The 576,716-nt window shown below is 39.9% G+C and overlaps 3 protein-coding genes across 51 annotated transcripts; 1 reads left to right on the top strand and 2 right to left on the bottom strand.

The window, feature by feature from the left end:
- Positions 1–35,910: 35,910 nt before the first annotated feature.
- OGFRL1 (opioid growth factor receptor like 1) lies at positions 35,911–48,869 on the bottom strand (the record flags this gene model as incomplete). Its single annotated transcript, XM_082306680.1, has 7 exons — positions 35,911–40,607; positions 42,215–42,360; positions 42,503–42,569; positions 42,662–42,740; positions 45,875–45,956; positions 46,527–46,613; positions 48,594–48,869. The coding sequence occupies 7 exons, from the start codon at positions 48,867–48,869 to the stop codon at positions 39,848–39,850; spliced, it is 1,497 nt and encodes a 498-aa protein (XP_082162806.1). The 3' UTR covers positions 35,911–39,847.
- Positions 48,870–145,812: 96,943 nt separating this feature from the next.
- ASRGL1 (asparaginase and isoaspartyl peptidase 1) lies at positions 145,813–168,981 on the bottom strand. Its single transcript, XM_082305242.1, has 7 exons — positions 168,863–168,981; positions 167,444–167,686; positions 162,822–162,964; positions 156,061–156,215; positions 151,753–151,871; positions 149,691–149,801; positions 145,813–146,929 (listed from the first exon to the last, which is right to left on the bottom strand). Exons 2-7 carry the CDS (start codon positions 167,628–167,630, stop codon positions 146,694–146,696), a joined length of 951 nt encoding a protein of 316 aa, XP_082161368.1. The 5' UTR covers positions 167,631–167,686; positions 168,863–168,981; the 3' UTR covers positions 145,813–146,693.
- Positions 168,982–236,908: 67,927 nt separating this feature from the next.
- RIMS1 (regulating synaptic membrane exocytosis 1) lies at positions 236,909–576,168 on the top strand (the record flags this gene model as incomplete). 49 transcript variants are annotated; one of them, XM_082307762.1, is made up of 33 exons in its annotated part: positions 236,909–237,072; positions 353,852–354,065; positions 388,036–388,379; positions 390,693–391,564; positions 422,347–422,414; positions 423,156–423,266; positions 425,273–425,372; positions 429,852–429,975; positions 436,691–436,737; positions 437,913–438,025; positions 439,067–439,197; positions 439,524–439,695; positions 439,827–439,983; positions 441,222–441,293; positions 448,383–448,536; positions 450,458–450,583; positions 454,649–454,711; positions 458,138–458,215; positions 458,566–458,679; positions 459,142–459,231; positions 466,811–466,894; positions 470,973–471,050; positions 473,412–473,483; positions 480,431–480,543; positions 486,183–486,212; positions 495,935–496,047; positions 504,880–505,046; positions 532,255–532,487; positions 566,349–566,490; positions 571,384–571,496; positions 574,257–574,358; positions 575,449–575,588; positions 575,950–576,168. In XM_082307762.1, the coding sequence occupies 33 exons, from the start codon at positions 236,909–236,911 to the stop codon at positions 576,166–576,168; spliced, it is 4,920 nt and encodes a 1,639-aa protein (XP_082163888.1). The 49 variants fall into 49 exon arrangements, with proteins under 49 accessions (XP_082163888.1, XP_082163877.1, XP_082163899.1 ...); XM_082307751.1 differs by having other exon boundaries at positions 448,380–448,536; XM_082307773.1 differs by lacking the exon at positions 486,183–486,212 and having other exon boundaries at positions 448,380–448,536.
- Between the last annotated feature and the right edge of the window lie 548 nt (positions 576,169–576,716).

Below are 576,716 nucleotides of genomic sequence, written 5' to 3'. Positions count from 1 at the left end.
ACACAATTTCACCTTGTCCTACTTTTCTGATTTTGTCTCAGAACATGTCGCCCTTCTGCCTTTCATTATCATGCTACCAGCTTTGAAGGTTCCCTTCTCTGCCTCGCTCACAAAAGGCTGTAATCTTCTTTGCACATTGCTCCTCGTAACATGCTGCACTCGCCCTGCAGGGAGACCATGATCCTGTTTAAAACCCTCCTCAAGAGGTCACTGCCTTCTGCAGCCTACGTGTGTTGCCTCCAAGAAATCAGTCATCCATTAATAGCCAAGACACGCTGAAGCCGATATTGGGGTTTTCTTATATTATACTTAGATAATCAGACTTTGTGACTCTTTGGAAGCACAGAGCTGTGTTTTATGTAACCACAGCATCGTGATTATTCATCTCATCACCACCATGCTCGTCTTCCACCTGGTTCTTCATTCTTACAAGTTGTTTTGAGTTCTGTTTTAAACTCTTATGGGCACAGATGATGTCTTCCCATGTATCCATAGTCTTTCCAGTTCCACAGGACGTTGTTCCCAGTTGCAATCTTTGGGTGCCATCACATCTGAAATTATATTAAAGAACAACAGTAAGAGTGATTATGTTCCAGAGTAACAAAAGAAAGTAAAATTAATAGTAGCAAACAGGACTGAAGCGTGTTTCTGGACAAATAGAAATAAAGGTGATTCCTAGTTTTCTTATCAATCCTTAATAAAAAGATTCCAGGATAAGCCACATTCTTACTGGTGGGAAAAGCAGTACCTGGGGCAGACAGACAAACAGACACATGACAGTATGGTCCTAAAGGGTAAGCATATTTTGGTAGTACATTTCCAAATGAATTGTTCCAAGTATGATCATCCTTTCATACTTGTCAGGATACTTTAAATAATGTCAGGCAGCTGACTTTTAGGAGACCAAGCAATACTGAAGCTATGCTATATTATGTTTAAAGGGTTAGCATTTTTATGTGTTTTTAAAAACCAAAATTGCTCTGGCTAGGTTCTGTGTAGAGGTGTTCACACCAGTAGACAACTTTCATAGAGAAGAGAAACGCACAGCCGAGTGTGGAGCTTGGCATCTCCTGAGAGGAGGACGTGTTGTGAGCCTGTGGGCTGCCCTGCAGCACGCACTGAGGGAGCATGGCCTTAGGCAAAAACCATCTCTTGCAGCTTTGTCTGCTGGATATTTCAGGGGTTAAAGTAGTACCCACAAAGCACAAGTGGGATCTAAAGCTGTTGTTTTGGCCTAGGCTGTAGCACAGCTGTAGAAGCCTGGAAGGGTAGCCTAGAGGCACGGCACCATAACCAGATGGACAGACACTTGGTGATGCAGGAAAGCCCATGCTGCCACAACAGCCAAATGCCAATGGCTACCATAAAGAACAGTAGATAATCAGATGTGTCACTAAATGTGAGATACCAGAGTCTGCTTTTCTTTCAGAACAGGCGGTGATGTCTTGTGGCTTTAGCTTCTGAAGATGCAGGTATGTTTGTTGCTGCTAGAAGCTGGGGCAGAAGTCACATGCATCTTCACATACAGTCCCCTGAATTGAGAGCTTGGCTGTCCTTAACTGGAAGTATTGGAGTTACACCCAAGAAAGGTATTTAAATCATGCTTTTCAAGGTGTTATAAAAGGAAACAAAAGGTTTCAGGTGGACTTTCAGCAAGTGGGACTCTCTTTGAATGGGCACCAAGATCAGGATTTAGAGACTACGTGGTTAGCTGGGATGGGCCTGTTACATGTGCAAAAGCTACAGGGAGGAGAAACATGCTCTGAAATGTTGTGGTGCAGGAGTCAAAATAGATTCTGGAGGGGCAGCAAAAGGGTGATGCTGGGAGGCTACAGCATCACATCTCTGCTCGTGGGGTGGGGAATACAGCAGATCTGGCACACCTTTATAACAGAGTGTATGCTCTTACCACTGATTTAATTTCACAAGGTTTCCTATTGTGTACCATGCCATTCCCCAGAGAAATGAGCTGTAGTCCACATGAGAGGATCATTATCTGGGCCAATACAGCCTTTCTCTCCCTTCTTAGTCTAATCATCTTATTAACTGTGATAATATTAGTTTGAGTTGATGTCCCATTGAAATAATGGATAATTTACACCACTTACTCTTCCTGACACTAATTTTAAAGGAATGATCTCTAACCACTTATTAATCCCTATTCATATGAATAATCTCAGAGGCATCAAAGCTCACTGCTTTCTTTAGGTAAAAATACATAAATGATCAGGGACTGGTCTGCAAAACTTTGCCTTTATTTTGAACTTTATTTTTAATAGGTAGCAGGTCTTTCTGTGATGGCAACATAAAATGGTAGAAACAGGAGAAGCACACTGAGAAATCTCAAGAGGATTTTTTACCACTAGGGCCAAATGGCAGGTTGACTTCCTAACCTTGTTGAAGGCTTAGCACTAATCAAGTTATATCAAAACACAGCCATGCATTATCAAACACATCAATAAAAATCAACCACAAGAATTTTGGCAAAGCTCATTTACAACTGATTTATTTGAAACAATTATAAGTTCTTTAGTTTTGCCTTTTTACAGAGCTGCTCTGGTCACTGGATGAACAGTTGTGAACAATTTCCCAGGCACATTGTGCCTTATTCTTAAAACTAATCCCTGTGCTTGTTCTTCCAATGACTTTGCATGTAAATGGTAAAGTAAACAGGGATTTCCAACCACTGCCTGTGATTAAGGGAAGCACAATTTATAGGGAAAGGTCTCTTTTATTAGAGAAACTGATATAGTTGAAGAAAAGTTAGGTGGACAAGCTGCTGTGCTTGTAAGTCTTTTTTCAGGTGATTAGGGATTAGAGGATTCAGAGAGCCCTGAAAGGAGAACTTGCCTAGCAAACAGCTTTGGAGAGGGTTTAATGAGCGGAGAAGACTCTGGAGGTGTTATGGAAAGGAGCTGATGTTTGTTCTTCCCATCCACACAATGAGCTCCTAAACCTCCCTAATCTCTCTAGAGAGTCAATGCTGCTTTGTGAGCTTTCTGTTTTAAAGATAGTCTGGTAACAATTTCTGCTAGTAGTTGCTCAACTTAGTAACGTTTGACCTTTTCTTGCAGATGAAAGCTGTAGCCAATGTAATTTTAAAATCCTAGGGCAATTTACTTTAGTGCTACAGCATACACCAGAAAATAACATCCTAACTAACCAAATGTCAACAGAACGCAATTATTTAGGACAACTGAAATTATATCTTGAAGGCAGTCCAGAGTATAGGCTTAGTGGAGTCTTCTTTATGAAGAAAAATTGTCTTGGTGGGTTCTGTTCAGGAATATGTAATTTGTTCAACCATGTCCCATTGCTTGTTATCAGGTGAGATATTTAATAGAAGTGATAACTGTAAAAAACAGCAAAATTATTAGCCTATCATAACTTTCTAGGTACAACAATTTTTTTTACAAGACTGTGCATACTGAGTGGAAATATATTGCTCAATAGTAATGGGAGGTAAGGAGCAACTATTTTATAGTATTACTTTTAAAATCCCCCTTACTCAACATTTGCTGACATTGCACTATCTCCCATAAATGTATTGCATGTATTTGTAATAAAAGCAAAATTTAAAGAAGAAAATAAATCACTGATGTCCATGTTAAAAAGTAGCTTTTTTTGGCATCATCAGAAAAAGTAGTAGTGATGCCAGTACCCCCTTTTACAGAATCATAGAATCATAGAATCATTTAAGTTGGAAAAGACCTTTAAGATCATCAAGTCCAACCGTTAACCTAGCACTGCCAAGTCCACCACTAAACCATGCCCCTAAGCACCACATTGGCCCTCTTGGCCACCTGGGCACACTGCTGGCTCATGTTCAGGCGGCTGTCAGCCAACACCCCCTGGTCCTTTCCCGGCAGGCATCTTTCCAGCCACTCCTCCCCAAGCCTGTTGCATTGCATGGGGTTGCTGTGACCCAAGTGCAGGACCTGGCACTTAGCTTTGTTGAATCTCATACAGTTGGCCTTGGCCCATAGATCCAGCCTGTCCAGGTCCATCTGTTGGGCCTTCCTACCCTCCAGCAGATCAACACCGCTGCCCAACTTGGTGTCGTCTGCAAACTTACTGAGGGTGCACTCAATCCCCTCCTCCAGATCATTGATCAAGATATTGAACAGAACTGGCCGCAATACTGAGCCCTGGGGAACACCACTTGTGACTGGCAGCCAACTGGATTTATACACGTGTAGGCTAGAATTCACTTTTAAACGTTGGCAACTGTGGTACCTCAGCTGGGATGCAATAGTTGCATCCCTTTGGATGCAGTGAGTGAAGAGAAGCATGGAGCCCAGCGAGCGAGTCGGGCCCTGACTGGGGCAGAGCTGCCACCTTCTCCCTCCGTACCAACGTGTGAGAGGCGCCTGTTCCCACGCACAAGGCTGGCCCAGCATTTCACACCCTCCTCTGTTGAGGGCTATTCACATGCCCTTTCTTCCAAGAAAATTCCTACAGTTCTCAACACACAGCTGTCAGGGAAGATTGTGCTGTTTATTGCTGGTTGTTATGTTATAGACACAGTAAGAGACTCCAGCTAAACCCAGGTTCTATTGTGCAAAAATAGCAAATGTGCTTGCCTTCTCTAGCCTGAGACTCTCACAGCCTAACTAGCAAAATAGGGCACATTTACATTTTCCCAAAGAAATCCCTTTGCTCCTTGTGTCAGAGGCTATTTCATCTCAGCTGCGGAAGGATTACAGGCTCAGCTGGGGAGAGAGGTACAAAAACCTCTCCTACAAGTCCAAACTACTTGAAGATCTCCCTATCCTTGCTGCATTGCAGGACTGGTGGCTGGCTTCGAGGAGAGTGCAGGAGCTGCCCATAGACATACTGCATGTTTCCCCTAGGGGTGTACCAAAGGAAACTCCATGTTTTACTCCTGTACAGCTGTAGATATAATTCAGATAGGAAGATTTCTCTCCAAAGATACCTTTGTTCCAACATTGATTATTTAGCTGCACGCTGTCAATCCTGCTGCTGTTGACTCAGCCAAACCCCAGCTGAACAAGGAAGAAAAATGATACTTTCTCTTTACTCTCTCTGGTGGACAATACCAAATTAGCCTGCTCAGCATTTGCCTCCGCTACATTTTCTGGTAGCTGAATGGTGCAGGTTAACCCTGCAAAATGCATGGAGTTACTCTGAGAGGAATAAACAGGGTGCCTGGCTTGGTCGAGACTTTACTTACCCCACACGCTCCCCTTAGAGAAAGCACCAGAAGCTGGTGAAACGACACATGTGGTTTTGGATCTCTTTAAATGATCCACATATAATAAGAAGAAAAAGGGTAAAGAACAAGCTTGTGGAAGCTGCCAGGGTTGCTAAACCAAGCAGCAGCCGAGGTAGCGTGGGGCTGCCCAGCTGCAGAGCTGCTGCATGCGCCCTACCCAGATCTGTGTTGGGTGGCCAGGCCATGGTGGAGGCAGCAGGCATGTGGTCCTATTCCTCCTGCATCCCAACCATGACAGTGGGTAAATCTCTTAGCCATGTGCCTCCCGATTTCTTTTTTATGACTTCTTTGGGACTGGGAATGTTTCTGACTCCGTGTTTGTGCAGTGCCTCTCTTTGTATGGGTCTCTCTCTCTCCTTTTAGCTGTCCCTAGAGATATTGTACTTTTAACATACACCATAAGGTGAGCTTTTTTCACATAGTAGGAAGGAAAAAATGGTAGACATTAAATACTAAAAGTAAAGCAGAAGGCTGCTCATCATTCTTTTGATGTATTTAATTTTAGAATAGGATTTGTAATTTATAATAAAGCAGGAAAGTTTTATGAATTCTGGTATTTTTGTTTCAATTCCTGCTCGAACTTGTGAAATGTGGTTAGTAAACATAGAAACAAAGATGACAATAATCTATACAAGTGCTAGAAATGGGAGCACAGGGGAGCAATTTGAAGCTGTACACCCAGATGTGCAAAAATTTTGTGGTTTCTGCTGCTGCCTCAAATTGGTAACCGCTGTAGGGCTCAATTCACAGACCAGACCTGGATGTCAGTACTGGTTTTCTAAAAAAATTATGTTTAACTCTCTGTTTCCTCTGCTCTTTTCATCTTTCTACTAACGTCAGTCAGCCTTGCTGTCTCCTATTGTCCTCCTCTCCTACCTACCTAGGACCGTCTGTCCTCTGGCCCAAAACTGTTCTGTCAGTGCTTTCAGGTCTTCCCAATTGCTTTGGAAAATCCCTTTTCACATGCTGCCAAACAACTGTCTTAGCAGCAGCTCTTGTCCTTCCCATCTCCTCCACCCTTTTATCTCATAATCACCACCACTCACTGTGTCATGCCAAATATGGATTTGAGCTCTTCTTGGCAGGATCTCTGTCCTTACCTTTGTTTTGAGGTGTGTAGCACATACCTGATAGCTTGAAAAATAAAGCAGGTGAATCATACTCATCTATTAAGGCATGATTTTTAGAGAACTGAGGGTGGAAATTTCCCAAAAGCTCTGCGGATTTTTATGGGTGACTCCCAACCATAAATCTCACACAGTTCTCACATGGATCTCACTCTGGGTCTGGGGCAGGACTGAGAGGATCTCTCATGGGAAATCTGCACTGAGTTCAGGAAAGCTATGGCTCTGGGTGCTGGGATGAAGCCCCTCCCATCTTAGGGAATTAATTTTGTAAAGCTGCTCTTGAAAACTGCTTTTGAGATAGCCAAGTGCATGGGATTTCCTTCAGGTAGTGACCCAGAAAGGCAGGGTGCCTCCAGTCAAGACTCTCATAGTTGTAAGTCATGCCCCAGGTATAATCATAGAGCTCTGGCAAATCTGGAGCAGGATCTATTCTGGCAGATATAAAGCATCAACCTTGTAAAAGAAGTCTTGTCTATACAGTGAGTGTGAAGAAGGACCTTTGCTGAATACAGGAACAAAGGAAGGGATGACATGCTGGACAGCAGCGGTGGATGCACCTATGCTGTTAAGGCAGCTAAGAAATGCTTAAAGGCTAGGGAGCGAAATGGTGAAGAGAGTTTAATTAATCGACCCAAACCCATTAAGTGACCCAGACCCAAACACAGGGCTTTGTTTATTTGGAAAAAGGATGTTTAACATTTCCCTCCTGGTGAAGTCACGTGTTTTAGTTACTGGGCAGATCTAAGTGACGACACAGATCTCCTGGCAGTGGTGAATTAGTGCATGTTTGATATTCAAAGAGAGAAAAGTGCCCTAGTTTCTGAGGCACTTCATTGCCCTACAGGAGAATGTTTTGGTGTTTCCATCATCTGTTTTGACCATTAGGCCAAAAACCGCAGCAGTGTGTTCAAGGAAGCTGCAAGAAGGAAAGACAAATCACAGCATCAACATTTTGGTCCAAAACCTAACCTTTACTCTGCTTCTCTGTAATGTCTATGTGTCAAATGCAGAAGTTTCGTGTTCACTCATCTCTCCTAACCATGCTCAAACACTTTCAGATTAAAAAAATTACTTGGTTTTTAATTTCTGTCAATCTTTGGATAAGCTCTGATAGATCCTAAGTGAGTTCAAATTATGAAGATGATTCAAACTTTGAAAGTATTCTAAAATACACTGTAATAAATCATTCCATTTCCTCTCCCGACGCCCTAAGCCCCCAAGGCCTGTGTGATAACCACTCCTTTCTCCAGTCTGCTTCATCCTTCAATGAAGCAGATTAATTTAATAACATTAACATAAGGAATTTTGTATCTCTCTAATCCCTACAAGTTGGAGCCCTCAATACATATACCCTAGACACTGACAAACTGGAAGTTCATTCAGAACCAGAGCGATAGACCAGGGGAAATCGTGACACCCGTCAGTTCCCGTGGCAGCTGTGGCGCTGTCTGCGCTCAGTGGAGCTGACAGGGGCTTGCATCCGAAGGCGTCACGCTCTGAGACAGACCGGGATGGGCAGAGGAGCTGAAGACATTCAAGTACTGTGAACGCTTCCTTTGGACATCATACTGTAAAGGGAAAATAATTGAATTAGTCTGAGGCTTGACTGATGTTGACATTTTCAGTGAGAGGAGTCAACTTGTAAGCTTCTGCAACCTTCAGTCCTTGCTGACATAAAGCAATAGTTTTGTTCCTTGCACTATATCTTATTCACTTAACATTTCAGATACGCTGTCTGAAGTATCTTGGGATCAAAAACACTCCCTAGATAAGCATAAGCTACTAATATAGAAGCATTCTGTTTACTTCTTTGTGATGCCCTTTCCTCCACTCTCACTTGAAAATGAGTTTTCTGTTGGTAAAAAACCACCAGAACGACAGCTTTATAGACTGCAGCTCTTATCCACATAACAAGTGTATTGCAAATAGCAGCACTCCAGCCATCCTCCTCGCCACACTATCCAAGCAAGTGCTTACGAGGAAGGCGCTGCCTCACCAGAGACAAGTTCACTCACTGCAACGCTCGTTCAATTTACAATCGGTTTGTAAAGGGCGTTAACTGGTATTCTAAAGTAAGCAGCAAGTTACCTTGAGCCTGGAGTTAGAGCATAAAAATGCTGAAGAAGGGAGCACCAACACAGTATTAACTTTAAATATCTTCTGCATAGAGATGAGCTAGTTGTCCAGAAGTCCTGCACAGGTCAGGGAAAGAAACAGGACCATCTAGAAGGATTTGTCTCAGGTAAAAAGGATCTTACATGCCTTGTTTATATGCAGATACCTACATTGCAAGCAGCTGAATTTGGATTGATGAATCCCATCCCAAATGACATTTAGATGGCCAGAAAATCTTTTAGTTTTTCTGGTCCAGGTCAAATGCAAAGTTATGATTTCCAAGGGAAAAAGGAAAAAAAAAAAGGTGTAGGCTGTGATTAAACCGTGATTTTGAAAGACGCTGTTAGTCCACTTGAAGTACTAAACTGCCACTTCAGAATGGATAATAATAATAATAATGCAAAGCAAAAAGGAATATATTTTGCAGATAGAGTGCCCTGCTTTCAAGATCTTAAACTGCCCCCAAATAGTCAGTATTAGTATTATTTATTATTTTAATTTTACCTGCAGAGTGCCAGAAACATTCATGTAACTTCACAGAGAAATAAAGGTGACAGGCCCTGACTTAAGAGCTTAAAATATTAATGAGACTAAACATAAGAAGTGATGACAACAAATGAGTGGATGAAGTGGAGCATGGAAGAAATAGTTTACATCAGCGTAACGGCGTGAGAGAAGCACTTTAGGGTGGCTATACCTCTTTAATTCCTCTTTGGCTCCTCCAGTTACTATTTTGTGTGTGTTAAGGGAGTGATAGAAAAAAGTCAAAGGACTTGCCCAGGAAGAAACAAGTGCCAGAATTGGGACTATAAACTGCAGGAGTTCACCAGACCTACCTCCAGCCACTGTACCAAATTACTCTCTGAAGAGCTCACAACAGCGGAACAAGTAAATGTCTGAAAACATAGTAAGGTAAACTGTTCATTGCTCCTCTCCTTATCGAAAGAGGTTAAAGCAACTTAAACAGAATTTCGCTCAAACATCCCCATCCTGATGAACAAATTTCAGTCCCATGTAATTGGAAATGGCAGTTGAAAAACCTTGATAAAAGGGTTTTGGATGAGAACGCTAACAAAGAGTAAAAACTGGCAAGGTTAATGTAAGACTGTTTTTCCTCCTGCCCCCACAGTAATTTTCTAACCCAACTATTGAATTTCTCATAATATTCGTTAGGTATCTCCTGAGGGATGCTGTGAAAGCTGCCATTCAGCTGCTCTAAAGGAATCCTTATTGTCTGAATCGAGGAGACACATTCAGCTCATGAACCCAAATCGAGCTGCTTTTTTTACTTCCAAGATTTTTTGGACAATATTTTTCTCATATTATTCCAAATTATGGCCCCAATTCACCTCAGGCTACAATAAGCTATGGTTTCAGTATGTTCTGGGAGAAGATGATTGATTAGGTGCCTGACAGCACACACGCTGAATTAAGCAGGATCATCTAACCCCCTTCCCAGTTAATTAAGATGTCTTCTGGGATGACCTGTCAATAGCACCGCTCACACAGCATGACAACCCTCTCCTCGAGTCTTTAAAATCATCGGCATTTGTCACCCTTCTATAATGATGACCCTTGAAGTGACCTAAGGTCATTGTTAAGGAAATATACATATGACCTTCAACCAAGGGTGACAGTATAGGGTTATGTGAATGGCTTCAATTAAAAGATGCACAAGAGACCGTATGATAAGCCAGAGTATTTTTCTATAACTTTATTAGCAAGGGAGCCACAGCAAGTGACAAAAAGAGTAATAGTCATGTATGAACTGGGCATGTGCAAACTGGCGATATCAAATGAACGAAATCCTGCACTTTAAACAGGCGGTGCCACTGCCAAAATTGTTACAGATATGTCTATAACTTAAGGTTTGTCCTGTTTTGTATCGAGGGCAATTGCTCTTTTATTAATGGCACTGAAGGAAAGACCCTGTGACATGTTATTTTGCTTTTTAGTGTGATGTTTCTGAGTGCCACCAAACATTGCAGGGAGAACCTGTGTTTATCTGACAGAATATTCAGGAGGAAAAGACACTCTGCCCATGTGAGAAATAATGTTTTGGGGTGACTAAACAAGGGCACAGCACAATGAATGAGTGGGGAATTGAGGTAGTGTGAAGACAGGTGATAGAACAAATGGAACAGATGTGAATAAGGTATAGAGCGTGTGTACATACTTTGCTTTCACGTATCACATAGAAAACTGATTATTTTTATGAAGTAGCAGAAATAATCACATCTACATCTTTTAAGGAGTGAGTGAATTGGAATAATACATTGCTCTATAGAGTGAAGTCTTACAGCATATTATAGAGAGATTGTGAATAACGTTGTACCATCTGGAATTTTATTTCTCCATATCTTATATGTTAAAATAAAACTAATCAGTGAAATCTGAAATCAAAGCAGTCCACATGGCACTGAATTTCCTGTTGCTAGGCATCACTTGGTCATACTGTGATATGAGGTGCTGTTTTGTTTCTAGCATCAAAAAAGGTGGTAAGATTTTCCCACCTTGTAAATGTTTAATCAGGCAGTAGAACAGATAAGCAGATGCCAAAAAGAAGACTGGCTAAATCCATCATCCTTTTAAATCCCAGGAGAGTATAATAACCTAATTTGGGGAAACGGACTATTCTCTGTGATCATGTTCATGGCTTTATGCTACCGTTTTTGTTCTCAGATTGTCAGGCTGGCTCCTATCCACTTTACCTTGGTTTGAGCCCAGTAGCTTGGATTTCACTGTAGCATGTACTGCAGGAAATCATTAAGTTCCAACTTGAAAATACCAAGAAATGGAGAAGCCACCCTTTCCCTAAAAGGGAAATTATTCACCCTGACTGCTTTCAAACTGAATGTGACCGGCTCTAAGTTCCAGCTACCAATTCCTTCTGTCTTCTCTTTCTCATCAGTAAAGGATCTTTCAGTACCTCATCTTTTCTCTCAGATAATTACACTATAATCAAGTCTTCTCTTGAGTGTCTGTTGGATAAACTAAATTCATCGAGCTCTGTACGAGTATCACTGAAAGGCTTTTCCTGTAGCTTCAAAATATTTTTTGTGTCATCTCCAGCATTTCAGCATCCTTGAAAAATTGTGGACATTGACATTAGAATTCAAATAATCTAAATTTAGTTGTCTAAAACACAGGTGTCTAGTCTAAAATAATAGTTGTGGCACTCTCTCCAGTCAATGAAGAGAGACAGATAGTGCCAGGAGGCAATTTGTCCCACCTCTGTCAGGCACCTAGGAAGGTCTGGATGCCCCATGAAGGTGTCTAATTGAATGCACAGGGTGTCTGAAGGGCTGGATTAGACTATATGCCTGTCTTTTAAATGGTGAATGCTGGGTGAGATGCATAGCACCACAGAACTGTACAAATTCACATATCAGTCAGAGAAGAAGATATCACCTCCTACTCATTCCTTATTTCTACTCGTAATACACCCATAGACAGAAGTAGCTTTTTCCGCTTGGAATTTATGTTCAATTGCTCCTCTGCTACGAGCACTAAATCCATTTTTAGAGGCACGTTTACAGCATACATTCACACATTCTGTAAATAGGCCCATGCACTCCCAGCTTCTGGATGTGTATTTTTTTTTTGTTCAGTTGTTACTAAAAAGCACGCTGTGTGAAGAAGATCAGTTTATCAGACAACTCCGTCAAGACTCCCTTACCACTGTGTCCTTCTTAGTGTCATATATGTTTAGCAACACTTCATGCTGGTGTAGGTCCTAGAAATGCATTATACACTAGGACCCAGGGTGCTTTCAATAAAATTCACAGTGTTGTCCCTGCTTTGAAGAGATTACAAAGTAAACCAGCACATCTGTTCATCACTCATTGCAAATGGTGTAACGTCCCATATCACTTCAGTTCTGAGGAGAAAGAAGGAAAGAAAGACACCTCACCAAGTGAGTTCAAAACTGGTGTTACACAAGTGCAGCACTGTGAAAGGGGGCCCTTATTGCAAATCTGTGCAAGAGGATTTGATGGAGAAAAGGATGCAGTAGCCTCAGATCACTTTGAATGATGACCACGGTAGGATGGCTTTTCTTAATCGGAAGTTTTGTACAGCAAGATTGCAGTTGTTACAGTCTTGTCCAGACAAAGGAGCTGCTGAGATAACTCCAGCTTCTTTCATGTAACCCCAGCAGTTTAAGCAGAAAATACTAGAAGATGCTGCTGTTAAAAATACACTCTGTGTACAAATAAGCTGGCTTGCAGAACTGTGGCTCCCTTTAAATGATGTGGAGGACTAATGTTAATCTGACTGCAGCTCTTCACAGACAATGCTGAAAAAGCTCCTGCATTACCACACCAAGCTGAAGCTCACTTTGATGGAAGAAATGTAACAAAAATGTGCAGAAATGCCACTTCTTAAGTCAGCATTCTCAGATATCTTTGTTGGACATCACCACGCTCAGCGGTGACATTGTCAAAGCTCGAAAGAACACTGCTGAAGTATTTTACATGATTTTCAAAAGCAGTTGCCTCCTCACTGGAAGGATTAATACTATTCAGATAAACCATCTCTACTGGAGCAACCGGAATGTCGATATGTATCTGATTTTTATTTACCAGACAGAGGACAGTTTTGTAGTATAACTTCTTGACAGTAGCTCCTTTTAGCATGTTACAGAATCACTTTTAAGAAAACAGCTTGTGTTTTGAAATCAAATTTGCCACTGGGGGAGTGTTTTTCTGTTGATTGGAAAACCACTGCTGTAGAATTGAACTGAAACTGAATTTAACTGAAAAGAATTCAGTTCCTCTGTCTATTTTAATGGGTCAGAAATATTATTGTTTACATAAACTGCCAAACTGAGAACATGAATACCTAGATGTCTGAGCTATAAGGGTTTAATCCACAGTTTAATACCAGGTTCAATTTTTGGACGCGGGAATATAACAGACACTGCACCTCGTGGAAACATCTAATGGGATAGACATGAAGTCACTCTGGAAACAGCTGACATTATTTCAGGTCCTAGTACCACCAGCACTACTATTCCTGCTGCCGCAGTTCCCTGCTTGCACCCCCACCCACATCAGAGATGGCTGAAAGAGGACATGAGCAGTCCTCACCCATTCCTGTGCAAATTCTCCATTGTAAGTTACATGGCAGATCAATCTGGTTTGGGATAACCTAGCTGATTTTATTTTAAAGTGAATTAGGCTGGGAAAGAGCAGTCTCTTTGCAGACAGGATATAATCTCTTACAGATTCTAAGTGGCTCAATGTGCCCTGGGAAAAATATAATGGCCAAAGGAAGCAATCACAGCTTTTCTTGCGATATGTAGGTAAAATCACCACTTTTGGCCAAATCTTTGAGTGCCGTAAGTGGAAACAGCCCTACTGACTACCATTTAACCTACCCAGCGATTCTGCATCCATGTCTGTGCAGGCCATCAGTTGCTCTAGTTTGATGCTGGTCTTCACGGCTATGTCAGTGCTAGTAAATAATATGGGCAAGGGCTGTTCTCTGAAAAATGCTCTTTCCTCCCAGAGCAGGGTGACCTTGCCCAGTGTGGTGGGTTGACCCTGGCTGGATGCCAGGTGCCCACCAAAGCCACTCTATCACTCCCCTCCTCAGCTGGACAGGGGAGAGAAAATACAACGAAAGGCTCGTGAGTTGCGATAAGGACAGGGAGATCACTCAGCAATTACCATCACGGGCAAAACAAACTCAACTTGGGGAAGTTAGTTTAGCTTATTGTCAATCAAAATCAGAGTAGGGTAATGACAAATAAAACCAAATCTTAGAACACCTTCTCCCCACCCCTCCCTTCTTCCCAGGCTTAACTTTACTCCCGAATTCCCTACCTCCTCCCCCTCCGTGGCGCAGCGGGACAGGGAATGGGGGTTGTGGTCAGTTCATCACATGTTGTCTCTGCCACTCCTTCCTCCTCAGTGTGGGGTCCTCCACAGGCTGCAGGTGGATATCTGCTCTACCATTACCCTCCATGGGCTGCAGGGAAACAGCCTGCCTCACCATGGTCTTCACCACAGGCTGCAGGGGAATCTCTGCTCTGGTGCCTGGAGCACCTCCTCCCTCTCCTTCTTCACTGACCTTGGTGTCTGCAGGGCTGTTCTCTTACATATTCTCGCTCCTCTCTTCTGGCTGCTGTTGTTGTGCAGCAGATATTTTCCCCCCCTTCTTAAATACGTTATCACAGAGGTGCTACCACCCTCACTGATGGGCTTCGTCTTGGCCAGTGGTGGGTCTGTCTTGGAGCCAGCTGGCATTGGCTCTATCGGACATAGGGGAAGCTTCTAGCGGCTTCTCAGAGAAGCCACCCCTGTAACCCCCCTGCTACCAAAACCTTGCTACGCAAACCCAATCCATCGAGGGTGCCCACTGGGAATCTGCCTTGGAACGTGCTGTTTGACATGGGTCTGAGCTGTTCCACGGAGCATGCTGATAACTAAACAACAGAGATGGTCCCACAGAGGGTGTTCAAGTCCCCTGTGTCCAGTTGTGTCTGGCGGTGTAAGTGTAGCCCGGAGGATCAAAATTTTCCCCTGCTGGGCAAAACTGGATGAAAGACCAGATACATAACCTGTGTTTGTAACATGGCTTGACACCTGCTCCCCAAGCAAATTTGGGTTTTAATTCTACTTCCATTAGCATCTCTTCAGACTTACAGAGGACAAGTCTTTCATTAAGCCAGTTACTCTTAGTGATTTTTAAGTTCTTAGCTGTTTGTAAGTACTGTCTTAGCCTGTTCACAACTAACAGCAATGTACAGTGCAAGTTATATGTTGAAACTTTATAGTTAGAGTACAGAGACTTTCAGGTTATATAAGTGGAGCTTTGGGGATACTGAATGATGTTATCAGACAATATCCTATCCCCCTTGTCCTGTACTTGAGCTGTGGAGCACGAGAGTTATATTTAATATCGATAAAGTGGTATTAAAATGACTGTTTTTAGTGGCTTCAGCATGTGTTTCTTAAAAATTAAATTCTATTTTAAAGCAACAACAGAGAAATAGCAGTGACGAAGAAAATATCCCTGGGGAAGTATCTGCTTGAAATTCCAGATGGAACTGAGAGAGGCAAAATGCAGCTGTCCCAGTCTCAGACAAAGGGCCCTGATATGGGGAGATAGATAGTCTCCTCTTTGCAGATATTTCCAGACTTCAAGTTTTTCAGGTATTCTCTGTTCCCCTATACAGTTTGTTTCTCCTAGAAAGCCCAGGCATGGAGCAGAGCAGCTATTGTACCAACACGTAACAGAATGATGGTGCTCATCCCAAGAGGCTGAGGATAAGATCTAAAATACATGCATCCATTTATTTAGGCAGAATGTAAGGAGACAAACCACAGGTGCCTACTTTTCCTTGTGAAGACCTCCTTAGGGACTCAAAGCTGGCTGAGGCACACCTCTGGCCACTACACACTGTTACAAACAGGTTGATAGGTATCAGCCATAGACACTCCAGCACCTTTTGCTAAAGCTCCACACCAAGATCAGTTTTTTTCCTGCTGTTATTCAGCTAATATATACTCTTTTTTTTTTTCTCCAAATTTGTTTTTACTCAATTATTAGTTACTTCCTGCATGAAAAGCTAAGGATGATAATTTTTTTCTTGTTAAAGCTATGCATTCACTTGTCAGGTGGATCAACAACAAAAAAGGTGATGCATGTACAATAATTGGTTTAGGCAGGTGAGTCATGCCCCTGATTTGCTTCTGAATCTAAATTTTACTTCAAATATTTTGCTCAGGTTCCTTTGTGCTTTTTTTCTGCTACCTGCTGTAAGAGTTAAACACTCAAAGTTCCTGCGATTTAAGCTGTGAACAGACGGGTTAGAATAAAGGAAAGCATTGAGAGAGACCAAATGAGCCAGCTTTCTGTCACTCTTTTCAGGCTGATTACAAGTCTCACACTGTGCTATGCCCCCTTGGAGTATTTTACAAAAGATTTAAAATCTGTTGAAAAGGTAAATGAAATTCATCCAAGAAAAAAAAATAGAAAGATTTTTCTGGCGGTCTTTGTTCTACCCAGATAAGGGACTGCTTCTGTATCATTTACAGTCTTTGCGCACAGCGAAGCTTGTTGACATTCCGAATGGCTTTAATACAGTGTCACTGTACTTGAGAGACATCCTAGACCGCACCATGCTTTTGTCGTGTTGGAGTCGCCCTCCCCTCCAAATGGTTGTCGCTGCTTTGTGAAAAAAATGTGGGTTTTCAGCCTTCCCACAAAGCAGGTATATTATTCTCTGAACAGTCTCATTAAAAAATAGGAGTTTAACCATCTTTCACTTGCCAGCATTGAAGATCGGGAAATAACAGGAGTGATACAAACTGTGTTAATATTATTTTAGTCACTGGTTTCTTTTAATCTTCCACACATCAGAGGTAGAATAGCTTTTCCTGAAGAACAAAGCATTCAACTATATATTTTGTATTTTTCCCTGCTGTGTTAATGAAACTGGGCAGGTTTTAGGGAAATCAAATTAGTCTCCTCTTTAAATATTCATTAATTTAAACAGGAGGACTGGAAAATTGGTCACTAGCTATTCAGTAAATAGCACTCTCAAATTGGCTATGTCCTTATGATTGCTATGATTTTTTTTAATACCATTGATTTCTTTATGCAGTGAAATAACATATTGATACAATCACATTCAGGGCCATTACTATGGTCATTGTTCAGATGTTTTCTGCAGGGCTCCTGCTTAAAAAATGATACCTTGATATGACCTTGTACATACTTTGCGAAGGCATAAAATAATATTTCTCTGACTGTCAAACCAGTAGCAAACCTCAGGGAGCCCACAGCCATAAACACTGTAAAACTTAAAACGAAAAAAAATGTAAGCGCTTTAGGAAAATGTACTCTAAATCCTATTTTTGATGAAACAGATTCTTGAATGTGTAAGTGATTCTTGAATATGGACCTTATGCTGTTTATTTAGTTGCTTTTGAAAATGTTATTTATACTGTGTATGCCTATATTACAGACAGGCTATATTTCTGTCCCAGATTTCCTAGACAGAAGTTTATGAACATGCCCATGGAGTCTGCGGTGGCCAGGGTGTATCCAGCCCACCATCATCTATCGCTCAAATGACAAGTATTTGCAGAGTAAGCCTGAGGTCTCCTCCATGCGGTGGGCTTGCTGAGGAAGCACTGACCATCTGTCCAACACACGAGCAGTACATCTGACTGCTCACCATTCAAGTGCATCCACTAAAGAGCTGAGCTATGTATGCATAAGGGACATTTATCAGGAATTTGGGGAGAACTGGAGAGGCTCCTGTCCTTCACTGACTGTTGGAGCTCTGGAAATCCAGGACTAGTGTCTGGAGTCTTCTTTTCCCACTCATACAAAATGTTCTGGCTGGAAAGAGTAAAACCTGTGGAGAACCTTGATAACAGCACTTTTACGTACTGTAGGTAAAGTCAAAGGAGCATTTGAGCTAAGAATGCAGGAATCATCGATATTCACCTTCATGTCACATAGTGCCCAGTCAGGGAAGATGCTGAGCACTACCAGGAATCCCATCCTCGATTTACAATTAGTCTGTGCAATTTATCACTTAGCCAGTTCTTCATTTGTTGGTCACTGGCTGTTTTTGCGTAATGATGAATGAAACCACCCAGTACGTTAAAAGGAAATTTCAGAAGACAAATGAGAAACACAGATACAGGTCATAAAAATAATCCTATTTCCTAATCTTTACAGGAATACATTTCTTTACTAGTAAAAAGAAAGGAAACAGGAACTTATGCCTTTCATTATTACGAAGTTTTCTATTCTAGATACTGTACATACGATAGCCAATTGCACACGTCTACGTCAGCTTCTTGGAGCTACTGCACAGGAATGGGAACTTTCTTCAATAACAACTTTGAACAACTCTCATGTTTCCGAGAGCCAAACCCACCAATTTTCCTCACATCTTCTGAATAAAAAAGTTATTCCTGACCTGTGGCAGTAAAACAGGGAATACATTGTTTTCTTTTGATTCTATGTAGAGTTATTTTACTGAAGTCTGTGCTATAGTAAATGGCTGGTTCAGGACAAACAAAAAACTTGCAACCTGAAATCCTGAAATACACTTTTTGGAGAAAATATGTCTAAGGAGTTGGGCTAAGGAGGCAGGGTACGTAATGCATTGGCTGAGGTTTATGTCCTTGACTCTTCCACCGTTCCCAGCAGGGAACGGGAATCCTGCCTCGGCTCCAGAGGAGCATCAGCAACCTGCACCCTGGGACACATTGAGCATGAACTGAACACCAGCTGTGAAAGACCTCAGTGTCTCTGTAACCCCTCTGCCAGCCATCAGCAGAAGTCAAATGTCATCATAAGCAAAAAGCTCCTGGTTCAAGTCTTACTGTTTTTTTCCAAAGTTAACAAACAAATAATGCTTTTTAAATAATACAAGAATACAAACGTATTTTATGTTTGTAAAAGAGGAGAGGCTGGGGCTGCCCCATGCCGGACACAGCCGGTTCCAGCCGGCTCCGACCGACCCACCGCAGGGCATGGCTGAGCCCCGCGGCCACGGTGGTGGCACTGGAGTGTGAGGAGGAAGGAGCGGCAGAGAGGAGCTGTTATGGGCTGACCACAACCCCCATTCGCCATCCCCCTGCGCCGCTCTGCAGGATGAGGCAGAGGAGTTGGGAATGGAGGAGTGAAGTTGAGCCTGGGAAGAAGCGGGGAAAGGGGAGGTGTTTTAGTTTTTGTCTTTGTTTCTCACCATCCAACTCTATTTTAGTTGGCAAGAAATTGAATTATTCTTCCCCAAGTTCACTCTGTTTTGCCTGTGACCGTAACTGGTGACTGAATTCCCCATCCTTATCTCAATCCACAAGCTTTTTCATCTTATTTTCTCTCCCTGTCCTGTCAAGGAGGGGGAATGAGAGAGTGGCTGGGTGGGTATCTAGCAGCTGGCCAAGGTCAACCATCACAGGGGAATGTAGAGAAAAATACATCATCTTTCACTCAGCTAGATATTTATCCCAGGGGAAAAAAAACACCACAACACTTTGTTCTAGCTAAATCTATTAATCCTTTGCCTCACTTTCCCTACATGGTTGTTTAGAGAGGCAGTGGATCTATGGATATTCGTTTCCTCCCTCTCTAACATTAGCCATGCTTACTGTTTTGTTGATGGAGACTCAGCCTGGCAATGCTTTGCGCCTCAAGCATCTGCCCCAGCTGGAGAGTGCTGAGGTGAAGCAATGGGGAACCTGAAGGCAAAAGATTGCTTTCCAGATATCTATTGAAACAAGCAGACCATGGGGGGGACACGTTGTCATAAACAAAAGGCAATTTTCCAGGGCTGGAACTCAGGTAAATGTAGCAGGTTATGGCATTTTTATTCATTTTGCTTCAGCGGGTCAAAACACTTGACAAAAGCTCTTTTCTTGACATTAGGGGTTTTCCATGTGGTAGGCCATCCACATGGCTGTAGACAATAGGCCAGCGCTTTAGGAGTCTGTGGAGATTTAGGATACTGTCTTTTTGTCATATCCAGCACAAGCATAGACCAGGTGATTTCCTTCCTCTTTGGAACTGCCCAAGGACAGTTTGAAGCATTTGCAGACTCCTATGATGACTCTCATTCAATTTCTCTTCTTTAGGTCGGACAATCTGAGTCTGTTCAATTTTTCTTCACAGGTCACATTTTTTAGCCAGCTTGCCGTGGTTTAACCCCAGCCAGCAGCTAAGGCCCACACAGCTTTTCGCTCACTCCCCCCCCGGCGGAATGGGGGAGAGAATCAGAAGGGTAAAAGTGAGAAAACTCATGGCTTGAGATAAAGACAGTTTAATAGGGAAAGCAAAAGCCACACACGCAAACAAAGCAAAACAAGGAATTCATTCACTACTTCCCATCGGCAGGCAGGTGTTCAGCCATCTCCAGGAAAGCAGGGCTCCATCACGTGTAACGGTAACTTGGGAAGACAAACGCCATCACTCCAAACGTCCTCCCTTCCTTTTTCTTCACCCAGCTTTATATGCTGAGCATGACACCATAGGGTGTGGGATGTCCCTTTGGTCAGTGGGGGTCAGCTGTCCTGGCTGTGCCCCCTCCCAGCTTCTTGTGCACCCCCAGCCTCCTCGCTGGCGGGGTGCTGTGAGAAGCAGAAAAGGCCTTGACTCTGTGTAAGCGCTGCTCAGCAATAACTAAAACATTCCTGTGTTATCAACACCGTTTTCAGCACAAATCCAAAACATAGCCCCATACTAGCTACTGTGAAAAAAATTAACACTATCTCAGCCAAAACCAGCACACGTCTCAACATTCTTGTAGCTCTACACCTTCCTCAAAGTATGAGGTACAAAATCTTGGATCGAGACCTCTAGGTTACACCTTCAGCATTATTCAGCATTATTAAGGCTGAATTACCATCACTCTACAAATCTATTCATACCACCTATCACTAAATTACCTGTGCTCAGAGTTTCCTTCATGCTCCTATTAAGGAAGATCTGCTCACATTTGTTTGTCCTTATATCACAGAATCATGGAATAATTCCATTTGGAAGGGACATCAGGGCTGTTCAGCCTCTGCAAAGAGCCTGTCGATCTCTTGCTCATCCTCCCTGACAGTGTGCAGCTGCTCAGCTCCTCCACAACTCCTTCGCCTGCCAACAGCTCCTCAGCCAGTGCACGTATCCCACCACAAGGACACTGCCACAGTCCCCTGCCCCAGCCCTGGGGCAGCAGCGAGGCACTGCCTACTGCCTGAGACTGGGATGGTCAGCTGGGCTGACCCCATCTCTGCCCCACACCAGAGGAAGAGCCAGGCCCCATATGAAAAGAGAAGAGTTGGGGTATTTTTGCTAGCCTCTTCTTCCATTTTTCATGACCTTTTTTGAATAGAAAGGGTTTTTTTTCCCCACTAACATTTTGTTTTGAATGGTTGGCAAGCTTTGCTGGTACTTGCCTAAAGGAAAAAGATACAACGATGGGGAGGGGGAGTGCTTCAACAATAAGCTCAAGTGCCATCATGCCCAACGTGGCTTTTCATCTTGAACAAATGTAGGTGAGAAGCTGCTGCCTTCGAGGCCTGACTGAAATCAGACAAGAAAACCAACAAACTGTGAAGACTGTGACCTTTTTCCATGGCAGAATTGAAAGGACAGTTGAAGAAAACAACCACAACATAATTCAAAGTTCTGAAAAGAAGAAAACAACCTGGAAAAGTGTGGAGGAGAAAGTTCCGGACTCACAGCAGCACTTAAGTACAGGCTCAATTTTGGATGCATCAGTATCCCACTGATCTCAGAAGGTCTGTTTAGTGAACTGAAAGACATGCACTCAAGTGCTTGGCTTAGCCTATGTACTTCTCAAAACACAAGGAGGTATCTCAAGCAAACAAAAATTTAATCAATCAATCAGTGGCATTCTTACAGCCAAGGCAAAGGTTTTTAAAAGGTGCTGATTTTGAAAACCTGGATGCAGAAGGCCCCGGGCTGGCTGGGAAGAGTGAGGTGGTGTTTTGTGAATGAGTTATCATAATGTCTCCTGATTTAGAATTAAGCAGTTGAAGAGATGACTTTATTTTTACATTGAAAAAATGTTATCAGATGTGACTAATTGGAGACTGGAGGCAGGGGAGAGCTTAGAGGCACAGTAATTGTTCTTGTCTGATCAGAAGGATCAAAAGAGAATCCCTTAGAGAGCTAAATTAAAAAATGAGATTCCTGTGGCATGTTGATCATAAGATTGATTTTTTCTGGACATGCTTGGACAAGGAGAAAAGAGCTGAATATGATTAAATACAATTTTGCTGCCAAGGAGCTGAAGAATTTGTTCTCTTTACTACGCGCCTTGTTCTATATACCAGTGCACTTGGATAAGTGCACTCTGTGCTGGGTTAAAAACTGGCTGGACGGCCGAGCCCAGAGAGTGGTGGTAAATGGAGTCAAATCCAGTTGGTGGCCGGTCACGAGTGGTGTCTCCCAGGGCTCAGTGTTGGGGCCGGTCCTGTTCAATATCTTCATTGATGATCTGGAGGAGGGGATTGAGTGCACCCTCAGTAAGTTTGCAGATGACACCAAGTTGGTTGGGAGTATTGACCTGCTGGAGGGTAGGAAGGCCCTACAGAGGGACCTGCACAGGCTGGATCGTTGAGCCGGGGCCAACTGTATGAGATTCAACAAGGCTAAGTGCCGGCTCCTGCACTTGGGTCACAACAACCCCACGCAACGCTACAGGCTTGGGGAAGAGTAGCTGGAGAGCTGCCTGGCAGAAAAGGACCTGGGGGTGTTGGTTGACAGCCGCCTGAACATGAGCCAGCAGTGTGCTCAGGTGGCCAAGAAGGCCAATGGCATCCTTGCCTGTATCAGGAATAGCAGGACCAGGGAGGTGATAGTGCCCCTGTACTCGGCACTGGTGAGGCCGCACCTCGAGTACTGGGTTCAGTTTTGGGCCCCTCACTACAAGAAGGATATTGAGGTGCTGGAGCGTGTCCAAAGAAGGGCAATGAAGCTGGTGAAGGGTCTAGAGCACAAGTCTTATGAGGAGCGGCTGAGGGAACTGGGGTTGCTTAGTCTGGAGAAGAGGAGGCTGAGGGGAGACCTTACTGCTCTCTACAACTACCTGAAGGGAGGTTGTAGTGAGGTGGGGGTCGGTCTCTTCTCCCAAGTAACAAGCGATAGGACAAGAGGAAATGGCCTCAAGCTGCGCCAGGGGAGGTTTAGGTTGGATATTAGGAAAAACTTCTTCACTGAAAGGGTAGTCAGGCATTGGAACAGGCTGCCCAGGGAAGTGGTTGAGTCTCCATCCCTGGAGGTATTTAAAAGAAGAGTAGACTTGGTGCTCAAGGACATGGTTTAGTGGTGGACTTGGCAGTGCTAGGTTAACGGTTGGACTCAATGATCTTAAGGGTCTTTTCCAACCTTAACAATCCTATGATTCTATATAATGGTCACATTTTCATTTGTCTGCTCAACAGTTACAGTTTAAAAAGAAGATACAATTATTCTTTCAGGAATAGAGTATGTACTGTCTGGCTGTGAAATATCTGTGTTTATAGGAATTCCAGTGTTAAGGATCTGAATGAATGATTTCTAACAACGATTTTCACTTGAAGAATTTTGTTTCAAGACCATATTGACCCTCTGTCTTATGGCTGAGGACACATAAAGACCACTCACTTAAACACTGAGCCTCCTGTGGCATTGTGGCATGCATGCAGTAAGCCCGGAGTATTGAGGCGGAGGAGTGGGAGACCTTTGGGAAGCCCAGCACAGCCAGCTGCCACCACCAGTCTGCCCAGTTCATCCTCTGAAGCCTGTCTCCAGTCAGGACTTGGGCCTGGGGATGTCCGAGCTGCTGTGGCAGTTGGTGCTCTGGGTGAGCATGTCTGACGAGGACAAAAAGAGAAGATGCTGCTGTCCCCTTTACGTTCACCCCTGTCTGCTTATGCTGGCATTTCCAAAATAGGACTTTTTTTTCCCCTGAATACTTCAAATCTTAATGCCACCAAATGCAATACAAAGTAAATGAATTTACAGCTTTGTGATGGTGTGTTGTACAAAATGCCCTTGGGAAACTCATCATAAAGGAACTTCTTTAGTATTATACAGCCTCATTCAGGAAAAGCCTCTGGGAGGGGCAGATCCTGGTGCACACGCATGGGGCATCCAGAGCGAGAGGTGTCCCGTGTCCAGCGAGCGCGGCTGGGATTCACTTCTTTAGGTTGTGCTTCAAGGCCTCCTATTTTTTTCAGCTATAACGAGGTCTCACCAGGCAGGGACATAAAACCTGGTAAAATGTATGAAGTCAATGATGGGCTGAAAAATTCCCAGTCCTTCTCTTGAAGTAGAAGGGCAATATCACTCGATAAGGGAAGAAGAGAGATTTGAAAGCGCATTGCCTCTACAAGGTTTTCTTCCCAACACTCCTGCTCTGTCAGGGCTCTTCCATCAACTTGAGAAAGGGGTACAGAATACATACCTACGTGAAGCACTCACTTCAACAGAGCCTTTCTCTCTCACAATGGTTTTCAAATCTTCTAACATACAGGCAGTTGCTTTGAGTGGCTGAACGTGCCTGAACCTTGCTCGGGATCCGCTCGTCTCTGTTTGCCTTCCCAGCTGCACAGATGCTTTTCAGAGGCAAACCCTGTTCCTGGAGAGTGGGACAGGGCACTCCAGAGTGGGGCCATCCCAGGCACACAACAGCTCTGCCCTGGGGCTATTTGGAGAAATAAGCATGTTTCACGCAGGCTGTGTCTTCTGTCCCTCCGTTGTTTCTCTAGCTGAATTCTTCCTTTTCAATAGATGCACAGCCAGCTCACACCATGCTGCTGACAGAAATGGCTGAGTTTCCTTCTTCTTGATTTATCTTCACCACAGTACATGAGATAGACAGACATAAGTTGGTCTACTTCTCAGTGTCCTCTTGACATGGTAGTTACAGAGTAGTCTTCAGCGTTGAAGATATTTCTGTCATTGTTGCAGGCTTTTCTAGAGGGGCATCTTGTTAACGCCAGTGCCGGATCTTTGCATTCCTCTCTGCTATTGCTTTTATTACCCATTTCTGCTAGCTAAGGACAGGAGAGCCAGCACTGTTCTCTGTGACTGCCTTTTGAGGCATTGCACTCAGTGTGAGCTGGACTTAAGATGCATTTTTGTATGCTTCTTAGCCAGGCACTTCATCTTCTTTGGCATTCAATGTCTTGCTACATTTTTCTTCAGCTTAACTAACAGGTTTTGTAAATTGATGTTCTACAAATACTAGTGTTTTCATCTCTGGAGTGAATCCCAGAATAGAGAAGCAGTATTTTTCCATTTAAAAAAAAAAAAAAAAAAAAAATTAAAACCTGACTTTTAAAGATGAAGAAAATATTTAGAAAATATAGTAATCTACTAGAATAAAATGCTAATTTTTATTTCATATTTTATGGCATGTATTTCTCTATTGTTTCAGTACTATGGTCAGTGATCAAAAATAGGTCTGTTCCCAAACCACATAGGACCAAAATGTGTAAGATCAAAAAAGGAAGGAAGGAAGGAAGGAAGGAAGGAAGGAAGGAAGGAAGGAAGGAAGGAAGGAAGGAAGGAAGGAAGGAAGGAAGGAAGGAAGGAAGGAAGGAAGGAAGGAAGGAAGGAAGGAAGGAAGGAGGGAGGGAGGGAGGGAGGGAGGGAAGGAGGGAGGGAGGGAGGGAGGAAGGAAGGAAGGAAGATACCATTATTTGTCTTCCTTTGTAAGTCTGGTTTGACTAAACTCAGACTAAAAGTTTTAAGCTTTCCTAATGTCCCATAAGAAGTGAAAACATTTTAAAATAAAAGCAAGACAGGTTGAACTTTCATGTAATTACCAGATTGTGGTATCAGAAGAAGAGGACTTTATCCTTTGGCAGATCTGCAGGAAGAAAAAAAAAAAAACAACGTTATCCCATTTCACAGATGAGGAACAGAAACACAAAAGCCTAAACTCTTTCTGTCCCACTTTGAGCTTGAGGGACAGCTGTGCTAGGAGCAGCAGTGTTGCCCTTGGCGCTCGTGGAGCGAAACAAGCACCTCCAGAGAACAGTTTCCTAAGGCAGCAATCGCGCTACCTACATGAATATGGTCAACACTGACAACTCAGTGCTTTCACAATCACACGTGAGAATCCCAAAATCACAAACTGGCTCAAATCAGAAGATTTAAGAAAATGCACTCAGGGGTTGTTCCATTTTCTGCGGCTGTTAGGTAGAGGCGGGTCGTGTTTTTTTCTTAACCATAAGACCCAAAAAGGCTTTTTTTAAAAATAAGTGTAAGGTTCTTGAGCAACCCAACATCTATTGATGCTAAGGTTTTAGGGAAAAAATGACGCGGTTCTCACAAGCTTCAGACTAAAGATGGAGAGCTGGCAACCTTCTATCTCCCCTCTCCGAATGATAGATTTGAAATGCCATTTTTTCAGCAGGGCTTCCCTTGCCTGACTGAAAAATTTTCTTTTGTTGTTTCATGTAGCCAGCCTGACCAATGAAGTAGTAATTCATGGCTGGCCGGCTGGTATCAGATGCTCACCCTGCTATGTATCCCTGCCAAAGCTCCACACACAATTCGCTCTATTGAAAAGCCAGCTCATTTCCACTTGTAGCCAGCTCTATTCATATTCCTCTCAGAGTTAGTGACAATAAATATTATAAAATCACACAAATCCAGATGGTGTGGGTTGGAGTTGCCAGCTGTTCTACCACTTGTGAATTGCCTCTCTTGTCCTGCAGCTTGGCTTCCACAGAAAGCATCTCATCAGTTTCCTGTGGTCTCATTGCATTTCTTTACAAGCCATCCATCACCCGCTCATCCTGAGATATTTTCAACTTTCGCTGTAGATACGTAAGAAAGATAGAGGCAAAGCAAATTTGAGGCAGAAAAGCAAAGAATCTTTCACCTCAGAAACTGAGGATTATTTTTCAAATAGTGACCTTAACTTCTCAACAGCATCCCAGTTTTCACTTGTAAAAACAGACCACTTCAGGGGTTCAGCTGATTTTTACTAATTCTCTTTCATAGGAGACTTATAGCCAAAAGAGAAGCAAAGGTTCTCTAATCTTGCCAGTAGCTATCATTGCAAAGTCAAGAGGAAACCAGTGCCAAATGAACACAGAAACCGAAATACTGTCATGATGCATGCAAATAGCGTTGTGCAAATCCTAAACATTCTTATGATTACCTGGTTTTAGCTTTGAGTGTTTGCTCCGAGTTTTGACTCTCTGAGCCTGGGGTGGTATCTGCAGGCTGGAGGCAGCCTCCAGTCTGGTGAAGTTACCGTCCAAATGACCACCAGGGTTAGGAGAAAGGCTGCAACATAGCTATGGTTAGCAGTGCTGTCATTAACATAGATGTGAACATTGATATGATTAACAAATATGAGACTGCCATTAGGTTTGGTCCTCATATTGGCTGTCTTCTGAGGTTTTTTGTTGAAAAGAGATGGAGACAAGAGTGAACAGGAGGCAAGGGAGATGGGACCAGCCTGCAGCCAGGACAGCAAGAGTGGGGGAAGAGAAAGCCTGAACCCAGAAGGGCAAGCAAAGCCACCAGCTGCGGGGGGATGCTGTAAGCCAGCAGGCTCTAGGGAGCCGGCACCAGCAGTAGCGCAGATGCTCACAGCGGCTGCTCTGGCTGGTGCCACTGTTTGGGGCTGTGGCAGTGAGACGAGGGTATTTGAGGAGGGAAGAAGATCCTCACGGGCCCTCCACGCAAGTGTCTGAGGCACCGAAGTGTCTTACCAGTCTATCTTATTACATTTGTAGCAAAGACTGTTCAATTACATTGTTTAATCTACTCTTTCCCTTATCTAGTTACAACACTGTAAAATAACAATAATGACAAGGCAGGTCCAGTCAAGCCATGAGTCAAGTCATCTGGCTGGGCTCAGTGAGGAGCACGGTTGGATGTAGGCATGGCTGCAGCATAGCTCAGGCAAAGCCCAGGCTTAACCCCAGCTTCCCCACGAAGCAGGGGAGGCCTCCAACAAGGTGTCTCACAGCTTTTTTCTCCCACAGCTCTTTTCATAGCAGTCTGATCCCAGGTTACAGGGCTGCACTGGATCAGGGCTGCCCTTGAACGCAGGCAGCCAAAACCCTCGTGGGATATCGCAGAGCCTGTTGGTGCACTCAGGATGCTGACATCAGATTTGCACTTGGACAAAAAAAGTCAGGAACTGTGAGTAAGGACAGTCGCTCCATGAGGATCTACAAGAGTGATCCCTGACCCTTGAGGAAATCCTGCTCAAGGTAGGCTCAGGACTTTTTAACAAAGCTTTTCCTCACGTTACAGGAAAGTGAAATTAGATTTGCAGATCCATAAACACATCAGGATTTTGAATGCAACATAAGTCTCTTCTGAAACACTTCTACTTACCTTCAAGTCAGTGACATCCAGTCAGTTCTGGCTGAGAAAGCGAGTAGGTGAAGAGGGGAGCACCCACCTCCAGTCTATACACAGCCCATCTCACAATGGCATGAAAGCTCCTCTTTTCATCCCTAAGTCATGACTTCAACAGTATCCTTGGGGCAGAAACCCTCTAATCCAACAGACTTCTTTCTGTGCCTTTTCTCTGAGCATCCCTCCTTGCAGTTCCCCAATAACATTTCATTAATTCCCATCTGCCTCCTGACACTGGAATTTTACCATCGGAGACTGCCCAGAAGTGGGACATCAGGCATCCAGGAAAGATGTGACTTAATAGGTAAGAAAGACAATTCAGGGTTAGGCAGACACTGAACTGGAGTTATCTGGATGTCAAATTTCACATTTGGTATGCTATTTTTTAATTTGATATTTTTATTTCATACCAAAGGATTCAGTCACCAAAATCCTACCTTCACCTTTGCTCTTAGACTGCTCACACCAAAAGACTGTGATTTATATAATTTTCCAAATTACTCCTGACAAAGTGGATGAGGCTTGCTGGGATTTCCTCAGGTGTCAATGGAGGAAGAGTCTCTGAGACAGCTTTCGTTCCACTTCTGATTTCAACAAAAAGGTCCCAGAGGAGTCGGATTGTCTCCAGCAAAGATCCTTGAACTACAATGTGACTCTTATTATATAAACTTATCATCCTTCTGAGTGTCTATGAAAAGATCTTTGTAAAGTCCTGGCAAAACTCTGCCTTGAATTTACCTGGTAGGACTCCCATTATCTCAGTAGCAGTGCGGCAAATGAGTCAGCAGAGAATCTGCCACTGGGTATGTCACTTAATCATTCACATCTGCTGTGTTTGGGGACACATCTGAAATAGGCATCGGTGTTCCCAGCCGTGCCCCGGGGAGGCACTTACCCTATGCGGGTGTGACTCAGCAGCATTTCTTAATTATCTGATGGTTGCAGGAGATTTCAAGATTGAAATTTTGTCAGCAGCATTTTATCCAAAGTGGTGAAAAGCTTCTAAAAAGCGCTATTGGGACATATTCTTGCTAGCTTTATAGCACTGGGCCTTCATTACCATAAACAAACTCTGATACCCGAGTGTAGTCTTTTGGGGAATTTCATACAAAGCCACAGGAAGGCTCATTGCAATCACTTACGCACGTGTCGTTCCTTAAAAGCGATGGTACTCCCCACGCAGGCTGGACCTGAGGTGGGCTCTCTGTTTCCCAAGGGATAGTGACCTTTCCTCGCTGCTCCTCGCTGCCAGCGAGGCTGTGCTGCCTTGGCACAGGAGTCACAGGTTTGCGATCTTCTCACCAGGTGAATGGAGCTCGGCACCAGGTGTCTGCAGAGTTTAAGGGTGGGATAACAGCAAAGACCTTGAAAATATGGGCGCCGGTTGAGGAAAGAGTGCCCGGAACAATTAACAACACACCGATAAGCCACTACCTGTCATTGAAAAAGTGCAAGGAAGAGACCCGGGAAAAAACTGCTTCTGCTTCAGGAACGGGAGCAGCAGCCGAGCAAGGAAAGAAACAGTGAGCAGCAGGCTGAGGCACCGGCTGCAGCCTGGAAAGCAACATCCCTGCCAGGATTGGGCAGCGTGTAGCCCGGGGGGGAGGCCGAGGGCTGGGAACGGCCTCGAAACTCAACCCCCTTATAAAAGGAAGAGAAAGCAGATGCTCACTTTAGGTCTAGCTTTCCTCATTGAAGAGCTCCTGGGCATGATCACCTCCACCACAGTGACTGAGGCCACGAAGGACCGTGGCCACCAGCGCTAGTTACACAGTCAGCTCTTTGGTGCTGGGCACCCACAGTCGGGCACAATCACTGAGCACGGATGGCTTGGAGCGTGTGATGGCGGTGACCAAGGATGAGTAAGAAGCAACCACCAGCATGGGGGGTGTTGTTGATGTATGTCAGCATAGCAAAGCTTTGGTTTACAGTTTAAACTGTAAAAAAGGTTCCATTATCACTGTGTTCTTACCGTAAAAGAAAGAGAAAAAAGAAAAAGAACTTATTTTTAAGTGAAGAGTTAAAATGTGGGGTTTCATGATAACCTTTTCAAAACTGACTGAAGAACTAGACTGCTCCTGAGCTTCCTCTAGATGCAGAGCAATCCTTCATAGGCTTCCTGAGAGCACTCGTTAATTGAGCATCAGCATTAGGTGCCTTGTAGTTTCAGAAAATTCTACATTTCTGCATTTTTAGTTAACTAAGTACTGCAGATTTGCCTCCAAGTGACTGAAGGTCCCATGTAGGGCTGAAGGTCCCAAGCCCTAGTTCTCAGAAGTAATTCAAGGCCCTAATTTCAGCTGCCAGTTTGGAAGCAGAAAATTAGAAGCTTCCTTGTTTAAGCTTTCAAAGGAAATTGGAGAAGTGAAAATGTGAGGTTTCTTTTTTTCTATTTCTATTCTGAAATTTGAAACAGCTGCCACAAAATGTTTATAACCATACATAGTGCTCAATAAATGTCTAAACCTGGAAGGAACTATGCATGAATTATGTCTGATTTATACATTAAATAAAAATAGAAACAGCCAGTTGAATTTTAAATGTTCTTCCTACATTCAGTAAGCCTTGAAATTACGATGTCTATAGAATATTGCCTGCAAAAACATCTAATGCATTGCATATACTATATCAAAACATTTTAAAAGCATTCCAAGAGTTTATCAGATAAGGCAAATACTTGGGCATAATTCAACCTTCATAAATTGCCTTTTCGTAGGCAGAATTCTTCGAAAATAATTTCATTTTTAAGCTCACCCCGTAACACGCAGACCAAGGTTAACCATAAGGAAAGGTCTGAGCTGCAAGTAATTGCTGCAAGTAATTGCACTTGGGCAGGTCAACGAACACACCAGGCGCATAACTTAGCCTGCAGCAACCAGCCCCAGGGGCAAGGCAGAACAACCCCCTGCCCAGCCCCGGACCCCAGCCACGAGCTCTGAGAAAGCCAAATCTTCAGCTCATCTCCTTATGGGGAAACCAAGCGTGTTTGATGACAGCGTCTTTGGCAAGGTGGGAGCAGGGCCGTGTTACCACCCTGACCCCAGCGTCTGCTCGACTGGCTCTCTGCGCCAGCTGGGAGCGACAGCCTTCCAAGGTGGGGACAAAACTGGGGACGCCGGTGTTTCTAAATATCTGCTCTTCCCGCCCCCGCTGAAGAGAGCCATGCTTTAAAGAACAGGCTTCATGGAGCCGAAGGGCAGCTTTCATGTTGGGTACAAGTGAGTCAATAAAGTCATATTAGAGTTTTGACTACAATGTAATCCACCTCAGAAGATATGTGAAGCTAATGTTTAAAAAGCAGCGTCATTATAAATCTTTATTTAGTCGCAAAATACTTTGGTAGATACTTTTGCTGCTTCTTTGGAGGATTATTTTTAAACTGCAGCTACTCTCCAGTCACACTTACTGATTTAACTTTGAAGTGATAATACTTGGCTTGTTTGACTCCAGGGAGTGAAGATATTTAATATTTTGTCTTCCCAGCCCAGACAAACAAAGCAAAATAAATCCATTAAAATGTAATTTTAAGAAGAGTATTCCCAGCTTTTGTTAGCTAAATCACATTTTTGCAATTAACGTGATCGTTATAAACATTTTAGGCCTTGCTCAAGACCATCTGCATATATCAAAATAAAATATTCTCATCCCAATTTTATGGCACAGCTCTGTTTGTTAGAAAAATATTTCCATGAAACAACAAAATCAAAACAAAACCTTGCGGTTTAACTCCCTAAACAACAGAGGTAGTTTAGATTTATTTCAGCCGTCTCCACCACCGCTCTGTGCATAATAAAAGTGCTTCCCAACTCTCCTCGCACAAAATCCAAGTGCTGTCATCTCGGTCCTCCCTTGCTGCGTGCTCTTCCCACCGGCACAGGAGTGTGCTCTGCGTGCCCCCCGTCACCCTGGCAGCTGAAAATTTCCCAGATTTCAGCCCCCAAAAGAAAGCAAAGGAGGTGAATGTATGGCCTGAGAGACACACATGTATTTCCATCCACAGTCATATTTTCATGGATGTGGGGACAGAGCAGCGAGCTCCTTCACTGACCCAGAGGCACCGACAGCCGGTGTGTCGCTGCCTTCCTAAGGAGGTGCCTGCCCCTTTGGCCTGGGAAGGCAGCAGGCAAGGCATGGGGTGCTGGGCCCATCACCCCCTTGTTCCACCTCCTCCAGAAGCCGGTTTGTCTCCATTTAACTGTGGCCAGCTGGCTTTGGGATACCAGTTTACGTTCTTCCCTTGTAATGAGCCCCAAGAAAGCTTTTCAGAAGCGGCTCTGGCACTGATGAGGGTCCGTGCTCACACGGGAAGGATCTTTTTACTGCAGGCATGCTCAGTCTGGAGTTGCTGGTACAACAGCCAGCAACATATCTAAGTGTCTCTATACAGGTCATGGCTCTTTAGTCGTGAAGTTTATGCTCCAAGGGTAGAAGAGGGCAACTGGCTTGTGGCCAGGCTTTGCCAACGAGCAGATGACCCATCGCAGTTGCCTCAGAGAGCTGTAACTGAATTTTCTGGGGAAACCAACACACTGACACATTGGGTTATTGCCTACCAGTTCAACCCCATCCCTGGGTGACCTGACAACATGAAAGTAAGTTAATATAGCCATGCTAAGGCCAAGCTTCATTTGAGACACAGGCCACACATGAAGCCCTCCTTCTGTGTAAGGAGCACCTGCTTCTCCTTGCTTTGAGAAGAAACGTGTGAGAATAGGAAACCCTCTCCAAAGCTGCTGGGCCCTTTATAGCTACATAAATCTGCAGTCCCACTATGTGAATAGCAGCTTACTACAAAACTGGGGGGGGGAAGGAGCTGAAGCCATCCAATTCCACAGCTTCAGCGCAGGACAAATACAACCAGCAGGATAAACGTTTCCCTGCTAAGTTTAAGCAGCAGTAGCCAGTTGCTGACATGGCTCCGGAGGGTTTCTGCCTGCACGATCATAACGGATATCTTACCCTTTAATGTTAACAGTGTTTTCATAGTATGTATTTTTCTTAAATTAAAAAAAACCCTGAACTTTTAGCAAAGCTCACTCTGGGCCTTCCCTTGTTCCTCTGCTATCCACGGTGGTTTTGCCACTGACAACAAAAAAGGAGGACCAGAGCCTTTAATGCCCTACTTTTAAGCGTTAATACATTTACAGAAGACTATACAAACAAGTGCCGAACAGCAATTACACATTATTAGAGCTACACAATATTTGTACATGTTGCTAAAACAATGCTGCTAAATGAAGAAGCTTTATTAGTTTAGAGTTTTTGGCTGCTGTTATTAAAAATATATTTACCTGAAAGGAAATCCAAGTATTTCATTTTACAAACGATTTAAAATATAGCAGTAAGCAACATAAACTATTGCTTTTTATGTTTATACAATTTTTTTTGGCATAACACTGCCATACAGTTACAGAATTATAAAATATATCTTTATAGTGCATTACAAATCCAGAAACTGGTTACCACTCCTACCACATACATATGGTATTGGTACTACCAAACATGCACAGCATTCTGTAATTAAACACTGCAAAGGAATACAGAGAAGAGAGCAGGACCATTCATAAAAACTGACATGTAGCTGTTTCATTTTGCAAGTAAAAATTGTTGGGGTTTGGTTTTTTTTCTGTTTACTGCACTTTTTTCTTAGAATACATTTTAACAATGAAGTCTACGATATTTCCAAATTTTATCGGTGCAAAACTAGACCTAATCATGTGTCGCTGGACTCAAACTGCATAAAGGGCAAACAACCATGGAATAGGTTAAAACACAGAAAAAAGAGCAACTAAGGATTAGCAAACATGCTTCAGCAGATCCCAAAAATGTAAGTGCCATAACCTTTTTTACTGCAAAACAATAATTTTCACATAGTTAGCCACAGTAGTAAATACATTCAGTATATTTCACAATAAACTTTAGTTGATGAATACGCCACTAGACTTGTAAGCGTGGTAGAATTAAAAAGTGCCAAGGTTCTAAGAAGTAAGAGACTTCTTTCAGAACAATTTGCCAATTCTCACATTTGTTATTTTATAGCAAACAGCTTAATGCTTTTGAAAATAAATATAAAGGTGATTGTAAGTGTAAAGCCACAGGAGGTCTCCATTTAATTGATCTCTATAGCTTTTGAACTATATTTTAGGAGTCTATTAGGTATGGCATGTATTAAATATATTCTTTAAAATAAACTCTTGCTTTCCCCAATGGTCTTAAGTAAGTATACTTAAGAACGTGGGCCGTAAAAGGAACACAGCTTTCAGGAAAAGAAATAGTTCATAGGCAGTACAGAGCACAAAGATATTCCAGAGACACAATTTACATCCCCGTTGGAGAACTGCATCTAAATACCTGTTAGCAGTGAATCTATGGTGTTGACCACGAAATGAATGAAGGGCGGGTTGCCCATGCTTAGGCCTTTTTGACCCATCCTTCATTTCCAGGCTCTGATGGCCATCAAACACACCTTTTGAGCAGTTACTCCAATTGCAAGTGGAACTGGGGACACGTATCAAAATACGTTACCAAAACGTGGAATGAGGAATATGGTTCTCAGCAAACCCCACATAGTATTTTCATCTTCTACATGATCACATTAGACCCATTGATGCTGGTGTCTCCAAATCCAGAAGTACCTCAGTCAGATGTGGGCTAGGAACAGGTTTTGCCTTTGACTGATCTTGCTTTTACACCAATAGGAAAAAAAAAAAAAAAAAAACACAACTGTTCCGCACTTGGAATCTGACTTTTAATACTTTGTACAAAAGGATTTATGTGTAAAAATGTATTCAGAAGGGACAAGTAAGATAATATTATCATCAACATAGGACAAGTTTTCTGCCTAAGCAGACATCATCTGCCTAAGGAGAGAAACATAGGACATTTTCCACCTAAGCAGGTATTTTATCATTAGAATCTCTCATGGCTTTTAAAAACTGACTTGAAGTGGATTACTGTTCATCTTACAGTACTTTTAGTAACTGTGTTCAAATGCACTAGCAATTCTTGAATAAACAGATCTGAGACAAACAAGAGATTATTTTTTCCACACAGAACATAATTAAAACATGGAACTCACAGCCACAAGGGATTGTGGAGGCTAAAAGAAACCATGAGTTTGAAAATGGAAAAATTCCTGGGGAAAAATGGGGTCACCTTATCTGTCCTTTGCTTCACACCATCTGTTGGTGGCCACTGCTGGAGGCAGGATACAAGGCTAGAAACATCTTTGGTTCTGAACCATACTGGTAGTTCTTAGGACAACGTACATCATTAGCGTGATATTGTCACACTTATTAATGGTAAAACTTACTTGACATACTTGCATCTTATCATAAACACAGCTTTTGTCAAGGAAATTCAGTATGATGTTACCTGTAAAAGTATGGTGTAATAAGAATTACATTTTCACTTAAACATATATATCTTACTATAATTTGTGATCAGTACCATCACAACTGTCAGGAAAAGCAAGGTGCAAAAAAAAAAAAAAATTCAATTAAACAAATATACATAAATTTTATTTAAAAACAAACAAGAGCTGTTTTCCATTTAAGTCTAGTAAATCTCCCTTGACTTACCTTATTGGATCATCCATCAAAATTATACAAGGCTTCTAAGGTCTGTAAACTTTCTAGTTATAGTACAGGTATATGCAACTGCAGATTATTAGAATTATCCTGGAATAATTCAAGGAGGCTTACACTAGGTTACATGAAATATTAACTATGATTATACAAATACCTAATACATCAGACTGCTGCAATCTTAGAGCAGGAAACTGAGGAGCTGACCAAGCCAGGGAACAGCTCTCGAAGGCTTATTGCAAATATTTTTAGCATCTTTCAGGATCACGCCTTTAAGCCTGAGCAATATGGACACCAAGAGCTCAGTTCTGCTCCTAGATAACGCGCACACGTGTATCTGCTCTCCTTATCTGAATGATCTGTGGTGCACACCTCGCGTACCCAAGCTTTCAGTCTCTACGCCAACACAGTATCAGGTACCGAGGCACAGTTACGTCCTGGATAGTAGAGCACAGAGCTGTAACTAATCTTAAAGCGCTGCGGTTTTTGCATGATTTGTACGATCGCCTTCACTTGCATGCGCATACTCAGTAACATTTTGTCAAGTTGTGCTTTCATATCCCCTCACCGTAGGGTACTTAAAATCGAATTCACAGGTGTGTGGATATACACACTACTCCCACTTAATAGTACCAGAGGCTACTCAGATGTACTTATTAGGAAAGAACCCCTGTGTGGGAGGTTCTGTTCAATTAATAAATGAATAGCTCAGATTCCAGTCAAACACTGGGCCAAAATACATTATTGTAGTAAGAACACAGAAATCCCTGAATACGTAAGCATATGGCGAGACAAAACCAAGTTTAACAGTGAGCAAGTGTCCGGACTTTCTTTGCACTTCCTCAGTTTCTGAAGTAACGGTTAAATAACTAAGGACTGGCATTTCTGAGAATACAATCATTTCAACTTATATTGTACTGTAAACCTGAAAGCCAATACTTGGAAACTTCAAGCATGGGGTGCTTCTGGTTGCTAAGGGTGTGATTCTGTCATGAAATGCATACAGTGCACCCATCTGATCCTCACAAACCTCAATGGGATGCTACACTGTAGCCTTGCAATGCATCCTTCTTTTAAGCACTTGCAAGATCTGAAGCAGCAACTCCTCCATGAAAGGAATGATGAACCACCACATTTTACATAGAGCAGAACTTGTTAGTTACAGCTGAAGTGTCCCATGGGAGTAATTCTGTTGATAAAGCTATAAGACAAAGATTATAGAGTGCAGGAGCCCACCTGACACAAAAAAACCCTCACTTACCTAATCTCCATAGTTCTTTGTAGGCAATTGGTATGCCACTACTCTTCTCACTTCTATGAAAACTGATAGAAATATACTGAGTTGCGGAATTAAAAAAAAATAAAAAATTGCAGAGTTAGTAAGGATATGAGTCCCAAAGTTGTTGACTGTATTTTCAGATACACCAGGCCCTTAATGCAGATAGCCCTGCCAGATTAAAAGTACGTTAAGTACTTAATCATGAGTGGAGAACCAGCATGTGTAGGTGAAAGCTGTGTCACAGTAACAGAATACCATACTGCAGAGAAATCTTTTGGATGCACATCGCAAGCTTTCTGGTTTAAAATTAGAGCAAGATTTCTTTTTTTTTTTTTTTGTTCAGTAGACAAAAGACGAAACATCTCCCGAGATCATCAATGTTCAATCAAACTACAGTATAAATATAATAACAGCCCCAGCATCCCTTATTTCACTTGAACACTATGCATTTTTTAAAGTGTTTAACCTTAATACTGAAGTCCATAAATTGAAGGCTCTGTCTAACTACCAACCTTATAGTTATGTTCCTCATACACATGGTATAAATTTTCCCTATGCCATTCAAGAAATAACTATGCAAAAACAACGCTATTAAGTCGGCATGGTTAGGCACTCAAGATTTTCAAAGTCATAGGCAGAACATAAAGTTGTTCTCCCTGTGCGTACGTGCGGGGTCGGAGTCCTTAACCACAGGGACCAATTTTATCTCAGCATCTCCTGTCCGCTTCTGCTCTGAAGGTCAGAGGCAAACGTGAATAAGGGGATCCTAGTTCAAGTCCAGGGTACTGTGAAAGGCTTCTCGGCACCTTCCCAGCTTTAAAGAGGCAGTGGCTGTGGGAGGAATTCTCTGGGACATTTCTGCTCAGACAGACTCAATGCCTCCTTGAGCGATCCGGGTTACGCTTAAAAAGAAGTAAGGAAAGGAACGTACATACGGGGACAAGTCAGCATAGGAGGAGGAGGGATATGGCTTTGTTTTTCCCTGCCTCTTTAGGATGGAAAGAGCCTAATCTTTGTCCATGGGTACCAAGATCTCTAACTGCCACTCTATTTGATCCCAAGAAACAGTGCTACCTGGGGAAATCAATGGATGACGCACTGCCATGATGGCAATTAGCGAAACAGAAAAATACAACACATTTTGTCTATGCTCTGAAACCCCTGAAGACTGTCATTTTGAATTATAAGACTTGAATAAAGTCCTGTAGCACTCTGACACCCAAACTGTAGTCAGCCACTTGCTTCATAACATTTCATCAAAAATACGTTAAAGGCAGTGGATAATATATACACTTTTAAATAGAAAATACATAAGTTTTAGACTATTTTAGGACTGTAGAAAATGTGAGTTCTACCTGCATTATTTTTTAATTCCTATTCTACGCAATTAACTTGCTGGGTACTATCTTGTTTGACTGAATGGCACGAAGTCAGAAGAGGCTACTCAGGGAAAGCAGCCAGTCCTTCGGTGAAGAAAGTTGGGAAAGATCTTAATTGGGAAATTCCGACCGGCTGGGCTACAGCTGGGCCAGCAGACTGGCCTGCCTCAGGTTTCAGCCGATGATCAAAATAACATTAAACTGTGAAAGACCTCTGATAGAGAGCAAAGAGAAGAAAGAGACATCTGGAAGGAAGCATCAGGACTGCCTTCCTCTCCCAGGCCAGCAACCGGGGGGTCAGCATTGTGCAGACCTCACCCAAAACTGGCCAAGAAACATCCAAGTTCAGGTAAGATCCAGCTGGACAGGCCTGGTGACATTTTCTCTGATGGCTTTGATGATCAAGCAGTGCTTTGTGGTGAAGATGCTACTTTTCAGCTGTCCAGAGGCTTTCCAGGTGCTGAACCCAGCTGGGGGAGTTCTTTCATTACAGCTGATCAACAGAGAGCTTTCACACCAAGACCAAATCTGAGTGATCAAAGAGATCCCTCCCCCTAAATTCATAGTAGTAACAAATGAGTCAAGAGAAGAGAGAACTTAACAGTGTCTAAAAGAAGTCTAAAGTGCAGTTTCCCTTGTACCCAAAAGCTGTGGATACAGTTTCATTGCAAGTTAAATTTTTATTCGATGTACAATGATACCCAGCTGCATAGGCCATTTTGATATCCGTTACTAAGTGTCTCTGACAAGGATGCTAATCTAAGGTAAAAGATGCTGTGCAAATACTGCCGTTAAACATGAACATAGTTACCAAAAAAATATCCACTAGGGAAAAAACTGTGCTCTCAAAATAATTCCTAGTCATTTCATAAAAGGAAATCAACGCTTAAAGCATAGTAAAAGAAACTTAAAGTCCTGATGCTCCAAGGCTTTCTAGTAAGTTACGCTTTTTTTTTTTTTGTAAATACTGGATGAATTTAATGGCAAAAAAAATAGATAAGCAATCTGTCTGGAAAAGGTAATGAATTTCTTAGCTTTGAATATACACAATTGTTTTCAAGAACCACACCTGGTTGACTGCTGATAAACTGAGATTGAAAAAAATAAAATTCATTAACCTAACAGAAGCCTCATCTGATGCATTCGCAACAAGCATAGCCTCATGAACATTTCTACTACACTAGATGGAAATTTCACCCAAAATGAAGGAGCAATGAATAATTTGCTTCATTCAATATGAAACATAATGATTTTTAACCTCAGGCTCATGATTTGAGCTCGTCCTTGTTTTTTGTGGTGGTCCCCCCTGAAAGCATATCCTTATCAAGGTTATCTTGTAGATCTGCTGATGTGTTATTTGAAGAATTCTCAGTGTCACATAAATCTTTCTCTAGAGTGCCTGGGTGATTTCCACAGTCATCATTCAGATTTTCATCATCTTTTTTGGAATGAGAAGCATCCTCCTTCCTGTCTGAAGTATCATGAACTTCTTCTGATTTTGAAAGCTGCCCGGTATCAGTATCACTGTTCTTTTCACTGTTGTTCTGCCTAACAGCATCACAGTTCATTTCTTGTTCATCCTGGTCATTTTCTTCCCCGTTTTTTGTGAGTTCTACCTTTCTTTCTTCAGTTGTTTTACCAGCTGAGCTTTTACTTGCCAATGTATTCTTAGGCTCTTTTGGTTTCTTATGCTTAGAAATATAGCTATTGTGAACAGAAACTGGAGATGCTGGCTTTTTATTTGTTTTGCTTCCCTCCAACTTCTGTTTTCTTGGGGGTCCCCAGATAAAATGCTCTGAGGGCGTATAATGTTGCTGGGCAAATCTCAGGAGTTTCCTCCTTTCTCTTCGGTCTCTAATAGTATACACAAAATATTCTAGAGCACTTTGCTTAATGTTGGGAATGGTATCTTCCACAAGAGCTTCATGGAGAATAAATTTTACCAGGGGAGATTTGAAGCTCTCATATCCAAGCTCTCCAAGACTTTTCAGAATTCGAGTGATTCTCAAGTAGTTGTGTTGAGACCTTTGGAAGAAAAGGGTGAAAAAATTCCATTGAATCAGAAAAAATACCCCGCCTTACAGATACAGAACTGGAACTGCAATTCCTCGCTCCTTTTTATCACTCCACACGTGTACTTCAGACTTCCTATACTTTAATTTCTCACAGCTGCTGAAGCTTGCTAGCACCTCCTTTGTTAGGATGTTGTGAGTGAAAATTAATGTCTGTAAAATGCAGTGAGGCAGCAGGCTGAAAAAAAAAATAAAATCAAAGTGTGTACTGATTTTGATTCCTTCTGCTGTATGTATTCCCTTTGAGGAGAAAACCCAGTCACTTTATAAAATACGGGGTTTGCAGTGTATTGCAGCAATACAGCTACAGAATAGGACTGGTTGCACTTCACTTAAGCTGTTTAAAAGCTGGGTCTCCAGTCTAGACTAGCTACCTGCACTTCTGATACAGTCACGGCTGGAAGAAAAACAGGCGCCTCTGGAGAGCAACTCCCACTGTTGCAACAAGTGTCTAAGATAAATAGAACCCACTATCTTCTGGAAGTGCTTGTGAAGAGCTCTTTCTCTCATAAAGTACACCTAACTAAACAGTAAAACTTAAATGCCTAAATTTTAGATGGCTAAAATTAGGTAAAAAAAAGTCCCAATTCCTGACTTAAAACTGTGTAGCTACTCACTGGTGAGAATACAGGAATTACACTGTAATATATAGAATATATACAGTATAGGAATTACACTGTAAAAACGTGCAGCGAGTAACATCGGGCTTCCTGAAACCATTTTATCTGTGGCCTGAGTCTGAGCCCACACCCATATTGACTCATATAATATTTAAATAAAATTAATAACAAATTATTCCCATTATTCACTCAAAATTATGCATCAGCAATTCTACCTACAAGCTTTCATTTGGACAGGAGAACAAAATATTGCAAGAAAACAATCTTCAGCTCTAAGGTCAGAGGTATTAGGAAAGTGATCACAAGATTTGAAAAGAAATTTTGATACAATTAATCCACGTGGGACAAAATTCAGTGCAAACTTACGCTCCACACAATGCCGATGAAAAGCGACAGATGTAATTTGCTGAAAGTTGGGCTAAAGTTTGACTTAATGCATGTCTAAACCTCTCCAGTTAAGCACTGCAATTAGAAAGTATTAAATACATAATATTTCATGTTTTGAGGAAGGAGGGAAATCTTGTTTTTTAGCTTCCATACAGGTGTGGAGAATTTGATTTTTCTCAAAAAGAAATGTGAATACAAAAATAAGCCACTCATTCTTTCCAACTGAGAAGCAGTGCTTTGGGATCAGGTTAAAACGTGTTCAGTAGCATGACAAACAAATGAATTCAGAACTGTGATCTTCTTCGGCACCATCTGAAGTTGTATTTTCAGGGAATTCAATTATGTCAGTTAGACTGGTAATGGGTGAGAAGCACAATCAAAAAAAGGGGAAGGAGGAACACACACACATACAGACACAAACCAGGCACTGACTATTTCTTTTTCTCTTTTTCCTGGCAATCTTTGGAAAATACACCGTCCCTTTCTCTAGAAAACAAAAAGCTAAAGAGATTCTATGGCAATTCTAGAGAGTGGAGTGCATGTCATTACTTACTCATTCAAATGTTGAAATCTTTCTTGCCAGTTAGCAGCTCGTGCTACGTTTCCAGTTTTATCAATTAGTTTTATTCCAAAAAACTCCAACATCATTTTGTAAGCCAAAAGGAATCTTCTAATTGCTTCTTTTGTTTTCTTGAATTCCTAATAAACAAAGAATACGTCCAAAATTCTAAGTGGCACTAAAGCAAGTACTTCTGCATTGTATAAAACAACTCTACATAACAAAAAGCAGTTATGTATCAAAATTAATGTGATGGTTTGTATTGAGCTCAATTTGTATTACCTCGATTTCATATGTAGTTAATTCTTTAGCATAGAAGTTCAGACCTTGTTCCCTCAGTGGGAAAAGCCTGTTAAAAGAAAAAGCACATTACGGCTCACACTATATGAACACTTAATCAAATTAATGCTTTGAAACAGAAAGAGGTAATAAGTGACAAACCACTGTATGTAAGTGTGGTTATGTTCCAGTTTTTCATAGTCTCCTTTCCATTTATTTAGGACTTCTTCAATATAAACCCCTGCATAAAAATAATTTGAGAACTGTTAGGTAGCCATCAAAACCAGCATTCAGCTACATAAAGTACATGCCATGCTCACATAACGATAGAATACATACTTTAATTCTCTTTCACATACTATGGGAAATAAGGTCTATTACAGCCATAAAGAAATTAATTTTAATTTAAAGTTAATTTAGTTACTAAAACTTAATTAAAAATAGGAGATTTATCAAATTTCAGCAGAAACAAAACCAACTTAACTGAGCTACCAGCAGAGGGTACGTGACAATAACCTCTGTAAAATATACTTCCCCAAAAGTTCTCATGTCCTAGATCCCTTTATCACACTGGTAATTAACAAACCACTTACATAAAATATTGCATCATGAATCACCTGCCATTGCTTTAACATGACAAAACTCTGCATATATATATGTGCACACATGTATATATGTATGTTTTCTCAATTAGCTGCAGCCAAGAGTCTTGCTGCCATTGCTATGAGTTTGACCTTGGGTTCTCAGGTCACGCTCAACGAATGAGAATTTCAGCTTTCAGTGGGCTCAAAACAGTTGAGTTCAGTCAGTTCCTTTTGGAAAGACACGGTGATAGAAACAGGGGACAAAGTACGTGTAAAGGGAAATTAATCATTCTTCGCACTGAGACTGTGCTCAGGAAATTCAGTCATGGGCCAGGGCACTTTTCCAGGCACTGCACAAATACAGAAAGTACCTAAAACGATGTTCCTCGTTCCAAAATCTGTACAGTCTCTTTCCATGAATGAATGCTCAGTGTTAGCCTGTTTCTACTCTGAAACCAACAACAGTTTTACCACTGCCGCATGGCCTCTCCCGAAGTCAAACAGCATAAGAGTAGCCTAAAAAGCCCAAAGCCCCACGTAGACAGTCTCCTATTATACATAGGAGATCTCTCTCTCCCCCCAGTGAAAATTTCCACTTGGATCTCAATGACGAAGGAGAACTCATTTGGTACTTTCCTTCAAGAAATGGAGCAAGCAGCCAGTCAAAGGCGCTGCTAAGAACATGTGGTTCCAGTGCAGGTAAGGCTGAAAAAGGACCTTGCAAAGAGGACCTCCTGCCATCACCGCACTGTATCCAACCTACATTTCAAGTATTGGAAAACTTGCTGCTCAGTTCCAGGGTGGAGACACGCACAGGCCAGCTCTGAGTCAGAACCACAAGCTAAATCTGTAGGTCATGGAATTAAACTTCAGATCTAGTATTACACTAGAAATGTCTTTTTTTTTTAATAACATTCCCCAGTAGTTCAGTCCCTAACGTGGTAGCTTAGACTCACTCTGAACTCTCTCACAGATCCACAGACTTAGGTCAAGGTGGTGGCTACTCTTTCCCATTCTCAATAAAAACTTCTAAGTAACCTGAGCTCACAGCCATCAACACTTCAGCCTCCATGGCCTATCAGCTACCTTTGACACTACCAACTGGGGGTTTCTCCTAAAATATTAAGAGAAATTTTATTTTTTACAGATTTTACGAAGGAAGCCCTCCTCTAGCTTTCATGACTATCTCTTCCCGTGGCTAATCCTCTTGAATTGCTCATTCATTTTGCACTTTAAAGGATCGCCCCCCAAACCTTTTCTGGCATTCAGTTTCAGGTTCACGTGGTCCTCAAGTTCACAAGGACCTCAATGCCCTTCTCCTTCTTTCTGTATCTGTTCTCTGTGTTACATCTCCCGAATTTGCTACCGCTGTACTGGTAATTCACAGATCTAACTCTTCTTCCAGTCAAGCTAAAAACACACTCTTCAGCATCTGCCAGTGGCTATCAAGATAAAGCTGAAGATGATTAAAACAAAGGTCTTATCTTTCTTTCACACAACCTGACTTGTTCTCTCACTTGCTGAGGACTTTATCGCTATCTTGCTTATGAACAGCTCTCATCTTCAACCTTCCTATATGTACATCTTTACATCCTTCTATACAACGCTCCTTCCCATCCAGCTTCCTATCAGCACTTGGACGTTTTGCATCTCAACATCCTCTTTCCTGACCTTGAAAAGTGCCCTCTTCTCACGCTTATATCTACCCTGAATGCTGCCGGTAAGATCATGTTTCCAGATCACGGCTTTTTTATATTGCCTTTTTTTTTTTTTTTTTTTTTTGCTTTGCATTCTTTCATTGTGAAGCCCTTCTCTGTAACATCAGACAAAAACTATACGCCTTCACTTCCAAAGCCTTTTGAGACCTGTCCCTTCCTACCGTATCAGAACCCACTTGTTGCTATGAGATTGATCCTGCCTCCGACAGGATCCTGCCTCAACGGCAGCCTTCAAGTCTCACTTCTTCTGGACTCCAGTGTGCACATCGGTATTTCCTCCCAAGCTGCTGTCATGCTGAGAGGATCTTTCTGCAAACTCCTTCAAAGTAACCTCCTCATCATTCTTTTAAAACTTTTAAAAGCTTATTTTTGGCCTGCAATTTTTTTTTTGCCAATGGCTAAGGTCTCATGTGCAGAGACTCCTGTCTACCATTCTAACCAAGATTTTTATTCCCTCCTTTTGCTTCCCCATCTGTATGCTACCCTCCTGTCTCTCATACTTTGCTTGCAGACTCTCTAGAGCAGGGTTTGTCGTCTTTCAGCTCATCCTGTGTTTGTGCAGAACCTTGCATCTGAGGTTCCTGCTCCACCACCAGACTGCTCCCACTAGGGACTATGAGAAATGATTTTATTATTGTTATTATAATAAACACACATGAGGTAGTTACAACACATTCTTTTTCCCTTACACAGTGCTCGGGTTAACACCCATATCCCTGCCACTCCTATTCAGGCAGGAAGAGTTTGTGCAGTATAATGGAGCAACTTTATCTTTGTTTAATAAAAGGTAGTGCCACTACTGTAAAGCAGCGGTACAAACAACACCCTGCACTACGTTATGCTGACAACGCACGAGAAAAGCACCACCTCCCTAGAGCAAAAGTGAACTCCGGTTTAAGCATAACCTGCTCCCATGTTATCAACACGTTACTCCAACACGGGAGGTTCAAGTCGTACTAACTAACTGTACACCTTTAATTTGTCAGCACCGCATTTATCGCTACAGTTTCACTTTGTTACTATTATTAGTGAGCATTCTTTCGTTATCACTATTACTGCTACAGATTACTCACCATCAGGTTTAAAAGGGATTTTATTTTTGTAAAAGCGGAGATTGCACAAGTCATTTTGATATCGAAGATCTTTAAAGTTCTGCTGAAAGAAAGGAAATAGAACATTTTCAGCCTACAAAAACCTATCAAGAGTATCCGGAAAGTGATACTGTGCTCTCTGAATAATTTGAGGACAAAAAAAATTCAGAGTTTTATGAAAGCTGGAAATTACTTAGAATTACTCGTACACTTAAAAATTCAGTTTAAGGATCTGCAAGTTCCTTCTGACTGGTACCTTCTCCTACTGAGGCAGAGGTCAGAGCAGCAAGCATAGCAGCACCTGACTTTGGTCTCAAGGAACTTCCAAGATGCAAGCAATAATAAGTCCAAACTCTATCATTTACCCTCTTTGATGTTCAAGGCACAAGCCTTTTTCTGGGCTCCTACCGCTGTTCCCAGGCTTACACATTGCACAGGTCTGCATGCACACTGGGGATGAAAAGACATCGCACTAGTTTCACTCCTCTCCCACTGGCATATGTTGGGCCTCTGCATCAGCTTTTTGATTCTTCTCATTTCTCATATTTATTAGGCACCACAAAGGTTTGGGAACGTTTGGGTTGTGTGCTGTCTTCTAATAAAAAGGCAGCTTTAAACCATAAAATATTCTTACTGGATACTGGTGTCGGTACTTGTATAAATCTCTCGCTGCGTAGAAGCTTCTCTTCGGCCTGGCTGTCAGCTCAGTTCCATCACCACTCTGAAACAGTTAGAAAGTAGACAATAACTATACACAAACACACTAAAGAGCGAATTTGTGTAATATTAAAATAATTATTTTTCATGATGGATTTCAGCAACGCAAACATACAGAAGTGCATGTATTTGCCTACTGTTTGGTCAAACACTGAAAATCTCCCTGCTGAATACTTAACACCACACACTTTAAACCTAAAATAAAAAATAAAATAAAATACAAAAGCGAGACTATGAAACGTCCTTCCAATGACATTGAATTTGCTTTAAATCAACAGGTTGATTGTCATTTACAAATGCAAGACTTCAAAGTAACCCAGCAAGCTCCAGCACAAGATGAAATAAGTAACGGAACATGAAAATGCAGAGACACTACTCAATTTGAGCAGGAAATCATACTATTTGCAAAGACTATCTATCATGCCTACGTTGACTTAATTGCTATCGTTGCATCCTGTAGAAGAAAATGAACGGTCATGGACAAGCCAAACTGCAGTTCTAACACCTTCTTGAACCGTTTCCTATTATTTATTTCTCAGGACTTAAATTTAAAGCCTAGTAAAAAGAGCCACTAAATCCCAAACCAAAAACCTGCTTAGAAAAAACACATATGTACAAGAACTTGTACTGGCCCCCAGCTGTTCGGAAGCTGTGTCCTGAAACGACCAGAGCCCATCAAGGGCAATGGAAATAATCCCACTGACTTCAGAGACCCCTTGAAAAAGCTGCACGCATTGAAGAAAAACAGAAAATGAAGCATTAGTGTCCAGTGACTTCAACTTGCTACCAACTTTATTTTCTTTGTAATTTATCACCATATTGCAGCAAAGAGTTTTGTATTCTTTGGTCTCATAAAATAAGTCTCTACACTAAAATCAAAGGCCAAATGAGGAAAAAAAGAAAGCACTCCACTCCTTGCAATACACATGCAACGGGTTAAAGTCAAGCCTAAAAAGGGAAGTTCCCTGTGAGTGCACCAGACATTTGCCTTTACTACTGCCCATCCCATTGCTTATTAATCTCACAGTAACGACAAACAAGCATCTGTTTTCATTCTTCCCTTTGCAAGGCCAGCTTTGACCATACCTACAGGCAAAACGCGCTTACTTGCACAAGCAAGGCCCCTTGACACTCAGCTACCCGGCGTCAGTATCACCACGTATCAAGCAGAAAAGGGAAAAACGCTTACGCTTATTTCATTTTGCACAGCTTCCGAACCAAATATAAACGCAACACATCTAGCAGGACAAAAAAAGACCCAGCTGGTCCACCCAGCGTTCAGGTCTAACTCCAATAAAATTACTGGCAAAGCAACGCTTTATTTCTTTAGGGTCGGCATTTTTAAAGGTTCCTGAAAGACAGAAACTCGCTCTGAAAATGCCTCACCTCGGGCCCACAAATCCACTGCCACGTATGATCCAATACTCAGATTTTTAATTAAGAGGCCAAGTTCAAGACTACATTTAACTTAAAGCAGACCCTTCTCTAGAAACGGGAGCAGCGGGACTGACAGCGACTCCGAGGCCGGCACCCCCTCCCACGAGGGGGTCACCCCACTGCCGGGGGGAGCAATCAGCTCATTTCTACCCCGGGCAAAGCCGGTCGGTCGCAAGGCACCGCCGCTCCTCACGCAGCGGGAAGGTCCCCGGGCCGCGCTGCCTCGGCCGCCGGCAGCCGCCCGGGCCGAGCCGGGCCCGCCGGTGCCGCAGAGCGGGGAGGGGGGCAGCGGGGCTGCCCGGGCAGGGCCCGGGGGCCCGGCCGGGCTCGGCTCCGCCCGTCCCCCGGCGCCGGGGAGCGCAGCGGGGCAGCGGCGGGAGCGCCCGGCCCGGCGCCGCACGGCGCAGACGCCGCCGGGAAGCGGCGGCCCCCGCCGCCCCGCGCCCTGCCGCCCCCGCCCCGCGGCGGCCGCTCCTCCCGGCCCGCCGCGCACGGCCGCGGCCCGGCGGGCAGGGCCAGGCGGGGGCGCGCCCGGCGCTGGCGGTACCTGCTCGGGGCTGGCGGCGTCCGCCTCTGCCCGCTCCCCTTCCTCCGGCGGCGGCGGGGAGGGGGGCGGCGGGGGCTCCTGCGGCCGGCAGTCTGCGGCGGGCAGCTCGGCCGGCTCTTCCCCGCCTCCCGCGGCGGTGCACACCCCCTCCTGCCGCCGCGGCTCCCCGCCGGGATCCGCCGCCGCCTCGGGCTCCGAGTCGGTCTCCCAGGTGGAGTCGCAGTCCTCCACCGTGGTGGGCTCCTTGAAGCTGACCCCGCTCAGCAGGCTGCCCATCGGGCAGGGCCGGGCCCGCCGCCGCCGCGCCGCCCGGAGGCCGCGGAGGCCGAGGGCTGGGAGCGGCCGCGGGCTGCCTACGGCTGCGGCATGGCGGGGCGGGGCGGCGGCGGCGGCCGGGGCTGCTCCCCCGCCCGGCCCCAGCCCACGGACAGGCGCAGGGCGGAGCTGGAGGCTCCGGGATTTCCACGGCAGACACGCACGCACGCCCAGTCCCCCGCCCGCCCCACGCCGCCCGCCGCGCCCAGCCCCGGCGGCGGGCACCGGCCGCAGCGGGCCGCCGGCACCGCGGGGCGTCCCGGCGCCACCCGCCGCCGCCCCGGGCAGCGCTCGGCCGGGTGCGGGGCCCCTGGGCCGCCGGGGGCCGGGGCGGCCCTGGGGAGAGCCGTGCTCCGCAGGGAGATGGCGGAGATCTGCCCCCCGAGGAGGTGCGCCCCGGGGGGGGTCTCCTCTTGGAGGAGACCGCGGTGTCCCCCGAAGGGTTGCGAGAAGAGCAGGTGGGTGCGGACGTTTATCGAGGAGCGGGGGGACGGCAGCTGCCCCGGGGCAGCGGTCTGCGAAGGAGATGCCTATTTGGCGAGGAACGCCGCCGCGTTACCAGCAGTGTGCCAGCACCGGCTGTCCACTAGCCATGGGGCAGGGCTGCGGCCAGGCGGACCTCAAGGAATACACAGGTGCCAGAGGGGACGGGCGTGGAGGGGGCCATAGTGTGGTAACCAGCCCGCTTCAGCTGCTCCCAACCCCCCTGAGAGTTTGGGGATAAAACTGACGTGACATTCAAGGACGGATTTGGCAGGGGCAGCGGCAGTGTATTTTGTATTTGGCTAGAGCATGCCTGTTGGACACAAACACTGCCTGGAGTGAAGGCCGGATGAGCCGAAGGCTTAGCACGTTGTTCCAGTGGCTGCTCTCACCCTCATGATTAAAAACGTGTTCTTCATTTCTAACCAGAGTTGTCAGGCTTCAGTTCACACTCACGGATTTCTGCCTTTTCCTTAAAGGCAGTTCTGTGGTGTCCGGTGTATTGACTGCTCCTAAAGACGTACACTATCTTCAAGTCCTCTTCTTGGTAAACCAAACAGGTCGAGCTTCTTCAGCCTCTCACCGTAAATTACCTTTCCCATTCCCTCACTCATTTTTGTGCCTTTTTTTCTGCCGCTGCTGCAGTGTTTTAGCATCCTGTTCAAGCGCAGCTACCAACAACCAGGATCATCAGTGTAGAGACGGTATCATCTATAGATTTTTGTTTCCCAATCCACTCTCTATAAACTGAAAGATCGTTTTAACTCAAGTTGCTACAGCATCGTGTTTCGATGCATTCGTATCGCTGTTGCGCGTAAGCCTTCTTCAGGCTCGTTTGCAGTGTGTGAGCTGCACGCACTGACACCAAGGACAGGGAATTCCTGGGAATACCGTTGTCCTCAGCCCTTGTCTGCCGTTGCGGCTCGCCTAGGCGCAACCACAGCTGCACGGCTGAGCTACGAGCCTGCCCTATGGCTCAGTCTGCCTCAGGTGCTCACGCCTCTGCCTCCCCCCACCATCACCCCCAAGACAGTTCTCCTCTGCTCTTCGTGGAGATTTGTGAAGCCCCTTCAGCCTTCCCAGCACCCCTTTGTCACCATCGTGCCAGCTGCTGCCCTTCTCAGGACCCAGCTACTCCCACCCGGTCCAAGATCAAACCCGGTGGTCCCAGCCAAGACCCCCACCCCAACATTCAGCCCAACCCCCCCCGCCTCTATTTTAGCCCCAGCACTGGAGGTGGTCCCCATTCCACAATAATGGGACAACAGGATGATCTTTCTTACACAAATTCGTCAGTCTTGCCCACTCTGCTAGTGTGGAAACAGTCATTTAGGGATACTTACTGAAGGATTTAAGAAACAGGACATTTACTTAACAGTCTTTACCCTGACAAATCTTCCCACCTTAGGAAAAATCAAAGCTTTAGAAACCTCCAGCGCAAAAGGTTGCATCTGAGTCTTCGTTTTAATAGCCACCAATGGTCCTGTTTCTATACCGTTTACATATACTTTTGACCTCTGTTACATAGCGAGACAATGATGTTATACAGTTTAAATACATGCTATCTAGTATATATATGTTAGAATATAAAATATTATCATTTCGTATGATGCTGATTAGTTCTTTTTTTATGAGAAACAGAGTATGATTGCTCCCTATTTGGCTCCATGCTATTCACAATCTTATAGACCTCTATCACTTCAGTACCTATTGTTTTTCTTCCAAGATGCAAGGTCCTACCCTGTTCAGTCTTACCTAGCATGAAAGCCATTGCATTCCTCTCGTCATCCTTGTGACCTTGTCCTTTAGGCTTTCAAGCTCTACTGGAACTTTTTTGAAATGTGATATCCAGGAATGCATGCAGTATACAGGAATGTTCAGCCTCATTCTTGCCAGTGGAGAATGCTTTACTATGGAATAAAAAATCCCCATCCAGAGGGCACAAGCAAGGTTATAAGAGGGCAAGCAGTAAGGCTGGTTGCTAGAGCTGCAGTTGGGGGAACATTGTCTTTTATAAAACTCATGCTTATGTCTCACGTTTTTGGAGAGTTCAGTCTTCTTTGGCCTTATTTGGAGGAAAGGCAGATTTGTTTCCTGCTTCCACAATATCTCCTCCCATGCTGTTGGCACAGTGTGAAGGAACTGACTTAAGAAATTCTGATGTCTGGAACCCATTTGTCCTGACTGCCTGCTGACTAGCTACTTCCATTGACCAACATCAGCTGGGCCCAGTATAGACCACCTCCGCTTCATCTTTTGTCAGTGCTCCCTCACGTTGACTGTGTTTATACTAGGGAAGTGGAGCCTCAAAAGCATGCCTTGTGCACGCGTCAAAAATCAGGTGAAGGTTTTGATGATATTTAGTTTGCATGGCAATTAATCCCACAAACTAAAGATCTTCCTGTAAGAAAGCTCTGTCTCTTGTGCAAATAACTGCACCTTATTATAGAAAGCTCAGTTCTACCTGAAGAGCAAAGCTATCAGCCAAATCTCATCACACAGCTTTAGGAGGATTTTTAAAGGATCTGGATCTCAGACCACTGATACGAACTGGGAATCAGATTAATTGACTTGGTATTGCTATGGGAAGCCAGTGCCGAGAGCAGAAGTCTGCTTTGACTTACTCACAGTAGTCCATGTTGCTGAGGTGATGTGATGGAGTGTCCTGAAGTACTGGGATGTACTTTTGGGGTCTCTTGAGGGCTGATAACTAGGTATACCATATTGCTTGCAATCTATACAAGAAGTAACAGAAATAAGGCTGGCTGAAGCCTAATTGAGTGATGGTGGATTGCCAGGGTGGTGCAGGTTTTCCTAGCCAACCAGAAATGTTGTAAGGTGTTATTCACTGCTATAAAGGAGCTTATTATAAGGTAGGCTAGAAGAACTCTCGAATTGGAAACTGAATTGACTGATTGTTGGTATGGCACTTTAAAAAAAGGCAGTGACACCAATGATGGGAGCCTTCAAAATGTTTCAGATAGATAGCCATCCAAATAATTTCAGTTTTAGCTGGACGCGGCTCTCATGCAACTGATTTTCAACCTTTAGCTTATCATTGGACAGTGGCTAGTTTCTAAGTGAGTTTGCTCAGGAAAAGAAAATTGAACAGCTCTTATGTAGATCACCATCCAGCAAGAATCGCTCGTTAGACAGTGATGAGGCACCCAGTTAGTGCTTGTTGAGACCCGGCTGCACTGTTGTGCAGCTGAATGAGGAACGAAGGGTTCCTTCCCTGAAAGAGTCATCTGCTATTTTTAACATATTACTCGCGACCATCTCTCAGCTGCCCAGAAGGACATGGGTTTGACTTTTTGAGATAAGAACACTCTAAGCTTTGGTTGTGGTGGGGCAGATCTGCACTTTGCCAGGTGTGTACATTTTTTCCATGAACAATGTCTCCTTTCACAGCTGCAGCTTATTGCTGGTTCTGGTTGTGAACTGGAGGCAGTCAGGATCCATGAAGAGGCTCTAGCACCTTACATAGCTTCTTAGAGTGGTATTTGAGAGCTGGAACAGATCCTCACAAAACACATCTTAATAAAAAAAAAAAAATATTTCAGTTATCTCACAGTCATAATTGATAGTCATTTTTGAGAAGGTGGTGAATTTTTAGCACTTGAGTTCACCAAAGTATTCCAGTACAACAGAAGATGAGGAAGTGCTAAAACCAGGAGGACCTGTTTTGATCAAATAGTCTGACTTCCGCATAACCCAGGCCAGAGGAGTTCTTATCCTACCCATTTCTGAAGAATGATAGAAGACCTGGGGAAATGCAGACCACTATCGCATCAAAAACTGACTTTCAGAAAGCTGATGAAAAAACATAAGCATTTGACTTCTGGTTATATACTTTTATATACATTTTAAACAGCACAGATTAATGAAAAATTTTTTTTTTTCTTTCACATGGTTTTATAAGGACTTCAAAATGGATACCACATCACTTTCTGGAAGCTAATGCTGCATGTATATCAGTGTGATAACTGTAAAATTTTATTAAAAATTAAATATGAGGTAATTGTAATACTTCATCATTATCTTGGGAGGATGTTTTGAATAGGATACCAGAGGGGTCAATTAACAACTGTGGAGAGTCTTACCAACCTAATATTAAGGTGATATAAAGCTGGGAGGGATTATGCATCCTGAGAGGATATGAATAGACTACAAAACCACTTTGATAAATGGCAGAAGAGTGCAAAATAAATAACACTGGTAAAATGAAATTTAGTTCAGATAATGTAAAACGATTCATAGTGGATACTTAAACATACAAAGGTAGATTTTAGAAATGCAGAAAGGCAGCAATACAACAGAAATATCTGGTATTATTAACATACGTTTGGACAAGGGTCTGAATATATTTGGACACCAACATATATTTGGGCAAGCATACAATGTATGTATGACAATGGTTAGTATGCAATAGCTGTAGCTGACTGGTATTTTAATGGGGTTTGTTACCTTGTTGGCTTATTTTTGAAAGGAACCGGGCATTCTCAATGAATATCTGACTATGGTGAATTTTAATTCTCTTCTTTAGTTCAGTAATGCCCCAGATTGCTAAATGCCAAGCCTGATGCAGTATCTATAGGAGGTGAATCTAATTTATAAAGTTCTCCATAATTTTCCTCTAGTGAATGTCACTGGAAATGATTAACTAATGGAAACTCAGAAGTCAGGTTGTATATTTGCGTAAATTTGTTTCTATTGAAATTGGAAATTAATTTGCAGAGAAGAAAAGACTTCACATAGATCATGCTAGACATTACAGATCAGTGTATTAAGCTCACTAAAGTCAGTGAAGTTCTTCCTTTTTTTGCTGGATTATGATTACAACCCTGAAGACCTTAACTAAAGCCCTGTTTATTGGAGTGTCTCGTACTAGGGCTCTGTAAAAGGTCACAGCCAAAGTAAGCCCAGAACAAATTAATAAAAGAGCGTATTACCTTGAGATGGTCTGTCTAGGTGGCCAGAGAAGTACTCTCAGTCTAGTTCTTAAGCCTCTAAGATTCTGCTCAGTTTCTTCCCAGACTGGCCTTTCAAATATGGCACAAGGCTGCAGCCAGTTTCTTGAGAGGAGATCAATCCAGTTGTAGGATGCAACATGGTCTAAATGAGCTGCTGTGCAGCAACTCCTGATTTATAGCTAGGGTCCTACATCACCCTTGTGATGGCCGGAAACCCGCTGCCTGGGTTAGCATGCTCAGCTTTCCTGCAGCAGGGCTTGACTAGGGTGCATCAGCAGGTCAGCTGCCTGACACCACTGATAAGAAATGACATTTACTTGCCAGAAATTCACGCAGGGTTAGGTGATGCCATTAAGTTTTGCTGAAGGGCTCCTGGACTGCACCAGGCAAGCTAGTAATTTTGGCAGTGGAACATAGAAAGAGATTCTTCTCTCTGAAAGATAAACTGAGAGTGTGATTCAGAAGCCCAGATGAAGGCATCCAAGTGCCCTTGGAGATCCCTCAGTGTATCCATCTTCTGCTGCAGAAGGGCACTGGTGCTCCATAGGCTCAGTAGGTCCTGTGGTGTAGCTGCCAGTCCCATGCAGATGTCTTGGCTACTCTAGGACATCTCAAGGGGAACGATACACCTGCTAGGTGTATGCTTATCACATATAGGCATAGGCCAACTATGCCTACGTGTGACTGGTTGGTTGGCTGAATCACTTTGAAAGCTGCATGGACTGTATTGACCAGAGCTCCATTTATCTAATGGATACTTACACCCCTAGTTAGCTTGTAGGCATACAGCTATGTGTAAACAACTAAATTTAGGTGTTTTATTACAAACTCGATCCTGCCCCTAATCTCCCTGAGCATCCATGTTTCTGTTGGGAAGGTGTACTACAGACTGTCTTTGCCATTCGCTGTGTAAATGGACATTTCTGATCTGACAGCACGCAGTATCTCCTGCCTTGAACTTCCAGAATTCCTAAACCAGGTACTTTCTACCTGTGCTGGATGTAGGACCTGACTTATCAGTGTACTCAGAGTAGGCCCAACCCCCCCAAAACTCTGTGATTGTCTTCTCTGGGACATTAACCAGAGACACAGACTGACATCCTTCTTAGGCCTGAGCAGGCTTCTTATTTGGGGGATTTATGTGCCCTGAGGCATCTAACGTGTAGATGCCTAGGCCTGAGCTAATCACATAACGCTCCTTGTGTAGTCAATGGAAAAAACCGGGCACCTCCAGAGGATGATCAGTATCATCCTAAGACAGGCATTTTAAATATGTAGGCTGAATCACTAAAGAGTTGTTTGTATCTACTGATTATAAAGGAAGCCAAGGTCTAGCCAAACTCAGGTTTAGACATCAGACTTTCAAATTGCAAAAATTACATGACATGACCCAGTTCCACACTCTTAAGGTTTTCTGAAGCTATTGAATTTTGAATGGAATACCCAGCTTCCTATAGGAACAGGAGTGGGAACCCAACCGAACTGGTGGTGAGCATCCCTCTCCCTGACATGAGGAATATCTCTAATGAGGTCATACCATGTAATACATTTCCAGTGAGAGACTGAGAGGACCCTTGTTTCAGAGTATCTGTTGCCAGATATGTAGAACTCAAATCTCCTTAGGAAGAGATAGGGCTTTAAACCTTCCTGCCACATCCTATTGAATTTCTTATGCATAAGATCATAAAGACAAGGAGACTAACAAGAAAGTTGCATCCTCCTTGGTCTTTGAATGAGTAGGCAGTGTTTGGCTCTATGACCAACAGAGAAGTATGAAAGGGATCCCTACAAATAAAAAAAGTCCATGTTAAATGATATGCATTTGTGCAGTTCTGTAGTTTGCTTTTGGATGGACGATTGTGGATTTCATACAGTTCGTCAAGGATGATTTGAAAATGCCTAAAATCATTGATCTCTAAGACCTCAGCAGTTAGTTCCAGTCAGAGGCTGGCACAAGGCCAAATAACACGTGTGACAGCTGCAGGCAGTGACTCTGCCATCACCTGGTTTTCATCCTTTTCCATATCATGCTTTGTATGTCATCTGTAGAAAACCTATATAAATGCATAAACTGGGGAAGAAGTTCATCAGGGAAGCCATTTTTAATTAGGTCACTGATGCTCCACAGGGCTTTTAGCTTGTGATTAAGGCAAACACACGTAGACTGAGATATAAAAGCAAGCAAACAAACACAACGGGAAACAGAAACCACCACCAATACTGCCTTTCATTTACTTATCACAGGCCCAGAGATTTTTCACAACCATTTAGGCTAGTTTACTTAGTTAAACTATGTAGCACAGCATTAAAACACAGGTCCAGCTCCCCAGCTGCACTGGGGCAGAGTTGTCTTCTGCATCAGCCCTGCCTGTTACTCTTTGATGGCGCCTCAGAGTGACGCTTCCCCATCCCTGCCAAACTCTGGATGACTTCAGGGTGGGCAGGCTGGAGGGAGAAGACTGCACAGCCGAAGAATTCAACTACTTTGGAGTGATGAGGAGCAAGAAATGGCCCATAGTTTGTGACACGAACCTGATTTGAGATGGGACTGAAGCATGTTATACTTCACATGATGTGCGCTTCAGAGAAAACTCTGTACGCAGTTAGTGAACTGTTGTGGTTTAACCCCAGCCAGCAACTAAGCACCACACAGCCACTCGCTCACTCCCCCCTGGTGGGATGGGGGAGAGAATCAGAAGAGTAAAAGTGAGAAAACTCATGGGTTGAGATAAAGGCAGTTTAACAGGTAAAGCAAAAGCTGCGCGCACAAGCAAAGCAAAGCAAGGAATTCATTCACTGCTTCCCATCAGCAGGCAGGTGTTCAGCCATCTCCAGGAAAGCAGGGCTCCATCACACGTAACAGTTACTTGGGAAATCGAATGCCATCACTCCAAACGTCCCCCCCTTCCTCTTCTTCCCCCAGGTTTATATACTGAGCATGACGCCATATGGTATGGAATAGCCCCTTGGCCAGTCTGGGTCAGCTGTCCTGGCTGTGCCCCCTCCCAGCTTCTTGTGCACCTGGCAGAGCATGGGAAGCTGAAGAGTCCTTCACTATTGTAAACTCTGCTCAGCAAGAACCAAAACATCAGTGTGTTATCAACATTATCCTCATCCTCAATACAAACCACAGCACTACACCAGCTACTAAGAAGAAAATTAACTCTATCCCAGCTGAAACCAGGACATGAACACAGATTCTGGAATGAAAGGAGTGATTTTTTAATCTTAATTGTTGCCTCTATAATATTCCCTATCACAGGCTTCCTGAGATCACCACAGGACAGCCTCATCATAATGCTACTCTGTTCTTCTGTTCTGAAGAAAACATGTTAGTAGAGCCTGTAAAAGCCTCTCCCCCTTTATCCCCATGGTGCCACCAATAAATTAAGTATACTTGCCATCTCACCAGAGCATGCAAGTTGGTAAGTTTAAAGAGATGAAATTCTGCTTCTAGTGATACTGGGGAGCTAACAAAGTATAGGGAATATTTTCCTGATACGGAGAATCTGAGTTGTGTGTTAACAAATAATGGTAACAAATGTTCACTTTAGGAATCTGATGCAGTGACCAAAATTATCTGAACACAGTGAGCATCTGCAGTATTCCAGAATTAGCCTGTTTCATTTTGTAACATGCCATGTTACAGCATGAAGCCACCTGGCAGCTGGAGTACAGGCAGCCTTTGATATGCTCGGGAAAGGCATTGCTCTTCTTTCACATCGGTGTTTGACCAGGCTGAATGAACCAGTGGCATCCAAAGGGGCTCACTTCTGTATTGAATAAAGAGAAGAGTGAATAAGCACATCACTGTCCTTTTGCATGTGGCAAAGCGGGCCAGCAAAATATTCGTGGTAATGTGCTAAAATACAATGAGTGCTTTGTCCTCCTTCAGTACATCACCTCCAGGAGTTTGTTTGCAGCCAGATTTGGGAGGAGTCAATTTGTCAAAAAAAAAACCCCTAGGTGAGCCAGGAAATTCCAGGATTTGGGGATGAACAAGGGAGTGCGAATTACACGTGTTAATTAATGGCATTGTTAAAAAACAGCAAAACTAAAAAAAGCCCCACATTGTCACCATAATTACAGATAAAATCAGAATTAACAGTGGACAAAGCCGTTAAAATACGTTGTCAACCAAAGGTCATTACAAAGCAAAATGCAAACCAGGACACAGGCAAAAGAGCACAGCCAAATCCAGACTCAGCAGGCAGAGCTGAGGACAGCCAAAAAAGAAAAGGCCTGATCCAGGCCAGGGATGAGACGCAAGGAGCAGCTTCCTTGCTGGGTAAACGCAGCTTATTCAGAGGACAGGAGGATCCTTACCAAGAGGATAAGAGCGACTAAACGATATACTTCATCATTGTCATAACCTAAAAAAAAATCCCCATACTCATCCTACAACAGAAATGTATGGCTAACAAACCAGAGGCAATTTTTATTCTTGAAATTGATGTTAAAAAGGACAAAACCCAATTGTTTTTTCTTAAGAACATTAAAGCGATGGCATTTCCTGGCTTGCCGTGCTTTATGGTGGTGTTTCTTTGTAGCGGGAGGCTACAAGTTAAGATCAGAAGATAATGTTAACATTGCAAGGAACACAGGAGAAAAAAAAAACATGATGCATGTTTGTGCTCATTAAATGAATTCTTCAAAGGAATCAGGATGAAAACAAAATAAAGATTGCCAGCTATGCATAAGTAACAATATTGAGTGTTCTGGATGTTTTAAGGGAGCTGGCTGAAACTCTGACATAAGCAGTTCACCCTCATGCAGGTGTTTGCAGTTTCTAGAATGTAATGATCATCTCCCTATTCTGCTCCAGATGAAAATAATGATTAAAATTTCATAGAAATGCAAAAATATCACCCTCTAACACCACTCCTAGCTGTCCTCAAGCAGGGAAATACTTGACAGGTCTGAGGACGTGCCAGAGTGAAAAACAAGGCATCCATGGTAGTGTAAGCATCACATTAGGGCTAAAAAGATAGAATAAGAACAGTCCTTTTCAGCACTGTCGGTTTGAGCAGACACAGCAGTGGGACATGTATCTAACCGCTTTGGTGTGTTCTTTAATTTACATTACAAAGGAATGTTTTTGGCAGAAAGTCGGTGTAAGCAGTATTCATTATTCCTTTAAGGGGCTTGATAATTCAGTATGTTAATGCACTGCAGGCTATCAACGCTGTCAACAATCCACAAAGAGATAAATTAAACCTTGTTCCAGCATCCGTATTTCTGTATGCAGTCCTGAGATTTAATAGGATTGGAGCTCAGATCATGGGGTGAAAACTAGTGATGGCTGATATGTTTGTGAGACATTTGGGGCCAGAGAGAAAACACCAGGAGCTGATTAAAACTTGTGAAAGAAGTCATCATTAGCACACTGGGTATGAAAATGACAGAAAATGAGAAAAGTGATTCAATCTGACAAAAAAAACCCCAACCCTCAAGAGGAATCCTAAAGTACATCTCTGAAGTCTGGCTCAGATACAGAAAGGACAAGTGGGCTTCTCATGCAGCTTTGGACATCTACAGCATGGGTGCCTCTGAATGGTTGCTCACAGTCCCCTTACAGTCAGTAGAGAAAAACTGGAACTTTTAGGTCATGAATCATTTAATCCTAACATAGACCTTTAAACTAGGCCTGATGAAGCATCTCTTTCTTTGTTATCTTTATAAAGGGAGAGCAACTGACTGACATGTAGACATCTACACTGAAGATACCTAAAGTTACCCAAGACAAGATCCATCTTCAGTACCTAGACACATTTTAATTTACCCGGCTGAGCTTGTTCTGCCTGGCCATCTGACGAATGACTGACAAACTCAGCTGGTTTAAAGGGCCCTTGCAAAGCTTGGTCCCACCAGGAGGGCAGCTCAGCACTGCTGCAGCGGTGTCACACAGAAGTCACAGTCCAACTCTCAGCACCCAACTTTGCTGCAATAAAGTAGCTGGCAAGTCTCCACAGACTTGCTCTGTGGGGAGTTGTCCTGGTTTCAGCTGGGACAGAGTTAATTTTCTTCTTAGTAGCTGGTACAGTGCTGTGTTTTGGATTTAGGATGAGAATAATGCTGATAACACACTGGTGTTTTAGTTGTTGCTAAGCAGTGCTTACACTAGTTAAGGACTTTTCAGCTTCCCATGCTCTGCCAGGTGCACAAGAAGCTGGGAGGGGACACAGCTGGGACAGCTGACCCAGACTGGCCAAAGGGCTATGCCATACCATATGATGTCATGATCAGCATATGAAGCTGGGGGAAGAAGAAGAAGGAAGGGGGGGACGTTCGCCGTGATGGCATTTGTCTTCCCAAGTAACCGTTACGCGTGATGGAGCCCTGCTTTCCTGAGGATGGCTGAACACCTGCCTGCCCATGGGAAGTAGTGAGGGGGAGTGAGCGAGTGGCTGTGTGGGGCTTAGTTGACAACTGGGGTTAAACCACAACAGGAACGAAGGAAGAAGATGACTCGCACAGCAAGACATTTAAGACTGTAATCTGAATTTGGTGCTTTGAGGCTGCATCTATATTAGTGTTTTAGTGTGGATCAGAAGAGAGCTTTTAAAGCTAATTTTTTTTTTTTTTTTTAGATCAAGTAAACTGGAAAATGGAGTCCAGGAGTGTACCCAACACCCAGATACAATGGGCATTCAGTCCATGGGACCAGACTAGGACTATTCTGAAAAAGAAAAAATCCCTAACATGTTTATAGTGTGAGTGTCAGGTCCTCAAAACTGGCTGTTTTGCTCTACAGGTCTGCCATTGGTTTGCACTACTTGCTAATGTAACGTAAAGTGAATAGGACCCTGGAAGAGTCCCTCGCTCCAATAACCATTGGAGGAGTTTAGGAAGACAAGATAGCTAAGTTAGCATACTCAAAAGTGAATGAAATGAGTGATCACCAAATGGACTGTAGGCTAGTTTTCCAAAATCTAGTATTTAAACACAGGAAAACATCCATTAAACCTAAGCAGAAACAAGTCCTGCACAAGGCATGAATTAACTGAGGATGCAAAATACCTGCTGATTACCGATTACTCTTCTGGGCCTAGAGTTAGTATATTTGTCTGAGATGGCCAGTAAATTCAAAATACAGCTACCCATGGGATTTTGTTTATAGGAGTACAGCTTCAGCACTTCATCCAAGCATAAATTGTACTAAACTAACCATGACATTATTACTTACCGGTTAATGTGGCTGCAAAAGAACAACACAAACTGCAAAACAAAGCACGAAGACCATTTCCAGCACTACTGGCCTAGCTAGTGCACCAGTTACTCCAGTGAGAAGTAAGATTGCACACCTGATAGTGAAGTATTATCATCTCTACCAGAGTCCCAATACAAAAGAACATACTTTAGGTTAAATCTTTTCATTACACGATGGTACAAGAAGCTGATGAGAAACACCACTAACCAGGGCTCTACCAAGATGATTCTTCTATGATTGTATGATTCTATAAGATGGCCTGAATCATACTGAAGTCAGCTTAAAGACCGTCCTGAATTTCTATAGGTTTTGGATGAACCCTTTGGAAAAGGCAGACCTGGAGCGGTACTTGGATGGGAGACTGCCTGGGAACACTTGGTGCTGTAGGTTTTTGGTGAGTTACCAACACTGTTTTAGCCACAGATCCAAAACACGGCACCACTATGAAGAAAATTAACTCCATCCTAGCCAGACCAGTACGCTGCCCAAATTCTCCCACACACCTTGCTACCCAGGAATCGGCTGCCTCAGGGCAGACGCCCGTGTTGCACCCCCTGCCAGCTGGCTACCCTTACAAGAAGACAAAATCAGGTTCACAGCCCACATCTGTATGAGAGCTCTTATTGAGTAGGGATGGTCAAAACAAAGTTTGAATTTCATAGGTGTAGAGTTAAAGTCATTCTACAGATATTTTATCCTTAATACACCTCTTTTGCAGAGCAAACAACCAATGAGATATCCTTGTTCCAATATACTTCAAAAAGGTTGTTTTGTTTTGTTTTTTAAAGTAAAAGCTATTTTGATCCTTTGGTAGCAGCTTTGCTAAAATTTTACTCAGAGTTACCTTCTCAGGAAAATTCAATTTTAACCACATACTCAGATTGAACTATGAGGGTTGGAACAGTTTACTAGTCTTAAAGAAAGGGACTATGGAAACGTGCCAAATCTTTTTTTTTTTTTAATCAAAACTATTAAAGAGCAAAGTATGCAAAGTATGTCATTTTTTCTTCCTGAGAATCAAAGTGTCCATTTGTTTACAGGAAGTATAAAGGGTTTTGTAACTTCCCTGAAAGTATGCAAATACATTGCATGCGGAAGACCTTAACGCTTGTGAAGCAATGAAGGCGCTCATAGATAATGTCATATGAAGCGATTCTTGTAATGATCACTTGGAGCATAGCTCCAGGGTGTAGTGGTCTGGCTGGGATGGACTTAATTTAATTGACAGCAGCCCACATGGTGCGGTGTTTTGAATTTGTGGCTAATGCAGTGTTGGTAACACACCAACAGGCTCTTGATGAGCAGTGCTTGCACAGTGTCAAGGATTTCTCTTTTTCTCACTCTGCCCCTCAGCTTGTAGGCTGCAGGTGCACAAGCGGTTGGGAAGGGTCACAGCCAGGACAGCTGACACAAACTGGCCAGAGGGATGTTCCACGCCATACAGCGTCATGCTCAGCAATAAAAGCTGAGGTAGAGCAAGAAGTAGGGACAGGGGGTGGCTTCCTAGGTGGCCAGTGTTCAGAGGCTGGCTGGGCATTGGTCTGCCTATGGCAGATGGTGAGACACTTCCTTTGGTTCGCATGTTTTTTTCTTTTTCCTTTACCTATTAAACTGTCTTTATCTCAACCCACAAGTTGTCTCACTTTTGTTCCTCCTATTTTCTCCCTCTGTCCTGCTGGAGTGGGGGAGTGAGCAAGCAGCTATGTGGGTGCTTGGCTGCTGGCCAAGGTCAACCCACCACAGTCCTTTTTGGCACCCGACGTGGGGCTTGAGGGGTTCAAGATAATGACAGATTTGATCGGAGTATGTTAGACTGAGTTTACAGCTGTTATAGCTATTTAGCTGTTACTTGGCAGGCTGGTACTTGCTGTTGCTGGTTCCAATGATGGCATATTTGCTCCCTTACCTGCTCCATTACTTGCTCCCTTTCTTGCTGTACATTGAATTCCAGGGCTTATTAATGGTTCCTTTCAGCTTTTGCTGTTTTCTGTGTCGTTTATCACTTTGTTGTGCCTTGCCTGGGAAACCTATGATAAAAGCACTGACCTTGAGACCAGCCTGGTATTTGGCCCCTGCATCGCTGCCCTCCCAGTCTCTGAAGAATCAGAATGGATACTAGGAAAAATTTCTTCACCAGAAGGGTAGTCAGGCATTGGAACAGGCTGCCCAGGGAAGTGGTTGAGTCTCCGTCCCTGGAGGTATTTAAAAGGTGTGTAGATGTGGTGCTTAGGGACATGGTTTAGACTTGGCAGTGCTAGGTTAACAGTTGGACTTGATGATCTTAAAGGTTTTTTCCAACCTAAACGATTCTATGATTCTATGATGAGGGATGGTCAAGAAACTGAGCGGTCATTGCAATAAGGCTGGAAACATCTACCCCAGAGGAGAAGGGGTGCCGTTCTTCACTCTCCCCACAAAGCAGCTCCCAGAGGAGAGGAGGAAGGTGTAATTGCTGCTGTCTCCATGAAATGGAGGGCTAAATGTAATGTTCTACAAGGAACCACAACATTTCCACTTTTGCATACTATATACAAACTTCACTTTCACTTTTGCATACTATATACACAACTAAAGGGGCACAATTCAGTACATCTCTTAATAGCTAATGTTCTTTAAGAATGGAAATTTAAAATCAATCCTTGTGATCTTTGTTCAAAAGTATTCCTACTTTCACTCAAATAAAATCAGACACTAATACAATTGCAGCTTCTCTGCATGGCAACAAAACAGCACAGACAATTCTGGTCCTCTGTGGGTGTCTCTGCATATAACATGCTTTCACACACTGATGTAATGCTGCTTCTTCGTTCTCTAACCCTTCCCATTCATTTGCAAAGGAGGTATACATTAAAATAACCAAGAATTCTGCTGTTGAAAGCATTTACTTCCTCCAGGAATGGAGACGGCTAGAAAAGCTAGGCGATATAACAATTTAGAGACATTCATACAGCTTCAGCTGTGAACAAAAAGTTGCATCCTTCCTCATGCCTACCTTTCATAACAGCAGCATCGCTCCCGTTCTCCTTGTAAATGAGCCTCTTATTGCTTGTATTAAAGTAACATCCACTGGTCCCAATCAAGGACGTATTGTGCCATGTCCCTGTACAAAGCCATAGCAAGCCATTTCCCTGACCTTGAGGAACTCACTTGGGATCTCACTCATGTAAGCACTGCTGCGAAAGTCATATAGCGTATGGCAGTACAGCAGCACTGTTCACCTGCAAAACCAGCTCTAAATTAAGACAAAATGCAACCAAGTGATGTGAAAATTGAACACAGAGAGTGTGGGAGAGTGGATGAGATGGGTAACACTGAGAAAGTGGTGTGTCTTCACTTTGGTGGGCTGCAAGCACAGGGTGCAGGACTCAGGGACAGATCACTTGGTTTCCTGGCCCCCGGGTTTACCTCAGGTTCCTGTCAGGCATCAGCAAAGGTCTGTGAGACGCCAACGCCTGGCTTGTGCAATGCTATTCCCCTACAACATGTGAAACGCACATCAGCACGAGCCCTGCCCCAAGGGCACAGACCACAGAGTCTAGCAGCAGAGCTGACCCCTGCTTCTCCAGCTGCAGGTGGGTTTGCTTGCTGCTAAGGTAGAAGGTTTGCACCCATGCTGACACCAGCACAGGCTACAGAAATACCCAGACCACTGTCCCCTGATGGGTAGCTCCTGCTGTACCTATTCCCTGCAAAGCTGAGTCACTGGGTACAAAGTGCAAAGACAGTGTTCAGTTGATGTGACATGCATGACAAGGCATTCAAAACAAGAATACAGCATTGACAAGGTATTGTGGTAAATGCCATGGTAACCTAAAGAATTTAACTGAGAACATGCTGTGTAGGATCTCTGCCTACTTGGCCCAGCTAGTGAAACTCGGCTTTCTTCCACTCCCATATCGAATTCTTTGTCCCTAGTGTGATGTTATCTCTGCACATATCCAGGCTGAGCATTCCTCCAACACCAGGCAAGAGCTAGTTATGAAGCCATTCTTTCAGCTGCTGCTCTTACACCAAAGCTTGAGGTTAATGAAATGAAGAGGTACACCATGCTTACAGGCTCTGAGCAGACTTCTTCAGTGTTAGACAGCAGAGAGGGTGTGATTCAGTTGCCCAAGCTCAGGTGTCTGGTAACATCTGAGATGTCCAGGGGAATCACAGACATCCAGTATAGCAAGATATGACACAGGGCTTCTGCTGGATTTACACCCTAAAAGCGGCGTCATGTTGGCCAAGCAGGACACCTGAGGACATCTCAGTTGGAAGACACTTTTGCATGGACAATTTAAGAGACAGCACAGGATGAGACTCTGGTTGGGAATTCAGACATTAAGCGTTTAAGTGTTCACTTCTGTGCTGTGTCTCCAAGCCCCACAACAGTCAGTGGGAAATCTAACCAACAAGGTTTATTGTAGTCAATGACAACCTAACCAACACAGCTCAGGAAACCTAAAAATTATTTCATAGAATCATTTAGGTTGGAAAAGACCTTTAAGATCATCAAGTCCAACCGTTAACCTAGCACTGCCAAGTCTACCACTAAACCATGTCCTTAAGTGCCACGTCTACACATCTTTTAAACACCTCTGGAGATGGTGACTCAACCACTTCCCTGGGCAGCCTGTTCCAATGCTTGACAACCTTTCAGTGAAGAGATTTTTCCTAATATCCAATCTAAACCTCCCCTGGTGCAACTTGAGGCTGTTTCCTCTCGTCCTATTGCTTGTTACTTGGGAAAAGAGACAAACCCCCACCTCGCTACAACCTCCTTTCAGGTAGTTGTAGGCAGCGATAAGGTCTCCCCTGAGCCTCCTTTTCTCCAGACCAAACTGTCCCAGTTCCCTCAGCTGCTCCTCATAAGACTTGTGCTCTAGACCAGCACCTCAATGTCTTTCTCGTAGCGAGGGGCCCAAAACTGAACACGATTTGAGGTGTGGCCTCACCAGTGCCTCATTGCAGAGTAGATAGTTGATGGCTAGTTAGCTGAGGCTCTCTACTCTCACTGAAGTTGGAGTATACAGCAGTAGCAAGGCTGTACACGCCTACACTAAGGCATCAGTCTCAAGCGGGATCCTTTTCACCTAGCCAGAGCATTTTTGACAACTATGTTCTGTAAGACAAAAAGCATCATTGCCTAGTTTTTACTTTTAAGGCAGTGCATTGGTTTGGTGGTGGGTTGTGGCAACTACAGCAGTGAGTTATTCACACAAAACCCACATTGCAAATAGGTAAAAACAAACAGCCTTTCCTTACTTATTAAAAATGTTACAAAAATGTTGCTCCTTTTCTTGTATGACAGCACAATGACAGTCATGTTTATGTCGTATCTCTCCACTGAAATGATCCAAAGTCATAAAGCCTCAAAAATTCAACTCAAGTTAGACAGTTGCTAAGCTAAGACTGGCATCATCCTGACCCAGGCTGACTGTATTTCCCCATGCTTCTATATCCATCTGCTATTTTCCTTCTGTTATGCCAAGATTATCTATTACTTGGGGCAAGGGAATGACTTTTTATTTTGTGGCTGTTCAAGACTAAGGAATAGGTGCTGCAAGAATACAAATTATCAGTACCGCAGTGCCTATGATGACTTACTTTCCCGTGATAGCTTGCCTCTTCTGCAGGAGACCTGAAATCCTTGCATGCTTTTCATGAAGAGGCATGTACTTTTTTAACACTTGCACCTCCAATAACTAGTTTCCAATAACTAGTGAAAACAATTCGGGATAATCAATCTTTTAAGCTTTACTGCTGAGCATCAACATACTCAGCAGGAGCCAGGACCACTGGTTATTTTCTTTAGATTGGCAACAGGTGGTGTCAGGTGCTCTTGCCAACCAAAACCAGTAACGGGGTGACAGGTATGTGAAGGGAGAGCTGAGCATGGAGCAAACCAGGGGCAGGTTTTGTTCATGGGCTGAGCAGTTAGGCCAGGAAACAGGCTGAAGCCAGTAGAAGAGACTGGACTTCCATTGCAGAAGCTTTCTGCTGGTATTTGTAAAGTAATTACATCAGTAATTCTACAAGAAGGAATCTCTGAGAAATCTGCTCCCACTAAGGAAAGTGCAGTAGCTATGGTTACCAAGCAAACAGGGAGAGGAGGCAAAGCTGAACCACAGCTCTGGGCAGTGTGCACCATTTTTAACACCAAAACCCTAGTTTTAGCTTTCCAATATACAACTATGAGAACAGCCACCCACGTTCCCCATTACAGTATATGTGTGTGTGTGTGTATATATATTTAGATACACATATACACACATGCAGACAGCTATATAGTAGGATGAGGGGATGGCAAAGAGTACAAAAAATGTAGACCATCATACAACTATGAAGTTCGTTACGTACTCATAGGCAACAATCTTGTATGCTTGGTTAGACAGCCCAGAGCCATCACCACGGGACTTTCCCCAGGGAACTTCTGCTGCCACAAAAAGGAAATGGGTGTCTTCATTTGCCCCTGAGGACTTCTCAAGAGGTACAAGCAGTTCCCTGTAAGGGAACTATGTCTATATTGCAGGCTTAGTGCAACCCTTCTAGAAAAGCTCCAATTAACCTTACGGATAATGAGCATAAGTACTACTATAGTGTAGCAGCAGCAACGTGGAACTTGGCATGTGCCATAAATCCCCTTGAGAAACTGGGTAAATATTTAAGCAATTAATCCACATTGAATTTCATATAAAATGGCTTCACATAGTAATCAAGCTCATTAACTGGTGTTTTTGAAACAGTGTGGGGATAGTTTAGTGGGCTGTAGCACCGCCTGCATGATGGGTGTTGTTAGGGAGAGTTTACCTACTGCACAGTTTCCCAAGCCCTTCACACCTCCAGTCAGCAACAGCCTGGCCACATCCACTCCAGGCATTGATTTGGACCCGGGCATGCCTGCATAGCTGCCTTCACATCTTTGATGGCAATGTCTTAAAGCCATACCTATGCTGCCCAGAAAGAGTCCTCTCCTGAGTGGCCACGAACATGGCCCATTCCACCTCCTTCCCACACTGCTGTGCCACAGACAGTCCCCAGATGCTTGCTGCAGCACAGTGCCTGACACGCTGTCAGACAAAGCACCCTGGACGCTTGAGTTCCTGGGCTGTCTGGACAGTATGCCTGGCTGTGCCTCAGTGCACACCTGCAGCCTAATCATGGTTTCTTTAGCATACTGTGTAGACATACACTCTGAGGCTCCCGTTCAAATTAAGTCACCTACGTTTCCTCTTCAGTCACAAGGAAGAAGCAGGCACCATCACCTCACTCATCTCAGGGACCTCCTCAGCACAAATCCCTTTCGAGCTGTTTATATCACTAAGCTAGTTATCTAGACTACCTCTGTAGACTAGCTAAGAGTTTGGTCTCCAAAGTTAGGTGAACTGAATCCCGTCCCTTACTGGATACAGTTTCCTGAAGATGGAATGGGCTGCTACCAGTTTGTCCCCATGAATCTCTTCTCCAAAAGGACAATAGGACAGCAGTGGCTGTTTGGTAACAGACAGAGCAGGGCACTCTGCTTTGACACCAACTTCTAGATGAAACAGTGTTTAATAGCACTGAGACACTCTGCAGTATCTGAGATGTCCAGGCAGGGCTGGCAGATATGACTCGAGACTTTTGTGAGACCGGCGTCCTTTTGGAGCAGTAGCTGGGAACCAGGAGGACAGCACGAGGGCATCTTGGCTAGCACTGGACACCTAACCATGTCTACTTGAGAGCTAGGTGTGTGACCTACCTGTAAAGCCAAGGCAGATATAGTCAAAAGACCCTGGAGATTGTTTCAGCTTGACCCACAACAGACATCGTTGCAACCAGAACACCCACACAAGATGGGACACAGGATTTAACAGAAACTCACAGCCTCCTGGAGCAGCAGCTGGAGGCCAGCCAGGATATCTGGTAATTAACTGGACATCTGTGCTTGGGGATCTGAACTGAGCCCATAGATTCTTTTTGCTTCTGTGGGCTGTTAGAGGAAAGTCAAAGCAGTTTACAAGAAATTAAACTAAAACCTGTATCAGCTTTCATCCACCCGCTTCCAAGAAATGGCAAAATTTAGTCTTCTATTTTTTTCTTCTATAAAGTCGTTCTAGACATTAGAGGCAGTCTTCAGTGTAGTTATGCCTACACAGGGCTGGCTGGCGTGACACTGGAGTCATGAGATACCAGTGCCCAGAAGCAAGAAGCCAGACAGACCTAGGGCAGCAGGTGTCTATGCCGGACAACCAAACCACATTTACCACATAGGCAAGATGCACATAGTTTTAATATTTATTTTAAAGACATAAGGCTTAAATCACTTTCATCTTGAAAATGAAGATAAAACAATAGACATTTAGTTTTAGGGCAGTAGGTTTTCACAGAGGGCTTCAGTTTCGTAGCTTCTTTCAGCATGATCACAGGCTGAAATCAGTTGTAATAGAAACAAAATTATGTGAATTCAAACCCAATTTCTTTCCAACAATGAAAAGAATAAGGCTTCCTTTATTCAAACCAGTATACTGACCTCCTGTGCTCATACAGACAGGAAACTTTTTTCTATGCTCTAAGTAATGTTAAATCAAACTGAAGATTTAAGAAAAGAATTCAGAGTAAAAAACAACACTACAGACACTGGTAAGGAGTTTCATCTTAACCAACAGAACCCAAGAAAAATGAATCACAGAAAGTCTCTCATCTTGAGAAATTTATGCATCCTATAATCCCCAAAGGGAACAATCGCATCTGATAAAAATCTTTAGACCAAAATTAGAAAGTAACAATAAAGCTGACAGAACTGCCTGAAATACATATTTTAGCAGAGAGTTATTAGAAAGTCAGCATAAAGTGCCTCTTTATCATACTCATCATGTATCTATTGGCAGTAAATCCAAGCAACCCTAGTTTTATACACCTCTGCAGACTTTATTTTATTGCTTACTTGCTTAGTAAATTTAGGCTAGGTATATTGGCAATGTGTCTACAGTGTCACCTGGAAAAGGTAAATTTCTATCACTCACTATAAGCCTGCTTTAAAATATGCAGTGCTTGGAGCCAAAGGCATGAGTTTGCAAAGCTCAAATTATTGGTCAAACCATTAAAAAGATCCATCTTCAGAATATTTTTTAGTCTTGGTGCAGTCATCTCAGTAACTCTGCCTTGAAGTGCACTCAGAAGTTTTAACCAGTGGCAGTCAAGATCTTAGAGAGGAAGCAGTGATAAACCTCCAATCCTCATAACTTCCAATTTTCATTTTAACAGAGTATCTATGAATCTGAGCTAATCAGAAGATCCATATATACTACCAGGTAATGACTTAGCAATACTGTGTGTAAAAATTATAGTGAACAAATCAAATAGGCAGTGATGTATCATTGAGCTAAGAGCTAATTTCTGTCAAATTCTAGTCATTACATCTTCGTTAAATTCTGCATGACTTTTCCACGAGAGCACCCACTAAAAAGCTTACTGCAGGATACCATTTGCTATACAAATTGTAAGTAAGAGGCTTTGGAGATATATTTAGTATATTAAACTTTTGAGTTACTAGCAATTCAAACAAACGCTTTAGAAGTTAAGAATCTCTAATCCCCTAATCTCCTGGATCTTCCAGTTCCCCCAGGAAAAGACAGATAAACCTGGACTTCTTCCCAGTCTCACTTGCTAAAGAATGAATAGCATTAATATTGCCAGAGCAGGATGTGAGGAAACATGCAACACTTTCCACCAGGCACCATGAAGTCCCATGTGAGATGTCACAAGAGTTTCCAAGCTATTTCATAGTGTTTTAACAAGCAAAAGGAAAAATTAATTCAGTGTTTAAAAATTAAACATTCAAGTTCTCATTGTAATTAGTATTAAAACAGGATGGAGAATTTACGTAAAGTCTGACAATAGGCTTTTACATGCCACTAACACACAGTCAATTATTTTAAAAAGACAGTTATTATTTCAAATGTTCAAGAACTTCTGACAAGGGACTAATTCATAATATTGGATTACTGGTCTTAGTAAAATGGACACTATTGTCTCCAAAAGCCTAAATTATTGTGAAATCTCAGACATATGTTGTCTGCTTTCAACTATATTTAACACTGCTTTATTATTTAAAAATACAACTTTGAAAGTAAGATGACAAGAACTAAATTTGTTTCGCCTAAAGGGAGAAGAATTAAAGGAAACAGCTAGATAACTATATAAATATTCACAGAAAAAAATAATGAAAGGAAGAGAAATATTTCCACTGGGGATTAGCTGTAATGGTGTAAAGGGCTAAAGCTAAAAAAAAAAAAAAAAACAAAAACAAAAACAAAAAAAAACCAAAACAGTTTAAGCTCTGTATCAGGAAAAAGTGTTTTTCAAGACGATATGGTGGGCTGGACAGAAAGGAAACTTTGTGACTGCTTTTCAAGTGCATCAATTGATCCTCTTCCTTTGCTCCCTCCTAGGCACTAGAGGTGTTTTTCAGCCATTTCAGGCCCAATTTGTTGGGTTTTGCTATCTGATTCTCAAAGTGAAAGGAAAAGAGAAACAGTTGGTGCTTGTATCTTTTCACGAGTCACTAAAATTATTTGAATTGTTGAAAGATTACAGGATTAGAAACGCTCAGAAACTTCTCTCCTCCAGTTTCACCCACTTCATGGATACCATTAACCAATGGAGAGGATGTCTTAGCTTCTAGATAATCTGCAGGAAGTTATGCAGACAGACAAGGAAGATAAAGAAAATGCTGTGATACCTACCAATGTACTTGGGCAGTGCAGGACTCTATGAGCCTTCATGAGAGAAGGTATACAGTATCCTGCACATGAGAGGTGTTAAGGTACCACTGTAGAAGAGGTTTTGAGAAAGCACATAAACACTGGACGTGACTATCAACTCAGTCTCCAGGTGGTGGAGAGGTATTCAAGATGGGATGATATTCTAAAGAATTATGCTTTAGCTTATACAGAAACATCTCCAGTTAGTCCTCAGGGTACTTCTTTGCATTTTGTAAGATGAACAGGACTGTGCCTGCATATATGGCTAAAAATTAATAATTGGATCATTCTCTCATAGAAACAACACAAAAAAATCTGTTGTTATTAACCTCAGAAAAAGCAATGTCATTCCCTTTCCCAATGCATCTGCCACAAAAGTATACTGCCCCTCCCTCCCCCTTCCACCAACAGGTTAGCATTTATGGATAAGTAATGCTGAAAAATGTCCTGGAATGAACTGCAAGCACAAAAGCTTGGCTTCTCATGTTAGACAAAGCTACAACACCCATTCACCTCCCTCCAAAATGCAAGAAGAGATCAGTGCTGCCCTGTAAAAGACAGGGTGAGAGGCCCTGCGCACTTCTCATTGAAATGAATGGAGAAATTCTCACACTCAAAGGAAAACAAAAAATAGTTCACATTTGCTGGAAAGAAATAAAACCTATATACATAAAAAAGTAAAAATACCTTAAGCTAGAGAATAGTCACGGGGCTTTGAAGCATGCCAGACTGTATCTGACATGGATAAAATTGATGTATTTGTTTTTGACTGAATACCATACAACTAGAAGGACCATGGAAAAAAACAGAAAATACTGCTTACATAACTTTTTGATTTTTTTCCCCTCTCTTTTCTGAGAGTATCCTTATTTCACATTGAGAAGGTTTAAGTGAGAATGAAAGGAAAAGAGAAAGGAAAAGAGAAAGGAAAAGAGAAAGGAAAAGAGAAAGGAAAAGAGAAAGGAAAAGAGAAAGGAAAAGAGAAAGGAAAAGAGAAAGGAAAAGAGAAAGGAAAAGAGAAAGGAAAAGAGAAAGGAAAAGAGAAAGGAAAAGAGAAAGGAAAAGAGAAAGGAAAAGAGAAAGGAAAAGAGAAAGGAAAAGAGAAAGGAAAAGAGAAAGGAAAAGAGAAAGGAAAAGAGAAAGGAAAAGAGAAAGGAAAAGAGAAAGGAAAAGAGAAAGGAAAAGAAGATGAAACTGCTACTCCATGAAAACATTTCTTATAACTTGCATCCTTTGGCATCATTTTGTTAAATTGATGTTAGCTCTTAGGTAGACACTGTCTTCCTTTAAGTCTGGCTTCAGCTGTGGTCAGATGCCTGCTGCAGAGCAGCTGGCACAGACTTTGTTGTTGTTGTTGGCAGTGCTTGTTTTGTTTTTAAAAATGTTGTTAGGGTGACACACACACACACACACACATCCCCCCCGCCCGCAGCTGGAGGTTGGCACCTGGCACCAGTGGCCTGGCAGCACACTTCTGGGCACGCCTTATCCTTGAGCTCCCTTCGCTACCTTGCACAGGCACCCAGATCTATCGTAAATACCACTGAAGGCTGCTTAAAAGAGGAGGCCTTATAAAATCTGCTGTGCCAGCTGGGTGGCTAGCAGTGGCAACCTCCAGCAGCAGACTGGTAACAACCTACAACTGGGCAAGGCGGATCTCAGCACCCCAGCAATTTCTGTGCTGATTTGGATCACCAGAGTCCCCGTGTCTAAACAGAGGTCTGTACTAGTTTCAGAAATCAGACCTGGAGCCTCATGCAATTAATTAGTCAAGCTCCTGTACATGGACAGGGATCAAATCCACAATTAGTGTCTAGGGATTTTATGCTCCTCTTCTTCTGCTTCCTTAACAACTCCAAGCATGACTTTTTGCTTGGGTTTTTTGTTCGTTTTTTAAAGAACTGTGCTTGCCAGTAAGCAGAGATGAGGACTGTGCAGCAAATTGTTGCCTATTCACAGGACAGAAAAGCAGGGCTCATTCAATAAAAAGTGAAATTCAAACCCAATTCTGTTTCTCCACCTATGTTATTTAATAAACTATCTGTTCTGAACTGCGACCTCTGACAAAGGACGAATAAAAATATCTTTCTTAATGGAGACAGCCAAAACACAGTTAAATGGTGGTTGAGATAGAGCAATAAACACATATTAAAGCAGTAAATCAGTTTGTGTTCAAAATTCATCCCAGCTTTCCGTCCTGCCTTTTATAACAGCTAGATCCCAACCGCACACTGAAATCAGTGTGCATTTTATGTATTCTCCGAAGACTTTGGAGGCCAAAAATCTAAGCATCACCAAGCTTCCTTCATAATGAATATGCTTTTTTGGGGCATGCTTGGAAGCTCATTAGAAGTACCAGGAATTCACTAATTTCCATGGACTTTGGGTCAGGCCAAGAGTACCTTAGGCAGGATGCAACACCAAATGACTTGGCTTCCAACACAATTTTACAGTAGGTACCAGCAACAAAGATTTGCATCTAAACCCACACAGATTTCTGTGGCATGTGATGTGAATTGCGCCCACAGGAAGGCACTACTTCCAAGTTGCGTTATCAAGAAATATTCCCTGCCTTTGGCATAATTGTTCAGTAATATGCATTTTGTGTATGGAATAAAACAGAAATGCTGACAGGCCAGCTTTTACGGCTGCTGACACAAACTTTCTGAGCATAGCTGTGTAAGATCTGCTGACATAAACCTTCTCCTTGAGAACAGCTGCAATTGCCTGCTGCTTTGGGGAGGGGATGGGGGGTTTCTTTTCTTTCTTTTTCTGCCTCCTGCAGAGAACTCCAAACTGCTGGCTGCGCTGATAGGGCTGAAGTACCTACCAATGCCTGGTTATGCTACAGATGCGAACATATAAAAGACAAAGTCAGTTCCCCTCCTGGCTTCATCCTCCATTTGTCTTTCAGATTATTTAATAATCCCACACTCAGCAGTATTTGGATAAAATGGACAGTTATCAAAAGCGCTCCAGTTAAAGCTGAATACAGCATTATGCCTAGTCTTCTAAACTGATAAGCACTTGGGATAGGCAAAATTCTCACAAAGAGTCAGATGTAAGGGACCATTTACTTGAAGGTTAGTGAGCACATTCACAGAAGACAAGTGCAGCTAGAGGGTAAGGCAGCAGTTTCTCAGGCTCTGCATTTCAGGGCACAGCTAGCAAATAAGTGTTTTACAAGATACTCAAGGAGCCTCCCAGCTCCCCGTTCAGCACAGATAATTAAGAGCTTATGTCTCCCTTTCATCAACAAAGTGCTTAAGGATATGCTTAAAAGTATTTTGCTGATTTAGGGCCTCAGTAACTTGTCTGCAAGGATCTGAATGCCCACAACTCCCCCTTGAAAGGAAAAGTGCATTTGGGTCCTGGAGGAATTGATGTGCATTGCAAAGTCTTTCCTAACAGTTGCCACAATAGAAGCCTCATTGCTTAATCTAGATATCCTACAGCAATTACTGCCGAGTCATGTCTGGGTTGATACAGTAGGCATTTTGAAATTCCAGATTTTCTTGAGTTGCAAATGCTCATTTTATTGGTCCTGTAGTTGCCTTAACATAGCACAAGGTTAGTCTGACTTTCTAACCACCCTGTTACTTACAAGTGTCTCAAACTCACAGATTTTGTCAGCAGAGCTGGTCACTTCCTCAGTATGACAACACTCAGGTGCGAAGGCTTAAAGTGCAGCACTCACCAGAACAGTTTGATTGTTTATCCAGAGCAAAAGCTTGGAGCTCCTGAAAGAGCAATTAAAAAAAAAAAAAAAACACCAAACAAAAAAAAAACCAACAAAAAACAAACTAACACCTTTGCACAATCACAAGTTATAAATAAAAAAAAAAAATTAAAATCTTGTGCTGCAAGATGCCCTAAGACCAGGGTGTGTGGTGCTAAGCCTGAGTCAACCATGCTTTCCCACTGGTTGCAACAGAAGTTGTGTGTCAGCAGACATCAGGCACACACTCAGAACTAGCTTTTTTTTTTTTTCCTGTTCACATCATAAAGATGATTAGAATAATGTAGTGTCTATCCAGTGAAACCCCCTGTGTTGCAGACAGAAATCACCACTGCCACATTGCTCAGCTCAGTCGGATGCAGAGAGAAAGCCTGGCAGACAGAAGAAATACTGCAGGGACAGACAAGTCAGTACACTGCGCTTTCTTGTAACGCAAATTAACAAGCCTTGCCTGATCTTTTCTTGTAAGAACTGTAGAAAGTGAAGCCATCCACAGCTCCCCAGCATACTGACTTTATTGCCTAATTATACACAGAAATTTTGATAGAAAAATTTATCTTAAATTTCGGCAAAATGAAAACATGAAACAAACTATCCCCCAAAGCTCCAGGGTTTAGAGATGTCTGCAACCTTTCTTCAAATAGATTTCCTTTTCCTGCACCAAAGGAATGATCTGGAGTCTCATATCATCCTTAAAAAGCCATCTAAGATCGCATAATATTATAATCTTGTCCTTTGCTGTCTTTCCTCAAAGATTTCCTCTAGAATATAGTGGGACAGAGAAGGAGGTACTCCTGGGGTGACAAAAATAAATTGAAAAGAGCTAGCAGGATGCAAACATAGCTGGCCTCTGTCAACTGTGCAGCTTGGAGTTGGAGCTCTGAAAATGCTAACAGAGAGTTTTGTGCTTCCTCTAGGTTTGAAGGTCTTACCTCTCCCCACCTCCGGAAACAGGGGACATTACAGGCAAAAAGAAATAAAATAATGTTTCTGAAACCTGCGGACTGATTAGCAGTGAGACTGAGGTACCCAGATGCTGGCACATTAAGGAGGATTCTACAAAAGCAAGGCCTGTCCTTTCTGCAATCTGTTGTAAACATCTCTGCCTCAAAACTCTCCAAAAATAGGCCAAATCTGCTGTAATTCATGGACTAGCTAGCTGCAAAAATATTTCAGACTTCCTTAATCATCTATTGCCTAAATCCTAAACGAGCAGGCAGGCAGAGTGCAGCCTTCACCTTGACTTAAAGCAGAAAAATCACTTTTCCTGTCCCAAAACAGAAACCAGCAGTCAGAAAACGGGAGTTACTAAGCTAGGCTATGTCCTCACTCATTAAGACCCGACGTTTATTACTAGATCATTACCTCAAATTATTCCCAGTTTCTCCTCAAGGCAGCATAAGACAGTTATCTCATGCGTCTGAGCCGGAGGCCGTGTCCCTCGGCCAAGCAAGGCCGGGTGGCCGGGCGATGGCAGGGCAGGCCGGCCCAACGGCCCCGTACCGGCGTTAGCCCAGCCAGCGGGCCCCACAGGAGACTGAGGAAATAAAATTATCTCTTTAATTCTGTGGGTAGGGATTTTAGATTGTTTTTCAGCTCGATGGAGAACGGAGTGCTGAGGGAGAATAGCAAATTTGCCTTGTACCAAACCAGCAGCAGCACTGAAGACTTTTATTATTATTTTTTTAATGTTTCAGAGGCAGCAGGGGCAGCCACCCCACCTCTGTCAGCCCCGCAGCCTCCAGCGACAAAAAAAATCCTCAAACATAAATCCATGTTATCAGGCTTATTTTCTGCTCTGTTCTCGCAGCCCTGCCTCTGGTCCCCTCGCACCAGCCACCACAGGGACCAGCAGGAGTACAGACAGCTCCCATTTTGTACCGCAGCACTTGATGAGCCTTGTAGACACTGCAGAGCTGCCTCCAAAATGCTGCTCCAGAAGAGGCCAGCGTTTAAAGGAGGCCTTCCAAAATCACTTTTTGACAGAAGACAAGTTCTTAGAGTAGCCTGATTTGATGCAGGTGGTTTGGGTAACATGTATTTCAATCCCTGGCTGCTTTATATGTTGCTTTTTGTTCAGGATGCCCAGGAAGATAATTTTGTCATGAATTAACTTTTTCTCTCAGAATCAGGCTGTGTTCCCTGCTGTCCTCGGCGCCTTCCTTTGGTGGTGCTGGGACTTTGGTTACAGGTGACCAGAGCAAAAGCCTTCTTCCAGAGGAACACGACACCACAGACCAGGCTCTTTGCAGATGACCTTGCCCTCTCCAGGCTGAGCAGCAGCAATAGCTGTTATCACTGGACTGATGTGGGAGGACCAGTCCTTCCTTCACCAAGGGAGAAGTCCATGCAATAGGACTTAGAATAGGTATAGATGGTCTTTTCCAGACAATTAAAAGTTCTGTTTCTGCCAGCTGGACACAAGACTGTTTCAAGCTAAAGGCCTATCAAGTCTCATCTTCAAAAAAGGTTCCCTGTTCTCTCCTGGTATAGTACTTCCAGTTTCTCCCTCACGAGCCCACACTGGCAGAGCAGTCTCACATTTTGCTGCCTTTTGATTATATACACACACAGGCCACCTTTTGCATTTTATGTCCTCTTGTGCAGAATTTCATGCCATCTCCTCTCCTTGAAATCAGCTGCTGAGGCTCTACGTTAAGTAGCAAGCTCTGTCCTTACCCAGCTTTGCTCTTCTCTTTGTTTCGTAAGACTCCTCTCTACTCAAGCCATCCTCCAGTTGCTTCTGCTAAGCCTTTCTGCAGCCCTGTTTCTAGGTCGGTCTCTGCTGGCAACCGTACCAACTTTAGCTCCTCTTGAACTTCCCAGGGTAGCTACCTTCTTCTCAGCCCAATTTCTCTCAGTCCCCTAGCTACAAAATGCAAGATGCGGGAGACGGATCAGCTGAGAGTTAGTATCCAGTTCCTCTTAATGGGATCAGGCAAGCTCCATGGAGCAGATAGGCAAGCAAGAGGGATGAAAAGCAGGAGCTGCCAGTGAAAGGCAAGGCACAATCTCAGAAGGGTATAGCCATGTCTGCTGAATATTGACCTCTACAGGACTCTCAGCATCAGCAGGAATTAAGTTGGACCTTTTGGCCTTTTGAAAAATCCTCCTCTACTTTCTTCTCTGTGCGTGATCAGCTTGATTGACTCTTTTTCCTGCACCTCCCCTCCCCACAAGAAAATTGTATCCCAAACATAACCGGATGCTTCCATACTTAAGAAATGAGAGATTAAGATGACTTAATTTGGAAAATATACTCTCAAGCAGGCTATACGTCAAGGTCTTCAGTGTATAAAACAACTGGCTTTTCCATGAACAAACAGTGGAGTAAAGCTGGCCAAAACATGAGAACACAAGAAGTTGTGGGGGACACATGCAGGTGAGGGCACTGTTTTGGTTTTGTTAAGGTTGTCAAGATTTCAACACTTGCTTTCATTTTTTAATTGGGTAGAAGAAAGATGTGTGTTTCAGTCTTCTGCATCCCTCTTAAGTCCCAGCATCTGTGCTGCAGGTTTGCCATCACTGTTCATGCACAAGTCACAGTTTGGATCCAAGCACCTTTCTCAAAAGCTCATTCAAAGTAAAGAATATTTCCATAAAAAAGTTTAGTTTTCAACAAGTTGTCAAGAACTTGTCTATGCCTAAAAACTGTCTGTTATTATTAAAGCAGGGTGTGCATTTCAAATGCACTGGATGATTCAAAAATCAAATTATTTTCGGAAGCTCCTGTTCTATTCACAGAAGCATCAGGGAGCGCTGTTCAGAAGAAGTCCGTGTATAGGCAAGTCCCAGGAGCCAGGTAACAAAAAAGCCAAATGTTCCTGCTTGAAAAAGTGAAGCTTTCTCCCCCTGCCCATATCTTTTGGTGTCTCAGTTCAAATTATCTTCAGAAGAGCAGACATTAAAAAACACCTTACACTGCTAAGCCACGTGAACTAGCCCTGCTGGTGACAGCCATATGCATTCATTCTTCCTTCAGGTTAACGTGAAGAGAAATGAAACTCAACAGACCTGTGAAGTTTCTTTAAAGTTCAGCAGGGGAGTTGCAGGGGAATGGTTTCAAGGACACAGAGGTCCAGCCTACTGCCCCTGCTAGGATCTTGCTCTTTACAAGCCTCAGAGCACCCAGTCTGTGACTGACTCTCTCACATCCCCACAGAACTAGAGGGTGGTACTAAACCAGCAATACTAAAAAGCCCGTGAAGGCCTCACCAGAAATCTTTGCACAGCATAGGAATCTTGACTCAAATGGACTGAAGCAAAATCCTTACTTCCCCCTCTTCACTAGAGACAAATACAGATTACAGAGAAAGGAAGGGAGGGGAGTAAAACTAGCCTAACATCCTAACAATTCCAGCAACATCAAATAGATCAAAAGAACAGCATGATCTACTAAAAAAAAAAAAAAAACCAAAACAAACCAACAAACAAACCAAACAACCCACAGCAATCAAGAAATCATTGTGAACTTTTATGCACCTAAAATCCACATGTATTTTTCAAACTGCTCAAACTGGGACATAATAGCATCAACTACCTTTCCTCTCATTTCAGATTAAAATGTAAAATAGAAATCGCATTTTTGTTAAAATACTCAAAATAAATCTTGCTTTTAAAATTAAGTGACAGACCACAATCTGAAGCTGGAACTTCTGTATTCCTCTACAGGCAATTACTTGCTGTAAACAATGCATTTGGCATATGTTCAGACATCATTCTAGCCTGCAAAAATACTCAAAGAAACCAAATACAGGTATACATATTTTCAAGCCCTAACCAGCATTTTTCATTTCCCACCTCCGCATTTCTACAAATTTGTTCTATTGTACATATAAAAAAAATCTTACATTTGCCTCTGAAAGACCTTAAATCAACTCAGTTCAAGTCTTTGAGCTGGACCTCTTTCTTTTTCTGCCAAGAATCTGGAGTTTCTTTTCTGGCTGCCAATAATTACTCCGTTCCTGTAGACAAAGATGTAAATCCATGCTGTTCTCCATTTAGATTTGTCTTTAAAAATTCCACAGGGACTTCAGGGGAAAACTTTCCATTCAGTTTGTCTCTGGAGTTTCCTGAACTGACAGTTGAGACACCAATTTGTCTATAACATTCTTCATTTTTGATCCTTTTTCTCCCCCACTTGGAAGAGCTCAGCAGTTCATAGAAAAACCTTACCAGATATTTTTCCATTGAACTTCTTATGTCCTCTGAGTTTCAGTCCTGCTCATTTCCTATCCTAACCAAGCCATACTACACGGTGAGTTCACATAGCTCTAACCAAATCTCCGAGCTAAAGAGCAGCAGAGCCCCACTGAAGAGCATTTGGGCTAACACACACATCTCTGCAGGAGAGAAAAACGTTAAGTATAGGTGAAAACACACTGTCAGAATAAAGTTTGCCACTGGAAGTATCAGAAAATAGACCTTTGTTAGCAGTAGAACTTGTCTCCTAAGGTGTGGTATCATCAAGCACCCCTCAGTTTGGGTACTTGCTGAGATTTTAGAGCATGCAAACTTCACCAAGGCTAATCACAAAAGGCAGCTGATACTTTTCACTTTCAACAGGGAAAGCAGGTGATAAATATCCTCAGGAGAGCCCTTTCCTAGGGTCAGAGGGGAGGCACTGCAATGGTGATCAGAAGGGCCAGGGTCCCCAGAAGTCAACACAACAGACTTCTAGCCATGAACATGAGTGGCTGTGGGCCTTCTCATGAGCGTCAGGAAGAGCAGAGAAGTTTGGTCACTCCTGTTTTTGCAAACCTATATGCTATGACACACACCTACTCTGAGTGGCAACAGAGACAACTGGTTTTGTCACTTCTAATTTCAAAGGCTGTATGCTATGCACAATTACTCCAAGGCAATAAAACATGATCTATTTCAATTTAGATTTGATCTGCTCTTCCATGCAGGCAGCACAAAGCATATTGGAGTATTTCATCAATTAGAATCATAGAATCATTGAATCATTTAGGCTGGAAAAGACCTTTAAGATCACAGAGTTCAACCGTAAACCTAACACTGCCAAGTCCACCACTAAACCATGTCCCCAAGTGCCACATCTACATGTCTTAAATACCTCACATTAAATTGTACATAGTCAAGCTGCAATATCTTAATTAGCAGCTCAGTTAATATCAATGCAGTATGGTCACTGCTAAGAAAAAAAAGAAATCTACCACTGTGCATATTTCATCTGTACTTTGTGAATGAAGCATAATGTAATGGCATCTCAACATCCTTACCAAAACTGTTTGCAAGCTAGGCAAGTTGCACAAAGTTCAACTATTTACAAAGTTCACAGCTATATAGAACCATCTCTTTTTAGCCAAGGAACATAACATGAATTTCACAGATCCTGGAATTATTTCATTTGTCAACATCCACCTATCCCTTGCCCATCAGAGCTGAGTTATTTTAGCAGCACTTTTTCAGAACACCTGAGCCAGCAGGTGCTTTAGGCTATACAGAAACAAATGGAGGAAGGCAGCCTTCAAATGACGAAAAGCCCTGAAGACCTTAGTTGGTGGCGATGCTCAGAGTATTTCTGCTGAACTAAGTAATGAAGCAGGGTTGGCTGGACCCTCCCGTAGCCCAAGAATATACCCAAGGTCTCAGAAAGTGGGGTGAGGCTGGCTTGGAGCTGACTTCCATGCTGCTGAGCATGGGCAGCTCCCAATACCCCAGCTGCCTGGGTGTGACTGTACAAACTGCGGGCTGCCCTGTAAGCACACACTTAAAAACACCACTAGAAGAGGTGCTGTATGCCTGCTTGGCACCCATGGGAGGACAGCATCACAACAGAAGCACAGGAAGGAACTCTCAGCAGCCTTTATGATAACCCTGCATTACGTCTTGTAATAAGCACATCCTTTCCGCTTCCCCAGTGGTACAACTGAGCAGTGCAATCTATCTGAATCCTAATGAAAGGCTGGAACACAATGAGACAAACTAGCTTGTGATGGTATGATTTTGGGAAACATGCTCCGCTGCAAAGAGAGAGACTCCTAAACAAGGTGGGGTTCCGCATTTACAGAGGAAGTGTCATCTTCTTTCACAAAGGAGAAAACCAAGCACGGAGTCCGTCCAAAGCCAGGACTACAGCCCGTCCTTCTGCAGTATTAACAGCTTAATAACAGGACCAAGGCAGCAACAAAAATCCCCTATTAACTGCAGCAGGAAAAAAAACGGATCCTCTTGTGGAGCGAAGTCAGTGTTGCAAATGTAAGGCTTACACAACACAGCCTCACTCTCCCTTTTGGAGAGTTAAATAAGGTGTAATTTAGCTATCATATTACACTATTTAAAATAAGCAAGTCCTCAGCTTCTCTTCGGAGGTACTTTGTAGTTATCGACTGCAACGCTTAGCTGAAGTTTGCTTATTATATAAAGTGGTTGCTACAAAAGCATATTTCCATTTAATTCACACTAACAGCCTTAAAACCAAAGGTCAAAAATAAGGAAACAAAAGCCTAACTGTGGCTAAGTAGGTCTTGGATGGAGCCCAGAGCTGACAAGAACCAAAAGTTTCACACAAGAATAAAAGAAACTTCAGCTTTTGCACTGTTTAATTAAATGTGCTTTTTAAAAGAATCAGTTTACAAATAAAAAGGTTCTTAAAAACCAGAACCTAATTTTGAAGAAAACCCGAATCAAACAAAAAAAGTGTTTGCTCAGATTTTAAGTTAATGTATTTTTAAGCTTAAAAAAAAAAAAAAATCTTTGTTTGCATATGAATGCATATTTGTACTGCAGATGTTCCACACCTGTTTGCATTTTGCAGAAGGACAGTTGCTTTTACATGTTTTTATCTCAATCATAGCACAGAGAAAATTCAAATCTAGAATCCCTTCTCTCATGTCGGGGGCAGTTATGACTGAAGTCCAAGTAATGTGTTTTTCTTCTCCTCTTTCATTCAAAGCAAACTCCTTTTTTTTTTCTTCTTCAATTTAGATATAGGTCTTCAAAGTAGAATAGCTTGTCATAGACCTTTAAATTCTTCTGCACTGAATTAGAATCAGTAACAGTGAGATTTACTGCATAAAAAAGAACTTGACTTTTCTGTTAGCATCAAGGACAATTGCTGCTCTCTTTCACTGTATCATCAAGGAAGTGTTTACACTTAAAATCAACAGTATATTATTTTTCTCCCTTTGGATGACAAGTCAGTCACCTATCTTCCCCCTTCACCTCTCCTTTCCCTCACTAGCAGCTCTTTGAAACTTCTAATACAATGTTTTTCTAGTATTTCACTTATAAACCTCAAGGTCAGATTGCAGTCTCCAAACAGGCAACAGCTCTGCCCAAGGACTCCCACACATTCTTTCTTCCCCCAGTCACTCTCTGTATTACCAAAACCGGATGTTAGGCAATTACCTAGACAGATTATGTAATCAAAAATGTAGCTTTAAAAAAAGAAAAAAAAAGGGGGGAAAAATATTCTGCTTCACCCTCTATGTTAAGAGTTTAGAGGGAGAAAATTACCTAAACTTAAGTTCAGAAACAAGGAAACATGATAAGAACTATCCTCCTCTTCCTCATTAAAAAAAAAAAACAAACAAAAACAAAACATAATCAATGTAGCACGTTGAGCTTAACATGCAAGAATGATATTGTCCCGGATGGTGCCAAGAATCACTTTGAGCAAGGCACTTTTGCATCTTGGCAGAACCACCCTTCAAGGGGAAAAGAAAAAAAAAGAAGCCCATGCCTACAATTTCCCACAGATGACTTGCTGTGGTAGCTATCCAGATTACCTCTCCATGGACCCAATCCAAAGCTTGTTACTGGCAACAGGCTTTTGAAAGAGCCCCGTATGTTTTTTCACAATGGGAAAGCTCTATATTTAATTGACAGACTGGAAAGAATCTTAAACTCTTTGAAGTCTGAGATTAACAAGAGAAAAGGACATAACGTTTGCCTTTGGCTTGGAAAGTGATACCTGGGGGGAAAAAAACCTCTGTGATCTAGAAATAATGCAATTTATACAGTGTTCAGTATGGTGCAAGTACATCACAGGACACCTTTACAATTAAAGGTCTGGAGGTAGCAAAATTACCGGTTGCTCCCTATTACCAACACAATTTAGTTATTGGACTTTACAAACAAATCTTTCAAAGAGAAGCATGAATGGCGCTCAAAAAAATGAAAAATTTAATTAAAACAATTTTATCTGGATTTATTTTAGCACCATGCTTGCAACTGCGTTCAAGCAGCATTAACAGAATTTAATATCAAATAAAATACAAAAATATACAAAATCCTGTAACTGCACCATTTTATTGTTTTAGGATTTCCTAATCTATTTAGAATAAACTCTGTTCTAGCTCTTCAGAAAAGTGGCCATATTTGAAGGAATCAGCACTTCCAGTAGCATTTTAGGACACAGTATACTGGTGGAGTAAGCCATTACTCAGCTGATCCACATAAAAGCTGGTTTGCTTATTTATTTTTCAGTGGGGTCAAGCCACTGAATTAGCTCGCAGTTTAAACAAACATTAATGTCAGCACAAGTAAAAGGGCAGGAAAGCGTGGCCAAGGAAGAATGTACGAGAAAGACTCCAACAGTCCCAACTTACACTGCTGAAACTGAAGATGGAATTTCACTATTAAATGCACAAATAAGTAATGCTAAATATAGAGTTTTTCCAATTGACACAAAATAATGATTCCAAACCTAAAGCAAATCTAAATAAGAATAACATAAAAAACCCACACCCCACAAATTCAGGTTGCTATCTCCTTTCAGGAGGTTGTCTTTCCCCTACAGCATAGCCTGCAATCAGTATTGGCATGCAGTGGAGGATGCAACTGTGTGCTCCATCACTCTCGGAAATATCTCTCTGCCAAAAGAACCATGTGTATTAGGAAATGCTACCCTCTATCGTTTGACTAGTCTGAACAGCTAAATGTCTCCTTAAAACAATCGTTTTAGGAGGCTAACTCAGCTTTTCTTAGAAATTACTACACAAATCAGGAGTTAAAACCCCACAAACCTGAAGCACTGGTGTTTGTTACTGCACAGCCAGACCTCAACCTTCTTTTCACTCAACTTACTCCTTGGCTACAGCACTCGAATGGGCCCTGTGACTGGCTTCCCCTCCAATTCCTTTTTCCAAAAGGAAGGCAAGCCAGAGCCTGAAAAATAATTATTGCTTCAAATAACTGACTTTTTTTTTTTAGCTCTGCCTAACAGTTTGAATTCTTTTTTGTCCATTTTGTTGAAGTACTACTTCAAATCCTTACATGATCTTTTATCATTCTCCTGTTGTCTTCCCACTCCCATCACTTTCCAAACCCTGATATTTAAACTCTTAGAATAGCCCTTATCTCAAAGATTTTATACTTAAATGCCTTTGCTAAAAAGCTGAAGCAGCAGGATCTGAAGACATAAGAATGCTATTGCAAAAGGAGCTAGGTGATATTTGATTTCAACTGTATTATGAAAAATTTCTTAGCACAAAAGGTGTCCTCTCCCATAAATAAGAAAAAAAAGGGGGGGGAGGGGGGAAGGGGAGCAATATTCTTTCTGCCAGTCACTCCTTAAGAAGAGCTGCAAAACTACACTTCATGAGGATTTAGACCATGCCAGCAGGATATTAGATTTAAAAGGATAGTTATTTTTTCATAGAATCATAGAATCGTTAAGGTTGGAAAAGACCCTTAAGATCATCGAGTCCAACCGTTAACCTAGCACTGCCAAGTCCACCACTAAACCATGTCCCTAAGCACCACATCTACCCATCTTTTAAATACCTCCAGGGATGGGGACTCAACCACTTCCCTGGGCAGCCTGTTCCAATGCCTGACTACCCTTTCGGTGAAGAAGTTTTTCCTAATATCCAACCTAAACCTCCCCTGGCGCAGCTTGAGGCCGTTTCCTCTCGTCCTGTCGCTTGTTACTTGGGAGAAGAGACTGACCCCCACCTTGCTATAACCTCCCTTCAGTTAGTTGTAGAGAGCAGTAAGGTCTCCCCTCAGCCTCCTTTTCTCCAAGCTAAACAACCCCAGCTCCTTCAGCCGCTCCTCATAAGACTTGTGCTCTAGACCCTTCACCAACTTCATTGCCCTCCTCTGGACACGCTCCAGCACCTCGATGTCCTTCTTGTAGTGAGGGGCCCAAAACTGAACACAGGACTCAAGGTGCGGCCTCACCGGTGCCAAGTACAGGGGCACTATCACCTCCCTGGTCCTGCTATTCCTGATACAGGCAAGGATGCCATTAGCCCTCTTGGCCACCTGAGCACACTGCTGGCTCATGTTCAGGCGGCTGTCAACCAACACCCCCAGGTCCTTTTCCATCAGGCAGCTCTCCAGCCACTCTTGCCCAAGCCTGTAGCGTTGCATGGGGTTGTTGTGACCCAAGTGCAGGAGCCGGCACTGAGCCTTGTTGAACCTCATACAGCTGGCCCTGGCCCAACGATCCAGCCTGTGCAGGTCCCTCTGCAGGGCCTTCCTACCCTCCAGCAGAACAACACTCCCACCCAACCTGGTGTCATCTGCAAACTTACTGAGGGTGCACTCAATCCCCTCCTCCAGATCATCAATGAAGATATTGAACAGGACCGGCCCCAACACTGAGCCCTGGGGAACACCGCTCGTGACCGTCCGCCAACTGGATTTGACTCCATTCACCACCACTCTCTGGGCTGGGCTGTCCAGACAGTTTTTAACCCAGCGCAGAGTGCACTTATCCAAGCCGTGAGCAGCCAGCTTCTCCAGGAGAATGCTGTAGGAGACTGTGTCAAAGGCCTTATTAATGTCCAAGTAGACAACATCCACAGCCTTCCCCTCATCCTCTAAGCGGGTCACCTTGTCATAGAAGGAGACCAGGTTAGTGAAGCAGGACCTCCCTTTTTCAGCTTATCCTACATTTAAAATGAGAAGCTCTACTTGGCTAACAGCAAATAGAATGAAAGAAACACAAGCAGGAAGAGGAAGATTGCCAGGACAAAGCACAAAGAATAATACAGTCTACGGGGCAAGTGGCAGGGAACAGCAAGTGGAAAACATAAGGTAAACACCTTTGTATCTCTAATTCAGTTAATTTAGAGGTGGAGTTAATCAGCGTTGACACCTCAATTTCTTCGAGAAGAAACTGAAATTTGAAGTCCCATAGAACATTTTTGATTTCTTACCTCTGTTACTAGCTCTTTTGGGTAGGAAACAAGAATTGAGTGAATCTTAGAAAACAAGAACCAAACATTTAAGGATGATTCTGATTAAATACACTGATGAGGTGTCAACCTGAGGATGCCTACACTGTAACTTGGATGTACCACCACCTATAAACAAGCAGTGCGACAGGTCTGTTTTAACCACTGCTTAAGGATGAAAGTATTGTAATGTATTATTGCTACTATTTAAGTTTCTCTCAAGACAGCAGTGCAGCTAAAGCATATTGTAAGGCCCTTCTGACCTCGGCCAGAACACGAGACACTGATAACATGATATAATGCTATTATTTGTTTACTGATACCGTAACGTAGAATATGAAATACAGGTTGTCAGAAATACAATCAACACAACACAGAGCTCGCAATATTCCATCCTTGTCCTCCAGATGATTTCCAAGGCAGGGAGAGTAAACAGCCTTCTCCCAGCTTTCTTAGTTTCCACAGCTGAGAGTGTAGGATGTTTACAGTACCTGTCACTCAGAGCTCTTGAAAACAGACCAAATGTCAGCAGACCTAGTACAGACTTCATCCCTGATTGCCAGAAACATGCAGATGTCAAGTAAAGGGAGGAAAAAAAATCCATACCCACGACTATTTTATACCATATGAATCCCAATCAATGTCAAGTCCTTTGTGCACAAGTTGGGAGGTGTAAGAAAGAAGTTCAAAATAAAGCTGAGCTTCAGCATCTCCAGAGGACAGCCACTGTTATTTCCACTGTGGTATTGCAAGGCTTCCTGCCAGTTCACTCCAAAATACTCCTGAGTGTCTTGAAGTTGTGCCTGCAGAAAAGAGAGAATTCACCATTTTAATGAGTGCACATAAATACACTAACAAACAAACAATGAAGCAGAAAAATTGTATTTGCATTCCACAAGTAAAAGCCGTCCTGTAATTTTTCCAAAGGACTGGAAGCATTTAACACAATTTAAAAGCAATATCCTAGAGTGCTGGCTTAGAGGAATGTCTACAATATCTGGCTTATTTTTAATTATCACAGGAATGATGGTTCTGTGACACCTTTGAATACTGTGAGGAAAAGAATACTTTTAAAGACACGGCTTGGTAAATTTAAGAGTTTGGTTATACAACAACAGATTACTGTTAACAGCAGTCTAGGCATGTTTGAGATTATATTTTCCTCTCAGAGACAGATTAAATATTCCGTTTCCTTAAATATATCACCTCTGAGAGAAAAAGAAAAAATAAAATAAAAAATGAGAATCTAATCTTAAATAACAAAAAGGTTTTCTCGTGTGGAACAAAAGCCAAAATCCTCAGAAGAGAAAAAATTCCACTTAAACAGGTTTTAGTACAACATAAGAAACACTTTGGGACAAGATTATTAATAGTTTCTACTTCAAAAAACAATGCATGTGCAAAAAAACATGTGCAAGTGACTGGGGACCGTGAATAGTCTTACAGAATCACAGCAACCTACTTTAAGAAAAGTTAATCTGCAAGAAATTTGCAAGAAATCTGCAAGAAAAGGCAGAGCATCTTTATCTGAGCGCTTAACCCATAGAAGGGTTGCCCCAATACTGGTACTGTTCTCACCATTACATGAACACCCTTTATAACACAGTATATTAGCCAGCTTTCTGAAGAAACAGATTTCCTTTGGGCATAAAGTATGTTTCAGTTGGACCAAAGTTACTGTACAATTTTCTCCTCTACCATTACCTGCATCTCATTCCAGTACTTCTGAAAATCAGGCCATATATCTAAAAGCCCAGTCCTTGCAGTCACAAAAATCCCCAGTGGGGATTCCTTTGGTCAAGACAGAGAACTACAGCAGCAGGGGAGGAGAAGAGGGGGGACTATGTAACTGCGCACCCCACTTTATCATTCATAAGAAGGCCTAGAGATTTGCAGGAGCCTGAAAATTTGAAATAAACCTGAAGGTACAGATCACCTTCACCTTCCAGTATGCTATAAAATAATATGAACTGCAAGGGCAACGGAGGCAAAAATTGCAAGAATTAAAAGGTTTACTTTTCAAGCTGTCTGTCATGAATAAATCAGCTCTCTGGTCAGCAGCAGAACCACCTACGCTAGTTCTGCGCTCAAAAGATGCGTTTCTCCTGAAAAACTCCACCAATTTTACATGTTGACTGGGGTCATGGGTTGGATCTCTCTAAGATGCACAGTGGAAGAGGGAAATCCCTGTCCTTTAATCAAGCAGCCAAGCTAGTCAGAGTGCCAGGTAACCCTGCAAGAAACAGAACAGCCTGGTGTTGGCTCAACAATGAACCCAGCAGTAGAAACAAAAGCATAAAGTGCAGAAAGAAAAATCACAGAGCCGCACCCTCAGAGCAAGAAAAAAGGAGTAAATCATAGAATAATCCAGGTGTGAACACACCTCAGGAGGTCATCTAGTCCCAGCCCGGGCTGGAGGAAGTGCCAGCTTTAAGTCCTACGTGAACAGCTGCTAGAGACCTTATATTTCTCACTCAAGGTTTTCCAGATTAAGTACGATTTGCAGAAGGCACTTCAACCTTTTACAAGAGAGGGCGTAAAAATAATACTGTGGTAGTCTCTGACTGAATTTACCACAGTACTCTCAAACTTTGGGAGACAGGCATCTTATATTTCTGTTGTTAACAGATCCTATTTTGATCCTCTAAGGGCTATGATGAAATTCTTTTTTATATTCAAGTGATCAATCATGATATCATCTTGATTTGCATCTTTTATTACTGTTGGTTAGAACTTCTATTTACTATTATTTTATTTTCCCTGTACAATTCAAACTTCAGGGCTTCCAATCAGACAGCTGACTTTGAAAATGTTAACCCATGTTAGACCCTCTAACATTAAAACTGTTTTCCCAGGTTTAATATATGGAAAATAAATGGAAACAAAAAAATTACACACACATACCCCCAATAAACCAGTATGTCCCCAAGGCAGAAAACCCCCAAACTATGTAAATCCAGAGAGCATGGATATAGTTTTTGCTAAAAAGAAAGTAGCAGGAAAAAACCCAAAATGTCTGCTTTGGCTTTTTTCTATAGCAATAAAGAATCCTGCTTTCAAAATAAGCCTATGAACTATCAGAGCTGTTGGCCTCATATCTAAGAAAAATTTGTGAGAGCCAGTGCAATAACAGGCAACATACTGTCAGCACACACAGGAAGAAAACTTGTCAAGGCAAATGATGCAGTGACAAGGAAATACTCAAACAGATGAAGGAAAAAACAATCCAGAAATTCAGAACAAGAAAAATCAGAATAAAAACTAAGCAATGTATTATTGTCTCATACTATTATGGAATCCCAAACACTTTTGGTACTTGCTATATGTTCTTCGGCTTCAGCATTTAAATCACAGAATCACAGAATGGCTTGGGCTGGAAGGGACCTTAAGATCATTCAACTCCAACCCCCTCTGCCATGAGCAGTGACGCCACCCACTAGACCAGGTTGCTCAGGGCCCCGTCCATCCTGGCCTTGAACACTGCCAGGGACGGGGCATCCACAACCTCTCTGGGCAACTTGTTCCAGTGCCTCACCACCCTCTGAGTAAAGAATCTGAGTAAATGAATGATACAAGTGACTTAGGACTTTGAAAGTCAGTTTTGCATACATATTTCAGATATGCTTCCCACCAGATAGTCATAACAACTTCAAACAATTTAAGGAAATCTGGTAACAACTGCATTTATACTCAACACAGTAATTCTTATTCTGAAGGGCCTACATTCAAAAAAAGCAACAGGAGAACATGACAGCAATGAAATGATTACAGTAAGCACAGGTCCAGTATATTTCTACTGCTTCTCTGTTGACTGCCTTTGACTTCCAAATCAATTCAGGTGATGATTATATTTTAACCAATATTTATGAAGTCTGAATGATGCTTCTAAGGTGAGATACTTGGGGAGGAGTAAGAAGTTGCATGCATCACATCCCTTTGCCAAAATAGATGCCTACCACTTGCTAGGCACAGTTCCTCATCTATGTCTAGGTACTCAGCAGCAACGCCCCCCACCCCCCAGCTTTCATTACAAAGCATGTCCTTCTATCGGTGTCTGAGAAGAAATAAAGCTGGCGATTTGCAAGCAAGTCCTGCACAAAGTTAGGCTAAAGTTCTGCAGCTGCAGGAGTTAATGGAAGGCACTACCTCCACAGATAGCCACACAGGTGATCATGGTCTCAGCAAAGCTATCACAACAGTAAGGATAAACTATAATACAGAGAGTTATGAAGGTAGCAGCTACTAAAAGAATGTAGTGCAACGACAAAAACCAATCACCCAAAACCCAAGTGAAGCACTGCCCCACCGTCACCTGGAAGGACGATATTCTGAATTGCACGACACAGGCCACACAATAAAGAGACTGCTGTCGTTCCTTCGCTTTCATCTCACAACAAAGCACAAAAGGGAAGGACTGAAAAGAAAACCTATTCTCTTGCCTCTTTAGCAGGTTAGATATTTCTTGTGATGAAAAGAAGTTGGGTGCCAACATACACAAATTACTCACTGCTCACTTTACAGAATGTTTGTTGTAGTCAAGGACCACTCAATTACATCACCTAACAGTAGATGACTGGAAAGTAAAGAAAAATTACCCTCAGTTTGTAAACAGGGAGAAAAGTATATATAGTGTGAGGTATAACACCTTTACAGCCTTGTCAGACGAGGTGACATCCTTCTACTTTCCATGTACTCATGGCCCTCTGAAAAAGCTTATCTTTCTGCTACCTCTGCATCAGACATGCCATTCAAATGGCGGAAAGTATCACTGAACATTATGGATATTATGGCATTAGCAAAACTAATGAGGCACTATTTACATGGTAAGCCCTCTTATACTGCCTTTTACAAGTAGAAATAAGTTCAACACGGTCTCCAAAACCTTCCTCAAAATCCATCTATAATGCACACAGGGAAGGCTAATCTGCCTACAAGAAGGCTACCTGATCCACCTGCAGTGACCCACTTGAGGGACAGAATACTCGTGCTGTATCCCTCTCCCGAACACAGACACCTTAAACAGCAGGCCCAGGGAAGGCTTCAAGGTACTTAAAACTCCTCCCTCCTTGCCTCGTGGAGTCCTGGAGTAAAGACTGCGTGGCCTTTACATTTGGAGATATATCCCAAATTACCTCTTTCACTGACCTGCCAGCCCTCAAAAAGCAACCAGCAACATCTAAAGTACAACAGCCATGTCAATTTGAAGTAAAAATTGAGATCTGGGCTTCGGAAGGAGCAGGCAAAGTGGCAGGCATCCTTAGAGCTTAGCTAGAGTCTAGTGGACCCCCCTTCATATGTCTCCATCCTTACGTGGTAGCTGTGAAGACCACAAACTGCTCACTTCTGCTGCTTTCCCACTACATGAAGCAGCAATTTCCCTCAAAATTGCCAAGTTTTTCTTCTCGCCTGCCTGCTCCTGGAAGGGCACACAGCTTCAGTGAACAACTTCTGGTCCTGGTAACAATGATCTGTTATCTACTTTCTCCAAAACACCCTGGCACATTTATAAGATTACTTCAAACCCATGCCAATGAATTCTATGTTTTTTCCTGTCCTGACCATTCCGTGCCACATTTTGGGACACATGCACTTATATATCTGGGTATGTACGGAGGAAACCCAGGGTCTCTGTCTGATGGGGAAGACCTAAAAATGGAGGTGGATCTCAGGGCTCTCCTTTAGCAACTGTATGTGCCTTCGGCTTCGAAGAAAGGAAACTGTCCCATTTATTTCCTTTATTAAATAGCCTCCTTGCAGTGCTTTGAAGGGAGGGGAAAAAACCATAAAATAATAAAAACGTTTCCTTTTCCATGTAACTGCTATAAGACACACAGAGAATAATAATAATAAAAAAAAAATCTGAAATTAAAGTCCTTAGTACATTTTTAAACTAGCTAAAAGAAGTATTAGTTTTGGCAATTTTAAACTTTTTTTCCTGGGAGTCAGAAGCAAGACAGTGGGAGAAGAACGGCCACCACACAGAAGCCACAAAATAGAACAGCCTGAAATACAAAAGCAAGCAGACTGTAGATAGGCAATTGCCCCATCTTTGAATGAAAAGCATTTCAAATGCCATACAAATGTATAAACTGCCACCAGATGTCAGTACAGCCTAGAGAATTGCTAGTTCAACCCTCCACTCCAGGCTGACAAGGCTATTTATTTAAAACCACCCCCCCCAGCTGTCCAGGTACACAAATCCAGCCCTGCCATCAGTCCTGAATGGGACGAGTCACACAAAATAGAAAGTCTCACTTTCACACGGAGAAGCAGCCCTGGGGGCCTGCCATATGATCTCATTTGCATGTTATCAACGTGCAAAAAAACCAAAATACAAAGCTGTACGAATAGGCCTTAGTTTCTACTGCCGCAGGACATCAAGAACCGGCTTGATATTAAATAATCTCTAATTAAGGTTCAATGCCCTCCTCCCTCACGCTGGTCGGACTCTCTAGCTACGGCATGCATCTTTGCCCCACATGTTCGCATTCCCTCTGTTCATAAATAGCTTTAGTCTCCTTAGATTATGCTGCAAAGTGTTGGGGAATATTTGGCAATGAGGTTGCTAAGCTAAATAAAGCTTTTCTGCAAAACAAGCATTACCATGATTGTCCTTGTGCTACAGCAGAGGCTCCCTTCACCTTCTCCCCGTCTCCGATTTTTGACAAGAGTTGTAAGGAAAGTATCTCCGGAGCATCTCCGGCTAAGGTGATTTTACTTAGAAAATTCTAATAGCAGCGTTTATCTCATTTCTTCACACAAATAAATATCAAAATTTACAATTTCTTAGTGGTAGAGATTACTTCCAGCAAGACAGACATGGCACAACAACATTTTTGCTGCTCAATGTCCAAATTCAGTGACACACTTTGCTACTAAAGCTACTAACTAGAAAAGTTTCACAGGCTACTTAAATAAAGGGCAGGACTTATTTTAGACCATTAGTGCATAGATTAAAAACAATGAAAAAAGGAATGCAACTACTCCCCCATCCCAAACATAACCTATATTATTTAGTCTTAGCAAGAATTTTCAGCTTTGCTCATTTATAGAGCTTTCTGTCCTACCACAATCAAAATGTCTTACTCTGAAGAAAACACACATATTAAGAGAACACCAGAATTTGCAGAAACAAAGAAAAGAACTGTCAAGTGATTAAGAAATCTAACTAATGTAATTTTTGCTTGGCATAGAACCACTGGATGTTGGTGACATCCTGATTTTTGTGAGAAATATGCAGGTAAGCAAAGCAACAAACATACATTCACCTATGGAATTTTACATTAGGAAAACTTGATTTTTAATTCATTTCTTAGGTACAAAGTAATATAAGAAACCAGGTTCATGGTTTTAATACTGGCTTATTGCACAACCTTACAAAAATCTCTTCAATTTTCTTACAAAACGCAGTCAACTCAGTGCACATATATTCTTACAGTCCAATGTAACAAACTTCGAAAATGAAATAATTAAAGGAAACCAGTTAAATTAAAAACCGTGAACAGAAAGCGAACTTTTTAGGCTGATGACTAGGAAGAGAATTTACTGAAACATCTCTGTCATGCCTTATAGGGTGGTTTTAGCACAGCTCTAAGGTTTCAACTTAAGTTTTAAGCCTACCACACTCAAATTTCCTTTGCATGGTTTCATATCTCGATTTGAGTAAAATTGGAAAAGCAGCAAAAATACAGATACACAGAGGCTTTTTTGGAGCATTTATGTTTTCTTAATATAGATGCTGGACAACTGGGATACTAATATGGGAAAGAGAAATAAAAAGCAGAGAAGCAGACAGCATCCTAGAATATTTACCTTATATAATTCTGAAGAGGAGATGGGAGTACAAGCTACCTAGTAGTTGAGCAGCAGCAACCTCAAAAAATGAAGCTGAAGTAAATCACTTCACAGGAAACCCCCAAACCATTTAACATGGTATCAAAATTACATCCAAAGAGAGTGCCTCTAATTTCGTACCTAAACTAAGCCCTGGAACCTCCCTCTGATTGAGATGAGCTACATAGCCTCAGAAGTTTCTCTCCGAGGAGTCTGATCACGGACTCTGGAGGGAAGGCAAGTTCTGTTGCAAACCTAAGTGCTTAATTAAATATAAAACCTACAAGCATGTTCCACCTTGCTTTTGAGTTTCATCAGGAAACCTTTGCACAATTCCTATTTTGTTCCATACAACTGCAAGTCTTTGTCAGGTTAAAACAAGAGGTAATTTATGTGCACTCTCTAAAAACGGAATTTTTAATTCATGAGTCTTGGCTCTAATTGTAACAAAGACCCTTGAGGCTCATAGTTTCTCTCTGTTAACGTCTCTCCCTCAAATTTTCTACACATAAGCACTTGTTTCTACAACAGGTCTTCTGCACGTCATTTCCCCCCCACTTTTTGCACATGCAAAACATGCAAAAACCATCCCCAAGTGCCTCAGTTTTACCCGTGCCACTTGCTCAGTCCAAGTTCAATATGCCCTGGTGACACGTACTATTCCAGTCACTCTCTCTTCAGGAAATCTCAAGAACATTACTAGCATCAGAAGTACATGACTCAACAGCCAGCTTGCACACTATGCCAGAATAATAGAATAGCTGGCCCCTTTTCCCTAGGAAATGTAACTTCTTCAAAATCAAAGTTTTAAGAATGTAAAGAAGAATTTCAGCTTCTGCAGGAGCAAGACTGCAAAGCTGCACTTAAAAGTTACTTAAGATTTCACATCAGCTGCAAAATTTGAGTAGAAAGAAACTTACAGTGAGTTACTATTTAGCACAACTTCATTTCCTAAAATCTTTAAATTAAAGTTCACCCTTCAGCGTCAAAGGGATTTTTGCATCCTTCTCTAAATTACCTAAACTATGCTCAGCTAGCCTCTAACATTTCCTCTGGACCCACCAGGCAGCTAGCTGTGCTGCTGGATGAACTGCAGCAAATGGCATTCAAGCTGTGAGACTTTGATAGAGGCTGGCATTTCAATAGTTACCAGGCAGTATTTGCATGACCGAGCAGATGGAGTATGATGGATGCATCTTTTTTTCCTCTACTGAAAAAAGTTCTAGATAAAGATGCTTTTAAGAAAGGGAAATTGCCAACCTGAAGTGTTGTCATTTTTACATGGACAAGTAGGAATGAGGTTTGGCACAATGCTTCAGAGACTTGTACAGTCAATTTTTCTTGCCGCTGTTGGTTTAAGAGTGATATTAAATTCACAGAGCAAGAATTAAGCAATGCAAGAAGCATTTCCTATTGCTAACGCTTATGGTTACTATAACCATGTTAAAATAGTTTTGTTGGTTCATTTGTTTATAATGATATCCCTTTTTTTAAGGATTTACAAATAAATTCTACGGAAAAGTATGCATTATTAGAGTGTTTCCATCCTTTAACTATTTTCCCCATCTTAGATCCTTCAGTCTCCTCACCTCTTCATTGACTACCCAGATTTTCATTTAACCTCTAAGCACAGTAGTTGCCTCAAGTTTTACTTTTCTATTTCCATCCTAGACCTTCTTCAGGCTAACTTAGCTAACAGTGTTCTTGCCAAAGTCCAAAGATATTTGCACTATTCAATCCCCATGCATTTTTAGTTGTCAATCATCTTTTCTATGACAGTCCAGACCTAGCTCTGTTATTCAGTTACTTTTCTTTTTTTCTTCCCTATGAGAAAATCCCCCATTTGTTTCTGAAGTGGAGATCCTGAAAAGCTCTTCTGGACATCCAGTCTCTGGGTGATCTACGTTGCAATTTTAAAAAAATTGCCACCTTTGTGAACATGTTCTGTAAAACTGCCTCTACTCCAACTTTGTGTCCGTCGGTACATATGAAATCTTTCTTCATCTCTCCATCACTTCAAGAAAAATATGCCTGCCAACTCAAACACATCATTAATACTTGCAACTCCACAGACCCAGCCAAACACCCAGTCTTGCAGATTCTTTATGCATAAAATCTAAATTGCAGCCCTTTCAACTTACATTTGATGCTTACATTTCTGTCCCATCCCGTGATTCTTCCCCTTCCAGGTTCACTTTTACACAATGTTCTCCAATGAAGGAAAGGCAAAAATCTTGCTGTGACTGTAACACACCCAGAAAACTACTGCCAGAAAGAATAGTCTAAGAAGTCATCCCTTTACATCCTCTTATGGCTACCCCTTCTCAGTTGAATTAAACAGCAGCTACTATCATGGTCTAGGCCTATCAAGGTCTACAATTATCTTTCCCCCCTGTTAAGCCACCTTCTCTACCTCCAGTTATCACATCATGTCAGCCTCTGCCCCCCACGTTACAGTCTCTATTAAGCCTCAGTTGTGCTTTCCTCTACATTGTGTCTTAACAGAAACGCAATTTCCAAATCCATAGCCTCCCTCACAGTCCTCCTTCCTCCTCTCCTCTTCACACTGCCTACAACAAAGATTTAAGCAACGTACTGGTGTTACTGGTTTACCAGCCTCACCAGTGCTGCTTTGCCCCATGCTCCCCAGGTGCATCTACCCCTTGCGATCCAGAACTACGCCGGCGATCTCACAGAAACCACGGTGCTCAGCACCACCATGTGCTGCAGCCACATTGAACATCTGACCAACAACTTAAAGTCATTTAACCTATTTTAGGCTCAGGCTGCCAAAGAAAAAATTTGAGCAGTAATAGGTATTACTTGAAGCAGCAACCCTGAAACTGAAAAAAGGATTTAAACTCACCACTTGAACATAAAGATAGTAACAAAACTCACCTGAACATACTTTCTTTTCTCCTAAATAGGCAGTAACCTTAAAACTTCTTTATTAGTATTTCGGTGAGGCTCATCACTATGGTATGTGAGCAACCCAAGAAGATCAAGTTGCTCATCTGTATTAAACAACAGTTGCTGCGAGATGAAAACAAGCAGAGCTTCAGTTTTACAGAAACTCAGCTGAGGTTTCTATTTGCCAAAGGCGATGTATTTGAAACAAGGCATGGATCCAGTTGCCATTTGATCTGGTTCTTCCCAATGCGTAGATTTCAGGTAAATTCAATAGCTCCTCTCCCCCCACCATTGCAACACAAAGCTTTTCCCTCCGTGTGCTAACAGGATTAAGTATCACATTTAAATTTCATCAAACTCTACTTTGTTTTCTCACTCCTTCCCTGAATTAGCAGATTACTGCTGAAGCAGGCAATGAACATACAGCTTCTCCCACTCGTTAACATCACGGACACGCGGTGGCACAAATCCAGGCTGTTTTCCTGCAGAGGATATAGCTTCTGTGGATGTGAACAATCTCCAGCAAGAGCTTAACGCATCGGCCCATTTCCTCCGCTGGAAGGGAGTCTCCCAGCTCACGCTCTGAACAAACAGAGTCCCGGAGCCAGCCCACGGACAGTGTTTACAGAAACAGCAATGTCACCGATAGGAGAGTTTCTGATACTTTGGAACAAAAATAGTTTGAAGAAAAAAAAAAAAAAGGCAGGGTTTTTTTTTTTTCTCCATGAAAAAGTAGTAAATTAAGCATTAGTCAAACATTGATACATTTTTCTAAGTTATTTTATATGGAGGCTTCTTTAAAAACCACATCTATTTTACTGTGGTTGAAGTAAATCTTATGCTGAACAAAGGAACTGAAAGGTACCCATTTAGCAACAGTTCTATATTTCCATCCCCACCTCTCCTCTTGCTGCCTAACTTATACATCTACAAATGAGGGGCCCAAGCAGTGCCAATATAAAATAAAGGAACACTTTTTCTTTTGTGTTTTTTTGATATTTTTTTTTTAAATGCACTGAAAAACTTTATATTTTCACAAAGTTTGAGCAGTCTAAAGGCAGGGGTAACTGAAATATTTACAAAGGCTCTGCACCGTCTGTAGTTCTTCATACATGCACTTTGACAACCCTATTTAATTAGCATCAACCTTTCACCACTTAGCATGCTGCTAAGTATGAGTCTATTTTTATTTTATTTTTTTTAAGGAAGTGGAACAATACAGAGATCATCAAAAATAGTACATCAAAATAGTACGCGCTGTACCCCATACTTAAAACGAATAAATACAGACAACTATAATCCAAGAGTAGGATATATAAATATAAACTCTAAGCTTCACACAGTTCATGAGAATTATAACTTTTGGAAAACCCAATCCATCTGGTAATTTAAGTGTTTTCGATCTCTCAGTTACTAACACAGGAATGAAGCAGAAAGCTACTCTCGGCATGCATTTTGCCTACGCATCAAACTTGTAACATCATATGGTCAACGTATAAGACAAGGCAAGCGGGCATAAGATAAAAATGTTTCACATTTTTTTCCTGTTTCTACCTCACCTCCAGCCCTACAACCCGCCTGATAACTACGACAGACACAGCTGGTAGGAAATAGGCACAGAAGCGTCCGTCAGGCAACGTGGATATCCAGGCTCCATCCGAGGAGCACGAAGGAAGAAACTCGAGGGTCATCAGCAGGAGATAAGGGCAGAGACAGGCCCAGCGGAAGAATTTTTGTAAGTAAATGGCCTGGCAATGGAAATAATATTTTAAAAACTTTCCATGCCTCCTCCCCCCTTGAAGCTGCTAAATCGCATCCTGTTGCCCTGCTCAGGGCTGTGAATCATTGTGCTAACCTGGAATGGTGCCACTCACCTCCAGAGCTTCTCTCTGCTACAAAAATTAGCAGGCTACTTCTCACAAAAACTAATTTGCAAGAAACGCCTTCTAGACCCAACCATCAAACAGTGTACAGAGGCTTCATTTTCTTTCCCAAGTCTTACAACACCAGGAAATCTTAGAAGCAGCATAGGAAAAAAATCAAAATTAAAAAAAAAAAAAAAAAAATCAAGCGACCGCCTACAGTTCTGCCTGTGCCCTTCCTGGCTAAAGATGAGAGCAGGCAGATAGTATTTCAGACTGCTCATTGCAAGTGACCTCTCCAACTACCACCGCATATTAACTTCCTGACCAAGCTAAGTGAAAGCCTGCCAAATATTAAAGAGAGAAGAAAGGGATGTAAGCAGCTCGGGTACTTCCTTTCTGGAGATATTTTTGACAAGGGCTGCAATTCTACGGGTCTACCTGAAGAACGGACATGTTCGGCAGGGTTCAGCAACATCCTGATTTGACCTTCTGCGCTAAACACAAACCCGAAGAGAGGGCTGATGGCAAGTGCCACGCAGGCTGTTTGTTAGCAGGCTACGCAAAATAATCAGAGAGCCTTGTGATGAGATGAAAAAGCCATGATGTCTACCTTCTCCCCTATCCTGACTTCTGTTTCTAGCTAGAAACACCCTACGTCCTCTTCAAAGTTGCAGCGACTGACATTTGCCTGCTCACAGCCCCGGCAGGCTGCACAAGCTGCACTGAAGCTACCGCAGGACAGTATCAGAAACAGTCCTGTTGTCACCATTAGCCACTTCAGCAGAGGTCAAAAAACACATTTAAGAAGCATGGCAACATATACACCCTCTTCGTAACAGAAAATCTGTCCTGGTGCTGTTCATGCCAGTGCCAGGAAACTTTGTTCTCAGGAGCCCGGCGACATGACACCTCCCGCCAACACAACAGTAATGTCGAGAGATGCTAAAACAGGAACCGAAGTTGAAAGTTAAAGTTAGGTTCAGATTGTAAAAGAATAAAATCCTCCATTCTGAAATGATAAATGGGGAAGTGAAGACTGAATGATGTTCAGTTTTACATCATGTGTCTTCAGATTCTTTAGAAAGGTAGAGAGTTGACACAGATTTTCTGCAGCAGAATTTACAGCAACAAAAGTAATTTGTCTGACCAGATTTGAAAGCATACACCTTGTTTTCGAAAATGCAAATATTTTACTCTTATTAAGTTTAAAGTGACTGGAAACTGAAAATGAGATCTGACATAATTCATAGTAGAAAAACATAATATATACTAGCCTACAAGAATTACTGCGTTCAAGGTACATTAGTTTCTTTTTTGGTCAGCTCAAAGAAACTCATCGCACCAGCTGATACTTCTCTCTTAAGAGGAGAAAACTGGTTCCAGCAAATCAATTCCAGCAAATTAAAGCAGAGTATTAGCAACACAAGGCAAAATGCAATCAAATCAGAGAGATGATTTATTGCTTACAGTGAAAACTAGAGGATTTATACCTTCAGACATCCTTTTCAGTAAGCAACTGTAATTCAATGCAAACTATTTCTCAATATACTACGTATGTCACAACCCTGATTTAGTTCATGATGCAATTCTTAGCACATGCTGTTTCCACTCACATACTTCACACGACAGAACAGATTTTCTGCAGCCGTGAAAACATCTTTAGAAAGTTGAAAACTACTTTTAAAGCCAAAATGCTGTATCCGTACATTAGAAGTTGAACTGCACAAGTTTTATTAGGAGCTACTGAATCTCCAGGAACAAAGATACTTCACCAGTATCTAAAACAGACAGTGGACACTCTACAGATGCAGTTAGGAACATTTGCTTGTTCTACAACTTTTATGGAGGAGAGCGCGTATCTGCATATAACACTCTCTTGTAACTCAATACACCTAGCAAGTGTAGTCTGCCACTGGTTTAGAAAACTTCTGTGCAAGAGAAGCACTGACAGTGACTGACCAAGTCTAGTCACCCATGTCCCAAGACATCAGACAGCAAGTGCCAGAAGTTTGAGGGACTTGAAGCACCAGATACCCTTCCTAGCAACATTTCAAATCTATTTTAGCTACGATGAATGAGTACACCTAGATAGTCAAAAGAAGCTGTAGACAATAAGCACTTCTGAACATAAGGCAGACTATGTGCACCTCAAGGTGAGTACCTAGGCAGGAATATGTAAGCTTCAGCCCCACTGTGCAAGCACCTTCACGAACATCAAACAGTCAGTTGGCAGTGGAAAAAAAAAACCAAAACCACCAACCCATGTATAACCACAGAAAAGTAGTAGACAGACTTAGAACTGGGTCCAGCTGACACTACTGCAAGGAAGATGCTTTCCATACCTTTATTTTATGCTTGCAGCTTTTTGTCTGTGTCCTAATGAGAAACAGTTGCCCCTTCTTCCCCTCAACATATATCCACTCAGCAGTATAAGGGCTAAACCAGTCCTAAATTTGCAATACTGACGAGAGATTCAAATCATTCCAAAATAACACTGTCCTCATAAGCAGCAACTGCAAAATGCCCCAGGCAAAAATGTGTTTGGTTCCAAATTTTAATTATTCAAACTCTGTACTGAAACACTCACGTTCTCCTTTTCCTAAAGCTACCAAGTTAATTCCATTTAACTAACACGTGGAAAACCTGCAGATCTTCCTGTTGAGGAGGAGAAATGCTCAGATTAGAAAACTTGCACGTTATTTTTCAGTATGAGTTCACAGCTCCTTTACAATCGGATTCTCGACTCAGCACACTGACATGGAAGGAAGCATAACAGAAAAATAAGATCTTTTACCAAAGCTGATATCTGCAGTCAGTTCCTCCCAGGAATGAAACACCCAACTTTCCAAGACAGCACCAGATATGTTCATATAACATATCTTTGTGACAGAAACAAAAAGAACAACAAGACTTCTCTGCAGATTTCCTCATACAAGACATGAAATCCTTCTGTGTAGATAGTTGCTATGGTGCAGACTTAAGGGGAAAAAAGAGGGGAGATCAGACTTCTTGTTTACAGGTTTCCAATATGCTCCACTTGATCCATCTTGAAATTGAAACCCTTTAGCTTCCTGTCTTTAGGCTGTCAGATGGTAGAGGACAAACACAGCATTAGCAACTTTACAAAGCTCCCATGTGTTCTGCATAGATCTAGAGAAAAACATCCATGCGGATTAGACGACAGGTGGGACAGCATAGTTTCAAAAAATAAAAGCCATACTAAATCCTGAGAGACTTACTCAAGGGAAAAGGGATGTAATCTGGCATTTCATTCCCAGAGTCTTTGAACACTGTCAACACTTCACCACAACGTAACACTGCATGGACCTATAAAAAAATATGCTGTTTCGACATTCTCAGGCAAAATCCTGATTCTTCCTCTCGAAAGGTTTTATCCAAACAGGTATGCCTGGCTATTTACAGATTCAAGAAGAATAAGACAAAGACATTTAGGGTAACTCTCAATAAGAGAGTCAACTCTCGATAAGACACCTAAACCATATAAAGACACATAAACTTCCCCTACAGTCAAAAAAGCTTACAGAAAGATTCAGCTTGTCCTAGAGCAGACACTTTGGGTGTCATTCAGGTACCTAGACATAGGTACCTGCTGTCAGTTTAAATGTTCTGAGAGGTCCACCTCACTTCCAGTTGCCTCTGTTGTAAACCCTGCAGGTCCCAGCTTGTATCCATCAGCATTATGCAATTTTTACCAATGCTTTAGAGATCCTAACTGGTACTAGGTTTAGGCAGGTGACCTATCCAGGCCCCACTGACTCTACCAACTAAATCTTCACCAACTATGAAGAGGGAGAGCACATAGAAACTTGGTGCAGAAGTATAAAACTTATGTTTTTCATCAGTCATGAACAGAATGTATCCTTTATTCTCTCGCCAACTGACAAGATAGCTATCACTTGTACAATAGTCTTAGGCTATTCATTACTGGAGTTTCGGTTCTATGTAACAGATTTGGCCTTTGCAGTCACTTCTTTAGGGTCCCATCTTCTAAAGAAGCAGCCAAATGTAATTTCTTGCCTAGATCCATTATTCACTTGCTAGAAGATTAGACTAGAACCTTTTTGCCAAAGTCTTCTATATAACCTGCCTGCACGAACTGCCTTAATAGACTTTTCTTCAGTATGGTGCATAAAACCCACTCATACAGAACAGGTTAGTTCTCCCATTCAGTCAGTGACCAGTCTGGTTCTGCCATATACTGTGTTTTTACTGAACATGCAGGATGGGGTAGAAGTGACTAGAGTATTCAGGATAATTCCAAGGTTTAGGAACTTAATGATGCAGTCTTCCTAAAATAAGTACAAAGTTCCCTGCACAGTCAGAGATGCCTTTAAAGACCTCCAGAGGGAGATGCTGTCTAATTTTTGGCATCTAAATTGCTTCGAACATCCATCTTAGACATCATTACTAGCCACACCAGCATCTCGCTACAGCCTGAACATTCTCCTCTCTGTCAGGTCAGGAATACAAAACTAAAAAATAAATAGGAGAGGAAACAAGACCTATGACAGCTTTCAAATTCCATGGCAGTTTTCTTGCACTCTTTAGACTGCAATTTATTTATCCCCTACCCCCAATGCTATTGTTTGCCATCATCTATTTGTCTTTCCTTACCTGCTTACTGTTTGAACAAAGTGTATTTTCCGTATCGTCACATATACCTGGAAAGCTTAACTAATGCCCCAAGCCATTTCCTCCCTACTGCTAGCAAACAGCCTAAACTGAAACAGTAGCATCTAATCTGTATTTGTGCTACTACCGGCACCACAAGAAATTTGAAGGGGGGAAAAAAAAAAAAAATTACACTGGAGGGTATTAGTATAGACTTCTTTCCATTATTCTTTGGTTCTTCTATCTTCTGGGATTTGTTTCTAAGAGAAGATCATTAATCTCCTGGCTGTTAACCCAGAACCCCTCCTGACTACATTCTGTCTACAGAAATCAGAAACCTTCACCAAGGCCAGACAGGACAACTACTAACTTTTAAACACTGGAGAAAGTATTGTCCCTTCACTGTAATGTTTACAAGCACGCATGGTTCTCCTTTCCCATTTATTTAACAAGCATCTGAATGATTCCGCTAACACGGCTATAACCCAGTTCTCACAGCTCAGAGACGAGGGACGCCGTGCAAGGAAACCACCCTGCACCCAGTGCTTCTACAGCTATACTCATTACAAACTATCTACCCAGTAGTAGGAAAATTTAAGAGTCACAAGGTTCCCATGGAGAGAGAGCTGAGATCTTGTCTGATTTCATTCCAAATCTACTGAAAACAGAGAAAAGCTTTTGCCAAGGCAATTTTGGCAAGTATTTCCAGCAGTACCCTGGCTTGCCAAATTGCATTTGGATTTTGCTGGACTTATTTACTTGTTCAGTATGCTCGGAGAAGTAGAAACATTTGTTGCTGTAGAGAATTTGGATTACTTTGAAGACCTGGAACAACACTTAAAAGATGAATCAGAGACTGACGGACTTAAGAATTTGATCTATTAGCCTCAGCTCGTAGTGGTATTGTATCCTGAAATGTTAGAAGTAATCCACAGCTCAGCTACTTCAGGTCTGAGACGAGACAACTCTCTGAACTCTCAAACGACACTTTTAATGTGTTATTTTTATATAGCCAAGTTCTACTCCTTTCAAAAATACCATCCAACACAAATGCCGTAAAAGAGGACCCTGAAGATCCTCTCTAGGAGTCAAAAGAGCACAACTACACTTTATGACAAAACTGGCATTCTTTGCTGACTGCATGGAAAGAAATCCTAAAGGCTTCATTTTCAGAAAACACTAGCCATCCAGTCTCTCAAAAAACAAAGTCACAACCCTTTGAGACACCTTTAGTGAAAGGCTGATCCCTCCCACATTGTTGTCCCCACCCGCGCTCACCCCAGGGCTGGTCAGTGCTCCGCTTCCACCCTGTCACTGGGGCACGCAGGAATGCTTTTGATCAGCCGCGTCAGAGGTACACTGGTGACATATTTTGCCTGACAGAGTCATGCTCAACTGCTCAACTCAAAACCCGGAGTGAAAAAATCAAAGTATTTCAAAAGCATTATCTGCAGCGCTTGTTTTCAAGGCTTTGGCACTGTTTCTCCCATGTTTGTCTGTTCCACATTTTCAGCTTTACTAGCTTGCTTTTGCTCATTTTCCTTTTTTTTTTTTTTCCCCTTTTTTTTTGCTGAGCAAGACATTCCTTCTTCACGCCTCCCTCTATTCCCTTATCTCCTAACACTGCCCACTACCTTGCAATAGGCCAGCAACCTTGCCTTCCCTTTTCAAACACAGAAGCTACGTACTAGGTTATAGCCACAGTCCAACTATCCTCAAAGCACATAGCGCTAGAGAAAAGTACAAAATACCACCCAGGCTTACATAGTGTCATTTTTCTAACTCCTCACTGTTATAACATAAATTCATCCTGGAGGCATAGCATTTCAAATAATTCTTTCTTTTGCCTTTTAAAAGCACATATTCTTACAACTCCTTCAACCCATTATCCAGCAGGCACACACAATGCATTTTTCACAAACAGAAAAATCAAGTACAAACATACCCTAAATTTCTGATTTCTAAATATGTGTATGTATATATATGTTTTGGTTGCATTCAAGAAGAACAGTACCAACTTGCTCCCTAAGAGATACAAGTACACTGCTATATGACCTGTTCCCACCTTCACTGTACCTTTCCAGTGTTTAACTTGTAAAGTGAGCAGGAATACCTCTGGTTTCCTCTAGATGAGCCAACAACAAAAAAATAAATGAAGAGAAGATAAAGAATCAATGCCTACCTCTCTCCACCCCAGGGAAACATACCACTCAATGATGATTCTCCATTGATAATTATAGTTTTAAATCTGTTCAACAATTTTTAATCCGTCTGATACATGGTATCCAGACTTTTTACTGTGCTAATTTTTTTTTCCATCAGGATGTTTGGGTTGCCAAATCAAATATCCTGAAGCACATCATGAAGGCTACTGTTTGTATGAGGCTACTAATCTGCCTGACTTAAAAAGAAATAAAATAAAAAGATGACACAATAGATGAGTTGCATTTCCCAGTATGATTTACTCCCCTTACCTACTTTGGTCCAAGTCCTATTATAGTACTTCTGTCCAAAATTATGTCAACCTGACAGCCTATAAGCAGTCGTACACTCTACTCATCCAGTTAAGCCCTGACACAAATTAGTTTCTCTCTGTAATCTAGAGTACTCTAATTTTAGATTAGCAATCCACAGTTTCTCATATTACTCCTCTTTAACTACTTGATACAAGTTATTGGCATCTTTTAAGTTATGTCATATTTTAATAGCCGTTGATAAACATCCTGCTGGCTTGCTAAAGTGGAAAGAATGCCATCAGCATTTTTATCTGACTAAAATCTAGCTTTTTAACCCCATACCTCACAAACTTATTAAGTGTTTTTGTCTTTAAGCACTGCTCTATGACTTCTACCTGGTCACAGAGCACCAACATTAAAGTTACTTTTATTTCTAATAAAATCTTTCTTTCTCCAACTGTCCAGCTTTCCTCCCTCCCTCCATGTCATTTTCTTACTAATTTTATATATTGCTTCATTATGTGCTAATTTATATTCATGGAATGAAAGCTGACAGCCATCTATTTAGGGATTCCTGGTGGCAGGATGAAGGGAAAGAGTATTTTTAATAGCCGTTTCCACCTCTATTCTCAGCCATTTTACCTTTGACTATCTCCCTTGATTGTGGATTCTTCCACAACTAGTAAGATTTTTGTAAGCCATTCCAAAGCGCTCTGCTTTTTCTGTTCATATTTCATCTTTGACCTTCTCTTGTTCAAAAGCTTTCTACCTTTTGAATTTCCTCCTTGGAGAGCAAAAGATTGTATTCATCTGCCCACATACGGACTTCTATAAGCCAGGATACCCACACCTGAGCTAGTTATCCTAGACTGACTTTGAAGATAAAGGAGAGAAATAAGTATGGCAACTGGGGACAAGTCATCCCATTCCTAAATATGTATCTAAAATAAATCATATAAATTGACTCAAAAAAGGGCCTCTCCTTCATTAAGGTAAGCCTAAAATGGTCGTGCTTGGACATGGTCACTCACAACATCCTTCTCTCTAAATTGGAGAGGTATGGATTTGGTGGGTGGACTGTTCAGTAGATAAGGAATTGGCTGCATGGTTGCATCCAGAGGGTAGTGGTCAATGGCTCAATGCCCAGATGGAGAACAGTGACAAGTGGTGTCCCTCAGGGGTCCGTACTGGGACCAGTACTGTTTAACGTCTTCATCAATGACATAGACAGCGGGATCGAGTGCGCCCTCAGCAAGTTTGCAGATGACACCAAGCTGAGTGGTGCAGTTAACATGCTTGAGGGACGGGATGCCATCCAGAGGGACCTGGACAGGCTCGAGAGGTGGGCCTGTGCGAACCTCATGAGGTTCAACAAGGACAAGCGCAAAGTCCTGCACCTGGGTCAGGGCAACCCCCAGGATCAACACAGGCTGGAGGATGAAAGGATTGACAGCAGCCCTACAGAGAAGGACTTGGGGGTACTGGTGGATGAAAAGCTGGACATGAGCTGGCAATGTGGTCTCGCAGCCCAGAAAGCCAACCGTACCCTGGGCTGCATCAAAGTCAGCGTGGCCAGCAGGGCGAGGGAGGGGATTCTGCCCCTCTACTCTGCTCTCATGAGACCCCACCTGCAGTGCTGCGTCCAGCTCTGGGGTCCTCAGCACAGGAAGGACATGGACCTGATGGAGCGGGTCCAGAGGAGGGCCACAAAAGTGATGAGAGGGATGGAACAGCTCTGCTATGAGGACAGACTGAGAGAGCTGGGGTTGTTCAGCCTGGAGAAGGGAAAGCTCCAGGGAGACCTTGTTGCAGCCTTTCAGTACTTAAAGGGGCCTACAAGAAAGATAGGGGCAGACTTTTTAGCAAAGTCTGCTGCAACAGGACAAGGGGTAATGGTTTTAAACTAAAGGAGGGTAGATTTAGACTAAACACAAGGAAAAAGTTTTTCACGATGCGGGTGCTGAAACACTGGAACAGGTTGCCCAGAGAGGTGGTAGATGCCCCATCCCTGGAAACATTCAAGGTCAGGTTGGACAGGGCTTTGGGCAACCTGATCTAATTGAAGATGTCCCTGCTCATTGCAAGGGAGTTGGACTAGATGACCTTTAAAGGTCCCTTCCAACCCAAACCATTCTATGACACTATGATATTTAACTACACCACAGCTGTAGTAAGTTCAGCAAGGTGAATCCTTTCCATAGGTATTTCTTACCAACTTTGATGAACAATTAGATCCTCACAGAGTATTCAAAGGTAATGATAACAATACAAACCCACTGTGGGACAGAGAAATCGCAGTTCTAGTGGTTTTCCACATTAAGACACCACCATATTTACTTTCAGAATGTAATTCCTATTTGTTTCTTTGTAAAGAAGCTTAATTGCTGAAGTTGCCATTTTTGAGGTACTTAGCTGATTCAGAGATAACTGTATTTATGGGACCTGCCAAGTGGCTTCTGTACCATTTCCAGGGCCACCTTTGGTCAAAGAGCTGTACATCCGCAGGGTCACAGCCCTGGGCCTCATCCAACAAGTTGTGCAGAGCCGTTTGAGTGCTGCTTTATACCCTTTTCCCCACTGCTCCTAGTTGAGTCTTGCCCTATAAGCTAAGGACTAAGCTAGTTTCCTTCCTTTCGCTGCTTTCCATGCATTACATAGAAGCTCCAATTGCTGCTCGAAGGACATCACTATTCATACAAAAGACCAAAAACCCTCATAGCAGGTACCATTTCAAGGAGACAGTAAGTACTCTTGTAAAAGTGTCTCACATAGGGTTTCCGTTATTTCACCACCGTTTAGTTTAAGCTGTTAAAAACCCCTCCATATGTTTTGAAAACATTTCAGGATGTTGATGACGAGCATTTATAGCTATAGAATTAATCACTGCGATGAATCCCAGAATTGCATTAGATATGCAGAAAGGTTTTAAGGTTATGTAGCTTTCAACAATCAAAATAGAGGAACTTCACAGTTCATTCTAGCTTTCATACATTAAATTGCCAACACACTAATAAAATCCTTGCTCTAAAGGAACAGCAGCATTTGTTATTAATGTAAACAGACTAGATATTCAGTTGCCTTATTTTTTTTTAAACCAGTAATTTTAGAGCAAGAGCTTCAGATGAGCATATATCCCATGGAATAATGCTGTAAATAAAACACAGATAGAGCGCTTGAAACTAATTGTATTAAGAAATTCTAGAACACAAGGCTGGTTCACTCTGCTCAGCACGCACAGCTAGGCAGTGGGTGGAAAAAACTAAGCCGTTTGCACAGCCGCCTTTGCCTCTTTCTTTCCTTCTTCATACCGTATTGTCTCCGACTTTGCTGATATATGTTTGTGTGTATGTATACATGTGTACACACACAAAAAATACACAGCAGAGTATATCAGCCTTGTATTGTACAGCTTCTTAATACAATTAGTTTCAAGAATATATAAAAATATATATAAAGGAACATAAAGAATATTCGTGTTGCTATGCAGAATGGTGAAAACCTTTCTGGAGGAAATAAAATGTTTTCACCATTCTGCACAGTATAAAGCAGTTTCCCCAGAAATGGCAGCACACATCAGAAATACAGCTATCAACTCTGCAAAATCAACACTGCAGTACGAAAATATTAATCCTACTCTCAAAGTATACAGAAGGTGATGAGGGCAAGGGAAAAAAGTACTATAAACATTATTGTAAGAAGATCTCTTAACAACCTATGGCCTTCAGAAGAGTGCACAAACTCTTCCCAAAGCTTTTACTACAATGAAGTAGTTAGAAAGACTGTTGACTGATTAGCCTTTTATTTCTGAAATTGAGGAAAAAAAAAAGTTTGAAAAGTTCAAAAAAGACAGAAAAAGTTCAAGTCAGTAACAGAAAACAGCATTACAGGACAACTGGATGTGGGAGTTAATACATGTATAAGCTGTGATGGCCTTGAAGACAAAAGCAAGAAGTTTAAGTTGCATCTAATGAATAAAGGTGAGTCAGGGGAGGAAGGCAAAGAGATGTTTGATATGGCGCAAGCTAAGAGACAAGAGATCTCAGCACAGCATCCTGGAGTGCTAAAAGCAAATCCTCTGCCCTTACACAAGACAAGAATAAAAAAAAGGAGTACAATGAAGAGGACAGAACCACTCAGAACTTCTCCAGGCAGATGCTGAAAGACCAACTATTGACTGAAATACACCTGGATGCCCAGAACAGACTGCAAAAAAAAAAAAACCCCACCTCTGAGCAATATCCCTCTCTTCCACCGATATTCTTGCCTTGCTATAGGCAGAAGCTCTGAAGTTAATTTTCTGTGCTCTGCATTATCAAAGGAGGTATGTATTTAATCAAAGGGCATACAAGGGAGAGGGGAAGGAAAAAAAAAAAAAATCTTCAACACCACAAGACAGAAAGTTACTGAAAATATCTCCAATTTACTCACAAGAAAAATCAAGTGCCAATGACAGGAAGGCTGAATCGGAGCAAAATGCTGGCTATCCATATTAAATCAAGAGAAGTACTGTTAAATGAAAGAAGCTACGTTTACATCCACAGCTAAAAAGATGCCTCAAGCCATCATCTGCAAAAACACCATGTCACTACACAGCACGTGGCTTTCTTCTCATATCCTTTGTTCGTTTATTCGTTTCACAACAACTGTTTGAAGCTTTAGGAAAACAGAACAGTCTGTATATATTAGTACAAAAAAAGGAGTGATTTCATGCATCTTGGTCTATAAATTACTGCTTAAAGGGAAAAAGGTTATATGCCCAATTCAGCTCAGAAGAGTCATCCTTTCCAATTCAGATTTGTTGTAGACCTACAGGATTAGTTCATCTTCTTTTACTGTGTTTTTAAACAAAACAAGCACATTGTATAATGCCTATTTCACATATCATTAACAAAGAAAACTCCCCAAGAAGCATGGCTATTTAACACTGTCACTTTTCAAGCAAAGAGTTAAAGCACATAGCTGTACAATTTATGGTTTTGAGTGTGGCTTGAGTAGGAAGAGCAGCTCAGTACTGAAAGCTTTCCATTCACATCACCAACTGTATTCTCTTCATAACAAGTGCATATGTAGGCAGATGGATTGTGCCTTTTCCAACAGCTGCCCCATCATTTTAAAGATGATTTCCATAAACAACACACACAGGTAAGTAGTGCTGGTTGACTTTCCCCTTTTCCTTCCCTCCTTCCTGGCCAGCAGACGGAACTTCTGCAGAGTCAAAACCAGGACCCCTCAGATGAGAACTGCTCTTCCCTTTCAAACAGGGCTGGGGAAGGAAGCAGCTTTTTTAAGAATACATCCATTAATTCAGCAGAGGGGTGAAGAGGGCTTGACTTGACCTACCCAAATCTGGAAGCCAGGGCCTGAAAGCAAGACCCTGCCCTCCAAGTGAGACAGTGACCTCAACAAGTACCAGGTACAACAACATACACCAGCATTTAGGGCAACACAAAGCTAGCAGCCAGCTTCCACTGCAGACAAAAACTAAGGACCACTGCTCTAATGTTCTTCTGAAGTTTAGCCCCAGCAGGTTTTAAGACGTAGCTGGCAGAAGAGCAGGTTACATGTCTGAAGCTGTTTTTCTGGAAGAAAACTCCTCGTGTGCATGTAGTGAGATTAGAGGCTGAAGCAAACAGTCCCAACATACTACTACATTTTCCAAGAGGAAACACGCTGAACTTTGAGACGGTACGTAATTCAGGAAGAAGAGTAATAGAATGGGTATTGAAAGAATTTCCTGCCAAAGCACAAATATTATCAATATGTAAATCTTCACAGGAGGTACTTAATGCTTTTGATATTAAATACTCTGTCTATGCAAGTTCTCTCCTATTGCTCAATCCGCTTCTTCAAATACGTTGCGAAGCTTTCCAGATGAGGAGATTATGTCAAGAATCCTCTGCCTAGATAGTGTTTCTCAAGTGCATCCAAGTTTCATGAATTTTATTACCAGATCACTTAGGAAGTTCTCTGGGTTGTCAATAAAGCCAGTTTTAAGGCCAGAAAGGTTGCAGAAGCACTCACCTAAAAACTTGTTGTTCATTGAACCACAGCTCTCTTCATTACTGTACAACTTTGTCAACAGTAATACCCATCACTATCATTCACAAATATAACCTGCCTGTTGTCAGTAATTCCCATTTCTCTTTTGCCATAGATACTCACGGAAAATGCAGCTACTTCTACAATGAATGCAAGCCCTACCTCTGACATCTGCCTTGGCCCTGAATTTGGTCAGTACGTCACTAAGTTTGCAATACTTTTAAGTCAAATGTTATATTCATATTGACTCTTCTTCTTCCAAGTTCACTACAAGCTTTTCAGAGTTTCTTAGATTTGCAAGAAAAGGCTTTTGGAAACCTCTGCCCATTTCACCTGCTCCCTCTGCTGTACTGAGAAAAAAAGATCAACCTAAAACCACTTCATCAAGCTTCATCAGTGTCTGTCCTAACTTCAAATCCACATACCATCCAACCAAACCAACATCTTTCAAGATATTTATAGCCAGACAAATAACTGGCTAAGAAGATATGTTGCCTGTCTTCCTCCCTTTTGATAAAGCAAACAACTCAAAAGCCACCTACACACACACACACACAGCCAGTTAGTCCTAAGCCCATCCCTCTGTCCCCCTGGTTTTCCTCTCACTACTCCCGTTTGTCCCCTGCCCACATCATCTGGATTCCATTTTGATGCCACTGGTCTTGAATTAGATTGTAATCCCTTGTTGGGAGAGCTCGTACCTTACTACGGATGGTGAAGTGTGCAAGATGATGTACAGTGCTAATCCTAACAGGAGCCTTCAAAGCACTGGTGAAATACAATATCATCTGAATCTACGGCATGTGTACAAATCTACACTGAAGGCTATTTGCAAAGCATGGATTAGTGGAGTTTCCTCACATATAGAGCATGCTTTCTTGACACTGCAGATACTGCTTTAGCTACCTACATGTCAATAATGTTCCATAAGAACTCTGACCAGGACATTAGCTCCTTTAAATAAAAAAAAGTCAGAAACTCCAGAGTCTTAGGTTATCTGTATCTTATGTGAAATGTAAAGGGACAGATTAATGTTTAGATTATGTCCCCTCATACTTTTATATGAACATGCATACATATTTGAGAAACAAGGATACTGATGACAAGAAAAAACAAGTTAACAACAAAACTCTCTTTACCAAAGGCGTAGATATTTAACATACATACCAACAAGATGCGTATCTTCTCTCAAGAGTGAACACACTAGTGCTTTCAGTATCAACTTAAATCAGTTATGTGCTACAACCTCGCTGCTCTTTTTCTGGTATGATAGCTATCATCGTTAAATACCGTCCCAATCACATAAACTGTTCTCTATGTCCTGGGGTCATATTTAAGCACAGGGGTCCACCCACACATAAAACTAGTTGGCAGGACTGGAGTCTTGAAATTGTCTCAACTGACTTCTAGAAAAGTATGAATCGGCTTTCAGCACTTCCTCCTCTTTTTCTTTTTTTTTTGTTTGAAAGGGAGGAGGGAAGGAGAATGAAAGGAAAGGGAGAAGGGGGAGGATCGCTGAACCTCAAACAGCTGAGATGCTGTGATACGTCAGAGGTTAACCCGGTCGCATGAAATCTCCCTGACCTCCCCATCATTTTGCAGGGTTGGGCCTCTTCCAGGAAAAATTAATTTTTTTTATTCTTTTTTTTCCACGGTTGCTCTAATTGGTGCATTTCTAGTTTCCAGAACTCCCGTAAGTGATTGCTTCCTACAAGGCCTAGGATTTCAAATTCTAAATGAACCATTGCAGAGATGCTAAACGTGCGAAGTAATCTTGTAAAAACTTTGTAGCGGAGTCTAGAAACGAAGCCAAGCAAACTGCACAGCCAAGCAAGCTGCACAGAAACTCACCTCTGAAAACTTAGAATTGAGTTTGCAGTTAAAAATATAACCTAATTGATTCCATTTTTGTTCACACAGACATCACACAAAAGATTAAGCAGTACGTAGAAAAGTTTGGCCTAAATTCGTATGTCTGTGATAAACCAAATAGAAAAAAAGTTTTAAAGAGACAACTATGCTTTAGGTGTCAAACATTTCTTGACGTCTGTGGCAGTTGGCAGCTGCAAACATCCGACTGAAAGCCCCATCTGCTGCTTCACAGCTTCCAGTCGAGGATGTTTACAGTCGCTCACTGTCAACAGCAATACACATTCCTCAGCTGTTTACTTTATATTATTAACATGCAGAGGCCTCCAAGCAGGTTAGTTAAGATCGCTGCAACTTCTGTTGCTGTGTTGCTGCCTGCAGATGTACATGGGACTGTTTCTGTAAGTATTTACAAATGAAATAAAGTATGACTTCCAGAGGAACATTTGCAAACAGCCAGGCATATTTTCTGTTCAAGCATTACACTTTGAGAAGTATGTTGCCTATTCTACATCCAGTAAGAATTAAAATAAAGACATAGGAGCGACTTGCTTCCACTGTTGCATTGGGTTTGTTCTCCAAGAGACAGGAGCAATCCTGTCACATTCATTACAAAAACTGCACTACTCCACAACTAAGTTCGCTTATCAGCACAGTGACTAAAGATAGCAACTGGCACGAAAATAGAACCAAACCCTTTCCAAGGGTATTTCACTACAGTGTCTGCGATGGCTTCCTTCCCCACGGAAAAGTGAATGCAAGGGAATTATGTGATATTAGAAGTTAGTTTAGGCAACATTTGCTTCCAAATAAAACCGTGGAAAAAAACCACCCAACCCACAGGGGACTGTGGGGAAGAGGGAGGAAGTCATGTAGCAAGCTCTGCAAAGGCTGCAATGAAGTTCAAATCTCTTACAAGATTTCTACAAGTTATCTGAGCTAACCAGTTGCTGCTACACTTCTCGTAGTTGGCAGAATGGCATTTCTCACCAAATGAAAAAGCCAAAAAGATTTGGCATAATAATGTCCCGGTTGTACAGTTCTGCTGTTTGTTTTTCATTCTATCTCCCGTTTCCTTATTAAGTTAATGATGGGGAAAATTAAAGATTAATCACTCAACTATTTTTCTGAAGTCATATGAAACCGCAGCAGGCAAGCAGCATGATTATATCACTCTAATTAGAAGGTGTTTTTTCCTTGAAACTTTCTTGCCCCCAAATGAAATTACTGCACTGTAAACCGAGTAGGTTATGAAAAGACCGTAGCTGGAACGCAGAAGCCTGTGGCGTATTTACTCAAACTGATAAGTGTGAAGGATCTCTATAAATCACTTTCAAAACTCAGGGTTATATTTTCTATACTAAGGTTAAGAAAATTAATCTTTTGGGCAGCAGGTGAAAACAAGCAGAATTATGTTGGGGCCTTTCCCTTTATTCAATACCAACTTTGAGCTATTAAAGCTTCCTAGGGAACCACATTTTCTCAATGGGTCAAGTCACTAAGGAAACAAAGCAAACTTTATCAGTGCTGCACAACTCTACATTCCAGGAATTCCTAGCACTTGGCATCTATATACCATGCCAGAGCCATGGGATCCACTCACCCTCTCCTTAGCAGAGCTACCATGACAAGCTATGAAACTCTCAGTGAGATGCTCAACTTCACAAAGTTGCCAATATGAGGAGGTACTGACATCCCTGCGTGAGGTCTACCACAGGGGACAGGAGGGTAAGAAAATATATTTCCTATAATGACAGAAAAGAGTTCCTCTTCTGGCAAGTTGCATCTTGTTTATCACAAGCCAGCTAAGAAAAACACAAATAGTCACCTTGCAAGACAATCTCTATGGGCTGTAAAAAAAAAAAAAAAAAAATCCCTGATTGCAGAATGAAAAGATTTCAGCTTAATTACACCTGGTCATGAAACAGAGGTTAGCCTTTCATTTGTAAATATACTGGCCTAATATCTACAACTTAAAGAGGGAAAAAGTAGGGAGACTATAAAATCCTACTACTTTGAATTAATTAGATGAACGACATTATGTCAGCAACAATGTGCAATTGCACTCCATGTATGGCTTCCTTTCTGCTTTTAAAAGACATCAAACAGATTATATCTGTACGAAAGTCAAGGCAAGGTCAATCTAAAACTGTGAGACATTTTATTACACAGTATGGACTGTTAGGCAAGAGAATGCAATCAGCTATCTTTACTGCTCTGTTTTTTAATTCGTACAGTATTCTTACAGAGGTGTTTAGGCAGAAAGTGTTCAAGACTCAAATATCAATCAACAGGGCTTGATACATACTGATCTTGATAAGGTTTTGAACAAATACAGGTAAGAAAAAAGGAACAACATTTTGACTTTTCAATGTCTTAATGAATAAATTCAGTTCATGCCACAGAAGGAGAAAGGCGCAAACTGGTGGTGCTTAAGCACCTTTCAGTTAAAAAAAAAGTTCAACTGTTTTTCTCTCGCTCTCCTGAAATTTCCAAGCCAGATGAATGGATTATTGGTGATAGAGAAAAGAAAAAACAAACAACAACAACAAAAAAAACCAACAAAAAAAAGGCAACTAAACCAAAATTTTCTAAGCGCTGCTAGAATTCAAAAACAGGGCCTCTACGTTTTCCATCATCTTCCATACAGATGAGATGATATGCAAACTCAGACAGGTAAATTAGTTTTTAATCATATTAGAACAACACTGGAATACCAACAGATAAAAATGCAAATTCAAAGCTGCATAGAACTTGAAAAAGACCTTACCTTTGTAGTACACATTTTCAGATTTGCTTGCCAAAAACCTTAAGATCATCATTAAATATGGGAAAAAATTATTCCTCCTCTTCCTGTCACTGACAGCACAGGAAGATTAAGCACACTTTACTTATATGAACTCAAGTTCACAGCTGTTATGATACAGCATGAGTATCTCCAACTGTTGCCGATGAATCCGATTCTCCCAACTGCATTTGAACTCACTCTAAAATGCCTGAAGAAGCAGGCTCCCCCTGCGCCGAGCGTGCAGTTGCAGACAAGCAGCTGAAATTACGCACCAAATGAGATACAGAACATCCAAACGTTTGGGAACGAGATGTCAAAACCACTGGTAAAAGTATGAGCAACACATAGTGCATTTTCTTGAGCCTCTTCCCAAGAGTCTCTCCCCAATGTCTAATCATTGGGGATTTTAATCAGCTTTTAATCCACCTAGGTGAATGAATACTACAGTGCACCTCAGGAGAAATATATCTGGAGAAAAACCAAGAACTTACTTCTTGGATACCAGCTGATCCTACTTCAGTCCCCTTCACGAGAGATACCCGCACCTCCAGGGAGAATTGCATTCTTCGGCCACGGAAGACTGCTCCTCAGATTTCCAGGAATCTGTATCACACACATGAACAGAAGTTATTGTAATTCCAGAAGTTCAGTAGTTCAGATCACATAGTTCTCATTATTAGGACTGTCTGCAAGAAGTCAGATAGCTTTTAACAAGCGTTATTAAAACAGTGTCCTTTTCTGGTATAGTCATTTAAAACTTAGAATGTGTTTAAAGTGACACGTTACTCCTGAATGCAGCTGTCTTTCAATTAGAGGAGATAAAGGTTAACTGCTCATGCAGCGTAAGTATTCAGAACCTATACTGCAGTAGTTAAATTTCCCACCAGAGACAGGCATAAAGACTTCTCTTATTTATTATCTTAGGAAACGTACAGATTACACAACCAAAACCAAACATACAATAAATCTGAGACTGAGCATCACTTCAGAAAAGCAAAATCCCTGGAGTCCTCCTAGTTAAGCCTTTAAGACGGAGAAGGAATTTATTCATGCAATCATTCTGGAGGAAAAGGGACATACAGAACCCCCTTGCAGATGGGCATACATACAAGACATACAAGACAGAACCCGGTTATTAGGAGAAAAATCAAAGAAATGGAGAAAGGGGGCGTGGGGGGTGGAGAGAGAGAGAGAGAGAAGAGAACATGAAAACATGACAATAAGGGGAACTAAAGTAAACCAATCTGTAGAAGGGGAATACACACGACAGTTCTGAAATCTCAGTTATGAGCATATGACAAAAGCAAAAGAAATGCAGTCAGTAGGGCTTATTAACTAAAATGTATATGCTCAAAATATATTATTTATCGATTTGTACTCCTTACACCTTTTGAAGGCACTTGAACCAGTTCTGTATGTGCGCACATGAAACGAGGATGCCTTTGATAAACACATCTTCTCTGTCAATCAGCTAGCTCCAGCAACAAGTGAAGGCTAAGGAAGGTTATCAGCGATATTTATGCTCTGCTATAGAATCCATGAACAATATAGTGATGTTTACTACTCTACATTTCAGTGTCACGAGGGCATCACTGTGAAGCCCACAAACCTCAAGTACTGACCAGAAAGGAAGGTGCAATAGGCTCAACTGCCCTTTCGTATCACCTGGCAGAAGTGGGTGATGCCCAGGTGGTTCAGAGCATTACTCTACTTGTCGGCAGAGCCAAGTGCTGTGCCAGTTGCTGTTCCACTGTGGAGCGGAGCAGGCGACCGGCCTGAAGCTGTGCGTAAGTACGCATCGCTGTGTCAGTTCCCAAAGCAGAACGCTTAAGTTGGTGGTTTTCTATTTCAGATAAATACAAAGACCACGTACCGGGTCAACACAAGACTAAAGAGTGTACATTGGACAAGAAAACAGCCCCCAATGGCAAGAACTCCTTCTCATGGTTATTTGGGAGAAGCATTACCCAAGAGAGCATAACACACCAGATCTCAAGCTTAGCAAAGAACATTTACTTAGATTTAACAGGGTGAATAAACTACCTATAGCATACAACTTGTTCAGTGTCCATATTCAAAGGGAAGGCAAAATACAGCTGCAGTGAGAACAAGCCTCTGGCACAGGGGACACGCTACAGGCAGCAGGTGGTCCACATCCAAGATCCCTGCACACAGGAGCAAACACATGTTTGGGCTAACTAGAACCATCTACAAACACAAAACCCTGAGCCAACATCCCCCAAGAATTTCTAGGATGCTTTTATCCTGTATTTTGCAAACTGTCTCCTAACTCACATTTCTTATGTCCTTTATTCAGGACATGTAACTTGCTCTGAAGTCACATCTCTAGGGAATGTATTTTATACCCTGCTGTACTCCTGAAGAAATGCAGGGGCTTGAACTCTGATCCTTGTGTTGGTCCAGTGACCCACACCTCACATGCTACAAGTTTACCCCTCATATTTCTGATTTCAAGGCCAGGTAATCAATACAAGAACCAGTTCCGCTTGCCCATAGCCAGGACACAGCACACATCCTAACTCCCTTGCAAATACAGGGAAGGCCATTTTTCTCTTCCCATCACTCCTCCTCTGCTACAGAGCTCAAACACATAATTGGGACATAAAGACTCTCAGAATAATTAACACAATCATAATGTTTGTCCTACATCTCCAGTAGATCAAAACAAATACAGCCTCTGACCACAAGACTATTTTTACTTAGTGTGCTCCATAGTGAACTGCACAAGCCCCAGATGCTGCAGAAGAGTCTGCAAGGCTTCAGCTTATACTTTTCTACCGATGAGGTTGTGCAATGTATTGATTACTCTTGTCCTGAAGGTACTTGAACATTACCAGAAATTAGCGCTAGATGCAAGAGAACTTCTGGGTACTCTGTTAAGCAACACATCCACCAAAACTGTGCAGAAAGCAACTTTGTTAACACCACCATGTGCTACAATAATTTAGAAAACGCTTGTTTCTTTATAGCACTACGCAAGTAAAACCTAACAGCAACATTTAAAGAACAAAACTAGAGTTCATGTGCAGCAAATCCATTAGCCTTTGCACACATAGAGACCGGGGCAATACACCTACTCAAGTCCCGTGCTTCATTTATTTCCAACAGCCTCCCCTTTCCCTGGGTATGACCAGGCTTATGGCACGAGGGAACAGAAGGAGGCTGAACATCAGCCTCAAGGCAGTTAAACACTTGCTTGTTCCCACAGTTTGTAATTAAATACTCTGACCTATCGGATAAAATGCTGACATCATACTGACAGGGCCATGAACCTGAATCCTGTTAATGTTACACTTTCAAATTTCTCTTAACCTGTATTCTCATCAGCGTAAAAAGGTCTTTCCTCCCAGCTTTTCCAGAAGCAGAAGCTACAAGAGACTTATACGCACATGGAAAAAACATCCACCAAGTTAAAAAGGGAAACAATTCAGTCCTGCGAAGAGACGAGAAAGCATTAGACTGACCACCTAAGGAAGGGGAGAGGGCTGACCAGCATAAACGTCCTAGCTAAGCCACTGTGGAAGCACCAAACTGCTCAAGGAACTACTACACAGAAATCAACACTGACATGCCAAAAGGCACACACGCTAGGAAGTCCTGCGAGAGGAAAAAGCAGAGTGAGCCCCAGTCTGGAAGGGCTGAAACACAGCCACACGCAAGAGACCAGAGACAGGTAGGAAGAGGGCACAAAGAGAGAAAAACCCCTGCTGTTAACTTCAGGTGTTGGGAACTTAAAATTATCCTCCTTCCTCACCTTCACCCCAAATTTTCAAGTGTAAGTCACAAAGAGTTACTCTAAGCACTACTCCCACACAGCCTTCTACAGATGCAAACAAGTGGTGTAACTGCGTTTTGCTCCTGATCAGCAGAAATAATTGCCCAGCAGTTACAGAAAAGGAAAAGAAAAGGGGACAGGAGGACACCTACGAAATGGTTTCCTATCCAAAAAACTTTTCTGATGTTTATTAGCAAAGAAAATCCCCAGTGGATAAATATAGCTTTTGTAGTCAGCTAAAAATTAGAGCTATTAGAACGTATTTTGACAGTTCCAAGAACAGCTCTCAGTTGCTTAGACTCGTAGAAAGTTTATAGTCAACTCGCCACAGAAGCCTTAATTTTGAACATGTGTCATTGAAGAAAAACACTGAAGCAACACCAGACTTTATTTTTCAAATGTATTAATAACTAATCCCCTTCGGATTATGTCAACCATGTCACGTTAGGATGACTTGGGCTCACCTTGACTGGCAAGTATGTTAAAATGCAACTAAACCCGTCTACATTTGCACTCCAACTCGTGCTTCTTTTAAATTTCAAATGGTTACAGAAGAAAGGCATCTGTTGGACTAATGCGGATCAAGACCATGCTATTGTCCTGTTTTATTTAACACAAAGTGTTACAGGCAAAAATAGTCTCAGAGAACAACATATAGCTTCTTTCCTACACACCTGAATTGAAAAGAGAAGGGGGAACTTTTCTTTGCAAAATGTACTTGCTGTGGTAGGTTCGTTTATGCAGTACAAGTCCTTGGTGCAAAGGGTTATATATGCAAATGGCTGGGTTAACAAACCAGAGTTGAGAATGAGCTTTTCCTGTTTCTGTTAATTTATGGCCCGATGTTACATTCCTTTCATGCAATGCCATAATATTCAGTGAATGACTTCACATTATCCTCCTCAGAGTAATCTAGGAATGCAGATACAAAGAACATCAACCATCACCTTCATAAGACTCTCCCTCTTAACCCTCAAGGGTTTAGGTGCCTGATAGTTTTAGATATGAATGAAACTTTTAACATCCGTGCTCAACTGCTACTACCCTTCAAACACACAACTTTCTGCCAGTGGGTACGTGTACCAACACCGACGCCTTCGTGACATTGCTTGAACCAGTACCCCCCGTCCAAACCTCCACGTGGTTCTCAAATCCCCCGCTCACTCTGCCACACCTCAACCACCGAAACGCAGGAATGTGCTTTTCAAAGTGCAACTTCCAGAGCTGTCCTTTATCCCAACAATAAAATTGGGAATTTGGGAATAGACTGGCTGCACCAGAAACCTTTTTGTACAATACAAACACTAGGACAAGAAGCGTTCAGGTTTAATTTTCCCCTAGGTCTGTCTCAGGCCACAAACCAAAACTTGGCTTTCACGACCCCAGTTGAACGCCTGTGCCCTTGTGGTGATGCCATCCACGCGTTGTCCAGCAGTTTCAACAGGAGAGGCTCAGCCCAGCAGCTCCTGACACCCAGGAGAGCAACACATTCAAATCACTTCTCCAAAGCAGCAAGATGACCGAAAAAAAAAAGCCTTTGGAAAAGAGGACTCTGCTCAGGCATCTCCTTCCAGGACAGCGTTTGCAACTGCAAATAACACGAATGGATCGACACCTTCCCCCAGCTAGACCCAAGACCTAAGCCTGTATCAAAGCTGACCTGCACAGCAGATCTCTCTCTATGTGTCCCACTGGTCAGCTGCGGCACTCTGCTCGTTGTCCTCGGAGGTGGCCAGAGGACACCTTGCATGACCTTCCCCTGCAGGTCATACAGGCGGAGCAGGTGCCACCTCTGGGCTACTGGGCATCAGAGCAGCTGCAGGTCAGGCGTCTGAACGTCCCAGCCCTTAAGCCACCTTGGGATTTTTGCCTTCTCCTTCTGTCAACTGTACAGAAAGTACAGACATGCTGTCGGCGTATTTATCTTCGCTCAACTTTCTAAAGATTCAGTGAAACGAAATCACGTGCAGCACTTGTATCTATTGTTGAGTTTTGTTTATTTTAGTACAACAGGATCTCTCTTTAGTATTCAAAGCACTTGCACGGTGGTGGACGCAGCTCTGATGAAAACGCTCCCCCAGATGACACCCCCCCCCCCCCCGGGGTTTAACAGCTCCTAACCCTACAGAGCTGTGGGGCAGTTACTGGACTGCAAACGCAGCTTGAACATCGCATCTGACTTGACGGTTAGGGAAGGGGATTCTAGCTACAAAAGCAGCATTGAGAAAATAGCTTAGGAAAGTACAGCAGCACTGTCAGGACTCTAACTTTATATGCAGATTTATAATTAAGAGTAAGAGCTATTCATTAGTTTTCAGTGGTAACAGCAAAGAGCTAATGATCTATTAGGAATCGCAGACACTGCATTTAACATTTAGTATTTCCCTCAATTTGCATGAGAAAACAGATAGACTTATAAATTCCACATATGACAAGAGGTCTCAACACATGAAAAATACTGCTGATGATATTAACCTCACCAGGAAACTTATCCTTCAGAAAGTGAACATAACCAAAATTAATCTTTACCCAGCTCTTTCAATAGCAGCCTCATACATAACGCTTCCATTCTCGGTATCTATATGAGTTTTGGTTACAACAAAGCTGTGGACAACAGCCATAAAGCAGGTAACATGCGTTTTAACGCGGGTGTATTAGGTTTGACTTTAAGAGCCAAGTGGTTTTTTTGGAGGGGGTGGTTATCTTCTGCAATCAACCTATTTAAACTCAGCCTTCTCCATCCAAACAGCTGGAGTTTAGAAGAGCTTAAAAGAAAAACGAAAAGTGAGGCATTGTGTTTTGACTCGCAGTAGACACAAAAGTAACCTTCAAGGTTACCTTGCCCTATTTGCGGCCTCAGGAAGGAGAAAAACACAGTTTCAGCAAAGGAATTCCTTGCCTGGCTGGAGGCCACACCCGCTGCAACAACTGATGGCAGGAAAGCATTCGGATTCACAACTCTACCCCTAGCACCCAGCCGAAGGCAAAGCAAAACTTTCTCATTTTCGGAGAAGAAAAGAAACCCTTGCTCAATAAGTAGCAATTATGCTGCAGAATTTATATGCTGAGCACGGCTGAATGTACGAACACCAGATCAGTCAACCATAGCTTTAGCGCTTTGAGTATGATTAACAGAATGAACTTTCAAAGGTCAATTAAATGTCAACACATTTTAAAGGGATATTCTTCTTAAGTTGGGACGATGTGTAACAGCACCTTCCAAAGCTGCTGTGCCACTTCCACCTTAAAATTCTACCCATCTTATACTTACATGTGCAGATATAAAGATGATAACTAATTAACCTTTGTTAGAAAATAACGGCTATTTATGCTCCTGGCTTTCTTATCACTAAGCTGTCTTTTATTACTTGTGGCTAACCAAGTACACGGAGATGCTCTTCTCCCTCTCCCTAAAACTTCATTTCAGCTGTTCAGGGCGTGAGCGAAGGGAGAAGAAAAGGAGAAAGAACAGTTTGAAAGTCTAATAATTTACTACATGAAAACGAGAAGAGACTTTTGATATGCAACTGAGCTGCCTGGATGTAAAACTGGGGGAGGAAGGGGCGGGGGGAACTGTAGCAGAATTAATTATGAACACATTAATCATTATTTTAGTCAGACCAGCGATACATCTCTTCACTTCTAAACATTTCTGGAAATCCAAATTTCAGGTAACTAGCTCAACACATCTTAAAACAGACACTCAGTACAGATCCATTTAAATCACCTCTCAAACTGGATGCTCAAATCATTACTTAGTTAAAAAAAAAAAAAAAGTCTCCATCTCACTACAAAGTGAAAGGATCAAAATCCTGACCAAGGCCTCACAACAGTACTATAATCGTTTTGACATAAGCACTTATATATTATAATTAAATATAACATAAGCATTTATTCAAGAAGAGGAGTAAAAAATAATCTGAGGGCTGCGAAAGCCGAGCAGAGTCGCACTCGGTGCAGATGCAAGAAGAAACGGGGCTGGAGAGTTCTCCTTCCGCGAGGGCAGCGCGCCCAGCACCTCTCCGCAGGTGGGTTTGTAACTCCAGGCAATTTTGGGCAGGGTGCGCCAGGAGGTTCCGTCCCGGCACCCGCGGGCCCGTCCCCGCCGGCTGCCGGGGCCGGGTGCCGCCGGGCAGCGGCACGGCGGCGCTTCTCCCACGGACAGGGGCCAGCGCGGGCGCTGCCCAAAGTTTGTCAAAAGTTCCCAGACCCGGGGGCTTCCTCGCCACCCCCCGGCCCCCCGGGGCCCGCCCAGCGGCCGCCGGAGCTCCGGCCCGCCCGCCCCGTCCCGCCGCACCGCACCTGCGGCCCCGGCCGGCGCCCGCCTCGCCCACGGCAGCCGCCTGGCAGCGGCGGGCGGAGCGGGCAGCCCGGCCCGGCTGCCGCAGGTGCCCCGGCCCGTCCGCGCTCCCCCGGCCACAAGCGGGGGGCTCGGCCCCGGGGCCCGCCGGCCGCCGCGCACCGCTCCTTACCTGGCCGGGTCGCGCCGGGCCGCGGCGCCGCGCCCAACTTTCCCACTCCGGGCGAAACTTGCGGCAAGCAGCGGGCCCGCTCCCGGCCGCCGCCGCCGCCTCCAGCCCGTCCCGTCCCGTCCCGTCCCGTCCCGCGGGGCGGGGGCCGGGCCCAGCCCCCCGCCGGGCCCCGCCACAGGGGCGGGGCGAGGGGGCGGGGGGAGGCGAGCCGCCGCGGGCGGCGGGGCGGGCCGGGCCGGGCATTGTCCGCCCCCGGAGCGCCCTTCCCGGCGGGGGAGGGGGCGCAGGCTCCTCCTCCCCTCGCCATGTTCTTTGTTTCTCCGGCTTTCCCCGGCCGTTCCCCGCGACGGCCGCGGGCCCCGCGGCGCCGCCTCCCCCCGCTGCCGCCGCGGCGGGGCCGGGGGAGCGGGGCCGCCCCGGCCGCAGGTGACGGCCCGGCCGCCCCCGCCCGGCGCCCCGGCGCCGCCCCCCCCGCCGGCGGGGATCCCGTCCCGCTCCGCCAATTAGCTCAGGGGGAAAGGGGCGGCCCCGGCCAATGAGGCGCCGGGGAGCTCCGAGAGTCCCCCAGGGCGAGCCAATGGGGGCGGGGAGCGGCGGGCAGGCCCGCCTCCCCGCCGCGCGGCGCGCACAGCCGCGGCGGCCGCCGGCCGGCAGCGCCAGCGGGGCCGGGGTTGCCGCCGCCGCGGGCCCGGCTCGGGGCTCCGGCGCTCTGAGAGGCGGTGTCGGCTCACGGAGCTCCGGCGTCCTGAGCGGGCAGGACCGGGGGACCTCCCCGGCGCGGGCCCGCGCCGCGCCTTGGCCGATGTCCCCTCAGCGGCGTGGCCGGGCGGTGGGCACCCGGGCCCGCAGGGCCTTGCCGGCCCCCGGCAGCGCCCCGGCGCTGCAGCCGTGCCTCGCCTGCCTCCCCAGGGAGATGCTTCTTTGGTGAGGTGGGAGGGGCAGGAGGCAAAACGGGCTTGCGGAAAAGCAGGGTGACCTCCCCGCTGGGACCTGGGGGGAGACCGGAGCAGGCCCGTGAGCTGAGGAGCGCCGTCTCCAGTTCTTGTCTGTGCCGCCGGCAAAAGCCGCCTCTGATGGGGCCTTCCGTCAGTTTCGGCGTGTAAAGAACACCAAGTCCCTTACATCCCGAAGGAGCGAGTGGAAGAAATAACAAAAATAATAAATTGGAGATGAAAGCCACCATTGTGGGATCTCATTGCCTTTCCCATGACTATGTTATGCTCGTTAGGCAACCCACAAGTATACTCCGCTCAGTCCTCCCCAATGAGTTGCCATTGTACACCCCAAAACTGGGCCTATTTAGTGTTTAATCTCAAAATACATAACCTTGTGGCTTGTTGCTTGGATTTCCATCATGTTATTCCAGTCCTCCCGTTCAGCCAAATCTTTTGTTAGGCTATCCTGATGCTTCTTTCTCCTGGCTGTCCTTCCCAGCCCCGCCAGCAGGAAATTTCACCAGTGCCAAGATCGTGGATGAACCTGTTAAACTTCAGGTCAGTGTAATGCCTGATCCTTCCGGAGCTGCCTTCTGCCGGGGAGCGTTCCCTCTGTGGCATCTCCCTTTAGCCAGTTTCTTACCCACCCTGCAGCACCTCACCAACACCTGTAACAGCTTTCCTTGAAATCATGTACCAAACGCTGACCGAGGCCTAGTGATGCCGGATCTCCTGCCTTCTTATTCAGGAAGCTTACTTCTCACAGAGGGTACTGGGTTTGCCTCGCAAAATTTACCTCTGGCAAAGCACTGTTGCGTTTTATCCCACTTTCCACTTACTTCCACCTGTTTCATTACATTTTCCTTATACTTTTGCACTCAATCCTTGGTGACTAATGGTGGCAGGCAAGCAGCCTGCTGTTGCTTGCTGCTGAGTTTGAACCTGGCAGTAAGACCACACTGGTGGCTAGCCCACGGGGGCTTCCCCCTGCCTGGGAAGGACATCTTCTGTGGCTACTGCCCTTTGATGAGGATTGCCATCGTAGGAGTCCCATGCCATAGATATATGAATAATAGAGGCTAATTCCAGCTCGTATGCCATGCACTGCATCTTGTGGCCACGGTAGAGTCATCAATATTACAATTAACAAAAATAGTTTTGGCTGAACTTGGATTTTGATCCTGTACGTGGTGGCATGGAGGTCCTTCTTCCTCAGCCTTTTGAGAGCTGAGTATCAGTGCATAAGCATGTTGGTGCCAGCATCCTCCCCTGTGTGCCTCAAAAGATAGCCTTAGCTTAGATCTTTTGCTGCATTTCTGTTTCTCAATGAAGATCTGACCTGCGGAGCAAACTTGGTACCTTTCTGGTGTCTGGGGGTTTTAGCCCAGAAGTTCAGGCATTATTATTGTCTGTAAGGCTTGTATTTCTGTCACAGCCGGGTCCAAGTCCAGGGACAAAGCCCGGGCGTGCCATTGTGGTACAAACGTCTAGCCAAGGACAGTCCTGCCCCCCACGGCTCAAGTTGGGTAGGATACAAGAGATGCTGAAGGAACAATGGCATCTAGTATTTATACATTGAGTAGTTACCTAAGGATTCAGCCAAATCTCAACAGCAGAGCAAAAATTTTGGGGTCACTCAGATCCATGCTCCGCAAATCCCGCCTGCAATAGCCGTGTCCAGCTTCCCCATACGTGGGTAAAATAAGATGTCCGTTGATCACAGCAGATGCACGGGTGATTTGCAACACCTTTATGAGCTGCCGCTGATTGAGCCATGGTAATTGGCCATGTTCCTGCTCATAAACTGTTTCAACTGTAAGAAAAACATTTCCTAAGCCGCTTTCACAAGGGAAGAGGTTAGCATCGCACCTCACTTTTGCCGTGGACTAAGAGCAGGGATGGGCACTGCTGCTCGGCTGATGTCTGGTAACTCCGTCACTGGTGGGCTCTCAGCAGGCTTTAACACCCAGGTGGATCCATCGGAAGGCTGGGTTAGCCCAGTCCTGCTGGAAGAGCGGAGCATTGCTGTTTTACGCTTAAAATAGTTTGGTAAACACATAAAGTTCAACCATATATTTAAGATGTGTGGGGTTATATTTACCAACTTTTTTACAGTTTATTACTGTAATATCAGTGAGGGAAAGCTATTAGACTCTGCCAAATGAAATGGTCTTTGAACTAGAAAAAAAAAATTGTCTACTTCGTTACGGGCATGTTTCTCACAAATGCAGTAAGTCAATGGTGTCCTTGTAGTGATTAATAGAGAAGCCATTCAGAGTCCTTGGGGGGGGTGGGGGTGTTTTTTTTTTAATTACCAAATAACTTCTTCATCAAATCCATTGCTCAAAGACAAAACAACTGTGTTTTACTTTCACTGCTGTAGTGAGATGAAAAAGTGTTGATATATTCTCCCCAGAGGTCATCAGAACTACAAACAAGGTTGTGGACCTAATGTGTACACACAGACTGGCGGACAAAGCCTGGGGTTTATTGTACTGTAAGAGAAGCTGAACAGAAGGGAAGGAGGAGATTAAACAAGACATTTGGAAAGAAGAGGTACCTACCCTACATGGCATCTGATTTGCAGCAGAGCTGCTGTGTGGGAGGCTAGGAGGAAGAAAAAGCACAGTCATTTTAGTTTAGTTTTTAATGAAGGACAAACACACTGCAACATTAAGGGCAAAAACAGTGATATCTTCTTGCCTCTTCTGATCCAAGCTCCTGAAATGTGGCTCAAATCCCTTTTGAGCCAGTACTCATGGCCTCACAGATTATTTCCACCAGAAAACCAAGGCAAGGGTAGAGTTGGGAGTGGCACTAACACAGTTCTGCTTCCGTGTAGAACATAACTTCTTCGGTATTTATTCAGTACTCCTAGCTTTCTTCCAGCCTGTTTTCTTCCAGAAAGAAAGAGTCCTCAAGTTTCTCTCAGGCTGGCATTTTCCACCCTTCTCTTGCAGCTGTGACTGCTCATCTCTGCCTCTTCTCTGGCTGTTTCCAGTCACAAACAAGCAGCATGTTCTGGCTGATGTTCCATTTCTGAGTAGCGTGGCCTGTATAGTTTGAGCTTTTGGGTGAAATTAATATTATGCCGTTTTCCTTACTCCAAAAATGTTTGTACTAAAAAAGCTACAAAGTTAGGCACTCCTCCAAGCAACACATTTCAGCGGTACAAAATGATTTTCTGCATAGTCCAACTTTCAGCACAGCTCTTGGTTTTATAATGTCTAGCGCAAGAGGATCTGATGTGGGTTGGCTGATAGATAAAACCGTAATGAACCTGCTTAATAAATAATACTAAGATCGGGCAGTTCTGCCACTTTGTTTCTGACTGAAAGCATAATTCAGAAAAATACCCTGTTCCAAAATTTGTTTTCTTCTTCACTTAAATGATGGTTTCTCATCTGCAGGAGATCTAATGTGAATATATAACATTTGGGCAAGAGGGGTTAGATCTTTGCCCTCCGCTATTGTCTTCAGTGCTGGAACACAGCGGTGGGTTTCTTTGAAAGCACAGCAGACGGCTTTTTAAAGTGGCCTCACTGGTCAAGAGGACAGCAGCAGATGTCCAATTCGGTACTTCTGCCATGCACACAGTGAGTCACAGGTACAGAGCGGTATGTAGTGTTTAACCTTCAAAAAAAGATCATCAGAGTAACTGGAATATTGTCTTGCATTTTTGCTGCTCTGGACTTCAAAGTAAAATTAACACAGCTTAGAAAATACTATTTTACAATTTAATTGCAAGTGACTTTTAGAATTCAGATCTCAACTATACCAAAATATTCCTCTTGACTGATATGGTTCGATTTAGTGCCTCACGGGGATGCCCATAATATCCCCACTATTACCAGTTACCCTCTTCTCTCTCCATAATTATTAATACCATGGTTTAATTCCATGCAGCTTAGTAAAACAAGTATATGCTAACAAAAAGACCAAAGTACCCTAACAAAATGACTGGATATGATGTTGTGCTCATGATGGCATATGCTTGCTACCACTGGTGAGCTTGGTTGTACAGTGCAACAGTCTTCTCAAGGTGTAGAACCAAACTTCAGGTCTGACCTCACCCACACTTGTTCAACAGATCTCACGTTAATGAGTTATGTACTTGTTCATTGCTCTTTTTTAATGGATTTTCACAAATAGTTCACTTTAGATCACATCTTGTTGTGCCTGGCATATGACTTAGCCTGGGGATATAAGGAGAGGAGACTGCCATCCCACTGGTGTCAAACACAAACTCACTCTCCTCAGGTATTGAAGGTTGCTGTGCTTGCTGGTAAAATTCAGGGGACCCCTCTGCCAGTGGTCAGGGTTACTTTAGATACCTGCCATAATAAGTACCAATCAACAGAGATGCAGACAGGATTAATCATCCAGTGCCTGAAAGAGAAATCCGTCAAGTCTACCCACCTCCTGAATCTCAGTGCTGAACAGTGATAATATTAAATTTTCCCATTTGAGGAAAGAACATGATGAAAGCAATTGCTCTTTTTCTAAGCCTTAATAAGAATTATGCCAGTGGGTTATATCAGTAGGGATGTCGCATCCAAATAAAAGTTCAATTGTAATATGGTAATTTTCTGCTTCACTCTCCAACTTTTAGTGTTTATATCTAAAGGAATTAGACCTTCTCAGACATCTTTTCCTGTATCTTCCTGCTCATTTTTTTTTCACAAGAGGAAAATCCAGGCTTGCAAAGCAGATGGAAGGCCTCTGAACTAGGATGATGGGTACCTCAGGGTGCACCACAGCATGTATTCATTGCTTAGTCTGGGTGCACGTTTGGTGACTTCTGTGTTTGTATTTTTTGTATGCACTGAGTTTACCCAGAACAAGAAGAAAAAACATGTTCTGGTGTAGTTGGTATGCTACGTACTAAGAGATCACTTGCAGTCCCAAAGAAATGCTGTGGTTGAGAAAACTTAAAAAAAATAATACCATATCTAATTCTCAAAAGATGCAGAAGCTCTGTCTGTTTTCAGGCCATGTTATCAAACCATTTGCAACTTACATTTGAAACAACAAAGCTCTAAATAAGTAGTAAGCGAATCTCTGTACAGGCATAGGCCTGACAGCTTCAGTGCTTGTGTTTGCTTCACAGTATTACAGCTCTTCTTTTGTCCTCACCTGGCAGCTTTCGAAGAGGGTAGGGATTTTTCCAGTAGTTGTTTTGAATTGCGTTCCACTATTGTCTGATAGCATCATTAGCTGAAACCTTAGCCATGAAGTCAAAGTGAAGCCAGGCATGAGGAAAATCTTTAGTACTGAAGGCCAACAATAAGGGCAACGTGACTTTGAATCGTTGTTTAAAGAACAAAGGGCCCAGTTTTGCCACGCTGGTATCGGAGGAATTTTTTCCTTAAGTTCTCTTACAACAGGACAATTTAGTTAGTATCGCTTGATATTAGTAAAAAGCAAAAAAAATCTAACACTTGGAGGCAAACAATTCAGTTATAACTAGAAATATTTCTAATAAATGTCCTTGAGGACACAGACAGCAGTTCTCCTGGTGCAAGTTCTTACATATTTATTTAAATTCAAACCAAGTTATATTTGTAATACTGTAAGAGGACAGTAAATGTCTGCAGCTCTTTGCACCTTCTACCAGAAATAAACCAGAAAATATTAAAAGTATAATTTGCTAACAAAATAAAATTTGGAGTAGAGGTGAATACAGAAACAAAAGAGGGGACAACATGAAATACTGTATTGCAAGAACTGGAATTTACTCAGTTTTGGGCAGTCTTGTGATGGTAAATGTGTATAACTTTAACAGATGTACTGTGCATGAGCTTTTAAGGATCAAGGCCCTGTGTATGTTGGGGAGGTGCCATCAAGCAGCATGAACAAACAATTCCGTTTTGCAACACAAGGTGCTCAGTTCACACTTATCATATGAGTTTCATAAAGCTTCTCTTCTCTAGCAGAATGTCTGGGACAAGAAAGCAAAGTAATTAGTCCCCATCCTTTGCTTTTTTCTGAGATAACTTTTCTTGTTAACTAAAAGTGTTTTTTTGCCAAAAGATACTTTCACGCTGCATGCTTTCTGTGCTGTTCACTAAAACATTTGTGCATTAGGTACAGTATGAGGAGCGAACAGGTAACACCACAATACTTTATCGCATTGTTACTTTGGTAATATTATATCACCGAACATATCATTCATGTTTAGCATATTATTTTCTATAGTAAATTACCAGTAAAAGTAAGCAGTAGCATTTTTCTTACAGTTTAGGTGGTGGAATGTGATGAAAGATTGTATCATGCAGGGACAAAAAAGAGTTGAATTAAAGAACGTAACTGTAATTCTTACATTTCCCAACATGAGTGCTTGATTTTATGGCTTTCTTTTAATGTAGCTTTTATAAGTAATTTTCTTTAAAAATTGGAGGAGAAAAACCCCAGAGCATCATAGTGATACCTGTATGACATTGGCATATTGGGGCTGAAACCTTTAGGTTCCCAATAGAAATCACAGCCAGTTGAAGCAGCGTGTGTTTGCCTGTAGCAGTAGCTTATTCTCTGTAGGTGGATCAGCACAAGAACAGGTCTGCTTCGTGGGTTTCAGTGATAACGGCAGCCGCAGAGGTTTAGGGAGCTTGGGTGTCACTCCAGGACCTGCCACACTCTGTTTTCACATGATGACTCTTCCACCTGCTCCTCTCGAGGATGATCCATTGATCCACAGCACTTCCCTACCTGCCCCAAATCTGTCTCATTCCTTCCATTTCTTTTCTTTTTATAAAGTTCTTGGAGATCTGCCGATGCAAAAGGGTACTGGAGAGGCAGGTGTTCTTCCCAAACACTGCCTGCGAGACAGATCGGAGTAACGAAAGAATGAACCAGAAACAGGAACAAATCTGCCTCACAGAGTGGCAAGCATGAGAACAAGTGAAACCAAAGATACAAGATCCATATCCTCCCGTTACACCTGTAGAACTGGTAATGAACCCGTTTTTCAGGTCTTGGTAGTTGCAATAGCAGAGATGCTGAATTTCTGTGTGTCCTTCAGCTGTCCACAACAGAAAATATACTTTATGGCCAATTGTATGTTTTCAGGTTAATCATCAGAAAAGTTCTGGAGCACACTGGTGCTTTCCTGCAGAGATGCTTTTTAATTTTGTCAACACGGTAGGTATCTGATGGCTCTCAGACACTAAAGGGCCTAGAGCTCCCTTGTGAAGAGGCGAGGGTGTGTGTCTGTACTGGGAGGAAGGATGCAGCCAGTGTTTGGTGAAAGACTTCTTTCACCTGAGCTACGTGTCTGCTCAGACCCTTACCGACCCTCATCATTGCATCCCACCCTTGTCTCTGCATCCCACCCTCATCTCTGCATCCCACCCTTGTCTCTGCATCCCACCCTCATCTCTGCATCCCACCCTCGTCTCTGCATCCCGCCCTCATTCTTGGTCACTGAAGGTTTCCTTTCGCTGAGGGTTTCACCCAGAGCAGTTCTTCCAGACCCAGAACAATCTGCTTGGTTCTCTTTACTTTCATAGCAGGTTTCAAAAGTGCACTAAACTGACAGCACTATTGTGCTGGAAAATGTCTGTACTAAGGCATATAGCACTGCTTTAGCTCGCGCTCCCATCTCCTAGAAGCCAGAGTTTTGCTAAAACACGCTACTCAAAAAGTGAAGTCTAGAAACATCGTAATACATGGATTTGAATGGAATCTGCATTTTTTCCCATCAGCTGAATGGTTTAATACCTGCGGTTATTCAGCAAGGTTGGGAATGAGCTGCTGGGGCAGTAACTTAACGATGACAAGCTCTGACTGCCAGGCAGTGCTGTTTATAGTAGGTCATTGCTCTCAGTGCTTGAGACAAATATTGGATTCACTGGGGGATCTTTCAGCAGAAGGGTAATATGTTGAAAAGCAGCTCAGTCAAAATGACTTTGCTGTTGAACATTCTCTAGCAGTCACAGAATCTGAAATCTGATTTATTAATTAAATCCTATCAGCACATGCTCTGAAGAAACCAGCATGGCTGAACTATGTCCCTGTTAAGTGAGATGAAAGGACATGACAAAAGTTTGTATAGTATGCCTCAACCCACATTTCCTGTAAAGGATACAGCTTGTTATTTTTCAAAATATGCTGAATATATTTTCTTTATATCTTGGTTTATTATGACCCGTGGGAGCAATTGTAAAACTGAAACATGCAAGAACGAAGGAAAAAAAATAGCTGGACTACGCAGAAGGAGCTGGCCTATTCTGACTGTATTATCTCTCCTATGAAGGAACAGATCGGAAGATATTTGTCCAGTTTTTCTCCAAAAGGGACACATACTTAGAAAGAATCTTTGCTTAAACATTTGTCAAGTATTTGTTCAAATAGGTTTATCAAGCTAAATGACACATAAAGAGAAATAAAGCTATCTTAACATGAGCAAAGGAAAATGGAATGAAAAAAACTATTACTAGGAGGTAGCTGAGAGTATCATCCTATGACACTTCTGTGGGATCGCTGGAAATAGTGCCTAGTCCCACAGCACGTGACACACATCTTGCAGTCTGCTCTGTGTTGGGTAATTTAACGCACTGAGTCTGTATGTTCAAATTAGTCTGCGATAGGAAAACAATTCCCTGCGGCCCAGCAGTTAACACCGTAGCCAGACGTAGGCAGCTCGGTGCCGGTCTCCCTTGCCATCTCTGCTCCTCCAAGACTCCAAGCCCCGGGCATGCCCCTCTCTTGTCTTTCACATTTTTTGCTGCTGTTGTGTTGTTGCACCAGTCTCTGCTTCCTCCTGGAGTCTGGGGTCGTCAGTGCTCAGCGCTGCCTCCCCGCCGGAGCTGGTTCTCACGGCCGGCCCACCGCAGGCCCCTAGCCTCCGAAATGCATTTCAGTGTTTCATGTGCTGACATCAAGACACATGGATGGGGGTGGGCCAGTGGTGTCTGAGGGAGCTGAAGTGTTGGCCAAAGCTGCTTTTTCCCCTCGCTGATTGTACCTCCCTAAATCCCCAGCCTGGCCATGGAGATATCCCCCAGTGTGGAGCAGGCTGTGGGCTGGGGGGACCTCTGCTCTGCTCCAGCCTTGCTGGGAGGGGAGCGCCCATGTCCTCCCATGGCTCCCGGGAACCCCGTCCCCAACACAACCTTACCTTGCCCACTTCCATCTCAGCATCTCCCAGTGCCTTTCCAGTCCTGCAGAGCCAGCGGCAGCCTGGCCCTCTGGCCTCCCATAGGCCCCATGCTTGACAGGGGGATTGGAAAGTGCTGCATACAGAGCAGCAACATAGAGATAGCTGAATAAATCCCGAAATACTCATTCAGGCACTGGCATCTAATATCAGCATTATTTGGTACTGCAATAGTTTATGGGGTGTTACTGCGGTGCCAGGGTACAGTCTAGCTCAACTTTGACCCAGTCTGCATAGTTACAATGGGAGGGGGACTTGTGGGCAGCCTGTTGCTGTCTTTCCTCTGCTGGAGAGCATTTTCTGGGCTGCTCCTACACCTTTTCCCTGACCCTTTTCTGCCACACCAGAAAAAAAAGATGGGCCTTTTTCTGAGTCCTTCTTTCTTATGCCAAGGCACTGGCTAGGAGCTCTTGGTTGTCTTAGGCTTCAGCTCCACCACTGTCCCAAGTCACACAGCCTGTGACTTCACACAGCCTGTGTAACGTGGTACTTTGGGCTTATGGCATCACTTGCTGAGCCTCCTGATGGCAGAAAGCCCACCTCCGCGTTGCACCACGCTGCAGTGGTGCCACTGCAGCCGTGACCCAGCCACTGCTCGCTCCCGTGCCCCCCGGGAAGCACGGTCCTGGTTCTCCTGCTCCTCAGCCCCTCTGTGGGGCAGATGTCTCGTATCCAGAAAGACTCCTGGCATTAAACGTGGACATGCTTGGTATGACGTTTTGCCAAGAGCAGACTGGGATTTCATATGACAGCTCACCACAGGTGCTTACACACTCTGTTGGACGTGAATGCTTGGCTAGACAATAAGTTGTACCTTGATGTAACTGGCACAAAGCACCGATGTGCCAGCGCCTGCGGGAGCAGATGGCTTGCCTATTTTCCTCCAGAGATTAAGGCTCCGAATCCATGCCACATCCTTTCCCCAGAGTCACAGAAAGCTGCAGAGGAACTGTCTCCTGTCAAATTTCTTCTCCTGCCTGGCGGGACCGGCTCCAAACTCAGCTACTCACATTGCATGGTTTATTTCTGAAAATTTCTGGTCCTCTAGAGTTTAAGACTGGATGCTGAAATTGGGGGAAAAACCCCAAACCATAGCACGTGTGACTAAAACCACAGTGACAATCAGTGGTCCCTGAGAACTGGAGAACCCCTTCTCTGTTAATTGCCACGGACTTGAATTCAGGCCTCATGGATGGTGAGCAAGGCAGCTAGCAAGGGGCTGTGTATGGGCAGCCAGAACCACCGAAGCCAGGGAGAACTGCAACACCAGAGCTTTCCTTGAATTTCTGAAATCCAAGCCTGTCTCTCACTCGTTGCAATACAGAAAGGGTGCTGAACGAGCATTTCCAGCTCCAACAGGAATTTTCTCTGCCCTTTTGACAACTATCTGCTGTCTCGCCTCCCCAGCTGCAAAAACGGGAAGAATAGCTCCCTAACTCGGTAGGAAGCTCAGGTTTAAATTTAGTAGCTGCTTTTAGAAAATACTTCAGGATTCTTGGACAGGCGGCTTTGTGTAAGTACTGCTGGCTATCACTGCTGTCTCCTTAGGGATGAGGAAAGGCTGTACCAAATATTCAGGATAAGAATAGCAACAGAGGACTGATACTGCACTTGTGTGCGGGATGGGTGAGATGAATGTCATCTTCCTCTTATTTGCCTTGGAAGTCATCTCTCTCTCTCTTTTTTTTTTCTTAGGGGTTTTCATAAGGAGCGGTGATTTTCACCTTATATAAAATGGGCCAAGTATCATCGGGAAGGTCCAGCTATTAAAACAAGCTGGTAAGAGTTTTCATACCCTTATTTCCTCTTGACAGAAAGGACTTTGGATTTTATGCATAACAAAAGTTTTGTCCACAATGGCAAGAAAATGACTTAGCAATCTTCTCTGTATTTGTTTCTATGGCGTTAGGCAATGTTGTTTTCAGGAAGCACTATGCCGTCCACATAAACACACTAAATCCCTAGTGGAGAACATCTAAAGAGAAATACAATTTTACCTTAATAAAAAGGTAAGATAAGTTGGCCGTTTGGCAGATCCTTGCCCGGCGGCGCAGGAACGCTGCGGGTGCTTGGAATTCACTCCCATTGTCCCCGGGCTGAATTGCTTTGAAAAAGGTCACATGAGGAGGAAAGGAAGTTTTGACTTTCACATGCCTGTTATTGCTAAGGAAACCACTTCCTTGGTATTCACATATTCAGCATGTCTCCAGTTTTGGCGCTCTGACAAATGACATCGTGCTACTGCATCGAGTAACAAAGAAGGGTGGAGAAGGCTGTTAGATATCTTGACGTGTTTGAAACGCCAGTACAGCTTTTGTAGGGCTGCCAAACTTCAAGTAGGCTCCCTAAGAGTAAGCAGGGCCCTTTGTTAGCTGCAGACGAGATACCTGGCGCTCAGAAACGTGGAAAAAAGGTTCTGGTCTACATCTCAGCAAGCTCAGGTAGTTTGGAGGTTTCCTGGGTTGTAGTAGTAGCAATAGCAATATTCTTACACCACTGTAAATATTGGGAGGCCAGTTTTCTACTACAAATACACCTGAATTATTCTGTGTGTAGAATTTATTTCAGCTTTCAAGTACATACTTGCCTTTTCTTCGGCATTCAGATATCAGAAACCAAGTATCCTCAGGTGACATGTGTTGATTTCATTAAAAGCACTTGGATTTGAACTTTGGGTCCATGGGACTTCTCCCATTTTTCTGACTTCTTACTCAAACAAGGAATTAGAAGGAGCGACAAGCTACTGTTGGTTAGGACTGAGAATCTCCACCAATGTGGTTTTTTTTTTAAAGAGAAGCAGCAGAATTTCTTTGAAGTAACGTATTTGCAGATCTCAATCTGACAAGAAGAAAATGTATCATAATTAGGCTTATTTCTACTCTAAGAGAAAAAAAAAAAAAAGTCTAGTATGCTTCAGGCTAGAAGTGGGTTTCACTGTAAATATGCAATAGCTACTGAGATTACCGGGACCAAGTGTGAGGCATGCACAAATCACGGGAACTGAACAGCTAAAGCCCTGCTCAATTTGCTGAGAGGCTACCGAGCTTTTGATATGTCAAGATCTATTTGTCTAAATGTTATCTGTAAAAACAACATAATGTAGTGAACTGAGTCTGGGACTGCGGAGGCCAGAAATCAATATTCTAATCTTGGCCCTGCCTCAGATGCATTTGGTGGCCCCAGAGTAGTTGTTTAATCTCCCTGCGTGCTTGCCAGAGATAAAACAGTTCAACTATAATAAACTCCACTGAAGAGCTGCGCAGATCAGTTTGCAGCTTCTGTGTGCTTCTCTGAAGACCTGAACTGTGGTATAAATATTACCATTACATGCAGGACTTCTGGAGGTTTGTCCCCAGGAAAATATGTGACATGTATCTTTGGATCTGAAATTGCAGGTCTGTTTTCTAGCAGACACCCTCACCCCATGGAACTTCAAGCACAGCCTGGTGACAGCACAGAAGCCACCAGGGTATCTGCTGTGATGACATCTTTTTTTTTTTCCTTCTTTTTTTTTTCCTTCTTTTTTTTTTTTTTTCCCTTAAATGTGTTAAAACAGAATTATTTAAAAAATGGTTCAGGTGTTTTCTCTCAGAGAGCGTCCTCGTTTTCATTCTGTCCGTGGCAGGAATAGACCCTACTTCAACAGAAGTCATTTACTTAATGCAGAAATAACAGAAAGAAGGACCTATGGCCTGTTTATTTAGGAAGTAAGACTAGATAATAATTGTGATTCCTTCTGGCTTAAAACACTTGAAAACGTGCTGGGTTTCATTTTCCACTCATTTTCCCTAATATCATTATTTCTGAGTGATTATCTCTCTAGAGGCTTAGCTGAGCCGCACTCATTCCCAAGGATCTCAGAGGGTTACCTGAGGTGAGGCAAAAGATAGGTAAAAACACCCGAGTGAAGCCACAATAACCTTTTTCAGCTTTTAAAAAACAAAACCAACGAAACAAACAAACAAAATCAACCAACCAACCCCACCACAAATTATCTTCTACAATATAGGAAAGGAGAGAAATACTGGCTGCGTCCCTCTTCCATGCAGCAAACGAGTTCCACGTACAGAGGACGCGAGTACCCACGTCCCACCAAATCGTGCCCTTTTCCAGCCCAAAAGAGCAGCAGTTTGTTAAGTATTCTAGAAACTGCCTAGGAGCAGACATTTGGGAATTGCTAAGAAAAAGCAAGGGCTAAAACAATAGGGTCTACAGTTACCGGTGTGTGTATTTTACGGTCATTAGTACTTGCAGAAATGAGTCCAGCACCTCTAACGGCCCTGGGTTTTGTCTCCGGTATTAGCACCTCGTGGTGCTGTTGTAACACAGTTGTTACCACAGGCTGTGGCTGGCAGGTGGTAGCTACACCTAAACCTAGACAAGGTTTTGGGTACTGTCAGAAAAAGCTGGAAATAGTGGCTGTGTTCAGCGGGGAGGCGGTAGGGAAAGCGGTGCACGGGGGTGAGGCGCTCGCGGCAGCCGGGGTTGCTAAGCAGGCAGCCTGCTATGCCGCTAAGCAGGCAGGACCGGGCAGAGCCATTAAGTCTGGAAGCAGCTGAGTATTTAATAAGCTGCATGCTACCATGCATTTACATAGCTTAAGTTGTAGTAAAGCCCTAGCAGGAAAGGGTCAAAAGTGCAAGGCGGGAGGGTGAAAGCAGACTGCATCGTGACCCATCCTGTCCTCAGCAGAAAAGGACTTGGGGAAGAACCGTGAGAGAACGAGTCTCACTCCAGCCAAGTAGAATTTTAAAGGCCAAAAGGCAAGAATGTTAAAAATAATTGCAGTTAAAGCACATGTGAGCCGGTCTGGCAAAGCTCATTTACACAAAGGCTGCGGCATATCTATGTGCCCCCAATAAACCGAGCGTAAGGAGTGCAGTGGAAAGGAAAATGAGATTCCTCTCCTTCAATGGTTTACACATCTAAAACAAAATGACTCTTTGCTCACCCTGCCTGTGTGATCTTAAGATTCTTTTATATGAATCATTTGACACTTATTTGTTTCCCGGTGTGCTTATTTAACTCTTTCCCTGGGCATCATCTTCACCCTGACACTGCCGGAGACCGGAGTCCTGTCTCGGCAGAGGCTGCCAGCAGCAGGCTCTCCGTCCTCGCTCTTTTCTCCCCCTTGTTAGCAAAGGCTGTTTGAATACTCACAGAGCTGTCGGCTTCGGACAGGCGAGCCCGTGCCCGATTTCACTTCCCCTAGTGTAATCACAGACTTCAGTGACTGTGCTTTTCATTTATACTGACGTAACAAGATTGAAATCTGTCCCACAGCAAATATTTATCAGAGCATATCAAAGGAAAAGCAGACCAGAAGAGAAACAAGCAAAACAGCGAGTGCCATTAAACTTTGCCAAGATAGATTTCAAAGTCAATGAAAATCACCCCAGAGACACAGAGCTAAAATGTAGGACAAGTAGAACACTGAGAAAAATAACCCCAAATTTCCAAACACTTATGTCCTACAGAACAATTTTTAATTACTTATAACTTGCAAAGATTAGGAAGGAAAACCTGCACAGAACTAACAATATATGAGCAAAGTCAATGATCACCTTTCTGCTGCTTTTGCTCACATCTTGGCTTTGATATGCCCGCTCATCGTGGCTCCCTGCTTGGGTCAGGGACCCTTTCTACAGAGTAGTAAGAAAGCAACAGGACAATGTCCACAACTGGCTTTCTAAATGATATAAAATAATGGGATGCCACGCTTTAATTAGATAATTAAAACTCTGTTGCTGCTTTGCTACCTGCCAAGGACACTCAGTTTCTTGGCAACAGACCTCTCGTTTTCCGTCTTTGATATCCAGGTCACAGCCATTTGGACGAGAGGCTTTTTTCCAGCAGCAGTGCAGGGCAGTGGCACGCAACTGCCCGTCCTGCTGTCGGTATCCCCCTGAAGTTCAGCATCTTTCAACTATATTTATAATGATAAAAGCTGTTAAATGTTAAAAGCCCTTATAAAGGGTAGTTTCTCAATATTCACAAAGGTCAGGGGATATGTAAGCATATTAAAAACTTAGGTAGCCTTGTGCAACACCAGCAGCTTCTTACATCAGCGGCAACAGCGTCTTGTCCTGTTGCAGCTGAAGAACATGACAGAAAGGGTAAAGAGAGAGAAGGAAAACAACTGTTTCATCCCCAGCTCTCCAGTTTCTTCAAAAGTTAGGTCTACCCCATCCCTGACCGGTCATCCCACCTTACGAGAAAGGGGAATGCAGGCCTAGAAGAGATCTACCTGCTGGCCAGGTTACGTGTGGAAATCACATATGTTCCTGAGGAGCGCTGGCTCGGTCAGCTAGCTGGAAGAAAAGCACGTAGCCCTGACCGCTGGTACCAGGGCTTCACCTGAGCTGCCATCATTTGAACTGCGGAGCAAACTCCACACAGCCTCAGGATTATCAAATGTCATCAATCCAAGTGGCGTCAATCCGTATGCAAGGGACAGTTGCTCATTCCCAGCCCTGCTTCAACTGGAAAGGCATAACAACACACGCATGTTTTTGAAAACCAGGTACTTTTTTACAAGACAGGAATATAGAGCACGCTACCAAGGACGAGGCGAGACAGAACAAATCATACAGCTAGTCTGGTGATGAGCAACAGAAGAACATATATAGGATAATATAATAATCAGGGCAATCCCCGGTATCAATACAGGCTGGGGAATGAAGGGATTGAGAGCAGCCCTGCAGAGAAGGACTTGGGGGTACTGGTGGATGAAAAGCTGGACATGAGCTGGCAACGTGTGCTTGCAGCCCAGAAAGCCAACCGTATCCTGGGCTGCATCCAAAGCAGCGTGGCCAGCAGGGCGAGGGAGGGGATTCTGCCCCTCTGCTCTGCTCTGGTGAGCCCCCACCTGCAGTGCTGCGTCCAGCTCTGGGGTCCTCAGCACAGGAAGGACATGGCCCTGTTGGAGCGGGTCCAGAGGAGGGCCACAAAAGTGATCAGAGGGCTGGAGCACCTCTGCTATGAGGAAAGGCTGAGAGAGCTGGGGTTGTTCAGCCTGGAGAAGGGAAGGCTCCGGGGAGACCTTGTTGCAGCCTTTCAGTACTTAAAGGGGGCCTACAAGAAAGACGGGGACAGACTTTTTAGCAAGGTCTGCTGCGACAGAACAAGGGGTAATGGTTTTAAACTAAAGGAGGGTAGATTTAGACTAAACACAAGGAAAAATTTCTCACGATGCGGGTGCTGAAACACTGGAACAGGTTGCCCAGAGAGGTGGTAGATGCCCCATCCTTGGAAACATTCAAGGCCAGGCTGGATAGGACTCTGAGCAAGATGATCTAGTTGTAGATGTCCCTGCCCATTGCAGGGGGGATGGACTAGATGGCCTTTAAAGGTCCCTTCCATCCCAAAGCGTTCTGTGATTCGATTCTATGATCCTATGATAATGCTCTTTGTTAAGTACCAGCAATTTATTACATTATATTCCTGAGAACAGCTGAAGTGGATTAACCACAGCAACCATTTACTATTTCTTCTGATGGTCCTAAGATTGTAACTACTGCTGCTGTGGGTGATACCTTCTGGGCAGGTGTGAACTTGTTCAAAGCTAACCAAAAGCCAGCTGTCCCGGTTAGGGTACTGCCAAGCCCTAGCCAATAAACCGCCCAGCGGGTGCTCCCTGCTACGCTAACCATCGCGTGGGCTTTGGTCAACTTGGAGCACGACCAGACCGGGCTTGCATCCACTCAGAAAACATAAAAACAGAGCTTGACAAAGACGATACACCAGGCCTTGTGGTAATATCAGGTTAAATTCTGCTCCCTCCAGCTACTTCAAGCAAAGAAATGGTTACTAGGAACATGCCCTCTACAGAGTCTTTAATCTGATAAAGCAGGTAGAAGACAAGATATTTGCATTCTTCTTGTGTACAGCCTACATCCATGCCTATGTATCACCATTTAGCTCTAAAAAACATCCTCCAAGTTTGGTTCTTTTTCATTAAAAAAAAAAAAATCATTGAGCAATTTCATGAAAACAGTGCTGCAAAGTGAGATTTGGCAGAACTTGTGGAGATTGCATTTTGTACTGCCTGTCCTGAATTTGATCTTGCACTAGGGACAGGTGAGGTGAACAAAGCAGAACCCTGGCCACAAAAATCTGGATTGCCTTGATATTCTGGCAACAAACCTAAAACAATACTGCTTTTTTTCCAGAGAACAGTCTGGCCCCTGATCCAGTCCCCTGATAGGATTGGTATCTCACACACAGAAGGGGAAATGAATTAATTTTTACTCATCTTCTATGCTCTCTCCTGTGGAACAAAGTACGCAAGTACTCCATGGTTATGTTTTGCATGAGCCGTCTGCTCTTGAACCACCACTGTCCACATCCAGTCATCTGCAACATCTGATAAACCATGGATCAAAGGAGCGAGCGGGTTAGAGAGCCTTGGCAACCTTACCACTCTGTGTGAGCCAGCTCAATAACATGGCGTATCGTAGCTGGGACACAGGTAGGAGTAGGTTCAAACTATGACTTAAGATTTTTGCTATGTTTATTTGGGTTATCTTGTAAAGGGAACATTCCACAGTATGATGGCATGCAATTGTAACATACAAATCTGTCTGCAGAGGAAACCTAGTCACCAGCTAGAATCCATAAAATTATTACACAGTTTTAACACAAAAAATTATGTAGTTAAGTCAGAAAACAGGAAAAAGAAATTTTGCTCTTTCTTTTAAAAATATAAAATCTTAATGAAGAAGCTGTATTAGAGGTAATGCAGAACATGAATTCTTTTTTTAAAAAGAAAACCTCCCCAGGAAAAAAAAAAAAAAAACAAACAAAAAACCTCCCCAGGAAACACTTCAGACTTCACAGAAGCAGCTTGTTGAGTCAGCTTTATTTGTTTTAGTACAACTTGCTTTTATTGCTTGATTTTAGATAATTATTTTTCCAGTTAATCAGCATCTCTGTCTCATGTTTAGACTTAAAAGGTGTCTATCACCTTTGTATTCGAGTAGTAAAGAGTGCTGTTTTATTTATATTTATTGAAATCGTGACCTTCTTTATTACTACCCCAGTTATTAAGTCAATAATACCCTTCCTGTTCATTTTTCTCCAGAGTTGGGAAATGTGATGCTTTCTAAGGAGTCCTATTTTATTCCATTCATTGGCATCAGACCTACAATTAAAAAACAATGTTTCAAAGTATGTGTGGATAGTTATTTTCTTTACTTCATTACTATTTCCCCTGACAGTTACCTCAAGCCTGTGCCAATGACAGGCTCTTAGTCTTAACTCTTCACTGGTGTTCGGTGGTATTTCACTGGCAGTTAGCACTTTGTTATCATGGGATGACTGCTCAAAAGACCCTGGAAAGCGATGCAATTTTCCAGATTCGGTTTTTAATTAATAAGCATTCATCTCTCAAATCATCCTGGCAGCAGTCTCTGAGAATGGGCATGGAAAGGAGCTCCTCTAATACTGAACCTCAGGCTCCCTTTAACGTAGGATTAAGTCATGCTAACCAAGAAACCTACTGACCATTCTCTTTCTTGTCTAGAAAAGGAGAATCTCCCGACTTCCTGAAGGTATTATTAAACACTACATATATCCATGACTGCTGAAGAACCACGTCCAGATTTCATTTTGACTGTAAATGTGGCAATGCCATGAACCAATCAAAAGAGTACAGATCTTTCAGAAAGATGAAATCAACTATCAATTGTCCTCCAGCAAAAATTGGAGATCTTCATTCTCCCTCAGTCGATGTTTCTTCCTTCTCAGAATCCCTCACTTTCAGAAGTAAGTGCTTCATCAACAGATTTTGTATGCCTCTCCCCAGCATAAATCCCATAATGCAGCTGGTCATCCTTTACAGTAGCCCAGGACATCTGCTTGGTGGAGAACCTTGCTGCCCACTCTCCTGAACTGTTAACAACAATGACACCCCCCAAGCCCCCAACTCGCGTCTTCATGTAGTCTAATGCAGTGTCAGCAGCCATCTCTGGTGTCATTCCTGAAACAAAGAACAAGATAACTGCATGGTATGTGTCTTGAAATAAGTTTTAAAATTCCTTTCGAGTTTCACCCCAGCCAAATCTAATTCCTCCTCCAACTAAATCAGCAAGAAATTTCCAGTGTAGCAAAGGAGCTGTTTATAGGAAGGCTCTGGACAGTTGCTAATAGCTGCTATGGTATGGTGCTGCTACAAAGACAGGATTTAAATAGCTTCAGATTGTAATTCAGTTTCAGTGTTTGATATAGGCTAACTCATGAACTCTATGTTCAAGACATGTTTCTTATGCCATCATTTGAAGGGAAAAAATGCCAATCTGCAAGCTTTCCATCAAAGGTTTGTCACAAGCTAGGTCTAAAGCATTTACAGTTTGAAAAAAAACACATTAAAACAATCCAAAATTTCAGTCGTCATCTATGTTCCAAGTCCACTGGCTGCAATGGAGCTCAAAGCACGTATTTCACGTTGTCATAATTTATCAAAAGCAGACATCAGCGTTACTCTTCCTAAAACTTCTGAAAGTATCAGGCAAGATGAGGACTCAATGTACTAGACATCAGAGAAAGGACCAGCAAAGCAACTTTATCTTTTCATAGAATCTTAGAATTGTTAAGGTTGGAAAAGACCCTTAAGATCATCAAGTCCAACCGTTAACCTAGCACTGCCAAGTCCACCACTCAACCATGTCCCTAAGCACCACATTACACTTAATTATCATTACACATCATTACACTTAATTCACATTAACAGGAATATTTTCGAAATAAATCAAAGTTAATGCGTACATCATACACAAAGGCCTGTAATAGTTGCAGAATATTTGTTCACTGCAAGTTTGAATATATATTCAGGAATGCAGTTGACCCGGCCTAATTGTTCTAAGATATATACCATCAGTAATGTTATGCAGCTTAAGTTGCAGAACAAAAACTGACCTTCATGCCCTCCCTGCAAATTTTGAGTTAAAACCAAACAAAACCAGCAGAGTTAGAATTATTCACAGCACTGGTGACTGACAGGATAAAGCTCCTTTCTCTGACGTTACGGGTGACACTGACTATTCAAGTCCGTGGCACTGACTTCAAAGGGTCAGTATTTCACTGTTTAATTTTTCATCAAGACAACAGCTGCCACCATAAGACAGAGATTCCAACAGCTGTTAAGACTGGCAAAGCAATTCACTCCTGAAATATGAAAGTAAATTTTGCAGCATTGGTCCAAAAGAAGATATTCACTATGCTTATTACTGAATAGCTGAACAGAATTATGAAAGAGCTCTATAGCTGTTCTTAAATATGCAACTTCAGTTGACTGTTCAAGGACTCAAAAAGTTACAATAACTTGAGGGTTTGTTTTCAGCGCCTTCATGGAAAGGGGCCGGGGGGGGCTGTGGGGGAAGTCTATTGCTGACATATTTTCCTGGCAGCGGAGTTGTACTTCTGGGCAGGATGAATGAAGGTAGAGCAAGCACGGGCAGGGTGAACAAGTGCAAACCAATTAAACACGCACACATGTGGGTTTTCTTTTTTCTTAAAAAAAAATTAATTTGAGCTGCATTTGCCTTTCATACTGACTTATCACAAGCCAGGTAACTGCTATCAATGCATCGGTTTTGCAGAGCAGTTAACTTCAAGCCAGAGAAGAAACTGGCTTACACAGTTTAGACTAAATAGAGCTTAGAAGGCCATTCACAAATTGAATGTCCAGGGACATAATACAGAGAGTAAGGGGAGATCATAACATGTTAGAGCTTTGGGAAATAATCTGTAGGTTGTATTTTATGCTGAAACATCATATTAGCCAAGAGATTTACAGAGAAATGCGCCCATTATATGCAACTAGCTCTTTAAAGCATAACAAAAATATTCTCAGATGTTACTTGTCCCTCTACTTACTGTTTCTCCAGTGAAAATGTAAATTGAAAGTTTTTCAACTATTTCCAGTTCGGTTGATCTCAAAGCAAGTTACGTTGCAGTACCCAAAAGCTATGGCTTTCTAAAAATAATGGTGATGTCTGTATTAATGGTTCTTCAACTGCATGCAATACAAGTATGTTGTCTGGCTATGTTTACAGGCTGTAATATAATCAAGGGTTTAGATGACAGACTAACTCATGAAGGTAAAGCTCCAAAGGGTCATCACACAGTCAGATTGTATTACAGTCACATAAGACATACCGTGTCAGCTGTTTACCACATACCCACCCAGTCAGTTTAGTACATTTTCCAAAACAAAATGAAAATTTAAATCATAGTTAAAACGTCTTAAAAGCATTTCTGTTGCTATAATCAGAGTTGTTAAAATAAAAACCATCATAGTCTATTAGAAAGGTGATATTCTATGCTTTCTTATTTCAGCTCTGATTATCTATCTCTAGCCCTCCCCTACTGCTTCCTTAAAAATATCTTGCTTTTACTTGTTTTCTATTCCTTTGTTCACAAAATTTTAGTTTAAAATTGGGAAAAATTATTAAATAGAACTTCAGTTAAACAAAGTAGACAATAAGGTCTTTCAATATACATTGATCTCAAGCATGATTAACCATCAAGCAGCATAAATATTTCTGTCCACTTAAGGCTATTTTGGCTTCATTAACACTTTAGTACTTTGTTTGTTTTTAAAGAGAGGTAACCCATCCACATATCCCTGGGAGCAACTCTTCTGACAACTGTTCTAGGATGATAGCACATAAACTGAAACCTGTCATTAGGCAACGTTTCCAATCCTCATTATTTCAGCTTACAGGAAGTTTGGAATATACCTTGCTCCATGTGATAGAGGATCAGTCGGGCTAAGACCACTTTCATAATGCTCTCCCCATGACCTGTGGTTGAAGCGGCACCAGAACGGTTATCGGCATAACCTCCACTTCCTTTTCAGAGCCGGGGGGGGAAAAAAAAGGCAATATTCTGTAGTACAATTTACAAGCTCTGCATTGCTTAAAATAGGTAACGAACATTTCTTCCTAAAAGTCCAGCACTTCTGTGAACAAAGTGTCAGTAACTAACTTCTTTGTCATTTCTGCCTCAGTTTGAAAAGTAAAATATATGAAAGAGATCAGCAACAGCTGGATGAAGTCAGTTGCCAAGTTATGAGCTAGAAGACTAGTGAACTGCTTGTGGTACAAGAAGCAGAAGCAGGCCAACACTTTACAGGGATGGGCAAAAATATTTTCCAGAACAGCAGGGGACAGTATACTGAGAATCAGCAAGATAGCAATGGGATGCAGAATGCCAGGTCACACAAAGCTACCAACTGAGAAGATATGAAGGAAGATCTCATGAGGACATTGGCGAATTGACCAAAGTTTGAGGGGGACTTATCAGCAAGAGCAAAAGCGGATAAGAGGTTTGAAGAGCCTGGGCTCCACAGTGAAGCATCACGAAGCACCCCTGAAGAATCCAGCAAGTCCTCACCACAAGCAGAGTGTTTCTTCTGGTGCACTCCCCCCTCCCCCCCCCCCCCCCCTTTTTTCCCCTCCCATCCTTGTTTTGCTGGCACATTCCACACCCTGTTCTCCACCAAGATTCCGCTTGCTCAACACCCATGTTCCTAGCACATCTCCTAAGAAAAATTTCCCAGGAGCAGGGGAGGAGCATACCACAGGATTATAAACAAGGTACTGGAGGAGGGGAAAGAGGCATAGAAAAGCAATGAGAGTTTCTTCACTACTGTACTTTCTTGATCAGATCAGACCCTTTCAATAGACCCCGATTTACACGTGGAAAAACACTGCCACAATCAGTCTGTCAAAGCCCCTTTTCAAAAGGCTCTAATATTTAAAAAGACAGCTAGCATTTCTGTATCCAATCCTGCAGGTGTCTAGTAAGAGCGAAAGTTGCAAGCAATACGCTCAACAGTGCCCAGTTTCACTTGTCCTTCACAGACCTGCATCCCATACTATAGGAGCCCTGAACATGATCTACATAAGGGTTTAAGTATTTGCAGTCAGAAGGCTGCAGTCAGAAATGAAGCTGAAAATCATAGCCAAAATGCAGAGGGTACCAAAAAATTAGTATCTTACTGTGCGAGAGAAAGTTAGTATTAGTTTTATAATAATCCTGTACTGCCAACAGCAGTGCTATTTGAGTCTGGAACATGTCTGACTAAAAATAATTATTTTCCAAATCACAGCTGTATGGTAGAGCCCTGAAGCAATCAAATGGCAAGTCTGTCCCAAGAGAGGAACAAGTCTGGGGAAAGGATTTCAAGTGTCTCTTTATACTTGGATAAGAGACCTCTTAAAATATTTCCTTTATTCCACACCGATTCTATTAGGCTCTGAGGCAGTCCTATCAGGGCTCTCTAAGAACAGGAATTTACTCAAAGTTGCCAGTCATTTTACAATTCTGGCTCGCTGATATAACAGTAATTACCATTACACTTACTTCCTTAAGTATCAAGAAAACAGCATCTTAGTACAGGCTACATTTTTTGACTTAGCCGTAAGCATGGATATACAAAAGGAGAGCTTTATCAGAATGAACAGAAAGGAAACAGAAAAAAAATGTTAGCGTTCAGGAAAGGACAGAAAAAAGAAATGCCCATCCCCATTTTCCAGACAGAAAAGTGTTGGATGATGAGAATGACAGCACTACACCTCTACTCCCAACCCTTACTTGCAATCTCCACATTTTGTTAAGGAGCTTGAGCTTTGATACATTTCAGTGTTAGACCTCCATTTCAGATACGCCAGTATTTATGTTTCGTTTCACTAATGAACAGGAGAATGTGTAATACTTTTTTACTTTTTTTTTTTCTTTTTTTCCTTCTTTAAATGAGATACCTATAAAAAATGAGAGGCAAGACCCCACACCCCATACCTATGCATGCTGTGTCACCAACACGGCCAATCAGTTTATTAGAGAGTCCTCCAGTGGATGTTGCACAAGCTACATTTCCTTCACTGTCTATAGCAACAGCACCGACTGTTCCAAGGTCTCTGCCAAGAAAAACAGTTCACAAAATTAGGTTAAATTAAAGCATACCTGCCAAAGCATGTTGCATTTATTTTCTAGGTAGCTTTAAAAAAAAAAGATTACTGAAAAAAAATTACTGCTCATCATAAAGCTATTTTTTACCATGCTTCACATTACAAAAATAACAAGCAATATGCAACAACTCTCATAGCTTTATATTTAATAGAGTAGAAAACACTAACTTTTTTTTATCTCCCCCCCCCATGACTTGTTTACCTTCATAGCATGGAAACTTTGACTTGGGAAAGAAAAAAAAAAAACACAAAGCAAAAGCACACAGGGCAGAAATATTTCTAGCCATCATAGTTCTGAAGTAGTTTTTTGGCTGTGACACACCTGACACACAATCTTCCCCTAAACAGCGACTCAAAGACACAAGAATTGTCTCCACTGTCTCAACGGGAGGTTAACCGGAATTATTAATGACAATGCACGTAAATGAGTGAATACAGAAAAGGAGACTAATGTTATGAATGCACTGAATCATTTCCTTCCTGATCCTCCTCTTTCCTCTTCCTTATTCCCCTAAATGTTTGAATGCAACAGAAAAAAAAAGGTTATTTATGTGCCTTTCAACCAGCATTGTTCACAACACATCATTAATACATATTTTCGTCTTTGTACTCTGTAGCTAAGCAATCTTGAGGTTTAAATCACTTGGCCAGTAGAATCTGTTGAAACTACACATCAGCTTAAAAATCTTCAAGTGCTGAAGAAAATAGAAGTCTTGACTACTGCTTTATTTCTTCAGCACAAAAAAGTCATATATAATAGGCTGCTTAAATTATACGTGTATTCATAGTCAGAAATAAAAGGCTATTGTAACTTACTGTAACAGTTGCTGCACTGAGAAGCAACAGTTTGAGTGTCCACATATTCCTATCTTAGCAATTCATGTAGGAACATAAAACAGTATCTGGCTAGGAGAGAGACACCAAAAAAATCTAAATCCCTCCACACAGGAAAAGAATTTGTAACAATCCTTCAAGGAACTGCCCAAGAGGTGACTGGCACAGGATCACCTTTGGAAGTTGCCTGGGCACTGGTGAAGGTCTCTCTATAACACCCCAAAATCTATGATAATTAAGTCAGACAAAGTCTTTGTATGCCATGAAACCCACAGTCAATGTCTCAGAGAACCAACTTCCCGTTCCCTCCTGCTTATGTAAAATATCACACTGTCAGTCCCTACACTTCATTCACAGCAATTCAAAGTTGACTGATGAATCACAGGCCTTACAAACTGCTCTGACATTTATGTGGAGACGGACCTCATCTCAAACTGATATGATGGTGCAGATGGGCTTCCCACCCATCCATCTGTTACAAATGATTCGCTGAGAAGAATATTAGTAAATTCAGTACTCCCTTGAACACTCATGTGGCACCCTTCAACCAACTAAAGTTACATCCTCCTGAGAAATTAAGAAAGGTACATCTGGATGTACATTTTCCTGGGTATGTATTTACCTGAAGCAACTGTGAGAATAATGAAAGTACACAGATCACATATGCAGCAGCTACCTGTTTAGGTACAGGAGCTCAATCAGCGATAAATAACAAAGTGAATGTGTCCAACATACCTCATCTGCTGTAGAGCAAACAGACAACTACATTCTATTTCTTACTGTCCCTTTAAACTTTTTTATTGCTTCAGTGTCACGTTTTCTTTGTTCATCTTCAGAACAAAGGCAAAGAAGATATAAACAATCCGTTGCATAGCTAGTTGACTCAGAAACATTACCAAGGCAGGCAAAACTGTCTAAGCAGACATATTTTATAATCATCTATCATAGTTAGTGATAGTAGCAAGAATCTCAACAAGTACCTGTAGTATACCAGAGGATGCTATTAGTAGTAATGATTTTGTTCAATCAAGAATTATTCTTATGTACTGCACATACTGGGATGCAGAATGGATCACTTGGAATTGTTCATTCCCTTTTGTCTAAATCTTTCATTATCCAGTATCCATGAAGTTACATGTCCTTTTCTGTCCCCATTCAATTAATAAAGCGTCTGCTATTTTGTCTCTTAGGCCCGCATCAGAAGTAAGGTTTTCTGTCAATTGCTGTCAGGGTTCTTTCAGTTAATACCTCCTCGAGTTACTTATGCACTGTGATTCATGGACGGACTAGTAGCCCATCTACTATCTTATGGCCAGACTCAACCCCTTTTCTGTGGGATTCTCAGGCAAACTCCAGCAATTCTTGACAAGGGTATGGTTAGAATCTTTCGAGTGAGAGACTGAAAATAAAAAAGCCCACACCTTATTCTCAACAAAAGCTGTACAAGATGCCATAGTGTATGTGCAATGGAATCATAGGCTTTTAACATAAATGAATGCAGGCTTCTAACAGAAGCAGAAGAGAAAGGTCTCTCTTCCGGAGACACCAAACTTTGCTTGGAAAGCTGTGAACCCCTGAGGCTTCCAACAGTGTTAGGACCAGAGGACTGGAAGTAAAGTACATACCAACCTTCAAATTCCCAGTATGATCTGGTTTTATGTTGCCTCTGCCTAATACTATTTCACCTTCTGCCTGTTTGCCTCAGGCAAGTTTCTGCATAATCGCTGTGGACACAACAGGGAAAAAGAACATTCCACATGCAACACAGGAACAAACGGGGTTGCATAAAAAAAGACCTGTTTTCAACTTCGTGCTGATGTTTTGGGCACTGGTTGTCAGAAAAAGAACAGCGTGGCTAAGACAAAAAAAAGTCTTGAGCCCTTCAGAAATACACAAGCCTTCTATTATCAGATATTCCAGAACAAGGCAATGCTGAAATTGAAGATGCCTAACACTGTTATAAGAAAAAAAAAATAAAAATTAATCAGTTACAAAGAATGAATGGAGACTCAGATGCCATGCCATTCCAACTTATATATTCAGGGGACCAAGTGGCAGTAGGGGCTACGCCATCCTCAAAATTCTTCGTAATAAATTATAATACCACACAGTCCTTGGACAGACCATGGATCAAAAGAAAACTTCCGCTGGATACAAGATGAACTATGTCTGAGACCTTATGGTCAAGGAACAACTTCACTTTGTTTATAAGACCGTATTTACACTTGCCTCATGAATTTGTTGTTCCTTCTAGCAATTGACTGAAATTAACATACAGCTTGTAGTTTATAGCCTCATTTAATGGACTTTAATTAACAGGCCCACAGAAGAAATTTCCTCCTTTTGATCTGCAAATTCTTCAGCTCTGCTTCTCTCATTACTACTATTTCACAGAACAGATGAACAACATGTAAGACAGCATTTATGTAATGTAATACAGTGTTTTCCTATGCCACAACCATTGATGTACAAATGGAAGCTCAAAACAATTTAGTATTTATGCCTACCTCACAGGCATAAAAAACATTTTTGACACCTGATGATTTTCCTTCCTTTCCTGTCCATCTCACCTTCCTCTCTACTTTATATGAGACTTGCTTATTTTTCAAGTGACTTCTGTTTTGCTGTTGTACTATACCATCCAGTAGCATCTCTTTTCACACCCACTATTACACTGAACTTCTTGGTCAATCTTTTCATTCCTATCTACAATAACCAACAGCCACAATCAGCACTCAGAAGGAGTTACTGGTCAAAATCTGATGTCATTTAACTACCTAATCCAGTTTAAAGACAAATTGGATCATCTACTTAACCAAGATCAGCTTTATTAATTTTTTTTTTTTATGGACTTGTTTTAAAATGTGGACCGGAGATTTTCTAAAATCACAGGGCCTCTGTGGAAAAGTTATACAAAGCGATGCCTGCTGTTTGTTAAAGCTGCTCTATGCACTTCTATAACTGGTGGTTTTAAGAGCAATAACAAGTTCTAACTTTGTCCTCCATTAATGCCACAGAACCTATGCTATGCCAAAGTGACCGACAATCTTCTTAAGCATCAGCAAGTTTGTTCCAGTCACTTCCACTTGAGCAAATTCATCAAAAGCTTCATTTTTCATTACTTTCACTGAGGACACACTGTGAAGACTGTATCAAACCATGTAACACTCAGAACGGAACTATTCTCAAGTTTGAATACAGGCCTTCAAGCTTTGGTTTGTTTGTTTGTTTGTTTGTTTTAAACTGACAACGCAACCTAGATTACCTGAATTTAAAAAGAAAAAATATTTTACAAAACCCCTACTTCTGAAACTCTTCAGGGTTGGAATCCGGCTCGAGGTTCTTCTTCCATCTGTCCCGGGATCTCTCAGTTATGAGTTTCTCCCCTGGAGTCTCAGGAATACCCATGCCCTGAGCAAACAGGTGTGCACCATGGTCAGTCAGCAGCATGTGCTTCGTCTGCAGAAGACAGACAAGAGATTCATTGACATTTCTTGTACTAAGCAGTTTTATATAATCACTTCTTATTTTTTAGAAGTATCTGCACAAAGAAAATTCCAAATTTTGTTTTATTTCTAAACTATCTAGATTTCTATGCCTGTATCCCATTTCACTAGCTGAAAAAATCTTTAGCTCTCCAAAACACAGATAAAAACTTTCATCATTAGTAGAAAAGAATTGCATTTCTCTATTTAATACTTATTATAACGTGGAAAGAAAAATTCGTAAATTTGCTCTCTTGCTAATTCGCTTGCAACTTCTTTGTACTGTTCCCAGTCATCACCAAATCACTACTTAACTGTTTTGTCCAGTTAACTAAGACATCTAGAAGGATTTTACTCTGAAGGAAAGAATGGTAAATAAATTCCTGTTCCGTTTGAAGATATTACACCTCGTAAAATAACCCAAAACCATAAATATCATACACTAAAGTGTTTCTTAACATCAGCTGAACCATTTTATTTTAAATACTTCCTTCAGCTAGCTGCTACTCTTATAGACCCAGAATTTCAAATTTAAGAACAGAATATTGTTCTCACAGGTTTGACAAAAAATGCTTGCTCTCTTCTAACAACATTTGCAGGAGCTCTATTTTGATTCCTTTATTTAGCAAAGCACTTAGACCAGATTTTAAGTCAACAACCTTAGTTAATTCCATGCTCAAAGTCTGTACAGATTGGTTAATTGCTATTTTAGAGAAACTTGCCAGATAGATGTTTCATTAATCCTTATACTTTAGTAGGAGCTCTAAAATCTGATTTTTTTTTTTCTTTAAATCTCTGTTCAAAAACAAGCATCAACTTCTTGGACCACTACATAGCTGTTAATTGTTCCTCAGAGCCCGGGAAGGTTTTGGAGGAGCAGTGGTCTGACTATACAGTATGGAGTCATTTCAGAGCACAGCAGCTAACTTCAGGCAAGCTTTTATATCCACGCAGGAGCACAGCACACAAGTACCAAAAGGTAGAAGGCCAAAAAGTAGAACCACGCGATGCTGGAGGCAGCAGGCCTGCAAAGCCAAGTAGGAGACCTCAGTGCACATACTCTGCTCTCAGCCTGAAGCGAGGACGCCAGAAGTTGGGTATTTCTGTGTCATGCTGCATTCTGTAGGACATTTACAGTCTCAAAGCTTCAGGCTTTAAGATGTTGCAAACCATCGACTGCTGTTGATCTCTAAAGCAATGACAAGCAATCACTACCGTGACCAACCCACAGCACTGCATTGTTTTGAAGGATTCGAGCTGAACCTCCTCCCGAACCACAGATGCTGAGCTCTGCTTCAGCCTATTACAGCCTCTGCACTAACCCCTTCAGCTGCTCACACAAGTAGGAAACGTGACTCCACTTCAGAAACATTCCTGAACAGTCATTCTCACATGTGGTGGCCCTGACATCAAGCATTTTTGAGAATTTAAATATCCTTTTATTGACAAATTAAGTCCTCAATTCATGAGAGTATTGCTTTAGGGAACAAGAGTAAGGGTTACAAGGAAGAAGTCCTCTATATATTTGAAAGAGTGGACAATAGGCTTACATGCTGAGTGATGTTACCAGACAATAAAAGACCTACCTATTTCTAACAAAGCTGAAGTGTTCTTCGGACTTGAAAGCCAACTTCTTTGTGCAATACTGCCCCCCTCTGCCACTGCCACTAAACCAGCAGAGGCACACAATCCAGTAATTCAAATTGGGTTGGTTTGTTTCTTTTTTTTGGGGGGGGTGGTGGTGGTAGTGGCGTTTTTTTTGGTTTTATTTTTAGGAAATACATTGAACTTTTCTTTTGACTTTATCTGTATGAGAAGGCTGTGTCCTCCATCACTTGCCTTCTTCAGCAATTAAGACTTTATATCATCTTTCAAATAAGTTAAAAAAAAAAAGTTTTATGGTAAAAAATGGAAGTTATTTCTTAAAACTTTTTCAAAGGATTCCCTCCCATATGCAGATTCTGATAACGTACCCACCTTCTTGAGCTGCACAAACAAGAAGTACTTGCATAGTATCATAGCTTCTATGATAGGTTGTTTGGTTTTGTGTTTTTTTTTTTTTTTTCCCCAGTCCTCACTGAGAAGAAGGTATCTTAAGGAGAATTTGATTTTTCTCTTCAATATATCTTGTCAAAAAGAGCTGGTAGAATATTGCCAAACAACCCAAAAGCACATTTTTCTGTCTCATCTTTCTTCTACAGTTTCATTAATACGTTTGCTAACTTCTTAAGTGCCTAATTTTTCTGGGACACATTTATACAAAAGGACAAAAAAAAAAAGGGGGGGCGGGGTTCAGACTTCTTACTAACAAACAACAAATGTTGGCAAGTTCAGTTAATTTCATGGGAAACGGGGAAGAGAAAATCCCCCAAATTTCTGCAGCTGGCCTGAAATTCAGACAATCCCTGTTCTCTATTTAACAATGCTGGCAGTGTGCAGAGCACAGCAAAAATGTGCACCTTTCCCTTGAGAAGTCTATGTTCTAAGCTGAATTCTCCTTTGTCTAATGTAAAGGGCTGGATGATATAAGAGGGGAAAACATATACATGGTTCACATATACCAATGAATCAGTGCTCTAATGTTCATGAGATGCCCATCTAATGAGGTGTTGGAGCTGAGGGGGATTACATGCTCCATTTAAAAAAAAAAACAACCACAAACATTTCAATGTATCATTCTATTTTTGTTCACTACAAACAGGAATAATTCAATAGGAATTAAACAGCTTTCTCAAGGATTTGTTGAATTAGTTAACATACTAAAAGCCTTCCATCTCTAGAGGCTGCTGTGTTCAATAACACAGTAAATCATGAATGGAAATTATTCTGCTGCGCTCTTTTCTTCTGCCCCATGAATTTGGACGAGTTTGAGCCCAGCGAGAATGTGACAGCACACAGGATAAATGTGCGCAACAACAATCTAGAAGAGCTACTCTGGCCACCAGATGGAGCCCATATTGTTCCATAATAGGAATGGAAATACAGAAAATAACAAGGTGGGAAGGGTTTTTTTGGTTTGGCTGGTTGGTTTTGGGAGCTGCAGGTTTCAAAATTCCTTAAGGCAGTGAGGCATCTCAAAACCACTGGGAAAGAAGCATCCTAATATGCTTAGGACCCCAGGAAAACTACAGTCTTATTACCCATGGGTCACAAAGTTCAAAACATTTTTAATTATGCACAGCAAAACAAAACAAAATACACTCTTGAAAAGTACTGTGAAATAGCCTGGGTTGGTGTCCCCAAATTCCTGTCCAAGATGAACAGAAGAGTAACATCATTTGGTGTCCTCATTTACAATACCTGACGGAGAAGCAGCAGAAACTCACCTCAAGATATATAAAGTAATTTAGACCAACATTTACATTTGAACTTTGTCATCTACACATATTTTTTTTTAATCTGGGCAAAGAGTAATATACTTTACGACAAAATTTCATGGTTTTAGGGCTACAGCATTATACTTTGTCCTGTACAGTTAAATTTTATGATTTCCTTTCAAATTTAACCTCAACATTTTTGAGCACCAGAAGCATCACACAATGACAAGAAAGACCTTATAATAGATGAGAAAGAGAAAGGAGATGTTTTTTGAAAACATAACATTCCAAAGTGTTTTTAAAAAAAGAGCAACAACAAAAAAAACTCAACAGTGTTGTTTTGACTTTATTCTTGTTGACTGAAATGGGATTTTGTCATGGAAAAGAAAACAAAGAAATCAGTAATTCTAGAATGGGCATTCGGTTCATCTGATCTGAACAATGGGCATTAAAAGAAGTTATCTACAGTAAAAAAAAAAAAACACAACCCAAACAAACAAAAAAACATAAAACACCCCAACATTCACCCCAGTGTGCCAGAAGACGTCTCTCCCCCAACCCTCCACTTACATTCTCAAGTTTTGAAAAATTTGGTCTTGTGAAGCTGTCTACCAGCTATACTTATTTATTTGTTCTAGCTAAATGATAGAATAAATCCGATGTGAAGGAACAAAAAGCTTATTCATCACAAGTTTTAACATTGTTTTCTAGTAGACATACATTTAAAAAAGTATTTATATTAAATACTTTAGTGAAAAGTTCTGATTGTAAAAGCAGAAGTATCCTCCAATTAAGGGCAAAAATAAGACTTATCTTCTTTGGAGGCTGTGGAGGACAAATTACATTTCAATCATCTTTACAGATCACCAAAAGAGGTTTTGTTTCCTCAAAAGTCACTGTGAAAGGTTAAAAAAACCTAAATCCTCTTTGTTAATATGTCTTTTTGCAAATATGAACCCTTTTCAACAATAGGGCAGCTGCACTAGCAGAATGAAAAATATAAACTCCAAAGACAGTACAAACTTTTTGATCACTGTCACGGTCTAGTAATGGTAAAACAGATGCACATATCACAAATGACCTACTCCATCCTGAACCACACCAGTTGCATCATTTCTGAAAAATCAGAGATGTCTGCTGTGGCAGATATTAGAAGGACTTACTTCTTAGTGTAAGGTGGGACCGATTTTACATAGAAGGTCAAATAATAATCATTTTGCTGCCCTGATAAATTTGATTCTCTTGGAAAACCTGCCACCATCACATAGTGCTAATGTTATCTTCTAGCCAATGTTATTCAAGCTAGCCAATGTTATTCCAATTTACAAAAAGGGCACGAGGGAAGACTCAGGGAACTACAGATCTGTTAGTCTAACCTCAGTTCCTGGAAAAATCACACAGAAGATTATACTGGGTACTACTGAAAGGCATTTAAAGAATAATGCAGTCATCAGGCACAGTCAACATGGGTTCACAAAGGGAGAGTCCTGTTTAACTCATCTGATATCCTTCTGTGGTAAGGTCACCTGCCTAGTGGATGAAGGGAAGGCAGTGGATGTAGTTTTTCTGGATTTTAGGAAGGCTTTTGATACTGTCCCTCACAGCATCCTTCTGGACAAGTTGCCCACCTGCGGGATGAGAAGGTTCATGGTGTGCTGGCTGAAGGACTGGCTGAAGGGCAGAGCCCAAAGGGTTGTAGTGAATGGGGTTACATCTGTCTGGCAACCAGTCACCAGGGGTGTTCCTCAGGGTCCAATTCTAGGCCCAGTCCTGTTCAATATATTTATCAATGATTTGGATGCAGCAGCTGAGTGCACCATTAACAAGTCTGCTGATGATACCAAAGTGGGAGGTGCTGTTGAGTCTCTTGAGGGACAAGAAGCCTTGCAGAGGGATCTAGATAGACTGGAGGATTGGGCTACGATTAATGGGACAAAATTTAACAAGTCACAATGCCAGATTCTGCACCTAGGACAGAGTAATGCCGGGCACAAGTATAAACTGGGAGAGGGGTGGCTGGAGAGCAGCCCTGCAGAAAGGGATCTGGGGGTGCTGGTCAACAGCAGGCTCAACATATGTCAGCAGTGTGCCCTGGCAGTCAAGAGGGCAAACCGCATCCTGGGGTGCATCAAGCACAGCATAACCAGCCAGTCAAAAGAGGTGATTATCCTGCTGTATTCAGCACTGGTGCTGCCTCACCTGGAGTACTGTGTGCAGTTCTGGGCCCCGCAATTTATGAAGGATGCGAAGGACCTTGAATGCATCCAGAGGAGGGCAACAAAGCTGGTGAAAGGGCTGGAAGGAATGTCCTATGAGGAACAGCTAAGGACTTTGGGCTTGTGTAGTTTGGAGAAAAGGAGGCTGAGGGGTGACCTCATTGTTCTCTACAGCTTCCTGAGGAGGGGAAGTGGAGAGGGAGGTGCTGAGCTCTTCTCCCTGGTATCCAGTGACAGGATGCGTGGGAATGGTTCAAATCTGAGCCAGGGGAGGTTTAGACTGGACATTAGGAAGCATTTCTTTACCAAGAGGGTGGTCAGACACTGGAACAGGCTTCCTAGAGAGGTGGTCGATGCCTCACGCCTGTCAGTGTTTAAGAGGCATTTGGACAATGCCCTTAATAACATGCTTTAACTTGGTCAGCCCTGAATTGGTCACGCGGTTGGACTAGATAATCATTGTAGGTCCCTTCCAACTGAAATAGTCTATTTATTGTCTTCTGCTGCTGGAAGACCACGACTTTGCACTAAGGCTACCATCTGATTAGGTCACAATGAAGAAGGCCACCTAAAAAACCGTAAGACTGTGTTACATGGCTAAATAAGTTATTGGGTCCTTTAATTCAGTTCCAAGTCATTGCAAAGCCAACAGTACATTACCCAACTTCAATCTTGCAAGATCAAGCAGAAGCCTCAGTGACAGCATAAAAGCTCTTCAAAAAACCAAATGAACAAAACAACCCCTAAAATCTTGAACACCAGCTGTGGAGCAACAGAAGATCGACATGTATAGGTCAATTTCTCCTTGAGCTTCCAATTGCATGGCAGAACATAGAATGCTTCCTTAGAATGCTATTTTTAATAAATACCTCTCAAAAACCCTTAAAATAAAAGTTCTTCATGGTCATGACCATAGTTTTCAAACACTACTATCCTTTTCTGCCTTCTTTAAAACACTATACAAACATCATCATTGAGGTGTATCAATATACCGGATGAAGTTCCAAGGGAAAAAACGGTTCATATTCAAGTACACATTCAGCATACCTTTTCCATGACAAGTCGAGCGAGTTTTATTGGGTTTGCTATACATTTAACTGCAGATACTGCTCCAGAGTCTAAATTTTTTCCATCCATGATAATGGCATCCATTTCTACTTCGCCTTTTTCATTTAGAACAGATCCACAGCCTAAAGACCAAAAGAAAAAAAAAAGAAAAAAATCAGGGAGGAAGGCAAAAAGAAGAAAGTCATTAAGAGCTAACCATCAGGTGATTCAATTACTAGATCTCATCACACAAACTTTCTCTTTCCCAGTTTGTTGTCTGACTTATTGAAAGTATCTCCTGAATACAAAGAAAACAGCAGAAGCACTGCTGAATATAACCACAAAATCCAACCATTAACAGAAGTCTCACAGGGTACAACGTCTACTTTAAAATTAAGTTTTATTTTTATAAGATGAAAAACACACTTCCAATCCCATCCAAAATGATATACTAGGTACAAAAGTTAAAACAACAAACAATCATTAACAGAATTCTTTATCACTCAGATCACTTCAAGTGCACAGTTTACAGTTCTTCCAAAGGAGGATACAATGTAACACAACAAAATAGCATAGCTTTCAATCCTATCAACAGATTAACGTCACATAGCATTCCAAGAAACTGCCAAAATTGATGGAGCGGAATAAAAGTGTCCGCTCACTAGTGTAACAAAAGCTTGAAATAACCAGTTCTTCACTACCAAATAAGAACAGCAAATGAAGGAATTAAAAAAAGAAATCAAGTAATAAAACGTTGGGTAGTTATTTTCTTCTATAATTATTGGTGCTTGCACTAACCTAATCGAAAATTAATGAGATACAAAATGAGACAATGCAAATAGGGTTTTTTTAATAATGCCAATAACTGTATCACAGGGGAATAATCAGTTGTAAGTCATCAAGCGCACAAGCCTTGCTAATAAGGATGGAGAAGACTAAACTTAAAAAGAAGTAAAAAAACCCCAAAACAAAACACGGCAGACCTGCGCAGTGGCTCAGGTAGAAAGACCTGAACATTGTACAGAGCTAAAACAGTTTTTTTATTTCTGTTAAACCAACATTAAAGCAGGTCAGAAACCACTGTTAATAATTGTTGACATAAGACTTCTATACCAGTGTACTTCAGACCTGAACAGATGAAGTTAAATCCCCTGTTACAGGAAGCAACAAAATCCTGTAATCTTCCTCCTGTAACCTCAAAAACTCCCACTGCCACACACACATGCCTGAACTCTGCCCCCAAAAAGTTATTTTTTGCCCCTCTATGACTGCATAAGCTATTCCAGAGTGCAGTCCTGCATCATTCACAACATGCTAATTTCTAGACTACGCTGATCTGTGGAGAGCTTTATAGGTAACTTCCTTGTGCCACCCATGCTAACATCATTCTTCCAGCTTCTCCATTATGCTAGTGTAAGGAATAAGCTGTCTTTGTTTTCTTAGATAAGCCCTGCCATACTTTTTTAGCTTCCTTTGACAAGGTAGGCTCTCTAGCTCATGATCACCAAATTCCCACTAGAACAAGGGTACCTCCTTCTCAAGTACCAGTGACCAGAACCATGGTTCCAGGGGAAGCTCTACCAGCCCCCTTCATCACTGCACTAATAATATCCTATGTCTACTGGACACCTCTCAGGGGATACATACTAGGATTTCCTAACATTTCCTGAGCAAAACACAGTTGCAGACAGATCCTGTAGTCAAAGGCAGCTTCCTACAAAAGCCTCCTTTTACAGCCAGTGAAGAGAGAGAGGTGCCCTCTAAGAACAATTCATCCCACTTGCCTTCGAGAGCTGTATAGCTACCCTTTCTCACTCCACTGACCACCGTGAAAGCCTGTACACCATGGCAAGGCTAGCTACTAAACTTCAGGTTATCTGAGGTAGGATGAATCCTTCCTCCTGTGGTTACAGACTCTCTTTTCACCTGCCTTCCAGCACAATGGGTAGGGAAAGTCACAATGTCCATTGGCAGCAGCACTGAAAAAAAAAAAGTTTGACTCACCTGTGAAGCCAAGGCAAGGAAAAAAACAGACAACAAGACAGAAAATCTAAGGGGACACAAATAACAAATGTGTCTGACATTAGCCAAATCATGGCAGGGGTACTGATAGTAGTACTCCAATTCCCTCTATCTACAGATAGATAGTCCTGCAAAGGCTGAGGAGGAAAGAGTGTGCAAGGATCACTATAATGACAGTTCTTATATCTGGAGTATTCACACCAAGCTGGTTAATACTGCAAGTCAAAGAGATCACATGAAGGAAATACAACCAAGACCACTTCCTCATCACAAGAAGAACTTGATGACTTCATTATACTGCACAAGTCACTAAAACAGTAGTTTTAGACAACAGTAGAGCTTCTGAGCCCCTCCACCAAGCCTACATCAAGATGCATCTACACAGCATGGCTAAACCCCGTCATTCAAAAAAGGACACAACTTGATCATTATGCCCATTCTTCATTGTGGTCTCTTAGCAATGTCTATGTTTTCCTAGAAAATATTACACTAAAACTGATTTTTCTTTTACAAAGATAAATACCACACGGTGAGTTTTCAACAGCCACTCCAATCAGGCCCTCTTCACATAGCTTTCAGCTCATTTTTGCCAGCTACTGAGAACAGCTGTATCTAATGAGCGTTAATACAATTAGATGTATCTGTAAGTGATCACCAGACTACTTGCCATTTAGATCAGCATAGTCAAACTTGAACAAGGATTTAAGGCTCAGCTCCAGTTTAAACAAATTTTGCTAAAAAAATGCTCATTTAATATACTACAAATAAGGTATAAATATTGTTAGAACAAATTGAAATAAACACCTTTAGACAAAAAATAATTCAACATATATTTAAGGATAAACATATCCTCAGACCATGAAACTTGTGTCACAAACACATATGGTACTCTGTACATTAAGCAAAATGTTAAGTTATAACTGTATATCAGTCATTGGATATGATAGAGTCTAAGCTCCTATCCTCAAATGATATGATCATTTCAGAGGAGTACAGACTGCCCACAGGGGTCAGTTCAATGACGGCATGCTATGGGAGAGCACGGCTCAGAAAAAGCAGTATTAATGACAAGATCCCACATAAAGGTTAAAAAAAAGCTTGTATGCAAAACACAGAATATTGCTAGTTACTGTGATCCTACTTAGGATAAGTGCCAAAATGCTTCAGACTGTTGTGTACAAGTTAAATAAATAAGCCTAAACAGATCATTATAAAGTAAGCTTTCATCACTAAGAGTCACACTGAGCCCATTTCCCATCTAAATAATTTTGATTAACAGAACCATCAAAACTAGTGTATAAGAAACCAAGAAAGTATGTAATTGTTTACATGGAATGATTAAGAAATGTAAACAATCTTTAAGCTTAAATTTACATTGAAGTTGCTTTCACATTAACATTGGACACCTAATGTCAGGGAGAACATCACTGAAGAGACACTTCTCGAGAATTAAGATTTTTTCCTGCCCTGAAGTAGCTGGCGTTTTTAAAATAGCAAATCTAAATTCTCTCACTAGAGAGATACTTTGAGACATAACCCAGAAGCATAAAGACAGCCAAAGGCCAAATAGATACTGATTTACTGACTTGAGCAAAACAAAGTCCTAAAGCCTAGTGACTGATTTAGAGAACAGGTGAAGAAAAGTAAAAGTTAACTGAGAGAATGCCATCTGATGTTAATTATACACACCACACCTCTAGTCCACTTCATGATTTCAGCTTGAATCCTCTAAAAAAAAGATGTTCAACCCAAGTCAGTAACAGAAGACTGAAAGTTTCGTCTGAACTAAAAGCTCTCCCTCACTCTCAATTACAAGGTGTGAAGGAACAAGTGAATCTAAGCGTGCACATAACGGATAGCTATGTCATCTAAAACACTGAACACTGACAGGTCTTTCTTTCCATGTTCATTCCTGACGTACCTTGGTGGGGTGGGGAAATCTTTTCACTGAAATTCATCATTTGAGGTCACATGAAGAGGAGAAAAATATTTGACATTAACATTAATTAACATCAATCATTAGGAAATCCAGTTATGGACCCTTACTGTATAAATTCATGACTCATAAACCATTACTGCATGACTTCTGTAATATTATTTACCAAAGCACTAATTGCAATCATTAATTAAGAGAAAAAACACCTAAAATCCCCAAGAACAGTATTCCTCTGGCAACAGGTGCAGGTCAAGTGTTAAGGCTTAAACATTGCTGCAAGCTATGTTCAAGTGCCTCACACATTAACATAAACTAAACATATACTCCATTAAGGAGTCCATGTCTTAAAACTGAAGATGCAGCACAGTAACAGGAGAAGATTTACAGAACAGCAATACTGTAGCACAAGAAGGAAAAGGCAGATATAAAACACTGAAAAATGAGAAAAGAGTAACTCATCTACCTAAGTGTGCTCACAAGAAACTCTGGTACATACCGTGCTATTTTATTATAGAGAAATAAACTATTTTGTGACACCAGTATTTACTCCACTGCAATGTGCATAATTCAAATAAAATGCAAACCAGCATTTTAAGAAGTATGAGGGCAAAGCATTTGAAATACATGATGATTCGAAACCCACTTAATTCTTGAAAAAAGTTACCTGCATTAAAATGAGGATCATCTTCCATTGATCGCACTGCCTCCTCAACTGCATCTAAGGCACTGCCTCCCTGTTTCAGGATACCATAACCTCGCAGCGCAGCTCTGACAACACCAGCACGACTCCCCTCTTCTCGTTCTTTAAAGATCCGACCAGCTCCACCATGCACCACAATGACGGGCTTCATCCTGCCAAATTCCTCCCAAGGCTTTCAACTGTGCACAGAGGTTACTTGTAATTAGCCTATTTTGGAAAGAAGAGTCTTGAGCATGTGCGCCCTTCTACATGGAGAGAGCCCTGCATGTTAGTTAACAGATACGGTCAGTTCGACTGCGACCATTTTACCTTTCAGGAAGCTGAACGCTCACGCAAAGGAGCTCCTAATTCAAGTCTTGACCAGAGGAGGCCCCTGGCAACTCGGTGCAACTTTGAGGTCAGCCCTGCTTTGAAGGCCCCTTCCAGCCTAAGTTACACGAGGATCTTATGATTTAGCACGAAGCCTCTCTGGCGATATTGCAAGTTACACAGAAAAAAAGCATCTCAGTGACTCTTGATCCTATTAACTGCTCTTCACATTAGATAGGTAGCCTCATTGTTTAAACACAATAATATAACCAGCAATACAGAAAAGCGACTGACCTGACCCAAGTTAACGGCTTAACCACCTCTACCACCTGGATTTCACACCTTTGACCTCTTGCAAAACTTTGTACTTTATGCGGGAAAACAAGGCATTCAACAGTGTGCTGTTACTGCTGATGGCCGCCTCTGAGCAAAAAAGAGCGTTGCTACGCATCCTCGGTGACAGCATTCATATTTTCATTTCCAGAAAAAGGCAAAGGAGAAGCAACCTCATCTCCCACCGCAATCTAGGGCACGTCACAGAGGAAACTCGCCACATGGAAACGGTTTCTCAGGGCCACCTATTTTTGGAGGCTGTGAAGAACGAAATCCAACAGCCTTTCTCTCATCCCGTACGCACGCCGCAGCCCTGGGCTACTGACGGCCCGCTCCCTCGCACCCCCGCTGCCTGAGGGGCAGCACTTGCCCTCGGGGCCCGCTTGCCAGGACGGCAGCGGGAACGCACCAGATGAAGACGCGGCCGGCGCTGCCCGGGCGTCGCGGCCCGCGGTGGGGCAGACCCGCCTCGGTTATCCCCGGGGGCCCCGTAGGCGAGGCCTTTCCAGTTTTTATTTCAATCGGCAGCTAGGCGCTTCCCTCCGCGGGGGTCAGGGGAGGAAGACCTCGGCACGGCCTCTCCTCGGCCGCCGACCGAGCCCTGCCGGCCATCGCGGCGGCGCCTCAGCCCGGAGCGAGCCCGGCCCGGCCCCGCGCCCCGCCCGCCCGCTCCCGGCGCCCCCGCGCTCGCTCAGCCTCACCCGCCCTCGCGGAGAGGCAGGGCGCGGCCCCGGCGCCCACCTGCACGCCCCGTCGCCACAGCAGCCCCGGCAGCCGAGCGCGGCGCCCCGGACGCGCTCCCGGCCGGGCCCGGGCGGCGGCACGGGGCGGGTCCGGCCGGCCCAGCCGTAGGGGACGAGCACCGCGGCGGCGGGTGGCAGCCGCCCTCAGCAGACATGGCGCTCCCCACCCGCGCCGAGGGATGCCCACAGCTAAGATGGCGGCCCGCTGCCGTTTTCGACTGGGCGTTCTCCCTCCCGCCACGGCAGGGGGCCGGGCGCTGCTGCCTCAGGGCCGGCGGGAGCGTCCCAGCCCCGGGCTGCCTGTCAGGGGCTGCCGCGGCATCGTGCCCTGCCCGGCTCCGTTCGGGGCAGGCAGGGAGCGAGTTCACCGGCAGCACACACCTGTGGAGGGGTCGAGGCAGTGCTGTCGCCGCCGCGCTGCAATGTAACACCGCCTCATCACCCACCACCGCCCGATTGCCCCTCCAGTTAGCTTAGAAATACGGCACCTCTCCCCCAAGTCTGTGGTTGTTTAGTTTAGAGAAGAGGAGACTGAGAGGAGACCTTACTGCTCTCTACAACTACCTGAAAGGAGGCTGTAGTGAGGTGGGGGTCGGTCTCTTCTCCCAAGTAACAAGCGATAGGATGAGAGGAAACGGCCTCAAGCTGCACCAGGGTAAGTTTAGGTTGGATATTAGGAAAAACTTCTTCACCGAAAGGGTGGTCAGGCATTGAAAGAGGCTGCCCAGGGAAGCGATTGAGTCTCCATCCCTGGAGGTATTTAAAAGGGTAGACGTGGTGCTCGAGGACATGGTTTAGTGGTGGACTTGGCAGTGCTAGGTTAACGGTTGGACTCGATGATCTTAAGGGTCTTTTCCAACCTTAACGATTCTATGACTGTATAAATTGAAACCCAATAGCACATCCCGCGTGCCTGCCCTTCCCCTCTCCTCCTGAGCAGGCCGGGTTCCTCCCATTGCCAAAGAGCGTGAGGTGAAAGGGGCTGTAGGCCCCGGGGCAGCTGGGGCCTGTGGGAGACATCACGCATCCCAGTCTGCCGTCAGGTTGGTACAGGCCCAGTGAGCTGTATGTGGCCATGCTGATCCCAAATAGACAGCAAAGGCAAGAAATAAACTTGTTATTTGTTATTAATATTTTTTTTAATTATAGGCTGCTGGTGCAACAGTTGTTTGCTGTGAAAAGAACTACTAAAAGAAGTTCTTCTTGAAAAGGAAAAATATTTGTAAAATAGAGTTCATTAAAAAAAAAAAAATCCAGAGTTCCTTACCTTTGTAGTAAAAAATATAAACAAAAATTTCTCAAAATTTATACAAACTCCACCTGGCAAGCAGCTGGCCTTCCTCATTGACCATTCCTGCTTAGCTCACCACCTCTTCACTTCTTTTTTTTCTTTCTCCATTTTGTTTCTCTAGGCCGGGCTGCAGGGAGACCCGTGAATGCAGTGGTCGCGCAAGGAGTCAGGGTGATGTGGCTGTGCAAAAGGACAAGGATTTATGGCAATGTGCAGTCACTCAATTTAAGATGTTTTGATCCTGAAGGTTGGTTTAAAATGAATTAGTGCAGTTTAATTAAAAGGAAGTACTCTGGATGGTTTTTCATTGTCACTGATAGGATTAACAAAGAGGAATTTAAATTTTGTATGTGGATTATTTCAGAGTACCGCTTGTTTTTATAGAATATTTATCTTGCTTTCAGAGATAGTGTCAAAACAGGAAACTGATACTAGTTAGAGTAAATAGTTTAGAAGAATTATTTCAATTGTTTGCACAGACAGCTGAACAGTAAATTTATATAGTAACCTTAAGTTGAAATTTTAATATTAGTCTAATGTTGTTACGATTCCACAAAACAAGTGTGTCACTTGATAGAACTGGAATAATCTGTTTCTACATCAGTTTTCTACCTTAAGCCCTCTTCGGCCGCTGCCTTTGCCATTATGGTCAAATTATTTTACGTTCTTTTAAAAATGCTGTAAAGCTCAGAACTTACTGGAAAGTATTAGTTTCATAGTTTTTTAAAATCAACATATTGAATTGCATATCAGGAATCTGTCCTAAAGCTATGTAAACTGCTAGGATAAGTTTTAAATAATTACTGTAGAAACCTATTGATTTCATTCTTGCTGATTTTCTTAAGAGAGCTTTGCATATTACAATTGCCAGAGAAGAAAATTAAAAGATATACAGAATAAATTACTTCTTTTGCATGTGCAGCCTCGTGGAGATTAGCTTTCCCACTTGTAAGCCGAATGTGCTATACCTGAAAGTGGTGGGAATGTGTGAAAGTAGGGGGTAGAGGGCTGAAGCAGGGAAGTAAGCAATCTTGCCACATGTGGACAGGGAACATGTGTGTGTGAGAATAGCCTGATAGCGTAGGGTCTACTCTGCATCTCAGATGACTAAAACACAGCTATAATTGTGCCTTCTGTTTTCCTGCCAAACCCATATAATTAAGGGCATGCCCTCCTCCTTCTAGAGAAAGAATACCCATAGAATCTCCTTGAAAATTTAATTTTAGGAACCAGCAAAGAAAGTAAAATATATTGTAAAAGTAACTCTTTTAACGCATATGCATAATAAATCTCTTTTTTTTTAGTTAATATTTATGTAGCAGCTTGCCTGTTATCCATAAACTATTTTAAAATCTTCAAAACATGATGTAGAACAGAAAGCATTGTTCTGTGTTTTATTATTTGGATTGTAGGAGCATGCAGAGTTGATCAAGGCTAAGGCTGCTTGAGCAAGTGTCATAAGCATGCAGAAACACAATGCTAATTCAAAAAGTCTGCAAACTTGGATCTTTTTATATTAGGCAGAACTGTCATATGGAGATCACTGCGGCATTAGGATGCTCAGGTCATGCTCTGCAAGAACTTATGCATGTTGAATAACTTCGTTCACATGCACAATTCGATTAAGTCTGTAAACCACTTCTTATCATATTCTTATTGCAAAGAGTACGCTACCAGTTAGAGAAGCTGGAGAAACCAGTTCCTCTGAGAATCAGTTTAATTTTTTTATGTAAATTGCAGTATTTCTTAAACGTACTTTCAGATCAGATCAGCAGTGAAATGTGCAGCGGTAAGACAGAAAATGGTATATGTGGTATTCATTAAAATACAAATGTGATCAGCTCAAATTCATTAATAAGTTGTATGTTGAATAGTTCAGCTGGAAATATTTTCTTGGGTGGAGGGGCTAGAATCACCAATGGCAATGATTTCTCCCCTTCTGCCCAGAAGCGAGATTAAATTGGAGATGGGTTCATTTTCCTGCTTCGAGGAGATTTTAACACTGGCACTCAGATGTCCTTCACATAGCAGATTGTCCCCAACAGGAAGTTAACAGCATCTTACTGCTCCCGGAATTTAAGTATTTTGTACCCAGTGGGATAGTCCTACCAGAGAGACAGAAGTAGGCGGCTCTCTGAGAAACCTATGTGCTGGGGGAGAAGGCAGAGCAGCAATACGATGCAGAACTGGGAAGTCCCAGTTCACATCCTAGTTTTGAATCGAGCACAGAGTGGTTCTGACCAGTTTTCAAAGCTAAAGTGTAAAAATGGTGCTGAGTGGTTCCTGTCTCTGGGTCAGGTGTATTTACTGAGAACTTAACAGTGTTTATCAGCCCTGTGCTCTGCTGAAGGTGCGTTCGAGGTGAGCGTCCTAAGCACAGGGCAATCAAACTGCAACATGGATGACTGGCAGAGACTAAAATTAGAACTTTTTGTTTTCCTTTTCTTCCTGTTATTATAAGAGCCCTGGAACCATGTTGCATTTTTGTCACTGCGTGTCTGAAAAAACATGTTCATCTATCACCTCTGTGCTTTTGAAGTCCCTCCCACAGCCTGTGAAGTCTATAAATCCCAGCCTGCTCCATTCTAATCACTTTAACTTCAAAGAAGGCAGATCAAGTTCATTTTTTTTGAGATTATTTTCAATTCTCTGTTTATTCCAAGCTTTACATTCCCTCTGTAAAACTCTTTCAGACATCTTGTTTTGGCTAATCTGCATAGTACGTATGTGCAGCACGTTGGAAAACCTGTCTGTATGTCTGACAGAAGCTTACAGCTTCCCAGCAAGTGCAGGGGACTTGTGGATTAATCTGTTCAGAGAAGATGGCGCCCTCAGAGCTGGGAAGTCATACTTGCTTTGCTTCAACCCCACGCCCCTAGCTAAAAACACTTGCAAACTCCAGAGCTATCGCAACAATTGCAGGCACTTAAACCCCCAAGATTTAGGAAGTATTTCTCTTACATGCCTCTCACATTTATTTTGTCTTTAAATCTTGATTACATTAGGAAAAATGCAGTTCTCTTTGTTCTTAATGATATACAATTAACACGCAAAAGGCTATAATTAAAACAGAGATTTTAGCTTAGCCCATGTTTTAGGCAAAACCATCATTACTTTTTAAAAATACATTAGAACACGTTTGCTTAAATATTGCTTGAGATAAGGCCTCAAACTTACAAACACTCCAGGAATTTCCAGGGAAATTTATAATACACCTTAGCAGTAACTAAGGCTCGGTTCTAAGTATTTTGTCAGGTGTGTAATCTTACTGAGGGCAATAGAAGTTTCCACAATAAAGATTTTAGGCTTCCTTGTCAATATATAGAACGCCTTGGGGAGAAAGGTTAGTGCAAAATAGTTCAAAATAATTCATAGAGGATTTTAATGTCTCCCAGTTGGAGCAGAATGAAAATTAATAAAATGACAAATGAAAATCTGTCGAAGTTCTTTCTTTCTCTGGAACTTCTTGTCACTCAAATGTATTGACGTGTAGTGACCCTAAACGCAGTGTATCACAGAATGCAGGAAATGAAAAAGCATCAGCATGGCAGGTACATACCAAGCGTATATATGATACTTGAGAGATACTTGAGATACTCTTTGTACTTGAGAGATGAAATAGGAATAAAATGAAGCTAAGTTGGGGCACAGTCATGGAATTAAAATAATTTTTAGTAACTTCAAGGCTTTATCAAGTTGCCAGGCATTGGAGAGAATCATGGGGCTCCTGTATGGGATCGAAGAGTCCCTCTCATGATTTGAAATGGGGTTCAAATCATAAAAACTTAGTACATGCAGCTCCAGGGGGTCATCATCATTACCTGCTGTTGACCATGTGGAGGTGGTTTAATTTTGCAGAAAGGTGAGTAGGGAAAAATTAAGCTTTAGAAGTTTGCTAGGCGTAAGTGCGTTACACTGCAGGTATGCTTATATATAGCAGTTACTCTGTTACCAGGAGGATTGTAATGACTGTGTGTGGCCATTAGAAAGGAAAGTAAAGGCATGATAGTTTTGCTTAGTTCAAATGTTTGGTGTATTTGTTAGAACTATTTTGGTGTGTAATGAAGTACAAAGCTGAGACATAATGGTAGCAGAACCATGAAAATTTAAGTGATGAAGTTAGTTTGATGAAAATTATTTATGTAGCCAATAAAAGTATATCCTACTGTAGTAATTAACGTTAAGAAATGCTTAGAAAAAAATGTATGCAGTATTCATAAAACAAGATTCAAAAGCCATGTTTAGAAAGGTGATTCTTCAGAGTTTTTCCTCAATTTCTTTCTTATGAAAATTGCAGTTTTTTCCATATGCCTTTGCTGCTGCCAGGCTGTTTTTGAGCAAATATCTGGTTTTGTTTTTTAATAATAAGGAATTGCGTTTCTCCCTCTTCATTTCCACCTAAGTATAAACTAATACAGTATCTGTAATACTGTAATAATAATTGATCAAAAATTAACCTGGAAAAACTTACAGTTAAGACATTGTTGTGTTTGTAGTTTTTAATGTGGAGAATAACTACAGGAGAAACATCAAGAACTAAAGGGTTTTATTTTGAAAACTTGACCTTTTATTTGTCTTCTACCTCTGAGTCAGAACCCCAATTTTAGTGAAGTAACTAAAGACCATGTTGTTGCATATCAATTTAAAAGTCTGAATTAAGGTGGGATTTTTTAAGATGTTGACCAAATTATTTATAAGATGCAAGAATACTACCCAAAGTAGGCCATGAATAGTGTGCTAACAGAAAATTCTCCAGTATAAATCAAAGAAGTCAGTCATAAGGCTGGTGGCAGGGAAAACAAATCAAGCAGGGAAAAGAGAAAAGGTATATTTTAAAATGAGAATGCTAAATGAGACAGCTAATTGATGTCAGCCTCATAGGCATAGATCTATTATAGAAAGCATTGATGTCAGATTGCTCTAAGACGATGCTATAAATGCAGTGGAGCAGCTGGTGAGATTTGTGGGAGATCTTGGGGTAAGCCATGCAAGGATTCTGGAAATGACAACCGCTTCTAAATTGATGGTGATATGAGTGGGGAACCAGTGGAACTGGTTGAAAATGGGAGCAGTGTGGTGACTTTCTCCTCAATCATGGGAATGAAAGCAGCGATGTTCACTCCCAACTGCAGTACAGAAAGTGATCATTTCATGAGAGCTTGGAGAAGAATTCAAGACCGGAGGTACGGAGACTTCCGTAGTGTCACTTGGGCTGATCATAGGTGGAGAATATTGTTTATTTTGGTACTATTATCTGGGAAGCTTCTTGAAGTTGCTGAAAACAGCAGACTTCATTTGCCTTCTAGTAAGCAAAAATGCAGCTTACGCGTGCATGCTAGGCTGCTAGATGCCTGCAAAACTAGATGTCTTCCTGAAGGTTTGATCACGTTGCTGGTGCTAGCGAGTTTCTAAATAAGCTCATATGAAAAGAAAACTCAGGATTAAGTGTTATTCTAAAGTTACAGAGGGAGGCAATTCGTGAACTGATCTTTAAGGAAAGATACATGAATGGGAGGGGTTTCACAGTATATTTTACCGAAAAGACTAATGCTATTGCAGTACTAACAACACAGGAACAAACAAATGAACAAATATCATTAGGAGTGGTTTAAGATGAGTATCAAGGGTAGAAAAGAGCATTGCTAAGGATCAAAATGTTGGTAGAACTCTACTATTTTCAGCAGTGAAATATACGTTAAGGAATGAGGCGAACACAAACATACCTTGTATTAAAGCTTTGTTTTGCCGCATTTGGGTGGAGTTGTAAACTGCAAATCAATTCTTTTATGAACCACAAATTCTGCTTTTTCTTTACTTCATACACTTGTGAACAGCCTCTGATATTATCTGATAAACCCCTATTTTAATATTATTTCATAATATAGTATAAATTTGAAATGTTATTGAGGAAACTTTGAAATAAATCATTATGCATAACTTTACATTCAGTAGCCACCTTCAGTTGGGTATTAATTGGCACAATATGAAACAGATCTGTTAAGGGCATTCACGTGTTGAAGCTATATGGAGGGTTTTGCTGGGCTATGCAGGAAAGAAAGATTATTTCTTCATCCAAATGTTTGCACATCTAATAAACAACTTACCTGGCATGTATGTTCATGAAAACAGCAAAACTTTGGAGATTACCAGATGATATTTTTTCAAGGGCAAGGTTTCAACATGAAGCTGAAAACTTCGTTCTGAGTATGGCATGCGTCCAGAGAATGGGGATAGGCTTTGTGATCGATGTGCTGAGGCAAGGCCAAACAAAACAGCTCTGATTTTGGATATCGGATGGTTTCTAGTGTTATAGGTAAGGAGAGGAGACTCTTATGAAATGCAGCCTTCTACAACTACTGGATGTTTCATACAGGGGAGCTGAATTCAGACCAGTGTATGGACAGGATGAGGTTTGTGGCACGGACCTAAGGTAGCACACCGGTGAGCCTTGAGAGTGCATGGGAGTCTCTGTAATGGTGATGGAGGTTGTCTTCCTTCTTTAAGATGCCATGGGTAATGTGTGATCTCTGTTTTTGTAACTAAGCTTTTGTTTGGTAACACAAAGTTGTCTCCTGCTGTCATCAGTAAGACATCGGCAATTCCAAGACAACTGCCATCCCTGCCCTTTTTCTTTTCTTCTTCCACCTTTTTCATCTTTCTCTCACCTCCCTTCCCTCCCCTTCCGAGTTTCCTTTTTTGTGCAGTGGGCTTCATGAAAAAACTGGCAACGCAGAATTAGTATTTCAAGTTGATGTAATATTCAAGAACATAAGATAGTACCAGTTTCATCATATTTGGTGAGCTATTTCTGCAGAGGAACTCCTTAGACAAACCCTACTGAAGACAGAATTCGAAGGAAAAGTAGTTAACATCTGGACATCAGTATCCCTAAAATTTGGGGGGCATGTAGTTAGATTTATTATCTTTCTGCTGCTTTTGTTCCTTCTCTAGCTTTTGTATTTTTAAAGAAAGTACTTCAAAGCCATTTTTTCATAAGTCATTGGAAGTTCCATTTTTTCCCCACTTCCAAAAACATAAAGGTTTTTATGGTTACAATATTGTGGATGAATGATGTCTATAACCAGAAGAAATGCTTCAAAGCAGGTTGAAAGGAGGACGCTAGGCTTTCTGAAATGCTCTCTGATTGAATATGAGATATGGGAGCATCCAACTTGTTTTAACAATGAAAACTCTTTTTTTTTTTTTTTTCCCTGTGTAAAAATAGATCACACTGCAGTGACCCCAGAGGGAGAGAAAGAATGACAAAGATGCGTGTTTCTCTAAAACTCCTGACTATATTGTTACAATCTCTGTCAAAGGATGACAAATCCGAATTGCGCTGCTTCCTGTGTTCTTTGAATTAGAGCTTGGTGTGTGCTACGCTATTTTGACCTCTTCAAAATTTTGTAATTTAATTAGCAGATTTCTTTTTCCCTATCCAGCCCATTTTGAAGGGGAAAAAAGAATAGACATATACCACTGTGATAACACTTCATTCTTTTCTGAGTCTAATTGCATATTTTGAATGCAATTTGTATGAAAGCATTCTTGTATGAATTTAAATCAGAAGGATATAAAAACAATAAGCAGTATTAACCAACGGGGATTAAAGACTACCTGAACTGGCTAGAAAAAATTTACTCCCCAGTCACTAATTTATGGGCTTGGTGCTTGCCAGGGTATTTGCCCAGCTGCACTTGCCTTATCAATGTGTTCAAATGTGAACTGGTTAGCACAAAAAGTTGGCAGAGGAATAGGAAATTTTTCACCTCAAGGTCAGAAACAAGGCAGGCTGATACTGATTTAATGCTGTTATGGTCTGATAGTGCAGCATGAACACGTCTCTATGTTGCCATCAGTTGACACGTGTCTACGTTCGAAGAAACACTCTTCCCTAACTGACATCCTTTTTGCAAGAACACTAAGTAGCAGGCACCTGCCTTAGCTGGCAAAAAGTTAGGTGTCTTGGCTAAGCTAAGTTGTCTAGGCTTCCTCCGTAAGCCGTGGGGAGAGGGATTTTCAGAGTGATTCATACTGTTCTAAGATACGTGTCTAAAATAGATGAGATGACTCATCCTCTGGAAGTACCTGCCACTCTACTGACGACAGAGGGAGACCTAGATGACTAACTTACCCTAGATAGCTAAATTCTGGACTGGTAAGTAATGTGAGAGAGAGCTCAGCACCAATGTCTTTCTGTTAATGAAAAGAGGCTCAAGTACGCAGTCATTATGAAAAAGCCTGTAAGACCATTGGTCATGCAGTATATGCTGAAAAAGAGATGGACCTGCATTGCTGGATCTTTCATAAATATATTGATTTTATGTTTTGCTAAATTAATCTATATCAAGGTGAGGAGAAGAAGATGTTTCTTCACCTTAAAACTCCACTGGAAAGGCGTAAGTGTTATTTACATTACACAGACATATGAAGCAACGGGCATGATCTTTATTCTGCGTCAGTTTCCATTATTGAAATTGGTTTGTATTGAAATTGCTTTGTATTTATACCGGTGGAACTGGATGTAAAATCCATTACGCTTGATATTTATATACTAAAAGGTTGTTAGCGTTTATCTGCTTAAGTACAACACGGACTTTAAAGATCTGCAGTCTGCAGGGGAACGTACATGACATTAACTTCAGTGTCAGCTGGTTACTGCTTCAGGTGCACTTTTTTGCAGAACTTACAAAAATTAAGCTTTAAACTCATTAATATTTAATTAAAACCCATCACTTGGCCATTTTGAAAATTATGAGGTCTCAGTGAATATTCAGGAAGTATTCACAACATCTGATTTTAGATCGCAAATTAGGTTTCTAAACAAGGAGTCTAGGCACCTTCTGTAATCAGTGGAGAAGAGTCGGCACCTCCAGGGAACAATTCCGAGCAACTAAGGTAAGCAGGAAGGTAGTGCTCTGGTTGCCCTCCAGGGGACTTACACTACTGCCTAGCTTGAATCCTCTGAAATAACCAATCTCTGGGATACTTCACCCTCTGTATCTCCTGTGGAGGAAGCCGAGCCTGGTTTTGTCGGCTGTTGGAGACAATAAGCGGGCAACACGAGTAGTTCCCTTCTTGTTTCCTATCATCATTTTTAGGTCAGTAATACGTTGTCAACTCAGAGCAGAGTATCTTTCTGAATATATTGAGACTCTATTTCTGAATCTCAGGCTTAGCTTGCATTAAAAGTGGCTGCTGCATGGTTAATGTATGTAGTATGCTTAGTAATGTTAATGTAGTAGTATGTAACGTAATGCAGTAGTAGCAGTATGTATGTAATGCAACGTAGGTAGTATGCTCGGTTTTAAACTTTTTTCTCTTGTAACTTAATTGACTGAGCACCCCCCCACATGCTCGGGATGATAGTCAGCAAAATGCATTTGGTTTTCTCAAAAAGTTTGCCTTCGTTTTGTGTGCTCTGTAGTTGAATCATAAACAATTCTCATCTCTCCTGTGTCTGCAAAGCCTTGAGCACCGAGCTGCTGTCTGGCACGGGCACCGTAAGGCCTTCTTCATTTACGACTGCGTTGAGAGTGTTAGAATGCAATGCTTTGGATCAAACAGCCCGATGAATTTTTATATTCTCCTGTTGGTCAACAGCTGCTTTACCTAAAGCACTACACTGCTACTATAGCTTTGGAAGTACAATAAGTGGTTATATATTGCTTTATGCAGATTGTACAGAGCTTAGAAATTCAGGGAGTTGAACCGATTTGCTACGGTTTGAAAAATCATCTGCAGAGTTTAGGAACGTATTGACATGGTAAATTGAGACCCATGGATTTTCCTTTCCTTTAATATGGAAGTCCAAGTTTATAGGTAAAGCACAAAATCAGGGAAGGGTGAAGAGAAGTCACAGAACAAAGACGAGCCTTGATCAATCTTCATTGCACACAGAGAGAGAACAGGACAATAGAGGATATTACGTTATCGCCTGGGGGAGGAGGAGTTTCCAGACTTTCAGGGAGAAAAGGAGGCATGTTACAAAAGACAAAGGACAACTGTCGGTGCTGTACACCAGGCCGTGTCTTACAGTGAAGGAGTTTAGATGACAACATTACTTTAATATGGTAACCATAAGACATACTGAATGCATTCACCAAAGACAATAAACAACCTTGAATCTGTTGGATAAGTTCAAGTTCTACTCTTTGGTAATTCTTGTTTTAAAGACAAAGGAAGGTGAAATTGCAAAGGACACAAGGGTGTATCCAGGGGAACAAGAACATCATTTATAGTCACCAGAGTTGTTGGATGAGGCTCACTTGCTAGATACCTGATAACAAGGAAGACCAATCTGTCACTGTATGGTTCCATAAAGAAGATTTGTCTATAATAGGGAGCATTAAACAGGGTAATGGAAATTACTTGAGCAGCTACTGAATTAATTTTCATTTTAAACATACTCTTATTTAAAGATAACAACCGGCTGGACAGCATGGCAAGTTTTGGATCTGCGTGCATCTGTTAAAAGACTATGAGAAGTTTGCTGGGTTTGAATATAAACCTGCCTGTGTTGTCAGCCAACACCTCCCTTACCTAGGGCAAAACGTTAAGTGATGCATAATACAGGTGGGACTCTGTTGTGGACTCCTGAAATCATTACCTCATACAAACTGCTATTATTTAATAGAGAAATGTAATTGTTTCTCCAGAGGGTGATGAATGTGATTCATTATATTTGATCTTTTTCGTACCAGAAGAATACTGCTGTTGCTAGCTCAGAAGACTTTTTGGCAAATCAAAAGGAGACTGCTAGTTTGGAGCATTTCTCTGTCAGTTTGAAATCCCCAAGCTGTAGCTTCAAGCTCGGCAGTGAGTGCTCTGCAGTAGTACCAAGAGAGCTGAAATAATCAACAATAGAAACCTTTTATCTCATGTCTGAAATCCATAGATAGAAAGAGAATGTATATATAAATATTTCTCTTTAATATTTCACATCGTGCTTCCAGTTAAGAAGTTTAAAGTTCTTTCATCGAGAGTGGACGTAAGCCAAACCAAGCCACAGGATTAATCATAAATAATTTACGTGAAATCCCTCTACTAAGATATCCCGCAATTTCATAAAGAATGAACACATGTTCTGAGAATACATAAGGATTGCTAAAATTAGCTTGCCTGGGAACAAGTAACATGCCTGGGAACAACACATGAAGCTGCTGTTGCCGTTTTTCTGACATAGCTGATCATGTTGCTCACTGTTCACAACAACTAAATGCTCTTTTTCTGCCTTTTTTTTTTTTTCTTTTTCTTAGAACTGCTTCCAGATTAAGAAAAAAAAAATCTGCTAAAAATTCTGAACAATGTTGACTGGTAAAGGCTGTAGAAAAACTATTGCTGCAATAAACAGGATTAGTTTTGGATTACTTTCTCTACAAAGACTCTGCAGCAGTGCCTTACTCCTCCTTGCTGAGAAACGTCAACCCTTTCAGGTCTCCATGGTTATCTTACAGAATGAAAAGTAAAAGCATTCTGGGATGATTATATAAAAACTTGTAAAGGGTAAGTGCAAACTGAAAAACAGTGTTTGCGGACTAAACAGCGCCTTTTCAGATGGCTGAGTCTGTGTGTGTGTGTGTATGGCTGGAGAGATGAATAGGGGCCTTAAACTGTGCAGCATGGGATGGACCTTGGCTTGGGGAAGGTACAGAACAGGCCTCGGTGATTTATTAGTGTGTCTTTTGAACGTGTACCTACCAATCTGATTAAAGCACCAAGAAATTATAATTAGCTGGACTGTATCTGGAAACTACACCAGTGGCTTAATTATTAAATGTAAACATCACTAAAGTACAAAATATTCAATATTCCTAAAACACCTGTACAAAAGAGATTTAAGAACATAGTTAAGGCTAGGCTTGCATATGGATCTGCATACCGTTAAAGCTGGGGAAGTGTGGATTTCTGCCATGTTCTGGAAATGTAAGATACATAAATTAGAATTGCTTAGGGATAGTGTTGCTTACATGGATTGCTCCTCCACTGTTTTTGATTTATGAATAAATGTGGTTGGTGTGACTACTCTTGTCTCACAGTGATCTCAAACAGCAGAAAATATCCTGTATGCAATGGCTTGCAGAGATATAATATCCATAAGCTATGTTTCTGAATATTGATTACAGGTATTTTATGTTTACAGACAATTCAAAGCTGGGAGGACTGAAATACACTCAAGAGAGGTTTAATATTGATGTGGAGAAATAGTCTGAGAAAATCAGGATGCAGTTCAGGGACAAATTCAAAGTACTGCTCTATTTAGATGGTATTTCTTATCTAAAATGTGGTATGAGGAATGGATAGTGGTACTTAGGTTAAGCATGAGTCAACAGTGTTGTGTTACTATAAAAAAGTAAACATGCTGTGGAGACATGACAAATATCAAATATTTAAAAGAATTGAAAGTAGAAAGAGAGTAACCTGTCCTGTGGGCTAATGGGAGTAGGAAAATATAAAATGGGCTTAAATCATAGGAAAATTTCAGGCTAAATGTTATCATTACATTATTTTTGCTAGGCATATTGAAAGCACTGGGACTGTGGAGGCTTCTCTGCCTGCTTGTTTATGAGCTGGTCAGACAAATATCTGTCAGATATAATAGATACTGCCTTGGGACTAGATACATCTTTTGGTTCCTACCAGCTCTGGACTCTATTATTCAATATGGTAATAAAACTTCCCAAGTAGTTTCATGCAAATATGCATAAAGATACAATTCAAAGGGAGTACAAAGCCTTCGACACTAAGCACTGCATGAGATATGCAATTTTCCTCCAACATAAAATCTACTTCTGTTTTCGGTGAAGTAAATAGTCAAGCTTCTAATTTAGCTTTGATTTCATATTGTCATCTCAGTGTCACTCCTTCTTCACAATATCTCATCCAACCCACAGATCCCTGTATCAGAATAATACCTTTGCCACCTTCCTCCTCCTCGGTAGGTTGGGACAACACAGAAAAGGAAACAGAAACCGCCATGGACAGCAAACTCTATTCCAGTTGATGATATGATGCTGCTGTTGAAAAGGCAAAGCTTATTCTGTGGTGTATTAAATAAACATCATATGTAAAGCCCTGGAGGCAATTGATCTACCCTACTTGGCATCAGCTGGGCTGATGGGCAACACACCATTAGAGAGAATCCAGAGGACCCCAACAAATACAAACATTTTAGAAAATATGACAAAAAAGCAGGAGCTGTCACTTGAGCAAGAAGACAGCAATTTCATTTTTTATCAAAACCTACATTCAAGAAGGGCTTCTGTCTAAAGTGAGACAAGCTCTATTATGTTGCTGCTTCTTTAACATTTCTGTGGGAAAATTTTAGAAATAGATTACCCAAATACCTTTCAGGGCTGGGCTTGATATGCTGAATTTTGTTCTCAACAGGTCCATCCCCATTTTGGGACATTTCCAAACCTAAATTTCTGTGATTTCTATTATTTGATAGGGTTTCCTCTTAGTATTTGTAATCAACTCTTTTTCCCTCTGTTTTCAATTCTGTCACTGTGTCCAGAATATCTAAGGCAGTGGAAGAGAAGCCTCCAGAAGCTCAGTGCTAACACTGCTATGTAGTGCTCTTGTAGTTGATTGATTCCTATCAGAAAGCGTAGCAGAGCACCACACAGACAGGTTTTGTGGAAGAGTTTTTCCTGACAGAACACCACACGCTGGTACGATTAGGTCTGGTTGGACACACGCAGTGTTTTCCTCACGTGGGACTTGGTGAAGGGTGGTTGCCCCTGCTACATACAAACCAGGAGGTTTCATAAGGCAGTTCATACTTTGCATTCTTTCATTTACGGCCCCAACGTGCCTATGATTAGACTGCAAACTGAGTATGCATAAAATATGTACTTTTACACTAGCTCATTGATCCAAAATACTTCTACCAATCCACAGTCTAAATGAAAAAGAACCTGAGAGGCAATTTAAAGGAGGATTGTTTAAGGAAGACCAAATGTGTTTTATTTTCTATTGCTGCATCTTCAATCAAGATAGGCTGCATTTTGCTGGGTGTCATACAAGCACACGAATCTTAATTTCCACCTCAGAGTGCTTGAGTTTGTCTGACTCCAACTTCTGCTTATCTGATGATAATGCCATTTGCTAAAATGAAAGACACTCAGATGCCTATTTCATGTTATACACCTACATAAATACAGAGGTGTCACGGTGTAGAAGATGTCTCCAAACAAAAAGAAACAGAACTGATCTCATGGGATGGCTCTCAGATGTAATGTTTTCAGATACCTCACACCACTAACACTACCTTAATCCACTGGGTAAAGATCCTTCCAGACTGAAATGACTCAGGATTTTGCACAGCTATTCAGTGCAATCAAAGGACTTTTGAGAGCAGTGAAAACCACTGCAGAAAGGAAGTTTTAGGTAATTAGCATTATATAGTTTGGAGAGCAGGTTTTGAGGCTTGCTTTTTGTGTCCTTTTTTCCTGATAAATAAGCTATATTTCCTAACACCTACTATTTCTGGTTTTTAAGTTCCTTTTGCCAGCATATATGCTATATAGGCTATTAAAAGGGTTGAAAATGAATTTGCAGCCTTTATTAGAAAGGACTTTGACTTACAAACGGTTACCGTTTAAGTGACCCCTGTCTATTTTAAGCAGTGCAGAGATTGTTTCTGTTTGCGCAGCAGTATCCCAAGTAACTCTTTTGTACAAGGAATAAATATTTGAATTAAAGGCTGAAGTATGCGCAGTCAGTAATGTCTGTGAAACAGTATTGGAAACCTGTCATTAGTAAAAAGTTTTCAAATTTGAGAAATTTAATTGCTTTTCTCAATTTCCTGTGAGACAAAAAGAAAAATCTAAGAGATTTTTCCAATTATGTGTAAGTGACAGCAGACTTATCTGTTAAAATAATCATCAATTTCCTCGTTAGAAGTTCTTACCTGGATTTTTATAGAATTCTTCTAAAATATCATTTATCTTCTATTGAACAGTAGATTCCTCAAAATAATTACATTCTGCTAGAACATATTTGCATCTTTCTTACCTAATCTATCAAGAAGCATCTTTCCGTTCTTCTTCTCACTCTCAATTTAATCTGGCTTTTAATTTCAGAATTAAAAAAAAATCACTGTTCTTGTTAACTTTAAGTAACTGTTGTCTGATATCTGAAGATACGACAAAACATCTGCATTTGTAAATTTGTAAATCTGGTTTCTGAAGTTTATTCCTTTTTATTTTACAGTCCATCAATGGCTATGTTTAAAAGAACATAAAGAGCATAAATGTGTCAAATATTTATTACAGTATTAATTAATTAATTATTATTATATTAATTTATTACAGTCCATTACCTTAATTCAAATGTTAAAATTGGCTGGAAAGCTTATTATGATTAACTATCGGTGAACGGATATCACGCAATCTCACTAGGATCTGGTTTAAAGCAACTTATTTTGTACAGAATGCTTGTTAATACTTGAGAAACCTAGTAAGGGAAACTGTAGAGGATCTAGTTATAATCTGTGATTTGTAAACTGTGAAGAAATTAGGCTTTGATTGCACATAGCTTTATAAACCTCTATTCAAGATGCTTTCCAAAGGAAAACAAGATTTATCTTTTCTCAGTGTCCTTCTCTCAACTTTCTTTTTCTGTTCTCTGCCTCATGCCTACTCCTTCAGAAACTTTGGAATCTAGTGCCCCATTTGAACCAAATTTGAGAAGGGAGAAAATTCCGAGGTAATTTTCTACAAGTTTCATGAATGAAGATGTGCAAGGAGGGGAGGTGCCTTGAGCAGCTTTGAAGGAAGGGCTGTGTATACGAGCATTCTTTATTGAAAAGCTATATCAGAGAAGCCATATTGGAGCTCAAATCTGAGAGACATATCTATAGGATCCTGGACTTCATGGATTCCAATAGATTTCATGGTACGGTTAGTTATTTCCGTGGAAGTACTCAAATGTTTGAAAGTCAAAACTCTAAATAATATACAAGTGAGAACAGTGTAAAATAGTATGAAACTATAGAAAAGTCTGTAACAAAGATTGTGATGTAAGTCTTCTATTATTTATGTATTATATTGAACTAGTGTACTAATACTAAAAGGACAGTAGAAATAAATAGGGATAATGCCATCAGTGGCTTACAGAGGTGGAAATTTAATGGAAATGTGAAGTGCTGAGTCATAGTTAAAATTTGCAGCGGTGGAATATGGGATCCTATCATTCTCTCAAATTTTAAGTGGATCTGGTGAGTTTTGAAAGAGGTATTACAATGTTCTCCTTAATTCATTTAATGGATAAGAAAAAATATGTCAATTATTCTAAATGCGTTCACCTGCAGAGCACTTTTAAATGCCAGATTTTAGGAGTCCCTTATCCATGGCCTGGAGGCACAAAATTTAATGTACGTATTTTTGCTCTTGGTTTATGAGGATGGGAGTATTGATCCGAGATGGAAATCCTTGTGACATACAGCCAAATTCAGTGAAGGTTGTTGCAGGGACCTGGAAATTACCTGATGTATATGAGGAAACAACACAGAGCAGCAGCAGAGTTCCATAGGGTTGGTGATATAACTGGACATGATATAGTGTGTTTAGGTCTGGGCGAGTCAGGGTCCTGAAGGTCTTGACAAGTTGGAGAGTACACAAGTGCAATAAAAATGGCTTGGAAGTGGAAGAGAGAAAGTGGAAGACTGAACTTGTACAGCTTGGCTACATCACAGCCAAAACTCTACAAAGGCATGATAACAATTTATAAATACTTAAATGGTGTACAGAAAAAGAGGACAATTATGTAGTTTAATGAATAGGATACAGAATTGAGGATGAAATGAAGAAAAATTAAAATGATCAGTTCTAGGACTTAGTTCCTGTGATGTTAAATTTCCTCCCTGCAACAGTCCCCCCAAGGGAAGCCACCTTTTATGGAAAAACACCAGTAAATGGCCATTAGTGAACAGTCCTATACAGATGTAAGGTGTAACTCATAACAAGTTCCTAGTTTAACAACATATAACCCTGAAGGAACTGATGTGACCATATTGTTTGACCTGCTCTGTAGTGGATGGGACATTCTTGAAGAAATTCCTTCTTGGATTAGATTTCCTTCTTGTCTATTACATATGGTTGCACCCTTGATGTCCAGGTCATTATGCAATTCCTTTTTTCCAGTTCTTCACCTGAAATATTCTTTAAGCAGTGAACCAAAGCTAGAACTTAGACAGTTTGAGAGCATAGATGTGAGCCCTGTACTTGTGAGGGAGGAAAAGGAGCAGGAGCAGGAGAATTTGGAAAATGATGTCTTCAGCGTATCTTTCTTTTCTTTCTGCTTGTTTGCTCTCTCTGTATGGTTTGTTTTGCTGCTGAACACATCATATAATAAAAATCTGTATGTATTTGTGTCTTAGGACTAGCGGAAGATGGGTATTCTCTCACTACTGGAGAAAGAGTTTAGAGGAATTCCATACATCTTGATGTATACATTTTCAGAATGAAAAATAAAAATTAAGGAAAGATTTCTAATTTCCATGTAGTCAAAGAAAAGAAGGAATTTAATGAGAATTCCCTGTTGGTAAATGCTTAGCCCAATAAGTCAACCAGGTGAATTCCCTAGTAGAATTACCTGGAAAGTGCAACGAGCTTTCTGGCCTGGTGGTCCTGGGGCACTCAGGTAATGCTAGCGAGTGGTGAGGATGGAGCACTGGGTGGTAAGCTGCTTCCTTCTGGTCAGTCTGTTTCTGGTACACATTTAAAGAATACATGAATCTCACAGTCTGGCAAATACGAGGTGCAGAACTGTCCCATCTGTAGGATTATTAGACCATGGCTTGGTATGGAGAAGAGATGCATTCATAGTCAAGAACATTCTCCTACCCTCTCTGATGGCCCTATCCCACAGAGCTGGCCATGGCAGCAGCTGAATGAGAAGCACAAGCAGAGCAGACCCTTTGTGATGTAGAACTCAAATTTCTTCTATGATGTGAATTTTTCGTTAAGCGTGAACTTATGGACAGATTAATATATTGTTTTCTCCCCAAATATGTTCTCTCCATTCTAACTGTAATTCACTTTTGTGTCTCAGTAGACCTAATTTGGAGCTGCATTTGCCTAGACCTTGGTGCTCGATTCCACTGTATTTGTGATACATACATTTTCTTGAACCCATCCTGCATCTTTCCCTCCTTTAAAGAGGCCTCTGAAGAATAACATCGCTGCAGCACCTCTGAAAAATTATCCAAGCGATAATAGCTACGTTGTGTAACAATAGCTGCACCTTTTTAAAAACCTTTCAAGCTGTTCATGAACTGTCCGCTTTAGGTACATATATCTTTGTACCTATTTTCACCCCATGTCAATTTACGGATCACACACACCTGTGGCTCCTATTTCAAACTAGGCTCCATCACTGAATTTTGCATACATGAAGATGCAGAGCCCTGCAGTAATGCTTACCCATAGACTGTGTGAAAGCTGAGGCCTGACTGAGAGGCTCTCCGAAGTCCCAGGAGAAATTTGCAAAAAAAGATTTCAGGATTGAAAACGGAGATAATAAATTATTTGAAGCAAAGGCTCCAAGCGCCAAGTGTTTGTGCAGCATCCAGCATGATATCGCCTTGATTATGCCTAGAGCCCTTGAGTCCTGTTATTGTACGTGACAACCCCAGGTTGTATTATTTTATTTATAAACTATATCGTTTTTCCCTTTTTCCCTTCCTTGCCATGAACATTTTTAATCTTTCCTCAACCTACCTAAAGTTCTTTTCCCCTTCTATGAATATTTCCTATCTATCATATATTAATTTGAAAAATAAAAAGATAATTTTAAAAAATTAAATAAACGATAGGCCCTAGTTTTAAACCGACAAAGCTCAGTATTCCAGGGTTGAACCCAACAATTCATCCTCTGTGGCTCCCAGGACTTAGACCAGCTCTAAAATAAACAGGCACAGTCCCAAATACTGAGGCTGACTTGTTATCTCTATATGTACTTTTCAGATAACAGGCATTAAATAATTCACTATACAAAGTCTTATTTCAATTAAAATGGTAAAACTGATAAAGAAGTTTTCTTTACTTTTGGGAACAGATCTCTGGCTTGTAATTGCATTAATTACAAATACACACAGTTGAAAAGTTATTCAAATGCAAATTTTCTTAATGAGAAGAAAGCAACCGGGAGTATAATTTTTAGTTGTTGCAGTTAATGAAAGTATTTGATTTTGTTTTAATTGCACTTTTAATAAAATAAAGTGCTCTCACAGTGATGAGATTTCACTAATACAGCATCATCTAACAGCAGTGCTAGAACTTCCGAAGGTTGCTGACGGTGGGTAGATCAGCCAGCGCTGAGCCCTCGGCGGGGAGGAGTGAAGCAAACAACACTCGCTCCAGGGCACGGCTGGACGCGGTGAGGTGCTGACCTCTGGCTGGCAGCAGCGTACCGAAGGACACCACCAAAGGAAAACACTGGGCAGACAATTTATGCCTTAAAAATACAAGGGGAGGAGTAAATAGAGTGATGCCTGGGCCCCACTGTTTTCATAACTTCCCATCACGGAGGAGGGAGTTGGGAGAGCCGTTTGGAGAATGTCTGGTCCAGTGTGTCTCCACTGTTTTCAGTGCAAGAATCATTATGAAAATACCCACGCACAAGCTTCTGTAAGTGTGCGCAAGTTTTAGTTAAAAACCAAAGAAAAATGAAATTTAAATTGGGGAAAAAAACTATTTACCTCATTTTGTTTGCTTGCTTGTTTTGAAAGATATTTGCGGACTGCAAGAAACTCATTTCACAGAAAGCGGTGTGCTCGCATGTCAGCAGCTACTCTTTACACATCACGTGTTGAAGAACACCGACCTCGTCCACCCCCCTGCGCGTGAGGCAGGGTCGGCTACACCTAAGCCATTCCTTACAGAAGTCTGTTCCACCTTACCTTTAGAAACCTTTGGTGATGGTGGCTCTCCAGGCATGGACTGAAGCTTGGTGCACTCCCATTATCAATGAAGTTACCATGATGCCAGCAGCAAGGGAAAGGAATGCCTTCTAAAACTCTTTTCAACCTTATCATAGAATCATAGAATCGTCAAGGTTGGAAAAGACCCTTAAGATCATTGAGTCCAACCGTTAACCTAGCACTGCCAAGTCCATCTATACCATATACATCTTCCTTATGGAAGGAAGTTACATCTTGAAGGCTGTATTAACAAAGCTAGGGACTTTTTAAATTCTTTTTTTCTTGGAAAAATGTTGGTTTGAGTTTTTTTAACCTTCAAGTAGTTGATATTACAAAAGGGCTTGGACTTCCCTAAAGATTCCCTAATATTTTATCAAACACTGGTAAGGAATCGCAGTAACTTCTCTTTAAAAGGATTGATGTCAAAATGGATTTCCCTCCTTCCCCAAACTTCCTTCCCTCAATTTTCTTTCTATTCTAAATTATTGTTAAAAATAATAACCAAGTATATAAATATTAGTGGATTACTCTTATACCTTTCAGTCTTGCATGAAAGATGGGATCACTGAGGGAGAGCAATCACCTGGGAAAATGGGAAGCAAAAGCCTGGTGGCTCAGAGACAGCGTCCGGCCCCTCGTCACCCTTCAGTCTGGGAGGGTCGGAGGAAAAACGATGGTTTGGGTTTGGCAAATCCCATGACTGGACGAGCCTCCTGGTACCCATGAGAAGCTGTGTCTAAACCCCAGTGGGTTACATTTCCTCACCTGTGAATTCCAAGCTTTCAAACTGGTTTTGCAATTTAAAGCAAGAGTGAGTTCCAGAAAGGGCTGGCCTACTTGCAGACAATTTAGGAACAGCAAAAAGGATAAATGAATCAAATAAATAGGAATGTTTTCATTTAACTCTAATTATAATTAACATAGTTGAAGGTGTGGTAAAAGATTCCCATAATAAATCTCAGCTGTTTGCATCATATATAATGAAGAAATCTAGTTATTTTTAGTATTTTAACAGAATATAATTTGGTATAGAGACAGAGTGTTAATTTTATAATTTTTTTTTCAAAGAAGCAAGTATTTCAGAGGTACATACATGGCAAATTAATTTTTCATAGATATTATGCATAAATGAAATTTAGAGGAAAAATATGCATATCTTAAACTGAATAGATTCACCACAGAATCCTGATAAGCTTTCACCTGCTGTTAATTTTCCTCTGAGATGAGAACACTACCAAGCAACAAAAACAGATGTCTAAGCACATCTTCCCAGGGTGAAAAAGAGGGTTTTAAGATTAAAACTTTTAACAGATTTTGATCCCAAGCAACAACCTATAGAAGCCCATGGAGATCTCTCAGATAAATTTAACAGAATCCAATATATAAGGCCCCTCGCATGACAATCTCCGTGTTTTACAAAGGAAAGTTAAGGGCTACAGAGGTGACGTAAAGGGTGAGGCAAGAGCAGGAAGGAAAGGCCGTCATCCTGGGAGAGGAAAGGGAGTATGGTGAAGTTCAGGTCAGAGAGGAATGAAAGGAGAGAGCGGGAAGAGGGACGGGGGACAGCAGGTGTGGGGTCTTTCCCAGTTTTCTGTTTTCTTCCCATGTGTGTGAATGAAGGATATCTCCTAGGCAGCTCTAAGCATTTCGCCTTTCTCCCACAGAAGGTCATGGAAAGGGGCCATCTGTGACCTCCTCCGCCCACCCTGGGGGACACGGCCAGAGTTGTTTTTTTCAGGTTGTTTTTGCTCCAGGAGTACCTACACTCATTTGACAGCATTTGGGTGAATGACCCAGAGAGCCTTTTCATGTGCAAAGGATAGCTGGTTTAAGTGCTCTAAAATCTGCATGTTTACACAATTTTGAGTGCATTGGAGTGATGGAGGTCCAGACATGTGCTTTGGGGAATTTGTGACCTGGGGTTCCCCAGAGGTAGCCTTTGGAGGAAGCAAGAGGAAGTTTTTCTTAACAACTGTCAGATTCCATGAATGTTTTTTTTATTCTTGAATACTATTGCTCTAACGGGATGAAAAAAGGAACGGGATCTGGATGTCCAGGATGGCAGGAGCAACTTGTACACTGTAAAATGGGGAAGGAGATAATGACAGAGGGAGACATCAATCTGCTTTTAAATGCTTACTATTACTGTAACCGTCATGTCATGAAAGGTCATTGACATCTTGAGCTATAGAGCCAAGTTTCTTTTCTATTTTCAAGTACAGTATTTCAGACACAACTATAATCTCCATTGTGCTAGAATGAAGCAGAAGCTTAGGGATGGAAACTGGGCATTTCTAGCACCCCTGCAGCTAGTGAAGAGAAGAGTGATGTGGGATCCCTAGAGCCACTCACTGGCCTTGGGGGGACACTGATGCCCATGCCCTGTGAACTGACCCTTTCCTTCTCGGGGCAATATTGACCATGGTGTTCCCCCCTCCAGTAAGTCCCAAGGAAAAACACTGTCTGGTTTTGCATACTTGAATTGCATCACTATAACCACATCTTAAATGGATATCTGCAACTGCTTAGAAGTCCACTGGCATGTACAAAACCAAATGTAAACGCATTCTCTTCAAGAAAGAACGTAATTCACTGCTGAAAAACTCTGCTAAGGCAGTAAATGCATCCCAGGCATATCTTGTGCCCTTTCAGAATGGGAAAGTCAACAAATATTAGGCTTCTAGAAAACCAGGAAATGAAGAGTTATTTTAAGTTCTCAAATAACCTTAATTCTACCTTATTTGAACAATGACCCAATAAACACACAACTTCTCTCTTTCTGTCTCAAAACCTGTACTGAAAGAGAAGCTGCTTATGTTTTCTCTGTGCTCAGATTTGTCCTAGTCCAAAAAAGTACACCGCACCTGCTAAAGTTTACATCTACCTCACCCCTCTCTTCCTACCCCTTTATCTTGATGCAAATGTGCAATGTAACACTATTTTTTTTTCATTTTTCCATTAGTCTCTACACAAATTGTATTAATCTCCAGCTTCAGTGCTGAAAGCTTTACAACAAAAAGACCTGTAAGGTGACTATACCCACCCCCCTCCATGGAAGTGCTCAAATGTAGTATATTTTATCTCTTAAGGCACTAGCACAGCTCTTTTTTTCTTTGATCACATGGCAAGGACTGAGAGAGGGGCTCCTGTTCCTCCTGTGCCGAGCATCCGGATGCCTCCCCTTGGACCCACGGCTCACCCACACTGCTCTCTTCATGCGCTGCAGTTACTCCCATCGAGAGCAGGACACTGGGACTTTTCCCAGCCTTCCCAGGGCTACAGTCCCCAAGGGGAGAGGAGGCAGGACAGAATTCAACCTGTCTGTATTTCTTAAGCTTTCTTACAAGTTTGGGTTCTGCTGAATTTGAAATTATACAAAGGTGCTGTCAGGCGGCCGAAATTATTCTCAGTAAATTTTTAAGTAAACACAAATTACTTGTCAGCATATACAAAGTGACTCAGTGGCAGAAGAAGGAACAAAACCTCAGCGGTAGTCTTTTGCGCTGTTTATCTAAATATCTCACTTGCATAGCTCAAGTGACTGTTGGTTGTTCATCTTACACTCTCTGTAGTAAGTTTGGCGTCACAACACCATTAGTGGTATGAGGTGGCAGAGGTCCGGGTTTCCCACAGCGTGAAATTCCAGCTGTAAACAGCGGAAGCGAATTGCCTCGAACGTTGGGGCCAAATCTATGACCCTGAAACGTCAGGGGTAGGAGATGCCTCCAGAGATCATGCAGTCCATTTTTCTATTAAGAGGCAAGACTAAATATACGCAGGCCATCATGGTCCATGGCACCAGCAAAAAGGCTCGGTACAGTTGAGTGATCCCATCCAGCCCAGCATCTACTGCTGTGACCTTAGGATGAGAGGAAACGGCCTCAAGCTGCGCCAGGGGAAGTTTAGGTTGGATATTAGGAAAAACTTCTCCACCGAAAGGGTGGTCAGGCATTGGAACAGGCTGCCCAGGGAAGTGGTTGAGTCCCCATCCCTGGAGGTATTTAAAAGAAGGGTAGACGTGGTGCTTGAGGACATGGTTTAGTGGTGGACTTGGCAGTGCTAGGTTAACAGTTGGACTCGATGATCTTAAGGGTCTTTTCCAACCTTAACAATTCTATGATTCTATGATTGTGTGCAAGGGTGAGCAAGGAAAACAGCCATTCCTGGCCACACGTGAAGGCCTGGAGTGGCTGGAAGGATCCCAGTCATCTCCATATGCCCATGCACACATTCCTGCAACCTGCTGATGTGCTTGCTGGGGAGGAGGGCACTGCTCTCCTGTGACTGTGGGGACAGGAGCGTCACAGTTTGTGACCTACACAGCTACCCCAGACTATAATTCAAGCCAAAGAGTTGAACAAAGGGGACCACGCTGGCACAGCCCATCACTGAGGGGTATGTACTTGCTTAATATGGTCTTGCACTGGGATGGAAGGGATTCCACCACCTCCCCGGCTAACCTCTTTTAAGGCTTATAATTAGAAGGCAAACTGTTGATAAACATTCCCTTAAGCATGATGGAAAAATCATGCTTACTGAAAAGTAATTGTATAGTATTTTCATCTTTTCAATAGAAAGAAGTCATCTTGCCTAAGGGTAAATATCTGAAAGTTGGTTGTCGATGTCTAGACTCATCAACCTAGATTCCCTTTATAGCCAGCTGAAAGAAACAGGCACCTCCAGGGCGTGATTCATCTGTCTGTCTTAGAAGAGATAAGTGGAGAAGGATTGCTTTCTGAAATATATGCTGCAAAAATGATTAGAGTTGTACAGGAAATGGTATTCATATTCTGTGGGAAATGGATTTTGAAAACTTGTTTTCTTCGACAGTAGAATGAAGAAAAAAACTTTCAGAATTTCAAGAAAATTACATATTTAAAAATTCACTCTTGCTCAGTAAAATGAAGGGGTTTTTTCTGATGTTTTCTTTATATTTTACGTTTTATAATTCATAATGGAAAAAAATTACATTTGGAGATGAAAAGAGGTTTTAATAAGAAAAACTGAAACATGACAAGGTCAAACTGGAGTATTTTGATCTCACTGGGATGGTTCAACTTGGATTGGTCTTGTATCATGAAAGGTCACCAAAATTGGCCCATTCCTACAGAAAGTTTCAATTTCCATGGAATGGCATTTTTATAGAAAAATGAGACAACAGAATTTTTTCAATCAGTTATAGAAGTTATATGAGTGGACAGACCTGTGTAAAATTAACTTTTTTTAATCTCAAGACCCTCTTTATAAAAACATTCTGCTTTCAATTAACAAAGTTATTTTAACTTTCCTTAGGCTAACTAGTTGCTCTCACTTAAGAAAGGGCTAACTGTGGCATAGTTTTGAGATATGTCTTATGAAGGCAAGCCTCTAATAAAAGTAAAACCATTAGGCCTATAAGATTACTTTGTGCTAATTTGATGTCACAAGCTTCTTGAAGGACATGTCCAATAGACTGAAGTATCATATAGTCCCTGCTTTCATGTGACCAAGTGCGAACAAAGAAAATAAACAGAATGATGCCATAAAAAAGGAGAATTTGTATTGGTCCCCTCCATAAAAAATTAGCCAGGGATTTGAATTTTGTATTATAAATGAATGATGGATATCCAGCTATCTGAGACTGCAAAGCTAATACATTGAGCTACAGTATGACAATAATGAGCTGTGACAGTCTAACTGAGTAAGGGAAAGTTTCACAGAACCAGGTGTCTGGAAGGAAGACATCAAAGTTGACAAATGACTTCTAGCTAACTTGCTTCCTTCTCCAAGGCATGTTCTAGTGATGCTGAGGGACAGATGTTAAATGAAGCTAGACAGAACTGAACACACTTCAGTAAATATCTTGCTGATAGAATGATTTACACACCAGGAAGAGAGAAGAAAAATTTTTAGGAAAATCTGAATGATATCTTAGACTTTGTTCAGATGTACAATGTGATGAACTGTCTGCTAGGCAGCATTTGCACTGGAGAGTAGCAAGCACACTTTATAGTCAATGTAGAGAAGTAAATATTTTTAGGGCACATTTTAGATAGATGCTTTAGGATGAACACACCTAAGAAGCATTTATTTGTCTCTCCAGATTAAAAAGGAAGTCTGGGGTAACTAGCTTCGATGCCAGTGCTTATGATGGACCTATCACAAATCTTCAGTGCAGTCTCAGGATCTGATAAACTAAACCACTGTCTACAGAATATCTTATAATTAATTTTCAATTTTTATTATATTGATTTTTTTTCATCAGCCACTTGGATTTATTTCAGTGCCAGATGTTTTCTGTAGACTAATTAGCTAACTGTTTGAGGGAGTAATGAAAGCTGAAATATATACATGATATTCTAGTTAGGAAGAATCTTACTGCTATACATCCAGACCAACCAGAAGAGGAAAAAATGTTATCTGCTTGTAAGCTCTATGAACTTTTTGCCAGGACAAAAACAAATTGAGTTAACAAGAACATACTAATTAAATAAAAAATATTTTGTCTTATAGTTCCTAGCATAATACCGTATTATTCTTTCCCTATGGCATCTCCATTTCCCATGTATAGTACTGCGATACTTGGTGGATACGAGGTTAACTCAACACCTGTGCTGCTCTGTAGTGCCAGGGCCCTGAGTGCACCGACAGGCCTGAACGTCCCAGCCCGGTCTCCCCCGGGGCCTCCCCCAGCCCTCTCCGGGGGCCCAGCGCCCCCATTTCAGCCCATCTCGGGGCTGCCAGTCCCTGTCCCAGCTGCGTCATGGGGGTGCGTGTCTCCAGTCCTGCCTCTGGCCCTGTCCACTTTAGCTCCTGAGTGGATCCCCCGCGTGGACCCTGGACCAGGTGCATTGCTTGCCATGTCTGGGGCTGTTGGTGGACCGTGCTGCCAGCCCCGGCTCTGCCTGATGTGCTCAGCCCCCATGGATGGCACCCCATGGGCAAGGGCCTCTCGCTGCTCCCCAACGTGTTGTCTTTCTAAGTGTCCTCCAAGAGGCTAAAACATTGCTAATCACTGCTCACCATCGATACATGTAGGCTGTTTATTTGTACAAGCAAGGGCTGGTCTTCTCTTTCAGAACAAGTACACAGAGTGAGTATTTTCACCTGAAATGGCAAAAGAAGAGCCCTCACAAGCCCAGGGTAGGACAAGCTCTCATCTCCCTTGGATATTCAAAACAGCTTTTCACTGAAATGACATCGGAGATGCCCGGAAAGTGTGGATGAAGAGATAAGATGAGCACTGGGTGCTAATGCGTATGCCAGTTTGGGAAGAAGGGTATGGTGGTAGGTAGAAGCTAGGTCCTGGCCTTAACCATACCCCTTTGGCTTGTAGAGGGGGACAGAGCTTCAGGCACAGTGCCGTGCTCTTGATGGTCACACCAAGTACCACTGAGATTTCAGAGAGGTGTGACTTCCAGCAGATGAAGATTGTACAGTGAAGATAATAAAGACCTTTGTATATTTTGAAAATGCTAGGGAATGGGTTCATGTTTTGGCAACTGTAATGCAAAAGCAAAGAGGGGGCAACATAGCAGAAACCTCTGTGGCACGACTGTGTTAGAAACAGCAGTGTTAATGAGCAGGTAACTCAAAAAAACAGAAACCACTGAATCGACACCAAAAATACTGAATAGCTGACATAGAGAACGAGGTGGGACAAGAAATTAATTTGATGGAGTAAGCAAAAAAATGGTATTAGAAGGAACTGTACAAACTGGATTATGTTTTTTCAAGACCTGCGACTAGAAGGTTTAAATGATGAGAATATATGGTAGCATGCCAATGAGAAGCAAGTTTCTCAATGAGGAGGAAGTGCTTAGACTAAAAGAACATAAAACCAGGCATAGTACAATTGACCAAAGTTCACTCTGGCTACATTTCACGTATCCCACGGTGGCCATAAGCAATTAGAGAAAAATATAAGAACAAGGCAAGTACTTACACCTGATAGCGTACCAGCCTCTAACCATCTTCATCTTGGGGACTTCCTATGTTCCATGTGGTTTCTGCTTACTGTGACCTTCAGAGGATTTATCTTCAGTTAACTTATATAGTGGCCCTTTGAATTAATGGAAACATTCAGACCCCTTTGGCAAAGCGTTCCCTACCTGGGGCTGTCTTGCACCAAAAAAAACCCCACCTTTTGTTTTGAACCAGTTTCTTACTGTCTTCCTTTAAAGTTCTATTCCTGTCTTGGAAGAAATATTGAGCAGTCCATCAGAGATGAAATGAATGGCTGTAGACGTGCTTGATTGTTTAATGAGATAAGATTGCTTTCTGAACAGTATTCACTGAAAAGCCAACTTTGTAAGCAGTTTGGACATCAAGTTTTAAATGTTTGGCCATTTCCATGCTTTGAATGTCAGTCATTGTTGTTCTACTTTGAAAGCATCTCATTACTCAGCGTTTCATAAAGAGGACACAGTTGTTAGCACACCTTACTCCATGCCTGGATAAATCCTAAGCATCTATGGCAAACAGGGGTTTTCTCAGTCACTTCCATCTTATTTTACCTTTTTTTTTCCTTTCCTCTTCCTCTTTTTCCTCTTTTTTAATGAGAGTCTGGTTTAGACAAACAAAATAATTCTTTCTTAGGTAACACTGTTACTATGCAGCACAATTTGGGTTTCAAGCAATGCATTAATCAATTGACATTTCAGAATGGCCAGAAACCTGAGATGCCATCCCTAATATTTTCCATCAGTGAACTGGACAGTGCCAAGGAGAAACCAACGCTGCATTTCCCCTTTCTAAGTGCTTTATCTAAAAGACAACATAGTCAGTTTTGAACAGCAGTCCAAGAACATCTAAACACTTCTTTCCATATTAGATGATAGAATAAATCTAATAATCCAGAAAGTAAACTTGTTTGAATAATTCCAACAGGAAAACAATATGGAAATTATGAAAATTAAGTCATATTTGTTTACACCAAGTGTTTTAACATTTATCCTTTCTTACTTCTGTACTTAGTGACAAGTTAAAAGCACTAGGTAAAGTGGTCTTTATAACAAAGTTATCCAAAGATAACTTGACAACTGACCTCCTCTGTTTAACATAGCTGAAATAAGCAAATGTGCATCTTTGCTTTTGTTGGGCCCAAAATACCCTTCACCAAAGCAACACTTCCAGTTTTGTTTCCATGACAATATGTGTGACTTTTATGAAAGCTGTGGATCTTTTTGCCTAAGAGATGTGGTGAAACCAGCAACATCTCATTTGCCTGTAAGTCTGCTTTTTTTCTCCTCAGTCATGAGCACGCTTTATTCAAGACATTTATTTCCAAGAAGTTCTGCAGTCTTAAAACTTCAGTAATTGCAAAGATTTCATCTTTTCTTTCTCTTTTACCTAATTCTCAGTATCCTCCGTGTAAGAATGTCCTCTTCATTATTTTTTTCTATTTCTCTTTCTATAGTATTTCATCTAATCCATCTCTGGTTTTTTAATCTTAACACTATATACTTTTCCTGTCTTTAGCCAGACTAATTTTCTTCCATTTCAACTCCTTTAGTGCTTCATCACCTTAATTCCATCTACATTGAAAATTCCCCTCTTTTCTTGTCTGAGTTACATAAACATAATAGGAGCTGTTTCTTGAAACAGTCTTTTGATACTTGTCTTCACTCTCTGTGTTATCATTCTCTAATTAGCCGTTCTTGATCAGGTAACAAATTTCTTCCTTAATACAGGGTCTGTCTTCAAGCTTTTTTTTCATACATAATGTTATTACTTTCATCCCTATCTGATTTCTTGAGTAATAATTTTGAAAAATATTTGCTCTTCCTATAACCTAGTATCAAATTTCCATATAAATACAGATGTTCGGTCACATGAAGGCCAAAGTCACCAACATGATACTTTCTTTACAAATTATTTTAAGATAATTCATTTTTCTTCTTTTTAGTTTCCTTTTCTTTTCTTGTTCCATACTTTTAATTCTTCCCTTATTCTATCAATAAAATGTTCCTACTGCTTCAGCAAAATCCCTTACCAAAGTCTGTGAAATTATAACTTGCTACAATTTGATATTTGTTAGGGATGACTAGAAGGGGAATCCATTAATGCACTTTCACATATACATAATTAGCCCACAAAAGTTACTGCTTCAAAACAATGGCTTCAAGATCTCACCAGAATTCAAAACCGCTTGATAACTGAACAAAAATAATTAGACTATAAAGTCTAGAAATCTTCACATTCCAGTGAGAAAACCATCTGACTGCTGTTAAGAAGAAATCCCAAGGGGAGCAGATGGTTTTTTTTTCTGTATGTTTTGCCATCCTAGCAACTTTTTCATCAGCCTCTGAGGCTTTTGCTGTTACTAGTGACTTGTTAAGCCACTGTTCAGACCCAGCAAGGTGATTTTATCTTTGCATTTTTTGCAGCTGAATCAAATCTCTCCAAAGCTAAAAGGGGAATATTTATATGATAGCTTTTTAAAATGTAAGGCCATCATGCATTTTAAACTGAAGACTATAAAATAGGCTAGAATTTATGTCATTTGTTGCATAATATTTATTTCCACTTATCTAATTCATCCTTGCCTTTTTAAAAAATTAACTAAAATGCATTTTGCATGGCATAAATGAGGTACATATACTTAGGTATTTCTGTATTATTTATGCATTGATTTTTGTATTGCTGCCTACGCCGTCTCAAAAGGCTAACTTCTTACAGAGACATGTACTGGAAAGGATGGAATAAGCATAAAATGGATTGGATGTGGTTCAAGTCGAAATGTCAGCTGTGATATAAATGGTGTATCATGAATCAGCAGCAAGTACCTAGAGCTACTGTGATGATACAGTGGAGACCAACAACTGGACCCTTACCTTTTTAAATGATTGACAGACATGAAAATATTTCATCTAGATGTCCTGCTATCCTTTCCCACACCTTCTGAGCACTGAACACAGATCTCCTTCTACAGATATGTTGATTTGTAGAGATAGGTCCTGTACCATGAAGACACCTACAGCCTTCCTTTCTAGCAGCCTTTGCAGTATCTGGCAAAAATATCATCGACATCTATGAATAGGCAGATGTGATGCCAGGGATTTCAGTTCAAAATATTTCAGTAAAATAAGTGGAAGTTAGTTTCCTTTTTGTGCCACATCCTGCTCATAACTACTAATTTTTAGAGTCTTCTGACACGTCATGGTCATGGAGTTGGCTTGCTTTAGACTCAGCATTTCCTCCTGTCAAAAATGTTCAAGCGTTTGACCACCTCAGCATTGGAGTTTCTCTGAAGGGGAGCTCTTTTCTGGTGTTCAATCAAATCTCTATTCCACACACAAGAAAGTAAGTTTTATTCAGTTGCCATTAATATCCTTTATTATTTGCATTTAGTACACACGGTGCAATATCAAAAATCCCTGAGGAGGGCACCAGCAGCAATCACTTGGGATCCAAAGTATGTGCAATTGGATGCATTTCTAACTCCTGATCAGGCCAATGTGTACTGGACATCATCTATAACAGCCCCATTTAGTTTTGACAGCAGGTGTGGCTATCTTATATATCCTAGATAAAAAGAATATATCCTTGCCTACCTCTCTGGAACAATCTTCACCAACCTTGCTTTCCCTGATCTGCAAATACTAATGCAAGTTTAGAATAGTTTGGTGAGTTTTCCTGCAGGATGCTTCTTGCAGTCCTGTTCATCTGTGTTCAGAAAAGATGATCTCAAGCTGGAATGCACTTTTTAAATGGTTAACAGGGCAATTAGGGGAATGGAAAGCCTATGGGAGATTGGCTCTCAGTACACTAAATCAAGAGCTGGAAGGAGATATGATCACTGCCTATAAATATAAATATCAATGTAGGAGGAGAGCTTTTCAAACTAAGGGGCAGCAGTACAGCATAGATGAAGAGAATTTGGCATGAATTAATTCTAGGCTTGAAATCCAAAGAAGGATTTTTGTACTCAAAACATTAAGGTTCTGGAATAGTCTTCTAACAGGAACAAAGTAAAAAAGCGATAGCTTGGTGTTTGATTGAATTATGAAAGACATGATTGTGTTATATGATTGCTTGAAGCACTTGCAGTTGGATTTGTTACCCAGGAATTTTTTTTCAGTTTTACTTCCTATTTTTCTGGTATGGTCTATGATCTATCAAACCAGGCCCCCTCCCTTAAGAGATTCAAAGTGTGGGAAAGCAGTACCCATGACAGCTGGGTGACTGCAAAATGAACAAAACCATTGATAGTAAGGAGTTTTTATAAGAATCTTGTTCTCCTCCAGGGAGAATAATCCAATCCATGGCCTATCGGACAGAGCTAGAGAGACTTATCACAGACATGCATGTAATTTGTTATCTTGGCCAGTACAAAAAGGGATGGTCTTAACCAGAGAAGGAAACATTCCAGTCAATGTTTCCAAACACTACATCTGTGTTGAGTAATAGGTAACATCTCATTTTGAAAAGAGGTTTCTGATTTGCTGCAGATATTCACTGAGCATACAGCTGTCGAGACATTAGGTCTCCAAAAGACAGTCAATCTGATTTGGACCTGCTGAAGGCGTCCCAGCAAGTGTAAGAGATTTCAACTAGCAGAGTTGAAGCATTCTGCTGTGAAGAAAGGTGGGTCTCATCTCATCTAAGTTTAGATGTCTACAATACAGGCATTTACCACTGGGCTAATCACCCTGAGCTCCCTTTTTGTCAGTAGGGAGGAAATAAGTATTTATTATATATAAGCCAAAAAAAACCTCCGTCAAGGCACAGTACACCCTCTAATTCTGTGGCCTTTATTTTCAAATGGCACTATTCCAAGCATCAGAAATTGTAAAGCACCTTAACTGAGTGGTTTAGAATTCCTTTTTAGTTAGATTATTTTTCAACATGCTTGAAGCAATGGAGTAGACAGCAAGAGATAAAAGAACTAGTAATGTTATTGCCACTAAGAAGCAAATAAGACAATTAAAATACATACCCATGCAGAGTTGCTGTGCTTTACGTGGACAGCATTCTGGAAAGTTTAGCTTCTCTAAAGGTATTTACGCAGGAACTTTCTCGCAACGCCCCAAGAATTTAGAATTGGAAATTGTGGTTGCCAAGTTATCAAGGGTGACTTCAGTCTGTAAAAAAAAGCAAGATGATCTGAAAATAACTACCACTGCGAGTCAAATAAACCACTTATTTTCTTTTTAAGTTTGAGCTTTTGTTAGGCATGCAGAGCTAAAACCACCCATGTTATTTTCACATCATGAGATGCCAGTGGAGTGAAGTGTTGTTTTAAAGTCAGTTAAGCTAATCATACAGGATGAAGTCTTGTCCCCTTTCTCCGCAGGTCAAAAAAGGTTCTGGTCTACAGCAGAACACCTGCATAGCTTGTTTCTACAGGAATTCTTACCTCTTGTATTTTGGCAATCTCAGATGGATATTTATAATTTAGTTTTTCTAGCAGAAGAGATAAGAGACAGAGCAAAAATGTGGATTTTTAACAGGGGGTGAAGGAAAGCTGTTTGCAAGGAGAGAGGAGATTTTGATAGCGGTACTGTTGGGCAAAGAAAGTCTTAAATCTTGGGCATGTGGCCTGCAGGACTCGCCTGTGAAGCTCACCAAAGGCAAAAGACAGTGTCTACTGATGAACAGAGAAAAAAACCAACAACACAATGTTGACAACCAAAATAGTTTCTTGCGTGCCATTTTCTCCACTAACTAACTAGACAAGATATCTGCCAGAAGTACCACTAGTGATATGAATATTTATGACTCTTTTGGACAGTGCGCATCGTGCAGTATACATTACTATCCTGCTCTTGTTCCTTTTGAGGTCTGTGGAAAATGATCGGTAACTTCAGAGAGACCAAGAACACAGGAACGCACCAAATGAAGAGATTCAGGACTGGCATACTGGCTCCTGAGAGAACATTTCCACATCCCCATGGGTTTTCTATCAGGATTCTTCCATTAATATGATAGACATGGTGAGCACTGATTCACCAAGGAAAGAGGATGAGGAGATGAGTTCTGGGGACTCTGTGTTAGTAATTAGTATGTAGGACATGCAACACTATTGGTACCAGCCTGTGTTTTATGTGCATCGCCCCATCACGAGGAAGTGGATGGGGCCCCACAAGTGTGCAGTCCCACCCAGTTAACATACCACAACTTCTGTGAGGGACTTCTGGTCCTCAGAAAGGGCCTTATGAAATTCTCCTGATAAACTGCAAGGATGATCATAATTACTGTAAGGATATCCGTAATCAGCAATGAAGCTCACATGGAAAGAAAAAAAAAGGTGTCTCCTTAAAATCCTAGTCCACCCTGACTTTGAAATACCGTTTCCACAAAGTCCCAGCCAAATACTTTTCAAAGATTTGAACGTTAAGATACCTTAAAAAATACACTTTTTGCCCATGTATATAGCTAGTTAGCAGGGGTTTTGCCACGTTTGTCTCTTGACAATGAAAATTGATGTTAAATACCTGGCAGCTTTCAAGAATCTGTCTCAGGCTCAATTTTCTAATGAACAAAAAGGCAACCTTATCCAGAGAGGTATTGCATCCAATATGCTTATTAATGGAAAAAAGTTGGTGTAGCAGTGTATGAGTAAGCCAGACTGCAGTAGCTTTGTTTGTATACAGTATTGTCTAGCTCAATCTAAATTGCAAAGATAGTAGACAGAGAGGTGTGGTGAGAAACATCTTAAATCAAACAAGTGTCAACTGGGCCTCATTTCCTGATTTAAACAATTACATAGCTGAATAACCTATACTTTGAAACACAAAACCTAATGAATAAGCAATAAGACTACTTGACCTATATTCAAAGCAATTGCTAGCTTCTATCCTCTGTATTTAAGTTGAGTTCTGCCTCATTCAGCTTTAGCAGAGCAGGATGCTTTCTCAAGCAGCCAGCTCTGCTCGCAGAGACAGAGTTGTCTCTCCGTGATAACCCCTTAGAGCAGCAGGGCACAGAACATCATCCTTGCCATTTCTGTTCTGCTAGTTTGGGGGATGCATTTTGTCAAAAAATTCCTTGAACTTTGAAAAATTGAAGTAAATTTTTTGCAGCAAAATAATATAAAAAATACTGTTTGCCTTCTCTGTCTGCTGAGGCTTCCTGACTGGGACAGGTTTTGTTCTAAACATATATGCTGGACCTCCTTGCAACATGGCCAGTGCCCAAGGGAGCAGGAAAACAGACATTCAGATGTGAAATACTTGTTTGCTACAATTTTTCCTTCTCTCCTTTCCATGTTTTTCCCTTCTAAGTGCCATCACCTTGAAACAATAGGCCCATCAGCTGTACAGTGCTTTTGGGCAGAATCACAAAAAGGCTGATACAGAATGCAATCAGCAAGGAATTAAATGAAGGTGTTTAATTAATGGCAATCAACATGGCTTTGTTGGCTGTGTCTTATCAAACAAATCTGATATTGTTTATAGTTGGATTAAAAGCATAGTTAATACAAGTAATTGGTGTAATATATTTAGATTCATGACATTCTGATAAAAATTAAGAATATACAAAATCATTACAACCTACTTCAAGCAAATTAAAAACTAGCCAAGTAATAGATTGCAAAATGTAATTGTATATGTAAATTGCAAATCATCCATTGGGGTGTTTTTAGCAGGTCCTGCAGAGATCTGCTCTTTGCCTAATGTTGTTCAATGTCTTTATGAAACTGGGAGAAAATATAGTATCAGTCAATGAGGCGGATTCAGTCCCTACAAGACTGAGGGACTGGAGGGATTGAAGGAACGCAACCCCCTAAAATATCCCACAAAGTGGAAGACTATTCTAGTAAGTAGACTATTACAGGCTGGGGGCTGTCATTGTTACAGTGACCATGAGATTGTGGAGTTTAAAAACCTGAGAGAAGTGAGGAAGACAAACAGTAGAATCATAACCCTGGACTTTTGGAGAACAGATTTTGGCTTATTCTGGGATCTTCTTGACAGGATCCAATGGAAAGCTGCCATGGAGGACACCAGGGTGCAGGAGAGCTGGTTGAACTTCCTCAGAGAATAAAATCAGTCTATTCTGATGTGTGGGACAGTAAGCAAGTGTGGCAGAAGGTCAGCACGGATGAAAAGGGAACTCCCAAGTGAGCTCAAACACCAAAAAGAAGTACGTGAAACGAGGAAGGAGGAATGGACTTCCCAGGAAGAACATAGAGACCGTGCCCAAGCATGCAGGGATGGAGCTGAGAAAGCGAAAGCTCACCTGGAGACGAGCAGGGAATGTGAAGGGCAAAACGAAGGGCTTCTCTAAGTACATCAGCAGCAAAATGAAGGCAGAGGAAAATTATTTATGTAAAGTTTAAGTACATAAATCCCAGCACTAGCAATTTTTAGATGGATCTGGTGATTTTTAGATGGATCTGGCCCATTTTTATTATAAATGTTACAGTAATTATAAAGCTACAGTAAGTGATATCCTGAATACTGCAATATTTCAGTCTATCTTTGGACAAATAAAGAGATCAACAGAAAGTAGGCAGTTCTGGTAGCAGTTCCTAGGATACCCAAATATGTGGATGAAATCTGCCTACTGATACATACTCTACATACTTCGAAGGTATAAAGTATATGCTCTGTCCCCCCACCCCCACTAGCAGTGCAAAGCACAGGGCCAAGCCTAAATTTTTCAGGCATCTTGTTTGTCTTGTTATTGATAAAACCCAAGAAACAACCAGAAAACAGCAAGTCATTCCCCTAAGGGCAGCAGAATAACTATAGTCCTCCTCTATCCTCAGAGTTCTGTAGACAGAAAAATACAAAGCAGTGAAGCAAATATCAATCTTTAATAATAGGCTGGATTATATAGAAGAAGTCATACTCATAAGAGTCATTAAAACTATAATAGATTTCAGCAGGAATCTTCTCAGATAAAAACATTTTTGACAAACTAAAAATCAAGGAACAATGGACCTTCCAAGTTGCTAGGTCTGGCACAAAAATATTGAAAGGCAGTAGCTGCCTCCAAGAGGTTACTGGCAGAGTTTCAGAAAAGAAGACAGAAAAGCCCAAGAAAACAATGAGATGATTTGTCGGGGTCATGGACTGCCTAGCTATTACTGAATTTCTCTGTAGACAATCTAACAGGAAAGGGGGATTTGTAGCACTATAATTCATGCTATCTTCCTCTTTGGTTCTTTTTCCACCTTACTTACTCCAGAGCTGACAGGAATCCAGAGGAGTCATGCAGTATCCTGTTCAGCTGGAAATTAGGCAAAGAAATACAGATTTAAGCATCCAGTATTAGATACCCAACTTACTTAGAAATTTTGACTAAACTTTTCCTTTATGAGATCTAAGGCATGGTTATTACTATGGAATAGTCAAAATCAGCTAACAGCTAAAATTAGATGATGAGCAAGTAAAAGGCCTGGTTCTAGGGAAGCACAAACTTTTCATATTTTGGTGGAAATCAGCATCAGAAATTTCTATCCATTGTCCTTTTTCAGTCAGAGCTCTGCTCCTCCAAGAGCAGCAATGGAGAAGAGCATTCCTTTCCTGCTAGCTCCAAGGAGAGTGAAGAGAAGAAATTTCTCTTCCTCTCCCAACAGAAAATATCCCATGAATGAAGAAGTAAGTACATAAGTAACAGACCAAAGCAGTTTGAGTGAGATATAAAAACCAGAAAATTTTGAGAAAGGACACAATGGAAGAGGATGGGAGCAGTGAAACAAGATTAATAATAGAAAAGTTGGAACAAACCATTAGAAAAAAGCTTAAAAACTGTACAAGCTGGAGTGGAATAAAGAGGAATGACTAATGAGAAAGATAAGAGAGCAACAAAGACACACACTTTATATTGCAGTACAGATAATCCTATACCAAATTCTGCATTCTAATAACCAATAACATTTCACGGGAAATTGTGAGACAAAACTGAGTGAACTGGAAAGTGCTCAGGGTATCTGGTTTTAGATTGAACCTCTATGCCTGATATGTACATGGGACAGCCAGGAGAACATGGTTAAGTGCTAGTGCTTGCAGTTTTGAGCAATGCTTGCTTTTTTATAAAATGTCATTTGCTTATGCTAATTCATAGAAAAATGTCAGAGGAATCTATTTTTCCAGTTCTGGACTTTAAAATTTTCTAAAATGCTAGAGATTATGTTAGAAATTTTTGAACATTCTGGAATTTGTCATTTTACTTTTTGGTTTTTTTTTTTTTTTCATGAGTTCAACTCCATCCTTTTCAGGTGAGTGAAAATAATAATCTCTATGCACCCATTTTTTCTATTCCACTACCCACAGCACCTTCCAAGATATCTGCTGACCCGACAAGGGTTTGTTAAGGACAAGTGCTCTTTTCAGAAACCTCCTCTTGACTCTCTTCACTCCTGCTATTCCCATTTCTTTCCCTTTGCTTACAACATGATAATAATGCAATGTTAAAAGAAACAGTGTAGGTGAGAAACAGAGTAGGTGTAAATCTGCTATCTTAATTTTAGATGTAGATTAAGATTCAGACAAAAAAAAAATCTATTGAGGCTGTAATGAGCCTTTTTACACTGGGCAAGCCAAGAATTGCAAAGTTTTATTTGATTGGCTTCTAGCTGCCAGTTTCTCTCCTTTCATTATCGTTGTGTCTCTTCAGTTTGATGCTGTGGTTGAAGCTATTTCATGTGGATTTTACTCAAAAACATCAACAGGAGGTGGCTTGAAACCCCATAAGGACTACCATGTAAGGCCCAGATTGAAAACAGAGGCCTTGCATTTCTGCATATCAGCAAAGTGGCAGGAAAGAAAAAATGAAGACTTCTATGCTAAAAGGTGAGCCTCTTGCTGGAGGACGAAGCGCAGACAATTTCTTAAGACTATGCTATTTGAAGACGTATGATATCTAAAAAGCCCCACCAATATAAGAATGCAGACTTGGCTATCACAAGATTCAGTGAGTAAATCCAAAGGCTGACAAGTGTCAGAGCAACCAAACTTTTGACAAGTGTCAAAACAACAAAGAGTAAATAAATATTTTTTATAGAATCCAGTTACTTTCTGTATTAGGTACCTAATTTAAGCACAGTCTCATTAAAAATGTAGGCACTTTGAGTGAATAGGCACTCAAATAGGCACTTTGAGTGAAAGAGAAGGTGATGGCTGCTTACTTGCCTATATTACTGAAACAGTTAGTGGACATTTGAACATCTCAGGTAGGAAGTCTAGTCATCAACTTGGATCACAGTAAAATAAGTGACTAAAATCATAAAAGTGTTAATTTCTTGGTTTTTTTGCCAAAGCCTTCACTTTCTAAAGAAACAACGGACTCCCTTTGAATGAAACCCTTTGACCCTTGGAGAGAGGTATCTTTCCACAAGAGCTATGCCAAGCTATGTTGTATCTCTATCTCTAACTATTGACAGTTTAGCTATTTACTCATTAAAGTCATGACAGAAAAATCAAAGCTTTGGTAGGTCCATTTAAAAATCATCTTTTTTTGGAGAATGAGAAAGGAGAATGAAAGTGGAGCTGAGGGATGAGAGGAGACTAGAAATGTAACTTTTCATTTTCATTTTCAGGGATGCTACCAGTGTATTTTTATACTTGAACATTTCAAGAACCGGGGCTAAGTTTGCTTTCTCGCAGCCTATTCATATCTTGTCTCTTAGAGGGAACATTGAGAAACACTGAACCCTGCATATTTTTGAAAAGCTGCTCCAGAGCTTCAGAACTTCTTGCGTTAATGGAGGTACTCAATGTTCTGCCATTATTTTATTTTTTTTTTCTCAACCTGTCCACTCGCCAACAATCTTCGCACTAAAACAAAATGCTACCATGAAAATAAGAAAACACTATTGCACTCTACAGAATAGTCTGTAGGAATGTCTGACAGATGAGTGTCTAGGCACAGATGACTTGTTACATGCTTATTCCTCGTACTCTGAATGAAAAAGTGACAGAAATTGCTGTGATATAAAAGCATTTGGTCCTATTAAGATTTAGTTCTCCTGGTCTGGGCTCAACAGACTCATCCAGAGATAAAGATGTTTAAAAGTGTCTGTTAATGGCAGCAGTGATGGAAATCTGAAGATAATGCCCCATGAAGAGATGCCATGTGATTTGACTCCTGCATCTTCCAAATTCTGTGCAATCTCAATCTATAATGGAACCTATATTTATCTATATAAAACATGTAATATGTTTTTGGTAGAATAAAGCTAGTCTGCAATGATGGATTCTCCTGTTGTAATGACATATTGGTTTGGTCTCCTTATGACACAAATTCTATTTATGAATATTAAAATGATAGTTAATTACTGTTTAATTCAGCCACTGCAGACTGAAAAAAAACTGTTAAAATAATAAAATCCATCAGAAGCAGAATTTTGGGTTCATAACAGAAAAAAGTTGCTTTTTTTTTTTTTTTTTTTTTCTCTGTTAAAGACACAAGAAACATTGAGGCTTTATAGTTTGCTTGGTGTGATTTCATCTGTGAAAAAATAATAGCTGGATATTGATAAGTTATTTTCATTAGTCTGCTTGTTTAGAAGGAAGATGATTGACTTGTTAGTAGACTATTGTCCATGAATATAATGAAGAATATATGGATGTCATTATAAATATGGGTCTGACATTTATGTTGGTATAAGTCTGGATTTATGCCTCTGAAATTAATGGAGCTGCAGCGGTATCAATCCCAGGCAAATTAGGTCAAAAGAATCCAAAATCGTAAACAGAGCTGTACCAAGCCAGTCTCTGATACATGAAAAGCGTCTAAAAACAAAGTGGAATTATGGATCTGGCATTTGCAGCTGTGCCAATGCTAGCTTAACCTAGCTAGCACAAGCAATAACTGTGAAGATACAATGGCATGGTCTTCCATGCACCCGAGTACCTACAACACAAACTCCCTCCAGACCTTGGGTGCACATTTGAAAGCTTGTGGTGCTGCATGTTCCTTGCAATGGTTAGTTAGATCGATCTAACAGAGATTTGCTGCCACATGCTGTACTCACAGCTGTTATCAAGAATACCCATACTCCTTAAGAGGTCTACCTTATCAGTGGTGAGAGAGACCTCATTTCCAAATGCTTTGAGTCTTTATAGTTTTTTACATGTTTGAAAATTAGTGAAGTAGCATTCTACATTTTCTTTGCACATCTGCAAGTAATTATCTAATGTATGAAGCAGGGCCAATTCAATCAAGGAGGACCACAAATTAAATTTAGCCCCATTCTCCTTTAACTTTGGGTGCTTTAAATCTGGAATGAGTCCATGAGACCTTGTGGAACCAAGGTAAATGAAAAGAATGGATTTGTTTTGGTCTCAGACACAGTGAGCCAAATACTCTTTTCTCTAATCCTTACGGGGCATTCCCTGCCATCTAAAAAGACCACGGAGCCCCTGCCCAACATATTGACTTCTTCCCAAGCTAGTTTCTTTAGCTCAGGTATGACATTCTGTGTAGGGTATAAATGGTAAGGTTTTGGTAGTGGGGGGCCTGCAGGGCTTGGCCTCTGTAGGAGGAGGTCAGGGACTGCCCTGTGCCGGGTACAGCCGGTTCAAGCCAGCTCAGGAATGGATCCACTGCATGCCAAAGCTAAGCAAATCAGAGGAATTTGTGGTGTCTCTGTGAGGACATATTTAAGAAAAGGCAGAAGACGTAAAGGGCAATGGAACAAGTGAACAACAGAGGGAACAGCAAGGCCACAGCATTAGGAAGCACTCTGCAGTGGAGCTGCTTACACCCGTGAAGGAACTGTGGTCTGTGGAGGACCCACACTGGAGCAGGTACTTCCCTGAAGAGACTGCGACCTGTGGGTAAGCTCATGCTAAAGCTAGTACTTCTGGAAAGGACTGCAGCCTGTGGAAGACCCACACTGGAGCAGAAACTTCCATGAAGGGTCTGCAGCTCATGGATAAGCGTGCACTGCAGCAAGTACCCCCCTGTAGGGACTGTGGCCCATGGAGGAGCCCACACTGGAGCAGAGGAAACAGTAAGAAGAAAGGGGCAGCGGAAGAAAAAAGGAACAAAGCAGCGGAAAGAAATAGCTACGTGCGACCGCGACCTCCTGTGCCATCTGTTGCCTCACTGGTGGGACTGAGTGTAACCTGCAGTGATAGGAAGGGGAGTGGAGATTGAGAAGTGGGGAGGAGAGGTGTCTGGAGTGAAGCTGAACCTGGGAGTGGGAGAGAAAAGGTGCCTTCCCTAGGTGTTTAAATGTTTATCATCTTTGTTTCCCAATACTCAAGTCAGTAATTAAATGTTTCAAATTAAATTCCCTGAGTTTGTTTTGCCAACTGCAGTAACTGGTGAGTGATTTCCTTGTCTTTTTTTTCTCATTCTTGTTCTTCCTATTTACTTCCCATCCCCACTGCAGGAGGGGAAGGGAGGGAAGAGTGAGCAAATGGCTCTGTGGGTGCTTGGCTGCCGGCCGGGGCCATCCCACCACACATTAGATTTGGCAATGCATCCTGTCAGTAGTGGTTACCAGCAGACCAAGGTTTTCACTCGCACCTTGTTGTTTGCAGTTTGATTGCATTTACTGCGCATCTATGCATCTTTAATGACTTCAAAACCCAACTCTCTCACTTTGCCCATGATTATTCTGGATTCTCTATGGAAGATAACCAAACTAATCCACCGAATCTTACAAATAAAAGGTTTTTTGTTCTGAAAAGTGTAAGGCCTATAGAAGGATTGAGCTATTAATGGTGGAGCACCCAAGGAGGCCGAGAAGCCGAGGAGAAGGCGGGCGCTGGCCGTGGTGCTGAACGGGCTCCGCGGCGAGCGCCTCGACACGGGTAGCGCACTCACGTAGAAAGGGTGAGGACTTCGAAGGGAATAACCAGTGGTTGAAAAAGCAAACACTTTGCATAAAACTTTAAAAATGCACCCGTATACTTAGATGAACAGTGGTGCAAGAACCCTACTATTATCATCTATGAATAAATGCAATTTTTTCACTATTTCTACTCAACAATCCATATTAATACACATGCATATCAGCATCTGCCCACTCAGCTCAGGGTGATGTAAATATAAACATTTACACTTAATATTTGCATATTTTTCTATATTAACTAATATTTTTTTCCATTTGAAAGTGCCAGTGGTTTTTTGGAAAGAAATGGGATTAACACCACAATTAAATCTATTTGTGGAACAACCAAATGGAGCTGGGAGAAAACAAATTCATCTATGTATCACAGATTCATGGTGTTTAGGATCAGAAAGGGTGCTAGATTACTCAACCTGACACTCTGCCTTTCAGAAATCATCACATTTCACCCACTTACCCCGTCTTGAACTCAGACATTTGTGTGGTTAAAACTTCCTTCTGAAAGGAAGATAGGCCTGAATTAAAGAAATAAAAAATTATTTTTCCCCTTCCCCCAGTATTATTGCTTTCTCTATTAGAAAGGAAAACTTGGTATTTTCATTATGCAAAACAACATATCCAAGTCACTTCTTAATGTCCTCCTTGCTAAAAATATGCAGAGCTCTTTAAGTCTTTCCTGATATATCTGCAGTTCTTTCCTGCCCTTTCCTCTAATTTTTCAGCACCAGTTTTAAGATATATGTACCACACCTAGAGGTCGCACACTGGTGTCACCAATGCCACATGCAGAGTGAAGAACGTTTCCCTGTTCCTATTCACTACTTCTGTTTGTACATTCACAGTTTGTGCTACCTCTTTGTGCCATAGCATCACAATGAGAACTCGGATTCTTGTCCACTGTGACTCCACAATGCATTTTAAAGTTACTATTTTTCAGTTTAGAATTCAGTATTCCGTAGGGATAGCTGTATCTTGCTGTATTAAATTACAGTTTGTTTGAATAGACAAGTCTACCAGCTGACCCAAATCACACTGGCTTATCTATATTCACCGTTAGTTACCACTCTGCCAACCCTCATGTCATCTGCAGCTTTTATTAATGCTGATTTTATATTTACTTTTAGGTCACTGAGGAGAATGTTGAATACTGTAAAATTTAGTCATAGGGAAATCCATCAGAGACACACTACCCAGGGATGATTCCATATTGACAGACAATGTTGCAGACTATCATTTCTGAGTCCACTTATTATGCACTTCACAGGTGTTGCGTCATCTTAATTGTTTAACAGAATGTCATGAGATGCTAAGACATACTCTTTACTAAAGCCTACATTAAATCATCTCAGTTCCTTTAGCAAAGGAATTCTTATGTCAAAGGAGTAAAATGACCTACTTTTGTGTTAACTGAAATTTGTATCTATCTTCCTGCCTTTTAATTCCCATTAAAGACAGTATCTCAAAGATTTCATTGCAAATGTTCTCTGATTTTATTCTGCACTGCTCTCACTCTCAATTGCCATTGTAAAATACTCTTCCAGTCTTATTTTCAGTATATATTCCCATGCTTTAACTTTTCCTTTAAGCAAATATCCTACAATATCCTTTTTATTGTGATGAGCTATCTTCTACACTGTATTATTCAGAGCAGCCAAAGCTGACTCACAAAAGATTCATTATTTGTTGTCCCCTAACTGCTGCTATTTACATACATTTCCTATGGGATGTTTCCACTCTTCAAACCACAGAGAACTCACAGAGTGTGTATGTAAACTGGATACTAAAAGATAAGAGGTGAAATGAGGACTGTAGTGCTACAACCATGAAGAAAGTCACATCTAGAGGTGTGTACTGGTAGGGAAAAGTGGGGAAAAGATTTAGGCAAGGAAGTTAATAATGCTTAGACTGCAATATCAGAATATAAACCTTTCTTCATAGCTCTTGAATGTCAAGGAGCTACATGTTTTTGTCTGGTAGAAATGAAGCTTGATATTTCAGGCCAAAATTATACATGCTGTAGCATTTTAAAACTGAGCATGAATATTTACAGTTTAAAAGTTCTAATTTAGATGTAAAACAGTAAATCAAGGACATTTTGAGAAAAAGCAGCCAGCCAGTCTTGAATAAGCCCCTGAACAACCAGAGACTTTTGTCAGCACATATGGTTGTCTAACAGGGCGCCTCAGAACAGTGGGTGATATTATGTGCCATATGTGCTGCTATACCAAAGAATGATTGGGTTTATGGTAATACTATAACCAAAGACTAAACTCTAAAATTACCTAGCTCTTCTTAATCGATATCAGCATCTTATTATTTCATCTATATTTAATTGCATTCTTAGTGGGCTAAAAGAATGCCTTTTAGCTGTCAGGAGAAAATATGAGCAGGGATGGTTTACCTAAATAAAACAAAACTTTCAAAAAGTGGATTATTATCTTGCTATTCATTTGATTATCTGAAACTCATTAGGAACGATTATACTTTACTGGAATAAGAATCAAAAAAGAGTGACTAATAAAGCAAACAATGTGGAGGCTCTGATATTTTGTCTCATAAACTTCATCAAAAGGCATAAAACTTCTCTGCAATACCCATAAAGGTGTGATAATATGGTAAGGAATATTTTCCTGACCAGAAATAATTTGGTATCATATACTTAGAAATTCACACATTCATGTAGCTCTGAGTTCCATCAGATCTCTAAATAATCCTTTGCAACAATGAACTTCATTGCTTGTGATGCACTACACATTTAAAACTTGGCCTAAAATTTCAGGAAGTCATTTGCTTTGTGTGCTTAACTCAAAATAACTTGTAGAATCTGATTTCCAAATAGCAAGTTTTCAATCACTGTGAAATTTAAACACGTTCAAGGCATCTCAGTTTGAATACTTTATGGTGAAACACCTACATCAACAGTTGCTTTTGATAATTTAGGTGAGGAAGTCTTTAAAGGCTAGAGCTAGTACTTCTTAACCCAATACTTGCTATTGCAGTTGTCTTCACTGTAAGCAATTTCAGGTATTTTCACTTTTAAAGAGGCACTTGCTCCCCTAGTAATTTTCATTACCTCTCTGTAAATTTCCATGCTTAGGAACTCTCCAGGCAAGTCTGAACTTCAGCTGTCAGAGGCAGACAAAACTGGAAGCCATAGTTCAGCTAAAGATTTGGCTCTACAGCCAAATACAGAAATCAATGAGATTTCCTGGACTGAGTGCAATTTTCAAAGTAAACACATTAATGTGAGTGTGCCATCATATCTGCACTCTCCATCCAACCTCTGCTATAAAAAATAAAATATTCTATACACAAATGTGCTTTGCAGACTAAGCTCTAAGAACAAGTGGGAAGTCATATAAAAGATTCGAAAATGTAACAAAAGGCTCTGAATGTCAGAGGACAGTATAGGGTGGGCCTTTGTAGGTGTTGGTGTGCCCTTTGCTGTCAATCAGCTCTGCTAGTAAAATGAAGAGGTCACAACCTCACCCCTTGCAGCTGGCACATCAGAAGACCAAAAGAAGAGCAGTCTGCATGAAATGGTCTCACATGAAGAGACAAAATGCTACGTTGTCCCTACTCTCACTCTCTGACAGGACCTATCAGATTAGCTTTTTTTTTTTTTCTAATTCCCAGCAGTTGCTGGTGTTCGGTTATTCAAATGCACTTATTCAAATCCAGCACCAGTTATAATCACAAGCAAGATAACCAACATCTCTTGCTTTTCTAAAAACCTCATGCAATGTGCAGGCACTGTCACAGAATTTCTAACACTAAGGTTAGCCAATTTTGTCGTGAGGTAAGATCTCTTTCAGGAGCCACCAGCACTCATAGGTTTCTCCTATTGTTTCTCCCCATGCACATTACCTTTCAGGGAATGCACGTGCTTTCGGTCTGGGAGGTGACCTTGTCAAAAGATTCGTTTTGCTGCTACTTATATTGTAAGAAGGATGTTATAACTATAGCATCACATTAATTAAAATTGCAAATAATTACAAAAAACTATTAAGGACGCTCTTGAAATGTAAAAACAAAGTAGTCCATACATTTAATGGAAGACTATGCCACCTCAAGAAAAGTAACAATAGCAATGCTTAAGATTCCTCTTGATAGACAGGAAACAGGAACTATAGGAAATATAGGAACAGGATATATAGTGTATATATAGGAAATACAGGAACAGGAAATATAGTGTGTAGTGAGTATGCCCTGAGTGCACCAATTTGCTTTGATTGCCCTGAGAACATCCAGGACTTCTGCCTATACATCCTCCACCTCTGGCCCAAGAGCTCCATTTAAGTTCAGGCCCAGGCCCTAGTCCTTGCCCGAGCTACAGTGTAGGTAGGTCTGTGTCCAGCTCTGTTCCTTGATGATCCTGACTTGCTGACTGGATTTCCTGGATTGACTTTGAACCTAACTTTGCATATGTCTGATCACTGGACTGTTTGCTGTTACTGTCACCAACCCTGCTCTGTTTGTCTTGCTTGGATACTATGGGACTGTGCCCTTGTCAATGTGGTCATTGCTCCTACCTACCTGCATTATGGTCAGCTCCTCATCTTCTGTCAAAAAGTGACCCAATTCTTGTTGTTCCTTGCCATAGCATGTAGTTTACTAACTAAAGCAGAGGACTGGGAATCAAGATTTTTAGTCTGTTCACAATTTTGCCATTGGGTCCCAATTTTCAAGGCAATCACTTAATCTCTGAGCTTTCAAGTCTTTGGCTGTATAAACAGGTGTTGTAGTCAGCTATTGACATCTTTAACTTCTGTTCTTTTCAAGGGAGGTTGCAGTTTAGGAAGCTTTAACCCATTTTCTTTCTGGATTAGAGATCTAAACCACCAAAATGTCTTAATCCAACCTTTAACTGGTTGAGGTTTCATTCTTCAGTATGCAGCACACTCTCGAAATGACTCAGCATTCACACCAGAAAAAAGATACTGGTAGTCTTCTGTCAAATCCTATCCACAAGCCAAATTTTTCCCACCTGAAATGCCAAAGGAAGATACTGCACAAAGCAGGTTGCACTCCTTTTCCAGGTCCCCTTGGTGAACATTCAATGTGTTGTCCAAATTAAAGAGCAGGCACAATAGCTGTATTTCTAGGTGCTGAAGGCTGAATTAAGACTGGGTAGGGAAGGTATCTGAGTCTTAATTTTGCTCTTACTTCTTACTTTCACAGTGAAAAATATGAAACCTGGAAACATGGAATGTCTTCCTGAGGCAGAACATATCCTCCAGCAGAGAAAGAAATGGTGCCATTTCAAGACTGGGAAAAACCTCTTGGGTCTTGTTGGATCAGACAGGCTTCTGCAGTTAGAAGCTGTATATTGGGAAGACAAGATGGCATAAGGGTCTCTTTAGCTATAGCTACTCCGTACCAATAGGCTAAACAGGGAGAAGTTCTATATTGGGACCCTGCGGCCAGCCCGAGCAGTTTGGCCCAGTCCATACTTTTTAAACACTTATAGTCTCCAAAACAGTATGAGATTATTTAAGTTCTTTGTAGGAACTGGCTGGCTTGTGCTGTCTTGAACCAAGAAAGGGAATTGTTTGGCAGCGGTGATAGCTGGTGTAGGAGAAAACCTTGCTGCAAGCTAAAAAGTAGAGATGACTGACCTCCAATGACTATGTCCATTCTATGGCACTCTAACTTATTGACACAGACAAAGCTTATGATGCTGGTCAGATACACTTCACACTTAGTTATACTTTTTGGATCTTCTGGCTTAGTGGGCCAGAATGAACAGAAACATGTTGGGCAAAACAAAGAGGCGTTCTCTTCCAGGTACCATCTTACAATACCAAACAGAGGTGCCAATCATGAGCTCGTGCTGAGACTAGTAATGTGAACTTCCATCTTCTATCTTGCACAAGCAGTGTAAAGGTTGACAATATAACAGTTAAGGCAGAATTCAGATTTGTAAACAAATTCATCTAACGTCAATTAGATGTCACAGGATATTCTGCTTGGGGTCCTGTAAGCCCTTTAGTCATGTCTGGCAAGCCCATGCAAGTGTCTGCAGCACCTACAGGGTTTGCAAACGGCATTAGGTGCCTCTGTTTAGGTAGCTAATCTGTTCTAATTGGATTAGCGCTGTTGATCATCTAAAATAATTCTTATGATATAAATGAGACTGTTCACACCTCTCAAATCTATGTTCTTGGATCTCTGCAAGCAACTCCAAAGATTACCTGGTGTAAGTCTTCTTGTTTATCAACAGCCTATTTCAGGACACTGATAGGTGCTTAATACAAACTATTGATTGGCTGGAAATGGATAAATCCTTAAAACACAAGACCAGCTAAGTAGTTTTGGATAATTATTTTTTGTCACAACTATTGTAATTAAATGTATTCTGCTTGGTTGTTTATGTATAAATACTACCGAACAATTTCAGTGATAATGGCTATCTTTACACTTTCATTTAATATTGAAGCATGAATGACAGTAGTTTTGCTAGCTCAAGACAATGTCAAGCACAACAAAACCTTGCCAATCTGTGCACGCTTAATTTAGTACAAAATCTGGCATGCAATCTCCCCTGACAGCAGTTTGTTGTAATGCAGGGGTTTAGTATTAATTCTTCTCATGTTGTTAGGTCTTCCTGGGTTTTTTTGTTTTGTTTTGTTTCCAAATAAGATATTATTAGGAACTGGTTAATGTTTGGAGGACTCCATAGTAGCAAGTTACAGAGCTGTTTGACATATAATGTAAGCTCACACATGCAGTTCCTAACACTTAAGGGGTTAGCGGATGTCAGCTGAGCTGTAGCAATTCTACAGCAACTGTGTACATGTTTGAAGATCTGGATGCATAGGCCGATGGGAGGTTAGTTCCACTGAAATCACTGACTAAGCACTTTGGGGCCCAGGCCAGCAATTTCAAAAGCATTTCCATTTAGTTTGATTATTCTTCCCTGCAAACTAAACCAAGATGTGTTGCCCCGCATTCGCAGAAGGTTAAAACTGCACATATTGGCAGTACCTGATAAGGAGAAATGCTTGAATCATGGCAAGTCCACTGTGAGCTACAGACCTACGGACTATAGGCCTTTGAACAGGACTGAGATACTGCTGTCGTAAGTTCCTTTATTTGCAACGGTTAAGATCAGGCTTTTATTGACATAGACAAGAAGTGATAACAGCATGACAACCAGAAAGACAAATGCTATTTTGCAAGATATTTGCCAACATATTAGAAAAATCTGTCATTAAAATATAACACTATTAAAACCAGATTTTTTTTCATCTTTTTTCATTGTCTGTGTTCACCCTTGCTAATTCACACTATTCATTAACTTCCACTGGATCCACCACTTTTAAGTAAGGTAAACTGAGTTTATTTGCTTACATTTAAAGGTATTTTTGCATTTTCATGCTTCACCTTTATAATTACTTTAAGTTTTTTAAGTACTGCTTGGGAGATACCAAGTCAAACAGCTCCTGCACTGACCTTGTCACACTGTTTTGTCTTTGTCCAGTGGGAATGCTGTCACTGCCACAGAGATCACTAGAAATGGGGCAGGATGTTTCACACTGCCATTCCAAAGAAAGTCTCCTTTGATACAGGTACTAAAAAAAATTAAATCCCCGATCCCCAACCTGACCAGCTTTTGCTTCCCAACCTCTGTTTCCATGGCATTCTCAGCTGGTAGAAGGCAGAGAGCTAGTACAGTAAAAGAGGCAGACCAGCTTGTACAGTACTTTCCTAGCAACACCTACAGCCTGTAGGATCCTGTTGCGTTAACTTTAACAAGAATAGAAACAGAATCTCTTTCTACCTTTTTTCTTTTTCCCTTTCAAGGGTATAAATGGAGGAGAGAGGTTGAACAGCCTAGCAATTGCTGACCGTTGCGTTTATAGTGCTACAGCACAGCAGTAACCTTCAGCAGCAAGACAGGCTCCTGGTCTAATAAGCTGCATTTGTAATCATAATGAGAAATAAATATCTCATCAGAATGCTGGTCTTTCCTAGTTCGGAGTGAAATTCATCACTATCTAGTTTTTTTGCTTATGTGTTACTCTAAGGCGTGATTCTACCACTTGTTTTTTAAAGCATTCCTTGGTTTATGTATAAGAAATTATTTATGAATTCTTTTTGTTAGTAACAGTTGTAGCAATACGTTATAACAATTTGTTATAATAGTAATTCTTGTAACTTTATACTTAAATGATACTTAATTCAGTGGAGCTACTTCAGTTGTAAATCAGCACACCTAAAGCCTTTGAAATGGACCATACAGATAAATCATTACATCTCCATGAGGTCCTATTAGATTCCTCTTTATTCCACCAATACAGATCAGACTGTAATACAAAGGACCTAAAATCATAATCTGAACCCACTTCTCAAAATCAAAGTATGCTTAAATGCCATCATGATATTCTGATCTGAATTCTCTCAGTGCCAGGAGGCACACAAGGCGCGAACATCGTTCTTCCACTTCGATCGGTCTGCGGCTGCGTGCTCTGGAGTCCCAAGGGCCACAGCGCAGTCTTCTGTTGGTTTTTTCCTCAAGACATGACCGATCCAGTTCCATCTCCTCCTCCTCACTTCATTACTGATTTTCTCCATCTCCGAGTTGATGCTCGTCGTTTCTGCAACTTTTTATTTATTTTTTTTTTCCGGGAGGAGGTAGTTGGCCTCCTGCCCAACCCCCATGACTTGGAGGGCCAGTGGTTTTTCTGTCAGGGTGGCCTTCCCTTAGGCTGCGTTGGTTCGCGGCACCTTCTTCAATTTTATCCGGTGCACCCTCCAGAGAGGGATCCCCTATCCACCACCCAGGGGACGCGCCTTCTAGCCGTGCAGCCCCAGCCAAAGGCATTATGATATTAGGATACTGAAACTATGTTGTTGAAACTAGCTCTCCTGAGGAACAGGGTAGGCAAATGTCTACCAGCAATGATGACTGATCATAAATGAATAAATGATCCTACTTTGGCTGGGAGGATGGACCAAGTGACCTCCTGAAGCCTCTTCTCACCTGTTTTTCTGTGATTCTCTATGCTTAAGATACTAAAGGGACTATTTATCACACTTAACACTTGTCAAAACCACTTAAAATAGGCAAGACCTATGAGAAATGGTAACGTGTTAATTACTCTCTTTACGTATTTTGTTCCATCCCTACCTCTTTCTCATCCTTCTGTTCAGTCACATTAGACACTTTGTCCTCTTATACCGAGTTACCAATTTTTCTCCTCTTCTCAGACTCTTGCAAGTCTGATACTTCAATACTTCAACGGAAGACAAGAGGCTTGGCAAAGGAACCTCTGCTTCTCCTCACTGAGTATCATATTTGACTTCCACCTCCTCTGAAATCTCAGAGGATGACTGGCAGACTGTGCCTGAGTGCAGTTCTGATCTTTTGCACGCATCCCAATCCAATGATTTTTCTTTCTCCTCCACTCTGACTCTACCCAATCTCCAGGTGAGTGTAAGTCTGCAAATCCAAAATATCAACACTTCTGCATTTTGAACATTTTATAAGATAGGAGCTGTGTTTTGAAAACACGGAGGCTGATTATTCAACTAGTTTAAAATATCCAGACTGATTAAGTACCTCATCTTTGGTACCTCCAATCTGTTTACTCACAGTTTGGAATACATCTATGTTTAAGAACATCCAATGAACAGATTCACAGATATGTACTCAAACAAGCCCTACTTATATCTTATTACTAACAGACATATTTGGAAGGGAAGAAATCTTTGCATTAGGTCATTCAGTTCACTGGTCATAGGCTCTGTGAATGCCATCTGATAGTATAAGGGCTAAAAGAAAGCTCTGAGACTTCTTAGCTGCTGGCTACAAGAGTAGCTTGTAGCCAAAGGTGTGCTGTCTTGCTATCTTGTCTGACATGAAACTTTCAGATACAGGAAGATTTCCTGGGAAACAAAATAATGCAAATTGATCCTTTTAATATTTTGGGGCATAACAATAATGTCTCATTTCACTTGGCCTTCCATCAAAAGATACCAGGCTATGACTTCCAAATAGCGGTATTAAGACTCAGCCTTTCATTTTTTCCATCCAATCAATTTGCCAGTTTCCACTTTCTATCAAATTAAAAAAAAAAAACAAACACCAAACCACCACCTTTGGTCTCTCTTCCCTCCTGCCCTTCACACCAAGGGAAAACTCTGTAAATAGCCACAAAGCTACCTCATTAACTCCTTTTAAGTGTCTCCTTACGCTCTCCTTTGCCACACTGGCAGCAGCCCTTGGCTGAGACTATCACCTCTCATGCTGACAGATACCGAGCAGTGCTTCCTGATATACCCCTTCTCCTGGTACCCAGCTGTTCCCTCTGTCTTCATGCTTAAATGGCACACTCTTCAGGGAAGGAATTAACTTCTGAATGGTTCATGGGAGATGTGGCGCTAGCCTTGGTTCAATAGCAATGCTCAGTGCTGAAAGTCAGTCTTAAGCTTCAGGTAAAGTAAGCTTCTGAGGTCTGAAAAGATGGACACAAGACAGAAGTAAGAGTCTAAACAAAATAATAGGATCTCTGAGCCTGATGGGATGCATGCCAGGAGTATTTCACTTCAAAGACTGCCAACAGAGAGACGAATTAGAATAAAGTATGTTTCTGACCTCTGAAGAAAAAGCACTAGGAAGTCTAGACAGAGATCTTTACTATACCTTAGTACAGCAATATAGTATTCATCCTTTCTTTGGCTTGTAGTGCAGCTGTTGCAGGGCAGGGACTGCCATTAATGCTGAACTCCCCAGGGTTTGTGCCACTATCCCTAACAAAGCAGACCTATCTAGGCCAAGAATGACTTGGCCCCTCAGCTGCAAGCCAGTGCATCAGCTGGAGACGGAGTGCCCAGAAAGCAGCTTGCTACCATGACTGCCTGCCAGCATGCTTCTTCTAAGGGTGACATGAAAGGGCTCTATCCCTGCAATTCCAGCACCATGGCTCTCAGCAAGCTACGGGTGCTGCCAGAAATCCACCAAGCTACTGATCCACAAACTGCCACTTGCAGCTCCTGGGGTAGGAGCTCTCAGAGAACTTCAGGTTAAACCTGTGCTTCCAGGATTTGGCCATAATCACCCTCCAGGAGGTCAGAAGACTTAGCAGGGTGCTCTGAGGACACAAGGCTGTGCAAGAACCATGTGAGCTAAATCACTACTATGCCTGAAGACATTCAGCTGGTGTGCTGCATCTCTGGGGATGCTCTTTTCAGCAGCAGCACCTGTATAGGAGCTGTTGCCTCTACGGAAACACCTAAGCAGGGACCTTCGCTTGCTAGGATGCAGTACTATAGAATGAAAAACCTATTTCAAAGAAACCCTTATAGTTAAACTGATAGAGTTGCAGCAGATGCCATGTCTGCCCTTCCCTGAAAGGCAAATACATTTAATAATGTGAATTATAACCTAAGCCAGTATAGTGTATATAAGACTGTAAGCTACAATGCACCATGCCCATACATTACATCTCTTCTACAGGTTTGCTCCAGAACAGCTACATAAATTAAGCTATGGTGGTGGGTAGTTACTAATACTGAGATAGATTTAGTATAATTTCTATTATTTCCTTGGGCCTCTCTCCATTATCACCAACAATTTTCTGGTTTGCGATGCCTCTGAGTCTCAGAAGAATTCTCCGAGGACAGCTGATCCCGTCAACTCTCACAACACAAATGGATTTACCTTTGCTTTGACAACTATCTCTGGCCCTCAGAAAGAAGTTATTTTATTTTGAAGTCTAATAGCTTTGACTTCTGGTTTCTTGATTTCTCCTTTGTGGTACAGCCACTAGATTGAAAACAATGTGGGTTTTTAAATCAAAGTGGAAAAAATATAGATTTCTTAATACAAGGTGAGAAGGCCAGCAACAATCCTTTCCAAAGAACTGAAATTTGTATTTGCTGTCTCCTTGATGACCAAAGCTTTTCTCTAATATAAGTCTCTCATCAGCCTACCTATGTGCTATTGTGCCACCAGTTAAAGGACAAAGATCTATATATGCCTTTTAACCCCAACTTCCATTCCAAAGTATAAGGAGCTATTTAGTCTGACATCCATTTTGTTAGTTTCTACCAGCAGCAGCTGGTAGATTTCTCTGGGGTTTTCTTCAGAGCATCTGGCTTGGGTCAGGTCACTATAAAAAATTTAACAAACATCCTTTACAGGACTGGCTTGAGCTTTTTTAAATAAGGAAATCTCATCTATCTCCAATCTAACAAAGGTTTCGTTTCCGTTCTGTCAACGCAAAAGACATATTAAGCATTGCATTTAATGAGATATTGAACATCACTTTGTTCCTAGTGTATACAGGAGCAGGCTGTGCCTAGAAAACACATCACTTGGCTTTGTTTTACTGTGTGGTCGGAGTAAAAGTTGTTTTGTTGTGATAAAATATGTATTTCTTCATTTTGGACAGCAATAAAATGGGCTAGACTCTAGGCTGCATCTCAGATAACACTGGAATGGAGCAAGACAGGCTGGGCAACTGCATAGCCCCTGAAATGTGGGGCTAATTTTGAGGATGATTATTTAAAAAATAAAAGAAAAAAGCCAAGTAGTAAGAGCACAAGAACTGCCATACTGATTCAAAACAAAGGTCCCTCTAACCCATGTTCTGTCTCTTAACACTGATCATAAGTTGACATTTAGGGAAGAATAAGAACTGTGTAAGTATATATGATTGTTTCCTCTAATACTCTTCCAGCTTCCTACTGTTTTAAGCTTAGAGGATTTCCTGAGTCTTTTATAGTTTATTTAGCAACTCTTCATGAATCATTCTTTCAAGTACTTCTGCCCCTGAACTTAGATAAATTTCTTCCATTCATAGTGTCTTTTGCAAGGATTTCCACAGGTCTGGTACCCGATGGGTGAGAAACCACCATCACAAGCTTTATTTGATGACTCCTAATGTCCCTGGAAGGGACAGTGAATAGTTGGTCTCTATCCACTTCAGTCATGCTACTTATGATTTTGTAGATCTCTATCACATCCCCACAAATCACCCCTTTTTTTTGCAGAATCCCAGCCCACCGAATCATTCATTGTACAGAAGCCATTCTTTACTACTTGATCATCAAACGTGGCCTTCTCTGAATCTCTTTTAAGCTCTAATGTATCCTTTCTTAAATGAGGAGACCAGAACTGCAGATAGTATTCAAAGTATAAGAAACATGTATTTATCCAGAGATGTAACCATGTTTTCTGTCTTGTTCTTTACTCCTTTCCTGGTAGTTCCTAGCATTTGATTTATTTTTTGACTGCTGCTGAGCACTGAGATGGTGCTTTCTTGGAACTATTTATCTTAACCCCAAAGTCTCTCTCACTTCTGAGTGGTAATGGTCAGGTCACAGTCCACTATTTGATATATGAAGCTAAGATGTTTTTTCACTGCAGCGTTTCACAAAACGTTTTATTGCTCTGTCACGAAGCCATTTTATTCCTCTGTCATGAAGCCTGATAAGATCTTTCAGCAACTGTACACTCAAACCTTGTCCTTATTACGTTGATACCTGTATCATCAGAAAACGTTGAAATCTCACCACTCATCCCCTTTTCCAGGTCATTTGTGGCTATGCTAAAGCATGTGCATCCCAGCACAGAATTCTGTCAAGCTCCTCTTCCTTTACTGAGAAATTTGACTGTTAGTTCCTATTGTGTTTTTCTTCTAGCTGTGTTTGTTAACCTTAAAGAGAAGACTAAAGGGAAATCTAACTGCTTTGTTTGGCTTCTTAAAATGAGATTATAGAGAACACAGAGGTAGACTCTTCTCATGGGTTCACAATGAAAGGAGAGGAGGTGACAGACATGAGTTTCTGCAAAGGAAATTCCGATCGGAAATAAAAAAGACTTTCTTCACGCTGCACCCAAAGAGCTTGTGGGATTTCTGTCCTTCGGGATATTCAGAGCTTGACTGTTCATAACCCTGAGCCACCTCATCTAAGGTGTAAGGTGGCATTATTTTGAGCAAGATGTTGGACTACATGACCTCCAGAAGTCCATTCAAACCTAAATTATCACATGATTCTATGCATTTAAGACAGGATTTTCCCTCTTCTCCCATGGCTGTTTAGTATCCTTTCTTGAAGGATATTGTCAAGGTCTTTTGGAAATCCCAGTAAACTATATCAACAGGATCACACAGAACCACATACTTGTTGACCACTTCAGAGAACTCCAAGAGATTTACAAGGCAGAACCATGTTTTCTCTTCCCAAGATCATAGTCATGATCAGGTGTGAATACACATGGCCATTAGCAATTCACCTATTTCCTCTTTAAGTTTTTAGGTGTATACCACTTGGCCCTGGTGATTTGTATTTGTTACTTTTCATTCTATTTCTTTGAATCATAGTCATTTCCAAAGTTGCTTCAATTTTCAGAGAGATGGTTCACTAAGTTCCCCTTAAAAAAGGATGCTTGTGTTGTAATCTCCCATCTTTTCCATAATGAACCTGTATGCCAATAATCTAGCTTCTCTGCAATCGTCTTGTCCTCTCTGACTGCTCCGTTTCTACTCCAGTTAAGGAAGTGCTATAAAAAGCTTGCCAGATATTTTGCTCCTGATGTCCTAAGAGAAGAATTTAGTCCTAATTTTAGTTCCTTTAAGAAGCTACTCCTCTGATTCTTTCTTGGCCTGCTTGATTATATTTTCACATTTCATCCACCCAAATATATGATCATTTTCATTTTGTTTGAATACAACTTCAGATTTTGAAATTATGCTTTCTTAATTCTAACAACCCGGTTTAGCCATTCCATCTTCCTTTTGCCAGTTTCCAAGTCTCTCCTAACACACAGTACGCAATGTTGTGCTTCCACTCTTGTGTCCTTCAGCCTCTACACCACCTCTAACTTAATTCTCTGTCGCCCAATTGATGGCGCAACTATGGGGAAGTTTTTGGCCTTTTGCTTTTTTTGTGTCCTGGATGCTGGATCTGAGTAGTGATTATTGTTACAGAGTTGTGCTTCCAGAGGAAATTTTGAAACAGATCTTTGTCATTATCTTGTCAAGAGCTGCATTTCCTCTTGTGAGGTTGCTAGCCAGCTGATCCATGAAAGAATCAGTGACAATTTCATCTATGGTTTATGACCCTGAGTGAAGTTTCCCTCTTCTACATGGAGGTAACTGAAGTGACCCAATATTTTCTGTCCTTACCAACTCTCTTACTTCTTACAGCTTAACTCAGGCTGTCTCAGCTCCTGGTTGGGAGGCTGGTAGTATTGACTCCATCCTACAGTCTTCCTCTTTGGGTCTGGCATTTCAATCCAGCATCTGTGCTACTTGTTAAGGTGGCTAGTTTGTTAATTCAATTTGATCCCAAGCTCCACCTAAACATGTAATTCTATTGTAGCAGAAACATGGCATAATTTTCTCATCCCTTTAGATTTTGTACATTAGTATTACAGCATCCCACTGGCTATCTTTCTTCCATTAGGGAGAGGAAGAAAAACAGCTGTAATGGATAGTTGTTCAGTCATGTCGTCAGTAGTTTTTGATCCAATTCCTTCGCTTTCAGGACTGCAGCAGAGCTTATGCTGTTGTGTTTTGACCCTGAAGCCTGCTGCTCTCACTCTACTAATATCAACATCTGAGCTCCATCTTCTGTTTCTCTACTACTCTGCTGAGCCCAAATGCTTTCACCTTCATTGCAAATGCATTAATTCTGCTCCATTTTCCTCATCCTGATAATCTTCTCTTCTGGCACTTTGATTTTGTCTTTAGCCCAGAAGGCAACAATATTGACTGTAACTGAAGACATTCTTATACTTGTAAAAATCTTCTCCTCTCTAATTATGCCTTGACCACAAAAAGTGTTTCAACAGATATAATTCTGATTCTATTTTTAACACAAAAAACACTTACATAGATATCCCTTTTCAGGTTGAATCTCAGGTATTGACGTGAGACCACAGACCTCTCCTTTAGGAGTTCAGTTCATAATCTCATACCCCCTGAGAAGGGTAAAAAAAAATTGGGTAGAGTTTAATCTTTTCTTTCAGCATTTCAGCTTTTAAAGGTGATTTGCAAAATAATCTGAGAATATAATTCTTTGGCAACAAAGTAAGAATGACTACTGGAGGCCACTGGGAAGTAATTTTAGGAACATAATCTCCAGGCATTAGTGAGTTATTTACTTCAAACTTCTTCATAATTTTTTTTCATTTAAGAAACATAGAACATCATATAAAGTGTTGTATTGTATTGCTTTGTTAGAATGTTGAAACGAGATTATTCAGGGTGCAGCTTTTGACTAGAACATACTAATTTAGGTGCCACAGTTTTGAATTTTCTCCCTCTTTAAAGTTTGGTACTTCCTTATGCATATAAAAAATATGTGTGTACCTAAAGACTCGGAACAAATAGAGAGGTTTGTATATATAAAAGAGAGAGATTTAAATCATAAATAAGAATATTATGTTGCATCTTTTTGGTAACAAAAATAACATTTTGAAAGAGGAAAGGAAACAGCTGGTTTCCAGATCCATATTGAAATGAGTACTTTAAATCACCTGTTTAAGCTCACCTGCTTTACTGTATTATGGTGGACTACAAGCACTCAGTCTTTGTTGTGACTCAGAGTAGAGCAACTAAGGGAAGCCTAAGGCAATTAACTACTTAGATTATTCAGCTTGATTGCAAGAGCACCCTACGATGTGGGAGGCAGATGAATACTTAGACCACAGGAACTGGATGTGACACTTTACTATCTTCTCCTTATTTCCAGTGACTCACTTGATGACTTGGGTAATGTCACTTACTCAATCTGTGCCTCAGCTTCCCCAATTATAAAAATGGTACAGCTGGCTGAGAACTGGATTAGCTCCTATGTGTTTTTGGTTTTTTTCTTCCTTTATTTCAGGGTACTAAATTTGAACAGCAAAAATCCAAATTATTCGCAAACCAAATATTCCCCAAAATGCTGGTTTGGGATTATCACAACTTTGTTTTTCATGCCTATCCTTTAATACAATTGTGCCTCTTATACTGAAGTATTTAACTTCTTAAATACAATATATATGTATGTCACATGTTTTCATCAGTGGTTGCTCTTTCAATAATATAGTATAGTATGAAGTTCAAACAAAATGAATCAAAACATTATCAAAATGAAGAAATTCTACACCACGGAAACAAAATGTTTTAATTTTTCTCCAGTTAAACAATGCAGTAGATGCTGACACATTTCTGACGAGTGCTTTCATTTTGATGAAACTACATTTCATTTAAAGTCATTAACTTGGTACACATATTGGTTTTATGACATCTGGTTGTTCTCGCATCTCATCTGACATCTTCCTTTTTCACAGGTAATAATTATCTCTCTGTCTGTCTTTCCTTCTATTTCCTTCTCTTTTCCACAAACGCATCACTCCTCTTACAAATGTCCTCTCTATTCCACATATTTCAAGCACTCTTTTCTCTCAGGTTGCCTAGCTGATTAAAATAATGAAGTTAAGTTCAAAGCAACTGTTCCCAGGCTGTGCTTAGCTTGAATTTTGCTGTTTCTTTTTGAACCTAAAAGGGCTTGTGTGCCTGAAAGTTTGTTCATCTTTTCTGATTCTATCCATTGGATAATTACGGATATTTTCTCCTACACACTTTGCCTCACTACTTATTAAGGCAAACACAAAATTCTTGTGCCTGTTTTAGTAATAATACTGACTTTCTTTTAAAGTATCTTGCAATTTATGAATAGAGATACATGAGATATTATATAGGTCGCAATAGATCATAAGACAGAACTTGCCATAGCACATCCTCCACTGGAGGAATGACACCTTCCTCCCCTCACTGCAGCCCTCTTACTTGCTGCTTCTTTACAGCCTGTCTGGGGAATCAGGTGTTTACTGCCAATTAGGCTTGATAAAACAGCAGGACTCCCTTGCATTCTCTTGACAAGAGTATTTCTGGGCTGCTGGCAGCTGTTGGACGGCTTCTGGCTACCGGGACAGCATTAGATCTCAGTGTACTAAACACTTTTTGTTCATTTGGTGATTTAGATCATTTACATCTTACCCTTACTGCACTCTCTGCTGCAGTCATAGGGCAAAACATTCAAGACTTTATTGAAGATTTTCTTTTGGAGCAAAAATAATGGTAAGATACTTCAATTGGCAGCAAATAGATTTCAAAAAAACTTTATCTATTATAATGCAAAGTACATATTCATTATATCTATAGGCTACTTTACTAATTATATTAGAACTGTTCAGCAAAACCACTGGAGCAACAGTAAAATTCTTATTCCAAAAAGATATGGTCCATAAATATAGAAAATGTGTTACTTCGGTGATTGAACTGAAGCATTGCTTTTCCAACTGCCAGATCGCTGACTAAGAGTATTGGGCTTCAGTTTCTTCTGTCTGAGCCGTAACACTTCTCAGCCTTTCTGACGGATGTAAAAAGATATTACAAACCTAGGGTATTTCTGTGCAGTGGCCTTATGCAGGATTCCCCTGAACTGAATGGGGGTGAATCTGCCTGCACTATCACCTTTAGACAACAGGTCCAGAAGATAAATAAAAAGTAGATGATGACTTTTTGGGGTGGAGGGTGGTATCAGTTCCATCATTTTCACACTGTTTTCTAGTTAAAGGAGAAAAAATGGAAACCGATCTCAGTACTTCAGAAAATTATGTTGTACTTAAAACCTTGTTAGTATTTCTGGGTTAAAAAATAATTATTAACAAACACATTTGGAAAGTAGTCAGACTGAAATAAGAATGAGCTCATAACAGATTCAAATCAGATAGGAGTTTGCAAATGCACTATTGCACCTAAAAGGGTGTATGATTTGGAGCTGCACATACAGAAACATCATGTCATGGAGGAGGAAGGTGACAGTTCCTGTTTATGCATTTTTGGCAAGCTGCACCTGAAGGATGGGATGATTTTCTGGAAACTGCCATGCCAGAAATACACAGCTAAACAGGAGGGAACTGAGAAGAGCAAAGGGAATAATTAGAGACCTATGGGGGTGGGACAAGGTTTCTAGTCTATTTTTTTAAGGAAACCAATCTATGCAATCACACTGTTTTTCTGTCAGCTCTCCAGCAATAACATTTGAATCTCTTGACCAATTTCAAATAAGACTGACAAAAAGGGAGAGGTCTAAAAACACCGAGCTCCTGCAGGTTTTATGAAAATCAGCAGCCAGATAGAGGAGACTCAGGTTTGTGCACCCACTAAAGAACAGGTGGAAGTGTGAACTCAGCTGTGTTATTTGACACAAGAGAATCCAAAGCTGTCATCCAAAACCAGGCTCCATAACGTTTGCTGCTGATGGAAGTGCTAGTTTGTTGTCTGTTTTTTTTTCTTTTTCTTTTTTTTTTTAAAATATATTTAAAAGAAGGCCAACAGTTCTGTCTGAGACCGTTTTAAAGACACTAATCACTGCAGGATGTAGGCACTCATTATAAAATTATGCATATTAATAAATCTTGTCCAGAACAGGCCCTGACATCCCTACCCGAAACAAACTCCCTTTGTGCCAGTGTTTGTCTGCCTTGAAAAAGACTGTTTTGATTTCTTCTCATGCTAGAGCTATCTGTGACCTTCTTCTCTCTCTTAAAATACTGCAGTACCACCAAACTTAAAGAAATGAAAAATCATGAGTCAGATGCCCAAATAAAAACTGCTCTTGAAAATCATGATATGTTAATAAAAGAGATTTTACTGTGAATTTGGTCTGTCTTTGAAGTTTTTAAATTCCTTCAACTTCTTCTTGAGTGAGAGAGAAGTCACAGTGTCCCACTTTTACTAACCTATTGTGAGAAATTACTTTGAGCACTTTATGCTACAGGGTATTTCATCTTTCATGGCTGTCCCTCAAATAGCAAACCTCCTCAGACTGAAAACTCCTCCACAGCTTTCACTATCCCCAGTCTCCCATGAGTCTGAGAAAGAGCACTACTCTTCTAGGGAAGGGACCTACAGGAAAACCCTCTGAATTATTTGTTTCCAGTTTCATCTTTCAGTTTGCCTCAAGCAAGAAAACAGACAATCATGACTGCTCACAGCTAGGCTAACAAAAAGAGCTTGAACAGGGAGTATCAGTGGAATTGAGAAATTTAGACCATGGCCTTTGGACAATCTGAAAGGAAGATACTGGGGAGAAGGAAAGTTCCTAAGATTGAAAGAAGGTCTAGAACCATAAAGAAATACGCATCTGTCGTCCATGGGGCATATGTGGATACTTGTCGTTACGAACTGAGAATAAAAGATCACAGATTCCATTATAATGATTGGCTTCTCAAGTTTAAGAAAGTAATTTACCTGATATGTTACAATAGCTATATTGATATTCCATTTCTAGATTTCACAACAGTCTTCTCTAGATAGTTCTTCAGAGAAATGGAGTTAATAGGATGGCTGTCAGTGACAAGACTTTGGACGTTACTAAGCAGGAGGCATTCTTACTAACCAGGCAATGAAATTCTCTTCAAGGCTCTCATGTATCATTCCAGCTTCAGGACATAATGTATTGAACTAGACTGGGCTTTCCACGCATTGATTGGACGACAATGTCAGATATTTCATCTTTATGAAGCTTTATTTGCTTTACGAAGCAAATATGGGCAAATCAGAAAATGACCACCAGTTCAAACCAAAAGTTTGAAGTACTTGCAGTAAGAGCTGAGTCTCTTCATGTAGCCCTATGAAAAATGAGATTACTTTTATGGTTTCTTCTATATTTCTCTCTAGTAAATTTTACTGTCTTTGTGCAAAAATAATGTAAAATAATTTGCTGTGCCTAAGACTTTGTAGGCATTAGGAAAAGCATTGCCAGAAGGTTGAGAGAGATGAACCTTCCCATCCACTGGGCACTGGTGAAGCTGCATCTGGAGTACTAAGTCTAGTTCACGGCTCCCCAGTACAAGAAAGGCATGGACATACTGGACCAGGTCAAGTGAAGGGCAATGAAGATGGTTAAGGGATTGGAGCATGTCGTATGAGGAAAGGCTGGAGCTGGGACTGTTTAGCCTAGAAACAGAAGGCTCAGAAGGATCTTATCAATGTCAGTAAATATCTGATGGGAGGGTGTAAGGAAGACTGAGCCAGGCTCTCTTCAGTGGTGCCCAGTGATAGGACAAGAGGCAACGGGCACAAGCTAAAACACAGGGGGTCTCATCTGAACATCAGGAAACACTTTTACTGTGAGAGTGACTGAACACTGGCACAGGTTACCCAGGGAGGCTGTGGAGTCTCTGTCCTTGGAGATACTCAAAAGCCATCTGGACATGGACCTGGGCAACCTGCTCCAGCTGACCCTGCTTGAGCAGGGAAGCTGGACTAGATGACCTCGAGAGGTCCCTTCCAACCTAAATGATTCTGTGACTCTGTGCTTTTCAATAACACAGTTTTATTCACAATATTGGCTTGGTGCAAGCCCACACTCCAACTTCCATAATTTTTTTTAAACCCTTACTCTGCAAAAGCTTTCAGCTTTCCCTTTTAAGTTATAAGAAACTATATATAAAGTCCCCTCATACTCTTTCTATTAATTTTGTATTTCACACACAGCAGTGAGAATTCATTTTCTTGACCCAGCATTCAGTAATTAACGAAATAATACAGCACAGACATATAGGTGACTGTGTCAGTAATTAATAAGCAGAAAGGTGAGTAGGATAATTTAACCTCATATGGTATTTTCTTCCTAAAATTATCGTGGAGAGACTTGGGTCTTATGGTCTTAGACCTTTAATATTTTGTTTAGGTTGGCCTTAAAGCAGTGACTCTTCAACACTAGGGCCACTGCTCCAGTGACTTAGTTGTTGCAGTTACTTGAGCTACATCTTTTATGTGGTATGTGCAGGTCTAAATTATCTGAAGGAGTGTGGGCTACCTATGGATACCTATAACAACATAATCATCGTCTCTTGTATTACCATTCCCATCATGCCATGTTTCAGTTGTTTCCGATACTCATCATATGGTGTTTTCTCACCTTCTTCTCATCGTCTTTTCAATCTTGCTTCCTTCAGTTGTGAGGTGGCTGCCGTACTTTTGCCTGTTGGTAATGAATGGATAAATTCTTTAGCATTAGCCTGTAACATGAAGGCTATCTTCCCTGCTGGTCGCAGATGGCGGGAAGTGATTTTATTGATTTGTTAGTACTTAGCTAGGAGGATTACATCTAGCAGTAATAACGCGGCCAGGCCCTGGGACGAATCACCACACGAGTTAGCGAAGGGTCTGTGTCTTTAACTGAGTGTGACATTATGATATTTACCAGCCCTTCATAGTGCTTTGCTTATTAACACCACTTTAATCTCTTCTGAGCCATCTGTCGGTCATTCAAGTTTCAGTTTCCTTCATGTGCTGGAAGAGTTGAGAGACTTCACTTTCTGAGCTGAACTTGGACGCTACCACTCAAAAGTTCTGGTGGTCGCAGTAGTGCTTATTATTTTTTTCTTTTTAATTTGTGTTATCAGATTGTGTCCTGCAGAAAATCCCTTGGGGGGACACAAGCAGATGGCAATGGTAATTCCTCTCAAATTCAAAGGGTCACGAGGGTTCATAGCTCTCAGAATTTGCGTGAGAGGCATTAGCGTGGCTGGCTGAAAGCTGGTCCCTCTCCCTATTCCAAACCGGGCAAGTTTGGCAGCAAGAAGCATTGAACACTGCCAGCATAGATTTTTTTCCTTTGGTTCGTGCCCATCAGACAATCTCTCTAGAAACCAGAGCTGTTGCCATGCTGTGACCTCGGCAGAAGCGTGACTGCGAGGTCTTAAGTGCCAGCGTGTGTTAGTGGTAGTACACATGTTGTTTGAAAGTGCGGTTTTCTCTATATTTCAGCTTTGCATTTCTAAGTAGCCTGAACGGTTTCATTCACTGATGGGCATGCGTTTGAGCAAGGGACCTTTCAGAGCTATAGGCATGAGTTTCTGGCCAGTGGATTACATGCAGATGATCTCCTGTAGAGAAGGGCTGCTGTGTTCATTACCAGCTCCCCAAAATCAAGTTGCTCAGGGCTAGTACATCAGACATGGCTAGGGAAGCTATCTCTGTCTGGACGTGATGTTTCGTTTCATTGCGCGCGACCCCCTCAGCGGAACAGCCGGTGCTGTGGCACGTTTCATGGCCAGTCTCGGCGGGTCACAGCCGTGACCAAACGGGCCTGAGAGACGAGGAGAGTTAAGCGCGCTCGCCACCCCCACGGGAGGCGTGGGGGGCCCATGGCGTGGGTGTAAGAAAGAAGCGTATGAGGAAAGTGCTGAAGCATGGCACCCCGAGGAGGGGACGGCCGAGCGGTGACAGCGCTGGTGCCAGGCAAGGGGGCTGCAGCTGCAGTTGAGCCCCCGGGGCTGGGGCGGGCGCGGCTCAGGACAGCGCCGGGAGCCCGGGGCTTCCCCGGCGCCCCAGGCCCGCCCGCCGCCCGGCGGGCCAGCCCCCGCCTAGGAGCAGGCGGCACAGTCCTGGCGGGGACCGGGGCGGGCTCCCGGCCCCGACCTGCGGTGCGGAAACCTCGAGGGGGGCGTGAGGCGGACGGCAGCGCCGGGGCCGGCGCCGTGGCCGTGCGGCCGCGGGACGAGCGCGGGGGGCGGCGGGGAGAGGCGCGGCCGCCCGCGGCGTGGGCAGGGGCAGCGGCAGGGGCAGGCAGGGCTGCCGGCCCTGAGGAGCGGCGGCGCGCCTCGGACTCCGCCTCACCGGCACCGACCCCCGCCTGCCTCCTCCCCGCGCCCGGCTCGCAGCGGCGGAGCATTCCGGCGGCGGCGGCAGCACCCGCCCTTCCCGGCCGGCCCGCGGCGCGCACCGCCCCCCCGCCCGCTCCCTCACGCAGCCCGCCAGCGGCGATCCGGAGCCCTCCGCGCCACCGCGCCCCCGCCCCGCACGCCCACCGCCGGGAGGATGGGCTGCGGGCGGCGGCACGGCAGCCCCCGAGCTCCCTGAAGCCGCGGAAACAAAGGGAGCAAAGCGGCAGCAGCGGCCGGGCCGGGGTGGATGCAAGCAACCATGAAAGGCTGGGTCTCCGCCTCCTCCGCTGCTGCCAGAGAGCTGCCGGCTGCCGCTGCTCGGAGGACTACACTGTGAAGGGGGCGGAGGAGAGGCTGGCTGGGTTTGCCGTGCGAAGGTAGAAGGTGTAAGGGAGAGGCGGAAAGAAAATGTCTTCTTCGGTGGGGCCCCGCGGCCCTCGCCCGCCCACGGTGCCCCCCCCGATGCAGGAGCTGCCCGACCTGAGCCACCTGACAGAGGAGGAGAGGAACATTATCATGGCAGTGATGGACCGGCAGAAAGAAGAGGAAGAGAAAGAAGAGGCCATGCTCAAGTAAGCAGACGCCAGTCATTCATTCATTCAGGCACTCATTCATGCGCCGGTCGCCGGCGGGCGGGAGCGGGCGCTGCCACAGCGGGAGCCGGCCGGTGCCCGGGGCCGGCCGGCTTCGCCCTGCTCGGCGGGGCCGCCCCGCAGAGGGACCCCTCGCCGGGGCTGGCGCCGCGGAGCCCCGGTCCCGCTCCGCTCCCCACCCGTAACTTCCTCCTCCCCGGCCGTCCTCCCCCACCCCGGGCAGCTCCTCCCGAGGCAGAGCCGCCGGGGGAGCCCGGCGCGGCGGGACGGAGCGGGACGGCGGCCCTCCCCGCCCCGAGGGAGCTAGCGGCGGAGGGCGGGCGAAGGGGCGGGCGGAAGCCCCGACATGGGGGTGAGGGGCGAGGTGGGATTCCTTTGGGGTCCCCAAAACCCCGCCTCTCCCAGGAGGGGCCGCTGGGTGGGGTTTCCCTGCGTGCCGGAGCCTCCGCGGCCGCCGTGCTGCCCCCGCCTGGCTCGGCCGCCGCCCGCCGCGGGGCTGAGGCGGCTGCCCCCAACGGCTGCCCCCAACCGCCGCCCCGGCCGCCGCCCCCGGCCCGCCCGCCGCCCGCTCCCGGGAGGGCCGCGGCTGGGAGGCGGCTCGCCGTGGGGACCGCGGGGCGCTCGTCATTAGGGAATAAATGCAATTAGTCGCACGGCTCGTTACGGAGGGGAAGCGTGCGTGCGTGCCGGCGGGACGGAGGGGGAGCGGGTTTATCCCGCTGCCGGCGGCGCGGGGAGGGTGTGGGAAGGTGCCATGTTTGGAAACCAGGTCCCCACAGCCTCTTTTGAACCTTTTCTCTCTCGCCCCCCCATCCGTGCCAAACGGCGCATGTGACCACATTTTCTAGCCTCCTCCGTCAATAGGAGGCTTCGAACGTAACGTTACCAAATTGCCTGCTGCGAGTGATGAGAATAAACAGATTGAAGCTGTGGCCTGTGGAGGAGAATCAGGGTTTCTCCTCTTCTGACTACCCGTCAGGCCTGTTCGCCCTGGGGGGGAAGCGGTAGGAGAGGTGACTGGAATACGTGCAAACCTCTGACGTTACCCGGACCCTCCCTGCCACGGGAGGTGTATCCTTACCTCACGCTCTTCTGGCTGCACACACCTGTGCTTGGAAGGGGTGCTCTGAAGGTGTGACGTGATCTGGGTATTTCTTTTGGCAGCATGGGAAATACCCGCTTGAATGAGGCGGGTGCCAGCTCTTCCCCGTGGCTTTCTCTGACCGATGGAGGGACCAAGCCCCCGCGGGCTCCCGACTTCGGGCCCCCCGCGCTGCGCGTGGTGAAGCTGGGGCAGCGTTTCGCTGTATTGCTCTCTCTGTCCCTTCCCGTTGGTGCCCGGCTCTGAATTTTTACGGGGGCTGCTGAAGGCGATTGCAGCAGCGGGTGGCGAGGCCCAGCTGCTAGCGTTGCGTATTGCCGAGGAGAGGGTCTCGGGCTGGGAGCATGGTGTTTGGATCTCAGCCCAAGAGGAAGAGTTCAGTTTGCTGTTCATTACGCTTGGGGTGTGGCTAGTCTTGGAGGTGGGCTGGTTGAAACGAGAAATGTGTTGTGAACATGCATTGTATTAGTCAATGTGGGGAAAAGTAAGTGAAGGGTCCCTCCTCGGTTTCTGTTTATCAGAAGAAAATTAAATAAAGGAGTAGCGCAAAGGCTCTAAACTACATTTATCCTTCTCCCATTCCTTGTCCTCCAGCACAGCTACTTCCCTATAAATATTTAGCTTTTATTCTGTGAAGAAGATTACTGGTTCTGTGATGGTGTTGTAAAGCAATACTATAAATCTTACAGTCACTGCAAGAATGAACTTTTGTTGGTAGAGTGGTAATTTCTCAGCCCTGTTCTTGTTAACATGGGGCAGAGGATAAATTTTCCTCCTTTTCTTTCTCCCCCATTTTTTTTCTTCTGCTCTTCTTTTGTATTGGCATTTCTGAATTCTGGATTGATACTTCCTTTTCTGTGAGATTATGGGAGTCTTCAGCAGTTTTACTAAATGAATTTAGGACACTTTAAATACAATTTTTAGAAGAGGTCAAAACTTGTGCTTTGTGAATTCAACTTGAAATTACTTTATATTATCTTCAAAGGTTTGTGATTAAAAGCTAAAAGTTTATTTCCTTACAACTGTTCTTTCAAATCATGAGAATAACAGTCTAGGCTCTCCATTGGTCTGAGAAATTGTGATTTTAAATAGATTTTTTTCTTTAAATGAAGAGCCAGAAATTAATAGAAAATACATTGGGAAACTTACAAACCTGTATACTCATTTTAGCTATATTGTTGATTTTCAAAAATTAGGTCACAGCAAATAGTTTTCATATGGATTATGATTTGACTCTTACAGAAAGCCACTAGATTTTCTGAGATCATTTGCCTTTTCTATATGCTGAGCACTTACTTTTTGGGACAAGAGTTAGACACGTCTTTCCAGAGATTAACCCTTATAAGACTGAATTTTGAGACAAGAATTTACTTCCATAATTTTGTAGAGGTTTGTTACAAATATACAATGGCGTTATCGAGATGACACAGCTATATTATGAAAGTCATAGATCATCACCATCCCTTCCTATTATCTTCAGTAAAAGTTTTTCTGATTATCCAAATGTCTCAGCAAAACAGTCACCAGTTTTCATTTAAAACCACCTGGCGGAGAAATGTTTCCGTCTGTAACACCCACATGCAAATCTGTAACGTCCCCTGGAAGTGAAGCTGATCTGCGTTGCAAACTAGGCTGCCTTCAATCCCGGGCCGATCAGAGGCCGGATATGTGCTGTCTCATGAATCATAAGGGCTAAAAAGGGTGCAGCGTTTCTCTCCTGTTCTAGAGGTCCTGATAGCAAGAAAAGTTTTTAAAACAGTACTTGTAATTTTCCTTTCCAGCACTCCTCATGGCAGAAAGCTGTAGGAAGAATTATTGGTTAAACTACTCTTCTTCACATGATGATCATAAAATTGTGCATCCAAGGGAATTTGAGGTGTTTCTGTGAGTAGACTATATGGATTTCAGGAGAAGTGAAAGAGATTAGGGTCACGGGTAGAGAGGCTGTGTCCCTCTCTTGCGGGTCTGTACCCCTCTGTCTTCCTGAGCCCTGTTTCTGACTCTGAGCTAAAAGCCTTCTTGTAAAACCTCTCTGCCAGTTCATGCTGACATCAGCACGTACTGCAGCGTGCCAGCCTGGGAGCAGGGCGCTCTGACAGGGAGCAGGACTATGGGCAATGTAATGCTTTCTCTGCTTGCTCTGGAGAAAGGCAGAAATGCATGCTTCGGTTTGAAACTACCTGCTCTTCTCTTTTCAGGAACTTGCCCTAAGTGTCAGTTCATCGGCCCACTGGGTTTCCTGCGGCAGCCCGGGGCTAGTGGAGCTTGTCACACCCTTAGGATAAAAGCATGCAACTTGTACTGGCCAGTGTGACTTTCTTTTTCTAGGTATACCTGGTCAGTGGCAGACCTCGTCCTCCCCACACTCTTCCAATATCAGATTTCAAACCGCTGTGTGTGGAAGGGGAATGTTCTGCTGTCCTATGACCTGTTGAATACCTTGGAGCAATCTGTTGAGGAGTTAGGGCTTTTGTGAAGGTTCCTCCTTTTGCATTTTTTTATGAACAGGTGTACCTTGGCATGAGGAACATTTCAACATTAGCCGATTGCCTTGAAATTGCCTTTACATCCAAAGACGGGTTATGCATTCCCGCTGTAGCAGGGGCAGTGTCACTAGGTACTCCTGAGAGCGTATCCATGCCTTCGTGTGCGGTCTGTCAAATCCATGTAAGCACTTTGGTGCTTACCTGGCACTAGGTAGAAACTGAGGCACCTTGAGTGCAGTCCACAAAATCTTTCTGTAATGGTGCACCTGAGAAGCTGGGTGTTCCTGTGTGTCCAGCAAATACAGGACCGGAGCATGTGAGTGCCTTTGCTGCTGAATTGCTTGCTGTCTGCCTTGTACCTAAGCCTGTTTGGGAGTCACAAACTACTTAGTCATATGCTTAAGTCCTCGGAAAGACCTGACGCTAATACAGTACCTCTATAATGCATAGATACTCAGTGCTGAACTCAAAGTGCTGTTGGCACAGCGATGGCCGCTTTCCTAACATGTAGGGGACAGGCAGTGCTACTGCTTCCAGCTACCTTAGGTGTAATAGCCTGGTGGCTAGGAAGTGGTTACCCAAGTCCAGTGCACTTACCAGCCTGAAGAAATTGTGTCCTAGACAAGTGCCATTACATTATAACTTAGTAGAAATGGTTTGGCTCCCCATACAGAGAAGAATGAAAAGTTTATGGGCCCAGGAGCCTAACTCAATGTCAAGCCCAATGGGAAGAGTTCTCCTTGCAGAGGAGCTGTCTTGCTCTCATGCTGCAAGCTTCTGGTTACCCAGGGGTGTTAACGTAGCCTTTTTTAAATGAGTCAGAGAAGTTTAAAATAGGAAGCAAGTCCTCCTCCCTCCAAGCTGAATGATCTCGTCTCGGGGCTTCAGAGCTTTGCCTTTTCGTTCCTCTGTGATTGGGAGAGCTTCACCTTCCTGCCTACCACACCTTTGACAGCAGCATGGAGAGCAGCCTGTTGAGTAGGTGGGGCTTTACCACAGTAGACTCAACTCTCATCCACTCGTTTACCCGTTTCACACAGACTGTGCCAGATTTTGTAGGTATCTCTGAAGACTGTAGTTTCTAGCAACTCTTTTAAATGGAGCTTGGTCTTACAGACCCAAGCTTCTGCTGCTCCTGTATGAATAAATGTTTGCGTAGGACAGTGGTAGGATGTGCCATGGCTGCCTCTGCAGACTAATTCACACTGGAGGCATTTTTCGTGTTTTACATGGTAGATACTGCTGTAGCTGAAAGGGAAGAGGTTCGTTTTGAGTGGCTGATGTGTCCAGCCTCAAGTCCAGATGTTGCCCTACAGGTGACTCTGATGTGACTAACAAATTGTGAGGAAGCATGAGAGGGAAAGTTTTCGAGGAGGCTGAAGAGAGAAACAAACCATCATTTGCAAAAATGGGAGGGACACACCATTTCAAAGAAAAAATAGTTTAAAAGTTTAAAGTGTGCATTCAAACAGTAGATAGCCTGAGCCAACTAGATTGTTTGTGGGTATAAGGTGCCTTGAAGTGAAACAACCCCAGTTAATATACGGCAAATTTCAATCGTAGACAAATCACAGAACTATATATATTTATACGTATGTACTTAAGCTGAAGTTTGCTTATGTGCAGTTGTGTGCCTTATCTCCTTGGGTTAGTTAAGAACTGAGTGCAAACCACAGCAGCTGTGAATACAGCTAGTTGAGTTCCAGTTCTGTTCTGCAGCGGACTCTCACAGCCCAACAGGACGATACACTGGGACAGCCTAAGTACTTTTTTCCACCCCTGGTGGAACAGTAGGTTATCAAAGGGGGAACAGCTATAAATTAACCTTAGACAAATTTTGGACAGAATTTAGAAGAAGGTTCCTAGTTACCATGGCAATCATTTTCTGGAGCAAATTTATGTGGGGACAAAAGCTCTTACTACCCTTCTGATGGGATTTAACAAGACTGTGAAAGAGATTGTTTCCCAAGGTAGTGGCAATAGTAGGAAACTTAACTCAGAGACATAGGAGGTTCTTTGTAGTTTTGTAACTCTAATTGGGTAGGTTCAGTAGAGAGGCTAGCAGGTACTTGAAACCTTCCCAGATCTTAAGACAGTTATTTCAAGATTTGCCATAGGAGCGGCAGTTAATAATTACAGAGAAGTTGATCATAACACCCTATTTTGACCATCTAGTGTGGTGCACACACTTGATTTTAGTGGAACTCAGGTCTCTAGAATTAACAGGGATATTGGAGCTGCTCACTTTTCAGGGCTGCCAAATCCTGAAGTCACTTGCATTTGGTGAGAATCTCTGTTTCAGAGATCGCAAGATAACCCCTATGTGGTTTCCTGTGTGCACCTGGAAGCTTCCGGCCTGAACTCTGAAGATTAACAGGTTATCCAGGAGGCATGTGCTCTTAACCAGTTTCCTGGAGGCAATTTGTTTCCCTTTCCATTTCTAACACTTGGACCACACCTAACATGGTCAGAAAACATTGACTACTGCTCAAAACACAGTGGCAGCTGCTGCCACCCTTAGTTTGTATAGTACTTCTGAGCAAAATAAGGAAGTAGGGTTCCAAGACCTTCTTAGCTTGAATGCTATAAATCCCCGATGATAATTGCCCGTCTATAAACAGTAGGGAAGGGAGAGGTAGGGTCATTCTTTGTCCCTTCGGCTGAAACTGGGCCACTTCGCGGAAATAAAAGCAAGAGTCAAGGGGCCATCATGAGGAAGTCTGTCTTTATCCTGTCTTTAGGATAAAGGATCTAAAGCCTATCTTTAATCCCACTGAGAAGAAAAAAGAGGAATCGAGACCTCTGGGAAATGGTTGTGCATTTGGCACTAAGCAATTAAAGGATAAAATAGATAAACAATACCAAGACTCCCTCCTCTGAGTCAGGCTCCCTCTTGCTTATTCTTTCCGTGGTCCCGTGAATCTCACTTTCTGTGCAGTAGAGCAGGAGGCACGGAGGATGCCCTCACCCTCTGCTGCTTGAAATGTTTATTTCTTCCTTTCTATTTGAAGGGGTTTGAAGCCACCATGTTTCAGGCTCTGTGATGGAGCAGAGTGCAGGTTGCTTACTGTGTGCATGGGTAGTTTAAGCCCCTAGAATCACCCAGACAGACTGTTCAAATATCGCCTTGTGCCTCTTCCTGGCAGTGACAACTCTGATCCTGACATTTGAGTGTACAAATCCACGGTGAAACGATTTTACTCCTGGAGGCCTGCATTTTCACAGAATCACATAATGGTTATGGTTCAGGTTGTGGCTGTGGGCAGGGGTCTGGAGATTGCCTAGTCCAACTCCCTACTCAGGGCAGGGCCACGTAGAGCCAGTAGCCCAGGACCATGTGTGGATGGCTTTTGAATATCTCCAAGGATGGAGACTCCACAACTTCTCTGGACAACCTTTTCCAGTGTTCAGCCACCCTCACTGTAAAAACTAATTCCTGATGTTCATATGGAACCTCCCGTGTTTCAGTTTGTGTCCATCACCTCTGGTCCTGTCACTGGGCACCTCTGAGAAGAATTTGGCTCTGTCTTTTCCAGTCCTCCCCACTGGGGATATATACACATTGTTAAGATCCCCCTGAGCCTTCTCTTCTCCAGGCTGAACAGTGCCCACTCTCAGCCTTTCCTCATGTGACTTGCTCCAGTCCCTTAGCCGTCTTTGTGGCTCTTTGCCGCACTTGTTCCAGTATGGCCATGTCTGTCTTGTACTGAGGAGCTCAGGACTGGACTTAGCATCCAGATCTGGCTTCACCGGTGCTGAGGCAGAGAGGAAAGATCACCTCCCTTGATCTGCTGGCAATGCTTTTCCAATGCAGCCCAGGATGGTGTTGGCCTTCTTTGCTGCAAGGGGACATTGCTGGCTCATGCTCAACTTGGTGTTGACCAGGAATCCTCAGTTGCTTTTCTGCAGAGCTTCCTTCCAGCTGGCTGGCCCCCAGCATGTACTCGTGCATGGGATTATTCCTCTCCTTTTGCAGGACTTGGCATGTCCCTTTGTGGGATGTTTTAAAGCTTAAGAGGGAGACCAGTATCTAATGTGTTCTCAGATTAGTCTGAATCATTCAGGGGGAGGATTGATTGTGGTCACTGCTTCCAGCCCCTTTCTCTTTACTGTCCAAGGCCCTCACTCAGGGAGGGAGAGAGAGAATTGAACAGTGCAGAAACTATCGTTGCCTTTTGGCCAATGGAAATATCAGAAAGAATTTAACAGCATTTGAGGCTTCAAGTTTTCACCACTCTGAGAGGGCAGATGTGGCCAGAAAGATGTCCTGATCAAAGGAGACAACTGTGATGACCTCAGAATTGCAAGGAGGGTTTTCATGACTTTCAGGGAATTTCAGAGAACTGATAGTGTTTTTTAGGCAGGAAGGTGGACTGAGTAGTCCAAGGAGACTACTATACACAGTCAAAATGTATTCACAACTGCACACAGTCATGCGGTAAGGCAATTATCAGACCGTCGTTGACTGTTCTACTGGGGGGCCATCTCAACGTCAAGGCAGGAGCAAGAGACTGTCAGCAGACAATAGCAGATTGATAGGAATTTCCTCAAAAGCTGTAGAAGAGCGGGAGGTGATAGGGGATGACAGGCAGTAATAAACATCCCTACCATGTTCTAGACACGGACTTCAGATTGGCATATGTTGAAATTTTGCAAGGTCTGAAGTGCAAACTTTTGTCCAGTCCTCTTTTCTGGCCCCAGTTTCAGTGGTTTTATTGAAATGCACAGGGCGTTATTTCTGTGCATGCATCTTCCCACATGATTCTCCACTTGATACAAGAAGCCTCCAAAGCTTTATGCCGGGCTTTGTCTGACGTTGCACTAATACTTTCTGACTCAGAAGTCTGTAAGTCTACAAATTCATGGGCATTATCTGTGCTCTGCAGAAGGGTGAAGACAAAGACTGGGTGAAAGAACATAATCTCTGGGCAGGAACTTCTCAAAGTACAGCGTTGTTATAAACCCAGATCTTAAAAGGAATTATACAGAAGAGACCTCTTCTCTAGAGGGGAAGGGTACCCTCCTGTTGGTTGGTTGTCTGAAAAATAGCAGAGGGAGAACAACATTAAGAGAGATTTGAAATTCTCGATCTTGTCAATGCCCTTTTATTTCTGAAGACTCATGTGAAGAATTTTTTGCATCCTTGGATACAGGAAAGCAACTAACAAAGATGTAGCGTGCTTCCTTCATCAGGCGGTTACTAAGCATTTTAAGACTTGGACTTAATACCTTAAGAAAAGGCTGTTTAAAAATACTGCTGCCCTTGTCGTCAGACTTGTTGGGATGCAGGCGTTATTGAAGGTGGAAAATGACAAAATTGAAATTTTATTTTTGGTTGCCAATAGTTAGAGCCAGTTATAATTTCTAGCCAATTTTACATTCTCCTTCACTCTACCCACTGGTGCCCACTGCATTTGTCTTCTCCCCTGGGCCTACCAGTTTTAATTAATAGATGCTGGCATGCAATTACATTTTGGGCAAAAAAGCTTTAGAGCCTACAGTTTGACTCTAATTCCCAGTGGTGATAAAACATATAAGAAAATCTTATGTAATCAGTTACAAGCACAGAGTGGTTTCATTCTGCTTTTTGGAAATATTTGCATATAATTTACAATTACTAGAATGATTTACACCTGATCAGGGCTGTGTGATTTACCCCAGTCAGACCCATATATTGGATCTGCAAGGATGCAGATAGCTTATCAGATCTCTGCATCTGTCAAGAGTTACAATTGTTTTATCCCTTCTTTTATACTTCACAGATATGGTAAAATATTATGCAATGTTTATGGTGTTGCCTAGTTTTGGAATCTAGGCAGTAAATGTTAGTCAGAGTTATTTTTGGTTTTCACAACAAACAGCAGAAAAGAATACCGCTATCAGTTTGCTTTAATAGTTACTTAGGTAAGACAATTTGCACAACGCAATGGGATAGCATTGTAATTCTTTGTACTTATAACTGAAGTAATCATCCTCAAAATTTGATTGCATATCAGATACTTATGTCCAGAGAGAGTTTTAAACAAGAAAGCCATGTTCCAAATATATTTTCTGGCACTGTTACAGAGGCAAGAAAAGCTAGTTGCAATTTTCAGAATAATGACACACACAAAAGCATTCATACACTTGGCACTTCAGAGGCATGAAGAGACACGGCATGATGAATAGCTGTTTCCAGACAGTTCTAGATTGAATTAGAACATCTATTTTGGCACTCATTTCTGAGTTTGTTCACATCAGGTGTGTCTTATTTTCAGTGTCAGGACTTTGTGCACTTTGCTTATGATAAGCATTGTTAATACTGTTGAAGACAGGGGAGTGTGTCTGTCTGTGTTTTTTTCAGATATCTGTAATAAAAATGGGTAGTGTTTGAAATCTCCTGATTTTTTGGTCTGTCTTTCCTATATTAAACCCTCTTGGAATCACTGAAGATCAGTGTATGCCCTGAGAGTTGCTTTTTGATCGGGGTGAACCTAGCAGATAGAGCTACACTTTTTAATGATGACAGTCATTAATCTAGCAAGTTAACTGTTTCAAATTTTGAAGATCTGGGGTGTAACCAAAGAATAATTTTCTCTGCATTTTGGTCTTTAGATAAACACCAAATTCCAACTAGAATGGTGGTTTAAATGCCTTGCATCAAAATACAGTTATTTACTTTAAAGTCCTTAATTGAGAGTTATTTTTTTAAACTTCATTATGTGAAATTTATTAGGACATTGCTCATGAATGCAACACAGCCCAACCATGCTGTTTTAGTGTAAGTACAGTTATATTGCAGAGAAAAAGTCTACTACTCTTCTAGCAAGAAACAGAGCGCTCTGTTTGTTCTGAGAATTGCTAATGGCAGTCTTCACATGCTTGAACGACCTAAGTGTGAAGTGTCTTCTAAAGTATTTCTCTTGGTTACCAATACTCTGAATTGATCAAACAAAGAAATTATGTACACAAAAGTCTGTCTACATCTTATATTAGCAGGTCTAATAATAGTAACTACATTTTTTTACAAACCTAGTTTGGCCTATGAGCCTAGCAAGCATTACAAATTTTGTAGCCATTGCTCATGAAGATTTTGTCTAAATTTTTGTAAAATATTTATTAATTCTAAAGTCTTTGAATATACTCTGAATGCTTCAAAATCATATCAATAAACTAGGATTTTGTAATATTTATATTGATACATCACTCTCTTTCCAGATATTTAGCAAACCTACAGTCCTATACTATACAAACAATCCAAAGATTTAACTAGGGGCTATTTGCATCAGTATGTATTAATCATGTGAAAGTATTCTACAGATCAAATGAATAGTAATATGACTTTTGAGAGAAATGACAATGAAGCAGTTTATGTAACAAAAGGCCATTTTGGAACTGGATGATTGAATAGTTTAGTTGTGTTTCGAGCCATGATTTGTTAGTATAACTGTTTTCGTATAATGACTCCATTGGTCTTGGAAAAAACATCAAGACTTATGCAAAACTGGACATAGTAGCTGTCTGAGCTTTCTCATATCTTTTCTTTGCACAATTTCTTTAGCACTTGCATGTACTAAGAAAGCAGTTATTTTTCATTGATATTCATTATTCTCTAGGTTTTTAATTAGCCTTTCATATGAAGTTATTTCAAAATAAAGTCATTGCACTTTTGCATATTTGCAGTATTAACTTTAGAATCATTTTGACATTTGACATCAGGAGGCTAAATTTTGTACTGATTAAATGAAATTGCACAGATGTAGATGAAAACATAATGTGAAAGCTTGAGCAATAAAAGGACATGAACAATCTATGAGCATTTTAGTTACTTTAGGTGATAAGTCTCCTTGGTACTGTTATTTATTGCAAAAACTCCAACATTGCATGACAAACTTCAGCTATGCAGTTTCATGTTCTGCCAGCTATGTGCTTTTAGCTATAGGTGTAGAACAGGAAGGCAGCGGGTTGATGGAGCGCATGGTGCATGAGGCTAGGCAGTTGAGAAGAAAGAACACAATTTATGAGAACTCTAGATCATCCTAGTTTAAGTCTATTGATTTTGGCCCTGGATGCCACCTGCAAAGTATCAGGGTAATGGCTTTGCACTTTATGGATAAGAATGAGAAGAGATTTTGTATGTGTATGTGTGCTTGTGCCTAAGAATATGGAACCAGGCTGTACGGAAATATGTACAAGTTGTTTTATGGCCTTTAATTGCAACATTATGTTGCTTAGCATCGCTTGAAATATGCAGAGTGCACTGGTAAAATTTGATCAGGAGCTGAAAATTGGGAACAATTTTGCCTGCAGTCATGTCATGGGGACAGGTGACACGGCTGAACAAGTTGCTGCCATGGACCAGCACACCATTGTATTGCTGTGGTCTTGTGCCTGTGCTGAGTTTGATTAACTTCGGTGAATCTCTGCCTTGGAAAAAGTGTCACTGGAAGCACATCTGTTAGCTGGAGTAAGACTTAAGTGTTGTTGAATCTGTTTAAATGGGAGACGTCCCTGTAAGTCTTGTATTTTGCAGAAGGAAGCACATTTTTCTCAAATGTATTCAGTAACTGTTCAGTTACTTCCCAAGCTTCATGTAGAAAGTAGACTTCAGAAAAGTGAAACCAAGACATAGTTATCTACACTTCTGGAAAAAAAACCCATTTATCACTGTTCAAAAGTCTATCTGTATTTTGTTAAATTACTTTATGTTGTGTATACCCTTAATTTCCTGCAGTCTTAATTGTGTATTTTGTTTTCCTTTGTTTTCTCCAAAAAGCTGTTTTTCAATATACTCATAGAAAGGAACTGTATTCACTCAGAGGTGGAGATTGCAGTTATATGAATTGATTCTGATAGTGTATATGTAAAAAGTGTGTAAATTCCTTTGAGATTAAATGCACAGTACATTTTTCTTACATTTCAGAGCAAAATTAGATATTGATTTTTTAATGAGAAATCTATTCTAAGAATATAGAACCTCACTAACATATTATGATTCTTATATTTTGTGTTTTTAGATGATTTGATATTGATTGTAGTTTTTAAATTTAAAAGCTCTCACATTTATAAGCAAAATTTCTTCATGATTTATTTTGCATTTTTTTTTTATATAACTACATTAGCTTAAAGCAAAACATCCTCCCTTAAAAAAGTCTCTTTCAAACAATTATAGCACTCACCGTAAAATAACTTTCACCAGGAACTGTTTGGACTGGACTGGCCAGTTTGGGGGATCAGCAGTGAATTTACAGTTTTGTTCACCTGTAACATCCCTTTTTCTGGTGGAGATGTTTCAAGTTCTAAGCTTGTCCCTGTCTGAACAGGTTTAAGTGGTCCACGTGGAAAAAGGAGCTGGGGAGTGCTAGTTATGTGGCAGATGAGACAGTGCTCTCTCTTTCATCCAGCCAAGGTGATGTGATTCTTTCTTTCCTGGTATTTATCCTGTATGGCATCAAAAGAAAAAAAGCTGAGGTTTCCTTGAGGTAAAGTAAAATTAATGAAGTTAACAATATGAGGGAAGAATCTTGAGGAGAACAGCAGCAACAGTAGTGCTTTCTATTCTTGAGGCGGTTTGGCCTCTTATTTTTTACAGGGTTTGTAGTTTGGCAATGCTTTCAGCTCTCTCCTTGCAGAATTTATGGTCAAGTATGCTTTTTTTCTGTCTGCATTTAAGTGTTTGCCATATTTCTCTGAAATCAAGACCCTGTCAGAGTGATTCATGATTCCTGTCACCTTCCATTGGATTACTGCAACGTATCGTACGTGGGATTACCCTTGAAGACCGTCCTGTTGATTGCATACTGTGCCTTTTTACTTTTCCCTCTGCTTCCTATTGCGTGTATTTCAGCTTAAAGCAGAGCTTTCTTTCCTGTGCGCTGGAAGAAGAATGGAGGTCAACCGAGACCACAGAAGAAAGCTGTATGTAAATAGTGAAGAAGACAGGGAACTTCCACATACAACTTTGATGGAGGGCCCCTAAATTTGAGAGCTTTCTGTGAAAGCCAAAGTTTGATGAACTTTATGCGAGGGCAACTCGCTCATTATGTGAAAGTTGCAGAGGTGGAAAGGAACTGATCTTCCTGGCAATTTACTTAATGGTGTAAAATACCAGGTGTTAAATTTTGAAGACAGGCCCTTGCATGTCTGGCATTCATAAATAAACCAAGAAAATCAATAAGTGACTTCGGCAACTGCCACCCTTTTGACTCCTTTGTCAGAGGCCAGGAACTGAGTGAACAAGAAAATTAAAAGTGTCTTCCCTGAAGGAAAAGGAAAAGTAGTTTTTCCTCCAGGCTAAAGCTGAGGCCGCTGAGAGTACGGGAAAGCTTTTTTTGCAGTGTTACCGTAGTTTGTCTGAATCTAGCAGTCTGCAGGTTTTTTATACTGTGAAGTTGTGCCCTTCTTATTTGATATCAAGATGTTTGTCCTTCAGAGAGCTGCATCCCAGGGCTGTCAGCCTCCTATTTTTCATTAGTTCCCAAATTATGTTTTGTTACATTTTGTAAACCTGAAAAGTACTATTACTGTCTGTTCACTAGGAGACAGTTCAAATTATGCCCTGTGATACTGTGGTCCCTCCCAGTTGAATTCTAAACCAATTTATAAGGGTGCATGTGTCTTTATCTCATCATATATTTTTCATTAAGGCTTTCAACTTTACTTACCTTCCAGATGTTTAAATCATCATGGTTACACCAATGTATATTACATATCTATCTTACCTATTACATACAATATATCTAGTATGTCAGAGCTCAATCTGTAATATTTTAGGAACACGTGCAGTTTTTTCTTTTTCCTCATTCCAGGCTTTATAATCATGCTCTTCATAAAATAAAATCATAGACAAGTCAAGTTGCGTTAAAGAGCCATTCTATACACATTAAATTGCATTTCTGTTTAAGGTGAGCTTCCTGCAAAACTGTAAGGAAATTGCAGTGTTGTTCAGTGCAAATGTCATGCTCGGTTCATGAAATGTTGCTACGAGGACAAACTGCGGTCGGCGTTCAGAGTTACAGAGCGCTGCCCAGCTGTGGCTGGGGGTATGCCCGCACTGTCGCTGGAGATGTGACAGCGCAGAAGCTGTGCTCGTCTCTCCCAGGAGGGGATTTTGTTGTCTAAACACAGGTGTCTGCTACTATTTGAGATGTCCAGTGGTGCCCCTCCTTGTCTTCATCTCTCCCCCAAAGGAAGGGGGAGGAAAGGGTGGGAAGCTGGTTGCTACTTTAAACCAGGTTTTGCAGCAGTGGGCTGCAGGGTGCGGAGGGAGCTGGGGAGCATGCGGTGGTTTCTGTAGCTGACTGGCACGGAGCTCCCTCGGGCACATCATGGGTGGGTATTTCCTCAGCTGGAAGCGGTCCCTGGGCCGTCTGGGTTTCATTGCTGGACACAGACAGCAATGGCAAAACCTTCAGCTCAGTCGATGAGTCTGCTTGTGCTTTCAGACCTGCGCGACAGCCGGCCACTTTCTCCAGATCCCTCCTGCAGGGTTTTGGAGATCACTATCTTTCCTTCAGGGATCTCTCATTTCTCAAATAATATTATGGGTATTGAGGTAAGAGCATGTTTCCCTCCACATGAGAAGCAATACCTTTTGTATGTGAATTATCATTAAACTGCCATCAGTGAAACTGAGATACTCATTTGATAAAATCCTTATTTTATTTCATTGTGTTAATCCTGAGTCTCATGCTGGCTAAGGTGTTTTAAATGTCCTCACAAGGTAACCACCAGATCAATGAGAAAAGACTGCAAAATAGTCGGCATTTTGCATTGTGCTGGCAAGGCTATTCACTAGAAAAACTACGGTTGCTTAGTTGCCGTGGGAGAGGAAAAATGAGGAGAGAAGATGAGAGTGCAGGCTATGGCCTTGTGAGGGACAGCAGGAAAGGGGAAAGTACATGGCGAGTGAGCGGGAAACTGTAAGAAAGTACATGTCCCTTAAAGCACAAAAAATTGGACTCAGAGGGCGGATAGGTGGGTCCGTGGGGATCAGACAGAGGAGGAATCTATGACAGGAGAGAGATGTGAGGGGAAGGCTGGAGTTAGCTGGGATGGGAGCCTGGAAGCAGGCTGTGAGTGATGCAGCTGCCTATTCGTCTAGTACAGAACAAGCGTAAAATAGCACTTCTGCACACTGAGAATTGGGTAATGAAAAGTGATGGATCCTTTGGTAGCAGACCTGGGACTTGTGTATTTATGTGTCTGTTTCACTTTGGGTTTGAACTGGAGATGGTTAAGCACACAAATCAGGAGGAGGTAAACATTTATTTTCAGTGTGAAAATAAATAAATTAGAAGGCAAGTAGAAAATACAAAGGTTCAGAAATGCTCAGAGTGTGAGCCAGCCTCATGGCTGTGAACAGAGGGGTCTGAGTCATTAGGTTCAGACGCTTGGGGCTTGGCAGAGCTGCTTTCCCGGATCTCGGCAGGCTCGGATGGTGCAGCGAGAGCATCCGGAAACACAGGGTAGCTTGGCTGAAGAAGAAACTGGACACCTTGGTGCATTTGAATTCAACATTCCCAGAAAATCAGCATTTTACAGTATTACCTAATTACTCTTTGGCTGCCCCTAACCTTCTGATTGAAAGGTAGATCCATGTAAGAGGTCTGGTCTGGTTTAACAAGAAGGTGGTTAGGTCTCCTCCTTGTTTGTAGCAGAGGACTTGGAAACCCAGCCCAGCCACATCTTAGACTTCCTAAACCTGTCAGTAGTAATCCACATTATTATTTTTCAAAACAATTTGCCGTATTAACTTAGTCTCAGAATTTTGGGGCCTTTGTGGTTTTGAATATTTGGAATTTACTTTAATCTTATTACTTAGAAGAAGAAGAGTGCTTCGTCTGGTTAGGAAAGGGCCCCTGCTGTCACAGGAGTTGCATCATAGAGGATTGTGGAGGGGCCCCGCACCAGGAGTTTACCTTCCTAACAGAGTAAGCAGACAAAAGGGAGATGAGGTATAAAGAGCACGCATGGATCAGCTGCAAGGCAGCACTAAATGTTGTCTTAGTCTCAAGCTTTATAGGCAGAGTGCCACGTCCCCTGCGTCTGTCCAGCCTTGTCATCTCCAGCCTGACATATTGGAAGTTCTGTGCATGTACTTATTAATCTGTGCAGGCTCGGTGCCTGAGGGAATGGTGCGTGCTTCTGTGTTTTTGTTTTTAATTAAAGGTGGCATCTCTGCTTTTTGGGTGGGTGAAGAATGGAGCTAAAACAAATCAGCTGAATGGAAAGAAAGAGTAAAGGATGTTGAAGTTTGAGGCGAGGGTGCAAGTACAGCTAAAAGACTGAGCAGGTGAAAAGAAAGGAGAACAACTGGGGCAAAGAGATCACTGTACAGCAGAGACCTTAATCAAAACCATAGAAAGTGCCCTGAATGTGTAAAGGTCCCTGCTTTGCTGAGTCAGCAGGTGCTCTTGGCTGGGAAATCTTCCTGGTACTTTTCTGTAGTTTTTCCCCAGTACCACACTCTGGTGGTAGGGATAACTCTTTGGCCCCAGGCAGCGTGTGGAGATCTCCCTGGTATATGTGTGTGTGTGGCTGTGCATATTATATGTAGTAGTATGGGAGGCAGCATTAGAAACCTTTGCTCCAGTAGTTAAGATAAGCCAAATAGGTGCATAATCTCATAGGCTGCATAGTGTCATTTGGGATGAGCAAACTTGATGGTAGGCAGTCTTATTTTACTCTCTGTGCTGTTTGGTATCAGAGGCCTGCCTGGCCGCTGCTAGCGCTGATCCCACCACCTGGAGCACCTGGCTGTTCCTCTCTGTGTTTTCCCTATTGCCACAATGGAAAGGGAGGGGAGAGAGGAAACAGCATCTAAATCCTATAGAGGTGGCATAGAAGTCTCTACCTTGATCCTGCACCCTCTGATCCTACAGCCTCTGAAGCAGCGGGAAAGGGCAAGAGGAACATTTCCAGCTCTTTATTGCCCTTTTTTCTCAATGTAGAAGACCCCATTTGGCTACAGTATGAACCTTATTTTCACAATTAAAGATTGTCACACAGTAATACTGTGGTTAACACAAAACTAAACGTTGACTCTCCTGGGCTGATCTAGCTCTTTCATTTCTAGATGTTGGTGAAAGTAATGCGTTTTCCAAACTGTGATGAGAAAGAGATAAGCAGTAGTGCCACCCTGTATCTTGGCAGCCAGAAGATGGATATGAAGGAGGCAAAGAAGTGTATCAGTGCTACATTTGCAGGGGTGACTGCAGCAGACAATCATGCACTAAACTTAAGTTTTGGCTGTTTTGCCTGGCCTTAAGGATAGAAGGATGCAGGCTTTAATATGGAACAGGCATCTGCCCCAGCGTGCTTGATAAGGGATGCACAATGAAATCTGGAACTGCAATACATGTATTTATGTCTTCACAGCTACACAAGCAAATGTTATTGTTCATGAACTGCTGCTGACCACAAGTGTGCATACGAAGAGGCAGCAGCCCACCTCCCCACCCCTCAAAAAAAAAAAAAAGCTCTGGAGTGTGTGATATTCATTAGCCAAAAAAAAAAAAAAAAAAAGAGAGAGAGAGAGAAGACGGGGGGGGGGGGGCGGGGAGAGAGAGAGACACACAAGTAAGTAGATCTGCTGGGGAAAAAGTCTGAGAGAGCTAGGATATCCTGGGGGTTATACTAAGGAAAAAGGTGGGTATTTCAGATCTGAGATATGTTGTAGCTAGGGACTGGCAGTTTTGTATTTCTTCCCCAAAATGACAGAATAAGCACTCTGATAGAAACAAAATTTTGACATCAGCTACTTGGTTTATCAATGATATCTTGCTTCTGTACCAATGTGTGTCTGCTAATTTTGGAGTTTCAGGAAGTCAGGATATGGGAGTGATGCTATGATACATACTTACGTATCTTAGTGGTCATCCATTGCAAGAGCAGGGTGATTAATGATACTATTCTTCTGAAAACATAAATTTTTCCCTTTCTTTTAAATTAATGTGAAATACCTGAAAGGTACCAGCTCTTGATATTGAGTTGTCTAACCACAACTGATAGCCAATACCCAGAGCACGTGCTGGGATCCAGCAGTTCTGGAGGCGTTGCTTTAAGACAATTTAATGACTCATTTCCCAAGTCTTTGGTGCTTTTGGTTGAACTTTGAGGGTAGGGATTTGCCAGAAGTGCTAACTGTGATGGAAATTTGCTAATTCAGCTGCTTGTTTGCCAGAAATTACAATCAGAGTATCTGATTTTTCTCAAAGGTACACTGCGCTGCAGTGATGCTGAGTATAACTGTAGCTGGAAGACTTCTGGTAGCCTGTAAAAAGTGTGAGGACCAATTATCAGTCATTGTCATCCAGAAAATTTGTCATTGTTCTGCTAGTGCTACTCTGAGATTTGTGCTTCTTGATTTCACTTTTAAGAAAGAATCAGTCTGGATGTTAAGTTATTGGACAGAGACTTGAGATACAATTAACCTTTGTGTGCTGCAACTGTGGAGAAGCTGGAGTCTGCCTGTACCTCAGGTCTGCATTCGTTAAATTGAGGTAATGCTTTTCTCTTCCCTTCAGTTGTCCATCTTCTTGCTTCAGATAGTTTCTCATCTTGGTGACACTCCTTTCCTACGTGTTTGATAGACTCCAGGCTTTGCTCCCAAGAATCCATGGTTTCAGCGGAGGTCTCAGGGCGCACTGCTGCAAGGCAAAGCAATAATAATAATAAAAAATCCAAATAACCAGTGTTATGCTGCCTGTTTGGGATAGGATCTAGCCTCATTGATGTCTGCAGCTGGGTCTGACTTCATTCTCTGTACCAAAACTGGAACTGTGTTTGGGGTTCTTCTGTAAAGACTGCTGCCTCCTGGTAGTGAAGCCTCATCCTTTGTTACAAGGCGGTAATTTCCTAAGAATCAGATATGAATACAAATCATTTTGGCAAAGACAGATATAAATCTGCTGTATAGGATACACAGTACAAGGAATTACTCTTTTACAATGTAGTGTAACAGCAAGTTCAACACTCTGTGCTCATGAGAAAGGTTCATGTTTGCATGTAAGGTCTACATAAATACACGAGATTATTTCTAGAACTGTGTATCGAGGTGCTCTTCATCTACGTCTCCCCTCAATTTTCTTCTGTCAAACAGACATTGTTGGGACTAATTCCACTAAATTATTAACAAATACATTATTTACAGGCATACTGTGTTCATTTTGTGTAAAATTCAGGATTGAAAAAAACAGTCCGACTTCAAAGTTATAAGAGCAGATTTTAAAAAGCTCAGACCGCCCTAGAGAATGGGAATATTCAGCTATATCCAACCTCTCCTTTATAGCAAGGAATATAAAGTGATTGAGAGAAACTGCAGCCATTGACCCTTGACTGTCAGTTCCTCAGCAGTGAAAAAGTTCATGGGTCTGTTACCAGCCATAGGTTATTCTAACATACATTCCCCAGGAAAAAAAGGCATTTTGGGTCCTGTTCTGAGCACAGTTTGGCCAAACATAAGGGTCTGATCTAAACAAATCTGACATATTACCCTGACGTGACTTTTCAAAACTATTTCTAAGCTTTTTGGTTCTTATCTTCATGAAAGATTGGCCTACAAATTCCGCATTTGTTTCACTAGAAACAGGATACTTTTTAGCGTCTTTGGCATGGGGCTCTTTTGGGGAATACAAAGACACATCTGTTTCATTTGCACACAGTTAAAACAGAAAGATGCTTGCTATTACAGTGTGTACAGTGTTACATGCGCGGCTACTTGCCTCGGCCAAAGTGAATGGAGTAAGGATAGAAGTCTCGCAAACAACAGTTTTCTTGGTCTCTAACGGACTATTCCTCGGAGGAGCTGGGACTACAAGAACAAAAGCAGAAATTGTCAGGACCCGAGGTGTGCTGAGGTCTTGGAGAAGAGAGGACATGAAGTTGGAAGTGAAGTGAATAGGGAAGAACGAGAGTGCAGAGCAGATGTGGAATGGAAGATGAGGTTAGAGGACATTCGGGAAACAGGAGCGTGGCATGGCTTATATATGTGCCAGAAACAACTAAGAATACAATGCTGCTAGCTATAAAATAATATATATGTATATTTTATATATAATATATTATATATATGCACACATATACTCAGAAAAAAGCTTTATAAGACATTTAAACAATACATCCATAAAGTTTTCCCCATCCCACTGTTCCCTCAGCCACGTGTTACCAAGATATATTACTGAAGCAAGCTTCCACCTCAAACATGTTCACTTGAAACCGGCAGTAGCAAGTGCCCTCCTTGCTGTGCCTTCTGGACTTAAAGAAACTGGACACCCCTATGCACGTTTTGCATGCCTGCCTAAAGGAAAATTTGGTGCTGAATTAGAAAGCAGGGGGAATTTCTGAACAAACAGCATGATGAAAAATGTAGAGCAAATTGTGAAGGACTTTCAGAAGGCTCCATCTAGCACTTCTTAAAATGCTATATTTTTATATAAATCTTCAACTTAAAATAGCCCAATGTAAGGAAAAAAAAAATCTGGACAGGAGCTATTAAAAGGCCCAAACTGTTCCTATTTCCATAACATTCTTCATCCCCTCACTACCACATCAACCAGTCTTATCTCTGCCTCTTACGCTTGTAAAAATGTATGCAAACAGTAATGGAACAAGTGACTAGGAGATTACAAAATCCAATTTTCCTGCTTCTAGTACAAATTTCCAATACACCAAAACACCCACCTATGCTATCTTACTCACTGCAGGAAACGCCACGTGTTAGCTGCTACAAAATGTATTTAAAGAGACAAACTTGCACCTCTAAACACACTTACACAAACATACACCACCATATACCATATACCATTCAAGATGAAGACATCCATAATTACAGTCATAAGGTTCTGCTCTATCACCACACTGTCTTTTAAAAGAAATAAATAAAATGAAATGAATTTCTAGTATTATCTAATGTTTCAGATATTATATTTCTACTGAAATCTCTGCACTTACTAAGCCATCAACACATCAACATATATCCAATGCTTCATTTTCACTGCAGAATAAAGCAAGAGGGAAAAGGAAAGTGTGAGCTGCATAAATCAACGCTGGAGACAATAATGAAGGACTAAAGGCACTGAGAACTCACTGGGTCCCGTCAAAGTCCATTGCCAGAGTCACAAACCGGTGTCTTTCTCACAGCTGAAATATTTCACCTAAGAAACACTTCTATCACTCTCTCATGCATTTTTCTCTTCTTCTGGGCATTAATTTCTCTGGGCATTGCCAAATAACCCCTTCCAAAAACTGACACAGTTCCAGGGCTCATTACAGGAGCTCTGATGAACTCAAGATTTTTAACCTTTAAAACGAGACAGTTAGTCACAAGCTGCCATTATTGTCAAAATACCACCAGTATAAATATACACACACACACACATTCTCAGCAGAGTGCAACTTAATGTGAATTTGTTAATCAGCAACATGCCCTTCCCCCCTCAGGTTAAATAGGACAATAAATGAAGAAAATCCATTTGTATGTGCAGAACATGCACATGGTATATTAAGATTATCACTGGCTAAGAGGAAGGAATTTCTACAGGAGCAACTTGTTAAGCTACTGGAAGCATATTACTCATTAGGACCTGTGGCCTCTTAAAACAGCCACTAATTTTCCAGTAGCATCCTGTACATCAGGGCACAGAAGAGTGGCACTGCTGCACTTGGAAAGAAAATTATATTTTGGAGTTTGCACTTTGTTACACACTAAATCAAGGTTTATGGTGTCTAATTAAGGGCCAAATAAGGTCTAGAAAGTAGTGAAACTTTTCATTCTAATATAATTTGAATTCTACATTAGCAAGAATACGATTTAAATACAGCCTTACATTAAGTAGCAAGGCCCACAGAAAAAGAATACTAAAAAAAAAATCACAAGATCCCTTTGAAGAACTATTTTAGTTTTCCTTTATAAGCAGACAAAAAAGATTTTCATATTAAATGCCTCATGAAGAAGTGTGGCCTTGGTTTCAGGCTCTCAATGAACTTAAACAATAGAGAAAATTAACAGAAGATGTAAATCGGATTTTTTAAATCTCTTTTGTTAAAAGTTGGAGCTGCATTTATTCTTAGTGTTATCTGCAGATCCTATTCTGGCTAAAAAAAAAAGATTAAAATCAACTCTTTTCTGTATATTGATTACATTTGTTTATATAAAAGTCTGACGAAAAGGGTTTGTAATAACTCCCTTCAACATTTTTAATGTTTTAAAAATTAAATGATATCCAAAAAAATACAAAAATATGTGCTTAGAGAGAGGATTTTGGAAGGCAGACTGGAATAAAGGGCTCCTATATCAGAACTATACTATGCATTGCTAGCGTGGGCTGCTATGTGTTGGTAAACTCTATTTCAATATTATTTGCATATGTGCTTTAAGGTCTTCAATACATTTTCCTAGTGGCAGGGTTTTTTTATCTTTTTTTAACTGAGGTTAGCAGTACAGCCGTTTATTAGGGAACGGCCACTTTGACCAGCATGGAGAACAGCTTTTCTGACGTGGTTTTTCTGAAAGCAGAACCCCCAAAGGCAAATTCATGATCATTCAACCAGCACAAGAGGGATTTCCGTTCAAAAAATCAGCAGGTATTTCCGCTTTTTCTTAACAACTGGGACTTGAGTGACATTATAAATATGACTTAGAGGAAAATAAAATATTGTGGTGTAAAGTACTAAGCTTGCGAAATTATTTAAGAAACAAAAACTTACCTTTAGAGCAATGCATAGTCTGAGCCTGCCTTGTTTAAACAATGCAAAGGTGGCCAAAGAGCAATACACGGGTTAACAGCTCTGCTATTAGGTCGTTGTTTGCCTTCATCATTTGTCATGAAATAAGACCGGGTGATGTCTGAACATCCTATTCACTCCCATCTTCTTGTGGAGTGCATTTTTATGCAAATAGAGTTTTGTTAAACACGCTCCCTGTTCACGCAGTGAACAATGTTCCCTGTCATCAAACACCAAAGCATGAAATTTCAACACATGAAGAAATGCTGGTTGTTAAGTATTTCAATTCCGTATGCAGCCACAAATAACTTCACAATGTACAGGGAGCACACACATCAAATCCACACAACAGGACCTGTGCCTCTTCATTAAAACAGCATTTGGATACGTCACTGAGCTGCATGGCCAGCTTTGGACAGAAAACGCAAGTGGAGCGATTCAAGGGTATTCTCAGCAATACATTTTGGTAAATGACAAAGTTGTGCCGATGTAGAAGATGCGTTACCTGACTGAGTTAACTACATGAAATGTCGATTAGGTGTGACCTGGGAAGGAAAGATCCTTGAAGTCTCTAAGGTACACAGTCCCAGACTGGGTCATTGGAAGTGACTGCATTCACTTCCCAGATCTGTCTCCCAAGGAATATAGTAAGGATAAAGAGAGTTGTGGCTTTCAAAATGCCGATTGCACTGAAGACACTAAATGACATGTTGCTGTGAACTCCTGTGGTATTGCTCTAGCAGCCAGGATACATGTTGGAGTTCTAGGGAGGGCTAAACACCTAGGCAAACACCTGCATAGTTATATTCAAGTTAGTTAGAAGTTACAGAGAAAACAAAATCTCTTTTGAAGTGCGCAGTTTTTGATCTTCTCAACTAAATACGTTTTTACTTTTTACCTTTTTTTTATTTAAACTGAAGACTGTGTCTTATGTTAAGATGAAAGGGGAACCTAGGGTGGAACTTGTCAGCATAGGGTGTACTGCTTCTCCATAGCTAGTAGGTCAATGTAACAGTAGGGAGTGCAGGTTTATTTACAATAAGCTGCAAGAATTAGGGAGTAACCACTGCAAAGGTATTGCATGAGGAAGGAATTTGAGGCGGCAGATTTTGAGGAGCAAATTGTCTCTGGTGTTGTGTTGATGAGTGCCTTGCTTACAAGATGGAAGCAGTGATGTCCCCATGTTCCCTGGGTACAAGTGAGTCATCGGAATCATTTAGGCAAGTAAGTTTTCTGTAGGATCATTTTTTTTATGATTTGGTTCATCAGGACCTAGCTCTCTTTCCCTAGGAAGGAAGTTGTTCTCTTCACAAGTGAAGATGATGTAAATAATAATAATTTAAGCCATCTCTGCAATACCTGTATGCTCTGGTGTACATATAATGACATACTGCCCTGTCAGTAGCTGCTATGAAGTGTTTTTCTTATGCACTATGTATTCAACCAAGCAAGAGAAAGCTTTTCAAAGCTTTTAACTAATACTTTCCAAAGAAGTCCACTTAGACATTGTGAGTGGTCAACTGTATTAGTGTAAATTTGGGAATTCCCAAATTAGTGTAAATTTGGGAATTCCCAAAATTACAATTAAATGTCAGTTATTTTCAAATCAAGATGTTTCATAGATGTTTCTTAAGTTAAAATATCACCATACTACGGCTAAGTTTTTGATGATATAGGAGTGGATTGAGACAGAGCTGAAGGGTTAAGCTTATCCTTCCGATGTGCTTAGCAACATATATGGAGATCCTTGAGTCTTCCACTTTAATGAAAATTGGTGGAGACTGAAATTACTCAAGACCTCATGGAACATGGTGTTGCGGAAGGAAAGAAACACAGCACATTAATAAGAGGTGATATTTGTTTAGGCTTCTTATAAAGGGCTTTCTGTTGGATTTCATTTATTAACTGTATTTCCTTTCTCTGAAAAATTTAATCTTGAATAAATGGTGGAAGTTTACCTTGTAATGTATCACAACAAATATTAAGAGTGTGGTGTGTTTAGTGTGATACTCTATAGAGAGACTCATGGTGAAATCCTTGCCCCACTGAAACTGATAGGTACTATTCCCTTTGACTTCAGTGCAGATGCAGTGTTTCTGAAAGGTTTGAAATGTCGAATGTATGGAATACCTCTGCTGCTACTGGTATGGTAATATGGTATGGTATCTAACAATTTGCTTTAGCTTTGATGCAGCTATCATCATGCTAAATGGCAGGTGAGAGCTGTAAAGCATAGAGACTGCTGTGCTTTGCAAACACATAGGTATGGCTATCCTTCTCTTGTCTTCATTTTTTCCAAGAACTTAGTGCCAGTGCTCATCCAGCAGGCCAGATCCTTGTGAAATCAGGAAATTTGTGTTGGTGCCTGAAAGCAAGCTGAATGCTTCTGAACGTTTGCCCTACTGTGTTATGTAGTCGGTGTAGACTAAAAGGAATAAGACACACTCTCTGGTCAGTACTGCTGTGTGTATGCGGATTACTGTTTTTTGAGATGTAGCCCCAAAGTGTAAAAAAAATATTGGGTTATACAGTGACCAAAAATAGTATCTTTTTAAATTGTGGTTAATTGGAAAATTCTCCCTCATTTTCCCCTCTGGGAAAAAAACCCACAAAACCCACAACAAAAACCACAGAACAAAACCCCCAAATCATTCTTGTGTATTTAAAAATATTAATTGGATTAGGAAGTGGATCCTACCCAGTGAGGTTCCTAAGCATATGTCTTAAGTAGTGAGCTGTGAAGGCAATTTGGTAATTTCAAATACACTGAGTTAGTACGTACAGTATTTTTATATCAGCTGCATCAGCTGTGGGAGAGAACATATCCAAATACTCTGGATCCTGATGGCTAAGGCTCTTTCATGAAGAATGCAAATTTGAATCCAAAAAAAGGTTTTTGAAGCAAGATATATCACATCACAGGTGAGGGTCTTGACCACTCCTTACTGGCAGTTTATGGTGTCTTTCTGTGGTACGTTTAAATGTGTTTTATATAATGTGTATATGTACAGATATTTGCGTATGTATACACTTGTGTATTTGTTATAAACTAGTTCAGGAATGTGTGTGAAATTAGGTCACTGGATGAGATTCTGTGATGCACAGAAGAGAGTTTGGATGTAAAAGAGAAGCGAATTAATAAAACTTCACATCAACATTGTGCCTGTGCAGTTCTGGGATGCTTCAGACATTGCAGTCAACCCTACGGACGTGGTGTGGACAGTCAGACCTACAGAGGTGTGTCCTCAGCTGCCACCACCCCGAGTCTTTTGCATTGCTGTGCCCTGAGGATTTCACCTCTTACCAAGGGAGCTGTGTGTTGGAAGTGAAACATCAGTGGTTAAATGTGTGCAAAATTAAATCCTCTGCCCACAGTTCCCTGCCTTCGCTCCTTGGAGGAATGCTTCTTTTCATGGGACCATGGCTTTTACAATCCCATTAGGTTTCTGCAGCCCCGTAATCTGTCACATAGCGGTGGAGGCCGCTGTTTTGATTCCCTAGTGGGCATACCATCCTAGCAAATGTACTTTGTCTTTCTTATTTATTTATTTTCTTAATTTTAAGCTGGATCTTCTTACAGTAATCTGTGGAAGGGAAAGGACAAACTTCTTTGCAGGAAATGAGAAGGGATAGAATAATCTGAAGATGTGTGGTTGTGGATGAAAGAAGGGTAACGGGTGGGCGTATCTGCCCTTTCCAAAAGAGTGGTCTCAAATTCAGCCATCTGCAGAGAGTGTGCTCTGAAGTGTTTTTTCTGTCAAGTGCCATAAGACCTATGCAAGCATACCAGGAGACGTGGTGACCTGAATGCCCTGCTTCTACACTTTGGGTCTGGTGTGCTTCCAAGTGGGCCTTCCAGCTGTGCATGAACCTGTGCCTGTAGGTCTGCTCTTCTCAGACTTTCAGACTTTTGTTGTGAATGCAGCCTTGGACTGGACCTCAGAAGGCATCACAGATACCTCCAGTGTGAGGTAGACACAGATCTGTGCAAGTGGTATCATCTGAACAGACAAAACTGGGACTCCTCTTGAGAGAGGAGAGAGAGAGACATCTTTGAGATCCTCGCATGAAAGGTGCTGTGAAGTATTGCAACCAGGGATCAGATAATGGTTTCTTCACATGCAGTTTTGTTAATTCCTTTATTATGTGCAAGGTAAATTGCTCCATGTGCCTTCAAGCAATCTTAATGCAGTAATGACTTTGAGTGATTGAAGAACTAATCAACTCCAGCCGCCACCTCTCATCCTCTAACTTAAGAATGATGAGCCTGTAGGTGCCTTTCTCCCCATCCCTCCTTGCGCCACAGCTCCCCAGGAATATGGACCCTCGAAGTATAATCACAATGCTTATCTTCACACGTCCAAAAGCCATAAGTTAGGTAGAGATAGGAAGTGGTGTAGGTTTTTTTTTTTTTTAACTCATGCAGGAAGGAATGAATCAGAGGAGATTTTTAATTATTTAATAAGAAATACAACAAACACCAGATCTTTTTGTTTGAGTGAGGGCTTGAGCGGCATTAATCCATAATAGCAAAACTTGGAAAGGGTCTCAAAGAGTTGAATGATCTGACCTTTCCAAGAAAAGATCTCAAGAACTTAGGAACTGCATCTGTGTAAGTTATTTTGTTCCCAAACATAAGCTTGTTTTATCCAGTAGCATACATAACGTACATAAGTACACATCTTCCCACTCTGCCACATGCATGCATTCACACATGCACACAATCATATCTTTCATACTTAAATCTGTTTAAACTTTTTATATAGTCATTTGGGTATGTTAGAGTTTCTTTTAAAAAGCTCATCTCAGTCATTCAGAGCAATAGTTTTATTTCAAACCATCCTGCGGGGTTTTTTTTAATCTGAGACTCTTCTTTTCAGTCTTCTTGGCATTGAAGAAAACGAAATGCATCCTAGCAAATTCCATCACTGCTTACTGAGAGTTTAGGAGCTACATTTCTGTAACATAACGCCTGGTATACTTAATGACAAAAGAATAAAGATACTTGAAATATAAGTATGGAAGGGCAAAATAGCTTTTTCTGAACAAAAGGAAATCAAACTGTGGCAAAACTTGCATAAAATTGGCTGTGTGCATCCAAGTCAAAATTGCAAATCTATCTATGTTTTATATTTCATCAATGATGTATGCTACAATTTTTAAAAAGAAAAAAAAAGGGAGGGGGGTATTTTTTTCTTTAGTGAAATTCGTTGATTATGAGATTTTAGGAATACCATCCAAAAGTTTCAATTCTGGTCTCAAATTTTGAATCTATCCTAGCCGAGATGAATATCTGTATCTATATCTATAAAAATACAAAATGCCTGTATGTTTGTTCTACATGTGATCTATCCTGCATCTACATTAGACCTGTCCTGTACAGTGATTACTACACATAAGCCAGTGTAAATTTAATTTTTCTTACTTGTTTTACACTTTCTGAGAGTCTTGGTCATCTTCTTTTGCCTTTGTTAGAGAGAGACAGGAACATGAGATGAACGTATGCTTTAACGAGAGACAGCAGTATTAGCCCTTAACAAAGATCTGCTGGTAAGTATATGGTTGGCAGCAGGTGAGACATTTTACACCACAGAATTTGGAGGCTTTCACAGCAACTGAGTTGCATATTTTCATTTGCCAGCATCTTCTCTCCTTGCCCCTCCAAGCTCTGTTGGTGGCTCAGGTCACCGCGAACAGTGGAAATACCAAAGCTCATGTGCTGGGTTCCGATGTGCCCTCACCAGTGCAGCCTACGGGAGGATGAGGTGTCCTGATCATGTAAGAATCATGGTGGCAATTTGGCAATCTCTGAATATTATTTTTTTGACAAATATGATAAGTGTTATAGAAATATTTTCATGCAATATTATCATTATTGTAACACCAGTATAGAAGCATAAATTACCAGATGAGTCAGAATTATGGCCCTTTTCCTGCTGTGTGTGGGCAGACCCCTGCATCTGTGCTCATTACAGGTTTGGGACCTAAATGCATTAGATGCGTACTGGAAGAAAATGAGTCTGCAAAGTACTTTAATAGATGGAATACTTTGCTCTTGGTTGTGAAGAAAGAAAATCCTCTAAAGATGGAAATTTCCTCATGCTTCACTTTTAAAAGACAAGTGTGTTAACATGGAAATGTCTCTGGAAATTCTTGTAAGATTAGTGACAAAACTTAAAAAAAATGTAAAGCAGCTCAAACCAATGTCTTGAAAGAAAAATGGAGGTGTATTATCTTCCAGAGATTGCAGACAAGATTTGTGTAAGTGGACTGTAGTGGCGGTCCAGTACTTCTGTAAAGTATATTTGTAGGTAATGTACTAATATCTAACACAGTGTGGTAATATCATTAACTCTTTGTGACTGCAGTTTTCCCAAAGTCATAAACTGTAATTTCATTGTCTGCCTCTTCTCAGGGGAACACTGAAAAGACTCACAAACGGTGATCTCTCCTTTCATCTGACACCTTTCTTCAAACAGAAGCTTGCAGATTATTGAAGAAGACATCCCATTGCTTGGGATCCTAGGATTTGTCTTTGTTTTTAAGTACTTCAAAGATTTCTGTGTGCAGCACTGCTTTATTTGGATTTTCTGCCTCTGTGAAAGTAGTATGTTCAGTGTCTGTCATCTGGGTTGACTTTGTACACCAGACTAAGCGACAACAGTACATATTTCAGAAAAGCAAGTAGTTGTGCTTTTGCCCAGAAAAGTGGAAATTAAAAGAGAAGAGCATCAAAGCCAGAAGAGGCAAATGAGAAGCAGTGAAATTTAATTTCTTGTAGCTGAAGCTGCTGGAGTGGACCCTGCCTCTACTTCTAGAGTGACCATGTTCTGGGTAGCAGGATTAGAAATTTCTTTTCCTTGCTGTAAATAAAAAAATCTGACGATTCCCAACTTCCACTGGACTGCTTCATGCTCCTCGTTTTCCTCACACATCACCTTGTGCTATTTCTTCCTCCCATCTCTGGGTATCTCTGCGTGAAGGAAAGAGTGCTCCTCTTTTTCTTCTCCCTTTGCTGCTGCCTCCAGGGAAGATTAAAAATCCAACGCAAACCTTTCCAGAACCACTCAAAATTCAGCCTTACCAATCTTGAGGGTCATCTGGACACTACAGTATTCAAATTAATATTCAGAGCAGTTACGGGGACCCCTGCTTCTTCCTTTGTCTTTATTAATCAATTTAGGAAAATTTGATTAGCTCTGGTTGTTTGTGAGAATACAGATCACCCCCCCTTTTCTTTTCAGATTGCCTGAATCTAGGTTGTCCTCTGAGATGCCCAGACCTTGAGACATGCTGATTTCTTTCCTTTGAACTAATTTTCATCTAATCAATTGAATTATCTTTTCATCTAACTCCTTCCTTCCCTGAACGTGGGATATTCATTGTGAGCTTTTTCTTGGCTTTGTAATAACTTTCAACTTGAGTATCAGAAAAAAGTAGTGCTTGGAAAATATTTTGGTAGTCTTATAATTCAAGGTATGTTGTCAGATCTCTCTAGCGACCACACAGAATATAAGAGCAACATACATAATTAACTTGCTGCAGGTAGGGGAAGAATAGGGAAATTGTCTCCATTACGTCCCTTCTTCAGTTTTGAAATCTCATGCTCTTGCATGATATGCTCAGGAAATTACAGACTGTGAGTGGGTTTCATATGGCAAAATGTAGACGTCTACATCTGAGTTAGTCACCCAAGGCTCCCTGTGTGGGGAATGGAGAGAAACAGGACAGATGAATCACACCCTTGAAGAACCTATTTTTTTTTTTACCTTTATGCTAAGATGAAATGACTCATAGCCTGAAAGTGCCCGTTTGGCTGGTAAAGGAGGCTGGGGTAACAACTGCAACGCAATGGCTGCATTCTGCACCCCGAAAACTAGATGAGATGAACATGGTGCTTTGTGGCTCTGGTGTGTGCCTGTGTGCTCGCATGTACACATTTATTTGCCATACTGTGCAAGCGTTGAGTTCTTTGGAAAAACACAGATTTTTTTCCTCATAGAAATTCCTTGAAAAACTAAAGACAACTTTAGGTTTCCATGTGTGAGAACTCAGAAATCAAGAAATGTGTAAGCTGAATTAGCATGTTTCTCCTGTATGTGCGTTTCTCAATATGCATCAGCAAATTATAAAACTCTTAATATGTAAGTTTTAAAAACTTTGGTGGCATGTCAGTTTAGTAGCTGAGAGGTAGCTTAAACGATGCCGCTGTTTGTTTAGTCGCCTTTCGAAACTGTATGTCCTCTGCTCTTAGGGAGACCTGCAGATGCTCTCCGGATAGTGTAGGGAGCTGCGAGCTCTTTGTGCTACATCCGAGGTAGTCTCTTCTCTCTGTGTGTAAACCACATAATATGTCTCCCTCAAATTCTCTGTGTCTCAAATCAGCCTGAGGAGTCTGCAATAAGTGAATATATGAAGTCCTTGCATCACTACTTGCAGAAAGCAAATCTGTCTTCCCGTGTTTGCTTCTTCAGTACATCGTCGGCAAGAGTGTGCGGGGCGTGAGCCAGGGTGGGCTTGTAGGAGCAAGTTGTGTTCACAGTGGTGCTGGTGCCACTAAACGTCTGTGCAGGGTCTTCTCAGCTGAAAATGCCAGTGAGATACGTACCATCTTCCCACAAAGAGGTGAACAATATTAAAATAGAAGTGGCCAATGAATCAAGACAAATAACGGTAGCCCTGTAACATAGCATTTACGGTTTCTTTTAATCTTCTGTTTTGTATATGCACAGATATGCGTGGTTCATTGAAACAAATGAAACTGAGGAACTTCTATTTGAGCTTAAAAAGGAGGAATAAACTTGTTTTGCTTAGATCTGTAGTTAGACTATGTCCAGAAAGATGGGTTTTGGTAGAAGTGGAGCTTTTGCAGCCCCTAACTCTAGGCACCAGGCCTCAGGAGCATGATCCAGCAAGCAGATTCCAGCACACCAGTTTTTTTATGTAATCAGTGTACGCAGACACCCTGAAAGAGGTAGCACGACATCAGGGTCACAGCTCCTTCTGCTCTGGAGCTCAAAGCTGCAAACCAGAACCTACTCAAGATCCAGACCCTGGAGATGTATTTTGGGTAGCTGTGTAAATCACAGCTGATTTTTATGCATGAATGAAGCCATGGTGTATCAGAAGCAATGCATCTCGATTCTTCTCTCTCAAATTCACAGATTAAACATCCTAATTCCCAGAAAGTCTTTCCCTGCCAGGTCACACTAGGTTTAGGAGGTACATTGCTTTGTTGGTCCTTTTGAAACTGCACAGTTTTGAAGCCAGATGTGCAAGATTCAAGTCAATGCAAAAGAAGATGTGGCCTGACTAGCCTGGCAGTGACACAGAACCTTGGACAACCACTGGATTCTACACCCTCCTACTTCCAGACAAAACCAACATTGCCATCCTCTCCAAAAAGCAGAAAAAGAAAAAAACCCTCAGAAAAGAGCAGTGGCTGTGTCATGAAGCCATTATGAAATGTAAGTTTGAGGTACCCAACGTACCTTTCTGAATCAAGTGCCGGAGTTCAGTTAAAGTGATGCCTCCACTGGCTTTTTGTCTAGCTAGATCGGTTCAACACCATGCTGTGGGTTAAATTAGTGAAACAGTGGAGGTACTGAGAACTGGCTACAGAGCTGAAATAGCGTTTTGTCAGCACTGGTCGGTGCTTTGTGCGCAAGTGTTTTCGGCAGAATCATCACCAGCGAGCAGCAGGTTCTTCTTGGCTTTTTACCTTACCTTTCAGCCAAAGGCAGGCAGATCTAGAACAGCAGCCTTGTGTGGAAAGCTGCCTTGGAAAGCCGTGTGCGGCTCGCAGAGTCAAGTGGCTCAAATTGATGTGTCGACAGCTGCCTACAAAAGCAGGGCTGGAGTTCCTCCGGTGCCTGGGAAGCTGGTGTGCCTCTTCCAGGTGAGAACCGGTGTGTTAAACATCAGGTGGTCAATGTGGATGCTGCCCGCTTCTGTCTGTGTTAGTTTGAGGAGAGACTTTTTTATATGACAATATCTTCCTAGATTAGCTCCCACTGTATAGCAGTTGGATTACTTGCTGGTCTTTCAAATCTGTATTTGAAGGAAAAACATATATATGTATACACGCACACATACACAAATAAATTTCATTTTTGTTTTGAAAGATACTTGTCAAATAATGATTCCTGGATAAAATTCCTACTTTTATATATTGGTGGGTCATAATTTGGATTATAGCTACTTCATAATACTGCTTTTATGTGATAAAATGGCTCTTAGTAGCAGCTTCCCTTATAATTCAGGTATCATGATGGTACCAAATAATTCAGATAACTGATAAAAATATCTCCTTATGATTTTATGTGTGTTTGCACTTCAAAGGACCAGCTATGAATAGATGATCACACATCTGAATCAGAAGGATAATATTTATATCTAAATTGAGTAACCATGTAATTCTATCAGTGTTTCCCATGCTCTGTCTGTCCTCCTCCTCTTGCATGCTATAGCCTGATTCAGATCTTCATGCAGTGTTTATTACCTGACCTGAAAAGCTCAATCTAAATATTTAGTGAGTTCAGTAACGTTCCCATTGTACTTACCGCTGCTCATGTACTTATGGAAGAGTAAAATGTAAGAGGCTGGCCATTCTGTAGCTCTGTAACTTTTATTTTTGATATTCACAGGATGCTTTTAGAAACTGGTTAAAAATTACATTTTCCAGTATTCAGCTGCAGAGGAGGACTCGGTATTTTCAGATGTGTTAGGAGGAGTGACGCTTTTTGTACGCATACATGTATCTATTCAGATCTCTGCAAAAGGGTTCCTCTGTCACAAGGCTTCCAGATGCCAGCTAGAAGACATCAATCCTCAGATCTGGCCTGATAATTATAGATTATAAATTCTAGGCTGAATTTATTTTCTGGCTAGTGTGTATGTGTTGCTTATTGTTCAGCTCTTTTCCTCTGTGCATTTTACCCCCGATGTAGCTAATGAAGACAGTGTTACATTGTTGCAAGATTTGTTTGGGTAACTAAATGAGCTCTCTGGGTCTCCTTTGCTCAGGCAGGCTCCATTCCCAGGTCATCCTGGTGGCCTTTTTCTCCAGCAGAATGTTCCAGGAGGTTTTTCTCCCTTCCCTCTTCCTACAAATAGAGGGAGAAGGAGGTTGGCCAGAGCCATAATTTATTCTTAAAATTCAAGAATTGTCAGTGGGTGGCTACCAAGATACGCAACTTAGAGACATATTCATCATCTGAGCTAGGCTGAAATAGTCGCTGCAGTTGAGGAGACTCTCTGGGAGGCAGGGAAGTTCATTCCTCTTCCGCTTTTCTTCTGGTCATTCCTTTCATTTCTCTTCATTCCAGTTTTATATTCTGTCCTGACACATTTACCTGATATATTTTTTCATTACATTTTTAAAGTCCATAAATCCTTGAATTCTTAAGGACTGACCAAAAGTAATTGTTGCTAATTACTAATTGTTACTTGTTATTGGCATGTGGATCTAACAAAGTGAGGGGAACCTTCCTGTACCACTTCTACAGTAAAACATCCCAGGCCACTGTTCCCTGCTCTCTCATTAATTAATTTCTTCTCTGTTTATTACACCTTGCATTAATGAGGGTTTAGAAGGTCTTTAGGTGGAACTTTAACACATATATAATTACAGGACATACAGCGTCTGAATTATTTAAGGTAACAATATATGCAACATTTCCAAAATGCTTTAATGAGGTCCAGTATAGTTTTGTAGGCCATCCTTGGCTGTCTGTTTCTATAGCACTATTACAAAAAATGAACATTTTAAGCTGGGTACGTCATGAGGCTTTTGCTGGGTTGTCCACAGCTTTTCTCAGTACAGATGAGCTTTTGGGAGAACTTTGTACAATGGTAGAGTTCTCCCATCTGTATCAGAAATGCACTATATTTACCATATTTTGGAATTGCATTCGTTGTTCACAGCCATGCTGTGATGAACGAGCAGACTTGGCCCTGTTGGTCTCTCTCTCTTTCCTCTCTCATTTCCAGGTAATGAACTCGTAGCTTGTAATAGATGTTATTAATCTGTAGCTGCCTGACATTACATTTTGTACTACTGAATGTAATCTTATTGTGTTACTTAAGATCATTTGACTTTGTGTACAGTTCAATCTTTCTCTTAATTGACCTTGCCTCCTGAATTTGTATCGCAAGAAAACTTCATCACAATTACACTTCTTGTGCAAAGACTATTGAGCTAAATGATAAATACAGGCAATCCTAATCCCAGTTCTGTGAATACTTGATTAGTCATCCTCCTTTTGGCTGGTAGTACCCCTTTCAGATATGTATTTTCCTGCCTTTTCTTCAGCTTGGTTGCTGAAGAAACCTTTTCCAGTTTAGCCAATGATTTTCCATTTGACTCTGTATCAAATGCTTTGTTGAAATTTAGATCCACTACGTCTCGATTTGTTTAGAAAAATCAGTTAATTCATCAAAGAAGGCTCTTGCCACTGGTCTGATGTGAGCTGTATTTTCTTAAATTCTTCTTTCTTCTCAATTTTCTTAAATTTACCTGCATCTTTGATAGTCATTTCCTTCAAAAGCCTGCTGCCGAGGCCTGGCTAAAGCCATAAGTACTGTGTAGATCAGAATAAAACATTGCATGCCCAGACTAATGAGTACTTTTATCACACTTCTAAAAATGATTACGAGTTTTGCTCTTCCTCATGTATGCGACTGTCCTCTGGTGGACCTGCAGTTATACCTGGGACTTCATGTGCCAGCTCTTTTGACACACAGACCAATATTGACTCATTCTTTCCTTCTGCTCTCCCATCTGTCGGTGTCCGTGTGTGGTGGCGTGCCCTGTACTTGGATAACCGGCTTTCAGGGGCTGTACTTTTGTGGCTGTATGACACCTAGAGCACCCAGCATCCAGGGTATCCATGGCTCTGGCTGAAATGGTATGATCCATAAGATTTGTCACATTTTGACTTTTTTGGGTTTTTTTGGCTTCTGTTTGAAGAAGCTTTTGCTTCCTTTAGTAGCTCCTTCTAAAGCTGGCAGAAGTTTGTCCTGTGTGTTTGGTGTCACCTCTTTTAGGAGAACAACGTATGGAGTTGTGTTCTTTCTCCTTTAAAGCGTTCATTGTCTTTGAGCTCCACAAACAGAGGAGGGAAATAACCTTTACTATCCAGAAGCTTCATGGTCTTCACCTGAGAAATTTTGTTCTGGATGAAAGAAAAAACACTTATTCCAGGGGTGGTAACAAAAGGTACGTCAGCACAAATAAACTGTGCTGAATAAGTTTTTTTTCCATATTTTCCGAAACACAAACGTTCTCTGCACAGCAAATGAAACTCTTACAAAATCTGAATGCTTTTGAAAGTGCAGAGTCAGCAAGGAAGTTTGTCCTGTATTCAAACAGATTCACTAGCCAGAAATTTCCTGTAGTCATTTTGCAACCCCGTACTTCAGGATATGCCAGTCTCTGCCAACTGCGACTGTTCTTTAGATGCTGTTTTTTGCTGAATTCTGTGCAGCCAATAGCACCTCTCTCAGTATAGAAAATCTGGTAAGTGGGAGTTAGGTGTAAGGACAAAATGTGTGTTTACTTAAAATTAGAAGACGCATAGTGTTAAAAAGTTTTGTAATGTCGTAACCTAACTGTGCATCTCTTTATCAGCTAAGTGTTTGCAACTCCTGTACCATACTAGTATGTCATTAATCAGTGAGTTGAAAAACACTGGTTTAGAATTTAAAATAAGTTAAAGCAGGACACAAGTTAGGATGAATCATCCTTTGCTCATCTTCTTAAGTGTAACTGTCATTTACCTACTGTAAATGCAATTCAACAGCATGGTAACATTGTATGTTACCTGATTTTGCTGTTTACCGTTAGCTTTTTAAAATATGTTGCTGTGCTCATTGTCAGTTGAAACGCCTCTGGTTTCAGCATGGTAGGTTTAATTTTCACGTGGTTCACTTCACCACATATTTCAGTATCTGTTCAAGGTAATTGGTTTTAATGTTCTCTTGCATTCCTTTATCACTTTCTAGACCAGAATATCAGAGTTGTTCATCGATATTGAAAAAAATTGTGCCTATTAAGCTTGGTGGCCTTGATTTTAAAAACTGCCATTGAAATATGACAGCTGTTAGATGAAACACCTTAGAGGATTTTCAAGGTTGGCACTGTTTGAAAACCTGTTCCTTTTTAAAAGACTATAATTGGGTACCCCGAATCGTTAGTTACAGTAAAAGAAAATTTTATAAATAAGCCTATCCATTTTGCTTCACTGCTGGGAAATACCATTAAATAGATACTCATTTTGACCTGTGATTCAAATAACAATAACATCCAAATATTTACTAATACTGAAATAACAAATTCACTGTTATTTTACCTGCTAATTTGTATGCACTTATTGAGTCTGAAGTATAGCCAGAGAGTTCTTTTTGAGTGGTTGGGAAGCTCCTTTTTCATTTACCTATGTGCATTAAAAATATTATTAGTTTGTTTTTTTCATAATCAAGTAAGGAGGGAAAAATCAGTCTGCTTTTCTGTTTTGCTGTTGTTTTTACAAAAGCGTACCCCATCCATTAAGTCACCTAAGTCCTGCAAGCCAACGTCGACCACATGTAGACCGGCATCCCAGCTTGTCATGCGTGCTGGCCCTGGCTGCTGTCAGTAATCCTGAGTTTTAAAACTCTGGAGTGAAGTGACTTACAGGAGTGAATATTAAAGAAAGAATCAGCTCAATTACATTGAACTCCAACTGCTTCCCTGATCATTTTTCAATTCCCTGTTGTTCATTTCGGTATCCCATATGAAGGATGGTACTGTACGTGAGGCCTTGCTTTGGAAGGAAAATAAGCAGAGTGCTTCTGGTGCGCTTCATGGTTGTGATGTTGTTCTGGGTGCAGGTCCAAAGCCTTGAACAAACTGTCTGAAGACAGAACTTTGAATTCCCTACTGGTTACAACCATTCAACTGCTTGATAAGGGCCAGTTTCTGTGGATTGACATGTGCTTGGCAAGCGTTAGAAGCCAGTGACTGCAATGAAATGTCACCCTTTGTTTTCATGGGCTGTGCAGAGGCAGCATGCTTTTGGCTTCTTAAACAACAGATAGAAAACCCTGTGGCCACCACGTTATTTACAAATAAGTAATGTAAATAGGTGTTAAAATGTATTGCTTGCAGTAGCTTAGTTCTTCAGTGAACCTCCTTGCTTGGCCCCCACTTTATTTCAGTCCTAGTAAAAAAGAAAACAAAAAACATAAAATAGTAAACTTTTTGACTTTGTTAGCAACAATAAAAATATGTAATTGGATTAACATCTCTTCTCCTGGATGGATATTTGATAAAACTTAAGAAATCATGGTTCTGCAGAGACTTTGTAAGATGACAGGCTAATGGCTTTGAGTTTAAGCCCACTCAAGAGAGTAGCATGTCAGTACCGTCAGGAGAAAAAGGGGAGTATGAGCTCAGTTTATGGGGTAATGAATAATACTGAATTCAAAATTATTTCTAAATAATATTTTTAAAGCACTTTCGCATGTTCATTTGCAGAACCTATTTCTGTAGAACATTGAGTTAAACGAAAAGATTGTGAATCTTATTTGTTACCAGTGCTGTTAGTATTGATGGGCTATGATACAGGTCACTGAATCAAACCATGTGGATTACTTACATATTTCTAATCAGTCTAGAAAAAACAAATTGGTACTGTTTTCTGTAGATTTTTCTCCACTTTTTCTCCACGCTTGCAACTGCGTTAAAGTGAGCAAAAGAATATTTAAACTTCAAGCACATGTTACATGGTCTCTCCTGCTTGCCATGTCTACCAAAAGCTCCAGCTGATTTCAGTGGAACTTTGGTCACACAAATTGAAAACAGAGCCTCCCTCAAATTTTATACGCTATCTAAATCTCTTAAGTTTCAGCTCCTAGTTGAGGATACTTTTTCTGAAACAGAGACTGTTATTCACAGAAGTGCTCACTGCAGAACTGCGTGTAAAATTACTTGACAGAAAGTCACTTGACATTTGGACAAGTGCAAAAAAGCCCACTAAACTAATCATGGCGTCAAATATCAGAGCTTTTTACTAAAAATAGTCGCCTTTAAGAAAATATTTCAGTTTGATTGTTCATGCCTAATTAATCTCATTAATTGCTACTGATTTTGAAAAGATTTTCATATAATAATACTCTAAGCCTAGATATCCTCTTGTTATTTTGAAGTCAGTGATATAAACAATAAAACCAAAATACACGTAGACTATTATAATGCAATTTACATTAGCCAGTTTTTTAAGAAAGTGATTGAAAAGTTAAAAGCATGTCAGGAGACTGATCAGATTAATGTGCTCAGTTTTGATGTACTGTAGTTATCACAGAAATAGTAATGACTTAAATCTAATGAAAGGAAATAAGGTTTTACCTACCACTGTGTCTGAAATTATTAGGTTTCAGACACAGCTGGACAGTTCTGAAGTAAGTTTTTATGGTATAATAGACTTTAAAATTTAGTTATACTCTGCTATTACCATCTAGTCCGTAGGATGTAAAACTGAATTTCTCGATGGGTTGTGGTCAAATCATGGTCTTCTGACCTTTTGTGCAAGTGCACAAAATTATAACCAAGAAAAAACTTGAAGTCATCACTTAAATCACTTAAATTTTGTTGTGGGCACAGCACGGCCCACAGAACGCTGCCTGTATTCTAAACGCAGAAACTTATGGCTGCTTTTAACTTTTAAGGTAAATATTCGTTTAAAGTCAGTGTTAGCATCTGTAGGTGCAGAATGTAGGATAGCATTTACAGGAGAAGGAATATCTATTTAGCTCATAACCCTTTTGCAGTTTTCCACTTGGAATACTGAAAAAGTGTTACATTCTTTCCTATTTCAAATGCAGTTCTTCACTGAACATCTGCTGAGAGCCCTGAGAAGCAGAAAAAGACAGAAACATCTTCAACATGTTCTCATTGTCATTTAAAACCAAATTAATTTTCACTGTATCTGTAAGCATTTTATTTTTGCTTTCCATGCATCTTTACTTACAGGATTCTTTGGGTAGACAGCATATTTAAAGAAATAGCTACAAATATTTGATAGAAACATTTAATGTGAATTTATCACAATCATTCACACTGGAACCCTGTCTTAGAGATTTACATTCATTCATGAGGGAGCAGAAGTATATCATGCATCCTAATCATCCACATAACTCAAATTTAAGATAATTAGTATTTTGAAAGCTTTGTTTGAAGTGAAAATTACTTGCAGATCTTTCAGTGTGAATAATTTTCAATAACAAAAGGTTTTAAAAGAGAGTTTTGATATTTTGGTGAGAGTTTGCAAAGACCAAAACCAGAGCAATACTTTCAAGCCAGTATACAGAGTTCTTTTGGTGTCTCAAATGTAATCTTTGTTTTTTAGCACTACCAAGTAGTAGGTCTTAAAACTTGTCTTATGGTTCTTCCGTAGTGATTTGAATGCTTGGTTAATACTTTTTAAGTATGAGGTAATTTTTAAAGGATCTTTCTCTTGTATGAGTAAGTCCACACAAATAACAAATCTGCTGTCAAAGCACTGGCAGAGTTCAGTTACTTCTGCAGCTGTAGGTTGGTATTATATTCAGTTTTAAACCACCCACATTACCCCAGCATCCACCCAGTCATGCATTAAGTGGCACGATTAACATCTGTCGTGTGTGCTTCATCGTCAGCCTTGGAAAGCTGGATACGTAGGATAGTGAATTATTTTACTAGAGTTCATTTTAAGTATATTTCTGTACGCTTGTATTATAAAAGGCAGACCTGAAGATGTGTACTTGAAGCAGAAGGCAGTGATGGTGTATATATCTTGTGAGACTTGAAGTCTTTATTTCAGCTGATTTGTGAGAAAACTAGCTCCTGCCAAGTGAGCTTTTCCTTTTGAAGTGGAAGATTCCTCGTGATCTCCAGAAAGCTCCATGGTTGGAAACGGTGGCCACTACAAGAGTGGTGGTTGTTGGCCACTGTTTCCAGCCATGGAGCTTTCTGAAGATCCTGGACTTGGTTGTTGGCCACTGTTTTGAATCATGGAGCTTTCTGGAGATCCTGGACCTTTAAAGACCCTGGAGATGAGGTGTGGGTGAGAGGATGACACAGGTGATGACTGGACAGGTGCTTCAGTAGGTTCGGTTTCCTGCCTGAATTAGGACTTCTATACTTGTAAAATGTCTGATGTTGGCACTCTGCATTTGAATTCCAAGTGGTGGGAAATTCACAAGATCAGTTGTTTTTCTCAAATGTTGCCATCTTGGCCTGAACTCAAATGACAGCAGCTGTTCTCATGAGATTTCAACTGCAGCCAACTGAAAAAACAGCCTTTTCCTTTTCAGATCTAACCAACTAACGACAGCAGCAGTGACTTCAGTTCACAACATTAGGAATCCATATATCCCTTCCCTCATGCCACGTACACATGAAGAACAAAATGGAGGTGGACTCCAGCGTGCTACGTATTTATCATTTTCACTGAATGGAGTTGTCTATTTTGTGTGTGTAAAACATGGCATAGTCCTCCAGTGTCCAGCATTTACTTTTTGGTATGCGATGTATTCACTAAAGATTTATGTGTAAAGATCTTTAAAAGGAGAAACTTTCCTCTAGGGAAGAGCTGACTGAGAATGACTTGATCTTCAGCCACATGCAATGGCACTGAAATACCAATGACTCCTGCTTGATCTCTGCCAGCATTCACTTGCCCTTCTTCCTATCCAGCTTTCAGCATATGGAGTATCAACAGACTCGTAGGCAGCTTGGCTTGACCTGAAAAAATCAGAAAGCAGTACTGATTTTAAAAATAGGGTGCATAAGCTAAAGGCAACTTGTGCCACTCCAGGAACAGGAGGAATGGTGGAGGTCAAAGAGGACTCGGTGTGTGTGTTGAGACAGTTAGGACTGAGTAAGCAGGAGAAGAAATACAGTTGTACTTCTCCTCTCCTCTCTTAAAAATGGGTGTGTTCCCTGAGTGGGATACAGGACTGTATCCTCCACCGTCCCTGCCGGAAGGTGGGAAAGGTGCTCCCTTCCTCCAGGTGCCAGCGCTGCTTCCACACCATCTCCGGGCGTTTCTAACCAGTGGGCTTTCAGTTCCTGGCTGCTGTGCTGGGGTATCCTGTTAATAGGCACCTTGTTCCTTGCCCCCATCCAGGGTGGGCACCCTGTGAGCCTGGTGACTGGGGTGATGTCACGCATATGTGTCTTCACTGCCGCAAGGCAGAAGGTGCAGGTTTGGAAAAATGCAGATTCAGTTCGCTTTAGGCAGTATGGACGGGGGAAACCATTGAGCACCTACAGTACCAGTGAATAACCACTTAAGCGAGAGTTTTGGTTTTTCTCAGTCTTTCTTCCATCTGAATCCATAGCAGAACTACTGCTGGTCAGCCTGACTGACCAGTTTGTTGATCTGGCTTCCTCTCATGTTCTTGGAGGGAAGGTCTAAAACTTTCTGTCTAAGAGATTATTTAATCCAGGGATATATAACTCCCAGGCAGATTGAGAGGAGGTTCAAATCCTGATCAAGGGCTGTAAGAGCCAAGTGGCATGTTTGAAACCTGATCCTGGATGTGAAGTGTCGAAAGGAGACTGTCTTTCAAGCTGGTGCAATGCTGGTTATCTTACTTAAATGCCAGGGTGCCGAGAGGAGTAGCTGATTGCTGTTACCATATATAATGTTAACGATCAAGCCCTCTGGTGTGTATACAACATTCCTCTGGCTGTTCAGGTACCATAAAAGAAGCAAATCTGGCCACAAATATTTCAGGTCTGTTGTCTATGCCAGATCCAAATCCAAACCTGTGCTAGTATGTGCTCACTTAGAAACCATGGATGGGATTCAGCTTAACAAATGTAAGTGTATGTCTGTATCTGAAATCTTCATATGAGGTAGTCATCCTAAATTCTCCTTGATAATCATTGGAGAGGAATGGGTACTTGTGGGGTGCTATTTGTCTCATCCTAAGGTCACTGTTTCTCTACACTGACTACAAAAGGAGCCTAGGGTGAGTAGCTGAGATAGAGAGATAATTTTTTTTGTAGGTGTGTGAAGACAGGCAAGGTGAATCCCACTCCTTGTGTCAGTGGTGCAATGTGGAGCTGCTTGGCAGCAGTTACGTGTCAGAGCAAAGTTCCCTTTCTCAGGATCAAGAAGCTGGAAGCAGTTTCTGGATGCCTGTCCTGTGCCGTAGAGAGCTATAGCACAGAAGGAGATCTTTCTCCAAAATCTGTGTTAATGAACACTTAAGTAAAAAATAAAAATACCCCTTAGGGGAACATTTGGTCAGGACTGTGGATACAGATCTGGCAAAGACTGCCTAGAGTTGAATGGGATGTTACAGTGAAGAGAAACATGAACTATCAATAAATACTCAAAGTAACAAGTGCCTCCTACTAATGGGTCTGTGACTGGGAATTCAGAAGACTCTCCAGTATCTTACTGGGCGACCTTGAAAATATTTTTCTTCTCTCTATAGCTGTAGTTCCCAGTAAGTGTAATGTGGACAAAGCATTGATTTTCTGCAAAGCTCTTTGTGAGGCTGAATGATGAAGTGCTATGTAAGAGCTGAAGTGTTTTCTCCAGTAACTGGAGTATTTTGGAGCTCCAAAAAGTACTGTAGAGCTGCCATTTAATTTTAATGAATAGGTCTTAATATAAGACAACATTAGCAATATTATAAGAATAGATGCAGCAGCTTAACCAAATACAAGTAAAAAGTGTATAGATAGTGTATGCCCAGCATAACTTTAATTGTGCCTCTAGGAGATGAGATGACTTGAAGTAGTAATAAATAATCCATGCTTTCAATATGCAGAAGTCAGAAAGCAAGCACTATCACAAACAGAAAACAGACATGCTCATCTTTCATAGGAAAAGATGATTTTATAAAAGTAACATACATCTTGATCCAGATAAAAATAAATACAATGTAGTGATAACGATGCACAAGCGCTTTCTAAAGAAGACGATAGTTTTCTATTAGTGATAAAATAATAAAAAAACCACATTCCTTTGGAATGGAATCTGTGTTCCTGCTCAGGTTCTTCCCTGGCAGAGACCGAGAAACCTTTCTTGATTTTAAGTGATTATGGTCAGATTTCTTCTATTTGCCATCTAGGAATTCTGTTCAAAACATTAAACTTGAGTTTTTAATTTAAACGCTTGTTCTTCTACATTTATGTTTTCCCATTTTTTAATCTCCACAAGAATGTGATGCACACTATATTAGTGTCACAGATGAATTCGCCATGTCTAGGCTATATTGAAATAGTGTTTTACCCTCTGTGTTGCTGTGACCACAGTGTTACAGGGTGTAAGAATGACTTGTCCAAGGTGTTTTCAGGACACTAGATTGCGTTGCCTTGCCAGTGAGATAGAGGGAGGGATGTCTACTGTGAGAATCCTGCTACAGCATGGGAGCAGAGGAGCACTGGTAGGGCCTGGGTTATTGCAGTCATTTCGAATGTTAACTGGTCTAAAGCAGCACTTGTGTTTTTTCATTGAGAGAGACTAGGAGCAGTCACATTATCTACAGTGATGTCTGGAGAATGTGTCTGGCAGAAATGAATATACTTAGTAGATGCTGAAGTAAACCACTGTGATGAGGTCTGCAAAAAAGTATGTTGTGTCTGCAGTCCTAGTCAAGGCAAGTGAATTATCTAAGACAGTTTTGAGCAGAATGACTGTAAGGAGCAAGACTTCTTTCTTTACTGTGTCCAAGTGACATGGGTTGTTATAAAAACTGGCAAGAACACCACTGAAGTTCACCATAGCTGCCTTGAATGTAATTACATTTTTGACTTTCAAAACATTCAATTGTAAATGTTTTTCAACAAATTAGATGAAACATGCAGCAAAAAAATAAATAGTTCAATAACAAGTTTTGTTAGCATATGCTTTTCTCAAAGTGTTGGTTTTTTTAATTGTCAGATTGATTTTAGTTCTCTTTCTTTAACAACAATGAAAAGAAACTAAGGTTTTTTCTATTTCATGTAACACTTTTTGTCATTCTAATATTAAATTTATGTGCAGTTTAACTACTCAAAGGATTTGTGCCTAATTTATATATTAATAATATTTCATATTTTCATTACATTTTTGAAAATCTGTGCTAACTTGGGTGTCTAGCCACACAGCTACAGCAATTTAACCTGCATCAAGCTTACACTGATGTGAATCCACACCCACAATATTTGTTACACAAATTTACTTTATATTTTTCCTTTATACATAGAAAAATGAAATCCAATACATGTAGCTAGAGTAGTTTAAAACATTACTTCTCACTAGCTGTTCACTGCCGGCAGAAGGTCACAGCTGGCCGCAGAGCTGCCTTAGCGGGTTGTAGTTGCTCTCATCTGCTTCAGTGCAAAGTCAGCCAGGTTAGCTTGTACCTCGGCTGTTGGTGCATGCGGTTGTACAGTCCCTCACGCAGAACACCTGTAGGAACTTGCTCGTAAACTGTTCTAGCTGTTTCCAATCTACTGTCAACTCTGTAGGGCTCTGGTACCCCTTCGTCTGCAGACCAGGGCTTTGAAATGTTGAAAGAACAGCAAGCCATCTTAACAACAGTGAGTAACCTTTCAGAACCGTTTTTTGTCCAAATTGTACGTTGGGAAGAGAGGCAGTTCCTTGCAAAACCAGGACCTTGTATTAATGGATTTATAAGAATAAAACTTGTAAAGTGTATTTGACAGTATTTAGCAGCTGCTGAATCTCGTCATTTGTTCTATGATTTCATGCTGTCAAATTTGACAACATGAACTAGTGCCAATCTTCACTTTGGAAGACAATTTCCTTTTTATACAAATTCTAATTATTAAAGCTAAATTTGGATTTCATTAAAAGGAAGTTGTTAGTCTTTTTTTATTTGTCAAACAGCTTTCAAAAACTAAGTTGGTTCTACCTTTGACGATTTGTCACAACGATATTTACTGAAAACCATAAATTACATGTTGTTTCCCCCTTCTGCTACCAATGGATGAAATTGGTGTCAGCGGCAAGGAAGACACTGGTATTTTTGATAGACCTAAAAACCTGTTTGTCAATCGTGTAGAAGCCTGGATTTATTACCCGTTTTCAGACACGCTTAGTTGAGCACGCTTAGACCTCGTTTAGCTAGAGATGCTGTTGAGTACCCACTACATGCAGAGGAGAGGGTGTTCAGTGGGACTCATCGCTGTGGAGTTAACTCGGATGTTGCCGTAATTTGGGTCCTAACAATACACAGCCCTTTTGTTTTTAAAATATTGCATTTAATGCCCTTCTTGATTGAATTTTCAGGTAGTATAGGCAAAAGTTTGGAAGTTTGAATCCAATGCTCTGGATGCAGGCTAGCTCAGCTCAGATGCTGCTGGCCTTCTAAACTGTTCTCCGCTTTCTCCAGTTCCTGCCACTACCCAGAAAGCACAGACCAGTTATCCCACCATTTACCAGAAAATAATGTACAGAAGAGTTTATTGTTTGGATGCAACATGCACTTTTATCAACCGTAGCAGCAAGCTAGTCTCCTGACCTGTTCCCCTGGGACACACCAGGAACTGGAGTAAGTGTGCAATTAGCTGGTAATGAGGAATTTGACCCTTTTTCCCTCCTTCCCCTACAGGAGTTTAGTGTAGAGGCCAGGGCAATTGTACAGCGTACAGGCTATGATGAGTGTTACATTAAGCACCTTGCCAAACGAGGGGGAAACTTCAGTGGTGGTGTTCTGGGGCTTCCTGGTTATATTTTCATAAGTATAAGCAATTGAGGCGTGACCACTGAAGAACCACTGGTTAAACATGAATTTTCTGCACCATCTGAAGGTACAGCCATGTTCAGCTTCTGGAACAGTTTTCCTGAAAGAACACAGTTCTGAACTTATTGTACTATACTGCTATAGTTCTATTCTGATTCTATAAGGAATAATGAAGCATATACATTAAAAATAAAAAGAAAAATCTTAGTGCGGTGCAAAGTATTGTGGAACGCATGCCTACAAGGCACCATGGTGCACACAGACTCACAGCATAGTTAGGATTGGAAGGAACCTCTGGAGATCGTCTAGTCCAACTCCCCTGCTCAAGCAGGATCAGTTAAAGCAGGTTGCGCAGGGCCACGTTCAGTCAGATTTTGGGTATCTCCAAGGACGGAGACTCCACAACCTCTGTGGCCAACCTGTGTTCAATCAGCCTCACAATAAAAAAACCCCTTTTCTTATGTTTAAGAGGAATTTCCTGTATTTCAGCTTGTGGCAATTGGCTCTTGTCCATTCCCTGGATACCACAGAGAAGAGCCTGGCTCCGTCGTCTTTGCACCATCCCATCAGGTTTTTATACATATTGATGAGATCCCTCCTGAGCCTTCTCTTCTCCAGGCTAAACAGTCCCAGCTCTCTTGGCCTCCCCCTGTATGACAGACACTCCAGACCCTCAGTTGTCTTTGTGGTCCTTTGCTGAACCCACTCCAGCAGGTCCATGGGTCCTCTCTTGTACTGTGGAGCCCAGAGCTGGACCCAGCACTCCAGGTGTGTCTCACCAGTGCTGAGCAGAGGGGAAGGATCACCTTCCTCTACCTGTTGGCCGTGCCCCCCTCATACAGGTCAGGATGGTGTTGGCCTTCTTTGTGAAGCTCATATGGTCTAGTATTGTGTGGCTGGTTTCACTAGAGAGAAATTTAATTTCAGGAGAAGTCAACTAGCTTGAATTAAATTTTCAAGTGGCAAAATATGGCCTCAGTGAAATGAGCAATGTGTGCTACTAAACTATGGGAGAGAGACTGGCATTCTGGGAATGAGACAACAGCCTGCAGAGGCTGCAAACGTCAACGAAAGCAACCTGCAGAGCTGGCAGAGTTGTCTGTATTTCTTGGGAAATCTCTTGGCCTGGGAATAAGCATTGGGTGGATACTGGGCAAGGGGCTGGGGCATCTGTAGGAGGTCTCTGTATAAGATCCATTTCTGTGTAATTGTCTTCTTTTTAGAGCTAGTTTCGGTTACGTATCTAAAATGCCCCTGCTGCTGACTTTGCATAAAGACAGGCATAAGGAATACTTAGGGGTGAGTCTTTGTGTTTCCCCCTCCCTGGCTCCCAGTTAATCAGTCATGAGCATATGATTGGGAACTGTTTTGATGTTTTTTCCCACATGCTGGGTGATTAAGGACCTGAGTGCTCAAGACCCACTTTCGCCTTCCTTAAGAGTCATTTTCTCTTCCACCCAATCTGCAATATGTTCTTTAGGCCCTGCTGGAGCTCATAAAACATTTATACCCATGGTTAAGCGGTACAAATATTACATTTTATAGTACTTGTACCCTGGTATTACTGTGTGTCTGTTGCCACCATATCTGACGTGCTGTTAACATGAATGATGGGCCTAAATGTTCTGCCTGAAGCCTTGCATGAGAGCAAGTTTTCCTCTGCTTCCTTCCTCACCCAGCATCGTACCTGTTCGTAACTCTCTGTCATCAGAAGTTTATGTCTGGCCTTAGTTAATGCCCTTTCATTTCATGGTGGTCTTATTTCTTGTCCCAGACCTTCAACACTGGTTCTGCACCTGGAGGCCCATTCTGATCTGCTAAAAGCAAAGAAATGAGTATCCATAAACATTGGGGTACTGAACAGAATGGCCACTCCGGTTTCTCGTTCTTCAATACATTGCAGTCTGATTTGAGTTCTAAATTGAAATATTGCTGAAAATGAAAAGGAAATCCTGTAATGTTCATAAAATCTCTCAGATAAGGAGTCTTGTCAGCTAGTTTAAAAAAACATAACGTTTGGAATGTGTTGTCCGTGAGCCCCAGTTCCTCCATGGGTGCTGCTGCTGTGAAGAATCTTTTCCTCATGCAGCATGTTGCTGAAAATTGCTTCAGGTTCCCATCCTCTCACCTTATGCTATAGCAGGGTAACAGTGGTAGAAAAGATATTTACTTTTCTGATGGTGCGCTGAAGTTCTCAGTTTAGGAGAATGCTGAAAAACAACTCACAAGTTCACCTGTAATGCTCTGGTTAGCTGGATTAATTTTCAGACTGTTTTGTGGGTGTTTAACACAACATCATATCTGAAGGAGAAGGTTTTTTCAGTCCCCCTGCTCGATGGGTAGGGACAGCCCAGGGGAGCAGTGCAGTGGTAGGAGAGCCCCTGTGGAAGGAGCCAGATTGTGTTAGCCTCTGGGGCAGCGGGGATTTACGGCTCCTCCTCATCGCTGGGAAGAAGGATGGTCTGGTGAGTTTTCCTTGTTAGTAAAGGCAATTTCAGCCCACAGCCTATGACCGACAGCTTTCTGCAGGTCGGCTGGGAGCCTCAGCCTGGGCGGCCATCGCTGGGAGGTGTTGTCATGCAGGAGCTCAGGGGGCTGGAGGCGTTTGGGTGGGATGGTGGTCCCACAGAGGGGAGGACAGAGAAGGTGGGGAGTTTCGGTGGCTCCTCAAGTGAAGGTGCCTGGTGGTGCAGGGAGCAGGAGAGTGTCCCCTGGGAGCATAATGGTGCCTGTGCCGGGCCTCTGTCTGCTCACTGAGTGGCCCCTGGGGACCACAGCTGGGCATGTGCCAGGGTCCCAGCTCCAGCTGCTGCTTGTGGATGGCGTTTGCAGTTTGTGGTTTGGTTTCTGGATCTTTGGGGACTTTTTATGTCTGGGAAAGGTCAACTCCTGGTTAGGGTGGATCAAACTAGTGCTGGGGATACAGCTGTGTAACTGCCAGAGTGTGGGAACCAGGGTGCACTTCTTAGAAGCTACAGTTTGCAAAAACGGGACCATAAACCCGCTGAAGGCAGTGTGGGACACATCAGTTATGGTAATAACGCACCACAGTGCCTGGTCCCCAGCTGCTAATGGAGCAACTACCCCTGGCACAGCAGAGGCCACTGCTCAGGCCGAGCTCTGGGAGGGATGCTGCTTTCCAGGTGCCAGACTGCAGGCAGTGCCCAGTGCTGGAGCAGCTAGAGGTGGTGGCCATGCCTACCTACATGGCTTGTGCTGGTTGGGGAGTTGTGGCCAAGTTATGCAGCTGCAGGGGGAGATGAGCAGACTATATGGTATCAGGGAAGATGGAAAAGGGATTGATGGGGTCTTCACAGAGGCCCTGTAGAGATGAGAGCCTGAATCCCCTGACTGCAAAATGGGGCAGCCAGAGCCTGTGGACAGTTGTGATATAAGTGGAGACTCTGGTGTTGAGGAAGGCTGGAGGCTTATGATTTCTGTCAACAGATGTCCTTGCAAGGTTGCTCTCTTATCATCTTCGAGAGGTCCTGGAGATCAGGTGAGTTCTCTGTTGACTGGAGAAAGGCAAATACTGTACCTATCTATCTTCAAAAAAGCCCAAAATTTAAACTTGGAGAACTACAAGCCAGGCAGCCTTACTTCAGGCCCTGGGAAAATCATGGAATGAGTCCTTTTGGAATATGTTTCTGGGCAAATTGGTGACTGAAACAGTCATAATGGATTTATTGAGGGTAAATCATGCCTGACCAACCTAGTTGCCTGCTATGACGAAATGACTAGCTTTGTGGATGGGAGAGCAGTGTGTGTTGTTGACCTTGGCTTTAACAGGAATTTCTATACAGTCTCCCACAGTATTCTCATTTCCAAATTAGGACCTTACTGCCTGGATGGGTTAGCAACAAGATGGGTAAAAACCTGGTTGGATATTTAGGCTCTGAGGGTAGCGATTAACGGTTCGTACTTTCCCTGGGAGCCAGTGGCAAGTGGAGTGCCACAGGGAACTCTACCACTTAACGTCTTTATCAGTGACCTGGAAAAGGCAACAGAATGCACTCTGGTCAAGTTTGCAGATGATGCCATACTGGGGGGACCAGTAGATAGGCTCGAGGACAGGGCTGCCATCCAGAGTGACCCCAATAAACTGAAGGAATTGGTTGACAGGAACCCTATGAAATTCAGTAGGGTAGATGCAAACTTGTGCATTTGGGAAGGAATGTAACAGTGTGGGCTGGGAACTGACCAACTGGGGGCAGTTCAGCAGAAGAGGACTTGGGCATCCTAGTAGACAGCAAGCTGAATATAAGCCAGCAGCATGCCTTGGCAGAAAAGAAGGCCAATAGCACCCAGCACCTGGGAGATCAAGGGGAGGGATTATCCTCCTCTACTCAGCTCTCATTAGGCATCATCTAGAATATTGCATCTGGTTTTGGACCCCACAGTACAGGAAAGATATTGATGAACTGGAGTGAGTTCAGCAGAAGCCACCAAGATGGTCAGGGATCTGGAGCGCTTGCCCTGGGAGAGGCTGAGATTGACCTGGGATTGTTCAGCCTGGAGAAGAGATGGCTTTGTTAGTGGCCTTTGAGAACCTACGAGGAGTTTATTCAGAAGATGGAGCCAGGCTATTCCAAGCACTGTGTTGGTAGGAGAATGAGAGATACTGGACATCATAAACTGAAATGAGAGATTCAGAGTGGATATAAGGAAAAGCTTTTTCACCATAAGGACAGTCAAGCAGTGAGCAGTTGCCCAGGGAGGTTGTATAGTCTTTGTCCTTAGAGGTTTCAAGACTGACTGGATAAATCCCTGAGCAACCTGATTTCGCATCAGAGCTGATCCAGCTTTGAGCAGTGGATTGGACTAGATCGTCTCCAGAGATCCCTTCCAACCTCAAAGATCCTGTGATCCTGCGTGTGTGTAGGAGTATGCAAGTATGGATTAAGTACAGAATGAGTTCTGTGGAGATCATATATGGAATATGTCTTCACAGAAAGATATAGACGCCACAAAAGTGTTTCACTATTGACAAGTAATATATAGTTGTTTTTTTTTTTAACGAGGAATACTTGGATTTCAATGAAGAAAAAGGAAAAAAAAAAAAACAAAACAGTGTATCATCTGCTTTTCTCCACCTCCACAATGTTTCAGATCCTATTTTAGTCCAGAACCAGCAAGATCTGCAATGTTAATTGTCACTATATTCATGTCCATATCTCTTGCCTGGAATCATGTTGAACGCATCTCTCTCAAGGATTTAATAAGTGACTTCCTTTTACATCATTTGTGTAGAGAACAGGGCATAAGAAGTGGAAAAAACAGCTTTCAAAATATCAATGTAGCTGTCCTATTTGGAGACAACCCTTCAAATAGCTGAATTATTACACGTCTATTAAAGTGAAGACATGGAGTAAGGGCGATACATGTATTCTAGGTAAACATAACACTGATATTTGACAGTTTGCAAATAATTCATACAATAAATGTCCCCTACTGAAGTCTAAATGCAGCTCTCAGCTATTTCCAGCTGGGCAGCATAGATGTAATCAAGAATAATTGAAAAGCTGATTTTGTGCTATGTGAACATAACTGTCTGTCTTTCTGAATATGTTATGATGTCTAACATGTTGGCTTTCTCCATGATCATATAACAAAAGTTGTTTGAATTGGATGTGAAAGAATGGTTAGTACTGTTTAGTCATGATCTGTCATAAGAATCTTAAATAGCTTAGAAAAAATCCATAATTATGTCCCTAAGACTGATGGTATTTCAGATCTTGCAGTGACAAAGGTTTTTTGTTCTTGCCTCAGAATTACTTTCAGACAAAGAACTATGCTCTCAGCCTAATCATGTCAGCATCAGAACACCTGCAAAAAATAGATCAAAAGAAAAAGCGGAATTATTGAGATTTTGTTGCTATGAATAGCACTAGTGTGAATGTATTAAGCAATCACGTTGACTGTACTGAAAATGCAAAATATCCAGGGGAGCAACTACAAATGTAAACAAATTTGGGGACACGTTGGCTGTTTCAGGTAGCAGCTTGGGCTGGTTTCATCCCCTGCCCTTTTGTTTGCTCCTTTCTGTGGGGTAGTGAGTGAAAAACCTGTGTCAACTGGGGATCATCAGACTTGCCTCAAGCTGGAGGATGACCATGAGAGCTGCAAAACTGAGTAATGCTGTTCTTGTGTTGAAAATGTTGTTTTTTTGTTGTGTTAGAAGCAAAAATGCTGGCAGATACTACGTAATGAAAATCTTATTTGACTGCTACAATCTTAATGGTTGATCTTCTCCCCTGGGTACCTGGCCTAGAAACCAGCCAGGGCAAACTGATCAGCTCTCTCAAAAACTGTGCATGGCAAACAACTAGGTGGAGGACATGCTTTTTTTACAGATGGACATCAGTGTGGTGGGATGGGAAAGGGAGCAGGGTTAGAGAACTTCAAAGGCTGTGTCTGCCAGTGTCACCTTCTGCTTTTCTAATGGTAGTTTTGTGGCAGCTTGTGATGGTGTAAAGGTGTAAGTAAGCAAGGCAAAATTCATAGTAAGAGGTGATTATCTTTTATAAGACTATCTAATATTGCTGGAGATGGAAAACAAGCTAATTGGGTATGAATGTGCTCATCTTGAGGCCTCCTTAACTGCTAGTCCTTTGTAGCCATTTGATCTTGCTTAAGTAGACAGACAATTATGCTGTTTCTTTGTCCCTGTATTTTTCTTTGTTTTGCAAGAAGGCTTAAAAAAAAAACCCAAAACAAACAAACAAAAAAACCCCAAACCACAACAAAATAGATTGCTGCTAAGTGTTTGTTTTAATACTCTTTCTCAGGACGCAAAGGAAACGTTGGCTCCATCATCCATTTCACACCACTTTACATGTCCTGTGCGTATCGGTATTTGCTGGGAACTGGAGAAGAGGAAACAGTTTGCTTCAGGCCATAGCACCTGAGGAGGAGTTCATTAAAACCTTTTGATACATTTTGTGATGATTTCATGGGTCTCAGCTAAAGTCAAGCCCTTGACATGAAGATAAAGATGTTGAAATATTTCTGTCACTATATACATTACTACTTACATTTTTTTCTTCATGCTCAGATGAGCAGAGCATGAATAGGAGCTTCATTTAGCCCAGTTCAGTTAGAGAAAGTGTATAGAGAATGCGATTTGCAACCCGTGTACTATTGTCTGGTTATCAACACATTTACATTAAAAATACTTAGTAGTGCATTAAATGGCTTAAATTTGCTGATATTTTAAAGATACTGACAAGATCCCTTTAGGTCCCGTGTCCCTCCCCTTACCAGCCTTTACCTGTATTATTCATGATTATGTAGCAATAATTGTGCTGAAACATGGTGTATAAGTTTCCAGCATGCTATATTACTTTAAGTCTATTCTTGAAACTTGTTAGGCATTAGGACATGAGATTAAGCTTCAGCTGCTTCTGGAAGTATCTCGTTTTCCATTTTTTACATATACTCAAATCAATGAGTTGTATTCTAGATGGTAATTTATCGTGCTCAGATCTCTTCCATCACTCATTGTTTTAGCTGAATCGAGCTTAAGGCATGCAAAAGACATTGGACGCTGCCTCTTCTGAAAACTTTTTCTATGTTTCTGTTCTAGATCCTTTATATTTTTCCTGATTGAATAACGGTCAGTGAAGGCACTCCTGTGTCTGTGCTGCTTTCATATTTCTGAATGTGCTAATTGCAAGCTGTTCAGGTTCACTCTTCTTCACGTGTCCCAAACACCTCCGTTTTCCCTTCTAGATAACAGGAGATAGAAAGCTCTGTTATTTGCTGTTACAGATAAACCAAGTGAAGCAAAGCTGAAGACAGGCCAAGGGAAGTTCAGACAAAGCAGGGCTGACAAACCTTGGTCCCGAGGCCTTGCAAACTCGGTGCAAAGCCTGTGGCTTGTTCCTAGCAGCAGCAGTGCTGGGCTGCAGGGTTGCAAGAACTGAAAAGGCATCTTAAGCAGCATGCAATAGAGCATACCTTGCTTTTCATTTTATTTTCAGTTATAACAGAGTAATGTCAGAGCATGCAGCGAGCTACTTCTGGATTTACATTTGGCCTTAGTAACTAATCTGTAATAGAAATGTTTCTCCTATGTGGGTTTTTTACCCTCTGCTTACAGTCACAAATTTAGATTGATTGGGCTATGATGGTAACTACTGTGGCATTTAACGTTCTTTATAGGCCATTCTCATTGTAATAAACAAGCAAAATAGTACTGATTGTTTTCATGTATCCATTAAATTAAGAAATTAGTGGTATAGAAGTAACTGCCTTCTGGATAGAAAGCATCTTTTATGTTGAAACATTACCAGTATAGTATTGCAAAACAACTGACAGATTTGATGTTTTGGCTCCGGATAAATCTCAGTTTGCTGCAAGTAGGTGTGGGCTCTTTAATTCCAGTTTTCCTGTTCGTTGCTGAAGCAGTGAAGCATTCAGAAAAAGACAATTTCACTTTGATTAAATGCCTAAAAAGTTATCTGGTTGGAGAAAAAAAAAAAAAAAAAGAAAAAAAGGATGTTGCATAAGCTTTTAATATTTAATTTCTATACTCTAAGTATCCGGAAGAACATTTAGTTCCTGTTTTGAAAGATGAATGCCATACATTGGAAAGTGCACTGAAGGCTCATTTGCAGTCACGGAGCTTGTTTGCTTTTCTAGTATGTACGTGCAGGGAAGAGTAGAAAGGGTTGAGTGGGCAGTTGGCAGTCATTCATTGTCAGTGATTGCTAGTCATTCATAAAAACTGCAGAGCTGAGAGGTGGAGCCAGCAGCAGCAGCCGCCTTTCAGGCTCTTGCAGAAGACACGTTTGTGCAATCACAAGTGATTCGAGAAGCTGCTCAAATACAGCGTGATGAATGTAATGAGGAGATGTGTGCTAAATGCATCTAATTAAAGGGAGTTGCTTAGAATAAAGTCAAATGTTTTAATTCTTTTCTCCTCAAGCCCACCACAGTTTGTGAACCTGGAGATCTAACAGTTCTGTGTTCAGCTAAAGGCAATAAATCACTTTCAAGGAGTGCCCTCTAGTTTGTGATACCATCTGGAGTATGTCTTTTACCTTTAAAACAAGCAGTTTTAGGAAATTAATGGGTCTCAATCCACTGATAAAATGAAATTTTGAGGTGAGTGGGGAATATATTCTTGGAATGCATAATTTTAAGGCATAAACGACAGCGAAAGTTTAATTTCAAGAAGAGAGAGTGTCAGAAGCAGCAAACCATCCTGTATATTCTCGCTCTTAAAATTGCTGCATTTATATTTTTTCCTCTCATTGCAATGACTTCCAATCTAATAAATGGTCTTGACAAGTTTTTATTTCATCTTTGTGTCCAAAATGGGGAAGTTACAGCAGGTTGATAGACTTCCATTTTTAATTTATAAATCTTATTTATTTGAAACTGTGTGTGAGTGAATGCTATTGTATCAGCTGTTCTATCTCTTCTAGTTTGACCTGTGCAGTTCACTGCTTCTCAGAAAGCTATGGAGATGTCACTGCTGGCTGAGCTAGTACTGGCTGGGACATGGTATTTAAGGCCAGGTTTATGTCCAGGCTGCCATTGCATTTAAATTGAAGGACTTCACTTGAAAATGACAGGTTCTTTGTTGTTAAGTCAGGGCTTAGGATGTTAAATTACAAAACAGTATCCCCTTACAGAAACAGAACTGTCCACTGAGAAGTGGAATAATCAGTCTCGAGTTCCCTGTGTTTAACCTGTTTGCAGATGGACTCCGGAGTCTGATCCTGCTCTAAGCACAGCCTGGAAGAACGTAATGCTGGGCTAGAAGATTTCATTTTAATTGAAGGTCTGGAGCACTGTGTGTGTATGGTTTACATAGCACCTCGGACCGAATGTGCTTGTGCCTTATCAGATAGCAGAATTTCAAAGTGACCCTGGTCTCTCTCTAACAAATAGCTAATTAAATTGTACACTGCAGGCTCTTTGAAGCTCTTTCAGAAGCTCTGATTAAAATATATATAAGCCAAACTTCACTATGGCAATGTTCCAATGAAAGTGCATGTATGCTTCATCTCTTTCAGGAGGTTTTGTGTTGTAGTTCAGGCAGCTCAAACCATTGCAGTCACTGCTTTCACCAAGAGTGAGTGCGTACCCCTTGGGGCGCTGTTTTCCCTTTGTTCTCAGAATTTCTTACCGCTGTCATTAGTATTAACAAGTGTAATATATGTACATCAAAGAAAAATACACACTTAAAGAAAGAATATTGTATATGACCTGCTGAGAGATTAGTGCATGTGAGATTGGTCTGGAGGTACGACTTTCCCAGGTGTGTTGCTTTTTCTCTTGGAGCAGGACCATCAGAGTCTCACATACCAATAAATATCCCTTCCTGCTGTGGACCAATTTCTCTTTTGAGATGGACAAATGACCAGATGCTCAAGTCCAGCAGCATGTATGGGGTTTGAAGCCTCGCTTATCCATATGTACATATGCAGTTAATTGAATGTATGCAAGTGAAGTGATTTACAGGTGCCTAGAAAATATCTGTTCGTAAGTTACGTGGATGTTGAATGAGTGTACTTGGTTCCTTGCATTTTGAAAAATCAAGTGCTGTGCAAATACAATTTTTAAAACCATCTCTCTTCCTTTGGAAGACACATTTCACGACAGAAGGAAGAAATCAAATGTATTGAACTTGCTTTCCACCTTAGTGATATTTCATCTTTCAGAAGTTTCAAGTAATGTATTGTCTGTTTATTTTAAGGCCATTCAGCTAGGTGATTTTTGGAGGCTGGCTTGAAGTCCTTGTCTATTACTGGAGAGCAGCTGATATTAGAGATGAGTGGTATAATTTATTTGGTTACACTATATACATAGCTCTAAACATTATATTAGGGGAATATGATGCCCTGAAAGCAGACTCAAACCCATGCAGACCAGTCCCACTTTAGTAACTGAGCATCCATGAAAAGCAGCTGTTAAAGATACCTTTTTAGGTTTCTAACTCTCTCTATTACTACCACAGTCAGAAACTAGAAAAGCAGCAGCAGCAGCAGATTCATCACAGTGCTTTCTGCTGACCTACTGCTGATGAGAACATGCATTGCAATATACTGGGCTGCTTTTAATTTCTCTCTGCAGTCAGCACTGCAGGTTTTAGTGTTCTGAAATAGGTAACATTTTACAATGTTAGGGTTTGTTTTTTTTTCAGGGATTCATCCTTTTAAATAAAATATAAAACAGATAAAAGCCAGCCCATCAGTGAAATGCATCTCACAGCTGTAGTCAGAATGGCAGTTTCTATTTTTAACTTGGCAACTTCCCCATGTAACAGGCTACAGCTTTCAGTGACATTTCAGATGTAGCTAATATCCTCTCAGTTTTGTTGGGGGCCCATCTTATTTTGCATCCTCCAAACACCAGCAGTGGGTGCTTGTGGAGAATGAGGGGAAAGGGCTATACAAAGTGGTCCAGCTCATGTGCTCTCCCTATGTAGGCTCTTCTACCATCTTTTATTAGAGCCAAAATATAGGACTGGATGGACCACTGGTCCGACCTGGTAGAGTATTTCTTGCGTTCATGTGTTGTTTCTTACGCTCCAGTGTTAACAACTATACACAGAAATAGTTTTATTGATCAGAAAAATCATAGTCCCATATTTGATTCTTTCTCTTGGAGCATTTAAAAAACCAAACAACGTACAAGTACCTCTGTGACATAAGTGCCATGGCTGCTGCATGAATGAGTGACGTACCAGCAGAAACATTTCTCCATGCTTTATCTTTACTGGCAATTCACATTCCAGCCAATGTCTTCTCTCAGTGCTGCTTCTTACACATGTTGCTTCTCCCTCCTTTCTGCTTGCTTCTGTGTCAGCAAAAGAAAATGGAAAAGAGCTGATAGTATTGGCTAACTGACTAGTACTCAGCTTCCATTCAGACAACTAAAATAGGACGCATCAAGCTACACATAAACATCTGCAGCATCACTGGCTTCTTCTAGTGTAGTTGATTATGAAAAAATTACTAGTTAATTGAAAGGAATAGGCACATCTGTATCTACAGTGCCTATGGCTTAGTCTGAAGTGGATATATAAAACAAATGAGTTGTTCCTAGATGTGCCTGTTTCTCCTGGCTGTGAAAGAAACCTAGGGTGACTGGCTCAGATGTGGATGAGTAAAGTTAAGGGAGTCAAGTCTGACTCTGTAAAGGAAAGACACTCTGAGAGACAGAAGTAGTGAAGTTTATTTTCTAACCCAAATTATTTATCTTTTCCATCTTTCAGGTAGCTGTGTGTTCTGTCTTTGCTTGTAGTCTAGATACAAGGACAAAAGGCTGGACATTGTTTAACGACTTAAAAATGCAGATAGACTCCTTACTGAAATCTCTCAGGTGCCTGATGACACTTTATCAGCCCACTCAAAAATCTCCCTTCAAGCCTGAACACTTTTGAAAATTATTCCCAAAGGAGTAATGTAATGGAGACTTCCAGGAAAAGTGTGTCTAGATGCCTTCAGGAGAACCATAAGGAAATCCTTCACAGTAAGGACTCTTAACTTATTCTGTTGGAACTACTGTGGAATCTAGTTCAGGATCCTTAAACTGACCCTTTCTTCTTGTGTTACAGGAGGGCAGGCAGAGTTTGAGACAACTAGTGTCTCCCTGCATGGTTTCATGAAGAAGGGCATTGGAGCCTTTTGCAGTAAGCTAACTAGCTGCTTCTTTTTCATTTGGAGAGCCTTTATCTGGTTGATCCTGGAAGATACTGCAGAATTGTATTTCCATGTTTTGAAGACATAATTCAAGCGCAGAGGCCATAAGAGCACCTGGTTTCAGCAGAACTGGGGATGGGGAGGAATTTCTGACACACAGGCAAGAGAGTGCCTGAATTTGCTGGCAGAGAGCAGCACTGTATGTGCCATGGCAGCGTTCCCTTCTTCTAGCACCCAGCCCTCTTTGATGGTTCAGAGGAAGGAGAGGGCAGATGTTGCCCTCCTTGATATTCAGAAATTAGACCCTGACCCCACATGCACCCTATAAGCACCTTCTCCATTTTGAGTTCGCATGAAGTAGTGTCAGGCAGGCTAAATCTTGCATTGTTTTGAAGTTTCTTCTGTTTATGTTTACTATTATAATAAGTTCTGACAAGCATAGACCTTATTCTTTCAGGAGTGTGTCGGTTTTGGGAAACCTATATCTGTTTTTCTGCAAATGTACAGGGCTGGAGAGTGACAGCCAGGCTTTCTTCTTAGTGTGAGTGACATAAGTATAAGCCACAGTCCTGTAGGGTGATGGAGGGGAAGATGATAATACTGTCTGAGCCGAGAGAACTTTGATAAACATCAAGTACAAAAATGTCTGTTCTGCTCATGTACTCTTCTAAGTCGATGTTGAAGACTAGGCTTGTTGTAGCAAGTATTGCAGTCTCGATAGTTCTTCGCTACAGAAAAAAATGGATAACCAAAAGAAAAGCTGATTTAGATGCAAGAAAAACTGTATTTGAAGGCCCAGGGGGACATATGAGAAAATGGAAAGAGGATGTAAAGGAAAGGGGGTAGGAAGAATGAAGGCATATACTGTGTGACTGGAAGCGTTCGTGTTTTTTAACTCCTTGAACCATAGGAAACATGGAACTAGGGTTCTTGATTAGGAAGTGTGAATCTAACAATCTGTGAAAAATCTGCAAAAACAATGTTCAGTTCAGTGTCATGATTAGAAATGGCTGCCTTTTAGTTCTAAACTGTGTGTGTTAGGGAAGGGGAAAGGTGTAATCATTATAAATGCATTTATTATATAATTTTTCTAACAATTTATAGATAAAATATTTTCAAGTTTTGGAGAAAATCATGTTTGCTTTAGATTCCTAGCAGCATAAATCATCTATAAATATGGGACCTTGTGCTTCTGAAAATACTGTCTTGTAATCCTTCTATCTACTGGGAGTAAAGTGAATTTGCATGAACTTACCAGTTTAGTAACTGAGGCTAAGCCAGTGGGTTCCCCAACCGATGGATTCACCTGTAAGTGAAGGCTCTGTGCATCTGTGGTGCAATTATTTAGTTTCAGACAAATAACCCCTGTGCATTAGTAATCAGTAACTTTAAAGAAAAAGATTAATTTTGTACAGTATTTTTTTTGCAAAACTGGACATATCACAAGAAAAGAAAGAGCTAGCAGGGGTGTCCTGTAATCTTGCATCATAATAAATCGCTTTAAATTTCACCCCCATCTTTACATTTTTCTTTGTGCTTTTATTCATTTTATCCAAATGAAGCTGATTCGTTTTATCTAAATGAAGACTCTCACTTACAGTGTAGGGACGTTTCACAGTTACTGTGAAGTCAGTGGAGAGTCTGCAGCAGAGTGCACATGCGAGCACTGTACGTATGCAATAAAATCATCTAATGTGACTTGGCACGCGTGCTCTGGCCATCTGAGGCACTTGGACTTGGTGGTCATACCTCACGTGTTGTTTGAGGCAAGCATCTGTATTTCTGCATGGGATTTTGTAGATAGAAAAGTGAAGCCGTTGCTCCTCCACAGGGAGATGAGGAAGGGAAAACCTTCTGTAAAGTCACCCAAAATATATCTGTCATCACTGACACCCAAAACATCCAACAAAAAAACATGGGACTTTCTGAATTTAGCATCAGTGATGTTGCTTCTGTAATGTCTGCACTGGAAAACTGCAGCTGCTGGGTAAAAACCTAGTGTAGCTTTGATCCCAGCCTCTTGGACACAAAATGTCATTTTTTATATATATGTGTGTGTAAATATATATATATTTGTATAAAATATAGTACATATAAAAGTAAATAATAAAAAAGAATACTTATGTCTCTTTACTACCTGTGATTGTTGGTTTTATGAGTTAAGTGAAAGTAAAGTGATTGCGGTATCCTCTTTTTGACAGCTCTTCAATTTTGGAGCTATCAGTCACCAATTTATACAACAGATCCTCTTAGAAGAGGGCCTATATCCTACAGCCTTTTATTTCTAATGGCTTGTAACAAAATGAACCTGAATATACTGAGTTGTAAAACCTAAGGCCAGGCTAAATTTTGAGCAGTTGAGGCTACCCTAGAGTTCAGATAAAACATGGTGCCTCCCAACAAAAGACATTCTCCTGAACAGCCAGTTACTGGCCCACTCAGAATTCAGTAGCTTGTTAGCACATTTTTAAAACAAGCTTTTCATTCTAGCTCTTTCATGGGACAATAAGAGCATCTGCCATCCAGGCAGATTTCTAAATGTATCTCTTCTAAATGTATCTCTTCTAAATGCACTGAAATACAGTATTGCAAACAATGGTAGTTTTCTCTTGCTCTTAAATTATTAAGTCTGTCCGTGGAGTCTATGCCCAAATCTCTTCTTCTCCTGTCGCATTTATCTCCATCTCGCTGTCTGTATGGTGAAGGATGTGGTGGGAGGGATTTGTTTTTTTAGTTCTTCTATATAATAAACTCTTTTTTTTTTCCTGATTGAAAGTAAATCTTTGCAGTATGCAAGACCTTGAGGAAAAACACTCCTTGCTGTATCCTGCAAACCTTTTCAATCCCGTTCCCCTTTCTAGGTTTGAGGGTATCCCCATTTCTTACTGCTTTCCTCATTTCTTTGACTTCACGTTTTTTCCAGGATAAATTTATTCAGTATTAAGTTATTAGTACAAAGAAATTAAATTGAAGACTATTAAGTTATGAGTAAAAACAACAACAAAAAAGGAAGAATAAAGTCTCAAAAAGGACAAATAATACTGAACTAATACTCCACAGTTAAGGTTGGTGGGAATCAGGCTTCTGCATCTTTCCAGTTGGGATATCAGCTGCTCTGCTTTCCATGGTCTGGCAGCCATTTCCATCACTCATCCTTCAGTCCCCCACGCTTCGTTTTTTGTTCTTTTGCTCACGGCTGTAGTGTGCAAGACCTGTCCCAAAGGCCTCTTTATATAAAGCTGTCCAAAGCCTACCCTCGTATGTTGCGTCAGCTGGTGGGAAATGAGCAGGTGACGTAAGAAGTCATCCAGGCACACGAAGGGAGTGCACTGCCAGCGATACACTTAGGGCTCTCGGACCCATCAGGAGCTGGAGTCGATAGACGACTCCGAGGCGGAGGAGTCGAGAGCACTGCAAGGGCTGATGGTCTGCCAGAGCAAAACAGAGATGTGGATGTGGAAGATTATATTCCACCAAAATGACTGGGAAAATGTCCTCAACGGCTCTTTTTTCTTCACAGTTTCCATCTCTGTTAATTCTGGCTGGTGGTTTTTTTATTTTTCAATCAGGCCAGGGTGGAGAGACTGGTTTGGGTTCCTCTTCTCACCACATGTAACATTTCTCTGGAGGAAAGACTAGGTCACGCTTTGGTGGGAGCCTCAAGAGGGATGCTCCCAGTCATGCCTCAGTGGAGGGTAACCTCTGAGTTCCTTCGTGTTAGCTAGTGCACGCTTTGAGTCTGGGTTGTGTGGAGAGAGTGGCGTGTGAAGGGCTTGGCTGTGGCACTGGAAGGTGGAAAGAGCAGTCAGGCATCTGTGAACAGCAGGTTTGGGTTTTCTCTTGTCTACAGACAGCCGTACCCTTGAGAAGGTTGCATGTGTCCAGCTGACAGATTCCAGGCTAACTTTGATATCCCTTTTCCAGAGTGAGTGCTCTCAAATATGCCATGTTTGGACTCAGTAGAGCCTAGAGAACAAACCAGGGACCAGTCTGGACACACAGGCTGTGTCTGAGATAACACTAATCCACACATGCCCTGTTTTTCTGTACTAAGTAGATATATCTATTGATTTACAGGATACCAAAAAGCCCGTAGAAAGACCCTACTGAGAACCACCATGATTTGGTAACTGTACAGTCAAATGCAGAGGCTTTGTGTTTGTGAGAAAGCGAGACAGGAGAATGGAAAGCTGCTTACAAGCTTTCTGGAGAGCTTCCTTCTGTGTTGAGGATGAAGGATCGTAATTCTGAGGAGGCCCTTCTGTGGACTTCCCTACAGGGATTTACTGTTCTCCATCCCTGATCTGGTGTACGGCATCTACAGGGCGACATAGGGACAGCTAGCAAGTCTCATACACTTTCTGTAGTATTTGCTTCATAAAGCTATAAAGTTGGAAATTTCTGCAGAAAGGAGCAGACCATGCACCAAGTGTCGTTTCTTCAGGGTTGCCATCAGAAATGGAAGCCTGGCTTCTCATTTACATCCTTCATGCACTAGAAAGCTCCCTCTTTAAGAAGCCTGATTGTCTTTTACAGCAGACTTTTGTGAAGCTCTGTGAACATTGCTTATCATGGAAGTACTTCTGCACCTCCCAGATTCTGAAAATAATTCATTTCCTGGAGTAATTTTTTTGGTCATATGAGACTGGGAAAAGATAGTTTATCTTGACAATTAGCAACAAAAATAAGCCACGGCACATGCTTCTCCAGGATCCAGTTGTCTGATTAAAAGTTTGTCATGCTGAAAGAAAATAAAATAGGAACAATACTACCCTTATGCTCTGGTCTAGAAGAAGAGGTGCTGGCTTATAAGCAATTTATTTTTCTCTTGTTTTTTCAGCTTGGATACCTGTGGAATTAGTGACCCTTCTAGACATGATTTCAAAACCGCTTCAAGGGAGAAAACTGCTTTCACTTGGTCAGACGGTTCTGTTTTAAAACAATGGTGATATGTTAAAATGTCTTGTTACTGGGTTTTAAATTATTTTGCTTTTTAAGACTTTGAAACTCTGCTGCAGGTGATGGTGATGATATAACTTGCTTTTTAAATGTACATAACTTGTCCATCTACATGAAGCAGACCTTTAAGATGAGGGGGACAGCAGCACTAAATAAGTGCACAGAAAATCCCCATCCATCAGTTAGAGTAGCTGGGGAGGCACAAATGAGAGACAGTATTTTGCATAAAATACTCAGGCTATTGTGAATATTTTTAAGTCTTAGTACGCTAGCACCCAAAACTACATTTCTGTTAGTATTTAAAGTGTAGGAATTTGCTGATTTAGAAGATCAATGAAACGAAAAGCTAAGCTGCAGTGAAGTGACAGGCTTGAAACAGTCTGCCAACACTTGTTCCCAGAAAGGGAAAACAACTTAAAATACAAAATTTTACCAAAAGAAATAGTTAACACCAGAAGGTTGGGAAATGTATCTTTTTTTTTTTTTTTTAATTGTAGGAGTATTCAAGTTCTGTGGTATTTGAGCTGCGATGCGTAGAGGACTTCTAAATGTTTTAATTTCAGTAGCAAACATGTTTTTACTTCACGTGTATGTTCAGACAGAATGCATTTTAATTCTGAGCTAGAAAGCACTTTAAAATGTATCTTGAGTCTCAGAGTGGACTCTGTTGTGTGCAAGCATCTTGCTAGTGATGAGGTCTGTTACTGTGAAGGTTTTAGGGCTGATGTATGAGAAACAGCCTTCAGATACCGTAGGGATCTGCACAAAGCAAGAACCTAAACAGATAAGCAGACCATTTGTTGGGGGCTATCTGGAATCAAAGCTGTGTTGGGATATGTTGTGTTGTTGTTCTGTAATTTCCTTTCTGTGTGCTTACAAGGCGCTTATCATCATGGCATTTTGCCTAGATTTAAAAACAGTGATAGCAATTTGTGCTTTGTTTTTTATTATTATTTTTGGGAGAAACAGGTTGTTTAGTTCATAGAGGGAGTTATGTACAAGAGAGAAGGAGGAAAAAATGGTATGCTGTGTAGGGCTACTCTCAAATCTTTTCCTAAATTTTTTTTTGAAAGAATTTTAGATTTCTCAGCCAAGCAAATCTGTTTGTGAATATGATCTGATATTCAGGGATTTGTTTTTTAAAGTTCAACCAAAGAAGATATGGAATGCCCACAAGCCAAACTGTTTCCAAAATCAGGCAAAAGAAATGACTGAGGTTGGCTATGATGCCTTAGACCACATTTTGCTTTTACATTTGTGTACCTAGAGTCTTTGATGAAGTAAACTCTCTAGGCAGATATATCTGACAGGACTTACCACGGCCAGGAGTACATGTCCACGGTGTACCAGCCCGTTTTAGAAAGATGATGTTGGAAAACGTGGTAACAGAGCTTGAGCTCAGAAGAAGGCTAAGTACTCCCACTACATGTACATCTGTCGAGAAGGCTGTTCGAGAAGATTCCTCTGTGAATCTTTCCTGCAGGAGGAGGTGTTGCCTTCAGTGAATGAACAGAGGCAACCCGGCTTGATGGAGTGATTTATAGTACAGAAAAATTCTCTCAAGTGTGACTTCACTGCTTCTCCAGCAGAGGAATGATGACTTCTCCTTCTTAATTTCCAGGGCAGTAAAGCAGATTAGAAGGTGTTCTGTGTGTTTGATACTGTCTGCATCTGATAATGTTTTCTAGGACTGCAATATTTTCTTTCTATTATCTGAGAAAGCCAGAAGATCTGTCTAGGTAGTAGAATGGGAGAGAATGCTTCAGTAATTGCTCTGCTTCTTAGCGTCTAGGGGATTTTTTTAGGTTGGCTTTATCACCACCTTTCTGCCATATCTTGATGTAATTTCATATTTTTAAATTGTTTTTTTAACTTGAACCTTGTGATTTCAAAGTGAGATTTCAGTGAGTTTGCCATGTTGCGATAGCAGCCAGAAGAGATGCTTTAAAAAAAAAAAAAAATCCAGTTAATTTTTTTCTTACACTGCAAATATGAAAAATGACTTAATCGTATGATTGTCACCTATTGTCTTCAGTGGGCAGAGTTAATGCTATTCTGGGTGCCCTGACTGTGTATTTCAACCCATAACATGTAATAAATTATTTTTAAATGTAACCATTATTCCATTGGTTTTTTATGCCAGGAACAGTTAAAGGGAGACTTGCAATGTCACTGAAATGTATTTTTTTTATTATATAATTGAAATGTGCTTAGTTCTGAACTGTTTTAACATAATTTTTGTAGCAGAATTTACACAGCATGTAATTTTATCCTTATACTGCATTATCTATATTCTAGCTACTCACCCAATTAAGAAAAGTAGGAAAGAATACTGAGTCAATTAAATGAGCAAATTAACTGTTCTGGGAGCCTATTTAACAAGCTCTTTTACATCAAAACCTACAGATATTAATCTGACGGAGAATTTCTTTGGTTCTGATAAAAATGACAGCGTGTTACACATCTATGCCGGAAACATACGTTGCTTCATCAAAATACTATTGCAGTCGATCAACAAAATATTCCAGTCCTCTGTGGACAAAAGAGCTAAGATATGTACAAAAATATCTTTATAAGCCACAATTATCTCTTTGGAATGCAAGATAACTATTATTTGATTTGAAGGTTTACATTATTTGAGGGAGAGAACAGTTCAAAAGTGTTAAACCACTTTACCACCACCCTGTGGTAAAGAAAGCAGCCAGTGTTTAAGCAAGAAATTGTAGAAGACTAGCATTTGTATTGCATTAAAACCATTATGCAATATTTTATCCGTGTGTGACCAGTATCACAGAAATGCCTCATTGATTAACAGTGTTCTGGATAAGTAAGCACACTTTAAAATTTTGCATCTCAGTGTTAAATGCACATGCAACTTTAAAATATGGTTTTAGTTTAGACCCCTGCCTCCATATTACTAGCACTTAAACCAAAAAACTCATTAGTAATTCTAGTTTATTTATAGATGTGCTAATTGCATTCAGTCACAAAATAGAAGTGATTTATCATCTATCATGAGTATAAAGCAATGGAAGGGCAAATAATCATTTAAACAATTATGTCTATTTTTACCCCCTTGGTTTTGTAACTTGGTAGGCCTTTTATGAGCATCCTGAGTAAACAGTAGGTGGGTCGGAATTAATTTCCTAAAATTCTGTCTTTTCTCATGGAGGTACTAGGAAGTCAATATTTTACAGAGCCAAAGTGGGTCTGTTATAGGTAAGTGTGTACTGTTGCATGGAGGGTGTTAAATGTAATTAATTCCAAAGTGGCAGTGTAAATAGTTATTATAAATACATTTATTAATCTAAACTTCAGAAAAATCAGACAGGAAAGATGAAGTCTGTAATAGGCTGTCACTTTGAATCACATGATAAAATAAAGCAAAAGTGAAAATGAATCAGTAAAATAAATCAGTGAAACTAAATATGCCCATTAATGTATAAATATTGTTTTGGAAACGAGATCTGAATCTATGCTTTAAATTATAAGTAAACCCAGCCTTCATATAGGAAGGGGAAATGCTCTGTAATGAAGTGATCATTTAATAAATTTCATTAGTTACTAAGTCAAATTTTGTGCTTTCAAAGTATTACCTATTAGCGTGTTCCTATACTTGTGCAGCACAAGCATAGAACTCGTGCGGAAGCAAGAGAGCAGATCTGTAAAAGAAGTAAGATGAAGGAGATGTTTGCTATGTAAGGCTTGCAAGTGTCAGTAATTTTGCTTCCAACGTGTCTTTGCAATATGTCCTCCTGCATTTCTATATTGTTATCTAGAAATCTCTTCGAATCACTGTACAAGCAAGAAGTTCAAGCTACGTTTAGTTCAGCTTGCTTTACTGAATTGGAGTATGCACTTCAACAATGAAACACTCCATAAAACATGGCTGGAGAATAAAACCTGCATCATTCCTGCATCCCTTTTAGCAAAGGATGGTAGTTAAGTTGTTCAGAACAGCTGAAAAGCAAGAATCAAAATATTGCTTGACTATGTCTTGCAGATGAATGATTACATTACATTACATTACATATTGTGATTTAAAGTGCAAGATTGCTGCTTTCCCTTCGCATGGAAGTTTTTGGTTTGGATTCTGGAGGTTTTGTTCTGGCACGTCTGATTTTTCCTGCTTTGGTAATCTTGGATTGATTCCTGTCTTCCAGCTAAGAGGAACCAGGTGGGACTTCTGTCAGCATTTGCCTGTGTTACCATAAGCTAGCAGAGGAAGGTGATAGATTAAATATCGACAGTCCTTTCCTTTCTTTAGTGCTGTTTCCCTGCATAGGCTGCCATTCAAAGCGTATGTGTGCCATTCACCTCTTTTATTTGGGAACCTGATATTCTGGAGTTGAGGGGAAGCAGTTGTCTTATCGCCCTTTTCCTTAGACTGATGTTTCTCAACAGGAGTTGCTAGAATTAACTCTGCAGCTGCTTTGGGACTTCTGCCCAGATGCACAGGAATGGCACAGGAATGGCATCTAGCATGTGTGGGGCTGGCTAAAAAGAAGTAGAGAACAGTGTCCTCTTTAGAGATTACAGAGTGAGAAATTACACCATCTATTTTTCTTTTAGAGAGATAAACTACATACTCATAATCAAACCAATCTGCGATCTCAACCAGCAGATTTTAGTGATATCCTAGAGAGTGGGGTTCTGTAGGTACTCTAAGGCACAGGCAAGCAAGAAGCAAGATTTTCCCTTACTTTACTGTTGTACTCTGATCCTGTAAACTTTGTGTTTTCATGCTTGCTTCTTTGCTAGATGAAAAACGCTGCTGCACAGAAGAACAGAGTAGTTTCTGTTGGTTCTGAATTTGGCATAGCCTTAACCCAGAGCTATTTCCAATCATACCTTGTTAAAAAGTATACCTTTTGAGCTGTTAATTAATATATTTTATTTGAAACTATCAGTGTTCGGGATAAATGCTTTGAGAATTTTGGGCTTTTGCCTGTTATCATTTCAAGAATGTTTTAAATATGTAAGTTGCAGTAGCAACCTATTGATCTGTACCTCACTCTTTTGCTTATGCACTTCAGAGTGATATACTGTAATAGACATATTTCATAATACTATACCATATAAATATTCAGAAAAGTATTTAAAATTACATAATTAAAATTTAATCTGAAAGTAATATTCCTTTTAAGTCATTGGCATAGCTTTTTGCAAGAAGTGGAGAGCGTTGCAGCAGCTAAAACCAGCAACCTACCCTAAGCCTGTTATTTTATCTGTCAGTTTATCAGGTCACGTTGCATTCAACATGAGCTTAGCGCTTTGGCTTCCAATGCCATATGAAGTTTAAACTAATTGTCCTGTCCTTCAGAAATCCACACAACTTTACATTACTGTGCTGTACATGTGATCTGATTTTGTGTTGTGTTTGCTTTTGTCTGCTGTGGTCTTCCAGTGAAGCAAGCAGCAGCAACTCAGAAGAGAGGAAGCGAGCTCCCATCGATGGTGTCCATACATAGAGCACTTTCCCATTTCCTGATGTGATACCAGGCTTTTGAATAACACTGGTCTTCATTCTTTAATTGGCCAGACATACACACTGAGTTATTTTTATTCCTGTGGACTGTAGCACCCTTATCACCCTTCCTTCCTTCCTTCCTTCCTTCCTTCCATCCTTTCTTTTGGATTTCTCAGTATGTTAAATTATCTATAATTATCTTGTAGTATATGGTCTATCTGAGTCTTTGTTTTGCCTTTGAGCACCTTGATAAATCTTGAAAGGAGTAATTTAAACTCTTTACAGCTGCTGAAATTTTTAATAAGATTACTTGGTCTGGTAATATACTTCTCTCTCCCATTAGAATATATATTTCAGGTAAATTTAATTGCCTCTTTAAGCTATGTGCATCTTGAGAAATTATCTTAAAATAATTTTGATTTATTTTGCACTGCCATAAGTCAAAAAGGATTTTTTTTTTTTTTTAAGCCTTAAGCATAGTGTGCGGCAAAAAATGACAAGCTTTGGTAGCTTTTTTTTTTTGATGTAGGTAATTTTGAACCTCATGGGCTGATTCTGATGGCAGAAGATTGTGGTTAGAGAAGGATGTTTTTGTTGCTGTTTAAGTTAAAAAACATGAAAAAGATGCTGAATGCAAAACCTATTTTCAATGCAGCAATAATGACAAAATAGAAAAGCAGTAAAAGATAATTTTTTCCTGGACCACTTTCCCACGTCATGTCTGTGCGAAGTGGGGACTTGCCAGCTTTCCGGCGTGCTGTGTGCTGCGCAGTGCTGAGCAGTATTTCTCTCCCTTGTTGGTAACCGCATGGTGTATGGTGCATGTTTTTTTTGAGGACAGCATGATGTCTCAGCTGCCAAAGAATGAAAAAGCCTCTCAGATGAATACAGCCAGTCAGATTAAAAGCCTGTTAAGTTAATGCCACATGGAGTTTGTGGGGTCTCCATCCTTGGAGATATTCAAGACCTGACTGGACATGGCCCCAGGCAACCTGCTGTGGGGTGGGGTTGGACTAGGGACCTCAGGTGGTCCTTCCGAAGCTCAGTTATGCTGTAATTCTCTGAAATTTAATTTAGTAGAAAAATGAAATCCAAATCGTTGCACGCCTGTATGTGTTACATTTCATAGGTCTCTGTCCTCTTAAATGAGGAATTCATCATGAATTTATCAAAATAATTTCCTGGATTTTTATTTTGATTCAGTTTGCGTTTTTATACCGTCAGGATAACGATATTTAAGATGTTACAGTTCTGTATAAATGTTTTGACATCCTCATAATTGTAATGCTTCAGTATCATATATAATGAATGCTTTGTTTCTTGGGAACTTCCATTAGTATCTCTTACAACCATATTAAATAAGTATTATACTTTGAATTCACATACTGCATAATCATTTTACTCAATGAGCTTCACCCTCAGCCAGAAGTTCGTAAACGACTTTACTGTTGACTGGATGTCACAGTCAACAGTGGCAAAAATGACAGACACCACCATCAGCAGTGGTGTTGACAGCAAGTAATACTGTTGGCATGGGAAGTGATCATCTCTGTGTCGGGCTGCTTGCCAGTCTGAAGTCTTTAATGGTACTTGTACTCAGAGTGGCTACTTTAATGGCCTTTTCTTAGGGTCTGCATTATGGTAAGTCCTATTGCTGTAATTCCAGGCCTCCTACCAGACCTCCTGACTGGCAGAACTTGGAAAACAGTACAAAGATAAGTTTGGGCTTCAAATGTTAGTTTCTTTTTAAGATAAATGCTTTAATAATGCAAAACGTTTTTACTTTCATTATTACTGTCATAGTTTTTATTAGATGAAACAAGCATATTTTAGGGGGACCTTAACTGCCCTTAGGAGCTTTCATCTTTTTGATGTTACAGCGAATAAAGCATTTACCACTTCTGAAACCACATGTACAGATAGATCTTTGTTTCTGCTTCTAGTATAACATGACAGGCAATGCAAGGAAAACTGAGCGTGTGAGAAACCTTAACTCTGCAGGTAGTTTGACCTTTTTTCTAGTGAGCGCTGTCAAAAGGTACTTTCAGAGGGCACGTCTACTGAGAAAACATCTGTAATAAGTTGAATGGTAATCCTTTGTATCTTCTTTTTTTTGCCATTAACTGTTGAGAGACTTTAGGTGACTAGTTCCTTGTTTTTAGAAAACAAAATTATGAAGAACTTAATCATGATTTCTCCCCCAAACCACAGGGCTGTAAGAGACTTACTCCTGCTTATTATAGCATTGATAGCTCCTGTATTTATGTAGCTCCTTCACTTCCTTCTTTATCTCAAGAACTACTGAAAAGATCATTAGAAGTAGGGAGCCTCCACCAGTTGAGTCAACTTGGTCGGAGTTGAGTCTCATTGACTCAACTCAGACCTGAGTCTTTGGGTGGAGGTACCCTACTTCTTTCTTCAAGCCGAACAAACTAGGTGATAGCAGAAACCTCCCAGTAGCTGAATTTATGTTTTACTAGAGCATGCTCAGATAATCTAAACCAAGATAGCTCTGTAACTAGGGGAAACTCTGGCCTGCTAGGTGAATCTCGTTATTTGAGCCTCTTGAAAAGGAGGAATTGGTCCAACTTCAGAATTTTCCTGAGTCACGCAAACTCCATGCAGTTTCTTCTGGTCTCCAGAGCAGTGCTCTTCCTTCCAGTCCGGCAGTGGTTTGCCCTTTCAGTCACCCTGGCAGCTTTTCAAGTTTAGGTTTCTTCAGTGCCCTCCCTTTCTGCCGGTCCATAGCAGGAGCTGCCGGTGCTGAGGAGCTCTGAGGAGCGCAGCAGCCTCTCCTCCTACCCTGGGGAAGTAGTCAGGGCACTGCAATGGCATAGCCTTCCTCCTCTTCTTCACTTGCATCCTTTCTGGGTTAAACATAGATAAGGTAGGTACACAGTAAACCGAAAACAAACCAAATAATTCTACCATCTGTTACGAGCCATCAAAACAGAAGTAGGATAAAATAAGAATTCATAATAGCTTTAAAAATATAGTGCAGTCTGGAGAGAAAACAGGTGAATGTTTATGTAACACAGCTTGCCATGAAAAATCTAAGTCGTAGACTTTTGACATGTTAATGATTTTAAAGCTTCTTAAATATCATTGGTGAAATTTCTCCAGATACCATTTCAAAGAGTCACTGTCATCACAGAGCTAGGTAAGCCTCTGTAGGTGCATTTCTTCCTGGATAGATGGACAAATACAATTTATGTAATTTGCAGCATATAGTTATTGCTGCTCTCTTTTCTTTCATAAATTAGTTGTTTTAATTAATCTTTTTGTTTATGGTCGAGTTGCTTCTCTTTTGGCTGACTTCACCCCCTGTAGGAGCCATTCTGTCCAGTGGTGCAGAAAACCATGTCTATGATAAGGAGCTTGATGAATCATGAGCAGTCATAATTTATACAGAGGATTGTTCTTGTATTACCCAGTGTATGCAGATGAAATGGCTGTGGGACAAGAATTTCTGTACTAGGACTTAGTACAGTCACCTCTGAGATGAGCATCAAGCATGTGAACCACAGTGGTGGGGAAATACACCTCTTGGGTTTTTGGTCAAGGGCTTACTTACGATAGGTTTGTTTATCTTTTAGAAGGTTTCCAAGAGACTAAAGATATTTATGAGAAATGTAGGAACCGAAGTGCTGGGTATTCACCAAACTCTTCTACATCCCATTTTTTTTTACAGGACAGTGATTTTTATTTTTCTTTACATTTTTTTTTTCCTGTGGAAAGGCATATTACAGAACTCTGAAGTTCTTTAGATTTCTTCTGAACAAAACACAAATTTTAGCAAAGGACAACTTCTAGAAGGTTTCCTGAGCTAAAGTGTTTCGATAAATAGTATGGATCCAGAGAGAATGACAGAAAACATCTGTGCTTCTGGAGTGAAAGCTGTTCTTCGCAACATTGGAGTTTTCTGTGGCCTTTGCCTTTCATGTGTGAGATTTTTCTGTAATTCAGGCTATAGTTTCACAGTAGGCAAGAACAGGATGAGGAGAATTCTTGATCTTAAGGCATTGCATTAATACAAATTAATGTGGAAATTGGTTCCTTTGTATTACAGCATAATTTCAAAATCAGTAGCTTATGCCATGTACTTACTAAATCATGTCTGTCTAGCTGAATAGATTTAATTGTGCTTCACTGAGAAGGATGTAACACCCTTTGAGGATTTCTTTCTTTTTGATAACGTTTGTATTTAGAAATATACATATGTGCAACAAAATTTAAAGGAATATCCCCAACTGCTAACCTAAAATTAAGAATATGAATGTGGAAAAAATTATTCATACAGTACATCAGATGGGCTATTTATTTCATTATGATAATGAAGCACATCTTTTTAATGAATTAGAAACTGTTTTGAGAAAAACAGGTGGTGCTAAAGTTGGGACTGAGTCAAGAGGCATCATACTTGCAAATGAGGCAAGTGCTGATAAGTAACACAATGTGCTGTTGGTAAAAATTGTTGACCCAATCTGCTCTGTGCTGTTCAAATCATCCGCTAGATCTTCAAACAACGGCACGTGTCTCTTATAAAGCATAAACTGTTTTCTTGCTTGTTAACTGTCCAGTAATAACGAATTAAGACTTTCAGTGACAGCAAAGTGATTATAAAAAAAGCCCAGAATTACGCCCTTTCTCATGATTTCAAGGAGAGGCTTTTTTAGTCCACCCAAACTGAAGGAATTTCTTTCTTGTCCTGGGTGGTGATGGTTTGCATTGCAGGGGTGGCTTGTCCTGGATAGAGGGGGTTACAGATGTGCCAAAGCTGGCCTTCAGTTCTACCAATTTCAGCAGTCGACTGGAAGGACGAACTCGAAGTTTATGCACCCAGGGACATGTGGCAGGAGCATAGCATTTTAGCTGTGCGTAGCCCTCCTTGGTTTTTCGCTGTACATCAGCCTACTTCCTGCTGCAGCGTAGAGCAGAGTTCAGTCTTTTGAGCTTTTTTATAAAGAAAATGCCAGCCTATTACGAAGTTGCATTGCAAAATGTGGTATGGAAAACTGAATGTCAGTGTTAGTAAGTGTTGCCTGTCAGCCTCGGCAGTCCTGTACTGTTAATTTTCTAGTAAACAGGTGCTCAATGTGAATGATATTTAGATTATTTTGGATAACTTATTCAGCAAAACTAGTGAGCAGTTAACCTTATGGTATTTTTCATAAGTCCCTCTCATGTATTTACTGTTGCATGTGTTCAGTGCTGTCTTGTAGTGCACCGGAATGAACTTCATACTGTGATGCACCTTTAGCCACCTATGTAGTTGCTGCATGAGGCTTTAATGTGTATGTATGCTCCATGAAGTCTTCCAAGTTGGAGGTCAATGGTAACGTCTCATTTCCTTTCTGGGTGCTTCTGATTCTCCTTAACCAAGAAATTCAAAGATCTTGTCAGGAGGAATTGTAGTGTTGAAATAAAACCAAAATAAAAAGCTCCAAATAAACATATTTCTCAGAATGGGACATACATAAGTCCATGGGACCTGACAGCGTGCACTCACAAGTGCTGAGGGAGCCGGCTGATGTCATTGGAAGACTACTCTCAATTATCTTTGAAAGATCTTGGCAGTTGGGAGAGGCTCCTGAAGACTGGAAGAAAGCAAATGCCACTCCTGTCTTTGAGAATGGCAAGAAGGAAGATCCAGGGAACTACAGGCCAGCCAGCTTCACCTCCAACCCTGCAAAGGTTAAGGAGCAATTAATCCTGGAAATGATTTCCAAACAAATGAAGGACAAGAAGGTGGTCATGGCTAGCCAGCATGCATTTACAAATGCTTAACCAACCTCATAGCATTCTACAGTGGGGTGACTAGCTTGGTGGATAAGGGGAGAGCAGCGGGTATTGTTTACTGCGACTTCAGTAAGGCTTTTGACACTGTCTCCCATAACATCCTCATAGACAAGCTGACAAGATACAGGTTAGACAAGTGGACAGTGAGGTCAAAACAAAGTGGACGACGGGGTGCAGAGGGGGGTGGTCAGTGACACAAAGTCCAGTTGGAGGCAAGTCACTAGTGGTGTACCCCAGGGATCAATACTGGGTCCAGTACTATTTAACCTCTTCATTAATGAGCTGGACAATGGGACACAGTGAACCCTCATCAAGTTCACATATGACACAAAACTGGGAGGAGTGGCTGATACACCAGGTAGATGTGCTGCCATTCAGAAGGACCTGGAGTGCTGGAGAACTGGGCAGAGACGAATCTGATGAAGTTGAACAAAAGGATATGTGAAGTCCTGCATCTGGGGAAGAATAACCACAGGAACGAGTACAGGCTAGGGACCGAGCATCTGGAAAGCAGCTTTGTAGAAAAGGACCTCGGGGTCCTGATGGACAACAAGCTGACCATGAGCCAGCAATGCTCTCTAAAGGCAAAGATGGTCAACAACATCCTGGAGCATTAGAACAGAGCATTAGGGGGAGTGTTGCCAGCAGGTTGAGGGAGGTGATCCTTTGCCTCTACTGAGCACTGCTGAGGCCACATCTGGAGTGCTGTGTCTAGTTTCTGGGTCCCCCAGTACAAGAGAGATACAAACACACTGGAGAGAGTCCAGTGAAAGACTATAAAGATGATGAAGGGACTGGGGCATCTGTCATGAAAAGAGGCTGAGAGAGCATGGACTGTTCAGTCTGGAGAACTGAAGGCTCAGGGGTCATCTCATCAATGTGTGTAAATATCCGATGTCAGCGAACGAAGACAGTGGTGCCCAGTGACAGGAGAAGAGGCAAGGGGCACAAATTAAAAACAATGAAACTCCATCTGAACACAAAGAAACACTTTTTTTCTGTGAGGGTGGTCAAACACTGAAACAGGTTGCCCAGGGAGATTGTGGAGTCTTCATCCCTGGAGATATTCCAAACCTGAGTGAACATGGTCCTGGGAAACCTGCTCTAGCTGACCCTGCTTGAGCAGCAAGGCTGGACAAGATGATCTCAAGACGTCCCTAACAACCTAGATGATTCTATCATTCTGTGAACCAGACTTATTACACATGTTATTGAAGCTATACCTTCAAGAGAGAGGGGCATGACAGAGCATGAAAAGGAAGTATTGGAGATTTTCTCTCCATAAGCATTTAAGGTATCCCATTTGGCCAAATGGAAGCTTTGAAGCTGACTTTCTTTCATCCCACCCACTCCTGAAGCCTTTTACCTGTTCTTGTTTGTATTTTCTCTGTCCTGGGGTTTCTTGCAACTGCCGGTGCAGCCACCCTTTGTCTGGAGCTAAGCATCAACTTTTCTTTGGCAGACAATTTCTTCCCTTCTTATGAAATCAGACTTGCTTGGCTTTTGGGTTTTGCCTGGAGTTTCTAGATTTTTTTCTTTCTTTTTTTAACATGCTTTTTGATTCTAAACAGCTAAACAAAGTTACTGTAATAAAGTGGAAGGGCCAGTTGTGACTCTTCTGCCCTTCTTGCTCAATGCTTTTTGCCTTCCTTGTCTTGATTCTTTTCCCACTCTGTGATGGGAGGCCTGGCAGGATTAAGGGAAGGTATCCTTGGGGTGATGGAGGGCAGAGCGAAGAAAGTGAGACAGTGACTTCAAAGACAAATGCACTTAGAACAAGGAGAAATTAAATTAGTGGACTTTTTATTAGCAGAATACACAAGAGGGAGACAGATATGTTGGGCTCGTCACTAGGCTTTGGGGAGATGTAGCACGGTAGAACTGTGGGATGTTTGTATTTGCATAACATCGGTGTATATAATTTTATGCAAGTTTTCTCTCAGACTTTGCAATGCTTTTCTAAGAGTAGGTGTATCCTGCAGCCCTACTAAGAATAGGTAGGGAATCTTAAGAAAATCATGATTTAAAAAAAAAATAGGTGGGAAGGAAAGTGGAAAAAGTAAATAGAGAGTGGAAAAGCATAGTAGAAGAAGTGGTAAGGAAGAAATAGCACAACCAAAAATCAAAGGGATAATTAATGAAGGAAGAAGATGGCAGTAATTGTATAAAATGTGGGAAAGAACTAGAAACATGCATCTGCCATCTCTGTCAGTGAGGGAATAATGTTGAAAACTGCTCAACTATGTGCCAGTTACGTGATTGCTGTTCCTCGCTGGAGGCACTTTCTGAAAAAAATTTGCCACTCCAAACGTTTTAAAAAGTGTTCTGGAGGGCTGCAAACTTTTGAAAAAAGAATTAAAAAAATAGTTTCCTGATTTATCTCAGCTGACAAAGATTAGTCAGCTTTGCATGTGTAATCTAGGTGTACTTAATACCTGCAAAAATAATCAGTCATTCACAAGTTCTTTTTTAGACATTTATTTGCACTACAGTGCATTACCCTTCCACTTGGGTACTAGAACATGCTGATTTTTGCTGGGGAGAGACTGCCCTAATGAGGTGAGAAAATTGGCCTTTTATATTAAAAGAAAAAAAGAATTTAAGTCTGTAAGGCTGTCTCTTTTCACAGTTTTCTGTTTGTAACGATCTCAATAGCAAGAAGGTGGTGTTTAACCCTTTAATACATGAAGTTACCTGGATAGACTAATGTTGCTTTTCCAAGAGAAACTGCATTTAAGTTCAGTGCACTTTTTCTTTAAAAATGTTCTTAATAATTGATCATGGATATGCTGATCAATGTGAAGAACTGTGTATTGATGTTAACGTCAAATGAGATTTTTCCTTTTATTTTTCTTGCTTTTAGATGTGACAAATTGCCAAACTGTGTTCTCCTGAGTGTACTGGTGTCGTGAATATTTTTCTAGGTTCCACAGGGTTTTGTTAGTGAGCTGATGTAGATCTTTGTTAACAGGAAAACATTTAAATCCTTGAGGAGAATTTAGTCTCTTAAAACAAATGTGTAAGTCTAGTGGATTTCTAGTGACACTGTTGGCATCCACTTGTATTTTCTCATCACCAGTTTATGTCATCGTCATGTATTTTCTCATCATTGATGCAGTTGATGCACTGTGTGGCTTATAGTAGGGCGCCAAATTCTTCTGTGCAGAGTTGAGAAAAGTGAAAAATGAGTGGAACACTTGCGCTTTTAGCGGGTATTATTGCTGAAAATATTTTGGTGCCTTCAGAGAGAAGATGCTCAAGAAAAGCAGAAGATAAGTGGTGTAATATTTATTTCCACTAGCATCACTTTTATTTTTGGAAGCACTGCAGGTCTCATAGAACTCATTTTACAGGGGAAAAATACATAAATTAGTTCCCCACTTCTTGCCACTGCTTCTCTGTCATTTTTTCATCTCCTCCCATTCTGCCTTTAAAATTAGGCTTCTAAGAAGTCTTTTAAAAAGCAACCACTGTGAGACATGTTCATTAGATCTGCTCTTCTTCTTGCTCATTGAGCCTTAAGTTAGATGATTGAAGTTGGGACAGCAGTTGCAAGCAATTGAATTGATGACTTGGAAGAAAAGCTAGCAGGTGAATTCAGCGGGGGGTCCTTTTTACTATGTAGTTCCTTGATTACCAAGAAAACAGTGCATCACATTTCTGCAGATCGCTGATCCAGGTAGTAATACGATCCCCATCTCTAGCCCATCAACAAATAATAAATCCAGAGCTACAAGCGGATGGGGAGTAGAAGTGGGTGGACGATGCTGTGCTCCTCAGGAGTTTGGTTTACAAGCTAGGAAGGTGATGCAGGAGGTGATGTTCATAGTTTGACAATGTCTCTGGTATTGACTATTTAGTCAGTAGTCTTCAGAAAATTATCAGTTGTATAATACTTGGAAAATAAAATCCAAAAGAAGCTGTTGTCTTCCAGCCTGCTTTTTGACCCATCATCCCACATAAATAATTCTGGATAGAATTAATAATGTAGATGTTTGGTGTTTGACAGCAGATGTATGCTGTGAATGAAAAAATCTTAAGGTAGTTTAGTCAAAATAGGATTTTCACACAGGGAAATTTTTGTTTCTTTTCAGACAAAAGAGGAGTTACTTGTGTTTAATATATAATATATTTAATATATAATTTAAATAATAAAAGGTTCTGTTTGCCAGAAATAGTCTTATGTAAGTAGGCATAGCTATTCTCTGTATAGAATCAGATATATTTTTGGTTTTTAAGTTTCACCATTATTAGTAAATGTGACATCACGTCTTTCCAGTACAGTTTGTGTAGTGTTATAATATAAAACTCTAGGCATTTCTATTTATGTATTTTTGCTCTATGCATACTTCTGTAGATCCAATTCTGTTTACACACGCAATGAAATTAAGAAGCGATGGATGTATACAAGTAGCATCAGTGCTGTGATGAAGTGCTCTTAAAATAAGTATGCACAAGTAGAAGTGTCTGGAGATATAAAATATTTAGAGGGTTGAATTAATGACCGGGAAAGACGGTTTGATGTTTTGAAAGTTTGTTTTTTTTTTTAAATTAATCAATTATGGATTAATATAAAGCTGTTTGATTAGCTGGCGGCAGTGGGTGTTGTCTCTGCGATGGTAAGGGAAGGACTCGGTGCGAGGCAGCTGTAAGGGCAACTTAGCCCAGGGCTGGGGCATGGAGCCTGCATCTCCTCGGGGCGGATGGTCAGTCGGAGGCGTAGGGAGGGCATCTCCTGCTGTCCTGCAGCCCAGGGGGCTGTCCTGGGACTGGGGCACAGGCAGCCCTGACGTGGCCAGTGCTGGGATTTCTCTGGGCTGACTGCAAGGAGGTGTTTTCCTGCCAACCTAAAGCTAGCGACGCTGCTGACTCCTCCTTCGCGGTGACTTCTGAAACGCACTGTGCGTGTAAAGATAGAATTGTGTGTTGTGATTTAAAAGTACCTTCTATTAGGCAAATTTTTTTAAAATAGATTTTGGAGGAAGTAAAAACCATTAACTATAAAAAATGATCTGTAATATAAGATGTTCTGACATTCATTTCAAAATGCTTTTTAAGGACTCTTTCTGCAACTTCATGTGAAACCCTATCTCTCCCGAAGTTCATTCTATAATACTTCCTTAGCCGACAGAAAGTTTCCATGTGTTTCTCAGCATGTGTGTGTATATGTATAGCTAGTTAATGGGCTGTATAAATAAGGATTGTGCTTCTTGTCTAAATGATCCATCTTGCTGATACTGCTGTGGAGCATATCTGTTGTCATCAGAGCTGAGCTCAGGAGGCTGGATGCTCATTTTGGTGAAATCTCAGCTGCTGCTTTTTTTTTTTTTAAATTTTTTCTCCTCGTGGCAGAACTCAAATCACACTTACGGTTTCAGTCAAAAAAATCACAAAGTCAGTGTTAATGTGGGTTTCTCTCACATGAATCTGAAAATGGTTTCCCTTTTCTTTGGTTTCTGTGTTTAAGACCAGTCCCAGAGAACCGTCTAAATATAAGACGAAGGATCGCAGAGCTCTGCATTAGCAGTGTCACTTAAAGCGCCACTAAAGTTCTCATCTTTCTAGGATGTATATGTAAAATTGAAGTGTGGATTTTCTGGGTAAGGATTTTAAAACTGAAAAGGGATTGTTTCTTTAGTTTTAATTCCCTCCACAGGAGCTGCCATTTTATTGATGCTGTTTAGCAGAGGGCCCAAATTACAGCAGAGCGCTGAGAAGTTGTTTGTTAGACAACACTGGAAGTCAGAACATTTCTAAGTTGTGAAACATCCTGCTAAGTTTATTTTATAATTAAATGTTTAAATGTTTCTGTATTAACCAAAATAGGTATAGAGTTTACATCACAGGACTTCAGTCTTTCAGCTTTTCAATACGACTGTGCACATGACAGCGTACAGAGACTGTTCAAAGTTAGCAGGGTGGTTTTGATCAACCACCACTTCAAATCAGTGCTTTTTGGCACTGGCTTTTATATGACATGATAGTATCAGTGAATAATCTGAAGAAATATCTTCAGGGTATATCTGATATCTACTCCTTTTATTTGGGTAGCAGCTACTCAGCCTAGTGAAAAAACACAGGCTTTAAGCCTTATATTTGTTATCTCTAACACATATTTCTGTGTTAGCTTGAATTTTTTACTACCGCTGTCCCACAGACGGTGCAGGCACTGCCGAGATGCTTCTCCAGCCTTTTACACCATGGGTGATCAAATCAGATGTTTTCAGCAGTCCCAGCTTAAAACCTTTTGACTCTTTGGTTGATCCGTACCTGTCTGGCGTTTCTTTGTAGTAGAACACCTGCATCTGCCAGATGTCCCAGGGTACTCAGTTTGTGTCTTCCCAGAACAACTCAGGAAAGGATGCTTGCCTTGAAGTTCTTGCATGCTGTAGTGAGGAGGAAATGTCACTCTAAAGATGCCCCTCAGGTGTGTCTCAGCAACTGACTACAAGTCAACCAAGTCCTAGTGCAGGAGGAACTGTTGCAGTGACCCGAAACCCAACTCTCCTGGTGCAGTGATGGTGCCTGGCGCTCAGGCATGGAGGTGTGAAAGACATAGCAGGAGAACTGCCCCCTGAGCCCCATTTCTCCAGGACTTCTGTCCAGAAGACAGCTGCAGGGCTCCTGCCTCTTCCTTTTCATTTCTCCCTCCTGACAAGTCTCAGCAAGTGGGATCAGAAGACAATAAAGAATCAATGCCAGTTAGTTGTTAGGGCAGTTATGAATCTGAGTTTTAAGCTAAATAAAAGTAATGCGATTATCAAATAATATATATAATCATACAGTTGATTGAAATTGTAAAAATCAGGTAGTATGATTTAATTTTTTGCTATGTATTTTGACAATAGTGGATAAGGGAAAAAAAGATGCCTTGTATAATAATCACAATCATGTTACCTGAGCTGTGTCTTGATTCATTTATGTAAAAACATGAACCTCTGCTGAAAAGAAAATGAAGCGTGAAACTTGGCACAAAACAAGAGTGTTGTATGTTTCTTGGTTATTCATTTTTAAGACTCAGTCCGTAGTTCTGATTCAGGAGGGAGATGTGGGGAAAAATGGGATGTAGGGAAATGACAGAGATTTTAGAGGTATGTTCAGGAAGTGGACTTTGGGGAGCAATCTCATGATTATTCTCTGAGCTTTTTTGACAATTTTTGGTTTCTTAAAAAATATGTTATAGGGTGTATAATGCTTTTAGTCAGTCTAGTAAAAATATTTCGTAGTTTGGGAAAGAGAGAGCTCCCTTCAAGTATTGTGTTTCTTTGGCTTATTTCCTAGCTGCTAAATGCTTCTTCTCAGGGTAGAACCTTTCAAAGATCAGCAAAGGAAGTACTAATAAGCCATGAGACTGTTGCTGCCAGTCTAATGTAATTCCCTTTGTAGTGAAGGTAGAGCAGAAGCAGAAAACTGCAGCCAGTTCCCCACGGGATGGAGAGCATGCCTATATCCTAGCTGCAGTAAAATGGAAAAAAATTATGGCAGAGAATGGAATTAACTCATTATCTGACAAAAGTACCGTATCTTACTGAAATCCCATTATGTGATAGTACACAGGAACTTGATCACGGTAGAGATACCAGGCATGGAGCTTTTTCCCTGAATATGCAAAAGATGTTCACTGCAAGTGGCTAAGTAAGCCAGAAGGTGCATGTATGGGTGAAGATCATTCTGCACGCACAGACATGGATTAACCAGATCTCAGCCACTGGAACAGCGGTAACAGAAAACATCTTTAAAGCCAGCTTAACCAACTCCGCAGGGATAGCTTTGGCTTTAGGGAAAACTTGTTTGACAACAAATGTCATTTATCAAACTAGAAAGGATCTTGTTTAGATGAGGGGAAGAATCCTTTTCCTTGCTCCAAGTGGACTTTTCAAACATTGCTTGTAGATCAAATGTTACTCTATATACTTAATGTTAATCAATAGTATTTTACAGGCTCTAATGGCATGTGAAAATGTCAATTGCTGGACCCCAGGTCAGATGCAATCTGTGCATCATATGGGTTTGATCTGAAATTTTGTTAAGTATAGAATATATTTTAGAAAGCATCTAAGGAAATTTTTGCAGTGGTTCCTACAAATCTTGGTAGAGATGCATCTAAGGTTGTGGAGGAAGCCTGGAAATGTAACAAGACTGCTTTTTATCACCTTTGAAAGGTCATGGCAATCAGGAGAGTTCCCTGATGACTGGAAAAATACAAATGTTGCACCTGTCTTGAAGAAGAGCAACACCTACAGCGTTGTTGGTCTCTCCACAGCATCTGGGAAGATTATGGAGTAATTTCTTCTGGAATCCATTTCTGAGCACATGAAAGGCAAGCAGGTGATTGAGAACAGCTAGCATGGCATTACCAATGACAAATCATGCCTGACCAACCTAATTGCCTTCTACAAGTGACTGGCTCTGTAAACAAGAGAAGTGCAGTGAATGTTGCTTGAAATGGACTTCAGCAAGTTCTCCAAAAAATTCTTCAATAGTATCCTGGTAGACAAATTGGGGATTGATAAGTGCTGGTTGGATTGCTGCATTCCAAGATTGGTGATCAGCATCCAAAATGCAACTGGCAGCTGGCTAGTTGTGGTGTCCTTTAGGAACTGATGGTGGGGGACAATGCTGTTTGCTGGGACTTCCCTCATTACTACAGACTTGCTTGGCAATCAGTGGAGTCTTGTCTGAGCTTGGCTACCATCACCATACCTGTTCTGCTCTCCACATTGGGTACTCTAGGACTGACTGGCTTGTCAGTGAGGCTGCTGCCTCTGCCTGCCTGGTTATCGTGCTCGGTGGCTGGCTCCCCTTGCTTTGCAGAGGTGCTCTTGCTGCTCCCAGACAGCAGTGCATCTTCGAAAACCATGCTGCTCTGAGCAGGGTGTTGGACTAGTCTGGAGATCCCTTCCAGCCTACATGGTTTTGTTACTCTGTGAAATGTGGCTGTGCTCCAGCTCACTTTGCTTACAGCACTCATGGAACTTTAAATCATAGTGACTCCCTTGTGAGCCCTTAGTTGTTGGTATTTAGTTATTTTTGTTAAAATAGGTATGGAATCTCAGGCAGACGTTTGTTGAGATAAATGTGATAACGGTAAACTTCATTCTACTTTCTCTCGTCATGAGATGTAGACAAAGAGAGGGGGCAGATGGCTGAGGCTCTTCAGCAGATTTCAAGGGAAATGTCTCAAGAGGACTGCAGAAGGGACGACCTCCCACTCTTCCAGAGCTGCAAGGACAGAATTCTGCAAACTATGCTAAGCTGGTATCTCTGTCATGATTGCTGCTTCTCTGAGTACAGCTTCGTTTCCACAACACCTGTCTGCTGGTGTGGCAGAGGAGCAAGTGAGGTTTGCTGTACATGGTCTTACACCTTGTGATGTGGTGATGGTTGTGTTCAGGCTGACTCTGTGGCTGTCCTGAGGGAATAACTACAAACAGGGGGAGGCTCAGTGTGTTTCTGTTTGGCTGCTGGCTGTGCGCAGAGTGGGAGAGTGTGAAGCAGAGGGTGTGCTGCCTAACCTGCTTCCAAAAGCTTGGACTCCCTTCCAGGAGCTTAGAGAAAAGGTGCCTGCAGCCAAGTAGGTGTTTCCCGTAATGTCAAATCCATACGTTGTTTGTGCACTGCGCAGCGGGTCTGCTGTTGCTCCTGGAAGTCAGGCATGCTCAGAGACCCCGGGTGGAAGTGACTGTGCCACCTTCGCACCGTGTCAGCTCTGCGGCTGTGGGACTAAGGTGGCACTCTCTGCTTTCTCCTCCTGGAGCCACTTCCACTGGCTTGTGCTGGAAATGAAAGCACATGTGGCAAGGAGAAAATAATCAGACACTATTAGCTATTTTACTGCTGGCATTAGCCATGCCAGGAAGGACAGAATTGTTCTGCATTTTGCTGTGTTACCTTAACTCTGCTCCTACACAGCGCTAATTATAATCCTGATATGATCTAATTAAAAAAACACTCTCTATACTGCCTGATTGATTCTATAGCCATGAAACAGTGAAAGCTGGGCAGGCTTAGCAACTCAGGAGGATCCCTGCTGCAAGCTCCCGACACACACTTCGTGAATACTGGGGGGAGAATGTCTGTGAATAAATGGGGTTGGTGATTATGGATATTGTCAGTAAAATCTCAATATTAAAAAATATGCTTCCCAGATAATTTGCCCGAATAAGTAGATGTTGTGCATGTGGCGGTCTGTACACAAATAGGCAGCTGTAGTCAGTTTTGGGGGAAGATGACTGTTTGTGCAGCCATTTTTGTATTTGAAACTGTTCCGAGTAAGAAGTCGCTCCATTTGTACTACGATTTCTAATTCTGACTCTACTGCTAAAACCCAGTGTGATTTTAATGGTTTTTAATCTACATTTGAATATTGCATGCTTATTTGTTTTCACCAGAGATTTGCTATTGATTGAATTCTTAAATGGTGTCCCTGCTGGCAGAATTGCTTCCTACCAGTTAGCATCTGTCTGCTGGATCAGGGCTCTGGGTTCATATCCTTGCTTTCACTGACACAAATAGGATGGCTTAGCACATCTTTCTTTTTTTGTCTCCCTCTTTATTTGTAGTTCTCCACCTCCGTAAATCCTTCTGTCTTTTCTCTTTCTTCTTTTCCTCTTAACTTCTCACATAGTGAAGCTAACAGAGGAGGGTGTGTGGGATGAGGAGTAGAAAAGGGGGGGAGAAAGTGAGAGGGAGAGTGAGGGAGACAAAAGGGAGAATGTGAGAGGTGAGGAGGAGGTGGTAATGAAGGTGGAAAATAGAACAAAGAAGGAGGGGGAGCGGGTGAGTGGAAGGGGAGATTAAATAAGGAGGGCATGAGAGGGGGAGAGGCTCTGCTCCTGCAGTCTCAGCTGGAGATACGGCAGTCATTTTATTCCTGCTCACAGGAGGAATAATGAGAGCAAATGTTGGTCCTGAACCTCTTCTGCCAGGCCGTTAATTTTCCAAAGCCATAAATGCATCAGCTTTATTTTATTCTTACCTGTAGATGTATGAATAACCTATAGTTATTGAATGTGTCCAGCAGTCTGCCCACTGGTCAGCATGGGGAAGTATCTCCAGGGACTTTCATTTTTCCTGTTGATGTATGGGCAATTTTTGGGATGTAAAGATCCAGTTTTGGCAAAATGAATCTAAAGGAATGTGTGCATTGTAGTTACCTAACTATATATCTGCTCTTATTAGGTGGGATTTAGCTTCTGGAGACTCTCTAAATCATTGCCTGCTGGAAGCAAGCTTTGTGGCAGACACAGAATAGCTGGGAACATGACTTCCCTGCTCCTCAACAGTCTCACGTAGTCCGCCTTTCCCTTCTCTTTGTGAGTGTTTCCCACACTATCCCTTTCTCTGGTATGGAAAAGTTGAAGGAAATCAGTGTTTCTCCCACCGATAGACTAGAGATGATGGGTGGCTGTTCACAGACTGTCCTTTCTCTGTTTAAGACCATATCTTTTTGGCCTTTTGGTCAGGAAGGCCTAGCACTGATAGCTGTGGTTGTGCAAAAGGATAGAGATGGCACGCAATAACGTGGGGAATGACTCTGCCCATCACTGCTGAGCCATCTTGCGTGCATTTTCCATTTCTTTGTTTTGTGTTGTGCAGCGACAGGGACATTGAGCTCATCATTTACTGCTGCTGTTCTGTCCATTAATACAGACTGTTGATTTCATTTGCTTATAGTCAGGATTTCTTTGAACACGTGCACCAAACCTCCCGGAGCAACTTTATGGTGCTGAGCAATTACCAATTAAAATGGAAAGTGTGCTTTGGTGCTTCACTTTTCTGTAGTTGCAATAATGTCTGGGGAAATACTGCAATGGAGAAATTCTGTGTTGAGGTAATTCTAGAAACCATGTTCACATTAGAAATCCCCAAACTGTACTTTATTTAAAAATGTTTTAATGAGCTGCCATATTCAGTGCATTAATCTGTCAAAGAGAAGTGCATGAGAGTACATTTCAAATCCCAGAGTGGAATTGAGGGAACGTGTGAGGGGTGACATGCTAAGCTTCCATGGTAGAAGGTATGGGTTCATTCCCTCATACCTTTCCCAATATTGGCTTGTGGTGGGAAGCCATTGCGGACTGTATTGTGGTGTAATAAGAATGAAAGAAAATCTTAAATAAGGGAGTAATTGTGATATTCTTTAGCAATCATAGAAATGTCTTTATTTTATACTCCTTTGGAAGATGCTGCAGCAAGAGAGACTCGTGGACAACCTCTAGTATTTTCCCTTCATGAACAGAAGAACAGGAACTGGGAAACTGAGATTTCCTGGTGAGTTGTGCTTGGCTGAAGATTATATTTTCCTTTGTGAGGAATGTCTGTGAGAACATTTCTGTTGTTATTGTCCCTTGGATTGCTCTAGCATCTAGGAGCTGTAGGCCTGGGGTGGCATCCTCATTGGAACTGTACACGAAGAATGCCACATAAAAGACATGGCAGGAGTTTGTAGTCTAAACAGACAGTAGCACACAAGGAAAGAGTGTGAATATCCTGGTTAGCATAATAGGTGGTGATCTCAAAATTTACATCACAACCATTGTGAGAGAACTTACGGGCATTGTGACGCAACAGAATTTGAAGACAGGATTTGAATAAAATGCATGTCCCTCGTTTCACCCATTATGTCTTCAAGCCAACCTAGTCTCATCTTCCTTCCTTTTAATGTTCATATCCTCCTCCTCCTCACAGACACTTGCCACAGTGATTTTCTGTCCTGTAGTGAATCATAAGTTGTCAACTTATGGTTCTCTTGGGGTATGGACTTTGCGAGGGTGATGGCATCTTCTTGGTTTCTGATCTTATGTTCCTTAGTAGCAACCTGTAACGTTGAAACCTTGTGCTGTGTTCAGAATTGAATTTCAGTTGCTTTAAAAATATTACGCACTAGACAATACTGAATAGGTGAAAAGGTCCTCTGTGAATATTTACAATGAAGAGGAGCAAGACAAAGTATCAAAGATCTCTTTTGAAGTTACAATTTTAGGCAATAATATTAAGGAGAACTAAATTAAGGAAGAAAATGTTTAAAAGCACTGTTAGAGAATGAGCGAAATCATAATGTTGCTCTTTTAAACTTTGGTTAATTTTAAGTTCCATATTAAAAGGAGTTAGAGAATGGCAGTTTGGGAGAGGCAGAGGATTTGCCTGATCCTGTGGGTCTGATCCTGTAGGTTTGAATGATTCTGGTCAGTATGAAGATAAGAAATAAAAGACTGAGGGAAACAGCAAGACCCCTGAAAAGAGAAAATGAATCCACGTATAAGAAACATGCAGTCAGGAGCAATAAGATGTTCAAATTCCTTAGTTCAGCTTTTACTAAGTAGGCATTGCTTCACCAAAATTTTAGCCACCTGTTCTTGGAATTCCACCTATATCCGTATAGGTGATATATCCACCTAATTCCTCATATAATGAATGGAGAAGAGAATTTCAGAAGATGATCCAGTCTGTCTGATGCCTTCCTCTTTTAATTAACTCTAAAGGAAGGTAAGCATTTTTAGGATTGTATATTCTTGCATAGTAGAAGAAATAAAATCCCATCATATTTAGTTGAAAAAATCTGAGACAAGTCTATTCATTGTCAGTCTCCAAGCAGAAAGAAGTAACACATTATCTAAAAAATCAAAAGAAAATTAGTGACTTCATAGAAATGACAGATAGAATTGCATTTAATTGATTAATGCATCATATAAAAAGAAAGGATAGCTAAGTAGAAAACCCTGAAGATGATGTCCACAGCTTATATTGATTTTGAATTTAGATTTGTTACACATTTCTGCTAGTATGGTTATGAACTCAGTGTAGTGTGAGATATAATTATCTAAAATAATCATGTAGTTTGTGCTAATAGTGATATGTAGTTGGAAGAAAAAAATTAAAACTTTTCAAAGACTATTACCAATGTTGTTTTGTTAAACAGGGAAGAAGTTACTTGGCTTTTTTTCTGGGGGGCATTAATATTGCCTGTAATACTTGAGACAAGACAAGCAATTTCAATACCAATGTCTTCTTTTTTTTCCCCTCTTTACATTTCTAAGTTTTGGCACCTTGCCTGTTGCATAATTCTGGTCCACTCTGCTGCAGGAGTTACCTGCTTTTAAACTCCGTGTAGCCGATCACATGCAGCTTCTTGCCTCATCCTAGGAGAGTCTCCTACATACATTTTTATTTGGGTCAGTCCTTTTTGCCTTTAAATTAGAAAAACATTTTCACTGCGAACTAAGTTTTAGGAAATAAAACCTCACTCATCAACTTTCTTGTGTCCACCTTTTGCCCTCCTCCATCCAGTGCAACGGCCAATCTTGTAGGTACTTCTTGTTCTTCTTGTACCTACAAGACACAACTTGTATTATGCGTGACTCAGCAGCAAGCTAAAAACCTGCTATTCTTGCCATCCTCCCCTTGACAGTGAACAGACCTGCCACCTCTTCACCTCCAGCTTTTAATATGCTTAGCTATAGCTATATTGTTAAGAACAAATATGGTAGCTGTTTGCTAGGCTGTGGATTCCTTGATCCAGTTGTGACGGAGAAATAGTTAAGAGTGGGGGTATGACTATCCATTGTCAAGTGGCATTCTTGGTCTTGGCTGTAGATCCTATGTGAACATGAGGAAGCTACTAATTTTAAATCCTCAGCATATGCTACCATAGTGAAAATGCATAGGACAAAAGATCTTGAAGAACAAAATAATTGGGTTTTGTAGTTCAGGAATTTGAGAGATCCCTGTCTTCCTTCTCATCTGAATCAGATATTTTGTTAGTTTTTACATCTTGACTTATTGTTACTTTTCTGGTATCCCCAAAAAAGAATTTGCTCATCTGCAAAGCATTGGTGTTATTGAGGATGTACATATATGTAAGACTTCAAATGAGGGAACAATAAAGCATTTATACTGGGATGGGACTGTGTAATTGTCTGCTTTGTAAAAATATAGCGATATCTGATCAGAATGGTTTTACTCATTTACCTGATTAAGTGCTTGAAACGTGTTGAACATATGTTCTGTACATACGTTGCATGAAATCTCCACATACAACATCCTAAAAGACACTGTAAGCATATGGAATTTATAAAGTTGAAAGTGGCAGAAATCTTTTCATTTTGTGAATGTATTAAACATTAGACTGAAGAATTATTTCGAAATGGATAAAAGACTCTCCCTTATTATTAAAATTTACTATCAAAAGGTTTATTCCTTTCAATTTGAAGGATGGCAAGATATATGATCATTATTAAAGCATAACCAGAAAGATCATATTTAGATTGAGTGTGGTTTTGTGGCTTATAAACGTGAATTCAGGTTATTTCAGAAAAATAGTACAAATTTGATAACGAAGACTGTGATTAGGTTACAATTGCACAAATGTTGTTACTGTGGTTCTTCTTTTCTGAAGTGTAGAAAAGATTTTTATTAAAAGTCCTGATACAGTTTAAGTGTCTAAACATCCTGCCGCGCTCTTTCCTTTGAAAAGAGGAGATCTCTCCCTGAAGGCACTTCCATAATATTGTCCATCAGGGCTGGAAATGGAGACATCCTCTAGTTCTGTCGGTTTGCTGATTTGTTTGGTGTTTTTTGTTTGTTTTTTTGTTTGTTTGTTTGTTTTTGGTGTGTGTGTGTGTATGCATGGGAGGGGTGTTTGGTTTTTTCCCTCCTGAAAAAGTGACTTTCTAAAATGGCAGAACGGGCTTCTGCCTTGTCTCTCTCATACCAATTAAAATGCTGGAATTGCCATCAGCTCTGTATTTGAGGTTCCCATAGGAAGCATATGTGATGCTATTCTCCAGATCTTACATGTGAAAAGGAGCACACCATATATACGGAACTAAGAATTTATTGTTAGTCCAATTAATGTTTTAATAACCTAATACTTCAAATCACTACTTCTGTTATAATAATATGTAGTTATAGTCCAAATTAATGCACAAGAACCTATATAATACAGATAATATTGTTACACAGAAAAAAAAACAACATAAAACCCCGCCTTTCTCTGTTGCTATGCTCACCCATGTTTGCACTGTCCCACACCACATAGGCAGTTTAATCCACACAGGTTAGCTGCTTATTACTACTATAAACTAAAGCTGAACAAAACAACCTTAAGCAATAGTTATCTTGACTGCTAGACAATTGCTTTCAGAGCTAAAACTAAATCAGCTCAAGCAGAGCCAAGAAAAACCCAAGTCCAAATTAATAAATTAAATATTTAAACATGATCATGTCTGCAGAGCATTCTTTTTAGCTAAATATTTAGCTTCTTTTTTAAAGGACATTGAAGTAATTGGAATCTTGACTTCTTTCATTCCACATGGAAAGGCCTAAACACATGCTTACTGGACTTTCCTTATTATGCAACTGACAGGTAGAATGAACTATTCTATACTTGTCCTGGTTTTAGATGGAGTTGTGGCTTACCTTTAATATACTATGTAGTATTTTTTCTAGCTTACAAAAGCGAGTTTTAGTAAATTAACCTTTTCATCCTGGTATTTTCTGAACTGAGGATGGGAGTTCTGTTATTAACATGGACAGCTGAGCACCTTATCTGTGGCTTTGGGCCATGGAATTTGGGTTTCTTGAAAACATCAATGTTTCTTTCATTCTCCACATCCTATCATTTAAATTCAACAAGAGAAGATCAACAGTTTTATTGGCTAGACTCTTATTTTCATTTGCAGAACAGAAGTAAGTTCATATTGGGTAGGGCTTCCCTTGGTGTGTTTAAAATAGATTTCTAAGTTTTGGGTAATAACACCAGAGAAGTTGCTTTGTCAGTGGAATCCAGTTAAGGTCATTACTGAAATGAGCTCTAGAAATCTTTCTCAGTTCCAGTCAGACAATTATCTACTCCACATATTATAAAAGCTTATCTTTTATCTTACAAACAAGAAACTCCGCGTTTCTTCCCCTTTATGTGATGCCATGTTGAGGCGATTAATCATATGGTGTGATTGAGCCAACTTTTGGAGCATCTCTTCTTCTAGCCCTACAAACTGTTCAGCCACCTGTGCATGCTCTGAAGTTCAAAGGAACCCAAGAAAGCACCAGTCGGAACTTGGGGCAGTAGAGGTGGGGACAGAGATCATCTTGAATCACGTAGGCACCTGATCTCTTTCTTAGACCCTTCATTAGAATTTTCTAAGTTGTGTCATCCTACTACAAAAGTATTCAAAATTTAGTCACCTATTTATGTGTTAAATATTGTAGAGAAAGTATCGACAGATATGGTCCCACTCCTGCTCTGCAAGTGAAAATAAGAGTCCACACAATTCAAAAGCTGACTGTTATGCTGCCCTTCTTTTTAAATGGTGCGCCATTAAGGAACAAGTACTACTTTACAGTTGTCTAGGAGCCAAGCCTCCATTAGGTGAGACCACCAATGCAATAGGCCCGCTGTTTCTTTTCAAGTCAATAGCAAAATTTCCATTGACTTCAGTTGAAAGATAACTGGGCCCAAAAGGCTAATTATTAGAAGTGGGTTAATGTGTTAGAGGCACCCGTTAAATAAATTTTATTCTAGAGTATCTGGGTCTAATTTAGAAATCTGATTATGAAATGAATTAAAATTTTTTTATATTTTTTCAGTTATATTTAAAGAATGAACAACTGTTTATTATCTCAATTAAATAAAAAAAAAAAAGGAAGGAAATGTAGAGCAAATAGGGAGCTATTCAGGCAATCAAAAGCAGATTTCAACTTTAGCATGAGGTAATCACACTATAGACTCCATCGACTGTAACTAGGGCCAGGATTCAGTTGCCTGACTGTGGGCATTTAGTGCATCTATTTGAGATGCTCTTTGGGACTTCTTATTTGGGAACAGCTGTGTGTACGGGGCTCATGGGTTTAAGGTGCAGAGTTAAGCAGGTATTAATTTGTTTGTTTATACAGTCACCAATCTCAAAAAAACTGTTTTAAATGACTGTATCTCTGAAGGATCTAATACATTATAGACTTTGCTGCACTGTCAGATCTAGAAACAGAAAATTTCTTACTTATTAATCCTCTTGACTTAATCATTTCAGCTAATGAATAAGGAAGGAAGTAAACTAAATAGAGCAATATTGGCTTGCCGTAGTGGAAGCCTGCTAATGCATTTAATATTTTCCAAATAGAGAAGAAGAAAATTAAAGAGTAGAGCAGTATATTTGCAAGATTCTGAAAGTGCTAAAAATGAATACGTGACAAAAGTTGTCTGACACTGTACTTTAAATTTTTTGCTTTTTTCCTTGAGCGGCATTTGTATTGTCATCTCCTATTCCCTTTTTGTTTTCAGCACTTGCAAAGATTTAAGCTAGAAATTTTATCTTTTGTCTCTCAACTCTTGTCACTCTAAACATCTCTTGTTGTGTGAATCCATCTTTGCTGTTCTTACAAATAGAATGCAAATCATATCCTTGCCAGAGCTAAACACTTATCTAAGTGAAATCAGAAAAAATACTTGAAGGTTAAAACTGAGATTCACTTTCTATTTGAGAAAATCACAGAATGCTACGTTACTTTTTGGCTCTAAAAATGTATATCAAAATGTCAGAATTTTAGCTCAAAGAAATATCCTTTTTCTGAATTAGGCTTTTTAGATGCTTTTCGTAGTGGTCATTTCAGGTCACAGAAGATGACAAGAATAATTGAACAGCAGATATGCAGGATTTTTTTTTTTTTTTATGGTAATGTTGGAATTTGTAGGAGTCGAATATTTGTGATTTAAGATGAAAGGTCAAAACCGGTGGTGAACGCCAACAGTGGCAGGGTGAGCTCTGCGAGGCATATGGGAAGTTTGCCGGTGATGCCAGTCACGGTAGCAGAGTTGACAAGAGGACGGCATCCGCGATGCCTTGCCGCTGCTGAAGAGCACGCACAAGGAGAAGTGGGAGAGCTATTCATAGCGTTGGCAGCGATGACACCATGAGCAATAAACAAGAGTGTTCCACTTCAGTCAAGAATTCAAAAGCCTTTTCATGAACTTAATTAAGAAACTTTTCTGACAGCGGGGACATACTAATTGTCTGTTGCATCCTCGAAGAAGGAAATCAAAGGAGCTCTGCTGAAATTCAGGATTTGCAAGCAATCAACTTCCCTACCTGCCAACATCTGAAAGCTAAAAATAGGAAGTAGAGTGAAGAAGGGATTTCAGAATTGTTTCTAAGGAATTTCCCCTGATTGAAGACTTTGGGATTTAGCTAAGGGACATCAGTAGAAGAAAATAAGGAGACAACACTCAGAAGCATTTTGCTGCAATTAATGGATTATTTTTTGTGTGTGTGAAAGTAAGATAAGAATTAGTTTTTTAAATTCTACTATGATTCACATTACCTAGAGCTTTTGACAGGAGAGGTGGAGAATAGTTATCTTAGAATAGTGAGAGCCTTCTTTCTTAAGGAGGGTCAACTGACTTTTTTTTTTCATGACAAGAAGCTATTTTCTATGAATTTGAAAAGTTTTCATTAGTACAAATGATCAAGAGAAAAGCATACACCTGATTGATTGTTTTTTTTTCTTAAGGAACTGATTGCCATTTTTCATTGTGATTAATATTAAATACTCATGTAGGACTCTTCATCTGTAAATCCTGGGTGTCATAAAAATGCAAGTTAATTTTTGTACTTTTAAAAATTTCAAATATGCTTACTAAGAACTGCAGGAAAGATTTTAGGTAATTTTGTAGACACTACAAAGAAGAAAATAGGGCAATATTTTTAGTATATTTCAGAGATGAAAAGACTAATGTAATACTTTGAAACTTTCATTTGCTTACATTCAACAGTATCCTGTCAAGCTTAATATGGTATATGTTCCAGGGAAGGTGCTATTTTAACTGGCTAATCTACCTGAGTAGCATGGGAATGATACAGCTCCAGTTGCCTTTACTCATCTGTCTTTATTCCTTATAAACACAGATACAAACAGTTGAGAATGAGAAGCTATGAAGTACTGAGGGTTGGTAAGGGATACCAAAGAAATGAGGAAAAAATCCAGATCTGCAGGCAGTAAGAGGTTATTCAGGAAATGTATTTTAGACAGAAGATAACCTAAGGAAGATACTGGCCCATTTTCAGATGGACATACTAGCCCTGCTAATATGTACAAAAAGTCAGAGCATTAGCTAAAGATTTCTGTTTGTACAGGGAAAAAAATGGAGAAGTATATCTGCATCCTGTGAGGACAAGAAGTCATTTCCCACTTTGATACTAACCAAAGATAACTTGAGACAACACCTGCTTTGGATAAATATTTTAAAATAAATAGGCCTTAGTTACTTGTGCAGAAGAAGACTAAAAGGCTTGGCTGCAGAAGCCTCTGGTTGACTTATGTTTTTTTTCCTTTGTTCAATTTGCGAAATTAGGAAAATTCTGTATATTTATGAGACTCCTGATGTAGAGCTGCTATTCAAAAGGGGCACTCAGATGACCAAAGAGGCTGTTGGGCCATTAAGCCTGACGTTCATCCTTGGCATTTGTAATACAGCATTTGGAAAAAGGGGAAAGGAAAGACACAATTCTTAGGGCATTATGTTTTTAAAGCTTGTTGAAAGGTCACAAAAGGTTCAGTTAAGAGCTACAGTAATGTTTCAGATGCTGGAGAAACTACTTTGCAGTGGAGGATTTAGAGATCTCAATCTGTTTAGTTTATCACACAGGAGATCAAGAGGTGACTTGATTATAAAATGTAAACACTTTCATACACACACAGTATCCACCACTAAAAGCTTTTTAATCTAGTGGTGAAAGGCAGAATAAGCACTGAGGGATGGGAGCTGAAGTCACTGTCCTTGGAAGCAAGGCACGCATTTTTAATGGTGAGGGTGATTCACCTAGGAGGTGCTGATCTTCTCTCAGTATTCTCCGAACAAGACTTGCTTCTTATCTTAAAGTTGACGCATTATACAGCTTCAGATCCCATCAACACAATGTTACACCCTTCCTAAACTCCAGGACTTAGATAATTTGTTTTTTCTTTTCTTTTTCATGTCTTCCCCCCTGCCCCCGGGAGGGACAGAAAAGGCCATTTTTAAACCTTCTTACTAGAGCTACAACTGAAGTTTTTGATGCCAACATGTTACAAGGATGTTAATGGGCTCATATTGTACATCTTCCTAGCAGTAGGAGTAGTCCTAAAGGAACTAATTGACATGTTTTATGGTGTAGTAAAGACAACTTACCTAGACTTAACTGCTTTAATATATTTCATTGTATGTGCTGATGACATTTCCAATATAATGATTGCAACTAGTCCACTGTTTCTCACTCATCAGTCATACATACCACCAATCATAATTCCTTGGTAATCAACTAGGTACTGCTACAAAGTATGTAAAGCCATGCCTCCACACTCCTCCAGGCTAAAATAGTGATCTTCCCAGTCTCCAAACAATGTAATGGTTTGGCTGAAGAATTTATATGAAACACCAAATTATCCCCCAGGTGACTTGACCTAACAAAATGACATAAAATAGGATACCTAGTGGATTTCAGTTCAAACTTCTTATCTAGGGACAGTATCATTTGAGTTCCTAATACGCTGCTTCCTTTCTAATGACCTGTGACATAAATAAATTACAGTAGCAATGGCAGCGAGCACAGGCAGATAATCTAGTACAAAAAAAATCTCCTACATCTCAGTCCTCATCACAGAAGAAAAAAAATCCTGTGTGTCCTTCAGTATACCATATCCTAAGTCAAGTCCTCCTAAAGTGTTAGAGACAGCATTTCACACTACTGCAATCCTAGTAGGATGTTTTCTCTCTTCTATTTTTTTGAATATACACATAATATTGGACATACCAGGATATTATTTTGATAATCTTGGCAATTTATTGAGAGGAAGAAGAGGTGAGAATTGCTGCTACCCAGAGATACTTACTCCTTGTCTGTTTTCAGGTAGGAAAAGTGCTACCTTTCGTCAAGCAAGACAGATTTGTTGTGTGCCATCATTCAACATGACAAATTTGTCTAGCAAATTGTGCCTAACTTCCTACTTTTTGGGAAGCTGGAAGATGCGAGGCCACATCAGTGACATGGTTGGATGATGTCAGTGTTCTGGGCCCAGCTCACGTCTTTGCTGTTCTGGCTTTAGACTAAGGCATGGTGCAATGCATAGATGGCTTGGTAGGGGATTTTCTTTGAAACATAGAAAAAGTCTCAGTATTTGTACTGTTGGTCAGATCCAGGAATTTTCCTGAAGCCTCCAGGTTTTCACTTCTACTTCAGAAATGCACTGGTGGCAGTTCAGGTTATAGCTGACAGAAAGAAATTTTTAGTTGTTCCACTTGGGTGGAGAGAGCTGATAAGAAATCATCATCTTCTGTTTTGAAGGATCTCACTCTAGGTACCCATACAGCTTCACTCTTCATCATTCTGTTCAGCCTTTAGAGAATATTGTAGAATGTGCTGGATAAAAATGTCACTTAAGCACTCTTGACACACAGCTTTGGGTTTTACATCATGTACCCCAAGTAAAGGGAGGGAGTGCCTTTTAAAAAAACATAGCACAGAACAAGACTACAAAATAATGGTCCCGTTCTATGACTGTTCTGTGTGGTTGTGAAAAATCTGTGAATTTGGCAGAAGGACAAGTCAGTGATCATCAAAACCACAAGAACTCTGCTTAGATGAGCAGAGGCTGCTGGCTCAAGCAATAAGAAATCCTGATGTAAAAGAATGATATTCTTCCTTTACATCTAGCTCCATCTGGAAATCCTTTTTTAGGATAAGAAAATACTGAGCTATGACAGGAACTAAATCCTTACAGCGTTTGGCTCTCTAAAGGGCTAGCCAAGGGGAATTTCTGCTAGAGTATAGGTAGGAGACTAATGCTATGGTTAGATCCAAGCATTCTGGAATAAATACTGACTTGGTCACTTGAAAAATTATTAGTGCTTTTTCTATGGACACAGCTACACTGGAGTGTCAGATTTGTACCCGGAGCCTTCTGTGGCACTGGACCAAATTTTCTGGAGGGCTGACCTTATTGCACATGATGGGTCACCAGCCTGTGGACTCCTGTGGCCATCAAAACTGATCAGGGAGCCTGAAGCTCTGTGAGTGCACGTTGTTTAATGGGCTGTTGTGAGAATCACTGTGGAATAGTAGAAAAATGTTAACCAAGGGAGACCTTTGGAGAAATGTCTCTCTGCCAAATTTATAGGTATTTCACAGTAGCAGGCAGAATCACAGCACAGGTTAGCAGACTTTGTGCAGTGTTTCCCCAAAGGACACTCACTCCTGTTATTTAAGATATTATTGGTTTAAAACGAACCCTGGGGGGTTTCTGTCAGGATTTAAATGGGAAATGGGTTGGCAGAAGCTTTCCTTCTCTTAAAATTACACCTATGACTAGTATGGCTCCTCAGGAGAGAACCCCAGTGGGTCTGCTAGATGTGATTAATGAGCGCATGGTTACTGAAGCATCCCTCTTGGTGTCCTTCTGCTGTGTTGTCCATATGACAATTTTCCAATATGCGTTATTACAGGAATAAAATCCATATTTTGATACATTAGCAGTACTGAACTGTGTGGACTATATTTCTTTATGGGAATGTCTTTTCAGAAGAGTTTGGACATAAAGAGTAAGCTTGGGAATTAATCAAGCTGTTGATAGGAAACAGGAAGGAAAGGAGAAGAAAACCTAAAATTGGATGTCATGTTTTTCTATAGGCCTTGCTGTGGAGGTTTAGATCAAAGGAAAAATAGTTTATACTAATTTTGGGCTCGTACTTTCTACTCAACAACTGCATCAGATAAGAGAGTTTTGCAGAAAAATTCTTTGTTAACACTGATTTAATTCTTAGCTTGTACAGTCTCAGCGAGCATCAAGAAGCAAGGATGCTCCCCACAAAAGAGGCTCAATTTTTCTACTGAGAATAATTTCAAGCTCAAGACAATTTTCTGAAAACAGTTATGAACAGTGATATTTTGGGGAAAAATAGGTAATAAAAATGTAGAGGACATGCTATGGGTTTTCTTTCACAAATAGTATTCTTGAGAATGTTTAACTTCAGTAGAGAGTACATTAAAAGAAGGAATTAAAATAAATCACAAATATAAAAAGCCTTGAAATTTTTAATTTTACTATGTGCCGTGCTTAAAGCATAACATAAAACCAGTTAATGTTCTCCTTTTCTACTTTTCTAATTCACTAAAATGCCATATGCTTTTCATTTGTGTTTACTTTGGCATCCAGAAGAATGAAGAGAATTAAATAATGCTGGAGACAAGCTTAATCATTATCTTGTGTTCGAGCACTTTGATGGTATATTTAAAATAGATGTGTGAGCCTTTTTTGTTCCTTGCAATATGGATATTATAAAGGAAGGTGAACAGGATGGTAAATTAGAGATGCTCTCAGCGAGGCTGTTAAATTATTTTTAGGTAGAAGACATACTGTACACACTGAGCCTCAGCTGAATATAATTAATTTGAAATGTTATCACTGTTGTGCTTGCAGTCCTATTGTAATTTTTTTTCAGTTCTGCATCTTGCTGGCTCCTATCACACCCCTGACTGTGAGATCTTTTCCTGCTTTGCACGTGTCCTGTTTGTTACCACCATATGGTCGTTAGAATTGCAGTAGCTTTGCTCTGTTTACAGACCACTGTGCTTTGTCATATTTTTGCTGCTCACCCTGTATTGCCATCTGATACCTATCATCTGTTTAACACATTGGATGCCAAAAATACTCACTTTTTTTTTTTTTCAAACGCATGTGTGAGAAAGACTGTTTCAGAAAGCTGTTTTAATAAACATTGCTCCAAAGTAATTTCCTGTTATGTTGAACCAGTACCCACACCTCTCAACTTTCCAAACTTTTTAACAGGTGCCAGCTGACTGAAGGGATATACTGCAGCGCTGGGGATTTTTTTTTTTTTTTGCTTGTGTGCATTGCACTGTTAGTATCAGACTGTAATGTGTTTAAGCATCTTTTCCCACTGTGTGATTATAACAAAACCAATGTTCTCAGAGGATAGCAGGATCTATTCTTACCCTGGTTGCTAATTGCAACTTTATTAGGGTTGCACTAAGTAACTGTTTTTGAAACTGGTTTGACAGATAAAATACATTATGATTTGCAAGTGTTGGCACTAGTGATGGCTGATGCCATTTTAATCCAGCATTTCAATCTCTCGTGATATTGATACCAAAAAAAATCACTTCACCAACTGTCATGACATAATTAAATTTTGGGGGCAGGGGAACAGATAGTATGAAAAATGATTGTATCACTGAATTAGAGGTAGAGGAGCCTGCGGCAGCATTTGGGGTATTAGACATGATGAATTTTTCATTAAGTAGTATTTTAAGATGCAAAAATCTTGACTTGCCAGGTGATCATAAGCTTAAATTTTAGAAGAGGTGTTCATAAGCCTCTGTTTCCGATGGCTTCTTGATGGGGACAAAGAACAACGCTAATTCACAGTTGTGTACCCATAGCAAAGCCATATAATTAATTCTGTGGTCATCTTCTGCCAGCTTCCCTGGGTATTGCTGTGCATGGGGTTTTCCCAGCTGACTTAACAGCTTAAAAGTGCAAGTCCATACAGGACCAACTGCCTATGAATGGCTGATCTCTTAAGACCGATCTGGGTCCCATTTGATGGGTGGTTGTTCTGCTCTCCACTGACTATGCTGTAGGTAGCTTGGTTGATCAGGACAAATTCTGCCTGGATTATGTGATTCATCCAGCTGAACTAAGCGATGCTACTAATTAATATGGCTCAGTTGGATAAACGGGCTTCTCTTTTATTTTCTCTCTCTCTCATGCACTGCTTCATTAATATGTCTAGTTGTTAGTAGTTCTGTATTCAGAGTAAGAGAGCTAAATACTGGTACTTGTGTTTGTGATTTTGTGTAGGTGCAAATTTGTGCCTTACTTTTAAAACCTCTTCCTTAAGATTTTCATTCATCTTTTTTTCCCCTCTCCAATTTAAATTGAGCTTTTCTACTGTAAACACCCTCCACCCTGTTTCAGGCTTTTTGGACTTTGTTTTACGTGACTTTCAGTTATTCGCCATTTTATAGCTGGTTGGTTACGATGTGATGACCATCCTTAGGAAAAAAACATGCCTACAGTAGCATATTATGTGATTCAATAAATTGATCAATAAATTAATTCAATACATTGAAGAGAACACCATTTAATTATCTTTTGCTTCACTCTGAAAACAGATGAGGTTTTGTTTGTTCACAAAAATATGATTTTGGTGAAGTTTAGCTTAAATAAATGATATTTGTATTCCATAATAAAATGAAGCTGATGTTTTGAAGAGAAAATAAATCAAGTTATTCTTTACTCATTGTTTTAATGTATTTTAAGGGACATTTGCTGGCAGAGCTACTTTACAAAACAGTATTTTACTGGAGAAATTTCCTATGGGGGCTCAGAGACTACTGCTCCAAGGACCATTTTGTACTTCTTTCAGTGAAGTAGTGGCATTAAAGCAGTGTTATGCCATCACTAGCTGACACAGGTCAGCTCATTCAGGAGACATGTTTTGCGTGTCTTTTATACTACGTGTGGAAGAGATCATGGTGCTGGGCTAGATTCAGTAATATTTAGGTAAATGAGGAAAATGAAGACATCGCTTAGGCACTTGAAAAGGAAAACCATGATCCAGTACCTGAAATATTCCACTTTTTATGGCCTGTTATAAAACTAGACATGGAAACTTCTTGCTTACTAGCTAGCAAAGCAACAATAAAGAAAAAAAGCTAAAACCCACCCAGGATTAGGTAGCACAGTTTTTATACCTATTTTTAAAACGGTTATTTTCTATTGGTACTACCAGTTATTCTTTCCCCACTTTTTTACAGTTGTTGGTTTAGTGGGACGCAGTATCAGCGACAAAAAAATCATGAAGTGATTTGGTACTCGTTCTCTGCATTAGAGGTCATTGCCTCCTCAGCTGCTAATCAGCGCTCTTGATTCTCAGGCATGTTGAAGCACATGTGTTTTACGAATGGTGGTGTTTCATGTTGCTCTGAGAAAATCCAGAGCTGTTGATTTGGCTGGGAAGACAGTAATTAGTTTCCTTCTGCATCTTGATGAAACTTTCTTTAAGGAACTTTCCAGCAGTCCTTTTTACAAGGTTTTATAGAAGAAGCTTGTGTCTAACATATTTAGAGCTTGTTTTTTTAATAAGCAACTCCGTATTAAAACTACTTGTATCTGCAAATGCAGTAATGTAAAAGAACATGCCCTGTAATCTCGCAAATGGTATTAGCATGGCTGGGTGTCTTTGGGATCTTCGCTTTCTGCCATACACCTGTACAGTTCATCTGTTACGCTATATAAGGAAAGGAGAGAGAATGAAAATATTTCACTGAAAGGAAAAGGCAAATTAACATTAGTTAATTGCCTTTACTATTTTTATAATTCTTCTCTCGGTGTCAGAATAAGCCCTGATTTCATATATTTAAGTAAACCTGGCATAAAACTTATTTAACTACTTTATATATATATATATATATATATATATATATATATATGAATAGATATTTGTCTCTGAAATAACTGGGGAAAGAAGAGATGAGTCTTATCTCACTTCCCAGTTTAACAGGGGCTAAATTGTAAGGGTGCTGGGAATTGCAGAGATGCTGGAAGATGGTCTCTCAGTTGTGGTTTGATAATGCGGGTAGGCAGCAGGTAGGAGAAAACTTCTCAGGTCTCTTTTAACAGTGGATCTTATGGAAACTGTTGATCTTATGAAAACTGAAAACTTATGGAAACTGACATTTTAGAGAACTGAAATTCACTTTTAAAACAAACTCTGTGGCAAATCTTGTTATTTTGATTTTCAGTAAGAACAACCTTTTTTCCAAGAGGCACGTATCTCAGTTAAAGTCACATACAAACAATATTAATAAGACTTTATTTTCTTAAAACAATATTAATAAGGACTTTATTTCTTAAAATGCTTGGTTTTGATGGTACAGATGTAAGAGCAGCTCAAGCTAGCACTTCTGCTGCAGTGAATGGTTTTACCACCCTCTTCCTCAGCTTCTGATTCTGCTGCTTCTTTTGTTTTTTCAATCCATAACCATTAATGCAACTGTGTGGGCTCAGATATTTTTTCCTTCGTTCCTGTCTAACCCCGTTCAGTTTCCCAGTTCACTCTGTGGTCGCATGAGTGTTACTGTCCCTTGGCTATTATGGCTGGTTTTCCTGCAATAGGTATTGCGTGAATGCTGCAAGTAAAATAATATATTTATTTATTTACTTGTTCAGTTTTGATGCATGAGTAGCCAGAGCAATCTTTGAAAAGATGAATATCTTTATAGGTCCTGTGTTTATTAGGTAGATAATGCTTGGCTCTGAATGCTTGTTTTAACAATTCAGTAAGAGAGGGACTGTAACATAGGGTTATTTCCATAACTTAAGTGGTTGCATTTGGTAAACTTCAGGCTGCTAACAGGATCTCGTGTATGAACTCATGCAACTTTTTGAACTGTGTCACTTGGAGCTGGTAGCAACTCTTCAGAGCAAACAAGATGCTCTCCTGCTGCACCATCCATGTTAGGAGAGCTGTGTGGTGAAGAAATTAAATGGGAAACTGCAGCAGAGCTGTGATGGTTACATGAGATGACCGATATTGGTGAGGTTGTCCACAGAGGTAAGACATGTATAAAAATGCCCATACTGGTTAAGACCAAAGGACAAGGCATTGACAAGTTGTGGGCTGCCCTCACCACTCTTCTGCTGGCTCTGGCCAAACTGTCCATGTACAACATTGGGAAGAGGAAGCCTGACAGAGGATCCTGGTGCCTCTGGGGCCTCCAACATCCTACCATGTCTCTGGGCAGAATACCATCTGAATAGTCTGCTGACTCTGTGGAGGTCTTTGTGGTGCTGTGCTTGGTGTCCCCTGCAATTAACTGTTTTTACAGTTGAGGCTTTTTCTTTTACCCACCTCTATCTGGTGGGTTTTTTTGTTTGGTTGTTTTCTTTATTCTTTGACTGCCATGATTGTTTTCTCAATTTCATGATGGTGGTGAGAGCGTTTAGCTCCATCCTGCTTTCTTAGGTCACGTTAGTGGTGGAGAACCCAAAGTGGCCTATGGGGGCTGCCCAGGGAAACCTAAAAGTGTAAGGCAAGTGGGTAGACATATCTCTCCTCTCTGCATGATACCACTTCGTGTGCCTTTATACATCTGTTATGTGTTGTTCTAGCAAAGCACTGGGTTGACTGTATTAGGGCACAGGAGCCTGCTCGCCTGGGAAGCTGGCAGTAGTGGGATGAGAGAGGAGTCTAACCCGTGGGACTGATGATGAGTAAGTGAAGTTCAAACAATAGCTGGAAGGGCAGATGCTGTAGTTAAAATAGGATGGTAAAAGAAGTAGAAGGGTTGAACTTTTAGCAAATACGCCGTGGTTTCTGCAGTGCGGTACCCAGTCAGTTGCTGCCCTGAGTCACAGAGGGTCTGCATGTTAGGGGCATGCTGTTCCAGGAGACCAAAGATAATGATGTACCACAACTTGTCATTTCCTTGTTTTCAAAAAAGAAAGTTTTGTTGAATTTGATGTTCAGATGTGAGTGAAGAAACATTTGAGGACTATGGTTGCTGCTTGTAGTTTTTAAAACAGCTGTTTCCAATGGGCTTAGGGACAAATGTTTATGAATATTATTTTGGTGTGGAACTATGTGCAAGTTCACTCACCTGATGAGACTTCATATTATATTAAGCCTTGTATCACCGAATTTGGGGAGTGTAATTATTTGTGGCCAGTGTAATTATCTGTGGTCAGTGTAATTACAAATTTTACTTGGATATACTAAAAAAATTGTTAAATTAGTGGAACTATATCCTTTTCCTGTCCATGGAAGATAGGGGAGTGGGTAGCTTCTTGCCACCATTTCCCACTCACCATCCTATTTCTATTCTTTTAACTCATTAAGATTTTCAGAGTCATTAATACTAACTCTTTTGCTTGTACTTACATCTCAAGCTTACTTGAGGGGCTTTATGTGAAACCTGGTCTCATGGCTGGTCTAAAATGCTGGACTTCTATTGCTGTGACCTCTTCTGACAAGGCTCTCATTCTCTAAGACCGTCAGCTGGAGCCTCTTCCACCCGGGTGTAATCTCCATCAGTTACAGTTCCCTCTCCACCTCGGAGGGATGGATCATATCTTTCACCTGTTTTTCTTGTATTCTGGATTTGTGTTGCCCTTTCAGTGTTTTCCACGCTTGTGCTGTGACCTAGAGGTCTTCCTCCTTGATTTTGTGCCAGTCAGCTGGGGCATCATGAATAAGGCTCATGCCCTGCTCTAGGAGAATGTGTTTCCAAATCCCAGCTCCTAAGAGCAATTGGGTGGAATGGCTTATACCTCCTTAAAAAGGTCAAGGAAGGGGGCACAGAGGTTCCCAAAAGTGCAAGGGCTCTAGGTCCTGAGATGCCACTGGGACAGAGCAGCACTGGGTGGAAAGGTGTTGTCTCCCTCCTCTCTCAGTCTTGTTTCAATTTTTTTGGCCTGTTAAAACCTTCAAATTCCAAATAATTCTTCACTGTTGAAACGTAGCAATTTTCACTCCAAAAAACCCATGAAACCCCTCCTAATGCTACTGAAACACTTTTAATGAAAAATAAGACTTTTAACTTTTAGAACATAAGCTTTTCTGCAGACCATTACCATAAAGCACAGGAGCTGTACTCTTACTTAAGGTAGTGGAAATAGTCATGTAAGGAGAATGGAAGATCTTTTTAGCAATGGTATCGGTTTTCATATTTTTATGAACTCAGAATTAAAAAAAAAAAAAAGAAAAAAACAGTTGATTTAAATTATTTGCGGTTTTTCATAAAAGCCATGAGATAAGAATGTATGTTTTTAAACAAAGAAGGGATAATCATTAATTATTTTTTCCACAAAAGACGTTGATTCCTCAGTACTAAATATATGTCAGCGTGTATGTGCTTTTAATACAAGACATGCTCAGTTTCTTTCTGAATTCCTCAGCTATGCCTTTTTTAGTACTGTTATGCGTTGTTTGCTTAGTTATCTGGTTTCTCTTTTATACCTCAGAAAGGGTAACGGTCATTTGGGAGGAACTGTGGGAAGCTGGAATGTAAATTCCTTATTGTAGATATTGCACATTTCTGACTCACAGTTCTTCAGTTGTGTAAGGAGGAAGTCTGCTTGTGGGCTGTGGTTATTTTTAAAAAACAAATAGAAGTATACGAAAATAAAGTTTTCCAGTAACCTACATTAGGAAACTTCCAGGAAGCTGAAAAATGACATTTTATACAAGTTATTTAATGAGCTCCTTTATATGCTTGCAGAAAACCTGCCCTTCGTAAAATGTTAGCTTGAAAATGACTGTTACTGCTGGTGAAAAGGCACTAGGTAAGAGCCCAGTGAATAAAGCCGCTGTGCATGCCGCTTGGCTGGTGTGCCTCTGCTCCGATGGGATGAGGAGGGGGACTTTCGAACCAAGGTGTGGGACTTTTTTGCCTCAGCCTGTGCAGTCTTCTCAGGATGCTGCCAGGTAGTATGTGCTTGATAAGAGATTATATGAGGGAACTGGAATTAAGATAACTTGTATAGAGGGCAAAAGTATCTGTTACACGTGAGCAACTTTTAATTCTAGCAGTGGTGGCCAGGTCTAAACTCCTGTGATAAGTGAAACCTTTGTCTTGGCCAAGTCTGAACTTTATGATGAGTCCCGTAATGAAATGCTTTATGGTTATGCTGCTCCTGGTTCCTAGCATCATGGGCGTATAGGAAAACACCAACATTCGTTAAAAACACTCTGTCCATCATGGGCGTGGGAAAAAGTATGAGTATATTGCCTGAGGGTCGGAAACCAAAACGTAAATGACTAGAATCATAAAATGATTAAAAGGAATAAAAAAAAGTAACTTCATGAATTTCTGAATCATGTTGGGAGACTTGTATTACCATATTGCCTGGAAGCACTTGTCATGGACTATAACCCTTCTGAATGAGGGTTTTTACGGGCATAGAAAAAAAGGCAGTCTTTGCCACAGGGGCAGCCTGCGTTGTAAGTATTAAGCAAATCATAAAATAATAGGAGCAGACAGGGGAGTCTGTATTGTCTGGCCTGATAAGTAAAAGTTTTAACATACCAGTGACCTAATTTTTGTCCAGATCTTTGTAGGCATCAAGGCAAAGGAGAGTTTGAAGGAGGATAATGGGATGGTGTTGTTGCTAATACTCCCACGTTAGGGGCAACAAGGGGAAAACCACAAAGATTCTTGCTTGAAAGTTTAAGTGGAGCAGAAGCATCTCAGTGCTGAATGAGAAATGATAGGCAAGGTGGAAATAGGCTGTGAAAGCCTTTGAAGGTGAAGATAAGCCATTTATGTTTTATGCAGTAGAAAAGGGGGCTCATCGGAGGAATACAAAGAGAGAGGTAACATAAATTAAATTCTATTTGTTGCAGGATTGTGGTTAGACTATCAGCAGGACAGGCTTGTGCTGCAGAGAAAAAGAATGAGGGATGAGCTGATGATAGCTGAATGTTGAAGCTGGATGGATATGAAATTAGCTAAACTTCATTGGTTTTTTTTCTCTTTTTTTAATTTGCAAAATTAATCTCTGAGACTTATATAGCATTTTGAGGTGAAGGTCTAAATAGGTGTGAGTCCAACATAGCACAGTAGTTATTGGTCCTGAGTGGCAAGCAGAATGGAGGTGGTGGTTAAGATGTGCTGGAGGTAGAAGGAGATCTGTATTTCAGTTTATGGAGTTTGATGTACAGGTTGCTCACGAAGGGAGTTGGTAATCTATGCCAAACACTTCAGTTTGGACAGAAGGAGACAAATGTGAGGTAGAGAAACAGACCTGTGAGTTACAAGCATGGTCAAATTTGTGTTTGCACCAATAAAACGGGGAGGAAGAAGCGATCTTGGCATGTGGAGGAGAAAGGGCTGATGCCCAGCAGGGTTCATGTTATTGCTGGTGAGGTGAAAAATGTCATGGGCAGCAGGTGAAGAGCAGGTTGAGAGAATAATAGAGTTGATCCATAGTTGTGTGTTGAATGAACAGGGGAGAATGAAGAAACCTTCAGGCCAGGTAAAACCTGAGATTTTGAGGAATATTTGTTGTTTTTATCATACGATATAGAACATGCTATATGTCATATATAATAATTATTGTGATATATTTATTAAAAAAATGTGTAGGAGGGAGAGAGAAGACCTACAGGAAATGTGAATAGGGAAAGGTCGAATGGGTGGTAAGTAAAATCACAGAGAAGTGGGAAGTCAGACAGTGGGTAACAGCAAAGGGGCTAGAAGCAGCCGGTTAGCGGAGAAGAAAACCCAAGATGTGGGAGGCTGTTAACTCTTTTATTTGCAGTCCTTTGATTAAATCTTGTATTACTCTTACAGAAACATGGCCTTTTTTGCTCTAAAGATTAGTTGATTAATTGGGTTGCTACCTGTTTCACAACTTACACAGAGCCATGTCTTGCTTGCCTTTGGCGAGCGTTTTTTACAAATACTATACTCTGCTCTTAAAATGTCAGTTCACACTGAATTAAAAGGTACAGCAATAGCAGTAATAAAGGAATATTAACATAACATCCAAATTCACTCAGAAGTATTCATATTTTGCAATATGAATACATTCAGCTGTTATTTGATCTTCACAAAAGAACCAAACCAGGTATCATCCGTGCTAAAAAGCAGCACGCCCCAAACATTCAAAAATATCCTGGACTTCAAATATGCCAACACATTAACGTTGCTACGTGAAGCACTTAGGAGCTGGAAGGGTTAGATATGTTTATTTGCTATTCAACCTTAATTTGTCCTACTTGTGCAGAGGGTATACATTTTAATAACAGATTTATATGTGATGTGATGATGCATGAAGTAACCAGCAAATATATCTAGACTTCTTCACTGCACGTCAGCTGTTCTTCTAGTCAACACGTGCTAGATTCCCCCTAAGCTCCTCGTTTCCCTTCATTCAGAAAAAAATATCCATAGCATCTTGCTGAGGTTGCCTGTCTTGGCTTTGTTGTTTAAAGTGTGTATTCCCAAAACCCATCACAAGCTGACAGCTTTTCCCAGCTAAGGTGCTAGTGGGGCCGAGGCAAAAGCTAGGTGCGGCGCTGCTCCCTCTGGGAACATCTGCGTGAGATGAGCACCTGCAGCTCTGGCAGAGCAGGGAGGCACCAGTGAGACTGAGGTACTGCCAGCTTCACGGAGCTGCTGAACAGTGGTTTTCAGATCACAGCTTCAATGTAGCCGCTTAAAGTTTGTCTACAGGTTTTTAGACCTATCCATGGCCTTCATGGGCATATTAATTATCCAGAAGTGTGAGAATTCTTTCCGTTTTGTCCAAATACGTTACCCTACCGGCATGTTAATGAAGTGTTACTCTTCTGTACATCTCCTACAGCGGAGGAAACTGTGTGGAAACATCTGAGTTTGCATTCGTGAACTATTTTGTTTGTTTGCTTTATTTGCCATAAAGAAGAATGCTAAGAACAGAACTTGGTTAAAGTCCCACTGATTTTATGAAAAAAAAAAACCAAAACAGTCTATGCTCAGCGTGATTAGGTGTTTGCGTGGCATGGGTGAGCAGGGCAAAGTACTGCACTTTGCATATAGCTTTTTTCATATATGTGATAGCTGCTGGTGGATAGTTACTTAAGGCTATGTCACTTAGAAGGTGGCACTTTTTCTACCAACTTGAACTCATGAGAAGGCATATTATTTTTATAATATTAAATCAGGTGTTAAAGATTCCAAGATTGAATAATTTGAGTTGCACTGGGAGAGTGAAAATGCGATCTGTAGTGCCATCTGCTGGATTTTTAAGTAAGTAAAAAAATATAGTTTCATACTACATTTAAAAATCATTTAAAATGTAACTGTGCGTAAAGATGACCCAAACCTTTGGCGTTTTTAGAAAATCTGTGCAGACAGAGTATACGTATGCAAGTGCATCATTTTGTCACTTTTTAGTCTTCAGTGTATATGTGCAAATATTTCAGATAGGTATACATTACAGGAATTTAAAAGTAAACCAGCAAAAAAGCAGTAACATAGTCTGTTAATCAAAAATTACATTCTTGGATTGTAATTCTAATATCTGCTTAGTGGAGATGATTGCAGCAGTATAAATATGCATCTTGGGCCAGCTCAAAAAAACAAAACAACATAAGTGATAATTTCTATGTGGTTTGATACGCCACTTTCTGATCAGTCAATATTACAGATTACCTCAATGCCCACTGTCTGTCCTACTAAGGATATCAGTGAGCTGTCTGAAAAGTTCGAGGTGTGTAAGATGCTTATGACATGAGTGTCCTCCAAGGCTTACAGTTTTTAATGAGTACATGAAGACATGAGCAAAGCTTTGCAGAATTGCCCATCAGTAATTTTTTTTTTTACTAGTTTACACTGTCAATGTAAAATATTGCATATTTGAATGAAAATGTGGTACTTGTATGACACACAGCTGAAGCATTTTTTGTGAAATGCCTTTGAAGAAAAAGGGTAGAGGAACCCACCATGTTTTCTTGGGGAAAAAAAACCCCTAGAAACCTCAATGTATGTTGTACTGTCCTACTGTAAAAGTGAATGGGTTAATTCTTTCAGTGTACACCTGAAAACTGTGTATTGGTTCTTGTCTTACACTACCAGTGGTGGTGCCAACCTGTCATGTCCATGTGGTACAGTACTGAGGCTGATGTTTAAGGGTCCAGAAATGGAGCCATAGCCATGATGCTATGATGTGCCCCTCCAAGCGGCTCAGTCTCTTCCAGAATTTTAGCAACAGAAGATATTTTTTTCAGTTGTATGAGATCTGATATGTCCCAAAATTCACCCATTGCACGATCTTTTTTTGATCACACACATACGTGCCACCTGTGTGAATGTGAGATACCAGGCACCCTCACCAGCAGAGCCAGCTTAAACGGATGCAGCTGTTTTGTTAAGAGTGGTGCGAGGTCTGCACAAGAGAAGTATGGCAATAATGTTGTTGGAGGAAGCTTATCCTTCAAGTTTCTTGACTTCTCTGTGCTATGTTCTCAAATGTATTGTTGCATTTGTAGATATTTTTCCTATTGCTTCTCCATGAAGGGAGGAACGGTTTTAATCCTATGTGTGGAGAGGTCTTTTCTGCCTGGTAAGTAAGTTTACTACATAATAAAATGTGGAGCAGTACGGAGATCTTGGGCCATCAGATGATGCTGTTGGTGATATGAACAGTTCCAAAGGCACAGGCACTTCTGTGTTTCTAGTAAAGGATGAACTTTCACACATAAATGTCATAAAGAGGTGCTCTTGGAGGTACCCAAAGTTTTATTACGTTGAGACAATATGTTAAAGAAGGTAGATCCATTGAGCAAGAAATGTGGCTAGAATGATATAGAATAAAAATTAAGGGACTTCTAGTTCAGCAATATTAAAATGTAAATATGTAAATATTAAAAATATTAATGATACAATATTAAATATGTAAAATATGTAAATATATAAACGTATGAGAATTTTAATGTTTTCTTACATCTACACCTGGAGGGATGTTTTTGTAATGAGTTCAAATCGTATTTGTACCTAACAGTTCTTACTTATTTTCTTAAGCAACAGCTGCTGATAGATTTTGTGGATTAAAGGATCAAATCTTAAGGAAGAGATAAATCAATATATTTTATTTCGGGTGGGATCAAAAAGTTTTACAATTTCAAATCAAATGACACTTAACAAGAATGGTCATTAACTTGTATGTACTGTCTGCTAAAGTCACCACCACAAACTGCCCCCCTAAACAACCAACCAACCAACCAACCAACCAACAACAGAAAGATTTTACAAAATAGTATTATTGGAAGTTTTTTTTTGCACTTCAGGATTTTTTTTTCTATTGTAAAATATATGTTCAATGAAATCTGTTGAAGATACCAATTTCAAACATAAATACTAATTTTTAATAAGAAGAACATTTGGTAGATTTTTTTTGTGGTCAACATTTTAAAACTAAATACTGAATTTTACTTTATTTGTTACTGTATTGTTACAGAACACATCTGGAAGGTGATTTTAACAATTATTTATTAATAGGTAGTATAAAATCTGAATGAATTAGATTTCATACTTGTTTCCTGATGTACATGGAGACTGTAAGAAGAGTACAGTTGCAGTGCATTGCTCACTCTAGCCATCTTCTACCTCCTGTATTTCTCATTTTTGAAGGAAAATTTCTATGAAACTTCTTCAGTCTGACTTATGTATGTCCAGTGTTAAGTAGTCCTGGAATATTTTCCTCTGGTTTTTGTTCTAATGTTTTTTGTTTTCTCCCCCCCCCGCCCCCCTTATCTTTGGAGGCTGTGTGGTTGAGGAAGCCTCCCCTTTTTGGCTATGCCATTGACCTCAGTAGTAGAACTAGCTGAATTTTGGGGTGCATGATGAAAAATGGTGTGGATATATGCCTATATTTCTCTTACATAGTGGCCTGGTTGCTCTTTCTGTCAGAGGGGATTGAATTGATATCTGCGCCAAGGGTCCCCCAAGCCGGTATACCATTTGCTGTTATTAAGTGTTTAACCTAACCTTTAGGTGCTTGTCTACATTAAGGAGTATTTAATAGACTTAAATTTTCCTTGCAGCTGGTGAAAATGTGCTCTATAGCCTGGAAGTTAAGGAGAAAACCTGAAAAATATCCATCTGTATTTTAGTTCTTGCTCCAGAGACTACTTAATATTCTTCCATATAAGGCAAATAATACTTCTGTATAAGGCAAAACTGGTGAGAGGGATTTGCTGCTGCCGTTATAGAATAGCCAGAGATACAGAGATCCTGGCATTCCTCAAAAAGGTGGGAAAGATAGCTCAAACCCTGCAAAAGAAGTAATTGAACCAGACCTTCCGTGGGCTGGGTAAGATTCATTCTGCTCTGTGAATTCTGCAACCGTTTTCCTCAGTTCCATTCCTGCTGTAGATAAAATGTGAGGATTTCTCCAGTAATGCAGAGTATGACATGCAAGATAAGCACTTGGTTTTGAACCCCTCATGGTAAAAAGGCCTGTCTTACACTGATGCAGAAAATAAGAAATCTATAAATAAAGTGCTACATATTTATAAATAAATGAAATCTCCTCTCACTTAAGTTTGGCGTAGTTGCTAGTACGTTCATCTACGTCTTGGTGCACACAGAAGGGCAAAACATCATTGTATTAATACACTTTGTAAGCTTCATACAAGACCAAAAAAATTCAGATGTAGACTGTCTAACTGGAAAAGAACAGGAAGAGGTGCAGTGCTTGCTGTTACCTTCCCTTTCCGCATTAGTAAAGATCCAGAGCTTTAAGTCTTGCTGTAGTGGAGGAGACCTGAATTTAGTTCAATGGTTCCATTTTTTAATAGAATATTTGCTGTAATAAAAATTTACCTACAGACTTCTCCATTATTGAATTGTGTTCTTTAGCTGGTTATTATACAAATTCCTGAATGTCTTCAGTTCTTTTTAAGCATTATAAGTGAGCAGCTGTGTAAGATAAGTTAAATTACATGTGTCATCCAATAATGTGGCCAAAAGTGTTATGTTTCTCCAGTATTTTGTCTAATTCTTTTCACCCACTTTTCTCATCTTACTTAATACTGCAAAGTTTTTTTTAAGCAGGATAGTAAAAAGTAAGAATTAAAAAAAACCCGTTTGCTACTTCTGCCAAGTTTTTCATTAGCATAAAGCATTAAGTATAATCCATCATGTTTGTAGTGAGGGGGAATAGATTATTTGGCTTCTTAGCTTTTGCTATTGCTGCATCCTCACTGGAATGTCCCTGTATGAAGTCACTGTTTTTAGTGTGGGAGTTGGTTGATGTGGAAGTTAGTTATGAGCACTGGTATTCCTGTCCAAATGGAATATGTGTATTTTACCACAATTCCTGTTCGTTAAGTTGAATTATCATTTTATAGGCTTGAATATCATCTTAAAGTAAAAATATCGACTTCACCAAAACAGTATTTCATACAAATAACACCGATTACTTTTATCTTAAAAGTCAAAACAAGTTCACCACACACACAAAAAGAAAACAACCCCCACAGAAACACAGAATTGTCTCACTAGAAAGACATGAGGTAAATGGTGTGAGTCTCAATGTTAATTAAGCAATTAGGTAGTTCAAAGCAGGTGGAGATGAAGGATAACATCAAGACCTCTATCGACAACACACCTACTGTTATAATTTATTAAACTCAAGAGTCCCTGTTTCTATTAATAATCTATTTATCTGTTCATGATTTTTTTTAACGTTATCCATGGAGATGTAGATTTGAAGCAACATCTGAAGATGTGGGTGAAGAGCCTGTAGGTTCCACATAGCATGGTGAAAAGACTGAGTTGTTAAAGGTGCCCTGCTGGACTCTCCCACTTAGGCTGTCTGAGGTCTTTGTTCAAGCTCATGAAAATCAAGGTCAGAAGTTGCAGTGCTGTCCTGGTGCATCTACAGATATTTTTCTTTCTTGTATGTTTTGATGAATAGTAAGATAGTTAAGAAAGTTGAAATATGATCATTTTAATTAAGCTTCAGAGCAGGGTTTCACATGACAGCTGAGCTCGTTGCTTGTTGCTGCAAAAAGGGTGATCCTGCTGTCCACTGGTCCTTTTCATTTCTGGCTTCAGGAGCTCATGTCCTACCTTCATCCCAGGTCACCTGCTGAGAGCAGAGGGATTCAGGAAGCAGAATGATGGGAAAACAATTTTTTTTTTTTTGTAGGAGAATTAATTTTCTGTTGGTTCAGGTCCGTGGGTTAGCTCACTGAGGGGGATCTGGTGAATGTCAAAATCAGTGCCTAAAGAGCAGTAACAGCTTGCAGCCAGGAGCAGGAGAGGAGCTGGATTGCCCTTTATGGAAGTGCCTGGACCTTTAGCTGGTTCCCCTCTGAAACTTCATCCTTGACAACAAAATCTCAGAGAAACTGACAGGAGAACATCTTTTTCCTCAGAGATAGTATCATAATGATAAGGAAGATTTTATCACTAAATATCTAATTATTATTATTATTCCTGACCTATAGAAGGGGAAGTGAAGGCTAGAGGGCTTAGTGCTTTTCCCTGAGCTCGTGATTAGAAGCTGGGTCTTTTGGGTAGCAGGACACTTAGTCAGTTGGCAGGCATGGTGTTGGGCTGTTTGTTATTTGGGGCAGCTGGAGGAGTTCTACTTCTTTGAACACCAGTCTTCATCGTAGGAGTCTATATACCTGCTAATACTCCGATATAAACCTACATACTCCTACAGCTAAGCTGGAAGAAATGTCTGTAATGAGGGACAGCAAACCTAACATAGTCTGTCATACTTAACAAGAGAGAATACTACAGATTGTTAATACATAGATTTGACATAGAAAATTGTTCTCAGATTCTTGTAGGGCCAGTGTGATTGTAGAGCACCTGTTGAAATCTTTAAGTTATATGTGTTAGTAATTTAGATTTTGAAAACAGAATTGTGACACTGTAACTGAAGAGTGATTTATTTTGTGTATTACACCTGCTGTATAAATAACGTTGATTAAAAAGCAGTGCAAATTTACTCAGGCAATTATATTTATGCTTTTATTCTGTACATGGTAGATACTTCTGTTTAAGACTATGGATTTTTTGCCATCTTTTTATATTTGGATCGATTTCTGGTGAAGTGAAATGATTTGCTCATGAGCTTTGAAGTAAACCTAGTAGGAATACATATATCTGTTATTTTTTTCCTTTAGATTCTCCTGTACAGTTTTCCATGTGCAGTGTGTATTTGATATGAGGTATATTTATTATTGTGAACATGCCAAGAATATTAGGTAGAGTTATAAATTGAAAGAAAGAAATACACAGTACTAGTATTTCCTCCTATTCTTGCTATATAAACTTTTTTCTCATCTATGCAGGAGGTTGCATCAACAATTTGAAAGCTATAAAGAGCAAGTAAGAAAGATAGGGGAAGAAGCCCGCCGTTACCAGGGAGAGCACAAGGATGATGCTCCAACATGTGGAATCTGTCATAAAACAAAGTTTGCAGATGGTTGTGGCCATTTATGCTCTTATTGCCGGACCAAGTTTTGTGCTCGATGTGGAGGTCGTGTCTCTCTGCGATCAAACAATGTAAGTCTTCTGATGTGTACTCTTAAGAAAAAGCCTCCTTGACATTGTCACGCTGCAGATTGTTCACCTTAAGTTTGGCATTTCATGCTTCATTTTACTTAAGTGTTTCATTCATCACTTTGTTATGAGGTGTTTATAAAGAAGAATAATGTATTTAATGATTGTGGAGATACTTAGAATTTGCAGAGTTAATTCAAAAAAAATGCATCGCATATAGTTCCACTGAGTGATGGCTTGAAGAAAACATACTTGTTTTTCATAGAATGAAAGGAGAAACCCTTTTGCTCAGGTACAACTCCACATTGATAAACTTTTTATTGAACTCTTGTTTCTTTTTAGATTTCTTTTTTATGGAGCTTTTCATATACATTTACAGATTTCTCTTACATAAAACCATTCGATTTTTTGGTTAGGAAAAAGAAACCCAACCACTTCTCTTACCACAGTGAGAGAGTTATGTCAATTTATTTAAGATGTATTTAAAAAGTAAAACTGTAGATTAATCTGGATTAGGTATCCTACTTTCAGGCAGGTGAGATAAATCTTTCGCCCTCTGATCCGCATGCAGTTAGCTGCCCACAAAACTGAAGGGTATCCAAGAATACCCTTTGTTCAGTCAAGTCCCTTACAAGGAACGGGCTGCTCACTTGCACATGAGCAGTAGGATCTATATTTGGAAGACCATTATCCAGTGATTATTTTTGGCTGATCATCTAGGACTATGGTGTGTTATAAAACGTTTTACAAATATCCTTTTATTGCATGAGTAGTTTTGTTCTCTGTCATGAGATGAGAGAACTTTCTCACATGGCTTTGAGGTGCCAGTCTTTTGTAGGGGAATTGTATCAATGCTCTTTGTATCAATACAAATTCAGTCAGAAGTGGTCACAAATTTTATAGCAGATAATCATGTTCACAGCAGAACTAGTTTATGGCCTTTTCTCTGTCTTTGAGCTAGACGTCAACGGAATAGGGCTTCTGAAATTTCATGTATACCAAAAAAAAACCCTCAGAAAAATACCCATTTCATCATTATTTTGGGAGTTTTCCATAACCCGGATGTACTTGTGAGTCCATTAAATTAAATTCACATTCTGAAAAAATTATGTAGGTGTATTGGACAAAAATATTCATGTATTCATATTTTAATATAAGTAGATGCATTACATTGCATCACCTGCAGGTGGTGTCATTAGAGCAAGACTATGAAAATATAGTTTACTTTGATATGTTACACTATACTATAAATTAGCATGCATGTGATACAGCTGATCTTTAATCAGAAAAAAATGGAATATATTTTAAGTATTTTTCACCCGCTGTTTCAAGTCATAGAAATGGAAAAGGGTCCATTCATTTGTAACTTGCCTTTTGTTTGTATGTTGTTTATGCTTCTGTGGGTTAGGGTGGGAAAACGTGTTTTCTACACATGCAGTGATTTCATCTTTTTATTTAAAGCTCTTTTTTTTTTTTGAAATTTTATGTTTTTATCTCTTTGTAGAGAGTTATTAAAATTGCATTTCTTTGAAATCTGTCTATTAATACTTGCCTATTTTATTCTTTTTCTCTTCTTTTTTTCTTTTCTCTTTTTATTCTGCTTCCTTGGATGCTTTCCCAAAGGAGGACAAAGTGGTTAGAATCCATGCTTTTTATCATTTATTATTATAATGTTGTTAGTTAACTGGGAAACATATTAATGTAAAAAATGGAAATGAAATTTTAAAATCATCCAAAGGGGAGGGGGGAAGAACAGGAATCCTAACACCCAGGCCCTGCCCATCCCCTAGCTGAACATACGCTTCAAAGATAGCCCAGCAAGGAAATCCAAGACTGTTGTCAAAATTAGGACAAAAGAAGAAATTAATTAAGAACTGAGAATTACTAATAGGCTAAAAAGTAGAGGAGGTTATAAAGTGCAATAAAGCTTTATTTCATAAAAATGTCTTAGGTTAACAATTTGACTTTTCGCTTGCAAGGTCTTTCCATCAGCTTCAGGAAATATAATTTAGTATTTTAATTGTAATTTTACTTTGATTTATATGGTTTGCTGTGTTTCACTTCTCGCTGCAGCCGAAATTCAGGGAATTCTTGTGAAATCAGCTTTTTGATTTTACATTTGAAATAATTTGCATAGGCTAAAGATAACGTCTTGAAAACTGGACATAAGTAGAGTGTGCAAGATGGAGTGAGTCCTTTGTGAATGCTTAGTTACCATTCAAAAATCTGCAAAACTTTCCGGATCCAGTACTGCCATATTCACCACTAGTGCCCATGCCCGGTCTGAGGTAGGTGAGGGTAGTTCCCCATTCACCTCTGCGCCCTGCACACAGAGGAGGGGTTGGCAGTACTTGAGCAGAACAGTGCGTGCCCAGTTCCCGCCTGTCCTCAGGGAGGTCTGCAAAAGGTGGTATTCCGGACTTTAACTTGGAGACTTAGGTAGTGGCAATTAGCCAACTTCACTGGCACTTCAGCCTAAATGAGTGTAAAGTCATTACAATCCAACGTAGTTCTTGACATGTGGATGACGGTGCTAGGCTTTTACTATGAAATGATGGTATGCCCCAACTTACATCTTAACATACCTGCAACCTGCAATTTAGTACTGTGCAACACCCAGAGAAAATGGTTTCTATCACACCTTCTTATTGTCGTAGTTTTTTTTTCTAAGGCAGTTGTGTTGTGAAAGCATGGTTGTTTTTCTAATGGCTATGAAATATGACTTGCTACAGCTTCATTCCACTGTTTTCTGTGTGGTATTCTGTACAAAGTGCTGAAACAATCCAGGACTTCCAGATTTTTTCCATTCTATTAATCTCAGTCACTTAGGATAGAGTGAGAGAAGTTTCAGCTTGATATTGATTCGTTACTAAAGCAGTGCATCACTGATGCATCCACTGGGGTGTATTAAAAGGCTGATGTGCTTGCAACAGAGTCTTCTTGAGGGCCAGAAAGAGCAATGCTCTTAAGTGCTGAAGGTGCCACTTAGGTACAGTTTAGCCACCTGTGTTTTGGAGAGCAATCCAGGTGAACTTCACCTGCTTTGTATGCTTGAAGCATCCTTCACACTTCAGTTTGGAACAAAAATTTCTCTAGATTACCGAAATTGTGATAGCATCTACATGAAGTAGAGATGGTGTCTTTGATGAGGTGACAGCTTAGGCATTCATCTTTGAATAATGGCCTTTGGGATCCAGAAAATAGACCCCACTGCACTAAAGTGCTCTGAAGACGTGTGCTGAAGACATACCTGACTCATTTGGATTGTCCTAAGTTCAATTAAATATATCCTTGTTGTTTGCACTTGCCTTGGTTTAGGTTTTGCTGTGTTGAACTCCAAGCTTCCACACGGCAAGAAAACGCCCTAATAACATACATGAAAATATCCTTTTTACCTTGTGGTGAAGCTGAGTTACATCTCTTTCTTTAACAGCTGAAAAGTTATGGAAGCCATAGGGAGAGTATCCAGTACTTAGTCCTGATTGATTGCATAAGGAACATGGGGAACTTTTTTATAAAGTACAATTGCTTTCACAGTGCCTGTCTCTGGAAGCTAATGGAATATATTGAATGAATTAATTCCAAAATATGACTACGTACCTAGCAAATAACATCTTTTATAAGCAGAACAAGTGGTATAATTTATATAACACAATACCAGAAAAATGTTATTTGTTAATTATTTTCAGTGGCTCAACGTTCCTGACTAATCTACATATAGGGAGAAACCATTCTTTATCTGGTGAATTTAATATTAGTTTGTTTAGATGAGCTTTGTTCACTCCACATGGATTTTTACCACAATAAATTTATTATTATATTAAAACCCATGCACCCAGTTCCTCCAAGCTAGGAGTGCATCAGTTGGAAAGGATAGTGAAGTGTGAGTTACCAAAGTGCCAAGCCCAGGAAAAGTCAAGCATGATCCTGGATTCTAGATATTTCCTGTAGAGTTGGAGAATTAAATGATTGTTGAGGGTATTAATGAGACCTCACCTGGGATGTCGTATACTGTGTGTTACCCATCTTTGATAAATTCAAACTGTGACAGGCACAAAGTCAGTCATACAATGGGTGATCAAAGAAACTGAGTGTTCATCATAGAAGAGTAGAAAGAGTAGAGGAACAAAATCTAAAGAAATTATAATTGATATCTAGAAATACAGTAAGTTTAAACAATAAGAATAACCTTTAAACTTGGGGACAGTGAATATAAGACCAAATAGAATAAGAGGGTGGTGAATAAGACCAAGTGAGTGTAACTTCGTTATAAATACTCTTAGCTTGGAAAAAGATTTTTGCAATCAGTAGAGTAAAGCTTTGGGAGATTTTTTCATGTGACTTATTGGAAGGAAGAATAACCCAATAAAAATTTAAAGGTTAAATTTGATAAGTTTAAGAAAGGATTTATGTGATGTGGTTGCTTGTGGCTGTAGAGGAATGTATTAGGTCCTTACTAGGACTAGGTAATACTGCGGGCAGAGCTTTTGAAGCTGTTCTTGACCTTTTCAAGTAAGTACCAAATCTATTTTAAGGACTGTTTCAAAAATATATAGCAGAACTTAATATGTTTTCTCATTGTTCGGAGTAACCTCTCAAAACATTAATTCCTTCTAGTGGGAGTTAGGAAGCATTCTAGGTTTATCATGAGAATTCTCCAGTGCACTTACAAAATTACTTGGCAATAACTGGTACGTCCATTAAAAAACACATACTTTTTAATGATTTTTATTCTAGTATGTCAAAACGCATACCTAAATATGTATCTTAAGTTCTTCCGTGTTCTGGGAGTATTGTTTAACTCTTCGTACTTCTCACCTGAGCCTGCTCTCCTTTCATATGGTCGCAGGCAGACCGCATTTTAGCTAGCTTGGTTATTCAAATCAGGCTTAAATGTAGTTGTGCAGTGAGAGTATTCACTGTGCTAATAACGTTAGTAATAATACGAGCAGTGGCTGGGTTTGAAAACTGTTGGCTGTTGTATGGTGTACAGAAAAAGTCCAAGTGTTTTCTCTTCCTTCATATTACCTTAGTATTCAGAAACAATGTTAGGTGAATGTGGCAACCTGTTCACTGTGAGCACTGAGCATTTGTATATACTTTTAAAGAAAGCAGGATATTATTAGTACAGGATTTTACGTGAGACAGCATTTCAGAAGGAAGTCACGCAGGTGCTTAGAGAAAAGCTGGCAGGAGTGACAACTTGTGTTTAATTTGGCGCAATGTTCCCTCGGTGTTATCGGTTCCTTATAGAGTGTCTACACGTTCGCTCTGGATCCTTCTAGTTTTGTTCTGTACGCCAGCATTTGAATTGCCAAAATGGTTATGGGTATAAGTTACTTCTCTCCATTCCCTTCACTCTCTCCTCTGATGTAAACTATCAGGGTTGTTAGGGCGGTGGAGAAGCCAGCAAAATGTCGGGCTGGTGCTTCTCCGTGGTTTGGCAAGGAGGGGGCCGAGCCCTGGCTCAGTCCTCCTGACAGCCTGGCTGCCTCTGCTTGCTCTGTTCTTCCCTCCAGTGGTACCACAGACTTGTAGAGCAAAAAACACCTGAAAACATGACTTCTTTTCTTTGCATCATTCCTGTAAAACTTTTTCCTAATGTTTGGTTAGGTAATGCAAAAAGAGGCATTTCCTTTGTAAACACCTAATATATGAAGTTGTACAGCTTTGTTTCTTTCTCCTTATAGAAAGAGAGATATGTTCTAGGGTACAGAAGTAGTCTTGAATGAGCAAATGCAGTTTCTTTGAATCAAAATTAAAGTATTTTGTGAGGTGCTGTGGGTGTATTGAACTAAATGAAATTTGTATGACATTGACAGAATTAGGTGGAAGATCCGTGTTCCAGATTAAGCCATATATTTCTCCCTAGCAATCAGTCTACCATTCTACAGATCTCATTAGGATTACAATTTTTGATCAAATTTAAAGTGAAAAGAATTGGGAGCAAATGATGAACAATAGTTTTGTCACTATTTTCCTGTGTTTTCCAGAAATGTTAGTTGTGCAGAATAGAGCAGTGTGCTTATTCATTTTTCTGTTTACATATGTAAAGGATGACTGGGAGGAAATCAGGATGTAAAATACGTTATAGATAAATGAGATTTAATTTAACTGAACTTAGTAGTGTATGATTGCGGAAAGTAATGTCGATTATCAGTGCTGAAATACTAGAGATAGATACACATTTCTGATCTGGGTTTCACTGAAATTATTTTCATTTTAGTATAATGTCAGTGATTTATACTTGGAAAGAAAGACAACTTGGAAACGTTTCCCTAATTGTATGTCAGGTGTTTTTACAGGGCGTTTGTCATTTAGTTCCTTTAAATTATGCTTAAAATTTGCTTATATAATGGCTTGCTAATTTAAGCCTTAACAACTTGAGCACATATGCCATGCAATTCAGCTGTGTACTAATGGTTTTAACAGAAGTTGTTAATATTGTCAGAACAAAATGTCTGGATTGTCAGGGGTGTTTCTGCATGCCTTTCACAGAAATCTTATGTCAAATTGTCCATTAAAAGGCTAATTTATGTAAGTTCTGACTAATACAGCTGTAGAACCAAAAAAAAATTCATTAGAAGGATGTAAAATTACATAGCGAATTGCAGAGTGATAGCAGATAAATTCTTTCTCTGTAGCGTTCAGTGTGATTGATTTGTTTCCTAAAAGATCTGGGGTTAGTATGCATCAGGGAAGAAGCACTGCTTTTCAGTGGTTGCTCCCTAGAACTGCTGCTTCCAGCAGATAAAAGAAGAAAAAGGAAAAAAAAATAGTCCAGCAAGAAACCGAGGAATTCTATATCTCAAGTAAGATGTAGAGCACTTTTCTCTGCTTTCTGGGAAGTTAGTTCACTGTCAAATAAATCCGACTGTTAAAATTTTTTAATTAAATCCTTAAAATTTGCTTGCTCTTCACCAAGTTTGCTGAAGCAACGTGTTTGACTTTAACACCTGTTTTTCAGTGTCCAGCTAGTAAAAATGTTCGCTTACTTCTTGTACACAAAAAAAAGCAGGCAGCTGGTGCTCACACACTGAAGTTAACCAGATCAGAGCTTCCTCATTTAATGGTTGGACTGTAGAAGAGTCACTAGACAGCTGGTTTGTTTGTTTTTTTCCCCTATAGCTGTAGATCAGCATTAAATCCGTAATCACTTGCTTGTGCTCCTTGGTTTATCCAGGTTTAGTTTCCCTGTTAGCCAAACACTTAAACTGTCTACTTGCCATGCGATTTTACAGCTGATGACCAAGAAAATATGGCTACTGCAGCCTTCTTTCTTAACCCATGATAAAGGGCTCCTGAATCTTTCATGGCTGTTTTTGCTGTTAGCATGCAAGCTGGGTAACACTGATCTAATAAACAATATTAGAAACTCCATGTAGTATAATGGAGCCTAAATAAAATAAAAAAAACCAAACAAACAACCTTTTAATCCTCTGCAGTGTTACTACTGGACAGGTTATCCTATTTTTAGTCTTGTACTTTCGGTACCTTTGTTTCAATTTAACTGATTCAAGAATATGGGAATTATTTTGATTTTTTTTAGTTAATGTCAGCAATACCTTTAAGTGTAATAATTCCTTCCATTGCAAAAACTTGTGTTGAAAAAATTAAATATTGATAAGATCTCAAAGGTCAATATGGCTTTTCAAAAAGGGCTTTATTCTACCTCCTCTTGCCTAATCTCATGTATCGAATATGCATATATATATGGTATGTGTATGTAAAAGCATATATTGTATAGATTTTTTGTAAGTGACTATACGTGCATGCTATATACGTGCATCCTACTATATAGTCTAATATGGGAAGTACGGAGCAGAATAAAGCTCTTATGAATGACCTTTTTAACCTTTGAAATCTATAAATCATTCCAGGTATTTAAATCAATTGAGGAATTATTATTTATATGCCCACTTATCTTGACAAAAAATGTGGTATGCCATAGCAGTCACAGAATCCCAGAATGGTTGAGGTTGGAGAGAACCTCTGGAGGTCATCTGATCCAACCGCCCCACTCAAGCAGGGCCACCAAGAAGAACTTGCCCCTCACAGCTTGGCCTATCCATGTATCTTTTGACTTGCATGGTGAACAACGAAAGAGTCAAGGATCTTTCATGCCATTTTTGTTACTTGTTTCTTCATTGTAACGACACACGTTACAAGCTTACACAAGATCTCCTCAAGTTCTGCTAGAGGATAAATAGTTCTGTGACTTACAGCTTTGGACAAATGACTTCCAGAACTGCACAGAATCCTTCAGAAAGAGCACTAACAAGTCCTACACTTTTTTTCAGCTCAGTGTTCAAAGAAAAAAAAATAAAGCTACCAGATTAACTTTAAACTTTTTGTTTCCTTCAGTGTAGTATTTTTATCATTTTTAACACTAACAACCTCATATTCTGTTTGCTCCAATTAGGTTGGTGGTATAAAGCCGAAGAGCAGGAACAGGAGAGCCTTTGAGTGATTCTCCCAGTAATGCTGTGTATGCTAGGGGCTCAGACATCGTCTGAGGCGTGGGAGATCAGTGTTGAACTCCACGGTGGTTAAAGCTTGCTTTCCCAGATGGGAATACAGTGCTGTCAGTACTGAAGTAAAGAGGAATATCTTCCTACTGACTTGGGTCAGTCTCACTAAAAAGGTAGATGGAAAATGTTGAAATGATTTTTCTGGTTTTCTTTTTGTCCAAAAGTACACATTGAGTTAGTATTTAGGTTTGACTTTGCTGAAAATGTACTTATTGCATTTTATTTTTAATAACTCTTTTTTACTCTTAAAGGTGTGCTTTCACAATAAAAGATACTAGCAAATTTAGTTCTGACATTCTACACCCTATAAGCTAGATCTGCTTAAATGGATACTTTAAAAATAATGGGGAAGAACTAATTTTTTCTCCCCATGAGTGAAGGCTGTGTGATTTTTTTATTGCTATTTAAAATAAAATCACATATGCTGAATACATAAGAAAAGTTTAATCAGTTCAAGAAAAAAACCCACACAAAACCAGCTATCGGCATTTTTATTGCATTAAACAGAAATGCTACCGATACCCGATCACAGTCGCTGGTCCACTGTGTTGCATGATTGTTGTCTTATGGTTATGTTCTGTATGAACTCCTCCTACAACAATAATATTTACTATGTCTCTTGAGAGAAGACTTTCAGTTTATCTTAATTTTTCAATGTCTTATACGGTGTTTTCAATTGAACAAGAGAACACTTTTTCCTGGGCTGATTATTTTTTCCCCAGGTGTGTGTTATTTCATAGTAAAAAAGGATTAAGAGAACACATTTTTTAGTGTATTCTTAATTTTGGTTCCTCATCCTGGGAGTAAAATAAGATTTTGTAGCTTCTTTATATTTTTATTTCTTAAATTTCTAATTGCTTGTGTGTCAGCAGGTGTTGCCCTTTTTATCCTTTTATTACGTTATTGAGTAATAAACACTGTTGACTGGGGTCTTGCATCTGTTGATCCATGAAAATTTGAAAATTCTAGGGAAAGATGATATTAGGGTTTTGAGAAGTAATTCTGGTTTCAGAAAATGCAACAATATAGAAATATATTTCTTCTCTTTTATGTCAAAAATTTGTTATTCTATTCCTTAAATCTCTATGAGTAAAGAAGTAGGATAAGGGTCTTGAGTAAAGGAAAATATTTTTAGGTAACAAGTTTCAGCTGCAGATACGTATTCAAAAGAAGAGTAAAGAAAATAAGTTCTAACAATTGAAATCTGAGATTTCTTGTATGCATTACACTTTATGAAGAAAGAGGATAAAGAAAGAAAATATTAGCAGTGAAACACAATATTAAGAAGTCATGAGAAGGGCCTGTTTTCTGTTTGATGTGTTTGTATACCTTAATATAATCAACACTATCTTATGAACTGTAACTTTATAGTAGGTTCTGATCGCTGCCTGTTCAGTGCACTACAGTTCTGAAAATGAACAAGTGTGACCTTATAGATTTAGTATGATAATGTATGGATATCTGGTGTAAGGTAAAAGGATACAGCATAAACAGTTTGAATCAGACATAATTCTGGTTGTTCTTGATTGTCAAAATATATATGTAATTTTATAAAGTTACAAAAAAACAGTTGACCAATTTAAAAAATTGCTAACACGATGTGTTCATATGCATGAAATCAAATTTTCTTTGTACATCTCATTGCTTACACTTATTAATTATGATAGATTCTAAATACGTTAATAGTATTTGATCACCCTTTTGCTTATGATTGTGCCATCAAAAAGATTTGTAGATAGCTATAATAATAGTCATACGTATGATTAAAATCCTAATTTTAAATAGAGCATTTCTTCTTTAATGGGGGATTTCTTCTGTAACAACAGGAACCTTTTAGAAACAAATCATAGAATCATAGAATGATTTGGGTTGGAAGGGACCTTTAAAGGTCATCTAGTCCATCCCCCCCTGCAATGATCAGGGACATCTGCAACTAGATTAGGTTGCCCAAAGCCTCGTCCAACCTGACCTTGAATGTTTCCACAGATGGAGCATCTACCATCTCTCTGGGCAACCTGTTCCAGTGTTTCACAACCCTCATTGTAAAAAATGTCTTCCTTATACGTAATCTAAATCTACCCTCCTTTAGTTTAAAACCATCACCCCTTGTCCTGTCGCCACAAGCCCTACTACAAAGTCTGTCCCCATCTTTCTTATAAGCCCCCTTTAACTACTGAAAGGCTGCAACAAGGTCTTCCTGAAGCCTTCTCTTCTCCAGGCTGAAAAACCCCCACTCTCTCAGCCTTTCCTCATCGCAGAGGTGCTCCATCCCTCTGATCATTTTTGTGGCCCTCCTCTGGACCCTCTCCAAAAGGTCCATGTCTTTCCTGTACTGAGAATTGTTATTGCTGACTCATTATCAACAGTCTCAGTAAAAACTAAGGCGTATACTTATAATAAATAATTTAAGCTTATGCAGTAAATACTTCAGGCTTATATCTCTTCCTGGTGTTTTGGGGACTAAGGTTAGTTAGCTGCTGTTAGGGTAGCTGTGTAGATGGTTTTGAACCACTGGTCTGTATAGATGATCATTTTCAAAGCATGGTCACCCCAGGAATCTGTTTCTGGCTCCTCCAGTTCTTCATTCACATCATTCCAATAACCTTGCTATCAACAGAAAGCAAAAATCAGCCTTAAATCCATGCAAAACCAGTATATAGCAAGCTGCGTTTTCAGCTGCGAGGTCACTGTACTTACTTGGAACTGTTCTTGCGTCCTTTCAGGACGTTACACACATTTAATTTGTCTTATTTTTCCCCAATGTGCTACTTTTTCAAGTCCTTTAGGTCATTGTATGAGTTGCTTTCAATTTATCATTACCTTTTGATAACAAGGCAAATCCAATATCACTACTATTAATAACAGACTGTTACCTTTATGGTGTCTTAAAATCCCAAACTGCACTGGCATTTTCATTGCCATATCAAATTTGCAGTTATTATTTCTGAATACCAATTGCCCTATTGTATTTCAAATTAAGCCAACAATTTTCTTTGCAAGGTATTGTGTATTTACTGTGTTTCTTTTATCTTCATTTCTGTAAGGGAATAACGTGTTAGTTGTCAGCAGTACAGAAATGGTTGGTATCATTAGACATTTCTAAACCACTATGTACCATATGTAATAAAAATACTCTTAATTTTCTCTCTGCTATAGAATACAGAACTAATGAGCAAATAACACTATGCTAATTAAAAAGTTGTAGAAAAAGTATATTCATAATATTAGCTTTAAAATTGAAAATTTTAAAATGTGTTTTCATATAACATTTAGCTGTGTCAGTTGCACTGCATATAATCTTTTTTTCAGTCTGAATCTCAGTTTGTAAATAAGTCATCTTGGAGTATAAAAAAACGGAGTTTGGAATAAAGAGGTGGTTAATCCAGAGATCGTAACTGGTATACGTAACTTTAATTTGTCCACATGTAGCTTCTCTGAAATCTGGCTTGTACATACTTATTGTATCAAAACGTTAGGGAATAAGTTAATTTCATTAGATAGATTTACAGCTTTTTTTGAAATGAATAATCTGCAAGGTTAGGTGGAGGACAATGTGGAAGCCATTTGGCTCTACCTGCGTGAGGGTGGGGTGAGCCTGGATATAACCCACTTTCCCACTGTGCATCTCTACAGTGAGACTGTTCACTGGAAATGAATTCATGTTCATGAAAAGAAGTAAAAGTGCCATTATTACTGTTGACAAACATGTAATGTATATACTTGTGCTGTGTCAGATTGCTTGAATACTTATCCAGCATTTGTTCCTGTTGGAGGTAGCCTGTCAATCAATGAGACATCTGACAGTCAGAATCCTAGATATTCATCGGTTTGAGCTATTTCTTGAATGCTTCACGTAAATTTATCCAAAATTTACACACATATTTATGAATGGAAGGCCACATATGCAATGTGCCCTCTATTGGCAGACCAGGGGATGTTGTTTTTGTGTTCTGTCTTCCGCAGCTTCAGTTGGGATGCAAAAAAAAAAAAAAATTGATGTAAATTGAAGTAAATCGAAGTAGAGACTGAGTGCACCCAGATGGGGTCTCTTCAGGAGCATAGGGTGGAGCTGGTAGGATTCCCCAGGGAGGCCTCAGCGTAAGTAGAAAGTGTGGAGGTGCCACAGGGATGGGGAAAAAGCCACAGGGATAGGGGAAAACTCCAGTGGGGGACTGTGCAGAAGTGGTTTCGTGGAAGCTGTGAAAAGTTGCTGCACATAGAACACAGCTGAAGGGAAGGGATTACTTTGCAAAGACATACTGGGCATACAAACATTTCAAACCTTCTAAATGTTAATCTAATTCACCCGGAAGATATGAACCTTGATATCTTTTCTGGTTGATATTCTAATGAAAGCTTAGCCCTACAGACTGGAGGTACTTTTGGTCCTTTTTTTTCTCTCTCAACGTTATTGAGGGAGAACAGAATAGCAAATATGCAGGAGACCTCCAGGGAAATGCCTAGCCTTTCTTCAGGCTTAGGAGGCTTGAAGGAGTGCATTACTCAGTGGGATGCCTGAGGGGATATGGTACACCAGCAGAGCTGACTGCTGATGCCCAAAGAGCTCAGTCAGAGCTATTGGTCCTGTGGCAGCAGAGGATGGAAGTGATTTTTATGTGATCAATGCACCTTCAGTTTTTCCAGCAGTGGTCTGTTTTCTAGATATACTTGGTTTTTATTGCTATGAGACAATCTAGCCTGTCACTTAGTTCAAATTATGCCCATCTGCAGTATCTGTGAACAGTTCTCCTATAAAAGTATGCAGTAAAGTGGAATATTTCTTCTGGTGACACACCATCCTTCTGTAAAAGACCTTAGATTTTGGTAACTGAACTGAATCCCCTTGTTCAGTCTCTGGTTCCTTATGGTCACAACAAAAACAGTATGCTGCCAGCTCCAGGGCACGTGAGAGTGCTCTCATTTAAACCCAGGTGGATTCGACACTCAAGAGTGTGCCCCTTGCCCTCAACGAATTCTTCTCTTGATCAATTTATTTCTTCTTGGAATTCGTGTCTTCCAGCTTGAATCATTATGGCCCTCATTCATGTAAGATCCTTTCATGTGATGGGATTTTTAACGTGATATGTAGGGTTTTGGACTAAATATGACTTCTAATATTCATTTAAAATGTCAATAGTTATGTACACTGCTGACACACAATTCTTTGTTTTTAGCAGTTACAAAATAACGTGGAGATGCTAAATAGAACTAAATTTAGCAAACTGAATTCTGGGGCTATTTTGTCACCCCAAAACCAGAGAGATTTTGGCTAAAAAGACATCTTGCTGCAAAGAGAGATTTAATAAGATTTACGACCTATTAAGCATTATGAGAAACCGACAAATAGCAGAAGAAATTTCCAGAGAACAAAGTAATTATGAGGACTGGAGCTGTGCTCTCTCTCGCTCTCTCTTTCTCTTTTTATTATAAATAACCTTAATCCTCATCCAGGATTAAAATTCAGTGTATTTTTAGCAATGCGATGTCCTAGATAGAAGATACTTCCATCTATGTCTTTATCTCTTTTATATCTTTTGCATTCCGGAGCATTTTGTGATTTTGCTTAACAGATGGATACTTCCATCTATGTATCTCCAGTGCTGCAATTAGTGAGGATTTAGGATAGTTTGCCATAGATATACCTGAGATACATGATCTTATTAAATATAATGCATGAGTTTGAGGACAGAACAGTGTATGTCAAGCAAGCAAATCTATAGACAAATTTTCTGTAATATTTTGTGTGGGTTTTTTTTTATTCCATTAATATGGGGACCCATTTGCAACTCAGCCTTCCTATGGAGATAAATTAATCCGCTCCCCAAAACTGTGATTATAAAATGGTATAAAATATCTGTTACTGGTTCTTTAATGACTGGTAAGAGATTAAGTGAAACTCTGCACAAAATGTAATCTGCATTTCCTTAAGGAGCAGATAAAACCTAATCATGTTTTAAATCCAGATTGAGATTTCCACAGAGCTGCAAGTTACTTAGGCTGAAGTTTAATCACTTACTGGGCAATTTCAATATTCCACGTTGTCATGGTTTAACCCCAGCCGGCAACTAAGCCCCACACAGCCGCTTGCTCACTCCCCCGCGGTGGGATGGGGGAGAGAATAGGAAAGGTAAAAGTGAGAAAACTCGTGGGTTGAAATAAAGACAGTTTAATAGGTAAAGCAAAAGCCGCGCACACAAGCAAAGCAAAACAAGGAATTCATTCAGTACTTCCCATCGGCAGGCAGGTGTTCAGCCATCTCCAGGAAAGCAGGGCTCCATCACGCGTAACGGTTACTTGGAAAAACAAATGCCATCACTCCGAATGTCTCCCCCTTCCTTCTTCATCCCCCAGCTTTATGTGCTGCGCATGATGCCATATGGTGTGGAACATCCCTTTGGTCAGTGGGGGTCAGCTGTCCTGGCTGTGTCCCCTCCCAGCTTCTTGTGCACCCCTGGCCTCCTCGCTGGTGGGGTGGGGTGAGAAGCAGAAAAGGCCTTGACTCTGTGTAAGCACTGCTCAGCAGTAACTAAAACGTCCCTGTGTTATCAACACTGTTTCCAGCACAAATCCAAAACATAGCTCCATACTAGCTACTATGAAGAAAATTAACTCCACCCCAGCCAAAACCAGCACACAGGTAAAACACCCGTCAACTAACTTATATACCACAGGTTTACAGACAACTTTGGAATTACATGTTATTTTCTCAATAATTTATTAGATTTGTAATTAACTTGCCCATAAAAGGCAGACTCCCATAGCAAAACCTTTGTATTGATGAGCTTTGTGAAAATGATTTGGGCTACTATATTGTAAAAAGTTGTTTATTACTGAGAAACACAGATTAATCGTAGAGATGAGCAGATGTTTCTGGGACTCTATAATGAGCATGTACGTGATGGTCATGTTGTCATGACTGGAGGAATTTTCTGTTTGTTGCTGGGTTGTTATTAATGGTAGTGGAACTTGTATCTCTGCAACATGTGATAAGTGATCAAAACTCATGTTCTATTACTTAGCTATGCATGCATTGGCAAAGTTAATTTTTCTCTTCTGTAACTTTTTTTCTCTGGCCGAATAGCTTCCACAAATGGAGAGAGGACAGTTGAAGGTCCATCCAGCAAACTGCTCCCAAGCCTTTTGTCAGCCTAACCAACAGCTTCACCTGTTAGGGTCATTCGGATCACTCCTGTTAGCTGTAGAGAAACCTGCTTTCCTAGCCTGTTTCAGGGACTGATCTGACTGTCTTTGTGGGTAAGTTGAAGAGACCACAGAGACAACTTCTTGCCCATGTAAGTGCAATGCAGCAGGAAAAGCAACAAGGTGTAGTAGGGAATGAAATGCAGGAAGATTTCATCCACTTGCTGTATTATTCTGGGTTTCGCTTTCAGCATAGGTGTAACCGTACTTTTGCCTATCTGTGAATATCCTATCTTGCAGGTTATACCCCTTTGCTGTATACTCCTAAGTATATGTTTTTCAAACAGCAAGTGTGTGTTCAGTAGAGCCTATTGTTCACGTTAGAGGAACTGCCCTCTTGGTCACTTCTATAGACTATTAAAGAGGAGGCTGGTGAGGTGTCCAAGAGAGATTAAGTCAGTACATTTACCAGTCAGACTGAGTAGGCATCGGTTCCAAATGAAAACCCCTACATGATACGTGAACTGTGTTTATGCTTGCATTATAGTTACTGGAGGAGATCGATGTGCCTCAGAGTGATTCAGCTTGCTCTGAACTAGACTGAATCCGCTCTGACTCTTTCTCAGCTGTACTGACTAGGGGCTCTGCTTGCCAAAACAGGCACCTAGTGTCATATAAGGTACTGCAGACTTCTACTGTAGCTTCCAGCAGCTACCAGAGATGAGGGTGGCTCTCAGGTAATTCCCACATCATACCTGACAGCTCCACACTCATATTTTGGAAATGTTAGGGTATTGCAGGTAGAACTGAATGCCAGTGTTGAGGCAGTTACAGCAGGGAATCAGACACCAGTGATGGCCTGTAGACACATTTAGAAACCTATATTTAGTCTTATCTCAAATGAAACTCTACACGCTTGTTCTGAATCTGCTGCGCAAACCTACGCCTTCTCTCCCCTACAGGCAACCTGACAATTCATACAGCAGCAGCAATCTTTTTTAGCCTTTTGTCTCCTACATAAATTGACCTTCTTCAAAGCAGATATCTATGGTCTTATGCAGTCTGTGATGTGTGGAAAGTTGTGAATATAGTCCGCTACAGAGAGATCAATTTGGGCTTTTTCCCATGTTAAAGACAAACATTGAGAAGAAAATGTTGTATGTTACTGAAAATTGCACTAACCCACAGTTGAATTTTCAATATTTTATTTAGGATATAAATTATTACTGTTAGAAAATTCTTTTTCCATTTCTTGAGTATAATTCATAGACCTATGAAGACCAAAATATTTTTTTAACTCTATGGCTATGCAATTAGACACTCAAAAACTCTTATTGAAAATTTGCTATCCACAATCTTCAGGTAATGAGAATGGCATAGTTCAACTGACTATGAGTATGCAGCTTCATAAAGATCAGTAGTCAGCTAAGGGAAGAGTTTACTTAACTAGCTTAACCTAGGCTAGAATGTTTTAGCCTTCTTGAGGCTAAGATGGCGATTGGAGAAAACCCAAGGTGGTCTGGTTGATTTAGAAACTGCTTGTTTTTGTAAAAAGAAGCTGACTGACAGCTGATACAAAAGAGAGGTGCTGTAAGGCATGCAGGCTGTTTCTCCCAAGTCAAAAATAAGGAGCAAGCCTAATGCTTCAGGCTACAGAACATTCAAGCAGGCTTAGCTAGTATATTTTGTTTCTCAGAAATCGTGCTTTTTCTGTAATGCCAGAGATACACACTATCAAAAGTTACTGTAGGAAAAACTTTATGGAGTCTCAACATCTGTTGCAAACTTTTAGGTACAGTTCTCTCCAGAATCCTTGCCTAAATTCCCAAGATATCCATTGGGAAGAGAGGTGAAAACTTGACAGATATGGGGCTCTGTTAGAGAGACCCAAAGATAAACAGAAATGAACACTTCAGTGACTGGAATTACATTAAAAGTAACTTGTTTCATAAGTCCCTTGATATAGAAGTTCATGACTGAATTAACTTTGATTAAGGAGGCTGTTAAATCCATCCAAGCTGCATCTGAAATGCATACAGATATTTTTTTTTTTCTCCTATTGAAGACTATGGGAAGGGACTGTTAAGACTCCCAAGACTGTAGATGGGCTTCCAGTCGTTTGTAAAACTGTTACGCAGTTTGTTTTACAAAGACAAGATTTAACCCCAGTCAGTTGCATTTCTTCATTTTGAAGGTCTTGTTAGAGAAGCTTCTGTGGTGGGTTGACCTTGGCTGGCTGCTAGGTGCCTCAACAGGGCAGGGAGAGAAAATAAACTGGAAAAGCTCATGGGTTGACATAAACGAGGGAGTTGGTTCACCAGTTACCGTCATGGGCAAAACAGACTCAACTTGAGGGAGATTAATTTAATTTATTGCCAGCTAAAATAGAGTTGGATGGTGAGAAACAAAGACAAAACCTAAACCACCTCCTCCCTCCTCCCTTCTTCCCAGGCTCAACTTCACTCCTCCATTTCCAACTCCTCTGCTTCATCCTGCAGAGCGGCGCAGGGGAGTGGGGAGTGAGGGTTGAGGTCAGTCCATAACAGCTCCTCTCTGCTGCTCCTTCCTTCCTCATGCTGTTCCCCTGCTCCAGCTTGGGGTCCTCCATGGGCTGCAGTCCTTCAGGAAAAGAATCTGCTCCCATGGGGGTTCTCCAGGGGCTGCAGCTCCTGTCAGGAGAACCTGCTCCAGCACGGTCTTCTCCACAGGCTGCAGGGGAATCTCCGCTCAGGTGACTGGAGCACCTCTTCCTCTCCTCTCACCTCAGTTCTCGCAGGGCTGTTTCTCACACTTTTTTCCTCACTCCTCACTGCCTGTGCAGCTTTTTGCCCGTTCTTACGCATATTTTCCCCAAGACACCACCACCGTGGCTGCGGGGCTCAGCCGTGCCCTGCGGCGGGTCGGTTGGAGCCGGCTGGAACCGGCTGTGCCCGGCACGGGGCAGCCCCGGCCTCTCCTCACAGAGGCCGCCCTGCGGCCCCCTGCCAGCGCCTGGGCACCTGCACCCCGTGCATCTCCAACCATCTCCCTGGCAGCGCTGAAGCAGCCTGAGGGAGGCTGGCCTGTACAGTCTGTCCTTTTTAGTTCTCATATTATTTTCTCTTTCTTTCTTAGCCACTTCTTTTTGTCAGTCTGACTGTCATGGGATCAGCTCACCATGTTCTGCTTAATTACTTTCTTTTCTTTGACCATAAATATCTGTAGTTACTGCTCTCTTCAGTGAACTGGTTGGATTTAATCCTTTGATTTGATGCACGAAACAATAGCTTGTTTTCAGTGTAAAGATGTAGATTTTTTAAATTTTACTTTGGAAGGTTTTCCTTTTTTTATTTTCTATCCTTTTTTAAAGGTAGAAGATCCTTTATACCGTCAGTGGTACATAGATTGTCAACATCCTCATTAGGTTGCTTTTATTTTTCATTTTGTTCTCAACTATTGATTATGTTTCTGATTACCTGCCAATTTTGAAACTATATCATGGCAAGTTTTGAGGCAGTGTTGCTTACAGGCTTTATTTCCATTATAAGTTAATTTATAATTAAATAATAATTTAATAGATAATAATGCGGCACTTAACCTCCCACTGTTACATTACACCTTGTGTAATGAATTAGAATCATACAAGCAACTTTGTATACCAAATGAAAATGAGTTAAATTATGATCACAGACCTAATTCTAGACTACCATCAACGTAAAATGACTGTCTTTCTATTTTAGCCCCAGAAGGATCAGATTTGGGGTTTAACTGCTTTAACATTTGCTTTTAAAAGCCACTCTTTTGGAAGTGCTAAATCACGGCAAGAAGAGCTTCCCGATGTATAACACCTTATATTGCTTGTAAGTTGGCTGTTTTCTCAAAACTTGTCTCACATATTGTGCCATCTACCCTTTCACTTGGTTAAGGCCTTCAATTTGTTTGATAGCAGTCTGCATTTTAGTGCTTTATTTTAGAGCTGTTCGTAGGTGACTAAGAACTCTATTTTTTGGCCATATCTATGTTATAAATGTAGCTACTACAATGTTTATGGGCTGAGAAATCACCTCCTTGCTTCTAGTCTTGGTTTTATTTTTCTGTCCTTTTAAGTATATAACCTGCCCAGCATATATTTTAACTGTAATTACTATTTCTTAGCAGTTTATGTTACTGAATAGCTGAAAGGTATGTACTCTCTTGATCTTTTTTCCTTCTTTATGTCCAATAGCTTTCTGAATGGCTAACTTTAGCTGCCCGGTAATTTCCTTTTCCAATTTAAATGTCACACAGTATTGTATTAAACAAGTGCAAAGAATTTATGATTCCTCTGCTTCAAACAGCAAGGAAAGAGAGCAGTGTTTAAGATTAATGTAGTATGCAGCAACTTTTAGGCTTCTGTCTTGTAAACTCTTCGGGGTGACTAAGTATAGCAAATGCCATAAATGTTTCAAAAAGAAAAGTTCCTTGTGCTTGCACACCAAGTGACATGGCATAGTCTGAGCAACTTTTTCAAACAAAATGCTTAAGTCCCTATATATAATAATATTTCTTACGGACGATAAGTAAACATATGTAGATTTAGAAACTGAAGAGTGACTTCTGCTTTGATTTCATTTGAAAGACAGCCATTAAAATCATACAAAAAACTTGATACCATAGTCTGACTTATGCAGAGCATGACATTCATTGCAGATCTTAAACCTTTCAGTTCTGCCATATTCTGCAAGCAGCAAATGCTTTATATAGCGATACTCTTAGCACCGGTGCTCCAGGAAAAAAAAGAAGTTTCTTCTAGTGGTTGAACATTAACCTTCATAATAGTTCTTGTTTCCTTAAAATAGACAGGACAAAAAAAAAAAAGTGAAGGATCTGCAAATAAAAGATTGCAATGCTGCGTGATTATTACAAAAGCTGCTGGATGTGCTTTGTTTCCATTTAGAGCTTTAGTGTCTCACATTCAATCTGTCATGGTTTTCTGCCATGTGCTGAGTCCTAGTAAGCTCATTTGTTACGTGGTTTGTCGTAGTGCACGTGTGTGAGGGGGCTTGTTAATATCTTATGCTGATTTTGCCTGAAGAGATTTAAAGCTTGCCAAAAAGCTTTTTTCTTAAAAGAGAAAGATAACCCTGAATCCCCAAATGCCTTCTTTCTTTTCTGAAGAAAAAAATCCAAACACGAAGCAAAAATCCCAAACACAAAGAAAAAAAACAAACTGAGGAAATAGTTTCCTCTGAAGTAAGTTTTATTTGTCCGTGCATCATCTCTGTTCCAAATGCGATAACCTTTGATATGTGACAACAAGACAACCCAATTTGGTTGCTTTTCTAGCACACTTGTTTCCTCTTAATGCCTGGTATTTGTCCTACTTTCTCCTTATTGCCTCTCTCTGAAATTTTCTCCTTCACTTGTCATTGCCTTTTTAATTTTCACCCTAGTTTGAACCTTTCTACCTGTTTGTCCATGTCCTCTTGGAAGTTCTTTCTTCTTGGCCACCTCATCCCACAAGTCTTCCCTCTTACCCTGCATTCTTTTGCCTAGAGACAATAAAGAGCTGAAGTGGTTAAGAGAAAGTTATTAAAGACAACAGGGCCAGAAGAGTCTGACCTCCAGTAAACCAGTCGTATTTAAGCTGGGATAAACCGCTGGTTTTAGTATGGTCATCTAAAACTTATAGAGACAACCAGAGTGGAACAGTGCTAACCTTATTAATATGTAGTCCACTGACCCGATTAAAGTATTTCAGTATAGAGTTAAAATTAATTATAAACTAGAGAGAAATACAAATGAGTGGTTAAGCTCACATTCTAGAAACAACAGATATTACTGAAATAAAATCTAGAAAACCTTTCATAAACCCCCCTGGCTATGGATGAGGGTGGAATTGTCTGATTTGTCTGTCTGTTTTGGATTTAAATAACCGAAGTTGATTTCTTTGGCTGGGATGATTCTGGTGGCTATATTACGTAATCCGAATTACAAAAAAAAAAAAAAAAAAGTTCAAAGATGGATTCACGAGAACATGCAGGGATCAAATCAAAACTGAGAGGAACAGTACTGTGCACAGAAAGATTATCAGACGGGCTGGTCAAATTGATGTTTTTAGTTCAAAAGATGGTCAAGCATTTTGAACCCAGCAAAAGGCTGATGTATCTGAAAGTTATTTATTTCCAGATGTATCACGTGATCAGAAGTATTCCTGGTTCCTGCAAACTCTGTGGTTGTGTTTAGTGTTCAGCTACTTCAAATACGGCTGAATACTGAACATTAAATACAGCTAACATCTCTACGCAGGAAAGGTGATCCAAGTTTAGGCAAGAGTAGATGGACCCCATCAGCTCTGGAAGCTGTTGTTATGGAAGGCTACCTTCTACCAAGCAGGAAAGAAGGAATTTGTCTCGTTAGCTGCCAACATGGTTCTCTTTCCTCTATGTAAGGTGCAAGTGCCCAGGGAGCTAGCATTTAAGAGGGACCTAGCTGGCCGTTAAATTTCTTCTAGCTCCTGATACACACAGAAACCTGCCACATACAAATCAGTTACCTGGCAAAAAAAGATTGCTTGCTTCTGTTGAACAGACTGTACGCATGAGCACAAAACGTCTTCACCGATGTATAAAGGTGGACTGAGGGTTCATGGTCCCTATATTTGTACCACCATGGAGTACGCATCCGTCTATTTCTGATAATACAAGGCAGGATATCCTTAACTGTTGCCTCTTCCCCCATACCCTTAGGTCATCACTGTGCTATATGCCTTTTATTTGTTTAGGAAATACAAAGCCTCATTAGATATCTGTGAATATACAGGTAAGTGCAGAGGATCAGAATGATTGTCTTATCATCTAGCAAAGTTCTGATCTCAGTTTTTGAACCTGTTTTTGTAACAGTAGCTTCATCGGATAATGAAATATCATTACTCTGAATTTCCCAACTGTAATGTTCTGCACTGCTTTACATCTTCTTACCTTATTGAAACTCTCCTCTTTCCCTGTGTGGTCTGCCAGTAGTATTGTAAATTCAGGACAGTAAACTATTGAAATTGATACCAGGGATGGTCTGTGAATTGGCTGTCAACAGAGCGCTGTTTAGATCAGTTAAAAAAATTATAATATTCTTACGCTGGCACGAAACTCCTACTGCATTTTCCTGCCCCATTTTCCTTTTCCTTATCTTTTAAATATTCCATATTCAGACTCACAGTTGTCTATCCCTTTCTCAGTCACCCTGTAGTCTTTACTCTCCTAAAAATCTACACTTTTCCTTACCAAAAATACATTGTTTTCCCCAGTTTTTTTTTTTTAAATCTTAGATATCCACTCAAATTTGTTGTAGAACACTGATATTCTCTCTTCCCCTTCCTCAAATCTTCTATCCCAGATTTACTGAGATTCCTTTGTGCTCGAGCTTGATAGCACAGATAGCACAGACTTAACCAACTTAGCCTCAGACTCTGCACCTGGAGCGAGAGGTGGGAGAATTAACAGAAAGGACCATGGACATCTCAGAAGGTAGGATCAACAAAGATGAAAATGTAAAAAAAAAACCCCAAAAGCCAAAAAACTTTGTCATCCTTTCCGTAAGGGAGTAACTGCAAATAAGATGTTGAGGCAACTTCTATGGTATGTTGTGGTTTCTCAGGATAGTCTGGTAGCTTTTTCAGAAGAGGAGGTCAGGTTGCTGATCTGTATAAAGCAGAATGTTGCACAAAGTAAGCATGTGTTTGTTTTAAAAATAGCTGTTATAAACATTCAAGAAGTTGCAGTGATGATATCCAAGTGGGATGAATATGCCTTCTGTAATTATAAGCATTCCATGCATTTACATGCATAACAAAAAAATAAAGCTTAAGTATTTTTAATTGTGTGAAGAAAACTATGAACTTAAGGGTGAGTCTGGGATAGATTGTGAATCATGAACGTGTATAACATGTATAGGGCATAATCCTACTTGGTGCTTTGTCAAAATCCTTACTGGGCAGTACTAACCATTGCAAAATACTCATTTAAAAGTAGGTACCATGTGATACTTAAGATCCCCAAAGAGTGAAAAGTTCTGTCTAGGTATATTTCCACCATGGTGATTTTTTTTTAAAATTCTGAAACCTAAATATTAATCATATGAAAATAATGTGCAATCATATAATATGAATTTTACTCTTTCACTGAGAATGTTTGCTTTTGCTTGCTTAAGAAAAGTTAAAACATGAAGGGTCAAGCTGGTAGAGTTTTGTGAAGATTTCATTTATTTAAGCTTTACAGTTCCAGGTTAATCCGGATTGTGTTTAGTTTTGTATCTGTATGTGATATAAAAAAGTATCTGTAACAGATCAATCAGAGTCCATTTCACATCTTTGCTCTCAGCCTCAGAAGGCCAGTGACAAGGGCACCGGCCATCCCTGGCAGTGGTGGTGAGCCTGGGCTGTGTGTGGGGCTGCCCAGACGCGGGAGGAAGCATACCTTTGGTGCCACACTCTCCTTCACTGAATCACTGAATCACTGAATTCTAGGCTTTGTGTGGACTTGGGGCTGTGGGAGCTCTTAGCAAAACTCAGCAGTCAGAACTTCCCAGCATAGGAGTTGGTGGGGAGCAGAGGGAAATTCTGGGTAAGCAGAGCTGATTGATAGTCATCCAACGTGATTTCCTGCAAGTGGAAAGATGGTCAAAGTGGTCAGAGAAGGCTTCTGTCAAGTTGCACAGCAGAGATCACTGCAATGAGATTATCCTGCAATATGTCAAAAACATGCTTTCTCTTCTCTCAACCAGAGTGTTTTTGGGCATTTGTCTGAACTGACAGTTCCAAATGTGCTGCACACGCTCCCTTACATTCCCTGGACAGGTAGTTATGTCATCCATAAAAATCTTTGTCCTAACATGATTGTCACTCTGCTGTATATTCACCTCATTCCCTCTGGGAATACTCCTGAACTGCCAGCCGTCCTCTGTTGCCTTCTATCCCTATTTACACAGCCAGTAATGGTCCTCTTCTTCCTCGCAGCCCCTGGATTTTCACTTCATGTCTGCAGAACACTCTGTTAGTCTCAGCTCCACTGTCTCTTCCTATGGATCCAAGCAGTCTCTGTAAGCTTTGCTCATCTGCTGCGCCCATTGTTCTTTCCCCTGAATTGTCCCTGCAGACAGAAGCACCCCGAACAGATCTCCTGGTGACCCCATGCTCCTAGTGGCTGTCAAGGCCAGTATGTTCTCCTGAGTAACTCAACAGTGACATGTATTTCACAGGTTGGGAAACCCAAATACAGATTTTAGGCAGACAATCTCTTTTGAGTCTAGAGGGAACACCATCAGCTGTTAACACCTTACTTCAACACAGGATAGAGAGAGTTAATCTCTCAAATCTCTGGAGATGCGCATATATATTTATATAGATGTATGATAAATATAAGACAACTTGGTTCTTACTAACTCATATTGGAAGCTTTTGAGCATGCAGTCACTCCACCAGCATTTGGTGGAGCTAATCTTAAGCTCTCAGATAGCTGAGGGAAGTAGCTGTGTTTATAGACTGTTGTATGCTCCTGGAAGAAAATAGGTCAATATGCTGTGGGCTTTCCATAGTCCCTTGTGTGAGTACAGTGCCTCTCCATCTCAGAACTTTTCACATTTTATGGGCTGTTTGCTTTAGAGCAGAAACCTATGTAGATAGTGAGACAAAAAAGAGGCAGACCTTCTAGCAGTAAACTATTGCAAGCATAGTAATACTTAACATAGTTGAAGAACCATAGGGCCAAGATATTTAAATTTCTCAGTGCTTTATTCCATAGAGAATCACAGAATGATTGAGCTTTGAAGGGGCCTCTGGAGATCCTCTAGTCCGAGTCCCTGCTCAGAGCAGGCCCAAGTAGATGAAGTTGCCAGGGCCATGTCCCATTGGGTTTTGAATGTCTCCAAGGATGGAGAGTCCATAAGACTATTTTTGATTTTTTTTGTGTTTGAGAATACAAAATCAGAATTAGTTCATGCCCATCAAGCCCCCTATGACCTCCATCAGTTGACCCACTCACTTTTCCTTCCATAAGCTTTTTTTTTTTTCTACTTCAAGAATTCGACTCTGTGGTTTAACTGTGTTTCTGTTTTGACTAACCTTCTTTACAACTTCTCTACAGCTACAAGTTTCCAATTTCTTTTGTTGTAAATTATTTTCCATTCTATACCAAAAAAATACCTCTTGCCTCTCTACTACATTTGTTTTGACACAGTTTTTATAAAAGAATGTTTATATAAGAGAATAGTATCGAAACATAAATAATGCTGTTGTAGTGCAAGCTCCCACAGAGATGATGTACACTCTCATGCACTATTAAAGACAGTCTCGTTCTGAGCATTTGTGTACTTTTACTGCAGTTTGTAAATATACAAGTGGATAAATGGAGTGGAAAGCTTCTGGTCACTTCTCTATGTTTTTTGAATGACAACTAAAATTTTATCAGTCCTGACCATAAGCTGTTTCATGCCATTTACCTTATTTTGCTAGACTTCTGTCATTTTTTAAAATTAATTCTATGTTCCATGTATATCTGTAACTATGGAAACTATGAAGTGATTAAAAGGAGTACAGTTGTTGCTTCTGTGGCTCATCAAGACAGCCAAATGTTCAAATAGTTAGACAAAACTATGTTGTTTTTAAGAAGGTTAGAAGAATATACGAAAATGATCTATGAGGTAATAATTTCTAGTGTAGCTTAATGGTCTATGAAAAATGGAGATAGATGTTACAGAAAATGTGACTAGCAATTCATGGCTACTATGTTATCAGAAATATATTAAGAAATTGTCAGGCAAGAGAAATAAAGTTGAAAAAGAAATTGATCTATAAGGAAAGAGTGAAACCAAAGCAGAGCTTCCTGAAGCTGTGGTTGTTGCTGGGGCTTAGAATTCTCCTACTGCCGAGGAAAGTAAAAATACTGAGGGTGAAACTGGGTAGTGTGGACAAGATAAGTGAGGAAGGAGTAAGCGTAGCAATATGGAAAAAGGATTTAAATGTAAGCTTAAATACAAGGCCTGTGGAGGAGTCAAACCATTGGGATGTTTGGGATTGCTGAGTTTCGAAAAAAGTGGTCTAAGCTTCATCATGATGACCTGTGGATAAATAAAGCCTGTACTGTCTGATACTCCATAAACTTTTCTTGAAGCTTTGCTTTTTTTCCAAAAAATGGAATTCTGAAGCCCAGACAAATCAGCCCAAACAATTAATAATTCCTGAGTCTCTTTGATTTTTAACCAGCCAAGTTAAAGTCTCTTTGATTTTTAACCCCTTCTTTCTTCTGGTACGATAGTCTCTTCTGTCTCCCTCCAAATTGTAAGTTTGTAAATTTTGATGATTTTAGAATTAGACCTAAAACCAGAGCTGCAAGGAAGTTCAGGTGCAAGGTTTCACAATTTGTCCAGGCTATAGTCCTGCTTTAGGAGGTCACAACTGTAACTGAGACAATACGATTTTTGTAGTATTTTTTTAGTGGCGTGTATTTATTAATTAATTTGTGTAGTAGATTCAGGAAAAAACACTTGTAGGGGGAGAATATTTCAAAGTACTGTATGTAAATGTGCCAGTGTGAATTTTTAGACAAAACCAAAGGCTTCTCCACTAGTGATTTTGGTTTCTTCCTTGAACTCCAAAGGCATTCTCAGAGAAGAACATTGCGATAGTGACTGGAACCTGGCCGTGTGCTGTTTTAGAGATGTTATGTCATATGATAACTTTATAGTTGCCTGAGTGTATCACTTCCAACACTCAGTTTGCTGCAGGATTATTCTAGAGAATGTTTAATTTTTGTGGAAATCATTGGGAGCTTTCTGAAAGATTGGCAGCTGTAGCTGAGAGATTTTGGCAGCAGGGCATGTGAAGAAAGGCAGTTGTTTTTTTGTTTTATTTTTATCTTAAAATGGCTAGTAATGCTGTTGCTAGCAGCAGTGTCAACAAAACTGGCATAAAATACCCTTTTGATTTTAACTCCTTGAATCATTGCACCACTGCAACTTTTCTGAATCTTTGTATTGGTGGTTTGTAGTGGGTTTAGAAACTTAGGCCAGAAATAAGATTAGGATCAATGTGTGAACTGTGTGTTCAGTTGCCTAGTAGGCATCTGATGCCATTTTTGATGCCCTACGGTACATATGGCTGGCAGGTATGTCATAACTCCTGTGGAAGGCTTACGCCCTCTTAAGTGGCACGTGGCAGCCAGGTGGGATATGTTAACTTACGTCTATCATTAGGCACAAGATTTCATTTTATTTTGTTGTGTCTACTTGAAAGTGAGTGGATTCTCTTTGGATGGAAATTTAAATACCTGCCATGCCTATAGTAATTTCTGTGTAGACAGAAAAAATTTAAACATCTTACTCTCATCCTTATTTGTACACATAGGATCTGATTTGGAAAGTTAACATCTCAGTTAAACTGTGAAAGGCAAGCAGGAAAAGAGTATGAAGTGCGCTCTCTAGTGCAAGTGGAAAATTCTGATAAGGTGGGCTTTTGAACATCCCTCCTGGATGCTCTCAGTCAAACATGGAAATGGCACCACAGACTTTAAGGTGACATGTAGTTCCGTGAGCAGTGGGGCCTCGCTCCCTATGAACATGTCTTGTGGTTGAATTGCAGTGTAGATTCTGTGATGCCAATAAAAGATTGCACTAATGAAATATTTATAGGGCTTTTGTAGAACTGCTTATTTCATGAAACTTGTAAGAATATAATCCCTTGAAAACTTCCGTGTCTGTGCAAAATTTTATTGCATTTGCCCAGTGGGTTAAAACATTAGTGGAGGGTGTGGGGAGAAAAGGGGGAAGAAACCAATCAACTGTCAGCATAAACCTCATTTTCTTGCCAAACTGGGATAAAAATATCAAGCTGAAAACCTAAGTTATGAAGAAAATCTGCTCGGCACAGGAATGGAAGAACAGGGAGTGCTAAAATGGCCTTTTATCACAGTCCTGAAATGGCTAAGCCCCGTATGTCTGATGAGCATCAGCATGAGCAAACCAGTCTCCTCCCTGCTTGCAGGGGAGAACAGTAGAGAATTGTACTGTCCTTTTGAACCTTTCAATCTAGAGGAGAGGCTTCAGCAAAAGCAGAACCTAAACTCCTAGGCTACTTTGGTAACAAATTAGACCTAATCTGGGACCGTTCCTAGGTGTTAGACTATCTAACTAGTAAACCAAGAGACGGCTGCTTGGCACATTCTTGGGCTTCTGCCCACCAGCACTTTCTCATCGATTTTTCTTGGTGGTTTGGGAGTTGGGGTGCTCTGAGGCTTATTTCCAGGAGACAGTTAGTATGCAGCCACCTTGCTTTGAAGTAGAGCAGAGATCCTAGTAGAGGTGCAGGTTATTTCATGTCATTCAGCATCAGTGCTCAAAAACATTTCTGTGCAAGTTTAATGTACTAATATGGGTGTCATTTCAAGATGTAGTTTAACAGAAGACAGCGAGCCACTGCTGTAGAGAAGACATCCTCTTCCCCTCATTTGCCTCAGTTCCTGGCCGTGTGATTTCACTACTCATCATACCCCTCCATGAGAAAAACAGATGTGACAAAAAATGAAGCCTATTAAAAACCACAGATAAATTTCTACTATGTTTTTAAATGCACGTGTGTCCTGGGAGGACCTGACAGTCAAGGGAGGGGATACAAGGGAGCATGCAGTATGATGAAACTGGGAACAAGGAAGGTAGAGGACATACCTGGATGAGGAGAAAGAAGAGCAGGAGAGGAGGGAGGTGGGGAAAAGACCTTCCCTTTTGATGACCAGGAGGCATTGGATGAACTCAGCTGTCTGTACAATTTTGAAAAATGTGTTTAATCAAAGCTTGGATTCACAAGCACATTTTCATTAGAAAAGTAGAGTTGTTTACTTACTTAGATTTTGGACTAATGTAAGGATTCAAGTAGATTTTCAGCTTCATTTATTTATATTTTAATGGAGTGAGGCCATCATGACACTTAAGCTACGTTTTTATTACAGAATTCATTTTGATACAGCAAAAGAGAGAAATGCAATGCTATATACTAATTTCATGGTTTGCTGCATGTTTTATGTTATCCCAGAAACATTAAGTGATACGTAGTTTAACTTAATTCTGTGAATGAATAGTTTTGTAAGAGCAAATTGATAACATTTCTTCCCTCTGACTTTCAAGAGATGACTGGTAGGATGGTGGCAGAGCTCTGCTGAAGTTAATGGTGCCTCAGGCAGAGAAGAGGATCTGCCTAATTAGATCTGCCTGAAATAACTAGTGTCTTCTAGAAGTGCATAGAAGAAGGTGGCTAAAGGAACATTAACAAAAGCAATACACTGAAAAGATGTTGATTATACACCCTTCAGAAGGGAAATAATTAAGATAGTATGAAGGTTCAGTAAGGAATAGCTTGTGGCCTGTTATGTGAGCAAACTTGTTACCTTATTTGCTGTACAGAGATGAAGTAGGATGCATGGGAGTCAATGTAACTGTGGGTTTGCCATTTCAAAACTCATGAAGCGTGAAGGAGTGTGCTTCTTATGGAGCCTCCTCAGAATCCGGGCTTGGGTGAAGGATTTGGGGAACTTGCTCTGACCTCAGTCTGAATTTTGCCTGGCACGTGTCACACAAATTTGGTATAAAGTTTGTGTCGCCCCCTAATGTGACTTAAGCCTCCCAGTGCATGTTTGGAAGTCTCCAAATTTGAATTTGAAAAAAGCCTTTTTTCTGCATTCTAAAATGCAGTTTTGAAATATGTAATTATGAACAAGTGTTCTTATTTTTGTAACTGAAAATGCTCTTTTTCTCTGTATGTATAGTTGTATATATTATTTACTATGGGCTCTTTCAAGTTGGAATTTCATGTTGTGTTAGTACAGGAATACTGTTCCTACTCATTGTGGATCACATTCAACAGTACCTGTAAGAGTAAGTTTGAGGAATATTTTTTCTGTGAATGAAATACCCCATATTCCACATGAAGGCAAGCATGGGATCCTTCTAGCATGTTTTCACGCAACCTGTAAAGTTTCCACGTGAATCTGTGTGGGACCTGTTGACCCACCTCCGCTGAGTCCTGTGTGTGCCACTTTGTTTTTGTTATGTAGCAGTAAAGCCCAGAACCCTTTGCTATGCTGTGAAAAATGCACATTTTTCCAGAGCCATGCATATGAATGAGGAGCACCCCTTTACTGGTTCTCTTTATGTGTGAATATGCATTGACCTATGCAAGGATGCAATAAACCAGAAACAAACCCAACAACAAAAACCAGACTCTGGATGTCTTGAATGACTTACGGTAGCACTGCATCAGAACTCACCATCCAGAAAAGAGTAAAGAGAAACTATTTTTGAAGTGACAGGCCAGAGTAAAATTGTCTAACACTCTTCATTTTACTGATGCATCACGTGGAGGTCCAGAAGCCACATTAGAGAACTGTAATCCTTCATCAGAGCATTTGTTTGGTTGCCTAACATCTGTGGATTGCTGAGATAAGTTATTACACAAACCTGCTTTAGTTTAGATTACTTTGGACCACATCCCAGTATATTCAATCAGGATATAATTCCTGCATGCTGCGAAATTGCTTGCTCCACATACTTCTCTCAAAATGTTTTTCAATATACAGTTTTGTCACTGAAACTGTTCTGTCACCTCAAGTTTTGGTTTTTTTTTTCCTCTTAAAGAAAAGCTTTTATTATTTTTCCTTTTGGACTGAATATATCTCAAGGCAAACATAGCATTTATTAAGTCCTGAAGAGATTGCTAAACAGGGATGGTAGTGTAGCTTCTATGTGAGTATAACGCAGATTTCCTACATGTGTAATCTGTGGTGATTAGTATGTATTGTGTCCAAACTGCAGTGTTTAAAGACAGCTGTAAGAAAATGGTTTTGTATTTACATGTCTAGTATTTCTTCTTTCTGTAATCTGTATTTTTCTGTGTCTATTTGTGCATTAGCTATTCCTATTTGTTTGGATCTTATAATAGTTTGCGTAAAATGAATTACAATATCAAAGGTGATTATGCAAATTAATGGTAATTTCTTCATGTTTATTACATACTTTACACATATTTACATGATCAAATACATTAAATTGTAAATGAAGTCTTGCCATCTTTACACATTTAGATGTCCTTGCATACATACACACATATGTAATTTAATTAGAATATTTAAATTTTACTTTAGTGTTCCTTATCCTTCCTTTAAACAAACTCTAGTTGATTTATTTTTTTATTAACACTTTTTTCAACTTTTGCTGTAAACTGATAAAATACAGGCAATGACATATTTTTCATTAATGACTTCGGTTTATAGCATTGACATAGATTTTATACACAGACACAAGTGTATGCACACTTGCTGTCTAATGAGCTAACAATTGTGTCAGATTCTATAAAGTCATTTAAAAATGTGGTTTTTTTTCCTTTTAGTCTTGCTATTTTTTTAAATACCTATAACAATAATACCAGATAGACTAAAAATCTATTGTATTAGAATAGAGAGTCTGATAAACTGAATCTCTGTTTTGTGAGGTATACTAGATGAAGGAAATAAGACATTTTGGAATCAAGGAATTTTTTTGTTAAAAGACTAGCATTTATTTTGTCAAAATTACTGTTCCTGTTATCCTGCTGAGGGTTATCTGGTTTTATTGTAATACATATTTGTGCCACTGTTGGAATAACTGTAGCTTTTGATTAAGTTTTTTTAATTAATTAAAATTCTAATAGGTATTTTATTATCCTTCTTAAATAGAAGAAATGTAACAGTCACCTTTTGATAAAGGCATAATCCAAATATAGGGAAAAGAGATGGATGTCTTCTCAGTGTGGTTTGGTCAAACAGTGCAGAAGTGGTATTGGAAGTTCTGATGTAGCCTTCAGACCTAAACAGGTAGTCTATTCTAGGGTGTTTTAAATAAATCTTAATTATGTTAAATATGTAAAATGCCTAAAATTTTCATCATGCCGTGTAGGCCACGCACTTTCTCCCCAGGCCAGAGAATAAGAGAGCTCGGTACCAGAGCTTTGTTCTGTTGCAATTTCTTCCCTAAAGTGATTGTTTTTTCTGTTCCTTTTAGTTTTAAGTGTTGTATAATTTTGCGACTGTTGCATCATTCCTGTGTTTATGCAAAATAATTTAAGCATATTTTTCATTCAAACTTTTGTCATCCTTCTTACCCTCTTTACAATTTTACCCATTCTTTTACTTCTGTCCACATTAAACTAAAAGATTTTCTTTACCATTTTTCTTATTTGTGGTCAGCTTTGTTTCCTCTCATCTCTATTTTTATTTCTGACAAATTTCCTACCTCTTGTATATTCTTCATGCATTTTTCCTCTTTTGTTCTTCTGCCCCAAAACTCCTTTTGTCTTTGTCTCATTTTTTCCTTAAATATTCACACACTTTAGAGTCCTGATTAACCTTTTATTTTTCTCTGGTGATTTACTCTTGTACATGAGGCTCTCTTGTGTTGTATATAGACTTGAAACATAGAGTCTTGCTTTACTGTGTGTGCTCCTGTTTATCTGTGTATCTGGAATTTAAAAAAAAAAATCTAAAAAATCGTAAGAAGCTCCGTTTATGTACACAGCTTAATTGTGATTGCCAGGGACATGTGTTTAATTAATTTATTTATTATGTCAGCTATAACTCAAAGATATGTTAAATGATCATTTCCAAGTAGTACAAAATATGATACTTTTGCATTCTTTTCATTGGTGCATTTAGTTCTCTGTTAGTAGGTTTCTTTAGGTCTTACCTTACATCTCTGGTAAGTAGTTGTGGATGTAGCTAAAACCATGCACAGTAAATGCTGAATTTATTTGCAGGATAATGTTGAGTCATATTACGTGAGAAAAATTAATTAAAGGGAAATAGCGTGTCAGTTTTCTGTGGTGGTGGAGGTTGGGAGTTAGCTGGGCAGGACTCTGCCACCTGAGCTACAAGTCCCGTTTACAGTCCCCTAGGCTTGTCCTGACAGCGATCCACACCAGGGAAAACAACCTGACCCACCCCACCAACTGCATCAACACCAGCAACAAGCGTTGGTTGTCTTGTCGGTGTTTGTTCAGAAGAGAGCTAGGGCTGGGCTGAGGGGGGATAGCTACAGGTAGGACTGACGTATATTGACAGCACATTTTGGAGAAGCTCGCATAGCATGTGCCTGTAGGATGCTTGGCTCTAGCCAGTGCAGTCAGTGCTTGGAGAAGCATGTTCTGGGTCCTGTCATGAGCACCAACCTCACCAGTTTAGAGGAGAGCAAGAGATCGTAACTGCTCTGTGATAGTGAGCATGCATTTCAGGGTCTGAGGGGTAACTGCACTGACTCTTTTTGTTGTCTTCAACTAGGTTATGTGGGTATGCAATTTATGTCGAAAGCAACAAGAAATCCTAACGAAATCCGGAGCGTGGTTTTTTGGAAGTGGACCACAGCCCTCACCCAGCCAGGACGGAACACTGAGTGATACAGCGACTGGTGGAAGCTCGGATGCACCGAGAGAAAAGAAAGCAAGACTTCAAGAGCGATCGAGATCACAGACTCCCTTAAGTACAGCAACTGCCTCATCACAGGAAATCTCTTCTTCCAGTGTGCAGTCCGACCGGAGGAAAGGAGCAGAAGTATCACAGCCGGCTATGGGCCTGGACCAAAAGCAAGTTTCATCAAGGTCTAGAAGTGAACCTCCAAGAGAGAGGTAATGCTTTCTGTCTCGATAGAGCCTCACAACCATAAATGCTAGTTCAGTAATATTACACAAGGCTGTCAGCTGGGCCTTGTGTGTGTCTAGAACCGTATAAAAACAAAAAATAAGTTGATTGACTGACCAAGGAAGGATAAATGTTCACTAGCAAATACATTGTCTGATTTGGTCTGTGCAACAGAAATGAGGAAAAAAAAAATTGTATTTTAGAGTTATTTCCAGGTACTTCAGTGCATTTTGGTGTACACTTTTAGTATAGAATTGTAGGTTACTTTTAAATTTTAAATTTGGCAGCTATTCTAAAGTTATTAAACAAAGAGCAAGCCTTTAACTTGATGAAATAATGTAGTAGAATTTAAAATATAACCCCCCCAGATATCCGTATGTCAAGGATGTCCTTATGTCAGAAATCCTTATGTGTTATCTTTTTATCAATGATTGTTATTATTTTTAGTAATAAACCAGGAACTATTAAAAAAGCTCATTTACACCTGCAAAGTAAACATTAATGAAGAACAGCAGTAGTACCATCTTGAATTCAGAGCAAGTTGTATGCAAGAATAAAGCCAACCGGAAGCAAACTATTATATATTAAGTGAGTAAATGAGTAAATTCCGGCACTGCATTCACTGTGATGAACGGGTTGAGGAGTAGTAAATCAAGAGAGGCCAATGTGATGAAGCAGTTGCTGTTCTTTTGGCTGCTGCCTGGCAGATGGCAGAGCAGTTGAGGAGGGAGCCTGTGGCAACAAAACAAGAGTCTGCCACAGAAGATTCTCCCTTGGCCAGAACGGTTGATGATTTTTTTTCGTACTTATTGAAGTTGAAAATGGGTGATGAACAGTGGCTAGTTACTTACTGTGTGGGTGAGGTCTGTCTGGGTTTAACTGTACCAAAACTCAGGTTAGTGTTATGTATATGTATGATGTAAACAAACACGTGGTGCCCTCCCCTAATTCTGTTGGCTTTTTTCCCCCGGCACTGGGAAGGCCCTCAGAACAGTCGTCACTCAGCTGAAGGGCACTTTTAGGGCAGCAAAACGCTTTCTATTTCTGCTTTGATGTCCAAAAGTGAGATGGTTATATTAATTATACAATAGCAATGTTCTCTACTTATCATTGAGACTTTCAAATGAAGTCCAAGGGTTCTGAATGGACAGCATCTATGGTAAGCTCAGGTCCCATTTACTGCCAAACACTCAGGAGGAACAGGAGATGGAGAAGAAGGAGATAGAAGCTTAACTTGGATCATATCCAACTTTGCCTGTCCTGTCAGGTGCATCCGTGAAAATCTGTGATATGTAATCTGAAGATGTATTGGTTGTGGAAGGAAAGATTCAGTGCCACAAAACAAAGTCCTAGTGACTTTGTCCTGGTGCAGGTTCATCTCAAATACAGTTTATAGCTATGTTCAGCCTTCTTCAAAATCGATGGATTCATATGTGAACTGGTAAACAAAAGGGCAACTGGAATGATGACAGAAATAAAAATACCCAGTATAAGGGGATTTTATGATTCTTTGGCTTGTTTATTCTCCCAAAGCAGAAGATGAAAGAGGAGAGAGCATAATTTTCATGCAGCTTCATTATTCATTGTTTCATACTTTGACTGTATAGAGAAATAAATTACATTTTTCATCCTCTTTTACTACCAGAGAAAGGAGTGCCATTAATTTATCTCAGGGAGTCAATTTGCTTTTCTTTATATGCTTATGAAACGGGCACTTCTTTTTAGTGTTTTAATAAGATAAAGGAAACTAGGTCAAATATTATTGTTTCTGGATATATTCTCTTTTATGTATTTTATATCCATATTACTTCTGTCTGTAAAATCGTTGTGGGAGATACTCCATTTGGTGGTGTATATTTATACTGTCAGGGTGCTTGAAGTGAATTGTGTATATGTGGTAGTCTGTAACCCTCATGCTGCTGCCAGAAAAATGGAGAACATACTCCAATACTTTGTCATAGTACTGCAGCTACTACGAAGATGACTTTGAGTCTTCCTGCTTACATGGGTAAATTATTTTTATCTGCATTTATCCATGTTAATATTCTTTGTGGTTTTACTCAATTAATTGGGCCATCTGTAATTTATGTTTTTGTGGACTCTGGAAGTTGTTTGCTCTTGGAAAATAAAAGTACCACTGGAAGGATTGATAGATTTAATTAATGTTAATGGCTCCAGTATCGTTCTATAGGTTTTGCCATAGCTGATACTGGTTTATAATCTATTTACCATAACAGTGTACGCAAGTATTTTTATTTTGCGTTTGGTTCTTCAAATCATTGTAGTCATTTTCATTGTAGGAAGAAGACAATATTGCTTTCAGACCAGAATGGCAAAGGTTTAAAGAGTGAGCGTAAGCGCGTGCCAAAATCGTCACTTCAAAAAGAAGGACCAGCAGATGACAGGGAGCGTAAAGAACGGCATGAAGGTAGAAGGCTTGAGAAAGGCAAGTCACAGGACTACCCAGACTTGCCAGAGAAACTTGAGGAAGGCAAAGTGCCTGATGATGAAAAACAAAGGAAGGAAGATGAATATCATACCCGTTACAGGAGTGACCCCAATCTGGCAAGGTATCCTGTAAAACCACATCCTGAGGAACAGCAGATGCGCATGCATGCGAAAGTTTCTAAAGCACGGCACGAGAGAAGACACAGTGATGTAGCTTTGCCACATACAGAAATGGAGGAAGCGGAGGTACCTGAGAATAAATTAGGAAAACGCTCACAATTACAGGGAACTCAGGACAGAAAATCTCTTGTGGAAACTCAGAGGTCGTACTCTATAGACAGAACAGGTGATGTAAGAATTTCTGTTTCTAAACAATTAACTAATCATAGCCCACCAACTCCCAGGCATAGTCCAGTTCCTATAGAACATGTAGAATACAAGAACCACGATTCCTTTAAAAAACAGAGCCGCCTTGATCCTAGCTCTGCTATTCTCATGCGAAAAGCAAAGCGGGAAAAAATGGAGACCATGCTAAGGAATGATTCCCTTAGCTCTGACCAGTCGGAATCAGTGCGGCCATCCCCTCCAAAGCCTCATAGAGCAAAAAGAGGCGGAAAGAAAAGGCAGATGTCAGTTAGTAGCTCAGAGGAAGAAGGGGCATCAACACCAGAATATACTAGCTGTGAAGATGTGGAGATAGAAAGTGAAAGTGTCAGTGAAAAAGGTAAGGACCTTTATGTATATTATGCACATGGCCATGGTTTGGGGAAAAAAAAATAATCTGTATTTTTCTCTCTCTTTTGCCTCTTTTTTAAGCATACACCTTTGTTTTTCCCCTTACCTTTCTTTTTTTTTTCCCCAACTGAGAAGTGTCTTATACCTGTTTTTACATTTGGTTTGCAATGTTTCCTTTGCATTCTTAGATGAGGTGGTTACACGTAGCATCAGCTGATGAATTTCTTTCTCATTGTCTTCCCTCTTTCACCTAGAACTGACAGGATTTAAGGGTTCTAGTTTATTCTCTCGGTGGTATCTGTACTCCTTTGGTCATTGCTTCACCCTTTTGTCTGTATGCAGAATAATTTTCTGTGAATGAATTGAAACGGAAAGTGAGTTCTGTAACAATCTGAGAAGACCATCATAATCTTACTGACACCTCAGTCTTAAGATATGCAAAATTTTAGTACATTTAATAAAATCTCAAGGATCTGCCAGAGTTCGTTGTTAACAAGGACAGGATATGGAGCAAGGCGAGTGTTATATAGGAAAGAAATGATAATTGCCTAACTTCTTGTCTAGATGAATTTGCTCCCAAGCTTACAAGTATGTTTAAAATCTGTTATTTCAGTTTGCCTTCATTTGTTGATGGTAACATTCAGTAGTAAGGAATAAATGTAGTACACTGTGTGCTTTTAAACAAAGTCTTTCTTCTAGCTGAAGAAGTTAATCGAATTCATGAATGGTGGACAGATAAAATAAGCGTCATCAGAGAAGACTGGGCTAGAACCTACCAACTGTCTTGTAACCCTATTTTGTCTTGAAGTGACACTACAGTGAGCTGAAGGCTTTTTGTGTCTTTGGAAGTAGCTTTTTAGCTCTGGTTTAATTATCTGTGTTTGTAACTTGAAAGTTTTCTGTTGGTGTTCATACTCAAAATGCCAACAGCTTGTCTGCATTGCCTTTTAGTTTCTGGCACTGTTTCCTGACGTGTCTTTGATTCATATATGCTAATCTGTCTGTCTTTATCTGATGTTGTAGTCTCCTGACAACCCCTAAAGCTCCATGTATATGTATAACAAGGGACAACATTTCTCTCCTATCCCATCTCGGTAGCTGCTTGTTTTAACTTTCTAAGCATGAACTTTTCCATTCAAAATATGGAAGCTTGCTTTTCTGATCATTTTTAAGGAGGGATGATGATCATGCCCCTAAAATCTTAATCCAGATTCCACTTAGACATAAAAAACCCTCACTTTTTTGACTGTGGGAGTTGTCAAACACTGGAACATATTACATAGAGAGGTTGTACAGTCTCCATCTTTGGAGATGCTAAAAACCCAAATGGAGAAGGCCCTGAGCAATCTGCTCTAGCTGACCCTGCTTTTGAGCAAGGGCGTTCGTTTGAACTAGGGACCTACAGAGGTCCCTTCTGGTCTCAACTATTCTGTCTTTCTAAGAGAACGCATCTCTCTCCCTTGTTTTGTGGCAATGTTTTATGCTGACATTTGGATTTGTGTACTTTTCCCTGACTTCCTCTGTTGGTAGTAGTGGTCTGTAATATAGCATTTCCTTTCCATCTTTGTTATTTGCTTTCATTTATGTGCATCAGTTTGAGGTTGCGTATGAAGTAGAAAGGATTTCCCATAATCAGTGAGGTGTATCATTATAAACTGGAAGGTCATTGACGTGAAAGCCAAGTCCAGGCTGAAAGTCACTGATACTAATATCAATATGTTGATATAGTTTGCTCTGTAATGGTCCTTTGTAAGTCAAACCTTTCGATGGTTGCTTTCAGGCTCATGACACTGATCTCAGCTTTTGACCAATTTCCCATTGTATTGTTAAACCATTAAGGGCTGGACTTTTTTCCTTCAGTGTTATGAATCCCATAGGATTTCAAATGTCGCTAAATGCTTATGTTCTCGATAGCTGAATCAAGTTCTCGGTTACATCTGAGACAGATATTTAGGCTCTCCCTTTAGACAGTGGAGGCCTTGATCTGTATCATATCACAGTGCTACCTCACTGTATTTGAATAAAAATTGTAAACAGGAGTATGGTAGGGACCTGTCTGACAACTGCCAGCTCAATACTTGATTAACATCGTTGAGCATTCCTTGAGACCTTATCTCTACTTGTCAGTAAGCTAGCACTGTGTTATTAATCAGAATATATACACACACACATATATATGTATATATATGTGTATATATATGGGGGGGTTATGCAATACATTAATTACAGAAATATATTTATTAATTTAATAGCTGTGAGATGTAGCTGTTAATGGTTTTGTTGCCTAATCTTGATATGACTTTTACAATCCTTGTCATTGGAAAAGAAGTGGGAAGTCTTTGAAGCTGGGGGTATAGTACAGAAAAAAGAGCTAGGAAATGTGAATACAAATGAGAAAGCAGAAGCATTTTTGGTAGTAAAATATCCAATTATTTTTAGAATTAAATTTTCATCAGTAGTTGAAAAAATCTGCAGTGTTTTGTAAGAATAGATGGAAAGGCAGGAAATTTTATTACCTAAGAAAACCTTTTAGAAATCCTTCAATGTTTTAAAAGAAGAAATGCCACAGTAAAAGGGTGTAGTGTTAAAAAATGGATACAAATAATTAAAAAATGCCCCTATTGTAACCAAGGTTAGAATCCCATTCTTTGCAATTTAGCAGCATTGTTACAAACAGAATTTCACCCACCATTCCTTCAGTGCTTTGCTTGTAATTTGTGAGAGATACTGCACAGGTCCCTAGTTGTAGCACTTTAGTTTATAAGCCCAGGAGCGTCTGGAATCCATCCTTTCTTATCTAAATATCATCAGCTCAGTCAGAAATCTGGTGCCAAAGTAATAGAAATGGAGCTAGAAAGATAGAATTATTGCAAATATTTTTTTTTAACTTTGAACAGCCTTACCTAGAAAAAACAAGATCTTAAAATTAATGTTCACATTTGGTGAGTGCCAATATAAAGCAATCAGCAACTGAGTAATAAAAGATGCACTATTTTCAGTTCTATATTGAACAACTAAAATAGAAGTTTTCTACGGAAAACTGCTTACAGAGATGTTTAGAAGAAAATGATGCCCCATAGAAATCTAAGGTATAAGTAGAGTGGATAAGACTGTATTGAAAATGAATAGCCAAAAATGACATATAAAGTAGATGCTGTGCAAAAGTTACTTTTTAACCTTTGCATTTCCTAGAAACACTGTTTAGGATTGCATTACCCTGTCTTCTGAGCACAAAAAACCTTCTAAAAGTGATGTTCTTAAATACAAAGCAAGGTAATTTAGCTAGTATATCCCCTGCTATTTACTGTAACCACTTAATATGTATTCCTTCAAAATTATTAACAAAAATAATTCACAAGCACTGGGATACTTTCTTTCAAAAAAAAAAAAGAGTCTTTTGCAGTCCACTGGGATTTTCCCTCTTTGGCAGAGGACCCAAAGATTTATGTCGAGTTGTTTCCATGTTGGAGTAAATCTAGAGAAAGAACTGCTTAGCAGTGTCCAAAAAGGTCATCTCAAATTTATTTTTAAAAAGAATCTGCAACCTTTACAGAACACTATTACTGATTGCTGATAATCGTTTTCATCCTATCGTTAATACAGGCTGTAGGACTCCTTATTCTGAAATCCGTAATAGTTGAACATTAGGTGGACTGAATTTTCAGTGACAACACTGGCCTGGCAAGGCTAAAGGAGTCCTCTTAGAAGGCATAAATTGCATTCATACTCACTTCAAAGACTTGCTAGAATAACATAAACCAGACTATTATAAATGAAATCCAGACCTCATTTTAAAACTGAGAACAGCTTCTACCTACTGCCATCCAATGAAGAATGCAAATTAGATTTGGAGTAAATTTGAGAAAAAATACTTTCTTTAAAGTTTAAAACCAAGAATTTGTGTAGAACTAGTAGATATGTGTCTAGACAAGGTTGTACGTAACTTCTTTTATCCCGTGATAGATACAAGAGGTATTCTAGACTTTTGTCATCAGTCTTTGAAACTGGAAGATAAAATAGTGTTGGAAATTGGAACAATGAGAGGAAGTACTGAAAGCTGCTCAGGTACTTTTATGTAAATAGATGTGCTAATGGTTTTACATTTTGCATGCTCATTTTTCATATTTGCCTAAATGTATATTTTGTTCACACCGTTTAGGCTTGAAAATATGCCTAATACTCGCATATAGGCAGCAAAATGGTAAAAAGCTAAGTAAAACTCACTTTGTATACTTTCTAGTGGATTTAATTGGGAGTGAGGAGAGCATGATAAAGTTGGAGTCTTGTTTGAAAAAAACCTCTTGAGATTATGTTCCAGTTACTTTCAGTGAAGATGTGATTGTTTCATTCACAATGCCTTTCTTACAGTAGCGGGAGGAACAGAGTGACCCAATTCATTTCATTCCTATGACATTACCCTTCTGGTTAGACAGTGTTGTGGGCAGGGTTCTTGCTGGGATCTTGGTGTATGCGCAGGTGTGAGGCAGGGAGCTTGTGACCAGGAGGAGAGGACCTGGAGGTCAGAAGGAGAAAGGGATGCTGTGGTTTGCAGATGAATGGGTCGGTGCTGGCTCTGCTCCAGGAGGAGAGGATCCGACCCCTTCCTCCAGCCTCCTCTGGTGTTTCGAGTGCTGCTTTGGGCGCTCGTGCTTGGGGGTGCTCCCAGGGGAAGGAGAGCATAAGTTAAATCCCTGCCCCAGTGATTTCTTCCAAGTGCTGTAGCACTTGGAGAGGAAGAGGAGGCTGGTTTTAAATGTTTTTAGCTAAGCTTTTTCACTGAGGTATTTTAAATCTGGAGTGTAGGCAAGTCAAGTTGTACTGTAACATCTGCTAGCATATTTTAACATCTGTTCGTGTGGAGAGTTGGGCATGGAGTTTTAAAATGAGCTGAATTTGTTTAAAAATGTGACTGAGATTTAACTTAGTGTAAAATAAAATAATTTTGCTAGGAAAATTGTTAGTTCTTAGAAATTAGTTCCAATTTATCTTCTAGTCCTTGTGCAATAATTTAGATCTACATCTCATTCAGATTTTGATGAAAATATAATCTAAAATGGCTCTAGTTTCAGAATTTTGGTCAGTGCTAACATTATTCAATGCTGTCAATATTCAATGCTTTTGAGTAGCTGTAATTATTTACAGTGCTTATGGAGTTGTAAATAAGTGCTTGTTAAATTAGTGTTGGGCAGTAAGAAATCTGTTTTGTGTAATGGAATTATGTAAAGTGCATACATGCATATGCAAATGAAATACGCTGAACATGAGTGGGAAAAAAGTCATACTGTTGCCAAGAAATCCAACACTTCACTGAGATACATAACCAGATAAATGGGGATGTCACAGAAGATACGTGGCTGAATTCTCCTTTAAAATCCTAATAAAGCCCTTTCTCTAGTTTACCTTGAGAAGGTCGTGAACATGCTGGAGGGAGTTTGTAGAAGAGCATTGAGATTGACTGAGGTCTATAAAACATCATATGTAAGGAAACGTGGGATGGATTGGGGTTGAATAGTCTAGAAAAGAAAGAAAGAAAAAAGAAAGGAAAAAACTTAAAAAAAAAAGGCAAGGAGGAAGGACTTAGCTTTAAATGGGCAAGAAGAAGCTGGAGGGGGAAAGAGATTGAGTGAGTGCTTCTCTCTTCCCCTGGAGGGTTAAGTTACTGCTAGGGAGGCTGAAGCTCGGTGCCAGAAACCGTGTGAACTCCGAGCACGAATAAGCAAAGTTAAGGAAAATTGTAATCGTAATTTCTTACTCAGTTGAAATAGAGGATTCCTGAAAATAAAAATTGATTTCTTCATCGCCTGCACTGAAATTGCTTGATGTTAGAAATACTGCTGTTGTTCCTGTGGCAGGCTCTGGGCCAAGGTGGGGAAATCTGGGGCTAAATCCACAGTACTCCTGACTGTAGCTTAACCTTTTTTGTCACCCTTTAAGTAATGACATTTGATAACCATTTCCAGTACAAATTTATGTGATAACAATCTGATTTTTGAAAAGGAAAAAAGAAATGTACATTTTGACTTATCAAGAGACTTGGAAGAAAAGGATGCCACAAACTGTTAAATCTTGAGTTGTTTCTTACATCTCTGGCAGTTGGCAAGGCATTATGTTTTGTTGTTATTAACGTGCTCTGTCTTCTGTGTTGCTTGATTTTTCATGTTAATTATTTTATTGTTTGTTCTTTGTCCCTTACCCTTCTCCTGCACATCTAATTCATGTGGGAGTAATTCATGTGGGAGATCCCACTTCATGTAAGCAGTGGGAGCTGCAGGTCATGGAGCACTTTTTAAGGGTCTAAGAGAGAGCTGAGAGCTTTTGAAAAACTTGCCCTAATTTTAGCTTCTGAGCACTTTTCAAAAGGCAGCTATACAGTGAACTGGAGTTAAAATTCTGATAGCCTGAACCGTGGCATGGTGTTATAGCCAGAGGATGATCCTTTCCCCCACTCTGTCCTATTATTCAGTATTTTGTATATGCATATATTTTTTGTATACCATGAAAGTTATGTGAACTGCTACTCAGGATTTACTGTTATTCTTTTAATCGGAGAGCTTAGAGGAAAAGGTGGACTGTGAAGGATGAACCAAACTGTGTTTGGTAAAGCTGCATAACTGTGAATGGTCTGTGCAGCATATTGAAGGATGAGTTTAGGTCTTGGGACTGAAATCCAAACCTTTTGCTTTTTTCCACCTGTATGGGGAAGCTGCCTCCCTTTGGGTGAAAAATGAAAGCCTGTGAAAGAAAAAGGTAAATGAATTATTGGCTTATCATAGAATAATACATACAGTTTTATTAATTTCAGAGTTAATTTTAATTAATTATAGAGGTAACTAGGAACAAACAAGTATCTGATTCTGTTATTTTCTGAAAAAGTTCATTCTGTTTCCTTTTCTTAGTTACAGGGATTCAGTGTATTCATTCTGATCATCCTAAATCATACTGAGTCCAAACATAGGGGTTATACTGTATGGTACTGAGTATTATTGGTTAGTGTTTTGTGATGATATTTCTCTGATACCTTTGATATCTTTTTTTGCTTATAATAGTGCACTTAATTACTGTAATACACAGGAACCATTCCAGTTTCTTTCTTTCAGCACAACTTTGAGTAGATAGACTGGCCTATTTGAGCTTTCTAAAATCAGTGTGCCGATAAATGGCCTCTAGGAAAAACTTGATTGTGTCAGAAAGAAGGTTAATAATTATGAAATGTCTGTGTTTCCTTCAATTAAATATGCATGGTTTCATCCTGTTCCTGCCCATTTGCTCATGTGTTTTTGCATTGCTCTAACATTTTCTTCCTTCCTTCTTTCTCCTTCTGTACAATATATGAACTGCACAGTCAGGGACTCCCCACCTACACTTTGGAATCACTGAAGTTGATTCTTGTCTCCATTTCACCCATGATACCAAGCACAAAAGTTCTATTTTCAAATGTGCACATCTCATATGGCCTAATTGACTGTATTTACTGTACTAGTAAATTAAAGAGCCATTCTTTGACATCTTTGGCCACGTAATGAAACACAGCACATTTCCATATGATGAAGCTTTTGCATTGCTCAAGAGAAGGGCTACATGGAAGCTTTCTATTAGGATTTATTCTTAGCCTATCTCCTGTCTAGAAATAAATATGAGAGTGCTAACTGACCCAGGGCACAACTGTTCCAGGGGTTACTGTAACGATAGAGCAAGAACTTGGCACTGTCTAATACACTGGTATAAATGTAGTCATTGTTTCTTATACATTTGAGTGTTTTCTTGCCTTGCATTTAAATTGCAAGTTCAGTGGAGTCTGGGGTTTCTTTTTGTGTTTGTACAGTGCCTAACTTGGTGACATTTCAGTCCATGACTGAGACTACAACTTGCCTTGATGATAATAAAATAGTATGCTTATTTAATGCCAGGACATATTATTGTTAGGTACCTTTTTCTTCCATTTATTGGCATCCAGCAGAATTCCAGATTACTGTCAAGCATCCTCCTGCATGCTTGCTTTTTCTTGTGGCTAACTGCAGGTTGCCTGCCACGAGGGATGCAATTGAGCCTAGATTCCTGTTCTCACTACCTATTAATTTGCTGTTAATGAGCTAAATTACCCTTTTGTTTGCCTGCTTGCTTTTCCTATCAGGTAACAAACTGATTCATGTATGTATACTGCTACTGCTTATAAAGACATTGTGGAGCTATTTCTTTCATATAAAAAGACCAGATTTCCAGACTTTTCAGCCTTTTTCAGCCTTTGAGTTCGTTTTTTGTTCAGTTTGAGGTGTTTTTTATGGTGGGTTTTTTGGATTTCTTTTTTTTTTTTTTTTTTTTTTTTTTTTGACTGATGGAGCCACCACTAAATGATATGACAGCTTGATGGTTGTGTGCATGGGACCTTGCTGCTCTGTTCAATTTTCATTAGTTACCGCTCACCCCCCGCTCCCCCCAGTTTTTAAGACCTTAGTATAATGGTTCTGATAACTGATCACATTGCTCTTCTGGTCCAAGTAGAGGACTCTTATAAGGTTTAGGTTCAAAGGCAGACAGGGGTTTTGTTTTGGCTCGCCCCTCAGCTTGAAGACACATAAGGACAAGGCAGAGTTTTACAGTTTTATTTTTAGTTTGATAGTTGTTTTTGTCTTTTCTTCATAAGTTTGCTGTGAGAATAGAAAGTCTGCAAGCAGGATACTCAAAATGTAAGGCAACAGTGATTATTTGTTGGCTAATGCACGTAGTAGAGAGCTAGGACCTACGTGCTGCTAGCCTAGTTCACCGCCTCCCTCTGCAGACACCCAACTGCTCTAAATGTTAAGAGAGTTGAATTAGTTACTTTTTGAGCAGCTACAACACTTTCAATCTCTGCATGTGTACGTTTAGCTTCTTAAAAATATCTCTCTTGCATGAGTCCCTTAGCTCATTCCCCTGACTAACTGCAAAAATATTATATGAAGAAATTTCTAATTGTGAAACACTTTCAACGTTAGAGGTATCTATCTTGTAAGAGAGTGTGAGTCTCAGAAATGCTCTGATTCTATGCAGTAAATGCATATGTACAGCAATATTTTTTAGACCCTCAGTATTAAATATTTTATTACACTTTCTTTCTAGCCATGAAGCAACTTCTAATAATACATTTTATTTAGAATATATTCTTTTCATGTTTGCTTCCTGTCTGTAAACACGACCTTTTCTATTTTAGAAAAGCAAATATCAGCATTCTTTACTTTGTGACCCATGGCTTTGCTGTACCTTATATGCAACTTAGATCGAGTCTAACTTGGTCCATGGAGCAAGCTGAGAAATGTGCAGGGGCAGTGTGGCTCTCCTAAACTTCCCAAATCCAAATATGGCCTTTGAAGGGAAGCTGGGCTGGTATTGGAACATTAGACTGAAAAGGGTATTTAACTTAATGTGTATTGTACGCTTCACTTGGGCCACAACTAGCGTGGGATTATTTTGCAATTCTAAATGCAGATCTGTAACGAATTTAAGCATATGTTTAACTTTCATTACGTAGAGGTTTTGATTGCACGTAGGGTCCTAACTTAATATAACTTTGGTGTTAGTTGTGGGAGCTATGTGTGGTGGAGGAATAAGTAAAATGGTTATATTCCTTGATGACCTCTCAGTCATATGTGTAATTTAAGACAGAATGTTTTCAGACATGTAGCAAGGATGAATGAAGCACATCACATGTTTATCTGATTTTAACTCACATGTATTTTATGATTTAATTGTATGCATTAATTTCTAGAATTTAAAGTTCCTGTTTTTGAAACCTAGTCCTCAGTTTGGTAGTTCGTTCTTCTGCAATGTGAGCTTCCGTTCTAATTAGTTATTCTCAAAATGATTGTTGGAAAAATCTTCTATTTAAAGCAACTTGCTCATGTTATTATACGAGTTTTGTACAGGATCTAAGTTGTCGGTATTTTTTAGAATTGCTATGGAACAGCCTTGGGCAGACCTGAGGGCACACACTTCTTTTTTCCCCTCTAAAAATCAGTGGTGCTCTAGATTTGTTTAGGAGTTGTTGTTCACAGAGTAGGAGTGGCTTTCTGAATCAGACCTGAGCTTTGAAATTTACTTCTAATAGATAAGAGTCAGTGTATATGTTTTAATGGTTGGGTTTTTATTAATTTGGTTCTTTTACTGAAAGTGTAAGATATCTTTTAATGGGAAATGTAAACTCAAATATGAATGTAACTTCAACTGTAAATTCAAATGAACAATTTCTAAAACTTTGCTGTTCTTATTAAAGTTTATTAACCAAACAGAATAAATAAGCTAATAATTAAAAATGTAAAAATATTTACCTACTTTTGTGGACCTACCTATATTAAACTTTCATGAAATTTTATTTCATTTTTGGAGATTATTTTTATGTTATGCTATTAAAAGAGCTTGGTGCTATGAATTTATTTTGCTGTGTTGCTCAGAGAAGCAGCAAGCACCACGGGTGGCTCTTTTTAACCCATTAGGCCACATGTTCTTAACCATTAAAGTTGTGCTTAATGAGCCGCTAGATGGAGCAGTCAAATCTAATTTTTATCTATCACACTCTGTTTATGCAAGACAATTTCTCTCTTAGCAAAGAGAGAGTCTGGAAATGCAGGCACACCTTCCTACTCGAACTGGTAATTTAAAAGTCTTTTTCAGATCTTACCTCCGTGTGCATTTTTTTCGTAGGCACATTTACATTGTCCTGGAGGTTCAGTGTTGGAGACAGTGTATGGAAAGTATATGGAAATTACACTGACGAGTATAGCTCTATACAAGCAGTTATTCATTACGTGAGTTGAGTCCTATCTTCAGAAAAAAATAAACATAGCAAGAAAAAGGTCCTCTCCTTTGAGGATCATAAGCCAGATTTTCAAGAATTTGGGGAAGTTTAGAGATACACGTTCACAGATGACTCTGTATGTTTGTGCTTAAGAAATCTTGCTGATACTTCTAGTGAAGTTGAATGTTTTCTTCCTACTTACGCAAAGCACATTTTCTTCCTACCTTATCTTTTTCTGTGATCTAATGCATAAGAAACACCTGTTTAATGAGAGCACACTGTGTTTGTTTCTGCTTCAGGAATGCTGCAGTAAAGTAGGTTCAGGAGCAGAAAGAAAAGATACAATAATGTATGTGAATGCTTTCATATTCTTTGTTTTATTGTAGTTTCATAACATTAGTAAGAAGAGATTTTTTTTGAGGGCATTCATGCCTGTGAATATATACGTAGATGTTTCCATGAATTAGAATGTGTCTGCGCTATTAGAAGGCACGTGTGCATTCCAGTACATCCGTTGCATTTAAATACTTCAGGTGTCATGACGTGTACTTGTAGGGCATCACCCCAGAGTGGTGTTAGAGTTAGCGAATAGAACTATGCATGAATATAAAATTCTGCAGATTTTTATTTTATTCTTTGCCTTTGTAAAGTATTTGAAAAGTCAGACTGTTCTGCATTAAAGATTATCAGCAGGTGTCACAAGAGAAGAAATACCATTCTGAAGCAACTGGATACAGTCCTTGGAGTGCCTCAGCCCTGCTCCCACACCTCAGGTGGGAATTGCAAATCCTGGCACTGGGCTCCTGTGAGTTTTGGGTAGGAGTGACAGATAGCTTTGCAGAGTGGGGAGCTCATGCTGTGCAAAGCCGTGCTCCCCAGCTGACTTGCTTTAACCCGTGTGCAGTTTATTCATGCAGGTCTCACCTGAATTGTGAGATGAGCAAAAACCTCTGCCCATGCAGTGAATACTAATCAGTGCCATGAGCTGAGGGCTAGTGAACTGCCAGTTTTGTCCAACTCCTCAAAGTCCTGGGTCACTCAGAGGTATAATGCCAGTTCTTGCCTGTCGTGCTCTGGATCTCTACCACAGCAAATTGGTTTAAGTTTACATCAAAATACATGGGATGCCAGGTAATTTAGTATTCTGCACAGGCTCAGATTTTACTTGAAATATGGTATAAAAGTGACTTGCATTTACAGAAAAAAGTGAACCTCACAAAAGCAACTCACAAATATGAATTTAAATAGATGTAGATTCTCAAAACTCTCTGGTGTTTGCTTTTTCTGCCAATTTTTATGTAACACAGTGAACCTTGTCAGCATACCCAGGTAGGTTCAGTTGTCTCCCATGGGGCAGGTCTTATGGATTTGCCAGTAGTGGAGTTGTCATCATCTTTAAGCAAAGACTGCCTGTGGGAGGGCAAAACAGCCCCCTGGGAATGGGAATTGAACTGAACGCTTAAGAATAAATCCAGTTGTGCTGCTGCAGGCTCTTTTCCACAGACAAGTCGCTCTGAAATGAGCTATACAAAAAGTTGATTAATCTGTTCCTGTTACCCAGTTTTAAATCTTACTGCCAAGGAAGACTTAAGGAATGACTATTCCTTCAAGCCACTGAAAGGAGACACTTGGGAAGATATTAATTTTTGCCAGTGAGCAGATTTTTTTTTAAAACAAGCAAATGTACCGTTTACATTCTGACTTCTTTTCAAATGTTTCCTTTAAAATTCTAATGTATAAGCATCCTTTTCCTTTAAAAAAAAAAAAAGCTATGACAACAAATAGTGATATTAACTTAAGGCATGTTGTCAGACATCAGTTATCTGTGCTATGGTGGACTTAATCTTACTTTGACCTAGAAAATTATTATAAGGATTAGGAATGAATTTTCTGGCAATGCTTAAACAAACGCAGACTTAGGCGGTAGGGAAAAGAAAAGTAGGGAATGTGAATTAAGTTGTCAAAGGTATCCTGAACTAGAGAAATAGAATGAACTAGTGACACGTAGATGTCTGTCACCCTTGGCTGTATAAACTTTCAACCACAGCCTGTACATGAATCAGTTCAGGACATGCATTGTCTTATGTATTTTAGTGGGGGGGGAAGTTTTGGAAGGAAAAAAAAAAGAATTGTTTTAAGGAATTTTGGTAAGGTGATGTGGCTGACTTAAATAAGAAGCTGTAATGACACTGTCACTGTAGGTCGAATCTCCTATTTTTGCTGTTGTCCAAGTTTGCAGATGATACTTTTTGCTTAGCTTCTCTTTTGGCAGGAAAACTCAGGTGCAGGTTAGATGACTGTGGTCTCTTCCTACAGGTAGTAACATTGAATTGATTCGAGCAGTTTAGTTCTGTGAGTTCAAGCCCTGTACTTGAGCATGGCTATCAAAGGTAGTGCTGTCATACCACCACTTCATCCCAGCTTAACCTGCATCAGGCAGGGAAGTGAATATGGGTCTTCCACATCCACATGCTGTAGGGCATGAGAGTTGGGAGAAATATGTCTCTATGGAGATATTAACACAACAACTAGAAATAATAGTTAAAGTTGAGAACAAAAAGAATATTTTGATAGTATTGGCCAGTAAATTGAAAAGTCAGCATCTGCATATCAGTTACCGTTTCACTGAAAGATTGGCTTTGGTTAGCAATTGAATGGCTGAGGAAATTGTTTGAATTAAGGTTTGGTTAAGACCACCTTTGGCTCTAAAAAAGGCTACGCAGCAGATCTTTTATAGATACTGTAAGTTAATTTGTTAAGTACTGCCCTTGTCACAAAGAAAAATACTCCACAACATCTCTTTTCATACAGAGGTCAGTTCATCATCCTGTGGTATCAGAGGAAGTCCAGAAGTCATCTGTAAATCTGACAGTGCAGCAGTGATGTTCTGTGTCTTGGATGTCAGTAGATCCTCCTCAGTTAAGTCCAATTATCAAAATGATCAACCTGAGGAGATGCTGTCTCTTTTAACAGATGAAGTAACTAAGATGATCGCATTGCAAAATTACTGGATCATGAGGGTTAGATAGCAAAGATCTCAGCCACTACATCTGTGGGACTGAAGGCCCAATGTAGATTTTCTAGTGTGAGCATTCTTCTTGTCTGTTTCCAATTTCACTGTCATTATCATCTTCCTCAGATGAGTGAAGAACAATTAAGTCAATCAGGGGTGGAGGATGGGGAAACACAATATTGGTGGCAGCACGGTACTAAGCAACTGGCAATAGAACTTGGAAACGATGGATACAGGAGCAATAGGTAGCAGAGCTTTACTGGCTCTTGCCTACCTGTGTGCTTGAAGGGGTTCCTATCATTTGGTCATGCAGCAATGCTCTTCTGTCTTCCAGCAGTCTTCCAGTCTGCTGCAAAATGGCGAGTGATGTTCTGCATAACTCCCCTAAAGGACCTTCATGAACAATGTAGTAAAGCCACTTGTCTGGGGTGCCAGTGGGAAGCACACCATAGCCTGCTCCCGGTGTGTGCGTTTACATTGTGTTTTTCCGACAGATGCCAAGTTACTTCAGTTCCACCTTGAATTGATTGGCTTGGATCGAGGTTTGAACTAAAAGCTGTGGAGTAACGACAGCATGACATTGATTTAGCTCAAGCTAAATAAAAGGCCAAACTTATTAGCTCCAGCATGTCCCTCTGTTGATGTGACTACATCATTTCTGCTTTGGTGCTTTTGTTTTTAGCAAGCTGGCCAAGAATATAAACAGAATATGCTCATGCCTGAATAGAAAGGAACATTGATGAGCTCTAACGAGTTTGATGGGTATTTGAGGGCAGACATTCCTTTTAGGAGCTATGTGTCTTTTTCATCACAGTTATCTCAGTTCTTAACCTCTGATTTTTCTCAGTAGTTATAAGAAATGACAGGCCGAGCTATGTCAATCTGTTGAAAAGAAAACCACTTCTGTATGTGTGGATATATGTATTTGTATATTTATATATAGAAGTCTTTCTCTTGTAAATGGTAAATGGTCAACACTTGTCTTTGCAAAGTTGTAACTATTTTGCCAAAGAATCTGAAAAATACTCAGTCCTCTTCCCTGGGCAGTACTTTACTGAAGAGAAGACACACTTATGTTGCACAAGTGCACAGAGAATAGAAGTGTTTTAATTAGCCCAGTGTCAGCCAAACTCTGCGCTTAAGCCTATCAGAAGCAAGTATGTTTTCTCTACTGAGTTTAATTCTGGATGCAAAGCCAAAGGCTACATCCAAGTTTTCTGTGATCCCAGGAGAGCATTTTGTGGTCTGGAGTGCTGCTAGCTGAGCAAAGGAAAGCCTTGATTCCTCTCCATAAATCTTTGTTCTGATACTTTTTTACATACCTAACATTTCACCACCAGTTGAAGTTCAGTCCTTTGACCATCACTTGAGTCCAGTGGTTATGCCAGTTTTCCACCCACCTTGTAGTTCACCAGTCAATCCATATCTCTTCAATTCAGCTACGAGGATATTGTGGGAGACTTGGTTGAAAGCCTTGCTACAGTTACGTTAAACAACATCTGCCCATGTCTGCAGATCTAGCAATCATATTGGTCAGGGATGATTTGCCTTTGGTAAAGCTATGCTGATTGTTCCCAGTCACCTTCTTGGCCTTCGTGTGCTTAGGACTGCCTTCCAGAAGGATTTGCTCCATAACCTTCCCAGGGACTCGGGTTAGCCTTCCCAGTCTGTAGTTTCCCAGGTCCTTTTTCTTGCCCTCCTTGAAGAGAGGTGTGATGTTTGATGTCCAGTCACTATGAATCTCCCACAATAGCCAGACCTTTTGAAGTGGATCAGGCAGGGCTATGGTACAAAATGTCACATACAATACCTAATATTGTATCTAAGACTCCTGCAATTGTATTAGAATCTATTCTCCTTTGTAACTTGGCTTTGAGGTCTGGAGACCATAACATGGATCTTTTCTGTTGTTTCTCTCATTTCCTATATTAAATTCCAACTTAAAGCATAGCTTGTTTTCCTTGAATTGCTCTTTCTGTGCTACTGAATTAAGCTTGGGACCATCCTCTGGCTTTCTTCTTTCAAAAAAATTGTTGTAAAACTTTTGGTTTAGAGGAAAGCTGCATTTTCACCCAGACATAAAACCAAATAGTACATTTAGTGGTTGGAATTTGACCTCTTAAAACTTGACAACTGTGTGAGGTTTTTCAATCTCATTCTTTTCTAATGATCTTAGAAAGTTTTATAAATGCAGGAGTATCATACATGGATTAAGATCTAGAACAATTACTAGCAGGTTGCGCATATCTGGCACTTAGGGAAATGGGAGACAGCGAGAGCTTCAACAACACCGTGGGGCACAAACAACCTTTCTAAATACATTTGGGAGAACAGCTCATTAGTTTTTTCACAAACACATGCATGCTATGGGAATGACAGGAACATTTGAAAAACGTCAGAAAACAAGCCCTATACAGTGCAGTCTCATCTGGAAGTTCTGAGGTTGTAGGGAGTAAATATTTTTCATATGTTGAGTTGGGTTGTGGCGAAATCCCCTTCCTTGTTTAGTACGTGCTGCAAGAGGAGGAGAGCATTCAGGATCCTGGTGAGGTATGTTCTGAAAATGAAGCAAAGCCCTCGATGCCAGCCCTAGCAGAACAGGAGGAGGTCCTTCAAGGAGAAGTGCAGAAGGGCCAGTGAGAGAGTGGAAGCGCTGTGGAAGCGCTGGGCAGTTGGCATAGTCTGTCTTTTGTTCCTTTTGCACGAAATGTTCTCCAGTTTTAGGAGAAAGCTTGGTATATGTTCCCTGGTCAGTAGATGTCCAGATGATCATTGTCTTTTGGAGTATATGAAGCCTGCACATTGTCCTCCTCTAAAGAATCATCTCCTAACAAGGACAAGTCAGTGAAATAAGCATATGCAGACAGTTGTGTTGTCTTTCTGCTAATACTGTGCTACTGGGGACACTGAAACTCGGCAGTGACCTGGGATGTCAGCCATGGCTTTTGCTGTTGACTGACAGGTGAGATAGTGTGTGAAAGGCAGCGTACAGTACCTTGGTTTTGATCATGTGATCCAGAATTACAGTGAAAAAACTTGATTAAAAGTGTATTTTCATTATTACTAACAGGTCTATATATTATTAAAGATGAAAGAACTGTAAGCTCTCATTAGCTTAATTATTTATCTTTTATCCCTTATAAGCTTCTCTTTGAATGGAAATTTAAATAGGTTGGTTCATCGTGGTTTTTTTTCTCACATTTTGGTTTCTAAACAGGCAGGTTTTTTGTATTTCTGAAGTCCTACAGTATCTAGGTGTGCTGCAGAGAAACATATTTTTACAGAGGAAGACTCTCTCTGCCAAAGAAATAGTTTTATTTTCATACAGTTTGGATATGATTAAATTAGATTGAATTCTTTTGCAAATTTTATTAGCTGTAATTCTCTAATCACCTGGCTTTCCCAAATATGCTGGTATACAGGTTCTGCTTTTCTCTTTTATCTTGAATACGTTATTTGGAATACAAAATGTTATTTCCATTTTTTTATTTAGAATATGTTTTTCTTATATAAAATCACATTTCCATGCACACATCTATTATGTAAGAGAAGTATTAGATCACCCCATTAATTTGTAAAAAATGGTAAATTTTTTCAAGGGCCATTGTGTTTTCAGTGTGCTAGAAGTAAATCTACAGCTTGGGAAGTTTTACATAACTTAAACCAGCCACATTTGCTTTACATGATTGCTTCATTTATGCAGTTCGTTAAAACTTGTTCAGCCCACCACTGCTGAATATAAATAATAACTGCAGCAGTGGTATTGATTACTTAGGTACCTGAGCTTGTGTCTACTGTTGGCTTTAAAGCACTAAGAAACTTCTTTCCTGTTCTATCCGGAGAGGAAGGAGCTTTTTTTTCCCATCTTGTTTCCTGAGGAGCATTAATTTTGGATTCCTAAAATCATTAACTCATTCTAGACACTGCAACTCCTTGTCATTGCAGCAAGCGTGTATGAACTAATGCAGTAATCAATGCTTGCACTACACTGCAGAGATTTGTTTTGATGACAAGAGCTCTTGTAGCCCTGTTTGGTGTCACCGGTGTTGAATGTTTGACGCTGCAGAATAATTTGGCTTAGAATCAGGACGCAAGGACCTTAGGGACTTCTTTTATATCATCTCCTTCACACTGAAGTGGATTTTTGCTTGCGTTACGTTTTTGCTACAGTTGCAGGCTGGAATTCAACAACCTACTAGATGCCAGTTGTGCTTTTTTAACCATTCTTTTGCTGATGCTGCTATGTTTGCTGGGTTTCTTCAGTTTCTGCTCCATACGTTGCATTCAGGGACAGGTAAACAAGTGGCTATACAGTGCTGAGGTTTTAGATATATTTTTATATTTTATATTTTTTAAAAATATCTCTTTCTATAAACAGATTTCGTTAACAGTACAGTTTGAGTGAGGACATTGTGTCCTCTGAATGTAAAGTATTATTTGTAGCAAATATTTAGCTTAAGCAGGGAATAAGGAACCATCTTGCTTGTAAATCTGTGTTTCAGTTATGTTTATACTTTGAAAGCTCGTGTCAAATATAATTTGACATTAGTGATGCTATCTGGCATGAATTTTTAAACAAAAATCTGTATTTTGAAAGCACACATCAAAATGTAAATGTGTTTCTGAAAAGGAATAATAATAATATTCCGATTGCATTATGATTATTTTGCATTATGGAGATGTCATGGATAAAGAATTTAAAGATTTACTTCAGGAAACAATTTATCATTCCTGTGTATTATTTCTCTTTAGCAGAAGACAATCGATGTGTCCTTGATCCCCTGAGTTGTGCTATTGTTAGTAGCTTTAACAAGTTCAGAATGGGATACGATTCTGTTACTTTTATTTTTGCATATTATTTTGGGGGAAAAAATCATCAAACCCACGTACATAGAATAAGAACATGTTTGTTATAGCATAATATACAGTTACGGTTATAATAATAATATATGGGTTATAATAAATGCACAGTTGTGGTTATTTTGTATGTTATCTCTGCATCATCATACTGATGCATTGCACTTTCTGAATCAGGGAAGGACACTAGCCCTCTCCTTGGGCGGACAGCAGAATCTGTACTTGGAATGAGGTCCTCAGCTAAATCACTAAACGACCACAGAGGAAAGTGAGAGGAAGGATTGACGATTGCAAGTTCCTTGGGGATTTTGCAGTGTGTTGAGAATAGCAAAGATCTTTCTTTAAAATCTTGTATCTAAGTGGTTGATAACACTGTCTGTAAAAGTAATTTTTAAAAAGTAGATTTTTCACAAGAAGGATTAATCCTAAAGATTGTGTGATAGAATGAGTCATGAAAGAGGTTTTATCCTCTCAAATATTACATCTGTGTTAGTTAACATATATTAAGAAATCTATATGTGAAATTCATTTGTTTTAGCAGAGTTTAGAGGAGAATAAGGGTATACTGAGGGCAGAATCTGGAGAGATGCATTGGAGAATATGAGGTTGAGCAGCAATCAGAACAGAGATGGAACTGAAACAGCAGCAGGAATATTAGGAAAACAAGATGCTGCTAAGGCTGGGAAGAGACAACGATCAGCCTTAGCTCTGCATGGAGTTTAAAGGATAAGACTGGAGAAAACCTTTGGTTAAGATTAAAGCCTTGCACTCTCTCTCACACTTAATATGTTATTTACAGCTACATAAAGAAGGTAAAACACCTATTTCTTCTTCGGGGTACCCACTGTGGTAGACAGCTGTAAGCTGCCTTCCAAAGACCTCTTGCACATCTTGGCATAAGTAGGTGAAGAAGGTGAAGTAGGGCTGGGATTGAGAAGTACAGAGCTGTGACACCCTGCTTTGCAGAGATTCAGGGCTGTGCTGTGGGCAATGGCATACAGCAGCACGTCTCCAGCCTTTGGAATAGCATGGAATTGGGAGAACTCAAAGATATTTTAAAATGACACTAGCCTCACATTCTGTCATCCAGTTTTGGTCTCTTGAGAGCATTTGACTTTTTTGTGGAATAGACTGTAGAGTTATAAAGGACTATTAAACCAGATCATCTGGCCATTGAATTCAAGTCATCTGTCTCCCATAACTACACTTCAGTTAAGCTAAATATTCCACTCTGAAAATTTAACTGTGTGCTGCAAGGAGAGAACCTGAGAGACTGAGCTGTCACCAAGGTCACTGTCATGTCAGGGTGTTGGTTAGATGGAAAGGTGCCCAGAAGACAAAACATGATGCAGAGTAAAGCAAAATCAAGAAACAACAACAACAAAACCTTAAGTTCTCCACCAGTTTGACCTATGGAGGTATTTGGTGGTAAGTAGTAGGCAAGGATAGCTGAGCCTGGCCTCTGCCCAACCCTGCTAACGCCTCAAGTGCAAGGGCAATGCTTTTCAGACAGCAGCCACGCTTGTATGCTCCTATTACCACTGTGATAGAGTGTATCTATCTCATCTTCTCGTGCACTGCTAGTCCTTAACTGGTTGACTTCCTTTCCCTGTTTCTACACTTGTTTATCCTGGTCTGAGTGTGAAGCCATTTCCTTGTCGACTCTGAACCAAGTCCTCTTTTTTCCAGTTACTTTTTCCAGTTTGTCAGGATAGCTTTGAAGTCCAGTCCTGGTCTCCTGTAACTGGCCATTCCTTTCTCCTTGGGGTCAAGTCACCTACAAATCTAATATGTTTCTGTTTTATTATCTAGAACGGTAATGTTGACTACTACCATATCCCAGAGAAATGTGACAGACCCTGCTTAATGAAAACTGGGATTTTTTGTTACCAATTTTAGCTGTTTAGAATATGCTTTTCCAAATACCTTTTCAGCTTATACTAGTTTTATTTAGACACTTTTTCTGGTGTGACTCTAACATGGCATGCTCATAAACAAAACTCCTGCTCAACTGAAGATATGTGACATCTGCTGTTTGTTACCTATCATACTGTAGTGGTAGGCAATGAAATTGGCTTAATTTATTACTGACACTTCGATTTTTAGGTCTCATCTCTTCTCTTCTTACTATCTTGAAGGTGATTTGTTTTGTTTTAGCATTTTTTCAGGAATTGATACTAAGATGACTGATCTATAATTTCTAGCCCCTCTTCTCCTCCCCTCTCCTTTAAAAATATGTGCTGTGTTTGCCCTTGCCCAGTTTTGTGGAACTTCATCTGTACTCCACTAATTCTCAAGAAATAATTCTTCCTGGCAATGAGATAGCTTCAGACAAGTCTATAAGTACTCCAGGATGAAGTGAATTAGCCTAGTGAATAATATACAGTCTAGACAGTCTGACCTCTTCCTGCTTTGGCATAACATCTAATTTTTATTATTAACAGACATTGTTACCTTGTTGCTATGAGTTTTACTCGAGTTTATTTTTAGGAGAACTTATTTTTTAAAAGAAAACTTAGCTGCCTTGGTATGATTTGCTGATAGAGCCAAATGGTAGCAGACTCTTTCCATAGTATTCTAGAATGGCAAGTACTTGGTACAAGATACTAAGTACTAGGGACTAAATATTTGCAGAATGATCTCAATTGCTTTTGCATACTTTGCTGTTTGCATTAAATTTTATATGTTTCTAATTTTGTCTTGTGTGCTTCCTGGTACTCTGTCACTGTAAGTTACTCACTCATAGGCAACTTTCCATTGATTGTTCACCTAGAAAACGAAACATTTATGGCTTAGCTGGTTGTGCTTCTGGTGTTGATATTATTTCTTCAAATGCTGCCATGATTGCTGGACTCCTTTTGCTGTTGTGGCTGCTTCCTTATTTTCTCTAAGGTTGGGGTTTTTTAAGGTTTTGTTTTGGTTTTTTTTTTTTTGGTTTTGTTTGGTTTTGGTTTTGTTTTTATATAAAGGTTTTGGATTTTTCTTCTGCTCAGCTTCCGTCCCTTTTCAAAGATCACAAAGTTTATTCACTTTCACATTCTTAACTATTTCCTTTCTACTGGTGGGAAGCAAAGCTCCAAAGGTCCTTTGCCAGTTGCTTTTCTAGTGTCAGTAATCTCCCACTGTGCGCTCCAAGGATTCTTCCTGCTCTATTCCCCTCTGAACTGGAGAAACGAAAGCCTTTAAAACCTCTCATTATCTTCAAATGCAGCATAATGGAGGATTCTGATGAATGCTTACAAAAACCCCAAACTCACCAGGCTCATCTTCCTAATTTGGTGCTCTGGCGTAGGTCCCCATCATGGTACTGCTGAAGTGCTTTTCTCTTTAATCATGATCCAGAGTATTTCATCTGCTGTATTTCCTTCTACAGTCCTGAAACTCAGGACAACCAAGAGGTTTTTTTTCCTCTTCAGACTTTCCTTTTAATCATAATATTTCAGATTAATTATCTCCCCCAGTTTTCATGAAAACGAAATAATAACTTTGATTATGAAATATAATCTTGTTGTTTCTCAAGTGACTTGTGCAGGTCTGAATGATTAACTCTATGTGTGTATGTTGGACAATCAACAGAAAGGCTCACTGTCTCTCTCCCTTCCCATTCCTGTGGTCCTGTGGATAACGAGAAACCTTCCTCCCAGTTGCTGTTGTTTCTGTCAGCATGTTTATAAACACCGTGTATTACCTTCTATATCTGAGCAGAAATGCCTTTCTTCTTTCCCCACGGTAGGCGAAAATGTATGTTCAAATAAGCTCCTCTGGGCATAGCCCATTTTGGTCACCTTATTTGCAGCGGGTGCTGCCAGGGCACTGATACCTCACTGGGCATTGTATCTGTCGGACTTCTAAGGCATGGCCTGCTGTTTAACAGCCTTACATTTTCTTCTGGTATGCTTGTCCTTGTTAAAATTCCTGTCTACTGGCAGCGTAGAAACACCCTGGGGTTTGAGGAGAATTTATTTTGAGTTTTGATTTTGAATCGTAATTTGTTCATAAATCAGTCTTTAACAAATACTAAGATAAAAAATATTCAACTGAATCTTTTTTAGAATTGTCAGGGAAAAAACACCAGAAGAGACCAAAATGAAAATATTACCTTCTTTTGCACTTAACACCTACTCAATTGGTTTAAATGTCCACAGGGGAAAAACAAACAAACAAACAAACAAACAAAAAACAACACACACAGCAGCTGAAAGCTATTTTGTCTACGTGGGCTTTTTAAAATACCTTCTCCCACCTCTCCATAAAAGGCAATTAAACCAAACCAAAAAAAAAAAAAAACCCACAGGAAAGAAAAATTGTGTTAGGCTGGAGAATAGCATGGCATACTTGAAGTGCTGGGAATTCCTTCAGAACAGCAGAAAAGTTATTAAGAGCTGGTCAGACTTTTAGTGTACAGGGAAGCTATGTGTCCATGTCTCCAAAACTATGAGCTCATGTGACTTTTTTGAGATAACTTGCTATACATTTTGCAAAATTCATCGTACACTGAACAAAAATATTATCAAGAGATCATGCCAAAGCTAAAATAGTATTAATTACACACCACAGGAACTCAAATGAAACTGTTTTAAAACAACTTAGTGTCAATATTGAATTGGAATTAAATAACAATAATAAATTTATTCCAAGAAGCTCTAAATTTCAAAAAGGAGATCTCCATCCATCCATCTACAGAATTAGCTTCCATTTAAGAGAGTAATCAAAGTCAGCAAAATCAGCACTCAGAGCTAGCTCTGAGACAACAAATTTTTTCTTAAATCTTTAGATACCACAGTATCAAAAATCAAGTAAAATGTTTGCCTGCTGATTTGAAGTTCTTGGTAGTGCTAACAACTTTTTCTGATATCCTCAACAAAATATTTTTAATAAAGCTTTTAAAGGAACTTTTCAAAGTAATGGAAGTTCATGCATCTTACTTAGTATTTTATATCTAGAATTCTCTCCAGGTTCTTTAACACTTGAAACACACTTTCTGAAGACCTTACAGAACATGCTTCTAAGAGCCATCGCTTTGTGGATCATATATATTCTTGGACTCACATGCTTACAATAAGACTTACACATCCTCAGAATAACATTTTAGACAGTCTCTGAGATAAAAATAAGCATCTAGCTGGAAAGGGTTGATGAACTCTTCAACACTCTCAGTGTTTGAGTGAAGGAACTAAATAATGCTGGCTCAAGGAGTCTCATGAGCAGACTCCCTAGAGATTCAGGAAACTTAGAACAGCTTCCTTGTTACATTCCCTGTGTCCGTATTAAAAGTTTTAGAAACATTCACAAATCCTCAGTTTGTTACTTGACAGGATAGGTTGTGATTTTTGGCTTCAAGCTTCCATTGGCAAGATTAGTAATCTTTGCTTTCAGTAATTTATAAAGCCTTCTAACAACACTGAGATAATTCAGGTTGGAAGTCCACCTTGTGAACAGACAAATGGGCCCAGTTGTTTTTGTGTTGGAAGGTGAAGGTCTTTTGCAAGTCTACCTTTTGAGAAACCTTCTTGAGCCATCAATGACCACAAGTGCAATACTTTCTTATAAAAGAGTGTATGTGTAAACTGTACTCCTCATTAAAAAAAAAATCACAATCCATAAAATAAAAAAGTCTTTGCTAAGTAAATATCTTGATAAGAAGCTCATGTTATATTTTAAACGGTCCACAGAAAATTCACCTTGCACCCAGATAAAAAGAATATATTGAAAGAATTCTTAGTAATCAGCCACTGACAAATCATTCCTTTGCAAAATCAAAAATAATGGTGAATTCGCAAACTCTTGTAAAGAAACAACTATTCAATACTAACTCAGGGAGAAGTCAAGTGGATTTTCTTTTCACTAGTTTCAGTTTAGTATTAGTGTCCTTAACAATTAAAATAGTATTTCATGAGTTCACTGCTTCCTTGTCTAATTACTTCTGGATTTCTGGTTTGCAAATACCAATTAGCATTGCAACCTGCGCTGTGCTCACAATGTAACTACTGCTTTAAGAAAGATTTTTAAACTAAGGGGTTTGTTTCAAAACAAAATGCTGAAGTGTTCATTTTTTGTGAGAAAGAGTATGAAGTGTCCTTATCTTCTAAACACAAAAGTAAAGAATGAACATTTATTTTCAGTGTGTGCTGGATAAGTCCAGGTTGTCAGTTATCTATATCTGAAAGCCTAGTGCTTGGTAGAGCCCCAGAGACCCTTTTTCAATGATTTTCTGCTACTCAGAAATTTAATTAAGATGTAGAAAAGCAATCTTATATCTCATAATTATGTTAAAATGCCTAAATAAATATTGAATTGAGGGAACAATCTGAGAGGCTGGCTCTAGCTTTGGGAGCTATAGGGGTCACAGGCATGTGTGCCAGGTCTGTACTCCACATACAAGTATTATTATATATATGTAAATTGTCATTTGTATGGAGTACTAGTCTTTATTTGAACTTTGGACTCTTACAGTATGTTAGCATTCAGTGTTTAGGACAGGTGCCAGCAGGGAACTCAAATCCAATGCAATTATATATTTTCTGTACAAAATAAAAGCTAAACTTCACAGTCATGTGGTGCATTCTTCCCACATACTGCATGAGCCAGCCTGTCCGTGAACTGCATAAATGGTAAAACACAGACCTTGTTCTGCAAGGATTTAAATTCTTAACTGTAGGCATCTGAAGTGGGTTGGTTTGAGAGCAAGGAGATAACGAGCATTTTTGTGAAGCTTTCTGTATAAATAAGCAATAGGTAGCTTTTGAATTCTCTGCTTGCCACTTAGATGCGAGGGCTGTCTGTCAAGCCAGGGTACTCGTGTTTTTTCTTTATGTGGTTAGTTAGCAACTTGACTATAATGATTTAAACATAAATTGTTTATCTGACATGATAAAATGGTTGGCATCTTTTTTTTTTCTTGGGCATAGAAGTACTTTCTTGCTTAACAATATGACCTATCACGTCTGTGACCGCAGCCAGATGTTTTTGATGGCAATAACAGTGTGCTGAAGACATTTACCAATAGCATGTAGAGTGGTCTTCTAACTCATGAATACTCAGGCTGTGAAGGAGGAAGGCAATCAAGTTGATGCATGGAGTTTCTTTACATTTGTTGTAACTTTCTGTAGGTTGAGGCGTGGCTTCTATTGATTTTTACCTTGGGCAACAATTGATCATTTCCATGAGATACTGATCCAGTTCTATGGGATCTGTGGAAGACGTAACAGAGGATGTTCCAGGTCTTTGATAAGCTTTATTGTTTGTTTAATGCAGGCTATATTTGGCCCTAAAAATTAACAAAGGTAAATACTTAAATGGCTGTTGCATGTGAGAATTAGAGAGATCTAGTCTGACTATATAGGAAGCCAGTTTGCACCTTAATTTTAGATGCAGCCTCTGAAAATAATTGTCTAAGTTTCCTAGTTACGTGATAGAACTGCTTTATTAATTAGCAGCTACATGTTAGGCTCAATTAAGTGCCTAACATGGGCTGACTGACTCTTATCATGAGACTGTCTGCTTCTTGTCTTAAGTAACTGCTGCAAATCTAGCACATCTGGATTTGAGCGAAACACCAGAGCACATTCTTTGCTGAATATATCGGTAGTCTCTGAATACAGTCTGGATGGATTTGGGAAAACATCTTGGGGTATTTTATCTCCAGTATTCAAGACTCTTTGGAAATCGGCATAACTGGTCATACACAATAACGGACTTTCTCATCTTTTGTGCTTGTTTCGGCTTTGCAAGAGAGACAAGGCTGTCATTTCCAGGACTTCGCAGCTTTGCAGGATTTCACTCAAAATCGCAGTATCCCAGCATTAGCTTTTGGTATGGGTAGTGCTGCAGAAGATGAAGTATTTTAGAGAAAATGCTTTTTTGGTGGTGTGAATCTTGCTTTCCCTTTATTTTGAAGGAATGCATGTTGCGGATATAAAAACAACGGCGATTTATTAAAGTTTTACTCCCCATCTTGAAATTGGATCGGAGACTGCAAAAGACTTCTCACAGAAAAAAACTCAACACATTTGTGTCTTGTAAAGTAGATTTATGATTATATCCATCTGTGTCCAAGAGTAAAGTAATCTAGCAGCAGCATGTTAATAGGAAAAATATTTCATTGCTGGCAGGATACAACTTTCGAATTATTCCCTCAGGAAAAAAAGTTTTAAAAATATATACTTATTTCAGTCCATTGGTCTTAAGTAAATCATGCATTATAACTGCAAATGCATTTTTAATGGTATGCTTTAAGTTGAAATACAGTTTTTAAGTTTTAGAAATATATCAGTAATGTACAAAAATAATGGTACGTGTATGTATATTTTCATAGGGGCTTATTATTTTTACATTTTTCATATTTTTAGATTTAAAGCATTGTTTAAAAAGTGTTTAAAAGCAGTTTAAGCCTGTAAATCAATTATTTACTCCTTAGAAAAGTTGTTTTTTCCTCTCCATAATGTCTTAAATTTGTCTTAATTTACTAGTTCTTTTTAGTGACTTTTACCAGTGGAGAGAGTACTCTGTGTATAGGTTTTTTTGTTTTGAGTTTTGGTGGGGTTTTTTTTGAGAAAATCTGAAATTCTGAAACTATGCTCTTAGACTGTAAGTTTTTGCATGTTATTTACCTATTTCTGTATCTCTAAAATACTAGTTCAGTGAAATTATTTTGTGTAATTAAACAAATAGTTCTAGGGTATGGCAGTGCAAGAACGGCATAAATAGGTATTAAGTAAAGAAGCAGCAATGACATAGGATGATCAAGGAGAAATTATTTTTAAAGGTCTAGCTGTAACAGAGTACTTAACTGCAGATATCAAGACCCTTGTGTCAGTGTTGCTAGCATAAAATATATTTTCAGCTCATTTGGGGATTTTGTTCCTTTCTGTTTTAATTTGTGTGTTCTGTTCTATGAGTGTTTATGAATGTGGAATAACTTGCACTTTCCATTGTAAAACCCTTTTTGCAGTTGTAGATTCAACAAAAAGTTTTCATGCCAGTGGTCTATTTCATACTTAATTTTAATAGGAATTTAAAAATTCAGTCATTTTTGAAGAATGTAGACTCTTTTCTTTTTTCTCCCCAATTCATGCATTTTTGCAGCTTTTAAAATATTCACCAAATTGTAGATCTATCACTTTCAGTCGAGAATTTTTGTTTGAAAGCTACCTTTATGCATTCCTGGTGTATCATCTCTGCTCCAGCTCAGTACATCAGCAGTGGCAGTGCAGTTTGTGCTCTCAGCTTCTGAGAGCAGAGAACAAAAGGACCATGGCCGTGGCTGGCTGGGGTGGACGTAGATGGTGGCTTGGAATTTACCAAAGTGCAGAACAGACAGGAAGGGTGAAGGGGACAGAAAGCTAAAGGTTTATGTGTGGGGAGGACGGGGTTGTGAGGATGTAGCTTAGTATCAAGGGGCATGAGGGGAAGGAGGGATTAAAATACTCAACCTGAAGAGAGGACACCAAAGCCAGAAGCAGGAGACAGAAGGTGGACAATGGCAACAAAACGGACAGGGAAGAAAGGCAGCAAAGAGTAGGTAGTGGGTGAGGAGGGAACATTAACAGGTAAGAATCAAGGCAGAAAACATATGAGAGGATCTTGCTACAGCAGGAACTTGGTGGGGAAGGATGCTAGATGCATGAATCAGGTGGTCACGGGTATGCAGTAACCAGGAGGAAGAGGAGCAAGGAAACTTGGACCCAGAAGCTAAAGCTGGGGAAGGAAGAAAGGAGAGCAGGGAGCAATGGGGACAAGAGCAGAAATGTCGTTGAGCGCTTGGACACACACCTCTGCATGCGGGAGCTGACATTTATTCCTGCCTGAACGTTTCTCTGTTGCTGAGCAAATAGCTGTGAAACATGGAGGCAAAGTGTGTTGTGTTTTGCTGGTGGCAGGCCAGCTCACACAGGAGAGAGTTGCTTTTTGGTGTTACCGTTGAGTCCATCACTGAAAATTGGAGAGCTCTGTGCCACAGGTCCCAGCTTACTGCCAGCACTTGGGGTGGCAGTCTGGTTCATTGAATTTGTTGCTCTTGTTGCAATTTTGAAGTCTATAAAGGTGCAAGGAATGATGCTAAAAATAAAACTGAAAGATCTTTAATGTGAAGTTAAGCTCTCCAAAATTGCAGAACTCCAGTAGCTAATGCAACCGTAAACTGCCTTGTGTGGTTATGCATATGATAATAATAATCTGTTTAAAAATAGGCTAGTGCATATGATCAGGTAGATGGCAAGCTATTAAAGATTTTATAATCTACACAACTAGTGTTTCATAATCAGCATCCAAATATTTGTAGAAAAAGAGTCAAAAATAATAAACTCTTCATGTAATTGTATATTTTTTTCCTTGCTAGAAGCATGCTTTGTTTGGGCTTTTATCTAAGGGTAGTTATCTATTCTAGAACACAAGCATCCAATAAAAGCCCAGTGCAGAGGGTATCGGCAATAAGTATCTGACTTTAATGATAAAGTAGGTTTTTTACCTGGTGGCTTTTAAATGATCGGTAAAGAGTTTGTAGGAATGTTGTTAGGAAAGCATGTGAAGAGTTGTTCCATAACAAAAACGAACTCTGGGACATAATACTTTAAAGACCTGGGAAAAAAAATCACTTACGAATTCAAAAAGCAGTATTATTAAACTCTTCCACTAACATATTTCAAGTGACCAAGGTTCTCTGCCTAAGTGAGAGTGAAAAATGCCTGGAGTGCAGGTCTGGATATAAACCTCAGTGAGAAGTGACTGTATTTCCTTCAGGGTCTAAAACTAACCTCTGAAGTGATAGTTCAGATTTTTGTTTGGTGGGGATTTTCTTTGTTTGTATGTTTAAAGGGATTGTAAGCTAAATGGCAGAATGATCTACTTTTTCTCAGATAAAATTAAAAAATACCTCTTGGTTATTTCACATCCAGCTTTTATATACTACTGTTATTGCAAGAGAGCATTACAAAGAGTTGTCGTTCTCATTTCTAATGACACTATTGCGTTTTTGTTAATACACTGTGGCAGTGCCCGAACGGATGAAATAACACCAAGGTTCAGAGCTCACGGGTATATTGTGTTTAAAACTAGTGCTAGCACAGAAATACTTCAGACTTGTTCGTGCTGTATCAGTTTCAGATTTATCCTTCTGTTGGATCTATTCTAGCCTGCATCATTCTCCTATGTCCTTCCCAATACCACCTGCACCCTTCCTCTTTGTAAAGAAAATTGCGCTCTGCATTGCACTGCCTGATATTCTTCCTCTTGCCAATTCCTGCCTTGTCCCTTTCCGTCTTGGAGTGCACAGTTACATCAGTCCTCTATCACAGACAGCTGCCAGTGAAGCTGGTAGATTTTTGCTACCAACTCAGCCTTCTACAGCTGTAATATATTAAGTCAAACTGTAGTTTCCTTAGCTTTCCATGAATTCGTATATACTCTCTCTGGTGTTACACCCTGCTGCCTTTTCTCCCAAACCCTACTCACAGTTCCCCTCCTTGGCCCGATGGGCTCATGACTTCCAGACCGCTGTAATTCATGGATTTATTCTTGATGTACAGAGTATGTAAGTTTGTCCCAAGCGAAATGAAAGATTGCAACCTCATATCTGCTGTTGGCACTGTTTGCTCTATTTGTGTGGCTGTTTTGCTTAGTGTTGTATTATCCTGTACCAGCTCCTGTGCCTCTCTGTCTGTACGGCACCTGTTGTCACAGTATTGATCAACTGCTTGGGAGATTCTCGAGTGTGGTTGACTGTTCTGTCCTTAACTATAGCTAAGTGCCTGTTTTGTGGAGTATTCTCTCTCGTGTCATCATTAGCTGTACTCCTGTGTGTTTGTTCTGGAGACAGGGGGGAGGAGGAGGGCTGTGAATGCGATGCATTGGTGTCCATTCTTGGAAGATGACTGGGCAAAGTCAAAAACAGCTGGAGTGCACAATCGACTCTGAGGTGCAATTCATGAAAAAGCAGAGGTCCAAATAAATGGATTATCGCGTGGATTTGGTTTTATATTATTAGGCTATATTGTTTTCAAATTTGAATCATAACACAGGTTTTGTATTTGCTTCATCAAACTATTGTGTATTAAAATTCATGCATGCAAAAGTAATCATTCATACATCTTTCTCTGTTTGAGAGATTACACATTTCTTTCTATTCATATTCTTCCAGGTGACTTGGATTATTACTGGCTGGATCCTGCCACGTGGCACAGCAGGGAGACATCCCCTATTAGTTCGGTAAGAAATTGGGAAAAAGAGGTTCATAAGTATGAATTAAAATGATTGCTGTTTCTTTGAGTTTAGCATAGATGTTTTGTTGTAAAAAATTACTTTATACAAATTATATGAGAATTTGGTTTATTTGATCATGGAAATTGAAATCAGAAAGAAATTTTCATCGAAATGTATACTAGTAAAATTGCCTGAATTTTAACTGGAATGTAATTCTTTTGTAGACATGATACTAGATTTCACTACACACCACAAAAGCAGCTGTGGGTGTGATGCTGCTCTGGGAGAGATTAGTGACTTTTTCTATTGACTTGGAGTGGGAAAGGATCATTTGGATTTTTATTATATAGTGAACCCATATGGTAGAGCTGTATAACACATATATTATTCTAAAGAACAGAATTTATGAGTGCACTTTTCACGTCATGGAATTTAAAAGTAAATGTTTAATTTTATTACCTCAGGTATGTTTTAAATGTTTAATTGTATTGAACTTAGACTTGTATTATAATTCTACCCGTAGACTTAGTGCTGAGAGTTTTTTTACAGTGGGCATAAATATTTAATGAAGCCAGAGTCCAAGAGATAAAATAATATAAAGCTCAGGTGCAATATGTAACCCATCTGAAGGATGTTTGTGGCTACCATAACATAATGCTCCAGAAATCTTATTGGTTTATAGATGTGCACCTAAATACAGGAAGATGGTTGCACTTCTCTAATTCCACTGCTGTTTTATTTTAACAGCATCCAGTAACGTGGCAGCCTTCTAAAGAGGGAGATCGCTTAATTGGGCGTGTTATTCTTAACAAGAGAACAACCATGCCAAAAGAATCAGGTGCATTGTTGGGGCTAAAAGTAAGTATTACATGGTTTATGTGGTAAATGAAAGAAACTTCCACTGACCTTAGACCTAGAGGTTTAATACACTAAATCAGAGGACTCTCCAATTATATGGTCATTTGACAAAAATATATTCCTCATTTTTAGTAAGTTTTGAAAGTTATATAGATAAATTATCCTTCTATGCAGTCTTGCACTCATCCATGGCAAAGGAGCTGAACCGTTTTGATTAAAAAAGTGTATGTTTATTCAGCTTCCTGTCTGCGAGACGTATACTGCACATTGTCCTGCCTTTTCTAGCCCTACTGTTTGCATTTCAGTCAAGTAATTCATCTCATAATCCACATACATACATGTCATCCAGATGCAAATGTTTACAAGGTCAGTGTTTAAAATCCACACAGCCGTTTGGAAACAGAAATTTTGTAGAAAAACTAAACATTTACACAAAAATTTGCAAAAAACCTTTTAAAGCATGGTAGGGATTGTATTAAATGTAATTCCAGTTAATACAGTGTCCCAAAATTAAGACATTGGCAACACTGTCCAGTTGATTTAAACCCCTAAGTTAGTCATTTGTAGTGGACTTTTAGGTTCATGTCCCTAAATTGCTGGAACACTTAATAGAGAGAGTGCTTTACTTCTGAAGCTGGTGGGGAGTACTGTGTGCCAGTTCAAGAATTTCTCTCTCCGTGTATGTTTTTAACTATGTGGAGCTCCAAAGATGACTGAGAGAATTTAATTTGGGTGTCTTCCTCTCCCCACTGAGAAAAACAGAAACAATGCAAAATATGAAACATTCCCATCCACTTAGGATAGTTCCGTCCCTCGCACGTGACGGAGATGTGGGTTGTCAGTTCTGCTCATCATGGTGGGAATTAAATCAGGAAAGAACCTTGTGAACATGGTAATGGCATGTCCTGGGTAAGAGCCATTTACCCACCTTCAAGTGAGATAGTGTGATGTGGGAATACAGAAGATGAGAACAGCTTCACTCTACTAAATGTCTAGTAGTCTGTAGCACAAGGCTGAATTCTTATGTCAGCAAGAATTTTTTTTTTAATATGTGAGAAAAAAAATGTTATGAGCTAAGGCCCCCACTGATAAATTTAACACATTATCTTGTGACAACTTTGTTGGCAGGTGGGCTTCTGAATCTTCTTGGATATATATCTGTATTAAAGCTCCTACTAGTAATTGTGGTTGCAACATGGGGAAATAATACTTAACTAACCAGCGTTCCACTGTTTCATTTTATTATAAAACTCCTCCCAGGATACTCCTGACAGAAAAACCTGACTGGAGAGAGTAAGACAGAGAATAATAGCAAGTCAGCAAGACCGCATTTTCTTGTTTTATATTTTATTAAAAATCTAATCTCTTGAGGGCACCTTTTTTTTTTCTGATTTTCCTGATCTCTGTATCAGGCAGCTGTCTTCAAAAATAGCTCTCTTCAGTTCTGTTTAACAAAAGCCAGAAGTTGCTGTTTTGTCCTGTCATGTGCTTGGATGAGAGGGCTTGGGTTTTAGCAGTAGCAACGTTCTTGTGAACTGTTTGCCTGTGTTTCATAACAGTGTATTTGCTAAGTTTTTAGTTGTTACACCAATTGCATTTTGGGATTTTCATACGTTTGATTTGATGTGCACTTGCAATTTAAACTTCAGAACATGACAGACCTCTATTTGCAAAAAATACATTTTCTTGGTTATTTATTAAGAAACGTTCTTTCTGCAACAAATTTAGATACTTAGGAAACTGCGTAAGATTGATTAGGCAAACACATTGGCAGGAATATCAATTTTATTCATTCTATGTCAGCTTTACTTCTTTTAAAGTAGATCTGGCCTTTTTGTATCTTTGACTTTTTCTTTAAGCCTCCGTGAAGCCCCAATGGACAATAGATTGCTTATGTATATTTCAAGTTTAATTTAAAAAATGTGAAAACTGTTCTGTCTGTATATTTATGCTTGATCTGACATCTGGTTTATGGCTTGGAAACTCACAAATTTATGATTAACCAGGTTGTTGGAGGAAAAATGACAGAATTGGGACGACTCGGTGCCTTCATTACCAAAGTGAAGAAAGGTAGCTTGGCTGATGTGGTGGGGCATCTCAGAGCAGGTAAATCAATCAGTTGCATACAAAATACATTGTCTTTTAATTATGGCTTTTTGTAATGCAGCTGTTAATTTATATTAACATTGGTCATGTCATATGCTAATACTTTTTAAATACAGGACAATACTGTAAAGTTATTATGGAATGCCACGGTTGCCTACATTTCTAATTTACTATTAACTCCAATTGCTTGGCTGTATCAGCAAAATACAAGGCACTCCTGATCAGTGCTGGTGTCAGGACTGAGTGTCACCGGTAAATTTTTGCCTGCTGGCTCAGGAGCTGCTTGTTACACTCTATAGAAGCAATGCAACATTTTAAAAACCTGTTTCATTGTGGCAAACAAAACTCACTACAGTTACTTCACTCGCACCAAAGTGTCACCTGTGTACACAATGGACTTTATTAGCCCATCTTTCAATGTGAATTGTTACAAATAAAAATGGAAAACAACCCCCCCCAAAAGATCTTAAAATATTTCCTTTATATAAGATGTATATTCTGCACTTACAAATAAGTGGCTGTGCTGTTGGCACTTTTCAAGCTTCTACATGAAGCGAGAACTATGCACAGCAGTTGGTTTTTGAAATTACTTCTTAATGGTTTATATTTTTACCATGGCTCTAAGCAACTGCTTTCCAAGGGCTGTCTTAGCAAACCAAAGTCTATGCAATGCCTTCTTAGAAATCCAGAAGCTCCGATGACAACTTGTATGAATTCAGGATAATTGCATGAAGCAAATTGTAATAAAGAAGTAGAAAAAATGATGAGTCTCTGAAAATATCCTACTTTGGTTTGGCATTTGTTATTTTTCTTTTTACCAAGTCAATATACATGGAGTTGATAGCACCAATTATTATAGTTGTTTATAGATTTTTAACTGCAGATTATAATTACAGAAAATAAGTTTTTCTCCACTAATCTTGAACTATTTGGGCTGAAATATTACATTTCTAATGTTTGGTCTAGGTTGTTTTTAAGTCAAAGCTATTTTTAATTTCTAAAAATATTTTTAGAGCCAAAATAATTTCACAGAAAAAATATATTGGTTTGCGCATGTTTTCAGTGAATGAAGGTCTATTCATCCTATTGTATGGGACTAAAACACAAAAAAAGGCATGAATGAGTCCTTGCTGTTAGGAAAACATGCTTTGTCATCTTTATGAAAGACCTCCAAAATTTGGCTAGTTGATAAATCTTTGAGTAATTGTACAAACCTCATAAATTTTAACAAAGGCAAATATGAAGTCTTGCATCAGGAACAGAACAACCCAGTACAACAGTAAGCACTAGGAGCCAATCATCAGCTAGAAAGCGGCTTGGCAGAAAAGTGTCTGGAGGTGCTGGAGGACAGTAAGTTGAACATGAGTCAGCAAAGCGCCCTTGCAGCAAATGCCAATCAGGTACAGGGCTGTATTAGCAGGATTGTCGCCAGCAGGTTGAGGGAGGTGGTTGTTGCTCTCTGTTCAGTGCTCATGAGGCTGTATGTGGAGTACTGCGTCCAGTTCGGATTCCTCTAGTACAAGAGAGATACTGACAAACTGGACCAGTTTGGACAGAGGGACAGAAAGTTGATTAGGGGTCTAGAGCATGTGGCATACCAGAAGCAGAGAGAACTGGGTTTGTTCAGACCGGCAAAGAAAAGACTATGGGAGAGCCTAATTCTTGTTTTTACCTGGCTAATGGGAGGGTGTAGAGAATCCAGAGCCAGACTTTTCTCAGAGGTGCACACTGATCACACAACAACGTGCACAAGCCGGAATGAGGGAGATCCTGTTTGAGGAAATCTTTTTTCTTTTATCTAGAGAGGATAGTTAAGGCTTGGAACAGGTTGCCCAGAGGAGATGTTGCATGTCCTTCCTTTGAGAGACCAGATCTCATCTGGTCAAATCCTTGAGCAACCTGCTCTGTCCTTTGATGTTGTCCCTACTTCAAGCAGGGATTGGAACTAGCTGATCCCCAGAGGTATCTCCCAATCCAAATTATTATTTTAGAAATGAATATTAAAAAATTTGGAGATTTGCAGCATAAGTCTGAAAAATTTCTATCATCTCTGCTGAACATGCATCAGTAAGTGGGAGTAGAATGCAAGACGCATTAATATTTCCTTCTAGAGGCATCTTAGATATCCTGGGATATATGCCTCACCAGCAGAAGTGGCTCCATAAGGGTGCAGGTGTCCTGTAGGTTCTGCCAGCCAACTTTGTGCAGATATCTTGGTTATCCTAAACCTTTACAGCATAAAGTGTCTAACAGCTCCTTGAGTGACTGACTTGCAACTCTGGGCTACTACAGTGGGACTTAAGACCAGGGAGTTCATCTCACCTCAATTTGTAGCAGTGTATCACAGGATCATAGAATGGGTGAGGTGGGTAGGGACCTCTTGAGATCTCTAGTCCAACCCCACTGCTTAAGCAGGTTCAGCTAGAGCAGGTTGCACAGGACAATGTCCAGCTGGGTTTTGCCTATGTCCAAGTTTGAGTATCTGGATGGTGTTTTCCTGTTTCCATGCCTGTTACTGAGAGCAGAAATCAGAATGTAAGCCTTATAGACAGCATCTCAGATGAAAGAGACAACGTAAAAGGGCTTGGCTGGTCAAAAAGATCAAGAACTAGACAAGCTGAGCAAAAGATGGATGGTGGTGATCTGGTTAGAACTAGCAGAAGTGCCATTTCACTCAAATCTCCATTTGGATCTCGTTTTCATTAAGAATAATTGGAGCCACTTCTGTTAATTTAGCATTCTGACTATGATGATCTTATGTTTAATCATCTTGGCAATTCTTTTTTTTTTAATTGTTTGATCTCTTAGTGACTCTCAAAAAGCTGCGTAAGTCCTCTAAAATAGCAATACAGACACCTTCCTCTTCAGGATTCTCAACCATGTTGCACCTATTTTGTCTTCTTCAAAATGTGATAGATTCATTGCTGTGTACATTAGGTTTAAATCGTGATTTTTAGTGTTAGAAATTTAGCATATGTCTCTGTCGGTTTTTGCTATTAAATTATAACTATTGCAAAGCTGGCCGCATCTTGTTCCTTTTAATGCCTGGAATGCTTTTGTAAGTTAAGCCAATTATCTCTAAAGCAATTGGATTTTATTTTAGGGAAAAACAACATGTTAGTTTATAACAGTTGTTAGCTTTAAAATACAGTTAGAATTACAGAAGAAACTAAGTGTGTTTTCACTGAGTTGTATAAATTTTAAATGAAGTTCCTAGACAATATCTGATTCTTGTTCTCCCCGACATAAGATTATGTAATAAATATACAAAATATTTAAGTCCATTAAATATACAAAATATTTAAGTCCATATACAAAATATTTAAGTGGTAGAAAATTAAACTTATGTCAGCAAGCATTTATTAAGTCTGTCATTAGAAAGCCCTTACGTTTTAAAGAATGCCAAAATGCTTGAAAGCCAGTGGAGTACTCTGTAGAGTCCATTCTTAAAATACCAAAACAGAGGCTGTTTGGGAAAAAGGACTGACAATCGCTGAAGTTAAAGAGAAATTGAAGCCATGTGTGTTGGTAGGTAGGACTTCAGTTAGGATAGTTTTCCTTGGCTTATTAACAAGCACAAGTTTGATCATTTGGCTTAGATCTCCTCAGAAAGGAGCAAAGGCAGCAGCTGAAGGGTTGTTCCTGACTGAATCTGATTAAGAAGAAATCATTGTCAATAAAGAAAGATAAAATCATTGTCAATAAAGTTATATGTGGCATCAGATAGTGGTTGTGAAGTTTTGACTGCTGCATATGATGGGGTATGAGAGTGTAAACTTGCCCTATGTTTCCTGCAGTTTAATTGTATGTACTGATCTTTCTTTAGAAACTATACTTCAAGATTTTCACCTTTTTATAATAATGCCAAAGTACAATGCGATGTACATACATACTATTTAAATTCCAGAAATGGCAAGCTGAAAAAAGAAAGTTATCTAAATAACTTTCACATCATGTTTTCCTTTCTGTCCCCTCTAACAACTTCAGGAGATAGTGACTCACTCCTTGCTTTTATTTTTGGTTCGTTTGACACAGAGAGTGAAGACTGCCCTTTTTGTAGAGAAATTGAAATGCACAGTATATAAATTGTAATAAAATGTCATTGTAAAGGCTTAACAGTAGGTATTTATATTTTTCATTTTTGAAGATTAACCTGTTTTCAAACTTTATTGCTGCTAGTTAATAAAGGATCTTTTAAAAAGACTCTTTCATTTCATAGCGCAATAACAGGTGCTGTATTGTTTTGGAAATACGTAATATGTTTGCACAAGTGGTTTCTTTAATATGTTTTGTGTGTACAAATTTTAGCTGTGTTCTGAGAAAGGAGTCTTGATAGTACCTCAAAAACCTTTTTTGGGTTTCCGCACAGCTTTTTAATTGATATCAGGCAATGTTACTTGTTTATATAGATTTCATAAATGTTTTGCACTTCTTTCTAAAAGAATATGGAAATGAGATAAACTTCTCTTTAAATTCAAGGGGATGAAGTTCTAGAATGGAATGGTAAACCCTTGCCTGGAGCTACAAATGAAGAAGTTTACAACATTATTTTAGAATCAAAATCAGAACCTCAAGTTGAAATTATTGTTTCAAGGCCTATTGGGTAAGGCTAAAGACTTGCTCCTTAAGCACAGTTATTACTTCTACTAATGGGACTTTTAAGGGGACTACTTGTGAGTTCATTATTTTTTATCTCTCAGTCATGGAATATGATTCATTTTCTATTATCGACATTCTGTATATTCCATTTTCTTCACTGTCATTTACAATCTTGGATCTTTGCAGTGATATATATAAGTATAAATGTTGTTTTCTGTATGGTCAAAGTACTAAGAAGATTTTTTTTGCCAAGTGGCAAAGTAAAATTGGTGGATCAAGTGGACCTGTGCATGAGAAAAATCTGTTTTTCAGGCTTTTAGCTTCATTAAATCAGAATAACTTGTACGAGTATTCATGAGTAGAAGGAAGACTCAGCAAACATTGAGCATTGCAGGATTTTAAGCAGTCAATGCTGGTAGGATTTTACACAGGCATTCTTCAAAGAGCTAAAAAAAAGGAAAACCAAAACTCTTAATTGAAAAGACTGTATCTAGCCTTAAATGATACTAGCATCAAAATCAAAAGTGGAAACAAAAATACCTTCCTATCTGTGAAGGTAATTTGTTTCATCAAAAATTAGCATTCACGTGTTATGTTTATAATCTTAATTTTTATTTATTATAAATCCAGGTTTAGGGTTTTGTGGTAACAATTCTTATATGCTTGATTTCCCAAATAAGCCTTAGAAAGATTGTAAAATCTGTTTGAATTGATAAGATTAGTGGGGTTGGCCCTGCATTTGTCACAATTGTTTTAGTGATATTCTACTCTCCTTCCCCAAACACGACTCTGTTGGGACCATTTTGAGCTAAGTCTTACAGGATTGAATATTAATCATATATTGTAAATTCATATTTGTATTGCGGAACAGTGTCACATGATTAACAATAAAAGTGACTCTTGGCTAGTTTAAAAAAAAAAATTAAAAGAATTTAAATGTCTCTGTAGTTTGTCGGTGACAAACTCCCAGAGTTCATGTGCACTCACTAGAAGTCTCTAAATATCACTGTCCTGTAGGTAGATGGTAACCTGTTTCCTCCTTAGGAATGCATGATTATTTCATTTTGAATTTGCTAGATTTCATCCTAATTGTATTTTTATCTCTCTCAAATATGATAAGTTTTCAGTTTTAGAAACAAAAAACATTATTCGTTTTCTTTCTGACTAAAACATTCTTCTTTTACATTTATTTCATGTCAGCTTTTGATGTTTGATTTTGTCTTACTGCGCAAGTGTACCTATATTTTACAAATGAGGTCTGCCTTTTTAATGGCAATCACTTTTAAAAGTACTTAAATAAAATTAACATTCATCGCTAATTCCAGTTATGAGTTTGGCCTTCTAAGGGAAAACGAAAGCTTGATGCAGTAATAGTGGTTGTTAAAAGCTAAAATTACCATCCAGATGGAGACTGTGGGGGAGTAGAAACCTTATTTTACATTGTTTAGTCGGATAAATTAGGAGACATTCCTGACTGAAAATTGCAAATTCAGTCCTACGTCTTTGTAATTAAAAATAAAATGCCATAAGGAGATTTTTGGAAGTCTAGTTTTTGTGTTTAAATCATCAGAAAAGAAATATATCGATACTGGACCTGACTTGAACTCCATGTCTCAGTTGAAGACAACCTGAAAATTGATTTGTACAACTGATGCAAAAGGAAAGTGCTAGATTAGTATTTTAAATAATGAGCTTTAGATATATTTATTGCTATCAGTATATTTGCAAATGTGTATCCTTAAGCTTTTAAGATAACTTCATTATTAAACCAATTGGATTATTTTAGTTTATGAATTTGATAAATCTAATAGCTTCAAAAAATGAAGTACCAGGTCACCACATTCCAGTGACAGATTCTTGAAGAAAAATTGAGAGAAAATACCACAACTGTTGAACTGAGGCATAGAATGTGAAGTGCATTCAAAATCAAAGAACATTTCTGAATCTGAGAAGTGAATTTTACACTCAAAAAGTGCACCCAGAAATAGTACCAATAAAATGTAAAGTTTTGCTTTGGATGACCCAGACATATTTATTTCCAGACATAGGCAAAAATAGAGCACATCAGTTTGTGCTTTTATTTTGAGATAAATGGAGTCTTGGCATGGAGGTTTTTACATATTATAACACCACTGTTCTTGAAGAGTTGTGTCTTGATTGATTTTTTTTTTTTTTTTTTTGAGAAGAGCAAATAAATATCCCAAAGCAAGTAGAGCATATAACTTTGAAATTTAAAGATATTTCCTTTCTCCAGCAGTAATGAGTCAAAGTCCTGTTGTTTTGTATCAGATTGGGATTTACCTGTCTGTCACCTTAAAAGTACAAAAAATATCAGACATTGTACAATGAAGGAAATCCTGATATTAGTTAACAAAAAAAAGAACATATTGCACAGGATTTTCTTTTTCTTTTTTTTTTTTTTTAAATAATTATACTGTATGTAAATTGTGTTACATAGTGGGAAATGGTTTGCTTGCATTAACAGATTACTTTTTTTCCCCCTAGCTTCTCCTTGTCTTGTTATCCAAATGATGTGATTGTTTCAAATTCATGACAGGGAATTTTATTTAATCCAACAAATGTAGTATATCAAAGTTTTGTGTCTACTTTAGGTGCTGAGTCAGCAAAATCGAAGCTGCTTGATACAGCATTAAGTGGTAATCCATTACACCTAAAATTCCTGTGAGGAAACAGGTTCCCGGAAGACCTGAAAAACGATGTTTGTCTGCATAATTTAGGTGTTTTCATCTCTCAGTATTAATAATGCAAATCATGTACCAGCACTTTTAATGGTCTCTATTTAAAAAGTCCTAGCATATAAGGTCTAAAAAGCCCAAATATGACAGTTTGGCTTAAGTGAGTAATGGGAGGACTGTAAGCCCACAAATTAGATGACTGCCAGTTACAAAACTGATGTCTGAACAATTTGCTCAGTCTTGTAAATTTGGATTTCTGTGTCTACCAGCAAATGTAATTTTGAGTAATGGATAATTGTAGGATGTTTATTAGAGAAAAATGGGAAACGTAACACTATTAGCAGATGAAGGCATAACAACAATAAACAGTAAAACCACAATAGTACCTTCAAAACTCCATAGAAACTAATTGATGCTAATGATTGCAACACAAGGTAGATAAGAAATCTATAAAAAGTAGAATTAATGGGTTGGCTATCTAAATATGAGGGGAAGAATTACCTATGAATATGCATACAATTCAAGAGGCGGTTAACATAGGGCAGCATAGAAAATCCTCTGGCAGTATGCTTTTTGAAGAAGAAACCTGGCATGGTAACTAACCGTCTCGTGTGCTCGTGTGAGCTCTATGGGATAGTGCAGGTAAAACAAATGTTTTTTCATTTGTCTCTCTTTTCTTTGTCAGATGCTAGCTGTCTTTGCTTGGAATTCCACAGATAATATCGCCTAAATTGTTGTTTCTCTGGTGTGATTCAGCTCCTCTGTGCAGGGACTGCTGCTGTGCTCTAGGTCCTCGCAAGCAGGTTGAGCCTCCATCATAAACCAGGCAGTACTGAATTCCAGAGTCACTCAAGTAATGTAATTAGTGCAAACTGTAGATTGATCTACAGGTTCTGATGGGAAGGAACGGTTTTGGAAATAGGAGGATGAGCATTAGGGACAGGTACTCAGAAACTCTGAAGACTCTGTAGGGTATAGCGGACAATGCTTCTGTCCCTAGAGCAACCTAAAGAAGTGTGGGTTACAACCACATTTGAATTTGGTTTGTTTTCAGTGATCAAGCTCTTGACTATAGCCCTCAGAGAAATTATAGCTGTTCCTGTGTTTTACAAAATTGTGATCCTCACAGACCATATATCTGCACAGAGTAGTCTCAACCTAAGGTAAAGTTTGGTTTAATTTATGTATTCATTGAGCTGTGGAAGGATCAGACATAAGATAGTCATATGTAACATCATGTAAGATCGCAAAACCTTGGCCTTTCAGGGTAGAAGAGAGAGAAAGACAAAGCTCGATGTCAGCAGCTCTTTACTGGAATGTGTCTGACATTACTTTTCTGACATTCACGTTGCTCTGAAAGCAGACCAAAACTTTGTTCTTATTTTCAATAAGTGGTTGTGCTACTTCTTACTTTGTTTTTACCATTTGCTTTGACTAGTCTAATTTTGAATATTATAAGTCATGAGGTTTCTACTATTTATTCTAAAGAGCTTTTTTTGTAAATCATAGTGTTAGAATATTTCCTGCAATCCGTAACAGCAGGCTAGATAAGACTCATTTTCTTACCTAATAAGCTTTAGAATGTAGTTTCTTTTTAGAATTTTCATTCTTCAATTAAAATGCCAATGTTTAAAAAAAAATACCACTCATATGTTTGATAAAGTCACTAGATACATAACACCAGTGATTTTCTTGTGAGCATGTAATACTTAAGAAATGATTATGTAAAGTGGATTATTGAATTTGTAAGAAGTTTAAATATGGACAGGAGCATAGACTTAAATTATTTCATGTCCATTCTGAAATCAATAGGAGAAAGCAGAACTGTTACAGACCTTGCTAGGATACTCTGCCATGAGTTTGGTGATCAGTACTGTACTGCATACTTAATTTATTGATTTCTTTGCTTTTTGTGTCTTGCACTTCTGTGTGGAGCTGTACTTAAACAAGATAAATATATTAGGGAAGAGAAGATTTCCTAGCAATAATTTTATATATATATAATATATATATATATAAAAGCTATATATATAAGCTATCCATTGTACTATAAAATTTTAGAGATTTCCTGAGGGTGAATGAGCTCTAATATGGTGGGAATAAACAGGGTGGGTGGGAAAGCTGCCAAATAACATTTCTATTGCAAAGCATGCATTTTGTCAGGAGTTGAAATTTATGTTCTGGCTTCCACTGTTCCTGTCAGTTTTTCATAAGAATTAGAAGGGGCTTAGAAAAATACATTAAAAAAAATATGCTTTCAGTTCTTTCCTGTCTGACGAGTAAAGTCTTAAGAAAGATCTGATTATATTTGTCATTTACCTTTACCTGGCGAGGACTTTTGTATTGCCAGCTCTAAGTGAGGAAAATACTATCAACTTGACCATTTTGTCACCTACCCAGGCATTATGAAATTTGACACAGTAGGTTGCACTTTCCATGTTGAAACACTCCTTGCACATATGAGCCTTTGGTTAGATATCGTAAATGGGATATTATTACAAACAGTGCTATACTGCAGGCGAAAGTGTTCGTATTCTAGTACAAGTAAACATTGCAAACATAATGTTGTATCGAACACAAAAGTCAGTTTGAATATGCTAAGTAAATATTTCAGATTGATGAGAATTGCCCTGGAAATTGAAGGGAGAAAATGTTAAGAGGAAGAAGTCTGCACAGCAGCCCTGCTGTGCAACATGTCATTAATCTGTTTATATTTTTGTGAAGTAGCACTATGCCATGTCAAGAATAATGCAGTTATATTTCCATGAGTTTGAGGAAACCACATTACTCTTGAATGACAAAGTCAAAGCAAAGAGAAGCACATTCTTGTGGAGTGATATGAGGTGTAAGCTGATATGAGACATTAACTGGGAGCTGAAATAGGCTTTTTTAAAACACATGCACTGGAAGTTTAAATTGCAGGGCATGAAAAGCAAATTTAAGACTGATTGGGCACTGTTACATTCCTTTTCTGATTTAAGTGTCTCTTTTTCGTAAGTGACTTTTATACACCCGGGAGTCTTAGTTTTATTGACTTCCAAGTCAGTAAGATAGTGTTTCACTGAACAGAGAAATGCCTGAATACCTTTAAAATGCTCAGCTTTAGACTTAAAATCTTGTAAATGTTCTTCGGAAAAGTTATTGTAGTTCCAATTTCAGATTATTTTGTGTAGATGAAAATATTTTCAAGTAATTCACTGAAGAGCTTTGTTACCCTTTTCCTGCTCTGCTGCTTCGCTAATGTTTGTACAATAACAGTAGTTTCTTGCTCTTGCAATGTATTTTCAATGATTGCTGAGAACAGAAGAGAGTCAGGAGCTTTCATTATCCAGATTTTGATGGAAGAGTACATTTGTTGATGGCAAAATTCTGATAGATGTGTGTGGACTTAACCAGTTTGATTTTGCTTATACCTGTATATGTGCTGGAGATGTGTATGTCGAAAAATGTCCATAACCAATGGTAATACGGTTTGATTATTTTTTTTAGCCTTTGAAGAAATGCATTATTCTTTTGTTTGTTTAACATTGCTAATGTTATTTGGTTTTTCTTTTTATTATTATAAGACATTTTCATCAGTTTCATTCCGTGAACTCCTTGAGACGTTTATATAAAAATTACTAGTGAGTTAATGTGTCTTATTTTTTTGATTCTTTTTCCTCCAAAAAATAGTTGCACATCTGTAGCTATGCTACCTTTTGCCACCTTTCTCTTCCTAAAAGCTCTCTAACTTTATTGTTCTGGTTGTAAAAATATTGTGGAATCCATCCACAATATTCACATTGTAGTGCTCATGTTGTTACATCTGCTAGTTCGTTAACTTGAAAGAAGTAGTTTGCATTAGTAAGATTTTCATGAATGCTAGTAGAAAATATGTCTTTATATATTTGCCCTTTCTTTCCTTGTAACCCATTAGAAGAGAAACAGATCCATATTTCTAAAAAAATATCCCAGAAACTTATTTGTTACAGCAGAAGGTCATCTCCGTTGTTTCTAATGACTATGTGTATATTCATATTTTAGTGATATTCCACGGATTCCTGAGACTTCTCACCCCCCGTTAGAGTCTAGTGAGTACACGCCTTGTTCCTTCACTAAGCATGGTCTTGTACCCAGCACAATCGTTTTGGCTATGAATTTTCTGAAAGATGAGCACTGGGAGACTGCATTGGCTCTGATGTTTTTGTATGACAAAATTCAATGGGTTTTGGTCTTGTGTGTTAAATTCGAAACAATATAGATTTGATTAAAAGCTATACACATTTCAAATGTTAACATGATTTTATTGTTTTCTTCTATATCTTGTGTTGTTAGTACCATACTGGTATACATGCTGTGGCCCAAAACAGTCATTTACTTGCCCTAACAAAAGAGAAAAAACAGGTAGAAGAGATTGCCAAAGGTACAAATGGTGTCAGGATTTCACCTCCTGCACCATCCAGCATAAGTGCAGAGTTCTTGTTTCTCTTTTTCTTAACAAGAAAGCACGGGTTAGGTGAACTTTTTGTGTATCGTGCTTCAAAAGAATGGTTTTCTTTTTAACTATCGCATTTGAACAGTGTCAGCTAAAGTGTGTGAGGGCCATGGCTCCCAGTCCTTTCTCATCTGAGCCTTGTCTGAGATGCAGCCAGAAACTTTCCCTGGGACAGGGTCCTGTGAGGCCACCGAGCGCTGTTACACCTGTCATGAGCTCATCTCATTAGTGGGGGCTCTGCTTCGCTGGTGGAGAACTGCTGGTGTCCAGCAGGCACTGGAGCATCCTCCATGCCAGACACATGTCCTGCGTACCTTCCTGTGTGCCAGTTCCTTGGGACTTAAAATTTCAGAGGGTACCGAGAGAATAATCCATGCAACAGATATGGGTTTATTCATCAAAGATTTTGAGATCATAGAATCATAGAGTCATAGAATAGTTTGGGTCGGAAGGGAGATGTGTAATTCTGTCAGAGGACAATATTTTATTTAAACACTTGATAGGGTTTGTCACTGCTACATGAGGAGCACTTTTTTGTATGTTATTTCAAACAAAACAAAAAATTGCAGGTTTAATCTGGGGTAAGCGTATCCAGACAGTCTTTTTCACCATGCTATCTACATCAGTTTAAAATCTTTCTGTATATTAATCCAGTTATACTGTGTATAAATACAAGCTGTATACAATTCAAAGAAAAAGCAATTTAGAAGTTATCCAAATTCACTTCAAAATTTTGGATGGAAAGTTCATGTGTTTCTCATGTATTTTTAGGTTCAAGTTCTTTTGAATCTCAGAAGATGGAAAGGCCTTCCATTTCTGTTATATCTCCGACCAGCCCTGGAGCCCTACGAGATGCACCACAAGTCCTACCAGGGCAGCTTTCTGTGAGCATATTTTGGTTTTCCTGAGTTGTTAATGAAAATCTGTGAAGTGCTGGTCCCTCAGCCCTCCACATTCCCAAGGTCTGTTGAGAGGTCAAGAGAAATGTCTGCTGTTGGTAAAGACTAACATCTTTCAAATGTTTTCTAAGACCCCCTGTATAAACTCACAAACCATCACCGTAATCATAGCAGAGGTAAAGAATTGTTGTCTTAATACACCAAAGAGTGCAGGAATTTACATTGAGAGGAGCCCATAAAAGTGCCTTGTAACTTGTCATCCTGTACACTCTGCATTGAAAATGGTTGCTCTTCTGTACATGCCCAGTAATCTGCAGACAACTACTACCACTTTATCTTCTTTATGCAAGCATTTAAAGAGCTGTGTATTTGTTAAGAGTTACACTGTTCAGTAATGCATTTTAATTTAGATACACACTGCATCCTGGAGCTGTCTGTAATACTAATTGAAGTTGTGCTTATTAAATATACTGTGAGTACTTAGACTTTGTTTTGTACATTCTTATATATTTTTATATTGATTATATTAATTTCTAAGTATACAGCAGGCTCAAAAATTTCATGATGTTATGATTCTCTTAAGAAATTATTTAGCTGTATATTATACTTTTCATAAGAACATTTGCAAGGTGACAAATCAGAGTGGATAGATTTCAACTGTACCTTGAGTTTAGCTGCAGTCAGGGCTTCCTATTTGAATGTAGCTTTTAAGGTGCAGATCTAAGACATGTTCTGGTTTAAATGCACTCACAGATACAAGATTATGCAGTGAGCACAATAAACAATGTAAGGATAATCAGGCATCACCATTTTATTCAGCTGTGATAAATACAAAAGTCTTTGGTATATACCATCATCTTTTCCACCTAACTTAATTAAATATTAAGGGATTTGAAATAAAACATGTCTCATTGTCCCTTGGAAAAAACAGTGCTTACTTTTACATTGTGGTTAATGTGGTGCAGTCTGAAAATTCTGCTTTTTCTGCATTTTCAGTAATGTTTTCTGGTAACTGGATTCTTGTAGGTTAAACTGTGGTACGACAAAGTGGGACATCAGTTAATAGTAAATGTTCTGCAAGCAACAGATTTGCCACCAAGAGTAGATGGACGCCCCAGGAATCCCTATGTAAAAATGTATTTTCTTCCAGACAGAAGGTAGTAGTTCTTCAGTTTAGAAGATTATGTTGTAATTTACCATGTATTGATTCAACTTTTAAATGCATGCTTATGAAGTAAAGAGTTCCTTTTACTGATTTGTTATAGTTAGATTAATTATAACAAAATATTGCACTTGAGTCATGCAAGTCAGTATCAAATTAACTTTGTGGACTTCTGGATGAATGTGAACCACTGTACAGCAGATAGTTTTCTCTTTTAGGCATTATCAGATCAGAAAGAATGAAAACAGTGAGTGCTGATGAGTAGATGGCATTTTGTGATTTACCTCTACAAACAATTTACAAGAAATATTTATGTTTCAGTGATAAGAGTAAAAGGAGGACCAAAACAGTAAAGAAAAGTCTAGAGCCAAAATGGAACCAAACTTTTCTCTACTCACATGTACATCGTAGAGATTTTAGAGAACGAATGCTTGAAATAACCGTATGGGATCAGCCAAGAGTACAAGAAGAAGAGAGTGAATTTCTTGGAGAGGTGATACATACAATCACATTGCTCCTGAGTTCGTTGTTTGCTTTTGAATACATACGCATATATATTTTATACATGTGGTTTTGTGTGTGTGCCTTGCAAGTAAAGTTAAAACCTGATAATTTTTCTACTAGATTCTTATAGAGCTGGAGACAGCACTTTTAGATGATGAACCACATTGGTATAAGCTACAGACACATGATGAATCTTCACTACCTCTGCCTCAGCCATCACCTTTCATGCCAAGACGACATGTTCATGGTGGAGAAAGCACTAGCAAAAAATTACAAAGTAGGTCCAAATTCCATTCATCTCTTTCAAATTTTAAATTAGAAATGCTGGATAAGGTGTAATGGTATTTAACTTTGATATACAAGATAAAAAAATATTCCACAGTCATTAAGCGTAATGAAAATGTGTGGCAGAAAAGAAATGCAAATTATGACATTATGACATCGCAGCCTTTCACCTGTGATGCATAACTTTGAAGTATGTGAAACCTGTTGGAATTGGTTTGGTTTTCACTAGCAAAAGAAAATTGTTCAAACATTTGTTTGCATAAATTTCCTTTTAAACAGAAAAATGAAGTTCATCATTATTGGATACTTTTTAATTATTAAAAGCTTTTTAAATAAAAAAGAAAGTCCATAAAGACTTATGAGGCTTAAAAACACTTTTCATCGTAAAGTTAGTCTCAACATCCAATATGCACATTATACAATCAGATGAGAAGTGTACTTTTGCAGCAAAGAGAAATTGTATGCGTGTATTTGGGAGGTAGAGTTGTTATGATGAGTCTGACTTCAGGTTAGTATAAGGCATATTAAAATAATGAATGTATTGGAATACTTGAATATTGTAGCTTCTCTGTTCATTTAAATTAAGATTTATTTAGAAATAAGAAGGACCTAGGGGCTTATTTTAAAATATATTTCCAAGCTATTTTTCTGTTTTTTCTTAAACATGGAAGAAGTCATTCATTCCAGCCCAATACATAGGAAATTGGTGCACGTTCAGGAATGAATTATAAAAATGTGATACTGCTGTAGTTGCTGCATGAGGATATGTATAGAGTGAGCAAATTAAAGGTTAGTTTTCATGAGATATTTGAACTTTTCTAAAAGCTGGCAGCACTGTTTCCTCTTCCCCTCTCTCACCATATGCTGCCACCTCTCCTTTCCTGTTCAGCAAGCTGATTCAACTTACTCACTGAAATAGCACAAAAGTATTTTTTTTCTTTTTTTGAGTTAACTTTTTGCTGGTTTAGTGAGATAAACTATCCTAGTAGAGGATTACTGAGGACTTGAGGGAAGGAGAAGGGGAAAGGAGGCTGCAGCAGCTGTAAGATGTTAAATTGCCTCGGCTGTCTTGTGAAATGTCACTGTCAGTCACTGCAGTTTAGTTCTCCTCCTCTATTGTTTAGACTTAAAATCATCTTTTTAATTTCAGTAGTACGTTAAATGAACATATTTTTACATTTTATAACACGACCAGATGTTCAGGTATTTGTTTACCTTACTGTTGTGCAGGATCTCGGCCAATCAGTGATAGTGACATCTCAGATTATGATGTTGATGATGGTATTGGAGTTGTTCCTCCAGGTGCGTGGGTGAACAGCATGGTCCTGCTTTCTTCTTCTTCTTCTTCTTCTTCTTCTTTTTTGCTTGTTTGTTTTTTGTTTTTTTTTTCCTTTATAACATTTTGGAATATTGAGGATACTGGTTTCGGAGAGTGCATTGTGAAAAAAACAGTTTTCCTGATTATTCCATGGTACCTGTCCTAAATCATGGTGAATTAAAAGATTCTACTATTCATTCATTGATATTTCTTTTACATATCATTCTTCATATGTGAACCACTGGATGGTTCAAATTGTTTAATTTTTCCAAGCATTATTTAAAATACAAATTAAAAAAAATCATTTTAAGATAGTAATTAAGATTTCAGTGTTTATTACAAACATTTTTTTTTATTTTGCTTTTTGCTTGAAACTTAGATATAATGCAGTCTCCCACGGACTTCATTGAGAATGCATGGCTGTAGATTAAGATGCATGTAGCATGGCTATATCTTTTATACTTTTCATAAGCCTTCATGAACTATCATTACCTAAATATATACTTGTAGACACTATCGTTGTTTGACTTTTAGTTCAGCATTCCTTAAATACTGAAAATCTTGAAGATAATTTTTTTTAGATGAATATGTTTCCTAATTGTCCCAGACTAACTGAAGAGTCACTATGTCATTGCCAGCACTAAATCAGTTTTTCTGTGGATCTTCCTGATGAAAATCACTGAATTAAATCATGGTGGGATTTGGAAAGCTCTCTATCTTCCTGATCTGTGTTTTAGATAATCTGACAATTTATTTATTCATTATATAACCATACAAATAAATCACACATTTTATTAATGCAATATCATTTTGATGTTTACTGAGCCAAATTCTCCTTCCTTTGATGTTGATTGGATTCTTTCCTTTAATACGCTTACCACCTGAGTTACTAAGAGGGAAATCTGTTCACGTATGGCTAGTAATGATATTTACTTTAATAAAGTGATTAGTCTTGATATTTTTACATCAGCTTAGAGAGTGAACATTTAAAATTAAAATAAATGATAGGTTCTAAATATTTTTTCCTGTTTATTATTTCTTTTTTTTAGTTGGCAATGTAGATGCTGGCATATCTGTGTAGACTTACTTACGTTTAAGGTTTCAGTATACTGTATTACGAATTGGGTCTTTTTTCAGCTGCCAGTTCTTCAAGGCATCCATTTGCCATATGAAATAAACCTGTGGTGGGTTGACCCTGGCTGGATGCCAGGTGCCCACCAAAGCTGCTCAATCACTCCCTCTCCTCAGCTGGACAACGGAGAAAATATAATGAAAGGCTCATGGGTCGAGATAAGGACAGGGAGAAATCGTTCACCATTGCCATCATGGGCAAAACAGACTCGATTTGGGGAAATTAGTTTAATTTATTACCAATCAAATCAGAGTAGGGTAATGAGAAATAAAAAGTCTTAAAACACCTTCTCCCCACCCCTCCCTTCTTCCCAGGCTCATCTTCACTCCTGATTTCTCTACCTCCTCCCCCTGAGTGGCACAGGGGGACGGGGAATGGGGGTTGTGGTCAGTTCATCACGCGTTGTCTCTGCTGCTCCTTCCTCCTCAGGGGGAGGACTGCTCACACTCTTCCCCTGCTCCAGCGTGGGGTCCCTCCCATGGGAGATAGTCCTCCACAAACTGCTCCATCATGAGTCCTTCCCACAGGTTACAGTTCTTCACAAACTACTCCAGTGTGGGTCCCTTCCATGGGGTGCAGTCCTTCAGGAACAGACTGCTCCAGCGTGGGTCCCCCACGGGGTCACAAGTCCTGGCAGCAAACCTGCTCCAGCGTGGGCTTCTCTACCCACAGCTCCACAGGTCCTTCCAGGAGCCTACTCCAGTGCAGGCTTCCCATGGGGTCGCAGCCTCCTTCAGGCATCCACCTGCTCTGGCATGGGGTCCTCCACGGCCTGCAGGTGTATATCTGCTCGACCGTTAACCTGCATGGGCTGCAGGGGGACAGCCTGCCTCACCATGGTATTCACCAGAGGCTGCAGGGGAATCTCTGCTCCAGTGCTTGGAGCACCTCCTCCCCTTTCTTCGCTGACCTTAGAATCATAGAATCGTTTAGGTTGGAAAAGACCTTTAAGATCATCAAGTCCGACCGTTAACTTAGTGCTGCCAAGTTCACCACTAAACCATGTCCCTAAGCACCAGAGTGCACTGCAGCTCTTGTCTGGTCCAGATTTCCCACACGTTCTCCCGCAAGGTATGCATGTGGGAGGGAACAACAAATATCCATATTTCCCCATAATGTAGGATGATGATGCAGCTTAGGTGCACTCTTAGACCATTTTGGCATAGCCTCTATTGGCTTCAACTAGATTAGCCTAGGATTAAGATATTCCTTCTCAACAGAAGTAAGAATATCAAAATAGAGTTTACATGTGGTGCAAAAGAAAATGTTTCCTTTTAAAGCTCCTTTTGATTCCTTTACCACTTACTTGCCAATGTTACCCACTGTGGTGCTTATATATGATAAATAACCTCTCTCTTTATTAAAGGTATGTTCTTACAGTTGTTAATTTATTCTTTTTCTTGAAATATTCAGAAGAGAAGGAAGTTATTTCGCCTTCTTGGCCACTGCAAAATGTAGGAGCACAAAAGTTCACTTGATCACCACCATAAGCTAAAAAAGGAATGATGAAAATATTTTGGCTAATTTAACTAACATTAGAAATCCTTAAAACTATAATGTCAAATGTTTTACCAATTGCTAAGGCAAATGCAGTATTAGCATTTAGTAATAACAGAGAAAACTCTTTTCCTAGAGGTTTCAGCAGCTGCAAAGAATCACTGCTTGTCGATGGAAGTAAAGACTGCTACATCAAAAATAATGGCACTTTGATAACTTCAAGAATATTTTAAGAAAAGTATTTTTCCCTTGTCATATCACAAATGTGTCTTATCTTTCATACAATTGTACTGTCCTCATTTGTTATTAGTATCTTGCAGTGATATATATATTTTTTTTAAAATCAGCTCATAGAGCTGTCCATAGAAAGAGTTTATATCAACAGCTGAAAGTAACTTTAATTTGAAGGTCAGCTTTAACAGAATTGATTTTTTACAGATTTTTGTGGTATGCCCACATCTACTTACATGAAGAAAATATTATTTTAAATCTCTTAGCCTCTCCTCATATGAGAGATGCTCCAGTCTCTTAATTATCTTTGTGATCCTGAGCTGGAGTCACACCAGTAACTCCATGTCTGTCTTGTACTGGGGAGCCCAGTACTCCAGATGTGGCCTCACCAATGCTAAGTATATAGGAAGGGTCAGTAAAGGATCAGTAAAGGATTTAATAAAAACTGAACATGTTTTGAGGCCTATCTTTTTAACCAAAACTTCAGTAACTTTCTTAATTGAAAAGAAAAAAAGCTGATATACAGTTGGCAATATCCCAAAGGGTATTTTTAATGAGCTGTATTGCTTATGCTATGGGTAACTCTTCAGAACAATTTATTTTTCGATCGTATGTATTCTGTGTAAATGGTTGCGTTGTACTTACCTTCCTCCTGTAGCAGCAGGTTGACATCAACACCTTGTCATTGTCTGTATTGTCTTAAAAAAAAAAAAGTTCTGGTATCAAATATTTGCTAGAACCATTTTCAGCATCCATCCAGCTTCCATTTCATGTCACACCTGACAGTTTCCCATGAGCAACTGAGAAACTTCTGCATAAACTACCATAAGCTTGGTTGCTGCTATCATGCTGGTCCATGCAAAAAATTTCTCTGCTCACTCTGGAGAGCACAGAGCCTTTGTATTTGAGGATATGAGGAAATGTCACTGTTGCTGTCACTGTCATGGTCACTATGGAAGTATGGATGCGATTTGACCAGCTTGACAACACTGGAGATAGTACTTAGGATAAATGTGAATTGCTGTTGCTCTGTCTGTTCTGTAAGCTTTGTGTACACACAATGCACAACTTTCAGATATTGTTCCCTGGATAGCCTGGCTATGAAGAACATATAGGATGAAATCATCTTTCTATACCAGATTTTTAAGTATACAGGATAATCATAGGTGTATTTTTTTAGGCAGAGGAGAGATGCCCTAGAAATATATTTTAAGCTGAAATTTATATTTAATTTTTTTATATTGATATTACATGTATTTCAGTACAGTTCCCTAAAGCTTGGAACGAAGTTTTGGATTTCTTTGATTTTAGTGTCGAATAAATGTAAACTACTGTTGCTTCTGATAGAGATGACAGGATTTTCTCTAGAACGAGCTTGTTTGGAAAATGAAATCTCTTTTAGCACATGCAGCTTAGATTTAATTATCCTGGGAAAAGGAATACATCCAGCTTTTGTCATGTGTAGTCTTTTTTCTTCCTCTGACAAAAAAACAGACATTTTCTGCAGCAACCTTAGTACATGGGATGAGGGAATCTCCACTGAAGTCTGAGGGAGTCCCTTTTTTGCCTCAAAATTTGCACTCAGTTCTTGTCCTGAGGTCAGGGAAATCCTCATATTTCTTTCTAATTTTATTACACAACTCTGAAACACTTTTACATCAAAGGTACTCCAGCATTACAGTGCATTAAAAACTGTGAAACATTGGAGTCCTTCTTTGTTAAAAGGTTGATAAACCTCGGTAGATACTTTCATGCATGCCATCAACTTTTACAGGTCTATTTTGCAGTCAATACTCAGTACAGCTTTGCTATTAAAAATGCCCACTAAGTGGCAAGCATTTGCTGTTTATGTAGCTGCTAGTGAGCTCTCCCAAAAGTTTTTTCTTCGTGTCCTTCTCTGGTTTTCAGACGACAGCCTCCAACCTCCCCAAACTTGAGTAATGCCACATTTTAAATATGTAACTGTATTCATTATTTTTATTTGGCATGTCTAACTCAGTGTTTGGGAACAGCGCACAAATGCACACAACATTATGATCACTGATGTTTGTTTCTGAGGTGCCTGATATGTGCTTATTACAAGTGCTTTTCTTTGGGCCCAATCCTACCCTCTAAGATCTATCAATACTGATACTGCTTCCTGTTTCCCTGATTTATTAACCTCATCTCACCTCTCTGCTTCAACAAATGAAAGAAAAAAGTTATTTTCCATGGTCTCACACCAGCCACTATACTATGAAGTATAAGACACGAAAGTTGGACAAAATGATAGCAGAGCTTGCAGAGCTTTCTGCATGTATTTTCTAGCTGACGGTAACCAGAAAGTCCATAGTAATACTGTCTAATCATCTTTTTGTTAACCTTGTCTCCTTCACACCTGCCTTCCCTATCATATTTGTACTGGTCAATATATTAAAGACAACAACAAATTGTTGAAGCCAATCTTTTTTTATTTATTAAAGTTGCTGCTGGTGTATGGCTGGAAGCTACTGCAGGATACTGCAGCACTTTGGTGCTCATCTGTTATCTTTGGATAACTTTTGCTAGTTTGCTCAGTACTATATAAAAGGTGTGGACACAGTTCTGGAGGCTGTAATATTATAAGCTGTATAATCAGGGAAAACAGTCTTAGAGTTCCTTGGATGATAAAATGTATAATCTAGTCAGTCCCTGTTCCCAGTTTTGTGTTACTAAAATAATCTGTTCTATGGTGCAAGATGTTCTTATTTTAGGATTACTTATCACTTTTTCAACAAAGTGTTTTTTCTCCTGGTCCGATAACGAGTTAATGCATTCGAATAAGTTAGATGTCCGTTAGAATAGCTTGGTAAACCAATGTACCAAATGATGGAAGAAAAAGCATGAATGTTTTCTTAATGTTTGTCATCAGGGTTCAGACTTGTAGCTGAACAGGTTATTAAGTGTCATTGAATACATGACCAAGCCTAATACAGACTTTGTATCTGGGCCACACTTTTAAGAGGGCTGTAACAATTTGGCAGAAGATCAGAGAAGAACTACAAGAATTACACAAATTACACAAAATATGAAAAAAAAAAAACAAACTTGAAACTCTATCACAAGATCCTTAAAAACTGCAATTTATTTAATTTATCCAATTGATGACTGAGTGACTAAATCATAGGCTTTTCCTGCATGGAAAGCAGATTTCTGAGACAGGCTGTTTTTTTAGCTGAACAAAATAACACATTACAGGAACTTAATGCTAGATAAATTCAGAGAAGCAGCAGAATGATTATTTTGGAATCTAAACAATAATTTGTGAAGTCATTAAGGGATGACTCAAGGGATGACCCTTTCTGTCATTGAGGGATTTTCTGTCAAGTGGTTCTTGTAATCTAACTTAAATGTCTAGAAGTGAGCAACTGAAGTCTGAGCAAATCACCCTAGGCTCTTCTGGAAAGATAACAGGCACCTTTTGAAAGCTGTTCATCTTATTGAGCTTCATTGTCTGTTTTAGGATGGGATTCAAAGTGCGTATCAAGGCAAACAGTGTTGGTACATGGAAAAAGGCACAGGAATATCAACACTTTAAAATGCACTAACATTCTGCTGACTTCTTTTTTAATTCCTATGTAAAAATGAACTATGAGAAACTTTGCAGCTCATTCATAGGATTTGGGAAAAATGTGCTGCAGAGTATGCAACACCCAATATTCTATACAACATAATCTAAATGCTCGTAATTTTTGAAAGTAGGTGGTTTTGTCAAAGTTCAGTAGAGAATATCTTTGTATTTAACTGAAACAACAGTCAGAAGGATGCTTTATATATGAGCAGTCCTGGATGAGTCTGTGCTGCGGTATAGAAGCGTGCCTTCTCCGTTTGTTAGATGAGGTAAACCTACATTGCTTGGATTCCTTTCAAATGTTTGCTACTGTATGATAATTTTGAAATACAACTTATTCTGGCTACTCCTTCCCAAGGCAGAAAACTATTTCAGTCCTCTTTTCCACATTTTCCAGTATGAAAATCATCTCAGTTTCTCTGTCTCCGTACATGTAGACATTTAAAGGTAATGCTTGTAATTTATCTTGGCTGCATGATACGTTGGGATGTACAACAGCTGAATGACCACTTGGAAGTTGTGTAAGCGTTTAGATGTGTGTTCCTGGAAGGACTAACCATCTGAATTCTTTCCAAACCCAGACTTTTATTCTCTAATTTCCTTTTGTTGCCCTCTTGCCAGTAGGTTATAGAACTAGTACTAGAGAAAGTAAATCTACAACGCTAACTGTGCCAGAACAGCAAAGAACAACACATCATCGTTCACGATCTGTATCTCCTCACCGTGGCGACGATCAGGGCAGGACCCGTTCACGTTTACCAAATGTGCCATTACAGAGGTAGGCACCACAAGTTAGTGAAACACTGGGTGGTTTTAAGTTTGTATAAACTGTCACTGTTAACATTTTTCTTGTTCAGCAATTTTTCACAATTTTAAAAGTTTTTTTTGTATATTAATTTAACAGTGTGGTATTTGAACTTGATGTATGCTTTTATTAATCATTCAAGAGCACTCATGAGATGAATCATAACTTTGTAAGACTTACCTCTTCTTACTGTTACTTTCTCTGTGATTCATCATCTGTGTACCATGCCTAATAGGTAGGTCTGGAAATGTTTTTTCAGTCAGTGCCTGAATCTTGTATGAAGCCACTGAAGTATATTTGTAGGATAATAAATAGTGGCATGTACAAATTGTATGATAACTCTGAATTGAGCTAATTTTGAATTAACAGCAAGCTGAAATTACCAATTGTATTTATAATGTGACATTTTTAATGGAAGAAGTAAAAAATACTTTACAGAATCAGACAGTGATTTATAAACCTCTGTTTTCCGCATGTACTGCTTTTAACAGACAACCTATTAATAGGAGAATCCTTTTTGAGCTTTTCATTTGCATGCTTTATGCTTTTTTTGAACAGTGCCATACAGACTGTTTAAGCACAAAACTTGACCCACTTGATTTTGCTTGTTTTATCGTGCAGGGCAATAAGCTTTTCTTGCAGCCTCTCATGGAACCCTAAAAATCAGCCAGTTTTTACCAGTTTTCCTTTCCTCCAATTTCTAGGAAGCTTTGTTCTTGAATTACTGCAAGAGCTTGAAGTTTTGCACTAGCAACATGATTACCCTCTAGCTGTGGTAGTTTACTGAAAATCTACCCTGCTTAGTTGAATTTTGTGTACAAAATTCTGTGCCACAGTACTGTCCTTATCCATTGTTTCTACGTCTAGTTTTTTGGAGTTCCATCACGGATTATTTAATACCAGAAATCTGCAATGTTTCAAAGTGATGCTAAGTTCTGGAAAACCAGCTTCTCCTCCCAGTTGAGAATCCTGATGATCTTGCTTCTGCCTTTCCATCCTCCGTGCCATATATGCTGTTCTTGTGCATTGAAATTTGTGTGCTGCTTCAGTCTCTGCATGCATCTCCCTCTGTTAAATCAGTTCTTACATCTGTTTCACTACCCACCAAATCACTTGCTGTTGCATTTCTCATTTTTTTGAGAGCTTCTCATTCTGCTTTTGCAAACAATTAATATGTGCTCGTGTTGTATCTTTCTGTCTACAAGCACAATGCACAAATGAAATATTTCATAGTCAATTCCACCCATCCTTTCATTTTATGCTTTGAAAAACTAATGCTTCTTGTTCCAATGGCAGTTATTAAACTGAAGGAAGAGTCTGCCCTTCAAGAAGTAGTTTCTTTTCTTGTTCTTTTCCATGTGAAGAGAGCTTTAAATTACTGTCATGGAGGTCAGGTCCTACTTGCATTTATACAAAATCATACCATTTTGTGTAACACTTAGTCTGAGATTGATAAAAACTGCTGCAAGTTCCCATATCCTATCCTAGAATTTTTTAAAGAATACTTGGAGATACCTGAAAAAAGTTGACAGCCCAAAATCAGCCCTTTAAAAATCTGGCTATGAATCTACAAATGCATAAAACTTAATTTCATGTGAGGTATTATCAGTTCTTGTGTTATCTCAGTTATTCTTTAAGTACAGGCTTTGAAAATGCCATTACTGAATCCATCAGTGTACACAGAAACAGGCATGTACTTCTAAATATGGTAGAAATGTCTGCTTTCTATACTTAGAGGTGTTTTTCTTTTAATCTTAGGAACTGATATTTTTTTAGAAGTCATATATTAACAATTTAATGATTCAAGACTTCCTTCAGCCAACTTGTACTGTAATCCATTAATCTGTGTTATTTTTGAGAAAACAAGATTATCATACATATTTCTGCCTTTCAGGAGTTTAGATGAAATTCATCAAATGAGAAGATCACGTTCTCCAACTAGACACCATGATGCCTCCAGAACTCCAGTTGATTACAGATCCAGAGACATGGATAGTCAGTATTTGTCTGATCAAGAAAGGTACATCGTCAGCCTGAACTTGGAAACAAGTTTAGAAATGTCTTTGTCGGTTTGCCTAATTTTCAAGTATTCAGTAGAAACACGACTGATTATAGTAATGGGGAAGGGAGAGAAATCATCCTAACTGACAAATCTAGTGTCATGGTTAAATTATCTATGCCTCTTTTTTGGTAAAACTGTGCTCTGGGTTGACAGTAATAACAGGTATCTAGACTAGCGGTTTTTGGGTGTTTATCCTGGAGTATTTTGCTGTTTGTTTCATGAATGAAGCCCAGAGATTTTTGCTAGAAAACCATAAACCTACATGAATGCTCTATCTATTCTTGTAACTCAGAATTTTTCTGTTTTGGTAGCCAGGAAACACCAGGCATGCCTTCCTACTAGTTGGGAGTTGCATATGCTATAATTTGCATTCCTGTGCTTATAGATTTTGAACATCTATATATGCAGTCTCACAGCATCTTATGTAACATTCTGGTGAACTTGGTACAGTCCCCAAGCATAGCAAGGATAGTTGTGGTGCTTGTAATTAGCAAAAATCTCCAATCTTAGATGCGTGACGTACACATCTCTCCCTGGAGTACATGCAGTGGCTACACTCCTCAGAGAATGCTTAGTCTGTCCTAGTAGGCATTGTTTCCAGGGGTCTAGGAATATCTTCTAATAAAATGGAAGATAACAAGAATATCTGTCTAGTTTATAGCTGAAAAAACTTTAAAATGTATTTCAGTTCAGTATTTGAGAAACATGATGATGACAGTCACATAGATTATCAGTGTTTGTGGGTTGTTTACTTAAAAAAAAATCATATAGCTAAACTATAATGGCAAACTTTTACCATTCATACATGATCAATTGTCCTAGGAAAGTCTTCAGATTTTTATTTTTTTTGCACTAAGTTACTATTTTTTATGAGTAAGGATGACAAAACTTTTCAAAATGATCCATTAAATTCAATACAAAACATACATTTCATAGTGATGTGAAGACATGTAAAGAATAAATCATAAAAATCTCTGGAACTCTGTCCAGTTTTGAAGCAACATAGAAATTGAATAACAGATGGCTTTTTCAGTTAAAGTAGTTCAGTTTTGTATATGATCTTGCCTGTTTTGCTTTTTTAATGTGATAACATACATATGGGAATCAATGAGTTATTTGGAACATTTTAAAATTCCACCTTATAGGCAAGAAGTATGTACAGAATTGTCTAAGTTGTATTGTTGTACTGAATTTCCTTTCAGAGGTGAATTGAAATGCTTTTTAAAAGTAGTAGTCAGATTTATAGTTAAGCTAATTCAAGTAATTTCCACTTGTTGCAAATGTTTAATTTTACTATTTATTATAAGTAGTGATATATTCAAAAGATTCCTGAAAATATTTATTGAATAGGTTTCTTATTCAGCAGATCTGAAGAGAAAGAGACATTAAAAAGTAGCTTTTGTCAGTAGAAGTAAATACAGTTAACTGTCTAGAAAATTTTCTTCCAGTAAATCCTCAAACCATGACATAAATGTTGATATATGCATGGATTATGCTTGGAGAGCAGGGCTTGCATTGAGGCTTGCTTGGAGATGAGCCATCAGACCAGAGCCACAGCAGCAATGGGCTGCTGGAGTAAGACACATTCTTCAGTTCTTTTCAATGTTCAGAAAACGCTTTTCAGAAGTTTAAAGATCAGATATGAAGGATGTACATGGCTTATTTGCAGGATTTAAAGATGGTCCATGTACTTACTCTCTTGAGTAATTATCTCATGTGCAGTGGTCTCCTTTTTCCTGTTTTCCTTTTCATCTTTCCACCAGATTTCTTCAGTTGTGGAGACTGTTTAACTCATGCAGGTTTTACTGTCTTTCAGTATATAAGAGCAGCATCATAGGGAAGATCAAAACCAGCTTTTGTTGAGGAAGATTCTCTATCACATCCAAGGATTTAAAAGGATTTAAAAAAATCTTTATTCAGTATCAATAGTGGTACAAGTATTATGTGTTGTTCATTTACTGAACCCTTCATCTAAACAAGTACATTCATGTAGATACCTAACCTAAACTTGGTTTGAAAGGTGAGTAATTACCCGATAGTTATGTGGCAGAAATTGCAGTTGCTGATTATTTTTGACCATTTTCTCAGTGATCTGTTATTGGTCCCAAATTAATATTGAATATTCTGAATAGATCTTTGTAAAAATAGTTATTATAGTCTCCTATTAAAGCATCTGGTGTGATAAATTTCCAGTGGAACTGATTTGTCCACTTTACATTTTTCATATATATGTATATACATATATACACATGTATATGTGTGTATATATATAAATCTGTTAGGAAAACCTTCTATTAAGAAATCTAGCTAAGCAGTATACTTCGCTCTGAATTTAGGATCGTCATCCAATTTTCAAGGACACGGCCCTTATAATTTTTTCTAGTGTTTCTTTTATTCCTAATTAAAGTCTATTAATGTGAGTACTAAAATATTCACATTAGAAAACACTGGTTTTAGAATAATAATCTTTATTTTAAATGTCTCCAAATCAGTTTTAATTTATTATAGAACTCTTAGTATCTTCTTATATTATCAGTAATCTACTGTGATGGATTCTCTTGTTTTTTTTTTTTTAACTTGAAGATTTCATGGTGGATTTGCTATTTTATATACCTTTTCTGGATGAATTTTATATTACTGTTTGCCATGGACCTATTACAATAGATACTCTTTGGCCTAGTAAAGGTAGAGTAAATACGCACGAAGTACCCTATAATTTAATGTGGATTTTGCATCTACTTTCAACGCTTAAGAAAATGGTAACTTTTTTCCTAAAATGCATATTTATTTGTAATTTAGAAAATTCTGTCAGTCCTCTGAGCTTATGAATGGAAATTTTGCTTAAAAAAAAAAAAAAAAACAATTCAGTTCACCTTTAATACATTTTGTTGCATCAAAATCAGGCCTGTGGTTCCAGATGCAAAGCTAAATCTCACACGTGACTCACAAGCCATTATTTCAAGCTGCCCAGTTTAGAATTTTAGATAAATATTACCTATACTGCATCAATTAAATGGGTCATTTTATAATGGCATGGAGCACAAAACACATTGAACAACAGCTGCTTTATCTATTTTGTAATCTCTTCTCTCTTTGTTGCCATAGAACTTCATATGATTCCCTGCTTCTTTTAAAATAGCATGTTTCCATGAAGTTTAGCTTTAATTTCATATTTACAATAATTAGGAGGTTTGGAGCTTGGTCTTTCTGACTGTGTTGAAGTGCGTAAAACTACAAGATTAATTCAAGGGATATTTCATATCATAGTCATATTTACCATAGGCATAAATATGTATTAATTTTACCATCTTGCCGGCTGTAGCATGTGTTTGGTTACAGTAAATGAAGAATAGAATAAACAGCTGATTTTCTCAGTTGGAGACAATAAGAAACAAAAAACTCTAATGGCTGATTAGCAATTTTTTTGTTTCTTTAGGATTGCCTTACAAAATACTGTCAAGAGCTATGAGTCAGAATTTATATTTGTCCAAACGTAATATTTCCAGTGAACATATATTTTTGTTTTTCCTGAAAGGGTGACTGGGTACTCTTCCCATAAACCGATTTGCAGTAAATTAGTAGCAAACCCTTCCTGCTTTTTCATGTATGTTTTTGTGGCTTAGGAATCAAAAAAAACCCAAACAACAAGCATCATTTTTTTTTCTAAAGTATTTCTTCATTAATTAGTTCATGAGAAAGGAGGTTATTAGAGAAATGTAGCTGTTTTATCGATTTCTTTTGTCATGAAGAGCTCTGAAACAATACTTCTGAATTTTGAAATGAGAAATCCCACAAAATTAAGTGCCACGCTAAAAGGAATTTGTTGAAAATGTAGTTATCACAGGCATTTTTTGTCTCATATTCTTTGAGAAGTGCAGTCTGGGTTTGAACATTATCAGACTATCTGAGTGGAAGCTTCTTGTTTCTTTTTATGTTTTCATTTGCATATCATTGGCATAACCCATGTCATCTAATGCTTCATAATTATATCTGTTTCACTCACCACCCATCCTGTCTGTGCAGTGAGCTTCTTATGCTGCCCAGAGCAAAACGAGGAAGAAGTGCAGAGTGCCTACATACCATCAGGTAAATACAGGAATTCGGTAATCATGAAGACATCCGGTTAGTTGTCTATACTATTTGTGCCCGACTTTTTCCCATAGCGGTATTTAGTCCCAGTAAGTAAAGAACTTCCTAGTACGTTGTGATCCAGGTGTCAGCTGTTCTTTTTTGTTCATTTTAATTCAGATCGAAATGTGTATGTATGTTTGTGAACTTCAGTTGTATTTTGTGGCAGATTTTCTGTCTAGTCACAGAAGTCCTGATCTGCCAATGCATGACAGTGTTGTTATAATTTCAAACATTCCTTTTTAGTTGTTTTTATGTTTTCTTTTATTTGCATTTTTATGTTTATATTATGACCGTGCACAAGCCAACAATCTGTACTTGTTGTGACACCTAACATCATGCTGATTTTGGTCACTTGTAGAGGAAAGAACAGTGATTAATGAGGGCTCACTGGGAACCCCAGATTTGAGGGGTCACTTGTCTTTTTATCTACAAATTATGCTATAAATTAAATCCAGGCATAAACTTTGTAGTTTGGGCTCATCTTCAGTCTTCATTAATCTCTCGTTCCAAAGCTTGGAGCTCCCTTTCTCAACTCTTCCCAATGTTGTGAAACTAAATTGGACTGAAATATCTTTATCTGACAAATCTAACTCTGCCTCCCCCGCCCCCCGCCGCTGCCTTTTTTTTTTCACCACATCTGTTAACCTTGTTAAAAATACGTGTCAGATTGGGTAGAAAATCTTCCAGTTAGGATCAGTAAAAATGTAGGTCGGAGTTGAAGTAGTTAACCATTCAACTACTTCAACCAAGTAGTTAACCATTTTTCTGTTCAGGATCTGGGTGTTGCTAAGAGTTTTACATCAGTGCTATATGTTTAAAACCATCAAACTTTTAAAAACACGTTGTCTAATGTACCTATTCATTTACTTGGTGTAGAATTTTCCCCTACAGAGTAGGGTTTTTTTTAATATGCCTTGGGTTTCTTTAATTCTCTTCATCGAATTTGAAACAGCATCAAAGATGCTGTGATAGGGTTCTGTTAGAAGGCACAATAGTATAAAGGTAAAATAATAAATATGAAAACTTTCAAAAAAAAATCTGTGTACCAGTGAAGCTGTTAAATTAAAATTTAAGTTTTCATTATCAGTAGAAAGAGTTTCATTCTCATACTTCAGCCAAAAACGTTTTTTCCTCAACATTTTAGGTTTCAAAGGTTAATAATTTCTTTCACTCGCTGTTATTTTATGTCAGTTCACTGTCATATAGCAGCAATTTTTCCTGCCTCCTTCCTATAGCCTTTTCTTTCTGCTGTATCCTGTATAGTTAAACCCCCCTCCTTGCCCCCAGGTCTATGCTTTTTCCTTTCCTTCTTAAAGATTACAATTTTCATTAGAATACTCAATGATAATGCTTAAATTCTCAATTAATGAAGTAGATATTGTATTATGATCTTCTGATGCACTTTGCTCAGCCACTATAGATTTCCAATAGTTTTACAAATCTGCTAACCAGTCTGGCCAGTTTAACCAGCTAAAATTGTGCATGGGCAGCAATAGACTTAGGTAAGAGCTACACTGAATTCAGCGATACAGCCCTTTCTTGCCTTTTTCGTTATTCTAATTATTGCTGTTATTTTTTTATGATCAAGAAAAGTAACAAATTCACCCCTTTAAAGTAACAGTAATGGTATACTATAAAACACAATGGTCCTTTTAATAATGTATTGAAGGTGAATATAAGGGCAATAGAAGCCAATAGGTTGATTTTTTAAAATTTAACTCTGAGGCTTATACAGCCTAATCCAAGTTTGAATAATACACAGAAAATTGCCAATATCCATCCTTGACTGAGTAGTCTCAAAAACGCTTTCAACAAAAATTTGGTCTGCGCATTGGTTGCTGTCTTTTGTCCTTTCTCATTTGTGGCCTGACATTTTTTCATGTTAGAAACATTATAAGGCTTTATCCTTGTTTTCTAGACAGCTTGCTGAATAATGTTTTAATTAATTGTTGAGACAGCTTCAGCTTAAAATGGGAAAGAAATTTTAAGGGCTTCATGTTAAATGAAAGAAATATTAATATGAGATAGTCCAAGCTGCAAAGTTAAGATATATGGTTAGTTTAATACATCAGTTTAGAATAATAGTAGTCCTAGCTGTCCATCCTGTCCATCTGTATGCAATTATTGACTGATAGCAGAAATGGTGGAAGGATGTGTGTACCTATGCCATAGAGCATGGGTGGTCACAGTCCATGTCTTAGGTCACACCTACTTTGATTGGTAGTATCTGCTAATATGCCAGGATTGACCTGATGGACAACCATTCTTTTATTCCAACTTTTCAACGTCACAGTGACTGCTGGTAGAGATGTCAGCAGTGATGACCATTAAACCTGTACAAGAATGGTCAGAGCTCCTCTGTTAAATCCCTCAGGGTTTTACAAACACTAGGGTTTCCAGGCAGAGAGTTGTTTCATCTGTCTGTGATACAGCCAGGCTTGTAATGTAGATCTGCTGTGCCTAGGTCCAAGCCTTAATAGGAAGCTGCAAAATCCTCAAGGCTGCTGGTCCTTCTGCTACTAGCACCACAGCTGTGTCCTGGTAGGATATGTGGAAAATTGTTAGAACTTGATTATTAACCCTTAACCATTAAATGGCCATGATTCCCATTCGGCAGCCACTGTCTGCCTTTAAATTTCTCCCTTGCTCACTGGGTAGAGCTGGATAATAAAGCAAACATTTCTGGTTCTAAAATCTCATGTACTGTAAGCGATGATATTAGACAGTTGTCATATAGCATCTCAGAGCAGCTATGCTGCTGTGCTGGCTGATGTAGTAGATCTCCTAGGGTTTTTTTAATTAGCTTATTATTAATAGCATTTAATTACTGTTAGATTTTGAAGCTGATACACCACTTCAAAAAGACTTCCACATTCAAAAATGCCAGATGTTAATACATCTATAATTGATTTTGTGATACTATATCACTGTTTTAGCAAGCTTTTAATGCTTAGCTACTGAAGAGGTTAACGTCTCTGTATGTCTAAATAAGGCATTACTGAGAGAAATAAACAAGTTTAATAAGAACCTAATCCTTTACAACAACTTGTATATTTTAATTAAAAATCTCTAAAAATGTAATTGAGATTACTTTCATTACAAGGAAAAAAATCTGAGCTGTATTAGTGTTGTCATGTGTTCATGGACTGTATTAACAAAAGTGTAAATAAAAAAATTTGTCCCTCAGATAGCTGTCACAGTAGTTGAGTTGAGTTGAGAAAAATATATATTGAGAAATTTACTCATACAGCTATTAAATATAGTAGAATATTATGCATTTATTTTATGTTCTGGTCAGTCTTGCTTTACCTTTATCTGTCTTTTTATTTCTGGCATGTTTTTGTGTTGTTCTGTTTTCTTTTCTATTCCACCACATTCAAGAAATTCTGTTAGGCACTATAAAACATTACCACCCAAGATGCCTTTACTAGAAAATGGTACTCATTGGAACCTATACAGGTAAGAAGTGTTTAGAGTCCACTGTAAGTAGTTAGTTCCTTTTTAAAAAATAAATAGTCTTGCCTTGTTAAATAAAAAAAAAATAAAATGTTTCATACAGTTTTTATAACTAAGAGATAAGGGATATAATACTAAAATAACTTCATATAACTGTCTAAATTAACCCCTACATTCCAAAAAAAAAAAAAAAAAGAAAGAAAAAACAAACCACTGTGTATTAGGTAGTTTTCTTCACTGTTAAAATTATATGTTGCATGTTTTTCTTTGTTACATTCTTTTGTTCATGTATATGATTTTGGTTACATATCAAATTTATTTTCATTTTGTTTAAATAGTTTTAATTTACAAAGCTCAACTCTTCCTGCATGCGCTAAGACCAAATCAGTGATTAGACAGGATATTTCACTCCTTCGTGATTGCCTTAATTCACAAATACCGAAATTTGGAGATGATCTGCTGGTTAGGTAAGAAACTGAGGATTAATTCCTCCCTCCTGTTTGGTATCTCATGTGGATTTGCAAAATAAATGAGCTTCACTGTAAAGTGATTTCACATAATATGTAGTGTATCACATCCTTTTATGCTGGCCTAAGATTTACTGCTGTTAATAAAGATTTAAATTTATTGTTTGGTATTTCTCATTCCACTTTCTTACAAGTGGATGTTGTTCTGTCTCATTCAGTTTTAAACATTTCAACGATCTTAGCAAAAAATTTCTAGCAGTCTTTTGTTTGCTTTTATTTTCTAAACAAATCTTGGCACTGTCATCCAGTCAGCTCTTTCATGTTTTCCTTAATTAAATCATTGTGATTCTACATTTTCTGTAAAGAAAGCATTATTTTATGAGTTAATATCTAACATTGTATTCCTTTCTTTGTTTTCTTTTTCTTTCTCTTCTACCATTGGATGCAATGCACTGGCACTAGTGAACTACAGCCCTCCCTTGACAGGGCTAGGAGTGCTAGTACCAACTGCTTGAGACCAGATACTAGTTTGCATTCACCAGAACGAGAAAGGTATAAAATAAAAACTTATGAATTTCTTGTCATCTGTGCTGGTGATCTTTATCAGTTTTGTTTTTCTTCATATAAGTACTCTACGTTCTTGTACATTCATGTCTGCTTTGGTATTTGTAGACATTTTTGCTCCTATATTCATGTATGTCATGTAAATTGTGTGTTGGAGTTTATAACCGCTTCTGGCTTCTTTCCTTGTTTTCGTTCAAGCTGATGTCATTGCTTACAAAAGTCCTCAGTATGCTGATAATAGCATTGCAGTGTTAAGTATTTTGACAAAGTACCACTTGGTTGTTAATCTTCATCATCATTTGCTAAAAAATATTACATTTGTTTCTTGCCTGGTCTGTGGACTGCTAATAAGGCGGTGACATAATTTATAAATTATATGACAAAATTCTCATATTTCAAACCAGAACTGTAGTTTGTATCATGACATATTTTCTACAAAACAGCCAAACTTCATTGCTTCCTTAATCTAGTCTTGTGCATCTGCTTTTGCAATTGCAAGGCAAATCACTGCATTAAGCTTTTTTTCACTCTGTGACATTATCTTAATGCTCACATAAGTCTTAAAAAGACATGTTTGCAATTTAAACGAAATATTGTTGTGTCACATACATTGTGCAGGCATTTTATGGATGCTTTCTGATTTTTTAATATTGCAATAGCTTGGTTAAAAATCTTAGGTGAACCAAGTACTATTGGTGTTTGACAGATGGGATTGTTCCACAAGGGAATTTTTCATCACCACCTCTGTTTTTGGCTAAGAATTCTACCATTTTAGACTAGATTTGAGCTTCACTAAAGGCAATAATAGGCTCCCATTGAGTGGGAATATGGTGGAATTATGATTTCATCTGTGCAATACATATTTAACTAGTGCGGCAGTTAATGCAAAGTTGCTTTGTCAGTCAGCCCACAGTGTGCTTATTAAAACAGTTGCATCACTTTCATTATTATGGGAGAGGACCTGTGAAGAAAGGCAATAAGAACGTACTTTTCTCTTTGAGATAACGTTTCTCTTGGGGTTTATTTTTGTGGAATTTCCCTTTCCCTTCTCCCCACTTCCCACTGCTCCTTGACTGGACTTTACTTCTCAAGTTGTGCCCTTGTTGCAGAGCAGTGACTAATGTTCTGCTGAGATATCTCAGATAGATCTACAATAGTTCATTCCTTTTTCAGGTCAAGCTCAAGATATCCTAGATAAAACATATGTGGTTATCCAAAAAAAGTATGACAGAAATCAGGTCACTCAGAATGAAATACAGGATACCATTCTAGATGTTTAAAAAAAATTATTGTAGCGTCATATTAATAACTGTGTAGATATATACAGCCGCATTCATCTATAAGCAGCTATTTAATGCAATAACATGGACTTAAGCAGTATATGTTTTGTACTTTTATTTCAAGATGCCACTCATCGAGTTAAATATTCAATGAAACAGAAGCTGGCAATTGTAAACTACCTAGTTAGAATATTATACTCAAAACTAAACCTGTCACTGATGTTAACTAGGTCTATTATGTCTTTATAAATCATCTTCAGCAACCTCTGTCCAATAGGCCCTGAACAGAATCTGCAGCATTTTTCATGAGCCTCCTCATAAAGAGAAGTGTTTAGTCTGTGTTTATGGCCTCTGTTAAACACGACATTTTGCCAAATCATCTGTGGGCCTGATCCAGAAAAAATGTCCATCACTATGTAACTTTTATGTCTTTGCTTTTAGAAGTCCTAAATAGTGACTAAATAGGTGCTTTTGATTTGGGGCCCTTCATGGGGGTATAGAAAAGCTCTTTTCTATTAAATTCTTGTTCAAAATTTCCATGATGGTTTTGTTGCAAATTAGAAGATCTGTGTGGCTCTGTCAGAGGATTAACAACATGCTTTTTTTTTCTTCAGACATAGATGTTTTTCCAATACAGCCCAATTTTTGGAGGCAGATGTTATATTTAATGTATAAGAAACACGAAATTAATCTTTTGTTTTGGGGGAAGCTAATTTTAGAATAGTTCATTCTCCACTGTTGAATGTATCTGCTTATGCTTTAACGTGAGGTTAGTGACCAGTTGTAATGACAGAGGAATCTTTAGTTTGAAGAACACTGAATTAAGTTCCAGGTATGTAGAAAGCATTTTGTATATGTGTGGATAAGATGAGAATAAGTGACTTACTTACTTAAAATAAAGTAAGGCAGGTTCGTCTTAAATAGTAAAAAACCTTTTTTGAAGGCTAGTACAACGAAGCACTATAATAGACAACACGGAAGAGGTTGTCTAGACTTCCTTACTGGAGACTGCCTAAGAAGAAATTAAACAAATATCTGTCAGGTGTAGTTGGTCCTGCCTGTAGTGAAGAGAAACACTACATGGTTTTGTGAAGTCCAATGTGTACAGCACCACTTTATGATCATTATATTTGAGGTACCTATGTTGAAGGTATTGTTAGTTGTTTTCAAGGTGTTTCCTTTTTTTTTTGTTCCCCGGAATAGAATTGTATATTTTATTTGCAAATTTAGGTTTGTAGTCCTCGAAGTGTAAAGACAGACTTCTAAATGTGGCATTATGTATTTTCTTCAACAAAATTATACTTACCTATGGAGAATTCTTTCTACTCATTCCCTCCAACCTTTTGTCTCAGAGGGTATAAATTAGATTGCATTTGGAATCAAGAGTTAAAATGGTCCACTTGACCTTTTTTAACAAAATAGTATTGGCCATGTGAAACTGATAGGCAGTAGAGCCCTATTTCTCTGTGTTAATGATTTATTGGAAATGGTTTTGATCCTTAAACTCTATATCACATCATTCTTGTCATTTGGAATGTTTGGAGTAATTATTGTTTTTTAAGATGCTTCCTTGGCAGTGAAAGTCATTGTGTTGACCCACATACACCAGCAGAAGGATACTTTCAGTAGTATATATGATTTGGGGATATATGTCTTGTTAGTTGCACTGAACCAAAAACAAAACAACAAAAAAATACATTCCTTTTCTCCTGCTGTAAGCTACATCATTTGAGCAAGGAAAGTCCATATAACTTGACTGGCAAACTGACTTTGCCCTGATAAAGCCCTGCCAAAGCTTTTTGGTAAATGGACTAGTTTGGTACAGAACGTAATCCTTCAAGTAAAGATGGGGGTCAGCAGAACTGCTACCTTGGACTTCTGGAGGGCAGACTTTAGCCTGTTTAGGAGCCTGGTTGACAGAGTCCCTTGGGAGGCAGTCCTGAAGGGCAAAGGAGTCCAGGAAGGCTGGACATTCTTCAAGAAGGATGTCTTAAAGGCACAGGAGCAGGCTGTCTCCATGTGCTGAAAGACGAACTGGAGTGGAAGAAGACCAGCCTGGCTGAACAGAGAGCTTTGTCAGGAACTCAGGAAAAAAGGAGAGTTTATCACCTTTGGAAGAAGAGGCAGGCCACTCAGAAGGACTACAAAGATGTCGTGAGGTTATGCAGGGAGAAAATTAGAAGGGCCAAAGCTCAACTAGAACTTAATCTGTCTATTTTCATAAAAGACAATAAAAAATGTTTCTATAAATACATTACCAACAAAAGGAGGGCTAAGGAGAATCTCCATCCTTTATTGGATGCGGGGGGAAACATAGTGACAAAGGACAAGGAAAAGGCTGAGGTACTTAATGCCTTCTTTGCCTCAGTCTCTAATAGTAAGACCAGTTGTTCTCTGGGTACCCAGCTCCCTGAGCTGGAAGACAGGGATGGGGTGCAGAATGAAGCCCCCATAATCCAAGGGGAAATTGTTAGTGACCTGCTACACCACTTGGACACACACCAGTCTATGGGGCTGGATGGGGTACTGAGGGACCTGGCAAAAGTGCTCACCAAGCCACTTTCCATCATCTATCAGCAGTCCTGGCTAACCGGGGAGGTCCCAGTTAACTGGAGGTTAGCAAATGTGATGCCCATCTACAAAAAGGGCTGGAAGGAGTATCCAGGGAACTACAGGCCTGTCAGCCTGACCTCGGTGCCGGGAAAGGTTATGGAGCAGATCATCTTGAGTGCCATCACACGGCATGTACAGGACAACCAGGGGATCAGGCCCAGTCAAAATGGGTTTATGAAAGGCAGGTCCTGCTTGACTAACCTGATCTCTTTCTATGACAAAGTGACCCGCTTAGTGGATGAGGGAAAGGCTATGGATGTTGTTTACTTGGACTTTAGTAAAGCCTTTGACTCCATTTGCCACAGCATTCTCCTGGAGAAACTGGCTGCTTATGGCTTGGACAGGCGTACACTTTGCTGGGTAAAAAACTGGCTGGATGACTGGACCCAGAGAGTTGTGGTGAATGGAGTCAACTCCAGTTGGTGGCCGGTCACAAGTGGTGTTCCCCAGAGCTCAGTGTTGGGGCCGATACTGTTCGATATCTTTAGCAAAGATCTGGACAAGGGGATCGAGTGCACCCTCAATAAGTTTGCAGACAACACCAAGTTGGGCAGGGGTGTTGATCTGCCTGAAGGTAGGAAGGCCCTACAGAGGGATCTGGACAGGCTGGATCAATGGACCGAGGCCAACTGTATGAGGTTCAACAAGGCTCAGTGCCAGGTCCTGCACTTGGGTCACAACAACCCCAGGCAATGCTACAGGCCTGGGGAGGAGTGGCTGGAAAGCTGCCTGGTGGAAAAGGACCTGGGGATGTTGGTCAACAGCCAGCTGAACATGAGCCAGCAGTGTGCTCAGGTGGCCAAGAAGGCCAATAGCATCCTGGCTTGTATCAGAAATAGTGTGGCCAGCAGAACTAGGGAAGTGATCGTCCCCCTGTACTCGGCATTGGTGAGGCCGCACCTCGAGTACTGTGTTCAGTTTTGGGCCCCTCCCTACAAGAAGGCCATCGAGGTGCTGGAGTGTGTTCAAAGAAGGGCAATGAAGCTGGTGAAGGGTCTAGAGCACAAGTCTTCTGAGGAGCGGCTGAGGGAGCTGGGGTTGTTTAGTCTGGAGAAGAGGAGGCTGAGTGGAGACCTTACTGCTCTCTACAACTACCTGAGAGAAGGCTGTAGCGAGGTGGGGGTCGGTCTCTTCTCTTACGTAACAAGCGATAGGACAAGAGGAAATGGCCTCAAGCTGCGCCAGGGGAAGTTTAGATTGGATATTAGGAAAAGTTTCTTCACTGAAAGGGTTGTCAGGCATTGGAACAGGCTGCCCAGGGGAGTGGTTGAGTCCCCATCCCTGGAGGTATTTAAAAGACATGTAAATGTGGTGCTTGAGGACATGGTTTAGTGGTGGACTTGATCTTAAAGGTCTTTTACAACCTAAACGATTCTATGATTCTATATATTCCTCTTCGGCACAGTATACACTACAATACTGAAAAAGATTCAGCCCCTACTAATATATCTATACAGTTGCACCATGCCTGCCTTTTTTTTCCCCCCTTTTTATTCCTAGCTGTTCAAAATTACTCTCTCGTTGAAGTTTCTGTGATGATCTGTAAGACATATGTTAGTTTACAATATAGTCATAAATACCCTCTAATGCCATTGAAAATGTTTTTTGCTGTCACTACTTCCTTTAGTATGATTTTTTTGATTGTCCTCTTCACTGTGACTCAAAATTTCTGATTTTTTTTCCCTTGTAAGTTGGGTACCATTTCCTTACAGCAGAGAAATCTGTGCGCGACCTCCCACCTCAAGTCAGGAAACCACGTTGATAATACTTAGTGTGGCTTTTATTCACCCTCTAAGTTTCTTGTGTTGCAAGCAATTATTGTGTATATTAGCAGTTAGAACAAGAGCAGTTGTACAGGTTGGTACAGCTTGTATGCTTTGGTCCTGAGAGGTTAGTCAGTGGAGATCAGAGCAAATAAAAGCGAGGAGCACAGCACGAGGATTAGTTCATGTACAACAGGGTCAGCGTATCTGGAAAATGGAGCCCAGCAGCTGTGTTAGATTTGTTCTGAGGTGCTTCACTGGAGCAGCAATCAAAACGTTTCAGGGATCTCCCACATGTTTGCTGTCAGCTGCTCACTACCACCTAAACAAGATACAAAGCTGAACAGTTACCTGTTACCTACTCATAAATAGATAACTGAGAAGTTGGAGCTGTCACTTGATCCAGTTAAGACCAGTCCTGATTTCATGTTGATTTTTCTAAGGTTTTTAGTAAGTCTGAAGTATTAGGTGTTTACATTGCATGCCTTTAACAGTTATGTTGAATATCACCATTTACGTTTAAAATAATGTACAGTAAAATAACTGTTTGCATTAGGTATGCAGTGTATTGTGTTTCCAGTTTTTTTCAACCATGTAAAGGAATAGGTTATCGCATGTTTGTCTGCATTATACTGTGGCTCATGGTCATTCAAAATTCAGTGCAAGAGAGCATGTTTTCAAAGTTCATACTGCATGACCTACTTAATTCTATCAGATGCTGTTTAATATTTATAGTGGATATCAGCATATTAAGGGCTTTGACTGAGTGCACTGATGCATTAACATTTTCTTTAACTCTTGCTTTGGAGAGAAAAAGAAACTAACTACTAACAACCTATTTCGTCTTGAAACTTCTGAAAGGCCTACCTAACTGTTCAAGTAATGCTAATCTCCTTGAAACCTTTGTTTTTTGCATGTTCCATAAATCAAACCCTTTTCCTTCTTACATGGACTGGAAGGATGCCTCAGAAAGTGAAATATTAGATAGTTGTGCAGAGTTTATGTAAACATTTTGCTGTTTGTACATTAATTAGTATATTTTGATTTTGTAAATTGTTACACATACACTTGTACTATTACAACCACATAATATCCCCACAAAATAAGCAACACCAGTCTATCGTATAGTATATATAATTCTAAATTAAATGAGCTTTTTCAAGAAAAAAATAATGTAAGACACCAGTTTTCATTCACAATTCAGGTCCTTTTTGTTAAATTAAATTATATAACATAATCTGCTGGCACGTACTGCAGGGATACAGAGAAATGATCAGAAGAGGAAACTGGCTGCACACACTTTCAGTATATATTTTTAAATTAAAGAGATTTTCCCCAGTACTTGTACACAAATATGTGTAGCTTAGTTGTAGCTAATTAATTTACCTTTACTCTGTCATTGCGTTCCGGAAAAGGGTCACTTACGCCTTAGAATTTTTCTTATAATTCATAGTGCTGCATTTTTACTGAGAATGCATTTTTCAGTGCAGAGCTAGGAGAGATGGACTTAACAAAGTTCCAGCCAGTAGTTGACAGAAAATGACCATCGTATGGTCTTTGAAAAGCTCTTCTACTTTGGAATTACGACTTTCTATGCGAATGACAGGCTTTTAGATAGTCTAGCATTTGAGAATATTTGGAAACTTAATGGTACACTATGTAAAAGATTTATATTGGTCTAAATTCTGCATCTTTGGGCATATATTCTTTTTGTTCCAACTGTAATGTTTCTGCAGTAAGCAGCCATAAGAATAGTATACTTGGAAATTAGAAAACTGCTAGAAAAAAATAATTAAATTACACACTTTCATTACTTTTTGGGGTATTTTTCCAGTCCCAAATCCCATATATTTAATTTTATCACAAACTAAATATCCTATTTTTTTCCTGTTTTATTGAACGGGCAAACAGGGGTAGATGGTCCCCCTCCCTAGAGAGGAGACGACCTACTAGTCCCAGGATTCATATCCAGCATGCATCTCCGGAGGATGACAGGTACTAGTCAACTCCTCCCAGTTGAAAAATGGCTTACTGCATCTTGCACTCTCAGAGGAGTATACTGAAATTTAAAATTATGCATATATGTAGAGAGATACTTATGACCTCCGGAAGCCCAAAATAAAACAGCAGCTTAGATATCATCTCTGCATTTTGTTGAACTGTTATAAAGCACCTAAGAATTAATGTCTTTTCAAGTTTTCTGTTTGCCTGAATGGTCACAACCCATGAAATAAGATATGTAATACAACAGAACATCATCTGTGTTAATGTTCTTTAGTCTGTTTTAACCTGCTTCTGTAAATGTTTGTGGTGTTTTCACTGTGGTGCTTTATAACATGATAAATATTTGTTGTAGAGCCTGTTCTTGTCTAGGTGTTTATTTTTATTTTTATTGTGTTTTTTTTCCTTTTTTTAACAAACTGTTCCTAAGGGGAATAAAACCCCACAAACTGATGTGTTTGAAATCTTGTAACACTTGCTAGTTGATGTGTGTAAAAACTGGCACTGTTCGTAAATTCTGTCCTAAATCAGGATGGTCTCCATGGAGCAGGTTTTCCTAATAAGGTAGGTTTTGATTAAAAACACCAGTGCTTTAAATAAATTTTTATGCTGAATACCACCTATGATTAATAGAAGCACCTTTGTTGGCATGAACTTAATACTCAAATCAGTTTTGGTATTCCATTGCTTTGGCGGTAGTATTTTTTTTTTTTTTCAGATAGATCGGGGGTGGGGGCTTTAAGCAGACATTATAATTTCTATTGAGATGCAAATTCAAAATTTTCCCTTCAAATTTTTTGTATTACAGTAAATGACAGGATATAGATGACTCATATAAATAATCCGTACATGTGTAAACTCTTATGAAGTTGCACTTAATTGTCCCTCCTTACAGATACTGCGTTTCTAGAAATTTTGCTAACACATCCTTTTGATGGGACAGCTATTAATAGATTACAAATGTACTTTGTTTCTTTTAGGCATTTTGAAGTAATTTCACTTCCTATTTTTCAAGTCGATGGAAAGACTATCTTTGACTTCAGTGGATCAGACTTGATAAAATCATATTGTCATTGAAGTTATTAGAATTAAATCATAATCATATCACATATCAGTGAAATGAGGTTTTCATCTAAATACTGCCATCTTTAGTGCAGAATTTGTAAGCCTTTTGATGTCAGCTGAAGTTTTGCAAACATATTACAGTAAAGCATCTGTAGGCTATAGAATCTGTCTATTATGGGAAAGAGTTTGAGTTGGAGAAACAGCAGCCTAATTTTGTTTGTGAAATTAGTGCCTTCTTGTGCTTGGAAGTCTTGCAGGTAGTCTGGTCATCAAATTCCAGTGATGCAGTCAGTGATGAACCTGGAAGGCGTTTAGGCTAACCCCAATCCTGATGACTGGTTGCAGCCTCTCAGTTCCAGGTTCTTTCTCCCAGATTAAGAGAAGTTTGGAGAACGTTGGGCTCTTTGCCTTGCATGCCCAATACAAAATAATAGCCCACCTTGAGTGCAGAAAGAGTATCAGTGAGGGAATCACAGGTTCTTTACCTTTGTTTTCTACTCTTTAAGTTTACATTCATTCTGATTATTTCCCATAGCTTTGGCAGTTGGCCAGTACCACTCAGTTCTGTAATTTATGGGTTTTTTTAAGATGAGCTTGTATCAATTTGACAACTGATGCAGTGAGTGTCAGAGAATGAGTGTCTGATGGATCAGCAAGGGTAACTAACTAACTGCTTATCCCCGCTTTCAAATCATATTTTCACAGATTAATTGACTTTGACAGATGTCATCTTACTCTTCATTTGAGTACATTCCAGATTTATCTTACAAATGGGCCAAATTTGCATATAGGGTGCAATCAAGAAGATCTATTTCTGAATACATTTCTTAAACACATGACATGCATTATTTCTAATTTTGATAATTTAAAGTCCATTTTTGCAACATTGTATTTATTGATAATGATTCATAACATAAATTTTAGTAAAGGTGTTGGCAAGATTGTTGTTATTCTGGAATTCATTCACTTGCCATATCATAAAAAGTGACTCCCTGATGTACCTTGACAAGATGAAGACATGGGTTATGTGTTATTTCAGTGTTAAGAATTAACAAGTATTTGGTTAGCATCATGTTTTTCTTTAAGAAATTTTAAAGAATAGGTTTTGGTTTGAATTTGATAGCATCATTGCTGGGAAGTTTCTTGGGTTTTATATTAGAAATGAGAATTAGAAAGTCTGTCTAAAGTGAAAGACTTTCTGGTAACTGGAGAGCTGCAAAATTGTGAAATTTTAAGTGATGATAAAGACGAGGAGAATGAAAGTTGAGCATTTAATGGTAGGTGGGAATTTTATTCAGACTCTTCTTTCTGAGAAGTCTGCATATAATTTCAGTATATAACCAAGACTGGATAAAATAAGCCTTTTAAAAAATTAATTTTCATATACTTTCAGTTAAGAGAAGTAGCTTTTGATGGTCATACATGCATCTGTAAGAATGCTTGTCCAAGAGTCGTCCTGAAGCCAGCTGTAGAGCAAGTACCCTTCTGGTACTCTCACAAAGAGAACTTGAGGTGTGCCGTGCACTGCCAGTGGCAGACTGATTTGGCCCGGATGATCCTTTCTTGTCTTTCTAGCAGCACTATGTGACTTGATCAGGGAGGCAGTTTGACAAGACACGAATTGAAGTGATAGGAATGAGTGTGAGGAGCTACCAAACCTTCAGAGTAGTTGTGACCTCCCAGCTCACATACCATGTAGATCCAGCCTTTCAGAAATCTTCAGGAAAAATCAGAAGGTATTGAACACGACATTCTTGATGGCTTTAAGGCTGCATAAATGAACAGACTCACTGCAAACCACCGAGGTCTCTTGTACAAGCCAGTAATAAATAATTTTAAATGTTAGACACTGAATTTTATAAAAATGTTATTTCGTCACTTCAGGAATAGTAATTTTTAAATTTGACAGGAATATTACCATATTTCTGTGTGTAGATTTTGTTTACCTTCAACAGCGATAAATCTTTTGAGGCACATGGGTCTTTGGAACATGAATAGCTTGTCTGTATATGAAATAATATATAGTGCTTGTCTATATACATAACAAGGCCTTATTGATCAGTGATTTGGTGTGACAGTTGGTAGATTTATGACCTTAAAGAGAAATTTTAACATTTCCTCACCATAATGGAGGTACAGATGCAAATTTATTGTATAACCTAAATTATTTGTGGACTGCAAATTTTGCTGAGTTTTCTCATTAAAAGCCAAATTTGATATTTGAAAAAAAAATCATACATTGATACACTTTATCAAGAAAATTTGTTTTTACTATATATTCCATAAAAAAACTGATAAAAACCCAACAAGCTAATAATATTTATGCCAAATTGTAAGCTGTGAACAAATTCTGAGGTTCTTAAACAGCTTCGGCAGAAATGAAAATAATATAGAAATTAAGAAAGATTCTGAACTTTATTTGAATTTAAAAAAAAAAAAAAGCTGAGTCAGTTATTCGACTTTGCTGTTGAATTGTTGTTATTACCATAGTAGGCTGGCAACAGAATATGAAGTTTTCATCAAAATATATGAAATTTACTTGCATTTTCAGGAGAATTTCACAATATAATGACAAAATATGCATTTTTTTTTTTCTAATTTTTCTAATTCCTAAGGGAAGATTTTCTGTATAGGTTTACGTATTAATCTAATGAACAATGCTGTAGATAATTCTCAAGAAGGATAATGGTAACTATTAAGCCACAGTGCTGCCGTTCAGGATGTAGAGTATAAAGAATTTTAAAAATATTGTTGTGGCTTTCATTTTTTACTTTATTGCATCTTAGATTGTTGATATTATGTCTAAAAATGTTAACATTTCCTTAAAGCATATGGATTAAATCAACAGAAGGAGAAATGAGAAATATAGCTTTTTTCATCAGATAGTGCCTTAATACTTTTGGTTTATATATTTGACTGCATGTCTCCACCTTCACTGCATGTGACCATCTCTCTGTTTCTGCTCATTCTGTCCAAATTCACATCCATGTTTCAAAAATTTGTGAAGAACAAGGACGCTGGAGTCTTGCATTCCAAAACAGGACAGTGTAGACCACCTAAGTGCTAAACCTGGAGCAGCACAGAGGTATCCTTATTTACTCAAATCATAGTTCCAAGTAAATGAGGTATTGGTTATAGTATATTCTTCATATGCTCTGCATAATACTTGCACATATTTAGGTTTTTCTCTTTTTATGTATAAGTACATATATGCATGTATTGTTCATAGATAATATGTAATCCCCTATAAAGTACATTTAAGAGGTTTAATTTGAGTATGACATGAGTGTTCTTATTCCCAGTGCATTCCTCTTATATTGTACATGGGCATGAAAGGACACCTACCTGTAAATACGGACCTGCCAATGCCCACAGTGTGCTCGAGCTGAACCAGGACTGCAAGCATCATAGTAGGCTGTTGAGCTATATAGAATTGTATATAGCATCATCTTAGCAAGAGGAAGGAAACAGAAAGGAAATTATCTAACATATTTCTAATGTGCTGCTCACAAGGACAGCACAGAGAGCAGAGAAATAAGTATATTCAGCTCAGTAGTGCTATATTTTACTTTGTCACTTTTCACAGGAAAGCATGTCCTCCTGTCAGCTTTTCCATCCCACAAAGAGCAGTCACTATGTGCTCTTTTTCTCTGTTGCACGTAATGTCACAGTCTAAGCAAGTGACATAAGGAGTAAGAGGAAAAAAGCCCCATAAACAACCAAACAGAAAATGGAGAGGGTGACATCATTTGAGTGACAATGCTGCTGCATTCAGTGGATCTAACCATAACTTTAATTACTTTGCTAACCTTAGGTTTTAAGTAAAGCTGCAGGATTTAATATGTGTTTCCCTGTGTATCCACCTTGTGGATACCTATTTGTCCTGGTAAAGAAAAACATTTAAAAGTAATGAGAATATACAAAAAATAAATCTGGAAAAAATAGCTTGAGGACAAAGGGGATTTTAATGTTTAATCCGAGATGCTATTTTTGGTAAGAAAATGTATTCTTTTAAAACCCAGAAAGCATCAGGTAATGAGCTCTGCTCATGCAAAAAACTTTTTGTATTTTGCTGCAGTATTTTCTTTGTTGTGGAGCATACTGCATCACATTATAATGAAATACGAAATATTGCTCAAGAAATATTGCAGTGGGCACAAATCATTAAAATCCACTGTGATTATATTCTTTGGGTATAATTTGGTGTTACAGCTGTTTAGGTATCTTCCAGTTCAGACACTGGATTGCTCTTTATAACCACAAAGGTTTCAAAGGAAAGTATATTTTTTAAAATATTATTTTTATCTATTTGTTTTGCCCACAGTAATTCTTTTATAGCTTTATATATGACATTGATTTATATCATTGTATGTTCCTATGCATGTTTCTTGCACCGGTGTAAGATGCAAGTTAGGGTTTGTCAACATTTCTGGTCTATCAATGAATAATCATCACTCCCTGTTTTTGACCACTGCTGAAATACTGTATGTACTTTTTATTCGGAAAAACTAATATATATTGATGATTATCAGAGATTTAAAATTGTAAATCCCAATTTGTAAATGCTCACATTACTATGGATAATAATGGAAACTTTGGAACACACGAGACTTGCAGAGATTTTCATAGTATATTTATAGTCCTGGGTCATAATGGTGAAACATGCTTTGCTTTTGTTCATACATTTATTGACTCATATTGCTGTTCATTGCTCTTATTTACTATCAGAGTAAATGCTTAGATTGTCAGAGGTAACTGGCGCCTCACTCTCCAAATGCCAGATAAAGTCTATAAAAGATGTATGTGGGAAAGGAGTGAAGGAATGAAATAAACTTCTAACTTATTTATATTGACTAGAAAAAAATAGAATTGTTTTAAACTGTTTCTCAGAAACTTGAACAAGTTTTAATACAATGAGATTTTTGAGAAGCCAAGTTTTTATTACTATAGTGACAGCATTCTTTAAATCTGATATGATGCAGTATTTGTTTTGCTTTTGAAATTTAGATTTAAAAGGAATTTTTAAAGTTTGCATTTGAATAGTATTTTCTGGTCCTTTCTGCAACATTTTTTTCCTGCTGTCTACTCTGCATTTGTTTTTCATGCTGCCAAGAGAGGACTAAAAGGCCTCTGAGGAGGCATTGTTTGTAATCACATATAGACTGTAAAGTGGGAACTAGCTGCACCGTTCAGTCAGGATTAACGTTATCATCTCCCCTGTTTTGCTACCTCATAACTTTCACACCATCAGCCTCAATCAAACTTAATGAGGGCCATGTGTCTTAAACCTCAAGTCACCAGCCTGTTCATGAAGCTAGTTGTCACTTTTTCATCTGTCAACCATTTCTGTTATTAGCTTTACAATATATTAATAAATATATAATCTTCATATTTTTGTATTCTTTTTCTTCTTTGTTTATTTCTTTTCTGACATGTCATTTCACAGGCAGTCCAGAAAAGTGGAAAGATATAGCAGCCAAAAACAACCTAGGAAAGCCACCGCAGCTGAAACAGAAAGGTAGGATTGCTGATCGATGAGTAAACATCTCTTATAGTCTATCTGATTCCAGTGTTTGGAGTATATCTCTAATAGGACTTTTAAAGAGGAAAATCTGTGACAGTACCAAAAGCTATGTTGTTGTAATTTACAGTATTCTTTACTTTGTGTCTGTATTGTTAGCACTGCTTGCTGTGTTGCATACATACGGAATTTTTCTGGCATTCTCCATCATTGCAGATAAACTCAATGGTAAAGACTAGCAGTCCATACATTTTGTGAGCCAAAATCTGAGACCCATTGCCACTATCTTGATCTCTGTAGATGAAATTTGGAAATGCATAGTATATTGCATTAGTATGGGACTAAACCTTTTCTGTGCTTTACCAATGATCCTTTTTCAAAAAATCTTGTCTATTTTGCAATAACTTTAAGGATGAGAAAAATGTATCAGCAGATTAATAATTCAAGATGTCTCTGATCAAATTAATTTCGCTTTATATTATGAAAATGTTGTTATTCATTTAAATATGTATAGAAAATTTTATAATCTGTCATTATATAAAGTTAATATAAACACTGGGACTTTAGTCTTTGTATTCATTGAATTTTCCTGTACCTGTATTATCATTGTAACTTTTAGCTTTGATGCTACAGTAGTATAGGGTTATGTATTCACATTCTTAAGAAAAAGTGAAAAAAAAAAGATATATACTAAATCGTAAGTACATCTAGTTAAGTTTCAAACCCTGTGTATTAGCTGAAATAAGAGCAGTGACGAGGGGTCAGATCCTGCCTTTGTCAGAAACACATTTATGTTATCTCTTGATTCTCAGAGGAGCAATGTACATCTGTTTACATTGTGAGGGTTGAAAAACTTCCATGAACAGACACATTTTTATTTTCATTGAAAATGCACATTATGTAGTAAAACTTCAGAGCTTTTATTTTATTTTACTGCTTCAAGTCCCAAATTATCGTTCCTGATCCAAAAGCAATGGTTACATTTCTCTTGGTTTTGGTGAGTCTGTTGTCACAACAGCCTAGTTGCTTTTTCAGGTTAGACCAGAGAAATTACCTAAATGATGGCTGAAATCCTTGCTGTGTTTAAACCAGGAACAGTTTTGCCATTGAGATCACAAAGCCATTTTTTCTCCTGTTCTTTTCCAATTTCTGAAGAATAAGAGGAGCCACTGGGACTGAGGTCCAAGGGGCTCACAGTTCTTGATAACCATGCAGACTATATGGTTAGAAAGCTTGGCACAAAACTGAGAAGGAAGGTAAGGTGGGAAAGAGATATGAAGTAAATGGGAGGGAAAAATGGGAACATAAACATAACCAGAAAGTACAGCAACAGAAAGGATAAGGAAGGAAAAGAAAATATGAGATTCTGATGGCAAAAGGGCAAAGCAAAGAGAGTGAGAGACACTAGCAGAGTACAATAGGAAATCCCACAACACTTGCAATTGAATAAATCAGTGTATCTGTATATGCGTTTACATTTCAAACCTGATATTTCAGTGTGTGAACTGCAGACATCTTTCTTCTACAGATGTTAAGATCACTGCATAGATCAAAAACATATACCTCAATAAATCCTGTTTACACTAATTAGTGTTTTACACTGATCTCAATATATGGAAGGTATAAATCGTAATCTTGAAATACTTAGAATTTCAGATATTGCAGGTGATATAGGAACTGATTTGGAGGGACTGTGATTATGAGGTGTTATGCTGAATACATCAGCAGCACGTGGGCTCCATCTCTAAGGATAAGCATGTAGTTATATTTATGAAGAAGGGGCCTTTTTGAGGCTTGGGCAATGTGTTTCTCTGCTTGAAATGACCAGCCCAGGTCTGAAATTTTGAGATTTTTTTTCTGGATATTTCAAAGCTGCTTTTTTTTTTTTTTTTTTTTTTTTAAATAACATATGATTGAGAATTTATTCATGTATATGAGAAAGCGTGAGTCTGGAGGCCACTGTGAAATATTGCTACAGTGTCTATATACAGAATTTATATGGGATTTAATGGATTGGAAGTTGATACTTCAGTCGTTGCTCTGCTGGGATAAATTTGGCATTGATATAGTAATGATTGTAGTCACTACCTAATGCTAGTGTTTAGGGGGAGGGGAAGGTGCTGTTGGTTTAGTGGTTTTGGGGGGTTTTGAGGGGTTTAGGGTTTTTGGGGGTTTTTTTTTGGGTTTTGGGTTTTTTTTTAAAACAATGTGAAATTGCTTTTCACAGGTGATTAGGAAAACTAAAAAAAGAAAAATAAATGTGGTGGGTTTTTTTCCCCCAAAGTTAAGCAAAGTTACCAAAAGTGTGAGTCCCCATAGCTACATTTTTACTTTCCAGAAGAGAAAAGCCAGCTCTGATTTCTAATGATCTTAAGAGCAATGAACCCAGTGCAACAAGAGCATAGGGAAACATGAATTGTGCTTCTTTTTACATCTTCATGGGACATGGTGTAGGTTTCTGTTTCCATAAAATGGGTCACTGCTATTAGATGTGAGACACAAATGCCTAAATAAGTCTGAGTGCTGTAGTTTATCATTTCATCATAGATATAATATTGCACTAATGCCAGAAAGTTTTGACAACAGGACAGGTGATTGCCTTTCTTGTCAAATGGCAAATATAACTCAAGACTATTTCTTTCTCAAATGTCCATTTCTGTCTTAGATTTCATCTTTATTTTGCCATTTGCAGATCGTGTCTACTATTAGCTAAGCAGATTACTGGAATAAGATATCAGCATGCTATCAGCTTCTCTATAAAGCCTTTCAACATGCTATGTAAGATTAAGTTCTCTATATATTGTGATAGCTTAGGAAATGTACATTAAAGGGAAAAAGCAAACCTTTTCAGGATAGTTTACAGAGCCTAACATTTCTCTTAATAATTTGATGAGATAAGCCTTCAAGATGGGATTCAGTAAACTCTTCTGAAAGAGTAAAACTGATTACGTGAAAAACAAACATTTTCAGTGCTTGTATGAGTGAGCAAAACTGTGGTAAAAATTAGTTCATCCCAATCCTAAAATGTTTTCTTTCAGCCCTAACTGCTCACCCCAGAAGTGCCAGATTTGAGGTTACCTGTCATATATGTTATGATATCTATAGTCTTTAACTGTACTTGCTATTTTTTACATAGGACCCTGTGCCAGGGGTGCGCTGGATTGGTGATGCTCTCTTATTCTTAGTTTCTCTTTATAGTTCTGTAAGTGGCAGCATGTTTTATTTGGTACGTGCCACTGAGGTATCAGTCTGAAGAGAAAAGAATTTGAGTTTTCTTGTGTGCAGGCAGAGCTAGAACCAGTAGGATTCCCCTGTAAACCATCGCCAACTGAATTAACAGGTTTGCTGCTTGCAGTGTTACCTTCCTCTGTGAGGAACCAGGAGATGAGATACACAAGTACGTGCTTGTTGCAGTCTCATTGCTTACCAGGTGTCATTTATCTCCCAAATTCCTCTCCTCTCCATATTTCTCTCACTTCTGTCTTGTTTCCTCAGTCACCCACTAGCTTTTGTCTCCCATGCTCGTTCCTTTTTGTCTCATTCTCCTGATCAGCCATTTGCAGACTACTTCCTTTCAGCAACTGATCTTTCTTCTAGGCCAGCAAGTCCGTAACTCCATTCTAGTTTTCCTCCAGTTCCCTCTTAGCTCTATTCTTCATTTGCACCCCAAGTAGCATATTTGTCTCAATGTAATACCCCAGCTAATGCAAGTCTTAAGCCTAATTTGTCTTCATTTTAGTTAAGCAGATCCTCTGTCTTTCTCTAGTGGAAGGGGACAGGTCTGTAAAAAGCATATTACTGAAAGAGCAGGAGGTAAGTTTCTGAGTCTCAGGTAAAGTGTCTGTTCTGTAATGGCAGGACAGAGTCTCCTAGTGCTTCGTTGGGCTCTCAGATAAATTCCAGGATACTTAGCCTCTAAAATGAGAAAAATCAGAACTGAGAACATGACGACTTTGTTAGTTTGGAGTATTCATTCCATAGTAAAAGCAAGCAAGGACCTTCTGGCGCAGAGTGGGATCCATATTTACCTTCTGGGTGTTATGATGTTTAAACATCGGATAAAGCAGATACTTAAAAGCTGATTGCATGCAATAGTTGGCATGGATTACTTTCACAGTTAACATGGAGAAACAGGCATTTTCAGAACTCAGCTCGTCTTCCTTATTGTAAGCATCTCTTAGAATCAGGGGAATCGCTCTCTGCAAGAATGTTATGGTTATCACTAGGGCAAGGCAGGAGTTAAGCTAAAGAAGTGTTAGGGTTTAAGAGAGAGAATATAGCAAGGGCAACACAATCCTGGTTTTGTTGCATTGTGACTGGACTTCCACATAAACTGTTACTGATGAAATGGCTTTGAAATCAAACCTGTTTGTTATTCTTGGTAGGCATCTGCATGTTATCATCTCATATATAATTTTTTTTTTTTGAGTGAGTTTTCAGTTTATGATAGTAACTAGACAGTTGCTTGGTTGCTTTGACTGTATCTTGTGGGAAAGTTGTGCTGGGTCTGTGAAGGGAGACTTCATAAGTCTGCAGAAATTTAAAAAAAAACACAAAAAAAACCCAACAAACCAAAAAAACCCACAATGAAATTATGTCACAGGAAATTGAAATTTCTGAAATAACAGCAGATACAGTAGTACCATTTACAAAATGCTGCACTGTTGGAAAACCAAGGAGGAGTAAAAAGGCACGGTTAGAATAGTTTGTCACTCCCCAAACTTGAAATGTTTCGGGTTTTCTTACACTTGCAGTGTATGCAATTATTAAACTACTAATAATTATGCTTTATTATACTAGCACGATTAAACATTTTACTGCATATTTTAATTATGTTTTCATTAGAGTTCCTTCAGAAATGTATTTCTGTTTCAGGGCTTACAGCAGAAAGATACTTAAATAGATTCTGTATTTCAAACTCCTAAGGAAACCAAGGGAATTACACATATGTGCTTACATATTGTCCTTTTTTAGGACACTAATTGAAATCCAGTTAATATTTTCAATAACGGTAAAAGGTATGTCTTAGAAAGAGAAAAGCTTTGTGGTAAAACTAAGTATTCATAGCCTACTCTATGCTAGTACTTCTGTCATATGTGTTGTTAGCTTGTGTTTGCTGTATTTAAGATATAGCTAGAGTTTTTGGCCAACTGTCCACTAGATGCAGTGCAGTTCAACAGTTCCACAATTAGGGTCATGTATCTGCAGTGGTGAGTGTTCTGCACTTCATCATTTTGAAAATGGATTTACATTCAGAATTAATAACTTCCATCTGAAATGTCAGCCCTGGTCCTGCAGCCAGGATTTGCGCTGTTCTTTGATGGAGGGGGGCATGGGAAGGTGTGCCTGGAGCTAACAACTGAATAGTTTCTTTTTGGCCCTGATGTTTTAGGGGTCTGCTACCATGTCTTTCTAGAAGGGGACTTCCAACCCCACGAACAACTGAACAGCCAGTCATTAGGGGAAAACATCAGGCTCGCTCGAGGTCGAGTGAGCACTCTAGTATCAGACCCTTATGCTCTGTACATCACCTAGCGCCCGGAGGGTCGGCGCCACCTTCTCCACTTCTGACAAGGTTGCTATTACATGTACAGCACAGCTTTCATGTTCTGCCTCCCAGGTGTCAGTGTGGTGTTGTACTTTCCTGAGCATACATGGCGCGTTCACTCATTCTGGCGCATTCACTAATTCTGTAGATTATCCTCTCTTCATGGTATTTACACTTCTCCCATATCCTTTACGCCGCCTATCTTCACCATCCAGATGGTACTTCTTGCTGTTGACCTTAAATAGTTATGCAATGTAAGAGTAAAAACTTGGCTGTGTTTTGTCCTTCCATTGTTGTGTTTTGTTCTGTGTCCATATGAAAATTATCAAAGTATTTTGGTTAAACACTGTGCAGGAAATCACAGGCTGTTCACAAAGCTAAATCATCTTACAGGCTAAAGAGAAAGTCAGTGATCTATGTAGTGTGAAAGCCAAAGTATTTTGAACTTGCTCAAATGTGTTACTTAGAATTGCAAGTTATCTGCTTGCAACCTTAGGGTAGTAGATAAACAGTGCTTATCCACTACAGTGAGTGTGATGTTACTGTAACTGGCAAGGGCATTTAATAGTAAGCTCTCCCCCTCAGCAGTCTGCTTCTTCTCATCTTTGTTTTACTTTCATAAACTTTTTCCCCAGTTATTAGAGGTGGTCCTACTTATTTTAAATGCAAACTTACCAGTGTTCCAAAGGTGTTTGGTGTGTTACACTCAGATGCTGTATCTGTATATAAGAAATCAAGTAGCCAAGGTGGTCTGAAATAGCGCTAGCTAGAATTCCGCCAAAGGGGTTTAGGATATTTACTTAGGTAAGAACATTAAAAATCTTGTACATTCTTCGTGCACACACACACGCACACACCCCCTCAATAACAAGGTTAAAGGCCTTTTTCTTTCTTTGAGTTCAGGGAAAAACCACATATTATCCCGTGGGAATAGATACTTGCTGTCCAGTTCTCTGTGGTCTTGTACAGTTATTGCATCAGCACAAAGGGAATAAAAAAGTGAATAAAATATAGAGGTGGCATTTTGTATTGCCCTTGCACCAGTGCAGCAGAACATACGTAAATTGTGAGTCATAATCATAAATGGTTCTTAGAAAACTGCTTGTCGTTCAGTGGTTTTTGACTAGTACTTTATTTAAAAAAAAAAAAAAACAAAAAAACCCAGCAAAACAAAGGAAAATATTTCTCCTTAGTTGAAGGTAGTTAGAGAAATTAAACGTGAGGCTTTGTAAGTTTAGTAGGTATCCAGACCTGAGTATATGCATATGGCATACAGCAAATGCAAACTTCTTCAAACCCATCTTCAGTATATGCAACTTAATATGTGTTTAAAGTTCAGAATATAAATATTCTCTTCATTTGGGTTATTTTACTTTTATCTTTATTTCATTTGCAGAATACATCAACAAGGAAGTCCCACACAGTCTCCTCCTGCAGACACATCCTTCAGCAGTCGCAGGGGAAGACAGCTACCGCAAGTTCCAGTAAGAAGTGGCAGTATAGAGCAAGGTATCAAATAATGAGCTTATGATAGCTCAAACTCTTTGATTTCTTACCTTTTTTTACTTAAAGTCTACTTCCATAACTACGTGTTCAATACTATAATTCTACCAATAAAGCAATGGAAGAGGATGAAAGCATATTTGTAGTCTGGGAAATCCAGTAGAGTTTGACCGGTGGATTATTACACATGGTTTAATTGCCTTAATTTTCTAGTACCCTTTTATGTCGGTCTACTTTAAAATTTCTATTATTAGAGTCGTGGTACTTTCCAGCACGTATCTAGTTTGTATTCAGCTAAAGAAATCAGGGGCAAAGATTTTGACACCATTCTGACAGTCTTACTCATTTCTTATTTTGTGGTTTATATTAATTGTTGTGCATTGTTAACATAGATTACAGTGATTAAGGATTGAAAATAATCACCATGGGAAATGTGAAAGTACAGGTCATCAGCTCTTTCTTTCTTAAGAATAAACTGATCAGGCAAAGAGTGCTGCTCTTTTCTGAAAAAGACAATGTAGATCTAGTGGTTGTGGAAGATGCTTTTTACATACTAATATCAAATAAGTATGAATATTGCTGTTTCCTTTTCTAGCAAAATACTGCACACAGAGTATGAGCTATTATGGTAAAACGAAATGGCACAATGAATATTTGCACATTCAGGTTTTCTTCTGTGTTTAAAGAGCCTGTTTTCTCATTGACTACAAGGAACAACTGAGATTGCCATGTGCCACAAGGTTTTCTTCTTCGTGGAAATTAAATAAATGCTTCTGATGATGAAATATTGTAGTGCTTTATAGAACTGTTGGCAGACAGCTGTCTTTAACAGATAAAGTTGCTGACCATGACCTTCGTATCATGATAGATTACCAGAGGGTTTTTTTTTTTTATGGTGGCTTACATTAACATGCAATCAGCTTACATTAATTTTATGGCTTTGAGCTGTGATGGCATACTACACTTTTCATTAACACATATAAAAATGTATTCTTGTTTTATACATGTGTTTATTCTGAATGATTAATATACTAACACAAGTGAGTTTTATTCATTTTAAACTTTACATTCGAGTCTTTACATTCGTCTTTACAAACTTTACATTCTCGTTTTGTTTTGTAGTGAATCTAGGATTGTCTGGATTATAAACTAGTTACAAACTACATTTACAGTTTCTATTTCTGCATGTTAGTCAGTTGGGAGTCTTTTAGGGAAATGTAATAAGTAATGAATTTCAATTTGCTTTCATGTTTCTTCTGCAATTTCAGAATGGTACAATATATAATGATGAATGAGCTTTTAATTTAATTTTAAGTTAGCTTTCCTTTGGGTATTCATCTGTCATCTTTCTGCTGTTCTTGATAACTGGTGTGTTGAGAATAAAATACTAGCTTATGTTTTGTTAAAGACATTGGAAATGAATGTAGAACTTAAAATGAAAATGAGTAGATATTGGAAAGAAAAAATGAATGTTGAGCAGAAGGCTAAAGCTACTCCAAGTTTAGAAAATTGTTGATACTGTGAACATCTGTAAAGTAATTCTGTTTCACTGAACTCTTATTTACACTTGCGGTTGATATGCTTGCGTCTTGTGTATAAAATGTACAAGTAGGATGCGACATATCTTTTACTTTATTGTTATATCTCATACCGCCTATGTCAATATGGCTGTATAACAGCACATGGAAATGAAGGCTAAAAAGACTTCCTTCTCTACGTAGTACTTTGGTTTTGTCTAAGTGACTGGCTTGTCCTTTTGAAGGGGAGGTTTTCTGATTTTACCCATATTTAACACTTTGTTCAAGCTGAGAATATATTTGCAGAGAAGTACTAAATTGAATAGATTTTATAAAATATTTTTAAATGGTTTTGTCAGGATTTTCTGAAATAAATGTGATAGTATGTATAAACTTTATATTACTGTAAGAAATTAAATTCGCTGAGGTTATAAGACCAATGCATTTTCTCTGATTTACAGTATCAAATTTTAATATCAGTTTCACCTCTTTAGTCCTTTTTGAAATGAGTATCGGGGTCAAATGGAGTGACTAGAAGGGGTCTGACCCTAATGTAGGATTGAAGCCAAAGCATATTGAGGTCTGTAAAAGATTTCCATTAACTGTACTTGAAACTGATTTGTGTCCTTAATGTTTTAAATTCACAGTCACCATGGGTATAGATGATGTCAAAATCTAGTGCAATATATAAATGTTATAGGGAGCATTTAAAAATTCTTCGCATTTTCTTCATTTATAAATAAAGCTACTTCTTGGTGGTCAGTATTGACATCCCGTGGTTCAAGGAAATCCTGTATGATATACCATAAGGTATCATTTTTATAGTAAAGTACTTCTTTACACTCTGTATAAATTCTGTTGTGTCAGGAGGGTTGAATACACATCTAAATATATACAGCTATGAATCTGTGTCTGTTTTACAAATTACAGTAATTGCTGTAGAAAGACTGAATGTCTGTATATCAAGAGTGGGCTTTTTATTTGCTGTTTGCATATTCAGGAGGCATAGAAGAATCCGGTAAAATAATTTTATTATTCCTTAAAGCTCTCATTAAGGAACACATGAGAGTTAATGAAGGAGTAAGAGACTGGTAGTGGTTTTCATCTCGAGAAACAGAGTGATATTTTAACTTGTAAATAAGATTTTTATGCTCAGTCTTTAATCTTTAGCTCTCAATTGTGAATGATCACATCCATGCTAATAAGGCTCCTTCTTGGACTGACATTGCATCTTGGACATTCCATTTTGTCATTGTCAAGTTTAGAACTAAAAAAACGGTTGTTTCCTTGTCTCTACCAGATGATGTTGTCTTAGTTACTGCTCTGGTCGGCAGTCTGAGAATCATAAAAAGTCAACTTGTGAGAAAATAAGGTAGTTTTAAAAGGTCCTTATTAGTAGACACACTTTATTAAAAAAAAAAAAAAAAAAAAATCTCATGGAAGTAATTCTTACAGAGAAGACCAAAGCAGTGGTCCCTATTCCATTACAGAAATCGGGTTGGTACTACTGATCAGGAACAGAGAAAAAAATCTTAAATGTAGAGGAAAAAGTCCAGTTTAAGGACTAAAACTTCAAAACAGCATAATCATGCACACTAACATAAAAAAGGCTTCTTGGTGATTATGTTCTAAAGGGGATGGCAGCTTTGCCTAGTTTTGGAGTTGGGAGGGAGGTAGTTATTTTCACTTGGAACAGTTCTAACTAAATAATATTTTTAGCAACTCCAGTACATGCAGACTTTTTAAAGCGGTTACAGTTAAGATTGTAGGCTTCTGTAATTTTTAGGCAGTGTGATTTTTATTTTAATCCCAGTGATACTGGAGGAAGACATGGCTGTATTTCTTTCCTTTGCAACCCCGTCAGCAGTATTTCCTGGAGTGCAAGACACACTGGGATGTTATTGCAACTAAAGGTCTTGAGATGCCTGTAAAGGTCTTGAGATGCTTGAATATTAAAAGTTAGTCTGGTATAGGTGTATCTGTGTGTGTTTTCAAAAAGTCATGATTTAGTAGTCGTTACCCTAACTTATGCTACTGAAGAAGAGTTTTTTATTTCTTTGTTTTAACTGATAATTTTATAAAAGGACCTAATAATGTGAAGATGTTTTGGCTCAGTGACTAAGGCAGTGAAATTCTAAGCCATGGTAAGGACAATGCTGTGTTCTCAATATGTCATCCTGTGCCGAGCTATAAGAGATTTGCATCAGTGTTTTTTTTTTTATTTGCATCATGTTTGAGTGGAACTGTGCAAATCATTAAGAGGGGTGGGGATTCTGCATTGAATTTGTTGTTCAACTGTTTCTATAACAAGTTTGTTACGTAGTTGTATGGTTTTTAAATGATACTTTTGTATTAAGCGTATTTCTGCGATCTTTACTCAGTCCATCCTCTGTCATTGCAACTATCAAATGTCAAGGAATTCTTGCTTGAATAGGATTTGAGGGTAGGTCTCTACACTTTTGTATAATGGTTAAGGAGATGTATAATGGGATCAAGGAAATTAATATAGCCTGACGATCTGTAGCATTTTTCTACACTCCTTTTTAGCTGCAGTAGATAATATTAGGGATAATATTAGGAAATCTAGCAAGTGAATAAGAAAAAACATACTATGTACTATTGACATTTATGAACCAGCAAGATAAATGTACAATGATTGTAGTGTAGAAACAATCTTTAAGAGCTAATTCATGCAAAACAGGTCTTTCTCCCTGTATCTGCTTCCATTTGGCTCATCACAGCATGATTTCTTTTTCATAGCCTCGACAATGTGGTTTCATGTTTCAGAAGTCCTATAATGAGAGTCAGGTTTGTGATAATCAGCAGCCTATTTACATGTAAAGAGCATCTGTAAACATAACTGAACTAGTGTGGTTGTATGTGTTTCCAGTGGCATCTGTTTACTGCAATAGGCCTTATGCAGTGACCTTTAGAAAAGCAAAAGTGCGACCAGCATTAAGTATTGCTGTATCTTAGCTCATGTTAGAAAAAGCTGCACGAGCGTTGTAGATAGCTTGTGTGCAGGGTGAAGTGCATGCGTGCGTGTGTGCTGCTGTTTCATGAGGGGAAGCTACACTGAAGACTGTGCTGGTACTGAATGGGAATTACTTGTATAAAGTTCATGTGTATAATATATGTACAAGTCTTTAATGGTAGTCACATCATAGAGGAATGAAGTGTTTTGATGTCCAGTGTTTCCTTTTAACAAGTAAGAATCACAATTTCATACAGAAAATCAGTGTGTTGTCAAAGAATACATTTGAGTTGCAAATATCTTTTTATATTTAACCAGCTTAAGATCCTAAAAAAAACCGAATAGCTAATGAAAACCGTTCTGTGTATATGTACTTAATCATTGAAATGTCATTACAGTGAGAGTATGGCTTGAGTAATGGTAAAAGATCAAACCCTTTCAGTTAAAACCTTTTTGCAGATTCATCAGTATAAAACTTGAGTGGCAAAAGAAAAAGAACAAGTAATTTCAATTTTAGATTTTAGTCTTTTAGCGTTGTTTGTTTTGTCTTCATATTTCTGGTTTTATTTTGAAATTATGAGGTGGCACTGCATATTTTGAGGCAGCTTGTGGAATCTTTACTCACGCTGGAGAGTATTTTTTCTCAGCATTGCTAACTCTTGCAAATGAGTTTAAGCCTCATAATCCTTTATATGTTTTCCTTAAAGACCGATTTTCAATAGTCCAGTAGTTATTGAGTATTACAGATTTCAGTTAATAGAAAATAAATTTGTAACAGTCGTTATTGCAGAAGAGGCTTCAGAATCTGAAACAGGGCTATGTGGTTCAGGAGTGAGAGTGATATTTAAAGCAATTTTAAGGTTTTTATGTCATTCATAAATTTGGATATGACAATACTGCTCGAGCGGAATACTTAAAGAGTCCACAATCTGGATCTCAGTAACTTCATTGTTCCTGTTAATTTTAAAGAAAAAGTCATAGGCTTTATTATTTGTCATGGTTTATCATTTTAATTTTCTACATTACTTTTACATATGCTGGAGTACTGCCTACTGTACATGCCATTGTCACATGTAACACATTTCTTTATCTAACTTTAAATTTGCTGATTTCTTTTTCTGTTTCCATCATTCCGTGCATTTAATTCATTGAAGAGCAAGAGACTTTTAACTCTTCCACAAAAGGTAAATATTTATGTAATTTTTTACAAATGTTTGGCAACTGTTAATACTGGCTTTTCCCTCAATATATTCCATGTCAGTATATAGTATTTAGTTAACAGTGTTTAACAGGCAAGAAGGTTGTTTCTCAAATATCTATATGCTATCTGATACCCCTCTATAGAATCTAAAAATGGATTCTCTTGTGATTTCTGATTTTCCTACTGAAATTCAATATACTAGATTTAACAGGAGTAGTCATGGTATGTTACATGGCTCAGAAGCTACTTGATTGATTTAAAGCTCACTCAAAGACTAAGACTTTACCTAAGCTCTTCTTGAGCTCGGCACAACATCTGCTTCTAATGATACAGCCAGGCTCTTGGCATCTGTGAAGGATGTTTCATAGGTCTAGGCTTAGGAATAGTTGAAGGTGATGATGGCCAGAAACTATCCTTCGTATGCAGAGAGATTGTGAAGAAAGAGCTGTGTTTTATTTGCACAACAAGCCCTTGACACTTGGAAAGTTAGTCATGTTGTAGGGCAGGTTGCTGGGGGCAGATATACAGCACTCACCTCCTATGAATTTGACCTCCTATGAATTCTCCATGTCTGTCCTGATACCAGTGAATCAATGAGCTCAAACAACAGGTATCTAAGGCTGTCCCACAAAGTGAAAAGTGTAGTCTGTCATGTCCCTATCGAGGTAACTTTGCAGAGAAGTCCTTTTTTTTTCTTTTTTTCTTTTTGCTGAAAGTAGGAGTTATCTCAAAATCAGAGTGAAGTTTGGAGAAAAAAAGCGAAAATATCAATACCTCTTAATGTTAACAGCAAAATACAATGCTGCATAAACATTAATAGCGCAGATTAACCTTTTCTGACCTTTAGTCCTGAGTCCTGCAGATCTTGGGAAATTCTGGTCTGAATACGGGCTTTGGTGGGTCAAAGCCAAATTGTGAGTTGACCTTGAATCGGAATACCTCCTACAACTTCTTTACTTGCTGAAAGGGTGAATCCCACTGATGCATTCATACTTGCTTAGGTAAAAATACAGCAGCTGTTCCACTAGCTATGAACTCCGACACCCACGCCAATACTCAGGAGTATGTTTTCATGATAATGTTAAAAAAAAGAAAGTGAAAAAAAAATATTTAACTTAGGTATTAGCAATTACAGGTTATTTTGCACTGTTAAGAATGTACTATGGAATGTCTTAAGAAAGTGCTAGGAATGGTTGATTTTACAAATTATTTCTGACATTTTTGCTTTCTTCAGTATTTATATTTCTCTCAAACAGAAGAATACAAATCAATCATGCCAGTTTGTTGTTTATGCCTCTGTCAAGTTCACAAACCTTGCCCCGTGATTTGGACTGCAGTGGATGTTTCTTTGTTTAAAAGAATTGACTTTATGCAGACAAACTAGACCATGCCTGAAACAGGTTTGTAAAAGAGCTTTTTTCCACAAGATTTGGATGGATCTGGCTCAAGATATGGGAGCGTGTAGAAGGTGGTGGGATCTCTATGCACACAGATTCCTCTGGCTCAGAGAAGCTGAATGCAGATGCAGCCCGGAGGCAGAAAAAAGAGTTGGGCAAAAGAAGAGAAGTGGGAAGAAATGGAGTGCTGGCAGTTTGGGGGGACCATGAATAGCTTAAGTTGAGCTGACTTACACTAGTAGCCCACTGTGACCTCTGACTTTCCTCAGTGCAGAATAAGAGATAAAAAGAACAGACAGTAGGTGAATGGGAGATGGATTTGGGGGGGTTACTGTATATTATGTAACAAGAGACATAGGTATGAAGGAAAGAATATACTACAGTTATGAACAGCACTGACCAGATAAATCTGCAACAAAGAAACCAACCATCTGTTCCGCTTAATCAATGGGAAGGGTTGTGAAAAGGTCTTCAGCAGGTTACTACAATGCTGACTTGGATAGCTACCAAAACCAGTGGTTTAGTTTTTTTCAAATTTTAAGAAGTATATGTTTGTTTCCTTGTTGTTTTCTCTTAAACAGAAGCTTCTGTTTGCATCATCCTTGAAACTCTTTGAGGAAGCACTGGGGGTTGCATCAGCCAGTTCAGATTTTTATATTGTCTTACCTTCCTTCTGGAGTGAGTTATTAAACTCAAGGTGGCCACCATGCTTCTGTGTGTACTATGTGCTTTGGTCATGCCTCAATTCTGATTTGGGAGGAGGCCCAGAGCGGTATCAGTTCCCATGAAAAGGAAATCCATGCACACAAGCCTAAAGGAGCCACAGCACATTCCAGTCAGGTACAGGGACCAGGGCTGCGGAACAGGCTTCAGAGCCCATCTCCCTCACTATCTGCATGTTGCCAATAACTACTTTTTGAAGTCGAATATGCAGAGAAGTGCTAACAAGTTCTTTCTCTTAGCAACAAATTGATTTGTCAGTGTTACTGGCCTTGTATTTCAAAACATTCATCTGCTCATGATTTCAAAATTTTGTGTGTTTTTTAAATTTCACAGTAGGGTTTGCTGTGGATTTTTAAAGCTATGAAACCTACCACAGGGATACTTTGTGTGTGCATGTTGCAAAACTCATCCTGAAGGCTGAACAGAAATAAGCTGGAGACTCTCTGTATTATTTCTGAAACGCTTCATCCTAGCCCAACACCAGTGTGAGTTCTCTCCCCTGTGCGGCACAGCCAGCTCTCCAGTGAATGCTCCCCCGCCTTCTCATTTCCCTCGCCCACTGCACTGGGGGATTCTCCCATCCAAATCTCATCACTGCTTTATTCCCCTACCTTTGTGCTGGACGTTGGTTCTGCATAGTTTCTTCTCCAGCTTCCACCTCTCACTTCCTCAAACCACATACTGTTTTTCTTGCCCTCATTGCTATCCAGAGAGCATCTAAGCAGCACAGAGAGATGAAGCTCCTGGCTTTTGCTGCGTAGAAAGGCTAAGTGCACATACCTCTAGACTGCATTGTAGCTGTTTGTCATTGTTCAACTTTTCTTCTTAGTATGAAGACTGAGAGTGAAGAATAGGTTAGATCTTTGTTGGCTTCTGCGATAGGTGCAGTTCCTTGTTCCCCTGCCAGAACCTGCTGTTTGTGCCACAGAAACACTGTTACTGTAAAATAGTTTTTATGAGATAAATTTTCATTTCAACTTATCTTCATAGCTTCCTTGTGTAAGCAAATCTATCATTTTAGACTTTTAGACTTTGTCCCTTAAAGTTTGCATCATAAAGGGTGTGTGATACCTGCTGGTATGGGTTACAGCTACCTGAAATTTTTATGCTGATTTCTTCTTGTTCTGTAGCTTACTCCAGCAATTAATAGTGCAGGTAAGACTTGGAGGATTTCCAAATTGTACTGTTTGCCTGCACCTCCTTTCTGTCTTGAACAGAAATATGAACTGCTTAAAGAGCAAATTCTATGTTTGCTGCAGACATCACAGAAAATGGTATAGCCAGTGCTAAGGCATCCAGAGGTTTTCTGTAGTCTAGAAAAGATCAATATGGTTATCATTTTTGATCACAGACCAGGTAGTGGCACCAGTTGTTCTTGGCATTAAGACCATAATTGATTTTGAGCAAGAATGTTGTTTTAGACTTCACTTATTGACTGCAAGTGATGGAAAATTGTTCCTGTGTTTAAACACCTGACTTAAACATACGGCTTAATACTTACATATTTATCTGACTTTAACTTCTTCATAGCTACTGGGCATTATTATACCTATATCCGCTAACTTGAAGAGCCTTCTACTGTTAGAAATCTTCCCACAATCAAGCCATCTTTGTCATCTTTTTAGCCGTTTCTTAAATCTGTTTCTGCAAGACCATGTCCTGGACTATGTATAATTCTCATGACTTCTCCCTAAATCTTTTTTACCAACAGTATGCTTTGAATAATACTCTCCCTTAGATAAATTGAGTTTCTTCCAGTTTCCATGCTTTGTTGTTTTTTTTTTTTTTGATGTCCTAAAACTCTGTATCTCTGTATGGCATTTAAGCATTTGTTCTTTTTGTAAGCATAAAGGCTTATTTTCATGTACCTTGCCAAAATTTCCCTTCTCCTTTCTTGCTTTATTAGTTGCTAAATAGCAACAAGCCTCCACTTCAGAGAGAGTGACATTTTTCTAGAGATACAAGTGTAGCATATACAGCAGTTCAATTTTGGCTGGAAGATGCTTTTTCTTGGAATTTGGTGATAGTCAAGAACACAAGATGGTCACATTGCTACACAGGAGGTGATTTCAGTGCTAAAACAATTCTAATCGTTTTTTCCAAATATATGAGCGGGTTCTTTTTAGATATTATTTATTGTTAAGAGTCAAAGCTTTCCAAAGTCTACAGAACGTAGAGTCTCTTTGATGATTGTTGTAATGTGAAAGAGGAGGATATCTAAACAGGTAAGCTCAGGAATTAAACACTAGAGCTAGAAAGGCAGCTACAGCATTTTCACTGTTCCTTGCTAGTTCAGTGTTGCTGCATGTGGTACAATCCTTATTTAAATGAGCCCACATATATTTCATACATTACGCTATGAGCTTAATAGATAGGTGTTTATAGCATCATGCCATTTAACAAATTTTGCAAATAATATATAGTTTAGTCTCTCTTTCAAACCTTAAATAGGGGACTTAAAACCTCAAAATTACTTCATTTTCTTTTGCACTGGTCACTACTGTTAGTGCAGCTTTTGTAGCTCTCACTGATTTTCATAGGATTGGTCTGTTTTTGATACCAGTGCAGGTTGAATTTATTTTAAAGTCAGATTTTGTGCATTGCTAGATTCGCATTCTGGATTCTAGCCAGGTCTAACCTGTCTATCAGTTAAACAGCAGATAGGGGTAGAAATGTGCCCATACCTGTTCTCTGAGGATAGAAATAAAAATGAGGACTGTCAACTAGTTCATGCCATCAGGTATAACTCTATAAACCTTACCATAGTGCTGGCATATTAAAAGGAGAATATAAATTCTTAGTAAAGAGATAATCTCTTAGGAGAATTAAAAAATGGCCATGTCCTTTAAGAAAAAACAACTGTTGGCCTGTCATAATTTTCTCTGAGGGTAGGTTGCAGGCTAAAAATGAGACAGTTGTAGCTATTTAGTTTATTCCCTACCTCCTTTAAGTAACATATTATGGATTTGCATATTTTAGACAACCAAAGGAGAGCATGTATTTTATAGGCTGTCAATAAAATAAGAAAATCACATTCCTTATGATGGAAACATTTACCAAGAACTGCCTTTAAATTAATCAAAACTTCTTTTATCACAAGAAATACAAGCAAGTTTTTTAATTACTTTATGAGTAAAAAAAGTATTCCATTATGTGCATATATTAAATTGTTCTTTACTAACACCATAATCACCTTTGCAAAGATTGGAAATCCAGATGTTTAGTTGTATTTCCAGCATATAGCATATTTAGAATCCTGTAAGATCTGCTATGAATTGCACTACAGAGTGCACAGTCTTCGCAAGGATGTTTCTTGAATGACGTGTGAGGAAGAGATCCAGGAGGAGCTAATGGACCTGCTAGCCTCTAGGATAGGAGATGGTCTTAATCTTTGTAGACTATGTCTTCTTCCTTTGAATATCATTCACAGTGGAAGCCAGATGGAACTTAGCAGTGAGTTGAGTAATAAACTGAGCAATACCTAAGGGAACTTTTGTTTGTTTGACGAAGACCACATTGGGCAGTTAATTCTTGGTAGCTTGGTATGGTGGGTAGACCCAAGCCAGCAATTAAGCACCCACCATCCACTCACTCACTCACTCCACAGTGAGATCGGGTAGAGAATTGGAAGAGCAAAAGTGAGTAAATCTCGTGGGCCGAGATAAAAACAGTTTAATAAGTGAAGAGAAAAAACAAAAAACAAAAAAAAAACAACGAAGAAACAAACCCATCCCACCACCAAGTGATACAAAAGCAATCACTCACCACCTCCCACCAGCAAACCAATGTCTAGCCAGTCTCTAAGCAACAGCTACCCGGAAAGACTACCCCCAATTTTATTGCTGAGAATGATGCTCTATGGTACAGAACATCCCTGTGGTCATTCGGGGTCAGCTGTCCCAGCTGTTTCCTCTCCCAGTCTCCAGCCTACTTGCTAGGGGGTGGGCAGCATGAGTAACAGAGAGGGCCTTGGCGCTGTGCAGGCGCTGCTCAGCAATTGCTAAAATATCAGTGTGTTATCAACACTTTTTTAGTCACAAGTCCAAAACTCAGCACCATACAGGCTGCTGTGAAGAAAATTACCTCCATCTCAGCCAGACCCAGTACACTTGGGATTACAGGAGTCAGAGCAGATAATAAATATATTAAGGGAGTTAAAGTATAACATTTTGATTCCATTCGTATGTCTGTCTTTTCTCTTCTGCATGGCTTGATTGTTCATGTACATCATTGTTGTACAACTTTGACATGGTTTACATAAGAAAACCCATTGTAGTAAAAGCTTTAGCTCTAAACTTGCACTCATCTAAGCAGCCTGCTTAATGACTTCTTTCAATTACTTCTTATACTGATTCATCTCACATCTGAATCAGCAGCTTTTGAAGAGATGAGAGTGATTGCTCTTTCAAGTGTGACTTGTGACACCAAAGAGAGTAACATGTTGGCACAACTGATATTGATGGTAGTTCTACCACTAATTTCAGACGCTTGTGATAAATCTCCATATTTTGAATTCTAGGGCCTCTGTAGAATTTAGAGGTCTTGGGATTACAGTGCTTTGATATGTAAATTACTGTGTAGTCCTCCTTCTCAAGAGCTGCTCCAGGAAAAGCACTCTGTAAATATTGATGTCCTAAAAGAAAGTAGAACCATATTTTTCTGAGAGACAGGTTAAATCCTTGAAGTATCGTTTATGTCAAATTTTTGTTACCTGTGGTAACCAGCTGTGTTCCAAGAAAGTAATGTGGTTGTATGGTGGTGTTACCTATGGTTGTTACAGCTTCTGCTAATGTGCTTTTGCTCCTGTGTTAGATTTTTTTCTGCTTCTTGTGATTAACATGTAAAGAGTATACCAGGCTACTTCTCAGGCAGACAAAATTTTCCATCACAGAATTGAGCTAGATACAACATATGTTCAGATGTGCATGGTAAACAAACCTGAAAGGAACACAGTTGTATTTTCTAGAGCAGACTTACATTTCACACGGTTGCTTGCGTAGAAATACATTACCAGCTAATTGCTGAGCTAAATACATTTTACTCCATGCACAAAACTAAATTTCTCCATTAGAGAATTTAATTTACTTCACAGTCCTCATTAATTGTTCTCATTTTATATAATGATATCTAATGATGCAAAACAGAACATAAGCATGGGGTTAAGATTAAGGATTTAACATAATAAATACCAAGCATTACCGAGTTAAGGTTGAATATTTACCCAGCCTTGACTGCAGTAGTTTTCACGTATAGTCACTGAAATAGCATCTCATTACCTAATAGAATATTATTTCTCAGGTATTGTAAGTAATACAAAGTAACATTCTTTCATATAAATTATTTAGTCTAACATACAGTTGACAGGGTAAAGCACCTAAAAGTCACACAATGAAAGGGTTATTTTTTAGAGTAACTGTAATCTGTGCCCCATACACATATAGGGCTAAATTTTTAAAGGGGTCTCAATTTTCCCTCTGATTTTATATTCTCAGTCTATTTCATGCATGTATGATAGGATTAAGATATCTGAGTTTTTGACTTCAGTCACTAATTGATGTATCTTAATCCTTTCATATCTGTCCATAAAATAAGAGGCCATCTTTAAAAATTTCACCTAAAGTGCTCAATTTTGCCTTCAGATACCTCCATGCAACTTCCATTGAAGTAATTGGAGCTGTGCCTGCATATCTGATGGTGGAACTGGACTCATTGCAATTAAGGTACACATTTACCGACATAATTAGTCATCTGGAATAACCGCTGGGCCCAGTGTGACATTCTGCATGTGCAGAATTTCCTAGATTGGACCCTCTGCTTGTGGGGGATTGAAGATTACGATGATAACTTTATTTCTTGCCTTAAATTTGTAGCTATAGCAGAACTTTAATGTCATTTGCTGTATTTAGTTTTCCTATTTTAAATAAGAAATGTGGAAGGAGGACATGAAAACAACATATTTTTCACAATGATGTCTTTGTATATTTTTTCATACCCAACCAGCGCACAGACATTCCATGATTTCCACAAACACGTTACGGATGGTACGTGCATGCACAATCATGATTTGTGCAATAGCACAAGTTTAAAATATCCAGCCCTGAGTGTACTGCTTTCTTTTTGTATCTTTGTGCTCGCAAAGCACAGACAAAAAGTAGATGTGTAAAGAATCCCACAGTTAAGTAGCAGCATAAAACCCAGGTATGATAACATTGGTACCTCTTAATTCACAATACAGATCTGTAAACAGCATGCTAGAGTACTTATTTTCCCCTAATTTAAAATTCTTTTGTGTTTTGTGATTGATTTCATTCAACTTTTAAATTGATGTCTCTCTCCTGTCACTGGTCTGGGGAGGGGCTGTTTATAAAAATCTTGACTTTTAAAACTAATCGTTTTGGAGGGAGTCATATAAATCCATGGTTGACCCAAAAGCAGAAGATTTTGCAGATGTTTTCCCAAAAAAAATGCCAGTCTTGAATTTGTGACCACACACAAAATTCCAACTAAAAGAAGTTGTTCTATGATGTTATAACCTGTTAAAACAAAATGAACATAGTGAGTACTCCTGTGATTTAGAATAGTGACTGATTAATATTTGGGTCTAGTTCTAGAACTGTTAAAAAGTGCCAGTTTTCGAGGTATTGGTTTTATTGGTATTCCTGTGCATTTATAGTGCTACCAAGTTAAAGAATGGCAGAATATATAGTTCCCTCTGAAAATTATCCACTGTCACAAAGGTTAACTTATTTTAAGGAAGCCTTAGTCCAGGGGCTTTCACACCACTATTTCTGTTAGTGCAAGGTCATCTTCCTGTGGCAAGCACAGCCAAGATTAGTTGCAATAACTTGTTCAAATTGAGAAGATGCTCTTTATAGCACCACAACTTCTTGAACAGTTAAGATCAGATTTCTTTTTTTAAACAAACATGGTCATAGGAAAATTGAAAACACAAGAACAAATAATTAATTTCCTTGAAATAGAAGTGAACATCAGAGAGCAAAGTAGTGCTTTTAAAGGACTTTTTGTAAAAAAAAATTACTATAAAATTACTGTATTTTTTACTATGACTGGTTGAATGGAGAAATTATTCCTCTCAAATAATCTTTAGCTATGGTAAGCAGTTATGTTTTAAGAAAATAGTAGGAGTTAATTACTTTAAAATAAATTTTAATACCTGTTTAATGCATTAATTCTTAGAATGCTACTGTAATATTTTCTACATTTAAGCAAATACATGGTTAGGTGATCATGGATTTGTGTCCCCTGCATCCAGAATACTTAACAGGTTTATCATTCAGCCTATCACCTAAATTCTTCCACTCTTTTCATATCTGTTGCACCAGCTTGATTATGTATAGGAAATTGGGATGTCTGCCCATTTTCAGGTAAAGACTCTTGCAATGGAAGTGGTTAATTTTTTGACATTAGTGTTCCTTTGTTCTGTGTTTACACCCTGCTTGTTCTACATGTTTGTACATTTCTTTGTTTTGTTGAGATGGAAGTAAGTTAAAATTGTTGCTAAACCGTTTGTTTTTCCAAAAGGTTTTCACTATTTTTAATTGATTTTCATTGTGTGTTTTTGCAGCAAGCTTAGTAGTGGAGGAGCGAACGAGACAGATGAAAATGAAAGTGCACCGTTATAATCAGACATCAGGGTCTGGTTCTAGCCAAGAACATGAGCGTGAGCAATATACCAAGGTAAAGTCAGTAGTATTGAAATGATACTTTGGCTTGAAAATTGAAGGCATAAACCTGTTCATTTAAAATATTATATAACCCTCCAGAACACTGTGTTATAAAGCCTGACAGAAATGTCTTCGAGTAACAGCTTTTTAACATCGTTTTTATCCCCATCTGATGTGCATTAGACTCAGTCTTTGATGTCACCTAAAATGAATCTGCAACGAGCAGGACGCTTCAGAACTAATTCAGGGAAGAAAGATCCTTCAACAGCTGTTAAACAAAGCCATGTCACCTCTAGCTTAGGAAGTCCCTGGCCTGCAAATCCCTGAAGGCTGGAAAAGTGGGCCATGGAAGTACCATTGTATGTTGGCCCTACTCTCTTGCTCTTCTCTAGGCCCTTGCTGTTGTCTGACATGTAGAGAGCTAGGCAGAATTAGATCCAGCTGTTCTCATATTTTTATAATTTTTTTGCATCCTAATAATGTCACAGATAAAGTATTTCCTTTCTTGAAATACATAGTGATTACTTTGATCTCCTTTTCTAATAATTATAAAGATTTCCTCTAATAATTAAGTGTACATGAAATTACATTAATGAAGTCATATAGAGGGACCTTTTTTTTTCCTTGATAATGCTAAAATGATATCCCACAACCTTGTAGGTTTAAAACTGTATAGGCTTCTGAGCAAACTGCTGAAAATGTCTCACACATCTCCACTGCCACTTACAAATCAAGCTGTGAGGGGCTGGAGCTGAAATTTCTGCTAAAGGCGTTTTGCCTTGTGGCACCTAACAGAGGGGGAACATTTGCAGAAGTCAGGAGGGGAAAAGTTTAGTTTGATTCTGTGTTTCCGTTTAGAGATGTGGCACTGTGTTGGTGTAGGCAAAGTAAAGGGCAGGGACAAAAGCAGGGGTAACTCAGTTGGGTGGGAAGCATTCCTGCAATTCTCCTCTTCTCGAGCCATTGAGAGTTACATGCTTTCAACGAGTGACCACAGGATGGCAGTATGAATGTAAAATCCACTGTAAAAAATTCAGACACACATAGCAACTGTATGCGTTAAAATAAGGTCTCAGAATAACAGTAGTTGGAAGAAAATCACAGCTTTTATTAATTTAGACTTTCGTGCTTCAAGAGCCACATTTCAAAGACTTCCTTCACATCAGTGAGAACTAAACGCTTGTATTTTTATTTCTACATTTTAAAAGAGGCGGACTTTCCATTTGTGAACCGGTGCCGTACAGAAAACAACAAACATTGTCAAGCTCTCAAGAGCTGCGGACTTCAGAACACTCCTGGTGTTTATTGCCATGACACAGGCACCGGGCTTTCTGTCCCTGCCCCTCCAGGGTCACTTCCCTGTGCTTCACAGAACTGGTGCGTCCTCCTGGAGGCACAGGTTAAAATAACAGATAAGTGAGGCACTCAGCAGAAACAAACTCAGAAATTTACTTAGGAATGGGTAAATAGGCAATTGGGCATCTAACTTGTGCTAACAGATTTGAAAGATTTGTTCAAGATCTTGTTACAGTTAAATATGGAGCCAACTTTAATCAGGATGTTTCTTTTTTGGGACCACCCCACTGTGAACATCGAACTTTAAATAGTTCTCAAAGGGAAGAGAAATAAGAGAAACAGGGCTTTAGGTCCTCAATTGCCAAATTGTGGGATATCAGTGCTATTAAAAAAAAAACAACAATTGGGATGGAAATTTCGAATGAGATCATCTGTCAGAAGCCACAATTTGTATAATAATTAGAACAGCTCATTTGATGTTGGAGTTGTCGTTACCTTCACAAGAGGGTAACTCAGGACAAGAGGGTGAGATGCAGTGTTTCTCTGTAGTACTTCCCAACCAATTAACATGTTAAAAAATGCATTTGATAAAGTTTGCAGGAGAGAAAGGTATTGTGCGATCTGGCCGGGATGACCAAACATATACCTTTGTTCATAGTCAAAGGCCAGTTTTCTGATTTCGATTAACTGTGCTTACAGATTGATTCAAGTATTCATATTTTCTTCGTTATGAAACATATTTTTTATCCTGACTCTCATTAATATTTATCATGAGCATTATTTTTGCTCCTCAATATATTTATCTTATTGTGCTAATGTAAATCCTATGTATGATGAAATAGTTGTTGGAAAACATCAATCTGCAATGTACCAGTTTCTCTTATCCTCTAATACCTAGAGTTTTCCAGTATCATCTTTAGTTTTTAAATATATGTGGAAATGAAATCAAAATTGAAATCACAACATGACGAGTACTAGACAGAAAGAACTCTGTTGAAGTTTATTCAGCATTTTTAAAAAAGGTATGACTGCAACTTTAAGGAAACAAATTCTCTGTCCATTGTTACAAGAAAAATATTTTTGGGGTACCTGGTGTTCTGAAAGACATTGGCTCCTTTCCATGCTAAAACAGTAGTAAGGAGAATTAATGACTTGTACTGGAGTTTAAATCAAAAAATCTTTAACTTTTCATGTTTTTTCTACATGATAGTTGTGTAGTCCTAGGTAGGATGGTCCAACCTATAATAAATTTTTAAGTGCTGAGAACAAATTATATTACCACATTCTGACACTCTGTACTATATTCAGTGATGTAGCTGGTTGCTTCATGTCACTATGGTGATAGTCATCACTTTAAAAATGTTACTAAAGCAAAGCTTGTGCTACTGTCTTTCTTTACCCTCAGAAGATGCTGAAAGAGTCAAGAAAATAAACCAGACATGAAGATTTAGACAGGTCTAATGAAAATGTAGTAAGTCATATCAGGTGGTGCAGTAAAGCTGATGACTGAGACTTCTAAGGACTTCAGACTATACCTAATTTCTGCTGCCAAAATCTGTGAAAAGTCTTTGAAAGCCGCAGGAGTAAGACTTACATTAAATAAAAAAGAAAAAATGTTCAGTGGTCTAATAGACGTTTTGGAATAGTGAGAAAGAAATATTAAGTAGTTATTAAAGAAAAAGCAGTTGCAAACAGAATTTGTCCCTCTCTAACAGAAATGCTTCTTTCTTTCCCAAGTAGCAGTGTTTGCCCACTGCTTCAAAAATAAGTATTTATATTTATTAGGGAATTTATGCTGTGCTGCACATGGAGAAAATATTCCCTTCTGCTTTTTGGAGCAATCAGCTCACACAGATTTGATTCTTCCACTATTTTAGCATTTGCAAAGGTACTTGTTTTATTACACATAAAATTCTCTAAACCTTTCAAAAATTTTCCTTCAGTATGGACTGGATCTGTTTTGCAATAGTTAATTATGTTTATGCAAAATTAATTCCTTACATTTAAATATATTTTCTCTTATATTGAAACAAGCTTTTTTTCCAGAGCTATCATAGCATGGGCTTTGCAATTTCCAATCCATTTCTGGTGCATTTCTTCCATTTTTTTAATTTCTCCCACTGAGTCTCTCAATCTTCTAGTCTCAGTAAGCAAGCACTAGTTTTTCAAGCATGCACCATGCAAGTTATTGTGTAGACATTTTTGAAGATCTGTGGTTTAAACATCCATTAATGAATTTTGAATAGGTAACTGTCTGCTCTACAACATTTGTATAGGTCTTGATGGCTGTTCCACTCTAATTGTTTTGGACCCTCACAGAGCTCACATCCTTCTTTTCTTCAGTTCCAAAGGAAAGACTCCATCATTTATGTGAAACAGTTAAATTCTAAAAAGCTAAATAAAAAAAACCCAAACAACAAACCCTCTGTGGATTTGGCAAAAGGGTTTAAAGAAGAGCTTTACACATCTGCCCGCCTTCTTTCTTGTATATCGGTAAGACTGTAGTGGCTAGTATGCACATATTTGTGCTGTTTCAGTGTTTGAGAGAGTCAAAACACTTTGGCAGCATAATTCTGGATTTGCATAGATATAAATGACAGTATATCTTAATTAGGCCTTTAATTCAAAATACAGTAAGTTTTTTATTCCAGATGCCACACACAGAACACAGACACCATGCTGCAGCTGCTCTGGCTTTCCAGAGAATGTGCAACACATTTTTTTGGAAGCTCTATTTATTCAAGAGAGTTACTCATCAGAGCACTGTAGTACGTACTTAAAAGGACATCACTCTATATTTAGATGCACTACTGACTCAGTTAACACTGTATGTGATTGGAAAGCATTTAGCATAAAAGTGTAATCATGGCATTAGTTCAGTGGCACTCTATGGATTTAACTTGATAGTTAATGTCTATGAGGAAGGGCTGAATAGGAGACTTGGGATGATAGGGAATTGATTATGTTAAGTTTTATGTGATGCTGGGCAAGGCACTTAGGGCTACGTATAGAAAATGCTCTTGGACATCGATGTGATGAGTATCTTCTTTTGATCCTCCTTCATCCACCTTCAAGAAAAAATATTTACTGTATATCGTATTGATACGACAATCAGTCCAGTACTGGTAGGGTTTCACAAAATTCAATGAGGTCCATTCATTTGACTCGTGGGTTTCACTGCAGTTTTCCCATGGTTTGACTTGCTCATTTTGAGTTGAGTTGGACACAATTATGGGAAGAATTACTTAGAATCACTGCTGCTTACTGGGCCCTGGACCATCACGTGAGCTGCTCCTAAGACACAGACCCAGATGCTGGTAGGAGTCAGAGATGAGGCCTGAACTCACGAAGGTGCTGACTGCCAGGCCATGAACCCCAGCAGCATTTGGAGTAACCATGTGTGAGCAATAAATAAAACTCAAGGTGTTTTGTGCATGATTCAGTATTTCCTGACAAAATTCCTTCTTAGAGTAACGTACCTCAATAGACAGCTGTGATCTCAAGACTTGCATAAGCCCCTGGATGAATCTAGCTTTTAATGTTTCCAGTCTGGATTTCTCTTTCCTCATTTGAATGTCCTCATTTTAATTCCCATTTAATTTTCTCATGTAATTTCCTCATTTTAAGCACTTGAAGAGGCACATATTTTCAGAGGTTAGTCACCTGAGGCTTTTTATGTAGTCAAAAGAGGGGACACTCCTTCAATTTTCAAGCTGTGAACTATTGTATTCTCCATGCCTTTGGGAGATAAATCTAGAAATATAAATGCTTAGTAATATGGAAGATAATATAATTATAATGGTCTATTAAATGGCTTCTAAAATGTGCCTTATAATCAGTAAAATTGCTAACATCATTAGTCATTGAGGAACTGTAAAAGTATTCATGAAGTACACTTTTGGTTTACGTCTATGCTCCTTCCGTTGACATTGACACATCTGCAGTTCATCATACCCCTTTTTTCTCCTTTTGCTGGCATAAAAGAAGCAGCAACTCCACAGGTGGTAAAGTAAATGGAAGAACTGCATTTCAGCTGTTGATATTTTGGATAGTTATATTGAAAAAAGTTCTGTCTTTGTAATACAGAAGCAGACAGCACAGATAGTTTGGGCATCTGAAGCTAGCTGCTATTAATGTTTGACAAAACAGGCCTACTCTTTAGTAATTTGCAGTGGAATAATTAATTGAGTGCTAAACAAACAGCCAGATTCAGGTGTGGCCTGGGACAAAGGCCAGCAGCCTATACCTCCCTCAACACTTAAGAAGAAGAAAGGCTTCCAGCAGGAGGAAGGAAGTCACTGCATCCAGGCTTGATGGTCCCCTTGATGGGAGAGCTCAGATGGTGTCAGCTTTCTCCAGCTGCATGTTGTAGTGCTTACTCTTGGACCACCACCAAGAGGACCATGAGTCGTCTTCTGCCATTCCAGATTCACTGTATGGACTCTCAAACCAAAGACCACAAGGAGAATGTGGACTTTTTGGTGAGGAAGAAAAGTAAATAGACATCATAATGCAAAAGAGGGGAAATCAGATTGTCTTCAGCAAGTACAAGTAAAACATGGAGATATTTCTGAAACACGCTGTTACCATGCATAAAAACCCATGTATTTGAGAGAGACTGCATGGTTGTATTTTAAACAAAGTATTTTTAAAATCTCACCTGTGGAGAAATCATTTCTAGATTTAGTTTAAATATGTAGGAAGGGTGAAATCTCTATTTCACTGCAATCAATAGAAATTTTATTATTTAATAGGATCATGATTTCTTTTGTAGATTGCAATTCTGTTTAGCTCAATGGAAAAACAGAACATTCCATGTGTTCAGATGCTTTTCATATTTTTAGATGCCTCATTTTAGGAAAGCTTAAAGGATTTATTAGAAATTCTGTGGGAATTTTGCATAAAATATCAAGGTTGGCTCAGGAGTGCAACAGTTTAACTTAAGCTGGAAAAAATTAACCATTCAGTTTTAGAGCCTCTGAACATTTATGTTTAGCGTAAGTAAAGTTTTCATAGCTTTTATTCTTGCTTTGAATTTTTTTTAGACTTTAGAAGAAAAATAGGTCATCTAAAGAAATTTAAATGTTCCATGTTTTAAATGATCCAAGCACAACATGTGCTTTGTATTTCCATTTCGGAGAGGTTTATTTTGCAGTCTCAAAGAGGGCAAGCAGCAAAATTATTTAACAGACTCTACAAGACATTTCCAAAAAGTGGTCTGAATAAACGTATCAGCATAGTCTCACCTTAACTCCATTGGTCGTTTATATTCAGATAAGTCACACAGTCACTTGGAATGAGAATCTCCAAATAAATGCTTGCTGTAGTTGAAAGTAGTTTTAAATATTGGAGTTCTTGAGTCCTCTGTGTTACCCACTTCATTAAATCAGAGTTCTGCCGCATTTGTTTGGATGTCAGTGACTGTTAGACATGTTATTTGAGCTCAAAATTGTCACGCTCCAAGCTGTTTTGAAATCATCTGCAGAGTTTCATTTAGTATTTGAAGCTGAGAATTTACCTTTAGTAAAGCAGAGCTTTCTCTCCTGCTGATGTGTTTATTGTCAGCCCCTCACAGGGGATTGCTAAAAGCTCCCTCAGTGTACACTCCTCACGTCAACACCCCAGGTTTTTATTCATAAATTGGTTTGTGTTTTTGATCTTGGCGTATGCCGTCCAGGAGCTGTGAGTAACCCTGAAACACATGCTGAGACACTAAATTTGTATAACCTTCATTTCTCCTACAGATTTCTATATTTACAGTCAGTGCTTAGTATCCTCTTTATCCCCTCCCCTTCTCTACTTCCGTTAACTTCTTCATCTTATCTTAGATGTTTTACCAAGAGGTTTCCAAGTGTGCTGTGTAGACCTCAAACATAGTTACTGAAAGACACCGGAGCAATAGAAGATAAACCTGGCTTGAGGAGAGGAGGCCTCATACATACATCTGTACAAACCCGAGCTTGTATTTGCCAGGCTTTAAAGTTAAGTCATGACATTTGCCAACTGACTCAGCCTGCAACCCAGTGCGTAGTTGCACTGGGGATATTCACAGACTGTCACAGCTTTGTGTATAATTCATAAATAAACTTTTTGCAATTTTACAGAGCACAGATGTTGAAAACGAACTCCCTAGAGTGTCTTGTCAAAAACTGCCTAGTGTTCCCATGTGTTAATAGTTTTCCCATAATATGCCCTGGGAAGTATACCACTGGTTTAGTTGCTTTGCAGCCAAGGGTGTCTTGCTCTCAAATGATAGTGGGTTTTAGTTTTGTGAACCTGACAATGGTTTGATCCTCATATCTGTGTGACTGAAGATTTAGGTAAGTGTGACATTGCTAGGATTGAAGCTTCCTTTTCATGGAATCATAGAATCATTTAGGTTGGAAAAGACCTTTAAGATCAAGTCCAACTGTTAACCTAGCACGGCAAACTAGCCAAGTTCACCACTAAACCATGTCCCTAAGTGCCACATCTACTCATCTTTTAAATACCTTCAGGCATGGGGACTCAACCACTTCCCTGGGCAGCCTCTTCCAGTGCTTGACAACCCTGTCAGTGAAGAAACTTTTCCTAATATCCAATCTAAAACTCCCCTGGCACAACTTGAGGCCATTTCCTCTCAACATATTGCTTGTTACTTGGGAGGAGAGACTGACCCCCACCTCGCTACAGCCTCCTTTCAGGTAGTTGTAGAGAGCAATAAAGTCTCCCCTCAGCCTTCTCTTCTCCACGCTAAACGACCCCAGTTCCCTTTATATATGTCTGACTGATGATGTGAGTAATATGAGCAGTATGTAATAGGCGGTGTGGTGTCACAGGTGGTTTTAACTGATCAAAGCTTCTGCTGTTAGCAAAAGGGTAATAATTTCTACCCCTGTCCACATATTCCTCCTGCTGGGTCTTCTGCTAGTTCTCAGTGCACATGTAAAAGCAACTAGATTAGGGCACTGATCTGCCTGAAAACAAATACTATTTTTGCTGAGTTACCTTTCTGCCTGACTCGTCCTGTAGTATCACGATACAAAGAGATATTTCGCAGTAGAAAATGTACTTTTTTCCTTTTCTGATAGACCTTAGGTATTGAAATCAATGCCCAATGTCAGCTTCACGTAGCATTACATTTCATTCAGACTCATACGCAGTTCTCCTGTTCCAAACTAACTCTGTACAAGTATTTCATAGCATATTTTTTAATATTTGAAAAATTTAAAAAAGGTCTGTAGCCAAATAGACGGTATGCATGTGCTTGAGAAGATGTCTGTCCACTGCATAAGTATTTCATTATTATAGTTCCAGTGTACTAAAGAACCAGCAGCCTATTTCAATTCCAATGCTGTAATTTATTTCAAGTGTCTTATTTAGTCCATAAATACCATGTTTTATTTCTTCATAAAGACATTATTTAATAGAGGCATTTCTCTGAATTTCATACAATTTTGTTAGATCTAAAAGCAGTTAGAGAGAATTGTCATACTTAGGTCGTTTGTTGTCTCAATATGTGCGTTATGTTTTGATGAGACTCCTCACCCTTTCTTTTCTTGATCTCTAGTATAATATACAAACAGATCAGTACAGAAGTTGTGATAACGTCTCTGCCAAATCATCAGATAGTGATGTCAGTGATGTGTCAGCCATTTCCCGAACCAGCAGTGCCTCACGCCTCAGCAGCACAAGTTTTATGTCAGAGCAATCTGAACGCCCTCGGGGCAGAATCAGGTGAGTTCTCAGCGCAGCTTCAATTGTATCACACCCCTTCTTTCATTTAGTGCCGAAAGACTTTCCAAAATAAGAAATTATTGAAATTAGAAGACCACAAGATAAGAACTTATGAAAAATGTCTATGCACATATAAACTGTCTTCCGTTGCTAGCCTAAGATGACAGTAGTTTTGCAGTTGTGCATCTAAAACAGAAAGCAAACTTCCCATGAGGAGCTGACAGATTCATGTATTTGTGGCAAGTGGAACTTGAACACACACTATCATCTCATTGCTGGCTATGAATCAGTGTAATCTATATGCCAATAAAGTATTACAGCAGAAATATTACTAGATTTTTCATCTAAAGAATTTTCTTTTGTAAAAGCTCTGTTTTTCTTTCTTTCAAGCCTTTATTTTGCTGTTTTCATGCATATGATAAATTACTAGCTGTGAAACAAGTATTTGTATAGCAATTTTGATATCTCTGGTTCAAAAGTAGTTTAATTCATTTGCATTATCAATAATCAAATATGTCTTCCATCCTTGATAATAATCTATTCTTGGTTTAGTGCTTTTGTCGATACACAGATTGGTTCCTGTCTTCATTTAACTTGATGACAAAACTCCCACCAGCTATGATGACTATAGGATTGGCATGATAGTCTATGATTACATCTACCAATGTCTGAACTCTCAAAAATTTGACTTTAAATGTTATAAGACATGAGAAGAATTAGGAACTATAAAAAAATTATCCCTGTGGAGGAAATCAGTCCGATAAAAGTCTGGATGGCATCACTTAGTACTTCAGAACATTTCTAGACAGACTCACTATCCAAGAAGTTCAGCTGCAGGCTTTTTGGTCTGTTCATGCAATGGGAAGGGATGTTAGAGAAACTCAGAAACTGGCCTCTATGTATAAACTAGCTCCACCTCATTGTTTTTGTTAAGGAAAGCTTACAGAGGTATTCAAAGTCATGTTTTAGATTGATGAAATTACAGCCTGACAGCTGCAGTAATCCACAATCCAGCAGACCACTGCGGTGGAACTGCAAATGTATTTAAAGTTATTCAAGTATTTAAAGTTATTTCAATTCATGTGTTTAAATGCTGCATTTCATTGTGTCCTAGCTTTTCAGTACTTGTCTCTTTACAGAGGGCCTTAGTCATACCAAAATACCTGTGTTTTCTAGGCGTTGAATTTTCTCAACTAGGCCCTGTCACAGTATCTTTGGCAGGTTGAACAAAATGGGATCTTTTTCCCATAAATGTCTATGTTGAACAGATCTTATCAGAAATGTTCCTTGGGTTCAGAATGTCTGATCACAAATATCAGAACCAGGAGAACCACTCACCTCATGTGAGGCTGGAAAGGGGGAAACCTAGGATCAAATCCTTGCTCTCATTCAACCTCTTCCATTCTAATGAGCAGCAGAGCACCTTGGGTACGGGATTAGCGGGCATAGTGTACAAAAGCAAGTGTCTGCAGTGGGAGCTCCAGTTCAGCTTTACTCTAAACCCCTGAAGTGAGATGTAAGTAGAATTCAGATGCCTTCCCTTTCTGGTGCTGTCCACAGAATCCATACCTCAGAGTTCAGACACTTTATAGTTGCTTTAATTTTCTCTAAATTCGGGTAGGACTTCCATAGTGAACAAAATGTATAGTAATAATATACAGTGCAGCTCTTTCAGTGGAAATATGAAGAAGAAATTAATAGATTCATAAATTACTCATAACTTCCAATATTTTTCTTCTAAGCTGGCAGTGGTTTCGCTTCTCTGAAAGACTTGTTAAAATAAGTCAGAGATGCCTAATATACTCTCTTTGCAATTAGCCTATTTCAACTATTAAGTGCAGTGGGGTGAAATCTAAAATAATTTTAGTGTTATGTTGGAAAACATTGTATCCAGCAGATTAACATCCACTGTTCAAAATTTTCCATTTGAGTTGTCCGCCCTTATTTTTGGATGATTGCCTATCATTGCTATAAAAAGGTCAAAGTCTTTAAAGACCTGCGAAAATGTTGTATCATGTGAATTAGATATCAAGAGAGCTCAGAATGAAAGGAAATTGGGTGTTGAAGAAAAGAAAAGGAGAAGGCATTTTGCTGATGATCTGAGCCAGTCAGCTTCCTACCCTCCCGTGTCTGTACTGGTAGCCTCTGTCACATACTCTTTAGTCAATTCTTTGTGCAGCTTACTTATTACATGGAAATGAAAAGTTAATTTGGGGAAAGAGTTGATTGTATTATGAACAATTTTTTCAGAGTGAGATTTGTGCTGTTTAACTTTAGCCTTAAAAACAATGTATCTACAGTGGAATTCACATAAAAATTAGGTTTTTGTTAAATTATTTGTCTAACTTCCCTAAGTCAACATTAAAAAGAAGAAAACGCGTGTTAGCTCAGATGGTTCACTTCATCTTCAGATAGATGTCAAAGACAGGTGAATTGTCCTTTTCTAGCATGAATTGTTGAAGGAACCCTAGATGACATGTTTAGATTGATTGTTTTAATTTTAGACATTAAAATTAAGTGAAATGGATTTTTTCTCTTAATTACTAATGTTTCTTTAAGTTCAAGGAATTAGAAAATTGAAGTTCAAGTTTGATTAGTAATTTGAAGTGCAAATTTTATTTTTGCCTTCAAGGAACCTGATGTTAACATGTATCAAGCAGGATGGGATGGGAGGGGTTGGGATGGTCAAGCAGGAGGGACAAGGAAAAGAGCATTTTTTAACTTCCTGTCTTCTGTCCTTCTGAAACGACATATCCACCATCATCTTCATTTGAAAGTGTGTCAGCCTAGTGGCCATGGCAAGTATGTGAGTGTAATGTTAAGTTTAAAGACAGAAAGTTCATTGAACTTCCTTTTTCATGCACCTACTTTTGTTCTCCAAATACCTTCTGGAGATAAGAGCTATGAAGAACCTAATAAGCGTATAGAAACTGAAAGGAGGTGGCCCAGTTTGAGCCATCTTGCTAAACTAAGTCATTCAACTAGTATCCTTAGGTGCCTTTTGTATCCAGAAAAAAATACACAAATTCAGAATACACAAGCAAGATTCCTGGTCTGCATCACCTTTGGAAAGGGTGTCTCTGTCTCTTTGTCCATTGAGTAGAGGAAAATGAATCCTAGGGCTATTGACCAGCAAGCTGAGTTAATTAAATTAAATAGAGAATACGACTGGAGAGTACTCCAGGGTTCCGATTAGTAACCTGAAGTGAAACTGTGCTCCTCTAACATTTCTACATGAGCTAAATAACACTGATTAGTTTTTCTTATTAAGAATTGTGGTGTCAAATTTCTGAATGTGAAGTGTGTCAGCTTAAGACAGCAGTAGTTTTAGTTAATGTTGTTAGTCAATATAATCCCATCATCCCTCATATTAATGCATCTGTGAAAAGGGATATAAATTAAGCTCCTAGACATATGAAAATATAAGATACTATCCTCTTTAGGGCTATCATTAAGAAAGGAAACATTTGTTGTATCATTACTTTTAAATGTCAGAAGGACAGATGTTTCAGATCATAGCGAGTGTAGTTGATATCCCCTAACTTCACCACCAGTTCTGCCAGCACAAACAGCTTCCTGACCTTTCCTCCCAAATCCTAATACAGGAAAGATCCTTAAAAAAGCTAGCTAATGCCTTTTCCCCATCAATCCAGGCAGAATCGATCAATCTCTCTCCTCTCTCAATTTTGAAGGTTTGAGATTCTATCATTTCAGACAATGCATTCTCTATTATCCTGTGTTTCTAAACAGTTATTTCTTTGTTCAAGCAGAAAAGATTTTAATACCTGGAAGCACATCTTTCTATCCTGTGGCTCTAAAGTGTATGGGTATTAGCTATAAATGTGTAACAATTAATGTTTTTTTCAGCAATTTTTAATTTTAATTAATAACTCCTTCAGTTACATTATATTCAAAGCTTTTATAGAATAACACACTATCTGAATAGCAAGGATAAAACCGGTTGATGCAGAACAACACAGAAATACTGTGCATCTTATTTGAATAGCTAGATAACAGTCTAGCTGTTCTTTGGGTCAAATCTCCCAAATGTAAAGTTTTGTAGTAGTAGGAAACTTGAGCATGCTGAAGAAGTTAGTAACATGGGGAGAATGAAAGCAAATCTTGCCTTTCCTTTAACCAATGACAAGACTGTGTCTAAACCTTTTAAGGCAGAAGACTAATTTCATTCCTACAGTCCATTTGTAATTGAATTACCTGTCAGAAAGCTGTGAATTAACATGCATGGAAAATACCATTAGTTAACCTTCAGTCTGGAGATTTTGTTGATTAACACTCCCAATAGGCTGCAAGAGGGAATTATGATTGATGCAAGTTCTAAATATAAGTATATAAAATAGCTTCTTCATTTCTAAATTGTTTAGCATTTTCAGGTGGATGTTATAACAAATGACTATGCATGATTAAACTAGTCTGCATATGAAATTATCCCAAACATCTTTCATGTTACTCTCCTGGGAAGTGTGGTTGACTGCCATGCTCTCTAGTGGAAGTGCAGGCAAATATCAGGAATTTTTATTCTGGGAACAAAATGGTCCCTGAATTTTGGGAACAAAGTTTTCTGGGACTTTTGACTTGAATCAGAATCAGACTTGTGAATATGGCTTGCTTTAGCATTTGGAGTTGGTGTGTATTTCATGACTGAAGTCAGATTGCTAGTCGTTCTTTATGGAGTTTTGCCTTCTTCAGTCATGGTCTTTATGAATTCATAATACACTCAAGCAATACTTTGTGCCTGTGTATGCTACAGATGTTACTGTATATGACTCCGGAACATTTCTTACGTCCTAAATGAAGCAGAGGGAAATTCTTCGTGATTTAATGCAACTGATTGATAAATAAGAATCTGTGCTAAATACCTGGTGATTAATCAGCAGCATATGGGCTTGATCAGACAAAGAGGAACATTTGCTCACTTCATTAAAAATTATGCCCAATGATGTCACTGCATCATTTTTCATTAGAGTCCTGTTTATGCAAAGATACCAAAGATACCTGGACTTCTTGGTGAAGTCAAGGGGGGAACTGTCATGCATGGTGGAGGTGAGCTGGAGGTTTCTGTTCTGGAGGATTTAGCAAGTTGGCTGCCCTAAGATGTTTCACTTAAATCTGACTGAACAAAATCCACCAAGTATATGAAAGACTAGACAACTACTTTTAAGGTAAATTTCTCTCTGTGTATCTGGATTTCAAACAAATTGTCCCTGCATTAGGAATATCACAGTTATCCCTCATTTTAAATTTGGAAATCACATCTTTAGTAAGAACTATATTTAGTATCTTAATAAATGTGTGGTATACCATAATATAATTATGTATGTGCCATATTTTCATCTGGTTTACATGTGTTGCTTAATTGAATGCATAAGTTTAATTAAAATATTTTAAATAGGCCTATCAAAGAAAGAGGATAATGTAATAGGTTGTAACAGTGGACTTAAACCAGTCCCAATTTCTTTCACATATTATACCATGCTACTGAATGGCTTGTACCTCAAACTTATATATGCTTCTTGGGATTCAGGTATGTTCTCAGTACATTACTGAAGGAAAAGAACTTCTTTGGTTCTCTCTGACAAACCTGTTCATTCTCAATTTCCAGAACAGCACATACAATTTTTATGTAGCTGTTATTCTTCCAGTACACTAGAACTTCAGCACTAGTGCACTTGAGCTTTGCATCAGGAAGAATGGTGGAGCAAAATGACAATGCATGATCAAGTGAGGAAGTGGTTGATGAGTTGGCAAGCAAAGGGTGCAGGGTGATGTAGGCAGGACCTCATAATCAACAAAACAGGGCAGGAAGAATCCCACCCCCAGTGTATGCACATGAATAAGGAGGTGCTTGAGAGGAGAGCGTTTGGGGGAAGCTCTTATACATTTTCTGGGAGATCAGTACAACTGGGTGGCTCTCTGAATGGCCTGTCCACTAATGCATGGGGAACAAACGAGGAATTATAGGTATGATGTGCAGCTGCAGGGCTATGATCTCATCAGGATCACAGATATATGGTGGGATAGCTCACGTGACTGGAGTGCTGCAACCCATGGAAGCACGGCAAGGAAAGGGTGTTGCCATTTGTGTGAGAGAGCAGAGAGCTCTGCCTAGAAATGAGCGGTGACCCAGCTGAGAGTTTATGGACTAGAGGGCCAACCAATGTCATGTTGTTGTTGGGTGTCTGCTATGGACTTCCTGATCAGGAAGAAGAAGTAGATGAAACCTTCTTCCAACAACTGGAAGAAGATTCACTTTCACGGGGTCTGGTTTGCATAGGGAGCTTGAATCATCCTGATACCTGCTGGATGAGCGGGCACAAGCAATCCAGGAGGTTTCTGGAGTGCATTGATGACCAGAGGGAAAGTCTGGAGCAAGTACTCAGCAGAGGATGATCAGATCAGGGAATATTTAAACAAACTGGACATGTACAAGTCATTAGCACCTGACAAGATGCAGCCATGAGTACTAAATGAGCTGGTGCTGACCTGTTAGCCTCAGCTCAACCCCTGGGAAACTTACTTCTGGCTCGTTGTGATGACCTGGTAAGATAGTAATCAACCACTTTGAGCTGATAAATGAGCTTGTGGTGACCAGTCCTCAGGCTTATCTTTAACAGATATCTGAACAGACTGGACATAAGCAGATCTTCAGGAATCTTGTTTCATTAAACCTCAGCTTTATTAGGTGACACATACGGAAGCATTTGGTTATAATTCAGTCCTATTTTGTAGCAGGTGCTGTCTGTAAGCCAATTTTCCCTACATCTGTTCTGTTTTATCTCTAAGAACATGGCACTGGAAGGGACCTCTCTGGAGTCACTGAATGTAGTCTCTGCTATCACAAAGAACTGAATCACACTGATTTATTTGCAGGATCCATCTTCAACTTAATTGGTTGCTTTTGCTCTCACCCACTTATTTTAGAAGGTTTTCCAAATCTAATTTCTTTGATGCTCTGAAAATTTCTTTGAGTTACAGGGTAAATTTATTCACAGGGAGTTTAAACACTTTGTTCACATTTGTCTCTGTGCCAATATTGGCATCTTATTTAGATAGGTTTTTCCTCACTTCTGTGTACTCCCTAGGGTATCATAGCAAGCAGTCGTAGCACAACGGTTTAACTAGTTGCTGTTTTACTCAGTTACGTATTACATCCTTTCTATTTTGTTGGTCGTCCTAGCAGCCCTTCTCTGCCAGTTTCCAGTTTGAATGAAACCTTGAATTCGTGTGACCAGTAGTGCAGATGAGGTCTCTTGCACAGTGTTATTAATTCTGCCCTAACCAACACATGGAAGAGTCCCTTTGCTTTTTTCATAACCATAATACTTGGTTGTGCTGGTTGTGTAGCAGTTGGCCAAAATGGTCAAAAACTGTAACCATGTCAGAAGCTATGCCTTTGGAGGCATAGTTACAGCTGGATGGTTTCCTCAGTTCCCTGCATCTCCTTCAGAGTCCTTTCTCCTTGGATATTGAGCATGCATGAAGAACTAGCTGATACCAGTGTGGACCACGGCACCGTGTTCTCTTCAGCACCCTGCTCCTGGCCTTTCCTCTGCAGGCTCTCCTTGCCACTTCAACCAGGAGGAAATCTGAGAAACTTAGGTCTTTTTTCTTTCCCCTTGCAGTTTTGGTTAGTAATACTTGCTGAGAGGGAAGATCCAGTGAATCCAAATTAGCTTTCAGATGTAACTGTAGTTTCCAAATATCCTTTTTTGTACTGAAAAGGAACTGTCTGCTAATTAATGACTTTGCTGTTCATTTCTTTCTTTTAAAAGGAATGAACTTATTAAAGTTGAGTTTGACCATGACTGAACATTTACACTAAAAGTCTGAATGTCACTGTGAAACTGAAGGTGACACAGCTATCCTGCAACATTAACTTTCTGGATCCACAGTTTTTGCCCAACTCCAACAATTCTGCCGGTTTGTCAGCAGGGATTAGAAGCACTCACTGCTATGTCTGCGCCAGTCTCTGAGAAAATAATGCGATGTTCCTTCTGCCGATGGTACTCTCATGCAAGGAGCTAACTGGAAATGAGGCCATTTAAATATTTTCTTTTCAAAGCATTTGGGGACTTTCCTAGTTACTGTGACAGTTCTGGAAACTCACATTTCTGGAGGGAGAATCTGCTGACTTTATGTAAATGTAGGAGACTCCCTAGCACAGGGTAGGGTCCCCGTCCTTAATGCTGTTGCATGTTTTTGGCCTGTTAGTTACTGTGGAGCCAGCTTCTTCAAGCTCTTAAGGTGATGAGCTTGCAAACTCTAAGCCAGGCAAAGGCTCCCAGTGACTCAAGACCTCTCCCTTCCCTGCTTCTAGACTTGCCCAGAGACACTCTGCTTGGAGTTCATTGGGAAATGGTGAGTGCTAACTGGCTGCTTTTCTGTGCTTGTAACTGCCTCTTATTCAGTAATATTTGTACACATAGATCCCTCTTTCTTTTCAGAGTTTCATTTCATGTTGCTTATTATGCTATTCTCTTACATAAAACGCTCGATGTCTTTAGTGTTGAGCCAGCTGAAGTAACTGAAGGTTTGCCATCTCATTGAGGACAAAAAGAGCAGCACTGATCTGCTGAAGATATCTCAAGGAGATGTAGCCAGAGAGCACTCTCTGGATTGGAAATAGATTTTCTCCCATTGCTTTTCCAGCCTCCCACATACTACATTGGAGCTAGTTTAATACAATTTATGGTGATGAGGGAGAATGGAGTAGAGAGAGTCTGAAGGGTCTTCTGACCTCTTCTCAGCCTTCCCAATAGTGCTGCCTGTTACCATCATAAATGTATGCATGTGATGTGACCTATGCAATAAAGTTGTTCAGTCCTTCCCCCACCCTCTGTTTAGACCCCCATCCTGACCAGGATGACATCCATCCTTGTCAGTTCACTAATTCACTTGAAATGCAGCAGTACTGCCCCACAGAGCCAGCTGAGCGAAGTTTAACGTCATGTCAAGGAAAACATAATACGCCAAGGCTTTTCATGCATTTCAGTTGATGAGACTGAGGTCTGTGTTGAAATAAAGAAACCCACTCATTTCATGTTCATTACAAAATAATTAAAATCTGTATATTGAATTTGTGCTACAGTGTACAGGGTGTAGTTAAGAGTCTTCACTCACAGAAAAAAAACAAAATGTAAAATCTTTTAATTATTATTATAGATATTGTGGACAAAACTAGTGGAGGCAACAACAGAAGAACACTGCAGTTTATTCATCAATAAAAGCAAATCATCTGGGAAATGGGAGCAAATTCACGCATAGTTTCAAACTGGCTTTGTGTGCTATATTCACTATCCCACACTCATGATCTGAACCTAGGAGAGGATCCTGAAAATGTGTTGAATATTACAGACTTTTTTGTACCTTGCGTATGTTTGATCCCATGTTCCTTATACAAACCCGTGTAAGGGCAAGTTAACGTTATGTAAAGAAAGGAATGAGCTATATAAATGTGCAGGGAAATATGCAGTACTGTAGCTTAGCATGAGAGGGATCTGTTTGGATATACTAGGCCAAATGGAATGTTCCTCATTTTTATAGCTCTCACTACCGGTATTCTGTATAAAAATAAATATTATTCTAATTGTGCAAGATGCTATCAACCCAGATCCTTGTCTGGCAAAAGAGACATTGTCATGCATTTGGAAGCACAGTGGTTCCTCATTCTAGGATTCTGAGGGCCTTCAGGGTGTCATACTAGAAGACATAGTAGATTCATCTTGTATACTATATATGCTGCAGCACTGCCAAACAGATGATATAAAAAAAAAAATCTTATTACTTGCATACCTCCTGCATGCCTAGCTGTATGCCATCAGGTGTTAATGATCACAGTGTTCTAGCAGTGTGCTTGTCTGGGTCTCTTTCTCAGTAGAAGCAGATGTTAGCAATATATGAAAGACTAGATCCCAGCGACTACAAATCTCCACAGCTCCACAAACAGCGGTGTGGCAATATCAGTCTGCATCACGTTGAAAATCTGGTCCTTAATTGGCATTTTCAAAAGGGTGTTTCATGCTTTTGTGGTTAAATTCTGCCACGTGCAGCATTTCAGAACATCACTGTGGAAAGTCTGTTCCACATTTCTCAGGCATAAAGCACTGCATAGTCAATTACATACCTGTAGCAGTACCAGAAATTATGAATTCTGCTCCATGTATATTCACATATGAATCAGATCAGCCTTTCTTTTTGAAAAATTTAACTTCAGATTATTACAGGTTGTCACATTTCTAAAGAGTCTTGGACTAAGTTCTCATTTGCTATTCATCTTCCATATTATATCTGCTTCAAAGCCTGCATAGCTAAGCATTTGCAAATTTATAGATGGCTGCAGTTCTAATTTATCATCAGCTGGACTGTGGATCATCAGAATCCATACTTCAATATGTTTCTTTTAATCAACTGTCAAAGCCCCAGTGCAAAGGCGCTCATTGAAACAATACTCATTTCTGTTCATAATATGAACTGGCATGGCTTTGGGGAGATGATACTGAAGTTGTCCTCTTTTCTGAACCTTTCTTTTAATTTTCATGATTTTTAATGTTCAAAAGGATGAGAGAGTTCCCAATTTATTTTTTAAATTATGTCTCTGAAAATTAAGCTTGACTGAAGAGTATTTCTTGACCTGAGTATTCCTTCCTTGTGACAACTTGTAGATCCTATAATTTTCAGGTACAATGTTTTTTTAGGGTGACTAGGCTGTACTTCACATAAGTATGAAATCCTTTATCTTCTATATGAACAGGAATCAATCCCTCCTTTCTAAGAAAGAAATATGAGATACTAGAACTAAGCTACACCGATTAAAGTAATTCATATAACACAATAATGTATTTCTTTTGTGATTAAATGTACAAATAACAGATTATCAGAAATAAGTGGTTCTTTTTCTAATTTGAATAATTAAATCATACTGATTTGAATAGCTATTATTAGTTCAGATTCAAATTTCAAGCCTCACACTGTAACCTGCAAGATTAACTTTGCAGTTTTGAGTTACAGTTTAGTAAGCTGTAACTGAAAAGCTGTGTAATATTTTTAAGCATATAAAGCCTCTCAGCTTCCTAGGAACTAAATATCTGGGTTTTAACTTCAATGTGTAGCAACTGCATTTTATTATACTATTGTCTCTTACATTATAGTCCTCTATACTAGATGGCTTCCAAAGGCCAAAGTTTTTTAACCTATGTGATTTCTCACTTAATAATATATAGAGTGGAACAGAATTCTTTAAAGTTAGATAAAAATTTACTTGTTTCTTTTGTTGGCCCTTCTTCAAACATGTCTTCTGCTAGTGGGGACAATGCACAGTGTTCCCCAGGATGAAATTTATTGAATGACTTTCTGTTTCTACAATCTCCTGTGGTCCCTTTTTTCAGCTTAGACTGGTGGGGGGATTTTGTTTGCTTCATAGAATCATAGAATCATAGAATCGTCAAGGTTGGAAAAGACCCTTAAGATCATCGAGTCCAACCGTTAACCTAGCACTGCCAAGTCTACCACTAAACCATGTCCTCAAGCACCACATCTATCCGTTCTTTAAATACCTCCAGGGATGGAGACTCAACCACTTCCCTGGGCAGCCTCTTCCAGTGCCCAACCACCCTTTCAGTGAAGAAGTTTTTCCTAATGTCTAACCTAAACCTCCCCTGGTGCAGCTTGAGGCCATTTCCTCTTGTCTTATCACTTGTTACTAGGGAGAAGAGACCGACCCCCACCTCGCTACAGCCTCCTTTCAGGTAGTTGTAGAGAGCAATAAGGTCTCCCCTCAGCCTCCTCTTCTCCAGACTAAACAAGCCCAGCTCCCTCAGCCGCTCCTTATAAGACTTGTGCTCTAGACCCTTCACCAGCTTCATTGCCCTCCTCTGGACACGCTCCCGCACCTCGATGTCCTTCTTGTAGGGAGGGGCCCAAAACTGAACACAGTACTCAAGGTGCGGCCTCACCAATGCTGAGTACAGGGGGACAATAACTTCCCTAGTTCTGCTGGCCACACTGTTCTTGATACAAGCCAGGATGCTATTGGCCCTCTTGGCCACCTGAGCACACTGCTGGCTCATGTTCAGGTGGTTGTCAACCACCACCCCCAGGTCCTTTTCCGCCAGGCAGCTCTCCAGCCACTCCTCCCCAAGCCTGTAGCGTTGCCTGGGGTTGTTGTGACCGAAGTGCAAGACCCCGCACTGAGCCTTGTTGAATCTCATACAGTTGGCCCTGGCCCAACGATCCAGGCTGTGCAGGTCCCTCTGTAGGGCCTTCCTACCCTCCAGCAGATCGACACTTCCACCCAACTTGGTGTCATCTGCAAACTTACTGAGGGTGCACTCAATCCCCTCCTCCAGATCATCAGTGAAGATGTTGAACAGGACCGGCCCCAGTACTGAGTCCTGGGGAACTCCACTTGTGACCGGCCGCCAACTTCTAAGCAGTAGAGAGAATTACCTTAAACTGCTTCACCTTAAAGAAAAATCTACTTTTAATTCTTCCCTGGAAACACTGGGCCAGTCTCTCCACCATCTTTTGTCATGCCAAAAAAATAAAATAATGAAGGTAATATAAGAGAGACTTCACTGTGGTTTGATTCTTCTCTTTTACCCAGCTATCTTCCACAGAAATCCAGGGTCATACTCTGTGCGTGACCCAGAGATTCCAATAGAGCAGGAAAACATAGGTTTTTCCTTTTTTTTCTTGCACACACTTTCTAGTTTAACTTCACAGGCCGTTAGAATTTAGAGTAAGGAAGGAGAGAGTTTTGCAGAGGCGGATCACACATCCAGCTCAGAGAGTGGATGTGTGATCACAGAAATGCTCTGAGTTAACAGCCCAGTTTGACCCAGTGTTGAGGCCAGTTTCCTCTTCATGGAAAGAAAGGAGTTTTTGGTTCGAGGCACTATTACAGAGCTCAAGTTTCTGGGATTCGCTGCTGAACTGGGATCTCAAAATATTTAAATAGTCACTCTGTATATTGACAGTGAACATCACCAAGGGATAGCCAGCAGAGGACAGTGGCCTGGTTCTTTGTCGGAAGGTCTCTCTTCATGCTGTTTGCTGTTGTCGTGTTGACGTTTGTACTAAGATGGATATTTGGGGAATTTGCGGGGAATTGAGCATTTGAAGCATATCTTCATATCAGCAAGCTTAGCTGTGTGTGGGGAGGGAAGAATAAATGGGGAGATGATTAATAGCTTTTTCTGTTGCACAATAGTAACAAGCATTAATGAGTGACTATCAGCAGTAAAGGGAAGGGAAGGATAGTGAGATACAGACTATGTGTGCAAGGACCAAATGGTTTCGATGAAGGATGAACGAGCACTCCCTGCCACCAATGAAGGGCTGTGATGAGTGATTTGTACACAGGTTCAGGGAAGTACATAGCCTGTGCTGCACCACACAGGCTTTGCTGGAAAGAGAGATTCAAGCCCATGGCAGCACTTATGCTGAATCAGGATGTTAACGCTTGTTCGTATGTTGTTCTTCTGGCTGGCTGGACTTCTGCATTGTGTTGAGCACTTGCATGGGATTGTCAAGCGCTTTTCCATTCCCATTAGCTTCAGCAATTAGACTCTTTAAGCACTTGTATTAACAAGCTAATTGAGCACATGGCAATAGTGACCATCTGCTTTGATTTCCCAAATATTTTTAACAATTATTTATTTGTAATTTATAACTACAAGCTACTAAAATCAGTATTAGAACTAAGGTAGTATACTGCTTCAGCTTTTGTACAGCATGACTAAAACAGTAATGGAATTACAGTCTGGTATAAAAAAAGACTGTTACAAAGACCAGAAAACAACTTCTATATTTATGACACTAATTATATTGCTGATAATTTGCCCAGGTATGACTGTTTCTGTGTAGTCAAGGTTTCTGCTGCAAACAAGACATTTAGGGTCACTAAGTAGAGACTCATTTTCTATATAATGTAATAAGCAGCATTTATTGTGCAGTTGCTTCAGTGGTTTATAGTTCTGTGTTTAAATACTGAGTGAGATTAATTGGTTGACATTGCAATGGAGATCTTCCCTCCCACAGCTATAATGGGAGCATCCATAATGTAGCCAGTGCTGCTGACAGACTGAAGACCTTCCATGAGTCTTACTATTAAAAATAAACAATAAAAGCCTTCATTGAATTCATAGCCATATGTTTGCTATGTTTTCAGAAGATTCCTTTTCATCTTGGAATTTTCCATTGCAAAGTCTTTTTTTAAAAATAGGTTGTTTAAATTAACGTTTTACTATGTGACTGGTGTTAATATTTGTTCAATCCAAAGAGCCTCTCACTATTAACAATGCGGAGAATGGCAAATGCAATAGCATTATAAGAAGCAATATTTTTCAAAGCATAGAATGCTTTAAAATCGTCAATGAAACTTACTGACTCCGTAGTTGCTAATCAGACTCCTACTGCAAGAATAAGATGAGGTGAAATCAAGACCATCGACAGCAGGTACAAGATTCAATCAGCTTTTTGATGTAGGCTTTCCACATTTAGTATGCTCATTTGCATTGTGTGTTGCATCCCTAAGTAAGTGTGTGTGTCCCTGGTACATTTGCATTAGTGCTGTGCTCACGAAAGATAAGTGATAACTAAAAGTAATAAGTAATAACTAAAACATGGAGGGTTGATAAATTAATCAAACTCAATTCAACTTTATTGAAATGAAAAGGCCATGCATACAAGACATTTTGGAACAACTCCGTTAGTGGAGGGCCACAACTTAGCAGGCCATGCTGCAGTCACCTCCCTCCTCCGCTGCATCTCCATGATCTTCCCCTACCCAGAGTGTCCATCTGGCAGACCAAAGCCAATAGATAAGTACTGAGATCATATAGCTGCCTTTCTTCAGCAGGGCACCTTATTTAACGTAGCTCTTATCTGCCTAGTGATCAGATTTGACAAAACTTGTAGAACCTTGGTATCTTCAGCTCCTTCCCAATGGATCAGTTCTGCTTGAAGTTCACCACCATGAGCCAGCAGGGCTATGAGTGATAGAAGCTGTAAGGATTGCATAAGGAACACAGGAACCAAAGCTAAAAGCCCAGAAATTTCATCTCTGAGTCAAAAAATGAAGTTCACTACTTTTTGTCTTTGTTCTGAGTTGCAAGTTTATAAGCCAAAAAATAATTTCACTTTCAGAGGACAGTGTGATAAATAGCACTTGAAACTCTTTAACAAGTCTGTACTCAAGACAGTGATACATTTTTACAAGCATTATTAAATTTTTTATGATTAGTTAGAACAGTATGGTGTGTAAAACGTAGCACAATGGTTACATTTTAAATCTGGGTTTAAAAAGCACACTAGTTCATCTTTTTATTTACAAGCTGGGCATTTGACTATTTTGTGTGCTTAACAAACTGATACCTTTATTCAGCTTCCCCCTAAAGGGGTAACCAATACTTGTCAATACAGAGAGCTCTTTTAAACGATTACACTACTCTTCAATTTTTTACACATACCGAAAGTTCAAGCTGATGGAAAACTTGTCAGTCTTCAGTGTAACTGTATTGAGTAGTAGTGGTATGACTGCTACTTTGCTTAAAATACAACAATTTAAAATTAACAAATATGGATGTAAGACCAAACAGTCCAAGCCAAATTGTCTTGAAAGATAATACAATTTTAATATAGTGCAAAATGCAACTTGTGACTAATGCAAATTCCCTAGCAGGGTTAGCAAAGACTAAGAGTTTCATAGATGTGGACAATTGTGTTCTAGCTGTCATCAGATTTGCGAAATAATGAAACATCTTTTTAAAACTTCAGGATGGTAATAGTGTTCATTCTTGCAACAAAAAGTATTTTGTGCAGCAAAAAGCCTGATCAAAACTTTTAGGCAAAGCCGTAGGGGTAAAACCTCTCTAGGAACCTTTTCAGCATTGGGCAACTTTAAGACTTGGTTGTCTCATCTGCGTTCCCAGCTGTCTGAGAAGTAGGGAGTATGTCTGCTTCTTTCTCAGTGGTTGTATAGGGGCACGGTTGACATACTCCGTATGTGTTTGTATGTATGTGTAGATAGATGCATGTGCAATAGCATCCTCTCTTCTTGTTTCTGGCTATTAGTATAATGCTGTTAAGTTAGAAAGATATATGGTTTTGATTGATAGGTGTATATTTAGGTAGAATTCTGTAAAATTCTTCCTGATCTAAATGACCTTATGCTGGCAATAAACTATCACATTGTGAGCTGGTCAGAATTTAAGAAAGCTAAAAGAATATAGCTGAGGACAGGTTACCCAAACCATAGCACAGCATAAGAAACTCACATAGAAGTAGACAGGGGGAAGAAAAGGAAGGGATTTTTCCACAGCTCTGGCACTGGAGTACCGTCATGCTGCCTGTGCTGGACATATGCCTGCTTCTGGATAATCCCTGCTGTAATATCTGAAAGTATTTGTCTATATTTTGCAGTTTAATTCCCTTTTTCAATTGATACAATCACATAGTGCATACACATACAGCTATTCATATACAACAGTTTTATCCCAGCGTATTATCTCATGTCAGTGACTTGCTAAGCCCAGACCAGGAGTCCTGCCTTTCGGGGCTCGTGAGGTTGGGCACGGCGCCACTAAGTGCAGCTCTGTGGCTTCTCACTCCAGAGCTAGTTTGTTTACGGGAAGCTGCTGGTCCCTGTGTTACTCCATGTCATCCTATCAAGAGAAGACATGAATAGTAACAGAATAGTAACCATATGGACTGTTTTCTTTTGAACAAGTGCTGGAAGAGAGTATATAGTCATTTGGTTTGAGAGCGATCTTTTGCATTAGTCTATGATTTTCTGGTTAGTCTCCGTGCCTCCAAATGATAAAACTTACGAGTAATTGGAAGAGAAATTCAAGCACAGTGAAGTATAAGAGTTCAGCCAGAATAGTGAAGGTAGGTTTAACTAAGTTCATCAATAAAATTTACTCAGATGTAGAAAGTCAGAAAACTACAATTTTAACAAAGTTTAGCTGGCTAAGCAATTCGCCGACTTTCACTCACTGAAATTGATAATGACCAGAAATGGAAGGATGACCAGCAAATTGGCTTGAAGAGCTGTCAGAATAAATTTAAAATCACCAAAACCCCTCAGGCTACAGTACTTCAACTGAAAACAGAAAGGAAAAACGTAACAGTTCTGATTTCTTAAGTTTATGGTTGTTCACTCTTCAGTTCTCGATATATTAGAATAAAATGTATTTTTATAAAAATTCACCTGATTAAAAATGTAGCCTAAAATGGAAAGAAAAAAAAAAACATTTTAGGGGTCTTAGACTGATGTATTTGTATTTAAAAAATCTGGAGAAGGTCACTGAAAAATAGCAGGATTATTGCTTGCATGTATGAATAAAATATTACTAAAATGAGTTCTATTGTTTACATGTGAAGGTTTTCAATGACATAAAGCGCTAAATTGAAATTTATGTAATATAAAGAATACTTACTAAAGAAAACTTCCACAAAACTTATGTGAAAAGAATATGAAGAATGTGAAGCTAAGTGCTGAAAGATAGGAAATGCTAGAACCAAGCCTGCCTGTGTAAGCCTGGCCTTTTTCTGTGTAGGCATACTCATTTAATTAGTCTCACATTTCTCTCAATGGAAATTGCCTCATTCAGTGCATGATATGGGCCTGTTCCAGGGATAAATGAAGACGGTGCACCTAGAGTCGGTCATCTTTAAAACTCAAATTCTCTTTGTTACAGAAGCCAAAATTTCTTTAGAGAATGAGTGGGGAATGGTAGGAAGAGAAAGGATGGTCTTCTGGCTCAGCTAGGTAATTACTGCTCCGGGAAATGAATCTCTTCAGGTTTCTGCCCCATAGCTTTTATGTGATGATTGACAAGTCACTTCAAACGTGTCTTCATTGGTGATCATATGCTGCTTGTTGCATGTGAGTTTATTCTGGCTTGATGCTGTGGATTCAATCCCCTCATCATGTGGAAAGTTTGGAGCAAAAAACATACATAGTTCTTTAACATTCTGGTTTGTTTAGCCCAGTTACATAGTAAAAGATTGCACAGTTATATGATCGCTGGGTTCACCATGCAAAACAGGATGAATGGCACATGAAGAAGCAGCGTGCTTTCTCTGCAGAAGCAAGGGGATAGTGAGTGTTTTGTTGCTAAAAAAGATAAACTGACCATTTCATGGGAGGGTCATAATATAATAAATACTTGTGATGGTATGTTGGAAAGGCTTGCGTTCAGTCTCAGGAATTTTTAGGAACCATTTTGTCTTCAGAAAGAGTGATGAAAAGAATCTATTCCCCAAGTTTTCTTATTCTCTTCCTACTTCAGTATCACCATGAGCCAGTCTCTTTCCTTCCAGGGATTATTGTCCATCTCACTTCTCGTTTGCACTCCAGTCAGATGACTTTGTCTTGGGCCATGCCTGATGGTCAGCAGAGAAGATGCAGCCTCCCTGCATCCTGGACAATCCAGCTAACTTTCCCAGCTCCAGAGCAGCCAAGAGAAGCAATTCCTGGGAAATACTGACTTTCTGCCTCTAGCCTTGAGGTGAAATAGTAATATTCAGGAAATGTATAATCTGTTTAGCAATAGGAGCTGTGAGTGAGAGCAATGCTGCTTTGTAATAGAAAGTCTCCTGGTATTTTAACTGTTGATCTCCTTGAAGTCTCTTAACATGAGAGTTATGACTTAAAGATGTTGTTTTACGGAATTTACAGATATTCAAAGGAACAGAAAACAGTTTGTGCCGAATAGAAGGATCACCTCATTGGCATCTTTCAGTCAGGCACCAGCCACAAGTACTTCTCAAAGTGAAATGAATTTACTTATTTATTTATTATGTGACAGTACAATATGCATTTTTTTTCCTTTTAATTCCTCCAAAAGGACCGGACAACCTGTCATGGTATTTCAGCTGAAGCTTAGAATAAACAAAAGAAGAAATTCATCCTTGGGCAGAAACCAGGCATGGAAAATTCCTACCTAAATTTTTAATGTTTGACAAATTTGAAGAATAGATGTAACTAACGGGAAAGCCAGTAACATTATAACTGGCTGGCATTTTGCATCTAAACTTTCCACAGTGTAAACATCCACCATGAGACTTGAAGTAAATTGGCAGTCCTACTTTGATTCTGATTATCCCAGTCACTGCAGCTCCAAACCAAACACCAAAACTGTTTCATGAACTAGTGCACTTCTCAGTTTCGTTAAAGAGAGAAACATTTTGAACATGTATTTGCTTTTTTGGGGGGAAATAGAGGGCAATAGTCCCCAAATTATTATCATGGAGGCAAGATATATGAAAACAGTTAAGCTAAGCTGCTATAAAAATTTAATGATGTATCCTTTTTACCCCCAAACAGTATATTACAGATGGAAACTTCTGGTTCTGAGGTCATTTATGTACAAAACCAAGGTGAAGCCAGTGTAATTAATGTTCTAATTATTCATTATCTAAAGATAATGATTTTTTCAAATCCATCATAATAAACTGCTTTATATGTCTGTCAGAGAGGGAGGGAGATGGAGTCTTTAATCCCTTCAGAACATCTGTACATGAAAAATGTACTATGGAGCATTGCTTGTGCATTTTTAATTCTCTAATTATGCTTCCGCTTTCAAAGAAGCTGTCACGTTACCAGCAGCCTTTCTTAACGATTTGAAAAAGGCTGAAAAATAATTTTAATCGGTTTTTCATTTAATTATCGCAGTTGATTAAGATGAAATGTCATTCATAAACTTTTAGTATAAAAGAACATTACACTAACATTTTTAACAGGCAGTACATGTTATTTTTAGAGTGAAGAAATGTAGGAAAATGGTTTTAGCCATGGCTCAGACCTCAGAGTAGCTCTCACTTGCTTTATCTTCATCTCAGTTCCTCTTTTTTAAAATGTTTTCTGTATTTTCTGTTAGTCCTGTCCTCCCACTCTTCCATTTAGCCTTTTTTTCCTTCTTCATTCCCTATTTGGTGGCTATTGCCTGTTGCTATTATTTACTTTTGTAAAGGAGCAGCGACCAATCTATTTCATGTCAATGATGCAGCCTTTCTACACGAAGAGCAGTCAGATCACAGGTACTTCAGTACGTCGTGCTTTGGAGGGGAAAAAGCAATACAGCATGTTGGAATAGGGAGAATAATACGTTATTGCTGAATGTTATACGAAGAAAGAAAAACTGGTGAATTCAGCTTTCTTGCTACTGAAGAAAGTTTTCTCCATTCAGTGGTGAGCACAAAAAACTCCACATTCTCGTAGTTGTTATACACACACCTCCCAGTACCTATTTTCTTGACACAAATTTAACATTTACGTGCTTGCTATGTTTGGTACACTACAACTTAATATATACATGGCTCTTTGCAGTCAAGTTTGGGTCAACTGAGCTGTTTGCCCTTTGATTCCCATTAGCCTGTCCACATCAGCATTAATAGCAATACTTAAACCTGAGCAGCATCCCTGCAGTAACTTAACTGCTTTCGTGGCGGTTTCATTTTATGATTCATGTGATGAGTTGGCTTCAGGCTGATAGTGCCATGGAGATGCACAGGCAGATGCATGGGCTCCTGCATACAGAGGCAATTGCTCTGCTTGTTTCAGAGAATATAAATTAACTTTCTGAAATGTTCTTGGAAAATAGTTAAAATCTGCTCATCTTTTGTAATATTCAGACTTAGATTCTGAATTATTATTCTTTCATTTCCTGGAGAGATGCTAGTGTTACAAGTTTAAAAAATAGAGAATTGTCAGAGCCGTGAAACTTGCACAGTTCACTGGTCAGTGTCTTACTGAGAAAGGCATTTTCACAAAACAGATTCTGATATTATATTCCAACATGGATATTTCCTGATCTTCCAGAGTAGGATGTTAACCAGTTAAGCTCCCAGAGGAGACTTCTGTAGTGAAGTCTTCCCCAACCCTTACCTCAGTGGGAGTTTACACATTGAACACAAATGAGGCTGGGACTTTGTCATTCCAGAGGCAGTATCTGTGTCACCAAGTAGCGCTTTTTTACAAGGAATATTGTCAAAACGAGATATAATTTACAAGAGTTACTGAATTTCAACTATCTTAATACACCACTGGGACTCTAATATGGTGACTTTACAGGAGGACCAAGTTTTTTTCTGATTTTAATAGCCGTTTCATGGGTTTAATATATGATCAATGTGCATGTTAGATCAATATGTAATTCCAGTTGGTACAGTCTGTACGAAATTATTATTTCATTGAATCAACTAACTTCTTTATGGTCTAAAAAAGTCTCTTGACTTACTAGAGAGAATTTTAATATGGGATATGTGTTTGTCCTTTGGTTTGAAAAGCACCATGTTTGAATTAATTTATGAAATACCATAAATTGTACAGTAATTAATCTTGCAGCAAACGTTATATATCATGTGTAAATATAGCTATATATTCTAAGACTGGCAGAGCAATTTGTGGATAGGTAATTTAGAGTTTGGATTTATTAATTATATATCATATAATACTAATAACGGGACTTTTAGTTTATTTTTAGAAATGTAATGTTCCTCATTATAATGGAGCACTCATCTTCCCTTTGGTCCACAACTATTACATGTTTAGGAGGTTATTAGTATTCATGAGCTACCTCGTTGCAAAAGGGTGCCATAGGGGCTAGGAATTAGTACGTGTTTCTGCATTCAGCAGAAGAGAAAGGAAGCTTACTAGCTCGTGCTGGTGAGGGCCAGGGATTCTGTCGAAAGATTCAAGTTACTGCAACTGTGTGGAAAGAACTTATATTAAAATATCATCTATACAGCAAGGAATACAGGAGATTATTTATTTACTCATGGCTTGCATTATTGGAAAAATGGATGGAGTAGAAATGAGTGATCATGAAAATAAACATCCGAAGTATTTTTTCATAAATTATCACTAAGTCTAAGAGAATGAAGGAAATAATACTGTAATTGTAGCAATGGCTAATCACTTAAGATTTTTTCCCTAAAAGGATATGCTTCCAGATATCATATGGGTGAGTTTATGGGCAAAGTTTGTTCTAGCTTCCTGTGTCTTACTATCTTTCTTTTTCAGGTGATATGTACTATTGGCAGGTATTTTATGTAGTTACTGAGAAATACCAAGTGTCTATCTATATAGTAATTTTCTCAATCCAAATAATTTGTCCAGTATAATTTTAAGCATCTTGAATATATGTATTAGATATCTGTATGTAGAAAGATATACAATGATTTAATACATGTAATAGGCTTTGTTTCATTTCTATATAGTTGTGCATGCTATAGTTTAATATAAGCAAGTATAACCCACAGTGTCCTTGTAGTGTGCTCATTTTACAGAATTTGCCTCAGGGTTAATTTTTATGGCAGCTTGTAGCTCAAACTACTCTTTGAATAAGTGTTTTATCTTAATCGTCCATTCTTCGTTCCCACAGCTACAAGTACAACTTTCAGGTAGCGGCAGCTTGCAAAACTGGAAGTGCTGCTTTCTTTCACAGCTCAGATGGCTGGCATGTAAATAAAGTCTTGATTTTGCCTTGTTTAGTACAGATACCACTTTAGATAGGATCCATCTCAACTGCATAAGTACCAGCAGGAAAATGTAAGCATTTTTCCCTTGGTAAAGGGAGCGGTGGCTTCCCAGCAGATGCAGGAGCTGGGGGGTAGTGGGTGACCCCTGTGCTGAAGGACAACCTGCTGGGGTCAAAGGGGTTTGGGTGTTAGTGATTTATTTCAATTAAAAAAAAAAAAAATCAAGAGACATTTTTTCCATGCTAAATTTCTGTGAAGTAAACCAGAGGCATAGATAGATTGTCTGTAACTATTCTTAATATACACATTTATGAAGTTGTTATGCCAATAATTAGAAATAGCATAAGATTTTTGCTGAACTAGTCATTGAAAGAATTGCTAAATACGGTAAAATAATTTTAAATAAAAATGTAGTGAATTATTTAATTTAGAAATGTTACTCTTAGTTATCCTGGTACTGAAAACTGTATTTGCTTATTGTGTTATGAAAACTAGGCTTCAATCAACAATATAACTTAATAATTTACCAATTTTAGCCACAGGCCTGCAAAAACTTGCATCTGCATTTAAATGAATGTGTCAATAATCCCAGCAAGTCCAGTAAAGGAAAATAAAATTTTAGGTATGTTATTATCAGAAGGGTTAAGTGCAAAAGGATATATGTAAATTCATGCAGGTCTTTTGCTTCTTTGTGCTTCATAAATTAAACTCTAACCATATTGAAGAAAGGAACAGTGTGAGCTAGGTGCTATTTCTCCAAGGGATAGCCAGTAATGGAATGGAAAAATATTGTGTTCTAAGGGTACTCAATTAGATAGTATAAGACGACTGAATTTTAAATGCCCGTTGTTTTGATACTGTTCCAATTAATGTCAAATATTAAACCAGCCCAGGGATTAGATGAACGCAAAGGAATCTTAATGTGTTTTCTTAGTTATGACAAGGGGAAGTATTGGACAGCTGTAGAATGTGATCCTTGATCCTATCCCATTAAGCCTGTTTCTAGCAAACTAATAGCTATTTTGTACTAGAAGTACACTAGAACATATTTCCTAGGAAAGTAGGACTTGGATATTTGCAAGGTAAAAACAAGTACAAGATTAATCTGAATTCCAAATATCTCAATCTTTTCTTTATTATGGTGAATCTTCTAGGTCCCTCTACGTGTCACAAAGAATGAAAATTGAAATTTATGTGGGTCTTTGAAAAAGCAATTTATCTATTATTCAGAAAATATTCATAGTCCTGGAATTAGGGAATTAATACATCAAAAATGGGATTTTCCTAAAGTTACAATACTATCAATTCTTATTTCTCAGTTGATGGACATAATTGTCGCCTAAACTCTTATTAAATAATGTGAGATTAGAGCATTTCAGCTCCATTGTGAAAAAAAGTGAAGACTGGCATAAAAACATCGTAAGATTAGTATTTATTATATTCATAAACACTTGAAATTCAGTAGAGCAAAGTCAATAGTATGATAAACAATTGGTTCTTTAATTGCACGGCAGATTTTGTAGCCCATTAAACTCTGTTGCTGTAAATGATACATTTATAGACTAGTATGTCAGCAAAGTACATGTCAATATAGCTCAAATGTCAACAGATGCTCTCAAAATAAGTATTTTCAGTTTCTTCCCTTTCTCTTACTAAAGTATTGATGCACAAACTCAAGAGTTCCAGAATTGACAACTCCATGGCTCAAAATGGGAACAAAATGACTACAGAAAGCTTTGAGTAGGGAGCATCATCAGCACCACAAAAATAGTCACTGAAATCCAATTCCAAGTGCTGGTGGAAAGGAAACATCCATGTGAAAAGGAATTATCCGTGTCTAATCACAGTAGAAAGTAGGACCTCTGAGAATGAGGTTTGTGTGATTCTGCTCCCTCCGAGTATCGGACTGTACTTTTGGTCTGCCCTCTGCTTGAAATAGCAAAGTGTCTCCTCCTTCAGAGAAGCAAACCGGTCAATGGCGTTGCCTTCTAGCACCCTATGGGCATGAGCGTGGGGCCTTGTTTCCTCAGCGGAGGAGGAGAAGGGACTCGGCATCAGAAACTGGCTGATGTAGGAGTGATGTTGGCAAGTTTCGGTTCGAATACGGGGATTGTGTGACAGCACTCGAAGCTAATGATGCAGGTTGATTGCACATTCAGATGGTATTATCATGTTGATCTCTAGTTTTAAGGTTTTCATGATAAGTGCACAAGTTAGTAACATCACTTCTTGAAGAGAAAACTTTTCCTAAGATTCTCTGGCCATAGCCAGAATTCTGTGCTAGAGCTATGGACCCATATCCAGCCCCACAATTAAGAAAGAAACTTCACTAAATCTTCCCAAATTGTAGAAAAATATTTTTATCAGAAGTTTCAGCATGAATTTTGTGATGTTCATCACTGCTTTTTTAAATTAATTTGCTATTAGAAGAATAATGACTCCTATGTGGCAATCCCAATTCATGTTTTTACATGCTACAGTGTTTGTGGAGAGGTAAAGACAGAAATCTGTGTTACTTGAAACAAAAGTAGCTGCCAGGTTAGATATTTTGTAAAGTCGAGGTTATTGCATTCGGTGAACAACAATATAAATGTCGTTATTTAGGGATCATTGCAACTTTAAAAAGCAGCAGTATATGTAGCCTATTAAATAAACATCCGTACTACATTATATATTAAAGCCAAGAAATTAATATTTATGTCTGTCAAGAAACTCGGTCTCTATTTTGAAAATGGGAAACATTTTAGGGCATTTTTTTCTCAATTTGATATTATTTGTAAGTGAACAGAACTAGTTTGCCTTACACAAAACCTTTTCCTTGATACTTGTATATTTATGGAAGATGGTCTTTTTTGAGTTTTTTTTTTAAATGACCAAAAAGTGCCGTTAAAATTCTTCCTAGAATGATTGAATATATATGTGTGTGTGTGTATGTGTGTGTGCTCACATGCATGTGAGGGACTGTGTGCTGGGGGAGATCTGCAATAAAGTACAAAGGAATTTTATGTGGAAACATCAAAATACATATGTTGTTCTATTTTTGCCATGCAAACCCAAAAGACAGTCACTAAAGTGGCAGTGGAATAGGAGGGAACAAGAGAGAACCTATTTTAAACTCAGTGTGCCTCAGGTGGTCCACCAAAATGTGTTGAGTACTTAGGTGCATCACAACACCTTGTTCTGTGTGAAGGTGGTAGCTGGTTTTTTATCTGAACTTAACAGGAGCAGATCATATGTGCTGAACATATAGTTAAATGCCTATGCAGAGATTGATAATGACCTGTTTATTAAGCGTTGTCTGTTCCAGGACTTTACTTTTCCAGCTGCTTCTTCAAAAAATATTGTCTATTTTTATCTGCTCTTACCTATGGTCACACATTAGTAAATCTTGGTAACTGTCAGTAAAACATAATTTAGGTATACATTATTTTATACTTTCCTGGATCGACATGTCTTTGGACAGGACTGATTGAAGCTTTAGCAGGGCCCAGATCCGTAGAAGTCACAGAATGTCAGTTCTTCTCCCACGGACCCCTTCATTTCTCTCTGGCAAGATTTCCTATCTGTCTGAAACTTGCCATGACATAAAGAAGCTTGCGCCTCTAACCCCTCTCTTTCTTATTTTAGCAGGGGCGGGGCGGGAGCAGGCTATCACATCTGCTGGGAAGGGAACCTGCTGGGAGGGACAGCAAAATTTGACTTCAAAATACAGAATTACTGAAAAAAAAAACCCTGAAATTAGTATGTTGCCAGTAGGTCTACTAATCAGCAATACAAGATCAAGGAATTTCCCACGTACTAGGCTGATTTAACAACTAGTCCTGAAGTGAGTCAGGCTGCAGCTTAAATTTCTGGGTCTCTGCAGAGTGATAGCTAACTTCGTATTGCCATTAGAGCTAGGGCATCGCTTGGTTGTAGCAGTGCTAGGGCTGTGTATTAGCACGTCCTGCATGTGCTGGAGATTGTTCTCTAGAGCGTGTTTCTGAATACTTTATCCAGCCTCTATGTGCCGGAGCAGAAAACGAATTTGTATAGAAACATTCAAATGCAATGCGATAGCTAAAGAAAATCAAACAGAACTGACAGAGCAATTCATCTTTCTGTCAATCAGTGAAAGTTCTGGTGGGTTATTAGTTCTTTCTGCCTCAAAATTATTTTGCCTTCATACTGTGATTATTGCATTTGCCTTTAAAGAAGTGAGAGAGCAAAGACGTAAAAAATACTACATATTATATTATCTCTTTTTGTGAAGTATGAAAATATAGAAGATGATATCTTCATATCTATTAGGCCTTAAGGCTTTGGTGAACAGTGCTGATAAGATACGTGTATTAACCTACGTATATTCTCTTGGCCCGTATTCATTTTCTTTGGTCATAAAATTGCTGGTTTATTGCTTTCTGTATCCTAGGGATATAGACAGGACGTCTCCTCATGACTTTTAAATGTTGCCTGTCTCTCTTTCTGTCACTCTGCAAAACATGAGAAAGTGTTCATTTTAGTTATTTCCCTCAAAGAAGTGAAGAACAAATTATAATACTGGAAGTATATACTCTGAGAAGCATCAAATTAACCTTTTATTTGCGAACCAAATAAATGAAAATGTATCAAGACTTAAAATTAATTTACTAATTAAAAAAAAAGGCTTTTGGAAATGCTGTTACACAGACAAATTAACATGTTTGTTTTTACTTTGTAACTGTAGTACATTTACTCCTAAAATGCAAGGCAGACGGATGGGGACTTCAGGGAGAATCACTAAGAGCACAAGTGTGAGCGGAGAGATGTATAAGCTGGAGCACAATGACGGGAGTCAGTCGGACACGGCTGTCGGCACGGTTGGAACAGGTGGGAAGAAAAGGCGTTCCAGCCTTAGTGCCAAAGTGGTTGCCATAGTGTCTCGAAGGAGCAGAAGCACATCTCAACTTAGCCAAACAGGTGAGTGAGACACACGCTCTTCGGAAACAGGACTCTCACCAAACGTGGTTTGCCATTATTTCATCTGTGGCATCTGTGTTACATGTATCAGGATATAGACCACTCAGGAGAGAATATTTTCCAGCTGTGAATAAATTTCTGAGATATTAATTGTCTTTGATCATTAGGCATCTGCAAGAAACAATATATAAATGCCTTTTAGAATATGTACCATAAGAACTTTCTGTCCTGATCAATGAAAAATGTTTTTATCTCTTGGAAACCTTGTTTACAGGTAGGCAAGGAAATGCGAAGAGACATATGTGGGTATCAACAGTGGATAATGGTTTGGCTCAGAGCAGCTTTTTATGTATAGGAAATTTCCTCTAGCAGAAGAGTTGAGTACGAATGGGGGAACTGAAATCTGAGCAAATGAATGACAGTTACATAACTCGGATAAAAGGTTGTACCTGTAGTGGCAAAAACCATGTTTTTAAAATCTACCTTTGATTTCTTAGTCAAGAGTATATCCAATATTTTTTCATTATAAACAACACTGGCAAATTGGGGTCAGTGATTTCAGATAAATTAGACGACAGCATGATGCTTCATTAGGAACATAAGACTTCCAACTCTTTATTGCGACTTCAGAAATCTTAAAAGCTTCGTATCTGCATAGCCTGAAGGAACAAAAGCTCATACAGAAAGATACAAAAGGGAAAAAAAATGTTTTAAAGTCCCTGTCCTGCTCCTATTGAACCCCAGTGAAGACTTTTGCTCTTGTCTTCAGTGGGAGCAGGGCCTGACCCTAAGGGTTCTTTCTTACTAAAAGAAGGAAAAAAGAAAGAGGAAAAGCTTCAGCCTAGCATAGAATGCACACATATTGCAGCATTCCTCTCACATAGTCAGGGTAATCTAAACTAAGGTAAGTAACAATATTGTTTATTTGTATCTTCAAATATCTCACCCTTTTCCTTTGCTTTTCTTTTATTGCCCGATGAGCAGTAGAAGTGATTCTTTCAAAATGTAAAGCTTGGTCAGCTTTAGCAAAAAGATTGTAATACTTTTCTACACTACTCATTTACGAATTTTAAGCCAGAAAGCATATAATCATGCAGTTGGACCAAATGATAGATGTAGTAGGCGTATGTGAAGCCCAGAATTGTAATTCATATTGTGTTGCTCAAAAATGCACTCTGCATGAATATTAGACTAGAATATAGATAGTTGTATACAGTAAGATGTTATATCAGATGCATCAGAATCAATGACATGCTCTTAAGGTAATAAAAAGTGGTACTGTATTATAGAAAGGATTTTAGGTTGATGTTTTACTCCACTTACTATAAAGAACAAAATATTTTAAGCATTTTCCAGAATGTTTTTGTGGTTTGATCTGGTGTTCCTTTCTAGCTCCTAAATCTCATTGAAACAGGAATTGCTGTGACAGAGCAAATCTTTGCACCATCTTACTCAGTAGTCCAGCTCTGACCAGGAACCAGGGCTGTATGCCTAAGAGAAAGGCACAGGGGGCTACCAAACATAGGATGATTTGCCTTCATGAGCCCTAACTCACTCTTCTCAGTGAAGTTATTTACTAACTTAAAATCTAAACTGTGATTTCCAAACCCTTCTCAGCATTATCTGTTTAAAACTCAGATGTTCTCATTCTTCATAGAAAGATACTATAGCTCTCCAAATTTTGCTTGGTGTAATTCGCAAAACAATAGGAATGTTGCAAGGAATGGAGCACCTAAAGTTATAATGAAACTCAAACAGCAAATCAAATATGAAAACTATGATTATGTATTATTCATGATTGTAAAACAGCCTTGAGAGTGATATTTACTTTGCCTTACTGTGGCTCAGGCAAACAGTACTATCTGTGGTATCAGCAGAGCAAATAAAATGTGGCATGTTTTGTCAGTCACTATTTTTTTAGTTAAATTATGTCAAAAATCAGTGAGTTGAATTAATGCATTTTTTAGAATAATATACACATGAGACTTGATAGGTTTTCCAAAGAAAATCCATTGTTGGAGACTAAATACTCATGCCCTAAATCAGGGACCCACTTTCCATTCTTCCTGTAGTGTAGTGTACAAGAGGGCAGGAGAAATCTAAAAAGCTCCAATTCATTTTAATGTCTTGTGCCTAAGTAACTTCATAATGTCTCCACTATTAAGAATTAAAAAAAAAAAAAAAATCTGTTTTCACAATATAATATAAACAAGGTCTTTAAAATTGATTATGTGAAAATCAGTTCTAATAGCCAAATTCTGAAGTTTTAAAACTGGTGTGGAGGTGCACGGGCCTCCAAAAAGTGGTGCCAGGTATGAACTTCTTCTGTAACTGAAGGTGTGCTCTTGACACAGAGCATGTATTTTAAAGGAAGTATCAAAAATACAGAAATGTGTGTGTAGCCTCCATAGCTGTTCCTGAATTGGTCAGTTTAAAATTTTTTTTCTTATGACTTACGTGGTTGTAAGTCAGGTATGTGTGACATATGTAGTTATTTGTTCCTGAAAACTCAAAATAGAAGATCAGAAATAAACCAAAAAGTCAGATATTTCTTGAAAATTGGAGGTTCTGTATTTTTGTGGAACATGTAGATCTGAAATTCTAGTTTACTACTGTCTTCAAAACCAGTAAAATTAACTTCCATCTTGCTTTTTTTCATACGAAGAAATGGTCAATAAGGGCTGAATTCAACTTTTTGTAGATAATTCATGCTCTTAGCATACTGCACAGGTTTAATCTTATATAAAAAATAGAAGTGATGTGTATGAAACTGCTACTAGGTAGCTATAATTTCTAAGAGTTGATTTGCTTTTCCAGTGAAAAAGGCGTGTGTGTGTGAGCCTGCGCATTCATGTGTGTGTCTATATCCACACACATGGGCCTTTTTGCATACATGGGGCAGATCCACTTGCATGTTAGATTTAGAAGGACGAGTAATCACATTATTTTGTGCACCCTTGTTCAGTGCTGTTGGAAAATATTTATTCTGAATATGTGCCTGGTCAGATTGTCAGTGAAAGAATTGGGTTTCATTCTTATGTAAATCTGCAATGAAAAGTATATGTTTCTGCTGCAGCTTCCATTCAATTTTGTTTAAGATTTCATAATACTTTCAGTAACTGTTCATTGAAATAACAAAATCTTTACTTACTATGGTTTGTTCATTGTGCCCACAAATTGGATAGATTTTATAGTTCATAGAAAAAAAACCTTGTCATCTTCTGGCAGTATTCCTAATGAAAATCCAGCTCTGCTTATGCCAGCACAGTTAAAAAGAAAAGAAAAAGGAAAAAAAAAAAGAAGCAAAACCCCCAGAAAGACCACAGAAGAATGAAAATAGCTCCAGGCATATTCTCTACAATTTTAGTTATAATCCAACTTTTCTATCTTTCTTTGCCAGCCAATTTTTTGTAAATAAATATATATATATACACAAAATAAATGTATAGCTACAGATTTTCTAAATAATTACAGCAACTAAACTTTAAATCATAGGAAAATGGTAGGAAAATAGATTATGATAGGAAATCATCATCTATTGTCTTGATTTTGTGATACAACACTCTATTCCCCTACAGATATTCTTATATTATAGTTTCCCGACCAATGAGTGACTGAGGGCAGTATTGATCATACTGCATTTTGATTTGGGGTTCTGGGTTTGTTTTGAAAGAGAGAAAAACTGCTGCCATAGGAAGAAGGAGTTTTATTACAGAATTTATACCATAGAGACATAATAATGCATTTCAGAGTGGATGGAGGTAATGGTAAGGGTGTCACCAGTGAGATGAGTTCTGGAGAAAACAAAAAGCTCAATCTCAAATAAACAGAATCCCATCCCTGGATCCCTCTCAGTTCTCTTGGTACACGCAGAGGCGCGCCTTAAGAAGGTGGAAGGATTCTTCCCTTTTGCTTTCTAACCCATGGTCAGCAGACAGAGGTCGAGAAAGGTTATCTGCTAGTAGGAGCACACTTTTCTTATTCTTTTTACGTGCCAACAGTGCTTTGCAACCATTCTGACACTATATCTTCACCGTCTTGCTATCAGAAATTTGGTAGCGTCACATCTCTATGATGTATTGAGCCTGATGCAATTGTCTGCTGGGTCAGCAAGACAGATTTTTCTCTTTAAGGCAAATGGGCAGGGTGGCTGGCTGTGTTTTTGTTTGTTTTGTTGAAGGACTTAGAGGAGTTTCATTCTTTAGCCACCTCTAATGGAGGCCAACTTTTCTGTCAAAAGCATTGAGAGTAAGAGTTTAAAAGGAATTACAAAATAATTTGGGACTGTTTACTTAATTAAGATATCCAAAACATGATAGCCAGTACAGATAGAAAGACTGAAAATACCAGCTTTGAGATCAATGTGAACAAAACTACCAGGGATGCAACTGGTGAGCCTTTTGAGACATGGGCTCTATTTTTTCTGAATATGAGTTCTTTAAGACTACTTTTATTTTCCAAGGTGCTCAACGCCATTAACATCAGTCTTCTGACTAGTTTTCCATTGACATTGCTTGAGAAACATTAGTGATCTCATATAAGATAAAGGTGAGACTTTGCCTGGGATGTTGTATGTTGTTCCCGTTACTGGCTCAAACCAGATGAGAGCGGAAGAGATGCAGAGAAGGAGAGCTACGGAGCTTGGAGGAATGGGGAGCTTGTCCAGTCTCATGTTACACTGGTATTGGGTCATTTTGCTAAATGGAAATACCTTGCCATGTTTATGGTATGAACCACAATGAGATATTTCTACATAAGAACCAAAGTTATTTGCTGTCCATCTCCTGTTTGTCAAGTTTAACGTCAACAACCTGAAATGAAGCCATAGGCATTAACATTTCAGAGAGAGGCTACGTACCGTGAAGTGCAGCTGAAATCGAGTATTGTCACAAGGTGAAAACAGAGTGAAAAAAGACCCTGTTCACTTATGTGCATCTGTGAACTGGATACTTGGAAGGAATCTTTAAGTGTCTGACTGCCTCATTCATGAAGTGGCAACCTGAGCAAAACCATGTGAGAATCTTATAACTTATTTGCCTATGTAAAAATTGCACATGTCCTTACATGGAATTCCCTGCTACAGTATATTTTCTGTAATTTCCTGTAAGTTTCCCATTAAAGAAGTGGCCTTCTCTATGTTCTTTTGTATTAAATTCCAAATTCCCAATTTCAGAAAAGATACCATCATCTAAGTGAGAAAATTGTCATTGAGCAGTGAAGTCCTCCTTTTCTGTTGTCACTCTAGCTTTAACATCACTTCTTCCTCATCTGGTTGACTGCCCCACATTTCACCTTCTAATGCTGATCTTAAGAAGGCCTTTTCTCATGGTTTTGTTGGATGACCGAAGTTTAGGTAAATGTTTAGAAAAGACAACCCCATTCATTACACAAAATGTCCTCTAGTGGTGGAGAATACAATGGTTCACTGGAGGTACTTAGTGACTTAGCAAGCACCACTATGCTGTGGTAAAAATAACACTGCCTGGGAAACATGGAAATTCAGCAGAGTAAAGCAATCTTCCAGGCTTGGAGCTCCATCATTTCAGAGTAGACACTGCTAGAAAAAAAAAAGTCTCAGTTTTTCATTTTCGCAGTCTTTGGTAATGCCAGCAGGGATAATTTTCTGTCCATCCTTGTAGTAATTTTATGATACAAGAAGAGATTTCATACAGGTCTAGATAGTACAGACAGATAAAGCAGATAATAAATGAGAAATAAATTATGCTGGAGAGTGGAGGCCTTTGGGATAAGGAAGGGTTGTTTGTTGTCTTTCTTGAGAAAGCCATTGCTTCTTTCTATAATTTTATTACTTTTTTACAAGGGTCGTGACAACCTTTTCTTGCAGTGGTCAGGCTTTTTTTTTCCCCCCACATTTCATTTTGATTGATTGAGTCTCAATTATAAACAACTACAAGAATGCATTTCTGAGCATGCTTCTTTTACCTCATAACCTCCGAGTTTATTTTTTTATTACTGTAGTGAAAGAAATTGTGCTTACTTAAAAAATTACATTTATTTGATAAGAATGCTGAGTGCTGGACAAAAGTTCAAAAGAGTTATTTTACCTAGACATCAATAAATCATCTATTATTATTAGACTGGATGGAAAGCATAGAAATGAGCAAGGAATACTGGATGTCAGGAAGAAACTGATTAGGAGGGAGGCATCAGCTGGTTTTATTAAAACAAGAGCCAGAGAGTGCTTACTGGTTGAGTTTCTAAGACAAAAAACACAGGCAGATCTCGTTAATATTTTAATGAGATGTAGTGTGTATGTTCCTAGAACATGCTGATGATACTGATTTGGAAAGTATGTCACTTCCAGGTCATACAGAGGAAGGACTGATGAGCTTGAGGACCAGAATAGTAGAACTTGGATAAAATGTGATAATGCAGATTGCAAGATCATTCTTTTCAGAATGACTAATGAAGATGTCCAGATGCAATCTCAGAGCTGTCATCTAGAAAAAACAGGAAGAGGAGGAAGACATGGGTATAATAAAAATCACAGGATGAATGTAAGCTCTGTGTAAGATCTGGCCAGGGAAAAGGCAAATGCTATCCTGGGTGCATCAGGCAAGGTGTTTCCTTGGAGAGCTAAGAAAAAGTTAACAACGTTGAATGAGGCACAGCTGACAGCTCATCTAGAACACTGGTCACTCAGCATTCAAGAAAATTAATGCTGGATGTTTGTGGGAATCAAGACCTTGAAGGATGATTTATTGCCTGATTTGTTCAGCCTATAAAAATGAAGGCTGAACAGGGATATGATTGTTCCGTAAGAATGCAATGAGAGGCAGAAGAGTTTTTGAAGCTAAAGGGCAACGCCATCAGAAACTGTGGTATAAGAACAAACAGATATAAATTAGTTATGAATAAATTTTGTATTTGTCTTGAAATTACAATAAAGTTTGTAACAGAACAGAGACAGAGGTATGTTAAACCTCTCAAAGCATTTAGCGTGCTAGGGATGAAACAGTCCTTTTTTTGTTCCTTATCTATCATAATCATAGAATCATAGAATCGTTAAGGTTGGAAAAGACCCTTAAGATCATCAAGTCCAACCGTTAACCTAGCACTGCCAAGTCCACCACTAAACCATGTCCTCAAGCACTACGTCTACCCATCTTATAAATACCTCCAGGGATGGGGACTCAACCACTTCCCTCGGCAGCCTGTTCCAATGCCTGACTACCCTTTCAGTGAAGAAGTTTTCCTAATATCCAACCTAAACCTCCCCTGGCGCAGCTTGAGGCCATTTCCTCTTGTCCTATCGCTTGTTACTAGGGAGAAGAGACCGACCCCCACCTCGCTACAGCCTCCTTTCAGGTAGTTGTAGAGAGCAATAAGGTCTCCCCTCAGCCTCCTCTTCTCCAGACTAAACAACCCCAGTTCCCTCAGCCACTCCTCATAAGACTTGTGCTCTAGACCCTTCACCAGCTTCATTGCCCTCCTCTGGACACGCTCCAGCACCTCGATGTCCTTCTTGTAGTGAGGGGCCCAAAACTGAACACAGTACTCGAGGTGCGGCCTCACCAATGCCGAGTACAGGGGCACGATCACCTCCCTGGTCCTGCTGGCCACACTATTCCTGATACAAGCCAGGATGCTATTGGCCTTCTTGGCCACCTGGGCACACTGCTGGCTCATGTTCAGGTGGTTGTCAATCAACACCCCCAGGTGCTTTTCCATCAGGCAGCTCTCCAGCCACTCCTCCTCAAGCCTGTAGCGTTGCATGGGGTTGTTGTGACCCAAGTGCAGGACCCGGCACTGAGCCTTGTTGAATCTCATACAGTTGGCCCCGGCCAATATCATAATATCCCATTGCTGTTCTCATAGGATTTCTTTTCTGATATTGTTCTTTTGTATTGCCATCTCCTGTTCCTCCAGACAAAATGCTACAAGATCTCAAATTTTCTAGTGGTAGTTTCAGAAAATTATCTTGGAAGTCAGAATTACCATGAGTACAGCTATACAGTTACCCACAGGTGTAGTTTAGTCTTCTGTAATTCACCTGTTGTTCACCGTGTTGTAGAGGAGTATTTCCAAGTCTTTGCTTGGATTGGACGTTTATCTCTGCGAGAATGCTTAGCATTTACACGTGAGCTTCCTTACCTACAGATACCTCAGTTTTGTTACGTCTGCACACTTTGCAAATCTTTTCCTTAACGTTAGACTCTGTGTACTTTAAAAGTAGCTTTCTGCAGCCGAGCAGAAGTGTGGTGGTCCATCCTGCAGCTCACTCATTAGCCTGGTTTGGCTGTTCAGTATCTCCGTGAGAGTCTTTCCCATCCAGGTTGTTATTTTTCCCAGAGCAGGCCATTAGAGCTTGCTTTGCATAGTTGTGGTGATCTATGAGGACAATGGCTCTGTTGCACAAAAAGAAGAATGGAGGGAGACTGACAGTAAGATGGATTTCTCTTTTCAGCCAATCTAAAAAAAGTCTGCAGTGCAGCAGTAGGGATGGTAATGGTGCCTTAGGGATGGTGACAGGACCTGGGCTCTAAACCTGACACCCTGGCAGCAAAGAGCACCCCCCTGCACCCAGCAGATCTTCATACCGACCTCGCATGCGCCCCCATGTTTCTGCGGCAGAAGGGGGGAAACAAGCAAATGGATGAAGAATAATATTAAAAACAAAGAAAAAGACCTGATTATTTTTGTAAGAGGAACTCTTTGTTCTAGTAATGATACTTAATTCTTTGAAACTATTGAGTGAATGTAAGCGTGCTCTTTTATTTACAGTTGCCGTCTAGCTGAGGAATTCACTACCCTTAATAGAAACACAATTCAGTTCCAGTTACTCATCTTCCAAAAGATTTCCTAATAAGGGCTAGTATTTTCAAACAAAGTCCTGCTGCTCTGTTGAGTTAGTGTTACATGTGGCTCTTTTCCTTTTTCCTGAAATACAAATTCTGACTTTCTCCTGTTACGGAGTTGGTTGACTTGTACTCAAAAGGATTCATTTGCTTTTCTGTCTAGTTGCACTTTCTCCTTGAATTTTTTTAATAGAGATATTACTGCAGTAATAACTGTACTTTGGGCCATTTCAAATATATAAGTATTGTGGAGTTTAGGAGAATTTATTCCTTTCCAAAAGTATAATCATGATTTTAGCTAAGCTGTGACATGCATGTCTTGTAGAACTATAATTTCAAAATACATCAAATGTATTTAATAAGTGTAGCTTCACTGTTACGTTTCTATTGTATTTTTATGAAATGTTTTCTAGAAAGACCTACTGATAATTCTGATTGTATTTAACTGAGCTTTGCTTAAAGAGGATTTTTGTTTGCCTTTTCATCTGATTCACATTGCATTCACAAGTTTTACTTTGTGCAAGTATAAACACTGAGCTGAAATAATATCAAAATTATGACATAAAAAGGAAATACAGCAATGCCAAAGTACTATCAAGAGGGAAAAAAATCTACTGTCTTCACATTAAACATTTCTACATAAATGCCTATCTGTAAGAGAATGTCAGCCTTAAATTTGAATTTTATTACTCTTCATATACTTCTTGCCTGATCAGGTCCACAGTTTGTGGCCTTCTGGAACTTGTGGGATTTTGTAGAAAGGTTTAGAGTACCTGCAGTCACCCAGAGGAAAAATACTCTCATTCTGTGGCACAGGAATGAATTCCTGTCTCCCAGAAGAATAAAGCCCCCTTTGTTTCGAGTCAGATGATCTAGCTTCATTTTGATAGACCTGAAATTATTTTTATTTTCCTGTCCAAAGCAGTCCTTTTTTTAACTAACAAAAACTTTGATTTTCATTTGAATGAGATAGCCTGTTCAGCATGAAACAACTCATTCAATTTTTAAGTATTGATGTGGGAGCTCAGGCTATCTAGTTTAAAACTGGGAAGAATAGAAATAGCTGGATCTTCAGTGTTTCCTTCACAGGGCTGTTCGAAGTGTCTAGATGAAGTTTGGGGCAGAACCGACGTGTCAAATACAATCGTCTACGCAAATGGCTGCTCAAGACTCTGTTAATGTCACCATTTTTTGTTGAATTTTGCAGATTCTCACACTATGGCCTTTTCCCTAATACTTTTAGTAAATGTAACACAGAGTTCCAGAGAGCAGATCAAAGTATTTCATAGAAAGAGAAATTTTGAAATCTGGCCAGTACATTATAGTATTTCTTACAAACCATTTATAGTATTATTTTTCTCATGTAACTGAAGAATTTGCAATAATTTTAAAAATGTTTTAAAACTATTCTTAATTCTTCCCTGCAAACACACAACTGAAATTTTCTTTGCACTCTTTTCTTTTACAGATCACCTTTAATATTTTGCTTGCTTGCTTGTAGCTTCAGTGTAGCTATAGTCAAGGACAAAGTGGGTCTTTGCATCTAAATATGGGCAGAGATTCTTCTTTGATTCCACCACAGTATTGCAAATATGAGTATCATATCTCTAAATTCATCAGGGGCAAGAAATTATGTAATTCTGGATCTTGTAGAAAATAAAACTGACTTTAAAATCTTAAAGGTTTTTTTTATAGAACATTTATAAAAATGTGTGGTAGTCATACATTTGATGATAAGATATTGGTGGGCTGAGTTTAAAAAAAGTGCATTTAGCTGAATGCAAACAAGCATTAGATTCAGAGACACTATTTTAATTTTATTTAGCACTTCTACATGTGAATGTGAATATGAGCTTTGAGGGATTTTTCTGTAATTTTTTTTGGCTAGGAATAGAACTGTTAGCAACAGAATCCAAATGAAAAGCAGTAAACCTAACCTTAGACAAAAAAAGAGGATCAACAGGTGTTTTTAAGGGATTTTCAAGGATCATAATGATAATGATGATAATAATAAAGCTTGCTGCTTTTATTGCAGGTGATGATGTTAATGCATTTATAAAAAAAATCTGTATGCATATCTATAATGTAACTAATAGCATCTGCAATACAGATAATGGCCCTTAGATACTCTGAATTGCGTATCATATGTAATGAAATATGAAGAACTCAGTAAAATTATGAAAAAATGTTCATAGGATTTTTTTTTAAATAATTTTAAAAAATTTTGGCAAGTCATTAAGTTTGATGAAAAATTATTTCAAATCTAACAGCTTATGATGTCCATCCTGAATGGACACAATTCAGCTTGAGTATTTATTTCCTCAAATATGAGTAAATATGAATGACATTTTAAAACAAAATGCTGACAGCATCAAATATAGCAGGTAGTGGTTCACAAAATATTTCAGTGTTGCTGAATCCCCTTTGTTTTTTTTTTCCTTTTTTTTGGCTGAAAAAAATATTCAGCTGAAAAATTTCACCCAGCTTTGCAGAGCCGTGTTGGTACATTGTTTCCCCAGGTAGGAGCTCTGCATATGAATAGGAAAGGGTCCGGGCAACAGCCACCCTGCACCGCAAATCTTCTCTCTGAGCACACCTAAGGTACAGTCCTAAAAGCAACTCCCTCCTCCAGTACTTTTTACAGATCACGAAGGGAGGTTGGGTTCAGCTGGCCGAGACCCAGATGACAGCAGCATTGCAGGACAGGAGAGGACAGATGATAAATGGGGACAGTCACTGGCCTCGTTCCCACATGCATCAGTCTGGCAGCATATCTGCTAGCCAGGGCTATCGGCCAGTCCAATGTTGACTTTGTTTCCAAGAAGAGAAGGAGCAGCAGTCGAATATAAAGTGTGTGACAGAGGAATTTGATCTCTGATTGTATAACATTTATTGTCCAGAGTCCTCTCCATACTTTAGATGGCATATAAATTAAATTAACATAAGTAATAACCATTTTGGCAAGTCTTAAAATAGAACAAAGATAGAAAAGATGAAAACAAGCACATCATAGCACTTGCTAGTCCAAACTTGTTTCCTGCCAACCAATCTGATACACAAAGAGAAGGGAAAAAAAGGATTGAGGCACCCAATGAATTTGTGCTTCTTCGGAACAAAGCTCGGCTCTTCAGTGGCATCCGCTTGCACTTGATGCGTAAATGCTGCTCATGAGCAATGGGCTTTATCCTGTGGAAATGACTGCTCTCTATGCATATGAATGACTTTCTTCATAACATACCAGGTGTGATTTCTTTTTAAGGAAGTCATCAGAGGCTAGTGAAAATTTAGCAGAGGTTTATATTTAAATACACTTTTTTTATTTTTACATTTTCTTTCCCTTTGTACATTACTGGTATTTCAAGTGCTTAAATTAAACCTTCAGTGATTTTTAGCCACTGTATTTGACCAGCCAGTTTGCTGCATCTGCAAAATTTTCTTTAAATTGCCAAGAAAAGACAAAGAAAGAAAATAGCCCAGAAAGTTAGAGATGTTCGTATCTCTAAGTCATCGGCATGTTGTCAAAGTGCAAATATTTTCATCAACTGTGGCACATGTTTACAGTTTCATCAGCATTTTGAACTTTGTGCCAGCTCTTCTTTAGTTTGATAAGCATACAGTTTTTAGAATATGATGGTCATATAACTTCCAAAAGGGACCAATAGTGTAAAATGTTAACTTTGTTTAAATCTGTATTGATTTCTATTGCAGTGTTAGGTGCTATGTATATTGGGTATGAGGTATAACTTACTTTAAGTAAGGCATGGAAATACTGTGCAATATTGAAGTTGAATTACTGATTCCTGTTGTACAGACCTCAATATAATTACTTACTTAGACCTCAGTAAACAGTACGTGTTGCCTTTACATATCCTCAGGTCTCTGTTGGAAGATTCATCCCTGAACTTGCTTGAATTTACTAAAATTTGACAATCTGTTTAGATTTTCAAACTGAAGTCTACAAATATTTAACTGCAGTGTCATAGGCTTAAGACATTCAAAGTACCGAAAGAGTAAACTACAGTATTTTTTTCGATGATCTGTTGTGTGTTTATCCTCATAAGTTACCTGAGAATTGCTTTGAAATGATTTGGTATTTATAAAAGTCCTTGATGCTCACAGACAGACACTCACATATAGTTTATTTCATTTACCTGTATAGTCATTTTTCATATTGCTAAAATTCAGTTTCTGGTGTCTGATAGCTTCAAAAGCATTCGTTTACAAGAAATGTTAGACATGAGATGTTTTTCTTCTGGGAAGCTCTAAACGTCTGGCAATCCCAGCAGAAGTTCCCTGTGTGATGGAAGTTTGACCAGTCAGAATTGCCTGCCCATTCCTGCTAGATTCTGAAAAATGCAAGATTTGATATTACTGAAAAAAGAAACCAAGGCAGAGGAGGCTATGTGAGAAGGCAATGTGAGATACTGCCTCTTTGCGCTGTCGGTACAGAGGAGAAACCTACTTTACTATCCTTTGAGCGCTCTTGCTGCCTCCTCTCCAGTTTCCTCATGGCTTACAGCTCCTGAGTGCGGTCGGACGATAATCACCCGAGGGGGTTAATGCTAAGCCTAGAGGAAGCAGTTGTCTTTCTGCGTTACTTCGCTTCTGTGATTTGTGAAGCACAGAAGTTTTGTGGCTAGATAAGATGGGGTGGCTGCCCAAACCAGACACCCAGCTTCTGGTTTTGAAGCTTGGGTTAACTGGGTAGCTTACTTTGATTTTAAATGATGCTTGTAAAATATCAGTGTGAAACAGTTTTGAAAATTGCTTTTTTTAATGGTGGCTTTTGTGTCTTTGGGATAAAAATCAGTGTCTTGGGAGTCCATTTACTTGTAATGATTTCTCTGGTCTCAGAACTTGTCAGATTGACAAGTTACCTTAACGCAAGTCCATGCAAATGGATTTCCTGTTTATAAGGCAGGTTAAAATGTCTGAAAAGCTCTTCCAGGGAGGAAGGAATCTCAGGGCTGCTGTTTTGATTAGTTTTGCTTTCACATGGCTGTTGATGGCTTTATTTATAGCTCTGCCATTTGATTAGATTTGATGGTGCAAAGTGTTCTCTCTCGGAGCGTGGCCAGACTGAAACACTGAATTAGGTATAGATGTGACCTAGGATTTATGTATAAAAGTAAATCAGTTTTACCCATCACTCTCCCTTTGAAAATTATCCTACTAACCATCTTTTCTCCTGCCTGAGCAGCTTTTTTCTAGAGTTCATGGTCAGGGCAGGGTGGGGGGATTTCTTTGACAACTCATCTACTTTCTTCAGTCTGGACTCCAAAGCAACTAAAACGTTAATGGGGGAAGATGTTCCAGGGGCACTGAAAACAAACAAACTCCAGGGTATATACACAGTAGGGTTGGCTTGTTTTTTGCATGCTAGAAGTACTCTGTTGAAGATTAGTATTTATTGATTGGAAAGGAATAATTTACCAGGAAAACATTTTGAGGGAATCACTTGTCTTTACCTTAGAGGCATACCATGTTAAGAACCAGGTTATTCTGCCTAGGTGGAGGTACTCCACAGCACTATGAAGAGGTCACTTAAGAAAGGTCATACACAGGATCCGATTAATCTAGTAACCAGACTCTTTCTCTGGAGTCTCAGTAATGGCCCTTGTGAGGCACAACCGCTCCAAGAGCTGGGTGTGACAGAACTGAGTTGCATTTGTATTGCACCTATTTCTCCTCTGATGTGAAAAAAATTACAGCCCTGGCAACAGGCTCATATCACAGCAAGAAAAGAGCTATCACCTCTAGCATGTGTTGGAACAGGCAACTTTGATATATTGATGCAGGGATTATAGAGCCAGGTCAGGGCTTAGCTCTTAACAGATGAACCATTGTCATTGACTGGGGAATCCAGAAGAAAAACTGACTGAGAAGGTGACATGGAAACTGTGGTGGGTTTGAGTAGCCGTTCACAGTTTTACTTTAACAACACTTACATAGTTGCAAATACAGTTTTATTTATTTTTGTTCAGGCAGCATTTTCATGCTCCGTGTCTGGGTACAGGCCTTTACCCTATACTCTGCTTCAAGGGGATAGACATGTTTATGGCCAACTTGGGAACAATGACAAGAAATTTGATGGGATCCCAAAGTTCCCCTTTTAGCCAAGGTTCAGGCTCTCCCAGTCTGACTCACAGTAGTTTCTGGTCCAAAGTTTGTCCATGGCCAAAATCCCAGGTCCATTAAATAGTCTTGCATTTATTTTGGAGCATGTGTTTTTAAACATCTGACCATGTTCCCCAAATATTCAGAAGAGTGACTTTTCCCAGTAACCACCTCCAGATTGTAACAGGCTCCTGCAATACCACTTAAAGTTTACTGACCTGGGCAGAGGGATACTCTGAAAAGGGCGAAAAGCCCCTCTCCAGTCCTAGTCACTGTGGCCCAGAAACAAATCTTCCTGTGCAAATGCTGGTGACTGAGTATTTGATGCCATAGATTGTTCCATTTATGTGGCACCGTTCTGTTGCATGTGTCAGCTGCTTTCATTGCTTTAGAATCATAGAATCATAGAATCGTCAAGGTTGGAAAAGACCCTTAAGATCATCGAGTCCAACCGTTAACCTAGCACTGCCAAGTCCATCTAAACCATGTCCTCGAGCACTACATCTACCCATCTTTTAAATACCTCCAGGGATGGGGACTCAACCACTCCCCTGGGCAGCCTGTTCCAATGCTTGACCACCCTTTCGGTGAAGAAGTTTTTCCTAATATCAAACCTAAACCTCCCCTGGCGCAGCTTGAGGCCGTACTTGCTCTGGATCAAAAATAAAACAAAACTGAGGCTGCATCTAGGAAGACTTGAGCAGAAATCTTCCAGCCACTAATTCCCACTTACCCGCTTATCTCTTCAAGGAATCCCATGTGTCCATGTCTCTCACATCATGCTTTTTTAATACACCTATATGGTACGAGCTGTACTTCAGGAGCTGGAGAGGGACTGTGGGACAGAGAGCAGGAACCCTGCCAATGACAGCTAGAGAAGCACTGTTCTTGAAAGAAGTAGACCAGGACCCGTAATCACAAAGAGTGGGATTAGTCTGAGGAAGTGTAGGTGTCCACAAAGTAGCTGTCAGTTCATCACTTCAGGCTTTCTTTCTAGCCAGCAGAGAGAAATGTACACTTCTGTGCATGGCTTAGCCATCCTCAGGTAAGTATCTGAGATAGATAGTAAAAATGAACTGCACCCTAAAATGTCTGTTTCTCTCTATGTGCTCTAAAAGGAGTCTGGCACGACTAGCTCCAGTGCAGCATCTACAGACACATAAAGTTCAGTGAGCTGAGTCCTACTTAGCCTGTGCACAGCCCCCTTTCTTTCTGCTCCCAGCCCTTTCCTTGGTTCCCCCTCAAAGGCCGGCAGTGGCAAGGGCTTCAGCTGCCCCAATCCTTCATCTCCTGTAGCCGAACCCTGCAAGGTTTCCTGTTGCCCCTCTTGCACAGAGGAGAGTTACACGGCAGAGCTGTCTGGATAGAAGAGGTCTTACTTAAGAAATGTCCCAGCTGCTGAGCTACACAAAATAGATGCTTCCTTGTGCTTGCAGCTTGGCATGCAATAAGCAAACTGTGTCACGGCACCAGGTTTGATCTCGCTGCATGATAGCAAAGTTCAATTTACAAATTCAAGAGTGACTTTGGCACACTTACAGTGAAATTACCACTTTTTAAACAGGGCGTGTTTTTTCATTGGTACAACTATCTTGAGTTTTCTAATGATATTTTTGTAGGAGATCAGATAACGATCTTACTGAGATGGAGTAATTCTCTACCTCCTAAGCGGTCTCTCTTATTTGGTCTCCTGATTGCTGAGCATCCATAAGAGCAGTAGGATTTGGTTGCAGATGTAAAGTTAGAGTTTTTTAAGTCTCTGTGTGAATGCTAATCAAGAGTTACATACACATGTGTGTCTGTTTTATATTTTTGTATTAATTGTGTGCATGAAGGGAGCCATTAATATGTTTATATAAAGGACAGTGAGATTGTCAGTCTCAGAAGAAAAGTACTGCCATGAAAAGCCTTTAAGAAGTCCATTGGTTAATTGTTTTAAATGTGATCCAATCAGAAGAAATAAGGGAAGGCAGTTATATGTCTGATGATCTCCTTAAATGTCTTACCTTTTCTGATAAGCAAATGTCATCATCAAAACTAACACTATGTAATTGGTATAAATCTTTCCAGTCAAACAAAAAATTGAATAATCGTGTAGATGGAAACAACACAGTGAATTGTAATTTTATTGTAGCTCTAATTAGTTGTGCTCTCAGCACAACTGTCATGATCCAAGCCTTTCATACATTGTCATTAGTCAAGCAGAATATGTAATAACAGCATTGTCCTGTGATACCTTGTTTATGATGAAAACGTAAGTACTTCCACTAATAATATTCTTTTTTTTAGCGCACCATTAACAAAAATATGACCTTTTTCTATTATTATGTGACACTGCCAGTTTCTACAAGCTGGGAGTATGAGAATGCTTTTAGTCTTCAAAGGGCAATCGGAGAGCACAGCAAGCTACAATGTGCTGTTACTCATGTGCTGCCATGTGTTTGGTGCTGGTATAATGAGCAGTAAATATGCTATCTTAGTTTTACTTGGAGTGGGGGGGATAACGTTTACATGTTAATGCTTTTATTCATACTATGCTTTTTTACTATTGTATTAATATCATTTTTCACATGTAATTGCAAGTAGTCTGTTGCTGAAAAAGCAAAAATATTTGGACAACATAGACTTTAGTTGAGTTAAAAGTGAGGAAGAAAAACGGTGAGGCAAATCAAATGTCCAGTTGGATCAATGATTGGTCCCAAAAGGAGGGCTGAATGATGTCAGTTTAGGGTGACAGATACGACATCTCCTGACTTTCTTCTCATCTTTTACTCTTTATCTGTGTTCATGCGGTACCCATCACTACAATATTGACAGTACTTGGGACAGAAGCCATGTGCCATAGAGAAGTAGGATCATCAGTGCTTTGTAAAAGAACTGTGAATGAAATGAAATTGCAAAATTGAGAAGTGAACCTTGATGCTTTGCATCGCAGGATTCCTTTTTCACTTAAAGACCTTCCTTCTTCCCACAGGCACGCTAGTCAGCATGTTACATACACAGGTAGTTTGTCTTTATGCATAAAAAGTTCTCTTTGTTGGTGGGATATGCTTATTTTTAAGAAATCAATTGCTCTTGACAGCTTGGTGCTGAAAAATCCCATTGATTTCAATGCTTAAGAATTTGGTAACCCGATAAGACTGTTCTGTAGAATAAATGGATGACCTTTTGCAGATTGTTTTTTTTCTGTTTGTTGTCCCAAGTTTTCTATCCTGTTCAGAGTTGCAGCAGCAGTATAGCAATCATTTTGCAATCCCAACTGGAGCAAGAACTGCTATGGCTACTATGTAAACATGTACTGTTGAACTTCACTTTGTAGTGCAATTTATTTTATGCGCTCTTAATTTATGTTCTGACTTTTTATAGTTCATGTCAGACCTCTTTAATAGTAGCGATGGTTCTTTGTTCTTTGCGTTGTTGGTGGTCATAGACCTTAAAGCATTTGACGAAGGAACGGTAAGTGCCATTGTCCCATTTTATTGAGGAGCAAACTCCAGGACTGGAAGTGACCTACTGAAAATCTCACAGTCTGCAGGAGAGCCAAGACTTCCTAAAACTTATGACTGTAATTACCAAATTAAAAAATATTTGTGACTGTTTAAAGTACCTAGGAGCCCATTATAAGAGATATAGTAATCTCATTGAAATGGTGCTGGAAAAGAAACAACCCAGAGTGACCACAGAGTGCGCGTGTATGTGCGTGAGCACGTGTGTGTAATCTTTAGTTAGGGGTGTTGTTTTAAGCAAAGATTCCATGGGACCTTAAATGTCCGTACATTAAAGTGTGTCTAAATATCACTTACATATTAAACATGTTCAATAATGTTTACAATACAAACTAGGACAGTGTTAGCTTTCTTGAAATGGGAATCTATGGCTGAAAGCAATATAATGTTTGACCCCTACAACATGTTATAGTAGGACTCACCTCTGGGCTGCTGGGATATAATGTGGGTCGTGCATACAATTATCCTTGGCTTCATTTAGCATCTTCATTTCTTGTGTCCTCCTAGTAAGAATGTTTCTGTTTGGGGGATTTCAATTAAATGCTCTACCAGCAAGGACTTGCTTTAAAGGTTAATACAATAGATTATTCTCTGCAGTGTTAAATTAGCTAAATAAGCAAGTAGTGGTACCTGATTACTTGACATATTTTAGTGATATTATTATAAAAGATATGTTGACCACAAGCCGAGTCAGGACTTCACTGTAAGAAGATCCCTAAAATCTTTTAATTTGGTGAACTCAGTTGAACTGTGAAGAAATGCGTAAGATATGTGAACAGCTCATTAACTAAATTAAAACAGCCACAAACAGATTCATCCATCATTGGATAGCCTTGAAAATGTGTATGTTTATACTCACATTCTGTTGACCATTCTTTCAGCTCATGTTTGGTACTTCAGAACATAGCATAGTGACATTTGTTACCTTACTTGATGGAACCGTGCTGAATTCTCTGTAACAAGATCTTTTTATTCAGATTGCTAGTTTTGCTATGAAAATGATAGCTCATCACTGTCATAAGTTATCTTTACAAAATACCTGAAAATACTGTGGTTACCTGCCTTGCTGAACAGGAAGATGGCATGATAAGAGATCACTTAAGCATACACCAGATATTCTTCTTTCCCTTTGTAATTCTGAAGAAAAGCAGACCGAATTTCACCCTGATTCTGGGTTGGTGCATTATTTGTAATTGTGTCATTGGGATGAATAGAACAAAACGTATTATAAACTCATGGATTGTGAGTTATATTAAAAACATAATATTATCTTATATTAATCATATCCTAGTAGCTAGGTAATTGTAATTATTTCAAATTTTCAGGCACCATTGTGCTGGAACAGGATTTTATGAGAAAGTTGACTTTAGTTTCTAAAGTGCATTATTTTCCTCGCTGTTGAAATACCATATTGTCACATTACAAACATATTGGAAGTTTTATTTCAATATGATGCATGAAGTATCCAGATGAGGGTGAGGTCTAGTCCTATGTATATTTCAAAGGGAATAGTCCCATGGAGATCTACACATGATGAACTTGGACCTTCGTGAAAATTCTGCGTGCTTTTGTGAATAAGTATGTAGGACATAAATGTGAATGAGTATGTAAAACATAAAAACCACTTTTTCCCAATATAGAGGAAAAGGAAATCTTCAATAGGAGCATGCACTTTGGATTTGTTTTAAATTACCCGTGCTTTTATGTTCAGTTTAATATAGTCAATGAGCCTGTGTAGCCCAAAGTTCCTCTAAAGATGGCCGAAAGATGTACAGAAAAGTTAAAGCCTTTGAAAAAGCTTTGTTCTTCATTGTGCATCTTCCTCTTTCCCAGCTTTACGTACACATAATGCAGTCTTCAGAGAAAGACCACCACTGGACAATGGTGTCCGATCCAGGGTTAGAAAGGTTGCTTTTACTTAAAAATTTCTGTGGAAGGAAACATAAATTATTCTAAGAACTTTTCTGCTTATGTATTGGAAGTTCTTGACTTGAGAGAAATGCCTTCAATTTTCCTCTAGACTGTGTTCTTTTTGTTCAAAATTAAATACAGGTATTTAATGCTGAGGAAAAAAGGAGATATTGTGAATATATATTCTTTTGGAAACTGTATGCAATCAGGCACATTGTATGAAAGAATTAGAAAGTAAAATAATTTTTAGATTTGAGTCATCTTTCGGTGACATTGGCTTCTGTTGCCACTGAAATGCACATCAAAACTCACTTCAAAAGAAACTGGAGATTGTCTTCATTACATATCTTCAGTGCTGCATCACTAACGGATAGGGTAAATCCTGTGATTGCAGTCTCCTTTTAAAAAATATCCTCTTCCTAATACCTGACATGCTGGTTTTGATATTTTTCATAGTCTAAAGATGGTATATTTAATAACATATAATCATTATTATTTAAAGGCTCAGAAATAGTTATTATACTGACTATGTATGTTACTTAAGCTTATTGAAAGTCACTTTTATATTGCTTCTTATTCTGGCATTAGCTATATCATGTAACTTATCCAGGAACTTCCCAAACTTTTTCTTTTGTGATATTTGCATGCTCTTGATGTCATCTTTCATTATGATTTTATTAGAAATTACCTGCCAATTAGCTAGTTTTATTATGTCCATCCAATCTTTACTTATTCAGGAGGGTAGTAAGATCATTTTAATATAAATGAGCCAGGGTTTATGCACATTTTATTGTTTCTTGTTTTATCTCCAATATTCCATCATGTGAGATTCTGTTGTACTCATGGACTTTTAAAATCTGACATATTATAGAGGCTATAATAACAAAATTGCATGTTTCCTTAAAGAGTATTTCATAATGACAGAGCAAGATCGTGTTTTGATCTTAAGTGTTACCTAACGTGATATTGATTGATATTGTATATGGCAATCTTTTTTTCTGTGCATATATTGTGTTTAATCCTTATTTTGACATTGTCTTAGCTGCGTAGAATTTACCTGTCTTATTTTTGACTGCTATTTAACTGTTCATTGCTATTTTTATAGCAGCCCGTACTCAATAACAGCTAACCTCTCACAGTGTGAACACACCCTAAAAGCAGCACTCTCATTAATGATCATAGTAATCCTGAGCAGCAAATAGAGCTTTATCTGTCCGTTCCAAGAAAAAATACTATCTGAAATAATTTGTGTAATATACAGATAATAAGAGATTAGTGCATCTGTTCCAAAGAGCCTGACCTTCAAACCATTAGCTCTGCAAGATTCAAGCACCATGGTGTAATCCTGCTATGAAAGGCAAGTTTGTTTTACTTCTGTATTTTATGATCTTCATCCATTAGCTAATACATATTGAAATCCCTGGAAAGATGTAGTACTGCTTGGCTTGAGTTATTCTATGCTAAGATAGAGACAAAAATTACTGTAAAAGGCAAGTTTCTGTTTAACCAATAGTAAGCCTAGGAACATGAAAATAAGGTTTGTTTATTACATTTTAATTTTGTGCTGTGTACTCTGGGGAGCCATCTTTCTATATGCTATCTGCAAGTAACTTTGGATTTTGAAATCTGTGGTTCAGACTGGCTGATGGATTATTGTAGATTTGCATGTTTGTTTTTATGATGTGGATTTGAAAGTTTCCCTTCATACTGAGCTGTCTGACTTTCTGCTGCCCTTTCTCATTTTCTTCACTGCCGATGTTCATATGCAATTTTTGTTTTCTAGTTTATTTTAAAATGATTGTCATCTTTTCATCTGTTAACGTCCATTATTAGCATACCTGGAGCAACAGTTGCAGATATTGTATTATTTCAAGAAAAGTGCATTTGATCGTTGAACTTACTAATATGCCTGCACCGTTGCATTGAAAATTGTAGTTCAGGTCACCTTGTGTTTTAGTTGGCATGGCAGTTTGGAAGTGTTTTGGCTTCAGAAATAACTAGGAGTTTGGGGAGGAGTTGTTTTTTTCTATAGAGATAGGCAGTATTAGCACCGTTTCGTTTTCTTTTTCCTTCTCATCATGCCTTGTGTTGGAAAGGGCTTTAAAATTTGGTAAACACTTGCCGTCTGCTTAAATATATTGGCTTTAATTCAGATGCTTTCAAATATTCATTTATAATATATGGCTAATTCTTCCTTGTGCTTGTATTTTTCATAGCTTTTTATTATGTTTGTAACAGATTAATTATATGAAAAATCTATTATCACTCAAGTGAACAGTCACAATAAAGAAATCTTGCTTTGTAATGAAAAGTTAGCATCATTTACCAGAGAAAACACAGAACAACTCTTCCTGCATCGGTACCCTTTCTGCCTGGTGTCTGTTGACCGTTGTCTCGTCTCCTTTGCCTTTGAGAAAGGCAAAGCCTTGCTAAGCAAGGTTTGCAACCCAGAAAGGAGAGCTGAGCAGAATGAGAAATGGGCAGCCGCGCAGACCTGTAAAAATAACATGGATTCATTTTTAATGGCAAAAGGCAGGGTGTTACAGAAAATCTTGCTCTCTCACATCACTCCCTACCTTGCACAGTAATCAAAGCAATACTGATGCTGTGGCAAATTTTTGTGCTGGCGTCTGTCTGTGGCACAGTTGAACCTTTACGTCTCGTCAGTAGAGTTTTCCTCAGTGCTTATTTGATAATGGACATAAACCAGCAATATTGGATGCAAACCTTATGATTTCGTAGCAGAGTTATGCCAGAGCATTCATTTGGGCAGTTTGGCTGAACAGTCTGTCTCTAAACTGAGTCTTCGTGTACAGTTGTCCACTTTCAATAATATAAACACAAAGGGAACAATTATATCTTACAGTTATGCGGTGTTTATCTAGCACAGATCCACTGTCCAAGTCCCTAGGTGTTTTTACATACTGACTGCTGTAACTAATGTAAACCAGTTTGAATGCAGTGCCACAAACAGCTATTTTAAAATGGAAACATTCAGAGACTGCCTCACTACTTACCTGCCTTAACTACTACTATGGATAAAAAGCTGATTAAAAAGATAAATTTTGCACCAGGACCGTCATTAAGCGGATTTGAACTGACCAAAAGAAGGAGCCTCTCCTGACTTTTTAGCCTCTCTTCTGGCAGCTGTCACCTGGGCTGACCTCAAATGTGAGGGGGGTAGGTCCTTATGTCATCGCAACACATCTGGCTTGGGACTTCATACCGTCACATTTAAAACTGCCTTCAAAAGTAATGCAAAAGAAATTCAAAAGCAGAGTAAACCTTAACATAGGTGCTTTGGCTCAAGGAGAGCACAGCTGCATTTTACTGCAGCTGAAACTTCAGTGGGATCACTGATGGTGATACAAGGTACAGCAGTGCAAACAAGGCTGCAAAAACAACATGTAGATTTGTGTTTAGGAATGCAGAAAGTTTAAATGAAAGTTTGTTTTAGGGTGCGGTACTTTGGAGGCTGCCCAGAAAAATGTATTCTGTAGAGAGCCCGAGGCTAATATTTCAGGAGGCAGATGAGCTCAAATTCACTCTTCCTGCAGTGGTGGAGGAACAAGCCAAGCTTTTGGTCAGCCTTTCTGTTACAGATCCAGAGAGCAGGTCAAACAGTTATAATCCTGGAAAGGGGTTTTGGTCGTACAAATAAGAAATATAAGGAATGATTTTTCCTGGGACTAGGAGAAGGAGCATAAAAGAAGAAAGGCTGTGACCGAAGTGAGAGCTTTCTGGGAGCCTATGGCATGAAAGCCTTCCCTCCACGGGTTTTTTATTTAGACTTTAAACCTCTGTTGAGTTTCCCTGAGCAAGAGCCTGAGTGGGAGGGAACTTCTGTACACTTGACGTAAGTGCAGTGCTTTGTGTAGAACCGCTCAACCTGGCAGCCTGGTCACGGAGCCTTTGCCACGCACGTGCTGAAGGCGTCTCGGGAGGGCGACCTGAACTGATTAGCAGCTACCAGCATCAGCATTTCATTCCTACCATGGCATTGTACTGATCTTGGGAAGAGAAATCTTTCCATTTAATTGTATTTTGCTTTTTAATTTTTTTTTAACATACATCGCAAGAGAATTGCATACCATACGACTATGTGTTTTCCAAAAAGGTGGTAAGCCACCCTCTCTGGGGTGCTCTGAACGTCATTTCTAAATGCGCGCTGCAGAGCAAGCAGATACAAATTACTTTAACCACTGCACTATGTAGGAAATCTGTGCCTATGCAATGAAAATAATAGGTGGACCTTTCTGCATAGGTGTGACATGAGATACACTGCATCCCTACTGCAGGGGATTTTGAATTTGTTAGTCACCTATGCAATATTTGCAATCATAAGTCCTGTTATATGTTTATTAGCTGAAATGCACAATATCATTTGTGGCATTTTTCTCATTAATCACTTTACGATACTTTAAATGATCAGCACTTCATAACTTGAAGATCCACTGGGGAGAAATTTATTGCATGCATGTTTTTCATTTTTTCCCCATTATAATTCTTTTTGAAATAGTTTTCTTCTTTTTGCTTGACAACTGCTGAGTCATTTCCTTTCTCCTTTCTGTCTTTAATCAACCTGATATCCAAATTCACCATGTACATTAGGTTGGGTACCTCCTTTCTTTGTAAAAGAGAGTGAGAGAAAGCACATGGGTCCCTACAATGCCTGAATGCGAAGTTGATAAAGGTGTGTTAAATTAATTGATTCTGAACCAAGTGCAAAAGAAAAGCATATTACAGTTTTGGAATACAGTATCAGAAAAAACTGAACAATTTGACGTGGAAACAACCATATGGCAAAGCCTGTTTCCTCAAAATGAAGTTTAAAGATGTAAAGAGTAGTTCAGTAATGAACTCAAAATGTTCGTGGGCACTTAGGAGGCAGTGAAACTTTAACTCTGGCGTGCTCAAGTCCCTCTAAGACAGTAACATCATTAAGACTTTTCTCTAGCGTAACTGTGATTTAGTATTTAATGCTAATTTGATGCTTTCTCAGCTTTGCAGTCTTTCAGGTGTTTTTGTACCAAAATTCATGCAGAATGAGTCAAAATCAGCAGGACAGAGAAACGTGTTTCTGGGTTTATCTGACTCTCCTCATCCAGTTCTGAACAGCAGCGTTAAAAAAATGCATCAAACAAGGTTGCCAAGAATATTTTGTGCTCTTCTCTGCTTGCCCATCACTAGAAAATACACTGCTGACTGAATTTTTTAACCTTTCAGCAATATATTATGAAGTGCTAGCTGGCAGGTAGTTCAGTACTTTTTCACTGCAAGGCCCTGTAATGTAATCACAGTTGTAAAAGGAACTTGTGAGTGAAGCAACTTGATCATTCCTTGCAGTGCTGCAGTGCCAAGTGGTTACAGGAGAACGAGGGAGAGGCATCGCCAGGACCCCAGAGATTTATTCTACCCAGAAACAGCACGAGATATTTAAACAAAGGTGAAGCTGCTTTAGGTGCTGGCTGCTTACTAAGGATTATATTGTAACCGATGTTTAATTTTGCTTAAACCAGAGGTAAGCCTGTATTTTCCGTGTGTTACTGTGATGAGCCTATGTGTTACTCTGATTTAGTAGAATGTGTTAGCCTGGGGTTATAACTTTGCAATGCTACAGTCACTAAGGAAAAAACCTGTGTCGGTGTGATACTGCCTCGATCTGATACACTAGAAATGATCTCTAAAGGCAGGTCAGTAACATTTTTCAAGGGAAATGTAACACCCACCTGGAGGTGCTGGTAGTGGTAAAATAACACTTGAAGGGCTTGAAAGCTGCAGTCCAAACAAATCAAACTACAGAAAAGGTACAGAATATTCAGATCAATTAACAAGATGCTAATTGTTGTGAGAAAAAGGAGAGGACTCTTTCTGAAGCTGTAATGTCTCCTGATTAGCGTGCTGTGCCGTTAAATTAGGGCTGAGTTACTACTCAGAAACTTTTCAACTGTACAAAAAGGCATGTAACATCTTTTTCCTAGAAGATGCTTTGGCACCAGTGGTTTTGACAGTGTTTCAATTTACAGTTTTTATGGAAATTATTAAAAGAATTAGACTTTGGGTTGCCATTATGTACATCACATAGTTCTCAGGAAATTTTCTGAAGACGCATAGCAATAGTTAAGTTTTTTTTTTAGTGATGTCTTATAAATTGCCTTATTGGTGATATCATCTTGTAAAACATTGTCTTTTAGTAATCATACTGTCCTTTTATGTTTTAATAATAAATACTGAAGTATTTGTAATTGCGAAGACTCTTATTTAAAAAACAGTCTCAAATTTACTAAAATTGTAATGGCCGCCTATAACCAAATAAGACTTCATGCAGTTACTGAAATATGTTTCAATTCTTAAAGAAATAAAATGTTGGTTTAGTTTATCTGAAGGATCTCTTCTACTTTCTTCTGCATTACAATTTTGTTTTCCCCTCCTGTATTAACCGGCAGCTGTGTCCCAGCACCCTTTCAGTGGACAAATGTTATCTCTATACCATATGTCAGTTCTCTTCTAAGGGTTGGCTGGTAATAAACAGTTGTGATATAATGCTGTGTTTTGCTGTAAAAATGTTACTGTGGAAGTGCAAACAGCTCTTCTGAGCTTCTTATTTCATTCCCTCTCACTTTCTCCTCCAGTCTAACAAAGCCAAGAGTATATGAGAAACTGAGTGCTTGACATTTTATAAACTGTTTATATAGTAAATAATTTGTTGGAAACATGACTCTGTTGTGTTACTAATTGAATTTCACTGAAATAGGCTTTAAGAGCTGAAAAACTAGGCATGTATACCTATTATCAGCTTCATTTACATATTCTGCTTTTATATAGCTCTTTGCATATATGTGAACAAGGTAATTAAGATGCTGTTTTTTCGTATGTTTATAAAGAGTGTTTAGTGCAATCCCAGCAGTAAAAACTCGTTACCATATATCATCACTGATTGCCTCGTTCTGGCTGACAGACAGTGGCTCATTTCACTTCATTGCAAGTACGTGGACAAAGCTATTAATTTAAAAATCTTCGGAGAAAAAATACTAGTAATTTAAGAAGCCATAACTGAACTTCTTCTGACCAGATACCCTTGCTTTTCCTTACGATACATGTGTTCTGGTTAGACACAGGTTTTCTTCCCTGATCGTATGTATCAGGATAATAACACAAACCCACCTGCTTATTTTACTTTTTTTCTGTAAATATGCCTAAGAGCATCTTTTCTTAAGGAGGCAAGATTTGTAAAAGCAGTTGCTTAAAGTTTTGAGGCCATTGTCAGGTGATAAATAACGGCCTGATTGTCAAGTTCTTGTTTAGTTTTGTTTTGAGCATGGACCTTAAGCAGTTCTTGTCACTTGTTCTCAAAGTACTACTTCAGCTTCACAGAAGTCAATAGGAGCTGTTGGATAAGTACAGTTACTTTCCTTTGAAATCTAAGTGCAAACTGTTAAGAGTCTGAGTTTGCAAGTTTGCTTTTCAATGAATAACAGAGTCAAAAGCTGAGATTCTCCAGTACACTGGCTAAAATGCCAGCAAAGCATTAATATAGCTGTTTAACAGCATTTCAGTGAGGTCTCCTTTTGTTAGGATTGGTGCTTCTTGTTCCTTTATCTCTAAATATGTAAGATAAAAAATACCATGTATATTAATGGACTAATCGCACTATCTGTTTTGTATTATCTGAAAATATTTATTGGGAATGAACTTGGTTTACCAGCTGAATGTGTGAATTTATGAATATAGTTATGAGACACCGTTTTTTCCAAACTCCTGAAAAAAACATGCATCTTGATAGATTATCCCACCTGAAAAGGTGAATATTCTTTCTAGAAGGTTTTGTTATTTATAGTAGCATAAATGTTGTTTGTGGATTTGTTTCAGTAAATAAAAATGGGAAAAAGTACATGATGTTTTACATTTGGATTTAAACCTCAGCATCTAACACCACAGAATATAAACAGCAGTCTCCTTTGAATGTATTGTGTGATAGTTGAAGGAAACATTTAAAAGACCATTACTGCAATATTTCAGATGTCTTTTTATAAACAGCATTATATATTCAGGAGAGTATAGTAGAATATACAAAATGGAAAATACAGTGGAGCGTTTCAGGATATAAAGTTTAGGAAAAAAATGTATTTAAATGTCATATTTTTTACTATTTAGCTTCTGTCCATAGTCACTGTGCACTTTCAATCTTTGAGATCAATCTGCTGCTGAGTTCATCTGAGACATGTACACATGTAAAAGAACAAATGCTGTTTGAATTATTTCTTCTTTTCTTTCTCTGTTTTAGGAGTATAATCCAAGGGGCACTTTGTCAATTCATGTGTAAATACATTTTGTTGTTGTTTAAAAGTGCTACATGCAGAGTGAGTGGGCTGCTGCAGAACTTTTAACACAGCAGCTCTCCAAGCAGCCAAATTTGAGGTTGTAAAATCAGAAAGCACCAGAAGGAAATGTGCCCCTTGGCTTTTCTTTTTATAGTCCTTTGAATTGAGGATGACCCTTACTATTCCAGCTGGCGTAATCTTGTCAGTGTCTCGCACAGTCAGTGTGCAAACCAACAACATGGTCACAGTCCTGCCAGGTTTCAGTCAGAGCTGGCTTGGAGCTGTAGTCCTTTCAGGCTTTCTTTGGATGCATGAGCATGCTTGAACAATTTGCCCTTGAGTCATGCGATGACATCGAGTATTAGTACCCTTCTGATTATCCCTTTCATTAGTGGATGTAGCAGTGGTGTATGCTTTGTTCTCTGGAGCGTTCTTTTGGACCAGTCATGAATTTTCCATGCCACATACCCAGGTGCTGTATGTGTGTAAATCTGCTTTCGGTGCTAACCCACTAGTTGCCCTCAGGTATGATTCTGGGCAATGCTCCCTCAAGGCACCTCTCCCTATAGGCAGTACATAGAAGACCATGTCAGGATTGTCTTCTTCTGCCCTACAGAGGTCTCTAACACTGTCCTATTGACTAAGTCACCAAGCTTGTGTCCTTGTGTATTCTTGTATGTCCCCTAGCCTTGTCCCCTGGCATGTAATACACACCTTGGCATCACAGGATAAAAGCTTTACTCCAGCAGGCCATGGCACAGCCCCTCCTGTTATTTCAGACTTACTGTACTGAAACAAGAGCACAATATAGTAATTGCCTCCAGGCACCACATGGACCCCCGAGAAAAAGCCAGGCCAATGGTGATGCCGTGTGCCATGCTAAGGGCGGTCACGGATACATTTTAGGCCATTTGTCCTGGCATCATCCTCTCTGAATTGGATGCCTTTAGAAAGGTACAGCTAGCCTTGAAGTATCTCTAGTAGGCCACCTTAATTCTATAGATAGATACTCTCACTGACCCTTTCTCACTAATATAGTTCTCCTGTCAATAACATTTTGCTCCTGGCTGCTATACTTGAAGGTGATTAGGAAGTACAGAAATTGGGGACACATCAATTGCACTGGTATTTTGTGCAAATGTAAGGTAGTCCATCCATCAACAAGCTTGCTTTTTGCTCTTCATCATTACTTAGATCAGAATCTCCATTAATTTACTTTTGTCTGAGAAAACCAAAATCAGGGACCAGTTTCTTGTCAGACTAAAAAGGAATCACTATAGGCTATATTTATAATAGGTAGACTGAGATAGCACACTGCACACGCTCATCAGTGTGTTGTAGCAGGGGTGCTACAACAAGGTCGTTGATGAATTGCAAAATGCTTACAAGCCGTGTATCTTTTGTAGCTGCAGATGGCTGCTTTATGATCCTTTTGCATCAGTTATTAAATCTGCAAAAATGATCATCACTGTTGTTCTGCAATAGTTTTTCTCTAGCTTGTACCTGTTAAACTACGTGTTTAGATGCAATTTATGCACATCAATCCGCATTTCTGCATGCAGAAAGCATTACACAACTGGCACAGCATACAGAAGAGTATAGACCATTTTGGAGTAAATTTTGCCCCTAAATGGTATTCAGTATAGAGCTGGTTTATCTTCAGTCTGCACGATGAATATAGTGTAATTTACACAGTGCAGGCAAATAACTGTAACGTTATAGAATTTAATTGTGCATATCAAACTAAGAAAAATCAGGAGCAGGACCAAGCGTTCTCCAATAGATGCCCAGACAAGAGTAGAAAATCTTCTCGGTATATCATAGCATAGATATTAAACTTAAATATTTTATGAACTTGTACTGTTCATATCAAGACAGTGATATATGATATATGCAGAACTGCTGGATTAACAGTAATACAAGATGAAAATGAAAGTTTTTTTAAAAAAAAACATTATCAAGAGCAGGAGAAACACTGGTCGTTGTTCAGATCCCGTATTTCATTGTGCAGTCAAGGCAGGACTGGAAGTTGTACCCCAGAGTGACTTCCCATTACCGGGGCACCTCTAGAAGTGACAGCAGTTCCCAACTCAGCTGTATGCTAACAGCTCCCTCCCTTGCAGAACGGCGTTTTGCTGAGAAGTTTGCAGGAGTACATCAACAAGATAAAATGTTCTCATTACTTTTTGTGCTATAAGTGGATGAAAAAAATGTGATATGCGTAACTGACCAAGGTTAAAACTTCCAAAACCTGTTCAATGTGTGTTTCAGTTCTTAGTCATGGGTAAAAGCGATTCCCTTTATGCCATAAAACTTTTGATGTACTTTACCATTCTATCTTGGGTTAGTTTCATGTTATATTTCTGATTGTACTGCAGAATATTAAGACTGAGGTTATAAAATGAAATATGCAGGAGGAGTCTAGTTTTCCCAGGAAACATTGTGGATATTAGTAGCGGTTACAAGAGAAGGCAAAAGAACTTTTTTTTAATCTTCAACCTGAAGAAAAATGTTGACAAGAAAAAAAAAAGAAGTGGAATCCAGCACAGTAAGAGAGAGAGCAGTGACTTGAAAAGTATTCGGAAAAAGACAATCCGGTATTTGCAGCACAGAGACAAGGTTGTGGACTTGCTTACGGCCGTGCACGAGGATTCTTGCGTCATGGTCTGTGCATTTAAAATCTGTGGAGCAAAGAAGTATGTTCAAGCAGCAACATGGATGTTATCCATGATAATATAAAATTACTCTTTCAAAAAAAAAAAAATGCTTGCTCTTTTGAATCTCTGCTGTGGCTCAAAGCTAAAATATTCATTTCTGTAATTTAGCCAATGGATATTTTTTACAGTGATTATTTCTATGAAGATGTTCGTCATTGTGCTTTCCCAGCAGCGTGACTCTAATCCCTAAGTTTCAGCACCCGCTGTGTTGTCCAGGTGGTCCAGAGCAACATCTCTTTCCCAATTTGTGCCAAGGTCATGATGATCTTGTAGCTACCGTTAGTGTCTCATCACTCCCATTTCCCGAGCCATGAATACTCACAGGCAACTCTGTTCAGCTGCTCACATTTCAGGCTCTACCATATTCTATCCTTCCAGTCATGCTGCCTGATCTGCCTGGCTCCAGAAAAGAAGGCAAGGGGTAAACCCCTTCATCTCACCTGCTTTGTAGGAGCAGATGGAAACAGAGGCACTTTCAGATGAGAAAGAGGGACAAAACACCATGGGTGGCAAACGCGTAGCTACTGGAAATGTGAGAATCCTGCTTTGGTGTAGGGCTCTGCATGTGGGTTATACTTCCTGGGCTGCCTTTTGATTCATTTTTGATGCTCGGCTTGCCTTTCAGCGTTGATGTGCTGGACACACTATCTGTTTTTAAAGACAAAGCTCAAGTCCAAAATGTAGCATTTGATTTTCTATATGCGGAGTCACTGAAGTTCCAGCAAATACCTTCCACAGCCCCCTGCGCTCTCAGAGTGGAGCCTGGTCTGCCGGCTGCACCCTGTCTGGCCCAGTCTGCCTCACGTTTAGCAGCACTGAAGAATGCATTTTCAGCTGACCAAGAACCAGGAATTTGGATGAGGTGCAATGGCCCACAGCAAAACCTCAGAGCTGTTGGCCTCAGGAGAGAGTAAAGGATCTGTGGAAGTAGCTGACTTCTTCCACTCAGAGGCATTTGTTTCTCTGCTTCTGGGTGACCATAAACAACCCCTGGTCCTGAAGGCTTAAAAGGAAAACGACAGCCCCTTTTGCTGTGGCGCTGTCTCTTCTTAGCCCAGGATACGAATTATTTCTTTTTTGCTTTGGCCATGTTTTCTGTCTGTCTGCTAGCTCCAAAGATGTTACTGTGATAACCCCGGGAGAGGGGGAGCTGCTCTCTCCTCTGTGATTTCTTCCTGCCCTCCACCAGCTCTCCAAAGAACAAGGGCCAGCTATTCTCACCAGCACATTTAATCACCCTGAGCAATGGGCAGGCTGTGCGGGGGATACCAAATCCATAGCTTTTATGTGAAGAGAGGTCAAGATCTGTCAGCTTCAAACATCAACCATGTCCATCTGAAACAGGAAGGTGAAAAAATTTTCAGAGCAATTCAGTCTCTGCAGCAGGTGGAGGTGGAAGAAATATTTATTTTTTCAGATGTTCCCCTGAGCAGACTGTGAAAAGGAAGAAGAAACTTTGCAGAGAGCAAATGAAGGAGCACTGAAATGAAGGGGAAAATGCAGGAGAATGTTTTTGCATGCACTTAGGTGAAACTTTATCAAAGCTATTACTTCCTGAGAGAGAGTGATGTTACCCATTGAATGACAGGCTGAAGTAAATGAAAACGAACAGGACACTGAGTTTGAAGACAACACACACTATTACATCACATAGAGACTTTGGTGGAAGTGTTTCAGTTAAAGGTCTTTGAGAATGAGTATCGTCCTTTAGAAGCATAATTTCTGCCATGCGACAGCAGAATCCACTGTAGATCAGCCATTGCACCTTTGCATTTTAAAGAATGTGTGATGGAAGCTTTTCCAAACAGATCAAGTCTTTAAAAAGTTTCACAAGATTTACATTACTCTCTAGTGTTCAGTTGCAAGCCTAGACTCTGTGAAGTCCATCATCTTCCACGTGGATTCTCCAAAGAGTTAATTCTACTTAGGAAGTGCTGAGATGAGAAGTTATGTAAAGCTCCTTGCTTACTTGGAAGAATTTCTGTGGTGATAAGTAAGGTTTTGCTGAGTCAAAACACATTATTATATTTTTGATACTAAGTATTTTAGTTCTTAACATTTTGCTGTTGAATGCGTGAAGGTTTTTTTTTTCCTTCTTTTTTTCCTGTGAGAGTTGTAACTTCTTTTGTAGTCAACCAACCTAACTCACAAGGCGGCTAGAGACACCTTACTGAGCGTATGGTTAGCAGGCACTATCACAGTCATCTTGTCTACATTCTGACTGTGTAAAGGTTATTAATAAGACACCTGATTTCTAAAAGTTTGCCCTCAGCTGCAGCCCTTTTAAAGAGAAGTCTTCACCAGTTTGCAGCTGAAGAAGATAGATTCCTTCTTCGATCAGAATAGTCTTGTTGTATTATTAAATAGTAAGAGTCAAGTCAGATCACTTGTTGGGGGAAACCTGCAAGGTCTGAAAGGCTTTGCTCTAAGTTGTTATTCTAAGTATCGCTTCTTTTTTTTCTGCTTTCAGAGGCTGGCAACAAGAAGCTAAAGAGCACGATACAGAGAAGCACAGAGACAGGAATGGCAGCAGAGATGAGAAGTCGTATGGTTCGACAGCCAAGTCGGGAATCCACTGACGGCAGCATAAATAGTTACAGCTCCGAGGGCAAGTAAGTGGCATTAAAAACATCAGTAATGTAGGAGAAGTTTCTTGTCTTTGAAAGAAAACTTGGGATGTGAACAGAGGTCCCAGCTCTGGCTGAAGGGGATAGCTCTGTGTACAGATTCTTCCTCTTGAAATGTTTGCGAAACTGAACTATATTAGGCACATAATACAAATTTCTTGAAAATTGAAATTGAGAGAGAACTTAGGGAATCACATTTTCCCTGCCATCCATTTTGTTCGTTAAAAGACAACTAAATTCAGACCACATTATTCCAAACAAAACATGGGGGTACTTTTTCTTTGAGTTATGTTTGGATTAACTCAGAGTTAAACTTCAGATGTTGTATGTAAATCCCTGTGATATGAAACTCTGTTCAGTAATACTATATACAAAGAAAGTTTAGTTTGGAGTTGGCCCAAGTCTCTTATTGAGAATTGTAAACCCAGAGTCCAGCTGCCCCTGTGGGGAATGGGGCAGCTGTTTTTATTCGCTGCTGAATGACTCGGTACGTAGGAAAGGAAAACGAAGGCAGATCTGACACAAAAGTGTACGTTGAATACTCCAGCCTCCTCACAGCTCTCAGCAGAACCCCACCACGTGTGCCAAGGCACAGTGGTCACTCGGGAATTCTTAGAAGATGCTTCCCCACAAAAGGGGAAACCGGGGGTTGGCAAATCCGCCCTATAGACCTGGAAAAAAATGAGAGATTGGGACTTCGTCGGCTTCATCTTTTTATGTGCTTACCATGTTACCACAATTGCTACTGCACATTGTATAAGGCACGAAGAGCCAGGGGCAGCCATGGTGGTAGCAAGGAGCTGTGTAAAGGTGCAGTTTCTCCATCATCAGATGATCTCATCACCCTCATTTTTTTTTACAATGAGGGTGGTGAGGCACTGGAAGAGGTTGCCCAGAGAAGTTGTGGATGTCCCATCACTGGAAGTGTTCAGGGTCAGGTTGGATGGGGCTTTGAGCAACCTGGTCTAGTGGAAGGTGTCCCTGCCCATGGCAGGGGGGTTGGAACTAGATGATCTTTAAGGTCCCTTCCAACCCAAACCATTCTGTGATTCTATGATAATGCTAAGAATTGCAAGAGCCATGTAAGAAAAACAGGCTCCATCATGAATAACTCAAAACCAAAGTAGATGAGCATCGGATGAAGAATGAGGGACAAGAGTAAAATATCCCAGTATTTTTCCCAGTATGATTCTATGATAGAGCATTACCTTTACCCTTTCAACACTCCATCCTGCCATCCTCCTTCCACTCTCTAGGCTGGAGTGTCAGTCTATAAGGCACCAGTCCCTCGCCATGGTGACAAAGGGCCCAGTAAACTGGACCCTGCTAAGGAGAAGCTAGGGGAGACTGTTTCCCTGGTTAGCAGTATGGGAGAGGTGGGAGCCCAGCACTGACAGTGAGGACCTTTTGAGGGGAACAGCCTAATCCTCTGTTCTACCCTCAGAGTGTTTCAGCAGATTTGGCAAGGCTGGGGCAGCCAGGGTCTGGATCTGGAGGTCACAGCAGGCACCTGGAGGACACAAATTGCAAGGTAGAGCCTTAAATCGTTGACTTGAGAATCATCCTCTGAGTAAGGCAATGAAGAGAGCAAGCCTGGGAGGTAAACGGAGTGTGTGCTTCTTATTGGGACATATTGCAGGTTGAGTGTGCATAGTGGGACTTAGTTTGAAAGTTATCCTTTAGAACTAGGTCCATCTTTAAGATAAAGTGAGCTATCATAAGCTGGTAGTCACACTATCTGCGTCTTATGTCTTGTTTCTGCCCCCTTAGCTCCTGTGCCTGCTCCCCATCTCTTGCTGCTCCAGCACCAGTTCTGCCTCTGACGAGTCTCCTTACCTCTCTCAGCGCTCCCATACAATAGATTCTTCACACCTGACCACGTTTGTCCTGCTGTTCTGATCCAAACTTTTGGCACCAGCTCCCTAACTTTTCACTATGTTTCTGTCCCAGACTTTTGGTTTGATAGAGTTACCAGCTCTTCTGGCTGATTCCTGCTCCTCAGTATACCTCAGCTTCGATTCCTGACTCCAAACCCGCTTTGCACTTGATCTTAGCCTTAAACACCATCCCTGATCTCCACATCCCTATTCCAATCCCTGGCAAGAGTAAAGAAACAGTGAGGCCAGTGAAGTGAGAACACCACCAATATCTAACAGCGACTCTGAAGGGAAGCCCAGGAGAATGGGCCAAAGGAGGCAGATAACAAAACTCAGGTGAAACAGTTAAATATATCTTGCTACAATGAAGGAAGAGAAATATTCCTTAAGCAGGACACAATGCCACAGGCAAAAGGGATACCACAGGGCTCTGTTCAGTGTGGTGCTCTAATTTGTGGCTTAGAAAACTTCTCTGAAGTCTTCTGTTTTTCTATGATCCTGTGATTTATCTACAGATCAAATCCTCAGATGCTCTGCAAACTTGCTTGAGTTTGACAGAATAATGTTAGCTTACAGCAGCTCTGGGTTTAGATCACAGTGAATGAAGAATGTTAAATGCAGAGATTCTTGTAAGAAAGATGACCAATAAAACAATTTTCTACTGTTTAATCACTTCCCCCACATGCATCACTGGCTTGTTTGCGGAACATGAGTTGGACGCAACTGCAAGGTGGAGGGGAAGCCACACAACTGCATCACATAATCAGGGGTACATGCACTGTGCCAGCTGATCCTAAAATCCTCTCCCTCTCTCCCTCCTTCTTCTGGGTCTTCTTTGAACATTAGAAATGCCACTTTTAACTTCAGATGTTATTTCTAGTTATTTCTATGAATCAGTTTTTGGTAGCACCTTGTATTCAGAATAGTAAAGCTGTTTGCTAGGTTTTCCCTGTCTCTTGTGAGATTCCCATCAGATCAGCGAGAGCGTGACTTTGGTTGCTTGAGTAGCATTTTGTTTGCAGTTCGCCCTTGACATTACTGTAGACGGGTAATGATGACAATTAGGAAATGCTCATGTTAAGCTTGCACAGGCTACTTTTCCTTCCTTGTGTGTGTGTACATTATGATACTGACTTTACTTCCAGGGTGATGTAGTTTATTGACAGTATCATGCCTCATCCTGCATATCATAATACCAATCAGATGTGTAGCTCAGCTGTGAACGCAGATTCCTACAGCAGGTACCCCAGGTACCACATTATGTTCTTCTGCTTGACCTATAACTGGAATTTAATGAATTAGAATTAATACACATTTAAGATGATTGTGTACTTGACAACCTTCATTATTACGTGTATAGCTAGAGGTGTCTGAAAAGCGAGAATGCTCTCAAGTGAACATTTTCAATGTTATTAGTCATTCCATAGCAAAATGTAACACGTTTTGGGGAAAAAGGCCAAAGAAACGAGCACGAAACCTTTCATAGCAGGGGCAAGAGTGAATGGGTAGTGCCACTGGGGAGAGAAGCAGATTGTGTGTCTTGTCAGGAAGGGTGGGCTTGAAGCTGCATCTCGAGGTTAGGTGAATGCTCTAACTGGTGGGCTGATGGTTGAACTGGAGACCTTGAGGCTCTTTTCCTCCTCTATCTAAAGAAACCTTCTTAAAAAAAGATTTCTTAAAACTAAACATCTGTGAAAAGCTTGCCTTTTGGAAATCAGAGTTTTCTAATGAAAAGCACTGTGTTGATATTTTCTGGCCAGCTCTAGTTACAGCCAGTCTATACGTTTATGCAGGCATAGTAAGAGCAGTTAGTCTTGAAGAGAGGAATGGGCTTTTTCTATCCAACAACCTGGGGTTTGCAAAGAGCTTTCAGTGTGAATTGAGTGACTGGAGCACATAAGCCTGATCTGTGGAAATCAAAGCTTTTCACACTAGATGTTTTTATTAAGAAGCTTTGTTATTATTTTCTCCAGTCTAATAGGGAATTTCCTTTGAGGGAGAAGAAGATACAGAGTGGTGGATGGCCTGCTGGGTAAGATGCTATCTAGACTTGGTTCAAAGTCTGTTCTTCTGTTCCTCATAATTGTGATGAGGAAGTCAAAGCTGAGTCCCCCCACCATGGATCATTCTTTCTCCTTTTTTTTTGTTTGTTTTGTTATTGTTTGGAGACTATATATCTATTAAAAAGAAAGTGGAGATTCTGGAATATGAGAAGACAGCTTGGAAAAGCACATATCATGGAATCACAGAATAGTTTGGGTTGGAAGGGACCTTGAAAGGTCATCTGCTCCAACCCCCCTGCAATGAGCAGGGACATCTACAACTAGATCAGGTTGCTCAGAGCCTCATCCAACCTGACCTTGCATGTTTCCATATATTCTGTGCCGATGCATTACAGTTCAGTTTGTGTCCTGAAAGAGAGGTGGGTACCAACTGGAGATCCAGAGGTGGCTACCGGAATATTTTGGCTAGGGAGTGGCATTAGGTTTAGCTCTAATCAACAGTAGTGCTACCTGCCAGTTTGCTGCTTCATTAAACAGCTGCAGCAATCAGATTAACGTAGTGAATACATCTGTTTTCCCTGTTTGTTCTAACTGATGCCGATGGGGTTTGGATGTATGTATAGATATAAAACAGTATTACAAGGTAAATCAAGCATTCAAGAATGAAGAATGATAGGCTATTAAATTTCCTGAGGCTTTTTATGTTTTCTCATACAAGGTCACGTGTAGTTTATTCACCTGTCAGGCTCTTCATTGCTCCTGGAGAACTCCTTAGCAAGAACTGTTTTATGGACTGCTTTGGGTCCATGTACAGAATTTCACTACACTTCTTTGGGGTCCATGGGAGACAGCTTGTTCCTGATGCTGCAGAACAATTTGTGGTTGCACATCCTAAGCTAGCTGCTTGCCTTGTACCAGTAGTACTTTTGAGGTAAATACTGTAGGACAATAGAAATTCATCCTGTTCTTATGCTTAACCAGCTTTTATTTTGCTTCAGCTTAATATTTCCTGGAGTACGGCTGGGCGCTGACAGTCAGTTTAGTGATTTCCTCGATGGACTTGGACCTGCACAGTTAGTAGGCCGACAAACACTAGCAACTCCTGCCATGGGTAAGAATAATATGTTCTCCTCTGTTAAATGAATAATAAGCCAGTTGACTAACGCACACACTGCCAGACTACAGCTCAAAAAGACTTTTACAAAGTGGCTTCCTTCACTGTAAACATGAAGGTCCTATACACAGTCACTGGTATTCCTAGCATGCTAGCATCCAAAATGGGATGAGAAACAGTATTTGCTCTGTGTGTGAGGTGTCTGCTAATCTCATTTGCAATCTGAAGATAGGGGTTGCACTTTACTTTCCACTCAGAATTATTGTGGCTTCTCCAGTTGCAGCTCACTGCAAAATCTCAGCTGTTAAGAATTTATATTTACTTGCCACAGATTATATTGGATGTGACAGACAGTTTCTGGCCAAACTCTGCACTTGTCCAAGCTTAGTTCACCTAACCCCAGAATGTGAAACTTCTGCCCACATCTGCAGTGCTCCATAATCAGTTGCTGCTAAAGCCAGTGTTTGTCACGAAAGAGACAAAATCCTTTTCTACAGCAGCTGCCTGGGGCTGTGATCTTCTCCGTGTCTGTATGTCCCTATAGTAGCATTAGCCGTATCTTGGTTATGAACAGAGTATGAGTGTGTAAGGTGTGCAACAGTGCAGTACTGTGTAAGTATCTTTGGAAAGGTTTGATTTTTATTTTGCTTATATGTGAGCAATTCTTAGACATGCATTAGGATGCTAAGTGAGGAGTCCTTGATCCACTACTTTAACCATACTTCTGCTGGAAATTATAAGTGGCCAGTGCTTCAGTACAGCTGTATTGGGAGAATCAGCTTCAGGAAGGGCTACTGAGCTGCTTCTGAAAAAGGAGAGAGAAGCAGAAAGAAAAATTGCAGAAGAGAGTGTTCCCCTCCCAACTCATGAGCAGAAGGAGACAGAAATTTTCTTGAGAATGCTTTGAGTACCCCCTAAGGCAAGTGTTGCTGTGGAAGCCCAGATGACTACTACTAATGCATTAATAAGCACCAAACTTGTTAAATTCATATTTTTTATTATTATTTTGAAAGAAAAGATATTTGTGAGATGATTTGCCCAATAAAAATCGAAGTGGCTCTATCGGTAAGAATATAAGGGTCTAGATTTCTTCCGTCTCTTTATTTTAATCTTGTTTTCTGATTAAATATTTTTCTGCAGATTACTTGAGTAATATGTTTATTTTCACTTCTTAGAACTGCTTTATTTACTACAGGCTCAAGTTTTAGCCCCCAAAAAAGCACTCAATCATGCTTTTTAACAATTTTCGGAAGACCTACTATGTGGTATCCTTTCACTAGTGACGATTTGAAAATGTTTGTATTATCGCTCCCCCTTCTGGTTCCCTGTCGCATGTTTTATTTTGGATATGCAAGACGGAGATGTGCTCTTAAAAAGGCTTGTTGGACTTTTCCTGTGAACTATTTTTAGTACAACACCGAGCTCTGTGTATTCAAGCAAAGTTTGATTGATAAAAAAATCTTCCCTGCTGCTCTGTCCTACCTCAAGTACCAAGGTATAAACACAGCTTTAATATACTGTTGGACAAGGACGTGAAAATCTCATTCCCAGTTAATTTCAAAATGCTGTCTTTCTAAATCCAGACCCCAAATTCTGTAGTTCAGGACTATCTGTGAGTTTGCTTTTTTAGACACTCGAGGTTTACATGTCAAATATATACATGCTCACGTGTTTCATGGATATTTGTATAGTTCATTTATTTGCACAGGCGTCATGTAGCTGCCCATGTCATACTGTGCATTTTTTGTTCTAAGTGGCCTGTTAGATTTCTACCCAGCTGATTCCATGATATATAAAATTATAGAAGTATAAAGCTTTGAGCAACAGCCCATAGTTGGCTTCCCTTGCATTTTATTGATCTAGATCAGACCAGAGCTTGGTCTCGGACTAAGCAGTTTCCTTTTTCTGCGGGAAATGTCATTTAGCAGAACTCAGGCAGGGAAACAAGTTTGACTGTTTAGTAGCGAAAGCAGCTTCTTATTTTAAGATGTTCTGTCATTTCATTCACACCAAAAATGGGTGTGGAACATTCATAAAAACAGGAAAATTGTCCCCCTTCTACTTGTTGGAGACTTTGGCAGAAAAAAGATTTCTTCTGAGCTCCTGGGGGGCAGGGCACGATTCTCTGACGCCGTGCTGTGACTGCGTGCCTCGTCTGGTCGGTGTCTCTGGCTTACGCTGGGGATCCAGTCAGGCAATTGTAGTTACAGAAGAAGGTTTCAACGTTAGCCTCTACCAGCAGTCCTCCTTCCTGCTGCATCAGACCAGGAGCCTTCGCACTGCCAGCTCTTGCATCTCAGCTTGGAGGCAGAAACTTCCAGCCGAGGGGATTTCTGAGCATGAGCTTGGGTTTCAGGCTCTCTGAGCGTGGGACCACTGTCAGGGCAGCGTGTCTCAGTGACCGGCACACTGGGGCGACAGTCCTGGGTAGGAAGGATCTGGATAATTCACCAGTGCAAAATTAAAGGTGTGGTGGTTATACCATAGTGTTGCTGCAAATTTGCCTGCCTCCACAGATCAGAAATATGGAGCTCTGGTATAAACCGTACACCAAGAGAGGGCACCATGCTCCCCAAGTGTATATCTTTTAGTCCTGGTTTAAGGATGGAGAAACTAAAGGGATCAGGAGGAGAGGTGACAAGCACACTAATGCAGCAGACTGGCAGCAAACTGGTGTTTCTGTTTCTCACTCTTACACCCTATCTCCCGGGCCGTACTTCTTCTCTAAAATGCGGGCTTCTTTCTTCTCCCTCTCAGGTGACATCCAGATTGGAATGGTGGATAAAAAGGGCCAGTTAGAAGTAGAAGTCATTAGAGCCCGTGGCCTCACACAAAAACCTGGCTCCAAATCTACCCCAGGTAAGGAAAAAAAAAAAAAATGAACAGAAAACAAGAATATGAAATACGCTGATGAACTGGGGATTGGAGACTTTTTGAGCTCCTCGTTAGCTGACACTACATTTGCATTTGTTTGGTTTGCTTTTCAACAAGGAACGCGTGCATGGATATATCCTTGCTACCAATGTCCCCTTCTTACCACCTTGCATCTGCCAGTTGCATGCCGCCTTTCAAGGAATGAGTTTCAGCAACTCAACATCCGTTCTGGAAGGAACGTTTGTAGAAGTATTTCTGCGTGTCTTAGGCAAGTCATAGATCTCAGAGGGGCTTTGTCGATGTAGACGAAGTCCTTTTTGTTTGTTCCGCATCAAAACAAGAGATGGAGAACAGATGAAAGCGCTTTGAACAGCTTAACGGACCCACATGCCATGGTCTTCTGTACGCAACAGTGCTTCAGGACAGCAGATTAGGCTAGTGCCAGTGCCAATAATTTGTATAATGGATGAGATTTATTATTGTATCATTTTATAAGGACATTTTTGGAAGTTCTGGTTATTTATAGAAATCTTTATTAGGAGAGATGTATAATCTCCACCACAACCATTGCTTACCATAACAACTGGAACAGTTGTTTTAGATAACGTTTTGTCAAAATGGTACTTTACAACCTCCTTAAGAGCTGAAGACGAAAGAGCAATTAATGTCTCTGTTATCTGAGTGACTTAGTTTTAAATATTCCTTTCAATGAAGCATCAAAGTTTTTCGTTTTGAAATGTCTGTGAACCCTAAACATACATAGAGACTGCAAAGTAACTATCAGTGACAGATAATTCCTGGCAAAGGGCAGTGTTTTTAAAATGACAGACATGAAACAGAATTGTTGTTAGTAACATTAGATCATTACATTCAAGGTTTATAAAAATCAAATTGATTTCTTATGGGCTGTGTCATTTATTTTATAAATATAATTGTATTCAGATTATACAGTGAAGATAGCGTGTGTCATTTTCTTTCCACTCAGCTTCCTTTTAAGGCATTTGTCCTCCAGCTCAGAGGTGCAATGTAGAAGTTCTTTAGTCCAAACATAAAATTCGTGATGTTCTGTTTGCAGCTCCGTATGTCAAAGTGTATTTATTGGAAAATGGAGCATGTATAGCCAAGAAGAAGACAAGAATTGCACGGAAGACCCTTGATCCTTTGTACCAACAGACACTGATTTTTGATGAAAGTCCACAGGGTAAAGTTCTTCAGGTCAGTTGCTTCCTAATCCCATTTTAGGCTCTCACGTGGAGAAGCACTTGCATGTTTACTTAAGTTTAAGCAATATGCGTAAACCCATTCCAACTCACAAAGCCTTTAATTTTATAAATACCAGCAAACACGTCCTTGTGGCTTGTGGTTTCAGACCTGCGAAATGTCTGCCTGTATTAAACATTTCTCTTTTGTTGACTCTCGCTCCGGTCCTGCCATGAGGTTTTCCCACAAGAGGGAGCAATCATTCACCCTTAAGAATAACATTCTCCTTACGCCACACATAGTGAAATACAGCAGGACTGAACATATAAGCCTGGGTTTGGGGACAAGGCTGACCCTGTATTTTATGTTCTTCCAGGTAATAGTTTGGGGAGACTACGGCCGAATGGACCACAAATGCTTCATGGGAGTTGCCCAGATCCTTCTGGAGGAACTGGATCTGTCCAGTGTGGTAATAGGCTGGTATAAATTATTTCCACCTTCGTCACTAGTGGATCCAACCTTGACTCCCCTGACACGCAGGGCTTCCCAGTCATCTCTGGAAAGTTCAACTGGGCCTCCCTGCATTAGATCATAGTAGCAGGTGCTGTCTAATAAAAACGTCACCCAGGATAACAATTGGAACCAGATATTCACATGATCAAAAACCACTGTTGGAGAGAGACAATCACTTCTGTTTTTGCTTGTAGTAGTTATCCAAAAATATGTCTGTTTGTCGAGAGATGGCTTAAACTGACAGAACAAAAGTATATCACATACGGCCAATCTATTAGCGGCTATCACCGATGCTTGTAACAATCCAAAAAAAAAAAAAAAGAGAGAGAGAGAGAGGGGGACACCTTTAGATTCGAACTAAGTCAAAGATGAGCCAAACTGGAAGCTCTCACTCTGTTAACAATGTTGTATTTTTCACATTTTGACAGAGCCCTCAAGCAGTGTTACCTTCCTGGTGTTTCAGCAGTTTTTCTGTACTTGTCACTTCCACTAGTTTTTTTGCCATGTGATTCTGCTAGTTTTGTAGAAGTCCTCACAACGCTAACAGAGACCCTTCCTTTCTTTTTCTAAACCAAACAAAAAAAGGGCTGAAGCATATCTCTGTAAGCATCGTTGAAGTGTTCAACAGCC

This window comes from Platalea leucorodia (assembly GCF_965183815.1).
Source record: "Platalea leucorodia genome assembly, chromosome: 3".
NCBI classification, from domain to species: domain Eukaryota; kingdom Metazoa; phylum Chordata; class Aves; order Pelecaniformes; family Threskiornithidae; genus Platalea; species Platalea leucorodia.
The sequence above is the reverse complement of the archived record's forward strand: the minus strand, read 5'-3'. Positions and strand labels throughout refer to the sequence as shown.

Bases quoted from the DNA above. Each gene is read 5' to 3' on its own strand.
- ASRGL1 (XM_082305242.1), bottom strand. From the start codon at position 167,630: ATGAAGCCCGTCATTGTGGTGCATGGTGGAGCTGGTCGGATCTTTAAA. The intron at 149,802-151,752 runs GTATGGGGTGTG...GGCTCTGAAAAG, and splicing joins TGGTGACACAGCATGCATAG to GAAGTGGAGGTTATGCCGAT. The intron at 146,930-149,690 runs GTATATTCCAAA...TCTTTGTTTCAG, and splicing joins CCTCTATCACATGGAGCAAG to GAATGACACCAGAGATGGCT.